The sequence below is a fragment of the Mus caroli genome, unplaced genomic scaffold (genome assembly GCF_978045245.1).
Source record: "Mus caroli unplaced genomic scaffold, Mus_caroli_1 scaffold_7, whole genome shotgun sequence".
Taxonomy (NCBI): domain Eukaryota; kingdom Metazoa; phylum Chordata; class Mammalia; order Rodentia; family Muridae; genus Mus; species Mus caroli.
The window spans coordinates 60672753-61249468 of NW_028227262.1; the positions used below are offsets into that span (position 1 = coordinate 60672753).

A 576716-nucleotide genomic window follows, 5' to 3' on the forward strand; every position below is an offset into this window, starting at 1 on the left:
ACTTACCAGGTCTCCCACACTAAGGTCAAACACCTCCAAATAGCATCATTCTGCAACTCACCCGTTCAACATGCAAACTTCTGGGGGGAAATCAACATCCAAACTATAGTAGTTATAGTTTATATATTGATATATAAATATATTTAGTGAGGCTAGATTGAACACTTAAAAGATTAGGTGGTAAATTCTATGTTAAACATATTTTACCACAAAGAATTTTTTTTATTTTTATTTTTTGGTGTTTTGAGACAGGGTTTCTCTGTATAGCCCTGGCTGTCCTGGAACTCACTCTGTAGACCAGGCTGGCCTCGAACTCAGAAATCCGACTGCCTCTGCCTCCCGAGTGCTGGGATTAAAGGCGTGCGCCACCTCACCCAGCCAAAGATTTTTTTTTTTCTTTTTTTTTTTAAGGAAAAATGTGACTGTGCACCAGAGTAATCCAACCTGAGAAAGACTCATTTCTGTGACCCCCAAAGCTTTGGGGGAGGGAGTGATGGGGTATCATTGTACAGTGTCTCATGTGCCCCAAGCTAGCCTTGAACTCCCAGTGAAGCCGACAGCCCCTTAAATTCCTGATTCTCCTGCCTTTACTTCTTGGGTGCTGGAATTACAAGTATGTCCAACCACTTCTAGCTTGATCTTGACTTTAAGAGAAAGGAATCACACACAAAAGAATCAGAACGGTTTCTAGAAACTGAAACAACCAGGTGACAGATTCTCTCCTAGAAATACACCTCCACTGACAGCTTCATTTTAACCCATCGAGATCCTCAACCTTCCTAATGTTGTGACCCTTTAATATAGACTCTCATGTTGTGGTGATATTTCCAAGGGTCTTAGGTGACCCCTGTGAAAGGGTCATTTGACCCCTCCTCCCAAGAGCTTGTAACCCTCACACAAATGTGTGTTAACTACACTAAAGCCATCCTGGTTCGTTTTAAGCTACCTGACTTAATACTGAGTCTTTAATCACAAAATAGATGACGCTCTATGACATTCTGAGGGGTACTCCCCATTACTGAAAGCACCCTGAGAACAGAATTAATCTTTTCGCAGGATTAGGGGACACTTTCCACTTACAGGAAATCCCCCCTCCCACATCAGGAGCTGAGTGCTGAAATTCAGTTGCCAGCTGTAATAAATAAAATAAAAATATAGAAAGCCTATGTTCTGTATTGAAACCAAAACCTGTTTTTTGGTTTCAAAACAATGAGTTGCTTCTAAATGTGGACTGGTCATGCGATCTCTGGAACATATTATACGAAAAAAGAAAAGAAATACCACTTGTATGTCTGGATTTTATATTTAACTGGATTCCTGTGTTTTATTCAGCAACCCTACCGTAGGCCGTACTCAATAAGATCACACAGAAGCCTCGGATGAGCTTTGCAACGTTTAAAGATGAAATGAAAGACCTGTCCCTTAAAAGATCCGATTTCCAAATTCTCTTTTCAAAGGTGTCTTTTTGGGCTCCTGACTGACAGAACACCGTTGTCCCTAAGCGCGCGGTGTGGCGCGGGAAGACCCCCGCGCAGGCGCAGAGCACTTGCCGGTGAGGGACCTCTGGGGTCAGTGTGGAACAGGCGCGGGAAGACCCCGCGCAGGCGCACACTGCGGCGCGTGTCCCGGCCGCTTCCCGCGCGGAGGCCGAGCACCTGTTACCTCTGGGTGGCCGCCAGCGCCCTCCTCGTCCTCGCTGGGACGCCGCCTGTCCCTTGCACCCGCCTCGCTCCGTCTATTTATAGAGTTTGTCCGCCCCGGCCCATTTCGGGTAGTGTGGTCAGTCAGGCCTGCCCGCCGCGCCCTCGCGACTCCGCGTGTGCCTAGTCACGGCGCCATGGCGGCGGAGCGAGCCGGGCCGGGCAGCAGCGAGTAAGTAGGGGCCTAGAGAGGGGGCGCTCCCTCGGTCGGCCGGCCGGTGTGGGGTCAGCGGCCGCTCCGGTCTCCCTGCGGCATAATCCATTTGCTAGACCTCCAGGATAATTCCCTTCCCTAAATGACCCGCTGATTATTTTGCGACCCCGCTAGACTATAAATGCCATCGAGGTAAGGGCTCTCCTGCCTTCTCGGAGCCCATAATGAAGCAGGGTTCGGTTCGTTTAAATTCAATCAGCGCTGAATGTATCCCTGGGCGGCTCTCTTAACTTTAAAGCCAGGAATATAATTGCCTTGCATTTTCCCCACATGATTCTTAAGAGGAACTAATGAGCTATAATGCATATTAAAGCACTCGGAAAAAGTATAAGGAACTGGGTGAATGCAAAACATTGCAAGCACACCAAAGGAAAGAGAAGAGAACGCTTATTTGTCTTTATCATCTCTGTGACTCATTATTGCAAGCCTTATGTATGTCTGAGGGTGACTTGTTCATATTAAACAAATCAGATAAACGACATCAGCAGGGAAAGTTGAGTGTAATTAGGGTGGTATGCATATTCAGCCATTTCCTACCGATGGCAAAAGTAGGACTGGGGAAAGCTGGTGATGGCAGAAACAACATACAGTAAGAGTGTTAGGTTGTAAACCAGCGGTCACAAACTTAAATGGCTGTAAAATCACCCTCAAGAAGAGAAATAGGGAAGGCACCATAAATAATGGCTGACACTTAGGGCTTAGCACGGGTGGGCAGATGTGCCAACTGAGAAGCTGCAGCTGGCTTTTAGGTCACTTGGAAATAAGCCATTGTTGCCATTTTTTTTTTATATAAATGCGGGAATGTTTCAAGTTTGCTTCAGCTGGCTGTTCCCCAGGAATGAGGCCTCTATCTCAGAGAGCAAATAATGACTGTGAATTAACTTTGAGGGTGGAGGTCAAAAGTAGATGTCATAATGCCACAAATAAAGGGAAGAAAGTCTCCTGGAAGGATTTATAGTTGGACAAGAGGATAATAACTTAAAGCATGGTTTAAGCAAAATCAGAATCTCCAAAGCTAACATATACATGTAAAGACACAAAGAGAGAAGGGCAGACATAGTGGCACATGCCTTTAATCCTAGCACACAGGAGACAGAGGCAGGCAAGATTGCTGTGAATCAGAGGCCAGCTAGGGCTACACCTAGAAAAACCCTGCCTCAGAAATATTTATTCAGATATAGGAGGGTAAGGATATTAGGAATGATGTAGTACTAAACAAAGCATTAGTTTGATCAAACAACCATACCAAGCAACCTTTTTTTTAACTTACTCACTTTACATTCCCCTCCCTGTAATCCCTCCCACAATCTTTCCCCCCTCCCTCCTCCTCTTATTCTCTGAGCAGGTGGAGGCCCTCCTGGGTATCACACACACACACACACACACACACACACACACACACACACACACATCAAGTTTGTGAGGCTAGGCGCATCCTCTCCCACTGGGACCAGACAAGGCAACCCAGCTAGAAGAATGTATCTGAGATACAGCAACCGCTTTTGGGATAGCTTGGGGATAGACTCTCCCTCCCCCAATGCTCCTGCTCTTGTCAGATCTCTGAGGCTAAGCAGGATGGGGCCTGGACTGGAGACCAAGCAACTGTTCCATGCCAGGTATCAACACAGACACGGAATAGAGAAGTGAATAAAACATGAAGTCCTTTACTTCAGGAAATGTTATCTGCGCTGAATTCTGAAGAACTGGATGGGAGAAGGAGGGTATTCCTGACACAGAGAATTACGTGTATGCATTAGAATTGTTAGCCCTTTGACACTATAAAAAACAATGAGGAGCCGGGCATGGTGGCACACGCCTTTAATCCCAGCACTTGGGAGGCAGAGGCAGGCGGATTTCTGAGTTCGAGACCAGCCTGGTCTACAGAGTGAGTTCCAGGACAGCCAGGGCTACACAGAGAAACCCTGTCTGGAAAAAACCAAACCAAAACAAAACAAAAAGGCTTTCTTAATAAAAGATTTTGCTTTGGAACTGGGAACATTAGAACTGGGACATTATTTTCTGATGTCATAATTGTTACTATTTCTTAGTTTGTTAACAAAAGTCTGTTGAAGGCATTTTGGAGAAAACTAGATTTTTGGAGCCCTGTCCTTGTTACTTTTCTGCTCTTTAGCTGTTTTTGTTTGATTGGATGGTTGGTTGGTTGCTGGGTTTGTTTGTTTATTTGTTTGTTTTTTCTTTTTGAGACAGGGTTTCTCTGTACAACTGCCCTGGCAGTCCTGGAGCTCACTTTGTAGACCAGGATGGTCTCGAACTCAGAGAGAGTACTAGGATTAAAGACCTGTGCCACTATGTCCAGCTTTTCAGGTTTTTTTTTATAAATAAAAATCCAAAGCTTTGATGTTGATCATTTTTACCATAATTGTAACCTATTTACTGTACCAAATATTTTTTAAAGATTTGTTTGTTTGTTTACTATACTTATACATAAGTACACTATAGCTGTCTTCAAACACACCAGAAGAGGGCATCAGATCTCATTACAGATGGTTGTGAGCCACCATGTGGTTACTGGGATTTGAACTCAGGACCTCTGGAAGAGCAGTCAGTGCTCTTAACAGCTGAGCCATCTCTCCAGTCCTGTACCAAATATCTTTATGGGAGAAATAAGCACATAAGAATTCTGAGTCTAGTAACTTTCGCCATCACACAGGTCAATGCCGAAGAAAGGAACAAAGAGGTGGGGGTATCGCCACAAGATCTCAAAGCTGTTGTCATGCAGACCAGAGAGGAGGTTTCTGTATTTCCCAGTCACTCATAAGTAGAGCTGCCTACACTTTGATATGTAAATTTACAGTATATGAAAATTCATAATTTATATATTATTTTTCTGCATATGATATCAGGTAATTTACAGATATCATTTGCAACACAGCTAAGGTTTTTGAAAACCATAAGTAATTGATAGTAATACAATCTTTTATTCTAAATACATTTTATGGGGTTTTCAAAATATACAAAGGGCATAAAGAATAATGAAGTGTGGATTGAGTCCTCACAGTACAGCAGGGAAATTAAACATTTATATAGTTGAAACGCCTTGTCATTCTTCTGTTTCCCTGTCTTCTACATCTCATGAAAGCAGCAACTCTCCTGAATTCAGTGCTTATAAGTACCCTTCATTTCTTTATGTTCTATTACAGTTGTATGGGTTCTTAAAGATACATCATTTAAACCTTTTTATTTTGGTGTTTCCAATTTTACAGAAAAAATACAAGAATTATGTTTAAAACTCCTGTAATACACTATCAAATTCATCATATATTTATGTCATCATAATATATGACTTATACTTTATTAGAACAGTATACTCCATTGTATATTTTAAACACATTATGAATGCAGCATGTATTCTAGTTATTTTGTAACTATTTTGATACATGTAGATCACATTTATTCATTTTTCCATTATACAATATTCTTTTGAGTGAATATGTTATAGTCTGTTAATGGATATTAAGTTGGTTTTTACTATTTCAAACAGCGCTGCCGTGGATTTTAATTATTTTAAATTCTGCTAAAGATGGAGAATTTTCTTAGAAAGGTTGGTCATATATCAATCATTATTCAGAAAAATCAGCAACTGTAAAGATAATGGAAAGATGATAAAATCAAACATCATGAAAGCAAAACATTTGTGATTTGAAAAAATTGACATTTTTGCCCTACATTAAATTTATAGGAGTACACATCTCTAAACTAAATCGAATGGACCTGGGTGTAGCTGCACTTTGGATTCGCAGAGTAATTAGGCTTTATTCTTGTGACTTATATTTATCTTTGCTACTCATCTTTCTCCATTATTATGGGTACTATTATTATGAGTGCATCAGTTCAGCCTGCCATAAATTGGAACAGAGAATAACTCCCCATTGATATCATTGAGAACATTTATATAATTTTGTTTTGCTGATGAAAGGAGAATGCACTCTCTGCCCTCATTATGAGAAAAAGTTGCTGTCAGCTCTCTCCATTTATGAGCTGTGTCTGTATCCACTAGTGACTTGTATATGCACCAAAATTATTTTCATTTGAAAAGTGTTTGTGAAGGTATGTCTCGCCTTCACTTTACCAAGTAGATTTTATAAAGCGAATTACATATTGTACATATATAAATAACCTTATTCAGTTCTTCCACCTGTTCTTATTCTTATATAATTCTCAGAAGAAATCCCAAGTGAAGAAACTAGAACTTAAAGAGTCTATAGGACATGTTCATATTACTTCATTACAGTAGACCAGGAGTCAGATTCTGGCCTCAGGAACAAGCCCAAGGCCACACCCTTACCCATGGAGAGTGTACTGAGTACTCTGTACTGTGTACTGAGTACTCTGTACTGTGTACTGAGTTTGCTCAGTCACTGTAATGGTAAAATCAACCTATTGTCATTTTGAGAGCTAAAGATTAATGAAATCAAGAGTAGGAAAAGTTAAATCATTTTAAGATGACAGTTAGTAAACAGCTAGCCTCTCCTCCATTGGCCACACCAATACCTTCTGTGCTCTTTAAATGTAAAGAAAAAGAATATTTTTTTTTGGAGTGTGGTAGCTGATTTAACACCCAGGCTTCCCCGCTCCCATAATTTCAACCACCAAATTAATTTGACCTGTAAAGCCATAGCAATTAGAATAGCTTCCAAGAGTTTATAAACAGCAATTAGAAGGAATAGGTCCTTGTGTGTCCATTTAAAACATTCATAGTAAGTGATTCATCAAAATGTTTGAAACTGTTGTTTCTGTTTTAAAGTAAATTGAGTTTTTGCTTTTGTTGTTGTTATTTGCAAGCCAATGTTGGAGAAAAAAGAACCACATCTGAACACACCATTTGTTCGAGAGACTAAATACAGATATAAATGATGTAGGCATATAGATATGAACAAGCAGTTGATTTTTTTTCAAAACAGAGCCAACCCTTTCTCAGAACTCTTCAGCTGAGTTTAGGAAAAGAGATGGAGATTAATCACCCAGACAGGATAGTGTCCTACTCACAGTCTAGAGAGTGGATTTATTTATAGCTTTGGAGCAATCGGCAACATGCCACTGTTTTTGCACAGTCTATGAGCTACGAACGGGTTTTTAAATAGCTTTTAAAAGTCAAAAGAAGAATAATATTTCATGACACATGAAAATCGGGCATGTTAAATTTGTGAAATTCAAATTTCAGCATCCAAAATTCGTCTTACTGGAGCCCAGTCCTGTTCATTTGTTTATGTTTTCTTTCCCTGTGGCTGCCTTTGTGCCGTAAGAGCAAAGTTGAATGGTTGTGACAGAGCCCAGATGGCCTGCTTGGCATATCTACCATGTAGCCTTACTTTTCCAGCCCTTGCACTAGAAGGAAGAAGGATACAGACTTTGGGGTCAGATAGAACTGGGTCCACAATTCAGTCTCTTTCCATGGCAATGCCTTTGCCATTTTTATGAGAAGCCAATAGACAAGATCTCACCATGTAGTCCTGGCTACTCTGAAACTCAACGTAGATGAAGCTGTACTGAGCTTTTAGAAATCCTCCTGCCTCTGTCTCTGCAGTGCTTGGATTAAAGGTGTCTGTTACTGTGCCAAGCTCGACTGGTGCTTTCTATGAAGGAGGAGCAAGGATCCAAGATTCCGATGATGCTACTTGACAGTATGGTATCTGAGAATATAAAACTTCAACCCAATGCTGTACGTAATCCCACAGCTACCTTAACCAACTTTTCTCAACATGTCTTCAGATGTCATTTATACAAGTAAGGGTACTAGATTACAAATAATAGCATTCCCAATTCAAATTAGCTTTAACTGTCTCAAAACTATAAACCCATTTTCAAACCCACTGCTCTGGACACTCTGACTCCTTCCCTGAATTTGTTTTGTCCTGATGCTGTCTCAGGGGCATGGCTGCAACAGTGTCTAACATGGACATTCCAGCCATGAAGCCAAGACCTGAATGTCATTGCTATAGTCACCCTTGGGTGTCGTACCTGCCCTTGAACCAGTAACACTAATAAGGGATATAGGGTCGGCTTTCCCCAGGCACACCAAGGTTAAGATAAGTTAGATACTAAAGGAAGCCCAGCATCATCCAACATAAAATCTGTAAGGTATCACCTGGAGAGATGACTCAGCAGCTAAGAGGACTGGCTACTCTTCCAAAGGATCCAGGTTTTATTTCTAACATCTACACGTGGCTTACAACTGTATGCAACTCCAGTTCCAGGGGATTAGACAACTTTTGCCTGAATTCTGTAGGTACCGCAGACGCAGACACAGTGCACAATTATACATGCAGACAAAAATATCTATATACATAAAATAAAAACGATAAATTTAAAAAATTTAAATACCACTTGTGTCATGTTTATGAGCAAACATAGATCCATTAGTTATTTAACTTGAACTTCTTGAAAGTAGTGATGCCTGATTGTTTGTTTTTTAATTACAATAGACAAATGTAGTACCAAACAGCCCATCAGGTAGAATTTGGCTCCATTCTGTATATGTGAGATCTGAGGATTATAATCATAAGCTTTGGGTCCCAAGCATCTGAGCTCTAACATTATCAAGATCCACGTCTAGGAACTGGCCAGCCTGCCTGTGCTGTAGGAGATCAAGGGCATCCCTTCTGGAAGGTGCACTTGGCCTTCTGACATCATGAATGCTGGTATCCTTCAAGGGATTCTTACATGTCAATACAAGTAAAATACTAGACCTTTCCAAAAACATTACTTCCTTAAAAGAATTCTTATGTTCTGGGCTAAGGGTGTCAATCCATGGTAAACAGCACCTGTGATACCCTGGGCACAATTCTCAGATCTGAACCAAAACAAACAAACAAACAAACAAAAACCAGAGGGTTTTTGTTTGTTTGTTTGTTTGTTTGTTTGTTTTTTACTCCAAGTAATAGCTGATGTGATTATGTGTCAAGACACCTTTATAATGTGATTTTGGCTAGTCATAGTGGGCATAAGAGAGTTCAGACTCACAGCAATCTCATAATTGCCCATAACTGGATACTCACAGATAAATAAAATAAATTTAAAAAATCAGAAGTTTGCTTTTAACCAGAAAGCCATCTCCAAGAAAGCTTTAAGTGTTATGGAAGCAAAACTGAAGAGGCAGTGCCACAGTGTCCAGCTGGTAGGGCTTTGTGGCCATTTCACTCCTTAGCTCTGATGGCTGTTATGGCATATGCTCAGCCCAAGCGCTTATTGGGTCTTTATTTGTCACTGTGCAATTAGACATCCCTGCCATGTGTATATCACTACCTCTTGAAGTGAAATTTACTTCAATCCTCAAAAAAAAAAAAAAAAAAAAAGATATGTCATGAAATGTCTAATTCTTTGCAGGGCTATAGAAATTTGGGGAGTCGCTACCATTTCTCACTAAAAAATGCATCCTGTTCTTATAACTGCCGCCTTTCTTATGCACTCACTCTGCCACAGTCACCATCTCACTGCCTGTGGCTCTGTAGCCAAGTGAGAACTAGAAAAGGATGTAGACACTAGGACCCTCTCCTCACAGGAGCTCCTGGCTCTGGGAATGTCTTTCTTTAAATCAAAGCAGCTAATTAACTTCCTTGAAACCTCGTGTTTGCATCGCCTGGGGAAGGCGAAGGTGACACCACCAGCTTAGAGACTTTTTAATTAGACTAGGGCTTTTAAAGGCAAGAAGCAATTCAGACGGTGCCTCTGAGAAATGGGAAACAAAGAAAAGCTGGGCAAGGAAGAAGCACACATTTAGGTTTAAGTTTTAAATATCATGAATTCTCAGATCAGCAGATATTGGCTTGTACTTTAAAGCTCAGAAGAAATGAAATTTTCATTACCTACCAATCTGAATAATCTTTCCCATGTCAAAGTTTAATCAGCATGGACTTTGTTTCAGTCATCTCACTTCCAGGGTCTATGTAACCCTAAGCATAGTCATATGGATTAGTCATTATACATATAGTTACATGCTGTAGAGGACTTGAGTATAACCTGCATGCAACACTGCATCTCTTTAGAAATGATATTAACTGATACCTCTGAATCCTCAACCTACAGGGTGGCCCTTCTGAGAACTAGAAATGGAATTGCAAAATGTGTTTATCTTTTTACTTCTTTCTTCCTTCACTCTGAGACTCTCCAGTCCTAAGGGGCAGGGTGGTGGGAACCACTGACGATTAGAAACTATTGCAGCAGCAGTTAATAATTGATGATTTACATATCAAAGTCTTCTTTGATACAAAGTACTTGTCCTAAATTGCTCTGTTCTGAATGTATAATATTTATTTGTAAATACTTCTTAGCACTCATGCTTTATGTTAAGTACGGGGAATTTTTTTTTTTCTTAGACAAAACCTGCTTCTTTTCTTACCCACAGGAATGCTTCGTGGCATCTCCATTGATTTGAGTAATCAGAAATGCAAATAGCTCCTCAGGAATCAAGCTAAGCTCAAAGAAACCTTACTTACCAATTTCAAGGAGTATACCATGGAGTGCAAGACTAAGGGGAAACACCAGCATAGCTTGAACTTACTAGATAAAATTAAGAATATGAAAGAGTTAGAAGAAATGATTGATGTAGTGCTCATAGCAGAAGAGGAGAAATTCCCTTGCCACAGACTGGTGCTCGCTGCCTTTAGTCCTTATTTCAAGGCTATGTTCACCTGTGGGCTACTCGAGTGCACTCAGAGAGAGGTCATACTCTATGACATCACAGCAGAAAGTGTGTCAGTGATACTAAACTACATGTACAGTGCTGTCCTGGAGATCAATAACGCCAACGTACAGACTGTAGCCATGGCTGCCTATTTTATGCAGATAGAAGAAGTCTTTAGTGTGTGCCAAAACTATATGATGGACCACATGGATGCCTCCAACTGCATAGGAATTTATTACTTTGCAAAACAAATCGGAGCAGAAGATTTATCGGATCAGTCGAAGAAGTATTTATACCAGCACTTTGCCGAGGTAAGCCTTCATGGAGAAATACTCGACATAGAAGCTCACCAGCTTCTGGCACTTATTAAGTCTGATGATCTGAATATATCCAGAGAAGAGAGCATTCTGGACTTGGTTCTGAGATGGGTAAATCATAACCAAGCTTTGCGCACAGAGCATCTCGTTGAGCTTTTGAAGCAAGTCAGACTGGAACTCATAAACGCTTCCTTTCTAAGACAGGCCCTCAGAAGGAACACGATGCTCCTTTGTGATGGCAGTTGCATTGATATAATCCAGAATGCGTTCAAAGCCATCAAGACACCCCAGCAGCACCCCTCCAACCTTCGCTATGGCATGGAGACCACCAGCCTTCTGCTTTGCATTGGGAACAATTCTTCTGGAATCAGATCACGGCACAGGAGCTATGGGGATGCCAGTTTTTGTTATGACCCTGTGTCACACAAGACCTATTTTATCTCATCACCCAAGTATGGGGAGGGTTTGGGAACCGTGTGCACTGGGGTAGTCATGGAAAACAATACTGTAATTGTGGCTGGAGAAGCAACTGCCACTAGGCTCTCTAGGCAAAAGAGCAAGAATATTGAAATCTATAGGTGTGTATCTCATAGCAGGTTTGGTATTTTTTGTTTTGTTTTGTTAAGATAGGGTCTCATTATGCAGCCATGGCTGTCCAAATACTCTCTGTGTAGACTGGGGTGGTCTGAACTCACAGAAACCCACCTGCCTCTGCCTACTCAGCAGTCTATATTTGTTTTAAATCTTGTTTTGACATTAGCAGTTGAAGAAGTACTGTGAGGGATCACATCTTAAGTAATATATAGTAAAAATTTAATTGAAGTCATAGAAGTAATATATAGGACATCATATTATATATGCACAATATCAATATAGCATATAATATTTATAAGTCATTGATATTTTAAAATTATTTTCTCTTAATTGTTTTGTGTTGTTATTGTTTTTGTTTGGCTGCATTTAGGCGGTGCTAGGGATCAGACTCATGGCCTTAGCCATACTGAGCAAGTGCTCTATCACTGAGTCCCACCCCCAGAAGTTTCATTCTGTGTCCTCAATTTGTGAATCTTCCCTAAACCTTCAGCATTACAGAACTTTTGAAGAATGCCTCAATTATAGTAAAAGGAACAAGAACACTTGCTCAGACATAGTTTATTGTCTGTATTGTAACTGTGAAAACACATTTACTTTATGATCTAATTGTAAATATTTCTGAGTGCTTACTGTTTAAAGCTAACTACATGAGTATGAAATATACACATAGAATACCTTCTGCAGGATCCTTCCCTTGTCAGATCCCTCTTGTCTGGGTTTATTCGGATTTTTCAGTCAGAATACAATTCTTTGTGACAGGAAAAAAAATGGGGCAAAGAAGGGACTTAGAAATCTACTGTTGCTTCATCATTTATTAGCCCTACACATCTGTTCTGAGCCTTTTCTGTCTCTTTTGCACAGTCATGGCTTAAGGAATATGTGTCATCTCCTATGGTTGGGATGGGTTGCAGAGTCCTGGGTAAATGGCCTGAACCCACAAGCATGTCACAGGCTAAAGGAGCATCCTTCCTCAGAATTACCAGTAGACTGCAAAGTGGATATGAAGACCTTTCAGGAGGGGCAACTCTGATTTTCCTGACAGGATTCTTGTAGTTCTGTTTCCTGCTGTGGCACAGGATTTGTGATGGTGCCCTTTCTATCTTGGGGCCTTAATTAAAGAGCCTTGGGCTCCTCAGATATCTCTTTTCCTCCTTATACAGGCTACTCATCTCTCACCAGACTGTTGTTAATAAGTATCAATGCTGTCACGTGTTTTATTCTGTTCTGAGCCTTATAAACATCTTTCATCTTCATTCTAAAGCCCTCTTCCCTTTCTTGCAGCAATGTCTACCTGCACACTCCCTCATTTCCTTTTTAAACTATCTTAGATTCAGCCAGGGTCCTGTCACCAATAGCTCCTTCACATTGGTCAGAATTATGGCTGAAGTTACTTGTTTCTTCCACCTTTAATGTTGATGTGAAATTGTCAGAAAGGCAAGTATAGTCAGATTATCCAAAGCATTGCTTTGGGTTTAAGTGAGACATACCTCCTCATAGTTGTCTACTACATTGAACTCTGGAAATCCCTGAGAGAGTCCTGTCTCCCTAAGATCCTTGTCTCACAAGACTTTTAATCTCCTAGCTTCACTGCAAGTCACTTTGGTGGCAATTTTGTGATAAATGAGGGAAATTAATTGTCCTGTGTTGGATCCTTGCAATATTATTTTATAATAATAATACTTTATTATTTTAATATTATTCCTTATCACTTTGATCTTTGTACAGATGCTCTTCAGAGTGCCTAGGTTGCATGGTTCATAGATGTCCATGCAAGTGTATTCTTCTTGACTTAAAGTAGAAAATGGACAAACAGCTTTGTAGGCCATTCCTTTCCATTTTCTTTCTTCACCTTCCCACTTTGGCATATGAAATAAGTGAGCGTGTACGAATTTCATACTGTCATGTATTCTTAAACTATGCCTCAGAAAGCCCAAACCCATATTTGGTTCTATTTATATATTCTCTCACTGAGTTCTTCTTAAGAGACACCAGCATATAGACATATGATCATCCTCATCTTTAAAAATCCATACAACTGAAAATTAGTGAAAATACTCTCTGCAATTCCAGGAACTCTGGCTTCCTTTCTAGAATTGCATAGAAGGCAGCCGCTGGAAGGTTTGATAAATCTTCCTTCAGCAGTGACAAGCCACACATGTCTCTATGAAAGGAACATGCCTTTCAACTTCCCTGTCAAGCCTGAAGCAGAATGTTCTCTGGAGAATGTGAGAGTTGGCCCAGAACAAGTGGGAGAAACTCTGATTAGATGACTAACTGTCGAATGTTCCTTAAAAACTGCACTTTGTACAAAGCACACATAAGTGCTGCAGGCTTGGTCTTGTCTCCAAGCAGAGCACCTGTTTTGTTTTCTCTGTTTGTTTTTGTTTGGGGTGGGGGTTGTTTTGTTTTTATTTTCCCTGTTTCTGGATTCTGTTTTTATGTTTCACATAAACTTTTCTATATTTTTCTGAAACATTTAATTTCAGATATTTTATCCCACTATCCTGGTAATTGTTTTTGTCTCTCTCCTACCAAATGTCTCAAATTACAATTGGAAAAATACACTTATAAACCAAGCATGATGGCACATATCTATAACCAACCATCTGAAAGGTTGTAGCAGGAGGATGGAAAGTCCTAGGGCAGCTTGGGCTACATAGTGAGACTTTATTTATTAAAAAAAAAAAAAGTATCATGAAGAAAGTCAAAAGATAGCCATAAACTAGTACACTCAGGGGCTTTATAATATACCTAGTAATCAGTTACTGTGTTGGGTTCCAGAAGGCACTGGCATGACACCTATCTAAGGATCCACATCTGAGACCTCTTCTAAACAGATATAACTATTCAAGAAGGAAATTACCCAAATAATCATATCTAGTAGATGAAAATAGACATTAGATGCCCAATAGACATCTGTAGGTGGGTTTTTACACAATGCTCTTGACCCATTTTTAAACCAAAATTATAACTTAAATAACAACCAGGCGAGGTGATGCACACCTTTAACCCCAATGTATAAGAGGCCAAGGCCAGCCTGGTCTCCAGCCAAGGCCATTATGGTCAATAGCCAGGGCTACACAGAGAGGCCTTATTTGTTGTTGTTGTTGTTGTTTGTTTGTTTGTTTTGTTTAATCTACCTATGTAGAATTTACAGTTAGAAATTCTAAATTGATATACTTTAAATTCTCTGCCTTAAAACCATGATTTCTTCCATATTGTACTTAAGTAAATTATCCAACTATTCAGGATATTTTGTATTTTTGGATTTTTTTGTTTTGTTTTGTTTTTTGTTTTTGTTTTTGTTGTTGTTGTTTTGGTTTTTTTTGTTTTGTTTTGTTTTTTGGTTTTTGAGACAAGGTTTCTCTGTGTAGCCCTGGCTGTCCTGGAACTCACTCTGTAGACCAGGCTGGCCTCGAACTCAGAAATCCGCCTGCCTTTGCCTCCCAAGTGCTGGGATTAAAGGTGTGTGTCACCACCGCCTGGCGATATTTTGTATTTTTATGTCTTTATTCTTTTATGTTAAAGTTAAAAAACTGATTTTCTGAAAGATTTTTCTATTCCTGATTTCCTTTCCCAGAATTAGGAAATGTTAAAGACTAGTCTGAGTAAGGTGTACTTTTTCTACATGTCTGTTTTCCAAGGAGATGAAGAATATGTTTCAGCACATTATGTTTTGCTCATTGATCCTTAGAGGAAAAAGATAGCACATATATATTACCATCTTTTCCAGTTAGAAGAGCTGTGTCACATTGTTTTCTGTTGGAAAAAAAAATGTGTTTCTTGGGTAAGTTGTTGCCATGGTAACTCTAATCCTGGATCTCTCTCTCTCTCTCTCTCTCTCTCCATTCTCTCTCTCTCTCTCTCTCTCTCTCTCTCTCTCTCTCTCTCTCTCTCTCTCTCTCTCCTTGCAGGTATCATGATAGAGGAAACCAGTTTTGGGAAAAGTTATGCACAGCTGAATTTCGAGAGCTCTATGCTCTGGGCAGCATCCATAATGACCTCTATGTCATAGGAGGACAGATGAAAATTAAAAACCAGTACCTCATAACAAACTGTGTTGACAAGTACTCAGTAGATCAAGACAACTGGAAACGAGTATCTCCCCTTCCACTGCAGCTGGCTTGTCATGCTGTGGTAACAGTGAACAATAAACTGTATGTCATCGGAGGCTGGACCCCTCAGGTTAAGAAATTCCTTGCATATCTACCTGGTGTGGCTGGCTTTGCTGAAAAATGTAGCAGTCGTTGAGGAGTAAAGATTATGGCTGAAATTTTGACAAAATGCTTTTAACCCCATACACTATAAACTTAATTCTTGAATGTGTCAAAGAAGTTTTAGAAAATTGATCTTTTTTTAAAAAAAGTGTTATTTATAGAATGGGTGCATTTAGTACTCATGCTATTCTATGGACTTCATAATTCTTCTCCTACTGGCTAATTGGTAAAGATCCTCATGTCAAGGAGTAGTTACAGCAGCATCTAAGTAAATGGAGCAGCTGGATCCTCATTCCAGTCCTTCTGTCTGACCACTGTGTGACCAGTGGCCACAGGTCCTTCCCTCTGACCACTGTGTGACCAGTGGCTGCCAGTCCTTCCCTCTGACCACTGTGTGACCAGTGGCCACAGGTCCTTCCCTCTGACCACTGTGTGACCAGTGGCCAGTCTAGGCCATTTTGACATTTATGATTCTTGCTGAAGGGGCTGAGGAAATGTTTCAGTTGGGAAGCTGCTGTTGTACAAGCATGAGGACCTGAGTTTGATTCCTGGCACCTATGTAAAAGCCTGTAATCCCAGCACTGAGGAGCCAGAGACAGAAGCATCCCTGGCACATGCTGGCTAGCCAGTTCTGTCAAATTGGCAAGGTCCAGATTTGGCAATCCATCTTGCCTTAAAAACATAAGACAGACCCTTCTGAGGAACGCTTGGGCTTAACATCTGGTTTGCATGTGCACATGTACATGGACACCCACAATGAACATGAGTAAGTACACACACAACACACACACACACACGCTTACCATAAATGGGAAAACAAAATATTGATTCCGTAGTGGCACAATCACTTCCAAGAAAGTGTGTGACTAACCGTTAACTGTTCTTGCTGAGCATAAGCAATATCAAGAGAATACTGTTGACAGTGAAGCCCAGCAAAGTGATGGCAAGTCAAAGCAGAGGTCAGCAGTGGGGCTACAGTGTCCTTGTGTCCTTTTGGGGTCCTCTTGGATCTTTGGCATTTACAGTGGTGTCCTTTATTCTTGCCTTCCTATTTATCCCGGTACAGATAACTCTCGCTTGCTCTTTGGATGTCTCTGTAATATAAATTTATTTTTGCCTGTAGTTTCTCTTATTCTATAAAATTTGCCTCATTATGAAACTTATGCTTTTGCATTCCCCTCATAAGCTTGAAAATCTTGAACTTATATATGCTTTATACATTTCTACCTGTGCTGTAGATCAAACATAGTACAGGTTTCATCACAGCAAGTCCTTGCCATTACCCTTAGGTAGGTACATTTTCCAAAACTGTCCACCTTCACAGTGAATTTACATGCCTCAAAACAACTTGGCAGGTTTGCCTTACTAGAGTGGGGATTAAATACCTGCATTAGAAGGAAAGTTAAAGCAGTAAAGAAGGTGGTTGTTACTTTGTAGTCTCTGGATGCAGGTTGTGTAAAGAGTCAGTCTCACTGGGCCTCAGGCACAGCACATGAAAGCAGGCTATTGCCCAGTGTCCAGTGCCCAGTGTCCTCACTCCTGTTGTCCTTAAAGGTGTTGATAAAGTGAAGTGCACGCAAGTTTCCTAAGGGTGGCAATGGCGTCTTTGTTGTAACTTGAACCTAAACAAGAGACACATCAATCCTTAGCTTGAAGTTGTTTTAAAGTTCCAGATATATATTAAAAATAACATTATATTATCTAAAAGTTTATGGGTGAAAGCCATAAACTCTGTATCTCTGTAAGAATAAAATTATTCAGTTTTTACTAATTAATCATTAAATAAATATATAAAGTTGGTAAATATGTAAATACAACCTCAAGTAATTTATGTTAATCCTATTATCTTAAAAATTGAAATCAGGATATTTACATATAGTTCATAATTAGGGTCTAAAATCCTCTAATTACTAAAATAGCAAAAGTATTTTGAAACTTTATAGGTTAGAAACTTTCATAGGGTAAAAATATAAAGAAAATGTATTATGGATTATTAAAATTAATTCTTCATAAATACTGTTAAAATTCACACCGTGAAGTTTGCTAAGGATAGGATTTACTTTATACACTGCTCAAGAGAACACGCTTTGCTTTTTATAAAGATTTTACAATTGCTTCATTTTTGCTGTCTCAATGTGAAAATCACTGATTGCTATAAATCAGCATGTTAGCCCCCCTGCACATATGAATCCCTCTGATATTGACAGAGTACTTACAACCCCAAGTCTCAGGGCTCGGCAAGTTTGTGAGTCTGAAGGAGACCGTTAACCTCCATTCATCACCTCTGCCTCTACTTTGATTAATTATATCCGCATGCTCACAAAGGCCTCTAAGTGGTCTGCTGCTACATTTGCTGTCATATTTCATACAGATGGATCTTCCTGATGAAGAGCCTGATCGATTAAGCAACAAACTGTTGCAGTATGACCCCAGCCAAGATCAATGGAGAGAGCGGGCACCCATGCGGTACTCTAAGTACCGATTCAGTGCAGCCGTCGTCAACAGTGAGATCTATGTTCTGGGTAAGAAACAGCAGATTGCTCAGAATATAGCCACTTTTATTACTCCAACAGTGTGTTCCTGCAAAAGCAGAAGGATCCTTTCCTCTTGTATCTTAGTTTAAATATATATGCAGAAGTGGTGAAAAGGCATTTCTTGTCTTCTGGAGCAAACGTCAAATAAGATTAATTCTTAGAGGGCAAAACTATTTTTATGGCATCTTCAAGGGCCTTGAAATGCAGAAGCAGCAGTGAGCCAGCCTATAGAGCACAGGCTCATGAAGTAGAGAAGGCTTTGTCCATTTTCAGTTGGTGAGATGTGGGTTTGCAGCCTACCGTGGTTGTGTTGTTGAAGAGAACGCCATGGCAGGGTAGACTGCCCCAGATTTTGCAGTTTTCATTTTGCCCAACCTTCAAATTTCTAAAGACATACTACCAAGTAATGTTTCCATGGATTCATTTCCCCTTCTACTCTTGAATACGTGTAGTCTGTACTAACAGACTACTAGCAGGGGCTTGTGAAAGACTACAGTTCCCTAGAAATTTCTATGGATGGTAAGAATGCCAGAAATCTCCTGTAGGTCCCCTTCCCTTCATCTTCCTACTTCATCTCATCTTAGTCCTCAGAGCGTGAATCTTCTTTCTCACCTCTCCTTCTATCACCGTATCATACACCCCACCCTCCTCCCCAGAGTAGGGAACACTGCAGTATGAGGCTGATTGGATGGCTACCGAGTTTGGGTCCTCTCCATCCTTCTGTGTGCTGAGTGGCTGGCTGGAAAATCAGGAGGTGAAAGGAGGCAAAGAAATGACAGCTCTTGAGTAAAAGCAAACCAGGCCTCTAACGGAGACGATTTAAAAAAAGAAAACACAGGAAATGCAGGCTGTTATCTTGGGCTGTTTTCACAGCATGGGACAAAGCAATTCATATACCCAAATATTAAAATTGTTTTATTTAAGAATAATTATGAAACATAATTTATGATTATCTCAGTTAAGAGGCTCACAATTATAATTAAATTTTTCCTCTAGATAAATATAACTTTATGTTATAACCAGAATGAGAGCTCTTCCTTACAAGGAACCTCACCTAGGCTGGATGCGTAATGAAATAATAATTCTTTTGGATGACTGTGGGAAAGGGCACCTAGAAGCAATCTCAGAAGGCCTCTCCATGGCATGCAGAGTGTCCACTGGGTGAGCAACTGGTAAATGTAAAGAGCATTCATGTCAGCGGAGGAAGGGCATAAGCTATGCTTCAGGAAGGAGGCGGGGTTAAGGAGCAGGAATGAGCAGGTAGGGAGAGTGGCGGCTGCAGTTTGGGGTAAGACAAGGGTGACCAGAAGAGAGGATAAGAGATGTGGAGTGAATGATGTGCATAGAGATGAGCCGGCAGTGCAGGCGCACTGTTCCCTGGCTCTCCTCATCACTGTGACTAAACACCTGACAGAAGCAATGGAAAGGAGGGAAAGTTTACTGTGACTAGTGGTTTACTGAGGCTCGTGGTTTCAGAGGGATTTCAGTCCACTATAGAAGGTACCTGATGGTGGTATGTGGCAGAAGTTCACATGGCATGGACCAGTAAGCAAAAAAATGACAGAAACCCGTGGTGGTTATGACTTCTAAGTCTCACTCCAAGTAACCTACTTTAGCCAGTGTCTTAGTCAGGGTTTCTATTCCTGCACAAACATCATGACCAAGGAGCAAGTTGGGGAGGGAAGGATTTATTCAGCTTACATTTCCACATTGCTGTTCATCACCAAAGGAAGTCAGGACTGGAACTCAAGCAGGTCAGAAAGCAGGAGCTGATGCAGAGGCCATGGAGGGATGTTCTTTACTGGCTTGTTTCCCCTGGCTTGCTCAGCTTGCTTTCTTATAGAACCAAGACTACCAGCCCAGGGATGGTACCACCCACAATGGGCCCTTCCCCCTTGATCACTAATTGGGAAAATGCCTTACAGCTGGATCTCATGGAGGCATTGCCTCAAGGGAGGATCCTTTTCTGTGGTAACTCCAGCTTGTGTCAAATTGACACACAAAACCAGCCAGTACAGCCAGGCAGACCCTGGGTCCACCACCTTCAAAATAGCACCACAGGCTGGAGACCAACTGTGAGCCTTTGGAGACATGTCAGTTCAAACCCTATCAACTGGAAACCACATTATGGAGGCCATGAAGACTTAACATAGTGAGCACTGAGAAACCACACGGAAGCAAGTTGATTAAAGGATGTTTAGGAAGACTGGTGCAATGAGGCTAGAAAGAACAGAGCAAAGGCCAGGAGAAGCCAGAAGTGGGGAGTATCTTAGTAGCTTAGCTCTCACTTCTACATACCCAGGACCAGAAACTGGATCCATAACCGTCCCAATAAGTCTTGCCACCTATAAACTTTACCCCCAAAGAGTCACCCTGCCCAACATTTGTGCTTAATTTAAGCTCATATATAAGCTCTGTAGTGATGTGAAACTCAAGCTGTTTCATTTCTGTGGTCTTAGCTGTAATTGGAATTGGGGAAAATATTATACAGAACCCTAACATTGTTGGTCTGAAGGACTTACAGAAATAAAACCTCACCGTTGGTTATTGACTGTCTGTATCAGGGTAGCTACATACACCCACTGTGCTTGGAGATCCCTGCTAATTACTATGAACCTTATAAGGCCTCTCATCACTCTCTCCTGGATTTAATACACCTCCTGTATAGACTACAGAGTATCTCTCAAAAAGCAGTCAGTGGTACCTCCTTACCAGAGAGGCAGCAGTATGTTAATGTGAGGAAAGCTTTAGCCTCATAGTGGACGGAACTAAAATCTTGGCTTCTCACTGACTCTGGTCTAATAAATACTTTATCATTGTGAATTAAGATGTATTCAGGATACCTGCATTGCGAGTGTTCAGATGCTGTAACAGCCTTTCATGAGCCTCTTGATGTTACAGACAGATATGAGGATCTGCACTATCCCCTACATCTCATGTGTTGAAGGCCAAGGCATCGCCATGTAGACTGTTATGAAATCATAGACATATCAGAAGATGAGTCCTAGTGGGAAGAGATTACATCATTAGACTGCGGTGTTGCAGGGCTTAACTGGAAAGTATATTCCAGGCAAATTTTAGGTGATAATAACTTAGCAGTATTGATCATAGACAAAATCTACTTTTAGTCAACAACAAAAATATCCAGTTTCCAGCTGAGGTAAATGGAGCAAGCACAGTAACCCTATCTTCCCATTAAAAAGCACTGCAAAACATGGCTGAAATGTATGCAAAAGACACTTGAGAGGCAAGTGCACTGGGAAGGAGCACTGGGGCTGCTGAAGCACTCAGTTTCCCTCCTGTGTCCCCTAACCTGGGCTCACCACAGCTGAACCCAGAAGACCATATTGTGCAGACAGAACTCTGAGAGAAGCCATCAGAGGGCACTGCACATGCTGGGACTCTAAGCAGACCCTAGACCAACAGTGCACAGAAAGCAGATGGAATCTTCCGTCCTGCGCCTGACCAGTTCAAATGTTGATGAGGGGGCAAAGAAGAAGGGGAAGGGAGAGAAGACAGGTGAGAGGGAGGGAGGGGGAGAGAGCAGAGGACAGAGGACCATTGTTATCACTAGGGTTTAAATAAGCCCTGGAACATTATGATCAGAATACCCAGGACACAGTTCTTATTCAGCAGTAAAAAAAAAAAAAAAAAACCTGGAAAATCTTGAACCACTTGGAAAAAGCAACAATAATGACAGAAAAGGCATAAACGCATGAATCATCTTTCAAAGGCCTTAAAACAGTTCCTCTAAAATGCTAAAATATACATATGCATATTATATATGTATTTATAGATAGTGAACATTCTTGAAATAAATACTAAAATAGAAAAACCTCTGCAAAGAAGTAGAAGATGTAAAGAAAAACAAAATAGAAATTTTTAAACAGAAAATATTGTTGCTCAAATCATGAAGCTCAAGGGATGGATGGATGCAAAAGCTGAGGGCAGGTGACAGGGGCAAGAATCAAGAAATGCAAACATGTATTGTAGGAGCTGTGGAGTCTGGGTGGCACAGAAAGGTGTTAAAACCAGGGGAGCTGCAGACCCATTCATTATAAAGGGCCTCTGAGTTATGTCTCTGGGACCCCAAATACCAACAGTGTGGCCCCCTCAAAATTATTTAATATGAAACTTATTTTTCTTTATTTGTGCATTGTTGTTTTTCCTGCATGCATGTCTGTGTCAGAATGTCAGAAGCCCTGGAACTGGAGATGCAGACAGTTATGAGCTGCCATGTGGGTGCTTGGAATTGAACCCAGGTCCTCTGAAAGAGCAGCCAGTGCTCTTCACTGCTGAGCCATCTCTCCAGCCCTCAAAATTACTTAATAATGTCTTAAGAGCTTCAAATATGTTTAAAGTTATAAACTCACAGCCTCAAGAAGCTGAACAACCCTAAGTGGAATAAATCCATAAAGCCCACACCCATGTTACGTTGCCAACTAGCCATAGAAAACCAAAGTGGGAGAAGAGCAAGCAGGCAAAAATGCTTGAATTGTGTACCAGGGGAACACAGTCTGGATGAATAGAGATGTGTGCTCAGAAACCACAGGAGCAAGGAGGCAGGCAAGCACAGCTAAGATGCTAACAGAGATGAACCATCAACCTAGAATTCAGCATCCCCCAAAAGCCTCCATCACGAGTGGGCATAAATAAATGTACTCAAAGACAAAGGGAAGCCAAGACACTGGATAAGAATGTGTCTGTTAAGGGGAGTGGTTCAGACAGAAGGGAAGGGTGCCAAGTGCAAACCCAGGCAAGAGGATGGAATGAGCATAGCTTAGCAGAATGGCAAATGTCTGGACAAGTGCAATGTCCTGCTTTGGAGTTCTCAAAAACATATTTTTGGACTAAAAGTAAAAACTGTCATATTTTACAGTTTTCGGTGTAGATAGATAAGAAGAATGAGACACGTTTGTCTAGTGTACGAGGATGCATGGGGGACCTGTGAAGCCCTGGTTTAAGGTAGACTATGAAACATTAAGCATATGTTCTGGTGAGTGCTGTGTCTCCCACCTGTAATCCTCAAACTTGGAAAACTGGGGCAGGAGGATTGCTACAAATTCTGTTGAAGCCAGCATGGGCTACAGTATAAGACAGTCTCAAACGATAAGACCCCAAAATACATATTTTGTAAACCTCAAAGAAAAGAAAGCTATGAAGGGAATAATGTAAAAATGTCAGTAAATACATGCAGTGACTAGAAAGATGCTGAGTAGCTTTCGCCAGTCTCTCTATTTCCCTACCTCTCCAGCTCTGGTAGCCATAACATCATGCGGCGGGTTTTCTGATTCAACATATGAAAAGCCCTGGAGAATGTGTCTGTTTCTTGTTTCATTTAGTGTAAGATCTGCCAGCCTTACCCATGTTGGTACAGATGCCAGGATCTCCTTTTCATTTTTCTCTGTGTATGTGTGCATATGGTGTGTATCTGTGCATATGGTGTGTGTGTGTGTGTGTGTGTGTGTGTGAGAGAGAGAGAGAGAGAGAGAGAGAGAGAGAGAGAGAGAGAGAGAGAGATGGGTGTGGGGTGGAGGAAAGAGAACATGCCTTGTGCATGGAAGTCAGAGGACAGCCCTGGGTGTTGGTCCTCACCCTGCCCCTTGTTGTGAGGCTGTGTCTGTGGTTTTGTGCTGCCTTCACTGGGCTACCTAGTCTGCAGGCTTCTGGAGATCTGCCTGCCTCTACCCTCACCCCAAACTTCCCAGAAGGTCTGCTACTTTACCCATTTTGTATGTCTATTCTGGGGATTTGACTGTAGGTCCTTGGATTTGTACAGCATGCATTCTGCCCTCTGAGTCATCTCCCCAGCACAGAGTTCTCCTTCCTAAACTTAAATATTCCTTCATTTCTAGCCTGTCATCCATTAGCAGACACTTAGGCTGTCTCTATATCTTAGCTATTGTTCGAAGTGCTGCAATGCAAGAGCACACATATCTTTTTGAAGTGCTTTTCTTCCCCCACAGAAGAGGAATTTCCCAGAAGAGGGATTCAGCGTACTTTTTTTTTTCAATTTCTAGAAATCTCAATACTGTCTTCCATAGGCTGTACCAACTGTCATTCCTACAATCCACATTCAAAGTCGCAGCTCCTCCACATCCTTGCCAACACTTGCCTTTTAGCCTTTGGACAGCAATGTCCCTAATGGGTGTGAAGTGACCTCACTGTGGTTTTGACATAGTGAGTGCCTTTCCTCATGTTGGATACCATATGTCTTCTTTGGTGGGGGAAAGGTTTATTTGAGTCCTTTACTAATTTTGATCAGGTGGTTTGGATTTTTATTATTGGGTTATAGAAGTCCCTTATATTTTGAATATTAGCCCTTATTTTATTTTGTTGGTTGCTTCTTTTGTCATACAGAAGCTTTCTGTTTTGAGGCAGTCTGTTTTGGTCTTCTGTTAGTACCTCAGGTTTGGGCATTGTCTTTAAATAATTATTTTCAAGACCAATGTAAAGCAGCCTTTCCTGTGTTCTCTTCTGTGACTTTCATTGTTTCAGGTCTGATGTTTTAGTCTTTAATCCACTTAAGTTGATTTTTGTGTATGATGCAAGAAGGGGCTCTCGTTTCTTACATGTAAATATACAGTTTTCCAAGCAGCATTTGTTGAAGAATTTCTCCTATCCCAGCACCTTGTCAAAAAACATTTGACCATATGCTCAGGCTTATTTCTGGGCTCTCTGTTCTGTTCTGTTGGGCTATGTGTGTATTTTTGTACCAGAACCACTTTGTTTTGGTCATTATAGCTTTGTAATGCAATCTAAAATCAGGAAGCTGTGTGCCAGGTTCCTTATTTATCAAGATAATTTGGCAATTCAAGACCTTTTATAGTTCCATATGAATTTTTAGATTGCCTTTTCTACTTATGTGAACAGTGTTGGGATTTTGATGAGGATTGCATTGAATTCTTATGTCACTCCAAGTGATGCACACATATCAATTCTCTCAACGCACGAAAAAGGAATATTTCCCATTTATTTATGTCTTCCTTCATGTCTTTCATCTGCATTTTGTAGATTTCATGGTTACAGTTACTATTTTATCCTTTTTGATGCTACTGCATATTGGATTTCATTTTTTCAGATAAGATGTCCTTAGCACAAAGAAACACAATTGATTTTTCTGCATGAATTTTATTTCCTAAAACTTTACTCAGCTTATTAATTCTAAAATTTTTTATAGACTCAGAAGTTTTTTTACACATAGAATGGTGTCATTTCTTAGTGAATAACTTATGCCATTTCTCATCTGTTTTCTCTCTCTAAAAAACATTTATTTTTAAGTGTGTGTGTGCATGCGTGCCTGTAGGTTTGTGTGCATGGGTGCAGTTGCCCTCAAAGACCAAAAGTGTGCATCAGGACATTAGATCTCCTGGAGCTCGAGTTCCATATGATTGTGATCTGCTGGATGTGGGTGCTAGGGACCCCAGTTGGGTACCCTGGAAGAGCTGTGCAGGTTCCTAGCCAATGGGCATCTCTCCACTGACTGTTTCTCTTACTAGTGTTTCCCGTGTCCTGCTGCATAGAAATAGGAAGAACTGCAGCCACACCTCAGGCCAGTTCTCCTGGGAGAAGCTACTCCTCGCTGAGTACAGCACTGGCCTCAGGATTTTCACACAGCTTTCCCTTTGTTAAGGACATTTCTTTCTGTAGATTTTGTTAACAGTTTTGTTTTTAAATCATGTTGAACTTTGTTAAAGGATTTGTGTGCAATATTGAAGTGATTTTGAACCAGTATTGAATGGTCTTAACTTTCCATTCTTTAAATATCAATCTTGTGCAGGAATAATTAGCTTATCAAATAATAATTTAAAAAAATAAAAATAATTAGCTTATTGTACAAAGCAAGCTATCGATGTTCTGTGAACAAAGGGTGTATTTGGGGTTAACATTGGTTACCAAACAGGCAATGGGTTGCTGTCACCTACAACTGTGGCTTATGTTTCTTACTGACATGGCAATGTCTCAGGCCAGGCCTGGAGGAGACTCAGTAGTGTGAGTCAACAAACTGCCCTTCAGTTAAGTAGACTGCCTGCCTCTCTCTGAGGCCCCAGAGGCATGTTTACCAAAGGAAACTGTTGCTGATTGTGTAATCTTATCAAAAACTAGTTCTGGGGCCGACTTATCATGTCTAAGGACAATTGCCTTTTCCTAGGAGTGCAGGACTTTTATATAGCCCCGTTTAGATGTTTTCATCAGTCAAACAGCAGAGGAGACCAACAGGAGCTGTCCAGATCCCATCACAGTTGCTCATTCTCCTTAAAGATGGGGGTTTGCTTGTGGGTCTGCGTGTTGATCAGCATGAACTCATCCTGCCTTTGTCTAAAAAGCATTTGTGGAAACATTTGCTAGGTCAGCTGGCTGTCTAGATTTAAGACTTGATAAACACATCAAACCATGCAATGCTGTAGTTACCTTGTGTGTGTGTGTGTGCACGTGCACACGTGTAGGTATAGATATAGATGACTGCAGTCTGGTGGAGTGATCTAGGTCTTTCCAGGTCTATTGATGAAGTCAAGTCCCAGGAATGCCTTCATGCCTCCCCAGTGGCAGTTTGCCTCTCATCTTGCTTGGAGAGAAGTTGATCTGAGAGTTATCTGTGGTGCTAATGCAGCTTCAGATGAAGTGTCCACAGTGGCATGGTCCTTCATAGCAACAGAAAACTCGAGGCTATGCTTTGGTCCATAAATTCCTGAGCAAAGAAATTAACTTGTTGGCCTGTGTCCTGAGAGGCCTAGGGTGAAGTTTGAGGACCACCAAAGTCGAGCATGCCTGTGGCAGGGACTATTATCCGTGGGAATCTATTGTCAGTATTCATTTGTCTCAGGGAGGGCTTATCACTTTAAATTCTCTCAGAAAACGAAGTCCCTAAAAGTATTATAGGGAATTAGTCCTGGTGGACACCAGAGCTGAGTCCCAGAGAGGGAAACAGAGAAGCATGTGATCTCTGTGAGCAGCAGCACCTCTGGCCTTCTCTTTGGGTCTCATAGTGGTCACCATTCTATTCCAGGATGATTTTATCTCTCCCGTCCCTCAGTGCAAGCACGTTTTCTCTTTGTTGTGTTTTATCACCATTGCCAACATTGGTGTAAAATGTGTCTATACTACATTCCAAACTAGCCACCCAAGCAATGTGTTAGGAGAACCAGATCACTAAATTAGAACTGTCATCATCATTTAGTAACTACTAAAGAAAAAATACCATTAGGGATATCTTTTTAAAATTTATTTTGAAATCATTTTTTACAGTCCAGACTTTATCCCCCTCCTGATCCACCCTCTGACTGTTACACATCTTATACCTCCTCTCTGCCCCATCTCCAAGAAGATGTACCCCCACCCCCACCAGACCTCCACACTCCCTGGGGCCTGAAGTTTCTTGAGGGTTAGGTGCATCTTCTCTGACTGAGTCCAGACCTGGCAGACCTCTGTTGAATATGTGTTGGGGGCCTCATATCAGCTGGTGCATGCTGCCTGTTTGGTGGCCCAGTGTCTGAAAGAGCTCAGGGGTCCAGGGTAATTGAGACTGCTGGTCTTTCTATAGGGTTGCCCTCTTCCTCAGCTTCTTCCAGTTTTTCCCTAATTCAACCACAGGCATCAGCAGCTTCTGTCCATTGGGTGTAAATATCTACATCTGACTCTTTCAGTTGTTTGTTGGGTTTTTCAGAGAGCATTCATGACAGGCTCCTTTGTGTGAGCACACCAAAGCATCAGCAATAGTGTCAGGTCTTGGGGCCTCCCCTTGAGATGGATCCCAATTTGGGCCTGTTGCTGGACCTCCTTTTCCTCAGGCTCTTCTCCATTTTTGTCCCTGCACTCTTTTAGACCTCCAATGGCCTGACATTTTCTCTCATCCTCAACGCTTCTCTTCATTTTTTTCTTTCTTTCTTTCTTTCTTTCTTTCTTTCTTTCTTTCTTTCTTTCTTTCTTTTCTTTTCTTTCTTTTCTTTTTTTTTTTTTTTTAGAGCTGAGGACTGGATGCAGGGCCTTTCCAGCACTTTGCAACCGAGCTAAACCCAGGTGCCAAGGCTTCATTTCTTAAAGGCTCTACCACCTCCCAACAGTCCCTTGTGCTGATTACAGCATTTAAGACCTGAGTCTTTAGTAGACACTCCAGATCCAAATTGTATCACTCCCTAGTGGGCATGCATCCGATTCTTGGGCCTTTCTGAGCTTTTGAAAATGCTTCTAGAGCAGCAAGTTTCCAACCCGATGATGTGTTTTTTTCTGAGACTCTTACTTCAGGTTTGAACCATTTACAAATAGAAAGTCAAGCCTTACACTACTTTCTTTTTTATCTACCCCCCAGATAACAAGTTTGTTGAGGTTTTCTTTTTTATAATCTACTTTCCCTTTTAATTTTTATTTTATGTATATGTGTGCTTTTCATGCATGCTTTTCCTGCATCTTCTCTGAACCACATGCATGCATTGCCAGAAGAGGGCATCAGATACCCTAAAACTGGAGTTACAGTGAGCCAGCCAGGGTGCTGGGAATAGAACCTGGGTCCTCTGGAAGAGCAGCTAATGTGCTTAAGCATCTCTCCACCCCCGATAAAACCTACTTTTACAATATCATTTTACTTCATCTTTACTGCATTTGCAATAATGCTTTCAAAGTCATTTTTTTCCTATTACTCTCACAGAACAATTCAAATAATAATATGGAAGAGATCTATTTCATGGATACATCAGACTCTTACATAGAGAGACTGGCTTGAGAGCCTGATTCAGGCCCAGAGTCTGAGAAATGAAAGATTCTACAATTTCCAAATACTTGATGCCAACCTGTTTGAGTGCCTAAATCCCATAACATTTTTACCAAGAAAAAAATTATTTATTACCATAATTTTATCTGTTTAGTGAAATTTTTCCATGCAGAATAATATTTATTGAGGGGCTAGTAACTGCTAGTCTCTTTACAATTATGTATTGTTTCAGTTCTCAAAATATATTACAAAAGTAAGTTCTTAGGGATGGAGAGATAGCGCAGTGGTTAAGAGTGCATACTGCTCTTATAGAGGACCCAACTTGGATTGCCAACACCCCATCAAGAGGCTCAGTACTACATGTCACTCCTGTCCCAGGGGACCTGATGTCTCTGACTTTTGTTGACACTGCACTCATGTATACACACCCTTACACACATACACGTAATTTTGTAAGTTCTTCTCTACTATTATATTTATTATACAAATAGTAGGATTAAGTCTAGACTTCAAGTCCAAATTGGTTCAATTTCAAAGTTAATTTTTTAAAAATATGTCACTACTAGGGGCTGGCTGGGTCATCTCAGTGGATAAAGTGCTTACTGATAAGCTTGAAGAGTTTAATCCACAGAATTCAGGTAAAAGCTGGACAGGCATGATGGTTCTCAGTAATCCCAGCACCTTGGAGAAGAGACAAGGGGTTCCGCTGGGCAAGCTGGATAACTAGACTAGCAGGAATTGGTATGCTCTGTGTTCAGTGAGGGACCCTGCCTCAGTAAACTGGTGGAAAGCAGACACCTGATATCAACTTCAGGTCTTTACATGCAAGCACATACATGTGAAAACATACATGCATGCACACCACACACACATAAACATAGATGTACACATACACATATATATGGAGGGGGAGATATCAGCAAAGGCTATCCTCTTCTAAGTATGAGCAATGTCCATTGCTGTTGTGTCATGTGACTCTTCTTTGCCCCCTGAACTAAAAGACCTGGCTGGTTCTTTTCCTTCTCATTGCTAAGCAGGTGCCTTTGGTTTTCTCTTTAGTGCTGGGAATGGAACCTAAGGCCTTGCTTCATGCCAGGCAGATGTTCTGTCACAAGCCACACCCGAGACCTCAGTCCTTGCTGCCATCATCCTTCATAGCTGTCACATTGCACAGGCAAACTTCTCCATACATTCTACACAACATAGATAAGCTCACACTGCAGACAGCCATGTATCTCTACAAACCATACATGAAGCTAGGCCATGAGATCACACACCTTTGGCAGAGTTTCAGGTCTCTGTCTCTATGTCAGCACACAGACACGTACTTACCTTTTCATGGTTTGTATCTGTGTGCTAGACAGTGACCTGTTAGTCTGACTTCCTAGCCGATGAGTGACACTATTTCACCACTAGGGATATATTGGCATGGTTGCCATGGTTCGTAAACATCACAGCTGGGCAGGACAACTGATTGCTTTTCTCCCTTGGCAGCTGGCATAGCACCTTCAGATACCCTGAGAGCTGGTCCTCAGGGAGGAGGCTCCAAGGTCTTCCCTATCCTTCTTAGCCTCCTTTTCCTTCATTTCCTCCCTCACAGCACCTGAGTTCTACTTACTCTCCCTCGAGTACTCTTCCTCCACTTCCCATGCTGTTGGGACCTTTTCCACTTGCCTGGTTTATATGAGTACTCCACATTATCTGCTCACACCTAAAGATGAAGACCCAGAATCCAAAATTAAGAGATTAAGCTGCATGTGTCTTTCTGGATCCAGGTTAGACCCAGAAAAAAAAAACCCTGCTAAACAAGACTTTAAAAAAAAAAAAACATATTATTAAGTAATTTGGCTTTGACACTTGAGAGTGCATTGTGCCAAGTGCTGAATAATAAGTGTGTGGTAATTGGTGGTTATAATAGTGAATATCACTTGTAGTAGGAAGTCGAGTGTACTCTAGAGCCCTGCTAATGATCAGTCTGGACACCTCTACAACCACCTGAGAGGGCATCCCTGTGCTGGAGCATTTGTCAACTGAACATCTTCTGTCTACTTCAGCTCCTCCACTGTGACTTTGTACTGACGTCATGCTACACATTCACACAACCCACTGCTCTGTGTGGCTCACACACATGCTTTTCCATGGGAAGCACTAGAAATGACATGCAGAATACGCTCTTGCTGCAGGCCCTGAAGGCAAAAGCTTTCAACAGCAAGGTGCTAACCCTTATCCCAGCCCTGGAAACTTGGATTCAGTTGTAAAAAGAAAAAAATGAATTTGCCCTTCAGTTAAAATTCGCTCCAATTTTTTAAATGGAGGACATGTTTGCTTTTGAAAAGCATGTTTTACAGACACTGAGTTTCAATGGAAAGAGCTTCTGGGATGATGTTGAACTAGTCAAGGGGCAGGTGTATTGGTTTCACATAGATATATTTCCTGACCATCTATAGATTGCCTTCTTGGGAAATCTTTTTCCAACCTTTTACTCTGAAGTAATGGCTATATAGCTTTAATGTTGAGGTGTGTTTCTTGTATGCAGCAGACATATGGATCTTGTTTTAGCATCCATCCTGTTAAGCTTAGTCTTTTTATTGGGGACTTTAGTCCATTGATATTGAGAGATCTCCATCATCAATGATTGCTAATTCCCTTTGTCATTGTTGGTGGTGGTGTTGTTGTTGTTGTTGTTGGTGGTGGTGGTGGTGGTGGTGGTGTGTGTGTGTGTGTGTTGTCCTTCTTTGGGTTTGCTTGTATGAGATTATTTATTGCCTATGTTTTTGTGGGTGTAGTTAACATCCTTGTCTTGGAGTCTTCCTTCTAGTACCTCCTATAGGGCTGGATTTGTGGATAGATATTGTTTAAATTTAACTTTTTCACAGAATATCTTGTTTTCTCCACCTATGGTGATTTAAAGTTTGCTGGATGTAGTAATCTGGACTGGCATCTGTGGTCTCTTAAAGGCAGCTCCACATCTGTCTAAGCCTTTCTGGCTTTTAGAGTTTCCATTTAGAAGTTGGGTGTAATTCTAGTAGCTCTGCCTTTATATGTCACTTGGCCTTTTTCTCTTACAGCTTTTAATATTCTTTCTCTGTTCTGTGAATTTAGTATTTTGATCATTATGTGGCAGGGGACTTTTATTTCTGGTTCAATCTATTTGGTGTTCTATAAGCTTCTTGTACCTTTATAAGCATGTCCTTCTTTAGGGTAGGAAACTTTTCTTCTATGATTTTGTTAAAAATATTTTCTAGACCTTCGAGCTGGGGATATTCCTATTATTATTCTTAGGTTTGGTCTTTTCATAATGTACCTGATTTTCTGGGTGTTTTGTGTCCAGAATATTTAGATTTAGTATTTTGTTTGACCAATGTATCTATTTCTTCTATTGTGTCTTTAACACCTGAAATTCTCTCTTCCATGTCTTATATTATGTGGGTGATGCTTTCTTCTGTAGTTTCTGTTTCTTTACCTAGATTTTCCATTTCCAGAATTCCCTCAGTTTGTGTTTTATTTATTGCTTCTATTTCCATTTTCAAGGTCTTCAACAGTTTTGTTCATTTCCTTCAACTGTCTGTCTGTTTTCCCCCCTTGGCTTTTTTTTAATAGTCTTCAAGGAATTTATTGATTTCCTCAAATCGTTTGATTGTCTTTTCCTTGATTTCTTTAAGGGATTCACTTATTTCCTCTTAAAGGACCTTTATAATCTTCATAAAGCTGTTTTAAGGTTGTTTTCTTATGCTTCAGCTGTGCTAGATCATTCATGGCTTGCTGAAGTGGAATGCTGGGCTCTAGTGGTAACATACTGCCCTGGCTGTTTTTGATTATGTTCTTATGCTGACATTTAGGCATCTGGATTTGGAGTGATTATAGGTCGAGGTGCCAATTTCTGGGTTTGTCTTTGTTGAATGGATGTTTTCTTTCTTGGTTTCTGTTTCCTCTCTGGTCTTCTGACTGGAGTGGCCTGGGGTTTGGCATTCTGGTCTGGCCTCTCTAGATTACCCTCTTAACATAAAGATAGAGATATGGCCAGCTTCACAACTGCACTGTTTGTGTGGCTACTTGTGTATTTTATCAGCTGTACTATGCTATGATTGGTGTGTCCTGTTTTCCTAGAAAGCATAAACTAATCTAAATAGTCTGTACAGGTATACTGACCAACCATGCAGGTGCTGAAACTGCCTGGTGTTCAAGTTGACTTTCTTCTTAAGGGCTTCCTCATGCCTGTGTTTTGGGAAATGTTGTGGTAGTGATGGTGCTGTGTGCTAGAGGGAACCACTTGGACTTCCTGGAAAAAGGGTGCTGCCTACAACTGTGTATATCCCTGCCAGGATAGTTGGCCAACACAAATGACATGTTTGTTTGTCTATGGACTTTTTAAATTTTTCTTGGGTTTTACATATTTTTAGTCTTACTGGTCTTTTGATTTTTTTTTTGTTCTGGTGTTTACTTTTGTGTTTCTGCAGTTTGTTTTTGAGACGGGGGGAGGGGGAGCATAAAGTTGAGTGGGTAGGGAGGTGTGGAGGATCTGAGAGACGTTGAAGGAGAAAAAACCATGATCAAAATTTTAATAGAAATATTCTCAAAGAAAAAAAAGAAGAAAACTTAGTCATGAGCTCTTATTAAGATGCCCTAGGGTTTTCTCTGTGCAGAAGCACATGGTGGGGAAGATAAAAAAAAAAGTAGGCACTTTTTAAAATCACACACTAGTGATTATGCTTTTGAATAATATATGCTTGCTCCAGAAATGAAGGCGCATATTCATATGTATGTTTTGGATTTCCATCAAGTAGATACTATGAAAAGTCAAATTGAGTTCAGAATCCACTTCAACTTCACGGAATGTATAAAGTGAGTAGAGCTCGCCTACAGAGGCCTTCACTGCACACAGGGCAGCCCTGCCCACCATGCATCCCATATGTCACTGCATCCTGAAACCCCAGAAAGCTCTCCCAAGGGACATGTCCCTGGGAGCCTGTTCCTCTGCCTCTCATGTGGCTTGTGTGACTACACTCCTCCTGTCACTTACATAGGGAAAGAGCTTCTCGTTTACCCCCGTGTCTCTTACCTAAGTGCTGGCTTTATATGGCTAATAGTTAGCCATATAAACATTTGTTTGCCAAATTAATTTTCCCATCTCTGCATCCTGTCCTATTCTTTCTTCATGTAAAGCTCTGCTTTATAAAAGCCACAGTAAAGGTCTCGTGGCAGTTTTTTAAATAGAGGCTTTTGATTTCCTTGTAGAGGGAGATTGCCAATGTCAACTCTTCCCGAACTGCTAATGCCGCAAACCATTGTTGCCTTGCTGAAAATATAACAGCATCATCTGAGCCTGGCCCAGCTTGAATGCCATTAAAGAGAAACGAAGGGAAGAGTTACATAAAAGGTCCACGCTATTACTGTAAATGCATCCAAAAGATTGCTTTAGTGGCGAATTATTTTATGAGAGTACCAAGCTTCACGGTAACAAGACTTTGTCTTTTCTTTTGACAATTTATTTTTTAAATGCAAATGTAATGTGAATTACCTAGGCAGTGCTTTAAAATGGCATGTATCTGGCTTCTACGCTTGGCAGATACCTGTCAGAAGGTCTGAACGGAGCTGAGAGCCTGATAGCAGGGAGTTTCCATTTCTGGAGTGAAGGAGCATAGGATTGAACTTTGGGAACACAGACACTGTGAGACTGTCCCTACAAGTGCCATATGCTCAGAGTATTTACTAAGTCTGCGCAGCATTAGCCAGCCCTGGGCTGGTAGAGAAGAGACCAGGATGAGTGCAGTATGTCTACTCATAGCTAGCTCTGAGCATTCCATTATTTGGTCTAAGTGTCCTGACAAGTGATCCAGCGCTGGCCTGGTTCTACTCTGATTTACATGAGTTTTCATTGCTTAAAATGGCATGCCTTACACACAGGCTGGATGGGGTAACACATGCTTTATTGTTGTCAGAGGGTCAAATAGGTTATCCTCGGTGCCAATTGCTCTGAGAACAAAGCCCTGCATGAAGTGCTTCAGTGACCAAGAAGCTCTCAGCTGGGGTGAATGGTTCACCATTGCATGTACGTAGTTACAAAGTGTTTTCAGCTAAGCGTAAAAAACATGTTAACCCTTTTCCATCTGGCATCCTTAGCAGTGTGAAGAAGACCAGACCGTGCATGTGGCCACTTGACTGCAACTTAGCTGCAGCAGATTCTATCACTAATGCCCTAAAGGTTCACAAAGAGCCTGCATCTATATTTCTTTGTGATCACTTATCAGTGTGTAACCCCGACACTCTGTTTAATGTGTGCAACCTCCCAGAAGACTCTGGGTATCTTAGGGACAAAACACAGAAACCAGATGCCAGTTGTTGCATGGTATCTGATACAAATATGAAGTGGGCACAGGAAATTTTAGATTGTTCAAAGCTAATTAGAAGTTTAAAATGGTTTCGAGGGCTGGACGTGGTTAAGAACACTAGAGTTTCGTTCCTATCACCCACTTCAGTCAGCTCACAGACTGCTTTTAACTCTGGCTCCAGGGGATCTGATGTCCTCTTCTGACATACACAAACATAAAAACACACATAAACATAAATAAAAGATAAAGATAAATCTTTTATAAATGCTTCTGATTCAGGATGTTAGGAAGCTTCTCCAGGGAGCGGTGCCCATGACACTGCTGAGAATAGGCCAGAGTGGTTCCAGGAGAGTGCCAGCTCATCTCTGATGCCTCCCTGTACTTGCAGGAAAGCATCCTCGGGTTGTGCTATTTCACAGTACTTTTAGGGGGAAGAGGTAACAAAATGTTAAAAAAAAAAAAAAAACAACTGTCAACAGGGAAAAATCTGTTGAAAACAAAACAAAGACCCTAAAGTTGTCTAATGTGCCAATTATGTCATGCACACGGAAGGCCAGCCATACTGCTACACGTGAACCCTGTGCCCCAGAACTTGAGAGGCAGGAGCAGGCAGATCACTGTGAGTTCAAAGCCAGCCTGGTGCACATAAAGAGACCAGGGCTACAAAGTCAGACCCTGCCTCAAAAGAAAACAATAACAACAGCAACAAAAATACACTCTGTCATTTTGAATAAAGCACGTTGTCTTTCTTCAGTTAGTTTAACCTAATTCATGTTTTCTTACTCCAGTCTTCCATCATCTGACATTTCCTATATAAAGAAGCAAGTAACACAGGAACTGCTCTATAGAGATCATTTTACTTAGACACAAAGTAAATAGACCAAGATTCTTAGAACCTTTCTTTCTTTCTTTCTTTTTTTTAATAAAAATATTCAGGCTGGAGGTCTTCAAGGTTAAGAACACTTTTTTCTTGCAGAAGACCAGATTTTGGTCCCCTGTACACAACCCTCTGTAAGTCCAGTTCCAGTGGAGCTGATGCCCTCTTCTGATTTCTGTACATGTGGGGTACAGACATCCATATACATAAAACAAAATAAATATATTAAAAATAATAAATTCAAAATACATGAGGTAGGATTCTTGTTTTAGTATTAAATGTGTGTGTGTGAGTGTGTGTGTGCACGCAAATTTGTGTGCATACATATGTGTGTCACTGCACACATGTGGAAGACAACTTTCAGGAGTTGGTTCTCGCTTTTCACTTTGAGTTAAGGTCTCCCTTCTTGTTTCTTTTCTGCACTTCACACTCCAGGCAGCATGGCTTGTGAGATTCCAGGCATTCTTCTGCCTTTGCCTCCCACTCCCCTGTAGGAGTCCTGGAATTATAGATATGTGCCACCAGATCCAGCTAAGACTCAAACTGAGGTCATCTTGTGTGCAAACTTGAGTCAGCTGATGTTCAAATCTAATGCTTTTACTGCTGAGCCATCTCTCCAACTCCAGTCTTTTTTCTTCAAAATTTTATCTAGCAAATTCTTTCCAGCCCTATTTAAAAGAAAAACACCATACTTGGCACCTCAGGAAATACACCATGCCTTGTAGAACTTCTGTCTTGTGCTGCCTTTGCTTTTGAGGTGGGATATATTCGATTGATGGGCCTTTGTAGAGGCATAAGTAGGAGTTTGGTCTGTATCCTGTTAGGTAGTCCTACCCAAATCAGGAGAGGTTAATCCTCCTGGTAAGCAGGCAAGCCTGGGGAGAAGACTCAGCTACAGTCTGTGGGTCACGGTCTGCTTCTAAAGCTGCCCTTCATTGAGCATGGAGTTCTTTGGACTCAGAACTTGCCTCATTTTAGGTAGTCATCAGCAAGCAGGTGACCTAGGAATAGGGTGAGAAGACGACCATTCATGTGTCCACCTCAGTCTTATTGAAGGAAGTACTGAAGGTTCTGTTCTCAGGAAGCCTGCAGGCCAACCTAATGGGGAAGAGAAGGAAGGGGAGAGGGAAAAGAGAGAGGGGGGAAAGGAGAGAGAGAGAGAGAGAGAGAGAGAGAGAGAGAGAGAGAGAGAGAGAGAGAGAGAGAGAGAGAGAGAGAAACATGAAACCTTGATTTCTATTCAAAGAAAAAAAGTCTTATTCTGTATTGAGACAGGAATGACTTTTTGAGAGAGTATAGGCAAACTAGGCCTTAAAGGTTCAGGAGTATGTCAAGCTGGGGAGGTGGTGTCAAAGAACACAGCCTGTGAAAGGGTCAGAGGGAAAGATCTTGGCTATATGGGGAACTGTTGAGCTGGAGAGAAAAGAAAGCCAGGGATGTTAGGAGGGCAGGACCTGGATTATCTAGAGCTTTGTGCCCCTTCAAAGAAAGGAATCAATATGGAAATAGGTAGTCTACAGAACTGGTGACTTAGGAAGATACAGAGGACACTGTTATCATTCATTTGGGGCAGTTCTGGTCTTTACTGTTCATCTTCTAAACTTTCTCAGAGTCACTGTCCCTGCCTCAAATGAGCTGTTCTCATTTAGGGACTCAACTCAGACCTTTGGAGGCCCTGCAGTACACACTGGCACAATGTGGAAAGAGACACAGAAAGATGAGCTCAGGGTCTGAAAATCCCTGGTGTGGATAGAAACACTGCTGCCCAGTGCTAACTGGACACAGACAGCCTAAGCTTGCTACAGTCTGACCAGATGAGACTTTCAACTGCCACTTAAGTGGCACCAGCAGCTCCGTCCCAGAGCTTTCTGAGTTCTTTCTTTCTTTTTTCTCCTTTTTCTTGATTGCATCATTCTAGAACTATCTGGATGTCCCTGTAGTTTTACTTGGAAGGGACAGAACAGTACAGATTTGTGGGTTTTTCTCTCCAAAATCAAGCTCTAACACATGTAACTTGGGCTTTCTTTCTGCCTTTTTTCCCATGGGATTTGGGGGTTTGGGGGAGTGGGTCATGGTATTCTGTTTGGGTAGTAAATAAAATGCATTCTCAGTCTGGTGAGAAATATGTGGGACCATCAGCCTAAGCTCTATGAACCCAAGGCAGGCTTGCTGTTGGCTAGCAATGCCTAACATATATTATCCAGGATTTGATAAGAGACAGATAAGAACTTTTTAACTGAAAATACCCAAAGGCCCTTGCGTTGGGCTCTGGAAACTGACAAGCTGATGATTTTAAGGCTTTAAACTTGAAACCTAGAAGTCTAAGTATCTATGGGGGGAATGGGAGAGCTGACAACCTGCATGAGAGTGAAGCAAATTGCAGCAAGCATCCCATTCGTAGGCAGAGGCTCAGGTCGTGAGTCAGAAGGGAGCCTGGGGACTCAGAGTGATGGGTTACTTTTTCTCCAAGAAGCTGAGGATTTCTAGAACCATCTTCCCCACAGCTCTTACAGCTCAAATGCTATGGCCAGGTAAGTGCTCTGTGGGATCAGAGAGAGCTGCCTGAAGCCTCATGCCTGATTGTTTTTGGATTTTTGAGACAGTCTTACTCTGTAGCCCTGGCTGGATTGCTACTCACTGTATAATCTGGACTGGCCGTGTACTTACTATATAGCCCAGGCTAGGCTCAAATTCACGACCATCCTTCTGCCATAGCTTCCCAAGTGCTGGGATTACAGGCATGCACTACCACAACTTGTCGATGACTTTTGACCTGATTCTCTCTACCCAGATTCAAAAGAAATGTCTATGAGCATTTGACCCTAAACCAGCAACAATTCAATAATTCAGTTACACATGATAATTCAATATAGGGCAAATGTCAACAATTTCAAAAAACACTTGTGTATGTAAAACCCCACATACATGGAAGCGTTAGATCAGTGGCTTTCAAACATGAAAGAAAATAGCCATCATCAGCGTCTCAGGTGCACGTGTGTCATGATGCCATCCACAAGAGGAACTAAGTAAAAGAAAGTTCCCTCGGTGATACCCACGAGTGCTCAGAGGTCCTGGCTTTCTCCCTTTCTTTGTTATTATCTAAGTCATGTGCTTCTTGCCACATTTTATAAGATTGGTGCTATCATTCTTAGCTTACAGGTGAGAATGATTGAGGCTTAGAAGAATTAAATCAATCAACCTCATTTGGCTATCAAGAAGTGACACAAGAATGTGAACCGGGATCTGTTTCTGAAAGTCCACGTGCTTTCACCAAGGCACATGGGTGTCTCACCACCACCACCCACAGTCATTCCCCACCCCCAAGTCTGGTTTAGCAAGGCAAGCAACTTTGGGATTTTGCCAGAACTGTTAGTGAAATCCCACTCCTGCTTTGGATCAAGCCCAGATCAGAGTAGAATAAGTCTGCCACCTTGAGGCAGGCCTGAAGGGGAAGGGTGTGCACGAGATTCATGGGCAACTGGGTGGCAAGTCCCTGTGCCTTCAGCCAGCTGTCTGCCGGGCTCTTTGTGGGAGGACAAGCTGCCTCCCACTCATCTCCAGAAATGAAAGAATCTATCATAGCCCAACATCAGAAGAGGCCATCTTCATCTCTGTAGGAATAAAATGAAGAAAGAATAGGGAGATGTAATTGTCTTTCCCCCTCCCACCCCTGAATAATCTAGGCATATATTTTGCATGTGGGGTGCATTTGGGTATGACCTATAAAGGTAATTTCTCTCCACTTGCTTGGTTTTGAGTAAGGGGGAGTCATGCTCAGAGATTCTGGTAACGCATAAATGAAAGCCACCGCACTGACTTAGTGACATTCTGCAGCTATGCCGATCCCACCCTAGGCGTCCCCTCATCAAAAGGCTGTACTTGTAGAGCCAGCACTGACTTATTAATAAAGATCAGGCCTTTATTTGATTATTTATCTAATCAAGATTCATCTTCAGTCTAAGCTCATTAAGCCTGCTGCTAATGGAGTGTGCTTGAGGTGAAATTAACACTCGGTGACAACGAGACTGAGTCCAGGCTTCAGGGATCAGGACGGAAACAGAGCACAGAGTGAGCTGGGGTGGCCCAGGGGTCGGGCAGAGCATGTGAAGTGTCTGTTCACCAATGAGAACGGGCACATTTCACAAGGTTAGTTTCGACTGTAGTAATTAAATACCCTCAGTAGCAGCACAAAGGTGACAAGAACTCTCATTATCTCAGACAGTCAAGACTTATAAGCACTCTGCTTGTGTCACACTGGGGCAACCTCTCTGAGGGGATTTAAGGTGGAACTCTGACTTAGAATCAAGGTGCTGGCACTTTACCTGCCTCAGCCTGACTCCTACTGACTTCAGTCTAGACTTTTTGCTTCACTCCCTGGTCTAACTAGTTGCAACATACACCAGCCCTAAAGCATCTTACCTCTCAGAGAAGGGACTCACCATCTTCTTACCTTGCAGGGCTCTGCTGCCACACACAAACCCTCTTCTACGTGACTTCTTGGCTAGTTCCATTTTCCCTAAGGTGAAGAAGTATCCCACTACCACAGAGTCACATTGAGAGTGGTCCTGGCCATGAACACAAGAACTGTGCTAAGGCCAATGTGACCCTTCCTCCAAAACACAGCAGTGTAGATTCGGCTTCAAAGGAGCCTAAATTACTTCTCAAGGCAGATAGGAGAGAAGGCAGTCATGCACGTCCTGCGTTGATATCTCAGTCTCTGGGTTCATGCTGAAAGAATTGGTCAAGTAATGTCATTAAAGAGGTGGGGGACCCCTCCAGTCTTTTTTTCACCTTCAAAACCTGGCTTAAGACCCACTCATAGTAAAGCATGCGCCTCCCATTGCACCCCTAAATTCATTGAGTAGTGTATGACAGGCTCAACCAAAGCCATGTGACCTTTGCCCTTCATGAGTTTACAGGACTAAGAGCTGGACAGACAGGGAAGAGTGTCAGGGAGAGCATGGGGAAGGGACATTTCATACTCATTCATTCACTCCAGACACATGATGTGGGAGGATCTGTGGGAGGAGCTGAAGGCAGGATCAGAGAAGAGGATGACGGAGTAGGTGATAATGAAGGTCTGCCTGATGAATTCAGTGAAGGACAGAGTCCTAAGTAGCAGTGAAAAAGAGAGGCAAGGAGAGAGACCATGTGAAAAACTTCTCAGCAAGTGGAATCTATAATGAAGGCCATAAGTATGTCTTAGTTTTCTCTATGTGATAAACATAGCTATAGCCAAGGCCAACACTGTACAGTCCTTCCTTGGCATACAAAGATTAGCAGTGGGTCTGAATGGAATGGGGTAACAATGATAACTATTGCAAATACAAGAGTATCCCTTCTTCCAGGGAATCTGCCTCAGTTTCAGGAGCTGCCCTCTGGTCAGGAACCATGACCCTCACATTTAAAACCTTTTGTCTTGGGGCTTGGGAGGTGCTTTAATTAAATTTCTATTTTCATGATACAACACTACCGAAGCACTGTACTGATAGAAGGAAGGGTTTGTTTTGGCTTACCATTCTAGAGAGATCAGAGTCCATGACCATGGAGGGAAAGCTTGGCAGCAGGCTGGCATGGCAACTGGAGTAGCGAGCAAAAAGCTCACACCCTGAACTACAAACAGGAAGCAAAGAGCAAAGTGGGAATGGTACAGGCCTTTGAACCCTCAAAGCCTGCCCCCTGTAATAGCCCAATCCTCAATGACAGGCTTCCTCTAGCAAAGCCACACCTCCCAAGCCTCTTGCAACTGCACCACCAACTGGGGACCAAGCATTCAAAACCTCAAAACTCCTCGGGTGCATCTTATTCAAATCACCACGGCAGGAGAGAATAAAGACAAATTGCATCCAGACTGGTGTTTCTGACCACAGTGGATTGGAAAATCTTACACAATTGGACTTCAAAGTCCTAACTCTGTACATATTCTATCTGCTCCTTATTTCCATTTGAAGTATCCCTTGAGATGCCTGCCTGCCTGCCTGCCTGCCTGCCTTTCTATTTATTTACATATATGGCCCCTTTCACTCTGTTAACTTCTTGTTTGGAGACAGTGTTTCATGATGTAGCCCTGGCTGACCTGGCACTTGCTGTGTCAACTAGGCTAACCTTGAACTCACAGAGATCTTGCCTGCCTCTACCTCCCCAGTGCTGGGATTAAAGGCATGTGCCACCATGTTCTGCCTTCACTTCATTAATTTCTCAAGAGCAGGAGCCTTGTCAATCTTTTCAAACTCCTTGTCACTTGCCATTATCTTGCCATCAACGAGGAGTTAGTGAGCATCTGCTGAATAAAGCATGGTGTCCAGTAAGGAAGGGGCCCGCACATCTCACTTCCCAGTCTTTCTGGTCTCCCTCTAATCCCAAACCTGAAATTTACCAAAGAGCCCTTCTTTTCACATGGAAAAGTATGCATGCAAGTGAAGAAGCCAGCTTGCCATGATGAGTCATGGAAGAGAGAGTCCTTGACAGCTGCATGAGTGAACTCATGGCTCACAATGAGGCAGGTGTCTGAGTCATTCAACCAATATCCTTACTGGGAAGGGAATGTTCATTGTGTGAACCAACTTTTCAGGGTCTACGAGTAATAAATCTTGCCTAAGCAGTAACAGGAAATGCGGCATTACAGTGACATTAAACTTGTCTTTGAAATAGGCGGCAAAGACAAGTCAAGGCCAGCAAGCCAGTACTGCCCACAGCCCTAGAAGAGGAGGAGGGTGTCCACTGTGAGACTTCTGCTCCCAAACACCCCATTTTTGTGCTTCACTCTCTTAGGTGGAATTGGCTGTGTGGGCCGGGACAAGGGACAAGTTCGGAAATGCCTTGATGTGGTGGAGATCTACAACCCTGATGGGGACTTCTGGAGGGAAGGCCCGCCTATGCCGAGTCCCCTCCTCTCGCTGCGAACCAATTCCACCAGTGCTGGCGCCGTGGACGGGAAGCTCTATGTCTGCGGCGGATTTCATGGAGCAGGTACTGACCTAGATGTAAATCTGTCACGGCCCTCTTGGCAGTGACTTTTACCTCCATTACCTGATAGCATGGTCAGTTTCCAGAGCAGTGAGGCACTAGCAAGAGTCTGGCTTTCAGAGCCCAGTGGCCTGGAGCAGTTCCCTACATTCTCTGGGGCTTCACCTCTATGAGATGACGAGGATTCTGTGGGATGAAGTTTATAACGCATCTAGCCCATGGCAGCCACTCAGCCCATAGTGGTATGGAGAGAAAAAAAATAGAAGAAGAGGGCAAATTGCTTTAGTAGGACTAAAAGAAGCATTTCTGAACAGGAGGGACGTGGGAGCAGAGGAATGACAGGAAGTGTTGGGTGTTATGCTTTCAGCTAGCAGATGACCCTGTCACTGTCCGCTAGCATCCAGGGAAGTAAATTGCTTGAAAGCATTTCTAAGATGACGCCTAGTGTGTATACTTATTACCGAATGCATACATCCAATACCATCATTGCGTTCTGCAGCATGGAGCAGGGAGGCTTTTAAGCATGCATGGATCTAGAGGCCAATGTCTCATTGGCTACATCAGTAAATAAAGCAGAAGGATACCTTCATAGTAGACTGACTAGCTGATTCTGACCTCACCAACTAAGTGTTAGGCCAATATATACCCGTGAGACACATGCCCCAGAGCACTTACAATTTTGCATTTTGAAAGAAGTCAGATTTGCCTTCATTTTGTAAGCATTCAGTTTTAGGTAACTAATTTAAAGAATGAGGCTTTCTTTCTTTCTTTCTTTCTTTCTTTCTTTCTTTCTTTTTTGTTTGTTTGTTTGTTTTTGTTTTCAAGACAGGGTTTTTCTGCATAGCCCTGGCTGTCCTAGAATGCATTCTGTAGACCAGGCTGGCCTTGAACTCAAAAATCTGCCTGTCTCTGCCTCCCAAGTGCTAAGATTAAAGGCGTGTGCCACCACCACCCAGCTTTCTTTGTGAATTAGAAGAGACTTAGTGGATTAGGGAGTTGGCTTTGTTGGTAAACTACTTGCCTTGCAAGTATGGGGGCCTGAGTTCAATCCTTCAGAACGCAGGTAAAAAGCCAGAGATGGATGCGGTCGTTATTAGAGCTGGGTAGTGCGTGCTCAGGCTGTGCTGCCTTCTTGTTTCCCTTCTGTGTGCTGCAAGGTTCCCGTGATCAAAGGCCTCGCTTGTTCTCCATTTGTCCTTCAAAGAACTTTCCAAAAGGTCTTTAAATGTCTTATTGCATTTTATTTAAAGTGTGCAGTATGTGTGGGTTCAATGGCTTGAGTGTGGAAGTCCAAGGGCAACTTTGGGGAGCTGGTTGTCTATGTGGGTCCTGGGGACTGGCACTTGAGGGAAACATACAAAGCAAAGCTATCCAGAAGAGCATGGACTGCGTCAGTAGAAGTCGCAGCCAGAGAGATGCAAGCAAATGCTGTGCTGAAGGAGCGGGGTGGATGGATGCTGGAGAGAGTTCCTGCGAATTAAGATTTAGGCCAGAAATTGAGTCTACACTGGAAATGTGAGCAAAGATGGTTGAGGAAACTTCCAAGAAAGCAGAGTAAAGAAATAATTGTAAAATCAGAGGAAGAGAAATGAAGTCCAGGAGGCCCAGTCTTGGCGTAGCAGGACCCCTGACAAAAAGAACAGAGAAAGTGGACAGGATGTGTCATCCACAGCGTGAATGAATAAGAATCCCAGAACTGAAGTCCCTAGTCTAAAGGAAGCTACCAAATGCCCTGGGAAGCAGATAAAATAGATCAAATCAAAGCACATCACTGTGACAGTAGAGACAAACAGAAGATCCTAAAACATCCCGAGGAAAGGAGAGTTTTATCCAAAGTTCCAAGAGTCAGCGTTCCAAACTGTGATGGTGGAAGCTAAGGGAAGTGAAGCGAATGGATTCAGAAGCTCTGCAGAAAACTATTTTCAACCTGTGCAGTTTGACCCTGCGGGGCTTGGTCAAGACTGAGGGCATTCTCCTGACATGCAGTGTGTCAGGGTGTCTCTTCTGTGTCCTTTCTTAAAAATCAAGATACGTTTCAGCAAAACTGAATGTGTAAACCAAGAAATAGTAGATCCCAGAAAAAGGATTAAACTCCTTTTAAGCTCCTGAGAGGATGAGGTAGACCCCAGAAAATCAGCTGCTGTGCACCGAGCTGAGGAGTAGCAGTACCGAATGGAGCTGGCCGTGGGCAAGAGGGCGGGATCCAACATGGATGCTAGGAGCTAAATTCTGCTCTCTCTGCAAGAGCAGCAAGTGTTCCTAACTGCTGAGCAGTCTCCCCAGCCCCTAACTCACAATGTTTTTAAATGTTTTAGACATCGAGAGCGGGGCGGTGGAAGCTATAAAGCACAACATAAAAAACACCACGCGTTCCTCCTTCCGTATCCAGTGTCGCTTATTAATCCCGAAAATCACAGGAAAAAGACCAGTTCCACAATGTGGAGCCAAATTTGAAGCAACTTTAATTAAATACTGGCCAGGATGATGGACTCTGACCACCTCTAGATTCCCAGGAAATGGTCATGAGTCATGTTTCATGCAGAGGCTGAAAAAGGCAAAACCTCATGGCCACCGAATTTCCTATCAGGTCCAATCAGAGACAAGCATACATGTTGACATATTTCCTGCCTACATCCCTCCCATCCACAACCAAGCAAGCTCTTTGGGTGTAAACAAACTTGTTTAGGGGAGCAAAATCATGTGGCTTCCACTTCTGTATTTGCCAGGTATTATTGGCAAAGCCTCTCAAGCTCCTGTCAGCAAAATCTTGCTGGCATCCACAATAGTGTCTGGATTTGGTGGTTGTTTATGGGATGGATCCCCAGGTGGGGCAGTCTCTGGATGGTTCTTCCTTCAGTCTCTGCTCTGAACTTTGTCTCTGGAGCAGGGGTAGGGGGAAGGAGATAGGGGATTTTCCTTTTTTTTTTTTTTAACTAGGTATTTTCCTCATTTACATTTCCAATGCTATCCCAAAAGTCCCCCATACCCTCCCCCCCACTCCCCTACCCACCCACTCCCACTTTTTGGCCCTGGCGTTCCCCTGTACTGGGGCATATAAAGTTTGCAAGTCCAAGGGGCCTCTCTTTCCAGTGATGGCCGACCAGGCCATCTTTTGATACATATGCAGCTAGAGTCAAAAGCTCCGGGGTACTGGTTAGTTCATAATGTTGTTCCACCTATAGGGTTGCAGATCCCTTTAGCTCCTTGGGTACTTTCTCTAGCTCCTCCATTGGGGGCCCTGTGATCCATCCAATAGCTGACTGTGAGCATCCACTTATGTGTTTGCTAGGCCCCGGCGTAGTCTCACTAGAGACTGCTATATCAGGGTCCTATCAGCACAATCTTGCTAGTGTATGCAATAGTGTCAGCGACAAACACTGTTTTTTAAATCTATCTTTCATAAACTTTGTTTTCAACACAGGAATTATAAATTAAAAAAATTCATCCTAATCTAATCTATCTTGGATACCTGTTATTTCTTCCTTGAATGGGCCACACATTGCATGGTTACTTTCAATAACGATGACGTTAAAGTCACATGCCACACCTCTTCTCCTACCCTAGCAAAGATGGCTGCCAGCCACTTGGCTGCCTAAAGATGGCAGCAGGCCATGCATTGCTTATGTCCCTAACTGGAATCACGCTAAAGAGTTCCTTTAAGATTGCCTATACGTAGATTTTTAAACCATCAACTCCTTGTTACAAGTTTTGAGTTAACTTTTTTGTTACAAATATTATGGATTTTTAACCATACCCAATAAACTTACAAATCTTGAGATACAGAAAGTTCATATAATTGTCTCAGGTAATTAAATGAAACCAGTAATCCCTTTAGCCATTCTAATTTGCTCTTTTCTCCCTGCCATAGCTCTTGACCCTAAACATAGAGACTTTAAAAGCATGTCTGGGTCTGAGAAAGGGAGAGCCACAACCCGCTTTCAGAACCAGCTTTTCAATAAGGCAGAACAGCATAAAAAAAAACTTTGATATTATCTATATCCAAAAAATTATTTTTGATTTCTTGTTGAACTAACTCAGTGACCAGAAAGCTTAGAGATATATTCTGAGCCCAAGCCATCAAAGCAGACATGGTGGTGCCTGTGGCTGGCAGCTGGTGGCAGCCGAAGCAGTAAAATATAACGAAGAGGCATAGAACGCAGTAAGTTCGTTTATTCAGTTGAGCCTGATGTTATTCTGCCTCAGCTCAATGTTTGCAACAAAACTTACAGACACATCAGAAAACACAGCCCCATCCACACACCTAAAACAGACAGATAAAACTTCCCCTTTCTCCTTTAGTGTTGTAATTCTAAGGGTTTGCTGCTCTGGTAGCTTCCATCATAAGTGTCTCAGTTGGGTAGATGCATCAGGGCCAGCTGCAGACTTCCACACTGGCCAGGGTTTTTCTGCAAAGCTGCTCACTGAGTCCCAAGTCTGGCCCTGGGCACTGCAGTATGTGGCAGTATTCACCACATACTGCCATCATACCCCAGACCCCAAAGGCTCCGCCATGACTGGAGTGACCTCTCCAAAGCAGCTCAAAGCTACCCAGCTTATTGATCTTGTCATTTGTCCATTCAGTTGCCCCACGTCAGAACACATAAAGACAAAAGCCAAATACAAACATAAGACAAGACAAAGAACCAAAATAACAACAGAAAACCTAAGACAATGACATTAACAGTTGGTATTCTACAGAAATTTCACCAGTCTGACCAAGAGAATTTAACAAATAGAAAGCAGCTTCAACTGTCCCTTGAGCAACCCCTGGACTGCCTGATGTCCCACACTGGGCCTCTCCTAACTCTAGGTCTGGCCCTTAGTGTCATTAGCTGTGTTGGGTGGCCTAGGCATTGGAACCCTGCTGACAGGCACCCAGGTGCCAGGCCTCTGGATCGAGTGATTCACCCCACCCCACCCTGTGTCAGCAGGGTATCCTCAGGGTTCAAAGATAAATCAGAAAGAAAAAACAAACAAACAAAACAAAACTGGCCGAATTCCCAAAAAAGTCAGTTGTGGGGTGTCTCCTTTGGCCCTGAGCAGGGGTCAGTAGACCGCATCAGATCCTCCCCAGTCCCAGCTCCGGATGCCCCAGAACCAGAATCCAGAAAGGAGGCAGAAAAATGTCACAAAGTTAAAATGGTTTCTGTGACTTAGCAAAAGGAGGCCTCCATAAAACATTCTTACTATTTCCTTCCAAGCAGAGCTGTTCACCTCAGGAGTTTGCAGAGTGGAAAGCACTTCTCTGGAGCCTTGGGTCAGCTGGGTTAGCTATCCCAAGGTGGTGCACCATTGGGGTGGCTTACCAGCCTCTTAAAGATCCAAGCTTCAGCAGAATTTGGGTGGAATACTTTTTTTTTTTTAATCTCACTGAGGCCTCTAAATGTTAGTCCTGAAGGTCACAAGAGAAAGACCAGTTCCAGAATTTTGAACCAAATTTGAAGGAAGCTTTAATTAAATAACGGCCAAGATGATTGTCTCTGACCAGATCTATCTCTAGGTTCCCAGGATGTGGTCATGAGTCACATTTTACAGAGGCTTAAAACGGCGAAACCTCATAGTCACCAAATTTCCCATAAGGTCCAATCAGGAAGAAGCGTACATCTTGACATATTTCCTGCCTACATCCCTCCCACCCACCCACATCCAATTAAGCACAAACAAACTTTAGGGGAGCAAAACCATGTGACTTGATATTTCCCAAGAACCACAGCACCCAACATTCTAGGAATTGGTTGGCTCTTACAGGCTCAGCCAGAAGAGCTCAGAGATAAGAACTAGATATTGAGCTATATTTATATATAACCAATACTGTGCCTTTATTATCCTGTAAAAATGAGAAAATAGAAAATAGGTAGGTATGCTAAGGATGAGAAACGAAGCTAAGTCCCACGATGCCTTGTCTTTGTTTCTGTGACTAACACAAATTACCCAAAGCTAGATGCCTATAAGAAAGGCTTTTTTTAGCTCACAGTTTTGGAGGCTAGAAGTCCATGCTCAAGTGACCCCAAACATTGGTAACAGAGACCTCCTTGACTGGGTCACTGCATGGTGGATGGTGTCCTGGTGGCAGTGTATGCAGAAGGAAGAGTCACATGGCAACACAAAAACCCAAAGTAACTCAGGAGTTATTCTCACTCTTATGTCTGTTTTGTGAAACAAGGTCTCACTATGTATCGTGAATTGGCCTGGAAGTCACTGCATGGGGCAGGCTGGCCTTGAATTTTCGGGGACCCTGCCTCTGCTTCCTAGGAGCTGCAGTTATGGGGATGAACTACTAGGCTGCAGTCAAGTACTCGGGGGCCCATGAGAGCTGCATCATCCCCTTCTGAGGAGAGCAATCCCAGGGTGTGTTCTCCTCCTACAAAGCCCCGCTTCTTAAAAAGCTCTCCACCTCCAGCATCGCTGCTCTGGAGACCAAGTCTCTTGCACATGAGTCTTCGGAGAACAAACCCGAGCAGTATCTAAAGCACAGCCGCCTTCATCTGAGAAATCAAGAATGAAGTGTTAGAAAAGTGTTATTTATAGGGCTGGAATCGGTGCCTGGAGAAGCAGCCGAGTAGAAAGAAGAGCAGTGGGTAGGGACAGCTTCTTCAAGGAATTACAGGGGTGAAGTCATCTGACTCTTCGTATCGTGTGAATATGAAATTAGGAAAGCTGGAACAAAGTTCACAATATGCAAATCAAGTGTGAATGAAGAGAATGGCAGGGAGCACTCTAAGGAGTCCGCCTGAGGCCAGTCTCTGTGAGTCTCGTGGGGTCCTCATTTCTTCTGCACCGAAACGCTGGCTGCCATTGTTCTGGATGGATCTTATAAGCATTTTTGTATAGCAGGTGACCTTATCCGAGTCCGTAACAAAGGGCAGACATACTGACCCTTTCATGGAAATCTTCTGACTCCTAAGCCCAGGATTTCTCTCTCGTACTCACAGGTGTTAGTTGGCACGCTTCCGATCCTGAGAGATTAGGAGCTCAGATAGCTGGAATTCAAGATGCTGACGCCACAGCAACAGCAGCAGCAAAGGATACTGTCCTTCATCTGCAGCTCAGGGGTCCCCTGTCTCCATCAGCATCCATAAATCTGCAGTAAACAGACTACGACAAACCCAGAGTTTCACAGTCCTTAACAGACTCCTGAATCTCTCCAGCAGGCTCTCCTCCCCACCTAACATAGGCTGAGGAAGCCAGCATGTTTCAAGGCCAGAGCTTATAACACCAGTCTTTCACACATTCTTACAAAACATAAATGAGGAGACAATTCTCAACTTATTCTGTGAAGTCAGTGTTATCCCATTTAAAAAAAAAAAATCAAAGCTCAGAGGCTAGGGAGATGGTGCAATCAGTAAAGTGCTTGTTGCATGAACCTGTGTAAAAGGCCAGGGACATTCCTGCACACCGTATGAACCTATGTAAGAGACGGATACACTCCTGCACACCCAGCATAAGGAAGGATCCGGGACTCACTGCCCAGCCAGTCTGGCTGAATCGGTATGTTCAGAGAGCAGTGCTGTCTCAGAGAGTAAGGTGGGTTGTAGCTAAAGGGCTGGCACCAGGGTTAAAGACATGTACTGCTCTTGTAAAAGACCGAAGCATGGTTCCCAGCATACACATCAAGCTGCTCACAGTTGCCTGTAGCCCCAGCTCCAGAAGAGCTGACACCCTCTTCTGGCTTCCACAAGCACCTGCATTCACATGCACATACCCATACACAGACATACACACAAACACATCATTAAGATGGCTCAGAGGTTGATAGCACTGACTGCTCTCCCAGAGGTCCTGAGTTCAGTTTCCAGCAACCACAAGGTGGCTTACAACCATCTGTAATGGAATCCAGTGTCCTCTTCTGGTGTGTCTGAAGACAGCGACAGTGTACTCATATGCACAAAATAAATATATAAATAAAAAATAAATAAAAAATAAATAAATAAATAAATAAATAAATAAATAAATAAATAAATAAATGGAGCTGAAGAAAGAGCACTGGCTGCTTCTCCAGAGAACTGAGATTTCTTCCCAGCACCCACAAGGCAGTTCACAACTACCTGCAACTCCAGTGTCAGGGGATCTGACACCCTTTTATGGCTTCCTTGGACACTATACACACACACACACACACACACACACACACACACACACACCACAGAAAAGTAGGCAGGCAAAACACCCATAAAAATAAAGATTTTTAAATTTAAGAGAAAAGTAAAACTTAAAAAAAAAATAAGTAAGGTGCAGAGCCATTGAGGGCTTGAGGAAGACTGATGCCAACTCAGGCTTCCATACATACACTCATGTATATACATTTACCCTTACAGACGGCACACGTAGACACCCCAAAAAAAGACAAAAAAAGTCCAAATGTAGCAAAGTGAAACCAGAAGCATTCAAAAAGAGTTACACATCGGAGTCGGGTGGGGGAAAAAAAAAGAAAAAGAAAAAAAAGGGTTACATGTTATGACCAAGCTAGATTCTCCCAGACAGGCAACAGTGACTAATTGTCTAAAAACTCATTTATATAACACACCTCTTAAATAAAATAAAGGACAAAAACAGGATAATTATCTTAACAGATGACAAATAAAGGAGAAAATCCAGCCCCCACTCACAGGGCAGACTCAGCGTGGCGGCTTGATATGCGTGGCCAGGGCGTGGCCTGGTTGGAGTAGGAAGTGTGTCACTGTGGGGTGGCCTTGGAGACCCTCCTCCTCACTACCTGGGAGACAGTCTTCTCCTGGTAGCCTTCGGAACAAGACATAGAACTCTCAGCTCCTTCTCCTGCACCATGACTGCCTAGATGCTGCCATGCTTCCTGCCTTGATGATAATGGCCTGAACCTCTGACCCTGTAAATTTGCCCATAGTAAATGTTGTCCTTTATAAGAGTTGCCTTGTTCCTGGGGTCTCTTCACAACAAAGGAAACCCTAACTAAGACACTCAGCAAAGTAACTGAACCACTAACACACATCTATGGAAAATCTGCAGCTAACAATACTCGCTGGTGAAAAACTGAAAACCTTGGCCCTTAGACTCGGGAACAAGACAAAAGTGTGCATTCTTGCCATTTCTGTGCAGCACTGTGATGGAGATTCTGCTGCAGGTAATTAGAAAAGAGAAGGAAAACACACGCAGCCAGATTATACAGGAATAATTAATTACCTAGGATATGATCCTATACTTAGAAAATTCTGAAAAGTTTTTTTTTTAACTTATTGGTACTAAGAAACAAGATCAGCAAGGTTGGAAAAGTAATGTACAGAAAATCACATTTCTATGCCCTTGTAGCGAACAATCCAAATTTAAATTAAGAAAACATTCCACTTATAGTGCCATTAAAATAAATAAAATACTTAGCAAAACAACTTAGCAAAAAGCACAGAACTCGTACATTGAAAAGTGCAAAGTGCTCTCCCTGAGGACCCAGACTTGGTTCCCAGCATCATTGTGTCTATAGCTCCAGAACCATAGAATCCAATGCTCTTTTCAGCCTTGGATTACTGTATACATGGTACATAAACGTACACAGAGAAAACACTGTACATAAAATAAAAATTAATAAAATATCCAAAAATATTAAATAAGAAGCCAAATTAGTAGTCAGTTTAGTAAGATGATTTAAAGTTTAAATGGAGCTGGGCCGACACATGAATAACTCCATGGGTGTATTGTGGGCTTTTGTTTTGTTTTGGCTTTTTTTTTGTCTTACTGGTTTTTTGTTTGTTGACTTTCATTTTTGTATTTTTGTGGGGTTTTTTTTTCCTAAAGAAAGATAAAGAGAGAAGATAAAACTTTGGTGGGTAGGGAGATGGAGAGAGAATCTGAAAAGAACGGGGGAGGGAAAAGCATGCCCAAAATATATTATATGAAAAAATTTTAAGAGAAAATGTGTATGGAAATGCAAGAGACCTTTATAATAAGAGCCAAACACTCACTTCAAAGCTATGACCGTCCAGACTGTGGGGTGCCAGCAAATCACAGGAATGGCTCAGTGGGAGATCCCTGAGCGGTCAGAAGTGACCTCTTTCTATTATAGTCACTTGGTTCTCTACAAAGCTGCGCAGATAGCTTAATTGGGGAAGGATCTTTCACCATCAAATTGTACAGGAATGGTTGGGTAGCCACAGGCAAAAGAGTGAGCGTATCTCACACCGTGTACAAAGATGGGCTCAAAGGATTAAAACCCTGTAAATATAAAACTACAAAGTCTTAGAAGGAAATGTGGACATCGCTGTGGCTTTGGATCACACAATGAGCAGGCAAGTCACTCTGAGAGCATTGTTTAAGAAGACATCTGTCAGCTGAGGGAAAAACTGCAGATCCTATACTCGACAAATAAAAGGTCAAGTCTAGACAGCAGACAGAAAACTTCTAAGTCAATAGCAAAAAGATAGCGCGCTAACTTTTAAAAATTCTTTTTTTTGAGACTATAATATAATTGCATCATTTTCCCTGCCCCTTCCTCCCACCAACCCTCTCACATACCTTTCCTAAATGCATAAACACACCCTGGCCACTGTTACTTGTGTGGATGTTTTCAGGGCTGACCAACTGGTGTGCTCTCCCTGGGGAAGACTATTTCTCCCGCTCCCAGCATTCCTCAGTTGCCTGTAGCTCTTTGTGTAGGGAGGGACTCACCCACTTTTTAATAGACAAAGAACCCGGATAGACATTTCTCCAGTAGGGGCTGGGAATTTATCTCAGTGGTAGAGCACTTGCCTAGCAAGGGCAAGGCCCTGGGTTCAGTCCTCAGCTCAGGGCGGGGGTGGGGAAGACAGCAAAATGACATTTCTCCTATGAATATAAACCAGTGGTCAAGTGCTGGACATTATCAAATCACAATGAGGTCACACTTTGTCCCCACTAGAGTGACTGTCACAAAAAGCAATCACACATGTTGACAAGGAAAACCTGGGGAAGTCAGAATCCTTGTACAGTGCTGTGAGGGCTTACATGTGAAGCTGCTGTGTAACACAGCCTGTACTTCCTCAAAGGGTTAAACCTCCGGTGGCCCCTGGAACACACATAAGGGACTCGAGCTCCATCTATACACACAAGTCCATAAAGGAGTGTCCACACAGCGGTGTTGTAACAGCCCAGAGATGGAAACAACCCATGTGAATGGATAAACTGGTGAATAGATAAAAAGTTCTGTACTCAAACAGCAGAAGAGCACTCGGCAATAGAGTGGGGTGTTGATGTGTACCCTAACATAAGTGAATCATGAAAGCAGTACTCTGAGAGTGAAGGTGGTCTCCAGGGATCATCCAATCCATGACTCCACCCATAGGAAATGTCCAGGAAAGACAGAAATGGGTTTGCAGGGGAATCAGGGGTCAAAGGAAGGGAGAGGGGGAAGTGACCATCACTGTCTCCCTATAGGTACTTCAGTTCAATTCTTCCTTAGTGTCAGACCCCGAAGCAGACCACCAAAGCAGGACAATGGTAGTTGTTACTTCTTCCTTTAAAAGCAGGATTAGTGCATGTAATTCATATGACGTTTACTCCCTATATGTGAAAAAAGTGGGGATTTTTTGCATATTCACAAAATTTGTGTGGCACCCTGCCAGGTACTTTCACAACATCATGAACCCCCAAATAAGTCATGCACTTTGCATGGGAAGAGGCAGAAATAGCATCCCAGAAATGAAGACTTTAGTGGTAGAGGACACCTAGTGGCCAACACCCACTCCAGCCATCCGAATTCCCAAGAGATGAGAACGCTGTCACCTTAGGAATTACTGTTGATTCCTTTGCCCTTGTTTGGTACCCAAGAACCCTGCTTTTCAAAGGAGCTCATGGGCTTGAACCGAGGTCATCTTTGTAAAATCCTTGAGTTCTTAAAAGACATGGAATTCATTTTGGCAAGGTTTTCTGGTACAGGACCTGTCATCCCTACTATAGCTCAGGCACTAATGTGCAACCTGCAGCTACTCCCTCCCTCAGCACTACAAGGGAATGCTGCAGGCATGTTAGGAAGCAGGACCTGCCACCTTTCCAGGTCACCTTTCCCATCCCTGGATGCCTAGATCCCACCCAGAGCCTGAGCCTGAGATGCTCTGCTTTCAGCTCGCCAGGGTATCCGTACCCTCAGCTTCAGCTTCCCAGGATCCCACCAACGCTCCCACCTCGTTCTCATTCCTTCCACATCCTTCCTTCCTTCACTGGGGACTAGAAAGGTTTCCTGATTCCCTTATCTGCCCAGCAGAACTCTTTTTACATCCGTCTGTCCCCTCCAGCACAGCCTAGCCTAGGCTTAGTGGTGGCACTATGACAGAGGACAGACCCAAATCAACAGGCAGAAAATGCACTGGTAAGTACCTCATGAGTTCCCTGACTCTCAGGTGCAGTGTAAGACTGATGCTGGTGTTGACTGAGCCTACAGCAGCATTGGGCACTGTGCACAAGTTCATTCATTTATTCCCACAACAGCCTACAAGGCAGATACTGGTATCACTCTTACTCATGCAGAAACTGATCACGGGAGGTCACACCAAGGGTAAATATTGAATTTGGGATTCAGAGTCACATACAGAGTCTGGCCCCAAAGTCTGCTTTCTAAATAGTAGGTTAGCCTGTCAAATTAAAGTATAGAATTTGATATGGAGGCTGAACATCGATATATCGTTTTAAAGATCTTTAAAGATTAAATTTTTGTATTTGCTTGCTGTGTGACTGTGTGTGTTATGCAGAGATCGGAGGACAGCTTTCAGGAATCAGTTCTCTCCTTAACCATGCAGGCCCTATGGATGAAACTCAAGTTCCCAGGCTTGGTGGCAAGTACCTTTACCACTGAGCAATCTCACCACTTCTAAAAAGACTTTAAATTATTGTAATATGCTGTTGGGGTTGAGAATTAAAACCCTTGATGATGCCTGTTGGGTTTCATTCATTTAAAATATTTTTACTAAATGCAATTAAGTGATAAGCTCTTATTAGCTGCAGCCCTGAAGGACTTAACTTAAAGCCAAGTAAGGAAGCTGCTAACTGCTTAGAACGGAGCATGCTCCTTAGAAGTGGATATGCAGAGGAACTTCAAGTGGAACTCAGGATTCTTACTATTGTCAAAGCCTGTGAGCGATGAAGGACTTTCATGGGGTCACACCCAACATATAACCAAACTTCTGAACATGAAGGGCAAAGAAAAACCGTAGAAGAAGCAAGGGAAATAAAACAGATAATGTGTGAGAGGACAGATATCAAAATGGCCGGATTTCTCAAGCCAAGGATGGGACAAGATTCCCAAAGGACTAAAGAAAAGTAAATATCTGAAAACTGTAGGCAGCAAAGATGCTGCTTAGGAACCATGGCAAAGCCAAGCCACTCCCCATGGGAAGGAAACAGAACTTGTAACAGTAAAGAAAGTTCCTAAAGAAGAAAAACAACGGATGCCACAGAGAAACACGGAGGGCCAGACACCTGCCTGGCATGGCAGCCCTGATTCCAGCCCCAAAATTATAGGGGAACATGGCTGAGAATCCAGGAACTTCGGGGGTCACAAAGAGACACAAACAGTAAATATCTGGGCATGTGTAGTGGGCGGTTTTTCTCCCTTTCAATAATTTGAAATAAAACAGTTTAAAATATCCCCATCTCCCTCTCTATGAGAAGGGAAGGGACTTGCATAGTAAAAAGATTCTTATACTCCACTTAAAATGGCAATTTGTTCTGCAGAATGGCCAACTGTGTACAGCACAGCATATATAATGAACCTTACAGTAGCTACTAAAATATGACCAAGCACTATGCAAAGACATGGAATTTAAAACTTCAAGATAACTTGAAAATGGAAATTTAAAATATTCACACAGTTTAAAAACAAAGATAAATAAAAGGATAAAAAGGAATTTTTAATGAATTAGACCTAAACTCAAGTCCATTAATATTACAACAAAAATAATAATAATCTAAACCAGGGATTTGAAAACTGCAGCCTAATCCTGGTAGATCTAGTTCACTGTGTTTTATAAATAAAATTCACTAGAAAATGCATCTATTTACTTACATATGTTTCTGGCTATTCTCTTGTCTGTGACCTAACTAAATTAACTAAAAGACAAAGATTGTTAAGACTAAATAAACTGCATCTAACTATATGGTGTTTAAAAGTCAGATTGATGCTGGCTGTGATGGGGCACACCTGTAACCTCAACACCCTGAGGCTGAGACAGAGGATTGTGTGTCTAAGCTAGCCTGGGCTACAGGTGAGATCCTGCCCCAAAGCAAGAAAAGAAACTGAATCTAAACGTAACTGCATAGGTGCTTAAAAGTCAAAGGACGAGCCAGGTATAGTAGCACATGACTTTCATCCCAGCACTCAGGAAGCAGAGGCTGGTGGATCTCTGTAAGTTCCAGGATGCCAGAGCTACACAGAGAAACCATTTCTCTAAAAAAAAACAAACAAACAAGCAAGCAGACAAACAAACAAACAAAAACAGGACTGGGGATCAGTGCTGCACTTGGGAGATGGAGATGGAGATGGTAAAGTCTGGATTCACCATCATCCTCAAGCTACACAGAGAGCTTGAAATCCTGGGCTTCATGAGGCTCTGTCCCAAACACACAGTGAAGAGCAGGGGGCACTGCTGAAGAGATGGCTTTGTGGCCAAAAGTCTAACAAAACATGTTGAAGATCTGTATCTGGCAAGAGCTAAACAAATGAGCTTCCAGCTTTATGAGTTGGAAGACTTATTATGGTAAAGTTGTTGATTCCTCCCAAATTGACCTAAAGATTTAACTCACTTCTAATCAAAATCTTGTTCAGACTGCTTGTGCATGTAGACAAGTTTATTCTCCGATTTCTATGGGAAACAACAGAAGCTAGAAGAGTGAAAACTATTTTCAAACCAAAACAATAAGGCAAGGGTGTTCATCTTATAAATTGAAGACTCTGTATAAAGCCCACCTTAACCCAGTGGGATCTGGTGACAAGCAGACACAGAAATGGGTTTGAAAAAAAACAAAAACAATTAAACATCTATAAATAGACCCAAAGAAATGTGGCAAATTATTTCAATTTACTTTGTTTTGCTTTGAAACAGGATATGACTGTGTAGACATGGCTATGTAGACTAACCTTGAACTTACAGAGATCCTTCTGACTCTGCCATTCATGTCCTGGGATTAAAGGCATGTACCACAATTCCTGGCCAACAAATTGATTTTTAACCAGAATGTAATTGAGTGAAGTAAGGATGGTGTAGGCTTAGGTTTTGTTTCAATACCTACTTTCATAAGTGTTCTTAAATGCTTCAACCTCCCTTCTAGCCCATCAGCCAAAGGTAGGGTTAACAGGACAAGGGGGTGAGATGTGGACCTGTTTAGAAGTAGTCCTTTGGGGTGATATCAGTCTTTGTCGCCAGGATATCGGCAGTCCAGTCCAAAACATCAAACACAAATCAGTAGCAGCAGTCCAGTCCAGTTGGCAAAGACCAAACAGCAATCAGTAGTGGTGGCTCAATTCAGAAGAAACCTGGAGGCTCCAACGAACTGAATCAGCACAAGTCCGTGGAAGTGGCAAGAAGTAACCAGAATACCATGAGTTCTTTGGCAAGTTTCTCTCTATGAAGCCACAAGAGAAGATCAGTGAGGACCAGTGAAACATTGCAAGGTGAACCAATGCAAAAGCCACTCAATGTCTGTTGGGTTCTACTTAGACTCTTCCCAAACATCACCTCTCAAGGGTCTGCCTCAGCAAAACATCCTCTCAGGAGACGGCTTTCGGGAAAACATCCCATGAGGCAACTGAGTCTCCAAAGAAGCCAGAAATGGTCACTGCAGGATGGTGTTCAGAGTTGATATTGGACAGCTCCGTGGAACTTGCCCCCAAGCCTAACAACTCCAGTTGGATAGGTGAGAGAAAACCAACTCCCACCCAAGAAATAAGGAAACAAAACGCCCAGATAATATGTAAGAGGGCACAAGACTTGCAGACTCTTCACCAAAGTAGACACAAAATCTGAAATAAATGTTCAACTCTCTTCTTAGGAAAATGTGAATTAAAGAAGTCACTATGAGATACTACACTACAAACTATCTGAAAAGCTAAATATTTTAAGACATTATTTGATAATTAGGTCTTACTTCATGAGAGTGTTAAAAGCAGACTCCCATGCATTCCTGGTGAGAATGCCAAGCAAAACAGCCACTCTGGGAAAAGACAATTTGTATGTCTCTCTTTCTGTGTGTGTGTGTGTGTGTGTCTGTGATGTGGGAGACAGTCAGTGACTTCCCAAGAGAGGAGATGAATTATAACACACAAACTTGTACATGAGCATCTTTCAAGTTATAATTTCTAAAACTGAGCGACTCAAAGGCCTTTAAGGAGATGAGCAGAAAAAATAAAAGCAGTGGTAGACTCTATGGAGGGAATAGCACTCAACAGTGCAGCGAGCACACCAACTGAACTGGAGCTAGACAGCTGTGAGCTGCCACATGCGTGCTAGGAACTGAACCCAGAACCTCTGGAAGAGTACTGCTGAGCCATCTCTCCAGACCCTGTTTTGCTACTTTAATGCTTCTGCATGACTTTATAGAAACATTCCTAGCTGGACTTTGTGGTACATGCCCTTTTATCACAGCACTGGGAGGCAGAGGCAGGTGGATCAGTATGAGTGCAAGGCCAGTCTGGTCTACATAGCAAGTTCCAGGCCAGCCAGGACTACAAATACTCTTAGAAATAAACTTATAAAAGGTAGGAATTGGTTTATAGTCCATCAATGGAATGCTAATTGTCCCTGGGATCAAAAATAATTGTAAAGGTGCATTCTTTCAATTTGATGAAATTCTTAACTAATTAAATGTGTGGTCCAGGCAAGAATGCTGCCACACACGCCTGTTCATGTGATCCCATCTTGTGTGCCCTGTGGGATCATGAAGACCCTCTCCTTCCCACTCTGCCTGCAGAGTGCTTGCTGCTCTTTTATCCTTGTGGACAGACTGTCACCTGCTGGTCACAGCACTCTTCTTCCCTCTCCTTCTTCCTGAGTCAGGATTTGGTTAATCCTTTGCTTTCATTGACAGGCAGTTCACTTACCAGAAGAGCAGGTCATATCCCTGACTGGGAATAAGCCAAAGTAGGCTGGACACTTCTCTGTTGATTTGCACATCCAGTAGGCCAGAGCATCACAGGCAGTGAGGTGGCTCCTTCCCCTCTGCAGAGCCGTTCACTAGCAGGGAAGAATGCAGATCACGCCTCACAGTGAGGTGGGAATTGAAATAAATCTATGTTACAGTTTTTGTGTGATCTGCTCCCCTCAGGATCGTATGTGTGAAGACTTGGTGGGAGGGTCTCTGGCAGAGGAGACCTCCAGTTTATGGCCCATCCTGCTTTTAGTCTGTTTCCTGGTCTGCCTACACGTGACAGAGCAAGCCACTGCTCACTCCCACCACCATGAAGCCACCAGCATGATAGACTGTGTTCCCTCAAACCCTGAGCTCAGGAAAAAAATCCTTCCTCCTTAAGATGCTTCTTGTCAGATGTTTGGTCACATTGATGACAACAATGACACAGAACAGAAACTGAATAAAGTGGAAATCAGCACAACAGAGGCAAGGCTCATCTTACAGAAGCCAGTGGGAAATGTCCTCAATACCATTTCTGTAGAGCTGGCTTGGCTCGGTAGTGGGTACCACTCTTCCAGAGTTCAGGTCCTAGTGCCCAAGTGAGGCAGCTCACAGTTGCTTATCACTCCAGGGGACCTGACATCCTCTTCTGGTTTCTGTGGGCACTACACACACACATACACACACACACACACTCACTCAGAGAGAGAGACTCACAGAGAGAGAGACTCAGAGAGAGAGAGACAGACAGACAGACAGACAGTCAGAGACAGATAGACGGATTCAAGAGAGGCAGAGAGAATTTAAAATAAAAAAATAAATCTAAAAAAATTTAAATAGTAATACTATTCCTATAATAAAACCCAGCAAGTCAGCGTTTCAGTGATAATCAGTGGAAAACAGTGTACAGTGTCCCCAAACACTCTTCCCACTTTTCCAATCACATTAAAGAATAAAACCTAGATGAAAATGGCCCCTGGTGTTTCCACTGAAGTACCTTTCACAGCACAGAGCACGCCCTAAAAAGCATGGGGTGTATCCCAAGGCAGTCTGCCGCATACACGGGCTTCCACTGCCTTATTTACCTCAAACCTCATGCCCATATCTCATTTACTCTCTGGTATAGCAGAGCCCATTTTCCTATGAGACAGTATTCTTGAACCACTGGCTGCTGGAGACATGCCACTCAGGCTCGCCTGACTCTTTCAGGGAATATGATACTGCCGCATGTGGTGCATCTATTTTTGGGGAGTACCTGGATTGAAAAGAGCTGACATGGGGTTCTGCCTCCTGTGCCTTTTCCTTGCTAGTGTGATGATATTTCATCCTAAGTAGGTCATCTCAAGTGCCAGCCCCTTTCCTGGTTCTCCAAGCCCTGAGCTTAGAAGAATACCAAGAGTGACACCAAGAGGATGAATAAAGCTACCACACCAACCTGTTGGGGATGGTGACAACCTGGGGTCACACAGAGGGTGTGTGATAGTGCACCTCCTCTCTGAGGGAGAGCCTATCTGCTATCACCTTCTGTTTATGAATAATACAGTGATTTTATCCCATGTCTGGAATAACAGGCTCCTGGGAACAATGGCAACACACATATATTTAAAATAAATACAGCATGAGGAAGATGGGGAAATGAATCCAGAAAAGGCAACAATGAGAGGTCTGCCTACTTTCATATGAATGTAGACTCAGGGACCTTCTTCCCAGAAAGACAAAAGAAACCAGATCTTGAGTGTGGCTGTGCTAAAAAGCACATCCCTGACACTCCCAGAGAGCAGGAACAGTTATATCAGCTTGCAGAATGAACCCACAGGATGACTCCAGCTGTACAGGGCTGCTGTCTGTTGGCCACGCCTCTCCTATTCTTGCTGAGGCAGTGCAAGGCTCCCTCCTGCTGCACCCATACTCCACACCCCCACGGTAGGGTCAGGCATCCTTCCTGCCACTCGGAAGGTGACACAACAGTAGAAGTTACAGACTGTACACCTGTCCACAATGCTAACATTTTTTAAAGCTAGTTAAATAATAGCTCAGGGGCTGATGGAGCTGTCCTTGTCACCAAGACTGACAACCCGAATACAATACTTGGAACCCATACAATGGGGCAGGGGTAGTGGGGGAGGAGAGCCAACTACTCACACACATACACACAATAGATAAAATTTATTTTTTTTAATTTATGATCAAAGGATAGACAAATACCAATGTGTTCATCTTTAAAACTCAGTGGTGAGCCTATCAGCTTTTTAAATTTTTTTATTTTATTTTCAAGTATGTGTGTACACGAGCGTGTCTGTGTGTGTTCATGTATGAATACAATGACCATACAGTCTAGAAGAGGGCACCACATCCTCTATAGCTGAAATAGCAAGCAGCTGTGAGTCCTCCAACTTGCTGCTAGGAACTGAACCTGGGTCCTCTACAAGAGCAGTAAACATACCCTCACTCTTAACTGCTGAGCCACCTCCAGCCCTCAGCTGCAAACTCTTAAACATTCCAAACGAGTCTTGAGTTAAAACAGTATCCAACTTTGAAATGGCGGAGTATGGAGTTTAGAACCATCCCAGAAATCCTGTAAATGGAGGTAGAGCACGCAGAAAAGACGCTTGAAGGCATATTTGAAAAGACAGGGACAGCACTGGATTCAGCACCCGGGTCAGAGGACAGGGACGAATGATTCAGCACCTCGGTCAGAGGACAGGGAAGGAGCTATGAAGAGCACCAGAGAAACTCTCAGAAACAGTTTTCAACTTGGCGCAAAGGACTCTGTCACACTTTTGAAAGTTCTTGATTTGAGGTCAGAAGTCCAACGTGACTTCCTGCTTTCCATGAGGCTAGTATATTCACTGGGATTTCAAAAGATAATAAAGCCTCCCCTGCTCCCAAGATTGGGAAGTTATTCTAATTAGCTTCTAATTAGGGTCGCTGCTACGCTGTAAACCCTTCCCAATTTGATCTAGAATTATAGCATATAAATTTCATCAAGGTCATACTAATTCTTCTTTTCTGTACTGGGGATTGAACCAAGGGCCTGTTGCATGCCAGGCCATTGCTCTACCACTGAGCTATATCACCAACCCTCTTTTTCTTCCCCAACTTTTTATTTGGAGACAGGGTCCCGCTAAATTGGCTGGGCTGGCCTTGAATAATTGTCTTGACATAGGCTAAGGTAGAGAAAACCAATTATTACATAATGACTTGTTGATTTATTTAGTGTTTACTTAAAGCTTGCACTGCCTATTTGCCAAGCGTAGCTTCACTTGTTAACAGAATGACCTGGAGGGATAGCTGAAGCAATGGGTCGTTGCCCTTAACAACCCTCTGTCAGCCATGCACCCTCCTGTAAACTCTTGCTTGCATGTCTGTTCTACCTGTGGTTTTAGAATATAAAATTAGAATGCAAACTGGACCCAGTATTGACGACCTTCCACTGTCCAGGTTCATGGGTGACATCTCTCATCAAACCTCACTGGGGTCAGAATGCTAATTCCAGAAAGACTCTCCCAACAGTCTGTACTCCAATAATCACATCAACTAGCTTGTTGTTTTTATTTGTGCCCTAACTATAGTTTTATTTTCCTTCTCTTTTTGCTCTATCTGAAGTACTTTTAAAGAAATGTAAGAGTCGGGCCATTTCCCTCACCTATACTTCAGCAGACATCTTTTACTGGGTGGCTGGGTTAACTCTGCCCCCACCCTGCCTTGTCCCCATGCTGCTGTATTACCTAATGATCCTACTGCCTTGTCACACCAGATCCCAGGTGGCATCAGGAAGCCTCTCTGACAGTTCTTTCCCATCTCCATCCCGCTGTTTGCCCTTCAGCGGTGAAGTCTGAATTCGGTTGTGTTCTGGGCAGGTACATGCCCTCTGTAATCTCTGCTCTATTGAGATTTTCTCTCACCCCAAGCCATGGTTTGTTAATGCACACACTCTAGAATTTTGGGGTGGATGCATACTTTTACTTGTTTGGCACAGGGTTCTGTGTTTCTATGATTAAACTCACTGATCATATTATCTAGCTCACTCAAAGCAGTATTCCACTAGGCAAGTTAATTAGCTTGTCTGTGCCCATTGCCTTCCCCATGAATGATGAAACCAGTGAATATTTCTTAAATGGTTGTTCAAAGGACCAGGTCATTATCTCAACAGCTAATTACCAACTAGTGCCCATTAACATTGTCTTTTTATTGACATCGGGCAAACTTGCACAATTGAAAGTGTTTGTCCTTATATTAACAATCATATCTTATTGTTTTGTTTTTTAATTTTTTTAATACAAGGTCTTGCTCTGCCTGGGCTAGTACTGAATGTATGGGCTGCCATGATCCTCCTACCTCACCCTCTGTACCATTGTGCCTTGGATAGCTTTATGTCAGTTTGACACAAGCTTGAGTTATCTGAAAAGAAGAAATCTTAATTGGGAAAATGCCTCCATGAGATCTGGCATTTCCTTAATAAGTGACTGATGTGGGAGGGCCCAGCCCATTGTGGGTGGTACCATCCCTGAGCTGGTGGTTCCGAGTTCTATAAGAAAGCAGGCTGAGCAAGGCACAGGGAGCAAGCCAGTAAGCAGCCTCCCTCCATGGCCTCTGCATCAGCTCCTGCCTCCAGGTTTGTGCCCTGTTTGAGTTCCTGTCCTGACTTTCTTCAATGATGAACAGTAATATGGAAATGTAAGCCAAGCAAACCCTCCCCCGCCCCCCCCAACCTGCTTTTGGGTCCTGGTGTTTCATCGTAAGACTAAGACACAATGAATCCAGCTTTTTATTATTCTTTCAGCAGGACAACTTTTAAGTTAATTGTTTGAACCAAAAATCCCTCCAGTTTGAAAAATAAGAATCCTTTAGATGTTTTCGTGGTAGTAAGCAAAAAGCATCAGATACACCGCAGAGAGATAAATGGGCGCTCACTAGAGTGCAGAAATTCTCTACCCCCCGTGCCTGACAAAACAAACCCCAAGTCTCAAGAAACCCACAGCTCCTGAACCTTTCAGCAACATTAAAGTGGGGAGCACTGTGACCCAGAGAAGATCTGGCCACACTGACAGTGAAGACATCAGTCAGCAAGGGAGATGGCTTGTGGAATTCACATAGGTGCACACGCACACACTCACACACACACACACACACACACACTTTATAAGAAGATGAATTCAAGAAGCAAAGCATGGAAAGGTGATGTCAACCCCACCAAAAGGAGAAACAATCTAAAGTACAAACGCCAGGGCGCCTGTATGTGAAGGCAGCCAACCCAAGCAGACTTTTCTCAGGTGTGTGTCCCTGAGGCCTGTACCTCCGTGTCCTTTCTATTACTTGAATCTGCAGTGTGCCCCAAAAGCTGTATGCTAAAGGCTTCGTCTTCAGTTTGGTGATGTTGGAAGATGGTTAGACCTCTAGGATGTATAAAGCCTACGGGTAGGTCTTTCAGTCTTGGTACCAGATCCTCAGGCCCCCTTGGAGGGGACTGTAAGACCCTGCCTTCCCAGATGCCATGAAGTAAACAGCTTCCTCCACCATAGGCTCCCACTATTGCTGTGCTCTGCTGTTCACCATAGGACCCAAAACAATGGGGGTTGGGGGAGGATAATTCATGCGTGAAATCCCAAAGACCATGAGCAAAGTAAACCTTTATTCTTTATAAATTATTTGCCATGGGTGTTTCCTCACAGTGCTAGAGACTGGCTAACAGTCCTAATGACTGTGCTGTGCGCCTTTTTGGCATGGAAGCAATGGGAATGATAAAGAAATTGTGGATCAGGAATACAGGCAAGGCTGTAGTGGGGCACCATCTTGAGGCTGAAAGGAGTCAGCACCAGCCTGGAGGGGAGCAGGCTGCTCCTCAAACAGAAGGAGATGCAGGCCTTTATGGGTTCTGGGATTGACTAGTGAGAAACTATCATCTGGCCAGGAGGACATCAGTGCTGAAGAGCACAGGGTAGATGAGAAACCAAAGGAGTCTGGGTACCTGAGCTGCTGAAGCCATGAACCCAACTCCAACAGGCAGTCAGCGGCCTCCAGATCTCTGAAAGTTACACCACCTGCATCATACGTGTTCTATACAGCACACCTCGTAGGAAACTGAGACACAGCCCCCATCTGTGTGACCCCCAAAGTAGTGATTTTTAATCAACAAAGGACAAGTGAGTGTTTGGGCTTATTTAGATTTCTCTCAGCAACCATCTTATTTCTCTGATGGCATCCTTGGGGAAGGGGTGGGTTGCAGACTCCTGTGGCTGCCCAGCTCCTCATATGTTCAAGGCCTTATATGATGTAACTATTTGCACAGTTTGCACACATCTGTGAGCCTTACACCAGGACTGCTCTTCCACTCTCTACAGCCCTCTTCACCCTCGAGTTCACCTGGCCCTAGGGATAGGTACACAACTCATAAAGACATTTATTTAAAACACTTCATTGGCATACATAGAATTTTATTGTCTGTTATTAAAGGTTAAAGTGTGAATTTGCTCAAGAGATGGATGTGCCTGTTTGGTTTTGCATGAAGAACGCAATCTTACTTGCCCCAGTGAGTATCTGAGAGTGGACAGGTTACTTTTCCGACAGCTGTACTTGAATGCCTGGCAAAGGCAACTAAGGAAGGAAGGGTTTGCTTTGGCTCCAGTTCAGGGAGCAGGGAAAGTGGGGAAGGTGGGGCAGCAGCAGTGTGAGGCACTGTCTGCAGTCAGCAAGCAGAGAGATGGCTGCTGGCGTTCAACTCACTCTTCCTTTCCATGGGATGGTGCTGCCCACATTTAGAGCAGACCCTCCTGCCTCAGCCAGCCCTGTGTAGGAACTCCCTCACTCACAAGCCCGGTGGCTTTTCTCCTGGGTGACTCTAGATCCTTTCAGGCTGACGATATTAACCACCATATAGCCCATCTTCAACATTTTGTGGTTAATATTCAAATTTTATTTTCGTCAATGCCAAGAATGCTGTTTCTCATAAATACATGGACCACAAGGACAGAAGTATGTTTAAGGCCATTTCTGAAACCATTGGAAATTCTGCCCTAATCCCAAATCAAAGTTCATTTAATGATTTTTTTAAATGAAATTCAAATTAGCAAATCAAGCATCCATTTTAAAAAATCAAATAGTGCAACAAACACAACCCAGACATACATGAGCTTGAGCCTTATATTCTGAGGAAAGCGGTGAAAGTCTTTTATTCCAACTTAAACAGTTCTCTAGTACAGCCAATGTAGGCATATCCCTGGCTAGCTCACGAATGGATGAGCCTCAGACTATGGTTATTTATTTGGCTTTGACACTACTAGGGGTCACCCCTGATCTTTCCTAACTGCTGGTCTGGCTGCCTCCCCAGCAGTGTACCCCAAATACTTGCTGTTTCTCCTGGCCTTTTACCTCTCTCCTCGTGGTCTCTCCTCTCTTCCTCTCCTTCTCCACCTCAACCTGGTAACTCAAAACCCACCTACCTCTAATCCCTCCAGGAATTGACGGTTGCCAATTTTATTTAACCAATAGTTTTAAGTTAAGGAACAAGGTTTGCACAACAAAGGCTCATAAATGTGAGAAGCCACTTGTAGGTGTGGACCTTCACATACAGAAAGATCGTAGCATTACAGTACATAGCAATAGACCAAACCTCAACACAATTATGTTTCTATAAGAGCAGAGACTTTAGCCTGGAGAGTTGGTTAAGAGTACTTCTGTTCTTGTTGAAAGCCTGGGTTTGAGTTCCACAGAGCGGCTCACAATCATCTGTAACTTCAGTTCCAGGGGACCCAATGCCTCTTTCTGACCTCCACAGGCACCAGGCACATACGTGGTGCACAACGCACATAAAAATAATAAAATAAATAGATCTTTAAGAGTTAGAAAAAGAGCAGAAGTTCTGTGTGTTTTTGGGTGTGGTGATGCATGCCTTTAATGTCAGCATTCAGGAGGCAAGGGCGGGTGCATCCATGAGAGTCCGAGACCAGCCTGGTCTGCATAGTGGGTTCCAGGATAGGTAGGGCTCAGGGATAGATAGATAGATAGGTAGATAGATAGATAGATAGATAGATAGATAGATAGATAGATACCCTGTCTCAAGAAAGAAGACAAGAAAGAAAGCAAAGCAGGAAGGAAAGAAGGAGAAAAGAGAAAGGAAGGAAAGGAAAAGATAAAAGACAAGTTTTAAACAAACAAACCAAAAACCTATGTAACTTTAATTTTTTCAAATCCTATATTTAATGATGGTTCTTAAGCACTTTAACCTCCCTTGTAGCCCACCACCCACCAGAGGGAGTGGGAAAAATAAGGATACTGGAGAAGTGTACTTGTTTAGAAAGGTTCTTTGGAGCAACTCCCATCTGTGTTGTCTGGACATGAGCAGTTCAGTTCACAGTTTAGCAGGCAGTGGCAGCTCAGTCCACTTGCAAAGACCTCATGGATACAGCAGCCCAGTTCAGTGGAGTCAGGTTAGCAGCAGCAGTGAGTGACATGACTTAGCAAAGACAACCAGGCTTCAGCCTCAGCAGGAGGGACCAGGAGGAACAGCAGAAGAAGTTCTCAGCTGTGCCTCTCTCAGGGAAGAGAAGATCAGTGAAGATGTGAGACCCACAAGCATTGCACAGCTAGTTGTACCAGGAAGCCAAGCTCTCTCTCCATCACTCTGCTGAGTCCTGTTTATGCCCTCCAAACATCACGTGTCCTCCACGTGCCTTGCCTCAGCTCATGCATCCAATCAGTTCGAGTACTTGGAAGCGGCAACAAACTTCAGCACACCACCAGAAGTTTTTTGGTGAGTTTCTCTCTATGGAGTCCTGACACATGGAGCTCAACTACACAATGTAAGGTGGACCAATACATGCGTGTTGTTAGCAAAGAATCCTTCATCACATATCCTTTCACGTGCTTGCTTTAGCAGAACATCCTCTCTCCTGTGTCTGCTTCAGGGAAATGTTTCTTCCCGAGTCTGCCTTAGTGTTTCACCTGTGTCCACTTCAGGGAAACACTCCTTCACATGTTTGCCCCAGCAAAACACCATCCAACACAAATGACTCTCCAAAGAAGCCTTAAAGTTTCCACTTCAAACCTACAGTTCCTAACACACCGTACACAGGCTTGAATCTGGACTGAGGTGTTTCAGGCACTGAAAACTAAAACCAGTGTGATGAATGCAGATGAACTGACAGTGTTTTGTGTGTTTAGAACCAGGACTGTCATGAGGTCACAGTGCCACACACGTGAACACTGCCAGAATGCCTTGGCTACAACACATGTTTGATTTTGGACTAATTTCTAGTCTGTGGGCATTTATAAAACTTTTGTTGCTGCCAACATTTTCACAATTGGCACATGTGGAGTCATGACCTACAGTCTAAGAACTACTTCCACACTTCATGTATGAGCACACTGTAAACACTACTCGTGCTCACACAGAGCAGGGCCTTCTTTGCATAGTTTACATCCAGGGTTGATTGAGTTCACAGATGCAGAACCAGTGTATGTGCACGTGGAGGGCTGATGTGTTCATGGTCTTTGGCATGTACCAGGCACTGCTCTTGGAGATCACCTATGATAACATGCAGTCATTCACATGACCCCTGAGTCCATCCTCTGAGGCCAACATTACAGAGAATGAAAAAGAGGCACAGAGCCAGCTATTGGATGGATCACAGGGCTCCCAATGGAGAAGCTAGAGAAAGTACCCAAGGAGCTAAAGGGATCTGCAACCCTATAGTTGGAACAACATGATGAACTAACCAGTACCCCGGAGCTCTTGTCTCTAGCTGCATATGTATCAAAAGATGGCCTAGTCGGCCATCACTGGAAAGAGAGGCCCATTGGACTTGCAAACTTTATATGCCCCAATACAGGGGAATGCCAGGGCCAAAAGAATGGGAATGGGTGGGTAGGGAAGTGGGGGGGGGGTATGGGGGACTTTTGGAATAGCATTGGAAATGTAATTGAGGAAAATACGTAATAAAAAATAAAAATTAAAAAAAAAGAGGCACAGAGCAAGGATGCTTTGTCCCGAGTCACCCACTCTCCAAAGGGAGGAATCACCAAATATGTCTGTTTACTCTAGTTCTGCATTATTTAGGCTCTTTCAGTGTAAGCCACACATACTTCCTCAAGCGTCTTTGTGCACTGGGTTGGAAGAATGCCTAGGCACAGGGATCCAGGTATGAAAAGCACAACCCACCAGGCCTCAGAACAGACTAGAACAGTTCCTGCTCTCCATGTTCCAAGCACACCAGAGGCCTAGCCCATCTTTCCAGAGTTCACATCTTGTGCCCCTCACTCCTTGCACCTCACACTTCTCCTTCTGCTGACTTCTGCCTGGTGGTCTTAGGTCTTCTGTTGTCAACTAAGTCCTGTCTGCATCTGTGGGGATCTCTAGTGGTAGCCTTGAGTGAGAAGGGGTGATATGCCTGCCTGTCTGGACTCCACACCCTGGGGAACTGAGGCTCCACAGAGCTTGTCCTACATGCATTCCTACGGATGGTTTCTGTGCTTCATTCTCTCTGTATTGTACATAATCCGTTTTGAACCTTCGGGCCTTGATGTACACCAGGGGTCAGCGACTTTTTAAAAGGGCCAATTTGGATAGTCAGAATTCTCAGTCACACATGACTTTACTCACCCCCTCCAGGTTAAAATCTCAGAAAGAATGAATGTGGTAGATGCGCCCCACTTCCTGTACTATTCCTTAGTGCTCAGGCTGCAAATCAGTTCTCTGTACCCTTGAATGCATACTCAACCATGCTGCGTGGAGGAACACATGACCACCAGGATGTCCTTCTAAGAAAAGGCAGCCTGCCCCAGAAACCAGCTGTGGCTTGACAGATGTGCACTGAACCCCATTGTCCAACAACAAAAAAAAGGGGGTTATAGCAGATGTACAGACTAGTAAGTGGAAGAACAAGAGACTGGACAAATGCTTGGAAATTGAATAGCTCAATTTTTTAGAAAAGTATTCGTGTAGCTCAACACCTAGCATGTGGGGCCCTGGGCTCTAAGAATCCCCACACCAGTGGCAGAATATTAAATGAGTAAATGACTAAATAAAGCAGGCAAGCCTGCATTTTGAATTTTTGCTTTTATCGCCACCTGCTGGCCAGAACCAATATTAGGCTAAAGTTCTGTCAAAAAAGATTTCCTTTTTATACTGAAAGAACTTTTTTTTCTAAGAAAGCCTGTGGTTCCTTTAATTAAAAATAATAATATTATTATAAAATTAACATTTTAGTCATAAGATAATTGTGTAAAAATTTGTTTATAGTTCATATATTTTACATGAAAACATTTTAGAAAAGCAAAGTTAGTATTTTTATAAAAAGACTAAAAGACGGGTATTTTAAAATATCCTTACATAATTAAAGACTGTGGAAAAATCAACATGAGAATATTAGGAGAATGAAGAGATGTATCAGCAGTTAAGAGCACTCACAGCTCTTGCAGAGGACCTGAGTTCAGTTCCAAGCACCCTGCAGACAGCTCACACCCACCTGTAACTTCATCTTTGGGGATCTAATGGTCTTATCTATGCGCACACATGTGTCTCACTCACACACACACATATAGATAAATAAAAGTAAACTGTTAAAAAATCAACCAAACAAAAAGCCTCGACAGTAAAGATAGACGCCTGATTTTGGAGGGAAGCCTGCCCGTTCCACTTCCACTGCATGACCCTGAGAGCTATGCCCCATCTCTGCCTCTGGGGCATTGTTACATCCCTGCACAGAGCCCTGCCAAGTGTGGCTGCAGCTCTCTTCTTCTACCTGCCTCTGGAAGTCACTGCAACTCTCCACTGCAGGACTGTGGGCCCCTGCCGTCATCCTTAAGGAACACTGTGGCATCTGTGACAGGTCTAACCCTACCCACATCCTGGCTAAGTGTCAGTATCTGTCAACTGCATGCCCAGGGAAGGCGATGGCTGTATCAAGGTCACACTACTCAGACTGTGCTTCCGCCTGTGCACACAGAAATCAAGACAACTCCATGGCATCAGAACATCCTTCCACCCTGACAACAGCCGCGTATTCTGTCAAGACTTGATACAATAAATAATTTTAAAGGTGTATCGATTTTCATTTTATGTGTATTATGAGTGTCTGCTTGTATGTACATGGACCACATATGTGTCTGATGTCCCCAGAAGCCAAAGGAGGGTGTCAGATCCTCTGGAACTAGAATTACAGAGGGTTGAGCTCTCGAGTGTGGGTATTGGAAACTGAAATTGGGTCCTCTGCGAGAGCTGTTCATAACTGCTGAGCCATCTCTCCAGCCATACTCTCAGGACACATGTTTCTCACAGTCCTAAACTACCACCATATTCATTGGTTTGTTGATTAACCATCGGCTCTCAAAGAGGATGCGGTTGGAGAGAGTGACGGCAGCCTCTGATCTTAACACTGCCATGTTTTTTGTTTTGTTTTGTTTTGTTTTGTCTTCTTACTTTGCTGTCTTTCAGATCGCCATGAGGTTATCTCCAAAGAGATTCTGGAGCTGGACCCTTGGGAGAACCAGTGGAACGTTGTGGCCATCAATGTGCTCATGCACGACAGTTATGACGTCTGTCTGGTAGCAAGGATGAACCCCCGAGACCTCATCCCACCACCCTCCGATCTGATCGAGGAAGATGGTGACCACAGAGGGCAAAGATGAGGAACTCGAAGCTGGAGGAGCTACAGCTAAAAGAGCCATGGCCTGGCAGCGATGCTTGGGCTGCTCAGAATGCAAAGCAAGGCATAGGCATAGTGTGTGGCGCTGACATTCTTATCGCATGCATAGCGGCCCCTGTGCAAAGCGGCACTGAGCGGTGGCGGGGCGGGGTCGGGGGGAGGGGTGGTTCAGGGTCTTCCCTCAGGGGCATCTCAGCATGGTAAAATAGATGTGGCAGAGCAGGGCAGACAGTGAGGATTCATGGAGGGTAGGACAGAGTGCAGAGGAGGGCAGCACCCTGCTCTGCTGGGACTCAAGAGTACTGCCAAGCAGGCAGGCCCATGGGTGCTTTTTTTTTTTTTTTTGATGATGAGGTTGGGAGAAAGGACAGTCAAAGGTTGTCAAGTAGGAAAGTTGGTGTGTGTCTGTGTGTGTGTCTAGTCCAGCCTGCCACACCACTTGCACATAGGATTTGCTGCTGAGAGAAAGGTAACAACTAGGTGTCCAATGCCTGAAAGAGGAAAGAGCATAGGCCTGGGCCTGGGTAAAGGAGCCATTGCTCTCAGAGCTTTGCCCCGGCTCAGTCTGTCTGTTAGAACTAGCCTGAAGGACATATAGCAGCAGAGCTCACTGCGGCCCTGCCCGTGACCAAATACTCATGCCTAGAACCCTGTCGCCATGGGCCACAGTGAGCAGAGCATTCCTGGACACAGAGGGGCGTAGTGAGTGTGAGTGCGTAGACTGAGCTTGCTCTCAGCTGTACAGGACCTTCCTTGGATGGAGCTGAATGCAGCATGTCTAAACATGGGAACCCACAGTAGGCTCTGAATGAGGAGGGAAGAGGCATATTGGCTACCTGATGCCTCCTTCAGATCCCTGCCCTGGCTGGGAGAGGGAGGGGGAGCTTATCCCAGCCCAAGCATGGTACAGTGAGCTCTCCCCAGATAGATTAGGGGTATCTGCAATTTCATGTCGAAATCTATCCATTTTGCTTCCACTCATATTTCTGGATGCACAGCTGATCTGTTGCGTGACTGTTCTCTAACATCACAAAAGCTCCCGTGTAAGTACTGTGGACACTCTGGGATCTTCCCAGAGGCCAGCAGACCCTGCACAGACACAGCTCTTTATCAATGCGCACTCTCCAAGTTCCAACCTCTCCTTCACAGGAGAGGAGGACTCAACCAAACCGGAGCCACTGACACCAAGGTGTTCTGCCCCTTGTCCCTGCATAGGTGTACCCCCAGAACGCTACACTCTTAGAGGCACGGGCCATGTCTGTCTCTCTAAGGTTACCCCCTGAGTCCTATCATAGTATCTGACACATGGATGGAGTTTCGGGTGACCAGAATAAGTAACATTTCTAAGCCAGGATCTTGTCTGGGACTTTGAGTTTCAAGTATCCTCCTTGTGCCCACCAGCGCAGAGTGGTCATCTGAGGGTTTCTTTTCTCAGAGCAAATCAGAGCTGCTCCAGACAGGTTAGGCAGAAGCTCTGTAGGGAGGGTCTCTGCTCCCCTGAGTCCCCTCCAGAATCTCTTCCTGTTCATCCACCTGGGCATCTTAGAAGCTACTTGTCACCTGGTTCACGGGCTGCAGTGTATCTTCTGTACCTTCCTCATATGCAGAATGGGAAGGGAAACCCCACACTCTTTACAGAGTTGGTGTGTGGATTGAGTGTGAAAACACTGAATGAAATACTGTGTTAAACACAAATTCCATGAAGAGGTCTTAACTGCCGGCTGGGTTACTGTCACCATGACCAGCCTTTCCTGGGACAAAGTGCAGAACAGAACCCTGGACCTTAGGGAATCTCAAATCTCAGGGAGAGATGTGGTTTAAGGTGGTTCTAATTTCCCCTGTGCTTGGCTCCTTCGGGGGTGAATCTCTTGGGTCTGTAGGCCCTTGAGACCATAAGCAGATGCTTTGGTGGCATCACCAGGTAATGAGAGCCTTCCTGGGCTAGGACACCATTGCTGTCTGTGCTAAGGAGTATCAGAAGGGAACTTCCCAGGGAATGCTGAGGGAGGACAAAGGAGAGTGTCTAGTCTCCCTGGAGCTGACACGCCCTAGAACTGTCTCAGCACCAGAGGGGAGGCAGGAACTGGGAGTAGTCCCAGGCTTATTCCTGACAGGTACATCCAAGGTCTCAGATGCCTGACGTGAAGTCCCTTCTGCATCCAGAACCCAGAGTCCAGGCTCACTGGCTCTGGGGCTCACTTTCAGTGCTGGGGCTTCTCGTCTGCCTTTTCCTATTTGCGATTCAAACCGACCCACGCTGCCCTCCCGAGAACCATTGTTAGAGATTCCATTTGGACAGACCTTCCTGCCACCCGTCACTGGCATTGAAGGTGTTCTGACACTCGGGAAGGCCTCTTAGAAATGTCTACTATTGGGGCTTCTTATCTTTGTGACTCAGGATTGCTGGACGCCTAGCGAGAAAACACAATGGCGAAGTAATTTGGATGCTGGGCTGATAAAGGACTGCAGCTGTCAGCCATCCTGACTCAGTTTGTGCTCAGCAAGAGGCGGCATTGTTCTCAGGCTGACTTTATAATGAGGAGATGCTCTGAGTGCAGACTTATAAAATACATTTTTGCTAATGAACAATTGCCTGCATTTTGGTTTTCATATTGTGAGCGAGTGTAAGTAACGGTTGAATGAGAATCCCGGTGCCTGGTAAATGTGGTGTTCCCAGAACAGGAAATGTCATGTCAGTGAACATCCAGGACAGAGGCAGGCAGGCAGGCTGGGAGAATGGGCAAAGGGCAGCAGGTGGCCCGCTTCCAGGCCAGTGCAAGATCTGGCTCTTCTCTTCATGACTCCTCATTTTACACAAAGCAGATTTGCAAACACAGTGCCTCCTCACCACACACACACACACACATACACACATACACCTTTGAGACAGTCTTGCTCTATCCCAATTTGGCTTCAATTTTGCAATCCTCCTGCCTCTGCCTCCTGATTACAGGCATGCACCACCTCTCCCAGCTATAAAGTTTTGTTCGTGAGGAGCAAAAGCCGAATGCAACTCAGTGGCCAAGACCCCACATTTCCTGTGTTGCTATACAACCTCAGCAGAACAAGTTATAATGAGTTCAGACCCCTAAGATATCACAGACTTATCCTTGCACAGTTCTGGAATTTAAGAGCCTCTGTGAATCTGAGCGAGCTAACATCTGTGTGGCATGGCTGTGACCCTTCTGGAGCCTCTTGCCTGTCCCTGCCTCCAGAATGTGCTGACCATCTTGTTCTGAGGCCCCTTCCTCTGGCTCCATCTCCAGAATCATGGCCAGGCTCACATCTTCTGTTTCTTTCTTCAGCTTTTTCAGGACTCTATGATTAAATTGGCCCACCTGAATGATGCAGAGAACTTCTTGTTTAAAGATCAACTGATTAGCAACCTACTGGCCAGTGGCAACCTCAGTTCCTCTTTACCATGTAACAAAATATATATAAGTTCTGGCACAGATATGATGTGTTAAGGGAACAATTTCTCCACCTATCATACCCCAAATCCTTTATGTTGCCCATACAACAATCCACACAAATATGTAAATATCTGATTCCTCTGCCTTCTCTTTCTCTGGCCAATGACAGGAGTGTTAATACAGATGCCTGGATATTACCAGCATGTGTCCTAGGGCCTTGCTTGCCGGTGAAGACACTATAGGAAGTCTTAAGACACCTCACTCCCCAGAAGGGCTTTAAGAGCAGGGATGCTGGGAGCTGGCTGGGGCTACCTCACATCCACTAGGAGCCACCCATAGTTAAATATATACTTGTATACATATATATTTGTATACATGTATACTTGTATACATTTGTACTTGGATACATATATACTTGTATAGCAGAAGGGGAAAAGTAGGCAAAGAGAGCCAGGTCGAGATGCAGAGTACATGAATTAAATTATCCCAAAAGCCAGCCCAGCCTCTGGGCCTTTCCAGGTTTGTGAATCAACGTCTCACATCCAATTTGTGAACCATCACAAGGCTCCTTAACAGTGACACAGGGAGAAGAGGGTCATAAGCAGGAAGTAAAAATCCGAAGGGTAGGAGGGTCATAGGTCATCATCCTAGCTGGGTATTTGACTCTGGTGCTGTAATTGGGCACTGGAGAGTTAATTCATACCTACTGTACCTGGGGATGGGGCTGAACAAATGCAGCTGTCTAGTATGGGCATTTGCTGGGAAAGAACCCATATGCCTCATTCTTCATGAGTCTCTTATATGGGACCTGCAATAAGGCCCTAAGAGGCAGAGAAACTCCTATTGAAAATGGCCAGTTAGAAAACAGAGGAGGGACTTCAGCCAGAGAAGCAGGTAGGCTCACTGCTGATCTTCACCTCTCCCTTCTCCCCTCCAAATCCGATCCCCCCAGTCGCACCTCCAGCTCTGCGGCAGATCACCTTCAGCCTTTGCTGGCATTTGGTCTTGTCTTCCCATCTCTCCTTCCCCTCCCCCCACTTTGGATGGATCACACAAATCTTCTCCTTCCATTCCTGCCCCCACACATCACTTTATCCCAGCCCCCAATTCCAACAGGCATTTCTTTGGGAAGCCACCAGCCAAGACTTTGAGAGAAGCAAGTAAGCCAGCAAAAGGGTGAGCTTCAGGTATTCTCTCTCCCTTCTCTTCTCCAAATCCAGCCCACCCCAGACTCACCCCTAGCTCTGTAGCAGACAACTTTTTGTGGCCCCCTCTCATTCTCAACCCTGTTCCCAGAGGGCTAAATAGATCCTCATGGGATATGCTGCGTTCCTCCCTCCTGGAGACAGATGCCTTCAGCCCCCACCTCCTGGCCCATCCCTGTTCCTGTCGGTTCCCAAAACCTAGAAACACATTTTTCCCTGACCCACCCACCTCCCAGTGGCCATACCTGTTAAACTCCCATAAGAATTCCCTACCAGGCAACACACAGCCACCACATTTTCCTAAGAACCAGAAAGGGCATCAGAAACGAAGGAACAAAACACCCAACAAAGATGACCAAATATCAGCACCTAGAACTACAGTCATCCCAAACCCAAATGTCTAATAGACAGCAGCATAAAAGCACAGTCGATAGGCAGCATCCCACTACAATGAGCAAGTATGTGATAGAGAGATAGAAGAGAAAGAAAAGCAGAGCCATTTAAAGATGCAGTGGTGAGGAAGAGCCTGATGTGAGTACCCTGGGCTGCCACCTGAGGCTATTGGATGGCACTCATGGCCATGTCTGAATCCATGACCCTGCAGCAGCAGGGGTCTGCATCGATGTCCATGGCCCATGTTTCCACCAAAGGCCATGAGGACATCTGTGGGTTCAGTTGCTGTCTGAGGCCACATTGATGTCCAAAGGCTGAGCTGAGCTGGCCCCACCTCTTGTTTGGGCAGTGAGGGAGAGCTGGCCTTGGTGGCCTGGATGCAGAGTGCTGGCCCTGATGGTGTGTGTGTTGGGAGGAGGGGGACAACCCTGTCCTTCACTGGCTACAGCACAAGGAAGAGCTGACCTCTCTCCCTTTGACAGCCATGCCGTGTGGTCAAGAGAGAGATGGCACTGTCCATCATTTGGGCAGCAGGGGAGCTGGCAAGCTGACCAACTCAGCTCCTGCCTAGGCTCACTCAGATCCAGGGCTTTAAGTTGGCCCACCCCCCACATCAAACTCATCCATGATCTGTGGGAGAGTGTGAAACGGCTGGTCCTGCAGATCCAAAGCTGTAAGATCTCCATTACACTAGGCAAGAACAGGGTATCCTAGAGGAGTCCCTGTGAGGATCCAGTATTGAGGGAGTAGCAAATGCCAGAGACCTTGAGCCAGACCAAAGACTCATTGCAATGAACATTTACAAATAAAGCTGTGTGGGCAAAAGACTACACTGTGTGACACACTGTGACACATGGCAGCTTCCATAGTGAGATTTTGTTTTGTTATGTTTTTAATTTTAATTTTAATTTTAATTTTTGTTTTCTTTTAGGGGAGGAGGTTATAAGGGTGGAAGGCAGATATGCAGAGACTGGGAGATGAGTGGGATTGGTGTTCATGTTGTGAAATTGTGGGTCTCCCTGCTCTCATGTATCATTGACCAATACAATCCATGAGGGCAGTGGGAGCAGAGACGTTGAACAGGACGCATGGGAGCCCGATAAACACCAGCACCTCACTCAGTAGGCAGATCAACTTTGCTTATAAAGTTTTGGGGGACTGAGGGTAGTGACATTCAGAATGGACAGTGGTCATTGGCTGGGAGCTTGGGGTACCCGGAGTGCCTCATTAGCATGGGGAACCATGTCAGGAATCTCAGGTGCTGGCTAAACAAGTTTTATCAGGAGAAAGAAGATGGTCCTATAAACTAATTGAGGTAGAGGCATAAGCGTGGGCTTAGAATTCCCCAGACAAGGTCAGAGAAGGAGTAAAGCCGATAACAAAGGAAGTCTCACATAATGTGACAAGCCCGGAGACTATGCAGTCATGGTGGACTTTGATCTTAATTAACAGAGTTTTCCCACAGAAATTCACAAAGAATCAATGCAAAGCTTTAAAAAAAAAGATTTATTTATTTTATGTGAGTACATTCTCATTATCTTCAGACACACCAGAAGAAGGCATCAGATCCCATTACAGATGATTGTGAAACACCGTATGGTTGCTGGGAATTGAACTCAGGACCTCTGGAAGACCAGTCAGGCCGGGCGTGGTGGCGCACGCCTTTAATCCCAGCACTCGGGAGGCAGAGGCAGGCGGATTTCTGAGTTCGAGGCCAGCCTGGTCTACAAAGTGAGTGCCAGGACAGCCAGGGCTACACAGAGAAACCCTGTCTCGAAAAAACCAAAAAAAAAAAAAAAAAAAAAAAAAAAAGACCAGTCAGTGCTCTGACCATCTCTCCAACCTAATGGCAAGTTTGTTTAAAAGCACACAATCGATGACAACCAGGATATTATGTCTTCACTAGAGCCCAGAAACACTACCACAGTAGACTCTGAACATTGCAGCACGGCTGAAGCGTAAGACAAAGACCTTAAAATAGCCTTCATGAATATGATAGAGGATACGAATAAATCCCTTAAAGAAATCTATACAAACAAACAGTGAAAGGAAATAAAGAAAACAGTTCAAGAACTGAACGTAAAAATAGAATCAATGAAGAAAAAACAAACTAAGGGAAATCTGGAAATGAAACTCAAGCAGGAACATCAGAGGCAAGCCTCGCCTACAGAACACAAGAGGTCGAAGAGAGAATCTCAGGTACTGAAAGCAGGATAAAAGAAATGGATACCTCAGTAAAAGAAAATGTTAAATCTAAAATACTCCTGGCACAAAACATCCAGGAAATCTGGAACACTATGGACAGACCAAATCTAAGAATAATAGGAATATAGGAAGACACCCATGGCAAAAGCACAGAAAATATCTTCAGCAAAATCATAGAAGAAATTTTCCCTAAAGAAGGAGATGCTTATCAAGGTACAGAATGCCAGAAAGGAAATTTCCTTTAGCACATAATAATCAAAATACTAAACAAACAGACACAACAAAGAAAAAATATAAAAGCGAGGGCTGGAGAGATAGCTCAGTGGTTAAAAAAAATATATATATAAGCTGCAAGAGAAAAAGACCAAACAATGTATAAAGACAGACCTATTAGAATTACACCCAACTTCTCAGTGGAGACGAAAAGCCAGGAAGGTCTGGACAGATGTTCTAAGACTCTAAGAGACCACAGATGTCAGCACAGAATACTATACTCAACAAAACTTTCAGTCACAATAGATTGAGAAAATAAGAGAGTCCATGATAAAATCCATTTTAATTAATAATCTACAAACCTGAAAGTACTGGAAGAAAAACTCCACCTAAAGAAGTAAACCATACCCAAGAAAACACAAGACCAGACCAGAAATTCAAAAGAGGGGAAGCATATACCACCACCACTGCCGCCGCCACCACCACCACCACCACCACCACCACCACTGCCACCACCGCCGCCACCACCACCACCACCACCACCACCACTGCCACCACCACCACCACAACTACAACAACAACATAACAGGAATCAACAAACACCGTTCACTCATATCTCTCAAGACCAATGATCTCAAATTCCCAATAAAAAGACACAAACTAACAAAATGGATATGAAAACAGGATCCATCCATCTGCTGCATCCAAGAAACACCCCTTAACATCAAGGATGGACAACATCTCAGGATAAAAGGATAAAAAAAAAAATTCCAAGAAAATGGACTTAAGAAGCAAGCTGGTATAGCCATTTTAATATTGGGTAAAATAGACTAGTCAGAAGAGATAGGGAAGAACACTACATATTAACCAAAGAAAAAACTCCACCAAGAGGGCATTGTAATTCTTTTTTCTGGTTTTGGTTTTGGTTTGTAGTAGAAAATATTTAAAGTGCTAGCCTGAGGCTTCTTTCTTGCCTTAGACCATTTATGTTCCTGGATGAAAAACACACATGGTCTTTACATGTTTAATAAGCCTTAGGCAGCACAATAGTTGAGCACCTGCCTACTCTCCATGCTGCTAGACTCTACCTTCCTATCAATAACCCAAGTTTTCATCTGGGCTACTCTTACCTCCAATTGACCAGCCCACATGTCCATGTTTTTATGGCTCAGCTAACCCATGGCAGCTCTCCTTTCTCCTCTCCTGTATGTTCTTCTATTCCATGGCAGCTTCTCCTCCTCCTCCCCTCCTGGTGGTTCTCTCTCTCTCTCTCTCAATCTCTCTCTCTCCAAGCCTTCCAAACCTAAGCCACATCCATGTCTCTTCTGCCCAGCTATTGACTGTCAGTATCTTTAGTCACCAATCAGAATTAACTTGGGGGCAGTTTCCCAGGGACTATGTGCAAACTCCAGGTCTTGGGGTCCCACACTTAGCATTACAATAGATAATAAAAGACAAAACTTCCACACTGGTTTTTCCAGACAGGATTTCTCTGTGTAGCCCTAGCTGTCCCAGAACTCACTCTGTAGACCAAGTTGGCCTTGTACTCAGAGATCCACCTACCTCTGCCTTTTGACTGCTAGGATTAAAAAGTGTTCGACACCATCACCACCGCCGCCAGCTGGCAACATCTATGCACCAATCACCAGGGTATCCAAGTTCATAAAAGAAACACTACTACATCTTAAATCACATATTGACCCTTTACAGTGATAACGGGAAATTTCAATACCCCACTTTTGTCAATAGACAGGTCATCTAGACAAAAGCTAAATAGAGAAATGCTGGAGCTAAAACTTTATAAACTAAATGGACCTAACAGGCATCTATAGACCATTTCACCAAACACAAAAGAATATACTTTCTACTCTGCACCTCATGGAATGTTCTCCAAAATTGACCACATACTCAGACACAAAGCATCAACAGATACAAGAAAACTGAAATAACATACTACACTCTACCTGGCTACCACAGATTAAAGCTGGATATTGACAACAACAAAAACAACAGAAAACTTACAAAAGCATGGAAACTCAACATCTCACCACTAAATGAAAAATGAGTCAAGACATAAATTAAAATTAAAGTTTCTAGAATTGAATGAAAATGGAAACACATTTGAAATGGGACACAATGAAGGCCATTCTAAGAGGCAAATTGTAGCACTAAATGCCTACCAAAAAGGCGGGGGTGGGGGGAATCTCATTATAGAACCAAAAGAAGGAATCACACCCAAAGGAGTAAATGTCAAGAAATGATTAAACTCAGGGCTGGAATCAATAAAATGGAAACAACAACCAAAAATACAAAGAATCAATGAAATAAACTGCTGGTTCTTTGAGAAAAATTACTAAGACTGTCAAACCCTTATCCAAATTAATTTAAAGGCAAAGAGAGAATATCCAAATTAACAAAATTAGGGATGCAGGGGGGACATCAACATACACCAAGGAAATTGAGAATCATAGGACATACTTTTAAAACCTATACGTCAACAAATGGGAAAATCTAAAAGAAGTAGATAATTTCTTTAATACATATCACTTACCAAACTTAACTCTAAATCAGATAAGCAATTTAGGCAGACCTATAACACCCAGTGAAATGGAAGAAGAAGAAAAAAGTCAAAGTCCAGATTGTTTTAGCATACAATTCTTCAAGATTTTCAAATAAGAGAATGTAAATATTCCTCAAATTATCCCACAAAACAGAAACAGAAGGAACATTTCCCCTTAAAAAAAATAAGGTCACAGTTACCCTGATAATAAACTGCATAAGGACCCAACAAAGAAAGAGAATTACAGAATAATTTCCTTTACGGATATAAATGTAAAGAAAATTTCAATAAAATACTTGTAAACCAAATCCAAAAATACATCAAAAATATCATCCACTATGATCAAGTAGGCTTCATCCCAGAGATACAGGAATGGTTTAACATATGTAAGTTGATAAATGCAATCCACCATATAAACAAACTGAAAGACAAAAACCATGATATTGGCACAAAAAACAGATGCATCAATCAGTAGATGGACAGCTGCATGTAGAAGGGGGGTGAATAGGTTCCTCAGAGCTCTGGTCAGGCTGGGAATGCCAGGAGTGTTGCAGCTTTTAGAAGAGAAGAAAGGAGGTTTTGGCTGCCAGTGCAGGGCAGGTTGCTGAGAACCCAGGTCTCTTGTCAGCAACAAGTGTCATAACAGCAATAGTGCCAGCCATAGGAGTGCAGTCGAAGCATAAGCCTGGTTAGCCAGGCAGGTCCAGTGATGAAAGGTTCGGGAAGAGAGAACTCTTTCCCAAGTGTTTCAGCTCAGTAAAAACAGCCACTCTCGGAAGATCCTCAGTGAAATAACTTGTGTGCTTTATTCCATGTGGACAGAGACTTTATAAACATTAGGAGTGGGGTGAGATTTAGGGTTAGTTGTTTCCTTTTGGCTCCGTTTGAGGTGTTAGTGGTGATTTCTTTGCATGGGGGAAGACTCCAGGTGTTTCCTTACTTGACTGACTGCGCATGCTCCTCTCAGTGGGGTGCCATGGTTACTTGTTCCAGAGCAGGTCCATGGATAAATGGGGAGGGAGCAGCTCAACTCCTGCTGATCTCAAGTCTGAGATTCCTGGTCTGAAGTCACTCAACCTTACCAGGTCTTCTGTCTGATGGCACGGCCCACTTGCCCTATAATGGATCAAAGACACCAACATAAAGCAAGATGCACTGAATTTGATAGAAGAGAAACTGGGGAATATCCTTGAACTCATTGGCACAGGAAAAAACTTTCTCAACAGAACACCGTTAGCACAAGCACTAAGGTCAACAATTAATATATGGGACCTCGTGAAACTGAAAAACTTTCACATGGCAAAGGACAACATCAGAACTCCAAATAGACTCAACCAGAAAAGAAATTCCTCCTGTTACATAATAATCAAACCACCAAATACACTAAACAAAAAAAGAATATTAAGAGGGAAAATGGTTAAGTAACATATAAAGGCAGACCTATCAGAATTACACCTGACTTCTCACCAGAGACTATGAAAGCCAGAAGACCCTAAACAGATGTCACACAGACCGTAAGAGAATACAAAGTCAGCCCAGGCTACTATACCCAGCAAAACTCTCAATTACCATAGATGGAGAAACCAAGATATTCCACGACAATACCAAATTTACATAATATCTTTCCACAAACCCATTCCTACAAAGGATAATAGACGGAAAACTCCAGCATGAGGAGGGAAACTACACTCTAGAAAGAGGAAGAAATAATCTTTCAACAAACCCAAAAGAAGATAGTCACACAAACATAATTCCACCTCTAACAACAAAAATAACAGGAAACAACAATCACTATTCCTTAATTTCTTAACATCAATGGACTCAATTCCCCAATAAAAAGATCTAGACTGGATACTTAAGACCCAGCATTTTACTCCATACAGGAAACACACTTCAGTGTCAAAGACAGACACTACCTCAGAGTAAAGGGCTAGAAAACAATTTTCCAAGCAAATGGTCCCAAGAAACTACCTGGAGAAACAAGCTGAAACATTCTAATATCAAATAAAATCAACTTTCAGCCAAAAGTTATCAAAAAAAGATAAGGAAGGACACTTCATACTCATCAAAGGAAAAATCTACCAAGAAGAACTCTCAATTCTAAACATCTATGCTCCAAATGCAAGGGCACCTACATTCATTAAAGAAACTTTAATAAAGTTCAAAGCACACATTGCACTGCACACAATAATAGTGGGAGACTTCAACACCCCACTTTTATCAATAGACAGATCATAGAAACAGAAACTAAACAGAGACACAGTGAAAGTAACAAAAGTGATGGACCAAATGGATTTAACAGATATCTATAGAACATTTCATCCTAAAACAAAAGCATATTCCTTCTTCTCAGCATTTCATGGTACCTACTCCAGAACTGACCATCTAATCGGTCACAAAACAGGCCTCAACAGATACAAGAAGATTGAAATAATCCCATGTATCCTATCAGGTCACCACAGACTAAGGCTGGTCTTCAATAACAACAATAACAACAGAAAGCCCACATACACATGGAAGCTGAATAGTGCCCTGATCAATGATAACTTGGTCAAGGAAGAAATAAAGAAAGAAATTAAAGACTTTTTAGGATTTAATGAAAATGAAGGCACAACATACACAAACTTATGGGACACAATGAAAGCAGTGCTAAGAGGAAAACTCAAAGCTCTGAGTGCCCCTAAAAAGAAACTGGAGAGAGTTTACACTAGCAGCTTGACAGCACACCTGAAAGCTCTAGAACAAAAAGAAGCAAATACACCCAGGAGGAGTAGACAGCAGGAAATAATCAAACTCAGGGCTGAATCAACCAAGTAGAAACAAAAAAAGAACTATACCAAGAATCAACAAACCAGAAGCTGGTTCTTTGAGGAAGTCTCTCTCTCTCTCTCTCTCTCTCTCTCTCTCTCTCTCTCTCTCTCTCTCTCTCTCTCTCTCTCTCTCTCTCTCTCTCTCTCTCTCTCTTCCTTTCCTCCTTCATTTTTTTCTTTGTTTTTTTTTTATCAAATATAGTGTAACAGGAGTCAAACTGAAAAAGGAAAGTGCAATTGAGAAACTCTCCATCGGATTGTCTGGTAGGCAAAGGATCATTGAGTGTTTTCTTGACTGATGATTTACATTGCAAGTGCCATCCCTGAACATCTGGAATAAGAAATCAGTCTGCACAAGATCGTAATTCTATTCCTTCGTGACCTCTTCTCTCTGCCTGCCTCCAAGTTCATGTTTGATTTCCTGTCCTGACTACCATTCATAATGTACTGTAAGATATAAGATGAAACAAACTCTTTCCTCTCAAAAAATAAAAGTGGAATACAGATCTAAACAGAAGATTCTCAAAAGAGGAAACTCGAATGCTTGAGAAACAAAGAAATGTTCAGTGTCCTTAGCCATAAGGGAAACACAAATCAAAACCACATTGAGATTCCATCTTACACCTTTCAGAATGGCTAAGATCAATAAAACAAATGACAGCTCCTGCTGGTGAGGATATAGAGTAAATAGAACAGTCCTCCATTCTTAGTGAGGCTGCAAACTTGTACAGCCACTGTGGAAATCAGTGTGGTGAGTCCTCAGAAAAATGGGACTCAATCTACCTCGAGACCCAGATGTACCACTCTTGGATATATACCCAAAGGATGCTTCATCCCACCACAGAAATACTTGTTCATTGTTCATTGCAGCTCTGGTCATAATAGCCAGAAATTTGGAAAAAACCTAGTTGTGCCTCAACAAATGGATGAATAAAGAAAATGTGAATATTGGAATATTACTCAGTCAATAAAAATGAAATCATGAAAATATCAAGTGAATGGATGGAACTAGAAAAAAATCATCCTGGGTGAGGTAACCCAGACCCATAAAAACAAATATAATATGTATTTGCTTATATGTGGATATTAACCATTAAATCATGATAACCAAGCTACAATCCATGAGTGGCCTTTTGCCTCTCACCCCCACTGCCCTGCAGCAGGGCAGTGGGGATTGGGACAGAACACAGTGCGGGAGAGAGACTATCATCTGTGGAAGACAAGGAAGCTAGAATTTGCCAGCACAGAAATGGAGACGCCCACGGGCAGAGCTCCTTGATTCTGTACATGGCCTATCTGAATTTCTTTTCAAAAGCTGATCTCTCATTCTGGTGAGATTACACCAAACTGGCCAAGAGCTGTTGGAAAACCATGTGTGGACCCCAGCTGTCACAAAAAGCAGGAAGCTGCGAGGCAGGACAGCCCAGAGGATCACTTGAGAGACTGGGAAGCCGCAGAGGATCAGAGCCTTTGGAGTCTAACGAAAAAGGCCTAGAAGGAAAGGCCCCTCTGCCTCACTGTGTACAGGTTCAAATCCAGGGCAGTCAATTCTAGTCAGAGCTGAGTCCTGCTACCCATAAAGAAACTGACATCTAGCACTCATCACTGTGACCAGACAGACACTTGACACCCAAATAATATGACACTGTGACTCTGCTTTTGATCAGTAAGTGTCCTCCAAGAACCATGTGTTAAAGACTTTCAGAAGCCCACATGCTACTGAGAGATGGTGGACACATAAAGTCCCAGTGATTAGGAGATGGACTTAGTGGAAGTTGGATGACTGGGACAAAGCTCTCTAAGAGGATGTTAGGGTCCTGCCTTCTTTTCTCACTCCCCCACTGCCATTCAGAAACTGCGACAATATCCCATGATGTTCCACACTGCCATGGGTGGAGACAACAGAGCTACTTAAACATGAACTGAAAACTCTGAAATCAGGAGCCGAAATAAACCTCCTTTTTTAAGCTGATTACCCAGGTCTGCTGACTGGTTTTGTGTCAACTTGGCAAGAGCTAAAATCATCAGAGAGGAAGGAGCATCAGTTGGGTAAATGCCTCCATGAGATCCAGCTGTAAGGTATTTTTTCAGTTAGTGATCAGTGGGGGAGGACCCAGGCCATCGTGGGTGGTGCCATCCCTGGGCTGGTAGTCCTGGGTTCTGTAAGAAAGCAGGCTGAGCAAGCCTTGGGAAGCAACCCAGTAAGCAGCACGCCTCCGGGGCTCCTGCATCAGATTCTGCTTCCAGGTTTCTGCCCTGTTTGAATTCCTGTCCTAACCTCCTTCAATGATGAGCAACAACATGGAAGTGTAAGCCAAGTAAACTGTTTCTTCCCCAACTTGCTTTTGGGTCCTGGTGAATTATCTCAGCAATAGAAACTCTAAGACACCAGGGAATGATTTCAAAGTGAAAAGCCAATTAAAAGCTTCCTGGGAGATTCAAGATGGTTGTAGCCACCAGAGGAGCCTAAGAGACCCATGGAGGCTTCGGGTGGAGATACAGCAGCAGAGGATGAGCCTACAGAGCACACGGTATCTCTGCAACAACTTTAAAAGGCAGAACTTATGGGAAGATGCTTTTTTAAAAAGTGGTTTAATGGAATTGGAAAAAAAATATGGTGGAACGGAGAGACGAGTGCTGTAGAGAAGAGGAACCAGAGACAGACACAGCAGCAGTGAGTAAGGAGTGTGTAGTTGCCTGGTAGGGCTGGTCCTAGGGCCACTGGCCCCAATTCTCCCCCTTTTGATGCTGCCCGATAGACCAGTGATGCTGCTTAGCCCACAGGCTCACAGCAGGAGCCACTGCTGCTATTTCTGCCAAAGGCAGGGGAGTTCAGGCCAATGGCAGTGCCCAAGGGCTACAAGCATGGGTAGTTGTGCCAGTGATGCAGGTGAGGCAGCTGAGGGTAGGGTGGTGTACAGCATCCTGGAGCTCTTGCAGGCCCTGTCTGCTCCTGGACACACTGCCCACCCTAGAGGGTGTTCAAGGTAGCTTTCTGGATTGAGCCTCCTTAAGACTTCTGTGGTCTGGGGTGCCAACATGACCATGTTGATGCCTGTGGCTGTGCTGTCACTGGGTGCTATGGGCAAGGAAGCCTTTGCAATGTTATCAATGACAGCAGACTCATAACTGAGAATGAGAACATGAAGACTGCTGTGACAACCTCCCTCCTACTCCCAGTCTCATCCCCCAACCCTGGAAAAAAAAGAAAAAAAATTAACAGTCTAGACAGGAAACTATTGAAGAGAGTCCTTAAAAACTGTCATAGGGATGCTGACCGCTCTTCAAGGACTTAGTTTTCATTAAGGGGCTGGCCCCTGGGAGTCGACCATACTCTAACGGGTATATGGGCAACACAAATTGGATTGGGTGGTTTGTTTATTTGTTTTGTGGTGCAAGGGTGGGAGTGTAGACCAGGGAGGAATGAGGAGCAAGTGTAATCAGGGTGCATTGTCTGAAATTCTTAAATAATTAATAACAATATTATGTTGGAGATTATAAAAAAGAAAGTGAAGCATCCTCCTCTAGCTCACGCTGTAAATGCTTGGTCTCTAGTGGGAGGAGCTATTTGAGAAAGCTGTGCAAACCTTTGGAGGTGGAGTCCAGCAGGGGGAGGTAGGGGCAGATTTGGGGTATATTATTCCAGGCCCCTTCTTGTGCCCTGTGCTTCTTGATTAGTCACAAAGTAAACAGCTCCCATCCAAGGCCTCAGTGCTCTGCCCTTGGGCACAGGGGTGGAACAGATAAAGCTCTGAATATCATCCTGGCAAAGGCAGCGGGAGGGGAGAGAAAAGGGAAAGGCAACAAGCCATGGCTCTTAGATCACGAGCCAAAACAAAGGCTCATTTGGTTTAAGTTGTTGTCTCATGTGTTTTGTCACTGTGACAAAGGCAACTAATTCACAAACAGTGCTGGAAGCTGCATAGAGCAACAGAACTCTGTATAACGGGGCAAATGGAATGCAGAAGTGATGGTGTGCACAGTCACAGGTGATGGTGTGCACAGGCACAGGTGATGGTGTGTATGGGCACAGGTGATGGTGTACTCAGGCACAGGTACACAGGCACAGGTGAAGGTATGCACAAGCACAGGTGATGGTATGCACAGGCACAGGTGATGATGTGCACAGGCTCAGGTGATGGTGTACACAGGCACAGGGGATGGTGTGTACAGGCACAGGTGATGGTGTGCATGGACAGAGGTGATGATGTGCTCAGGCACAGGTGATGGTGTGCTCAGGCACAGATGATGCTGTGCTCAGACACAGGTGATGGTGTGCACAGGCATAGGTGATGATGTGCAAAGGCTCAGGTGATGGTGTTCACAGGCACAGGGGATGATGTGCACAGGCACAGGTGATGGTGTGTATGGGCACAGGTGATGGTGTGCACAGGCAAGGTGATAGTATGCAAAGACACAGGCACAGGGGATAGTGTGTACCGGCACAGGTGATGGTATACAGGGACACAGGTAATGGTGTGCACAGGCACAGGTGATGGTATGCACAGGCACAGGAACAGGTGATGGTGTGCTCAGGCACAGGTGATGGTGTGCACAGGCACAGGAACAGGTGATGGTGTGCTCAGGCACAGGTGATGGTGTGTGCAGGCACAGGTAATGCTGTGTACATGCACAGGTGATATTGTGCATGGGCAGAGGTGATAATATGCAAAGGTACAGGTGATGATGTGCACAGGCATAGGTGATGGTGTGCTCAGGGACAGGTGATGGTATGCACAGGCACAGGTGATGGTGTGCACAGGCCCAGGTGATGATGTTCACAGGCTCAGGTGATGGTATGCACAGGCACAGGCACAGGGGATAGTGTGTACAGGCACATGTAATGGTGTGTGGGGAACAGGTGATGGTGTGCTTAGGCACAGGTGATGATGTGAACAAGCACATGTGATGGTGTGCTCAGGCACAGGTAATGGTGTGCAGGGGTACACGAAATGGTGTGCTCAGGCACAGGTGATGGTGTGAACAAGCACAGGTGATGGTGTGCACATGCAGAGGTGATGCTGTGCACAGGCACAGGTGATAATATGCATGGGTACAGGTGATGATGTGCACAGGCATAGGTGATGGTGTGCTCAGGCACAGGTGATGGTGTGCACAGGCACAGGTGATGGTGTACACAGGCACAGGTGATGATGTCCACAGGCTCAGGTGATGGTGTGCACAGGCACAGGCACAGGCACAGAAGATGGTGTGTACAGGCACAGGTGATGATGTGCACAGGCTCAGGTGATGGTGTGTACAGGCACAGTTACAGGGGATGGTATGTACAGGCACAGGTGATGGTGTGCTCAGGCACAGGTGATGGTGTGCACAGGCACAGGGGATGGTGTGTACAGGCAGAGGTGATGGTGTGCATGGACACGGGGGATGGTGTGCACAAGCAAGGTGATGGTGTGCCAAGACACATGTGGAGTCACAGGAGATAGTGTGTACAGGCAAAGATAATGGTGTACAGGGGCACAGGTGATGGTGTGCACAGGCACAGGTGATGGTGTGCACAAGCAGAAGTGATGGTGTGCACAGGCTCAGGTGATGGTGTGCACAGGCACAGGGGATGGTGTGTACAGACACAAGTGTTGGTGTACATGGACACAGGTGATGGTGCGTACAGGCACGGTGATGGTATGCACAGGCACAGGTGATGGTGTGCTCAGGCACAGTTGATGGTGTGCACAAGCACAGGTGATGGTATGCACAGGCACAGGTGATGTTGTGCCCAGGCACAGGTGATGGTGTGCAAAGACACAGGCACAGTCACAGGTGATGGTGTGCTCAGGCACAGGTTATGGTATGCACAAGCAGAGGTGATTGTGTAACAGGCTCAGGTGATGGTGTGCACAGGCACAGGGGATGGTGTACACAGGCACAGGTGATGGTGTGCATGGACATAGGTGATGGAGTGCACAGGCACGGTGATGGTATGCACAGGCACAGGCACAGGGGATAGTGTGTACAGGCACAGGTAATGGTGTGCCGGGGCACAGGTGATGGTGTGAACAAGGACAGGTGATGGTGTGCACAGGCACAGGTGATGGTATGCACAGGCACAGGTGATGGTGTGTGCAGGCACAGGTAATGCTGTGCACATGCACAACTGATACTGTGCATGGGCAGAGGTAATAATATGCATGGGTACAGGTGATGATGTGCACAGGCATAGGTGATGGTGTGCTCAGGCACAGGGGATGGTATGCACAGGTCCAGGTGATGATGTTCACAGGCTCAGGTAATGGTATGCACAGGCACAGGCACAGGGGATAATGTGTACAGGCACAGGTAATGGTGTGCGTGGAACAGGTGATGGTGTGCTTAGGCACAGGTGATGGTGTGAACAAGCACATGTGATGGTGTGTTCAAGCACAGGTAATGGTGTGCAGGGGCACAGATGATGGTGTGCTCAGGCACAGGTGATTGTGTGCTCAGGCACAGGTGATGGTGTGCATGGACCCAGGTGATGGTATGCAAAGGTACAGTTGATGGTATGCACAGGCACAGGGGATGGTGTGCACAGGCACAGGTGATGATGTGTACAGGCGCAGGTGATGGTGTGCACAGGCACAGGTGATATTGTGCACAGGCACAGGTGATGGTGTACACAAGCACAGGTGATGGTGTGCATGGACACAGGTGATGGTATGCACAGGCACAGGTAATGGTATGCACAGGCACAGGTGATGGTGTGCTCAAGCACAGGTGATGGTGTGCATGGACACAGGTGATTGTGTGCTCAGGCACTGGTGATGGTGTGTTTAGGCACAGATGATACTATGCCCAGGCACAGGTGATGGTGTGCACAGGCACAGGTGACGATGTGCACAACCAGAGGTGATGGTGTGCACAGGTACAGGTGATGATGTGCACAGGCGCAAGTGATGGTGTGCACAGGCACAGGTGATGATGTGCACAGCACAGGTGATGGTGTGCACAGGCACAGGTGATGGTGCACACAAGCACAGGTGATGGTGTGCATGGACACAGATGATGGTATGCACAGGCACAGGTGATGCTATGCACAGGCACAAGCACAGGTGATGGTGTGCTCAAGCATGGGTGATGGTGTGTTTGGACACAGGTGATGGTATGCTCAGGCACTGGTGATGGTGTGTTCATGAACAGATGATGCTATGCTCAGGCACAGGTGATGGTGTGCGCAGGCACAGGTGACGATGTGCACAACCAGAGGTGATGGTGTGCACAGGCACAGGAACAGGTTATGGTGTGCTCTGGTACAGGTGATGGTGTGCAAAAGTAGATTTGATGGTGTGCACAGACTCAGATGATGGTGTGCACAGGCACAGGCACAGGCACAGGGGATGGTGTGTACAGACAAATGATGGTGTACATGGACACAGGTGATGCTATGCACAGGCACAGGCACAGGGGATAGTGTGTACAGGCACAGGTGATGGTGTGCTCAGGCACAGGTGATGGTGTGAACAAGGACAGTTGATGGTGTGCACAGGCACAGGTGATGGTATGCACAGGCACAGGTGATGGTGTGTGCAGGCACAAGTGATACTGTGCATGGGCCTAGGTGTTAATATGCATGGGTACAGGTGATGATGTGCACAGGCATATGTGTGTATAGGCACAGGTAATGGTGTGCAGGGGCACAGGTGATGGTGTGCTCAGGCACAGGTGATGGTGTGCACGGGTACAGGCACAAGGGATGGTATGTACAAGCACAGGCGATGGTATGCATGAACACAAGTGATGGTATGCAAAGGTACAGTTGATGGTATGCACAGGCACAGGTGATAGTGTGCATGGGCACTGGTGATGGTGTACACAGGCACAGGTGATGATGTGCACAGGTGCAGGTGATGGTGTGCACAGGCACAGGTGATAGTGTGCACAGGCACAGGTGATGGTGTACACAAGCACAGGTGATGGTGTGCTCAGGCATAGGTGATGGTGTGCATGGACACAGGTGATGGTGTGCTCAGGCACAGGTGATGTTGTGTTCAGGCACAGATGATGCTATGCTTAGGCAAAGGTGATGGTGTACAGAGGCACAGGTGATGGTCTGCACAGGCACAGGAACAGGTGATGATGTGCTCAGGCACAGGTGATGGTGTTCAAAAGCAGATGTGATGGTGTGCACAGGCTCAGGTAATGGTGGGCACAGGCACAGGGGATGGTGTGTACAGGCACAAGTGATTGTGTACATGGACATAGGTGATGGTGTACACAGGCACGGTGATGGTATACACAGACACAGGGGATAGTGTGTACGGGCACAAGTAATGGTGTGCAGGGGCACAGGTGATGGTGTGCACAGGCTCAGGTGATGGTGTGCACATGCACAGGGGATGGTGTGTACAGGCACAAGTGATTGTGTATATGGACACAAGTGATGGTGTACACAGGCATGGTGATGGTATGCACAGGCACAGACCATAGTGTGTACAGGCACAGGTAATGGTGTGCAGGGGCACAGGTGATGATGTGCTCAGGCACAGGTGATGGTATGCATTGGCACATGAGATGATGTGCACAGGCACAGGTGATGGTGTGCACAGACACAGGTGATGGTATGACAGGCACAGGAACAGGGGATGGTGTGCTCAGGCACAGGTGATGGTATGCACAGGCACAGATGATGGTGTGCACAGGCCCAGGTGATAATGTTCACAGGCTCAGGTGATGGTATGCACAGGCACAGGAAAAGGGGATAGTGTGTGTAGGCACAGGTAATGGTGTGCGGGGAACAGGTGATGGTGTGCTTAGGCACAGGTGATGGTGTGAGCAAGCACATGTGATGGTGCGTTCAGCCATAAGTAATGATGTGCAGGGACACAGGAGATGGTGTGCTCAGGCACAGGTGATGGTGTGAACAAACACAGGTGATGATGTGCACAGGCACGGGTGATGGTGTGTGCAGGCACAGGGAATGCTGTGCACATGCAGGGGTGATGCTGTGCACGGGCACAGGTGATAATATGAATGGGTACAGGTGATGGTATGCACAGGCATAGGTGATGTTGTGCTCAGGCACAGGTGATGGTGTGCTCAGGCACAGGTAATGGTGTGAACAAACACATGTGATGGTGTGCACAGCACAGGTGATGGTGTGCTCAGGCACAGGTGATGGTGGGCACGGGTACAGGCACAAGGGATGATATGTAAGGGCACAGGTTATGGTGTGCACGGACACAGGTGATGGTATGCAAAGGTACAGTTGATGGTATGCACAGGCACAGGTGATGGTGTGCACAGGCACAGGTGATGATGTGCACAGGCTCAGGTGATGGTGTGCACAGGCACAGGGGATGGTGTGTACAGGCACAAGTGATGGTGTACATGGACACAGGTGATGGTGTGCATAGGCACGGTGATGGTATACACAGGTACAGGCACAGGGGATAGAGTGTACAGGCACAGGTAATGGTGGAAGGGGGCACAGGTGATGGTGTGCTCAGGCACATGTGATGGTGTGAACAAGGACAGGTGAGTATACACAGGCACAGGTGATGGTATGCACAGGCACAGGTGATGGTGTGTGCAGGCACAGGTAATGCTGTGCACATGCACGTGTGATACTGTGCATGAGCAGAGGTGATAATATGCATGGATACCGGTTATGATATACACAGGCATAGGTGATGTTGTGCTCAGGCACAGGTGATGGTATGCACAGGCACAGGGGATGGTGTGTACAGGCACAAGTGATTGTGTACATGGACACAGGTGATGGTGTACACAGGCATGGTGATGGTATGCACAGACACAGGGGATAGTGTGTACGGGCACAAGTAATGGTGTGCAGGGGCACAGGTGATGGTGTGCTCAGGCTCAGGTGATGGTGTCCACATGCACAGGGGATGGTGTGTACAGGCACAAGTGATTGTGTACATGGACACAGGTGATGGTGTACACAGGCATGGTGATGGTATGCACAAGCACAGACCATAGTGTGTACAGGCACAGGTAATGGTGTGCAGGGGAACAGGTGATGATGTGCTCAGGCACAGGTGATGGTATGCATAGGCACATGAGATGATGTGCACAGGCTCAGGTGATGGTGTGCACAGACACAGGTGATGGTATGACAGGCACAGGAACAGGGGATGGTGTGCTCAGGCACAGGTGATGGTATGCACAGGCACAGATGATGGTGTGCACAGGCCCAGGTGATGATGTTCACAGGCTCAGGTGATGGTATGCACAGGCACAGGAAAAGGGGATAGTGTGTACAGGCACAGGTAATGGTGTGCGGGGAACAGGTGATGGTGTGCTTAGGCACAGGTGATGGTGTGAACAAGCACATGTGATGGTGTGCTCAGGCACAGGTAATGGTGTGCGGGGAACAGGTGATGGTGTGCTTAGGCACAGGTGATGGTGTGAGCAAGCCCAGGTGATGGTGCGTTCAGCCATAGGTAATGGTGTACAGGGGAACAGGAGACAGTGTGCTCAGGCACAGGTGATGATGTGAACAAACACAGGTGATGATGTGCACAGGCATGGGTGATGGTGTGTGCAGGCACAGGGAATGCTGTGCACATGCAGAGGTGATGCTGTGCACGGGCACAGGTGATAATATGAATGGGTACAGGTGATGGTATGCACAGGCATAGGTGATGTTGTGCTCAGGCACAGGTGATGGTGTGCTCAGGCACAGGTGATGGTGGGCACGGGTACAGGCACAAGGGATGATATGTAAGGGCACAGGTTATGGTGTGCATGGACACAGGTGATGGTATGCAAAGGTACAGTTGATGGTATGCACAGGCACAGCGGATGGTGTGCACAGGCACAGGTGATGATGTGCACAGGCGCAGGTGATGGTGTGCACAGGCACAGGTGATCATGTGCACAGGCACAGGGGATGGTGTGTACAGGCACAAGTGATGGTGTACATGGACACAGGTGATGGTGTGCACAGGCACGGTGATGGTATACACAAGCACAGGCACAGGCACAGGGGATAGAGTGTACAGGCACAGGTAATGGTGTGCAGGGGCACAGGTGATGGTGTGCTCAGGCACAGGTGATGGTGTGCACAGGCACAAGTGATGGTGTGCACAGGCTCAGGTGATGGTATGCACAGTCATATGCACAGGGGATAGTGTGTACAGGCACAGGTAATGGTGTGCAGGGGCACAGGTGATGGTGTGCTCAGGCACAGGTAATGGTGAGAACAAGCACATGTGATGGTGTGCACAGGCACATGTGATGGTGTGCTCAGTCACAGGTGATGGTGTTCACGGGTACAGGCACAAGGGATAGTATGTAAGGGCACAGGTTATGGTGTGCATGGACACAGGTGATGGTATGCAAAGGAACAGTTGATGGTATGCACAGGCACAGCGGATGGTGTGCACAGGCACAGGTGATGATGTGCACAGGCGCAGGTGATGGTGTGCACAGGCACAGGTGATCATGTGCACAGGCACAGGTGATGGTGTGTACAGGCACAGGTGATAGTGGGCACAGGCACAGGTGATGGTGTGTTCAGGCACCGTTGATGCTATGCTCAGGCACAGGTGATGGTGTGCACAGGCACAGGTGACAATGTGCACAACCAGAGTTGGTGGTGTGTACAGACACAGGTGATGGTATGCACAGGCACAGGAACAGGTGATGGTGTGTGCAGGCATAGGGAATGCTGTGCACATACACAGTTGATGCTGTGCATGGGCACAGGTGATTATATGCATGGGTACAGGTGATGGTGTGCACAGGTGATCATGTGCACAGGCACAGGTGATGGTGTGCACAGGCACAGGTGATAGTGGGCACAGGCACAGGTGACGATGTGCACAACCAGAGTTGGTGGTGTGTACAGACACAGGTGATGGTATGCACAGGCACAGGAACAGGTGATGGTGTGTGCAGGCACAGATAATGCTCTGCACATGCACAAGTGATACTGTGCATGGGGAGAGGTGATAATATGCATGGGTACAGGTGATGATATGCACAGGCATAGGTAATGGTGTGCACAGGCACAGGCACAGGGGATAGTGTGTACAGGCACAGGTAATGGTGTGAGGGGGCATAGGTGATTGGTGCTCAGGCTTAGGTGATGGTGTGAACAAGGACAGGTGATGGTGTGCACAGGCACAGGTGATGGTATGCACAGGCACAGGTGATGGTGTGTGCAGGCACAGGTAATGCTGTGCACATGCACAAGTGATAATTGCATTTGCAGAGGTGATAATATGCATTGGTACAGGTGATGATGTGCACAGGCATAGGTGATGGTGTGCACAGGCCCAGGTGATGATGTTCACAGGCTCAGGTGATGGTATGCACAGGCACAGGCAAATGGGATAGTATGTGCAGGCACAGGTAGTGGTGTGCAGGGAACAGGTGATGGTGTGCTTAGGCAAAGCTGATGGTAAAAACAAGCACATGTGATGGTGTTTTCAGGCACAGGTAATGGTGTCCAGGGGCACAGGTGATGTTGTGCTCAGGCACAGGTGATGGTATTATGAACAAGCACAGGTGATGGTGTGCACAGGCACAAGTGGTGGTGTGTGCAGGCATAGGGAATGCTGTGAACATACACAGTTGATGCTGTGCATGGGCACAGGTGATTATATGCATGGGTACAGGTGATGGTGTGCACAGGCTCAGGTGATGATGTGCACAGGCTCAGGTGATGGTATGTACAGGCATAGGCACAGGGGATAGTGTGTACAGGCACAGGTAATGGTGTGCATAGACACAGGTGATGATATGCAAGGGTACAGTTGATGGTATGCACAGGCACAGGGGATGGTGTGCACAGGCACAGGTGATGGTATGCACAGGCACAGGCACAGGCGATAGTGTGTACAGACACAGGTATTGGTGTGTGGGAAACAGGTGATAGTGTGGTCAGGCACAATGATGGTGTGAACAAGCACATGTTATGGTGTGCACAGGCAGAGGTGATAGTGTGCACGGGTACAGGCACGGAGGATGGTATGTACAGGCACAGGGGATGGTGTGCACAGGCACGGTGATGGTATGCAAAGGTACAGTTGATAATATGCAAGGCACAGAGGATGGTGTGTACAGGCACAGGTGATAGTGTGCATGGGCACAGGTGATAGTGTACACAGGCACTGTTGATGGTATGCACAGGCACTGTTGATGGTATGCACAGGCACAGGTGATGGTGTGCACAGGCACAGGTGATGGTGTGCAAAGACACAGGCACAGTCACAGATGATGGTGTGCTCAGTCACAGGTGATGGTATGCACAGGCACAGGTGATGGTATGCACAGGCACAGGTGATGGTATGCACAGGCACATGAGATGATGTGCCCAGGCTCAGGTGATGGTGTGCTCAGGCACAGGTGATGGTATGCACAAGCAGAGGTGATGGTGTGCACAGGCTCAGGTGATAGTGTGCACAGGCACAGGGGATGGTCTGTACAGGCACAAGTGATGGTATACTTGGACACAGGTGATGGTGTGCACAGGCACGGTCATGGTGTGCACAGGCACAGGGGATAGTGTGTACAGGCACAGGTAATGGTGTGCAGGGGCACAGGTGATGGTGTGAACAAGGACAGGTGATGATGTGCACAGGCATAGGTGATGGTGTGCTCAGGCACAGGTGATAGTATGCACAGGCACAGGCATAGGGGATAGTGTGTACAGGCACAGGTAATGGTGTGTGGGGAGCAGGTGATGGTGTGCTTAGGCAAAGCTGATGGTGTGAACAAGCACATGTGATGGTGTGTTCACGCACAGGTAATGGTGTGCAGGGGCACAAGTGATGGTGTGCTCAGGCACAGGTAATGGTGAGAACAAGCACATGTGATGGTGTGCAGGGGCACAGGTGATGGTGTGCAGGGGCACAGGTGATGGTGTGCACGGGTACAGACACAAGGGATGGTATGTACAGGCACAGGTGATGGTGTGCATGGACACAGGTGATGGTATGCAAAGGTACAGTTGATGGTATGCACAGGCACAGGGGATGGTGTGCACAGGCACAGGGGATAGTGTGCATGGGGGCAGGTGATGGTGTGCACAGGCACAGGTGATTATATGCACAGGCGCAGGTTATGGTGTGCACAGGCACAGGTGATAGTGTACACAGGCACAGGTGATGGTGTACACAAGCACAGGTGATGGTGTGCTCAGATACAGGTGATGGTGTGCTCAGACATAGGTGATGGTGTGCTCAGGCACAGGTGATGGTATGCACAGGCACAGGTGATGGTGTGCACACGCTCAGGTGATGATGTGCACAGGCTCAGGTGGTGGTATGCACAGGCATAGGCACAGGGGATAGTGTGCACAGGCACAGGTGATGTTGTGCACAGGCACAGGTGATAATGTGCACAGGCACAGGTGATAGTATGCACAGGCACAGGTGATGGTGTATACAAGCACAGGTGATGGTGTGCTCAGGCATAGGTGATGGTGTGCAGAGGCGCAGGTGATGGTGTGCACAGGCACATGTGATGCTGTGCTCAGACAGACACAGGTGATGCTATGTTCAGGCACAGATTATGGTGTGCTCAGTATCATGGAGAGTGGTGTGCATGGACATAGGTAATAGTGTGCACAGGCACAGGTGATGGTATGTACAGGAACAGTCACAGGGGATAGTGTGTACCGGCTCAGGTGATGGTGTGTAGGGACACAGGTGATGGTGTGCACAGGCACAGGTGGTGATGTGCTCAGGCACAGTTGATGGTGTGCACAGGCACAGGTGATCATATGCACAGGCACAGGGGATAGTGTGTAAAGACACAGGTGATGGTGTTCATGGACACAGGTGATGGTGTGCACAGACACAGGTGATGGTGTGCAGGGACACAGGGCATTGTGTGTACAGGCACAGGTGATGGTGTGCACAGGCACAGGTGATGGTATGCACAAGCACAAGTGATGCTATGCACAGGCACAAATGATGATGTGCACAGGCTCAGGTGATGCTATGCACAGGCACAGGCACAGGTGATGGTGTGCTCAAGCACAGGTCATGGTGTCCATGGACACAGGTGATGTTATGCTCAGGCACAGGTGATGCTGTGCTCAGGCACAGGTGATGGTGTGCACAGGCACAGGCACAGGGGATGGTGTGCACAGGCACAGTGATGGTGTGCACAGACAAGTTGATGGTATGCAAAGACACAGGCAGAGACACAGGGAATAGTGTGTAGAGGCAAATGTAATGGTGTGCAGGGGCACAGGTGATGGTGTGCACATCCAGAGGTGATGGTGTGCACAGATACAGGTGATGGTATGCACAGGCACAGGGGAAGGTATATACAGGCACAAGTGATGGTGTACATGGACACAGGTGATGTTGTGCACAGGCACAGTGATGGTATACACAGGCACAGGGGATAGTGTGTACAGGCACAGGTAATGATGTGCAGGGACACAGGTGATGGTGTGCTCAGGCACAGTTGATGGTATGAAAAAGCACAGGTGATGGTGTGTACAGGCACAGGTGATGATGTACACAGGCTCAGGTTATGGTGTGCACAGGCACAGGTTATGGTGTGGACAGGCACAGGTGATGGTGTGCTCTCGCACAGGTGATGGTTTGCAGAGGCACGTGTGATGATGTGCCCAGGCTCAGGTGATGGTGTCCATGAACACAAGGGATGTTGTGCACAGACACAGGTGATGGTGTGCACAGGGACAGGGAATGGTGTGTAGAAGCACAGGTGACTGTGTGCATGGACACAGGTGATGGTGTGCACTGGCACAGGTGATGGTATGCACAGGCATAGGCACAGGGGATAGTGTGCACAGGCACAGGTGATGGTGTGCTCAGGTACAGTTGATGGTGTATACAACACAGGTGATGGTGTGCACAGGCACAGGTGATGATATGCACAGGCTCAGATGATGGTGTGCACAAGCACAGGCATAGGTGATGGTGTGTACAGGCACAGGTAATGGTGTGCTGTGGCACAGGTAATGGTGTGCACAGGTACAGTTGATGGTGTGCACAGGCACAGGTGATGGTGTGCATGGACACAGGTATGGTGTGCACAGGCACAGGTGATGATGTGCACAGGCTCACTTGATGGTGTGCTCAGGCACAGGTGATTGTGTGCACAAGCACAGGTGATCGTGTGCACAGGTGATGATGTCCACAGGCTCAGGTGATGGTGTGCACAGGCACATGTGATCGTGTGTTTTTACACAGGTTAATGGTGTGCACAGGCACAGGTGATGATATGCATAAGCACAGGCACAGGTGATGATATGCATAAGCACAGGCACAGGTGATGGTGTGCTCAGGTACTGGTGATCGTGTGCACAGGTACAGGTGATGGTGTTCATGGACACAGGTGATGATGTGCACAGGAACAGGTGATGGTATGCACAGGCACAGGTGATGGTGTGCTCAGGCACTTTGATGGTGTGCACAGACAGAGGTGATGGTATGCACAAGCACAGGCACAGGTGATGGTGTGCTCAGGCACAGGTGATGGTGTGCACAGGCACAGGTGATGGTGTTCATGGACACAGGTGATGATGTGCACAGGCACAGGTGATGGTGTACTCAGGCACTTTGGTGGTGTGCATAGAGACAGATGATGGTATGCACAAGCACAGGCACAGGTTATGGTGTACTCGGGCACAGGTGTTGGTGTGCACAAGCACAGGTGATAGTGTGCAAAGGCACAGGGGATGTTGTGCACAGGCTCAGGTTAGTGTGCATAGGCACAGGTGATGGTGTGCACAGGCACAGGGTATGGTGTGTACAGGCACAGGTAATGGTGTGCTCAGGTACAGGTGATGTTGTACACCACACAGGTGATGATGTGCACAGTCTCAGGTGATGGTGTGCTCAGGCAAGGTGATGGTGTGCAATGGCACAGGTGATGGTGTGCAATGGCACAGGTGATGGTGTGCAATGGCACAGGTTAGTGTATACAACACAGGTGATGGTATACACAGGCACAGGTGATGATGTGCACAGGCACAGGTGATGATGTGCTCACGCTCAGGTGATGGTGTGCACAAGCACAGGCACAGGTGATGGTGTGCACAGGCTCAGGTGATGGGTGTACAGGTACAGGTGATGGTGTGCACAGGCACAGGTAATGGTGTGCATAGGCACAGGTGATGGTGTGCATGGACACAGGTGATGGTGTTAACAGGCACAGGTGATCGTGTGTATTTACACAGGTGATGATGTGCACAGGCACAGGTGATGGTATGCACAAGAACAGGCACAGGTGATGGTGTGCTCAGGCACAGGTGATGGTGTGCAAAGCACAGGTGATGATGTGCACAGGCTCAGATTATGGTGTGTACAAGCATAGTTGATGGTGTTCATAGACACAGGTGATGGTGTGCACAGGCACAGGTGATGGTGTGCACCGGCACAGTCACAGGTGATGGTGTGCTCAAGCACAGGTGATGGTGTGCTCAGGAACAGGTGATGGTCTGTACAAGCACAGGTGATGGTGTGCACAGGCACAGACACAGGGTATTGTATGTACAGGCACAGGTAATGGTATGCATGGACACAGGTGATGGTGTGCACAGGCACAGGTGATGGTGCGCACAGGCACAGGGGATGGTGTGTACAGGCACAGGTAATGGTATGCATGGACACAGGTGATGGTGTGCACAGACACAGGTTATTTTGTGCACAGGCACAGGTGATTATGTGCACAGGCTCAGGTGATGGTGTGCACAGGCACAGGTCATGATGTGCACAGACTCAGGTGATGGTGTGCACAGGCACAGGGGATGGTGTGTACAGGCACAGGGGATCATGTGCATGGACACTGGTGATGGTGTGCACAGGCACAAGTAATGTTATGCACTGGCACAGGCACAGCTGATTGTGTGCACAGGCACAAGTTATGATGTGCACAGGCTCAGGTGATGGTGTGCACATGCACAGGCACAGGGGATGGTGTGTACAGACACAGGTGATGGTGTGCATGGATATAGGTGATAGTATGCATGGACACAGACGATGGTGTGCACAGGCACAGCCACATGGAATAGTCTGTACAGGCTCAGGTGATGGTGTGCATGGGCACAGGAGGTGGTGTGTACAGGCACAGGTGATGGTGTGCACAGGCACAAGTTTTGCTGTGCTCAGGATCAGGTGATGGTGTGCACAGGCACAGGTGATGGTGTGCTCAGGATCAGGTGATGTTGTGCACAGGCATAGGTGATGATGTACACAGTCTCAAGTGATGGTGTGCACAGGCACAGGCACAAGGATGGTATGTACAGGCACAGGGGATGGTGTGTACAGGCACAGGTGATGGTGTGCTCAGGCACAGGCACAGGGATGGTGTGTACAGACACAGGGGATGGTGTGTACCTGCACAGGTGATAGTGTGAATGGACACAGTTGATGGTATGCAAAGGCTCAGGTGATTGTGTGCACAGGCACAATGGATGGTATGCTCAGGCACAGGTGATGGTGTGCATGGGCACAGGTGATGCTGTGCACAGGCACAGTCAAAGCTGCTATAAATATGCTCAGCATGAAGAGAAAACATGAGAGCCATAAAAAGAACCCATTGGACTTTCTCTGGAGGTGAAATTAAACATCAATGAAAACATCATGGAATAGAATTGAAGACCCTTAAATGAACCCACACACCTATGGTCACTTGATCTTTGACAAGGGAGCAAAAACCATCCAGTGGAAAAAAGACAGCATTTTCAACAAATGGTGCTGCACAACTGGCAGTTAGCATGTAGAAGAATGCGAATTGATCCATTCCTATCTCCTTGTACTAAGGTCAAATCTAAGTGGATTAAGGAACTCCAAATAAAACCAGAGACACTGAAACTTATAGAGAAGAAAGTAGGGAAAAGCCTCGAAGATATGGGTACAGGGGAAAGATTCCTGAATAGAACAGCAATGGCTTGTGCTGTAAGATCGAGAATCGACAAATGGGACCTCATAAAATTGCAAAGCTTCTGCAAGGCAAAAGACACCGTCAATAAGACAAAAAGGCCACCAACAGATTGGGAAAGGATCTTTACCTATCCTAAATCAGATAGGGGACTAATATCCAATATATATAAAGAACTCAAGAAGGTGGACTCCAGAAAATCAAATAACCCCATTAAAAAATGGGGCTCAGAGCTAAACAAGGAATTCTCACCTGAGGAATACCGAATGGCTGAGAAGTACCTGAAAAAATGTTCAACATCCTTAATCATCAGGGAAATGCAAATCAAAACAACCCTGAGATTCCACCTCACACCAGTCAGAATGGCTAAGTTCAAAAATTCAGGTGACAGCAGATACTGGCAAGGATGTGGAGAAAGAGGAACACTCCTCCATTGTTGGTGGGATTGCAAACTTGTACAACCACTCTGGAAATCAGTCTGGCGGTTTCTCAGAAAACTGGACATAGTACTACTGTAGGATCCAGCAATACCTCTCCTGGGCATATATCCAGAAGGTGTTCCAACCAGTAAGAAGGACACATGCTCCACTGTGTTCATAGCAGCCTTATTTATAATAGCCAGAAGCTGGAAAGGACCCAGATGCCCCTCAACAAAGGAATGGATACAGAAAATGTGGAACATTTACACAATGGAGTACTACTCAGCTATTAAAAAGAATGAATTTATGAAATTCCTAGGCAAATGGATGGACCTGGAGGGCATCATCCTGAGTGAGGTAACCCAATCACAAAAGAACTCACACAATATGTACTCACTGATAAGTGGATATTAGTCCAGAAACTTAGAATACCCAAGATATAAGCTACAACTTGTAAAACACAAGGAACTCAAGAAGAACAAAGACCAAAGTGTGGACACTTTGCCCCTTCTTAGAATTGGGAACAAAACACCCATGGAAGAAGTTACAGAGACAAAGTTTGGAGCTGAGACAAAAGGATGGACCATCTAGAAACTGCCATATCCAGGGATCCATCCCATATTCAGCTTCCAAACGCTGACACCATTGCATACACTAGCAAGATTTTGCTGAAAGGACCCAGATATAGCTGTCTCTTGTGAGACTATGCCGGGGCCTGGCAAACACAGAAGTGGATGCTCACAGTCAGCTACAGGATGGATCACAGGGCCCCCAATGGAGGAGCTAGAGAAAGTAACCAAGGAGCTAAAGGGATCTGCAACCCTATAGGTGGAACAACAAGATGAACTAACCAGTACCCCCTGCCCCCCCCCCCCCGGAGCTCGTGCTTCTAGCTACATATGTATCAGAAGATGGCCTAGTCAGCCATCAGTGGAAAGAGAGGCCCATTGGCCGTGCAAACTTTTTGTTTTTCTGTTGGCTCTTTTAAGTAATTTATCTTGGGGCTCTTTCATGTTACTGAACCTGTTTTCTTGTGTGTTATATAGTGTTGAGAGACATAGCAATGATAAGAGTTGCACAATGTAATAATACTTTGAAATAAAAAAGAAAATCAAAAGCAAAAAAAAAAAATCATGGGACAAGAGTAACAGCACATCACAATCACAGCGATAGAGAAGAGATCGTGAAGTTGATAACACTGCCGCAGAAATAGACCCAAAACTCTGAGAGAAAGTTCAGGAGTGGAAGAGAACAGAGCTGAATACAGTCGCTTGACTGAGACAGCACATCGTGTGCAATCACAGTACCAGAGGGAGATGAGAGACTGTCAATCTTCTGAACTTAGTGAACTCTTTAAATGCCTAGCTCACCTGGAAGAGAGAAAGATGATTGGTTCAATCTGACACATCCCCAAGTAAACTGTGACCCTTCTACTGAGTGCAACTCCCTTCCAATCGCCTGCAACTGGGCCTAGGTGCAGTTTCACATCCCTGCCTCTTCCAGGCACAAATATCTGTGCTAATGCAACGTTTGGAGTCTCAGACCCCATTCCATCTGCTTGCAGAACCCACGTGGTGCCATGTGAGCCACAGAAAGCCATGGTGAGAGAGGAATTGGAGATAAAACAGTGTCTTAAAGACTAGAGTATGGCCCTGAAAACCCAGACCCATAAGTAAAAGACACCCAAACCAGCCAAAGCCAGAATATTGTCTTCCAGCAGGCCCACAGTGCAAGCGTATTGTGGCAAGTAGGTGTTCCTTGGAGGGAAGTGGTCAGATCCAAACCCTGGAGCCAGAGAGAAGAAGAAATCATTCTAGAGTGGGAAAGGTAATGATACCTAGGAAAACAGTTTTCTTGTTTTAAAGTTTAAGAGAGAAATTGGCTGTTAAAAATAAAACTGGTGGCACTATGTTGTGGGATCTGTGACAGCCATGGGTGGGAGGTGTATGAGCACAGTCAAGGATAAAGAGTTTTGATGCCTGGGGCTTTTGTGTACATAAGTGAACAAGTACGGAACCATTTGACATTGGATTCTGCCACTTTAAGGCATGAGCTGTAAAGCCTTAGGCACTCAAAGTAAAGATGATACAAAGAAGGCTGGAGACTTGGCTCAGGAGTTAAGAGCACTTGTCGCAGCCAGGCAGTGGTGACACATGCACCACTTTTGCAGAAGACCCGGATTCTGTAAGTGTTATTCCGTCACCCCTTTTGTTCCCAAGTAACAACAGAGTGTTTCTATCTATGTCCACTCGAGTGCATTTTAGATCCCAAATAAATGCTACAGAGACCTAGGCTCCCGACACTATGCTGGGCAGATAGACATCTACTCTAATGTGTTATGACTGCCTACTTCTCAGCCACGTGGTCCTTTACCTGCCATCTGAGTCTTGCCCTGGCTGGCTGTGTGGTAACCTGGGCTTCGTGTGGTAGAGTGCTTATCAAGCTCATACAGAGCCCTACGTTCAATCCCAGCACCACATAAACTGAGCGTGGAACACTTGGGAGGAGCAGAAGTTTAAGGTCATCCTCAGCTACACAGCCAGTTTGTGGCCATCCTGAGATATGTGAGATCCTGCCTCAAGAAGAAAACAAGAGCAGGCACCCAGAAAGCAGAGGCAGGAGAATCTCTGTGAGTTGGAGGCCAGTCCACTCTACATAGTGAGTCCCAGGACAGCCAGAGCTATGCATAGTGAGACCTTGTCTCAAAGAAAGAGAAAGGGGGCAGGGATTGGAGAAGCAAGAGGAGGAAGAAGAAAAGAAAGAAGAGAGCAGACCCTGTGTCCAACAACCAACAGTATCAGCAACAGGAGACATGGACTAACAAGCACTGTGTCTGTGGTGGCTTGGATAGGTTCGTCCAGCATAGACTTGTGTGTCTGAAGGCTTGGCTCATACAGAGTAACACTATTAGGAGGTGTGGCCCTGATGGAGTAGGCATAGCCTTGATGGCTGAAGCATGTCACTATGGGAGCAGACTTTGAGGTCTCCTATGCTCAATCCACACTAGTGTGGCACACAGTCCTCTTCTGTTGCCTGCAGATCAAGGTGTAGACCTCTCAGCTCCTTCTCCATCACCATATCTGCCTGCATACTGCCATGCTTCCCAACATGGTAATGGACTAAACCTCTGAAACTGTAAGCCATCCCCAATGAAATGTTTGCCTTTATAAGAGTTGCCTCAGTCGTGGTGTGTCTTCACAGCAATGAAACCCTAACTAAGACAATGTCCTAACAACTTTGTCCAGATGCAACCTGTCTTAGTCAGGGTTTCTATTCCTGCACAAACATCATGACCAAGAAGCAAGTTGGGGAGGAAAGGGTTTATTCGGCTTACACTTCCATGCTGCTGTTCATCACCAAAGGAAGTCAGGACTGGAACTCAAACAGGTCAGGGAGCAGGAGCTGATACAGAGGCCATGGAGGGATGTTCTTTACTGGCTTGCCTCTCCTGGCTTGCTCAGCCTGCTCTCTTATAGAACCCAAGACTACCAGCCCAGGGATGGCACCACCCACAAGGGGCCTTTCCCCCTTGATCACTAATTGAGAAAATGCCTTACAGTTGGGTCTCATGGAGGCATTTCCTCAACTGAAGCTCCTTTCTCTGTGATAACTCCAGCTGTGTCAAGTTGACACAAAAATAGCCAGTACAATTGACCCCTTGTCAACTTGACACACAAACACATCACTAGTAAGCCTCAACCCTTACATTCTTACTCATCCCCAAGATCTAAATAACTTTAAAAGTCCCACAGTCTTTACATATTCTTAAAATTTCAATCTCTTTAAAATATACATCTCTTTTAAAATCCAAATTCTTTTTACAATTAAAAGTCTCTTAACTGTGGGTTCCACTAAAACAGTTTCTTCCTTCAAGGGGGAAAATATCAGGGCACAGTCAAAATCAAAGCAAAACTCAATCTCCAACCGTCCAACGTCTGGGATCCAACTCACTATCTTCTGGGCTCCTCCAAGGGCTTGGGTCACTTCTCCAGCCATGCCCTTTGTAGCACACACGTCGTCCTCTAGGCTCCAGATGCCTATACTCCACTGCTGCTGCTGCTCTTGGTGGTCATCTCATGGTACTGGCATCTCCAAAACACTGCATGACCCCTTCAGTCCTGGGCCTTCAATTGCAACTGAGGCTGCACCTTCACCAATGGCCTTCCATGGCCTCTCACAGTGCCGAGCCTCAGCTCCTCTGCATGACCCCTTCATGCCTTCAAAACCAGTACCACCTGGGTGACCCTTACACATTACCAAGTCCCGCTGCAGAAGGAGTACAACCTTGCCTATCTCTGGAACACAGCCTCTTTGTGCTTTCAGAAAACACTTCCCAGAAGATGTCACCTCAACGATGCTGGTCTCTTCTTAATCACCGCTAATTTCTTAGCTCCAGCTAACCAGCATCAATAGTCCCAGTAATGCAAAGTTTTTGCTTTAGTAGTTCTGGTATCTTGTTAATCACAGCTGATTCTTCAGCCCCAGCTAACCAGAACTACAAAATCTTCACAATCAAAACAGCAATGGCCCTGAAAAGTCTTTAATTTTCCCTCTGAAATTTCACAAACCAGACTTCCATCTTCTGCACTGTTCTCAACATTATCTTCCAAGCTCCTACACAACATCTGACAGAGCTCTTAACAACGAATGGATCTTCAAGCCCAAAGTTCCAAAGTCCTTCCACAGTCCTCCCCAAAACATGGTCAGGTTGTCACAGGAATACCCCACTCTGCTGGTACCAATTTGTCTTAGTCAGGGTTTCTATTCCTGCACAAACATCATGACCAAGAAGCAAGTTGGGGAGGAAAGGGTTTATTCGGCTTACACTTCCATGCTGCTGTTCATCACCAAAGGAAGTCAGGACTGGAACTCAAACAGGTCAGGGAGCAGGAGCTGATACAGAGGCCATGGAGGGATGTTCTTTACTGGCTTGCCTCTCCTGGCTTGCTCAGCCTGCTCTCTTATAGAACCCAAGACTACCAGCCCAGGGATGGCACCACCCACAAGGGGCCTTTCCCCCTTGATCACTAATTGAGAAAATGCCTTACAGTTGGGTCTCATGGAGGCATTTCCTCAACTGAAGCTCCTTTCTCTGTGATAACTCCAGCTGTGTCAAGTTGACACAAAAATAGCCAGTACACAACCCATGCCTCCATCTCATTCAGCTCATGTGGGTCACTTGAGGGCTCCCTTCCCACCCCATGAAAAACCTTGTTCTCTGTCCCTCCCTGGTTCTCTTCAGCTTCTGAGCTGGGTGTGTTTATCATTGGTCTCCTTTTGGCCTGTCACAACCATAGCCAAGGTTGTGAACAATGCAAGATTTTTATTTCCACAAACTTCAGCAAATCAAGTCAGCTACTTTGAGGAAATACATGGGATGCTATCAATTTATGGTCTGTCTTCACTTAGGTGAAAAATTTGGGTCAGGGACAATTATCCATGTCTATCGTTGATGCCGTGATTCATGGCAGGGCATAGGACAGTAGTAAAATGCGTGGTTTGTCTTTCTTGGGGTGGAATTTCACTCTGTGAATAAGGCAGACAACCACAGGGGCATCTTAATATTAATGTGCTGTATCTGGGGCAGAGTTTCCCCAGAATGGAGCCTCTGAAACTCACAGTAGCATGGTGAAGGGATGAGGTACAGAAAGGAGCTAACGCTGCAGTCCCACAGACTCAATCCTGCTCCACCCTTCCCTTGTGAATAAAGCCTTATTGTAACACACCCAAAGCCACTCGTTTATTGTTGTCAATGGCTACTTTTGTGCTAACAGAGCAAGAACAGAGAGTGGTCATCATCACAGATGTCACTTCCTGAAAAAGCTAAAACACACTGTCTTGTCCTAGTAAAAGCTCTTTAAGAAGGCCACTGGTAGCTAGCTAGCCTTGGAAAGGAATCTTAGCCGTGTTCTTCCACTTGTGGGTACATACTATATCTACTTAAGAAAACGCTATTGATTCATAATTTGCATATTTTAATGTCTTGTATCAAAAAATTATCCTCCTCCACGTCCCTTGCTTCCCTTAGGACACCCCTTTGAATTAAAAACTCCAAAAATTAAAAAATGTAAAACCTCACAAGGCCAGAGAAAGAGACAGTGACAGATGAATGACATTTAGAAGAATGTCAGCTCTTGGGAAACAGACTGTTGTGGTTTGTATATTCTCGGCCCACGGAGTGGCACTATTAGAAACCCTGTTGGAGTAGGTGTGGCCTTGTTAGAGTAAGTGTGTCACTGTGGGTGTGGGCTTTAATGCCCTAGTCCTAGCTGCCTGGAAGTGAGTATTCTGCTAGTATTCAGATGAAGATGTAGAACTCTCAGCTCCAGCTATACCATGCCTGCCCGGATGCTGCCATGTTCCTCCCTTGATGATAATGGACTGAATCTCTGAATCTGTAAGTCAGCCCCAATTAAATGCTGTCCTTATAAGAGTTGCCTTGGGGGGGCTGGTGAGACGGCTCAGTGGGTAAGAGTACCCGACTGCTCTTCTGAAGGTCCAGAGTTCAAATCCCAGCAACCACATGGTGGCTCACAACCATCCATAATGAGACCTGATGCCCTCTTCTGGTGTGTCTGAAGACAGCTACAGTGTACTTACTTATAATAATAAATAAATCTAAAAAAAAAAAAAAAGAGTTGCCTTGGTAATGGTGTCTGTTTATAGCAGTAAAATCCTAAGACACTGATGGACATGAAGTAAGTCTTCCTTTTTTTTTTTTTTTTTTTTTTTTTTTGGTTTTCCAAGACAGGGTTTCTCTGTGTAGTCCTGGCTGTCCTGGAACTCACCTTGTAGACCAGGTTGGCCTCGAACTCAGAAATCTGCCTGCCTCTGCCTCCCAAATGCTGGGATTACAGGCGTGCGCCACCATGCCCGGCTGTCCGTCTTCCTATTTGTCAATTGCTTGCAAAGTGGGGTGTACCAGGACCTCTGAAGCAGGGTGTGGGGAAGGCCAGAAGCAGAACACTGGGTCTGTAAGACCTTGGAGGATGGCAATACCTCCATGCTGCACCAAATCTGGGCTGGAAGTCAAACTCACTATAGCAGTTAAACAAAGATGCCTCCCACACCTCTCACAATTGAGTGACTGACCCTCCCTAGCAAGGAAAAGGAGGGAGCCATCTGGGTGGGGACAGCAGATTTAAAATAAATTAAAACACAGCTAGGATACCAAACTGAATTTGAAATTTAAACAAGGAACAGATAATGTGTTTGGTATGAGGCCATCTCAAATGTTACACTTATTCTAAGACACTATTATTCTCTGCTTTTCCAAAGGGCAAATGCAACAGGGTATTCCACATACCGTCTGCAGGTAGCCTTGTATCTGGAGAAAAAAAAAACAAAACAGGGCAGTCTGATGGGGCATTCAGGACCCTTGGGCGACACTATGAAGAGTCTAAGGGTAGAAAGAGATCGCGGGTCTTTTTCCAACTCAGCTCCCAGATGGCTGTCAACCTGCACTCCACCTACCCAGGCTCCACTGAAGATTGCACAAAGAGCCAGTGGTCAGAATGGATCCAGATCTCTCAGCTGCAGAAAATCTCTATAGTGGATGACAATCTCGACTGCTATGGGATAGTCACTCCAACTCACATCCTCCACAGCCACTGGACCCACACCCCACTGAGAAGGTTTCCCTCCCAAGCACCACCCTTAGACACTGCTGAGGAAAGTGACTCACAAAAGCAATGGGGCTCCCAAGAAATGGAGCGTGCAATGTCCCATGAAAGTGAAGAGGCATCCTTAATGATGAAAACCCAGGCCAAGAGGTGGCCCGCAGACCTAAAGAGCCAGTCCAGATAGGAGCTGGAGAAGCAAGAGAAAATCTAGAAGACACAGGGACAAGACCCCTTAGACTTTTCACTACATTGGGAGGGATGGTAGAGACTGTCAAGAACAAAGAGGTAACCTAGTCAACAGTGCTTACAAAGCCAACAGGTGAAAACATGAGTTAATACTCAAAGAGGAAAGATCCAGAGTCACTAGTAGCCTTGCCACTGTAAGAAAATACCCAAGGTCAAGAGCTTATAAAAAGAAGGGGTTTAGGCTAGGCAGTGGTGGCACATGCTTTTAGTTCCAGCACTTGGGAGGCAGAGGCAGGTGGATTTCTGAGTTCGAGGCCAGCCTGGTCTACAGAGTAAGTTCCAGGACAGCCAGGGATACACAGAGAAACCCTGTCTCAAAAAAAGAAGATGAAGAAGACGAAGAGAAGAAGTTGTTTAGTTTGGCTCATGATCCATACTACAGGTTCTTTAGGCTAGTCGGCAGAACAAAATCCACTTATCTCATACCAGGAGACGAGAAACAAAGAAGGCACAAGCATCCCACAACTTCCTTCAAGGGCTTCCCCCCTAAAGACCTACTAGGCTCCACCTCTTAAAGGTGTCACTGCCTCCCAGTACTGTCAACCTGGTGAGCAAGACTCCTATTGAGAACAGCTACAGTAGCTCTGACAGAACAGCATGACAGGCAAGCGCAGGGTGACACTGTGCAGTGTCATGAGCCATTGGAGGCTGAGTGGACTTCAGCAGACCTAACTGCCCACTATCAGCTCAAAGAGCCAGGGAGGAAAGCAGGTTGTAAATCTATCTGTAGAGGAAATTTGCCCAGGCACAGGCTCGGTAGGCAGAGATGCAAGGACTTTAGTTTTAATTTATTGGATCAGGAAGCGATGAGGCTGCTGATGGAAAAGGAAGGCCTGGAGTTCCCACTGCTGTCTTGAGAGTGGATGGAGATGTTCATATGGGGTTTGTTGCTGTTTGAGACAGGCTGTCACTGGTTAGCACTGGCTGACCTGGACTTCACTATGTAGACCAGACTGGCCTTAAACTGAGATCCTCCTGTCCCTGCCTCCTGGGTGCTGGGACTAAAAGCATGCACCACCACATCTGGCTTTGAGCTTTTGTTTTTAATTATTTGCCTATGCATGTGCCCACACAGGCTAAAAGGATGTCATATCTCCTAGAGCTGGAATTAGAGGCAGTTGTGAGCTGCCTGATGTTGGTGCTGGGAACCTAACCAAGGTCCTCTATAAGAGCAGTAAATGCTCTGAACCACGGAACCATCTCTCCAGCCCACCAGTAGGTAATTTTAACAAAGTAATCGTGCTCCATGAGTTGGCTCAGGTTACATCAGCCAAAGAAGCAGATGGCATAAGGAAACTGGTCCCAACTTAGTGGTGTGAGGGAGGCTAGGTGTAGGTGGTAACATCTGTGCTGAGCTTCAGGAGCTGAGCGGGACACGCGTGTTCCAAGACAAGGCTGGGAGGTGATGAAGCAAAGTGGAGAGGAGACCCAGCGGCAGGATGAGGGAGCAACCAGGAGGGCAAAGCTGGGGGCAAGCTTGGGGGCAGCAGTGTGGAGATCTACAAATCTGAACACTGGGGCATGGCTTCCAGAAGACTGGCTTCTCCCATGGTCTCTCTAACTTCCTCTAATACGATACTATAGACTCGAGCTGAATGCATGGCCTTTTGGAATAATGACTACACATCCAGACTCAGTAATTCCTAGACAAAACTCAAGAGAAATAAAATCATGGCTTCCCAAAGATATGCATGAAAATATCCACAGCAGTGTTCTGAAAAATGGCCCGATTTGGACATGTGTCACCAACCTCAGATTGACTGTAGATTACAGAGCAAGGAAAGGGAGGAGATGCATAAAGTTCACACAAGGCTGACTGAAAGGATTCCATGAGGAATGCTTCCATTTGTCAGAGTTCCACAAGTTCTGTAGTGTCTGACAGACATCACAGTAGTTCCCCAGGGGCCAGTCATCTTCCTTGGAGGCCACAGGGGCGGGCCCTGAAGGACCCTCTGCACATACATGAGCTAATGCATAGAGGCACATCCACACTATGCACTTTACCAGTGGCAACACCTGCACCCAGTTACCCTCTCTGTTCCCTCTCAATCCAGTGTCTGCATAAGCTGCGAGCCATTTCAGGACTCAAGAAGTCCAGGGACCCATAAAGTCTCACTAACATGACCACCGAAACAGGAGTTGAACGGTAGACATGCCAAAGTGTATGGGAGAGAGACCAAGAGGCCTCAAGGAACTACAGGCAACCAAGGAAAGCCAACAGAAGAAAAAAATATAGTCTTCCCCAGGGAGTAGTCCCGAAAGTGGTTATCCAATGCCAAGTAGCCACCCCTGAAGCATACATACAAGTGATATTTGTACTGAGCAGGTTTTATTTCAGAATATATATGTATATACAATATTCATGTAACAATTAATGAAAAATTAGGTCATAAATTTGAAACAGAAAAAGGAGGTATATAAAAGAGGGTTTGGAGGAAGGGAGAAATGATATATTGTAATCTCAAAAATAAACAAAAAGCATTAAAGAAGTCCAGGTCTGGGGATACACACAACTCTGGGGTAGAGTGTTTGACTAGTGTGCTCCAAGCCTGGGCTCTCACCCTAGTGTCACAGTTCTCTCCACTTCTCCAGTAAAGAAATGGAAACTGAAAGGCTCACTATCATTTCCTACTTTCATCACTACACACTTTCACATCATCTGTGGGAATTCCACATTTTTCACTTAGAATTAACCTCATTTCTCGAGCAGTAGACCTGTTTTTCTATACCATATTCCATTTGTTTCAAGCTATGCTGTTTACATGCATTAGAAAGAAAAGACTTCGGGTGTGCACACGTGGGAGTCCGAGGGGATCAGGGCTTCGGGTGTGCACACGTGGAGGTCCGAGGACAGCCCGGTGATGTGGAGTCAGGGCTTCAGGTGTGCACTCGTGGAGGTCCGAGGACAGCTCTTTGGAGCTGGTTTTCTTTCTCCTTCTCCCCTTGTGTGGGTTCCAGGATTGAATTCAGACATCAGGCTGTATGGGGACACTTCAGGCCTGCCTGGGGACAGCTCACTGGCCCTGGCCTGTCTTTTCCTTCCCATAGTAACATATTGCGATCTCTTTCTCGTTTACAGGTTTTATTTGGAGACAGTATCTTATAGCCCAGGCTGTCCTTCAACCACTGACCCTCTTCCCTCAGCCTGGGACTACAGGCCTAAGTCACCAGGTCAGACTTTAGGGAGTCTTTATTCATGAAATATTTGATGTATGAAATTTATGTTCTTAGATTTTCTCCTCATTGATGATTAAAACGTCACTCGACCCACAACTTTAATACAAGCTTTAATAGTATGTTGAAGAGACATACCAACGTGTAGCAATGTAATCTTTGTGGTAGGTGTTATGTTTGGGAGCACTGAGCCTGGGGCCTCACACATCAGACAAGGAGTTTGCTGACGTGTGAGTTGGTCTCAGCTCTATTCTCACTTGTCTTCTTTTTAAATCTTATGTGCATTGGTGTTCTGCCTCTGTGTATAACTGTGTGAGGTGTCAGATCACCTGGAACTGAAGTTACCGATGGGGGTTGGGGGGATGGAGGTGTGGGGCCTGGAGACATGGCTCAGCAGGTAAGAGCACTGACTGCTCTTCCAAAGGTCCAACCACATGGTGGCTCACAACCATCCATAATGAGATCTGATGCCCATACTCATTATATATATATTAAGTAAATAAACCTTAAAAAAAAAAAAGGAAGAAATTACAGACGGCTGTGAGCTGTGCTGAGTGTGTGTATGCTGGGACTTGAACCTGGGTCATCCTAACTGCTGAGCCACCTCTCTGGCCACCTACTTTCACTTTTCAACAAAACTTTTGTACTCAACTTTTTATAGCCTATGCCAACATAAGATGCTCCAATTTTTATTCCAGAACTTCATTTTGTAAAATACAGATTTTTGTGAGTATCAAACCAAGTGGAGGTCTGGAATCCATTACTATTTTAACTTCTTCATTGTCCTGAAGACTAACACGATCCATGTTTATTGAATTTTAAAATACCATTGTCAGTGGGACAGAGAGATGGCTCAGCGGTTAAGATCGCTTGCTGTTCTTCCAGAGGACCTGAGTTCAGTTCTCAATACCCTTGACAGGTGGCTCCCTCTTCTACCTTCAAAGGGCACCTGTTATCATACTTACGTGAGCACAGAAACAATAAAATAAATCTCAAAGAAACAATTAATCAAAACTTCATTTAGATTTTATTGTCTCTTCTAGGCATCTGTTTCTAGTATTTAATAATTAAATCTTTAAAATGTGTACATGCAAAAACACTGCACCTGTTTCAAAAACCTCACATTGTGGCCTGCTGTGGTGGCACATGCACAGCTAGTCCCAGCACTCAGAACAGAGTCAGGTGGGATCTCTGTGAATCTGAAGCCAGCCTAGTCTACATAGTGGTATCGAGGGCTACCTAGAGACCTAGCTTAAAGAATCAAAAACAAAAACCTCACATTGTGCTAAGTATATTGACTTAGTGCTTTTCCCTAAACCCATCAATATTTGTGTACGCACATGCAACTTAATGCCAAATTAAATATAAATGTCCTATCGATGACATGGGGCTGGCTGTCTAGAATGTTTGTAAGGACGTGGCCACAGCAAACCTCTGCGTTGAAGTCAGGACTTGGCTGCATGAAACTCAGCACTCAGGGTGCACAGCAAGAAGTTGATTTCAGACAGCACACAGCACTGAGATCAGAGATCCCTCTAAAGAGTAAGTTTCATGTTGCCCCACCTTGCCCAGTCCCCTTCGCACACCCTTTCCTCCAGCCCAGATGTATTCTTTTCCCTGAAGATCTGGGGCAGCAAGGCTTGGCTCGGTTTCTTCATCTCTCCTAACTCTCCAGTTCCAAAGGCCTTCGTGGAATGCGCTGCGCCAAGGCCCACCCCGAGCCGCCAGACCGGGCCTCCGCCGAACGTCCTCAAATGCATGAGCTCAGACATCCTCGGAGGCAGCCTACAACACCCAGGACGGAAGCCATGCAGGGTAGGATTCAACACACTGCTGCTCTGTCGAGCGTGACGAGCAGCAGCCCAGGCCTACTGGGTCGCGACATGCTATCACTGGTACTGAGGGCCACCGATACCGAAGGCCGAATCGCCTGCTTCGTAGGGCCAACACCACCACGAAGCGTCCACTAGTAACAAGGGCTGATTTGGTCCTCACTTCCGGGAGAGTCTGCGCAGCTGCACACGCCCAGTTCCGGCGTGGCCCGACAGTCGTCTTCCCGACAGCCTCTCTGCTCCTGCTCCATGCCGGGAGTTGTGGTCTTGGCGCAGGCGGCGCGGCGGGCGCGCGTGGCAGGAAGCGGAAGCGGCCGGTGGCCCATCCCCGGCCCCGCCTCGCCGCGCCGCTCGCCGCCGGGCTATCACTGACGTGTCTCTCGGCCGAGGAAGCGCGCTCCGGAGCTAGTAGCGTCTCCTCACTCGAAGTGGAGCGCAGTCGAGGCCGGGCGTGTAGTCGGATCAGCCGCCGCCATGGCGAGTGAGTTTCCTGGGGGCCACCCCGGCGCAGCCAGGATGCGTCGCCTTTCCCCGCTTGGGCGCTCGCCCGCCGTGCTTCCCGATCCTGGCGGAACGCGGCCTGCCCGGGGGACTCGTTCCCGCGCCCCTAGACCGAGCCCTCTGGGTCCCCGCACGCCTACGCCCGGCTCTCATCGTGCCGGGCTCCCTCAGGTGCCCTCAAGTTACTCCGTACCTAACTCTTTCTCTTTCTGTTTCTTCCATCAAAGTCAAATTTCTGGAAGTCATCAAGCCATTCTGTGTCATCTTGCCGGAAATTCAGAAGCCAGAGAGAAAGGTAAGTCCCCAGATGGTGGTCAAAGAAGCCTTGCAAAATTGGGTGCTGGGAGTTTACAGTACAATTAAAAATGGCCTCAGCACACCGAGTGGAAACTGCCCCTCTGGAGTGTAGCTGTGTGTGCAGGGATACTCACGGGAGCCGTTGAAAGGTGACCCGGTTGTGTGGGAATTCTCCCAACACCATGTCTCGTTAGGAGCATCTTTAGTGGATAGTGGTTAACAAAGCCTCAGGCTTGCCTAGTCCGAAAGTGGGTCTGAGCAGTGATTAAGACCTCAGTTAGGATCCCAGATTGAGTTACCCTCCGTTCTTCACCTCCAGCAGGAGCAGATGATGGGGTGTTTGTTTCGTGCGGGAGGTGACTTCGGTATCTAGTTTCCAAAGGAAAAAGCGAGTCGTGTAATCGATATGAACGTGTTTGTGGTTTTTATTTGAATGTATGCTGCCCCAGCATCGAGTTTACATGCACTAGTGAAGTCTGCTGCCATTGACAGCAGGTGCGCTAAAACAAGGAAGGAGAGAACTGTGAATCTTAATCAGAATTTCCGTGGCAGGCAGCTTCGGCCCAAGAATAAATGTTCCTATGTGAGAGTGCCCGATGAAGGAAAGTCCAGGCCTGTGGGCTCAGAAAACAGTAAATCCACTTTGTGTTCCTAGGTTTTTTTTTGTGTTTTGAATTTTGTTTTTGTTTTTTTTTTTCAGACTCATATATTCACATCTGGCATTTGTAGCTGGCATTCACATGGATACTTTGTGCTTCTAATTTATTCTTTACTTTCCATAGTTCTATGTAAATGCCTTATAGTACCCTTGCTGCCTTTGCCAGGATGATGTTCAGAGCTTTATCTGTTCCACCTCAGTGCAGAGATTCTGGCTCGAGGGCCAAGAAACCCAAGTCCCACACTTTACATTCTTTCTTCATAGTCCTGTGACCTTGGCCTGGCAGAACAAGGGAGATGGGAAATATATAATATATAAGGTGTAACTGGCCCAGGTGGGGAGTACGTCTGATGGGAGATTTGAAAAAGGACTAGAAGTTGCCTTGAGGGCATGGGAAGAATTCCTGGCTTGCATTAGTGCCTGTGGATGGTAGGTAGGTTGTAAATGTAAAGGTTCCAGTGAGTGAGGTGGGCAGATAAGAAATGGCCTTGGGGGAGGGGGGGCATGGAGTGTGACTTGGGAGCCGGGCAGGAGAGGGGGCAAATCATGGTACTGAATGAGTGTGAGTTTGCAGCTGCTTCAGAGGCAGATGATTTAGGACTTAGATGAAAAGCTTTGGATGTTTTGCTTTTAAATTGACCAGGAGAGGAGGCTTGCTCATTTAAAGTAGTCTTGAAAAATGTGTTTCCTTTTTTTTTTTTTTCTAACAGTTTTGTTACATGGGCTGGGAAAGTGGCTAGCGGCGGGCATGAGGCCCTGGGTCTGGTGTCCATCATCAGCACAGTAGATAGTACGTGTACACATTCACTCCACTGCTTGTCTCTGATTCCTGTGGAATGGTGTTGCTTCCCCCTCGTTAGGTGCTGGGTTCTTGGTGTGATAAGATGGCATGTTGGAAAGGCTGTGTTCTTGAGAGAAAGAGGAGGAATGTGAGCTCCCCAGCTGCCTCTGCAGGGTCTGAACTTCAAATTCACACCACCCATGGGGTCCAATTCTGTGTCTTTCCAGGAGTGACTAGACCCAGAGGACTTCAGGTTCTGACCTGACAGTTTGCACAAGTCAGTGCTTATTGGAGCCCGCCCGCCTGCTTCCCCGTCTGTCCGTCCTTCCTTCCTTCCTTCCTTCCTTGGTTTCTTTCTTTCTTTTTTTTTTTTTTTTTGGCTTTACATTCACTTAACCTCGTAGGTCTTTAGCTGTCTGTCAGACCTGTCTAAGCCTGTGTGGTGTTGGGTCAAGCACTCCTGAGGCGACCTCACTACCTAGTGACAGAGCTCTCTTGCACAGGAGGAGCCCAGAGGTTTCTGATCAGGCTAGAGAGTAAAGTGATTTGTGTTGACTGTTTAACTTGCTCGGTTTGTTACCTTTCTGATTGTTGTGACAGCTTTCCTGACAAAAGAAATGGAAGGCAGGAAGGCTTGTGTTTGGGCCCACTGTTTGCCACACCGGGAACTTGAGGCACATTGGTCAGACTGCACTCCCTGTCAGGAGCAGGGACACTGGTCTCAGATCACTCTCCTTTTCATTCAGTTCTGGATTCCAGCCCATGGTTTGCTGCCTCCCACATTTAAGCTGGGTCTTCCCACTTTAATTAACTCAGTCCAGAAACTCCACCATAGTCAGACCTGAGCTGTTTACTTCCCTGGTGAGTCTGAATCCTATGAAGTTGACAGTCAAGGTTCACCATCAGACCTACACCTGGGAAGGGATGACGGGAAGCCACCTTGAGTCTCAGCTGTTAGTGTGAATGGTTAAGAGCATAGCTTTGGCTCAGATTCACTTGTGCTGCAGGATTTGAGACAGATTAAACTTTCTTGGTTACTTTGCTTATTGTCACATGAAGATAATCTGTGAAGTGAGAGGATTCTCTGAAGTGAAGACTCACATAGGTCTGTGTATCATGTCTTGAACAGAGAAGACACATGATGTGTGCTACTTAATGTTACGGTGCTGTGTTTGGTACACTTTTGAGCAGCCTCTGAGAAATGGGGAATGCGATCTTGTTTGGCTTCATTTGTGTTTGTTTGCCTGTGTGATACCATTGCTTTCATTCCTTGCCTTCCAGATTCAGTTTAAGGAGAAAGTTCTGTGGACAGCCATCACCCTCTTCATCTTCTTAGTATGCTGTCAGGTAAGCTCTGCTCAGGCGACGTTAGGGGTGAGTGGGCTGAGGACACACGCGTGATGTGGCTCTCCCTCCGCCTGTTTCTAGATCCCCCTGTTTGGCATCATGTCTTCAGACTCAGCTGACCCGTTCTACTGGATGCGAGTGATTCTGGCCTCTAACAGAGGTAGGCCTCTGCGTATGCCGCCCTGCCCTGTGCTGTGGGGATGAAGAGCCTGGTTACTTCCCTGACAGGATTTGGCTTTATATGGAGCTCAGAAAGTTTGTGAAGATGTGTAGCTAGAGGCTGTTGGTGTGGGAGTGTAACCCAGCGTTCTCTGATGAATGAATGCACCCTGTGGGTCTGAATGTAGTACAGAACCTGTAACAACAAGATAAGGCAGCATTGTGGGAAATGGTTTAAAACGTGCGAGAATTGGAATACCTAAAGTGATAACATTCTTTAGAAGGTGTAATTTGTTTCTCAGCTGAATCTCATTTCATATCTGTAGGTTACAGTGTCTGCCCACCCCACTCCAACCCCCAATTTATTATTTTATTGTGAGCCCTAGACCATTTACCTGCCTATGGGCACAGAGAGGATTTTGAGTATATATGTCGATACTGCATTTGATTAACTCAATTTAAAAATACAGTGCACATTAAGTTGGAAATCAGAACTGTGACTGGATTTAGCATAATGGAAGGTGGGAGTTTATTCACAGCCAGGCATGGTTGTACTGGCCCCTTTCCAGACTCTGGGAATGCCTCCAGTGTTATCCTTTCTTACTAACTGATGGGGAGACCTGCCTCTCTTATCTCCATGAGGCTAGAGTAAATCTGTTCCTGAATTGAAATGCGCCAGTCTGAATAACATGTGACTGCCTGGACAGAATGAGATGCTGCCTGGCAGGGTGAATGGATTGCGTTAAGCTGTGCTCTAGTTATTGATATTTGGGGGTTGTTCTGTAAGTAAACTGCTGCTAGCAAACTGAATGCTGTTGTGGTTGTACATTAGTGCCCTAGTGTTGATCAGGGTTTAACAGTGTTTGTTCTTCCAAGCTCATTTTGGCTGTGTCTTGCCTCCCTTCCTCAAGGTACCTTAATGGAGCTGGGCATCTCTCCTATTGTCACCTCCGGTCTTATCATGCAGCTCTTAGCTGGTGCCAAGATAATTGAAGTTGGGGACACCCCGAAAGACCGAGCTCTCTTCAATGGAGCCCAGAAGTGTAAGAAATACTGTAGAACTGCTGTCCGCAGTTGCCCGTGTGAATTTGCTATAAAGCTTCTGGGGTTAAAGCAGCTGTGCACTGTGCTCTGACCTCCTTGGCTGCCCCTCTGCATGCACTCCAGGACTGGGACTAGGAAGAAGCAAGATGGAGTGGAAGGAACAGGGCTGGGAGCTCACCTTGTACTGTGCACAGTTGGCACTCACACATCAGAGCGTCACTGAACCAAGCTCCTGTCTGTGTGAAGCGGGTTCAGGGAAGAGAGGCACTGCTGTGTGTCCTGTGTGTCCTGTGCTCCTTATCAGCTTTGAAGTGAAGAAAGTGAGGTGGTCATTCTGAAGGTTCAGTTTTTCATCTACGGAGATAGTGATGTTTGCTATACAGCAAGTGATAGGTGTAACTGGTAACCATGCTTAGCTACCAGCATTGGTGTCCTTCCTCTGAACTGGAATAGGTTATTCAGGAATAAGTTTTCAAACCTTTTCTACCTGAAGAATTCATGAGTATTAGGCTGGGTGTGTAACTCAGTGGGAGAGCATTTGTAGCATGCCCAAATCCCTGGGTTTGATTGCTGATACTAAAAAAAAATTTTAAATAAGGCAGGGATACTAAACGATAGTGTTAATTTTTTACATTTTTTTATTCATGTGCATGTGGCATAGTGTGTGTGTGTGTGTGGTAAGTCAGAACAACTGTAGGTGTGATTCTACCCTTCAGTCGTGTGGGTTCCAGCTACCATCCTCAAATTATCTAACTTGGCAGCAAGTGTCCTTACCTGCTGACCCATTTTGCTAGCCCTGTTTGTTTCATTGGTTAGTTTTTATTTTATTTATTTATTTTTATTTATTTTTTTTTTTTTTGGTTTTTTGAGACAGGGTTTTTCTGTGTAACCCTGGCTGTCCTGGCACTCACTTTGTAGACCAGGGTGGCCTTGAACTCAGAAATCCGCCTGCCTCTGCCTCCCGAGTGCTGGGATTAAAGGCGTGCGCCACCACGCCCGGCTATTTATTTTTTTATTGTGTTGGTGTGCATGTATGTGCCATGGGTCTGTGTAGAGAAAGGTCAGAGGATATTGTAGAGTCTGTTCTCTTTTTTTTTTTTTTTGTCGTGGAATCTAAGGATGAAACTCAGGTCATCAGGACTGCATGGCAAGTATTTTTAAAGTGTGGACATCTTGGCGTCCCTGAACAGTTTTTTCAAATTTCAAATAGGAACTGTATTTAGGGGGACACTTGAAAATTTATACTGAAATTTAAGTCCTATTTAGAACCAACTAATGCTGAGAAACCAATGCTCTGTGTCAATTCAAATGTGCCTAGAAACGAAATATAGTGAGATCTGAGATATCTGAAATATAGTGAGATCTGTGCAGAGGAGCTCGGTCAGAGGAAATGGGACCAATAGCCAGGCCAGTGGCACTGTGGGTTCCCTTTCAAGACACCTGAAATATAAACTTAGATCCAAAAGGATTGGTTTTATCCCAAAGTCTTGTATGCTCTGGACTGGATCTGAATGGTGAGCTTTCAAGGTAGTCCACCTACGGCTCAGCGTAGAGGTCTTCATATCCCAGGAACTTGCTGTGCACCTGGGCTTCAGGGACACCAGCACTGCATTGCGTCTCTGATTTTGTTTGGCATTCCATGCTTTTCCTAAGACCACATTTGCCACATGTCAACTCGTACATTACCAAGAGACTGGAGAGCAGATGTGCTTTTGTTGAGGGCGTCTGTGTTATCTCAGGCTTTGACAGTGTGACTGTTGGGATTCCTCCAGCTCCTAGGCGGCAGTGTCAGCACTATGTTTTTTCTTCTCAGTGTTGGGCATTCGGGTGTTCATTAGCCACTTCCTCTTCTTTGTACTGTCCTGCTTTGAGAACACAGCTCTCTTGATCTCTAGTGTTTGGAATGATCATTACTATCGGTCAGTCCATTGTGTATGTGATGACGGGCATGTACGGGGACCCTTCGGAGATGGGTGCTGGAATCTGCCTGCTGATCACCATTCAGGTAACTGTTGTGCTGTGCCCCCCAAACCCCACCCCCAAATACCAAATCTCAGCTGTGCCTTAAAAGAAGCTGGAGGTTGTAGGTTTGCCCTTGTTAATAGCAGATGAAGGCTGAGGGCACACCCCACTCAGCTTTCTGTTTTTATACTCAAGAACTCTATTATTGAAGAAGAGAGCCACATCCACTGGGAGCAGTAACATGATCTATTTGGGTTTCTTTACTTTTTTTCTTTTTTCCACAGCTCTTTGTTGCTGGCTTAATTGTCCTACTTTTGGATGAACTTCTGCAAAAAGGGTACGGCTTGGGCTCTGGCATTTCTCTCTTCATTGCAACTAACATCTGTGAGACCATTGTGTGGAAGGCATTCAGCCCCACCACTGTCAACACTGGCCGAGGTAAGGACCCCCAGAGCTCAGGCCAGAGTTTGGCAAAGGCTTTCTGTGCATCCACGGCTTTTTAAGTACAGGTTGGCTTATGCTCGTGGCATTTTACAGCCCAGATTTTCATATGCCTCATCATGGTTGGTGTGCCAGATCTGAGTGGGGTCTGGGTTCTCAGCACAGTAAGAACTGTATTACAGGAGGAAGTGCCTTCTGTTTTAGCCTCTGTCTTGTGTGGACTTCAAGGCACAGCCACTTTGTTGACATTGAGCTTGTCCGCATCCTCTCCTTTATATATTTTGGCAGTTTACTCTAGATCATTTTTTAAAAAAACAAAAGGAAGCAAACAAGAAAAAACCTGGAACTACTACACCAAAGCATTTGATCATGCTTGCCCTTGGGCTCAGATCTATTATCTGCATGTGATGTGGGCACATTCCTCTACTGCTGATCTGGGTCACCATGTAGTGAGGGGTCATGACATATCTCTGTAGTTTCAGCTCCCCAGAGCCTGAGGCAGGAGGCTTTTGAATTTGAAGCCATGCTCTCTGAAAACTAAGAACTGAGAATGTAACTCAGTGGTAGAGGTTTGTGCAAGGTTGACACCTGACACCACAGAATACCATGTGATCCCATGATGCCTCTCAGATATTAGCATGCGGTGGCATAGCCATTAAGGGTGCCCTGAGATGGGAATGTTTGTAATCAAAATGTGTAAATACAACGGACGCTGTAAAATAAGACTAGGGAAAGAGGCTTTTCTTGCTAAATGTGTTATTAGAAGAGACTTGTGAAAAGTATTTGTGCATGTTTTTATAAAATTGATGCTGAGGCAGTTTCTGCCTTCAGAGGCCATACAGCCCCATATATCTAGTGAACAAAAGCTGTCCTCTAGTGAGATGAATGGCATTGAGAGAGACTGGGCCAGTGGAAGGCACAGCTTCTCAGACTTAGGTGGAGAGGCAGCAGGTGACTGCAGTTGGAGTGTACTGTTTAGAAAGATGACATGTTCTGGAGTGCCAGTACTGGGAATGATAGCAAAGAAGGGAGCAGGGTAGGATGGTCCGTCAAGGCTCAGGAGCCAGCAGAGAATGGTCGCATTCTGGGGCTGACGGAGTATGGAAGGACTTATGCACTCATACTGCAGAGTACACTGCTGGGCAAGTGCCATGGCTGCCTTGAGCAGACAGGATGTGAAACACAGATTGACTGTTAGGGGAGGTGTAGGAGATGGGGCCAAGGTGGAAACTGAGAAATCCCTGGACGTGTCTCATGGCCAGGCCTGGTAGGAATGGAGTCTGCAAGGGTGATTTGATTTACTTGCTGCTGAGACAGGATGAACCACAGCAGGAGGATAGCATTGATGAGGTACAAGGACCAGAAGTGTATAGAGGACACAGGAAACCTGTAGCCAGAATGGCTGCTACAGCTTGGCTGGCTTACCACTGCTGCCTCCCTGGGCAGTGCTAAAGTCCAGGACTGGGAAAGTGTGGACAGTGTGCTTGGGTGTGCCACGGGGATGGTGCTAAGTATGTGGAGATGGCCTTGTTCCCAGAGATTTGACAGATAATTGTAAAAATTAGAAGAGCCAGGACCTAATTGCTCCATTGTTGACACTGCTGTGGGTTCTAAGACATTGCTGTCATATGGCATCTTGAGGTCTTGGGTCACTGTGACAGCAATAAGAAAGAAAGGACCACACAAAGGTGTTAGAGAGTTGATCCAGGTATCATCTCAGTTGAGCAGTCTTTTTTTTTTTTTTTTTTTTTTTTTTTTTGGTTTTTCGAGACAGGGTTTCTCTGATAGCCCTGGCTGTCCTGGAACTCACTTTGTAGACCAGGCTGGCCTCAAACTCAGAAATCCACCTGCCTCTGCCTCCCGAGTGCTGGGATTAAAGGCATGCGCCACCACGCCCGGCGAGCAGTCTTGAAAGACATAAAGGAAGCAACCAGCAGCTCTGCACCCTGAGCTGAGGTTGTCTCCATGAAGTTGGAACAGGGCGGCAGAAGCAGAGTGTTTGATGGGAGCTTAGAAAGGCTGCAAGGGAGAAAGCAGGAGCCGTTCCTTCTTCCCTGGTCTACCTGGGCACACCTGCTTGTTAGATATAAGGCTTGTCCTGGCTGCCACTCCCTTATCCCTGAATAGAAGATAGGCCACAACTGAAAGGTAGGAAGGCTTGCTCTAACCTCCCCTTACCCTGCAGATATTTGGGACACTCTTCTGCTCCCTTCAGCTTTCAGGAGCCTGTCTGTTTGCCAGGCCTACTAGTAGGCACGACCTGTGGGAGGATGGAAACCATGATCTCAGCCATACACACACACAGTGGCAGCCACAGGTTTCCTTGTAGCATTGGTATTTGGTGTTTGAAGCTGAGAACTCAAGCATTCCCCACTCTTTCCCACTGGGGGCAGGCAGCCCTCTTCAGGGACTGGGATGAATGTTCATATTGCCCAGAACAAGACTTGGCCTTTTCCAGGCAGATTGTGTCACAAATGTGTTTAAATTGGTAATTGTTCTTCCACGCATCTGGTGGCCTAAAAAAATGAGCTCAGCCAGCTCATCTCAGAACAGAAGAGCCCACTGCTGTAATTACTTCTCTGAACTCATTTTCCTCTCAGTTTTGATCACTAAGAAGCTGAGGGGCAAAATGAGCACTCTTCATCCTCCACTTCTATAAATGTTGCTCTTATTTCCTCAGATGAAGTGATGAAACGAGAGCCGTACCCAAGCCTTGCACTAGCCCAAAATGTTTCCCTCTCTGTTCTAATTCTCCCTAGGCCTAGACCTGGAAGCTTCTAGCCTCTATACAATCTTAACTTCCAAGCTGACTGACTCAATCTGGCTTTTCTCAGCTTCTGACTGAATTGCTCTGTCTGGCCTCATACTGACTTTAACAATCTGTTCTAACCCTCTGGCTCCTTATTCTCTGGCTCATTCTGTCTTCACTTGTGTCTAGCTTGTTCTCTCTGTAACCTGTCTCTGTAGACCTGTCCCAGTAAAGCTGCCATACACACCCACCACCCATTACTACCACCTTTTCTCTCTGGCTATTCTTAAGTAGCCTTTCTTCCTCTGCTGTTCTTACGAGAGTTGGGCATATCTTATCTTGTTCTCATTCTGTCAGATCTTTCTCTGATTTGTCACTTTGTCTGCACCTCGGTTACGCATCCTTTCAACATGGCTGCTTCCTTCTACAAGCTAACCTTGTCTTTATAGTTAAGGATTAAAGGTGTGAACTAAGGGTGTGTCTGTATTCTGGCTGGATCATATCTTTGGATGTGATCCCTTGCAGGAACAGCCATGTTGCTAGATTACAATTTCTCTACCCACCACATGTTTTACTCTGCCCATAGGAATGGAATTCGAAGGCGCCATCATAGCGCTGTTCCACCTGCTGGCCACCCGCACAGACAAGGTCCGAGCCCTTCGAGAGGCATTCTACCGCCAGAACCTCCCCAACCTCATGAACCTGATTGCCACCATCTTCGTCTTTGCCGTTGTCATCTATTTCCAGGTGTGTCCAAAGGCAGCTGAGAGCAGGTCTGCCCTGAGCAGCAGCCAGGCTCAGCATCGGCGTTGTCCTGCTTCACAGCTCTCAGGTTGTTTCTGAGTAAGACACCTAAACGGAGAGCTGTCTGAATTGTACTCACCCTCAGGCTTAGTAGGGTTTTTGTATTGGAAAGTGGATGAGAGGGTTGGTTGGTTGGTTGGTTTGAGGCAGGGTCTGTCTAGCCTTGGCTGGCCTGAAACTCAGTATGTAGATTAGGCTATCCTAAACTCATATAGATCTACCTTCCTTGGCCTTTCAGGTGTTGAGATTAAAGGTTTATGCCTCTATGCCCAGCATGTTTTGTAGTATTTTGATATTAACTGAAAGAAATTACAGCAGTTGTTCAGGTGTGGTGGCTCGTTTCATTTAGTAGATGGGACATAAGACCAGGAGTTCAGGGATGGCGTAGTGTGTGTAGCGAGATTCTGTTTGAAAACAAACAAGGCCGGTGAGATGACTCAGTATGTACAGGTGATCATTGAACCTGCCTAGTGACAGGTTCAATTCCCAATATCACATGGAGAGAACTAACTTTCTATGCTGTCCTTTGATCCCTACTTACACTGTCACATGCATGCACACACACACACACACACAAAGTAAAATTTTTAAAAAGGGATAGCACCTGTTTGTGACGAGCAATACTTTTCTGAGGCCAAGTCTTTCAGTAGTGACTCCTGCTGAGTCTCAGCTAGCTGCCTGCATGCTTAGTAACGAGTCTGTCTAACGAGCAAGGCGATGACTGCTCGGTAAGAAGAATCAGTAAGAAGGGTGAGTCTTCTGTCCTGTTGCCGTGTCCTGGGCACTGGGTTTATAACGGTAAAGGAGGAGGCAACTCAGGTGCCCAGCGTTCAGCTGCGTGGGAGGTGTGGGTAGGAAGCTTGGGGGTTTTTGTTGATGATCACATCACACGTGAGCACTGCCTGACTGAGTACTACCAATAGGAGGATCTGGAGGTGCCCATGCAGGCCTTTCTATATAGGAAAGGCCTTTCTATATATGTGCCCTCAGACGCCATCATGGCTGGGAGTCCAGTGGCAGAACTGACCCAGGACCAGCTCTCCTATGGCCAGCCTGACTGTCCCTGACCACACGGGACATCAGGCAGAACAGGACAGTGAAAGGTCGTGTTGTTGTGTTTGTGTCGCAGGGCTTCCGAGTGGACCTTCCAATCAAGTCAGCGCGTTACCGAGGCCAGTACAACACCTATCCCATCAAGCTCTTCTACACCTCCAACATCCCCATCATCTTGCAGTCTGCTCTGGTGTCCAACCTGTATGTCATCTCCCAGATGCTGTCAGCACGCTTCAGTGGCAACCTGCTGGTTAGCCTGCTGGGCACCTGGTCGGTAAGTGTCACTGGGTAAGATAGGATTGTTTGTACTGATGCAGTAGCTGTGGCTTGTGCTCAGGACCACACATGTCACCCAGAGGTCTTTCTGAATTGCCTCTTAAAAACAGTTCGGTGAGATTGCTGTGGGTGTGCGAATGACACCACGAGCATCTGCTGGGAGTACTTTGGCTCTGTGCTGTGCCGTGTTGAAGCAGCCTCCAGAAGACTTCTATATCTTACTCCTAGGATACATCATCTGGGGGCCCAGCCCGAGCTTACCCAGTTGGTGGCCTGTGTTACTATCTGTCTCCTCCGGAATCATTCGGCTCAGTGCTGGAGGACCCTGTCCATGCGGTCGTGTACATTGTGTTCATGCTGGGCTCCTGTGCATTCTTCTCCAAAACATGGATCGAAGTTTCAGGTTCTTCTGCCAAAGATGTAAGTCTAAGTCCACATTCCTGCTGTAGAGATGGGCAGCTGCTGGCATCCAGAGAGCTCCACTTGTTACCAGCTTATATGTAGTAGTTTGTGACATAAGCCGTCCATTCTACAGTTGGACCACCCATTTGGGGCAGTGTGGAAGCCCTGAGGACAACTAATGGGCAGTAACAGAGTTGGCTCTGACAGCCTGAGGCCAGACTAGAAAGATAGACTAGTGTGTGACTGAGTGCATTGCTGTACGTTAAAGTTCCTCCATGGAGACTGTCTGAGCTGTGGACGGAAAAAATACCTGCCCGGGAGATGATAGCACACACCTTTAATCCTAGCACTTAGGAGGCAGAGTCGGGCAGATCTCTGTGAGGTGGACACCAGCCTGGTCAGCCAGGGCAGCCAAGGCTACACAGAGAGAGTCTCAAAAAAAATGAAATAAATTAAATAAAATAAATGTAAAATTGTTTAGTTCCACTATGAAGCCCCCCCCCCCCCCCCCAGCCTCTGGCTCATGTGCTTCTGCCTGGGTCATGTAGGTTGCAAAGCAGCTGAAGGAGCAGCAGATGGTGATGAGGGGCCACAGGGAGACCTCCATGGTGCATGAGCTCAACCGGTAAGTGTGGGCAAGTCCAAATACTAGAAATGCCAGCAGAGCCCCATAAAACCCCTGACCAAAGAAGACAGCGCGCAGTCAGGGTGTTGAAATGCTGTAGGATGGAGATGATTGAGCAGTGCTGGTTTGGGCTGGGTGGGTTCTGGCACAGATGAAGCCAAGGTACTGGCAAGAGCTGGCCTGGAACAAGTGGTTAGTGTGCAGAAATAAGACCAAACCAGAGGCCAGAGACTGCCAGGCTCAGCCACGTGAGATGGGGTAATGTAGCAGTCGTCTCTGTCTCTGTAGTCACCTTGCAGAGAGGAAGGAGATGAGAGCTTTGGGAGCAGCAGGCAACCCTGCACACACCTCCCTGTCAGTGCGCTGAAGCTGTGGCTTGGTGGGTGGGAAGTGCCTGAGGCCTTCTGTCCAGTGCGTCGTCGTGGCTGGTTCTTCTGTGGTCACTCAGGGCAGCCAGGTGCTCTGTAGAATGAGCATGTGGTGATGGGAAGTTTGCTGCCCTCGCTGAGGAGGCCACCACAAGGAATACCAGAAATGTCCGTCTCTGAGCTAGGGGCAGCAGGGCTTTCACTTGAGTCCATAACTCTTAAGGCCCCTGACTCGGACTGCCCAGCAGAAGTGCACAGCAGCCTCAGGCAGAGGCCCTTGCCGTTCACAGTGCACCGGTCTGGGTATGACTGCAGATGGTTTCAGCTTTCCAGTAGCACGAGAGCCAAGATGGTGTCTCAACGCTCTTGTCTTGAGGCTGTTTAAGATCTAGAGTGGCATCATCCATGCTTGGCTTTGTGCTCGTTACATTCCCCCGTCCTGTGTGGCTGGCTTAATGGGCTCACAGAGCTGTCTGTCTGTCTGCAGGTACATCCCCACAGCCGCAGCCTTTGGTGGGCTGTGCATTGGGGCCCTCTCCGTCCTGGCTGACTTCCTGGGTGCTATCGGGTCTGGAACTGGGATCCTGCTTGCGGTCACCATCATCTATCAGTACTTTGAGATCTTCGTCAAGGAACAGAGCGAGGTGGGCAGCATGGGAGCCCTTCTCTTCTGAGCCTTGCATGCCCATGGACCAGGGTGAGGGCACAGGCTCCAGAACTGCCCGGGAAGGGTGCTCTTACTGCTGGAGCATGCTACTGTGGCATAGGGACTTTAATTTCTTTTTTTAATTTTTTTTTAATTTCATGTCTTTTCATTCCACTGTGTAAAGTGCTAGGAAATTTCCAATTTGAAATTTTGCTTTTTCTGGCATTGGCAAAAAAAAACAGTAGAAATGAATTGTTAGCTGATGGCCAGGGGGTGTGATAACAAATTGTCCTCAAGTATCCCATGTAATTTTTATTTAAACCCTTGCACTTCTCAGTGCCTGGCAGCTGCAAGGGTCCCAGCTGCCCCAAGGCAGTCTGTGGCCCTGGTTGAAGGAAGCACAAACTAGATGTCTGCATCTCATCTGGGCGTGCAGACAGGTGAGAATCGGCAGGGTCCACGCATCTGCTGTTGCCAGCAAAGGGGGTCACTGGCTTTACCTGGAGCCTGGCCAGCTAGATAGCTGGGCATATGTAAAGGGTCCTCGTGCTTGTTCTTTGCCAGTTCCCACTAGAAAAGGCGCTACTGTGGTGGCCACCTCTGTCTTCCTACTGAGAACTTCCTGTTCCAGGTTTTAGAATTTTCTTATTGTCATTAGGACCAAATGTAGACTGGCTCAGGACCTGTAAGGAAATCACACTGGGGTTCAGAAATCTCCTAGGGAAGTTGTTCAAAATCCTGTTTGTAGTTAAGGTGTCTGGGGTAACAGATAACATGGGCCTGAGGGAGCCCTCAGGTCTATAGGAAAGGCCCCTCTTAAGACAGAAACGGTTTAACAGCAAGGGTACAAAAACAAAGGCTGTAGTTTGAGGCCAGAGCAATTAGCGCTTGTCAGCTTACCTTACAACACAGAGGGTCCAGCTGTTCACACAACGGGGCAGGAGTTCTGGTGGGTGTGCAGCCATGTGGTCACAGCCTGCCAGCAGCAAGACACCTGGGTCCACTACACCTCAGTGGAAGTAGCAGAATGCCTCCCTGATCCAGGGCTCTTAGGGACTCTTGCTGCTATGCTTGCCAGCAAATGGCAATCAAGGGACAATTAGCCACTTGCCCCGACACAGGTCAGCATCAGGGCCAGATCCCTTGCACACAGCCCAGGGCGCACACCATATCACACGTGGCCTTGTCTAGACCCAGTCCTGAGCAGAGGAGCCTGGTGCCCTCCCAGTCCACAGGGTCTTCCCACTGCCCCTCCTCTGCCACTGCCACAGAGCAGCTTCCCACCTACCCTAGGGACTCCATAGCTTCTGGCAAGCAGGTGCAGAGTCCCCAGCTCTGGGCTGTGCTGGGGAGTGTCAGGCCTGGAGTCCACAGCCTCACCTGCTGCTGTAGCTGTCAGCTGGACCTGGTGGCTTGTGGTTGATGGTCACTATTAGTGGGTGAGTGGGGATGACCTGGCTTCCAAGAGGACTGTCACTGTGGACACCAAAATGGCTTAACTGAGATACAGTGAAAACATGACAAATAAACCAACTTTTTACAAGCTGCCTTGTCATCTTTGTAAACGGAGAGCAGAAAGCTTGTTCTGAGTGTTGGAGGTGAACCAGGGCTGTCAGCACCTGTGACAACTCCTGGGACCTACTATGTCAATCACTGCCTGCCGGCCTCTTCCTGGGAAAGGGTGGCATGGGACCAGACAGTGGAGTCCCTGTATACCAGCAGGGAGCGGTATGCACCTGGGTCCTGAAGGGCACTGGAGGTTGCTGCCCAAGCCAGGTAGGTGACCCGGTTGTTAGGAGCTGATAGCTTTAACTGTTCAGGCTCAGAGCACAGCTGTTAACCAGAGAATCTGAGGCTGCTCTGGGGCCAGAGCCTGGTGGGGACAGGTGACCTGGGTGGTACACCTAGGATGCCTGCCAGCAGCTTCCTGTTTACACACCTCAGCAAGGGACTGGCGACAGAGCAGTTCTTGGGCAAGGGCAAGACTAGGACAGTGAGCCCAGCAGGCCCCTACACATGCTGTTCTGTACTGCTTTGGAACGTTCCTCTGCTGTGTTGAACCTGACTGTAGAATCCTGGCCTGAGCAGTGGCACTGCCGTAAGCTGCTCAGGCACAGCTGGGTAGCCCCATCTTCCCTGCACTCCACTTGCCTGCCCGCCACCTCAGACCAGCTGCAGGGTTGCAGGAGCCTAGCTGGAGGTGGTAGGGCAACAGGTTACCATTTGAGGGAGGGACTGAGCCTCTTGATGCCTGGGTACTTGAAACCATGTCTGCCAGAGCCAGCCCGTCTGAAGGAATCAACAGAGCCCCCCTGAGAGCCAGCAGCAGCAGTTTGGTCCGAGGCTCCCTTTCTCTTGCTTGGTTGCTGGTGTCCTCCAGGCACCTCTGCTGGCACCCGGTTGGAATGACATGGAGCTGGAGAGGATCTAGGCCTGTGAGCTTGACAGGTGGGAATGCCAGTGAAGAAGTAGTTAGATGAGATCCACCTCTTCATACCTGTGAAGTTTTCTTCGTTAGGTTGAGATAGGAAAACCCGCCCTAAATCTGGGCTTCATTATCTCACTGGCTGGGTCCAGGACTGATAAAAGAAAGCTAGAAGATCAGGGGTGGCCATGTGACTGGATGCAGCTTGACCAATGGCTTCCAACTCTGCTGCCTTGACTTCCTGCCACCATGGACTGAGCCAGAATAAACTCTTAAACTGCAATGAGACAAAGAGCTGATAAGCCAGGTTCCCATGCTCCCTGTAACCCTATTCCTATGTGCTGCTCTCCTTCCCACTGCCTCCCTGCATCCCAGCCTGCCCTAGCTGGATCGGACGACAGCTTCAGGAAAGTCTAGGGAAGACCAAGGAGCTTAATCTCTTCCATGGTGACGCAAAAACCCAGCCTGGACTTAGGAGTGCCAGTCCCTGATCTGGACTGCTACAGGCGTGCCTTAGCTGGCAGTACCCGCACCCTCCTTGCTGAAACCTGAGATCAGTTCATCTGGTATTGCATTGTACCAGCAAATAGCTTTGTGGGAATGGAAGCAGAATCCACCCTGGGAGTTTATACCCCCAATAAATTTCCAGTGTCTACCAAGCCCATCACCTGTATTCCCCTCCTGTCCATCCTTCAAAGCCCACCTCAGGGAGATTTAAAAACACCCACAACCCATCAGAGGGGTCACAGTTTAAGGCCAGCCAGGGCTACTGTCACTATAGTGGGGAGTGTGGGTGTGGACTACATCAGAAAAATCCCTAAGATACACTGGAGGGAAATACCAAAAGCAATTGTGTCCATTACTGTTCATGTTCAGAGTGGGCAAGGAGGAGCCTGGTGTGGTGATGTACACTGTTAATCCCACTGCTCCAGATGGAGAGGCAGGCTGATCTTAGTTCCAGGTCAGCCCAGACTACACTACACAGTGAGAACCTGTACTCCCCTCCCCCTCACATGTGCATACACACACACACAAACACAGATTGAGACAAAGCATGACAGACACAGGATGGGGGGCAGTGGGCAAGGACATGACAATGCATTTGGAAAGCTCTAGCAATCCCTTTGGAACTAAATGTTCATGTCCTCTCCTAGTCCTACATGCATGGGAAATGGGAGAGCCCAAGCAAACATGAGCAGTCATGAATAAATAGATGGTGGATAGCCATACACTGTTCTGAACGAAGTGGGCTAGAAGCAGCTGTTGTCCGAGACTGCCTCCAAGACAACTGCCTCCATCTTCAGTTGGGCTGGACCCACTTGCCCAGGATCTTCACGGGTGGGATTGTTGACTGGTGACCTTCCTTATTTCAAGGGGAGGCCAGACAAGGTCATAGGCCCTGGGTACTCAGCCAACCGACCCAATAAGTTGAATGTCATCCTGCCCTAATTCTACCGACTTGGCATCGGAGCCTCCAAGAGGGGCTAGAAAACAGGTGGGAAGGTATTAGGGAAGAGGCTCCATCTATACAGCCATGAGGAGTCACCATCCCTGCTGGGTACACATTTCCATTGTGGCTGCTTTAAGGTCACCCATACTCCTGCCTGTAACTCTCTACCCTTTGCTCTGTAAGACCAAGGAAGTCCCTGGTCTTTAGTATACTTTAGTTTGTTGCTAGGGCCCAAGGAAGAAGTGAGTAGACATTATTTCTTCATCTCAAGGGGTTAGGAAGATTCTCTTTGTCAGCATTCACAGTGGCCTACTTGTGGCTTAGGGATTTTACTCTGTGACTATAAGCTTTAAAAGAGAATACAAGCAAACCAGAACTCTAAGCAAGGATATGCAGGCATTCCTACATCACTCAGGATGAGGGAACAGGGTCAGCCATTATGAAACGCAGAGGCTGGACCTGAGACTGACAGCACCTTCCTCCCCATCTCTAATCTCCCCTTCCTCCTTCTCTGCCATCTCTAGCTAGGAAATACACTGAGTGTAAAGTGGCTTGCACAGAGGGACCACGAAGTGGAACGCACTATCATGCATACTCCTTTGATTCAGTCCAAATTCTGCACCTTGTTCCGAATTAACACAAAACTATCCACTCAAAACTTTATCCTACCAGGGGTACACTATAATCCCAGCACTAGGAAGAGGCAGGCAGAGGAACCTGTGTTCGAGGCCACCTGGTCTATATAGAGAGTTCAGGTCTACTTGATGATGATGATGATGAAGCCAAGCTCAACAACAACAATAATAATAGTAATAATAATAAAGCCAAACTCCATGTGCCTACCCCAATTGTTTTCCCACAAGCATCCTCCACCCCCAGACTGCATGTCTAGCCACACGGGGGCGCTGCGAGCCACGCCACTCGGGGGTCCGCGGGTATTTGCAAGGGTCTGGGCGGCACTTCCCGCCCGCGTCCCCATTAATCACGCGTGCTGACGGCGCCGACCCGCGCGCGGGCGGCGTGACGGCGCCGGTGACGGCGGGTGACGGAGCGGGCAATCGGCGGGCGCGCATCGGCCCATCTTATCGCGCCAGCCCAGCCTTCGCCCGTCGCACGCCGCCCATTGATCGCGCGGGCCGGGGCCGGGGGTCAGCGCGGACGCTCGGCCTGACAGCCACATCCATCGCGCTGACGGCCGCACGCGCGCTCGGCCCGGCCATTAATCACAGCATGGTGCCGAGTGACGGGGAGGGCGACAGGGCCAGCGGGCGATTGCCAGCCCTGCCAGTCCGCGCCTTCCATTGCCCGGCCCTGCCGCAGGTCACCCGCATCCCCAGGTCACTTGCATCCTGGGATGGGAGGACGGTGTGTACCTCTCAGGGTCCCATGGGAGAGCTGGCTTGTCTGGCTGATACTAGGTAATAGCATTACTCCTTTCTAGGGGATACCAGGACCTGTTTCTGCATGGAGCACAAACAGAACTGCATTCAAACGCGGAGGGCTGGACCTCTGCTTGCACCTGTTTCACAAACGCTGACCTCTAGTAACAAGAACCAGAAACTGGTCATTCTGATCTGAACCCTAGTCACATAGTGCCTGTGGCCTCAGAGTGCCTCACATCCCAGCTTGGCTGCTGCTCCTCAAAGATAGGGCCTTTCAGACGTGTGGCCAGCGGCCCAATCAGGGCTGGCCCAGGGTCAGGGAGATGGATGGCTACAAGGTGTAAGTCCTGCCCTCTGCCTGCAATTCCATGTCTTAGCTACCATACTTAGGCATGTTGACCTACCACCTTTTGGTGTGAGAAAGCAAGCTGCTCCTTCTTAAACCCCGAGTATTCTCTGAATCAGTCTAGGGTTGGGCCAGGATAAGGGCTAGGGTTGAAGGGGTAAGGTATCTGCAAAGCAGAGGCCAGGATGTGCCTTGGCTTTGGGAGAAGGTACTGCACCTGGAATGAGCAGTCACCAAAGAGCTCAAGGAAAGGCTCCCAGGAGCCCGGCCCAGAGCTGGGATAGTGGCCACCTCCTGTGACCAGCCCCCATCCTGCCTGACTTTAATATTACAACAATTTTTCAAGCTGGAGCTGAACTAGTGGGAAAAATGGGGCTGCTGTAATTGTTGTTAGATTGTGTGTCAGCCTGATAAGATGTAACAAATACTTCCTCCCCACCAGGGTCTGCTCCCCGCCTGGCAATGGATGGAGAAACTTCTCATAGTCTACAAGGGATGGGCCATAAAAACTTCGCCTGTAAGATTAATGTAATAATCACAGGCCTTGCTGGGGAAAGGGAGGAAAATTAAAATAACCAAACCTGGCTACCTAGCCAGACCATCTCCCTCCCATCAGAGCACTGCTGTCCCCTCCCCTAGCACTGTCACACCCCAGAAGAGGGAGGAACGGCAGGAGTCGGGGGCTGTGGTTAGAAAACACAAGGCCACAGTCCTAGTGCTCACTAAAAGCTCTGGAGAGCAGGTGCAAGGGACTGCAGGGATGGCAGGGACTGTCCTCAACCCAGCCGTACCTCCACCACTCTGCCCTGCTCAGGTGCTGTGAAGGTTGAGGCTTGACCAGTCAGCCCTCTCAGTTTACCCAACAGCCTCACCTGCTCAAGCTCAGATTCACAACTATTGCTAGGCAGGGAAATTTCAGTTTCCAGCCAAGGCTCTAGGGAGTCTGATCTCAAATCTGGCTTCTGTCTCCTGCTAGCTGGGCGGGTGCGTTTGGCCTAAAATGCCATGTCTTCATTTGTCTAGTAGGCTTAATTCAATACCCACAGCAATCTCCTAAGATCTTTTGCTATGAGGACAAAATGGTGTCACCAAGAATGGTGGTGCTTACAATCCCAGCAACTCAGAAGGCAGAGGCAGGAGGATTGCTAAAACTCTTAAGCCAGCCTGGTTTACACAGTAAGACTGCCTCAAGACATGGTATCCAGTGTACACACCAACCACCCATGAATCCACACTGATGGTTTACTAAACAGGTCAGCAGTGAGACAATCCCTCATGCAGACTTCCCAACCACAGGTAAAGGGGCAGCCCTGGAGGAGACACAGCTTTTAAACCTTAGTTAAACCTTAGGTGTGGTTAGCACAGACTTTACTCAAAAGAGCCCATCACAGAACATGGAGTGTGAACAAAGTCACAGAGAGAGCAGCCTTGGCCAGGGGCCGAGAGTCTCAGTGGTGTCTACTCAAAGTACCAGTCAAGATGGGCTGCAGGACACACACACACACACACACACCAAGGCCAATCACAAGAAAAATACTTAGCAAAACCGACCAAGGGCATGGGTCAGAATGCCCAACAGTCTGGAACTGCCCAGGTCATCAGAATGTCTGGGCATCTCACAGCCAGGAGCCTGACAGGAGGAAGAGTTGTAACATCTGCTTCTGCTCTGACGCTCACTGATGAACTGGCTGCCGCCTGAAGGATACTGGGTTACGGCAACTCCCTGCTCCGACCGAGTGCACAGTAATTATAAATCTAAACCGGCTCTGCAATTCTTGTGTATGTGTGTAATGTATAAATCACCATGTTTTGTGCTGGGGATAGAACCAAGAACCTTACGTAGTAATTCCAGCTCCAGGGGCTCTGACACTGTCTTCTGACCTCACAGGCACCTGCACACACTCACACAGACACACACCGCACAGACACAAGTAAAATATAAAAACCTAGAGAGAAGTATCATCAAAATAACCTATTCAGTTTTATTAGAAAACAAGCTAGGTGGGGGAAGGGATCCTTCCAAACAACCATGGAGGTTTGATAATTTACAAAGAAACTGTAACACTGCAAAGCATGCTTGAGGCGAGCCCCTGTGCACGGTGTGGGGTCCGTCTCTGGGTGCGCCTCCATCCCAACATTACTTCATGTACTTGTCCTGCTGGTCAGCCAAAATCTTGGCAGAGGACTTGGCGTCATAGAAGAGCTCACTGATCTCTTCCACGTGCTCCTTCTCAATGCTGTCCTTGCCGTTGATCTTTGCCAGCAGGTTGGCTGGGGTCAGCAGCTGCACCGAATACCTACAGCAGACATGACAGTAGTGAACACGGGGCCACTGAAGGGAGCCAGCCCCAAGTCAGCAGGTACATGGACACCACTGGCATGGCTGAGCCATCTGCTCCAGTGAGCCCAGGGCAAGGGTGGCAGAGGGCTTCCTGCCATCACAGTGGAGAGCGGCCACCCGAGCGAGGGCAGGTGACACAGTGCTCCTCTCACATCTGCACTTCGGCGGACACACTAACACTCAGAGCACGCACGCCCTGGCAGTGTGCACAGTGCCAGCTCAGATGGAGACTTTTAACATACAGGGAAACAACACAGGCAACCAAAAGCTTATGCGGGTCCAAGGCATGAAAATCCAATCACTGAGAGTTCACACAGCTGACCATTCCCCCTTTACTTCAGGAACAAGAGCCTGAAGTAAAGGGATACAGGGAGGGCCAGGGTCTGAAGAACTATTTTCTCCACTTACTCACTGCCTCTGAGCCCAGGAAGAACAGCTGAGAGAACACTGCACATGCACTGATCCCCTGGGCTGCAGCCTCCAGATCTCTGGAGTACACACCCAGTGTGAGGGTGAGGGGGGCAGGCCCTCCCTGCTCTGCTGGAACTGGGAGGACAGTGGTGTGAGTTCCCACATGGGGCCTGCTGACGGAATCCTAAAGTTCATCTCTAGATCCTCAGCGCTCGGGAGAAAGCCCCTGCTACAGCAGAAGGGTTCCAGCCGGGCGCCACTTGGCTCACCTCAGAGTGGTCTTGGTGCCAATCTCCCCGAGGTGGTTCAGTGCCTCCTCGCTGATGTTGATGCCTTCCGTCTGGGCTCGGATCTTAATGATCTTTGGAGAAAAAAAAAAAAAAAAAAACATGGTTACATATCGAACACGGCTGAGATACCCAGGGTCTGACCTACTGATGGTCCCCAGCACTGGGGAAAACCTGTCCATCTGAATGATGTCACCACAGCCAGGGCTAGGATCATCTGGCTCCAGGGTACCCCCACAGCCAGGGCTAGGATCATCAGGCTCCAGGGTACCCCCACACCCAGACCAGCTTTTTGCCCTCTCTTCCACTGTTACAGAGAACTGGAGTCACTCCCAGCCTTGCCGGGGAACCTCAAGGTTCCAACCTCCCCTGGCAGCTCTGGCACCATCGCCTATGAGCACTCAAGCAAGAGAAGAAATTTTTGTTTGCTTGATAAATACAATGGTTAAATAAATCAAAAAAGTTACTTTTAAAGATTTACCAGCCCTCCTAATATCGCTGAGATATCTAATCTATGGAGAGCCTAATGCTTGTTGCAGTGAGTATCCTGTGAGGCTGGAGGGGCAGCCAGCAGGCGGTGAGACGTGCAGCGGTGGCACGGGGTCCCACGGGCGCAGCGGCACTGAGTGATAAGGGCCAGCGGGATAATGATGTTGTGTGTTGCGGGGCTGAGATAACTCGAGGACTTCGAGCCTCATATAATACAAGAATTTTTCACTCTGGCAGCTTCGTAAACAAGATATCAAGAAGCCGTCGTTTAAATTAAAGCTGTAAAAACAGCCAGAGTAAAGGCATGGGGGCTGGAAACACTGAGTCCTAGCACCAGGCTACAGAGAGAGAGGAGAGTGGAAGCCTGAGGTGCTGAGTCTTACAACTCAGGACTCTGCCAGGGGTCAGGAGTCATCCTGTCACTATAAGCAGCCTGGAGCTAAGGCCAGCAGGCCAGCATGCACTCCTGAGAGGTGGCCAGGCCACAGGCCAGCACTGCTGGTGCTGCTTCTATCCAGACAGGCTGCAAGCGCAGAATTGGGGGAAACCTCTTGACTGGTTCAAGTATGTCCACAAACATATCTGCTGTCTTCCTCAAGGATCAGGACAGGAGTGTCTATATGGGCTCAGCCGTCAATCATGTAAACAGCAGAGGGGCCTGAGGCAGTCACCAGATAGGTTCGAGGGCTGTGGAAGAAAGCCAGAAAGGATGCCCCGTGCTCCGTCATGAGACAGCTACATGGCTCAAGGATCTGTGACCAACCGCTGTACAAGGAAGACCTCAAAGCAACAGTTGAAAATGGCTGTTTTAAGAGTCTTTGGGAACTACAAGAGGGACTGGGGTGTATGCAGACCAGTGGCAGAACATGTTCTCAGCATGCATAGGGTTCTAGTTATATCTCCAGTGCTGCCAGCTCCAGAGAGATACAACACTGAAGGCCAGAGCTCGGCAGAGCAGCCGCTGCTCAGCAGAGCATCACCTCTCTGCTGTGCTGGAGCTGTGGCCTGGCTTCCTTCCATAATGCCAAGCTTCTCTGTCTCAATGTCTCTACAATAGGCCAGAGCAATCATCAGAGCGCTACCTCAGCTGCTTGGAAACAGGCAGCTCATTAATGAGATCTTTAATCATTTAATAAGCCACAGGGATGTTTATGAGGTGTTGGCACTGGTGGCACCCTACATACACGTTTTCAGTTGAGCTCGTCTGTGTAAAACCTGCCCCAGTTCCAGCAAAAGGCTGAGGGGATCCCTGAAGCCACCAAGGCCAAACCAAGACCCAGACAGGAAGCCACTGAGAACAGCCTGGGGAGTGGCCCAAGTGGGCCTGTCAGTCACAGCACAGGTATGAGGGGAAGACAGCACTCTAGAGGAGCTTCGCCTGGGGATCCAAGGTGAGCTACTCCAGACAGAACCCTAGCTTAGTTTTGAGCTGCAAACCCTGGTTATCACAAAGCTCTTGAGGATGGAGCCCTGTTACTGTCTAGCTCGCAAAATTCATGTGATAATTCCGCAAAGCAGGGAGTCTCCTGTCACCGTCTTAATGGAATCTGAGTGTCAATGGCCAAAGCCCGAGGTAGGTCTCTCCTTTACCAGAGAGGGTATTCTAGACTGCTTCCGTTGTGGTGCAACAATGACCAAGGTGACTTGGGAAGGACAGGTTTATTACATCTCACAGGCCACAGACCACCATGCAGGGAAGCCAGGGAAGGAACTCAGCTGGACCTGGAGGCAGGAACTGCAGCAGACACATGGAGGGGTGCTGCTCACCCAGGCTGACGTCTAGCTCGTTTCTTAAACAGTTCAGGGCGACCTAGGGATAGCATTGCCCACAATGGGCTGGGCCAGCCTACATCATTTGTAATCAAGAAAACGTGCCACAGGCCAATCTGAGGGAGACAATTCCCCAACTGAAGCTCTCTCTTCCTAAGGTGTGTCAAGTTGACAACCAAAATCAGCTCCCACAGGTGCCCAGTTACTTGAGCCACTAGGCCAGCAAAGGGAAGCCACAGAACAGTGGGTGTCACTTCTTGGCAGGACTAAAGCTTTGAGCTCAACAGCAAGCACTTCCTGATCTGCATGGTGGCTTTGCTCCTGCTCCTGCTCAGCGGCCACCTAGCACTGGCCTGGTAGGCAATGGGCCATTTCAAGACATGGGGCCCAGGGGGAGGAAGCTGGCCCAGTGAGTCCCTCTAAGGAGATAATGGGACCCCCGAGTCTTTCCTATCTTTCTTCACCCCAAGCCCATCAAGAGTAAGCCACCTACTCTGTTTTGTCTCCTTCGTGATACACTATAGAGCTCAAAGTTCAAAGAACAAGGTTAAATGACAAGCCAAAGCCACAGAAACCATGTTCACAATAACCCTCTCCTTACTTAAGTTATTCCCTCAGGTACTGACTGTCACAGGAATGGAGAAGACGTTAGACAGGCCATGGAGCTGACTTCCTAAATAAGGTTCACAAGTGGCACTATGACCTTTAACAGCTGGTCTGGGAGAAGACAGATCTGCTGGTGTGTCACCATGAATCCCTGAGTGCTATTAATGAGAAATACTGCACAGGCCATAGGAGAGCCACAGCCACCGCAATGCTCCAGCCACTGTCCCAGCCACTCGCTGGCATTATATATATATAACACTGAGACATCTGTGTGCTACGCTTAGTGTGCTCATCTGTCTGGGTTCCTGTTTGTTCTGTTAAAAGTCTAGCCTAGCTTCCACCTCACTGTGTGGCTGAGGAGGACCCTCCACCTCAATTTCTCAAGTGCTGGCCAAGTACAGGAAAGCTTCACCAAGTTGAGTTTATGTGGCACTGGGAACCAAAACCGGAGCTTAGTGCATGCTGGGAAAAAATCAGTCTAGCAACAAGGTACAGGCCCAGAATGCTTGTGTTTGCTTGTTTGTTTCCTTTTGAGACAGGATCTCACTATGCCTAAAACCTGTGATCCTCCTGCCTCAGCCTCCTGAGTGCTGGAACTGCAGGTGTGCATTACCATACCAAGTAACTACATCATACTTCCTTGCTCCTTTCTTCAGGCTGAGGGCATCCGGTGACCACTAAGCCCATGTTTTCTTTTCTCCCTTTTCTCAAGCTCACCAGGAATAGCTGGGCAAGACCATGGGCTCTAATCTAACCATCTAAGAATGTCCACTCAGAAGAACCCATCTGTCAGAGCCTCAAGGACACTGGGATTTGCTCAGAAGAGTGAGCAGAGCAAGGCCTAGGCTAGCCAAGTGGTCAGAAGCAGGTAGAAAGAGGGGGGGAGTGCGAGATCCCGGTGCTTACCTGCTTCATCTCCTGTGGTGTATACAGCATGGTCCTGATGATCATCACCCTGTCCAGCAGGTCCAACGGGATGCCGTGTGGAGAAGTGATGTCCTCAGTGCCCCTGCAAGGGCCAAAATCACTCCCATCACCCAAGGGATGCTTACATCTTGGAAAACAGACACATGAGTGGAGGCACTCACAGTACAAGTAGCTAGCATCCCTGAGTACCAGGGCCAGATGGCCCTGAACAACAGCTTTATTATCCCGGTTTGGGAAGGGAACACACCAAAACCAAATCCAAAATCAAACAGACCCAGCTATTTGCCAAACCTTCAAAGAGTATTTTATAATTATACCGCTAATGTATACATTTTTCTGTTTTGTCTGTTGCTTTAGTCTTAATAACCAGACCTAATTTCTACTTGACAGCATACATTCATGAATTGTCTCCTCTGAAATTATCCCCAGGCTTGACCATCCCAGAGATCTATCGCGTGGATGACTGTGCCAACCTGCACAGCTACGTGAGAGGCCTGGTCTCAGCACCACAGACAGCATCGAACATTTTAATTCCTAAATATTTGCTGCTTTATAATTTAGAAAAAGAAAAGGGAACACCTTGATTGAGTTGCATTTCCTTGCTTACTAATGAGGCACAAATGTTTCCCCTCACATCCATGCTTTTCTTCCTGAGAATTGTCCAATTACATCCTTTGTTTTTCTTTTCAACCTTTAGCCAAGCCCTAGTCAACAGCCAGGAAAGGAAGCCTGCCAACCTGCCAGCCTGTGCCAGCCGCCTGACGGGACACATGCTGGGCAGACGCTGGTGCCCTACAGCCAGCCCAGCCACGGCACGGGACGCTGAGCAACTGTGGGGTTCTACATCAAGCCATCCTGACCCAGGCGGCCATCAGTCTCCCTAACAGCCATCACAACTGCAAGAAATAACACAACTGATTAGAATAACAGAGAGCGAGGCATGCCATTTCAATTTAGTTGTTAATATCAAAATATTTGGTTTCAGGGCTGGCAACATGGTCCAGCAGGCAAAGGTGCTTAAAGCCCAATAGTCTGAGTTCAATTCAGAGACCCCCACATGTGTGCAGTGCCGTGAGCGTGTGCACACTGACAAAAAAGGAAGAAGAAAAAAAGATTCAAGCAAGCAAAAAATAAAAATCAACTTTGAAATTCTTTCCATACAGGTGAGTATCAGTGTATATTTATTATAAAATTAAGTGAAAGTAAATTGTATGGCAGGATAAACTTGAAACACGGTAGTAAACAACCAGACACAGAGGCCAATGGGTATCAGACTGCATGCGAGGAAAACAAAGTGGCCACGCACAGAAGGAAGTCAGAGGGGATGCAGCCTGAGCAGGGAGGATGGGACGGGATGCTAATCAGGGCCACAGCAGTCTTGGTTTTGAGGTGAGGAAAAGGTTCTGGAAACAGGCGCTGGAGGACAGCTCTGTGTCGAGGGCTCTGTGTAAGCTCTGTGTGGCTGCTCTTGAAGAGGCCCTGTGATTTGGTTTTCCTAGCACCCACGTGGTGGCTCACAGCTGACCATAACTCCAGCTTCAGGGGGTCTAATGCCTTCTTCTGATCTCCACAGGCTCATGCATGCATGTGGTGTACAGACATGCACACATGTATCTTTATACACATAAGGTAAAAAAAAAAAAAGAATATATCCTTTAAAAAGTTTTGGAAAGCCGGGCAGTGGTGGCGCACGCCTTTAATCCCAGCACTTGGGAGGCAGAGGCAGGCGGATTTCTGAGTTTGAGGCCAGCCTGGTCTACAGAGTGAGTTCCAGGACAGCCAGGGCTATACAGAGAAACCCTGTCTCGAAAAAAAAAAAAAAAAAAAAAGTTTTGGAAATATAGATAGCACTGATGGTTTTGTCACATGTCAATGAGTTTTACAGTTGGAGACGGTTCAAACGGTAAATGTTAGGACTGGGCCTGCTCAGCAGAGTGCTTGCCTAACAAGCATGGCACTCAAGGTCTGATCCTCGGCACAGCACGAGACCGGGCATGAAGAACAAGCCTGTGTGACTACCGCGCCTCAGGACGAGCAGGAGTTCAAGGTTACCATTAAGCTATACAAGAATAATAGGAGAGAACTGTAACATGACAAGTTTTATCAGGATTCAAATCACAGTACTTAGAATAGCTACCATCTTCTTGTAAAAAAAAAAGTTTAAAAATGATGTTTAAATTTTTGTTACTGAATACCCTTTCAACTCTTCTTAAAGTTTATTGTGGGTAGGGGGGAAGGCCAGAGTTCTAAGGACATCTTAATATCTGAAATCTGCCATGTTGAAGTAGCCTAGAACCAAAAATAGTCAAATTTCCACAGTCTTTGATTTAAACATGATTTAAAAAAAAAAAAAAAAAAAAAAAAAAAAAAAACACCGCAAGAAATTCACGGAAATGTATGCAAGAAATGAAGTCCCCAGCCCCAAAAGAACAGAACTTACATGAGATGGGGTAACGAGCTTTCTTATAGATGAGTTCCTAAAGCTAAAACATAAACCAACAGCCCACTCAGAAGTCACTAAGGGCTGCCAAGCAGGACTTAGTCATCCAGGCTGAGTCTCAAGCATAAAGATGCTTCTGGAAAACACGGTCATGGGAAACAGTTTACAGAATCCCATCCAAGATGAGCGCAGCGCAGAGACCCTGCTCAGTGACAGCTCCCCCGACCCCAACCCCTGACCTAGGAATGGAGGGGCCACACCTTATCACAGATTTGTTAAGGAATGGATTTTGGTTGATAATGGGCTTCCAGGCAGTCTGGGGTGTGAGCCCACAGGGCAATGCTCCTTGAGCTTAAGTATGGCGCCTCTGCAGAGATAAGGCAAGGCCTCTGGAAACATAGCTTGTGCTTGAGCAAGTGACACACCTCCTCTTTAACACTCTTCCATTGGAAACTCTAGGCTCTTGTACTGGGCCACTGTTGACTCCTAGACCCCTCATGTTCTGTCAGAGGCTATCGTATGCACTGTGAGATGCTGTGTAACACCCACAGCATTGAGTCACGAAAAATAAAACTGTCTACAGATATCATCAAATGTTCCCAGTAACAATGCACCTGATGGAGGATCAGTGCCTACTGCTACTCTCTGTAATCCCTAATGACAGAGACATAGGTGACACACAGGTGACACAAGGCTTTCCTGACAACTAAGAGTGTGGTAAACAGCTGGGCAATTTAATGGGCAGTTCCCTGACACGGGCCTGACCCTGGCCCAGTAGACACAATGAGACATTTTTAAAGGGCAGCCGTATGCTTGGGTGCAATGCAACTTGGTAAGAAAAATGGTCATTCTGGGCTGAGGGGAGGCTCCCTAAGTAAAAGATCCTACTGCTCTTCCAGCGGACCCAAGTTAGGTTTCCAGCGCCACTATCAGGGACTCACAACCTCCTGTAACTGTCCCAGGGGATCCAACACCCTCTGACCTCCATGGCACTTGTACACACATATGTGGTGCATACAAATGCATGCAAGGACGGTCATCTCAACAAATGGCTCTATGACAGCTGGATGTAGAATCGGCCATGCACAAAATTAACCCCAATTGACTTACAAATCCAGAGCCGAATTATAAATTCTTGGGAGAAAATAAAGGCATGTGCCTGTGGTCTCAGGTTAGACAGTGCTTCTTATGTAAGAACAAAGCACAAAGCAGGCAGACTGCACTTCAAAGTAGCCTGGAATTTGTTACTGGGGGCAGGGGCCGAAGACCAAGGACTTATACATGCAAGGTAAGTGCTCTACTGAGCTGAACTCCTACCCTAAAGATTAAGAGTTTTGAATAAAATTTTTAAACTGTGTCAAAAGACTGCCAAAAAAATTGATTAAGACTGCCCAAAGAATGGTAGAAAATACTCAAATACATTCATGTAATGTTCAAACATTACTGATGTACATAATAGTTTACTCTCAAGAGTAAAGGCAAACAACCACAACAGAAACTGGGCTCATCTGTAATCCCACAAGTTGGGAAATAGGAAGATTAGACGTCTAAGGTCAACCTAGGGAGCCTAGTGTCCCCTGAGGCCAGCTCCACACCATGCCATGCAACACTTTATACCTATTCACTGCCCAGCTGGGTTGAGGGCATCATGTGGGCTTTCCAGCAAGCTAAGCAGCAGCACTTGCAGCCTGCAGTCTACCACCGGGAGACAGCCTCATCTGTCCTTGGGTGGCAGGGTGTCCTGACACCACTCCATAGGGGCTCATACAGAGACTCTAGAAACATGACAAGGAGCAAGCCCTCAACATGTCAGATATGATGCTGATGGTGCAAGAGGTCGGCAGCTCCTCCAGGGAGAAGGCTATGACGACTTGTTACAGATTGTCACACTGTGTAGATATTCCTAAAGTTCTGTCTTTTAGCATCCTAACCACACTAGTGTACTCTGAAACTCAGTCTTCACCCAAACCTAAGCCAAGTGCCTACGTGGTGAGAGTCCAGGCCCTGCTTGCCCAAGTCAATGGGAGCAGCAGTGCGGTGGGTCTCCTGCGGATGATGTCAGCACGACGGAGCTGGTACTCAGCACCAACCTACTCTGTAGAGTTCATGCAGCTGGCTAGAGCTTGGTTCTCACAAGCAGGCTGGGATCAAGGGCTCCTTCCTCTTGAGATAGCCCTGGCAACGGGGTCCAAGAGCTGCCAGCCTCTGTTGGCACCCGCTGGTTTCGGTTAGCTCTGTTGGCAGAGCTCCCAGCAGGGGGCACCATGTGTCCATACTGAGAGCCCAGATGAAGCTATGCAAGCAAGCAAGTGTCCAGCAGAGCCACAGGTGCCAGGCTTCCGGAGCCAGGCCCACATGGAGTCTACAGATGCTGACCAGGGGCCCTGAGCCTCCCCAGCAGCCAGCCTGGACCTGGCACAGCAGCTTCCCCAAGACTACAGGACACACCTGTGATATGCTCCTATCCAGATGGCATCACGGGGTGCCAGAACACACAATGCCACCATCTACAATTGAACCACAAACATATCGTAACTACAGTGCATAGGGGGACATAACTGAGGGTGGCTACTGTTGTAATGCACTACGCTCACAGCAAATACCAGACTACTTACTCCCCAGGGCCACCAGCACCCGGTGTGGACAATCTCAGTGTGTAGACTAAGTTTCTCCAGCAAGGGCCAGTGGCATTCTATATGGCCCACCATCATGGACAGGCAAGCCAGCAGTTTGGGAGGCTTCGGCTGTCCTGAATACTCTCGGGCCATAGGACCATAGTGTCTCCAGTGACCACTGTCAAGATCACAAAGCCCCAGGGCACTGTCTCTTGGAACTGCTGTGGGCTTGAAAAGAAGCCCTTCACATCCCAGCACTGCAGAGACCAGCCCTGACTGTCCACAGGACCACAGAAAACCTCTAGGGCACTAAAACCGCACATGAGAACCTGACATGGGCCTCAGACAAAAGCTGGTACATTCTCTGCAGCTCAGGCTCAGAGTACTTAGGAAAAAGTGAGTCTGGAAAACCCCTCCACCCCAGCTTTGGGGCTGTATTAACACAGGAGAGACTGTACCAAGACCCACTCTCCAGGGCTCTACTGAACCTCTCAAGAAAGGTCTGGCGTGGGAAGAGTTACACCATTCAGTTCCCTCACCTGCAGTGAAGCTAGCAATAGCTATCCCTCTGCAGGAGACAGGAAGTTAGCTAGCTCATGACATCCCACTAAAGACCAGCTCCTATGCGACCATTACTTCGCACACTCCATAGCCCAAAAGACCCCTGGGAAGACCTTCCTCATCAGAACAACACCAAGACATACCCTTGCTTCTTCCCCATCTGCCTCATGGCATGCAGGCATGCGAACCAAGGAGAACACTCGTTCAGAAGGAAGGTGGGAAGCCTTGGAGCAGGCGTGGGGCCCTACCTGATGACACAGTTGCCTCGGTTGGATGCAAAGATGACAATGGGGGCGATGGAGGACTCCAGGGCTCGGTGCAGGTAGGTAAAGCACTCAATATCCAGCATGTGGACCTCATCGACAAAGAGCACTCCAGGGACCAGCTCGGCCACGCCCTGGTCAATGTATTTGTTCACCACTTTGTTGATCTCCCCTCGCAGTTTATCTAGATGTGGGATGGCAGGGTCAGCACCAGCAGCAAATAGCTCCCGCTCTGAGCTCAGACTTCCACCCAAACCCACCCTACGCCTGTTTCCCCAACTGTGAGGCCCCAGCAGGCCCTGGCCCCATTCCAGCTTCAGTTACATCATCTGAAACAGGAACAAACACACCTAAAGGCCACAGAACTGGCAGCTTTCCCTAAAGTTGTTTGGCTAGCCCCAAGTGGGTTGTGCACAGGAAGGCCATGACCTCCTCACACGCCCCACCCTGCCTTACTGTTCATCCTCCCAACCTGATGTCCAGCTCCCACTAGAACTCAAGTCTAGCAGATTTGGGAGCCTGGGACGACAGGAGTTTTCATATGCAAATATTCCTGTGTTGTGCTCTGTGAATGACCCTGTCTTATGGCCCTGTGTGATGTTGCTTAGGTTAATTGGCCTCAATCACATGCAGTCTCAGTCCTCTCCAGATAGGAAGATGGTTTCAGGCCTTACAAGATGTTATTCATAGTCAAATAGGCCACCATGAGTCACAGCCCAGTCTTGACCAGCAGCAGTAGGGTCTGGTCATAAACAGAACTGCAAGACCTGCTGGAGTTGCTACCTCTTCTACCAAATCTATCAGGAAGAATTGCCTGAGAACAAAGAGCAAATTCAGGGCAAAAGACTACAGCGGTTGCTGCTGCGTGCAGCACACACACCTGTGACCCCAGCACTAGGAAGGCTGAGGAGGAGATGCAGCATCTCTTAGTCAAGGTGATCCTAGACTAAACAGTGAAACCCTGTCTCATCAGCCACACAAAGCCAGGCAAAAATCCAGACACTGCTGCTCTTGGGATCTGGAAGAACCATCTCAGCGGCTCCTCCGGCTGCGACCTCCAAGGTCACAGAGACTTAGTGCTTCACACGCATTTGAAGGTCACCAGCCTACAGGTTGCTAGGAAATGATAACACAGAGGTGGGAAGAGTATAAAGGCCACACCAGAGCAGAGCAGAGGGAAGAAGGTGGTTCTGCCATGGCAGCAGAGTTTGCTCCACTTCTCAACATCCCTAGGACCCCAAAGGGACCAGAAACTCTAGGTGCCCAGGACCAGAGCGCACACTACTGTCTAAACAGAGTACAGATGACAAGGTTTAAGCTATGATCTCAGAGGAGGGAAGACACCATCACCACGCTTATTTTACTTAGAGGAGCACACACAGCCACCGGGTATGGCACCCAGGGTCCTATCTACTGTAGGCTCTGGGGGCAGGCAGATCACCAGCTCTTACCTGTGATCTCTGTCTTTTTTGGCTTCATCAACTGGCCCATCATAGACAGAATATCTTGCCCACCCTGGAAAAGAGAAGGCTCCGTCAGCCAGAGAAGACTGAATGACCATGCTGTCTAAGGAGGCTACCAAACCTAATTCCCCTGCTTCCTATTGGTCTCCAATGTCAACTCACTTGGAGATGCCAACACAAGCCCCCTGGAAAGTTTATATTTTCATGTATGTGTTTTCATGTACGTACATTTTTTTAAGAGACAGGGTTTCTCTGTGTAGCCCTGGCTGTCCAGGAACTTGCACTGTAGACCAGGCAGCCTTGAACTCAAAGCTCCACCTGCCTCTGCCTCCTGACTGCTGGGATTAAGGCATGTGTGTGGCATCATGCCCAGCTTCCTTGATAAGCTTCTAAACACAGAGGAACTTCACAGGCTCCAGACCTCTAGGAATCAAACAAACTCTTTCCATTGGGAGTAGAGTGAACAGGGTGACCTCTTCTCCTACCATATCTTTTAAAATTCGTTACTCCTGGATTATGCACAAAGGACCAAAGCTATGACTCAAAGCTCTGGCTGTCTGTGCCATCTTCCTGCGAGGCCTCTCCTGCTAGGAAGCTGCTCTGTTGACGCTCTGTCCCCACACAACTGCTGACGCTCTGTCCCCACACTCTGCCTAAAGCAGAGGCTTCTGAGGTCAGTTTGGAGACAGACATCTACCTCCTGAAGGCACTTGCTGGTCTAGGACTGATGTCAACAATCTCTTAACAAAGCCTCGAGGGACCCATTCTCCACTGCTGCTGCAGAGATGGCCTAGGGAGGATGAAGATAAATGTAGCCTGAAAGGCCACCAGTAAGGAACATGTATACTTTGGTTCTTTGAATCATGTCCCTCAGAATTGTGGCTATGGGATGACATTCTTTCCTACAGTTATCAGTCAAGGTCTAAGTATTTACTGTCCCTCCAGAGTTGCAGGCTTGGGCCCAGCTCAAAACTAAAGGTGGCAAGGCTCTGCTAAGTGGAGGGAGGTCACAGTTGTGCCAGGCTTTCAGAAACCCTGTGAGGGTTCACACAGCACTCATGCCCCCTGTCAGCAATACCTAGAGCATCCAGGCACAAGTCACTGCTGGAGAGAAGCCAGGGAGGAAGCTGGCTAGCTCAGGGCGGGAGGCTTGGCTTCGAGAAGAAATAGCCCAGGAAATCATCTGTGACTGGTGCACTAGAATGGGAACAAAGGAGTCCTGCGTAGCTCATGCCCATGTTAATTGCTGAACATCACAGAGAGAAAAGGAGCGCCTGCCTCCAAAGTGGCAGCAAGACCTTGCCGATTCATCCCCAGAGCTTCCAGGCAGAAACAAAAGGCTGCCTGAGAGCGCCTCCCACAGCAGCACAGCAGTACCTGAGGCCGTGCATTAGCCACATCCAGGTCATGCAAGGTCACATCCTGTATGATTTCCTTCTTCTTGTGCACATCTCCCTTTGGCAAAGGGACGTACTCTTCAGCTTCAAGGTCAAACTCTGTGGCATAGGTGTCACACCTGCCTTGCCGCTGTAGACAGAGAGACGTGAATGCTGTGTGGGTTTTCACTGCCCAGCCCTCAAATGGCAGAGCTCAGTGAGATAGAGGGTCGGGTCCCAACTGCAGCCTAACAACAACGGCCTCCCTGACAATCCCCCAATGTGCCCAACCCGTGTGCCCACTACCCTCTGCCAAGAGAAGGAAGCTATCGGTGGGTCACAGACACCCGATACTTTCTCCAGAGTCCCCCAACACCCGTAACTGTACGCACTTCCCGATAAAGGGCAAATCCAACAGATTAACTGGAGACAGAGGGAGCTGCTCAGACTCTTTTGTAGGTGGGTGATTTACTGCTTGATATCAAGTATTATGCTCATCCATTAAACAGTGAGCAACACTGTACAGGACACTGGGAATCAGATACGAAAAGAATGCCAGCTAATGCCGCATTCCTTCCCACATGCATATATCTTGGGAAGAAAATACCAGAGAGATAAAGGAAGATTAAATACACTGCACATTTCAATTTGAAAATGACTAAAGTTGTTTTGGTCTCTCACCCTGTTCTCCCCCTCTAAACAGGTCTTAGTATTTCTAACAGACTGTCTCTTTTCACGATGAGAAGGTTAAAGAATGAAGATAAGGAAAAGAAACTTTATAATTCGCAGAGGGACAACTCTGTCCTTCCCATGGCATGGCCCCCGGCAGTGCCCACCTCCTCCAGCACCTGGGTCTTCGTGACTCACAAATCAGACATAGTGCTTTGTCCCAGGGAGGGCATTACCTTCACAGCTCCACTATTTGCTTCAATGTAAATCACATCTCCAGCCTCTACTCGTTCTTTCTGCAAACTTTCAAAAATACTGGGGTCCAGCTGAAAAGAAAACAAGGGTGACTCAGAGAACTGCAAGGCATGTTTGACTTCCTTTTAGCATGCTACAAAGTGCCTCTCTATGGTATATCCAGAGGACTAACAAGTGCATAGAGCATCCTCCAGTGGGGAGCATGTCGATAGGATAAGGGTGAATAGTCCAGGAGAGGAGGGCAAGTGAGCCCACAAGCCAGCCACAGGGTACCAGGATATCTCTCAACTTCCTTAGCTTCAGAGGCCAGAAAGGAGCGGAAACAGGGTCCCTAAGGGTAGCTCTGGCTGCCCTTATATGGATGACGCTGACCACAGAACCAACAGCCCTATTGTCCCTTTCTGTTCTACCTCCCTATGCTCCTCACCTGCCCTCTAGAAGTCCAGGCCCTTTCTATCATAGAACTTGCCAGTGCCAGCTTACCAGGCTGGATTTCTGACAGGCTCATGATTCTAGAGCCTTGTTTCCTCATCTCCTAAACAGCACTGAGACGCACATCACAAATATATAAAATTAAATATGAGACACAAGCTAGGACCCTCCTGGGTTCTGAGTAGAAGGCCAGTGCTCAGGGCCTGCCTGTGGGCACAGGCAGACTGGCAAGCACAGGCCTGCTGCTTCCCTGGGCTCCCCAAACCCTTGCCCTTGGCTACTGGCATTCTAGAACAGTATCTTTTAGATACATCTCTCAAGGCTAAACTTCAAACAGAGCTGTTACATATGTGGTTGTAGTGGAGGAAACTGGAGCTGAATTCTAAATAAAATTAAAGAATTAAAACCCAGCACCAGGTAGAAGCCAAACAGGAAAGCACACCCTATGGCCCCATTTCTGTCAACTAGTAGACCTATAGAGACAGTATATAGCTTAATGCCTACCGGGGCTAAGGGTGGGGCTGGGAGACACCATCAGTGGCTTGAGGTTTCTTCTGGAGGTAATAGAAATATTCTAAATTTAGACTTTGATGATGGCTGTGTGACTGTATATTAAAATCCCTTCAGATGCATACTTAAAAGCAATGTTTTTAAATAAGCCAATATTTTAAATTTGACCTCAATGGAGCCTTGGAACACTTACCACCTCAGCTGCAAAGCCAGGAATCTACCTTGCTGCTGGGTGGAGAGGGGCTGCCAGCCAGGTACTGCTGTAGCAGGACAATGAGTGCCAAGTGTGCAAGGCAGGCCTGGGAGATGACTAAGTGCTTGCTCCTTGAACAAACTGAGACATGCCCTTCACACTAGACCACCCACCATGTTTCTGGTTCTTCTAGACAATATCTACATTTGCTCCAAGTATCTACAAGTAGACACATTTGCAACTTTATAACTTTCCCCTTATTTTCCTAAATAAACTTGTCAGGGTGGCTTTATGGATAGGTCAAATTAAGTTGCAGGTCTTTTTTTTTTTTTTTTTTTTTTGGTTTTTCGAGACAGGGTTTCTCTGTGTAGCCCTGGCTGTCCTGGAACTCACTCTGTAGACCAGGCTGGCCTCGAACTCAGAAATCCGCCTGCCTCTGCCTCCCGAGTGCTGGGATTAAAGGCGTGAGCCAGCAGGTCTTTTAATATAAGATATACTTAAGAATATATTGTGTGCATGTGTGCGTGCGTGCGTGTGTGCGTGCGTGAGTCTCCTCTCAAAGTGTTTTTATTTTTATGCTGGCTAAGTTCCCAAATGAATTGGCTGAAGCTGATTATGGAGAAGGTCACGCCCCCTCCGCTAGGACACCTCCTGAGTACAGAATGGAGCCTGAGCACTTGGCTCAACAGAGAGCTCTGCCGAGGTAAGCTCCTGGGATGGGATGAAGAGCCCCGTTAGGAAAAAGAGAAATGGCTCTTTGAAGAAGTGACATTTTTATGTTCTCCATAAAACAGTGACCAAGAAACAACCTCACAGAATCACAGAACCAAAAACATCAGAGTGGAGTAAAGACAGAAATCACCCAGCTGACCTAGCAGCTTCCATGAAGAGCCGAGTCCCGAGAGCCCAGATGACTTGTTGGGTTGTACAGCAAGCTGCAAGGCAGACGGCATAATAGCCGAGAGCAGAGCCGGCCTGCCATTGCCCTGGGTGGGCTAATGCAGGCTTCTCTGGCCTCTGGGAGCAGCTGCCCACTTACCTCTAAGAGAGGGAGCTTTGGTGTGTGCACACACATGAACTCACCGTACGGGAAGCATCTGCTGAAGCTGTCAGCATAGGCCCAACACACTCTCAAGGAGGGTGTGATGACTTTTACCAGTCACCATGTTAATAACTAACGCAGAGCTACGACAGATATAAGTTTTACCCCCAGGACTCTGTGGGATAATCAATTAGTATTCCCAAACAAACAAACAGCTGCTCAGAGACCATGCCACTTTATGTACAATTCCCTTTGACTTTGAAGTTTATGCTCTGATCCCAAGCATCCTGGCCTGTGTCCTAAGGGATGATAGAAAGATTCAAGTCAGACACAAAGTCCTACTCCGTATACTGCAACCTTTGAGCGTCAACCATGGAAGCCTATGAGGAGCTGCAGTAAGAGTCTGTGGCCCAGCTAGCCGGGCGTGGTGGCGCACGCCTTTAATCCCAGCACTCAGGAGGCAGAAGCAGGCGGATTTCTGAGTTCAAGGCCAGCTTGGTCTACAAGAGTGAGTTCCAGGACAACCAGGGCTATACAGAGAACCCCTGTCTCGAGAAAAAAAAAAAGTCTGTGGCCCAGGAGCAGTCTGCTGTACAAATCTGGCAGATTCCTCTAGGCGCTGCTCTCTGTGTGCATCAGACCTTGGTTATGGAGAATCATATGGAATATGGGATGGCAGAGGCAGGCTCCTCACTTACCCACCAGCTCATTCTAATGTACACGTGTGGTTTTCTAGAAGGAAGAGAACAGCTAAAGATGCTGAATCTTCAAGGGCTGGGTCCTGCACCCTGTCCTGTTCTGTGACTTAACACCCTACGATGACCTGTGCAGCTCTACAGCCACAGTGCACAGAACCCAGGACACCTTTCTCAGAGCCACACAGCACACAGCGCTGGGCAGTTAAGGTAAGAGCTCCACACACTCACCTTCAGCTGTTTGGTTCCTTTGGCAGTCTTGAGCCCTATGATCACATGGCTGATAGTTTTGCCGTACCCACCCATGGGGTTCTCTGTCTCACAGGGAGTGAGCTCTGTCACCTCCCCTTCATAAACCTCCTTAGTCTCCTTTATCCGCAACCCTGAAAGAGATGGCAAATGGGCCATGAGAGAAGAACCATTTCTCGGACACCACCTTTTTCCTCACACACCTACAACCCAAAACTCTTAGTCATAAACATCTATGGCAAACCAACCTTAATAATATAAGCAGGAGGATATCACTGTGGACAGAAAACAGTAGAGCCACAAATGCAGACTGGAGAGCAGAAGATCTGACTGCTCAACCTTAAGGATTTAATTATCTGTGTGCACGTTTGTGGTGGGAAGATATGCATGTGAATGCAGGTACCTGCACAGGACAGAAAAGGGCATTGGGTGCCCTGGAATTGGGTTTACAGGTCACCCTGAATGAATACAAGGGTCACCCTGCATGAATACAGGGAACTAAACTCAGGTCTTCTGCAACCTACTGAGCCACTCCCATGGTCCCTGATTTCAACCTAAAAAAAAAATTTTAAGAACACTTATTTTGTTTGGGCACGCACGTGTGTGGATACAGGAGTGTATGTGTGCAGGTCAGAGGACAAGTTGTCTGTCATTTCTCCCTTTGTACCAAGTGGATTCTGGAAGTTGATTGAAGATAATTAGGCGTGTACCTTTAACCACTGAACTATCCTAACCACCCTTGAGTGTTGGATCTCTGGAACTCAAATGGTGAAAGGAAAGTGCTCGTAAATGCTAAGCCATCTCTCCAGGCCTGATCTTAAACTCTTAATCTGCCTGCCTCCACTTCCCCACTCCTGGGATTATACATATATGCTGTCACATCCAGCCCTGAATTTAACTTGAAATAATGTTAACAGAATGCCGTACCGGGAAGATTCAGCTGCCTGCTGGAACCTCACTGGGAAGGAATGAGGAGGAGGCACACGTGATGCACACATGCAATCACGCACACACGCACGCACACACCAGAAGCCTTATCTACAATTTGCTCCAAATAATCTTGAAGGAGACTGATGAAGCCTTTATGCCAATCCAACTTGGAGCTGAAGCTGATGACGACATACTTGATGACTTCTGTAAATTTTCCCTGGTTAAGTTCCAAAGAAAAACAAACACTACTCCCAACCTCCAGCCAGAAGGCTAACAGGAGAAAGGCATGTGATACCAAGAATTCAGTTCTGAAAAGCTACCTTAAGGTCTCTGTTCGGCCGGGGGGAATGTAAATAGCATGGGATGATCTGCTGCAGCCTGTCATCTAAGGTACATGGCCAGAAGCATGGGGCTCCCAGCAGTGAGAAGGCTACCGTTACACGTAACAGTAGAGATGAATCTTGAACAGAGAACACACTGGGAAAGGCACCATCAGGGCAGATGAAAATAAATGTGAGGGCTGGTGAGATGGCTCAGTGGGTAAGAGCACCCGACTGCTCTTCCGAAGGTCCAGAGTTCAAATCCCAGCAACCACATGGTGGCTCACAACCATCCGTAACGAGATCTGGCGCCCTCTTCTGGAGTGTCTGAAGACAGTTACAGTGTACTTACATATAATAAATAAATAAATCTTAAAAAAAAAAAAAAAAGAAAAGAAATGTGAAGCCCAAAGCAAGCGTGACTTCTCTACAGTGTGAGAAATCAAGACCATCCTCACATGGAAAGGGACAATGACTGAGAACGTGGATGTTCTGTGTGTTTAGAAAGTAAAGTCTAAGTAAGCAACGCTGTGGGACCTGGTGAGGGAGGCACAGCCACCGCTGAGGAGACTGCTCTGCTCTTCTGCTGGCTCTGTGGTCATGGTTCTCACCTCCATACCCATTTAAGGGACACTGCCGTCCTTCAGCCCATCTGTACCCACACCATCCGCTCTGCAGAAGGCTCTAAAGTTAGGCTCAGCAGAGCCCAGTGTAGACAGTAAACAATGCCCATTCTTCTTACAGGAGTGGGCATGATGGCTGTTCCTGATCAAAGGATGCCAATTCCTGGCACTCAGCTACCTGTCTGATATGGAAATCTCACAAGGCCACACTGGCAGGGTGTGAACGCTCTCTATCACCTCCCCATCTCAAATGTGGCCATTACCTTATCATGGGCTCAGTGCCAGCTTTCTCCCAGAAACCTAATCAGGACAGACACTCCAACAATCCAGTCCACCATCCACCTGATAGCCTGCAAATGGAGGCACTGGAACAGCCCCAAGCAAGGCCACACTGCTGCTTTATTTACCCAATTCTCAGCTCCTGAGTCCTGGGAACAGAGTGCAGTGGAGGACTGTGACAACCCAGCAACTGTCCCTTTGAGTGAGCTTACAACAAATCTTACACATCCCCTGAGAGCAGCTCCCTTGACTGCAACCCAAAATTCTTGCAGGAGGGGCAGAGGCTGCCCATCGCTCACTGGTGCCTCTATTTGTTAGCCGCTGCTCTGTGCTGACAAGCAGGCAGGGGTGTGGGCGACAGACAATGAGACCTGCTGTTTGCTAGGAGAAAGGCCAAGCGGTGCTATCTCTGGCAGAAATGACACAAATGACGGGTTTCATCTGCTGGCTCAGGTTTCTGAACCCCTGACAGGGACCTTCATCACATCAAGGAAATAGCACAGACTCCGGCTTTTCATTTCTGGTCAGTATACAGTTTCCCCCCACCCCCTCTGCCATCCTCACCAGAATTCAAAGGCACAGGGCAGGGGATGAGCAGGCCTCCTTTCTGAAGACAGTTGAGGCCCTGCCCTTTCATGATGTTCAAGGATGAAGAAACTTCTCTTTACCTTGTTCCCATCCACAGATAGGCAACTCCTGCCCCTCCCCCTCAGAAACTCCAAACCATGGCCAGGCGCTAAGGTAATTAATTCATCTGTATTTTTCATGGTTCATCCAAATGCATGCTCCTACCTGAGGCTCATCTTTTTTTTTTCAAACTTTGTCAATGTCAGCAAAACTTTTTAAAATAAATTTTTAAAATTTGAAACTATCTATATATTTAAAGCAAATGTAATAACTTGCTATTTAACTAATTAGCGAGTTAAAGGGAACTACAGGGAGCTGGGTGTGGGAAAGGCCTTCGATCAGCACCAAGAAAGGGGAAGCAGGAAGATTGAGGTCAAGGACTGGGAGGCTACAAAGTGAGGCCCTGTCTCAAATGCCAATAGAATAGGAGGGAGGGAAGAAGGGAGGGAGGGACACCAGCAGCAGCACATCACAGAAAAAGGAAAAGGAAAGTCACCGGCCCAGTTTTAGTAACTGAAGTGTGCTGGGTAGGATGTCTGAGGCCACAGCTGCTTGCCAGGCTGCGGCAAGGAAGGACCCCTTAAGCTCAGCAATTGTGGCAAAACGGCAACATAGTGAGACCCCCATCTTAAAAATTAAAGGGAGTGAGGAAGGGACATGGGGGAAGGGCACAAAGAAGGGACAGAAAACACAAACAAAAACAACAAAAACTACTTCTCAGCAAGATCTGCAGCCCTGGAGAGCCCAGGAGCCACATCTGCTGCTGTTCAGACCCTCATGAAGTCCAAGGAACACACTACCCCAACAACACGGGCTGAGGCTGACAAATGAGCACACCGAGGCGAAGCAAGTCAGCACAGCGCATAGCACACAGCTCGGCTTCACCTGGACAAAGGGCAAAGCTCAGATGCAAGAGGTAAACCAACCAAGTCATGCCCACCAACAAACCATTCAGTCTTAGCTGTCATTCACCTAGCAGGAAGCAGATGGGAGAGCCATGGGTACTGGAACACGTGTGGGCCAAGGAGCACCCGTGAGCTCCACTTCACAGCTCATTCAGGTTCTCACTGTTCTAACCCTTATTTTACTTATGGCCTCTGTGTCTCTGTATGTACTTACACAGTGGAGGTGTCCTGAACCACAAGAGGGCCTTGGATGCCCCAGAACTGGAATGATAGGTGGATGTGGGTAAGTGTGGGGAACCAAATTCAGGTCCTCTACAAGAACAGAGATGTTCCTAACCACTGAGCTGCCTCTCCAACTGTTTTGTAGCTTTTAAAACTATAAACCAGAGCTGGGCAGTGGTGGTGCGCACGCTTTTAATCCCAGCACTTGGGAGGCAGAGGCAGGCGGATTTCTGAGTTCCAGGACAGCCTGAGCCAGGGATATACAGAGAAACCCTGTCTCAAAAAACAATCAAAAAAAAAAGGAAGCAGAAATAAAACTGTAAACCAATGTCTCTGACTTAAAGTGGGAGTCACCCAGGTGCTAGGTGTGGTGGCCTAGTACCCCTCAGAAGACCTAGAAATGAACTTTCTCATAGTGCGAATAGGAACACGGCAGGATGAGGCAGCATCACACAGCTTTCCTTAAAGCTTTAATCTTCCTCAAAGCCATCTGCTTCTCTCATGAACCAGGAAACCGAGGGAGCAGCACTACCTGCCAGGTCTGGGGCTGCAAAGACTCAGACCCCTCTGTCTCCCCAGCAACTGTAAACACCCCCTCCTCCCCTCCTCATAGTTCCCCTCATCTCAAACACAAGCACAGCAGAACTCAAAGGCATCACCTGCCCCCATCTCTGTACCCACAACCAACCCTTCTATGAACCCTAAGAACCAACTGCACCATAGACTTCTCCTGAATCTAGTCACCCACCCCTCCCCTCCAGCACCACCTCCTGCTCAGACCCCAGTGGGCCTCCCTCTGCCCTGCTCCAGGAAGGGAACTGCAGAGCTGGACTAAAGCCCATGGGCATCTTACACTTAACTGTCTTGGTTTAACTCAGGGTAAAGCCTTGACCCTGGCCTATGGCCTGACTATCTCCTTTACTACCGACCTCTAGTCGTCCAGTACATTTCCTTAATACTTCTTTTACACACACACACCATAAAATCTTAAAAAAAGAAAAAGAAAAGATTACATTTTGGGGGGAGGGGGGAGTTCTGTGCTAGCAGCAACCTGAATCCTACGAAGATAAAGATATGTAAAGATAAAAAGAGAAAACCAGCTCCATCAAGTTGTTCTAACCTCCATTCGCATGCCACAGCATGTATGCCTATACATACATCATGTGCCACCCCCAACCCCAGTAATAATATTAAATACAATTATATTTTAAAGAAAAAAGTACTTCTAGCCACACACCTTTAATCCCAGGACTCAAGAGTTCAAGCTCAGCCTGGTCTACAAAGTAAGTTGCAGGACAGCCAGGAGCTACACAGAGAAACCCTGTTTTGTGGGGGAGGTAGGGAGATGGCTCTGTGGGACAGAGAAACTACTGAGTCTGGACTCCAGCACCCATATAAAAAGCTGGGCTTGGTGGCACAAGCACCTCTAATCGAAGCACTGAGAGGGTGGGGCAAAGTAAAAAGATCCCTGAAGTCTGACGGCCAGCAGCCTAGTTATGGGCTCAGCGAACCTATCTGAAGAAAACAGAGCAGAGGACAAAGCAGGACACAGCATCCTCTGGCCTCTGTACACACACACTTATATATTCCTCACACAGAGTTTGGCAACCTGCTCTCAGCAGATGTGCTGAGGGACCTAGATGTTTTATAGGCACCTGAGCATGCTCTGACCAACCCGTTTTTGAACAGCAAACCTGAAAATCAACCTAAATGTCCACCTTACCTGCGTTTCCATCAGCTCTGCTACTTACTAGTCGAGACACTAGCCAAGCTAATTAGCTTTCTAAGACTGTTTCTCCAAATGCCAATGCAGACAGAGAAGCTTGGCTAGAAGAATGAACAGCCTGGCACTGTAATGGCAGTGCAGGCCCTAAGTGGCTGACATCACAAGTCTCAAAGCTTAGCAAGACCCTAGTGTCCTTGCTTTGACAGGCCACAACTCCTTTGACTACCACTAAGGACCAGATACTATGGCAGTTCAGCACATCATGAGTGGCTTGAGTCAAAACCTATTCAATGGGGTGTGGTAGTGGTACACGCCTTTAATCTCAGGAAGCAATGGCAGATGGATCTGAGTTCAGGCCAGTCTGCTCCACAGAGTTCCAAAACAGTAAGGGCTACACACACACACAGACACACACACACACATACACACACACACACACACACACACAAACTATTGAATGGACAGCCACTCTCAAAAGCTAGACACAGGCACTAAAAAAGCCTGATGCACATTTGTACATGCATTTAAAAAGATTTCTTTGGCCAGTGTGGTAGTACATTCCAGCCCTTAGGAGGTGGAGGCGGAGGCAGAGGCAAGTGACTCTCTGTGAGTTTAGGGCTAGCCTGGTCTAAATAGCAAGTTCCAGGCTAGCCAAAACTGGCTCAAAAATCACTGTATAGCCACAGGTTTCCCTGAGGAGGTTGGTGTTAGATCAAACCTGGAGCTCTGCCTATGAAGCCATACCCCACCTCTAAGCTACCCTCTGATCCTGAGTTACATCTACTCTTACCACGGGAAGAAGCCAAGGGCCATAACTGGGGACCACATATGCTCTACTGCTGAAGCACTTTGGTCAGAACACTGAGGTCTTGTCATTAACTTGCAAATATACTGACAATGTTAAAAGAGAAACAGCTACAAGCTGTCACACAGCATCTTGACAACCAAGAAGCTGCAAGGCACCTGGAGAAGAAAGCCACTTCCCCACACACCACCCACTAGTGGCTGTCCTCCCCACGCTCACCACCCACCTACCACTTACCGACGGCCACCCTCCCCACCCACCACCCACCGGTGGCTGCCCTCCCACACTCACCAATGGCCCTGCGGAAGTTCTCCATCAGCACCTCTGTCTTTTTGATCTCAGTTGAGTATACCTCACTACCCACCATTGGGCAGAAAGGGACTTTACTGCCCAGCTCCTGAGCAATAGCAAGGGCCAAGGCTGTCTGCGGGCGACAAGGAGAAGACATTTGCTTTAGAGATGTGGGTCATTACGAGAGCATCTGGCAGAAACAGTACTGTCCTATTCTCTACCTTCACAGGCACATTCCGTGTCTGAGGGTCTCTGTGCACTCTTTGTATAGCACACCCAGCCTGGGTCACCATCACACTTAGAACTATTCCCCAGTAAAGGCCTGACTGCAAGTGCTTCACAGGAACCTCACATCTAAGCCATTCCACTGCCTTCCCCACTCTACCAAGGAGGGAATAAGGGGGGTTAATACACAGCCCAAGAGCCACAACCTAGAAACAGGCACACTTGGACTGCAGTGGTGTCTCAGAACAGGTTCTTGGCAGAAACAGCACCGCCTTCCTGACTGTTCTCTCACAACCTCAGACAGCATCCAGCCCGTCTGCTCAGGCTACAGTGAGTCCCGGCACACTGCTTTCTATGGTCAAGCAGAACTACCACAGACAGCAACCTATAGGCCAGCAGAAATCAGCACTCAAGGAAGGCATCACTTCATGTCCACTTTATGTTAAGTGGCCCATAAAAGAACGAAACCTTAGGCAGACTTCTGTGACACATTAGCAAGCTCTGTGAGACACAAATGGTGCTGGTAACACAGCTACTGTGGGCAGAGGCTAAGCAAGGCCTTGCCCAGGCGAGAGCTGTGGAAGATACGCAGGATAAAAGGCAAATGCTGAGCGAGAGCAGCTGAGGGTACTCACAGACACCACAGCCTCTGACGCTGGTGGCCTGACCCGAGAGAACACGGAAGCAGCACCGTAAGTGACCTGCCAGTGGTGCTCTTCCTCCTTTCAGTCCCTTGGCGACGTTTCAGGACAGCAGACTCTGGCAGCAAGTGAACATACAGTGACGTGCATAAAGTAGCCCTTGAGACAGAGCTGGACAGTAGTGCTAACTCTGCTGCCGTTCAGAGGAACCTCAGCACGGGAGACCTGTCAGTCACATGAAAGACTAAAGTACTAGGCTAGATCTCACGGAGCAAACAAGCTGCCTACAGACTGGTTCTAGGTGCTTCTCATCTGCCGGCGGCAGCAGGTGCCTCCCTACCACAGCCTCCTCAGCCCTCTCAGCCCTAGAGCATCTGGGAACACATCTTGCACTGCCTCTGCCCACACCTCAGTCTGTGAGCCCAGAGCAGACAACATAACACTGATGCTCTAGGAGCAAGGAGATGCCTGGACCACGACAGGGTAGATAGAGCAGACTGCATTCTGACAGGAGACATGGGTGAGGACTAGGGCCAGCTTGTCCACCTCCTACCCTAATTCTGCCTGTTTCCCAGTCACTCTGTCAGAAGTAGTTCCACAGACCTCAATTCTCCATCCTTGGCCTCATGTACTTCACCAGCCCCTTTCCTTCCAGCCTAATTCACAAGCGGCCATCGCTATGCTTGGTGTGATTAGACAGGGAACACTCAAGGTGAGTGCGTCACATTCCAGTTTGCTCTTGATGAAGGGTCCTAGAAGGAAAGCCCCACCCTGAGCTCCTGCCTACCACTCTAACTACCCCACAGACCCCCAGCAGGCCATCAGCTTCACGTTCTACTTAGTATCGCTCTCCTTTGTATCCGCCTGCTCTGGTTTGACATTTTGTTTTGTTGGTGTTTGTTTTGATGGTTTCTTTTTGGTTTTGACAGGTAGGTATGGTAACAAATTACCATCTAGCCAGCCCCGCACACATTTCCTAGCCCAGACTAGCCTGGTACTCCTGCCTCAACTGCCTGAGTGCTGAGATTGCAGGCGTGCACCTTTGTGCCCAGGTCCTGGTTTGTATTTTATAGATTAAGAAACTGAAACACAGGTTACTTAAGGCCAGACAGCCTGGGTGCAAGCACTGCCCAGAGCCCTATTTTCCACTGTGTGAGCACACCACGTGACTGCCACGAAGCTGCTCCGGAAAGAAGGCTGAGCAGGTTTCCTTCAATCTCATCTGAAGGGCGATGTTCTAGGGTCCAAGCACCCGTCCCACTGTCAACAGCGTGAGGTCTTCAGGAATGGAGCTGCACTGGCACAGTAAATGTGCCCAGTCTCTGCAGGAAGGGAAGCAGCCTCATCTTCAGGCACACTAGCAATCTCTCCTCAGACGACACATGCCTCCATGCTTATCAAATCAGAAATGCTCACAAAGTGAGGCCAAGGACTGAGTGCTTCATACTTCCTTGGAGAAAACTGTCCCAGAATCACAAAGAATAAAGGGATAGAGGAATAAAAGATTTATACGAGAGCCACATGGCACCAACTCCACAAAAACCCCAGGGGTCCACAAAGCACCTAGACATACAAGAACCACCGACAACTTCCGCCATGAAAGTCTGCAGAGTGTAGCCACTGACAACACACAACGCTAAAACAGACACTCCTGAATAGAAACAGGGCCACAGAGGCAAAAAAAGATGAGCCACCAGGGAATCTACCTGAGGTACAAGACATGAACCCATTGGTTCTGTGCCAGTTCCAAGTGAGTTTAAGTCCCCTGGTGTGTGTGTGTGTGCATGTGCGTGCACACACACACATACAAACTGTGCTAGACCCCATAGTCCAGAAACCTACAGAGCAGGGCCACTCACTAACCTCTCAGGAAGCCCACAGTCTGAAGAAACTAAGAACTCTCTTAGATTTGCCATACCCAACTCCACAAGCAAATAAAAAGGCAGAGGGCCGCCGGGCGTGGTGGCGCATGCCTTTAATCCCAGCACTTGGGAGGCAGAGGCAGGTGGATTTCTGAGTTCGAGGCCAGCCTGGTCTACAAAGTGAGTTCCAGGACAGCCAGGGCTACACAGAGAAACCCTGTCTCGAAAAAAACAAAAACAAAAAACAAACAAAAAAAAAAAGGCAGAGGGCCTTTTTTCTAAATAAGGTACATAGTGTCTCCCACTCCAAGACCAATTTTGAAGGGGAAAAAACAAAACAAAGAATGACAAGTTTTGGGAGTAGAGGCAAGAGTCAGAGAGGTACCACAGGACAGCCATGAAGACTTCAACAAAGCCAACTGCTCTGGATGTTTCAAAAATATCAGTGGTGCTGGGAGGTGGTGGCACACACTTTTGATCCCAGCACGCAGGAGGCAAAGACAGATGAATATCTGAGTTGTGGGCCAGCCTGTCTACAGAGTGAGTTCTAGGTCAGCCAGGGCTACACGGAGAAACTGGGGGACATTGGAGGGAGTAGTGTTGGGCTGGAGAAAGCAAAATGGTGGAGGACAGCAACTCTTCTAAATGAAAGGAAGGTAAAGACACAGAGATGTTGCTTTTGTTGTTGTTTTGACTTTCTCTTTCCAGGGTCCCTAGACATATACACAGCGGGTAGTCTGAAGTTTATAATAAAAGGAAAAAGCTGAAAGAACTTGAAGAACCCACTTTTCTACATATCATACATATGGCATGTCTACAAGTCACTGTGTGTGTGTGTGTGTGTGTGTGTGTGTGTGTACCTGTGTGTAGAGGCCAGATAGAGGCCAGAGGCTGACCCTGGGCATCATCCTCAGTCACTCTCTACCTTTTGTTTTAATGTGTACACGTGTGTCTGTGAGTACACTACATGTATTCACATGTCCACAGAGGCCAAAGAGGGCATCCAACCCTGGAGTTGGGGTTTCCGACCCGTGTAAGGTGCCCACTGTGAGTGCTGAAACCAAACTCAGCTCTGCAAGGTCAGCAGGTGCCCTAAACTGATGAGTCATCTCCACTTCAACGTCAGAGACAGGATCTCAGATGCAAATTCTGATCCTAGCAGACTGGCTGCTCCTCTTGTCCTGGCCTCCTGAGCACCTGGGTCAGAGGTAAGTGCTACCAATAGACCCTCAAGCACAGTTTCCTACTGTGCCATCTCCAGGCTGGCTGGTTGTCGTTTTTTCAAAAGAAAACAAAACAAACATCAATTTTGTTATTTTCAAAGGCATACTCCTACTGAGTAGTAAGGTGCATGCCTGTAATCCCACCTACTTGAGAAGCTTAGACAAGAAAACACAAAAACCTAAGGCCAGCCTGGGCTACAGAAGGAGTTTCTTACCACCGTGGAGCAAGTCAGTGAGACCCTTTCTCCGATGGATAGCTCAGTGTCCTGGGGTCAACCCCCAGCACTGCAAAACACATCAGTTAAGCTTGAACACGAACCCCCCATGCAGCGGACAGGACTCCCCACACCTTCCTTGAAAGGTATGCTCCTGAGACATCCGCTTCCTAGCTTCCCTTCCTGCTTCTAATCCTTTCACTTAATTATTTTTAGTTTATAAAAACTGAAAGAAATGCTAACATAAACTTCTCGTTAGTAGGAGGAGTCAGGCCAGAGTAAGATGAAGATGCTGTGGTAAAGAGCAGGGAGCCCCATTTTCAAATGGTTCAGAAATAAAGAAATAGCAAATGTCAAAAAAAAAAAAAATAGAATCATCTCCCCTGTTATAAGGCACAGATGAGCCGACCACACTAGTCTGTCAGTCCTACTCCTCCCACTTCTCAACTTTAGTCCAACTGACAGTGTGGGAAAGGATGGCTCCTTATTTATTCCAGTTAAAGGCCCTGGAGGCCTTCAGCATCACGTCTAGCCATTAGCACCCAGGATGCCAAATGTAGGCTGAAATTCCACATTCCAACTTCTACTTCAACAAAGAAAATGGGTAAAGGGAAGAGCTGAGGATGTTCCAGAACAGATCAGAGACAGCATACTGATGTTTAAGAAAGCACAATTCACATCAAGACAGGGAGGAAAAAAAAAAAATATATATATATATATATACACCTTGTTAAGTGCATAATGAATTGCTAAAGGAAACACTCACACCAAACTTCTAAACAAATAACCAAGGAAGAAACACGGACAGAGTACTGTACCCAGCACAAGTGTTCTCAACAAAGGGACAAGGCTAGGCCTGGCAGTTCATGCCTATAATCCCAGCTCTGAGGATGAGGCAGGAGGATTTCCAACTGACAACAGTGGAGACATGCATTTTATCTTCACGTCTGAGGCAAACTTGGGCTACCTTGTCTCAAACCACCACCAAACAAGGAGAACAGGACCTTTGCCACAGACAAGCCTATAAAAGACTTCCAGCCAATGCACTTTAGGAAAACAACTGGGCAGAGAGGAAAGGCAGGGAGCAAGACATAAGCTATGACAAGCAGATGGGAATTAGTTATTCTCTCACCACTGACTTAAAAACTGTGGGGGGTGAGGTGTGGAAAGAAGGCAAGAGCCTATTTTTAGCACACACAAGCCCAGGTGCCCGGTCTCTGTGGGCCCTGTGAGGAACAACTGAGGCTCAGACTAGGTACTCTGGTGACTCTGATGAGTGTCCCACCGAGTCAGGCATGGTGACTGACACTTACAATCCTGGCACTTGAGGTAACAGCAGGATGAGCAGCAGTTCAACGGCAGCCTCACTACAGAACGAGTTTGAGGCCAGGCTGGGATATAAGAGAGAGACCCTGTCTCAAAAAAAAAAAAAAAAAAAAGTGGGGTGGGGTGGGGTAGGGTGGGGTGAGCAAGATGCCTCAGTAGGTAAAGGCACTTGCCACACAAGCATGGAGTCTGATTTCCAGACACCACAACGGAAGTTGAAAAGCAACTCCTAAAAGATGTCCTCTGACCTCTACACATGCACTGTGGTGCATATGTGCAAGTGTGTGCACAAGCATGCACAAACAAACACACACATACAAAGTGGGTGTCCACTCGAAATCTCCAACACGGTGTCTCCTGCCTAGAAAGCCCTTTCCTTCCCTGCAAGACCAATCTTCCTACATCTCTTAAAGGGCCCTCCAAGGACTTTACCTCTGCTCTGGAGGTAGGCCAGGGTGATTTTAATTTTAGACCATAGATTTTATATGCTAAATTGTATTAAAACTGCACATTGGTTTTTAAACCATTCATTTAACTAGTCTAGCTAGACAGAGACTAGTTAAGACATGAATTCAATGGAGCTTAAACATCAATATCATTCTCTTGGGTAGCTTAAAAAAGAGAAAGAGAAAATGAACGAACACCTTGCCAGTTCCAGGAGGCCCCGCCAACAAGACAGCTCTTCCAGCCATTTTCTTGCTTTTGATTAATTCTACAATGACGCCACATGCCTGCACAAAACAGAAAGAAACAGTCAGTCTTAAATGCTTCATGGTGGAACCAGCTCAGGGCTTGATCCACACAGCTCGCACGCTCTTTTGACACGAGACAGCTGTGATACCAGTGCTATGCTGTGGAGTGGAGCGGTAGAGGTGAGGCAGCAAAGCCACGTGCTCCAGCTCACACCGCATAGTTGCTGCCACAAAGAGAGAAGGGTAATGAGACAATGAGACGCTGAGTGGCTACCGAAGGCTGGGGGGCGGGGGAGGGGGGGGTGAGGTGGAGAGGGACTTTCTCATACATTGTATGTAACATTTGAAGCCCTGGGCAGAACTCTACATTTCAGCCGGGCAGTAGTGACACATGCCTTTAATCCCAGCACTTGGGAGGCAGCAGCAGGCGGATTTCTGAGTTCCAGGCCAGCCTGGTCTACAGAGTGAGTTCTAGGACAGCCAGGGTTATACTGAGAATCCTTGTCTTGAAAAAAAAAAGAAAAAGAAATCTACATTTCAGGCAAAAATTGCAAACTCAAAATAACCAAAGCATAAGTTTGGTATGTCTAAGCGACAACATGCTGCAGCAGCCAAAGTATAGTGAACAGAATGGAAAGGGGAGGTTGAGGCAGGCAGGGGCCAGCACAGACCTAGTACTTAACAAAGGCCGCAGGGCTGTGCATTCCAGGCCAGTTTGACTACAGCAGCATTATCTAAACAAAAAGGGTATTATGCTATGAATCCACCCAATAAAAGAACTGGCAAGGGCTGGTGAGATGGCTCAGTGGGTGAGAAGCACTCACACTGTAAACCTGAGGACCTGAGTTCAATCCCTGGATCCCATGGTGGAAGGAAAGAACCTCTGACCTCTACCAGAGCACCAAGGCAGTCACATGACTGCGCTGCATTTGCGCACATTTGGTCAAACAGGAAAAGAAACAAAGAAATATCAGCTAAGGAAGCCAGGTGTAATGGCCCACACCTTTAATCTTAGCACTCAGGAGGCAGAGGCAGGCGGATCCGTGTGAACTCAAGGCCAGTCTGGTCTACAGAGTCCCAGGACAGCCAGAGCTACATAGTGAGACTGTCGTGAAAACAAACAAAAATAAATACCGGATAACATTCAAAGAATAGGAAGGGTAAGATATGGAGTACCAGAGGCTGCTGGTGTGGGTGCAGAGGCAGGTCTAGAGCAGACTCTGAAGTCACATACACTCCAGTCTATATCCTGGCTGTTTTCACTTGAGGTGAGTGGCCTCAGACTACAACCCCTATGAGTCACTGTACTCATCTGAATCCAAGTGTTCACATCACTGTAAAATGTTAACCGTGGAATTTAGACAAACTGGGATTTACTGTGAAAATATGTCAATGCTTTTGTATGTCCAGATAGCATCAGACCAAAGTGAGGTTTATTGGACAGAAATGAAATAAGAAACAATAAACTCAAAGCTGCCTGGCCAATAGAAAGCATTAAACTGCTATTACCTGCTTGCAAGAAAAGATGCAAGCGTGCTAGGGTCAAACATTTCCCTTTTTGGATAGATGATGCTCTTTGCTGCTGGCACTTTCTGTGTGCAAGAGGCTGAGAAAGCAGTCTTCACCACATGTAAAAAGCAAGTTTTTGTAGACACTGAGCCTCTGCAGAGTTCAGAGTGGAGGAGGCTGAGGAAATGGGAAGAATACTGATTTGATGGCGGTTAGGGGGAGAGAGATACCAGCCTCATTACTGCTAAACTGGCAGGTGGTTAAGCGGCCTAACCCACCTTTAACTTCTTCATGTGCAAAAGAGAACCGATCGAAAGACCTGGCATGACTTTAGGAAGACTGAACTGGAAAAGCTGGAGTGCTTGGATGGGGAATAGATCAGACAGTCCTCACCGCTCCACTTAACAGATCATTTCCCAGGCCCAAAGAACACATATCAACTCTGAAAAGTTAGTCAATTCTATACTTAACCGCACAGCCTTCCACTGCGTTTCCGGTGAGGCCTAATTTGCGTGCCGTGACCCGCAAAGGATGCAGCCTTTGCTCGCTAGTGTGATCCTTACTTCTTAGATCTTGGTGGGTCTTGGTCCCGCCGCCCACACCTCGCGCACAAGCCCTACGCCCACCTCTCTCGCGTTCTCCTGGCCCACGAGCCCCGAAGCCGCCTGCTTGGCCAGGCCGCTCTCGTCCAGCCCCAGACCCTTCACGTGGCTGTGGGAGGCGATGCGCTGCGTCTTCGTGGTGCTCTTCACCTCCTCAATCTTCATTTTGCCGAGTATCTAGGAACACAACCAGCGTGGAGAGGTAGGAACTACCGCAAGCCAGGCGCCTGGGTTACCACGCGGCCGTTACTAGGCCGCTCTCCGGGACCCGCCCCTATCAATATGTCATTGGTGGAAGCGAGAAGGCTTCGCTTTCTATTGGCTAAAAGCTACGCTGGTCAAGGCTGCTGAGTTTCGCCCACTAACTTCCGTCTGTGTCACAGGGTAAGTTCCCCCAGGGCAAACATTTCCTGCCCTGGCCACATTTGACTGAGAACTGCTTAAGTACTTAAGCACTATTAATGTGAATGACAGGTTTTTAACTATAAACGCCTCTTTTAATGCCTATTTTTTTTCTTTAGAATAACATATTTGTGCCAGGGTGAGTTAACTTCTTCACTGACAGATGTTAAATCTTCCCCAGGTGCTTGGGTGTCCTGAGAGAATCATCAGCAAAGCAGCTGCCCAAACTTCTCCCAAGCTCACCGAATTATTTAGACAAGAATGCCCCGAGGAAGCTGCTTAGCCAACCACTGTTCCCATTTTTTTCCAGAATACACTAGATCCTGAAGGCACCATTCCAGCCAAAACTTTTCAAACACTTCATGCCATAATTCTGGTCACCATATGCCCAATAAGGACCTTAAAGAACTTTAAAGAAAAAAAAAGAAGGAAGGAAGGAAAAGAGAAGATGTGTTTGTGTAGCCTTGCCTGGCCTAGAACTCCAGGGCCGCCACCTGTCTCTGCCTCCTGAGTTGCTGGCATTAAAGGTGCTACCACCATACTCTGACCAGATATTTTCACCAATCTGGAGTGGGTGCAGGTCTCCATGTAGGTGAACAAAAGCTGCCTGTGAATGGTGAAACTATGGTCCTTCATTTGAATAAGCAACTACTCTGATATTGGTGCAAATATGGTAGTTTGTTTTCACAATCCACCTTGCCATAGTCCAAATTTAATGCTTCATTTTCAAGAAGGGTTGTGCTAAGGACGGCAAACACTCTTGCTTACTCTCTCAACATTCTGGCTCTCTAAGCAGGTGTCCCTCACTTTTTTTTTTTCTTGAGACAGTGTTTCTCTGTATAGCCCTGGGTGTCCTGGAACTCACTCTGTAGACCAGACTGGCCTCAAACTCAGAAATCCACCTGCCTCTGCCTCCTGTGTCCCTCACTTTCCTCACTTTTAAGTCAACCAGGAGACACCTTCCTGTGCTGTGCAATGTGTAGCTGTGGTGCAACTTTAGGCCCATTGTTTGATTTCTCGGTCTTTCCACCTGTATTAATAGTATTGTGGGCTGAGCTGGTAATATGAAGAAGACAAGCCTAGAGACTGTAGCAGTGAAGACTGTGATGAAAGGCAGCTAGAGAGTTCTAGAGTGACTGGAAACAGAAATGGCACGTGACTGGCAGCAGAGAAGCCAGAGGCAGGGAGTGCTAGACAAGTTCCAGGGAGTGACAAGTCCTTTTAAATTTGTTAAATTTATTTTTATTTTTATTTTTGGTTTTTCAAGGCAGGATTTCTCTGTGTAGCCCTGGCTGTCCTGGAACTCACTCTGTAGACCAGGCTGGCCTCGAACTCAGAAGTCCTCCTACCTCTGCCTTCCAAGTGCTGGGATTAAAGGTGTGTGCCACCACTGCCTGGCAAGTCTTTTTATTTTATTATTTTATTTATCTGTGTGGGTGTTTTTCCTGCAAGTGTAAATATACCAGTGCCTAAGGACATCAGAAGAGGATGTCAGATCCTCTAGAACTGAAGTTACTCATGGTTGTGAGCCACCATATGGGTGTTGGGATTTGAATTTGAGTTCTCTGTAAGAACACCAGTGCTTCTAACTGTAGAATCATCTCTCCAGTACAGGGAGCTTTAAGTTCTTTTTTAAGATCTATCTATCTATCTATCTATCTATCTATCTATCTATCTATCTAATGTATATGAGTACGTTGTAGCTTTACTGATGTTTGTGATAGTTGTGAGCCATCATGTGGTTGCTGGGAATTTGAATTCAGGACCTCTGCTCACACCAGTCAGCCCTGCTCCCTCTGTATATCTAAGTACACTGTAGCTGTCTTAGGACTAACCAGAAGGTGTCAGATCTCATTACGGATGGTTGTGAGCCACCATGTGGTTGCTGGGATTTGAACTCAGGACCTTCAGAAAAGCAGTCAGTGCTCTAAACCGCTGAGCCATCTCTCCAGCCTGGAGCTTTAAGGGTTTTTTGGTTTTTTTTTGTTTTTTTTTTTTGTTTTGTTTTGTTTTGTTTGAGACAGGGTTTCTCCGTGTAGCCCTGGCTGTCCTGGCACTCACTTTGTAGACCAGGCTGGCCTCGAACTCAGAAATCCGCCTGCCTCTGCCTCCCAAGTGCTGGGATTAAAGGCATGCGCCACCACGCCCAGCTTGGAGCTTTAAGTTTTAAGGGTCAACATTTATAACACCAGACACTGTAAGAGTTGAGGGTCCCAACACTTGACCTACTTAGAAACTGTAAAGCTAGCAGGCATCACTTCCTGCTAGAAGCTGTGTATAACAACAGTTGCTATGTACAGGGGCCACAGGTAATTTAAACCAAGAGTGATGAGCTGCCAACCTGAGTGCCCAGAGCTGGAAGCCTCTGGCTTCTACAGCCTGGAGCAACGGGCCCCTGGCTCTCAGAACTGAAGGTGTAAGCCTCTTGCTCTGCCAGTCTGGCCCACGGACTGTCGCTCTCAAGAGTTTGAGACTACCAGCACTGAAGAACTTTGCACCTATATAAGCAGAGTAGAAGGACTCGGCCATCTTACTGGTTGTGGTGGGGTCACCTCCTAACACCATAGAACAAAAATCTACAGGCTAAAGAAATCCAAGGACTGGCCCAAGCAAGAATACACAACAAATCATCAGAACTGGAACTTCAGGCTTGAAATCCTGTGTCATATTCATCTGATCCCACACCTCAGGGGAGACAATAAACCAGAAAATATGATCTGTTGGGTTCCATAGTGATATACTGGTTACCTGCACAACTGTACCTTCATCCATTCAATAAGCAGTTGTTAGCAACAGTGTGACCAGACACTATAGTGCACTTAGAAACAGGTAGGAAATAGCTTTGATGAGTGTGGTGGTTTGAATAGGAATGCCCCCCCCCATAGACTCTTACATTTGAATGCTTGATCTATAGGGAGTGGCACTACTAGGAGGTGTAGCCTTGTTGGAGTTGGTATGGCTTTGCTGGAGGAAGAACACCACTGTGGGGTGGGCTTTTGAAGTCTCAGAAGCTTGTCGGTGCTTTGCCTCCTGCCTGCCCATCAAGATGTAGCGCTCTCAGCTACCTTACCAGCACCATCTTGGCCTGCATACCACCATGTTGTCTGCCATGATAATAATAAACTAACTGTAAGCCAGCCTATGGTGGTTTGAATATGCTTGGACCAGAGAGGGGCACTATTAGGAAATGTGGCCTTGTTGGAGGAAGTGTGTAACTGTGGGTGTGAGCTTTGAGACCCTCTTCCTAGCTGCCTGGAAGCCAGTCTTCTATTTGCCTTTGGAACAAGATATAGAACTCTCAGCTTCTCCCATGCTATGCCTGCCTGGATTCTGCATGCTTCCTGCCTTAATAATAATGGACTGAATCTGTAAGCTAGCTACAATTAAAAGTCCTCCTTTATAAGAGTTGCCTTGGAGCTGGGCATGGTGGTGCACGCCTTTAATCCCAGCACTTGGGAGGCAGAGGCAGGCAGATTTCTGAGTTCGAGGCCAGCCTGATCTACAGAGTGAGTTCCAGTACAGCCAGGGGTACACAGAGAAACCCTGTCTCAAACAAACAAACAAACAAACAAACAAAAGCATTGCCTTGGTCGTGGTGTATCTTCACAGCAATGGAAACCCTAAGTAAAACACAGCCCCAATTAAACATTTTCCTTCATAAGAGTTGCTGTGGTCATGGTGTGTCTTCCCAGCAGTAAAACCCTAACTAAGACAATGAGCCTACAAGGAGTTGGAGAACATTCAACAAATGTGTAAGAACAAATCCCCTGGTGGTATGCAAGCCCAGAGTGGGCACCTGGAGCAGCCTCAGAGCCTGGGAAGAAAGGCATCAGGGAGGAGATGGTGCCTGTGTGCAAACCTGACTGATGGCTATGACTCTTTCAGAAGCAAACAATACAGCACCATCTTACAGCAAGTAAAGTGAGGTGGAGGAAGGTAGGCCTTGCCCAGAGTGTGGACAGGGAGACCCAGAGATGGCTCAACCGCTAAGAGATCTGGCTACTCTTGCAGAGAACTTAAGTTCAGATCCCAGCACCCACGTCAAGCAGCTTGTAGTTGCCTATAGCTCCAGCTCCAAGGATCCAATACTGTCCTGGCTAGTTTATTGGCAACTTGACACAAGTTAAGAGCTACTTGGGGCCGGGCATGGTGGCGCATGCCTTTAATCTCAGCATTCCGGAGGCAGAGACAGGCAGATTTCTGAGTTCGAGACCAGCCTGGTCTACAAAGTGAGTTCCAGGACAGCCAGAGCTATACAGAGAAACCCTGTCTCGAAAAAAACCAAATAATAATAATAATAATAATAATAATAATAATAATAATAAAAAGAGCTACTTGAGAAGAGAAAAGCCTCTGTAAGATTTATCTGTAGGCAAGTCTGTAGTGTATTTTCTTAGTGATTGGTATGGGAGAGCCCAGCCTACTGTGTTTGGGGGGGACAGGGTGCTGCCTCCTTGGCAGGTGGTCCTGGGATGTGTATGAAAGCAGGCCAGACAAGCCATGGAGAGCAAGACAGCAAGCAGCTTCCTCTATGGTCTGCGTCAGTTCCTGCCTCTAAGTTTCTGTACTACTTGAGTTTCTGCCCTGACTTCCTTCAGTGGTGGACCGTGATGTGCAATCTATAAACTGAAATAAATCCTTTCCTCTCCTAGTTGCTTTTATCATGGTGAGTTTTGTTTGTTTGTTCATTATGCTTCGGTGTAAAGGTGTCAGATCCCCTGGAACTAGAGTTACAGATGGTTGTAAGCTGCCATGTGGGTGCTGGGAATTGAACCCAGGTCCTTTGGAAGAGCAGCCAGTGCTTTTAACTGCTGAGCCATCTCTCTATCACAGCAATAGAAACCCTATCTAGGCCAATGTACTGGCTAGTTTTGTGTCAACTTGACACAGCTGGAGTTACCACAGAGAAAGGAGCTTCAATTGAGGAAATGCCTCCATGAGATACAACTGTAAGGCATTTTCTCAATTAGTGATCAAGGGGGAAAGGCCCCTTGTGGGTGGGACCATCTCTGGGCTGGTAGTCTTGGTTCTATAAGAGAGCAGGCTGAGCAAGCCAGGGGAAGCAAGCCAGTAAAGAACATCCCTCCATGGCCTCTGCATCAGCTCCTGCTTCCTGACCTGTTTGAGTTTCTGTCCTGACTTCCTTGGTGATAAACAGCAGTATGGAAGTGTAAGCCGAATAAACCCTTTCCTCCCCAACTTGCTTCTTGGTCATGATGTTTGTGCAGGAATAGAAACCCTGACTAAGACAGCCAAATACCCTCTACTGACCTCTGCACTTTTCAGGTACTGGGAGCAAATGTGATACACATACATACATGCAGGCAAACCACTCATACACATAAAATTAAATAAATATAAGAGGAAAATTAGTTGTGTGTGTATTTGTATTTGCCTGCTTATCCAAATGCCCACTACATGTGTGCATGTGCCATTGGAGGCCAGAGAGGGCTTTGGAACCCCTGGACTTGTAGTTAATAGGTATTTGTGATCCACTTGGTGTGGCCAGTGGGCACCAAACCTAGGTTCTCTGCACGAACAGCAAGTGCTCTTAGCCACAGAGCCATCTCTCTAGCCTAGATCTTAGTACATTTTCAAATAGTGAAGTCAAACATAAAATGTCCCTAATCACAATGGAATGAAACTTGAAACATAAAACTGGATAAAGTATAGGATTTACAAAGATGTAGAAATTTTGAAGCAATTTTTTTCTTTGCATTTTGACATGGAGGGAGGGGACTCCAGCTGGCCTTGACTTCTCTGTGCATCAGGGACTCTCCTTAAGCTCCTAGTCCTCCAGACTTGCTTCCCAAGTGCTGGGATCACAGGTATGTTCCACCACACCCAGCAACAACCTAGCCCTGGACCATTAACATGGCAAAGAGCAAATTTCAAGGGAGTGAGAAAGCAATCTAAGCACAGGGGTGTGCACCTAAGATCCCAGCACCTGGGAAATGGAAACAGGGAGACCCCAAACTCAAGGCAAGACTGTACTGCATAGAAGAGGAAGAGGAGAAGAATTCTGGCTTCTATTACAATACAAATGAACCTTGAAACATGCAAAGGAAAACAAGCTAAGGGCTGGGGGTTTGGCTCAGTGGTAGAGCACTTGCCTAGTATGCATGAGGCCATGAGTTTAATCCTCAGTACTACAAAACACACACACACACACACACACACACACACACACGGAGTGAATCACTGTTAAAATGTATAGACAATGGACTTTTTTTTTTTTTAAAGATTTTATTACCTCTCCTGGACATATATCCAGAAGATGTCCCAACCGGTAAAAAGGACACATGCTCCACTATGTTCATAGCAGCCCTATTTATAATAGCCAGAAGCTGGAAAGAACCCAGATGTCCCTCAACAGAGGAATGGATACAGAAATTATGGTACATTTACACAATGGAGTACTACTCAGCTATTAAAAAGAATGAATTTATGAAATTCCTAGCCAAATGGATGGACCTGGAGGGCATCATCTTGAGTGAAGTAACACAATCACAAAGGAACTCACACAATATGTATTCACTGATAAGTGGATATTAGCCCAAAACTTAGGATACCCAAGATATAAGATACAATCTGCTAAACGCATGAAACTCAAGAAGAATGAAGATCAAAGTGTGGACACTGTGCCCCTTCTTAGAATTGGGAACAAAACACCCAGGGAAGGAGTTACAGAGACAAAGTTCGTAGCTGTGATGAAAGGATGGACCATTTAGAGACTGCCGTATCCAGGGATCCATCCCATAAGCAGCTTCTAAACGCTGACACCATTGCATACACTAGCAAGATTTTGCTGAAAGGACCCAAATATAGCTGTCTCTTGTGAGACGATGCCGGGGCCTAGCAAACACAGGAGTGGATGTTCACAGTCAGCTATTGGATGTATCACAGGGCTCCCAATGGAGAAGCTAGAGAAAGTACCCAAGGAGCTAAAGGGATCTGCAACCCTATTGTTGGAACAACATGATGTACTAACCAGAACCCCGGAGCTCTTGTCTCTAGCTGCATATGTATCGAAAGATGACCTAGTCGGCCATCAATGGAAAGAGAGGCCCATTGGACTTGCAAACTTTATATGCCCCAATATAGGGGAATGCCAGGGCCAAAAGAATGGGAATGGGTGGGTAGGGAAGTGGGGGGCGCTATGGGGGACTTTTGGGATAGCATTGGAAATGTAATTGAGGAAAATATGTAATAAAAATATTAAAAATTAAAAAAAAGATTTTATTATATATGTAAGTACACTGTAGTTGTCTTCAGACACTCCAGAAGAGGGAGTCAGATCTCATTACGGATGGTTGTGAGCCATCATGTGGTTGCTGGGAATTGAACTCAGGACTTTCAGAAGAGCAGTCAGTGCTCTTACATACTGAGCCATCTCTCCAGCCCCGGACCTTTTTTTGTTAGACTTTAGTTTTAGTTTTAATTTTAGTTGCATGTGTGTGCCATGTGAATGCAGGTGTTTGTGGAGGCCAGAAGAGGGTGTCGGACCCACCATGAGAGCTGGATGATGTAGTAGACTCAGGTCCACCAGAAAAGCAAGAAGCACTCTTACTAGCTGAACTGTCTCTCCCACCTGACAATGCATTCTTTTTGTTTTGTTTTGGTTTGGTTTTGGTTTTTTTTGTTTGTTTGTTTTTGTTTTGGGGTTTTTTTTATTATTATTATTTTTTTTTGGTTTTTCGAGACAGGGTTTCTCTGTGTAGCCTTGGCTGTCCTGGCACTCACTTTGTAGACCAGGCTGGCCTCGAACTCAGAAATCCGCCTGCCTCTGCCTCCCAAGTGCTGGGATTAAAGGCGTGCGCCACCACGCCCGGCTGACAATGCCTTCTTAAATATGGTCAGAACACAGTCAACAAAGGAGAGGATAAGGAAGTCAGACTTTGTCAAATTAAAGGCATCGAAGAACAATATGAGATCACTGAAGAGACAATGGGGGTTGGGAGGGTGGTGGAAGGTGGCTCGGCAGTTAAGATCAACTGCTGCTCTTGCAGAGGATCCAGGTTCAATTCCCAGTATCTATTTAGCACTTCACAATTGTTCCAGGGGAAACCCACACTCTTCTGGCTTCCTCAAGCACTGGACGCCCTTGTGGTGCACAGACACACATGTAGGCAAAGCACTCTTACACATAAAATAACAATTTTTAAAACATGTAAAGGACTTGGTATTTCTCCAAAAAGACATAAACAGCAGGAAGAGAGGCTCCACACATTCTGCCTGGCTCAGTGAAACTCAGACCCCCACTGAGACACTCCCCTCATTTATACTCAGAGGGCTGTACTTAACAAAAGGAAAATAACCATTGTTGGCAAGGACGTGGAGAGACTTAAACCCTCATTTATTTAACATGGGTAAGAGTGTATATATGCCAGTGCTGTGAAAATCAATTTTTCAAAAAGTTAAACATGGGCTAACCAAAAATCTTAGCAAGTCCACTCTACTTTTGATATCTTTTTATCTTTTTAGTTTTCAAACGTTTTCATTGCATTGGTTTGTGTGTGTGTGTGTGTGTTTGTGTGTGTGTGTGGTCTCTCCTACCATGTAGGCTGCAGGGTTTAAATCTAGGTTGTCAGACATGGTGGCTGGTACCTTTACCCACCTCACCATCTTGCCAGCCCAATGTGTGTGTGTGTGTTTTGTTTTGGTTCATGTTGTTTTCTTTGATCCAGAGTCTCACATTATGCAGCCCTGGCTGTCCTGGAACACACAGAGATCTGCCAGCCTCTGCCTCTACAGTTCTGGGATTAAAGATGTGGGCTCTTACACTCAGTTTATCATTGTTTCTTTGATGAGACTTCTTGTACTCCAGCATATCGTTACCTAGGATGGTAGGAACACGATAATGGGTTGTATCAGAGTCCAGGCTGGCCCATGGAAGCAGGGCTAACGACTTCCCAGGGACCCTGAGGAATGGAAGCAAGGAGGCTCCTAGGCCAGCCAAGGCCTAGATGCTGACTGCTGCAGACTCACTTAGCTCTGGAGACACAGTCTATTCTGCAGGAGGAAGTGACGGGAGCTGATGGCATGGTCCAAAGTGGTGTGGGACCAGCTTTTGACATGATATCTGATCTGTGACTCACAGTGGCACTGGCAGATTATGTCCAGAACTTGGAATATCAGCTAGCTAAACTGGAGGCTTGGGGGACAACCTCTTCCGGGGTTAGTATGGGACAAACCGAGGCAAGCACACAGTTAATAAAATCAAGGCAGTAGAGGCCCTTAGAGAAAAGGCACATTTCCATCTTGTTCCTGAAAGAATCTTTAAACACCCAAACTCAAATCAAAGAGCACAGTATAATAACTTCCTGTGGGCAAGTTTATAATTAATCCTGGATTAATTGGCCTTAATGAAGTTGAATTAATTACCAGCTGTTTGTAAAGAACTTTGAACTACCTGAGTACAAAAATGGCATTTAAAAAGGCAGAAAGAAGCCGGCATCACATTAACATGAAGAATGAATCCGAGTAATCGCAGCTCTGCAGGCTGGATCCCGCCAGGGATGGTCTCAGGACTGTACTCAGCCTGGGCCACCATCCCGGGTCCAAGGAGGGGGCTGCAGAGAGGAGGCTGCCTTCCCAGTGGGAGGGTCACAGCGCATCCACCCCAGCCACAGCTTCAGTCCAGGTGACCATGCCAGGCCCAGATGTGTTTTCAGGGGATCCTGGGCTGTGTCCCCTAAGTGAGTGGGAGACACATAATGGATGATGGATGCAGCAAAAGAATAAACCCCAAAGTGTGTTAAGTGGCTGGGTATATATATAGCTCACTGGTAGAGCAATAAGGCCCCAGGTTTAATCCTCAACACCTCAAAAAAAATCATGCTAATGCAGTAGACTAGAGAAAAGGAGAGAAGAGAGAAGGGACAGGCAGGTCTGTTTGAAGTGTGTTGTCCAGGGCACTGCTCACTGAGGGATTGGCAGTTGAACTTGAAGGAAGTGAGGAGGACCATGGGAGATTCTGGGAGGACAATCCAGGATGTTCTCCCAGGCTCTATAGGTCTAGGGAATAGTCCTGCTCATAGAAAAGGGTAGGGGGTAAGGCTGTGGGGAACAGGAGCAGATTCAGGGGGCCTAGAACAGTAACTATAGCAAATTAAGACCCTCACCAGGTGCCAATACACACCTATCGGAAGAGCTACAATTAAAACAAAGCTGAGACCTTCAAGTGTTTGGCTGAAGTCCTGCAGCATTGCTGGGGGATGGGGGTGGGGGAAGGGGGAGCAGAACAGCTGCTTGGGAGACAGTCCAGCAGGTTGTTAAAAGTGAAATAGCCAGCACTCGGGAGGCAGAGGCAGGCGGATTTCTGAGTTCGAGGCCAGCTTGGTCTACAAAGTGAGTTCCAGGACAGCCAGAGCTACACAGAGAAACCCTGTCTCGAAAAACCACAAAAAAAAAAAAAAAAAAAAAAAAAAAAAAGTGAAATAGACTCATCTTGTGTCTTAGGGTCATCTTTGCTGTGATGAAACACCAGGACCAAAAGCAACTTGTGGAGGAAAGGGTTTATCAGATTTGTCTACATCCTTATCATGGAAGGAGGTCAGGACAGGAACCTGGAAGCAGAGGCTGATACAGGGTGCATCGAGGGGTGCTGCCTCTCAGCTTGCTACTCTTGGATTGTTCAACTTTTCTTATGGAATCCAGGACCACCACCCACAATAAACTGGTCCCTCCCACGCCAATCACCAATTAAGAGTGTTGGTGTGAAGAGACATGGAAACACTGGAAAGATGGTTTTCTCACAAATCATGTGGGGATATGGAGGACGCTGGTGGAGTGAGGTGGAGGGTGTCCCAGTTATTTTTTTTATTTTTTATTTTTTCGAGACAGGGTTTCTCTGTATAGCCCTGGCTGTCCTGGAACTCACTTTGTAGACCAGGCTGGCCTTGAACTCAGAAATCCGCCTGCCTCTGCCTCCCAAGTGCTGGGATTAAAGGCATGCGCCACCATGCCCGGCTGGGTGTCCCAGTTTTGTTTGTTCTGAGACAAGTCACATCTTTGTAACCCTGGCTGTTCTAGTAATCACTATGTAAACCAGACTGACCTCAGACATGTGATCTTCCTGCCTCTGTTATTACAAACATGTAACAACAATGCCTGACAGGAATTGGAATTTTAGGTGTTGGATAGTCAGGAGGCAAGGGTTCAGGGAGCTCACCAGGCTTATCTTGAACTTGCTTTGTAGCTGAAGCTGGCCTTGAAAGCCTTAACTTCTTGTCTCTATCTGCCAAGTACTTGACTTATAGGAATGTGCCAAGATGCATGGCTAAGAGTCTCATTCTTGACACATCTATTTGGCTGGGATGACAACTAGGCTGCAGAGACATTTGGGTGCCACCATGCTTGGTTTAGGTGGTGCTGGGGATAGAACCCAGGGTCCCATGAATGCTAGGCAAACACTCTACCAAATGACCCAAGTCCTTGGCTGTAGAGGTTTGGTCTGATGCTATGTATTGTAATGCTAACCTAATGTCTAACACCCTAATGTCTAGGCTGACTAGTGACTTCTGTTTACAAGCTTTTGTTGTGCAAACCTTGTTCTTTGATTTAAAACTATTGGTTAAATAAAATTGGCTACAGCCAATTACTGGAGGGATTAGAGGTAGGTTAGGAGTGATCTGGTGGGTGGAGAAGAGGGGGAGAAGGAGGAAGGAGAAGGAGGAGAGAGGGGAAACTGCCACAGGGTGGGGGTGGGGGGTAATGTATGTGGACAATGAATACATGACCAAGAGAAACAGCAAGTGTCTAGGGTAGCCAGGCCAGCAGTTAGAAGAATAGATTAGGAGTTACCACCCAGTAATTATCAAAGCCAAGGCTGGGGGAGGGGAGGCTACGAACGGACTGTTTGAAGGTTCAGATTACCTTCCATTCTTCCCAATATCTAGTATGAAAAGTTCAAAAGCACGGTAAGTTGAAGAAGCTGACATCGCCTTTGTGCTTTCCCCGCGGCTGCCACAAGGCCCTTGACAAAAGCGACTTAAGGAAGGAAGAGTTCACTGTGGTTTATGGTGTGAGGATCCAGTCCATCCTGGCAGGGAGAGGTGAATGCTCTGTCACTCACTTTCCATGGTCTATTCAGTCCAAGGACTCTGCCCTTGGAACAGTACAGTTAAACCATCTCCAAACACGTGCAGGTATGTCTCTTAGGTGACTCTAAACCCCACCCACCCAGCAGGCAGGACTGAGCAAGCTTCACATGGATCCCACCAATCCCATTCAGGGAGCCCCTGTCTAGGCAAGCACTTTCCCATGAGCTCAGCCCCAATCTGCGTTGCTTACTTGTGTTTTGCTTTGTTTTGAGATGGAGTTTGACTACCTTGTCCAGGTTGGCTTTGAACTTCTGGATTCAAAGCCATCCTCTTCCTTAGCCTCCAAAGCCCTGGGGCCACCCAGTGTGACCTGGACTTCTCTGGTACATTTTAAAGTAAAGTGTCAGAAGCAGCATCCTTCCTCTTGAGTACCCTAGCATCCACACCACCCCTGAATTCAACATTGGTTTTTTAGGGGCTTTTTTGAGGAGGGTGTATAGAATTTCCATAAAATGCACAGACCCAAAGTGTATACTGACTGCGTGTTGGTTGTACATACACTGGTAAAATGTAAAGCTTTATCAATGCTCAGAATATTCCAATTACCTCAGAAAAGCCCTCAAGACTCCTAGTTAACTTCCAGTCTACCATCAGAGGCACCCTTAACGCTGTGTATGTTTTTTCCCACCAAAGATGGTTTTGCCTCTGAGACAATAAGTTGGAAATCTCTCCCTCTCCCCATTCCATCCTTAAATCTGTCTGCCAGCCCTTTCCACTCTCCTCTGTCTCAGGTTGTCACAGATTGTCACAACCATACCTCCGAGTACTATTCCAGTTTAGGGGAGGTGCCACCACCAACAGGAGCCCCCTCACACCCTTGGCTCATTCCCCCTCCATGTCTGTACCCAACCCTTATAAATACCAGGTTCTGCCCCTCTCCCTTGTTCCTGTCCTGCTGCAAGCACAAACTCATTACCCTGAGGCCCAGAGTTGTCCCAAAGATGGGTCATTTCTTCAAAAGTCAACCCAGGAGGGGCTGGAGAGATGGCGCAGTGACTAAGAGCCCTTGTTGCTCTTGTGGAGGACCTGGGTTTGGTTCCCACACCCGCGTGGTGGCTCGCAACCATCCATAACTTCTGCTCCAGGGAAACTGATACCTTGTGACTTCTGTGGACACCAAGAATGCACATGCTGCAGATATACATGCAGGTAAATTAGTCACAGATATATAATAAAGTGTATCTAAAAACATCTTAACAATCAAAAACACGAAGTTCATTATTGAGTCTGAGGTCAATATTACATTAAAGCTTTAAAACCAGCCGGGCGTGGTGGCGCACGCCTTTAATCCCAGCACTCGGGAGGCAGTGGCAGGCGGATTTCTGAGTTCGAGGCCAGCCTGGTCTACAAAGTGAGTGCCAGGACAGCCAGGGCTACACAGAGAAACCCTGTCTCGAAAAACCAAAAAAAAAAAAAAAAAAAAAAAAAAAAAAAAAAAAAAAGCTTTAAAACCTTAAGCTTGTTGTGCTCTCCGTGTGTAATAGGGGAGCACTCTGCCACTGATGGCATACAGTCCTAGTCTTGGTTTTTTGAGATAAGGTGGATAGGATAGGTAACTCAAGTTGACCTCAGACTGCCAACCTGCTTCTGCTTCTTGGGTGCTGGAGTTCCAGGCATGTGCTGCCACCTCTTGGGCGCTGGGACTGTCGCCTCTTTTGTGCTGGGGTTCTAGGCATGTGCTGTCACCTCTTGGGTGCTGGGGCTGTCACCTCTTGGGTGCTAGGGTTCTAGGCATGTGCTGTCACCTCTTGGGTGCTGGAGTTCCAGGCATGTGCTGTCATCTCTTGGATGCAGAGGCTGTCACCTCTTGGGTGCTGGGGCTGTCACCTCTTGGGTGCAGGGGATGTCACCTCTTGGGTGTTGGGAACCCTCTTGGGTTCTGGGGCTGTCACCTCTTGGGTGTGTGGTTGTCACCTCTTGGGTGCTGGGACTCTGAGGCTGCCACCTCTTCAGTGCTAGGGTTCCAGGCATGTGCTGTCACCTCTTGGGTGCTGGGGCCCCAGGCATGTGCTGTCACCTCTTGGGTGCTGGGGCTGTGAGGCTGTCACCTCTTGGGTGCTGGGGTTCCAGGCATGTGCTGTCACCTCTTGGGTGCTGGGCCCCAGGCATGTGCTCTCAGGCCCAGCTCCTTTCACTTCAAGTTTAATATACCTCACCTGAAATGCCTGGAACCGGCAGGCAGCATTAGAGATGTCAGGTTTTCCCCTCATGTTTTAGAATGTGTGCACACAGGTAATGTGATCACTCAGAGGTGGGACTGAAGTCTGAACACGGAGTGCATTGTTTCCCAAGCCCTTTGTGTGTGGAGCCTCAGGCTCATTTTCCATGCTAGCTTCATGTTCTCATGTTTTGACTCTTGCCTGTCACATGAAGTCAGGTGTGGAATTTTCTACTTGTGGTAACATGTCAGAGCTCAGAAAGCTTCAGATTTTGTTGTAATTTGGACTTTTAGGTTAAAGATGCTTGGTTTTTACTGCTTGCCAGGATTTTATGTCGGTCAGAGGTGAGCAGTGAAGTTTACTGAAGTCAGGTCCCATTCAGAACATTTTGTTACTGGAATGTCCTCTAAAACTCTTGTGATCTGTCTGCTAGGTTCCCTCCCAACGATGCCCGCTGCTTTATCAGTGGGTTTTAAACAAACAAACAAACAAACAAACAACAGACAGACAGACAAACAGAGGATAGTGTCTTCTTGTTTCCTGTTTGGGAGATGGGAAAATTGAGACACAAATTTTGGGAGCACTAATTCATATGAGGACCCTACTCTTGTGACCCATTTGGTTTTAAGGACCCATCTCCAAATGCTATCACATGCATGTGGGGTGGGTATCAAAGCCTCAGCACAGGAACCTTTGGAGAATGCAATTCAGTCCACAGCAGGGACTCAGAGTGTAGAGTCTTGATCTGTGGAGCCTTTGGGGCTACTTCCTGCCAGCATGCATTCCTGGCTCATCCCAGAGGCAAACTGCCCAGTAGGAGTCAGTGAGCTTTAAGCTTGGAAACTGCCGCCATCTTCAGGAGACCATCTGTGCCAAAGTTCCAGAGTTCATCATGGTCAGGCCTGTGGACCGATGATGACATTCCCTCCTAGGAGGAGGACCTTAGCTGGGTCACTGGATCCTCACCTGAGTGTCTAGCCCCTCCTCCTAGCCATGCGTATTCAATCCAGCCCTAATTGCACGTGGCCTCAGTACTTCAGGGAGGAGAGAATACATAGGTTAGTGTAGATTAGGAGGAAGAAAGAGGGAAAGCCATAGTTTATGCTATGAGAAAACTTTCCAGTGCAGCCGCTCTGTGGTCGTCAACACTCCTTACCTCTCACCCATGTTTATAAGTAAGCCGGATAAACTCAATCCTAAGAATTGTTGTCGTACTGCCTTTTTGGTTTGTCTTTGGAACCTTAGGAAGAGTGGGTAGATGTCATTCGCTACTCCCCTCAGGAGGGAATTTTATCAACAAAGGCTAAAATATTTGTCAGCACTCTGAAGTCAGGCTTTGTGTTAGGCTGCATCATTGTGATGAAACACCTATACAGACAAAGAAAGAAAGAGACTTTAGTTTGACTTCATGATTTTAGAGATTTCAGTGCATGGTCACTTGGGCTTGATCCCCCTAGCCTGTGGCAGCACAGCAGTATATTATCATCCTGGTGACAGCAGAAAGGAGCAATCTGATTGAACTACTCGCTTCATGGTGGACAGGAAGCGACTACTGCCTTCTGCTAAGCTTCATCTCATAAAACAGCCCACCAGCTGGGGCCCAAGCATTTAGCACACAAGCCCGGGCAAAACAATTCACTTGCAAACCACAACCCCTCCTGTCCTAGAAAGAGAAAGGCTGGGAATGCTGGGCCAGCATCCTCTCTGGGTCAGCGGCTAAAGCCAAGCTCCACCCCCTTCACGCTCTCCAGTGCCATTCCTTCCCTGTGAGGTTCCAGGTCTCTTCTTTTCCTAGGCTTTTACCCTTTGCCAGAGCAACCACTTAGGCTTGTGACCTCTTTCATGGTTCTAGACACCTTTCAATGCCTGAAGGGGGTTACAGAGGCTGGTTGGTATAACACTCACGGCACATTTCAAGTTCATATACAACAGTTAAGTTGCAGCTCGTCATGGTAGCCTAGACTTCAGAGTGAGGTTTTTGTCCTGTCCCCACCCCCACCTCCCCTCCCCTGAATCAACAGGGGCCTCTTCCTCTTTTCACAGTACTTCCTGGTTTCTGATGGGCAATTCTCAGTCTGCACTGGACTTCTAGTGACAGTCCTTGAGGGGATCTTCCCTGAGCCTCACTAGGCTCCCCGCCTTCCCATCTCTGTCCTTTCCAGATAGTCTGGCTTGGCCACTGGTCTTGGGTTTTACTTACTCCTGTTTTCACAGCAAATAATGTCAATTACCACATCCCAGTGAAGTGTATACAGTCTGCCCTTAATAAAGGCTGACAGAAATGAATGGATGGATGGATGAGTGTGTATGGAGGAATAGAGGAAGGGATGCGTGGATGGACTGGGTGAGTGGAATGATGGAAGGAGGGAGGGAAGGAAGAATGGATGGATGGATGGATGGATGGATGGTGAAATGGATGGATTGGATGCATGAATGGATGAATGAATGGATGGATGGATGGATGGATGGATGAATGGATGGAAGGAGAAATCCCTAATCTCAGACTGGCGAGACTTTGTGGCGTGGGGAGCCGGATGACAGCAAACCCAGGTAGCAGGTCGGCTCTTGTCCCGCTCTGTGTGCGCTCCGCCATAGGGCTGTGGGCGCCCGAGGGCGGAAGCTTCCGTGCCGGAACCGGCGCGCTCAGCGCGGGTTGCGGGGGGGTGCGGCTTAGCAGGCGGACCGCGGGGCCGGCGCTCAGGCGACGGCGTGAGAGGCAGCGGCGGGATGGCCGGCCGGCGGGTAAATGTGAATGTGGGCGTGCTGGGTCACATCGACAGCGGCAAAACAGCGCTAGCGCGCGCGCTGAGCACCACGGCCTCCACTGCTGCCTTCGACAAGCAGCCGCAGAGCCGCGAGCGCGGCATAACGCTCGACCTGGGCTTCTCCTGTTTTGTCGTGCCGCTGCCGGGGGCAGAACCCGGGACTAGCGACACGCTGCTGCAGGTCACACTGGTCGACTGCCCCGGGCACGCCTCCCTCATCCGGACCATCATTGGCGGTGAGCGCGGGCCGGGGCGGGAGCCGGGCTCCGGGTCCGAGCTCGCGGGATGGATGGCGGCCTGACAGCCTAGGCCTGGCCACCAGCCCGGAAGGCTTGTGGTCTCGAACTCACAGCCCGCAAACGCGGACACAGTTCCCACCTTCACTGCCGTGCACCGAGATGCTTTCCTAGAAAAATGATCCAAAGAAACAAACCCTGCAAAAAGGGTGTATGCAAGTTTCAAAAAAAAAAAAAAAATGTCACCACGTATCTGTCCTTTGGTCTCCTGGTTCTCTGTCCCAAACACTGCTCTCAGTTTCCTGTGTATATGGATGGTTTCAGGAAACATACACAGAAACGCAGACAAGGTGCAGAAATGAAAGATCCTGTTTTTTTTTTTCCTTCTGTTGTACTACTTGTGGTCGGTTGGGGTAGTGGGTAGAGCCTAGTGCCTTGATAAGAGGCAAGTGCTCTAGGCTCTCTCAGGATCTCTTCCTCCAGTCCCCTTTATACACAAACCATCACTGTCTGGAGACTATATCTACACATAAAGTTCCTTTGTACTTTTATACCAACATTTTCTTGACTGACCCTTGTGACTTTCCCAGAGTTGGCTGCTATTCATACTGCAGTGAATAATAACTCTAGCCCAGAAGGTTTTGGGATGTGCACTAGTGTAACAGGATAAGTTATGTGTGAACTGGCTAAGGCAAAGGGCCTGCGTGTTTTCAGTCATGATGGGCACTGCTAAAATCTGCTCCTAAATCTGTACCACTTAATTAGTCTTTAATTACAGGCCACTTAGGAATAGGCCATTATAAATAAAAGGTCTTGAAACCGCCCTTCCTTGCTCAGCGTAACCCCTCCCATTCGTCTACAGGAAACTGTTCTTATGTCTTTTTAAATTCCTTTTGCAAACCCATTTAACTACACTTAAGTCTAGGAACAGAACCCCATAACCTGTTTGTAAGCACCCAGCACAAAAGGAGGTGTGGCTGAGTCTACCTGCTGTAGCTCCAGTGACCCGTTTCCTGCTTTTCTGCTGGCCCTGGGTTTCTTTCCAGCAGTGCGCTGTAAGCCTGGAAGCATGCATATGGGGCAGGTGGGTCATTCCAGCTGTGTGGCCTCCCTTTCTCTGTGCTGCAGGCAGTCTAAGACTGTTTCCTTGTTTCACTGAAGTGGAAACCGAGGCTTACCTGCCAGAGTCACTCTCTTGCACAGTCTCTATCGAGTCCAGGATTCACTCATTAAAGACTATCAAGGGCCACACAGTAAACAAACTAAACTGAAAACTCTCAGTAAATTCTGACTGGTTGTGTTCAAATATATTTTAGGAAATGTACTCTAAGCTAGTGTAAATTGGAGATGGAACATACAGGGTAGAAACTAGAAAGTGGGGTTAGCATGTCCCTCAGTGGTGGAGTACCTGCTTAGTGTGCGGGATGCACTAGGTTCCAACCCCCAGGATTGCAAAGAAAAAGAAAGACGGAAAGAAGGAAAGAAGGAAAGAAAGAAAGATGAAGTTTTTTTCTGGAAAATACAGAGTCTGACTTGTAATAACTTATAATTTTCATCTTTATGATGGTGTGTAAGTGTTACAAGTTCAGTGGAGTTTTGACCTTTCCTGGTTCGTCACATGGTTGGTTCTCTTGACACTGAGCAGTGCAGTAATCTGCAGCTCCTAGTCGGCCCTGAGGTCCAGAGTGCAAATCTCTGTGTACCCAACTCTGGTTGCTGAGCTGGCAGGCCCAGAGCTTCTGTGTATTCAGCGCATTTCTTAGCTTACTATATTTTGAACATATAATAACGGTATTGGGTGTAGCTCAACTGTAAGAGGAGAATCTAAAATCTAGGCCAGGGCAGAAGGACAGACATTCTTTTAGAGATGTACAGAATTGGGTTCGCAGCTTTTTTCCTTACTAGCTCTGTGCCCTTTGAACCTTGCTCTCGATCTTATGTCACTAGTGAATAATGGTGACTGTGCAGTAACTTTCTGGCATGGCTCTTCTCAAACATTTCACTTCTTGGACAAACTTTGCTGGAAGCGTGTTTATTGTGTAGCCACTAAGGAAGGCAGCTAGTCAGCTGGATTGTCAAGGCCTGCCTGCCTCCCAAGCTGGGACCTTTCCATGTGCCCCAGTTTCCTGAATTCCTGCCCACTGCTTCTAATATGTACATTTCACAGAACCTTTATGAGGCAAAAGCTTTAGCCAGGTGTATATGATCAAATGGCTTCAGCCCAAGCAATGGTGTTTTGATTGAGACTCTACACCTGTACTAGGGGATCTGTGCTCTCATATCCTGTTGTTGCTCTTCTTGCTTCATAGCTTGAGAAAACTTTCCTTCCTGGTCTTACAATGTGGCCAGACCTCACTGGAGTGATAAGACCATCCTTCCTTAAGGCGATCGGCTCCCTACCTTCTTTCTTAAGGAAAAGGGAAGATGGAGCTTTTCCTTTTGAAGGAAAGCATGCAGCTGCTTGAGTGCCTGCTCTGGCCCAGGCCTGTGGCCAGGACCTTGTGACTGGGCAGTGTCCTGTGGAGAAGCATCACTCTGGTTTTCAGATGAGGAAACAAGCCTGGCCGGTTAAGTGCACAGGGCTGCTGCTAGAAGTCACCTCTCACTTGTGCACAGGGTCTATTTAATACCGTGCCTTGCCTTCCTGAACTGGCTACAGGCCAAGTCTTGCCAGTGCCTTTGGAATCCTGCCATTCACCCACTGCTGCCTGAACAGTGGGTGGGGTCATTTTCAGGGGCTCATTAGATCATGTTAGCCCTTGCTTCTAGATTCTCAGTATGTTTTTGTTTGATTTGGTTTTTGAGGCACGGTCTCTACCTCTAACTGTTCTGGGTCTCACCAAATAGACCAGGCAAGCCTAGAACTCGTAGAGATCCTCCTGTCTGCCTCCCAGGTGCTGGGATTAAAGGCATGCACTATTGCTCTTGACTCCCCTGTACATTCTTGTATTTGGATAAATCCAGCCTCTTTGTTCCAGGCTCAGTACCCAGGCTTTCCTTCCCTGGAGCCTCCTCAGCAACTACTTTCCCATGTCTCTGACCTTCAGTCATGCTGTCGACTTTTCCACTCTTTAAATATGTCAACAGTTACTTTGCCCCTGCTGTTGCTTCTTGGTCTGTCAGACTCCTTGCTGCTGGTCACAGTTCAGATGTCCCTTCATTAGTGAGGTCTCCCTGACTGATTCTTTCTGGTGTGTCTGTCCCCAGCCCTCACCCTCGAACTTTCCCATTTCTTCATGCTCCTTGGGTGTTGTGTCAGTTGTCCCTTGCTAGGACTGGGGCTGTATGAGAGCAGAGTAGGATCTGACTCGCCAGTGTTCTTTGGTGCCTGTGCTGACAGCAGGCATCTGGCAGGTTCTTAGTAGGTTCTAAGGAAGGAAGAGCTATGTTCTTCTAATGGCCTAGCTGGCTGCTCTTTCCTCATCCAGGAGATGACAAGAGAACACTGGCAAAGGCACACTGTCATAGTCCGAGGGGTCTCAAGCTGGAGTACCTCATGTAAGCTGGGCATGGATGCACCTGTCTAGCCATTCCTCAGTGGGCTGGAGGCAGAGGATTGCCTGAGTCCGGGAATTTGCACCCAGCCTGGGTATCATAGTGAGGCTCTGTTAAAAAAAAAAAAAAAAAAAAAAGCACTCCTCAACCTTTGTTGAGGCACAGGATGTGGGCATATTTAAAAAAAGAGCTTCCCTAGAGCAAGGAACCACCTGGTGAGGCTGCTTTGTCAGGTCTGAGTTAACTGCTAGTAGCATGAGGCCCAGCAGGATGTCTTCATGGGATGTCACAGGTATGTTCAGGACAGTGAAGGTCTAAACAGAGTTTGGACCTAGAGAGTGGTGGTAGGGATTTCTCTTAAGGGCCTGGTGTACTTTGGAAGGCTGTTGTTTTGTAGATGTATGTGGCCAGCTGAGCTGTGGGTAGGAAGCTGCAGGTAGGGACTCCATGAGCAGAGATGTGGTCTTCCTCTTATCCTGGGATCCTTTGATGACTGTGTCATCTGTTCTCAACCTCTTGGGGAGGTCAAGTGACCCTTTCACAGGGGTTGCCTAAGACCAGCAGAAAACAGTTTTATTACAATTCATAACAGCAAAATTGTAATTATGAAGAAGCAAAGAAAATAATTTTATAATTGGGGGAGGGGTCACCACACCATGAGAACTGTATTAAAGGGTTTCTTGATAGTTTCTTAAGTTAAAGCCAGCTGTCTGATTCTATTCTCCAAGGTGAACTCTCCAGAAACAAGAATCCCTCCTTCACGAAAACTGGGCTTCTGGGCTGGAGAGATGACTCAGTGATCAAGGGTATTCACTGGCTTCTCTTCTAGAAGACCCCAGTTCAATGCCAAGCAATCACATGGTAGCTACAACCATAGGTCGTAATTTCCAATTCTAGGAGATCTGGCCCCTTCCCGCAGACATACAAATAGGCAAAACACCAATCAGTGCTCTAAAAACAAATAAATTATTAAAAAAAGAAAAACAAAAAGCTAGATTTCATTGCCCCTGAGGCTCAGCTGCAGTGGCTGGCGGTGCTCGGGATCAGAGGTGGTGACACCTGTGTCAGTTATTGAGTGCTGTCCTTCTGGTTGGTACATTAGTTTGTTTTGTTATTGGTTTTTTCTTCTAACCCTCACAGCTGCCCTAGAGAGGAAAGGTGAAATTCATATTTTATAGATGGAAAGCTCCTGTACCTCAGAGAGAGCAGGGACACAGTTACTGCTAGCCAAGTTTGAACTGAGTGCACTTGCCTCCACAGCCTTTGTCTGGCTTTCTCAGTGGTAATGAAAAGTGTGCTGTCCACTGCACCCTCTTGGGTAGTGCTTCAGGGTGATATTTTTCTCAAATCCATTTTCCAGTATAAATCTTTCAGGGTTAGAACTTCAAAAAGATTAAACAATGTATGTTTTAAAGACTTGGGCTGGGTACGAGATGTAAGACTCATCTTTAATCTAAGTCTAGTAGGAGAGAAAAAATGCTGGTCTCTTGGCTTAGCAATTTATAGTCTTCTGGTGGCTGCAAGGATTAACAGTGTTTTGTCTCTGAGTCTTTTGTTCTGGTTGTTTATGATGGGTCTCCAAGCCCTCCCATCTCATACACACTGTGTGAGGCAGGTCCTGCATGGCCAGGGCTTTCTCTGGACCACTCCCGCATAGGAATGCACAGAAGTTTGTATGTCTGACCCAGTCACTGCACTTGGAGCCTAGGGGGCGTTGTCTCTTACCTTTGAGACATTTTTCTTTGTAAAGCTTAGCTATGTACGTATGTAAAGAAAAGCTTTACTTTTCTGACTTTCTGTGCTCTCGGTGCCCCAGGAGTACAAGTTTTTGGCCCTTTGATCTGCTTTTCCAGGCTCATCCCTTTAAGTCCCTCTGTATTCTGTCTGACAACCTTCCTTTCTGACTTCCTTCCTTTGGAATGGAACAGGGTTTGTGTGTGCAAAAGAATACATGCCATCAACCAAATTTCTCAGGTCACTCTATGTAGTACACAGTGGCCTTGAGACATGCACACCTAGGGCCAGAATGTTGCTTGGCATAAGCAGAGGGGAGTTGGACAGGGGCCTTGGCAGCCAGGGACATGGGGGGTTGTTATTCTAGTGGAAAAAAATGAAAAGACTTGTTGTTTTCCTTGCCTTTGACCTTTCTGTGAGCATCTATCTGTGTAGGAACATATGTATGGCACTTACATGCTTGCATAACATTGATGCTTATTAGGTGCTAGAAGGGGAAGTGCTTCCCTCAACACAGGCTTTGTCATCAGCTGGGCCTTGGCTCCTTGTACTCTGTTATTTTCAGCAGTAACACACACACACACACACACACACACACACACACACACACATGGTTGCATTCTTGCACACACGCATATGGGAGATTCTGCTGTCTGGAACAGCCTCTGTGATGTCTTCTACTACCAGGTGATGCTGAGCCAACATGAGTTGCTTGCTTTCCCTTGCTTCAAAGGCTGGTCAGTAGGAAGTCTGCCTCACTGCAGAGAGCTGCTGTAGAAATACAAGTGCTTCTGTTGTGCCTGGCGCTTATCATTTTCTGACCCCACTTGATCTCCTTCCAAGCTGCAGTGCCTTTAGCTGTCTCCAGGAGACTCAAGTTGATCTCCTCTACATCATTTTCCCTTGGAGCCGGACAGCGGGTGACTTTGCTTTGGTTGGGGTGACAGTGTGGGAGCGGCACAACATCAGACACAGTCTTGAGTTTAAATTAATGCAGAATATTTGAGCAGGAACCAACAGGAAAGAAAAATGGAAGCAGGTAGTCATATTTCATTCCGTTGGGGTACATTTTTCTTCTCATGGGGCTTGCCCTTGAGAATAAAACATATCAAATGTTAAATCAAAGAATATTTTTGTAGTCATGCTAGGAATAGAAAATAATGCAAAGACTTTGCCTTCTTGAGGCAAATATTTTGCTGGAAGGTTATAATCAAAGTCAGAAGGAAATTGTAGCCACAGCTTTGGTAAAGCTGTGATCACTTAAAATTAATTGCTTTTAAGCTTTTTGCTGAACGTCTCCTGTCTGCATCTGAGTGAGTGTCTCTGGGTTTTCCTTCGGAACCACTTCATTCAGGCTAGGGTAAGATTTGGGCATGCGTTTCGGAAGATAACCTATCAATGAAGCCCCAGGACCTAGTCCTTCTTGGTCATTCTTTTGTTCAGTGGAACCTCAGCCAGGCTGGGACTGAGCCTTTCCCAGTAAGGGCTTTGGTAGCATGTAGGAGGTGATGCTGTCTCTAGCTCTGGCCTTCAGCTACCTTATACTCCCAGTTCCAGGGATTTTGAAGGCAGCCTCACGGTAGGGCTGGGAACCAGTCTGAACCGAGCAACACATTGTCCTCTGCTGTTGGAAGGACCATACAGTACTGTATGGCTGGAAACACCATGGGGTAGGGATGATGCCCGAGTCTTCTGTAGCTCTACCTGGCCTGCCTTACAGAAAGTACATGATGGTTTTTAAAAGCAGTTTAGTTCAGATAACGTGCAGTTCAGCATGCTTAGTGTTTTCCCATGTGTTTATGGAGTTGCATGGCTGTCCTCTACAAAGAGGCGTTGTGCTTGCTCACAGTCAGCTCTGCAGACCTGGGCAGCTGCCAGCCTCCTTCACAGCTCTGTAGATTTTAGACTCTGACAGAAATGGAATTATTTTGTGCCTGGCTTGGGTTTGGGACATGCTTTGTAGTTATTGTTTTGAGAAAGGGTCTTACTGGGTAGCCCACGCTGGCCTTGAACTTGTAGTGCTCCTGCTTCTGCCTCCCAGGGGCTGGCATTATGGCATTCCCAGTTTCAAGCATGCTTTTTAAAGTTAACCCATAGTGTGGCATGTAACTATACTTCATCTCTTCAAAAATAAAATCTGTTTCTAATTGTGATAAAAAGATACAATACTTACTACCTTACTAAACCATCTAAGTTGCTTCTTTCTGTGCCATACCTAACCTGTGGGGACCCCTCTCCTAGGGATTTGTAGTAATAGAGGTTCAGATGGTGATGTCTTGGTGGGCTTTGGTCTTGTTGCTTTTAAAAAAAAATTTTTTAAAGATTTATTTATTGTTATATGTAAGTACACTGTAGCTGTCTTCAGACACACCAGAAGAGGGCATCAGATTTCATTATGGATGGTTGTGAGCCACCATGTGGTTGCTGGGATTTGAACTCAGGACCTTCGGAAGAGAAGTCAGTGCTCTTAACCGCTGAGCCATCTCACCAGCCCCTTAAATTTTTTTTAAAGGTTTATTTATGTAATATATGTGAATACACTGTTGCTGTATTCAGACACACCAGAAGAGGACATCGGATCTTATTACAGATGGTCGTGATTGCTGGGAATTGTACTCAGGACCTCTGGAAGAGCAATCAGTGCTCTTAACCACTGAGCTATCTCTCCAGTCCTTTTTGTTTATTTTTAAGACAGATTCTCACTACATAGCTCTGACTGACCTGGAACTTACTATGTAGACCAGACTAGCCTTGAACTCACAGAGATCTGCCTTTCTCTGCCTCCCAAGTGCTAGGATTAAAGATGTATACCACTATGCCCAGTTGTCTTAGTGTTTTTAGCCATTCACTTTGGTTCTATGTGCATAGCTGTGCAGTGTTGTTTTGGATATGAAGCCAGATACAAACCTTGTGTATGTCTTCAAGGGTTTTGTGGTCAGGGGAGGCAGGAGGAGTGGAATGGGCACTTAAGATACAAGATACAGTTAAGTTGTAAGAGTCTTGATCAGGAGAACCTGTATCATGTGATGTGATGTGTGAGTGTGTTGTGGCACAAGCAGGAAGGAGCCCCCTCCCAACCTCCCATGGGGACACAGAGCCAAGCCTAAACAGATGACCTGGAGATTTGCAGGCAGAATAGCCACAGGGAATAGCCTCAGCAAAGTGCTGGGGTGTGATAGCAGGTGGATCTGGTGAGGAAGTGTGATGAGGTGCTAGGCCAGTCCAGGAAGGCTTCTGGGAGGAGGGGATATCTTGTTGTAACTCTGTAGGGTGATTGAGAGCTTACTGACAAGATAGTTCAGCTAGAGAACCCAGCTTGCAGACAATCAAGGCAGGACTAGAACATGGAGTCATGAAAGAGGGAGAGAGTAACAGGTCCAGTAGCTAGAGGTTGGCTGGGATAGAGTTTGGGAGCTGGGTGTACCTTGTGGGAGAGAGTGTGTTTTAACCAAGGGTCCTTGTAGTGGTTTCTACAGGCTCCCTTTGAGTTTGAAAAAGAGTTCAGGTCAAGTGGCTTTAAGGCCAAGTGTCCTGAATGTGCTCTTCCAACAGTAAGCAAGCATACAGGCAGGAGGAATACAGAGTTCTGGAGTGCTGGTATGGAATGCCAAGTAAGGCCACAGAGCTTCTGCCTCTCAGAAGAGGGTGATTATATGTTTGGAGGACACATACTACCTTTTAGACACCATTCAAGACCCCAGACACTTACTGTATTCTCAAAGCCTGTGTCAGGGAGCCTCTGATGGACCTAAGCAGCTTGCTGTAGGTCTCAGCTGGTGAGAGCTGCCTCAAGCTTCCCCTAGCCTAGTTTCTGGCTGTGCTTTGTCCAGGATTGCAGTCACGTCATTGTCTATGTCCATCCATGTCCATATAAGGAGAAAGCCATAGCTCCTGAAGAGCAGTTTCTAGACATGGCCCATGAGATGGCTGGTCCCAAGCACAGGTTCTCTCAGCATCCTTCCCTGCACTGTTCACCATTCTCTCTCTCTCTTTCTTCCTTCCTTCCTTTCTTTTCTTTTTTTCTTTTTTTGGTTTTTCAAGACAGGGTTTCTCTGTATAGCTCTGGCCGTCCTGGAGCTCACTTTGTAGACCAGGCTGGCCTCAAACTCAGTAATCCGTCTGCCTCTGCCTCCCGAATGCTGGGATTAAGGCTTGCGCCACCATTCACTGTTCACCATTCTTTCCTGGACTGGTTGAGCTTTGCTTCTTGTTAGTTGGGTCTTTCATTTCTTGTGCGGTGCAGTTAGGCTCCTGCTGCTTTGAAGTGGCCTCACTGGGTAGGAGGGAGGACTTAGCTAATGTGATGCTCCTCTTGGCAGCAGAAAAAACAACTTTGCTGTTGAGATACGTTGACTTTCCTTCTTTTGCTGTCACCATATTGTGATGATGCTCTCTTTTCTTGAGGCCTTCAGGAAGACTAAAATGATTTCCTTTGTCTCTAACCTACTTCCTGAGGATATTTATTTGGCAGCACACACAGGTGCTACCTAAAGATAAACTTGACTTTTTTCTTTTAAAATCAGTGCGGGGAAATGCACTAATGTTGCTCTGCTTAGTCGCAGAACCTGCCTGGCCTAGCCTTTGCTGTAGGTTTAAAGCCCAGGAGAGGTCAATGGCTGCTGCCCTTGGCCATCTGACCTTGATATTAGAGCTAAAACTGCTCGTCCGCATTGCATTGTGACACTTGAAGACAGTCACTCTACTGTGGTCATTTTCAGGTGAGTCCTATTCCTTACCCTTTTGACACAGGCACCAGAGGCCTAGTATATGTGTACTTTAATATTTCCTATTTTGGAGTGATGGCTTAGGGCAGGCTCGGGGATGGTCTGCAGAGCTTAGCTCTAGAGGAGAAAGACTGGCCTAAGAAAGAAGGCTCTGTTTCTTTAACACTTCTGCCTGACATCTAGAGACTAGAAAAGCAGAGGCTGGCAGGGATTGGTGTCCAGCGGTGCTCCCTGTTGCCGATGCCCCTTTACTGCAGAGCTTGACAACCTGTTGTGAAGGACAGCCACATTTCCAACAGAACTTCCTGTTGAATATTGTTGAAAGCTTAACAGTGTCGAAGAAAGGAGACATTTCAGCTAGAGACAAGTCAGACAAGGCAGGACTAGAGCATGGAGTTCACAAAAGAGGAAGTGAGTAACAGACTCAGTAAAGTTCTGATTGTGTAGCCCAGTAGTGTGGCTGTGAGCCTTGGAGCGTTTGTGTTAAGGTAGTGCTGCTGAGGCGTGGGGATACAAATTTTGCCTCAGTGCAGCCCTGGATGAACTGAGAAATGGCTGGTTCTACATTCCTACAGCGGACTAGGGTTGGTGTTCTCTATGTGTGGTTTGGTGCTGGGGGCTGTTATCTTCCTGGGAAAGAGCTTGGGGCTCTCTGCCTTCCTTGGTATTCCAGACTTGCTCATTAGTTGGTCTGCACACCTGCCAAGCCCCCTTCACCCTGTTTGCCTTCCTAGTGGTGCTTCAAAGAATGGGCTGTGAAATGACTCTCAGTCTTCCTTCTCCTTTTCCTCACAGGACTCACTTGCTGACCTTGTACCTCTAGAAGTTCCATCAGTACAACTGCTGCTTAGGATAGGCTTCACCTAGCTCTAGACGGGATGAACTCAATTTCCCTTTACCTGGCTTTGAGTCTGCAGCCAGGAACTCTTCCTAGGTACCTTCCATAGGTCCTTGCTTAAATTTTCAGTTACTGTCCGAAAGCCCAAGCCCCACATCATGACATAATGTGGTCCTTTCTGATAGATTTGCGTTTTCTCCCACTGGGACTTCATGACACCCTTTGGAAACTTCTGTGCAGACAGAATACGCTCTCTCAGGCTCTGCCTTCTGATAACAAGTGCTTTTTTGTTTTGGTTTTTTTTTTTTTTTTTTTTTTTTTTTTTTTTTTTTGGTTTTTCGAGACAGGGTTTCTCTGTGTAGCCCTGGCTGTCCTGGAACTCACTTTGTAGACCAGGCTGGCCTTGAACTCGGAAATCCGCCTGCCTCTGCCTCCCGAGTGCTGGGATTAAAGGCGTGCGCCACCACGCCTGGCTTTTGTTTTGTTTTTTGAGACAGGGTTTCTCTATGTAGCCCTGGCTGTCCTGGAACTCACTCTGTAGACCAGGCTGACCTCGAACTCAGAAATCCTCCTGCCTCTGCCTCCCAAGTGCTGGGATTAAAGGCGTGTGCCACCAAGCCCGGCTAACAAGCGCTTTTTGGGGAACCTCCTTGTCTCCCTCCCAGGCTGGACTAGGTAACTTCATTTATGATTTCCTGCACCCTGTGAATACTCTTAGGGATTTAATTTTTCCATCTCACTCATTTTGTATTTAGTGGGTAAACCTGAGGGCTGGGTCTATTATCTTTTAACTTGGTCTCTAAGGAGATAGGCTAGGACTTGGCCCAGTTTGAATAACTAATGCATACGTGTAGACACTCAGGAGCTATTGAATGAATGAATGAATGAATGAATGATGGATGGATGGATGGATGGATGGATGGATGGATGAAGAAGAGGTCATTTCCTACTGCTTGCACCAAGCAGTCCTACTCTTGTGATGCTTTAAGGGACTGCCCAAAGTTCAACAGTGGAGGAAGCCTGCCTCGAGGTTAGACAAGTTAATCTTTCAATGGAAATTCAATCCTCACTTTTCATTTTCAGGCCACTTTGCGTAGCAAAGTAGTTTAACTCATAGCAGATTTCTGCCATGCTGATGGTTAATTTCACAGCCCACAGAGGGTCAGCACACTAATGCCGAGAACACGGCGACCTCAGTGTGGCTCGCCGCACACAGCGAGGGCCCAGCACCCCTGTCATTTTTTTTTTTTAAGAGAACCAGTATTCAAACATCCTTCAGCAGGCTGATTTTGAGTTAACAGGGGTGACTCTTTCAAGAACAGTTTTAAAAGCTATAGTGTAGATCCCTCCCAGGCTGTGTATTTTCCTTTCTCTATGCAGTTCAAAAGGGCTGCGTCATCTCAGGGTTTTGCCAGCAATCTTCAGCTTGACCCTAGTTGTTTAAATCTGCAGGAGGAAATTTGAACAAACTTGTACTTTGGTAATTCTTATGCCTTTGTGAACCTTTAACCTTAAGGTTTCTTTCAGAGCCACTGGCTGCATTGTCACCCTCTGTCCCTGCTGAGGCTTTCAAAGGGCATTGTCTAGTATGTCTGTTTTCACTTTGCTTCTGGCCTTCTTTTGAGGAAGGGTATTAATTCAGACCTGATTCTGAGGCAGGAGGGGAACTTTTAAACTTGCCCCAGAGCTCATGGATGGGGAAATGAGCATAATGCAAGCCCATGGCTGATGCTGGTGAAGGAGAGAGAGGCCTCCAGCTGTCTGGTGGGCAACCTCAGCTCTGTCACGTCCTGTCTGACACCATGGCCAAAAAACTGATTTGCTCTGATAAGCAAGCCTGCTGAATGTAAGATCCCAGAGTGCTAAGTTCTTAGGAACCTGGGAAGTCAGCAGTGAATATGAGATTCAACTGATCACTGTGAAAGACCACATACTAATGAATTTCCCGGGGTCAGCAAGACTCCTCAAGTCTGGGGAAGAGCTCTGGTGCTGCTCTGCCCTGTCAATGTTCAAGACTTGCTGATGCTTGTTCCATCCTGCCTCTCTCTCCTCTACCAGTTAGCCAGTTCACCCTCCACTACTTGTTTGTTTTCTCTTGATGTGACTGTGATGGTACTAGCACAAAGTCCTTGTGGGCTTTGCTGCTGGTTTCATGAATGTATGGTGATTGAGACCAGACCTTACTTGTCATTGTCATTTGAAGCAGGCTTGCATGCTGCAAAAACTCCTTGCCTGACTTCTTGGCTTTATTTCTTTCCTGGGGCTTCTTAATATCCTAAAGGTAGGGCTAGGTGACCTTATTCTGTAAGTTTGATGACACAGAAGGAGTTTCATCATCATGTTATCAAGTTCATTTAGCAGTCCCTAAGAGATCTGCATGCAAGGAAGGCAGAAGTTACCCTAGCCTCCCAGACAGGTGGGAGGCAGGTATTAGGAAGTAACAAAACCATAAAGATTGTGTGTTATGGTCAGTACTAAGGACAGTACAGGACTGTTGGCTTTGGGGTATCTCCCTTACACCTTCCTGAGGCAGTAGGATTGAAAGTAAATTCTGGAAAAGTTTGGGGCCTGTGACTGGTGAGTTGGGGATGGATACTACATGCCAGAGGAGCAGCGCCTGCAGTGGCTCTGAGGAGGGCAGCTTGGGCTGGTCTGTAATGGGGAGAGGGGGTGGCAGGCAGTCATGGCTATCTTTGGACAGATATGCACACTTGGACTCTGTTAGCCCTGGTTTTACTGGAGTACAAGCAATGGTATATTGTGATCCATGGACACAGAGAGACATTCACACTAGCCCTCTACAGGTGGTTGGCCATACCAGGTTTTCTTTTTTCTTTTTTTTGGCTTTTCGAGATAGGGTTTCTCTGTGTAGTCGTGGCTGTCCTGGAACTCACTCTGTAGCCCAGCTGGCCTCGAACTCAGAAATCTGCCTGCCTCTGCCTCCCGAGTGCTGGGATTAAAGGCGTGCACCACCACGCCCGGCCCATACCAGGTTTTCTTTACTGGCTTTTATGTGTCCTTAGTCCTGCCTGTTTCTGTTACCAGGCCTCAGATTCATGTGGGTGTTTCCTACCCTTTTCTTAAATTCTTAATGTTTTTATTGTAGTATTGGAGAATCGAATCTCAGGCCTCCTGTGTACTAGGTGAACGCTCTGTACTACTTTCCTGTAGTAGAGCAATGGGCTGAGGTGGAAATAGGGTTGGCAGGCAATTCTGGCATGGCAGTAGTTAGCCAGTTTCACTGTTCTGTAGTGTGACCAGTGGCACACTGGCATCTCAGGCTCCAGTCACAGGGTGGGAAGATAGCAGTCCTGAGTGGACAGTAGAGATGTCAAGTAAGGCATCCATCCAGTCACGGAGCTGGCCATACTTTGCTAGTCAGTCTCCTTGAGCATACTGCCCTTGATGTTCCCCACCACCCCTCCTGCAGGATGTCCTGGGTGACAGATAACACACAGGGTCAGGGAGGGACAGATTTTGCCTTTTCAGGAGAACTGAGGTTACTATGGTTTGGTCTCCCAGCTGTGCCCGTGAGCTGGGAGAGTGGGTGCTGCCGTTCTGATGATTGGTGGTTTGGAACAGAGCTGCAAACTGACTTCAGAGAAGCCCGTTCCCCTGAGCTTGCTGCTCAGCAGGAGTTACTACTGGCTTTAAATTCCTGCAGGTGTCTTCTGCCCTTTGCTTAAGTTCTTTGTGTTATATTTTGTTGCCGTATTGGGAATTGAACCTAGGAACTGACAAACACCCCGCCGCTGAGCCACATCCCTAGTTCCCTTTCCTTAAAACAGGGGAATAGCAACTGACTTCAGAGCTTTCTTGAGATTCCAGCTTGGTCTCCAGGAAGTGATTGTGTCTGCTTTGGGGGAGTCACTAGAGCAACTGTAACCTGAGGGATTCTTGTTCTCCTCTGGAACCTGATGGGTTTCCTTCCCTAAATGGAAGTGCTACTTACTTATTATTGCAAGCTCATCAATCATTTCTCGAAGTTTTTTAAAGTGCATAATAAAAGTTGCCATGATGACCAGCAGCTTTTTGAAGAATGAGTGTTTTCTAGGAACCATGAGAATCTATTGCATTAGGTCTGATTTCTCCAGTTGGAGCTTCCTTCTTCTTATCACAAAATCTGCCTCAGAAGGCAATCTGGGGATGTGCAGCAAACACTCTGGTAACAGATGTGTGTCGTCCTTTTCCTGACAAGTCCCTAGGCTGGGAGACCCAGCTCTACTCAGTACTCAGTCCACTAGGTGTGGGTAGACACACCCTGTGCTGATTAGAGCTGTTGGTGCACAAGAGGGCAGTGTTTGCTCGCAGTCTCAGACGGGCGATCATGTGCTGGTTCACAGGTCAGCAGAGTTAGAATGACCTCAGATGTAGTCAAGACAAAATAAACTGTAAGTCAAGGTTGTGATGAGTTCTCATATATGCCTTTAAATACACAACCCCTTCAAAACTTTGCTGCTTGTTAGCCTTCTTTTTCCTAAAAAGAAAAATATTGTTTCTTTCAATGTTTATTTTTAATTTTTTTTAAATCAATGAAAATATGGTTGCAAGTCTTGTACAACACTAGTAGAGGTTACACAGTGTCACAGAAGCAAAACAACGGCTTCCTAATTAAAAACCAGATGGGCAGATTTTTGTTAGGAGCAAGAGGTCAAATGTATTTTCTCCCCTTTTCACATCAATGTAAAGATTATCTGCCTTAACTTTAGAAGCGTTTGAAGGTGTGTACGTCAGCAGTCCACCCTATTTCTTTTATTCTGCCTTTCCCCCCGTAAGGTGGCTTCCTTGCATCCTGGTGTTCCCCGTGATTGATTGACTATGCCTTTTTTTTTAAAATAAGGACTGTCCCGTTTTCAGTTCTTCCATGGTACTCTTCTGCTGAAACTTTCGGACCAGCAGGACACATGCTGGAATGCAGTTCTTGCCCCCACCAGATCTCAGCTGCTACAGAACTGGGAGCCCCTTCCTGTCCTCAGTCACCTCCTGATCTCAGGTGTTTTTAGGATATTGGTGTCACTCACTGATGAAATGCTACAGATGGCAGCTTGAGGAAACAAAAGGAGGAAAGGCATAGGATGGCCATAGCTTGTCTTGGCATCCCCATGGGAACCACCTGGGCTTTTGAGCTGCCCGTGCACCCCAGGTGGAGGCAGTTGTCTTGCATAGGACGGACTGTATCAGGAGCATGCTCTTAAAGCTCATGCACAGAGCCGAGGCTTGACCAGCATGAGTGTCAGGAGTAGTGGGTGCCATAAGACAGAAGGATAGAGACAAGGATAGCATTTTTGACTGGAGACAAGCCAGGTCTTCCCATATTGCTCATTTACTTGATGCCTTGATCATCTCACAACAAAGCATAGTGAGACCCAGATGCAAAGGGCTGTCCACCACTTCAGTCCCCTGATAGCAATCAAGGAGATAGGCAGTTCCAGGCTGAGCCCTGTATAGAATCAGACGTCTTTTTCTAGTCTTATGTAATCCAAAGGGAGTGTGTCTGTAAGAGTGGTGCCACATAAGTAGTTGGGGAGGGATATGACATCCCCTGTGGTCTTTAATTGATCTATGACTTCTAGTTTAAATGTGAATGTGACAGCACTGAGTGCAGTGTTAGTGGGTGGCCACTCACAGGTTTTCCTGTGACCCACATGACTTCTAGTTGGGTCTGAGTCTGAAAGAAAGGTTTTGCTGCATCAGGTTTGTAAAAGAGGCTCACCAAACATTTTTTTCTAGGAACAGAATTTTTGAAAAATGCTAGAGCCTTTTGTTTACAAAAGAAGCTCATTTGTAAGGGGTGAGAAGTTGTTTTTGTGTGGCTCTGGGTGGCTTTGTCCTTTCACTTCCGTAGTAGGGCTAGCAATTAGGAATGAGACCCATGTTCTAGGTGGTCACTTTCAGCTAGGCTGTGTGTTTGTTCAGTCTCTGTCTGCTCAGAATGGAGCAAAATGAGTGAGACCCCTGCAACAAGCAATATGTGGGTGCACCAGAGACACATGCTGACAGAGGTAGAGTGTATCTGTGAGAGAATGGTCTGGGTGCTGTTCTGTCTGGGATGTAGATAGAGTCATTGTTCTGATGACTCTTATACTAGAGTTCCCTCTGTAAGCATTGCTTGTGGTTCCCTCTTGTGTTTTGATCAACAAATAGATTGTGAAATTTTGAAACAGTTTTCTGTTTGGGTCTTGAGGTCAGTCGACTTTCTTGTGTTTGTCCCACTCCATAAGCTTTGCATGTTGTGCCTTAAGCATTGCAACCTGTTAGGAGGGTAGGGAAGACAGGTCTACTTCTAGATCTTCATAAGGAGCTAAGAGGTGTATAGACAGTGAATTATATCAAATTATGCACATGAAGCCCAAAGACCTTAAGTGGGAATGTTGGGCAAGCCATCCTGTGATCACATAAATGAGCCTTCCCTAATCTTGCTTTCTTTACCAGATGAGGGGACATACCCTGGGTGTATGTGAGAGTTGCAGTAGCAACTGGGATACCAGTAAATGGATGCCGACCTCTCGGGCCCTGTCCCTGGGGGTTGGAGGCCTGCAGGGTTTAGCATCAGGATATAGCTGCCTTTTAGGGTCCTTGGGACAGTCAGACATTCTTTCCCTCAGCACTGCTGGCATCAGGAAAGAACATTTAATTTATGCAAGAATGATGTTTCAGAGAAGGAAATAAAATTCTTATTTTTTTAAGGTGAGGAAGAGGAAGGGGGAATACTTCCCGGCTTTCCCTGGTGATGGAACAGGATAGAGAACACATCTGCTTTTTCCCATCTGAGGTTGGCATCCACTCTTTTTCTCCTCCTCTCCTTTTCCTCTCTCTCTAGTCTCCTGCATCTCTCCTGCTTACCCTTTCCTCCCTCTTTTCCTGCTGCTTTTGTCTAAGCTAGTCCCAGGGAACTCAGTGTCATAGTCTGGAGATTCCCTGATGCTGGGGTGTTTTGTGTGGTCTTGTATCTCCTTTCCAGCATATATCGTGGCTTTCAAGGGCCATGCCAGGTGCTCGCCCTGTTCTGCCTTGGCTTGTACAAAGTGCTGCGTGTTGCTTTTGGAGTGTGGTTTTGCAGTTCCTTGTGGAGTAGCCAGGACAGTGCATGGTTACAGGGTGATGTCAGGGTTGGTGAGCTTTGGGGGAGGCTGGATGTGGATGGGCTTTACCTCTGGGTAAAGTAGGCCTGGGCTTCTGGGCCAGGTGGAGGCTCTCTGGAAGAATTGATCAAATTCAAAGTTGCTTGCCATTTAATGAGTCCCAGGTATATGAGCTCTGCCAGCCCAGCATATGCAGGCTCTGGAAAGCCCGAAGGAAAAGACATGGTCCCGTTTGGAGAAACGCCTTCTGCAGAGGGAAGCTTGCCAGGTCTTTCAGGAGGGAGGGAAACTGTATCAGTTGGGAGCTCCTGGTGGGACACACAGTTTAGCCTTGGCACTGACCCAGGTCTGTGCCCTTCCTTGCTCTGCTCTTACTGTGCTTACTTAACAGAGCTAAGCTCTCAACCTCAAGTTTTCTTCAAAATGGGAGAATAATTACGTGTGTGTGTGTGTGTGTGTGTGTGTGTAGAATCCCACAAGTGAAGCTGTACATAGAGCTTATCTAAATCAGTAAATTTATGATAGGTATAATTTGGTTTTAAAATCCTATCAGAGTATACATATAAAAATAAATCTTGTCAGAAACTCTTCTTGTCCTTTGGTGGGAGGCGTGCTAGATAAGCAGTGTTTGATGCCATGTATAATATACACAGGCTTGTCTCTGCTTGAGACTAAATTAACATTACTTCAATTCACCAGTGTGGTTGGAGTTTAGAGGAAGGCCGTGGTAGCGAAGGTGATGTAACAGAAGGACGAAGAGACACATGGACTGTTGGTGTGTGAAAAGCAGTGCTTGGTCTCTGGAGAGGCCAATCTGCAGGGATCCATGACCTGTGTTGTTTGGAAGCCTATAGGCTCTGGTCATGGAAATGTGTGATGCAAGGAACAGAGTCTTTCTTAAAAAACGTACATCTGACACCAAGGAAGAGATTCCACAGAACAGCACAGAGAAACATAAAGGCAGCTGGTGGAGTTGACAGGCTTGAGGCCAAGAGCCAGGGAAATGGAATTTGAGTCCTGATTTCAGTGTTTGTTGTATGGTCTGAAGTCGACTACTAACTTCTTTGGGCTTCAACTTCCGTCTTCAAAATCAAGAAAGAACCATTTTGAGGATGAGAAGACATATATCTAGTATACAGTATTCGGGGAGTAAACATAATTGCAGCCCCTGCTGCTCTTTTCATTACTATGATAAGGCTTTCCAGCCTCCTGGGACTGCCCATCGCCAGCTATAAGCATGGAAGTGTTTCTCCAAAACCCTGTAAGTTTTTTCCTGTAGTATAAATGAGTGCACTGAACCATGGGTCATTCTTATAGACAGACTTATAAATGAATTTATATGAACAAATTTTGGAAATCTATTTTTCTCTTGATTTGCTATTTTAAAACCAGGTTTTTAGAAGCCCTTAATAGCTTAATATAGAAGAGCCTAAAGTAGGCCAGTGTTTGTAAGTCTGGTGAGGGTGAGGGTTTCATAAAGCTTTGGGATATTTTTCTAAAAGGCTGCTTCAATTAGGGAATGTCCCCTCCTCCAGGTTGCTGTTGATTTGGGGGGCGTACTCATGTCCAGATGCACCAAATATAAAAGATGAATTTTAAAGCTTTTAACTATCACAAAGCATCAAATCTTTATGGGGGTTTTAAAGGTCTTGATGACTTTCAGTTGCCCACATTTGCATGTCTGTGAAGGTTTTTGACAATGAGATGGTAAGGAATGTTTTAGGGATGGCAGGAGCTCCTATCAGTTCATCAGCTTCTGGAGAACCTCCCACGCGCTTCACTCTTGCAATCTGCCACTTGCTTAAACAGGGCAGAAAGTCAGTGGGTTTAAAGTGTCTTTACAATTAGAAAGGCATATTTTTTTGTCAATTTGTCTTACAAGACAGGTATATATATACATTTAGGTTTCAGGGAGAGCTAAGGTATGAAAGGGCAGCACAGACTGCGAGCTAGTGTGTACACAATCATACAGGAGAAACTGAGCAAAATGCAGTGCAGCCACTGAAGCTGCTCCAACGCAGTCCTGGAGTCCAGACTCGTGGGCAGGTCTTCCCCACGAAGGTTTTATCATTTTGGAGGCATGGCTTTTTAAATCATCTCAAAGCATTTGTCTTTTTGGAGGAGATTTAAAATATACAAGTCATTTTATTTCCCCACAATGAATGACACTTTCCTGAAAAGACTCCCATCGCACAAAGTGAAACTGGAAGTTGTTGGGATGAGTAGCCTGGACCCTGGTGCTGAGAACTGCAGTTTCGCCTCCCTAGCAATCCACACCAGCCTGGAATTCCTAGACGACAGCCAAATTTCCTGCTATGTGTTTAGCTCCAAACTTGGTATATGGTGAAGTTTCTAAATGAAATTTCTTTGTGGAAACAAAGAATGGGTAGAAGTTGAAATCTAAGGACAAAATGGCATGTGTAGATCATTGGTTCAGAAATTCATGTCGAATCTCTATAGTTCTAACAGAATTCAGATGGACTTTTTTCCTTGGGCTGTCAAAACCTTGCTGTTGTATGGCAGACCCACGACTCCTCTCTGCTTGTAACAGCATTATCATTCACCAGTCCCTCTTGGTACTGTACGTGTTATTGTATCCTGGTAGTTCTGTCGTACACGCTTTGGATATTTGGTTGTGTGATTATTGTGGTGTGCAGCTGAGCAGGGAAGCTAGGATTTTACATATATTTCTAGGCATTTTTGCTGGAACACAGGCAAGTAAGATGCTTGTTTTTACATGCTAGATAGGGTGGGAGTCACAGCTTTAATTTTTAAGTGTCCTTTTGAAATAAAAGTCTAATACTGTTTTAGTTTCTGGAATGATGCAGATTGTACTGAAGCTGTGTCTCCTCCCAAGGTGGACAAAATATGTTCTGTGTGCAGAAATGTGAGCTGCTGCCTGCATCAGGAGGAAGGGAGAGAGGAAACTGTTTGTAAAACTACTTAAAATAAATTTGAGGGGTCAAACATGGAGCACGGTCACTAAAGGGAAAGGAAAAAATGCCTTGGGTCAGTTGCACTGGAATAGCACAGGCATTCACACTGGCTACAGGGCTGTGTGCTTCTTGCTAATAAGATACAATTGGAGTAGATAATATTTGAATATCTATGGCTAGATCTCACTGTCTCTGTATCAGGGAAATTAACCTAAAGGGCCATGTTTTAAAAGTTTGGGTTCAGGGGAACAGATGTCATGTGGAAGAGAGATGGCAGGCTGTTTCCCTCCTTGTGGGAGCTTGCTTAGTCCCAGCCTAGTGTCAGATATAACAAGCTATGGCTCAGGCAGAAGGCAGGCTTGCGTTAGCATTTTATTTAAAAGCGATCGGTACTTTTAAATTAAACATGCAAAGTTATCTTGGTGAGGCATTGAGGCTGCTGGGTTATCGAATTTGCTCTGAGTTTAGCCAGTTCAGCAGGGGTGGGCGTAGGATCTAAGGCAATTAATATGTAAGCACACTTGAGTCAGCAAGGTGGTAGGTTACTGTCTTATCAGGGCCAAGAGGATCTTTCTAAACATTTATACCTTTTTTTTTTTTTGCAGTTAGATAAAAAACTTATTGTTTGAGATTCATATTTGAAGTTAGGTGCCAGATTTTAGCCAACAAAGCAGGTGGGAGGGGAAACACCTTCTATCTGATGCTTGTGTAATACTGAGCATGGAGAAGACCTGATACTCAGGTTATTTATGTTTTTTCCCTCTTTACTCACATTGTTTGGGTGGACATTTTATTGTTGTTGAAAAGTACTCACTGAGCTAGCTGATCAGAATTGTTGTGGTGAGACCAAGCCTTAAAAAGACAAACTGAGGCAGCAAAGAGATGGCTTAGCAGGTAAAGGTGCCTGCCACGGAGCCTGGGTGAGAGCCCTAGGATGCACATGGTGTCTGGAGACACCTGACTCCCTCATTGTGCTCTAACCTCCAGATGTGTGCTATGGATGGCTTGTGTGCAAACACACATATACATACACAGTAAATAAGTATGTGCAATATATGTATAAAGTGGCAAGTTTAAAAGGACTTGAATACTGGGCTGAGCCTGTGTGCCCTATAAGGTTCCCCTTATCCCCTCCACACACAGACAGCCAGAGCTCACCCACCTGCTTTACCCACATGATAATACTTGAGGCATGCCATGCGTTTTTTTCGTTGTACACGGTGACTGTGATGCAGTGTGGGGAGAAGCCCCCTTCATCCCGTATCTTGCTTTTAGATAGGATAAATAAAATCTTATGTATTTAGAACATCGTGGAGACGCTTCTTCTGCTGCCTTTAGTAGAGTGCAAAACCCCAGATCCAGAACTACTGCAGCCTGCGAAATGTTGCTTGACTCTAGCAAACAACACTGGCCTCTAAAAATCAGATGTGACTTAAAAAGGAACAAGTCAGAGTATAGCTCTTTGTTCTGCGTGTTTGGGGGTAACCACAACAGAGGGCCAGGTTTTACCAGTGAAGCACACAAGAGGAAATACGTGGACACCCTTCTCTCTTGGAGGCTTATCCTGGATCATTGGCTTAAATTCAGGAATTTGGAGGTTTGGGGTGACAGTATCCTTTGGTAAGAAGCATAGAGCTCTCGTTGCTTCAGGGCTGCTTCAGGACATGGCACTGGGATGCATGGCCGAATGACCTTGTCTTTTGGAAGGTGACACAGGGACTTAGCCTGGGCGTGAGTGGGTGTGTGGCTGGCTTCCTCGAAAAGGGTCTCCAGGGTTTCCTGTGGAGCTGTGCGTTGTCCATCCAGTGCCACAGCCCTTGTACTTCAGATGAAGGATAAAATACTTGGGAGAATAGCTTTCATTGTTCCCATTCCCAAACCCCTTTCTGTATGTGGAGAGCTTTCTGAGTTTGTCTGTTTGTTTTCTGTCCTCCCATCTCGACCCACAGCCTGTGCCGACATTCTTTGGAGCAGATCACATGCTCCTGGCAAGCAGTGGGCATTCTGAACTCTTTTTGTGTTTCCAGCCATGGTCCTCCATTCTCCAGGGAGACTTCGAGCCTCCATTTCAACTTAGGAGAGAACCAAACCAAAACAAGAAGCCTTGACATAAACTGGAAGTAAAACTTGGCAGCAACCAGCACAAGGGGTTTGGAAGTGTCTCCTTTGAAGGGTCTTTCTTATTGGAGAACCACTCACTGCTGCTTCACAGCTGGGGTGGGAGCAGGAAAGAGGCCTCAGGACTCTTAGTCAAATTCAGAGATGCATAAGGAATAAGGAAGAGAATGCAGGCAGGCAGCACAGGGGACTCAACACCTAAGGACTTTCTTTCCTGGGCAATGGTGCCCAAATTGTACTGTGGATAGCAGCAGGCCACTGAAGCCATTGCTCACTGTCTGTTAATGTCACCACAGACTCTAGGAGGATAAATATGTTTCTCTCTTGATCAAAAGAAGAAAAAAGTAGTAGAAAAAGTAGTAATAGAAAAGAGACCCGTCCAAAGTGGGTTTGTTTGTAACTGTTAGGTTGTTAGGTAATATGTGGAGATGTTTGGCAATTCAGGTATACTGACAGTGGATATAAAGAGAAAGTTCTGCCCTGCTGTCTTGGAGCCCTAGGCTCCTAATTTTCCCTTGCCAGGTATGCACATTAAGTGCATGGTTCTGGTAAGTTTGAAGTGGTGCACTTCAGTGGGCATCTCTGTAATGACACTGTTCTCACTGTAGATGACCTGTGAAGTATCATTTGCTGCGCATAATAGAGCCTCTTTCTCCTTGTGCACTGCTTGAGCAAACTCCATGGTTCTCTTCTGCAGGCAGATCCTCTGTGCGGACACCATTGACCTTTTTCTCAGAGAAGCCAAAGGGCTCCTACCATATACTACTTCTAGCAGAGACCCTGGCAACTTCTACAACTTCTAGACAGCTGCTGAGGGAGGCTGGTCACTGATACATATATATGTGTGTGTGTGTATGTGTGTGAGTGTGTGTGTGTGTGAGTGTGTGTGTGTGTGAGTGTGTGTGTGAGTGTGTGTGTGTATGTGTGTATGTGTGTGAGTGTGTGTGTGTATGTGTGTATGTGTGTGAGTGTGTGTGTGTGTATGTATGTGTGTGTGTATATGTGTATGTGTATATATATATATATATATATATATATATATATATGTATGTATGTACGTATGTATATGTATAGCCATCTTGGGCACATGATGCAAGCTTCCTGAGTTTTTTTTTTTTTTTTTTTTTCGAGACAGGGTTTCTCTGTATAGCCCTGGCTGTCCTGGCACTCACTTTGTAGACCAGGCTGGCCTCGAACTCAGAAATCCGCCTGCCTCTGCCTCCCGAGTGCTGGGATTAAAGACGTGCGCCACCACGCCCGGCTCGCTTCCTGAGTTTTAGGGTGAGCTGAGTAAACAAGGTGCTCAGGGTCTGCCTGTGGGGACAGGAAGAAGCAGGGTGACCATACCTGCCAGTTTTCACTGCTGACCTGTTCTTCTCATCTGGCCCTTAGAGCCTCTGATCAGTCAAAGTTCCTACCTTCTAACTGGTATGTCACTTGAAATATGAAAAATGGGACTACTTCCCTTTCTCCCACCCCAGCTCAGAGTCCCACCTGTGAGCTCCAGGTTATCAGCTCCAGAGGAAACTGCTTCTGTCTGTTGAGAGCTGGCAGTGCATGCCAGTGGGACTCTCTACCCAATAGGTCTGAATACCTACCCAGAAAGACTAGTGAGTAAAGTGCTTGTGTCGAATAGAAACCTGACGTGTGACTGGGCTGGGCTCCATTATAGGGCAAAGCTTTGCCTAGTGTGAGCAAAGCTGGCTTCCATTCCCAGTACCATAACGGGGAATGACAGGAGAAAATGAAACCTTACTGAGAGGAAGGTCCCTCATCTCTTCTGCTCTGGGCAGCAGTGTTGTCTGTTTCACTCTAGCCCTCACATGGCACCTGACAAACCCTCAGTGTGATGTTTTTGGCTTTATTATTATTACTACTACTATTTTTTTTTTTTTAATTTGGCTCATCCATAGACTACTAGGGAGAGATTTGAGTTTTTCACATGTTCATAAGACAGCCTGGAGTAAAGTCACTTTCTAATCCTTTGTGAGAAGTAGTCATGTGGAACATTAGGGGAAGTGGGATTGGTGGAGGTGCCTTCTGGGGTTAAGATGCTTCTGCATTGCTGGAGGGCACACAGCCTGCTGTGGGAGCAGTGGTCTTACCCAGCTGCCTGGAGCTCTCAACACTTCCTTTTTTTCTTAAGAGGTATGCTTTTGCAGGGCGTGGTGGTACACGCTTTTAATCCCAGCACTCGGGAGGCAGAGGCAGGCTGATTTCTGAGTTCGAGGCCAGCCTGGTCTACAAAGTGAGTTCCAGGACAGCCAGGGCTACACAGAGAAACCCTGTCTCAAAAACACCAAAAAAAAAAAAAAAAAAAAAGTATGCTTTTTGTTGTTTTAAGATTTATTTTATTTTATGTGTATAAGTGTTTAGTCCTCATGTATGTATGTACACCACGTGTGTGCCTTGTGTCTGTAGAGGCCAGAAGAGGGCATTGGATTCCTTGAACTGGAGTTAAGGGTGGGTATCAGTCATCATGTGGGTGCAGGGAAAGAAACCTGGATCCTTTACAAGAGAAGCCAGTGCTGTTAATCTTTGAGCCATCTCTCCAGCCCCTCTGGGCCTCTCTTAGTGTTCCCAGAAAGGAGCCAAGTACCAGTTGGGAGACATCACAGCAGAGCACTAGTGTTCACACCTTCTGCTTCTAGTGTGTCCTTCAAAGTTAAGAAATGTGCTATAATATGCACACATGTGTTTGGCACACATTTGTATATACATTGTATATGGGCATGTGTGTGTGTGTATATATATATATGTATATATGTGTGTGTGTGTATGTATGTATGTATATATTATGTTTGTTTGTTTTGTGGAACACTTGTAAGCTCAGAGAACAATTTTGAGAGGTTAGTTCTCTTCTACCACCCTTACCTGAATTCTGGGGCTAGAACTCAGGTCTGTAGGTTTGTAAGCAAGTGCTTTTGCCCACTGAGCTGTCTTGCTGTCTTCTTTTTAGTCATTTTTATATACTCATTGGTATTACATGTATTCCTAGTAGCATGTGGCCATCACTGCCACCCATTGCTCTGACTTTTTTCTACTTTCCCAAGCTGCACTTAGCACTAACTTTCTGTTTCCCCACTCTTTGCCTTTGGCACCCACCATTCTACTTTGTATGGACCTGACTACACAGGAGCCTCACATGAATGAAATCAGCACTATATTTCTTTTGTAAGGACTTATTTTACTTAGCATAATATCTTCAAATATATCCATATTGTAGCATGTATCAGAACTTTTCCTTATTAAGGAAATTTATAATAAATATTTAAGGGTATTTATCTATAACCAGCTCTGTAGTTTGTTTTTTGTCTTTTTTTTTTTCACAATTTTTTTTATTATGTATTTTCCTCAATTACATTTCCAATATTATCCCAAAAGTCCCCCATACTCCCCCCCCCCACTTCCCTACCCACCCATTCCCATTCTTTTGGCCCTGGCATTCCCCTGTATTGGAGCATATAAAGTTTGCAAGTCCAATGGGCCTCTCTTTCCAGTGATGGCTGACTAGGCCATCTTTCGATACATATGCAGATAGAGACAAGAGCTCCGGGGTACTGGTTAGTTCATCATGTTGTTCCCCCTATAGGGTTGCAGATCCCTTTAACTCCTTGGGTACTTTCTCTAGCTTCTCCATTGGGAGCCCTGTGATCCATCCAATAGCTGACTGAGCATCCACTTCTGTGTTTGCTAGGACCCGGCATAGTCTCACAAGAGAGAGCTATATCTGGGTCCTTTCAGCAAAATCTTGCTAGTGTATGCAATGGTTTTTTGTCTTAATACATAGGTTTTCTATGTTATTACTTGATCTTTGGAATGTTACTTCTTCTGATCCTGTTTAAAATGAAGGACAATATTATTTATAATAGTCAAGTAAAAATAATCCAACTATATATCAACTAATGAATATAGTTCTTAAAATGTGGTAAATCAGTGAAAAGGAATGTTACTCAGCTTTAAAAAAGAATAGAGCTATAAACAGTGAAATACAATTTTTTTGTGTTTGAGAATGTTTTAAGTTATGCTGGATGGAGCAGGTGGGTTTTATGGTAACTGCTTATGAGGAACAACAAACCATTTTCCACGGTTGCTGTACCATTTAACGTTCCTCTCAGCAGTATACATCACCAGTTACCTTCATCTTGTCTATCTGTTATGCTGTACCCATCCCATCTCTATTTTATCATGGTTTTGATTTGCATTTTCCCTGATGGTTGAGGACAGAGAACATTTTTTGTGTGGCCATTAATACTATCTTATTTGCGTATCCAAGCTCTTTGCCTGTTTTTTTAAATTGAATTTTCCTTTTTTATTGTGAAATTGTAAGAGTCTCTAAAATATCCCAGATAGTTCTTTATGAGATGTGGGAATATTGTCTTTTTTTTTTCTTTTTTGGTGTTTTTCGAGACAGGGTTTCTCTGTGTAGCCCTGGCTGTCCTGGAACTCACTCTGTAGACCAGGCTGGCCTCTAACTAAGAAATTCACCTGCCTCTGCCTCCCAAGTGCTGGGATTAAAGACGTGCGCCACCACGCCCAGCACATTTCATTTTTTTATTAGATATTTTCTTCATTTACATTTCACATGTTATCCCGAAAGTCCCCTATACCCTCCCCCGCCCTGCTCCCCAACCCACCCACTCCTGCTTCCTGGCCCTGGCATTCCCCTGTACTGGGGCATATGATCTATGAGTTGTCTTTTTACACTGAAAACCAAAAACAAAACAAATGGATACTTTTAAAAAACAAACATTACTCATCATACATCTTACGGGGTAACCTGTGCTAATGGTATCCACATGATTGGCATGTCCATTGCCTTAAACATCTCCCTGTCATTTGCACTGGAAACATTCGAGGACCCCTCTGCTGTTGTTTTAAAGTGTTCTGAAGTTGCCAGCCACAGTTGCTGTAGGAAGTTGAAACCTGCATTTTGAATATTTTAGCCACTGCCTCTCCACCCCAGCCCTCTCTCTAGCTTCTCAGACCCCATTCTCTCTCCTCCTCCTCAGATGACTGTTGGAACTGCTGTTGGCCTCAACTTTCTGTGTTGGACACACTTCCCTTAGCAGAATATCTTGTAGACACAATAGGCCACCATAAGTACAGGATCTCATTTTTAATGGTTGGACAATATTTCTTTTTCTTTTAAAAATAATTAATTAAAAAAATTAAATTATGTGTATATGTGTGGAGTGGGTATACTCACATGAGGGCAGGTACCCACAGAAGCCAGAAGAGGGTATTGGAGTCCCTGGCACTAGGTTACAGTTAGTTGTGAGCCACTTAATGTGGGTGCCAGGTAACCTGGAAAAGCAGCAAGTGCTATTAGCTGTTAAGCTATTTTTCAGCCATCATATTCTTGATTCTGAAGCAGAAGTTTTAAAGTTTTGCACAAGTCCAATTCATTGTTGTTTCTTTTGCTTTTACTGTCATATTTTAGAAACTATTGCATGGTTCAAGGTCACAAAATTTTACTAGAAGTTTTATGAAAATTTATTTGGAGTTTTATAGTTTTAACACTCCCCGCCCCCCCTCCCGCCCCCCACCCCAAAGTCTCATTATGTAGCCTGTGTAGACCAGGCTGGCTAGCCTTAGCTTCACAGAAGTCTACCTGTCTCCTAAGTGCTGGGATTAAGATGTGAACCCCTATGTCTAGCTTAGTTTGAGCTCTTCCATGTAAGTCTTTGTTCCATTTGTGTGCTGTGAGACAGAGGCCCCTGTTGTATTTCACATGAATTCTTGTTCTAGGCCATTTGTTGATAACTTTGCTGAAGACCTCTTCTCCCTCAATATGAGTCTTTCTCTTTATTTCCTAGTTTTTGTTTTCTTTTGAGACAGGGTTTCTCTGTATAGCCCTGGCTGTCCTGGGGCTCACTCTGTAGACCAGGCTGGCCTCAGACTAAGAGAACAGCTTGCCTCGGCCTCCTAAGTGCTAGGATTAAAGGTGTGTGTACCAGCATTCTCTGACTTGGGAATTTAGGAAGGAAGAGGAAACAAGGAAATTTGGTGTTCTGGAAATTTGCATGGTCGTAGCAGTATGAAAGAGAAGGCAACTATGCATTCAAGTTTGTGCTGGTGGCTGAAGGCCCTGGGACCCTTTCTTAAGCCCTTCTTGTTGATGTAGTTTGTGAGAAGGAAAACCAAACCCTTCATCAGTGGATGGGCCTATGAGGTGAGCATAGATGCCACCTGTTATTTATCATAAATGTGGGGTGCTGAGCCACCTCACCCTCCAGAACTTACGTCCTTGGAGTTAGTGGGTACGAGACAGCATGGGAAGCAGATGTGCTTAGAGGAAAAGTGTGTGGAGGGCATGAAGTGTGAAACCACTGGGTGCAGTAGGAGCTGGGAAGGCCTAGTGGGGAGGAACCATTCATATGGGGTCCTGACAGGTAAATTGGAATCTCCTTGGAGACAGATGACATGCATGAATTCAGTGGGTTCAGAGGGTGCAGCAAAGGTATGGGATTGGCACACAGCTGGTGAAGCTAGGACCAGGGCATGTAGGGCATTTCCTGGAGGAGTGGTTGTCTTTGAAGGTTTGTGGCAGGGAAGGGAAGATCTGTGGTTTTCTGAGTGGGGTGAAAGGGAGAGAATGGGCGTGCTGGTTTAGTTTTCAAGGAGTCACCTGGGAAGAGAACTGCAGTTGAGGAATTGTCTAGAGCAGGTTAGCATTGCCTGAGAGGCCTGTCTGAGGGCTATTATCTTGATTGTTGATGTGGGAAGATCCAACCTACTCTGGGCAGCACCATTCCCTGGGCAGAAGGTCCTGGATGTGTAAGTGAGGTAAGGTAACTGAATCTGAATAACAATCTAGCAAGCAGGCACACTTCATTTGTCTCTCTCTGCTCCTCACTATGGATATGGTGTGTGTGACTGGCTGCTTCAACTTCTGCCTTGATTGCCCCTCAGCAACAGATTGTAACCTGGGGTTGTGTCAAGTAAGCCCTTCTCTCCTCTAAGTTGATTTTGATCAGGCTATGTGATCATAGCAACAGAATTGAAGTTAGAATCCCAGGAAACTGCTTTAGAGGCTAGCACTTGTGCCTTGTGGGATGGGATGAGGGGCGGGAAGGAGGAAGTACAAGTTAGGAAACAGGCTGGTGGTGTTGGGTGAGGGTGCTTAAAGCAGAAGGGTATGAGGTATGGGTGTAGGGAGAGGGCTGAGAGCTCTGTTGCTGCCTCCAGGAGGCCTGGTGGGTGCACAGGCGGGTGGCAGGCAGGGCGGCCTCAGGGCCTCTTCCTTGGGGAAGATGAAAGGGACTCCATTTGACTTCGTTTTATGCCAATCAGGTGCAGCTTTTAGATTCCTGGCAAACTGCCACATTGCCCCCAGGCGAAAGTTGGCGGCCATGGTACTGTTGACCCTTTGTAGTAGATGGGAAAGTCTCTGCCTCTCGGATGGCCTGGAATCAGGAATTTGGAATGCATAGCTAATGCGCCCCACTCCAGACCTTTGGTGTTAGTGTTCCACAGGATCACATCTAATTGACTATTTCCAAACTCTTGTGCATTTTGACTGTACAAGCAAGGTATGTTGCCAGCAGCCCCCCTTGCTGGGGCTTCCTCATTTGTAGTGCTCTGGCCCCATCCTTTCCAAGAGCTCCCAGTTCTTCTGACACGAGGGGCTCTGTGCTTAAGGGTACATAGTGCTTCTCTAGCCACTCACCTGATGTCCCTCTGGGATCTCTCCTGGAGTTCTGTAATGTTCCACTGTGTGTGAGGAGGTGGCTCTGCCTTTTCTACCTTTCCTACACAGTGGATCTGTGTGACCTGCACAGGCGATGAAGCTGGCAGGCCCAAGCAGGGCCCCGACCTGGCGGTGTGGGGGCATGTCAAGGTGGGGGCATGGAGTCACCGCTCAGATGGAGTGGCCTTGGATCCTCTCTCCTGAGTTCTTTCTCAGTCTCTTGAGCATGGTCTCTATGAACCTAACTTTGTTTCTTTGGCATGGGGTAAGACCTAGTGGTCCACAGTGCTCAATGTTTCTTTCTGACCTGTACATTAGTCTTTCTAATTGCAGCCATAGAATGTTTCTCTCTGGTGCAACTTTTTAAAAATGTGTGCGGTATTATTGCAGTAAAATGTAAAGGATGAGCATTGTCGTCAGCACCACTTTTTTTTTTAATAGTTTTTTTTTTTTTTTTTGGTTTTTCGAGACAGGGTTTCTCTGTATAGCCCTGGCTGTCCTGGAACTCACTCTGTAGACCAGGCTGGCCTTGAACTCAGAAATCCGCCTGCCTCTGCCTCCCGAGTGCTGGGATTAAAGGCGTGCACCACCACGCCCGGCTAATAGTATTTTTTTTAAGATTTATTTATTTATTATATGTAAGTACACTGTAGCTGTCTTCAGACACTCCAGAAGAGGACATCAGTTTTTTGATACGGATGGTTGTGAGCCACCATGTGGTTGCTGGGATTTGAACTCGGGACCTTCGGAAGAGCAGTCGGTGCTCTTAACCGCTGAGCCATCTCACCAGCCCCGTCAGCACCACTTTTAAGCATTGAGAAGTGTTTGTGTTCAGCAGTGTTAAATGTTCGTGTTGTTATGCAGTCCTCACAGTTCTGTTTCCAAACCCTTCCAGCCACACCACCTTGAACCCTCTTGCATGACACAGCTCCCATTAATTCTAGTCCCTGGCTGCTATTGTTGCGCTTTCTACCTGGGAGCCTGACTATTTCTAGGGACTGTGAATAAACAGAGTATTGAGCTGTTTGTTCTTCTGTGACTGACTGACTTATTTCACTTAGTGTGATGTACTCAGAAGCCCTGTGTTGTAACACATGTTAGCATCCCCTCCTTCTTTAGGCTTGTATATCCAGCAATGGTGATTCTCTGTGCATCTATTGGTTTGGTTGATAGTGAAGAAAATACGTTGCTGGGAACTATGGGTCTACAAGGATCAGGTCCTTCCAGCCCCTTTGGGTATTTACCTAAGAGTAGAATTGCTGTATACAATTCAAGTTGTCCTTTAAGGAGAAAGGGCGAGTTTTAATAATTAAGGCAGAGCTAGCTTTCTTTTTTTCTTTTACTGGTGTGTATATATGTATGATGTGGGGTTGGAGTACACAAGCTCTGGCATGCCAGTGGAGGTCAGAGGACAACTTTATAGAGTTGGTTCTGTCCTTCTACCTTTACATTGGTTCTGGAGATAGAACTTGGTCACAAAGCCTGAGCAGCAATCACCTCTACCCATTAAGCCATCTCACTAGCTCCAAGCATATTTCTTTAAACTAAAATACTGGGTGTAGTGGTATGGGTAGCTTTCTGACACAGAGGAAACAGCAAAAGCCAGCAGAGGCTGGCTCTGGAATGACAGCCTCTGGTTAGTCTGACTGAAGACTGCTGTTCTGGGCATAGTGCTCCATGTGATTTGGGCCATTACTTCACTCTGAAAGGTAGTCTACCATGTCACTCCTGGGCTAATGTCTATGTGTGAGCCTGTCAGTCCTTCTATAGGTACTCCTGCATCTGAGCTCCTACAGTGCCCGGGGAATTCTGGGCCACCTCCCCAATATCAGTGGCTGTCTCTTCAGCCCCACTCCTACCCTTTCTCCAATGATGCCCCCTGCCCTGACATTGGAGCACAGCCCCATGTGGTATGCTCAGGGTTCCCTCTGGCCTTTCCAGGTGCTGTGTTCTTTGACCATTATACCTGGGATAGATATTCTGTTCCTTCCTGGCTACCTCCCTAGTCTAACAACTTATTTTTTGGATTGATTGTTGTATTCTTTCCCCAACATTTACTAAGTGATGTTGCAAGAAGAGTGTGGAGTCTTTGGGAGAGTGCACATAAGATGCAAGAGATCTGCTTCCCTAAGAATGTTAGTCTCCTTGGGAAAATGTAAATGAGGCTCTGCAGATTTGCAGATGGTAATGACAGGCACATTGGTCCCTGGCATGCTCTTCTCTAAGAAGCCACCCAACCCAGCCTTTGCTTTCTTTGGGACTGTTCAACATCATAGAAAAGAACACAGGTCTTAGATTTTAGGTTCAAATTTGGTACTTCCTCTACTGACCTTAGGACAAATGTCAGTATCGGGGGCTGAAGGGGCTGACTTAGGGAGGTCATGTAGACTGTCAGCCATTGAGTCCTGCCTCCCTGAATCTGAAACTGTTAGCCCCAAGCTGCTCCTCTGTCATACTCACACACATGGGAGCACTCCTATCAGAGCTTGGGGGAATTAGCAGACACCCTTTTCTAGTTGTAATACTCTTGCCTGGTGCACCCTTGGGAAGATAGAGCTATGTAGGTCAGCTTCCAAGAGGCTGTGGGTTGAGACCTGTAGCTCCCTGTGTGAAGCTCCTGCCTGGGCCTCTCATGCAGCTTTGGTTAGTAAGTGCTCAGGTTGAGTGAGCCAGTACTGACCAAATGCCTTGCCAAAGGAGGCCTGTGATATAGCTTGGAATCTGCAGGATTCTCCCATGCATTTGCTCATTTGCATAGATGTGGTTTTTCGGTCTTTGGGTGATTGTTTACCTGGTTACTTATGTGGAAATATTTTAAAAATATTGTCAAAATATATTAACTTCTTTGCTTAGTACCAGCCACCATATTGACATCACTTACAAGTGCCATCTTACAGGAGCCTCACTATGGTCCTATAAGGGCGGTTAGGGTATCATAGGCTCATCGATGTGCAGGCCAGGTTTAGATGTGGCTCATTCACTTCCTTGGTCTTCCCTGCTCCAAGCAAAGTTCCTCCACAGGATGCCAGCACAGGCACATGGCGTTTCATTTCCTTTGTACACCTTAAAGGAGAGTGATCCACACCACGCGGAATCTGTTTGAGCCAGGGGACTAGCAGGAAGAAGGAAAGATTCACTGCAACCACATGGGAAGTAGGGCCACCACAGAGCTGCCCCAGCCTGTGTTCCTGGGGAGGAGGCTGTGCTGTGCTCCTCCTGCTGTGCTCCTCCTGCTGTCCTCCTCCCGCTGTGCTCCTCATCCCCTCTGCTGCTCCTTAGGAATCGTTCCAGGTCACAAAATGCAGGGCCTTGCAAGGTTTGTGTCGTAGTGACAAGGCCAGAGCCTCTGAGCTTCAACTGGGCTTCCTGGTCCTCCTAGTAGGAAGTGGCAGAGCTCCATCCTGGTTGAGGACCTTGTGTACTGTGACAGTCATCATTCCTTTTCCTGGCAGAAACCAGCAGTGTCTGGGGAGGAGAGTGGCTATTTCAGTGTCAGGTTGTTAGAAATCCTTCCACGTGGCCAAACCATTCAGGGGATTTAGGGGGACTCTCTACCCACACCTGCAATCTGTGGTGTGATTTTTGTCCCACATGTTCTAGAAAACCACTGAAATGGGCTGGGCTTCTTTTTAGCATTTGTCAACTGAGGCCTCAGAGGCAGATAGTATGTGTGTGTGCTTACAGGGCTGCTTGTGACAGACTCTGAAACATGAAGCACCACACTAGCACAAGGCCAAGTGAGAAAGGCTCTAGTGTCTTGTAGTAACATTCAAAGTACAGGCACCAGGGAGCCACCAGTAGACAGGTCTCAGCAGGCCACACCCAGTGCTGGCGCTGCAGGTGGCTGCCATCTACTTTCCTTTTTACCAAGTTTTTTCTCCAGAGTTATTCCATTTTTAGTGATGTTTCCCCCAGTGTCTGCAGTGGACATTGTTTGCTTGCCTCCTTCTCCCCTGAGGCACAGGTCTGCCCACAGCTCTGAGGAGACCTCTGGGTTGATGCAGCCAGGCACGAGGCTGTAGCCAGTCTGTGCTCCTTGCCATACTTCTTCCCCAGTGTGTGGTTCTACATAGTGGCAATTATGTAATAAACACAAAACCATCTTTGTGCTTTCTGGCACCTTGAGATTCTTTTAAAGATTTATTTATTTTATGTATATGAATGTTTTGCCTTCATGTATGTATGTAGGTGCATCATGTATGTGTATGTATGTTAGACCCTGTGATTAGAGTTACAGCTGATTGTGAGCCACTATGTGGGTGCTAGGAATCAAACCTGGTTTCTCTGCAAGAGCAGCAAGTGCTCTTAACTGCTGCGCTATCTCTCCAGATTCTTTTTTTTTTTTTTTTTTTTTTTTTTGGTTTTTCGAGGCAGGGTTTCTCTGTGTAGTCGTGGCTGTCCTGGAACTCACTCTGTAGCCCAGGCTGGCCTCGAACTCAGAAATTCGCCTGCCTCTGCCTCCCGAGTGCTGGGATTAAAGGCGTGCGCCACCACGCCCGGCTCTCTCCAGATTCTTTTTTTTTTTTTTAAAGATTTATTTATTTATTATATGTAAGTACACTGTAGCTGTCTTCAGACACTCCAGAAGAGGGCGCCAGATCTCGTTACGGATGGTTGTGAGCCACCATGTGGTTGCTGGGATTTGAACTCTGGACCTTCGGAAGAGCAGTCGGGTGCTCTTACCCACTGAGCCATCTCACCAGCCCCTCTCTCCAGATTCTTAATCTAGACTCATTTCCATGCATAGGGAGCAGGCTTTTGGAGTTGAGGAAATATGAAAGAAACCTATCTTCTTCTATTAGTTTAGATGTTAAAGCAATGAAATTTTTTTCTGCTACCCCTACCACAGCTCACCTTCCACTGCTACACAGTGCTGGAACCAAGTTCCTGGTGTGGATGATTAACAGGGCAAATATTTAAAAGAGTCATTAAGTGTATCTGTGATAATTGTTTTGTCTCCTAATGGAAACTGGAGTCTCTGTGCTAGGACTTAGTACTGTACCTGGTAACATCAGAGAGAAACATTCTAGAGTCTGCTTGGAGCTGATTTTCTCCCCCAGACACCTGTCAGACCCAGACAGACCCTAGCTGTGCTGCCTCCTGTCTCTGGGGTATGAAAATGTCTCTTGTTTCTTACTTCCTACGAAATGCCCCACCATCATTAGTCAGTTTTCAATGGCTAAGCCTCCTAGCATCCTGAAAGTTATGTTGAACCTGGGCATGGAGTCAGGATGGTAAAGCCAATGTCAAGGATAGTGGATAGAGGACCCTTGAGAGAACTCAACCTTCTTCCAGCAAAGTGCACACCACTATTTCACGAGGTATCTGGGTCCCAAGCAAGAAGCATTGTTCAAAGCAGCAGTGGGTTGCCCTTGTTGACTTTCTGTGGGGCCCTGTCCTTATGGGTAGATTTGTATTGCAGCTAGAAGCACAACTGCTGTTGTGTGAGTCAGTATCTAAAGAGGAAAGGAAGGAAGAAAAAAGGTGATTTATAACACTTCTAACGCAGCTCATCTCAAATAACTAAAAAGACAAAGTACCCTGCTGGGAATGGTAGTGTCTGCCTTCATCTCAGCACTTGGGAGGCAGAGACAGGCAGATCTCTGTGAGTTCAAGACCTGCCTGGTCTACAGAGCAAATTTCAGGACAGCCAAGGTTATATAGTAGCACTGTTTCAAAAGCCAAAACCAAAAACTCCCATAGTGCCTAGCCAAGTGAAATTGTTCATTTGTTATGGTGAGCAGATGATGGATGTGAGCACAGGGTTCCTGCTGCACAGATTTCACATGCACATCGCTCTATGGGTAGAGTTTTTACTTAAGAGTGATTGGTGTGTGTATGCGTACAATGTGTGCTGTGATACAAGACCATGGTAGCTATGTGTATCTTGGAAATGTAAGGTTATTGTTTCTAATTATTTTTTGATATAGGGAGAACTATAAGAAAATAATAATGAGCTGGTTTTCATGGTTGGAATTGTATATTTGTGTAATTTTCTTGTGTTACTTTTTAACTTTAACACTGTGCCCTAAGCATTTTCCCACACCATCATTTTTTCATGCCTGTAGGCAGTCTACCATGATGAATAGACAGTTGTTTAAGGATGTGATGGTAATGGAAAGAATTGACTTAGAGAAATTTTGTTCAAAAATTATGTTTGTCATTCCCAGCCCTGGGTGGCCTCTGTGCTCGTTGGCACAAAATGACAAGTACCTTGTTGGCTTACAGAGAGCCCTGTTCAGTAGGGGCAGGTTCACAGGAAGGGGACACTGCTGTGAGTAGTGGTGGTAGGGGCAGGAACAGGTTTCCCATGAAGTCCTCATGAGGACATCCTGTACATGGGTTAGAAACTTGCAGCCCAATGTCGCCTGCCTCTCTTACTGAAGGCATGCTGTCCCTTCTGTCACGACAGTTTCCTTCCTTGCTTTCCCCGTTCTGTGTATTTTTGTAAGCTGCTTTACATCCTTTTGCAGCAAGACAGATTAAGAGTAAATAAACATAACTGTTCTCTCTAATGCTGTGCATTTAGCTTGTTCCAACTTCTTGCTGCTGTAAATAGTGTAGTGTGGAATATCTGTGCATTGAGGGCTCGCCTGAACTGGATTATTTCCTAGGACTGCATTCCTACAAGTGAAGCTCAGGGCCAAAGGGTCTGTACACCTTTACATGTTGACTCGAGGATGCTGAGTTGCTTCTCAGAAGGTCATACCAGTCTATAGTCCCCATGGTAGTATGGGAGAGAAGATGGGCACACTGAGGCCATCCTGAGTGTGCTGTCCTTTCCAAGCCTGGCTCCTGGCTCAAGTTAGCAGCATGGCTTTTCACCTGGCTGTTGTGTCCTACATCATTGTCACCAGAGTTGAGGTCTGTCCTGCCTCCCCATGTAAAGCTTGTTTCTGGGGGGAGGTGGTCCTGTCGCCAGCCAGTCCTGCCTGCGAGGACTGCCCCTCTGCTAGACAATGGGCACATTCAGACCCAACTCTGTTTTCAGTTATTAAAAAGCGGAGCCGGCTGTCTGCCTGAGACTTTAATCTTTGAGCTTTTATTCCCTCTCTTTTCTCCTCCCCCAGCCTTTTGTTTGTGCAGTTACGAACTGAGCTGTGGGATGTGTGGGTCCTGGAGTCTGAGTATGTTGGGCCTTCTCTTGGCAGTGACAGAGAGTTGGAGCCTGAGCAGTGTTATTTCAGAGTAGGCAAGGGTGGCCATGGATGGGAGGGCACACAGAGAGGAGAGGCTGGCTCCAGCAGCCTTAGGTCTTTGCAAAAGCTATGTGGTTTACATGGCTGTAGGGCAGAGGACCACCACTTCATTCTGTCCCAATGCTTAGTCAGGACACTTCTGCCCTTGAATTACTTAGTCTTTATAAAGCCTACTAACTTGTGGCCTGTTAACATTTCCTCTTGGGAAATAGTTGCTGTGGTTGAATTAAGTATGTGTATATTTGAATAAATGCAAAATCCCAAGAAAATTCTTCCATCACACCCTCAAGACTCCCAAAACACACCCAGAATGTTCCAAACCCCCAAAATCTTCCAGTTTAGATAGGGCACTCTGGTGGTCTGTAGGGTACATTGTGTCCAGGATCACTAAACAGCTGAAGATCAGTTGGCAGAGCCATAATTCAGTCCTATGGGGTACAGAGACACTGACCTCACTCTTGGAGGGACACTAGGGCACTCCTGCTCGTGGAAGTTCGTGGAAGCACTTTTGTTAGCCTGAACTCTTTCTTCTCTAAGATGTGGGCATGTTTCTGCCAGGGACTTCACTTTTCAGGCCAAGCAAGCCTTTGACATGAACATGGGACACATTTTCCTCACCTTTCCCCCCTCTGATGTATACATTAAAACAAAACAAAACAGTTCATGCACATGTGTGAGTCTGCAGATGCCAGAGAAGGGTGTTAGATCTCCTGGAACTGGAGTTACAGGCTTATTGCATACTGCCTGACTTGGGTGCAGGCAGTTGAACTCCTGTCCTCTTGAAGAGCAATAAGCACTCATAACTGAGTACAGCCATCTTTCCAGCCTCCAATGTATCATTTTTATAATTTATTATATAAATATTTATTATATATATAATAATATATATATTTTGGTTTTATCGAGACAGGGTTTCTCTGTATAGCTCTGGCTATCCTGGAACTTATTTTGTAGACCAGGCTGGCCCCGAACTCAGAAATCCGCATGCCTCTGCCTCCCGAGTGCTGGGATTAAAGGCGTGTGCCACCACGCCTGGCTGAATATATCTTGGTTTTAAGCTTTTTTTTCCAGACCACCAAGTTCCCCATACTTAAGCATTCTATAAATGGTTCAGAGAAAGTGAGTGTTGCCTTGCCTTCTATTAGTAGGTAACAGAAGCGAGAGTGGCCCCTCACTCGGTTGTCTTGTTCCCGTGTGCATGTGTGAGGTTGTATGCTTTACAGTGCTCTGGGCTTCACCGATTTTGCACTGTTTGCCTCCTCTTAGTGGTCAGCTTCTTTTAGACCTTCAGAGTTAGCTCTCCTTAGTGCCATGGCTGTAGGACATGGCCTGTGTCTGTGCACCATTTAACCCACTGTCAGCCACAGGTGTTTGGGAGGCTTTTCTAGATGAACACATCTTTCCGCATCTTTGTATTTCTTTTTTTTTTTTTTTTTTTTAAAGATTTATTTATTTATTATATGTAAGTACACTGTAGCTGACTTCAGACACTCCAGAAGAGGGCGCCAGATCTCGTTACGGATGGTTGTGAGCCACCATGTGGTTGCTGGGATTTGAACTCTGGACCTTCGGAAGAGCAGTCGGGTGCTCTTACCCACTGAGCCATCTCACCAGCCCGTATTTCTTTCTTAGAAGTAGAAATAGCTGGGCAGCTGTGTTGTAATAGAGTTGCCAAACTACTTCCCCAAAATGTATTGATTTATAAAAATTTTATTTTATAAAAATTTTTTAAAATTTTATTTTATTTTATAAAAATAATATTTTAAGTGAGTTGTCATCTGGAAAAATAAAAGCCTTGTCTCTCTTTATTTATTTGTTTATTTGACTTTTTGCGCCTTGGCAAACTATCATAGGCACTTAGGTTTGTAAACTTGGATTTGGAAAGCCCGGCCTCAAGGTTACTCAGCTTTTATCCATTTTAGACTTGCAATGTGCTGCTTGCCAGACCTCCACATCTGTGGCCTTAACCTGCAGAGGCATCCAGGAGACTTCCCACCTGACTTATAGAAGAATCCCCCCCTGTGGTCTGTTTTCAGCCAAGCTTTGGTAGTTAGGAAAAGAATATGTGTTGAAGCTGTGGGAAAGTGCTATTGTGGGTTCATGGAGGAATGAACTTGATGCAGGTTTCCTAAACAGCCACAACTGCTAGAAGACACACCTATGTTCCCTGCAGTTTCTCTTTGTCTTTATGCCACCTTGACTGTGCCAGCAGTGTGTCTTCTTTTCAGAACCTCTGTGGTCACTTGATAATTGTGTCTGTGGGGTTGGCTAGAGAAGCTGAGGACCATACAGTTCCTTTCATTCCTGGGTTGAGGCAGTTTACTGTTGCTTTCCCATTGGCTGCTAAAGATCAAAGGTGTGTGTTGTTCACAGCCTACATTGTACCCCTTTTACTTTTTTAATTTGCATTTCTTTTGGGGGGAGTTTATTAATGACTCTTGCTCCTATAACAAGAACACTGCAGAAACCCCTCTCCTTTGTTTTCTTGTTTGTTTGTTTGTTTGTTTGTTTTATATGAGTGCACTGTAGCTGTCTGTCTTCAGACACACCAGAAGAGGGCATCAGATCCCATTATAGATGGTTGTGAGCCATCATGTGTTGCTGGGAATTGAACTCAGGATCACTGGAAGAACAGTCAGTGCTCTTAACCGCTGCACCATCTCTCCGGCCCTAATTTGCATTTCTTTTACTTAACTGTCGTCTCCTCGAAGTCATAGATTGAACATGCTAGTATCATTTCCTTTCGCACAAGTTAGAATAAATAACCACTACAGTAAAATTTGTATGTCACCTAAAATATAGTGCATATAAATACACATAGGCAAAACATTAATGCATATAAAATCTCTAAAATATGGTGGATATGTCCCATACTTTGGGCAACTTCATACTCTTTCCTAATGGTCCTTTACTCTCCTTCCTGCCCAAGGATTTGGAGCCAAACTCTGAAAGCTATGGGGCATAGATAGGAGTTAAGGGGTGGTGTCTGACCTAGTGTTCTGGGTATTCTCTGCAAAGCAGAATCGGTATGCTGGGGAGAGTCTGAAGGAGCTATAGAACTGCAACATTGGTACCTCTGGGAAATCCCAAGAGAGAGGGATGACAGCCCTAGACTAGGAGCTAGCCTAGGAGCCCCGGACTTCTGCTTTTATGGCCTCTACTGGCATATGTAAGAATAACTGCCTGGCTCAGCAAAGGACCAAACTCAGTCTGGAGTGGGAAGTGCAGATGCACTGCCTGGCATGGGTAAGAAGGAGCCTGGTGGGCAGTGCTATTTTGTTTCATTTAGGATGAATAAAGCAGTCAGCTCTTGGTATCTCTGCTTGTTTGATTCTGTAGTGTTCCCCCACAACTGGTTTACTCTTAAAAATGTCATAATGGACATAAGTTGAAAGAACTCACAGTATATTTCCCCTTAGATGTAACGATTCTAGCACTTCCCTAGATCTGATGCTTCAAGTTTTAACATTAGAAGTTCTCATGGACAGAGGCAGGGCTTCACCGCATGTAGTGGGGCCAGTTTGGTTACATGATGGTCTCTATGCCAGCCTGGGGTACATAGCAAGACTCTGCCTCAAAAACCAAACAAAACCTAAAAACAATCCAAAGCACAATCAGAATCTATGTTCTTTCTCTTGCCTAATGTGGCAAGCAGAGGATCATCTTTTTTGGTATCATTATAGGGCTGAAGCTTTTACTATTTCTGCTAACTATGTTGTTTGCTGTGGGGTTTTGAGGGCTTGTTTGGAGGGTCTAACAGGGGAAGGATGCTTCTCATAGATCCTTGACCAAAGAACACTCAGTTCTCTTCTATCAGGGAAAGACATCCTCTTCTACTAAGCAAAAATCTTTGGGAGGGACACACTGAGTGGTGAGAGAGGAAAGGGATGCTCACCTAGCCAGCCAGGTCAGTCAGGTCAGCTCTCACAATCAGTGGGGGCACAGATGTGGCAACTAGGTTATCTTCCTGTCCTGCCATGGATTTTATGTATGTTCTTTATTGTATTGAACATTCACACCATGTGTAGTTGTGGAAATTGGTAGGTTTTTTTTTTTTTTTTTTTTTGCTGTTGTTGTTGTTCTTGTTTTTGTTTGTTTTAAATAAAACTGCATCTACTGCAATGACCATAGAGATTTTCTTGTTCTGCTAAATTACAAATGGAATATTTTGAATGTTAAACATAACACTTGGCTATAATTTTTCTGTTTAAGCATTACTTCAGCTTTATAGCTTGCTGCTGTTGGTGGTGGTGTTTTGTTTTGTTTGAGACAGGGTATTAGCCTTGGCTGGCCTCCAGCTCAGTATGTAGCTGAGGATGACCTAGAACTCTTGGTCCTTTTGCCTTCACATCTCAAGTGCTGGGATTACAGGGCTCTGTGCATACTAGACAGGAACTCTACAAACAGCTACATTTCCAACCACCCATGTTGTGTTTTAGTTTTATCCCAGTTCTAACAAGCTCATGCAGATTTTTATTTTCTAGTATGAGTACCATGGTACAAAAGGGTGGTTATGCCCAAAGGTAGAAATTTGAGGCAGGGAAGGTCTTTGTGCCATTCTAATGGCCTTTGTTGAGGCCATGTTACTTGGTTTGATTTGTAGCCCTCTACTAATGCTTATATAAAACCTATGCTATCCCCACTTCCCACCAGGTATGTACAGGTCTTAGAGTGGAATCATGATAGGCTGTTTGCTTACAATGGTGTTGTTTCTACTTGGACAGAAGAGGAGGGTTGGCAACTACATAGGAAAGGCACTAGTTCTAGGGTCGGGGCAGGGAAGGTTAGCCAGTAGTGTCAGTTAAGTTGGACATTCCCAGTCAGGCAAGCTTAGCTGGGTGAGGGTCTGATTGTGCTCAGGCAGGTCTTACTCAAGCCCTCCCTCTTAGTTGCACTCACAATGCACAGGGAAGGCACCTGAGCAAGTGATCGCACATAATAGTTCATATAACCCTGACATGAAGTATGGCTGAGGGAATGGAGGCCTGTGAGAAGTCACTACCTGTCAAGGATGGCCTGTGGGTTTGTACTGAAGAGAGAGAACTTAAGTCTCCCAAGTCCAATTGGAAATTCATCGAGCCATGTTTGCCTGATTGGGAAGGTCAAACTTAATTAGAGGAGATTTATTTATCTAGGCATTAGTGAGAAGAAAGGGACATGCTTGTGACACATCCCTGTCAGATGAAGCTGACTCTTGTCAGCTTAAGTTGGTAGACTTACTAATAATACAAATTCTATACTATTAGAACTAAAATGAATGCTTAAGATGTGTGAGGTAAAATTATTCAAGATGATAGCAACTCTCTTCTCACTGAGTCGTCTTCTCTTAGCTATTCATTTGTTTTCTCACTCATCTGTTTACCTAAAAATTGATAGGCCTCTCTTCTAGGCCAGACAGATTCTCTGCTGAGCTCAAGGCAAGGGACTAGCTTCTGAAAGCTTCAGTACAGGGAATGCAGACATGGGGACCTCCTTTTCAGTGCCGTCAAGCAGGCTAGTGGAAGGGAGCCATAGGGCAGTAGTTGGCTGCACTGCTGGGGCAAGGAGGGACCTAAAGAGGGGCTCTCAAACCACTAGAGTAGAGGGTCTTCCTAAAGTGCAGTTAATTCTATTGCAGTGAACTCTGCCTAAGGAGAGGCCTCGAGCCTCAGCAGATGGACTGCTGGTCTAGGCAGTACTTGTCTGCAAGGATCTTTTGCCCTGTAAACATTTTATTAGACCATTAAGTTGTCTTCAGCTTCTCCCACACCCACTAATGCCTGAGAAGACTAAGCATATGCTTCCATTTTTATGAAAACTTGCCTTTCTAGAGCTTATTCTTTGTATTTTTTTGCCCTAACTTATCTGGCCAGCATCCTTATCCTATAGATCTGGCCTGGAAGAGAGGGTGGCCCAGACCTAACTCCAGGGTCCTTGTTTTGCTAAAGGAGTCCATTGGTGCTTTATGGCTGGATGCCTTTGTAGGCTGTTCTTTTTACAGTCAGTCACTGACACTGCAGTGTAGGCAGTGGGATGTCTCAGTGTACTTACGTTTTTAGAACCTTCCTCTGTCTTCCTTTTTCAAGTTGAAATAATATCCTGTGAGGATTTTACAGTACAGTGTAATAGGGGGTTCAGGATCGCTACTAAAGATATAGGGGGTGAATGCCATGTGTAAAGAATTGCAAGCTGAGATGGTTTGGGAACACACCATGTAGGATACTTTGGTTCTTGCAGGGAGGGGACTGAGTGTCAAGCTTAGATCCTGGGCCCTAAGCAGAATCTTTGAGCTCCCTGATGGTGTCTGTAAAGAGCTGGTGTTGGATTCTTATGTTCTGTAGGAGGCAGAAGGCACTTGTCATGGTGGGCTACCTTGGAGGCGTTTGGCCAGCCCTGAAGACTTAAAGTGTAATGAAAGCTTTGGAGCAAAGGATGATGGTCTATGAAATGAAACTGGCTTAGGGCCAACCTGTCACCCAGGATTATATGAGCACATAACACATTTATTAGGAAAATGGGACTATCGTGGCCAGCATGGGCTCTTTTAGTGGCTACGGGTCTCTGCAAATGGGAAGATACTATTTGTTTTGAGAGTTAGGCTAGACATTGTAATCACGTTATCCATCCACCAAAGTTGCTCAACACATATTATTTCCCTTACTCATCCTGACTGGTGAGGTTGGTGGGCTAGTGTGCCTCTCAGATTAGGAAGACCCAGCACTACTTGTGCTGTTCACTGCTTCCCACAAGGAGGGGGAATCTAGGAACCTGAGGACAGTGGTCAGTAGGTGCTGGAGCCCTTTGCAGACAGGCTTGGCTCACTGGACTAGATTGCCAAGACCTATCTGCCCCACACCTGAAGGAGCTCTTTAAGCTCTAGTTTTTAAAACCTCACCATATTTAAACATAAAAACAATAAAAGAACACATTTTCTGAAGGGGGGGGTGTCAAGGTTCATTGCTCCATTTTAATACATTAAGTGTGGTTCTGCCCTCCCTCCTCCATCCCTCTTCTCCACCTTTATCTTTTAACCCTTTTCCATTGGATGGAAGCCAGGTGCCTGAGTGTGCTGCCTCCTCCAGCTTCCCCTGGGAGGTGGACTGTGGAGGAATGGCATCGTGTCTGTAGCATCAAGTGATGGTGCATGCTCAGTGGGGTTGGGACTACTTATTGACTTGCTAGGGTAGGATCAGCTTATCATGGCTTTCCTCACAGATGCACCTTAATCATCCCTGCTCCCAGGACTTCTCAGTGCTACTAGGGAGATTTCCATGGCCATTTAGCTGCCAGTCTCTTCTGGCTGTCTCCTTGAATGTCAGTGCCAAGCTGGGGGGGGGGGAATATTGCCTGCCTGTATGTATGCCTTCCTGTCTGTCTCTTTTGTTTTGTTTTTTTAGAGAGATAACAGGTTTCTTGTCCCCAGTCAAGACTTTTTACCTCAGGAACCTGAACTGCTATGACAAGGGGAACTACAGGTAGTTGAACTGGGGCTGCATCTCAGTGAGGGGTTACTTGCAGCACAGAGGCTCACAGAGCAGATGGCTCAGAGTTTCTCCCAGAGCTTCTGCTGAGGCCTCGGGTGTAGCTGGACCTATAACCAACCCCTCTGTTTCCCTCAGCACCTTGGGCTACTGGTGTGAATTTCACTATATGTAAGGTGATCCTGAACCCCACTCCCTTCCATCTGTTCATTATCTAGATACAGGACACCAGGAGCCCACAGTATGGGAGGAGGTGGGCTTCTGAAAATGAACTGCATTGTGAATCATCTGGGGGAGTCACCCATTCATTCCATGAAAGGCTGGTGCCAAGTCAGGGTGCTGTCTGAATCACGCCTGAGAACCCCTGGGAAGGACTTCCCTGAAGTGATTATCTCCATGTGAATCAGCCTTTCCTCTGGCACACTGTGGCCCTGGGATTGGGAAGGCAGGCAGGTAAGTGGGGTTTGGGAAGCATACTGGGTGGAAAGTGCTGTTACAGCCTCCCCTCCCAAAGTTACCTTAGAGACCTAGTTTAGGTAGGACATTGGCAGAGACATGGAGGCTGACTCAGGAACTGGGATGTGCATGTCTGGACAGACAGTTCAGGCAGAAAGACCATGCAGAAACTTGGGAGACTTGGTATGACAAGCATCAGCGAGCTGCACTGGATGATCAAGACAATGTTTCTTGATTGTAGTCATTTTAGAACCACCTGTATTATCCCTGTTCTTGACTTAGTATGTTTTTATAATCCAATTTAAAACTTTTAGGTCACTGTAAGGAAATGTCTCTCCTAGCAAGTAGAAAACCAATGTCTTTTGCATGTAGGAGCCCCATGTCTGTGTGTAGAGTTCCCTGAAAGCAAATAGTTATCAGATTCCAGCCAGCCATGGGCTGTGAGTTTGCTCCATGTTTTAGGTTTGTTGCAAAGAAAACTTAGAGCAGTTTGTAGAATTAACCAGATTATGCTCCCAGTTGGGACTTGCTCATTGTTTGATCAGAAAAGTTGAAAGAGACCAAAAAGTTAATAATTTTCTTACACTATAATGCCAGATCATTACATGACCATAAATGTCCCCTACCTGGAACATTTTGCTTTAGTCACTGATGAGCCACTGATGGTTGTGACTAGGAGCCTTCTATGCTCTAGAAAACCAGCATGTACAGGTCTGTGGAGGGTGGGGTGTCAGGACTGGAGAAGCCTGTGTCACAAGGCAGTAACCATAGTGATGGAAGGATCATCAGTGGAGGGGGTGATATCTGACAGTTCCTGGTAGTGCATAGTGGCCCCAGTGACGAAGGGAGAGGGTTCATAGAAACTAGCCTGGGGCAGTGGGGGTACATTCTGGTAATGAGATTTCTGTGTCACCCCCCCCCCCCACACACACACACCCATACCCACACCCAGGCAGCACATGTATGCCTGCAACTCAGGGTTGCTATGATAGAAAGGACAACTGAGTTCCATGTTAGATCAACCCAGGCCCACCCTTTGCCTGTAAGGACTTTAGTTCCTGTTTGGACAATGAACTTCCTGAACTATGGAGAGGGTTCTTAGTTGGTACCTAGTATAACTGTGATACAGAGCAGACACCAGAAACTAGCAGCATGGGGTTTAAGCTTCCTTCTGGTTTCCTAGTAACATTTTTTTGGAGAACATTATCATTAAAGTGAGCAGATTACTGCATGCTTTCCTTGGAGTGAAAGAAGCATTGGCTGCTGCCTGTCAGATATTTGGTGCATGTGGAATGATGGAGCGCTTGCTGCTGCTGGGGTCTCACATTCAGGCATCAGTCCAGCTGGCTTGACTGGCATTCTTTAATTTTATTATTGTCTGCTTCCTGAACAGCAAAAGCAAAAGGATCCTGCCTATCTGCTAGACCAACTTTAAAAGTATCAAGCAGCTGAGAGGAATAGTGGTGGTCTCACTATGCTGATGCGAGCCTGGGCAGTGACATGACCTTAGTTGTTTGCAAAGTAGGATAAATATTACAGTGCTATTAGTATCCAGTTTGTAGGGTGCCTGATGCAGAGATGTTATATACTGAGATCTGACTAGTCTTGTGTGTGTAGTATGCTTAAACTGTGGATATTATTGGCTGTCCTTTTTGTACTTCACAGAGATACAGGAGGCTATCAATGAGATGTTAATGGATAACACTATTACTCACTTATCCTTCATTCTTCCTTCCCTTCCTCGCTCCCTTCTTCCCTCCCTCCTCCCATTCCTCCCTCCCTTCCTTCCTTCCTTTCTTCCTGCTTGCTACAGTATCTTAAAATATTTAGGAGCCAGGCATGGTGGCACATTCCTTTTATTTCAACATTCAGGAGGCAGAGGCAAAGGCAGATAGAATCCTTGGGTTTGAGGCCCAGCCTGGTCTACATAGTGTTCCAGGACAGGCAGAGCTATGCAGAGAGACCTCGACTCAATGTATATTTATATATGAAATCACAGTCAGTTTACCTTTGTTTATGTGTTTCTAAAAATGTTGCCTTTTTTTAAAGTTACATTCTTTTTTTTTTTTTTCTTTTCTTTTTTTTTAATTTTTGAGCATATTGGCTATGGAAGATGGTTCTGCAATTCCTTGAGCCTGGGGGACTGTGAGCTCCTATGCAGAGACTGACTCTCATCATAAGTATTCCTGACATAGCCCTGTACCCTGAGTCCCCTTTGTTTATTGCTCCATCTGCTTCTCACATGCTGGGCAGAGACCACTTCCATGCATGCCATCAGCCTTATGAACCTTCTTGTTAAAGTGAGATGCCTGGAAAGACTTGGCTGTTGTACCTGCAGCCCTGTGCTGCCCTGCCTCCTCTCCCAGATAACAGTGTGCATGGAGTGAGAGTACAAATGTGATGGGAAATTTGGAGTGGGCAGAACAGTCGGTCATACTCAGAGGCGTTCTGATGGTACTGGGGAAGCTGGGTGTTTGTGGAACTGGCCTTTTGTCTCTGCTATTAGGGATGGCTTGCAGTAAGACTAATGGTAAGATTGGAGGTGTAGCTTTTGTTCTAAGATGATGGAGTTATACTTCAGACTTTTCTGTGGACTTGGATACTGAGCCCCAGCCACCACAGAGAAAACAGGAGTGACATGTGCAGTACTGTGCTCAAGTTAATGCAATGCTGGCTGGGCTACGCATCCACCAGAGCACCTGCCCTACCCTTGCTCTCCTCAGTGAAGAGGAACTCTTGACAGACTGTCACTGACCTGCAGCAAGTTGGTTGCTTGTGCCTACTGCTTGGCTTGGCCATTGGGAAGACAAAGATGCTGGAGTCCAGGCCTAAAGTGTGGCAACTACTGCATGCAAAATGGGCCATCTTGTCCAGGGATATCTCTTCCTGTCTGAGTTCTTGGTTCTTCACCTAATTTGGGGCTGGCAATGTGCTGCCTGTGGGTATAGAGATCTTTTTCTGAGTATGTGGCATGAATGTGGTGAGGTTACAGTGCTTTTGCAGCCCTCTGATCTGAAGGCTTTGGCAGGTGGCATGACTGCTGTGAGGCCCAGCTGTTTTGTCTGTGAACAGAGTGGTGACACTTCCCTCAGGTGGCGCCTGGCTCAGGACTTTCAGGATTTGGAAGATGTCATAGGCAAGAGCTCCTGGGAGGCAGCCCTTGAGTTGTAAGTACCTGTGGTGGAGGGTCAAGCCAAGCAGGAGGCTCAGCATGCGCTGAGGTCTCTTACCAAAAGCTGTATGAGGGGGTACAGTGTCAGACCTATTTTATTTATTTACTATATGTAAGTACACTGTAGCTGTCTTCAGACACACCAGAAGAGGGCATCAGATCTCATTTTGGGTGGTTGTGAGCCACCATGTGGTTGCTGGGATTTGAACTCTGGACCTTCGGAAGAGCAGTCAGGTGCTCTTACCCACTGAGCCATCTCACCAGCCCCCAGACCTATTTTAATGCATAGTAGAAAAACTAAAATAGTACACAGTCATGTAATTTTTATGAATATTTTTGTTTGGGGGTTACTAAGAGAGGCTCTTACTGTATATATAGCCTTGGCTGTCCGCTGGGATTAAAATTATAGTCATTGTGACTAGCTGCTTTCTTCAATTCTTTCAGTATAAAAAGTTTGCCGACTTAAGGATATAAACACCATCAATAATAAAGAAGGTAAGACCCACCAAAAGTACTAGAATCAGGAACGAGGCCCCCTTTTCCCTCAGAAGGGCAGGCAGCAGTATAGATTAAAGGAATCTAGAGAGATCTACCGTGAAAAAAAAAAATCAAGAACTGTTCTGAGAGACATAAGTGATAATGAGGAATTTGAATGTAAGAACAAACTAGGTAATGTCATAGTATCTTCCATGATTCTGAGGTGTTTGAAGACATGAGTGTCACTTTCTGCAAGCTACTTGAAAATGGCTTTGAGACCTCATATACGCAGAAATAAACATTGTTTTTAGATTTTATTTTTGTGTACTACATGTGCACAGTACCTGCAGAGGCCAGAAGAGGGCGTTAGATTCCGTGGAACTGAAGTTACAACTTCTTGTGAGCCACTATGTTGGTCCTTGGAACTGAAACCAGGTCCTCTGCAAAAGCAAGTACTGTTAATTGCTGAACCATGTCTCTAGCCAGCTCTACACAGACACTTTTGATGTTTTGTTGCATTTAGTAGACTGTACATCTGATGGTAGTTCCTTAAGTATATATCAGAGACAGGCACCCTCTTAGTGCAAGAACACTATATGGTGTTTTTACAGTAACAACAGTACATTTTCCAGTACATGTTCCTATCATTAAGCTCTCTCTCTTTCTCTTTCTCTTTCTCTTTCTCTTTCTCTTTCTCTTTCTCTTTCTCTTTCTCTTTCTCTTTCTCTTTCTCTTTCTCTTTCTCTTTCTCTTTCTCTTTCTTTCTCTCTCTCTCTCTCTCCCTCTCCCTCTCCCTCTCCCTCTCCCTCTCCCTCTCCCTCTCCCTCTCTCTCTCTCTCTCTCTCTCTCTCTCTCTGTGTGTGTGTGTGTGTGTGTAGCACACAGGAGTGCACATAACAGCTCAGAGTGGGTGAGAGCAAAGTATCGTCCTGTTCTTTCAGATAACTTTTGTGATTTGGCGCAGGATGACTGATGTTTGAAAGTGTCATGCTGTGGAGCTTCTCTTCAAGTCCTTGCTGAGGTTTCATTTCTGGAATATGTCTTTAATAATATATTATAATTAGATAAGAAGAAGTTTTGACCTAAGGAAAATCATTTAGTGACACATCACTAATACAATGTAACTTGGTTGAAAAATATGAGATCAAGACTCTGTCTCTCAGCTGTATAAAATGAGATGACTAAATTAAAATTTTTCTCAAATCAGCAAGGCAGAAATTCATTCAGTAGCAATATTTTCAGCCACCAGTTAAGATCCTTATTAAATAAAAAAGGATCTGGTCCAGGCCCAGAGGCCATGAGTTAGCCCTGGAATATCCATGATTTGATGTGGGATTACAGAGTTACCTGGATATCTTTATTTCCAAAGGGAAAGAGGAAACTATCTCTCTGTGTGTCACCTAACAGTCATAATTAAGATTTTTTTTTTTGACAAAGGTGGTGCATAGCAGTTGATGGTTGTGATCTGTGTATTTCCTAGTGTGCAGAAGTGAGGAAATGCCTGCACAGTTGGAAAGGAGACTGTAATAGCAAAGCCACCAAACATAGTAAGCCATGGTTGAAGGTGGATGCAAGAGAGTAGAGGAGCCGCAATGATCAGCTGAAGTAGATGAACTGTCTCATCATTACGACCATGACAGTGTTAGTTTATTACACACCACATCTAGCCCAGAAATGCACTCCTTTCACCTTGATGCCTCCTGCCATGTGGCTGGCATATGAATGCCATAGTTTTCAGTTGTATTTTGGCCTTTCCTAAGGGGTTCATAGATGTATATCTTGTTTTGAGGTTGTGGCCGTGGATGTTACTGAGATGTCAGGGGCAAGGTGTTCACTCCTTTTTGCTCTGCCTGCATTTGGGATGAGACTGAGCTCATGGAAGTGGGAGGCATGGCTATTCTGGGGGTTCAGATTCCTAGTCCCTGGGTTTGGATCCAGCTCCACTTTCTAGTGTCTATGTTACTTGATATATGATGATGGTGGTGGTGGTGGTGGTGGTGGTGGTGGTGATAATGACAGTGACGACAGTGATAACAGCTTTGGCAGGTCCCTGGGTCTTGATCAGAGTGTGAGCAGAATATACTTGGTGTAGTGTTGGGGTCAGTAGCATAGAGATACAGTCTAAGGATGGAAGTAATGGTGCTTCTGTTGCCTGGTCAAAGCATGGGTTGAGGCATCCTTTTATTCATAATCTTAGCTTATAAAGAACTAAAAGTCCACCACAAACCACATCTTAAAACTGGGATGTTTGAGGCGGTAGCATACACTTTAATTCTAGCCCTGGAGAGGAAGGTGATAGATAATTGAATCAGTCTGGACCACAAAGCACTTGTTTCTAAAATATCCCCTACTCTCAAACCTAGGAGAACTAACTTTAAGCACAGCGAAATCTGGAACCTTTAGTGATAATGGTCACTGCCCACCTCTAAGGTTACACTTTATGTTGGTACTACAGAGTTCCTGCAGTTCTATTCTCTGGCCATTTTTGACTCCTATACAGAGAAATTTCCAGGGAGGTCCCAGAGAAGTATCAGAGAAGGTGACTGGCACCTGCTTGAGGGGCCTGTGTGCCTCTGGAGTCAGGCCACCTCAATGTTAGGAGAGAATGAAGTCTTTAGAACAAGAGTGGCCATGTTCTGGCTGGAGTTACAAACCTCTCAGAAATAGGAGCTTTTTTCCCACGTCACATGGCCTAGCATACCTGCCAGTCTTCATGACAAACCAAGTCTTTTGCTGTTTCCTTTCCATGGAGATCGTTGATAAGACTGTCATGTTTAGTTGGAACCTCACAGAAGTTAGACAGAAAAAAATAAACAAGCCTGAGGTTCTGGCCAAGTTGTAGAATGGTGGAACATCAAAGCTTGGCCAGACATCAGGCTCAGCTCCTACAGGGTGCCTTCATGGTCACCAACAACCAGCAGGCTTCAGTCTAGTGTAGGTTCTCTGTGGAGAAATGAGTTGAGGGCAGTTCTGGGAATAGGATTTGTTTGGGAGATGCAGATCTGGCTTTAGCCCATGTTAGAGCTGATAGCTGTTCATACCATTGTTGTCCGCACAGTTCTACCACCTGCCTCAGCCCAGGTCTCTAACAACCAACCTACACCTGCACCAGCTCTCTGAGTCTGTCTCCTGGTGAGTGCTCACAAGACTCCAAGGCCTCGAGGGGATCTTGTTAGCCTGCTTACAGACCACAGGTCTAGATTACTCCTGTGATACCCACAGTGGGTCTTTTGTTAGAGAGAGCTGGATGTGAATTGACACCAAACCTGCAGGCGTGTTGCTGGGTCGTGCTAATTGAAGTTCACCCAGGTTGATCACCTGTAGTATGGGCCTCATCCCAAGGAGGGGAGGGTTGGAATAGAAGCAGGATCCTAGCTCTTACCCTAGTATGCAGCATAGATGGTATCTTGCCTACCTTCTCTTTCGGCAGAAAGGAGCTATAGTTTGCCAGGTGACTGCATCAGGCTTTCACACAGATTCCCTGATCATCTATACTAGCTCTCAGTCCCCTATGCCTGGACCTTCTTCTTCCAACCTGTCCTACAGACTGCCGGAAAGGTCTAGGAACCAGTGTCATATCAGCACCATGTCCTCCCTCTTTCCACCTCCCAGGTACATACTGTGTTGCCTTGGCATAGTCTTCTGTATTTTAACATGATTGTGACCTTGGGGGGAGGCGGAACAGCATCTTGGGGATAGGTTGATGTGGGTGCCAAGACTTGGTCAAGTGGCTGTCATCTGAGCACCCTTGGTGTTTCAAGCCCTATGCCTGATAGAGTGGAAATAGTGACCCACTGTGACCACTCTCTGAGACCTTTCTTCATTCTTGTTCTGCATAAAAGGCTCAAGAGCTTCCTTGGGTCGCTTTGTCCACTCTGCAGACCAGTAGAAAGAGCTAAAGCCCACATCCAGGGAACAGGCAGAGGCCAATCCAAATGCAACCTAAGGTTACTTTCTGATGTCTTAGCAGCTTTGGGGGAGAGTGCTCGGGAAGCTCTTCAAGGGGCTACCCTTTGTGATTCATGTAAGTAAAGTGCCTGGAGAATGAGAATGGGCAGCAGAGAAAGGGAAAAAAAGCAAACCGCAGAGGCTTAAGTCCTCAGACTACTCTGCTGGGTCTGGCCCTGAAGCAGACATAGATTGTAAGGACTGCTCCAAACAGCTGGTAACAGGACACCATGCTTTCAGTCTTTCTTCCTTGTTGCCAGAAAAATAATCAGCTCTGTATCTTAAGTGCTTGATGGAGTTGCCCAGACACAGCTGTAACTTAAAACATTTTTTGTTTCAGTTGTTTAAAATAAACAGATGCGCTGGAATTCAGTCCCAGTCCGGTGTCTGTACCTTTGAGTGGGTGGCCTCTGGATGCTGCTTCTTGCACCTTCATGCCATGCTGGCATGGGCTGTGTTCTTTGGGACTTCCCGTGTGTGCTTTCAGAGGCTAGGGTGTGAACTGAAGTGGCCTTTGGGCTTCATTGTCACCGATCCCCTTCCTCCTTTCATCGTGCTGGGTGCTGTGCTGTACTAGTTCATAGCATGAGCAGGAAAAGGTCCAATCACCTGGAGCAGATGCTTACAGAGCCTCTGTATGAGGGCCGCTGCCTGTTTTCAGGAAGTATATAGCTGTGGGAAGAGATACCAAGGAAGATGTAGAACAAGTTTCTCCCTGTCACCAGTGCCAGCCTACATGGTAGATGGGTTCATTTGTGGCACATGCTCTAGAGCACTGCATTGCCATCTTCCCTGTGATTCCTGGTCCAGTCAACTTCCTTTCCCTGGCACAGTGGTAGCCACCTCCCAAATAGTCTCCCTGCAATAGTCTTTTATTCAGTAACCCCACTACTCATGTGACAGACTACACATCAGCAAACTACACATTATGCCATTCCTCCACCGAACGGCCTCATTAGGAGTAACACAACCCAACCAGGCTCCACGTGGCTGAACCCTGCCTCCCTGTTGCTATTTGAACACTGCCTTCTCATGGTGGCACTCTCTTATGTGACTGCTGCCCTCTCTGAGCCGTCTGGCCTGTCGTGGCCTTAGCTTGGACTCCTCCTCCTTTCCACCTTCCATGGAGCCTCCTGCCGTATGCTTTAGAGCATCATCCCACAACACCTACCTGTTCTGTCCCATAATGCTGGTTTGCTGTCTGAATGGTTTTATATAGAAAAAACGACTAGGCATAAATATTTGTTGTTTGTGTGTAAACTTCATGAGGACAATTATATTTCCTTACAATAGTATCTGACACATAGAAGATACTTGAAAAACTTACTGTTTAATGAGTTAACATATCCTCGGAACCTAGCATTGTTCTGCTGTCTGAAGTCCTTTGTGAAAACACCCACTTTTACCTACCCTTGTGCCTGAGGAATGCAGTACTGCTGGCAAATAGCATGGGCAGCAGAAAGAATAAGTGGTGGTAAGAACAGTGGCAAGCAAGCTTGTTTTTATGATTGCAGAGGGGACAGAACCCAGGTCCTGGCATATGCTAGCTACATGCTCCAGCAGTAGCTGCACTGCAGGGCTCCTATGTACTTACTGTGGGGATGTTGCAATAAACATATCAATGTGGGGATGTTCTGATATGGCTCCTTGGGGGTATGTACCATGTTTCCTTTTCTGCAGCTAAGGCACCTAAAGGACAGAGACATAACTAACTCTTAACAGAGTTAGAAAGCTTTACAAGTACTAGACCTGGTGTTTGACCTCAGACATCCATGCTCCAGAAGGCTTTCATAAGGGATGATACCTCTGTTCCTTTCAGGGGATGTCAGGAGCTGAATGAATTGACATGGTCCATCTCTACAGGAAGATGTGGGGGAATAGCAGTTCCCAATACAGAATCTTCTGTTAGAGTATTTACTGGCTATGAGGTCAGAGTTGTTACCAAGGCTAATGTCTCAACAGCTGTAGGGAACATGAAATGCCAGGCGACAGGGCTCTGAGTGATGCAGGAGGTTTAGTGTAGCATGCATTCTTTCAGCTCACAAGCTTCTGCACCTCCTCTGAATGGCCACAGGCTCACTCTTTCTTTCCTTGCACAGCTCTTTGTGCTGTCCCTGCAGGGGCACCTCCCATTCAGACAGCAGCCTGCAGAGCGGTTTTTACTGCACGTTATTCTTTTTTGTTGTTGTTCATGTGCTTTATTTTGTTTTTCCAGACAGAGTTTCTCTGTAGATCCCAGGAGCTTGCTGATCACCTGGCCAGCCTAACCAAAAGGGCAAGCTCTAAACTGAGGAGGATTCTCTGACATCAACCTTTGCTGTCCACAAAAGGGCACCCGATGAGCAATCATTCACCAGGACACCACACACACACACACACACACACACACACACACACATGCACGCACGCATGCATGCACACACACATACACTCACAAACTAGGGTGAACACAGTAACTTAAAACCATAAAACAGCAAGGAATGTTTAATTGTGATATGGAGCAAGGCCCCAGCACTGGGGTTACAGGTGTGTACTATGGGTGTGGCTTTTTCTTAGCTACTGAACCTGAACACAAGTCCTTGTGTCATGCAGCAAGCATTTTACACACCAGGTTGTCTCTCCAGCCTTGCTGCAGGGGTTTTTAATGCTCTCCTAGGATCTGCTCTGAGGTTCTAACCACCTGCTTGATGTTACCAGCCAAAGCAATATAGTGTTACTCCACTATGCATTGAGAAACTGGAAGATGGTGACATCTTGGGACATTTGTTTTAGCCAGCTGGTGGTGGCTTTCAGTTAGGACTTGTAGTTCCTTCCAAAGGATTGAGTTTCCATCAGTGTGTGGATGAGAGTGGCATGATGGTGTGCCCCTCTTAGATGTATTGCATCTGCCTGATGTTTAACCAAACCTTTTTCAGATTCCTGTTAAGCATGGTGGGCCATGGTAGCCCCGAGAAGCCTCATGCTCCAGGTACATTGACTTGCTATATAAAGTGAAGCAGTACTAAGGAAGGTGACACATGCAGCCAGACACTAATGAGGAAAGAATACCAGATCTACAGCTGTGCCCACAATGTCACACTGGAGTCACAAGAATCACTTCAACTGAAAGAGAACTCACTGGAGACAGAACTCCTGGGGATTCCCTTAGCTGGTCACCACAGCCTAGTCACCCTAGGGGTTCTGTGTCCATAGCCTGTGGAAGTCACCTGTGTTCAGGGTGGATTTGTAGACAAGAGTTACCAGGTACAGAGGAAAGCCTCTCCATGAGATGAGACATACTGACACAGACAAGAGAAGTCAGACCCTACACTGGACCTTGAAAACACATCAGAACATTGTAAAAAAAAAGATGAGCAGATGAAAAAGATCTGAAGAGCCATTGCCATACCACTCAGCTAATTACCTCACCAGGCTCCCTGGCAGCAGGCTGGCCTTTATTCTTCTTGTTACCTTTTTGATGGTTTTTTTTGCCTCTGACCTTGACAGTCATTCGTATGCATATGTTTCTGGGATAGAGAGGCCAGTAGAAGGAAAAAATCATAATCTATGAATCTAGTACACAGCATTCTGACCAAGTTTTATCTAGTTGTTGTAATTATTCTGAATATAAAACTTTAGACCCTGATTTACAACAATTTTTGAACCAATTTCTTGCTCCATATCATAATTAAATAGTCCTTGCTGGCTTAATTCTGTTTTATGCTTTTGAGTTACTGTGTTCACTCTAGTGTATATGTTGTGTGAGTGTGTGTATGTGTGTGTGTGTGCATGCTCACACACTTATATATGTGTGTATGTGTTGCACCTTCCATCCTCATAGCAGCCTGCAGAGTGTTTTCATTTTAGATTATTCTTTTTTGTTGTTGTTTTGTTTTGTTTTTGAGATGGGGTTTCTTTGTGTATTCCTGGCTGTCCTGGAACTCACTCTATACTCACTCTGTAAACCAGATTAGTCTCATGCTCAGAGATCAATCTGTTCTGCCTCCCAAGTTCTGGGACTGAAAATATGCACCACCACATCTGGCTTATTGCAGATTATTCTTTAGAGAAAATTACTGGAACTAAGACTTTTTTTGGTGGGTGGAATGGGGATATGGTATCTGAACATGTTTGGCCTTGGCTTTTTTATTATATACTAAAGAATATGTCTGGCCTGAGTCCTGGGTTCCTGAAGTCCTTGGGTGCTGAATGTGTCTGTTCTTGTTGGACAAGGGCCCCACAGTTTGTTTTATTCCACTGAGATGTTTCAAATGGTTATGCTGGGAAGACCAATCATATGAATGCAGTTTTAGGTTTGGGCCAATGATAGATAGCATTCTGATCTTATGATCACTGAGTAGGGGAACCTGGAAAGCGACTTCAGTCTCATGGGTAGTAATCCAGTTAGCTGTATTTCAGTAATGAGACACCCCCACCTCTGCAAAATGTTCTGAAAACTGAGGCTTAGATGACTTCCAGGTTGGTGGATACTATCTGAAGTGCTGATATGCTTAGAAAGTAGTTTTCAGGCCCCATGGGGATGTGGCAGGGTAGCATACAGAAAGCTTAGACCCACACAGGCCTCCTTCCATGAGTGTCCTTCTTTGCCTAGTAATAAAACTTTATCATAATTACAATGCTGTTGATGAGTAGTTTTCTAACCTAAGGAGGTCAAAGAAGCCACCAGAGTTTCGAGTACCTGGTCAGAAGTGTGAGAGTCCCAGGGACTCTCAGACTTGTAATTGACATCTGAAGTGAAAGGGTACTTGCTGGAGACTGCGCCTTTAACTTGTGACCTTTGACGGTGGCAGCTTCAGGTGGTGAATGCCCCAATGGAATTACAGTGCACAGTTGTAATATACATATCCAGCTGTGGGTTTTTTTTTTTTTTTGTTGTTGTTGTTTTTTTGAGACAGGGTTTCTCTGTGTAGCCCTGGCTGTCCTGGAACTCACTTTGTAGACCAGGCTGGCCTCGAACTCAGAAATCCGCCTGCCTCTGCCTCCCAAGTACTGGGATTAAAGGTGTGCGCCACCACGCCCGGCCTCCAGCTGTGCTCTTAAGTTTGCACAAAGGTCTGCTTTTATCAACTGTGTAAAGTTAAGTGACCTTTAACCTCTCTGAGTATTGATGTCCTATGAAACAGAATTTCATAGCTAGTGACTTGGTGCCATCTCAAGTCATCCTGTGACACCTGGGAAAATACTACTCTTAAATTATTATTTACTTATTGAAATTTTTCATTTTTTAAAAGAGAATTTTACACGAGTGCTGTATTTATGTAATTTTTATACTTCCCTGTCTCCCTTCCAACACCTTTCAAATTCATAACCTTTTTCTTTATTATTGTTACGTATCCATACAACCTGCTGAGTGCATTCAGTGTCGCTGTATCCTGTGGGGTTGGATAACCTACTGGGGCTTTGTTCCTGGCGAGGGCTGATTCTCCCTCACCGAGCAGCTTTTGGCTCGGCATCTGGAGCTTTTCCTCCATCTTTGCTGGTCTAGTGTTGTGATTTCATGGGTTCAGCTTTGTTGTCAGACATAGAAGACATTATCTCTTAGTAGCTGTCCTAGTCCTCTGGCTCTAAGTCCTTGTGCCCCTCTTCCTTGTGGTTCCCGATCTTAGGTGTAGGATGCAGGGTGTCAGTCAGCTGGGTTAGGCGCCCTGCAGTCAGTTGTTCTTTGCCCTTTGACCACTTGTGGATTTCTGTAATGAGCTCTGCCTCCTGCAAAAAGGATTCTTGTGAAAGCTGTACTTGTCTGTGGATAGAAGGATAAGAATTGAGGATACAGTTAGGAATTAGGCTGTTTTAGGAAAGTGACAGTAGGAGATCTTCCTCTAGGGTCCTTACCAGCCATGGGTGGTTAGCTAGGTTATAGTAGTAGGCATGAATCCCCTCCTACTGAGCAGGCCTTCAATTAGGTGGCTGTTGATGATCCCCAATATCCAAATGCCACTGTTGCACTCTTGGGGCTCTCCTCCTGGGCTGTACGCTGTTGTGCCTTGTAGGTTTTACAGCTGGGCAGGACTATTGTTTTCTTATTTATTCCCTTGGCAGCTTGAATAGCACCTTCAGATACTCTTGAGAGCTAGTCTGTGGGAGAGGCTTCCGGGTAAGTTCTAGCTCTATTCTTGTAAATCCCATGTCCTAAGTATAGTTTCCTCAGCAATAGGTTCTTCATTTTTTTGGTCAGCAGCCAAGGGCAATGGCCATAACCTATATTGTTATGTTTGGAAGTCTCTTGGACTTTCATGACCAGCAAGGAGGTTTCCCTTGCTAAAATGTTTTCCTAGGACTTTCCTAGAACACCAAACATCCTGTGTTCCTCTGCCCTCTGTATAAATGTTGGTGAAAGTGTCAGGGAAGGAAGGGGTCCTCATTCACTGTTGGTGGGGTTGCAGACCAGGGATAACCACCATGGGAATCAGTATGGAGAGGTCTCTAAAAGCTAAAAGTAGATCTGCCTTATGAGCCGACTGTACCACTCCTTGGCATATGCCCACAGGATTTGCCATCCCACTCTGCAGACCCTCGCTCAGCCATGTTCACTGCAAGTCTGTTCACAGTAGCTAGGAAGAGGAGGCAACCGAAATCTCCTTCAGCAGATGCATGGGTGGTGAAGATATGGTAAATATACACAGTGGCATTCTGTTTGGCTACACAGAAAAATAAATTAATGAAATTTGCAAGTAAATGGAGGCAAATAGAAAACATGAGTGAGGTAACCCAGACCCAGAAAGTTAAACACTACCTGTTCCTTACTTGTGGGTCTGAGCTCTGACTCTTTAGATGTGGCTACATAGCCTATAGTAACCACAGAAACCAGAAAATAAAAAGGGACCTTGGCAAGGGGGTGGGGTGGAGCACTGGAGAGAGGGGTATGGTAGGACACAGGTGCTGTGAAAGCAGAAATGGGAAAAGAGGGCCATAGCCTGGGAGGAAAGACAGGCTGCATGGTACCCTGCTCAGGGAGAGTTTCTGGGCTCAAGTGAGCCTCCTTCCTCAGCCTCTTGAGTATGTATCCCTCCTTCCCTCCCTCCCTAATTTTTTCCTGCAGTATCTTAAAACATTATGAGCCAGGAGTGGTGGCACACGCCTTTTATCTGAACATCCAGGAGGCAGAGGCAGACAGGTACTATGGGTATTTCTAGTTTCAGAGTGAGACATGGGACTCCTACAAGAAACTAATGCAAGAAACTGGTAGGGTGCTCAGCTCTTGGGCTCTGCTCAGCCTGAGAGTGGAGCTCGTGGCTGTGAGAATCTTGCTGCCAGGGGTGTACTGAGACATTCCTTCATCTTAGAGGAAATGAAGGTTTTAGGAAGAGGTCAGGGGCCCAGAACCTTGACAAAACCAGAGTCCATACAGTGAGTGAGTCACATAAGAAGGACATCAGAACCAGTTGGCTAGAAGGGTCTAATAAATTGTGTCCCTCACAAGAACCGGCATTTTCTATTCCTTGGGTGGGCCACATGTGCTTTGCTCTCAGGAAGATTGGGAACAGCTGTCCTGAATCGTTGCTGTTGAGTCATATCTGGTCCATAGGCCAGCGGTTGGCGCCTCTGGTCATTCAGTCCCTTTTTAGCAAGACTCTTGGGGAAGTGCATGCTCAGCATCCTGTGTGGTGCTGGCAGCCTGGCTTCCGTGGCCTCCTGCTGTGGCCTTAGCCCAGAGCAGCCTCTCCTGGGCTTTCTAGCTCCTCTAGAAACTTTGGCACTTGCTTAGCATATCTTCAACTTTATTTTTCTCTGTTACTCCTCTGAGTTGCAGCGTGTGTATGCATGTGCATGTGTCCCTACAGATTGTGCTCCTTGGGGACAGGAACAGTGTTGGACTCCTGAGTCCTGGAGCTCTATCCATGAATATCTGAACAGGTGTTCAGATGGGAGAGGACCAGACTCATTTCAGTGCCTGGTACCAGGTGGAACTTGGGTAGCTAGTTTGCAGGTATTAGGGTGGGACATCTTGGAGATGAACAGTGGGGAGGAGAGCCTCGATGGAGATGTTTCCCTGACACTCTAGCCTGGCCTGCCTACCACTTCTTCCAGGGCCTCTGTGTCCTGGCAGGCCTCTCATTGATTTCATCCCTAAGTTTCTAACTGTTGGGCCCACAGGACATTGTGGACTCTGCAGCCTTTCACAGTGAGATGTGTTCCTGCTGCCCCTTCTGAAATGAGGCCTGCGGTGCCTCTTCAGTCCCCAGTCTCCATCCAAAAAAATGTCTAATTGTATCTTGAACTCATTTACATTGCTTGCTTCAATGGCCTCACTTGGCAGCTGAGGCCGTATGCTAATTCCATCCTTTTCATGAAGGAATTCTGCTGATTTTACTTGCTTTTTATGGTTGATCCTGTCCTTTCTTCTTCCCCGCCCCCCCCCTTTTTTTTTTTTGTCTGTGCTCTCCAGGCAGTTTTTCAAGCTGCTCTTTCACTGGCCCTGTCAGCCTGTTACCTCTGGATGTGTTTCTCTATGGTAGAGCTCAGTCCTCAGTCCTGGCCTTTCTGCACTTCCAGCTTAAGGCTAGTGAAGACTGCCTTGCTGTGGCTTCTCTACAAAAAAGGAGGGTTTCCTGTGGCCTGTGGCACACATCTTCCAGGACATGTGTGTGTCCGAAGCCGTTAGGAGGGTGCCACAGCAGCAAGAGCCTTGGGAAGGAGGGCCTGGCTTCTACACCAGGTGGGGCCTATAGTGAGGCCTAGAGCAGTTTCTGCTGCCCTGAGTTGAGCCTTTATCTGCTCATGGATAGATGAGGACCCATTCTCTTCATTCAGTTTGTTGAGTGTTTTCCAAGTAGAGAAGCCCTGGAATGGGATCTTCACTGGGCTGATCCTTACTTGACCTTGCACTTCAGGGGCACAGCTGTTCTCCTTTTGGTTTCTATACTCATACACCTTGTTTTGTTTGCAGTGCACCGGATTGAAGCCAGGCCTTATATATGTTATGGCACAACCACTGAGGAGTAAAGAAGGGTTTGACCATTGCGATGAGAGGAGGGGGTGCTCTTTGTGTGGTCTCAGGCTATATAACAGTCTGTCAGGTGATATACAGCTAAATATGGAGACCACATTAGCAGGGCTGTGAAAAGTTGTGATGTTCTTGTGTTGAAATCCTCCCACCACACCTCTCTTAGAAGTTGTCCCTGCGTTGAGTAACATGTGACTAACTTCGAAGTGCTAGACCACTCTGGCCTTGCAATACTTTTCATTCACTTCATGTGTAAGTGTTGAATACCTACTGTGTGCTGGTGGCACAAGGGGAAAGAGCCCGAGTCCCAGAAGCTGCAGAGGAGTGAGCAGTACAGCAGAACTGCCCAGGGGCATGATGGAGCTGAGGGAGGCTGATGTGAGAGGCACAGGTCAAGGTGCATGTTGGTATTTCAGGAGTGAGCCTGGGGCCTAACACCTCCTAATTAGCTCTGGAGGCACCAGAACTGGGGAGGGAAAGTAGTCAACTCTGGTAGCCCATTTGGAGATCAAGGTGATACTCAAGTTTGTGGCCACTTTGAAATCAGAGCCCACTACCATGTTACCTTTAGTTGACCCTTCTTGGCAGCTTCCATCCTTGCCCTCTTCAAGCACTGAAGGGCTCCCAGGAGCAAGGGGGTTCTTGTGAGCCTGTATGCTGGTACCCAAGCTCCTTCTGACACAGTAGGTAAAGGCCGAAGAAATGTGTTTGTTCTATTTCTTCCAATATGCCTTTCTAGAGAACATTCTCTTCAGAGAGCTCACACTGGGAGCTGCTGGCCAGACTTGGCCCATAGGCATGTTTGGTTTGGGCCATATAGTTTAAACATTTTTTGAATTGGTTGTCAGAGTTTAAAATTTGGCAAATTTTATGTAATAGTCCAGAATTTTGGCTTCTCTTGAAAAGTGGGAAGATCTGGCAGCTCCAGTCCTGCATTCCTGCCTGTCTATGGTGGGCGGGAGCTGGAGAGACTGTCCCCTCCAGCAGGGCTCAGGAGTTTCCACTCCCTGTGGTCTTGCTCTTTGCTTCATCACCTATATGATGTTCCCACAGCCCCAGAGGTGTTGATGTTTTGGATGACTGTACCTTATGCACTCCATTCCAGAAATGTAGGGCATTAATCTGTGAGAATGGTCTCCTGTCCCAGGAAGTGGTTCTGGGCTTCAGACCCCAGGTGAGGGCTGTAAATTCATCTGGGAGCTTTACAGTGCCCAGCAGGTGGGAGAAGCTAAGGCACAGACATGGAAAGGTTCTTTGACAGTGTCACTTAGTGCAGTTGGGGAACTGAAGTCCAGTGTGTCCCTGCGAAGCCTGTTCCACCATCCACTCTTACCTAACACAATGTCCCACAGGGCTGAGGTGTGCCTGGAACTGTAAAGGTGGAAAGGCTCCCTGTGGGATGGATCACAGTTCTGTGTTGAGAGGAAGAGGCCCCATTGAATAGACCTCAGGCAGAGCTAAGTTAAGCCTAGTGCCCCACATTCAAGCTGTGGTTCGCGCTGCTTCCTGCCTCCCTCTTCCACACTGACTGAGTACTTTCTGTATGCTAAGCAAGTCCTGACTTTTCTAAGCCCACATTGCTGAGGCATGTCTGACACCATGTCCTGCCAAATTAAGGCCTCCATAGCTAGTAGCTGGTTAGGAACGATGGGCTCTAATTGCTTATTTTCACAATGGAATTAACATGGGCAGAACCTCACAGTTACCAACATTTTGAGAAAAATAATGACTTAGAAAATGAATCAGGTGTAATGGTATATATCTCAAGTCCCAACAACTCAGGAGGCTGAGGCAAGAGGATTGCTGGAAGCCAAGAATTCCCAACAAGTCTGGGTAACATAGTGAGATCTTGTCTCGAAAACAAACAGAATGGTACTTCCCAGGTGTCTTGGTAGCTCTTACCCTCTCCTGTTTTGAGGGATAAGGTGCTCTCCTAAACCACATGCTGTTGCTGGGTGTATGACACACTGATTTGCAGTGGCTTGAGCTGTGCTGGTTAGATGGATGCTGGCCAGAGAGCAAGGTGTCTTGTGAAGGATCACCAATTGGGGACCATTGCAGGATTTAGACAGGAGTCTAAACTTTGTACTGTGGGGCATTTCCCCAGGTCCTGTTCATGACCCCAGGTAGAATGGCCTGTGGTGATGGATCAAAAAGTTCAGAAATTCCCCATCCCTGTAATGTGCACTGGGCCCGGGTTGGCCAGTAAGCCTGTCTATTCATTAGTGTCAGGAAGGTGCCCAGGCTTCATGTTGGTACTGTCTGGTCCTCTGTGCCCACTTTATCCCAGAGCCATAGCACAAGGTCTATGTTTGGACCTCAGACATCACCATGTGAAGTTTGCTCCAGCTGCTGGCTCCAGCACCGTTCATAGTTGCATTTCCACATCCCCTTTCACTGATTGTCCAGAAGTTCTGCATCCATATTTGGAGATTCATCTGTGTTCCCCTTCCTCCCCCAGCCCCTCAAGGTGTCTGCCAAAAGTCTGTATAACTCATATCATCTCCCAAGCTGTTATAGTATATGAAGGCAGAGGATAACTTAGTTATTTTTGAATACAGATTCTTAGCAGAAGTAAGATGTGTGGTGGGGGAGTTTTTATACTCACTGCATGAAATAGACAATATTTCCTGAAACAGGAGATATGAACCTCAAAGAATTTAAAATAAAACATTCATTTTATTATTTTTTTAAAAGAAGGAAAACTGGGGGGGGGGGAAGTAGAATAGTCAGTCTTTTTATCCTAAGTACAGATGAAATTGATTAAACCTTAAAGACTGGCCTCCGCACACCCGGTTTATTAATTGAAGAATTTCCTCTTACCCAGAATGGGAAGTTCACATTAACATTGAGCTTGCCCTGAGTGCTGGTGACACTTGAGAACTGAACATTTTCCACAATCCTATTTTCTCTTCGGTGCTAGAGGAAATCCTAAAATGGCTAAAATGGGGGAGGGGCAGGGGGAGCAGAACCCATACTTTTAAGGAAGCCTTCTTTCATTTCCTTGTAAAGCATGAAATCAAATTATAGCTCGTGGTCCAGAATTATTTTATTTCTACATTTCAAATTCCATTTTCTGCTCCTTCTCGCTGCTCTTGAACAGGGGCTGCACTGTTGTACAAAGTCAGCTGAAGAGATTACCCCAGATAGACTGTGACACAGTAGCTTAAGGAAGCAAGCAGCCAGGCTCCCCTGCTGGGTCAGGAGCCAGGCCCCATGAACCCTCCTGCATCCGGAAGGTCCATGGCGTCACCGCTCCTGTCCAGGGAGCCTCTGGTCTGTGTGCAGACCCTGGCTGTACCCCTAACTCTTCAGAAAGAGCAGCACGTGCAGTTTTCAGAGCCTCCCAAGTGCTAATGGTAGGAGGTGGCACAGGTGAGGCTGGTACTGATGTTCAGCTGGCTTCTGGGGGCTAAAGAAATGTCTGTTGTAGACTGCAGACAAGCTGTGTCTGCATTTATCTATCAGGGTTTATTGACTCATGAAAGAAGAAATGGGAGGCATAATGGATCCTCACCTAAGATTCCAGCTGTTCCTCCCAGCTGTTATATGCAGCTCTCTTCCTAGTGTGTTGAGGCATTCGAGTCACTTGCTAGTCAGAGGCTGGAAGAGGTTAACTGAAGGTGCTCCACCTATGTCTTATAGGGAAGCAGTCATCAACACTGGGTGGGTGACAACTTCTTAGTGCAGCTACTTTGGGGTCACCAGCACTTCATCCAGTAATCTCTCATTCATGCTTTCTAAGTAAAGTCAATAAACTCATTGGTTTCCCAGGGGACTTTGGAATCATACTTTGAGTTGTTATTGAGTCTGGGTAGACGTGGATTATGTCTCTGCCTGGAACTCTCCCTGCCTTTCAGCTCTTGGTCAGTACCTCATCTGTAAATCTGCAGTTTCCTCATCTGTAAATAGGGTGAGTCGGTGCCAGGCACTGTTAATTCTGTTTTGGGTCCTTTTACTGTGGTCTGTATTACATTGTTAATCCAATAGGTAAAACATGGGTTTTGTTTGTTTGTTTTTGTTTTGTTTTTCAAGATAGGGTTTCTCTGTGTAGCCCTGGCTGTCCTGGAACTCACTCTGTAGACCAGGCTGGCCTTGAACTCAGAAATCCGCCTGTCTGCCTCCCAAGTGCTGGGATTAAAGGCATGCACCATCACTGCCCGGTAAAACATGGGATTTGAGTATGGTTTTACTGATTTTTTTTCCCCTGGTAGTTCTAGAATATCTTCTTTTATGTGTGGGCTGTCTGTGTTTATTTTCTTTCCTCCTCAATCTCACTTCACCTCCTTCCTCCTCGAACCTATGAGCTTCCTCTCTTCTGTCTTTGCTCAAATGGGTACTGGACAAGTCCCTTCCATTGACCTGCTGTGTATTCAAGCCACCTGTCCCAGCATAGTTCTGAGCTTGCCCGTCCTGTGTTCTTGCCCAGCTAGAAATCCATTTGCTGAGTTAGGTGTTTGCTTTCTACTTTGCATCGCTGGATCGTGATGGGATGGAATCCTGTTGTTTTGGCCATGCAGGTGTGCCAAGCTCTTACCATAGACTAGAACTGTGGGAGTGCTCAGTCAGCAGTGTGCTGCTAGCTGTTGACCTCTCTGGCACAGTCCATTAAGTTGTTGGTGTTCTTATGATTAGTTTAAACTTCAATCCATTTGAAGCATTAAGGTTAGTATCTAGTGTGATTGTTAGAACTTTCTTCAGCCTTTAGATTTGTCTTTAATTTTTTCATGCAGAAATGTTTGAGTTTATGTTGATGAGTTTATCGACTTCCTGTTTTCACCTCTGAGCTATGTACCCTATTGGGGTATGTTTTACCTTAAAGTTATATTGCTTCCCTATGCCTTGTCTTCCAGTACTTTTGTGTCTTTATGTTTGAAACATTTGTGTGTGTGTGTGTGTGTGTGTGTGTTTTGAGACAGAGTCTTTCTATGTATCCCTGGCTGGCCTCAAACTCATAGCAATCTATCTGCCTCTGACTCCCACGTGCTGTTACTGAAAGTATGTGCCACCATCCCTGGCTGAAATATTTTATTAAATCACATTTATTTATTCTGTGTTTCTGTGTATATGCTTGTGTATATCATGACAGGTAGGCATGTGCTCAGAGAACAGCTTGCAGAAGTTTGTTCTTTTCTTCCCGCTGTGTGGGTTCTGGGAAGTGTCTTAGTGGCAAGTGCCTTTATCCATTGAACCATCTTGCCTGCTCTTATGTTTGAAACTTTGATTAATCTGGAATCATGGTGTAAAGTATAAACTGGAGATCACATTTTATTTTTACCAAGATGCTGTCTGTTGCCCCTAGGTCATAGTCGAGAGGCTGTCCTGATTTATAGATAAAGAGCTTGGCGAACAGCGACTACTCACTTGTGGCATCTCAGCCTATAAAACTGGGCATCGTGTGCATGCCCTCAGCTCTGGACCTTTCAGCCAATCTCCAGCCTGTATTCTCTTTTGGCATTTTTTGCTCTTGGTTGGAGTCCAACTCCTGCTTTTCTTGTCCATCCTGTTGAAATTTTCCCTTGATCTCTTACACGGCCTCCCTTTGTTGTTCCCTCTGTACCTCCGCTGCAGACATGGCTGGCATTGTTCTTCTGCGTATGTCCTTAGGTGGTGATGAATGCAATGGTCTCAGGTGGCACGTGTGTCCCGGGAACATTGGCAGATTGTCTTCACTTGAGTCTGCTCTCCTTCCTTTGCCACCTGCAGGGGCCTTGCTTACCTGCTCTTTGGGATGTCTCCAGGTTCCCAGAGGTCTCAGGAATGTGGGATTCTGGCCAACAGGTAGCTGGCGATAGGAAAAGGGAAAAAAAAAAAACTTGAAGTCAGACAACAGTTGGCTCTAGTGTCTCTTTGGCTGTTGATGACTGTGCAGGTTGGTCATCAGGTTTGTCCCTAGGAAGTAGAAGAGCCTCTACCACATGGAGCTGAGGTGAGGATTAGGGCTAACTGGGAAGTCACAAGTTCAAACTTGATAGAAGCCAACACTTGTGTAAATCCAGGGCAGGGGGTCATTGGAATGGTCTGCATAGGGTGTAGCTCAGAATGCATCTTTGTTCTCAGGGATCTTCTCCTTAGCTGTGTTAGATATAAGTCCAATCTTACCACATGTGCTAATTTGTAAAGGTTTTATGTGGACTTGTTGAATGGTTGGTGTTGGCCACGCATCCATACCTTATAACACGGTGCAGGCTAAATGAGTTCTGTTCCAAGCCCAGGCTCAGCTCTATCTGGTTCATCCTAATAGTGGCTGCTGTTTTGGGACTTTTGGCTGACTGGGCAGCCCACAGATCCCACTGGACCTCGGTTGGCTCTACTTCTACCCTGATATTCTGGGTATGGACATCTGGACCTTGTCCTTCTGAACCACTTGGTTCACTTACTTGGTCTTCAACCTCAAGAACAGGAGGCCTTACTGCTGCTTTTGTCTCAAGTTCTGAGTGATGGGGAGATGTCACTATCACCTACTCAGCCTTTTCCACAGAGTTCTCCATCCAGGATTTGGCTCAGATGTTTGGAAGACCCCCACCTCTGTAGGTCAGTTGACACAATAAGGATTCCCATCCAAGTGCCAGATACAGTGCTTCATGGGATATTCTAATGGAGCAATGTCAGTGGACTGAGCTTTATTCCCTTAAAATCTTTGCTTCTTGACCTTGACAAGATTGTCAACCTTTCTGAGCCTTATTTTTCATCTGAGGTCAACCTGTTTATCTCAGGATGGGCAGCAGCTAAACCTAAAGGAACTCCACAGCACATGTAACAATAGCAGCTGTGAAAATAGAAACAGTGATGGGTGCAGACATCCTGGAGGGCTGTTATGGCCAGGTTCCATCCTAACCTAGGTGCTGTCATCATTTCCCTCCTCCAGAGCAGAGAGCTGTGGTGCTGGTTCCCAGAGCCCAAGTCAGGCAGCCCAGAACTATGTATAACTCCAGCTTCAGAGGATCAGATGCCTGTGGCTCTGCAAGACACACACACACACACACACACACACACACACAGACACACACACATACACACACAGGGTGGGGGAGAGATAAAAAAAATCATTTAAAAAATAGGATAAGTTATCACTGCAGCTTCACATAGATGACACCAGTATATTTACAGTATGACTGGGTACCTAAAAAGTCAACAGCTGAAAACAAATTTTTTATTATTTTAAATTTAATATTATTTCCTCTTCTTAGAATGCTGATCCTTTTGATTTTTTAAAAAATACAATTTTACAGATTCTAAAATGTTTAGTTTTTTATGTAATTTTCTTCAGCCAAAACAATTTTTTCTGAACAGTTTTTTTCCTTCAATCCCTGAAAGAAAATTACATCTCACAGATAATTCAGACTTTGTTAAATGCTGACCTTTGTAAGTTTTTCATTATTTTTATTTTTGAAATGATTAAGATATGTAATCTACAGAATTGAAGATTGTAATTTTTTAAAGTAGGGAGAAACTTTAACCCTGTCATAATTGCTCTGCAAACCTTTCAAGGGTTCTGTGGTCGGGGTGGCTGATGAAAAGCCCTGATAGATGCCTAAGTATAGAGGGTCCCTTGTAAGACTTGGGTTTTTGTCTTATTTCCCACCCACTCACTCACTCTGTCCCTCTAGTTTCAGGGTGATTTTTTTACCCTGGGTTCGTGGGAATTGGGAAGGACACTGTCTGATTCATTCCATGAACATACTAGGGAGTTTGAAAAGGCAAGACAGGCAGGCTAGTTGTATCACTTCCTGTTGGCTGATCAAATGTCTGATGAAGAAATGGGAGGAACTAGGAGCTGCTGCTGGATACTGGGTATTTGCCTGGAGCTGACCCCAGTTTCCAGCAGTGCCCTTGTTCTCAGTGCGACAGTCAAGTGGCCCTGACCTCTGCTTTCCTTAGAAGTTCCCGGTGCTGGCCATGCTGCAGAGAATCTCCTGGAACAGAGCTGTGTGCTTGCTGCAACAAAGGCCACTTGTGGATGCCAGATAAGACTGCAGATGAAGCCTTGCTGGCTCCTGGTGCTTGGGTACTGGCTACACCAAACACCTGGGTGTGGTGGTCAGTTTCTTTTTTCCATCCTCAAGATGAATGAGGGAGGGACTGCTGTGTGGAGCTCATGAGCTAGCTAGAGCTCATGAGCTAGCCTCTCCAGCAACCAGGCAAGTGAGGCTCTGTGGATAGTTTTATGTACTGATAGAAAATTGGATTTTGAGAAAAAGAGCAGAGGAAGCGGGAAAGCTAACATTGCTTAGTTCACCCCAACAAGGGCTTCATAGCAGGGTCTTGTGCTTTACACAAAGACTGAAAGACCAAGCTTCAGGTGAGAACTCAGCCTGGGGTGAGACTGAGTGACCAGGACCATGGGCAGTAAGGCACAGATGAACATCAAAATAGGGTGCCTTGGTTCAAATGGAGCCTGAGTGGGAACTAAGGACAGGGACTTGTTGGGCTTCTCAGGTTCCCACGGGGACAGGCAGGCTGTACAGCACAGCAGATGAGAGTTCAGGTACAGGCATTCAAATCTCTGCTCTGATGCATTTACTGTATAACACAGACACTCATTCTGTGCCTATACAGTTCTGTTTTCTCATCTGTGAAGTCCTTGTGGGACTGACGTTCTGAGAACCTGGACAGTTGGAATTAGCCTGGCATCAGTGCTCTGCTCTGAGTCTGTGCAGACAGGTGCCCAGGCCATGACCCACATCCTCTTTATGGTTTGCCCACACACTTTAGTTCCTCTAGTGGCTGAAGAGCCAACCACATGATCTTGGAACCAAGCCCAAGGCTTACTATATGTGGGAACCCTTGTAGGTGGCTAGATGCATCTTATTGGTGAGATGGACACAGGCTTATCTCATGGGAGACAAGGAACACATACAACTAGGGGCAAGGTTTGTGTAGCCCGTGGTGGCAGGCCATGGTAAAACTACCACTGGTTAAAGAGAAGGAAGAACACGTTGATGAGTTTGTGTGTTAGGGGCAATGGGATCTTTAACAGGAAAGCCACTCTGCCAGGTCTGTGCTTCATTCTTTAACTTAAGTTCTTAGAACATTGCTAGATCTTAATGAGTCCTTACACTCCTATTTGAAATGGAAAGGAGTAGAGTGTGTGTGTGTGTTTCATTCCTGCCACTCTTTCTCACTCTTTTTTTTTTTTTTTACATCCCTTTGGATATTTCATGTGTGAAAGCAAATGCTCATTCATCTGCAGGCACACACGGGCACAGTTAGAACACATCTTATTCTGCCCTGTGCTCTTCTCCCCCTGCAGACTATTTTATAGTAGTACAAAGATCTTTTATTCTTGTCAGTGCTTGTGCACTATTCTATTGCATGGTATACCTACCTATTTTAAGCTTGTTCCCTACATTCACATGGCCTCCAACTTCAGTAACAATAGATGTGTTGCAAGTGTGTCCTATGTGTTTATGAACTTGGCTGGATCAAAGATTATATGCATTTTCTTTTCTTTTCAATATATATATATATATATATATATATATATATATATATATTAGTGTTTTGCCTGCATGTCTGTACACTATGAATAAAATACCCTTGAAGTCCAGAAGGGGATATCAGATCCCATGGAACTTGAGTTATAAGACAGTTGTGAGCCACCATTTGGTTGCTGGGACTCAAACCTTGGTCTGCAGCAAGACAGATAGTATTATTAACTACTGGGTGATCTCTCCAGCTCCAATTACATATATTTTGGTACTTGTCTCCAGGATGTTTTCATATCAGTCTAAAGGTCTCCAGCACTGTGAATCAGTTATGTATGTTTAGTAAGTTCTTTTGGATGTTCTAAAGTTCTTAAGGATGGATTGTGGAAAGCAAGTCTGAGGCAGTGTCCCTAGATAACAACTGACTAGAAATGGGATGGAGATGGTTACCAGAGGCAAGTTGGTATCCATTGCATAGTGGGGCCTTTTGCTTCCATTCTGTGAAAAGGGTTGTGGTAATACGTTCTGTTCATAGAAATGGGAGAGGCAGTGTCTCTCACACAGCAGTAGAGGGATCTGGAACACTGCCTACCCACCAGCGAATTAATCAAGGACATGTCTCATTTGATGCTGCTGTGCACACCTGTACTTCCAGCTGTATTGTATTCTTACCTGACCATGCAAGATAGAAGAAGAGGCTGGCAAAAGAGGACATCTTGTCCATGTCAGGCCTGCCTACAGTCAAACACACTGCTGTTCCTTGGGGCCAGGGCTTTAGCTAGTACTAAGTAGGAGTCCTCTGAGAGCAGCAGGCCAATTACTTTAGCTGTTCTCTTTAGTGCCAGGCAGCCATGTGACCTTGAGCATGTACTGCTGTGTTTTGCACCTGAAACAATATAATGAAGATTAAGCATTGCTGGTGTGGTAACCAGGGACAGAAGACCTTTTCTTTTCCTGGCGCCCTTCTGCCCCAGCAGTAGGTGAGGCTGATCATCAGACTCACTTTCAGAGCAAGCTTCTTCAGACTTGCTAGAGATCATAGTGTGGTCCTGAAAAGTCCCTATGAGGAGGTCTTGTAAACTGAGGATATAATTACCATTCATTTCAGAGAGGGATGTGTCTCTTTTCTTGCTTTCTCTAACTTACACCTTTTCTCTTTCTTCTAAATTATTGAAAATGCCTCCAACTTCCCTTATAGCGTGCATGGTCACTCTGCTTCAAAACATAGTAGCTGGCACTCTCCTATCACTGACACCTCTGTCATATGAGCACCTCCTATTGTCCAGCTCAGACATGCTGTAAGTATATACACAGCCAGCTGTGCATATAGCAGTTCTGGGTGATCCAACCTTCTAGAAAGAACAGAAGTCCCATAAACGGGGTGTAGGACCAAAGGTAATGACGGTGAGCATCAGGCTGTGAAGCAATTGTAGGCAACCCAATACTGTGGGGAAAAGCACTCCTAATGGCCCTCTTATCCCTCTATACATTGATGGGGACCCTGTACTTTTAAGCCTTGCTGTCTTTCTTAGTAAGGGCAGGTAGCTAGGTATTGGAGTCTTTCCTGCTCAACATCTCCTCTTGTTGAGTGAAATGAAAATGAGAGCAGTGGTCCAACAGGGAGGTGGAGAGCTCTGGAGCCAAGCATTCCTTATCCAAACTCAACCCTGCTGTGTACAGCCATGGGGTCCTGAGAAGGCCTTCAGCTTCCTTGCCACTCCTGATGCTCATTTGGTTGGATGAGGTGATGCCAGGTATAACTTGGACTGGCCAGGAAGTATCAGCCATCCCTCCCCATCTACCCACGATTGCAGTGTTTTTCTGGCATTAGGATGGTGACTTCCTATGAGACGCACTAGCCCAGCTCTTCTCCTAACCTTACCTTTTATTACCCCAGGTGCCCAGATCATTGATTTGATGATGCTCGTGATTGATGTGACCAAGGGAATGCAGACACAGTCCGCAGAGTGCCTTGTGATTGGCCAGATCGCCTGCCAGAAGCTGGTTGTGGTGCTGAACAAAATAGACCTGTTAGCAGAAGGGAAGAGACAGGCAGCGATTGACAAAATGACCAAGAAAATGCAGAAGACTCTTGAGAACACCAAGTAGGTTTGCTAATGAGAGTTCATGTGTAAGGTGGCTTCTCGTTTAACACTCTGGGTAGGCAGGTCAGCCTCCCTTCCTGGTAAGTGGAGAATGCCTGTTCACACAGCTGCTGCTGCACTAAGCAAGACTAGCATGCTTTTAAGATCCCAGAAAGCACTGGAGCATAAGGAAATGGGGTGCCCTCACTTGTGGGAGAAGCACAGGTGGAGGCTTGTCTCCTCTGGTGAGCAGTCTTAAACCTGTCATTTCTGAGTTCTGGGAAATGTTCCTATGTATGTACTAAGAGCCAGTTACAAGGCTACACCTTAGACCTCAGATGTGTGCCCAGCTTTCAAGCTCTTGGAACCAAGGGCATGGGTCCCATGCTGTGTTGCTCCAAGAGAACTCAGGCCTCAGTGCTGGAGCCTGGGGATTGTGTTCTCCAACTACCTGCTTTGTGATGCATCCATTGTCAACTCAGGACAAAAATTGAAGAGTCTTGTCAGCTCTGCTGGCAGCCAATCAGGGGTGGGGGGTGGGGGAGATATCATGTGATCATGTTCGGGCCATCACTGGCTACAGGGGGAAAGCTAGCCTGGTTGGTAGAATCAGGCCCACGAGAAAAAGAGGAGGTGGGCCAATGGGTTGTGGGGTTTTCCCAGGGAGTAAAAGGCTGTGCGTGGTTGAGGTCGAGTAAGAGGGAGGAGATCAGAATGTAAAAAGGTATAGGAAACCTCAGCTGCCTCTTTGCAGCTGGGGCAGCAAGGTACCAGAGCTACGGGCAGCATTAGGGAGTAAGAGTTAGAGGCCACAGGGCTCAAGGGGCCACAGAATTCTGATGTGCCCAAGAAAATGACTTAGTCACTTTGCTGAGCACACAGAGCTGGCGTGCCTTGTTGTTTGATGGCTCTCTCTCTCTCTCTTTCTCTCTTTCTCTCTCTCTCTCTCTCTCTCTCTCTCTCTCTCTCTCTCTCTCTCTCTCTCTCTCTCTCTCGACATTCCTTTCAGTCAGTTCTGAAGATTCGTCACTGGGAGACAGGGCTTCCTCCTCTGTGCTATGCTGCCTGAGACAATATCTTCTTCCTGTGCCTCTCCTTCTCCAGCCTGTGGAGGGCAAGCTAGTAGAGAATGTTTTTGTTTCCCTGTCATAAAGATTGATATGCCTTCCCATTTATGATTTTTTTTCCTATCCAACACCTGCAGCTCTTTCTCAGAATGCTCAAGTTGGTTAAATTAAAGCTTCAGCCCTGTGAATGGGCCATATATGTCATAAAAGATTTCCTTGCTCTGCCTTTTGTTAGCAAAATTCATCAATCTGATAAAATCGACACATTTAGATAAGTGTTGCATAAGAATTCAGACTTCGTTATTCCTAACGGAAGTGGATATGAGACTGTAAAAAGGAAGATAAAAATTATATCTTCTTTTTAGAGAGTTATTGATCTCCCTACCATTTGATTTACTTGTCAGAAACGGGCGAGCACATTTTTGGAGACTTGCATAAACCCCAACAGCGCCAGCTCACTTGCTTCATGGACAGGGACTTGAGGAGTCCAAGGGCACTTCTAAAACACTTGCAGCTCTGACCAATCACAGGGAGGGGAGAGTGCTCCTTGTTTTTAAGTCATCTTTCCTATTTTAATGTATTGGCTGGAGGCCAAATTATGAACTTTACCATACTGAAAGAGGAAATTGTCCTCAGAGAGGTATCTGAGCCCTTTCTCTCCTCCCATACCCAGAGGCCTGGCAGCAGAGGCCAGGGCTGTTGCTTGTGGACGGAGTCCTGAGGCCCTGTGCCCAGACTGAGTATTAAGAGCTCTGCTGCATCATTTTCAGTGTCGATTCCTTCCGTTTGCTGTCCTTGTTAACTAAATTCGAGGAACAAAAATGTGGAATGGTGGACCCCAACATAGTCAAAACCTGAAAAATGTTTAAGACAAAACTTATTTTTCTCTACTTGAAGTTTCAATTTTAATAGAAGATATTGAAAATAGAGAAAAGTAGTAAAAAGGCAAGAGTACCTAATGATTTAAAAAAAAAATAGCAGCTGCTGACATTCGAGCTTGTGATCTCCTATCTTTTTAGATGTATAGCACTTCTCTCATACTCATTGATCCCAGCACTTTGGAGGCCGAGGCAGGGGATTTAGAGTTTGAGTTCAGCTGGGATTACAGGTATGTGATACCTGTACTCTTCCAAGTTCTTTTGTTTTGTTGTTGGTTTTTTTTTTCTAAATTGTGGTAGAATACACTTGACTACTATTTTACCATCTATAGGTGAATAATCCGATGAGTCGATGCATTCAGCATGTGTACATCCACCCAGACCTTTCTATAATCCTTGTCAACTTCTCCCGGGTGGTAACTCTTCTGTCCCCTGCACAGTCTCTTCTGTTCTCTGTCTTCATGATTTGCCTGACCCGTAGTCATGTATGGATTTCATAGAGCATTTGAGTTTTGTCTGTGTTACAGCTTTATTAGAATACTGTTGCCAAGGCTTAGCCTGCTTTGTTATATTTGTGCCATGTGTTTATCTCCGTCTCCCCCCTTTTCCCCGCCATTGATGGGCTGTGGGCTACTCTCAGCTGTTGGAATGATGAACTGCTTATGAACTCTGATTTCAGTCCTTCTGGAGCTATGTACCCTAGTACTAGGAGTTGGGGCAGGCTTGTTCGGGAGTCCATATCTATCCTTTCTGAGGCATTTCTGAGATGCCCCCATAGTAGCTATACCATTCACACTCCCAGCAGCCATATGTGAGGCTCTGGGGTGTCCATAGTCTCTCAACACTTGCTGTTTTCCTTGAGGTAGGGTCTCACTGTACTCTAAGCCTACCTGTAACCTACAGAAAAGCTCTTGCCCCAGCCTCTCACTCAAGCGCTGAGATTATAGGTGCAGACCACCACATCTGGCAGTTTGCATTTTCCCCTAGCCATCTTTGCTGTGTAAGGGACCGACCACCTTACTGCAGTTAGAGTTTGATTTCTATTGTGTCTGGTGCCGAGATTGTTATTGGTCACCACTATATTTTGTAGAGAAATAACTGATTATATCCTTTGTCAAGCTTTAAAATGACTTGTTTTTTCATTGTTGAATTTTAGGTCTGCACATTAATCTCTTACCTGAGATATGATTTGAAAGTATTTTCTCCCATCTTGTAGGCTTTTTAAACTTTCTTTAATATACACAAGTTCTGAATCCTGGTGAAGTCTCATTTCCCTTTTGTTGCTGTTGTCTGTGATTTTGGAGTTATAGCTGTGAGACTGTTGTCAGACCCTGCTATGAATGTGTTCCCTGGTATCTTCTTCTAGCTGTAGTGTTAGCTCTTATGTCTGGGTTGTTGGTCCATTTGAGTATCTTTTGCAGTGGTGTGAAGTAAGAGTTGAGCTGCCTTCTTTTGCATGTGGCTTTCTGCTCTTGTATTACTACTTTTCTTCTGTGATTGTGATAAAATGCCAGGACAAAGGCACCTTATGGAAGGAAGAGTTTATTTTGGCTTACTGTTCCAGAAGGATAAGAGGAATCCATCTTGGCAGGGAGGCATGGCAGCAGAGGCGGGAAGTTGAGAGCTCATGTCCTCAAATGCAGGAGCTGGAAGCAGAAAGTGTGAACAGAAGGGGCACAAGGCATTGATTCTCAAAGCCAAGCCCAGTGATGTGCTTCCTTCAGCATGGTTGTACTATCTAAGCCTTGCCAGACTGTGCCATCAACCAGGGACCAACAAAGCAAAATATCTAAGCCTATGGGGGAAATTCTCATTCAATCCACTGCAACTCTAGTCCATTCATGTAGATTCCTTGTATGGGAGTTCCTCACCTCTTTAACAGCTAGCTTTGAGGTGTGTTTCAGAGTCAGGAAACAGAATCCTCATAGCTCTGACCCTTTTTGAAACTGTTCTGGCTGGCTGGAACTTGTACACTTCTGTATGAATTTAAGGATCTGCTTTTCCCTGCCTCTGAATAGGCTGCTAAAGTTTTGATAGGGATCTGAAGGTAACTATGGCACATTTGATTCCTGTGACAGTTTGTATATTCTTGGGCCAGGGAGTGACACCATTTGGAGGTGTGGCCTTGTTGGAATAGGTATGACCTGGTTGGAGTAGGTGTGTATGTGTGTCACTGTGGGTGTGGGCTTAAGACCCTCACCCTAGTTGCCTGGAAGTCAGTCTTCCACTAGCAGCCTTTGGATAAAGATGTAGAACTCTCAGCTCTGCCTGTACCATGCCTGCCTGGATACTGCCATGCTCCCACCTTGATGATAATGGACTGAACCTCTGAACCTGTAAGCCAGCCCCAATTAAATGTTGTTTTTTATAAGACTTGCCTTGATCATGGTGTCTGTTCACAGCAGTAAGACCCTGACTAAGACAATTCCTAAACAGTATTCTCTCCCAATCCACAAACACTGAATGTCTCCCCATCTGTCTAGATCAGTGGTTCTCAATCTGTGGGTTGTGACCCCTTAGGAGGGGCCGAATGACCCTTTCATAGGGGTCATATAAGGTGTCTGCTGATCAGCTATATTTACATTATGATTCATAACAGTAGCAAAATTATAGTCTGAAATAGCAACAAAATAATTTTATGGTGAGGAATCAGCACGAAATGAGGAACTCCATTGAAGAGCCACAGCACTAGGATGCTTGGGAACTACTGGTCTAGAGCTTTGATTTCTTTCCTCAGTGTTTCATAGCTTTTATTGTTCAGGTCCCTCTCGTAGCTGGATTTATCACTGTTTAATTTTGCAGAGGTTTTTGCAAATGTAGACACTTTTAGTTTCACTTGGGTTGTTATCTCTAAAATATGAAAACAACTCATTTTTATGTGTCAGTGTTATATGAATTCAATTCCTTTAAAATAACAATTGTAATCATGCCTCTTTTTTGTTCTTTTTCTTTTTCTTTTTCTTTTTCTTTTTCTTTTTCTTTTTCTTTTTCTTCAGTTTTTTTGAGACAGGGTTTCTCTGTCTAGCCCTGGCTGTCCTGGAACTCACTTAGTAGACCAGGCTGGCCTTGAACTCAGAAATCCGCCTGCCTCTGCCTCCCAAGTGCTGGGATTAAAGGCGTGTGCCACCACTGCCCAGCATGTTTGTTAGTTGGTTGGTTGGTTGGTTTTTCAAGACAGGATTTCTCTGTGTAACCCCAGCTGTCCTGGAACTCACTCTGTAGATAGAGCAGGCCAACCTGGGACTCACAGAGCTCTGCCTGCCTCTCCCTCCTGCATACCAGGATTAAAGGTGTGTGCCACCACACCTGGCTCTCATGACATATTTTTAATGTTGGTTTCTGTGTTTATTACTGTTTTACCTAGCGGGTTCTTACGTAACTAGCATTCTGTTCTCACCCTGTAGACGGGGCTCAGTCTTTCTTTTTATACCCAGGTGAACCTGAACTGAGCACCTCTGTACATCATTGACTTTATCTCTGCAGTTATTCCCTTGTGGTAGACTCTCATCTGTGAGAGCATGGACGCAAAAGCCACAGACGCTTAAGCCCATTGTGAACATTTGAACATTTTCCATATTACACGGGTCTCTGCAGCCCCGTTTGTCTATGTGTATAAGATGGATCTGAGACTTAGGATGAAGGAAGTGTTTCACTCTGGTTTTAGTCTGCAGGTGACTACTGAGGGAATTAACAGTAAGCAGTTGGACATCTGTGATTTTCACATGTGTGCCTTGTCTCTTCACCTCTTGGCATTTTAACCTTTCCTTTTGCTTTTCAGGAGTGTTGATGTCAGTGAAGACCTTGCTAACCCTTTGCCCATCACACTTGCCGCAAACGAGGCTGCAGCACTTGTTCTAACCATTTCAGTTGCTTTTGTTTCAGCATCTCAAGTTTCTAATTTTCGTGTAGTCAAACTCTTTGATTGTTTTTCTTTGTGATTTCTTTATCTTTGAAAGCATTTAAAATTACTCTTGCATAAACATTTATCAATGTTAACAGAAATCAGAATAGAAGATAAAAATGTACTCACAATCTCCCCAGTGCAGCAAATTAAAATGCTTCCTCGGAGGATCCCTGTCAGTCTCTTCCACATGGACATAATTGGAGGTGGTTGTTATCACCACATTGACACTGTTCAGTGTTCTGGGCTTTTCTGTTTATTTTTCCACTAAGTGTTATCATCTGACAGCACCCTTGATGCATCTTTTTTCCAGATTCCTGGTTCTTTCTTCTCTTAAAATACTTTTCTCTTTCTTTTACAGCCAGCTTAGAGCCCTGCTTTTCCCAGGCTCCCCTGATCTTGACAACCTCCCTGGAACTGGCCTTACTCTCCGTCTCTAGGGATTCATTTATGACTCTGTGTACTCTGCAGGCCTGCATCACACTGGTGCTGTGGCCAAATGCCACATGCTCTTGGGAAATACTTCCTCCCTGAGGTACTGTTTCTTTGTGAATCGGGAGCTGGTGAGTTTAGCCTCATAGCGTTTCGAGGAGAAACTCTTGGCAGCCTGCGTGTAGCAAGTTCTAAGAGGGAAAACTGTAATGAGGAGGCTTGGCACTATGCCAGGGATTCCCACACACAGATCATTAAGTTAGCTGGATCATACAGTTACCCCAGAGGTCAGTTTTGCAACTTGCTTGACTGCTGAGAAAACAAGACTTGATAAATGATGGCCATTTTGGAAGTCTACTATTCCAAACTTAAAATTTTCGCTCTGTTTGCTTAGATTTCTTTTACATGACTTATAAATTCATATATATATATATATATATATATATATATATATAAAATATGTGTATATGTGTTGTTGTTATCTAGGACCGCATGCTGGTGGAAGTCAGCCTGGGCGCACAGTTGGTGTGTCTGGGCCACTGAGTACTATGATATAGCTGTGTGGATAGACTGGAGGAGATGGCAGTGAGTGCTTGAATGCTCCTGGTGTCAGCCATGATTTCATTACAGGGCTGAGGGCTGCTATCAGGTTAGAGCCCTTCTTTTGGAACCTCACAGCAGCCTAGGGATTCCTGGACAGCTTTCCTCTGTGCCAAGATCCAGGGTGGCTCATGTGCTGCAGGCCTAGAAAGTAGTACAACTGTCTCAGTGTGGTGAAAATGGTCAGGCACCCAGCAGTGGATTGCCCAGAAGGATTTGGATAAAAACCACTGAATTTCCAGATATTTTATGGTAAATCCTTGGAGCCCTCTGCATGATATATACATGTACACACACACATACACACACACATACACACACACACACAGAACGAGACAGAGAGAGACAGACCAAGACTGAGAGAGAGAGACAGAGAGAGAGACAGACAGACAGAGACAGACAGAGACTGAGAGAGAGACTGAGAGAGAGAGAGAGAGAGAGAGAGAGAGAGAGAGAGAGAGAGAGTGAGCACTCAGCCCTAGACCTGAGGCTGGAAGCAGAATCAGAGTAGGTATGCTGCTGGGTTCTAGTTCCAGAGCTTTGTCACCTATAACAGAACTTCCTTACCCTGTTCCCTGTGTAGAAGGTGCTGGACTCTGGCTCCTGAAGGGCTGATGGTACCCTAGGCCTCTGGCAGCCCTGGCCGGTTCCTAGTTTTTTATTGTAGGGACCCAAGCCCTGCTCCTAGGCATTGGGATTCTTTGCTGAGCATGTGTCTAGTTCTGTGTATAGAGCAGGGCTGGGGTATTTACTTTTATTTTGCTTTTTGATTTTATGTATTAGCTAGAGAGAGGCCTGCAGGTGCAAGAGCCCAAGAAGTCAGGGACTCTCTTGAGGACATGAAGGACATATGTAGGAATAGGCTTTGGTGATGTGTCAAGAAGCAGGGATCAGAAGAAAGCATCTATTTCTATTAGTGTCACATAGAGGTAGAAACTCTGGCAAGGGCTCTAGCCCCTTGCTTGTCCATGGCTCCAGGAATCCTTGGGTTCAGTTGTGTGCCATTTGTACAGCCTGGCACAAGTGAGATTTCATCAGAACCTCACTTAAGAAAACTTATTATAAGAAAACCAGGGTGAAAGGAGGGGAAGAATAAAGCCGCGGGTGGGGGTGGGGCAGAATCAGGTGTGGGAGGAGACAGGGGAGAAGTACAGAGGATTGGGAAATTGAATGGTGGTGTATAGCAGTGGGGCATGGGGAACTGCCGGGGTGGGGGTGGGGGAGGGTAAGCCACTAGAAAGTCCCAGATGCCAGGGAAGCAAGAGGTTCCTAGGTTCCAACAGGGATGACATTAGCTGAAACACCCAACACAGGAAAGACAGAACCTATAGAGACCATACCCAGGGGATAGGTACAGCCACCATTTGAGGGATGGGGCCACCCACCCATCTCAAAAATTTTAACTCAGAATTGTTCCTGTCTAAAGAAAATACAGGGACTAAGAGTGGAGCAGAGACTGAAGGAAAATGTATCCAGAGACTGTCCCACCTATGGATCCATCCCATCTTCAGACACCAAACCCAGACACTATTGCTGATGCCAAGAAGTGCTTGCTAACAGGAGCCTTGTATAGTGGTTCCCTAAGAGGGTCTGCCAGAGCCTGACCAATACAGATGCAGATGTTCGCAGACAGCCATTGGACTGAGCATGGGGACCCCAAGGGAAGAGTTAAGGGAAGAACTGAAGGAACTGAAGGGGATTGCAGCCCCATAGGAAGAACAACAATATCAACTAACTGGACCCCACCCCCACCCCCAGAGCTCCCAGGGACTAAACCACTAACCAAAGATTACACATGTGGGGACCCCATGGCTCCAGCTGCAGCTGTAGCAGAAGAATGCCTTATCTAGCATCAATGGGAGGGGAGGCCCTTGGTCCTTTGGAGACTTGATGCCCCAGCGTAGGGGGATGCTAAGGTGGTGAGATGGGAGTAGGTGTGTGGGTGGAGGAGCACTCTCATAGAGGCAGGGCAGATGGGAGATGGCATAGGGGGCTTACAGAGGGAAACCAGGAAAGGAGAACAACATTTGAAATGTAAACAAATAAAATAACCATTAAAAAAAAAAGAAAAAGAAAACTAGGCATAAGCTATGTGAATAGCAGACACTGGGTTCTTTGGAAATCGCTGGGTAGGAGGGTACTTTAGTGAGAGGACTTTTCCTTACAGAGAAGCAAAATCTAGGCTGTAAGAAGGCCTGCAGGGGTCTTGAGAAGAGTTCAGCAGATGAAGGTTTGGTGAGGGACAGACTTGGTCAAAGGGACTTGAAAAGGCTCGACATGGGCAGTGGGGTCTAGTGGTACTGAGTTCTTCCCAGGGCTCTTCCCTTCAGTGACCTCTTCCTGGGCACCTACCAGGATAGTGGGGGTAATGGCAATGGCCAAGGGTGTTGTGGAAAGAAAAGACACGTGACTTGGAGTGTGTGACTCACACTGTAGTGCAGACAGGTTGATGTGGCGCAGCTGCCACGGTGTTGGAGAACATTAAACTGGGTTGTCTCTACACCTTTCTTACCTGTTTCAAGGAAACACCTCAGCTCAGTCTTGCCATGTCTTTATAGCATCCCTAAGTTTAGCCAGGCTCTGTGCCTTCAGTGGGAAACAGTATCTAACTAGACACTATTAGCTTTGTTTTGTTTTTCTTGTGTTTATTTTTGTAGCTTCAATAGTAGACTTTTTTTTGTCCTCAGAGACTGGGCTTTCATTAGTTAATTTTAAAAAGTCTGTTAGAGCAGAAAACAATTTTTAAAATGACACATTCATACCTTAAGCATAATATTTTCACTGAAAACACTTGCATTCATGTTCACTTAATAGAATTAGTGTCTAAGTGACAGAAGACTAAGCTCATTCATACACCCCAGCGCCTCTTCCTCTTCTGTGGTGCTTTGCTGGCATCTGTCCCGCCTGTCTCGGGTGTCTTTGCTGTGTGAGCACATCTGTATTTGGAATTTGGGGCATCTCCTCTTTATGGTTTGATTTTGAAATATGTATGCTTCCTGCTTTGTGTGTAATTTCAGTTTTCCCCAAATGGTCACTCCTATTGTCTTGGATTCCTTGGATGAAGTGATGTGTAGGTAGGGTATGGAGGAGATGACAGGTCTTTGTGGTGTACCAAGACCACAAAGGTTCTTTAGGTACCAAGAACTATTCTGGTAGGGGCTTTCCATTCCCTCTGTCATGACCCCACAAGGTGGATGTCACTTCTCCAGACCACTTTGATGGAAGGAAATTTTTTTTTTTTTTTTTTTTGGTTTTTCGAGACAGGGTTTCTCTGTGTAGCCCTGGCTGTCCTGGCACTCACTTTGTAGACCAGGCTGGCCTCGAACTCAGAAATCCGCCTGCCTCTGCCTGATGGAAGGAAATCTTAAAGCTGGACTGGCTTCAGTAGCTTGTTCTAGGTCACACAGCTAGTGAATGATGGAAAGTGTTTCAAAGCCAGCTCTGTTTTAGAGTGGTCAACCTAAGTTGTATGGCCAGATTAAGAAGAGTAACTAAGCCTGAGCTAGTATGTGCAGTTCTCAAACTGATATAATTATTGTATGATAATTGTTGGGAGCCTGATTAATGTTTTTATTTTGGAAGGGCTAATGTAATTTTCTGATTGTATCATGAGAAAAGTCTCATTTTGTGTTATCAAATTTCAACATATAAATAATTTTAAAGACACAGACTATATGTTGTTAAATATAACAAGTAAAAGTCTTCTAGGAATCATTAATAAAGTTTTGAGTTATAATTTTAAAAGCCAGTTACATGATAGGTGTAATTGTAACATCCAATATTCTGGCCATTTTCTATCATTTTAAATTACAACAGAAACACCTACATATCAGTGTTCATGGAACAATATTTACAGTTACCTGAGTTATGGGATCAGCCTAGGTATCTGTCAACAGAGGAGTAGATAAAATAGGTGTGGCCTCTATATGCCCAATGGAGTTCTGTGCAGACATAATGAAACTGTGTCATTTGCAGGGGAATGAATGCAACCAGAAATCATCACAATTTAATCAGAGTCAAACATACATGGCATGCATTTTCCTCCCATTTGTCTATCCTAGATATCATATAGACACATAAAGCCACATATGGATATGTGAGACATGGAAGTAGAAATGAAAAGAATAGCAATAACAAAAAGGGGAGTGGCTGGTAAGTATGTCCACTTTCATGGCACACATGAAGAAAATGTCTGTGCATCCTATTGCTGTGTACCTTAGATAGCCTTACCTTTCAACTTGATACAACCTGGAGTCATCTGAGAGGAGAAGCCGCTAAGTTGAGGGACTGTCTAGATTTGGTTGCTTGGTGAGCATGTCTGTGAGTAATTGTCTTGATTCATTTGTGTTTTAAATTATGTAGGATTGTGCTCATGAATAGAAGACGTTAGACTCCCCTGGAGTTGAAGCTTTGAGTTGCCTGATATAGGTGTTAGGGATTGAGCTCTGGTCCTCTGTAAGGGCAATGTTTTTACTCTTTATGGCTGGGCCATTCCCTCAGCCTTCATGCTGATTATTGTAGGAAGGTCCAACCCACTGTGGGTGACACTATCCCTAGGCAGATGGTTCTTAAGTGTATCAGAAAGCTAACTAGGCATGCGCTTAGGAGCTAAAGTGAGCCAGCAAGTAGCATTTCTTCATAGTGTCTGCTTCTACTTACTGCGTTGAGTTTCTGCCCTGAAGGACTATGGTCTGGAAGTGAAAGGCAGATATAACTTTTATCCTTTTAAGTTGCTTTTTGTTAGATTATTTTAACATAGCAACAGAAAGGAAACTGGAACACTATGTAAAATAAATACATACTGTTACAATTTTATTAGAAAACAAGAACAAGTTATAGACATTAATTGCTGAATCCTTAATGACTGTCAGACACAGAGGCAAAACAATGATTGTTCTAGAACCTTTCATTCATTTCTTAGATAATATAGAACTCACATGACGTGCTCAGTACCTGATGAGATGTTTTCATTGCAGTACTTCATTCAGGGCTTGAAGTAATTGTATCAGAGATTCTACTATCATTTTAATGAGGAAACTGAGGCACAACGGTAAACGGACACTCAGAGTGTCATGGGGAGGAAATTGAGGAGCCAGGAAGTACTTAGAGCTCAGTGCTCTGGTCTTAGAAGCCTCACTGCAGAGCCTTGTCCTGACGCTGATTGTCCTTACAAGGACACTAATTCCTCTGCTACTTGCCGCCACTTGTTCTTCAAAACCAGACTAGACAGTGGAACCCAGTGACACTCTGGTAGCCTTTGCCACATACAGAACCGTGAGTCCTTTGTCTGTTCCTTCTCCTTCCTCAGGGAGATTTGTGAGCTCTCAGCTGCTGGTGCTGCGGTCATGGATTCTATTGTCTGAAACCATAAGCCTAATTAAACATTTTCCTTTATAAGCTGGCATGATCATGGTATTCTCTCCCAGTGCTGAAAGTAACTAAGGCACACGTGGACATGTATTCATTTCCTCTTTCCATTCCCGTGGGCATGTGTAGTAGAATTCCTCAGCTACATGGCACTTCTGTATTCTTTTTAATTTTCTGAATCATATTTGTTGATTAGGTATATGATCTGTGTTGACAGGCTTCCTATACTTTAAATATGACATCCTCCTGGTCTCCATGGCTGGGACCAGCTCCATGCACTACTGCTCTCACATATGAGATGGTTTCTTCCCAAGCTGGGGAAATGCCCTCATCAACGGCCGAGGCTGTTTTCTGCCTAGTTGTAGATTTTGAGTTAACAGTTGGAGTTTGTTCAGCTTCTTAAATGTGCAGGTTAATATTTTCATCAAATTTGGGAAGGGACAGACCATGATTTTGTCATCCATGATGCTTCCATTCATTCTTTTTGCTTCATAAATCACCATTGTACTTAAGCTGCTTTGCCTGAGACACAGTTTTGCCACTGCAACTGGGTTCTCTCCTTCCTTTTCCCTAGATGGATCGATCTCGATTGTCAGCTCTCTATTCTGCATGCTCAGATCCACTCCTGACCTTCACTCCTGACTGAAGTTTTCATTTCAGTTCTTGCATTTCCAAACTATGGATTTTTTTTTTTAATTTCTAACTGTTGTGTTAACTTACCTAGGGTGATAAAAACAAGCATCTACTTACCCCAGATAGGGAACTAAGGACAGACCAACGTCCACCTTAGCACGTTGCTGAGTTTATTAGGGCTACATAACTCCAAGAGCATGGGCAATGTTAAGGAGGCTGTACCACTAAACTCTCACACCCAGTGAGTGTCCTGCTGCTGACAGCTGGGAGCCTGGGGCTCTCTGGGACTTGTAGGCAGCCCCATAGCTTTGGCTCTCTCTCCTTAGCAAGCATAAGGCTTACTTAACCTAAGGAAGGAAAAGCCCTGTGAATCTGATTTCAGAGACTTCCTGACACTTGCCATTGTTTCCTTCCTAACTCCTAAGGAATCTGTCTACTTTAGAACTTCCTGAGTCTTAATGAGCTTCACAGAATAAGTGTTTCAATTTGGAGGAAATTGTCATAGTATATCTGTGTGTGTGTGTGTGTGTGTGTGTGTGTGTGTGTGTGTGTGTAGCCTAGGCTGGCCTCAAACCTATAGAGATCTACACCAACTGTTACACTCTCTCTTGTGGTGGAGGATTGTCAAGTTGTTTAGACTTGGTACATTTATTTGAACACACTGGGGGGGGGGGGAGGAACCTGCTATCAAGTCTGGGAGAGCTTCCTGGGGACAGTTTCTATTAATTCTTTCTTATATGCGGACTCTTCTCTTGCTTCTTTGCAGTTGTGATGGGTAATGTTGGTTGTCAGCTTGATGGATGGGTTGATTGATAAGTGCTTAGAAGGTTAACATAACACATTTCTGGGTATGACTGTGATGGTGTTTTCAGAGAGGATGAACTAAGGGGTAAGACCCCTCTGAATATTGGCAGCCATACCGTAGGTGAGGGGCCAAATGGAATAAAAGAAAAAAGCATGGGCATTCTCTCCCCCTCCCTTCCCCTGCCCTCCCCTGCCCTCCTCTGCCCTCCCCTCCTCTCTCTGTGGTGCTCCTGGCTATCACGAGGTGAGTGGTTCTGCTCCACCATGCCCCTCCCCTTTGTAATAGACTCTCAAACACCAAACCAGAATAAGCCTTTTCTCTATTAAGTTGTTTGGCCAGGTATAATATCATAACAACACACACGCGCATGCACACACACACACACACACCCACACACCCACACACACATGCAGAGACACACAAAAATCAAACAAACTCTGAACTATGCCTGTATAATAAATTTGTTTTGGTTTGGTTTTTTGAAACAGGGTTTCTCTGTGCAGCACTGAGTGTCCCGGAAATCACCCTGTACCAAGTCAGCTTGTCCTGGAACTCAAAGAGATCTGCCTGCCTCTGCCTCCTGAGTGTTGGGATTAAAGGCTTGTACCATGGTCTCTGTGCCTGGCTGTATAATAAAATTTTGGTGAATCCTAGGCATTTATAATGACATAATGAAGTAGTATTAGAAGTTACATAAACCCTCACTATATTTTGTTAATAGTTTGATGACTTTTCTGGGCAGATTGTGGAAAGTCGTTATTCTTTGTCATGGAGACCCTGAGGTCTCCACTCAGTGATCACTAAGGACAGGACACTTTTCCCTAGATGCCTGGATGTAGGATGCTCCTTGATGAGGGTTTCTGTATACATGTGGAGCCAAGCTGTCAGAGTTCCAGCAGCAGTTAACTGTGCCTTAGCTTTTACTCTCTGTTTGCATAGAACCTTGAAGTCAGAGGTGAGGGCCCATGCTCTTCTAGGTCTCTCCTGAGCATGCAAGTCCTGTGCCTGTGGTGACCCCAGTTCTCAGGATATGTGAGAGCTTTTCTAAGCCAGCTCTGACCATCTGACTCCTGACCTTTTCCTGCTAAGCTTTTTAATCTTCTTCTTGTTTGCTTAAACAGTTACCTTTCACCTCATCATGCCGTTGACTACTTCCCTTTATTTTCAACAGAGACCCTCAGGGAAAAGGCTTTTGCAGTGAGAAAATGATTTGCTCATTGCCCTATCCTGGGTTTCCGTCTACCATCATTATAAGAACTTAGTGGGAAGACAGCAAGGGAAGTTAGGAGAAACTTCATTTCCCATGCAGGAGTAACACCTTAAACAGGAAAGGAAAAAAAATTCGAATAAGAAGCAGAAACTCAGGGTCCCTAAGCATCTGCAGGATGCCAAACAAAATGCTGTCACTATCATAACTCCATTTACTCAGCAGGCTTTGGGGTGCAGCCCAGAGAAATTGGTAGTGGTACTGCACCTGAACTCTCTGAGGGGTTCAGATGTCAATTGAGAGATGTTCCTTAAGAGCAGGTCTGCAGAAAGCAGATCAACAACAGGAGGGCTATGTCTCCTGTCTCTGTGGAAGGCCGGAGTCACAGGTTTCTGGAGCAGCAGGTTCTTTTTTTTTTTTTTTTTCTTTTTTTAATTTTTAATATTTTTATTACATATTTTCCTCAGTTACATATCCCAAAAGTCCCCCATAGCGCCCATCACTTCCCTACCCACCCATTCCCATTCTTTTGGCCCTGGCATTCCCCTATATTGGGGCATATAAAGTTTGCAAGTCCAATGGGCCTCTCTTTCCAATGATGGCCGACTAGGCCATCTTTCGATACATATGCAGCTAGAGACAAGAGCTCCGGGGTTCTGGTTAGTACATCATGTTGTTCCGACAATAGGGTTGCAGATCCCTTTAGCTCCTTGGGTACTTTCTCTAGCTTCTCCATTGGGAGCCCTGTGATACATCCAATAGCTAACTGTGAACATCCACTCCTGTGTTTGCTAGGCCCCGGCATCGTCTCACAAGAGACAGCTATATTTGGGTCCTTTCAGCAAAATCTTGCTAGTGTATGCAATGGTGTCAGCGTTTAGAAGCTGCTTATGGGAAGGATCCCTGGATACAGCAGTCTCTAAATGGTCCATCCTTTCATCACAGCTACGAACTTTGTCTCTGTAACTCCTTCCCTGGGTGTTTTGTTCCCAATTCTAAGAAGGGGCACAGTGTCCACACTTTGGTCTTCATTCTTCTTGAGTTTCATGCGTTTAGTAAATTGTATCTTATATCTTGGGTATCCTAAGTTTTGGGCTAATATCCACTTATCAGTGAATACATATTGTGTGAGTTCTTTTGTGATTGTGTTACTTCACTCAAGATGATGCCCTCCAGGTCCATCCATTTGGCTAGGAATTTCATAAATTCATTCTTTTTAATAGCTGAGTAGTACTCCATTGTGTAAATGTACCATAATTTCTGTATCCATTCCTCTGTTGAGGGACATCTGGGTTCTTTCCAGCTTCTGGCTATTATAAATAGGGCTGCTATGAACATAGTGGAGCATGTGTCCTTTTTACCGGTTGGGACATCTTCTGGATATATGCCCAGGAGAGGTATTGCTGGATCCTCCGGTAGTACTATGTCCAATTTTCTGAGGAACCGCCAGACTGATTTCCAGAGTGGTTGTATAAGCTTGCAATCCCACCAACAATGAAGGAGTGTTCCTCTTTCTCCAAATCCTCGCCAGCATCTGCTGTCACCTGAATTTTTGATCTTAGCCATTCTGACTGGTGTGAGGTGGAATCTCAGGGTTGTTTTGATTTGCATTTCCCTGATGATTAAGGATGTTGAACATTTTTTTCAGGTGCTTCTCTGCCATTCGGTATTCCTCAGGTGAGAATTCTTTGTTCAGTTCTGAGCCCCATTTTTTAATGGGGTTATTTGACTTTCTGGAGTCCACCTTCTTGAGTTCTTTATATATATTGGATATTAGTCCCTTATCTGATTTAGGATAGGTGAAGATCCTTTCCCAATCTGTTGGTGGTTTTTTTGTCTTATTGATGGTGTCTTTAGCCTTGCAGAAGCTTTGCAGTTTCATGAGGTCCCACTTGTCAATTCTCGATCTTACAGCACAACCATTACTGTTCTATTCAAGAATTTTTCCCCTGTGCCCATATCTTCAAGGCTTTTCCCCACTTTCTCCTCTATAAGTTTCAGTGTCTCTGGTTTTATGTGAAGTTCCTTGATCCACTTAGACTTGACCTTAGTACAAGGAGATAGGAATGGATCGATTCGCATTCTTCTACATGTTAACAACCAGTTGTGCCAGCACCATTTGTTGAAAATGTTGTCTTTCTTCCACTGGATGTTTTTAGCTCCCTTGTCGAAGATCAAGTGACCGTAGGTGTGTGGGTTCATTTCTGGGTCTTCAATTCTATTCCATTGGTCTATTTGTCTGTCACTATACCAGTACCATGCAGTTTTTATCACAATTGCTCTGTAGTAAAGCTTTAGGTCCGGCATGGTGATTCCACCAGAGGTTCTTTTATCCTTGAGAAGAGTTTTTGCTATCCTAGGTTTTTTGTTATTCCAGATGAATTTGCAGATTGCACTTTCTAATTCGTTGAAGAATTGATTTGGAATTTTGATGGGGATTGCATTGAATCTGTAGATTGCTTTTGGCAAGATAGCCATTTTTACAATGTTGATCCTGCCAATCCATGAGCATGGGAGATCTTTCCATCTTTTTTTTTTTTTTTAATATTTTTATTACATATTTTCCTCAATTACATTTCCAGTACTATCCCAAAAGTCCCCCATAGCGCCCCCCACTTCCCTACCCACCCATTCCCATTCTTTTGGCCCTGGCATTCCCCTATATTGGGGCATATAAAGTTTGCAAGTCCAATGGGCCTCTCTTTCCATTGATGGCCGACTAGGCCATCTTTCGATACATATGCAGCTAGAGACAAGAGCTCCAGGGTTCTGGTTAGTACATCATGTTGTTCCAACAATAGGGTTGCAGATCCCTTTAGCTCCTTGGGTACTTTCTCTAGCTTCTCCATTGGGAGCCCTGTGATACATCCAATAGCTGACTGTGAACATCCACTCCTGTGTTTGCTAGGCCCCGGCCTCGTCTCACAAGAGACAGCTATATTTGGGTCCTTTCAGCAAGATCTTACTAGTGTATGCAATGGTGTCAGCGTTTAGAAGCTGATTATGGGACGGATCCCTGGGTACAGCAGTCTCTAAATGGTCCATCCTTTCATCACAGCTACGAACTTTGTCTCTGTAACTCCTTCCCTGGGTGTTTTGTTCCCAATTCTAAGAAGGTGCACAATGTCCACACTTTGGTCTTCATTCTTCTTGAGTTTCATGCGTTTATCAAATTGTATCTTATATCTTGGGTATCCTAAGTTTTGGGCTAATATCCACTTATCAATGAATACATATTGTGTGAGTTCTTTTGTGATTGTGTTACTTCACTCAAGATGATGCCCTCCAGGTCCATCCATTTGGCTAGGAATTTCATAAATTCATTCTTTTTAATAGCTGAGTAGTACTCCATTGTGTAAATGTACCATAATTTCTGTATCCATTCCTCTGTTGAGGGACATCTGGGTTCTTTCCAGCTTCTGGCTATTATAAATAGGGCTGCTATGAACATAGTGGAGCATGTGTCCTTTTTACCGGTTGGGACATCTTCTGGATATATGCCCAGGAGAGGTATTGCTGGATCCTCCGGTAGTACTATGTCCAATTTTCTGAGGAACCGCCAGACTGATTTCCAGAGTGGTTGTACAAGCTTGCAATCCCACCAACAATGGAGGAGTGTTCCACTTTCTCCACATCCTCGCCAGCATCTGCTGTCACCTGAATTTTTGATCTTAGCCATTCTGACTGGTGTGAGGTGGAATCTCAGGGTTGTTTTGATTTGCATTTCCCTGATGATTAAGGATGTTGAACATTTTTTCAGGTGCTTCTCTGCCATTCGGTATTCCTCAGGTGAGAATTCTTTGTTCAGTTCTGAGCCCCATTTTTTAATGGGGTTATTTGACTTTCTGGAGTCCACCTTCTTGAGTTCTTTATATATATTGGATATTAGTCCCTTATCTGATTTAGGATAGGTGAAGATCCTTTCCCAATCTGTTGGTGGTTTTTTTGTCTTATTGATGGTGTCTTTAGCCTTGCAGAAGCTTTGTAGTTTCATGAGGTCCCACTTGTCAATTCTCGATCTTACAGCACAAGCCATTACTGTTCGATTCAGGAATTTTTCCCCTGTGCCCATATCTTCAAGGCTTTTCCCCACTTTCTCCTCTATAAGTTTCAGTGTCTCTGGTTTTATGTGAAGTTCCTTGATCCACTTAGACTTGACCTTAGTACAAGGAGATAGGAATGGATCGATTCGCATTCTTCTACATGTTAACAACCAGTTGTGCCAGCACCATTTGTTGAAAATGCTGTCTTTCTTCCACTGGATGTTTTTAGCTCCCTTGTCGAAGATCAAGTGACCATAGGTGTGCGGATTCATTTCTGGGTCTTCAATTCTATTCCATTGGTCTATTTGTCTGTCACTATACCAGTACCATGCAGTTTTTATCACAATTGCTCTGTAGTAGAGCTTTAGGTCCGGCATGGTGATTCCACCAGAGGTTCTTTTATCCTTGAGGAGAGTTTTTGCTATCCTAGGTTTTTTGTTATTCCAGATGAATTTGCAGATTGCACTTTCTAATTCGTTGAAGAATTGATTTGGAATTTTGATGGGGATTGCATTGAATCTGTAGATTGCTTTTGGCAAGATAGCCATTTTTACAATGTTGATCCTGCCAATCCATGAGCATGGGAGATCTTTCCATCTTCTGAGATCTTCTATAATTTCTTTCTTCAGAGACTTGAAGTTTTTATTATACAGATCTTTCACTTCCTTAGTTAGAGTCACGCCAAGATATTTTATATTATTTGTGACTATTGAGAAGGGTGTTGTTTCCCTAATTTCTTTCTCAGCCTGTTTATTCTTTGTGTAGAGAAAGGCCATTGATTTGTTTGAGTTAATTTTATATCCAGCTACTTCACCGAAGCTGTATATCAGGCTTAGGAGTTCTCTGGTGGAATTTTTAGGGTCACTTATATATACTATCATATCATCTGCAAAAAGTGATATTTTGACTTCATCTTTTCCAATTTGTATCCCTTTGATCTCCTTTTGTTGTCGAATTGCTCTGGCTAGGACTTCAAGTACAATGTTGAATAGGAATGGAGAAAGTGGACAGCCTTGTCTAGTCCCTGATTTTAGAGGGATTGCTTCAAGCTTCTCACCATTTACTTTGATGTTGGCTACTGGTTTGCTGTAGATTGCTTTTATCATGTTTAGGTATGGGCCTTGAATTCCTGATCTTTCCAAGACTTTTATCATGAATGGGTGTTGGATCTTGTCAAATGCTTTTTCCGCATCTAACGAGATGACCATGTGGTTTTTGTCTTTGAGTTTGTTTATATACTGGATTACGTTGATGGATTTCCGTATATTGAACCATCCCTGCATCCCTGGGATGAAACCTACTTGGTCAGGATGGATGATTGTTTTGATGTGTTCTTGGATTCGGTTAGCAAGAACTTTATTGAGGATTTTTACATCAATATTCATAAGGGATATTGGTCTGAAGTTTTCTATCTTTGTTGGGTCTTTTTGTGGTTTAGGTATCAGAGTAATTGTGGCTTCATAGAATGAGTTGGGTAGAGTACCTTCTGTTTCTATTTTGTGGAATAGTTTGTGAAGAACTGGGATTAGATCTTCTTTGAACGTCTGATAGAACTCTGCACTAAACCCATCTGGTCCTGGGCTTTTTTTAGTTGGGAGACTATTAATGACTGCTTCTATTTCTTTGGGGGATATAGGGCTGTTTAGATCATTAACCTGATCTTGATTCAACCTTGGTACCTGGTATCTGTCTAGGAACTTCTCCATTTCATCCAGGTTCTCCAGTTTTGTTGAGTATAGCCTTTGGTAGAAGGATCTGATGGTGTTTTGGATGTCTTCAGGATCTGTTGTTATGTCTCCTTTTTCATTTCTGATTTTGTTAATTAGGATGCTTTCCCTGTGCCCTCTAGTGAGTCTGGCTAAGGGTTTATCTATCTTGTTGATTTTCTCAAAGAACCAGCTCCTTGATTGGTTGATTCTTTGAATAGTTCTTCTTGTTTCCACTTGGTTGATTTCGCCCCTGAGTTTGATTATTTCCTGCCGTCTACTCCTCTTGGGTGAATTTGCTTCCTTTTGTTCTAGTGCTTTTAGGTATGTTGTCAAGCTGCTAATGTGTGCTCTCTCTAGTTTCCTTTTGGAGGCACTCAGAGCTATGAGTTTTCCTCTTAGAAATGCTTTCATTGCTTCCCATAAGTTTGGGTATGTTCTGGCTTCATTTTCATTGAACTCTAAAAAGTCCTTAATTTCTTTCTTTATTCCTTCCTTGACCAAGGTATCATTGAGAAGAGTGTTGTTCAGTTTCCACGTGAAGGTTGGCTTTCTATTATTTATTTTGTTATTGAAGATCAGCCTTAGTCCATGGTGATCTGATAGGATGCATGGGACAATTTCAATATTTTTGTATCTGTTGAGGCCTGTTTTGTGACCTATTATGTGGTCAATTTTGGAGAAGGTGCTGAAAAGAAGGTATATCCTTTTGTTTTAGGATAGAATGTTCTGTAGATATCTGCCAGATCCATTTGATTCATAATTTCTGTTAGTTTCACTGTGTCCCTGTTTAGTTTCTGTTTCCATGATCTGTCCATTGGTGAAAGTGGTGTGTTGAAGTCTCCCACTATTATTGTATGAGGTGCAATGTGTGCTTTGAGATTTACTAAAGTTTCTTTAATGAATGTGGCTGCCTTTGTATTTGGAGCATAGATATTCAGGATTGATAGTTCCTTTTGGAGGATTTTACCTTTGATGAGTATGAAGTGTCCCTCCCTGTCTTTTTTAATGACTTTGGGTTGGAAGTCAATCTTATCAGATATTAGAATGGCTACTCCAGCTTGTTTCTTCATACCATTTGCTTGGAAAATTGTTTTCCAGCCTTTCATTCTGAGGTAGTGTCTATCTTTTTCTCTGAGATGAGTTTCCTGTAAGCAGCAAAATGTTGGGTCTTGTTTGTGTAGCCAGTTTGTTAGTCTATGTCTTTTTAATCGGGGAGTTGAGTCCATTGATATTAAGAGATATTAAGGAAAAGTAATTGTTGTTTCCTGTTATTTTTGTTGTTAAAGTTGGCATTCTGTTCTTGTGGCTGTCTTCTTTTAGGTTTGTTGAGGGATTACCTTCTTGTTGTTTCTAGAGCGTGGTTCCTGTCCTTGTATTGGTTTTTTTCTGTTATTATCCTTTGAAGGGCTGGATTCGTGGAGAGATAATGTGTGAATTTGGTTTTGTCGTGGAATACTTTGGTTTCTCCATCTATGTTAATTGAGAGTTGGCTGGGTATAGTAGCCTGGGCTGGAGTTTGTGTTCTTTTAGTGTCTGTATAACATCCGTCCAGGATCTTCTGGCTTTCATAGTCTCTGGTGAAAAGTCTGGTGTAATTCTGATAGGCTTGCCTTTATATGTTACTTGGCCTTTTTCTCTTACTGCTTTTAGTAGTCTATCTTTATTTAGTGCATTTGTTGTTCTGATTATTATGTGTTGGGAGGTATTTCTTTTCTGGTCCAGTCTATTTGGAGTTCTGTAGGCTTCTTGTATGTTCATGGGCATCTCTTTCTTTAGATTTGGGAAGTTTTCTTCTATAATTTTGTTGAAGATGTTTGCTGGTCCTTTGAGTTGAAAATCTTCATTCTCATCCACTCCTATTATCCGTAGGTTTGGTCTTCTCATTGTGTCCTGTATTTCTTGGATGTTTTGAGTTAGGATCTTTTTGCATTTTACATTTTCCTTGATTGTTGTGCCAATGTTCTCTATGGAATCTTCTGCACCTGAGATTCTCTCTTCCATCTCTTGTATTCTGTTGCTGATGCTGGTATCTATGGTTCCAGATTTCTTTCCTAGGGTTTCTATCTCCAGTGTTGCCTCATTTTGGGTTTTCTTTATTGTGTCTACTTCCCTTTTTAGGTCTAGTATGGTTTTGTTCAATTCCATCATCTGTTTGGATGTGTTTTCCTGTTTTTCTGTAAGGACTTCTACCCGTTTGATTATGTTATCCTGTTTTTCTTTAAGGATTTGTAACTCTTTAGCAGTGTTCTCCTGCAATTCTTTAAGGGATTTTTGTGCTTCCTCTTTACTGTCTTCTACCTGTTTACCAGTGTTCCTTTGTATTTCTTTAAGTGTGTTATTAAAGTCCTTCTTGAAGTCCTCTACCATCATCATGAGATATGCTTTTAGATCCGTGTCTAGCTTTTCCGGTGTGTTGGGGTGCCCTGGACTGGGCGAGGTGGGAGTGCTGGGTTCTGATGATGGTGAGTGGTCTTGGTTTCTGTTAGTAAGATTATTACGTTTACCTTTCGCCATCTGGTAATCTCTGGGGTTAGTTGTTGTTGTTGTCACTGTTTAAAGATTGGAGCAGAAGCTGTGTTCCACTCACCAGCAGTCTCAAAATCCTGTGGCGGGGGTCGTGGGTAGCTGGCGGGTGTCAGCAGACCCTGCACTCTAGCTATCCCCGTGCTGGTCTGGCCGGAAGAGGCCTGTGGTCCTACTCAGGCCGGTTTTCTGCTTCCCTAACTAATGCAGTCTCAGGTCCCGCGCGCAATTGGATTGGAGCAGAAGCTGTGTTCCACTCACCAGAAGTCTTAAGATCCTGTGGCGGGTGTTGTGGGTAGCTGGCGAGTGTCAGCCGACCCTGCGCCCTAGCTACCCTGGCGCTTTTCTGACCGGAGAGGCTTGTGGCCCTACTGAGGCCGGATTTTTGCCTCCCCAACCAAAGCAGTCTCAGGTCCCGCGTGATTGGACTGGAGCAGAAGCTGTGTTCCACTCACCAGCAGTCTCAAAATCCTGTGGCGGGGGTCCTGGGTAGCTGGCGGGTGTCAGCCGATCCTGCGCTCTAGCTACCCCAGTGCTGGTCTGGCCGGAAGAGGAGCAGCAGGTTCTTAGAGGCTGGAGACAGCTACAAGAACAAATGTCTACAGCTGGAGCATGGAGGCTTGCAGGCTGAGTCAGGAATGAGTCTCCTTGCCTGAGACAGAAGCCCTCATGTAGTGAGTTTCAACAGTGTCTGTCTCTGGCAAGCCTTCAAGGCCATCTTCCTTCTCCAAAGAGCACAGCATCTGGGAGTTGGCCTACTGACCAGAGCTAGTATGAATGAAGCCATCATTCTCTTCCTCCTCTAATAATCTGACAAGTTTCGCTCTCTAGAACTTATTGGCTCAGATATATATGTATATATAAAATGCCAGCTGGGGCCTGATTGATTGAGTTGAATATGTGTACATGCAAAGATGGTGAAAACTGGGATCAGTCAGGAGGGAGCTGTCAGACCTGGGAGGGTAAGAGAAAGCCTCTCAAACTTTGAGCATGTTTTCAATTAGGTCGCTTTCTCTATCTCTTCTTCTTTCTCCATGTTGTAAGGAGAGTGAGAATAGAGGGTGGGGAACCCTCCTTTGGCCTTCCACATTTGTACCCGATGCCTTGAGCTTGCTTTCAGCTGCATGCAGAGCCTTCTTTTAGACTGCCATGAAGCTCCAAGCTCAAGCCATCCATTCTACCACTGCTATCTGTCAGATATACCCCACTATGTTAGGGATCTATTCTTGCATGGATTCCACTTAGTTCTGAACCTTTGTTGCCATGAAATCTCTGGGAAGTGGGTACTTGGTTGTCAGAAAGGTGGCAGCCCATGACATTGATGCTGAGGTCAGGGTCCCTTCAATCTATTGTTGGGATATCAAACAGCCCATCTCTACCTCCTTGCCTTCAGAGGTTTCTGCTCTTTCTACTCCTACTGAAAAGTCTCCAAATAGGCCAGATACACATAGCCTTTCTGATGGGGTCCTCTAGGGAACTACCATATAGGAGAATTGTATTTCTTGGGGTCAAGTGCTTTGAGAGAACTCAAACCCATTCTGCCCCTTCTAGGGTTCAGCAGACACTAGCTTGGTTGTGGTTGTCAAGGCTACTACAGAGTTGGTGGGTAGATGGAACAAAGCAGGTTTGAAATATCTATTTCTAACTTGCTCTCAGATTCCCAGCCATTTTCACTTTTTTTGTTCACATTTTCTTTGGTTAACTCTAGAGTTCTGAAAAATTTGGGCCATTTCTTTTCATGCTCTTATTGCTTCCATGAAGAGGCTTTTACATGTGTTTGTTTACCATGGCCATTGATCTTTCTAGGTGTGTTCAGTCTGAGGTTCATAGCTGATGGATTCTCCTAAAGCTGACAAGTCCATTTTTTGCTAGTATGCTGTTGCAGTGAATGCTCATAAATGAGGAACTTCCAAGGCATGAGTGTAAATTGTGGATTTTATACTACTGTGCCACCAAAAGTGATAAAGAGGAGACCAGGAGGGCATCCGTGAGGAAGGGAAGAAAGCCAAGTTCCACACTTAGAAGGTCTATGTTTAAAGTTGGTTCTGAAGGTTACAACTAGTGTCTTTAATCTGCCTCTCCAGTCTTCATTTCCTCATCTACAACACGACAGAGCCATGGTGATGAGTTGGCTTAAGATATCATTGTTCTTGATATTGCTGTTATATAATCTATATAAAATTCTTTTTTTTCCCCCGAGACAGGGTTTCTCTGTGTAACCATGGCTGTCCTGGAACTCACTTTGTAGACCAGGCTGGCCTCGAACTCAGAAATCCACCTGCCTCTGCCTCCCGAGTGCTGGGATTAAAGGCGTGAGCCACTACACCCAGCTAAAATTCTTCATGATATGATGATGAATAAGATAGGAGGGTATGAGATAGCACCCACACAGTAGCATAAGAAATATTTTATGTAAGATATTGAAAACATGGAAATGGGATATGTGGCAATTTGAATGAGAATGGATCTTTTGTTTAAATACTTGTTCCCCAGTGGGTGGACCTGTTTTGGAAGGATTAGAAAGTGTGGCCTTGCTGGAGAAGGTGTGTCACTGGGGACAGGCTTTGAGCTTTCAAAAGACTCATACCCTTCCCAGTCTCTTTCTCTCTCTGCCTCTTACTTGTAGATCGAGATGTGAGTTCTCAGATGTTTCAGCTCCCATGCCCGTGCTCTGTGATCATGGACTCTAACCCTCTGACACTGTAAGCCCCTAGTTAAACTCTTCCTTCCATAAAATGCCATGGTGTCTATTACAATAGAATGTAATTAAGCCAGGGGAAATTCATTGGTACAAAGCATGAAAAAGCTATGTTCAGAAGAAAAGACAGCATGGGGGCTGAGAGGGATATGAACTGCTTTTACCTCCTTCCCTGACAGTGTTACTGTTAGTTTTGTTTTAATGAAGATGGTTTAAGTAAGGGATTCTCCTCAGCAAGAAGGGATTTCTAGATGCAGCTTTAGGAACTTTGGGATCACCAGTAGTCCTAAATTTCAGAGAACCAGATTGTATGGATCTTTTAAAGAGCTTGTAGTCTACAACCTGCCTAGATCCCTGCTGCTTCCTGAGGGGGCTCAGGAGGAGTTGAATTTCTAGGTGAACCTTTTAGATTCTGATGTCCTTTCTTTGTAGGACTTCTGTTTCACCTGGCAGTTCAGAGCAGTGGTGCTACCTTCCCATGTTCACCTGAAGGCTGAAGAAGAGGCACGTGGCATGCTCAGTGATGTGCCAGCAGCTCTGCAAGTCTGTGCTGGGTTGTGCTCACAGCCTCTGTGACTGTCATGATGATTGTTCTATTTCAGATTCCGGGGTGCACCGATTATTCCCGTGGCAGCCAAACCTGGGGGACCAGAAGCCCCTGAAACTGAAGCTCCACAGGGCATCTCAGAACTCATTGAGGTACTGTCAGCTTGAACCTAGGCTGCTCTCTGCCCCAACCCTGCTCAAGTAGTTCTCCATGTTCCCCTCTGCCTAAGAGGGAGGGAGAGGCAATCCTAGAAAGAGGTCTCCAAGGGCCTCTCTCTCACTCTGATGTCAGACTCTTCACCTCCCTTAGAAACTGCAAAACAAAGGTCCACAGAAGCCTTGGACATTGGACTCTGCAAAGTTCTTCCCACCCACTGTGTTTCCTATTCTGCCCCTCCTCTTTCACACTTCTTTCAGACAAAGCAGTGCCTTTCTCTGTTACCTGTCCCTCAAGCCTCCCATTGCCCTCACCCCTTCCTCTCACTCTCATCGAAGACTCAGTCTTGTACAGCATATCTGATCACAAGCTCCATTCCTGTCCTTCAGATTGTGCAGTCTGCCTCTACCTAAAGCTGGAGCAGCACAGCCTCCACTGGAGGAGTAGACCTTTTTTTTTGTTTTGTTTTGTTTTTTTGTTTGTAGAACTATGGGCTCAGGCTGTTCTTCCAGGCTCAGCAGTGGCAATGGGCAGAAACAGGGAACTGAGTCATCCAGGTAATCCAGTGCTGTTCCCCTCTCACTGAGCGGAGAGCACTGAGAACACAGCAGAAGCACAGACAGAGCACAGTGACGATGCTCACCAGCTTGCCAGTGAATGGAGCTTCCATCAGGCATCACCCTAGTGCTCCTGCTGAATACTGGTTTCACCACTGTCCTTGTTCTTCCCCTTGCCTGGCAGGTGGCAGCAACATCCCAGAGTAGCCAGCAGACAGGGATGTGTTCAAGGTAGTATAGATAGTGATGCAAAGGGAGAAGGCAGTGAGGAGGAAGTACAGTTACTTCACTGGGTGCAGGAGCTAGAATGTGTGCTCGCTTTGGCCTGCCTACTGTTCTCTGACTGGACTCAAGAGATTCATGGGTGTGGCTACATACATCCTTAGAGGCTAAGGCCGAGAGATGGGACGGTTGAGGTCAGCCCGCTTAGTGAGACCCTAAGTCAAACAACAGAAGAATTACTTGTCTTAGGTAACTCATTTCATGCAGTGAACAAAGTTGCAGTGCAGGGAAGGCAGCACCACAGAGATACTGTGAGGCTAAGTGTGTTACTTGGAGTGCTGTGTTTACCACAACAGTGACATGATTTGGCTCACCAGGTCCCATACTTGAGTTCTTTACATACTGGATCTGTAACACTTTCAAAGTTGGAAGGCTGAGGAAGAGTGAGATTCAGAGAAGTGTAATGACCTGCCCCAGTCCCTTTGTGGCAGTATGTGGGCACATCCCTCCTAAGACACTTCATCTATGGTCTTGATTGCATGAATTGTCCTTGCCTGGGGATACAGGCTCCCAGATGTCACACAAGCCTCATCAGCCATGTATTTCCTCCCCCCCCCCCCGCCCCCATCAAACACTCATGATGAGCAAGTATGGAATGCCAACTTCTCTTGGAGAAGTTACCTCCTCTTGAGAGTCCTCTTCTGCAGGGCTGAGTCTCCCCATCTATCACCTACCTCACCCCCTCTGTATGAAATGAATTGGTATGGGCAGTTCTGTTACTGCTGTGCCTTTCTGTTGGGGTAGGATCTCATTAAGTAGCTCAAGCTGCCTGGAACTTTTTTGTCATCCAGCCTGAACCTTCGAGGGTGTGTAACACAATGCCTGGGCTTTCTACTGTATGTCAGGGAACAGAAGAAAGGACACAGATCATTTATTACCTGCATATCTCAGTGGTAACTCAGACCCAGACCAAGGTTCACATGTGACTCCCATGTACCAACCATGCTGTGTTTCACACTTGACAGATGTTTTCTTGTTATTTTGTCAGTTCTAGAGAACACAAATCTGGGACAATTTAAGCAAAATCTAGAAAAATGTGACTATGAAACATGTCTACAAAGTGTAACATCTCAGATCAAGTCTGTTTTGAATCTCTCCATTATTTTCCTAAAGGAATTGTTAGCACAAGACAGTACTTTGAGAACACTTACTGCTGACCTGAATACCTAGACATTATTACTACTCTCTCTTGAAATCAGAAAGCAGAAAGCTCAACGAGCGGTGCAGCCTCTGTGCTCTTTAAAAAAAAATATATCAATTAGTTCTGACAGTGTCTCAAGCACATAAATAGTCTGAGGAACACTAGCCAGTTGTACTAGTGCATGTGGAAAGTCAGCCATGAAGGAAAGGCCAGACCCCAGGAGCCTCTGGCCCAGGGAACTTAGGTCTCCATTTGTTAGGGCCTTCCTGGCAGAGGGCACAAAAGCTTCCTGTGTGCAGCCCTTTGCCTTGGACCTCAGGCATCAGCTGCTGCCCCTGGAAGCCAGCTTTCCACCCTCTCACCAGGAGTTTCCCCTCGTCCATTTGTCCTTTCCATTTGTCCTTCTCTCACATGCCTTTCCCTCAAGCATGGTGCCAGCTACTGGCGATCTCTTAAGTGCATGACCTTGTGGAGTGGGTGGGGATAGACAGGCAGATGTTAACAGTAGAGAGTGGACTGTAGTGATAGGTGGGGAGACTCAGCCATACAGAAGAGAGCTCTGTAGAGGTCTGCCTGCTATGGGTGCCTGGCACTAGAGTGTGGCATGGCAGGCAAGGCCTGGATGACATCTGGAAACCAGATGAAGACTCTTGGAGCTTGCAGCTCGGGGAAGAACTGTACATGAGGACCGTAGAGCAGATGTCCTACAGCAGCTGCCTCAGCTGCAGCATGGAGGCCTCAGCAGGTCCCTCTTCTCACTGAGTTAAATTGTAGCAATGGTACTCTGACCTGTGCCAGCTTGCAAGGTGGCCCTGGAGGATGCCAGTGGTGTAGCCCCTGCACCCATAGGTGTTTATAGCAGCATTTCTTTTCCAGCTCCTGAAGTCCCAGATTTCCATCCCAACGAGAGACCCCTCTGGACCATTCCTTATGTCTGTGGACCACTGCTTCTCCATCAAGGGTCAAGGCACCGTGATGACTGGGACTATCCTCTCAGGCACTATCAGCCTTGGGGACAGTGTGGAGATCCCTGCCCTCAAGGTCAGTCCTGCCTTGACTTTCCTTTGTCTCCCCCCTTCCCCCATAACAGTAGGAGAGAGGCCAGGCCCTTGGTCTTCAGGGCAGCAGAGTCTAATGAACCTTTCTCAAGTGTTCTCTTCTACCTAAGGGATGAAGTAGCCTGCCCCTCTGTGACACCATCTGTTATTCAACCCTCTGGCTTCCTGGATTCTAGAACTACTGTTTTCCCTAGTCTCATAGTAGTGACTATATAGTGTGAGCTAGTGGTGGCCCACATAAGAGATTCCTAAAATAAACCAAGTCTCAGGGGTAGGGTGAGCTTGAGAGCACATGGCCAAGAACCTAGGGTGCTGGGTGAAATTCCAAGCTTTCTGAATGTTGGCAAAAATATGTGTGGAACTATCTCTATGCATCGTACCCTAGCCTCAAATTTGTAGCCTTAAATTTATGATTCTCTTGCCTTGGCCTCTCCAGCACTGAGATTCATATGAGGGGTATATGTGTATGTATGCACACAAGTCACCAAATCTGGCTTTAGATCTCTGGGTACCTTTTTCTTAACTAAGAGAATCTTAAATCAGACATAGATTTGGGGTATAGTTGTTCACTTTGTTAGAAATACAGATCACTCTGCATTCTCGGTGACTGCAGAAGGTACCCTGCAAGCCTTTTGAGAGTGGAGGCTTAAGGTCCGTCTCCTCCTCCATATACTGTGGCCTGGATGGTCTTGATAGTGACTTATTCAGAAGGTTACTTAATTGGGCCTAGTGGCACCCACCTGTAATCTAGCTACTAAAGAAGCCAAGACCAAAGAACTTAATATGATCCTATCTCTGAAAGAAAAAGTGGGGAGGGAACCTGACTATAGCTCATCGGTCCTAGCTTGCCTAGCATAAGACCTTGCAGATAATCTGCCCATGTCCAAGCACAGTGGTTCAGCCATGCAGGCACATGAAGTGAGCATGTTACTGCACAAGCAGGCCAAAAATGCAGCCCTTGTCCTGAGCCTGAAAGTGCCATCCTATTCCTGTGCCTTGTGCCTGCTCTTGTTTAGAACAGTGTGTTGTACACAGGTAACGTGCATGTTCTAGGGTCAGGGATGTATAATGCTGTATCCTACGTGAAGGGTTGGTGGCACAGGTAAGAATTCCCTAAGCAGGGAGATGCAGCTGGGGGTGGGGGTTGGGGCGGCCTTAGTTCTTACAAATCCAAAGACTCCTGGACAGTGCAGTCAGAATGGGGCAGCAAGGCTGTATCCTTTCCTGAGGAGAATTGTGGATAAAAATCTCCGCTATTCCCCCAGTATAGATCTTCCTCTGAAAAACACATAAGCCAAAGCCATTTTAAGCCAGGGGTTAAAAGCACACAGATTGAGCAAAATAAAGCATAAAATTATGAAAATAAACTAAAGTATATTTAACAAAAACAAGACTAGAGTTGTGACTTTGTGCAAACCCTTAGTTGGAACAGAAAGTAAATTGATGCTGAGTTTCTGAACAGTTCCTATGATCAGCAAGGCAGACCTATGGGACCAGCTTGACCATGTTCAACCCTGGGAAGACATGTTGACAGCTTGAGAGAGGAGCTAGAGCTAGGAAAGAGGTGTGACAGGAGGGAGGGCTCTCTGGTGAGCTTTGATCTGGGGCTCCATGTGCATTCAAGGGAGTAGAGAAGGCTCTGGTAACAGGGTCAGGAGCTGAAGTGCTGAGACCAAGGGCTTGGAGTGAAGGTGAGACCAATGTCTTCCTCTTGGGTAGGCAGACAGACATGTGAGTGAGGACATGCTCTGAGACCCCGGCCACCCTTTTTACCCATCCACATCCTAACCTGCAGCCTCTGGCATGTGGCAGGTGTTTGGCACCTGCATATCTAACTCTTGTCTTGGTGTGGTACACCTGCACCCCCTGATGATGTGTCAGTGATCTTACTGGTCAGGAAAAACAGAACTTATAAGCAATGTATTTGAATATTCAGCTAAGATTGCCAAGCATGGTGTGGAGGATGAAGCCTTCTCTCTTCTGCTTCAAGTAAGGTGAGGAACAAATCAGGGAGAACTGTTAGGGTGTGGTGATTCCACAGCTTCCTGGATTTTGTGACTGCCAAGGCTGCTGAAATTGGGAGATGACTGTCGAGAAAGCACGACTGCAGTGGGGGGGCATCCTTTTGCTGGAAAAATTAGGGTGTCAAGTGGACCCAGTCAGGTATCTCAGAAAAAGCTGGGATGAGATAGACTTGTTGAAAAAGTATGTGTGAGGCTCCTCTTATTTAATGATACAGATCCCTGTGGTGCACATGACATACCCCTACAATTCAGAGACTGTTGTACTAGCAAAACCCCCAGACAGGAAGAGGGAGAGGGAAAGAAAGAGAGAAACAGAGAAAGAAAAGAGAGAGACACACACACAGAGACACATACAGAGAGAAACAGAGGGAGAGACAGAGAAACAGACACTGACAGACTATGACAACTCCAAGCACAGGGGTGGACTTGGGCTGGGGCTGCTAGTGTCCTGTTCCCAGGCAAGGCCTGTCACATGCCCAGAATCTTTGTGGACATGCTGGCATTCTCTGCAGAGGGCTCGTAGGCTGTAAGTGCACAGAAGCTCAACTCAGAGCCCAAATCTCAGTTTCTTGACCTATCGCCCCTGCACAAGCTGTGATTGGCCAGTGCCTGTCAACTCTGTCAAGCGTGAAGGCATCATAAACTGTGGCCTTCTTCCAATGCACAGTGCCATCCTTGTCAGATCCCACTAATAGCTGCAGACACGTTTGACCGCATGAACTCCCTTGGAGGAAGGACATGGCCATTCCAAATAAACAGTGCATTCCCCTGGCCATACCTTGGCCTGTTTCTGCTGCCATGTCCATTCCCAGCTGGGGTTGATTAGCTAAGTGAGGAAATGCTGGGGAACAAGGAGTAAATGACAGAGGTGGGGGTGGAAATCTCAGTTAGATCCCAGAGAGGTTTAAACAGCAAACATCCCGAAAGTCATAGCTTTCTGCCTATCTTGGTCTACAGGTTGGGGGATCCCTCTGGTGAGATTTTATCTGGAGATGTAGGTGAGTCATATTCCTGGTAGTGATTGATTACTGGGTTGTAATTCCAGAGACTGTGAAAGCCACAGATGTAGGAAAGAACATGCTAGGCCTTCGGAAAACCCATAGCTAGCATTTTCCAGCTCTTTGGGCCCGGGTAAGTTGCACAGAGCTGCTGGACAGGGGATGTAGAAGATTGGAGAAGTGCTTGGCCAGGCTTCTGCACCAGAAGTGGCAGTGTCTGAGTGGACGTCTTTGTTCTTTGTTGTCTTTTGGTGTCATATGTGGAGCTCTTGTAGGTTCAGGAAGGTAAATGTGGTATGGCCTGGCTGTAAAGATACCAGTCTCTAAGGACTACTAATAGACTTACTGGAAAGAGATGTGCTTTGCAGACAGCTGTGGCCAGCCAAGACCAGACACTGCTTGGATAATGGTGAGGTCTATTAATGGCATATTTAGATACCTGTTTAATTCATGAAACATGTAGAGAGTTGGAATTTTATAGCACATTCCTTCAGGTTGTCATGTTCAGACCTACTCAGCCCCAGAGAAGAACAGGAAGACCTTCAACACCACAGTGCATGGTTGCTTCTGCCTTTGCCTTGGCTCTTAGAAAGTGGTAACAAGGAGGTAGAGATTATAACATCTGGGAAGAATCGTTTTCCTCACTTGTACAGACCTCTACTTTCTTTTACTACTAGTAGTACTATTTTAAATTAAAAAAAAAAATTGAGACAGGGTCTCTGTGTAGCCCTATGGTCTGGAACTCATCATACTATTTTGAACTCAGAGATCTGCCCACCTCTGCCTCCCAAGCACTGACATTAAAGGCTTGTGACATCAAGCCCGACTCCATCCCCATTTCTTAGCTTAGCCTTGATGTACTCTGCTAACTGTCCCTGAGGTTCTTGGCACTCTCAAGACTCTGCAAGTCTTTTTTCCTTTAGAGAGCTACTCCCCTGTCCTGGGCCTGTGAGTGTTCAGCCTGGTACTCACCATGTTATGGCAGCATTTGTCTCTGAGCTTTTGTGTGTATAATGCTGACCTCCTAGTTGTCCATCTGTACTCAGGACTAGACCCAGGATGGGCTCTACAAAATATGTTGTTAATAGGCGTAAAAACCTTAGAGCAAATAATTGAATTGACTTTTTGTCAGCATTTGGTTGGAATTGGACAGTGAGTATCCTTGGAGGCTATATGTAGCTTCTCCTGGGGCTGTGTCTCCTCCTTGAGGCAGTGTCCTGATGCTTCATCAGTAAGCCAAGGTAGAGATGTGCCCTGGGTCACCATGTGGTCTTGTTTGGGAGGAGCAACTGTCATCAAGTGTGTAGGGCTAAACAGCTGCCTTCCTCGGGCCCTGGTCTAGGAAGCAGCTTTCTTTCTCTGACTTTCATCTAGATGTTATATCCTGGCTTCATTGCTAACTGCTTTCTGCTTTGGAAGAGGCATGCTGGAAGGCAAGCCTCCCTATGAATTTGATATTTTCATGAGTTGGCTTTGTGGAGTCTGTTCTTCAGGTCTGCATGTGCCTGGGGGTGCCAGATGCATGGGCTTGGAGATCATTACTGGCTATGGTAGAACAGCAGGGCAGGAGGGAGGCAGAGGTAGACATTGGAACAGTCATGGGAGAACTGTGTGGCTGCCCTTTGAGCAGATCAGCCCTTGCATAGTGACCACACAGCCCTGGCTATGCTCAGGCTTATCAGACCCACTGAGGCCACTACCGTCACTCCATCTAGTATTTTTTTTAAAGATTTATTTATTATTATATGTAAGTACACTGTATCTATCATCTGTCTTCATATACACCAGAAGAGGGCATCTGATCTCATTATGGATGGTTGTGAGCCACCATGGTTTTGAGGATTTGAACTCAGGACCTTTGGAAGAGCAGTCAATGCTCTTAACCGCTGAGCCATCTTTCCAGCCCCTCCATCTAGTGTTGACAGAAAGACCTTACACAGTCAACTGCCTGTGTCCAGGTGTCCGACCTGCTATGTAACCCATGGTTCTCAGTGTTCTGCATGGCACAGCAGACTGTAAGCTTCTGAGACAGCCACTTCAGCCTCAAAGTCATATTCACAGCCTCTCAAGATCACCTGCTGCTCTCAATGTCTGCCTCAAGTAAAGTAGGAACTGGGTCAGTCCTGTCATGAAATCTGGGAGACCTTCTGCAGATCTAGCTCAGTTCTGAGGTATAAAGCCTACTCTCTGTGTCATATACATCTATCTTCCTACTTTCCCCCTTCAAACCTGAGATGGCATACTCCTGTGCTTAATCCCTAATGCTACTCTATCCCAGAGACTCAATCTGATGGGTCAAGGTTTCCCTGTCAGTGAGAGACAAAGCTAAAATGAGAATTCTGAGGCTTGGAAAACCAGCATATCTCCTTCCTCAGACACTGGAGAGAGAAAGGAAGTAATGCCTGGACATGGAACGTGATAAATGCCATCAACTGCCAGCCCTGGAGAGGCACAAGAAAGAGAACAGAGGCAGGAAGAGGGGCCTAGAAGTAGAAGACTTGTAGGCTTCTGGGAAGCACCTACCTCAGGTCTGGGCTTTGTGAGAGCCACATCTTCAGTCTTCCAAGTAAGGATGTCTACGCAGCTGGAAGCATGCCAAGAGACAGGAGCAGAACCTTGTCTTCAGCTGTCAGGAGTGTAAGCTCAAGATGCATACATGAGCACCTGAGAGCTGCAAGGTTTCTGGGGAGTTCTCTGGGAGAGCTGGGATCTGTCAACAGAAAGTAGAAGAGTAGAGGTTGGGCAGGAAACACAGGTAGCAGTCACCTACTTTGCAGATCAGGCTTTGGACACATGGCCTGTATTTGAAGCTTTGCTCTCTACTCTGTGGGATAGTTACATTACATCCCAAGGCCACTGTTCCTTCCTTGGTTAGTCCATGATGACTTGACAAGATCTACACAGTATGCCTGTGGGTAGGGCTGGCTGTCTCTGTCTCTGCCATCAGCTTGCCATCAACTTCACATAAAATCCTGAATCCTGAAGACCTTTCTCCACCCCATAATCCTTTTTACTTGGTCCTTAGAGAGTTCTAGCTCAAGTGCTGGTCTGAGCTTTACACACAAACAACCCAGTACACACTGGTTCACGAGACTTGCCCCATGGCTTGCTTTCTGTCTTAAGAATGTGAATCATGTTTTTCGTGAAGCTGTAATATCCTGTAGATAGACTAAGGATGGACAGTGACAGGCAAGCGCAGGAGATTAATCTCAGGAGGCAGGTAGCGGGGAGGAAGGTTCTCTGCTGTCATCTGAAGTCACATTCAGCATTTTGCACAAGTTTTGTTCCTGTGGACATCCTGAAGGCTTTCTAACCCCTCTATCCCAATAACATATTACACCATATCAGCCTGAGTGTCAGCTGCAACTTGACACTGGTCCCAACATGTACCTCCACGGTGCCCTCATCCTTCCAGTGCTATAGTGGGTAGTCTCCCTGTCTTCTGGGCACAGTTCTATGGTCTGACAGTCTACTCTCAGGAATAGTGCTGAGACCCACAGTACTCCCAGGGAGGCTCTGATGGGCCTGGTCCTACAACTGGGGGTCTACCGTGTTCTCTTGAGGGTTGAGTACATATGGTTCTATTCAGGGAGAGCCGAGTCTAGGTCACAGTGTCAGTATGGGAGATGTACAACCTGGGTATCTTGGAAGGGGGGAAGCCGAGAGGAGCAGTGCTGTCCTCTGCCTAGCTTGCCCATTCACTAGCCCTCCAAAATATCTTTGGACTTCTAGGTCTGAGACCACAGATAAAATCAAACTGCTGAAGAGTCTTGTCTGACCCTAAGCCTTGCCCCAATGCAGACTGAGCCCCACCCACTGGAGTCTAAGCCTTACCTGATGGCTGCCTGCCAGTGAGAGCCCTGCCTAGGTAGACTGGTAGACATGTACAGGTCCATCCATCCCCTGCTCACCTACAGTCTGAGTTCATACTTTCCACCACTCTTTCTGCTGCAAGGCGGTGTGTACGAGGGGTCAGAGCTTATAGAGTCATGCTGCCCAGCTTGTACTTCCTACACTGGCAGGTCACCTGTCTGCTGTATAGCTGGGAGAAGATGTCACCGTCCTCAGATAAGAGTGTGAGGATCGCATAGCTGTTCTAGTTTACTTTTCTCTTGCTGAGAAAACACTGATCAAAAGCAACTTGGGGGACAAAGGGTTTATTTGTCTTACAAGTTATGGTCTATCATCAGAGGAAGACATGGCAGGAGCTTGAAGCAGATACCTTGAGAAACACTGCTTACTGGCTTGCTTCCCCTGGCTTGTGTAGCTGACTTTTTAAATACAATATAGGTCCACCTGTACAGAGGTGACACTACCTACAGTGGGATAGGCTCTCCCACATCAATCAGCAATCAAGAAAATGTCCCTCAAACATGCCCTCAGACCAATCTGATAGAGATTGCCATTCTCTCTTCTCAAGCATAGGTTTGTATCAACTTGACAAAACCCATGATAATGGCTTAGCAGGTTCCATACTCGACACCTCAATGCCTAGGTGAGGCCACAGCTCTTGTGGTCAGCACTACAGGATTCACCAGTTTCTGCCCTCCCCTGCTGGTGATAGGGCTTAACCCAGTGGATGCCTATTTAGCAGATAAGGTGGCAGGAGAGTCTGATCACTTCAAGTGGATATCTCTTATGGGAGCTGCCTGTTAGTAGAGTACCAGCCCGGGGAGCCTCACAGACTTGCAAGTGGCCATTGCTTCTGTATGTCCTACCACAAGGCAAGGTCCCCTGTCCTGTACAGGCTTTGAGTTGGACTAAGTCAGTTTTTGTTTCTAGTTCAGGAAAGTGATTTGGTCAGAAATAACATTTATGGAGGGCTGTGCTGTATCCCTGGGCATCATGCCCTGCTAGAGCCCAGAGTCTAGGTCCCGAGTCTGCATCCCATTGTTGGAGCACAGGTGAGTCATTCCTCTGCAGTCTAGGCTACCTTCCTGATGAGGACAGCATCCAGATGGGCCTGAAGGCACTTGTCCTTTTTACTATTGCTTCCCTCCCATGTTGGAGAAGGCGGCCAGGAAAGCTCTGACTCGGGCTAGGTCATGATGGATTCTGAAGTGTAGTGGATAAGGGCTAACCACAAACTTTTCACCATAGCTTTGGGGCTGCTGTGCCCTCCTTCAGCCATGGCATATGGCATTTGTCACCAAGTAAAATGTGAGCTGACAGTAACCTGAGATCTGGCAGCACTACAATTTGGCACATGAAATGGGTTCTCTATTGGGAAGTGAGTGGCAGCCAGGGTTTGGGGACCAAGTAGAAGTAGCCTTTGGTGCAGCAATGCTGAGCTGGTCAACATCTATCTAGTGCTGGACTGTGCCCAGTACAGGCATGGGTGCTGTGTGGCACCTAGCAGCATCTGTTCTGTGCAATATCTGGCCTTCTTTCTGTATTGAAAACATGCTTTGGCTTCAGTGGGAAATGTGGTAGGGCGTGGTCCAAGTAATTACTCTGGTTGCCTCTGTGAAGCAAGTGCTGCCCTCCCCAGATTGTCACTGCCATCTTATGGTAAAGGTAGACCACTGAATATAATCAACTCTGGGGAGCCTGCAGTGGATGAAGTGTCCCTTATCCTCTCATTTGGAAGTACCTAGTCTTGATCCTCAGATATGTGCACTGTTGCTGAACTAGGGGGAAAGGCACAGTGCTCTGCCTAGCATCAGGAATGCTTGAGTCCGCAGGTGAGAGGTGCCTAAAGTAGTTGGTGGACATGTGAGGCTCCCTTAGCAGCAGGCTGGGAGCTAGACTGCTTGGTAGATTATGACTGTAAAGAGCAGAGACAGGAAGGGACTATCTGGAAGGACAGTGGAGGAGGCTTCAGGGACCTAAGCTCTAGAGCACTGTTCTGGGGGCTTCATATGGTCTCTGGGCCTTTGAGTACTTTTGCTTTTCCTAGGCTCCCTTTGTCACAGATGGCCTGTGACCACAGCATGAGCTTGTTCCAGCTCCCTAGTACCCACCTGCCTCTCAGGAAGGCCTACTACACTATGTAGAATAAATCCCACAAACAGGAATGTCAGTCTTGTTCTTTCCTGGTATTGAATTTGAGGCCCAGTAGGCCCTAAGCCAACACTTTTTACATGTAAAACAGCAGGAGTCTGTGCTTGTAAAAATTCAAGGTCACGTCACAGTTGTCTGAATTCCAGTCAGCTGGAATCAAGGAATGGATGTCTTGAATAGAGAGAGCATCTAAGGCAGAGGTTTTCGACCCCCAGGGGTGTGCGTGTGCGTGTGTGTGCGCGCGCGTGCGCTAAGACCATTGGAAAACACAGATACTTACATTACTACTCATAGCAATAGAAAATTACAGTTATGAAGTAGCAATGGAATGATTTTATGTTTGGGGGCCACCACAGTATGAGGAACTGTATTAAAGGGATGCACCATTAGGAAGGTTGAAAACCACTGATCTAAGGAGATTCTTATCAACTGATTTAGGAGATCTGACTTGGTCTGACCTGGTACCAGTGCCTGCCTTGTGCCTGTGCAGCCAAATGGCTTAAGTCTGCAGAGAGGAAGAGTCTGGAACTGAGTTTGCTTTGCAGGGCTGTAGTAGACAATAGAAGGAGAGAATTCACCCATTCCCATGGTGTTCATTCAGCACATTGTGAGCACCTGCTGTGTGCAGGAGCCAGGCCAAGTCTCAGCTGTTGTCAGAGGTTACTTCTTCAGTGCAGGACACTCAGTGCTTTATTGAAGTGATAATGGGCAAGAGAGCTAGCTGCCTTTGAGAATAGGCTAGAAGTCTTCCACAATTCATGGGACCCAACTACTCAGTGATCCCTGGGAAAAGACTGGGGCCCAGCCACTACTTCCATGACCCAGGAAGTACTATGCCAGCACCTCCTTACTTCACCTTGAGTAACCAGCCTGCTGGCTAGGGACAGGGCGCTGGAGAAAGCTACTGACCCTCTCCAGTGCAGCTCACCAACTACACCTATAGCCCAGGCTCAGCCCTACCCTGCCTGGTTTCACTCTGGGCCTCAGCTGGGACCTTTGTTTTGTTTTTCTCCTGAAAGGAAAGTTGAGTATTTCCTGAGTATCTGTAAAGCCAATGCACCACTTAAACTGAATACTTACATTCTTTCTTTAAAAATAAAATAAAACAACAGTAAAAGCACTGTAAACATGGCTGTAATTGTTCACAGGCTTTAACTTGTAATTATTACAGGGAGCAGGCAAGTGAGACACCTTATTAAAATAGAGACACTTGCCTGCTTTTGTTTGAAATTTTGGTAAAATACTCCATTATAACATATTCTTTTAACAACTAAATCCTATCCATTCGGAGTTTGGGTATTTTTGTTTTTGTTTTTGTCTTGTTTTTGTCTTGAGAATATTTAAATGAGCTGACTCTGGGCAAGGGCCACTCAGGAGTCTGGGTCTGTCTTGTGGGTCACTGAACTGTTAGCACACAGCTATGATATAGCCTCTTCCTGGGTTGGCTGTTCAGGGTAGCTTTTGTGAAGAGCTCAAATATGGAGATAGTGCTGAGGACCAACCTGGCCTGTGCTGCTGCTGATCTTGCCATCTACTGCTTCACCCCCTGGGACATATACACAGATGCCTACAAGGTGAAGCAGGCATCTCAAGTCTGAGGGAGCAAAGACTTCTGAGGGGAGGCTGAGCTGCTGAGGCCAGGTTTACAGGCTTCCAGGCTAATGCCAGGGTCTCGTGGTGAGAGGAGCTCAAGGTATTGTGGACCATGGCAGAGCAGTACAGTGATCCTTAAAAGTATTGAGGAGGTAGTCTTACCAGGACTTGGTGAAGGTTAGAACTTAGAAATGGTGTGGGAAAGACATGTGATGGATGGCCCCAGACCTCTAGTCTGAGTTACTGCTGAGTAACAGTACACTTGCTAAGAATGAGATCCCTGAAGGTCTGGAAATAAGCAGGGCTTGTAGCCAGGGCTGTGGCTTAGGTTTCAACAAAGTAGAGATGTGAGGGGACACACACACACACACACATGCTTGATAGGATGCAAGCTAACAGACAAGTTTGCAGCTCAACGTTTGGGATAGTTTTCTATCTGTCAGTACATCCAAGCCTTGCACTTAGGCTTCTAGCATGAGATGATTGGGAAAGTTTTTTTAAAACATAGCCATAGAGGACCCGCTAGGGCTGCTTCTGATATCTCAGCCTCTTGCCTCAGGAGCTATCCCTATTCTGAAAGATGAGGGGGTGCCTCTAGGGACCCCTGAGAGAGGCAACCCTTGCCTGCTAGGGCCAGGTAACGGAGAGGGCAGCCCCCTACTTCCCAGCCTCCTGCCTCCTCCTCTACTGCTGCTGCTGTGAAACAAACTGGGGTGCCTGGGCGGAAGGTCAGGAGTTTAAAAGCTTGTTTGATTCAAGACTGGGGTAAGAGACAGGAGGGGAGTGCACTGGTTTTATATGTGGATCCTGGTATTTTCTTTTGAGCTGGGGCGGAGAGTGGAGGGGCAGGGAGGGAAGGCAGGTTGCCAGAGGGAACATTGCCAAGCAGAGCACTGCTAATGCAAACCATACGGCTGGCGGGCAGGCAACATGGCCCATCTCCTGGCCTGCTTAATGCAGTCCTTGCAGGCAGGCAGGCAGGCAGCCTGGGCAGCAAGGCTGCTTAACCCTTCAGGTGCTGAGCCAAAAGCAGGCCCTTTTACTTCAGCATGTGGCCATTTCTGTCCTAAGCCATAAGAAGTAGAAGATTTAGCAGTGACATTGGCTTCTACCCACTGGGTGTCAGCAGCACTACTCCTCCCACTTGTGATGACCCAAAATCCCTTCAACATTCTGGGAGTCTGCTTGTCTGGGGTTGGGAAAACCATTGTGAACAGCCATAGGTCTACAGCAGGTAATTTCAGCCAACAACCCTCCTGGGAAAGGATGGCCATCCATTACTGGGCTGTTCTTAGAGTGTTGTTAAGGATGAATAGTGGACAGGCAGCTGCACTTACAGAAGGGAAGCCAGATTTGCCCAGGGCTGCATATACAGTGTTCACCATTGTCTGCCCACACTCCCCTGCTCCTCCCAGTCCCCCACTCCTCCACCTGCTAGTTCCCAGCACAGCAAGTGTAGCCCATATCAGTCTCTGGTCATAAGTGTGGAGGCAAAGCCTGTACAGATCAGGTAGCAATGACGTGAGAGTAATGGTCAACTTGTGTGCAAAGCCCACTGCTGGCGTCAAGTGATAGATGGAGACAGAGACTTGTTTGAATAGCTGGAGTAGATGCAAAGCCAGGTGCAGAAGCAGGTTTCAGAACGCCATGGAACTTGGCTCCATTTACACATGCACTCAAGTTTGTACAAATGCGTCAGAAAAGGTCTGGAAGGAGACAGCACAGTGCGAGCAGTGGCTATCTTGGGGGAGTGACAGGCAGTGGAATTTAGGGAGCTCAAAGAGCTTTCATGTCTTAGTCTGTGTAATTGGTGTTTAACTCTTTACAACGAGCCAAGATTCATCTGTTTCTCGTGGGGCTTTTATGAAAGAAAAAAACATAAAGAGTCAGAGAAAGAAGAACTTTTGTTTCATTCTCCTATGTCTCCATTACCTCCATTGTCTCCATTACCTCCCTTTTGTGCCCTCACCCAGCCCAGGCCCTGTAAAGCCATTCTCTGCTGGGGAAGCTTCTGGTGGGGCCTCCCTGTTCTGGTGGGCCTGTGGCCACCCAGTGCTTTTGTGTGCTATCTACAGGCGAGTCTGACCCACTTGGAGCTTAGCACAGCTGAGGCTTACTGCAAGGTAGCCCAGTATCTGGGCCCCCCTGTGCTGGACCTGCTCTCCAAGTAGCAGCCTTGCTCTGGTCATGAGCATCACTCCTCACTTCCTCTCCAGCTGTTTTCCCTTTCAGCTCCCAGCCTTTGGTTCTGTGTCTGTGTGCCCTTCTCAAGAAACACACATGGTCTGTTGTTTAGTGCACCAGATCTGTGGTCTGTGACCTGTGCATATATAGATGGTTCTGTCCTTTTCTCAGGGGTTCCTGTCTTCTCTGTGTAGATGCAGCACTTTAGTACTCTTGGCTTCTGCTATGACATTGATACACTCTTGTTTACCAAAGCCTACTTGCTCTTCCTCAGACACCAAAACCAGGTACTTCCTTTTCTTTAATAGGCAAGGAGAGAGAAATCATGGCTATAAGAAGTCAAATCCCATATTTTATGTGTAGATCTTGCTCCAGTGTGTATGTACCTTCCACCCAGCCTCTGTAGCTCCTGTAAGTGTTACATGGTTTGAAGCACTCTTGGTCTTTCCAGCTGCTTTGTGGATCCTAAGAGAACCCTGCCCTATAGCAATTCTTGGCAGTTCTTAGCTTTGGGCTCTGCAGGCCTTCATGGTCATCCTCAGTTTTAGCTTAGACTGTGGTATAAAGAGACCACTTTCATCCACCAATTCAAGCAGTTTATTTCCAGAAACTGTCTGTAGAGGAGGGGCAGAGGTGTCATAGCAGATGAAAATGTGGGCATACTGCAATCTGCTTCTTGGAGATTCTAACACCCCAGTTAGAAAGGGATTTGGGCCTGGCCCAAGTTCCTGGAGAACTTTGCTGTGGAACCCTATGTTGAAGAACAGTGATTGAGGTGGTTCAGGTGCCTTCCTGAAGGACTTAGCAGTGAGAACCCATCCTTCTGGTCAATGCTATGGAACCTTGTTCTGGATTCTCAGGATCCTGATTTGTTAAAGCTATGTTCCAAGGACGGGCAATCAGGTATCTTGTGGCCTACCCTGGGCTTTGTGCTCCAGGGTGGGTCATGGGGCTAGGGCTGGTAGCTTGAACCTTCTGCTCCTCTGGTCTTTATAGCTCAGGGGTGTGTAATAAGTTGCTGAATTCCACTGAATTGTGGCTCCCAGCCAGACCTCTTTCTATCAGGAGACACCAGGCCATTGAACATGCCCTGAGAACTCAAGACCTTACTGGAAGTATCTAACAGAGGGGAATTTTGGAAGAGCCTCTGCCGGCCCTTGCTGTGAGCAGAGCTCTAGCCTTCAGGCTCCCAACTCAATACCTGACCTTGTGGCCCACATGAAGTGTTAGGAAGCAGGTGGCCAGCTTGTGAAGGCCAGGAGTAGGTTGTTCAAGCCTCCTTCCCTTTCCATGGCCAAGGTCCATAGGGAGCCCTGTGAAGCTTTTGATGTGCCGCCGGTGCTTGGCTCCACCATGCTTGTTTGCCTAAGCACTGCTCCTGCCAGTTCATTCGGACCTTCTCCTTCTTTTAAAAACATGGTTCTTGCCAAAGGTTATTTTGGATCTGTTTTTGTTTATCAGGTAGGATTGTTCCAGCACAATTGAAAGCAGACCCACATGTTGACACGCACTGGAGCTGCTTGCCAGGGCACGCGCACATACACACATGCAGGATATGTGGGAGTCAGCCAGAGCCCCTGAGTGTAAGTGACTTTAGAATGGGCTCCAGGAGACTTCTCCATAGAAGACGTGTATCTTATAGATGGCCTTTATATGCAAGTGTAGGCTGAATGTAAGCAGAAGCTAGGACAAGAACCTCTTAGGATAGGTTGATAGGGTTTAGGGGCTACCTGTCTCTGCTGTGCCTTCACTACTCTAGACCGTGGGTTCCTTCATCATGACTGGGTTCCCTCATTCTCAGGCTGCTGAGTGAACTCTGTGTTGGACCAGAGCTGACCAGATATAGGTCAGTGGCAAAAGAATGGGACTGCCAGGCCCTGCAGCTAGACCTTTCTTTGGAACACAGCTGGGTGCTTTCTGCTGCAAGACTTGTAATGGGTTTCTTCTGAACATCACTCCCCATACACACACCATGGACCTGGCTGCATACAGACTGCTCAGAGGAGCCAGTTCTGGAACACACTCACTTGTATCCTGCTGTCCCTTGAGAGCCTGTGGCATCTGGAGGCATGCACATTGCAGAGAAACTAGGCCTGCCCTCTTTTCAATTCCAGGCCAGCTTTGCAGGGAGGCAAGTGCACCAGTTCAGCTGTGGGTCTCACTGAAAAGGAAACACAGTCCAGAGCAGAGGTCTGTCGGCTCATATTGGGTTACCTGTGATAGCAACCTAAGTCAGAGAGTTCATTTACTTCTCCAACTGAAAAATCAGAGGGCTCTTTCTGAGCCCAACTGCCTAGCAGAGATGTCTCTCTCCTTTGTGTCCTGCTTTTACTGTACTTGGCTCCAGTACAGTGTAATTTGGTGCAGCTCCAGGCTAACCTGCTCAGGATGCCCTCCAGCCCTTCCTACCTGGCAGTACTCTGCCACTCCAGGGTTCACCTTCCTGCTGTCTAACACTAACTGCTGAAGTCCAGGGCTGGGACCTGAGCCTCTGGTGCACATAAGTGGTCAGCAGCTTGGCAGAGCAGGACCCTCATGCTTGGTGACATGTGTGATACTACTGTCACCCATTCCCTTCCATATCATCCATTTGGAGTCTTAGACCAACAAAGGCACACAGTGGGAAACACAGGGATACTGCAGCTTTCCCCTTAAATAGGAAGAGGCATTTTAGGATTTTCTTCAACGTTTTCAAAATAAGATGTGCTTACCACTAAGCCTTTAGCCCTACTGAAGAATATCTACAGCTGGCCCTCCCCTGCTAAAGCAGGTACCACAGGCTGGTTTTTCCCCAATAGCTCCATAGCAGCCATACCACACACAGCCTGCTGCACAGTTCTGTGACAGTGCTTTGGGGGGCCCCCCAACCCAAATATCAGGGACATCTTTCTTCTTCAGTAAACAGATCACACAGTCACAAAGCTAACTGTGAAACACAAAATGAATGAGACTCCATCTGAGCCTGGACTTTTTCTAAAATGTACTCTACTCGTTCTTTCTTTGAATGTCACATTCTTCCTAGAGCTCTGCATGTAAGTCCCTCTTGACTTGATCACTCAGCTCATTTTGATGAGCCCGGTGTTGTTATACTGATGCAGATTATGGACATTTACTAAGTGACTCCATGCCAGCTGACTTGGTGGGCTGTCCTGGGTAAAAAGGTTCTGGTCCTGTGCAGGCCACCAGGTACAGTGTGAACAGAGAGTCTCTGTGGTCACTGGGCCTAAGAAGCATAAACAAGGGGAAGCAGTGAGGGGCTGTCATAGGAAGGAAGTAGAGTCAGGGTCCCTAGCCCTGTGGCTAGCATATTGGAGACCCATTGTGGCTGTGTGGTGATGTACAGTCCAGGTGAGGGCTGCTGGTAGTTCAGTTGAAGATGAGAGTGCGAACTAGCTAAAGGCTAGGCCTTTGTGACGCTTAATGAACTCTTGATCCTACCCTGACTTCCTCTTAAATGCTGGGATTACATGCATATCCTATAATATTTACTCTCCTGCACCTTTTGTGTATGTGGCACTAAAGACTGAACCTAAAGCTCTTAATGTGCTAGACACAATGTTCTGCTACCAAGTCATCTACTGGGACACAGGACTCCTGACAATGAGAGGGTTTGGAAAGAGAAGACCTTCCTTCTTGAATATCTGTGGCATGTGATGGGTGGGTGGAGAGTGGGGAGGAGGAGGAGTTGTAAAGAAGACCAAAGGGTAAAGGAAAGCCAGTGATCGAATAACCCTTTCCTTCCTGCTCTGTAGCCTCTCCTGAGCCTTAGTCTATTTTCCTCCATTTTGCTGCCACTGTGAACAGTGACCCAGCTTCCCCAGTGTGCTCCTTCAGGTTACTGCTTGCCAGCTCTGGAGCCTGCACTCATCGGCCTCAGGGCACTTGGCACTCTCCCCTTTTTGAACAGTCTCCCAAGTCTGTAGTCCATAGAGGCTTTAAATCAACACACTTAAAGGGTTTTAATTGTACCTGGGAAAATACCTTGATAGTACCTGTAAACTCCTGAGTTTGCTCTGTGAGATACTTTTCTGTCTGAAACCTGAAAGAAATATTTCTTCCACAGGTTTGTAGTCATAAATATATGGCATTATTTTGTGTGTTTTAAAGCTACATGTTAGTGGTAATGTTTCTGCCTTATTCTGAACCTGTTCTCTCCAGTTGGCAATGTGATTTGCAGGCTTATCTGTGCTGCTCTGCAGCCTTAGTTCATGAAGTCTTCCTGCTGTCTGGGGCTCTGTATGCCGGTTAATTACCATTCATTTATTTCTTCTTCCAGATGTCGTGGTACCTGGCACCATTTCTGTTGTTACTTGGTTTCAGGCATCTCTCTTGCAGCTTTAATGGTCTTTTTGTTGTCATGGTATTGTACCTGTGGTGTGATAGGAGGTTTCTTTTCTGGCCATGGCTAGTTGGGTTTTTGAATTTCCTTTCTTTTCTTTCCCTAGAAGTGGGGACTTTCTGTTATAATTTCATTGAAATCACTTTCTATGTCCTCAGTCTGCATGTCGGCTCCCTGGGTTAGTCTTTTCATTGTGTCCCAGTGATTTTGTATGCTGTGGTTAAGACTGCTTTTTTTTCTCTTTATTGCCATCAGAGTGGTAACCCTTCAACCTTACCTTCACTTGCTGATATTTTCTCTCCCACCTTGTTCAGTCTATCAAGCTTTTTGTATTTTTGATTTCTAGTTTTGTTTTATCTCTGATTCTCTCTAACTTTCTCATCCAAGTTGTTGAATTTATTTTTTAAGGTTTGTTAGTTTTTACGTGTGCATGCCCGCATGTACATGCTTCAGCAGCACATGCATGCAAGAGCTCAAGGAGGCCAGAAAATGGTGTTGAATCCACTGGCATTGGAGTTGCAGATGTGTGCAAGCTGCCATGTGGGTGCTGGGAGCCCAGCAGGGCCTCTGCAAGAGCCAGGAAGCACTCTTAAACGCTGAGACTTTTCTCTAGCCCTTTCTTATTCAAGTTGGATTTTTTTGTCCAGGTCTTGAATTGACTTGAATTTACTTCATTTGTCTATTTGAATATTCTTTGAGGTAACTGGTTATTTTAAAAACCAAAATTTTTAGTTCTTTGTCTGGCATCTCAGGCATTTTGCTGTCTTGGTTTCTAGGGAGTTTAGTTTCTAGAGAGTTGTAGATTGTGGAGTTATTGTCTTTCATTGTTGCTTTGTCATGTGCTGTCTGAATTGTGGTACATATCTGTTGGAATGGGCATCATTTCTGGTTTCATCTGGGGATCTTCTTAGTCATCAGTCTTCTCTTGAGGGCTCAATCCTAATAACAGGGAGGAGAAAATAAACTTCAACTCACCAAGACAAACCAAATATAGAAATACAGTTAAAGTCAGTTAAGTCAGCTGGCACAGCCATAGAAAAGAGGATAGCAACAACATTGTGAACTGAAGTTAAAATCCGTCATAATAAACACGATAATAAATGAATGAATTAGAATGGGCAGTGAAAGGGAAAAAGGAAAGAAAAGGCAAGGAAAATAGAAAAACGGGAGGAACGAGGGATTAGAAAAGAGTGAGAGATGAATCTAATTACTCATTAAGGAAAAGTACCTTAATGAAATTAGAAAAGTAGAAAGAGTGATTTAAAAACTAAACACAGAAAAGATCCTTAAAATAGAAAAGTGATGACAATCAATAATATAATAAACAGAATGAAAATGATTTTTAAAATGATAATGAGTTGAAAGGCTTTTTTCTGGTCCTTTCAAATTAGAATCTGCTGGTGTCGGGTGGTAGTTGTGGCTGTTGTCTCCTGCCCTTCTTCCACAGCCCTTCCTGTATTACTTTTGAGCTTCTAGGAGCCACTGTTGGCCTAACAAGCTTTGCAGCCTGTGATCTAGGCAAGATCCACATTATCCTGAGACTCCCCAGTTAGTACAGTCATGACGATCAAATATTCAAGCCTAGGAGAGTTTCGAAGTGCACTGGAGAGTGGGAGAACCAAACAGCTCAGAGACACTGGAGAGGAGAACTAGAGAAAGCTAGTGCTCTGTCTACTGACCCAGCACTTTCAGACCTGCCCAGCAGTGAACCAACCTGCAAGGAGGGAGGCAGCTGCAGCAGTCAGATCTCTCTGCTCATTCTGGGCCCAGAGATCTCAATTCAAGCAGTCAGTAGACCACATGTTCAGGGAATGGGCTCCTGGGCTAGCATTTTACTGACCATGGGCTCAGGGCCTCATCAGGAATCTTTAGAGATGTTCCTTCCATAGAGGGAGGGCAGGACCACAGACCACAGCATGAGCCCTTCTACTGAAGCTTCTCTGAACCCAGCTCTCTACTCCCCAGCCCTCATCTTTTTGCCAAGGCTGTCTCCTAGGCAGATACCATAGCATGTGTCCACAGTCTCCCTAAGTTGCATTTGTTCCATGTCTGCAGGTCCAAGAGTAGCTGGCCCTCCTTTTAAGGTGGCACCTGGCTACAACACCCCCAAGATACGGAAAATGATGAAATGGATTTTTTCTCCGTCAGTGTCCTGCAGCACAGGAGGAGTGAGGTTCATCCTCTGGCTAGAATGCCTGTTGGCAGTTCAGGGCTGCCTTTCTTTTCTTGAAGTGTGATTTTTGGCTCCAATCTCCAACAGGTCCTGTGAAGACTGAGGTTTGTCCAGCTTCTTCTGCTACCTTGCCCCTTTCCATAAATGCCAATGTTCTTGGTTCTCTCTGGAACGTAGTCTATTCTTGGTTACCTGGGATCTTGGCCTTTCATTATTAGATGAATATGCTCCAGGCTTTTTCATCCTTCCCTTTGTGACTGTTATGAATATTTGAATCCATTGTTCAGTGTGCACCTCCATGATTCCCCCCCTCCTCATGGGCAGAGCTTGGTCCAGTAGGAAGAGGAAGCCTCACCTCCTTAAGGAAAGAGCATCTTATCCAGGCGTGGTGGTGCACGCCTTTAATCCCAGCACTTGGGAGGCAGAGGCAGGCGGATTTCTGAGTTCGAGGCCAGCCTGGTCTACAAAGTGAGTTCGAGGCCAGCCTGGTCTACAAAGTGAGTTCCAGGACAGCCAGGGCTGCACAGAGAAACTCTGTGTCGAAGAAAAAAAAAAAGGAAAAAGTATCTTGTTATGCATTATTGCATTATTTGGAACCTTTCCCACGGGAAGTGTGCTTTTCTCCCCATCTGGTAATTTAGTCAGGCATCTTGATCAGTGTGGACTGTGGATTTGGACTTTATATGTAATGTTATAATCCAATACTATATTATTTTGCTACTCAAAACGCTTAATCCTTGACCACTGGGTGCTCTCTCAGTCTGGCTCCTGTATTCCCTTGACATTTTGAGTACTTCCTGACTTTCAGGTACTCTCTGCTCATCCTATAATTTCACTCCCTAGCCTGGAATCTGCTGTTTTTCCCAGAAGCCTCTGGTTCTTTTAACTGGTAAATGATCGTATAAACCAAGGTCTGGGCATGGTGCTGTCATTGACACTGGGTCATCATTACTTCTGAGCCTTGTTAGAAATCAAAAATACACTCTGGTGTAGTAACCCTTACATACATGTATGTAATTACAGGTTAAGATATGTCCACCCACATGACCTATATTGCAACTTGGAAGAGTCACTGACTACAATCAAAGCCCCTGGGGGCTCCCTCTGGTCTTCCCTCCTCCTTGTCAATAATGTCTCCTAATAAAGGAGCCTGGTTTACTTTTACCCTTGCCTGTAGCTGGCTTAGACCTCCCCATTCTCTCTATTAAGTTGATAGAGGTAGTTTGATGATGTCACCTACAATACCATAAGCCAATGTGATGCTATCCAGACAGTCACTTAGAAAAGTAGACCCCCCAGAGTCAAGTTGGTATGTAAAAGATGACCTTAAAACATGTAGGCCAGGGAGTTGCACACAGGAAAGACCTTGGTGAAGCAACTCAGAAGTGGAGGCTTGTATACCCTCTGTCTCCAAGAAAGGCTATGCAGAGCCATGCCTACCATGGTAAGGGAAGAGGAGATGGGCACTACCTGCAGATCTGTGCACGTGCATGTGTGTGAGTGCATGCAGACACACACTGGAGGTTCTAATGGGGAAAGCAAGGCTGGCTGAGACCAGAGGAAAGAATGTTGTAAGAGGACTGCTCTTCTGGGGTTAGTCTAAGAGAATTAGTCTATGGGACTGCTTCTCAGTGCTGAAAATAAAGCTTGGGGCCTCCCAAGCACCAGGCACTCTACTAGTGATCTGTATCCCTGCTTTAAAGAAAATAAACAATACATTCTTATGATAGGAAAAAGTCCAAATGTATCGCAAAGTGTTTCCTACCCTAGCACTATTCCATATATATACCTGTGCACACTCAGGCAGGCATATCTTTGTTTCCCACTCCTGCACTTTTAATGGCACAGTATTTTGTCCCTTGTTCTCCCACAAAGAAGGGGAAGTATTTTGTCTTGGAAGGTGTTCCTGAGTAAGGACAGACCTGCCTGTATCCTGCTTAGTGTTTATTTTCAGCTTAATACAAACTAAGTCATCTGGGAAGGGGGAACCTCAGTTGAGGATTTCCTCCATCAAATTATCCCGTGGACATGTCTGTGGGATGTTTTCTTGATTGCTGATTAATGTACGAGGGCCCAGTCCACTGTGGGTGGTGCCCTTCCTGGGCAGATGGACCTGGGCTGTGTAAGGAAGATAGCTGAGCATGAGTCAAAGAGAACATGCCAGTAAGCAGCGTGACTCGGTGGTTTCTACTGCAAGCTCCTTACTTGTATTTCTGTCCTGACCATCCTCAGTGCTGAACTGTGACCTGAGAGTTAAAAATGAAATAAACTTTTTCCTCCCCAAGTTGGTTTTGGTTAGTGTTTTATCACAGCAGCAAAAATGAATATAGCCCATTTCCCTCTGCCACTGCAGTCACAATAGCACAAACACACCTTCCTTCATGTCATAACCAGTGTGCCTGTTTCCAGTTGTGGTTGGATGTCTATTTTGTGTCTTAGAGCATACATTTATGACACAGGTCGTTTTTGTTTATTTTTGTTGTTTGAGTGATTTTAGTTTTTAAACAAATTTCCCAGAAAAGAATTTCTAAGGATGTAAGTGGTTTTGGCAGATGTTACAAAGACAAAAGTCAAGCTGTGACAGCTGGTATGTTTCACTCAGAGTAGAGGTGCCAAACAGGAATTTGACTGAGTCTCTTGAATCCTTATCTTTCTCACTACTGGAAGGAAGGAAAGTGTACATTCACAGTGAACCAGTTATGCCTGAACAAGACTGAGCTCTGTCTTTCTCTGACAATGATCAACAGGTCAGGGGACTTGGGTTCACTCATCTCTGGGACCCAGCATAGGGCCAGGTGAGGGAAAGAATCAAGAGTCAGGTGTGAAGAAGCGTGCACTTGCACCCTAGGAATGGGGCCCCATATTGACTCTCTAGGACATGGTACTCAGCTGGTATGTTGGGCTAGAGAAGACCTGTAGCTTACACTTCTCAGGTGAGAGAGCTAGAAATCTATACTTGCAAGAGGCATCTGGTGTAAGCAAAATAAAACCCGTGTCTATGGATCCTGCCTTTTGACCACCTTTGGGATGTTTGTTCACCTGCCTCTCTGCAGTAAACCTGGCATCTTCTCTCTTTGGAGACTTCTATCCTGTCTGAGGGGGCTGTGGAGAATGGCCAGTTTCTGTATCATATGAACCAAGTACTCAGTTGCAGCCAGGTATCAGTATGGATATAGTTAGTATACATGGAGGGCACATTTGTATCTTTATCCTGTCTAGGGGGCTATGTCCAGTGGGGAGGACCAGCTCCCATGTCCAGCACGGGTATGGGCTCATACTGCTGGTATTTAGAGTATTGTGAATTAGCTGGTAAGTGATCTTTTATGAATAACTATATCATTCTTTTGTACATTTTTATATCATATTCTTTAATGTTGATGTGAAGAATTTCTTTTGTGTTTGGGACACATGTCCTCTGTCAGATAATAGTTACAGAGATTATTACTTCCAGTCTGTAGCTTGCCTTTTTCTTGATATCTGAGATCTTTTATTTTGATAAGCTTCAGTTTGTCTTTATTATTATTATTATTATTAATAGCATGTGCTTTTTGTGTTATAGGTTATGTGCCATCCCAAATTAATTTTTTGGTGTGAAGAAAGGCTTGAAGGATGGGTTCTTTATTGTTTTTTCATGTTTATATAATTGTTTTAAAAAGAATTGCCTTTCTCCCATTAATGCCTTGACATTTGTGTTTTAAAAAGTGAATTACTTGGGCATGCATGTTGGCTAAGTGTGTGAGGATGCTTGTTACCAAGGCTGAGGACCTAAGGTTAGTCCCCATGCTCCATGCTGTAGAAGGAGAGAACTGACTTCAGCAAGTTGTTCTCTGACCTTCACATGCATATTTACATACATAGGTAGATTCCGTGGGAAATGTAAGTAAATGTGTGAATGTCGTTCTGGACTCGTTCAGTGCTGTTGATCTGCCCATGTTAATTACAAGCTCATGCCATCTTGATCATTGTTATTTTAGAGTAATTTTTAAATGAAGTAGAGTCAGTCTTTCAGCTCTGTTTATTTCACACATTGTTTTGGCTCTTCCAGGCCCCCTGCAACCATAGGAATTTCCATGTTACCTTAGTTTTTTAAGTGTATTGGGATTGTGGCTGGCACTGGCTGAGATCCATGGAACACCAGAGGCAGCTGACCTCACGCCTGAGTACCCCAGTCCATGAACATGGTATATCTTCTATAGCTTTGGGGAGATAGTTTTCCCCAGTAAAGATCTACAGTTTTTAATATCACTTATAAAGTTTATTTCTAAGTATTATTTGATATTACTGAAAATATTTCTAGCTATTTGCTCTTTGAATATAGAAATACAACTGATTTACATATTTTTAATTTATTATTATTATAAGTAAGTACACTGTAGCTGTCTTCAGATGCACCAAAAGAGAGCTTCAGACTCCATTATGGGTGGTTGTGAGCCACCATGTGGTTGCTGGGATTTGAACTCAGGACCTTTGGAAGAGCAGTCAGTGAGTGCTCTTACCTGCTGAGCCATTTCACCTGCCCCCTGATTTACATATTTTGATCATATACTGCTTGCTGCACTCACATATTGAATATCCACTCCAAAGCTCAGATTGTATTCTGTAGCTTGCCTTTTTCTTGATATCTAAGATCTTTAATTCTGAAAATGTCAGTTGTCTTTTTTATTAACAGGCTGTGCTTTTTGTCTTTGAGGTTGTGTATTATTCCAAATCAATTGTTGTTGGCTGTGAATAAAGGTTTGGGGGCCTTTGCTGGGGTTTTGTTTGTTTATGTGTTTATTTTTTTATATGTCATATAGAATTTAGCCACCATTCTAACAGTTGCCAGAGCCAGAGCCTTTAAATAAGGTTTAGGCCTACATTTCTAACTTAAGTATGGATATATATTAGCTTTCCCCCTTGTTCTATTATTGTATTTTTATGAACCTATTTTATCTATTTATTCATATAAAAATAAGAAACATTTCTTTTTGTATTCTTTTATGTTTTCCAGACTCTGTTATGATCTCCCATTTTGCTAATGTTGATGTTTGTTGAACAATCAACTTTTGGCTGCTGATATTTTTCCTCCTTATTTTCTTCCTATGCCATTGTCTTCTCCTTGTTTTCTTTCTTCTGATTTCTTTGGGTTATTCAGCTGTGCTCATCTAAACTCTTGAAGTGAGAGCTATATCATTAATCACCAGCCTTTCTTCTTTTCTGGTAGATACATTTAGAACTGTAAATTTTCATCTAACTGGTTTAACTTCCTCTAGTAATGTGTCCTACTTTTAATCACCTGACTAAAGCTTTCAGGTTTTTGGTTATGGTTATTTCTTGGGCCTATAGGTGATTTATAAAAGTGTGGCTGAATTTTCTAATATGAGTTTGCTAATATCTAAAGTTTGTTTTGTTTTGTTTTTAAATTAACTTTCTGTTGTTGGTCAGAGAACCAACATCACTTCTGTCTTGATGAGGAATCACCTTTTGACATGTACCCCCAAACCTCTGCTGTGCCCACTGGATAGGACTGTGCAGTGGTACCAGGGATGAAGATTGCTTATGACCACTGACCATGTTGGGACAGTTGTCCAGTTGCATGCAATATGTATGAGTGGTGTTCAGCCAGTTCTGGTACAGCACACTCATAGTCACAGGATGTGTTTGTCTGGTCATCCAGGCTTCAGAGAAACAGAAGGGGCTGATGCAAGAAGCTGCAGCAGGTTCCAGGCTCTCCAAGATCCCTCCTTGCTCAGCATTGACAGGCATGTCATGTCCCCTCAGTGCTGCCTCTGGTGACGGCCCACCACAAGAGCAGGGGTGGCCCCTGGCTGCTGCCCGAGGTCTGGGCAGGAAAGGAAACAAGTTCAAGTATGTCACCTGTTTATAGTTTTCATGATTTTTCATTTGGCATTTCGATCTGTCTGGTTTTGGTCAAGGAAATGCACCCGTATCTCATAACAGGAAGCCCCTTTTGTGATCTTTACTTCAAGGCATTTTTCTCTCTCTACTTCCCTTTACCTTTTTTTTTTTTTCTTGGCAAAAATACAGACCTAATATGATGTGCATCTTATTAAAGTTCAGCATAATTTATTGCCATTGGTTTGTTTACAAAATAAACATTCCAAGCTGCATGACATGGCCTTCCAACCATCACTGCTCCTTTTTTTTGTGTGGGTTTTTTTTTTTTTTCCATCTTCCTTGGGGCTAAGTTTGGGCTGGGAAGATGGACAAGAACTCAGGCCTGAGAGAAATCACATGGTTCTATGCCTGCTTCCTGTGGGAGTCACTTGTTAACTACCTAGTTCCAGGCAGCTAGCTGACCTAGCAGCTAGTATTAGTGGTGTGGTCAGGCACCCCACCATGTGAAGCTGGAGCACATCCCAGACCTATCTTTGCCTTCTAGGTGAGGGCCTCAGTTGGGAAGTGAGAGCCAGGGAATTCTTGACCCTGCTCCAGCCAGCCATCCTCTGCCATGGGAAGTGTATGGTGGGAAGAGGAAGACAAAAAGAGTTTCCTCACGATTCCTCAGCCCCATCAGAGCCTTCCACTTAATGGAGTCTATGCCATTGCCATGGTCCAAGTATTACTCCATCAGTCCAGAGGAGCTAGAAGGAGGGTAGGAGAGATAATATTTACTAGCCTGGCTGTTTCTGTGGAGAAAGAGATTAGGAAGCAAGATTTCATCCTCTGCTTGAAGACTAGTTGTCCTCACTAGATGGACCAACTTTGGAAGTGCCCAAAAGCTAAGAAACACAGTCCATGTAGGATCTCAGAATACACTCATCAGGATCAGATAGCCTGCCTCTGATGGGGGAAAGGTGAAGTGCAGGCTAGGTAAAGAAGGCAACCTGAGCTGACCTGACCCTCTGAGCCAGCATAGACCAACTTTGCCTGGCATCTTTGACCTCTCCTGTTGTTCTACCCAGAGTCTTGTGCTGCAGACTTCCTGATGAGCCTATTTTCCTCTGTAGTCTGGATTTCTCCACTCTTTCCCTAGCAGAGCAAACTGCAAGTGTTTTCTGGGTGAGGCAAGCCTTGAAACTATCCACAGGCCTTCGAGGCTACACCGTGTGTGCCTTAGAGAGGCAGCCCAGGGGTTACCTCATTGATCTTTCTATCCCTCCACTCTAAACACACACACTCATTCCTGTCCATCTCCCAAGAATCTAATCTAATGCCTGACTTCAGGGTACCCACTGATTGTTGTGTTATACCACATTTGTAGTGGCTTCAGGCAATATGTACACAAGCTGTGCATGCAACACAAGCTCCTAATGTGATATAAACCAGAAAAGCTTTTTAGGACCTTGCCCAAAATTGCTGATATTTTGCAGATTTACTCTTCCAGATCTTTCCTATGCAATGTAAAAACAGATAACCACCATTTCTTACATAAGACTTCTTACAGTTCTGTGCTCAAGTATTTTTCTGTGTGTTTTACATATACCATGAATTATTTTTCCTTTTTGGATATTTAAAGTGACGTTTTTGTATTTTATTATGATTCCAATTGAATAGGGATAAAGGTAAAATTGTGTGCTTAGTTCCTTTGCTCAGCTCATGAACATAGAAATGTGACTTCCTGACAGGGCAAGGAGCTGTCCCATTGTCTTCCTGGAGCACATAATGTATGTGTAGTCTCCTTGGCTGAGTTGGAACAACAGGACAACACTGCATTTCTGTAGGATGGTTAAGAGGCTATGCAGCCTCATACCCTCTAGATTTGATGTCTATGTAGAGCTGGCTTCCTCTCACCTGTACCTGAGCAGTTCTTAGTCAGCATACTTAGCCCATTCCTGCAGAGCCCCATAGTACCTAGGGTTGTGGGTGATTTTTGGGCCTGAACTATACTGAAAGAGACAGCTTTGGGGGTGTCAAAACCTTTTCTATTGGAAATGAGAAGCCTGGGTCTGCTTTGGAAGCATCCTGGAAAGCCAGTCAGGTGTCCAGGTAGGCTCTGATTCCTGGCTGAGTGAATTCACCTTCTCCCATTGTCTTAGTTAGCTAGGGTTTCTATTGCTGTGAAGAGACACCACGACCAGAGCAACTCTTATAAAGGAAAGCATTTAATTGGGGTTTGCTTACAGTTCAGAGATTCAGTCCATTCTCATCATAACGGGAAGCATGGTAGCATTTAGCAGACATGGTACAGGAGAGGTCACCAATAGTTCTATATCTGGATTGGCAGGCAGCAGGAAGAGAGAGTAAGCCACTGGGAAAGAGTGGGGGAAATCTAGACTACAGAGGAAAATGGGCCCATCGGGAAGTCTGCAGTGCTGGACTCTGGGTAAAGCAACAGGAAAGTTCAAAGATACCAGGCTCATGTTTGACTAGTTGGTCCCCATTTGGTGGAACTGTTTGGGAAGGATTACGAAGTGTGGCCTTACTGAAGGTGGTGTGACACTGGGACAGGCTTGAAGTTTCAAGACTTCTGCCATTCCCAGTGTGCTCTTTATCTCCTGCTCATGGGTCAGGATGTAAACTCTTAGCTATTCCCACCATAATGCCTTTGTTCTGCCATTATGGAGTCTAACCCTCTGATACTGTCAGCTCAATTAAATATTTCCTTTTGTAAGTTGCCATGGTCATGGTATTTTGTCACAGCAATAGAACAGTAACTAAGACACCCAGCGCTCACTTGCTCGCTCACTCTTGCTCGCGCTCTCTCTCTCATTTTTTTTTTTTTTTTTAGGTTCCTCACTTTAATTTATCTGCCTCGAAATAGCTTTATGTCTATTTCCACTCTGGACTCCTTCCTGACCTGAAGGAGAGAATTTGTGGGAAAATGGGCCGGTGATGCGCTGGTACCAGAGGGACTTAACTATGTGTGATCATTGAGTGAGGATGGGCAGTGAGGATGGAGGGGTCTTTGAAAGAGGGTCATGTGGCAGCTGTGGGGCCCAGAAGAAGGCCCCATTTGGAAGGTGGCTGCAGAAATGTATGGTCGGCTGCCCCTGGCCTGAGTGGCTGCACTTTATGAATGATGACGTTTTTCTCACTACAGTAGAAAAACTACCAGATTTTTATCAGGGCAAGTCATTGAGAGCGTTAGTTAAGACATTTGTCAAAATTCATTTAGTTGTCAAAATTAAATCATTTTCCTCTACATCTTGGAGGATAGGTAATAATGATAACAAATTTCATGGCATGACATTTAATCGGCCTGATCAAGAGACAGAGAGGAGCTGGGCAGAGAGCAGAGGGCAGTAGTGTTAAGGGCCTTGTGCCCTTGATGGATGGGGTGAGGTCAGTGTCTTAGTCAGTGTTACTATTGCTGTGATGAAATACCACGCTCACACTCACATTACAGTTCAAAGGATAGCAGGAACCTGGAAGCAGGAGAGGTGGAGAGGCCATGGAGGCCTTACTGCCTTGCTCCCCCCCCCCCACCCGCCTTCTTATATAACATAGAACCGCCTTCCCAGGGTGTTCCCACCCACAGTGGGCTGGACATCAATCACTAAGAAGATGCCCTATGGGCTTACCTACAGCCCAATCTTATGGAGACATTTTTCTCAACTGAGGCTCCTCTTTCTCAGTGACTCTAGCTTGTGGCAGCAGGACATGAAAGTCTGTGTTGATAATGGAGGCCAAATTCCTGAGATTCTGATAATAGGCAAGGATGACTGGATAGGCCAACAGATGCATTGTTCTGGTCTCAAGTAAATTAAAAAATAAATACCCTGGGTTGGAGAGATAGCTTAAGTAAAGTGCTTGCCGTATAAGCATGAGGACCTGAGTTCTAGCCCCATAGCCCACATAAAAAGGCCAGGCACAGCAGCACATACTTGTAACCCCAGCACCGGGATGCTGACAGGTAAATCCTTACTCCTGCTGCCCAGTCAGGCTAGTCTACTCTGTGAGGCTCATGCCAATGAATCATCCTGACTCAAAAAAACAAGGTGGATAGCTCCTAAGGGATGACACACAGCATCTTCTGGTACACACACACACACACACACACACACACACACACACACTGCCTAGAGAAATCATAAAAGTAAAAGATAATCTTGCTTAACTTACAAGCAAACATTTATTAGTTTTATATAGAAAATAATGGAGAAATTATTGAAAATCTCATTTTGTCAGATAATTGTGGCTTTCTTTTTATAGAGATGAATTATGGTTATGGTTAGAATTCAAACAGCAGAAAAATTAAGTCGAGGCGGTCTTTCTTCCTGCACCCCAGACCCATTATTGCAGGCAGATATAGCAGTTGGGGTTTTTGTTTGGTTGGTTGTTTGGTTTGGTTTTGGTTTTGGTTTTTATCAGTTTTTTCAGAAGCAGTTTTATATCAGGACTCATTTAAGAGCATATGTGTGTGTGTGTGTATGTGTGTGTGTATGTGTATGTGTGTGTGTGTGTGTGTGTGTGTGTATGTGTATGTGTGTGTATGTGTGTGTGTATATGTGTGTGTGTGTGTGTGGTTTAGGTGCACGTGTACCCTATTATTTTTTGTTTTGCTTTTTTTTTTACTTGAAAATAAAATGGTACAATTTTTAATTGTAGGGTTTTTTTTAATTGTAGGTTTAATTTTAGGTTATTAGAGATATTTGAAAATTTCCAGAATTTATCCTAAAAAAATAGATACTGGCAGATTTGCATTTTTCTTTAATTAAAAAATAGGAATTTTATACATTCCTGCTCTTCTTTCTGTGTAAAACTTAAGACAATTAATTTATTATCTTGATATTAATAGAATTTTTAAAACTAAAGCTAACTTAAAATAATGATAAATCTGTATGTACTATTTACTAAGCACAAGTACACACAAAATAATCAATTTATTCAAGTCCTGAACACATGTGTGGGGATTAAGGCTTAGCAAAACAGGCCGCAGAGTTGGTACTGATTTCCAGGATAGCCAAGGTAAACTAAATTTTACTTTAGATGCAATAATATATTTAATAAGTAGTAGTTTACTACTGCTGTTTGACTACCCTTGTCTTTCCTACCACACCATCTGTGTGCTTTTTTATTATTTGACAATTCTGTATATTTATATGATGAATATCAGTCCTTGTTATTGGAGTTCTAGTGAAAGAAATATTTCAGTGTTTCCTTTTTTGAAATGGAATCTTTATGTTCATTCATTCGTTCATTTGTTTGTTTGTAATACATTCCAACTGCAGTTTGCCCTCCCTCCACTCTTCCCACTCTATTGAGAGAGCTCCCCTCTTCCCCAGATCTACTCCTCCTCCATTTCCCTTCTGAAAAGAGCAGGTCTCCCAGGGATATCCACTGAACACAAGCAGTAACAAGATACAATACGATTGGGCATAAACCCTCACGTCAAAGCTGCGCAAGGCAACTTAGTAGAAGGAAAAGGACCCCATGAGCAAACAAAAGAGTCACAGACACCCCCTCTCCCACTGTTAAGGAGTCCCATGAACACACAAGGCTAACAACCATAGCATATATTCAGAGGACTTAGTGCAGACCCATGCAGGCTTCAGGATTGCTGCTCCAGTCTCTGTGAGCCCCTAAAGCCCAATGTAGTTGATGTCCGTAGACTTTGTTCTTCTGGTCTCATTGACCTCTCTGGTTCCTACAACTCTTCCTCCCCCTCTTTCCCCCAGCTCCAAGGGGAGGGACCCAGTGGAGATCTCCAGTGTGGGCCCACTCTCTACCTAATATTTTGATGTTGGTCTCTGCATCTGCTTCCATTAGCTGCTAGCAGAAGTCTCTCTGATGATGATGGGGCTAAGCATAGATCTGGACTTCTGGCAGCTGACATAGTGCCTCTGTGTGTTTTCTTTTAAAAACAGTACTGGAGACAGGCATGGCAGTTCACACCTATAATTCCAGTACTTGGGAGCCTGGGGCAGGAGGATTTCTGTGATACCAGGGACAACTTTGGCCACAATATGAAGTCCTGACTCAAAAACAAAACTAACAACAGTGAAAATGATAAGAAATGAGAGAGAGAGAACTCTGGTTAAGAGCTTGTCCTGCTCTCTAGTCGACCTGAGTTTGGTTCCCAGCACCTGCATGGTACCTTGCAACCACCAACACCTAACTCCCAACTCTTGGGGATTTTATACCCCTTCTGGACTCTGCAGGCATCTGCATTCACATGTGCACATATCCCCACACAGGCATGCACACACATAAGCAGTGCTGACTTTCATGATGTTTGTCAGTGTGTATATTTACGTCTGACTTTGTTCACATCCCATAAGATTTCAGTTGTTTGACTGCTCTGTTTTATGTAGCCCTTTGATAGACTGCTGCCTTAAAACATTTCAGTTGATGATGTACACACAGCCTGCTTCTTATGCTCAGTTGGATTGTATGAAGGTGGCATGTGTGACTGCTTAGTGATAAGGCTGCCCATAGCTTTACATCCATAGTTCTTAAAAAATAGTGTCTAATTTCCTCCCGGAAGAGTGGCATTAATTACACCTACAGTGCTCTGTGGAGATTGTTCCTTTCCCCAGACGTCAGCCAGGTTGGTAAGCTTTACTTGCCGCGCCCGGTGAAATGAGGTCACCTTCCTTTGCTGCCTTTGAATTTCTGCAACTTATGAACAGTATTATCTTCAAACACTGTTTACTGGACAGTTGTGTCACTGTCTATAAACTACCTCTTTATAAACTTGTTCTCGGCTATTTTTGTCTCTTTAATTTTCATAAACTCTGTAAAATGAAGAAATTAGCCTATGCCAAATGTGTTATAAGTATTATTGTTCTTTCTGTGTTTTTTACAGTGTGTGTGTGTGTACATATGTCACAGTGTACAAGGGGGGTCTAAGGACACTTTGCAGTACTCAGTTCTCTTTCCACCATGTGGGTCCCAGGGACTAGCTCAGATCATCAGGCTTGGCAGCAAGTACTTTACCCACCAAAGAATTTTGCCAGCTTCTTTTGGTAGTCATTTGACTTGGCTTATTCTTTTCCACTTGCAAGTTTATATGTCTTGTGTTTTTTTCTCTCCAACTCAAAATGACCTCTGAGATTAATATCTCACCCCACACTTTCATCTAACTGCCCCCCACCCCAGTTTCTCCATTCCTCTGCATATAGTCTTTGCCTTTATTCTCATGAGAAAGTTGTATTCTAACCTTACTCCTGTCAGGTGCAGGCACCATGTGTTGCATTCCCCTCTTAACCGTCCCTTTGGTGTCACACTTAGGAAACATTCAGACCATCTTTGTGCTCTCTTAGAGCTCACTGTTCTGCTCACACCCCCATTGCCAGCACTCTGTCTTTTATGATTATTCTAGTTTGGAAGGGGTGGGGCCTCTCTTCCCTTGTTTTTTTTCCTGGTGTCTCTGTTGCTATTTCACATTTATGTTTCAGCTAACCTTCACACCATTTTAGTGTAATTATAATTGATTTGAATATAGAACAGTTTGAAGATCAACTCTTTAGTCTCCCTAAGGATAAATACCCATTTTAACATCTGGTCCCTTTAATATGAGGGAAAGTATTTTGTGTCTTCCCATCAACTTCACATATTCTTCTGTTTCTCTACATTCCTTGAGTTTGTACTAGACATAAAATCTTTTATTTTTATTTTTTGCTTTTGCGTAGAAAACTGTTGGCTTAGTGTTAATTCTATAAACTCCCAACACAGCCCTCTTTGCTGTTTGTATTGTTTTGGGTTTTTTTTTTTTTTTTCTGATCCTCCAGAACCTTTGGTATGTGATTGCATCGTTTTTCAAGCAGTGATATTGATATTTCTATTGTTCCTTATAAATACTTAGGGTCCACTTCCTTTCTCTTACTGCAGTGCTGACTGGTTACAGAAAAAGATGTTAGTTTCTGGACTCATTTAACTTTTTCCTTGAAATAAGGAAATTTTCTACTTATTTTTTAAGTCAACAAGCACTGTAGAAATTTGCCAGGAATCTTTATAATACTATTTAGCATGATTTTTAATCTTTTGTCCTACTAATGTGCTGGGTTCTCTAGTAGTGCATAACAGAATAGATGCTGCTTAGTTATGTGTCATTCTTTTTAATATTTGGATTGTACTTTTGAATACTTTTAAGATATTTATGTTAGCATTCATAATTGACATACATGGTTGACACTTCTGTCAAGTCATGGTGTCATATGAACAGAAGGCTTCAGAGGAAGAGCTTGCCCGCTTTCCTCTGTTTTGTCTGCTCCTTGGAAGAGGAAGGGAGTTTGTCTCTGGACACATCTGAACTCAGTACTGGAGGGAAGGGTGGTGCTCTGCTCTTTTTTATTTCGGTCTCTCCTATCAGTTTGGTAACATGTTTTCCTGAAAAATGGGCTAGTGTCTATTTTGTTTTATTTTGGTCTTTTTGAGACAGGATTTCTCTATTATCAAGTTGGAACTCCCTATGTAGACTAGACTGATCTACCTCTGCCTCCTGAGTGCTGGACTAGAGGTGTGTGCCCACCACTGCCCTGCTTCTGTTGTCTGTTTTTAAATGTGTTTGTATTATGTAGCCCTGGATGCCCTGGAATTCACTATGTAGCCAAGATGGCCTCAAAAATCACAAAGATATGCCCGCCTCTACTTCACAAGTGCTTGGATTATATGTAACAACGCCTGGCATTTATTTGCCGCTTTTCCTTTTAAATTTTGTTTGTGCAGTGTTGGCATTAACAACTCCCTTTTGCACACAATGCCAATCCTACCATTATTTGTGTTCTGACTGAATATGCCACTATGCCTCCACTTCACTCTGCCTCCCTGGGCTTCATGCCCTTTCCTTACCCTGGGAGGGTCTCACAGCCTCTCCTCAGAGATCCATCAGTACCACCTTAGGTGCTCTCCACTGCAAACTGCTACTTCCCAGATGCCCCTGGGGTCCTTTACCTGTGCAGCTGGTTAAGGAGGAGTTTCTATCTCAGGCTCTTTCTCTCGGGTCTTTAAGGAGTTCTTTGTCTATACAGTTTTTAAAGTCCCCCCACACTTTTCCCAAGTGTTCCTGTCTGTAAGATGGGTAGTTTTAAAGCCTTGGAGTCGCCAGGACTTGCGCTCCCTATTTCATGTTTTCTCACCTGCTTTGGATAACACCGGCCTTTTAGTTAATTCTTACTCTCTGACAGGCAATGAAACTAAGGCTCAGGATGGCGACTCTCCCAAGGTAACACAGTTGAAGCAGTGATTTGCTAAGCTATGATTCACACTTACCTCAGGGGTCCCTAATTCCCAAGTCTTTATTTGTTGTTTCTGTTAGCAGCAACCATAGCACTGTGGGTGGATTCCAGGTCACCCTGTATTTCTGGCTTTTGAGGTGAACTATGGCACATAATGTAACCTGGTAACTAGACTTATTTTGTGCTTAATTGGAAGCAGACTGCAGTGGGCTCAAAGGTCAAGCAAACAGCCTTCTGCCCAGTATCTTGCAACCCTCCCAGGCTCCTCAAGTGGGGGTGGCTCTGCTGCCTGGAATGTAGCCTGGCCACATGCAGGCGTCTCCTGTGCTGCCCTCCAAGCTTTACCTCAGCTCTGGAGCACTCCGGACAGTGTATCTAGCCTCAGTTCTGTGTCACGTTCAGAGACAGTAGATGGAGCCAGAGACTTGGAGAAAAATGAAATCCAGTCCAGAGTCCCTTACTCTTGGGGCCAAGACAGTGTGCTGCAGGTAAAGAAAAGGCGTGGCTCCCTGGGGCTGAAGAGTGGCCAAGGCTTTTTCTTGGCTTCTTCTCTGTGGTCATCTATTCAGGTTTATATGAGAAGGAAGGACTCAGTGCTTAGTCAAAGGAAGTTCATAGAAAGTCAAGCCTGGTTCCCACAGGCTATATGGCTGCTTTATTGGCCTTGTCCTGGGTTTCCATTCGTAACAGACAGAGAGTCTTCTTTCTGTTACGTCACCCCCACAGCAGTGGCTAGAAACCCGCCCTGAGACATGGCTGAGTTTCATGTGCAGTTAGGACAGGCAGGAAGTATGCTGTATCTGCGCCACAGAGGATCTAATAGGAAGGGTCAGGCTGAGAAGAGTCCCCACTCTGTAAGCACAGCCATGGCAGCTTGGCTGAAAACCTGGCCTTGCACATCGCCCTGGGTCTCCTCTAACGAACAGAGCTGCACTGACAGCAGCTGGCCTTGCCCTGTTGAAGGGATAATGAAAGTGATTACACCATGCTTCTCTCCTACCTACCCCTGGACTGGTTAGTGGGTGTACTGGCTATTTTTGTGTCAACTTGACACAGCTGGAGTTATCACAGAGAAAGGAGCTTCAGTTGAGGAAATGCCTCCATGAGATCCAACTGTAAGGCATTTTCTCAATTAGTGATCAAGGGGGAAAGGTCCCTTGTGGGTGGGACCATCCCTGGGCTGGTAGTCTTGGGTTCTATAAGGGAGTAGGCTGAGCAAGCCAGTAAAGAACATCCCTCCATGGCTTCTGCATCAGCTCCTGCTTTCTGACCTGTTTGAGTTCCAGTCCTGACTTCCTTTGGTGATGAACAGCAGCATGGAAGTGTAAGCCTCCCCAACTTGCTTCTTGGTCATGATGTTTGTGCAGGAATAGAAACCCTGACTAAGACAGTGGGGCAGACACTGTGTGACTCCCACTGTAGGAGTGCATGACACACCATGGCATTCAAACTCACTGGCTCTGTGGCAGATTAAACTGTTGTCTGGGGTTAGATGGAGCAAGTAGCTTAATTCCTTAACTGTTTGTGGCACACTCTGTCTGCATAGGATCTGTAGGTAGCTAGGAAAGTCAGAGAGGCCTAGCTTTTGTTTTGTTCTTTTGAGATCCCTTAGCCTGTCAGTGGTTATGGATGATGCTGACAGATGGCCAGCTGGGAGCTTGTGCCCAGGAGCTCATGAACAGTCTGCCTTTACCTGGGAACCAGACTATGCAACATTTGGGCTTTTTCTTTCTATCACTTTCTCACAAGTACTCACCAATGACTGAACCAGGTCTGGTCATGGGAGATTGTATAACAGCTTTTCACTTATTGTTGGGATTGTCTTAGTCCAAGGTTTGCAGAGAACCAGAATTCCAGGTGGTAGCCATACAAGTAGAGAGAGGTAAGGTTGACAGAGTGGCCTAGTATCACCTGGTGGGGCTTAGCAGCTAATCAGAGAACAGGGCAAGAAGAAAGGGATGGAGATCCTGGCTGGAGTTGGGAACTACAAGTAAAGAGGCATGGAAAGCCCAGCAGCAGCAGCATTAAAGGGCAAGGGTCAACATACAGGATGAGGAAAGGAAGGAGGGCCCTTAGTGATCATCTGTCTGGGTCCATGCAGATAACCTCCATACCCACTGTGTAGCAAAAGGAGAAACTGAGGTTCATAGAGGATATGTGCACAGGGTTATATAACCAGTGAGTGGCTATAAATTGTAGGAATAGATTTATAAAAAGCTGCCAGTAGCTATTGGTTCCAGCCAGAAGTTATTGTGACTCTCCAGCTGTAAGGTTCGAATGGATGCTCAGGTTTTAAGAGACCTAAAGTAGAGTTAGAAAAAACACATGTGGCCAGTTGCAAGGAGATAAGACCCATCAGGACCAACAGAGAGCTTTGCTTCCAGCCAGAGAAGTATCTGCTCCCTCTCAGGCTCTTCCCAGGACAGCCTGGCAGCTGCCCTGGGCCTCATCCTGTCTGACTTCTCTACCTGGCCTAGCCTGACTTGCGGAGATGCCACCTCCACATTCTGGGGTTCTACTAACGTGCCATCCTTTTCAGGTTTTTACACCATCCATCCATTTAAAATCAACACACTTGAGAAAGGAAGTAGAAAACAACAGAGGATTGGTTGTTTTCTAGTCACACACACCCTGTGCACTTTAATGAAGTCATAACAGAACAAAAGGAGGGGCCTGTCTGCTCTGCAGTTCTCAGGAAGAAAAGCAGGTGTCACCATTATCTCCATGCCTCTGGCCACCATGCTTGAGAGCCTAGGAAGCAGAGCCATGCGTAACCCATAACCCTGGACTTGGTGTGCTGAGCCTGTGAGCAGGATGACAAAATTAGAGGTCACCTCGGTGTCTCCAATCTGAGCTGGGGAAGACACTGCTTCTCCTACTTTCCTCCATCCTGCCATAAGCAGGGGCTGTGTCTGTTAAGCTGAGAAGTATCTGATCCTGGCCAAGGAAGACTTCAGCTCCCCAGCCCCTGGGATAGTGAGTGACAGGGCTGCCACTTGCAGCCTTGGCCCTGGACTCTTTCACACTTGGCAGTTGATTTCTGAGTGTTCCTGTGCATGCAGGGCAGAGCACCCCAGCCTCCTGACATCTGCTCTTTTGCAGTCCACTTTTTGTTCTGTTCCTTTTCACTCAAAAAAGGTTAGATTTGACTCACTGAACTGCCAGTTCACAGGGTGGAAGCCTGCAGTGGGGCTCAGGCTCTGGCCTACCTAGCAGACTCTGCCACCTCCTGACCTCTGTCATCTCCAGGACTCTGCTATTTCCCAGGCTCTGCAGTCTCCTGGGCTTATCACCTTGACTATTCCGTCTCCCAGTCTCCACACCTCCAAGACTGTAATCTCCTGTGAAAGTCCCTCTGGATAAAACTATTTGGTTTTAGAAAGGCATTTCAGGAAGGCTGCTACATAGAGGTAGGAACCAACTTTGAAACTAAGTCAACCAAAGGTGATTTGCGTCTCAGGAAAAAGCCTATAAATTTTTTTAAATAAATAAAATTCAGACTCAGAGTCAAGCCATCAGGAGAGGGTGGCAGTATGCTTCAGGAAGGGCTAACTGCAGAGGACCTTTAATTGTATGACCCCTTGGTTCTCAGAAAGTTTCCTTATTTTTGCAGAAATATGATCTTTCTGCAGTTTCCAAAAGAGCTTCTTTGGGAACACAGTGATGTTCCTTTCAGAGCATTCACCTGTCCCCCTCTCTTTCACAGACCCCCTGCTGGATCTGCTGGTTTTCTGCAGGGAAGAGCTTGACAGGTAGTTAGTGAAAGCATGGACATGCTATAGGGTTAGAAGCTGGGCATGTCAGGAAAGGGGGAGCGTTTCGTTTCACTTCCTTCTCCATACATGAACTGTAGCCCTATGTGGTCCTTGGACCTTGAGGGCACAGCCTGAAAACCTGGCCATTTGCAGCTTGGGAAGGCCCAGGCCCTAGAACTAGTTTCTAGGTTCCACTCAGCCTCTAACAGTGCCCTGCCTTTTGTGACCTTGGGTTGGGACTCTTGTACTATCAGGACCTCACAGAGATGGTGCAGAGGCTTAGCATTCATTGACATGCTGAGAACAGCCACCAGCAGTACTCTGACTTGCAATGCTTTTGTTCCATCTGTCCCTGACCATTTGAAGTACCGTTATAAATATTTCCAGTTCTCACGTACTCCTCCTTCTGAGGACAAGTGGGCCCTGCTTTGTGCTGTGGCCCAGTGAGTGACTTGTTCAGTGAAGTCTCCTTCTTTTATAATGGTATGGAGTTGGCACAGTATACTCCAAAACTCAGACTGCCTGGCCCCCTGCCCTGTACCCACAGGTGGGTTTTCCAGTACTATAGCCATCTAGATGTTCATGACAAGACTGAGTCAGAATTTGGAGAAATGGAGAGCCCACTGCCTGTCATGCCGAGAGCTGAGCTGCTCCGTCTTCTGTTCTGAGCCTGCCCTGCCCTGCCCTGTAGTTGTACTGATGGTATTTCTTTCTCAGAGGAGCACGTTAGAGTGCTTCATCACATATTAGCATTAGGTTTACGTCCTTCCATCTGTGTCCAGCCACCCATAGCTGGTCCATATATGTCTCTTCTAGAGTTACAGCCACTTCTACCCACATAGGACAGAGTAGTGGGGTCTTCTGTCGTTATGTCACCAGCCTGTGCTGGGATAAGGGGAGCCTTTGTTTAATATGAGCACCTAGCAGCACTCAGATACCAGCACTCAGCAGAGGGTCCACCTTTACTCTCCAAGGAAGGACAGAGTCATCCTTGGTTGTTGAAAAGTAGAATGTTCCAGCTAATGAGAAGCAGTTGAGAGATGGGTGGCCACCATCCTTGCAGCAGGCCTCGTGTCCTGACCTGCTTGTTGAGGCGCAGATGACAAGCAGGTTGTAACAGGTGTGGCTTCATCTGGCCAGATGACAGGCAGAGAAACAGTGGACTAGGCTGGGCAGGGCCTCTGTTTCCTCTACTCTTCTCTGTCTTGTAGAAGAATATCAGAAGAGAGTTTTCATGTTGTAAGCTACCAATTGTAGAAAACCCTGACCCTCTCTGCCTAGTTCTTCTGCAGGAAGATGGCTTGGTTTGGGGAAGTGCTGGCTTTGGTCTTATACAGACTGTGATTAGAATCCGGGGGTTACCAGCTCATTAGCTGCACTGTTGGGTTGAATCAAGAAACCCTGGAGGTCTCTGTCCTCTCTTATTTCCAAGTTCCAGCATGGAAGAGGGGACCTACTTTGGAATGCACACTGGCAGTTTGGAATGTAGGTAATACTTTTTCTATTCTTGGCAGTTCATGAGCGGCTACATCCTGCTCATCCCACCAAACCAAAAGAAGCCTTCCCCTGCAAGGGAAATTGCTGCATGTGTCACTATTTCTTGGGACAACATGGCTACCTGAGGTCAGAGGTCTGTGACTACCTATTGAAGCCAATTTTGGATATGGAGAAGATACAGGGTTCACTGTCTTGGCAGTGGATTCCTACTGTGCTTCTTGTGGGCTGTGCTCCCAAGTTTTTCTGAAAAGCCCTGGGCAGTTCCTTTCCATGCCACACTGAATCCCCAGGGGGCTAGTAGGTGTTTGCCACCATACTATAAGCACATATGCCTCTCATCTAAGCTGGCTTGTTATTGGGCTAGCTCTAGTAGATCTGTTCCACTCTCCCAAGAAAATATTGCTACCCACGATGCATATGTGAAGGTCTGTATGTAGGTGCCCTGAAGACAGAGAAGGGCATTAGATCTCCTAGAGCTGTAGTTTCAGGTTGTTCTGAGCCACTGGACAGCAGTCCTGGGAACTGAGCTTAGGTCCTCTAGTAGAATAGGAAGTGCTCTTAACCACTGAGGGATCTCTCCAACCCCTCACTTTTGTTTTAAAAAAGTGATGTCCTGAGATGGAAAATACCACAAAGTTTACAGTGACAGAACCCTGAACACTTCCGCCCTGGGTTCTGTGTCCCAGGGAGCTGCTGCTATTGCTCTTCTAATAACACACTCCAGTGTCTGCCTCCTCATATCACTTCAGGCTCTGCAGAGTGCAACCCTGCTTTTAGCTCTCCAGGTCTAGATTTGACCTACACACAGATACCTCACTCCTAAACACTGCCTAGGAGGGAAAAATGTGCTTCCAGAAGCTCTCAAATACCTGCCCCCCTGCTCATGTTAGAAGCACAGAACACCTGGCCAAGCAGAGTTCTTTCTTGTTTCCCTCTGATGTGAGCTCTCAAGCTCAGCACTGCTGTATATGGACCTGATAATCCTGCCCTAAGAATCATGCTGGACTCTATGGAACAGTTAGATGCCTCTCTGGCTGTACCCAATATTGTGTCCATGACACTCCCCACATTCCTTATTGCCATGGTGACAGGCAGCAGTTTGTTCATGCTGGGCATTGCCACCTTCTACTAGAGGGGTCTCCAAGATGGGGAGCCACTGCAGCACTGATAGAATTTGGAGAGTTGTACAGAGGTAGACACAGATGCTCGACGTGGGAAGACAGTAGTGGAGGTCAGATAGAGACATTAGCATGCATACTGCCTGCTCTTCAGTACCACCACCCCTCTCCTTTCTTCCCCTTCCTTCCTCCCTCCCTCTCTCTCTCTCTCTCTCTCTCCCTCTCCCTCTCCCTCTCCCTCTCCCTCTCCCTCTCCCTCTCCCTCTCCCTCTCCCTCTCCCTCTCCCTCCCTCCCTCCCTCCCTCCCTCTCTCCCTTCCTGCCTCTCCCTCACACACATATACACACACATGTTCACTTATTCCCTCACACAGGATCGGGATCTCATACTTCTATCAAAGAGGGTGTAGTATGATGTGCAGTTGTTATAAAGCTAGATTTCTCAATGGCAATACCATTGAGAAATAGTGTGATATGCAGAAAGAGACTTCTGAGGGTAAATGCTGACCACACTAGTATCTGCTTCCTGTGCTGTGAGGAATAACACAATAGTGATCATACATGTACGTGGGGCAGAAGCCATGTACATTATCTAAGCATTGGGTATCTCTGTTCTTTCTGAGGCAGCATCTTAGTTTGTAGCCTGGACTGGTCTCAGCTACCACACCCATCACACATCATTCTCTGAAGGAAGTGTCTGTCAAGCCCTCCCCAGGTGCTGGGCTTCTCAAGTTCATGTCCACAGTAAAATTTGGCTATACTGGTAGGCAGTGTAGGCCTTTATCTTCTTTAGATTTGGGGAACAGAGGCTCAGAAGATGGGGCCTTTGCTCAGGACCACACAATGTACTCAAAGGGAGAAGAGCCATGCTCAGACTGCCTGGTTCTTGTACATCCGGCAGACAGGGCTGGGTCTGAGGGAGGAAGGGGGAGATAGAAAAGAAGGGAGGCTGTTGTTGGTACTCTGTGTTGTAGCCAATTAATCACTGTCAGGGTCTCTTTGCCTGAGGCCTTTGCACAGTGTCAGTGTGTGGATAAGCTCCATGTCTTGAAATCTGCACATTCACCACAGCCCTTGGCAGGATGACCCCAACCAGCCTACCTCTTCGGCTCAGCCCTCCCCTGCCACGGCCAAGAACCTCAAGTTGTGGGTCAGCTTGGACCCCCTCTTTCTGTTTTTTTCTTAGCTGATAGTCTTTTTCTGATTATAAAAGCAATGCACACCTACTTACTGGACAAAATATGGGGAGGTGTAAGGAAGAATATTACCCAGACGTTCAGCATGCACCATTGTGTTAATGTCTTGTTTGCATAGCAGGGCTCACTGGGCTCAATTTTTACTTAATATCCTATTTCCTTTCTCTCTCCTACCCCCGCCCCCCCCGGCTTTTTCTGAGTCAGGGTTTCACTGTAAAGCCCCAGCTGTCCTAGAACTAGCTTTGTAGGCCAGACTGGCCTCAGACTCTATTTTCCTGCCTCTGCCTCCTGAGTGCTGGCTGGGATTAAAGGCATGCACTACCACTGCCTGGCTTAATATCTTAATTCAGACACATTTCAATACCATTGTTTTGAGTTCCCATGTTCTTGACAGCTCTTGGCCAGTTGCTACTTTATTGGTCATATGATATTATGTTTATATGTTTTCTTTATTAAGATTCTCAAAATAATTTTAATTGTACAACTGACACTTGAGATACATTTTTATTGTGACTCTCTGTGCACTGCCAGGAAGGATGGTGTCTTTGATCACATCCTACTTCTTGTCTAGCACAAGGACATGCACACATATATTTCATATAGCAAGTATGTTGTCAAACCTTATGTACCTGTGCCCACACACTCTGGCTTCTCTGGCCCTGCAGGGCTTGACTTCTCAGAAGGAGCCAAATCTGCCACAGCCTCCCTTATGATTCACGTGAAGATTGCTTGGCATTTATGCTGCACAGCTTCTTTCCATGTATAGTGTAGTCTGGGGTGACTCTAGCTTTCTAAAGAACTGTCACGTGTGCTCACTGTCTGGAGACCCATAGCCACTGGGGGGGGGGGTGAGAGGGGGGTAAGGAGCCTGCCTGGAGCCTAGTGGAGCTCGGGTGCAGAAGACCCAGGGTAAGAGCCAACAGGCGGGGCTGCTGCTTGGTCCGCCAGCATCCTTTCACTGGGGCACAGGCCTCCCTCAGCGCTGTGTGGTGCCATCATTTTCCCCTCCCATGACATACGACAGCAGGGAGTTGAGTGGTTTGTTTCATCTCTTCTTAAGAAAAAGTTAAATTTATAATCCCAGTCTCGACCTTCCTTGTAACTCATGTGCTCATCCTGTTAGCTGGTTTAATATATGGCACCACTATTTCATTAAACAACATACAGGAATAATTAGTTCAGCAACGATGCCTCAGAACAAAAGCCCTTGATTTAGTTTAACTTTATAAGTTGTTCTCTTTTGATGTGCAAGAACACATCTGGGGTCTTAAAGAAAGCAGAAAGAAAAATAGGAGCCGTTTTGTTAGGCTGGGTTAGGGTTTCTGAGCTCAACCAGTAACCCTTTGGTACCAGACCTCCCAAGCCAGCATGAGACCTGAGGGGAGGGCATGAAGTGTGGAGGCAACAGGCGGGACTATCTGCTGTAGACCTTGGAGCACAGAGTCCCCTTCTAACTCTGTCCCCCACATTTTCCTCCACCCTGCAGCAGTCCTCAGAGTCCCTTGGAGTTTGCTGCTGTGCATACTGAGGCAGGCCAGGAAGGGAATGGACCCCACTTGCAGGACACTCTCTGTAGCCCACTGGGTACTCTGGATTTGTCTTTTAAATATTTCTCACTCAGATGGCATCTCATGCCTGTCAGTTAGGGTTGAGGATAGCCTAATTCTTGTTGAACCTGTAGATTCATCCTTTGGAAGAGCAGCCAGTGCTCTTAACCACTTTGGGGATGGTGTTGCAAAGCTCCTAACAGAGCTGGGTGGAGTAAACACCATTCTCTGGCCGCCATAAGCATAGACAGCTTGGAGGCACATGATCCCTGAACACTGGCTACCTGCAGGTAGGGAGACCAGACTCTGCATTAGCCTCCAACACTTAACCGCTATGTAGCTGTGAGCCTCGTGCTGGGCATGCATGAAGTCTGTCTTACCCTCCCATGAAGGACTTCTAGGAGTCAGGTGCTTAGCAGGGGCCTCACCAGAGCTAAGAACATAGGTTATTCAGTGGCAAGCACTGTCCCTTCCAAAGGTTAGTGAGGGCATACTTCCCAGACTCGATCCAGATCCCTTTTAGTTTTGACAGCCGAAGTGATTCTTCCATCTGTGGTTTCTAGTCTCTACCCCTCTACGGTAGGCTGAGGGGCATTTAGGTCTGCTGGTGGCTGGCTGCTTTCATCCACCCTTTCAGGACAGTCTCTTATGCTATGTTCTGTTTCCTCTTCCCCAACCTTATGCCCAGGACAGGAGAAGCAAGCTGTTACTCAGCTCCTTCTACTTGCAGAATCCAGATAGAAGTACCAAGACCTAGAGAGATGGCTGCTCTTCCAAAGGATGAGTCCACAGGTTCAATTCCCTGCATCCACATGGCAGCTAATGACTGTCTATTACTTCAGTTCCAAGGGGTTTGGCACCCTCACTCAGACTCACATGCATGCAAAAACTACCAAAGCACATAAAATAAATTTTAAAAAAGGAGTGCCAAGCCCCAGTATGAATTTGACCCAAGTGTCTAGGTAGGAAGCTCAGACCAGTCAGTTCCCTTTTTCTGTGTTGTCTGTCACCAGTGATGAACCTCACCTTTGACATCACTTTATATCCTAGCACTTTCCAAATAATGCGTGTAGCACCGGCAGCAAATGCAGCTGACCAGGAGAATGTGTCCTGGGCAAACAGCCTGTGGACATCACGCTAACAGAGGGAGAGAAGCTATGCTTATCCTGCTGTGTGTGAGAAAGCAAGCTCTAAAGAGATTAAATGGAACACCCTATGTTCAGGCCTGGACACAGTCTACACCAGATCTGTGGGAGCTTCATGTCTCTGCTCCTTTTGCTGCTTGGCATCTGTCCTCAGTCATCAGAAAGGGACGCCTAAAACTTGTTCATACATTTTCACCTGGGTCACGTGTCCATGTTGACTCTCATTTGTGTACTGTTTCTGAAACCCTGGCTCATCTGACCATCTTGCCTCTTTCTATGGCTGCCACCCCTCAAGGCTATATGCACCAGGCTAGCAGTTAGGAACCAACTTGGCCTGCCCAGCTGCCTTGCTGGGGACAGCAGCCTGCAGAGGCCCCTTGTAATCTCTCTATCCACAGCCCTCATTTTAATTTGCAAAATTGAGCCCAGATCGAGAGCAGCAAAGCCAGGGGCGGTAAATATTCATGCCTCAGTGAGCGAGGGTGGCTCCATTACTGGTCTGAGGTTGGGAGAATTACCTGGGGATTATGTATATTCATGGGCCGATTTTTATTTGCGATAGAACATGACTCACGTTGGCCCGTGTGCTGCGCAGTCTACCCCAAACAGACTGCACAGAGCTTATGCCCTTAAGCTTCTGAAAGTCATCTGTGGATTGGCCTCTCCTCGGCTCCTAGGAGACAGTTTGGAATAACAATCATAGCAGAGCCAGCCAGGGGCTCCCTTTGAATCTGTCTTCTCTGGACCTAGGTCATCAGTGCCAGGTCATAGGTGAGACAGACAATGATGACCATAGTGTAGGAGAAATGTGGATGTCATACCATGTAGGTACCTCTAACTACAGAGTCAATTCTTACCCATCTTTGCTTCATCTGCAAGGGCTCCGAGCTTGAGTGATGCCTAGTGAGACAGTGCAGATCTGCCCACAGCTAGGCACTGCATGTCCAGCTGTCATATACAGGGCCTTGGGTGAGGGCAAGTACTCTGCAAAGGTCAGGGAACTACAGATGGGGGAGTCTTTATTGAAAATCTATATGTTACCTATATATTTTTCATTTTTAAATTTGTTTTCTTGTATGTGTATGAGTGCTTTATCTACATGCATGTATGTGTACCGCATGTGTGCCTAATGCATGAGGAGACCAGAAGATGGCCTCAGATTGATGGAGTTACAAACAATTATGAGATACCATATAGGTATTAGGAACCAAACCTGGGTCCTCTTCAAGAACAGAAGTGTCCTCAACCACTGTGCCATCTTTCCCAGTGTGTGTGTGTGTGTGTGTGTGTGTATTCAAATCCCACACTATTTCACATCAATCATCTCAGTCTTATAGGTGTCTAATGGGATTGGTACCTTTTCCATTTAAGGAAACGGAGAGAGAAACTCCTTTGTTCAATGTCACGTAGTTACTGTAACCTAGTGTCAAATCCCACAAGCCAGACTCCAAGGCCTGCTGTCAATTATATGTGCCTCTACATCAAACCATTACTGCACAGAGAACATACCCAGCCACCTTGTGGATGTGCAGACAGAGAGGTGACCTAGAGCAGCACTCATCCTCAGGGCCCTTATAGAACATGAAAGTGAAGCGGGAGCCAGTCTACCCTCTTTAGGGGCCAGTGGCTGGAGTCAGCCCAGTGGATCTTTGCCTCCATTCCACCATTGCTGATCTGGTTGACGTTGGGTTATTCACCCTACCTCCCTGGGTTCATTTGATCACTGTACACTATGGGGCATAGTGAAGCTGCCAGGTAGAATTTTTATAAAGTTTTACGAGCTTGCCCAGAGCTGTACCTAGTGCAGTTGTAGGGCAAGAATGGGGGTAGCAGTGGCCACTGTGACAGAAACAAGTGCCAGGCAGGTGGGGGTGGGGTGCTGGATAAAGGGCCCTGTTTGTTATGGGTGGACACTGGCTGAGCTCCTTTCAGCATGACACCCCTGTGGGTCCTTGTGTGCTAGGATTACTTGTGTTCTCTAAGTACGAGTGGACCAGATCATCTGGAGCAGCCTGGAGTGGTGAGAGGAGAACCAGGTGATGGTGGCTAACTCCTCAGTGCCTTCACAAGTCTCTGTCTACTGCTCTTATCCTAGAGTGATCCTGGGCAGCAATTCTCTCTCCCATGCTGGCCTCACAGACCTCCAGCTCTAGGGTTTCCTACATTGCCTGCTTCCTGATCTCCACTGCAAAAGCCTTCCCAGAAACCTTTGCTTACTCAGTCCTTGCTTGGGCATCACCCACTGGTTGCTGACTAGCTGTCCTACTGATCTCTGCTGGTACCCTGCAGTGTGCCATGCCATACCAGAGATATACTTCTCATGGAGCTCTGTGCTAAAAGTAATGAGGAGGCATGGAGGCCTGAGTGGACCTAAATGTTAAGGGAGAAAAGCAAAGAGCCACTGGCAGAGAGAGAGGGGTCAGGGAGAGAGACGGGGGGGGGGGGGGAGGGGGGAGAAAAGCAGGGGTCCCTGACCCTTATGACCTGCTGAGGACACACAATGGTCTACAGGGGCTGAGGTTTTCCTCTTGAGCCTGGAAACCTGACAAAGTTTCATGTCTGCCTCCCTCCCACCCCATGACCTAACAGAGCCTACCTCAGCCAGCAACCACACTGGTTAGCAGGACCAGATATGTCCTGCCCAGGAGTAAGTAAGGTGGCGAGCACCAGAAAGCATGCAGAGCCATGGCTGCTTGAGCCTTGCTGGGCCTGCCTCTGCAGAGCCAGGTGATCTTCTTGAGTTTAAAGCTAAGACATTGAGTTGTGTTTGTTTTGCAATAGATTTGCTATATAGCCCCTGATGGTCTTGAATTTAAGATCTCTCTGCCATCGCCTCCTGGGTGCTTAGGGAATGCAGGCACAGGCCTGCACTCCCAGCTTTAAATATATTCCTTAAACGTTTTTCATTCTGATACTGCACTTGGAAAGTACATGAGAACAGACAGATAGAAGGAAAGTGTCCTCAGTACCTGGTGCCTTGGTGATGTGTGTCTCAGTCCACAGCTGGTCTTTCCACTCCAGTTAGACAGCTCTGGCCTTCACTTTATCATTAGAAAAAAATCTTGAACCAGGAAGAAACTGATGGAGAGAAGAATCAGTGTTTCCTATGGTTAGACAAGCTGGGCCATCCCTCTTAATTCCTGTAGTCTACAGGTGCTGCAATTTTTTCTTTTAGGCCTGAAAACCTTACCTCTACCTTCAACTGCTAACCCTAGCATGTACTGCCCAAGGAGCACCCCACACACACTACCAGCCCCAGCCTCCAACAGTGAGCAGATCCCAACCTGCAGGGGAAAGTCTGAGAGCCATCTCATGCATGGAGAAGCCTGAGTCTCAGGTCACACTCACTGCCCAGTGTCAGAAAGCAGGTTGGCAAAAGTTCAGGCTTGAAAGGAAGTACAGATTAGGCACTCCAACATCCCAGGACTGAGGGCTGGCCCTCCAACCACTTGTAACATGACTCACCATGCCACTATTTTATTTTCTCTATCATATGGCTAAAGTTATAATAAATAGAAATGAGAGAAGGAACATGTGAGGAAGCCTGGTTTAGGGCCATCACTGTTTAACCTACCTTGAAGAGGTAGGCATATAGTTCAGTGGTACAGTACTTGACTAACCTGCAGCAGGCCCTAGGTTCAGTTCCCAGGATCACATCCAGACATCCTCAGAACTAAAGGAGTTCAGACTCATGTTGATGACAAATAGGCTGCCGCAGGGTTGTAAGACTGGCTGCCCTTGTTCGTACCTGGGATCCATTGTTCCATTGGTCAACACTTGGCCAGTAAAGCGGTATTTCCATTATCTGGACATTGGTGGACAGATTACACTTTCTTTTACCCACTTCAAAGAAAACATAGGGCTGAGTATGAAACTGTCCTACACCTACAAGTCACCTTTTATAGCAGTCGGGGTGTGACTGCTCTCAGGAGGCCCAATAGTGTCAGCCAATGAGACAAATAAAGACATTGTCTTGTTGCTCCTTCTGTTTCTCTGTCTTTATCACCCTGCTTTCACTTCAGCTCCTGTCATTGACCTAGATCCACCAAGGAGTGGGCCTGGTTTCTCCTGCCTGGGCTTGTTGTGTATGGCCAAGATGGATGCTAGCAGTGGGATGTGCTGGGAGACACTACTCCCTCCAGCTGTGTTGTGTCATGGTATCTGCTCCATCAGTCGAGCCTAGTGGATTACTAAGCACAACTGCCAGGGAAGAGATGAGGCCAGTGCTGCCCAGTGCTCCCATCTGCACAGGGAGACCACTAATGGTATGCCACACCTTGTGCCACAGACACTGAGGTCAAGGCAGGAGGCATGAGCACCAGTGTTGTAAGCAGTGCAGCCTCTCAGCTACAGTGAGGCTGTGGGATGATGGTGTAGAGGACAGAAGGAGGGCTTGACCCTGCCAGGACACAGGCCTGGGACATGTCGTGACCATGCATGGTGTGAGTGTCTCATGCCTGGTTGTGCCGCTTGCAGCCTGTATGGCAGGGGAACTGGAGTCTGGGAGACTCATGGGAGTGTGCTTAATGCTAGACTTTGATGAAGAACAGGATAGTCCAAGAACTGGGGGACCCCTCCTGTCCACCTAAGATTAAAACCCACATGTTGTTCCTCACCAAGGCCCAGGGATCCAGATGTGGCCACCCTTGCTGTTCCATTATGCAGTGGGCCTCTGGCCACCAAGAGGACAGCTGGTCTCCTCAGCTTGCCTTGTATGGATTCCATACTCCAAACCCAGCAGTCACTTAAAAACAATTAAAGCACAGTTGCATGGAAGACATAAGAATCTAATGTTGATGTAATTCAGTTTAAAGTTTTATGGGATGACAAATACTAGGAGTGGCTTGGAGGAGGAAGAAGGCTTCCTGGAAGGCCCCTTGTCACTTTTACAGTTCCCCTTTGTTATAGCCACAGGGGGAGGCTAATGGGAAGAGTGAATTTGTGAAGTTGACATGGAGGGACATGAACAGTGCCATCCCAGAGGCCAGGGATCAGTGCCCTGCAAAGTAAATGTATTCATTTTAGGAGCTGGTGTCCAGCATGGAGCAGCATGTCCCAGGAGGCAGCAATACAAAGGCATAGTAGAAGTTACAGCTCTTGAAAGGGTCTCCTGAGGTGGATGTTGGAGTCATTTGTATAGGGAGTGAGGAGGGTAGAGAGAGCTGAGCAGAGGAGGAGAATTGTTGTGGGCCCAGCTAATAATAGCCAGTGCTCAAAGACCTGGCGCCCAGTGAAACTGAAACCAACCTGAGTGAGCAAAGTAGAGATGGAGCTTGGCCTGGCCGACAGGCTGAAGACCAACTGCTGCTTCCTCTGGTCTTACAGGAGGTAATGTACCCCTTCCTCTAAGCATGGGACTCCCTGGCTCCCTCCCAGTGGACAACTAGTCTTTTATTTAAGATCTGATGGAATTTTTGCATGAAGTAGATCCCTCTAGTTAACATAATCTCTAGTTTTGTGGAGGGCCCTGGAAGAGCGAACCCAAGCCAGGTGAAAGAGTAGCCTCGACTCTCAAGAGCTTCTAGAAAAGTCCCTGGCCTCGTACCCAGAGGCTATGTGAAGCAGGGAGGGCATATCATGCACAGACCTCCTCACCTGTCCTTCCCTTCCGTAAAGACTGAATTTGGCTCAGGAGTGCATATTCACAGAACACTGTTCTCAGGTGGGTTGGTTTGTTTTTAAGCAGTTTTTATGTGTGGTACTTGGGAGTAGGACAAATGAGAAGCCTTCTGGACAGGCCTGTCCCTAGTGATGGGGTGACACATTAAGACGGCAGCAAACACTGAGTTTATCTATCAGCCTAGTAAGAGCAGCAGACCTGCAGCCCCAGGTCAGTATGTAGGAGAGAGACTCCCTTGTATTGTTGATAGGAATATAGCTGACCACTGCCAAGAGCAGTCTATGAGACCTGATAAAATCAGAAGCATACCCACTGTGCTAGAGAAACTGTGTCTGTGTGCAAGCTGAGGCTTGTTCATGGCAGAAGCTGTAACCCTCATGAACATCTATGGTGGGAATAAGTGATTTGGTGGAGAGTTGCTCAGTGCATACAGAGCTTGTAGACCTGAGTTCTAATTCCCATATACACACTGCTTATGGCAGTGCATGTCTGTAGCTCTAGCTCCAGCTCCAGCTTCCTGAGGCTGGCAACCATTTAGTGTAGCTGAATCGGTCAGCTTCAGGTTCAGTGAGAAACTGTCTGACATAAAGTGAAAAGCATTGAGGAAGACATATGATATTGACCTCTGACTTCTACAAGTGTATACCATGAACACCAAGAGAGCATATATAGATACATGCCATATGTGTGTGTGCCCGATATGAATAGATGTCAGAAATATAATGTCAAAGAAAGAGGGTCAGTAGTAGAGTTAAACTCTGATGTCATGCCATCATATACTAACAAGTGTGTCTACTACTCAGAAACACATACATGGATGTAAATATATAAAACAGGACACAGTGAACTCATGAGGGTAGTTGCTACAGGACACTCAGGAGGGGGAATAGGATTGGGATTTTAGTCAAGTCCTGGCCGAGGAATGCAGGTGATGATAACACTTGATTCTCTATGGTTTTGATTGGCTTTAATTTCTCTAAAACTAACTGGTTAGAATAAATGCCCCAAACTGACCTGCATTTTGCTTCTCAGCAAGGAGCCATTAGGGAGGCCCTGGTATCCCCCGGAGGCTCATATGTGCTGTCCTCACACAGAGCCCTGAGTTTGCCTTTGTGTGTGTGTGTGTGTGTGTGTGTGTGTGTGTGTGTGTGAGTGAGTGAGTGTGATGCGATTAAATGCATTAGGGGGAGGAAAATGTCTTATCTGTGCACAGCCTTGCTCAAAGAAGGAGAAATAAGAGCAGCCAAATTGAAACCTTATTAAACAAAATGGGTTAGGTCTGATGGAGCCCAACCTAGACTGATCTTTAAAAGCTTATTTCATTTTTTTTCCCCTCTCGTCTGAGCCTCTTTGAATTGAAGTAACTGAGCCTGCTGTTGTAAGCTCATTAGCGTCAGACCTGTGTGTCTCTTTTCTGCCCCGATTTACATTTTATTAAGTCACAGCAAAGTTGTGCTTGACCTCGGCCAAGGCACAGGCTCATTAACAGTGAGATTGGGTACAGTCAGTCCAGTCTCCTCATAGCTGGTACCACCTCTCCAGAATCTACTGCATGTTGCAAAGTATGTTCAGCTCTGGCTGTCAGCTTCACAAGCACCTGTGGACTATGCAGAAATCTGGAGGGCTGCTCCTCAAAAGAGCATGCTAAGTTGGACTCACCTGGCAAGGGCTACCAGGGTTTAAAGCCCTCTGTATGGTGTTGCATCTTATCCTAGTCATAGTTCTGGTACTAGTTTCTAACCTTGGCAGGCCTCAGGTTCCTGACCTATGTAGTGAGACCACCATTAGCAAGCTAGAAGACTCTTCCATGAGAGTTGCATGAAATACATCTGCAATTCCTTTATCTGCACACCAGCTGATGGTAAGTTATCTGAACTGTCTCCCTGAAAAATAGTGCAGCAGAGGACTGGGGGTATATTAGTCAGGGTTCTCTAGAGGGACAGAACTGATAGAATGAAATATATGTATAAACAATAGTAGCTTACGTGCTCTGGTCCAGCTGGCCCAATAATAGCTGTCTACCAATGGATGGTTCAAAAATCTAGTAGTTGCTCAGTTCAAAATCTGGATGTCGCAGCTGGTCTTCGGTATTTATACTGGAATCCTGAAGAAGTCGGCTCTAATGCGAGTGAGAGAATGAGCTTGCAGCAAGAGCAAGGGCAATCAGGCAAAGAGCAAAAGCTTCCTTCTTCCATGTCCTTATATAGGCAGCCTCCAGAAAGTGTGGCCCAGATTAAACGTAGATCTTCCTACCTTAAAAAAAAAAATCAGGATTAAAGGTAGGTCTTCCTACTTCAAATAATTAAGAAAAATCCCTTGCAGGTGTACCCAGCCACTTGGATTGTAGTTAATTCCAGATGTAGTCAAGTTGACAACCAAGAGTAGCTATCACAGGGGATATAGCTCAGTTGGTAGAGGACCAACCTAGACTAATATTCAGCACAACATGAACCAGATGTGGTGGCGCACACACACACCAGATAATCCTGGCACCTGGGAGGTAGAGGCAGGATTACCAGAAGTTCAAGATCATTGTCCTCTACATGGTGAGTACAAAGCTAGACTGAGTTGCACAAGACTATCTAAAAACATGAAAAAAAAAAAAAAAAGTAGTGAGAGACTCAACTGAGTTGTTCCAGGCGGTGGCATCATGCACAACCTTCAGAAAACTAAGTTGCATGAGGGGTTGCTACCCTTTGCCAGGGCAGACAGCAAGGTGGCTCAAAGTGAGATTTTAGGGGTAGGTAGGCCTGGCTGTGTCTGCTAGCACTACTGAAGCTTTCACAGCAAGTCTTTCCCATATCCTTCCTCACCCACAAGTATACCTTTGCAAGAACTTGAGTGTGATATTTAGGGATAACCTGTCTAGAACTTTGTCCACTTAGAGTCTGTAGCCTATAGGTCAGCACCCCAGCAGCTTGGTAGGGAGGGTGATCTATGCCCAGCTCCAGTGGCCTGGGCTTCTGTTTCTGCTCAGCTGCTCAAAAGATGAGACTGAGTGTCAGGCCTGCCTTGCAGCCCTGGCATTTATTGTCCCAAGTCTCAGTCTGTTTGTGACCTTGGAGACATCACAAACCTCTGTTTCTTCATCCATAAAATTGAATGTAAAAATATTGACCTGCCTCGTAGGGTTTTTATGTAGAATAACTGACCCAAATGATGGCAAAGCCTCTTTGTTAATCAGAAAAGACCAAAGTGCTTAGCAAGCACAAACTTGAGTTTTAGAACATGGTTTGCCTGCTTGCTATATTCCTCCTCCCTCTGCATCCTCCCTGAGTTTGCACCTTATTTTCTCAGCAGGACTGAGATCAGGGCACAGCAGTATCCCAGCCCTGTTAGCCTGTGGGCAGTTCTGACTGCTCACCAGAGAAGCAGGGCAGGACCAACCACAGAAGGGGCCATGGTAAGGCTATGCTGTACCCATCTAAAAAGTGAGGCTATTGTTCTTGGTGAGAGAGGTATAACTATGTGAAGATGGGGAGAAGGAAGGAGCTTACACATTTCATCTAAGATCTGGAAATGAGAGCAACCATTTTCAGACAATGAAGCCTAAGAAGCTTTTTGGGTTTGTTGAGGCCAGGCCATTAGGGGTGGGATGGGACTCTGTCATCTAATACTGGCCTCTCTTCTCCAGGATTCTACTGCAAGGCCATTGGCTATGTGACACTGAGACCTTTCCTGATGACACTGAGACCTTTCCTGAGCTCAGAGCCTCTGTTCCCAACCAACACAAGACAGATCTTCCACTGGAGACCTGGAATGTGTCCTTGATCCCCATGTCTTCCTCATCCTAACATAGATTCTGAAGCTAGGCGTGATGGCACATACCTATAATATTGGGAGATAGAAGCTAGAGAGTCAGGAGTTCAGAATATGAGGCCTTGTCTCAAAAATACACTAAGGACAACAAAAATAGAACGACCTCTGAGGATCTTCTGTGGCCAGTTTCCCTCTGTCCTGCTTCATTTCTCTTCCATCTGTTTTCTACTCTGTAGCCAAAGTATTCCTTTAAAGATGCACATAGGTCAGGCATGGGGGACACATCCATAATCCTTGCACTCAAGAGGCTAAGGCAGGAAAACCTCGAGTTCAGGGCCACCCTGGGCTATATAACAAAATTCTGATTCAGAAAACAAACTCAAAGGCATCTTCCCAGGCTCATCACTGGTTTGTCCCTCTGACATGGTAAAGGTAGCTTCCCTTCGTCTACAGCCTTATACCCCAAACAAACCCCCAGCAGCCTGTACACTTTTAGCTTCTCAAAGTACCAGGCTCTCCTTGCAGGAACCTTAGGTTTGCTCTGCCCCAACTGCTGGGTCTCCTGTGCATGGTACTTCTTCCTCCTGGTCCCAACTCAGTGCTACCTCCTCAGGAATGCTGGCTACTCTCCTAAAGCCTACTTTCTTTTCTCTCACTGTACTTCCCCACAGTTGTGCAATTAACATTCATTAGTTGTAGATTGAGCTATTGTTCCCATCTCCAGGTAGCAGATCCCATAGACCCAATGCTGCTGGTTTCTTGGGCCTGGAATTTCATGTGAGCAATACATGGCAGACATGCTAAGTGATAGACATGTGCTGGCTCCACCCACCTGCATCTGTGAGGAATGCTCAGGGGTCCTTGAGTGAGTGGCTAGAGTCTCACAAAACTAGAAAAGGAACAAATGTAAGGAGAGCCCGATTCTGTACTGTTAGTGTCTAGGTCAGCCCTCTATTCTTAGCCTCCCTGGGTGGAATGCAAGCTCACGTACGACTGGTGATACTGTGTGCATGTGCCCTGGAGAGCCAGAGTAGCAGCATGCCGCCTGTTCCCATCTTTATCTGCTTCACAATTTCCTGTGTCGGCCCTTGGAATCTTGATCTTCAGTTATTTGCCTCTCTGCTCTTCTGCCCTCGCAAAGCATTCTTTATTATTTCAGTCCTGAGAACATGAGCCCGTTGAAAGGAGAGCATGCTGTGAGAGAAGTCCGCCTGGCGCTGGGTGGGAACAACAAGCCCCCCAGCCATCTCTGTGAAGAAGCTTTAGTCAAGCCTAGATAGGTCTGGAATCTCAGCAGGGTGTGATGTGGCTACAAGGGGCAGTCCATCTCTTCAGGTGGGCTGGATGCATGCTGACCTGTGGGGTGTAAGGGTGCTGGCACTGAGGGTGCAGCAAGACCTCGAGTAGATCACACCTATAGCCCACATCTGAATTAGAAATGGAGACACCCAGATCTGACTGGCAAACACTAAGAAATCTGACAAGGCCAGACTATAAAGATGTACTGCAGCTAGGATCATACCCTGATGGTAGAAGTATATTTCTGTGCTTAGCAGAACTGAACCCTCACTTCTGAAATCTTCGAGTTTTGCTCCGGGATCTGAGTCCTAGAGAGGCCACCTTGCATATAGGTGCCTGGTGAGATCCTTGTGAGACAAGACACTCATCTCAGCACTTCCAGCAACAACAGCAAGCACTTTAGACATAATTAGCTCAGGCAGTCCAAGCCAGTGATCTGCAGGTTCTTACCCCTCAGGTACCTGAGGCATATGTAGGCATTCTCAGTAACCTCTATACAGGGCACTCCCTCAAAAAGCACAGCCACTCACATAAGGCAGTGTAGTCAGCAACTACTACTGCACGGGTTGTACACCTATATACAGTCATACATGTGTGGAAAAAGAGAGGAAACACTGAGCACCAAATTCTAGATAGCGGGTCCTGCACCACCGCATGCAGCATGCTTGCAGGGACTATACAGTAAGATCCAGGACTGGTGACATTGGAGTTCTGGAGGGACAGTCATTGATAGGCTTGCAGGTGGGTACTCACTGCCTTGAGAGTTAAGCCACCTTGCAGAAGTGGTGACTGCCCTGTAAAGCAGGAACGAGATCAGAGTATGCACCTTTGCTTGGCATGCATGTAGGAAAGACCTTCCCATAGTGCCCTGGGTGCTCAGGTCAAGATATCAAGACTTTGTCAGGAGGAAGAAACCTAAGCAGGAAGCAAATCCTGGCAAACCACAGGGAGATTCAGAATCACTGTGTGGGAGACTTACTTCAGAGGCCTCTAGATATAGCTTATGGCTTAAAGGGAGTTGAGCATGTGGGATGTGGAGGCTGTACAACTGGGCTGTATGGAGAGTTTCACTGAAGGCGTGGGGAGGGGCACCTTCTCCAGAGTACTTACCAGGTGGCCAAGGTCTGAGCACTGTGGCAGCCTACCCATGTAAAGGGGCCCTTAGTTGACAAAAGGTCCTTCTTAGTGCTGAAGCTGAAAAGAAGGGGAAGAAAGTCATAAGCCAGGAGCCCAGGTGAGGCTGTGACATACTTTCCTCCTGGGATCTGCAGGGTAGAGCACTGCCCCTGGAAGTGGAGATGTTCTGTGAGTTTACAACCTCAGCACCCTGCCCCCATCCCCCACTGCCTCCTGGGCCACCTCAGAGAAGGCTTGCATTTGCCTTTGATTGATGTGAGCGGCAGCTTTTGACACTGCTTCTCACTTTCTCTGCCCTCTGACCCTGTGGGTGGGGAGTCAATGATCTTTAAACAAACACTTGAGTTTGATACTCTGGTGAAAGGCTCTGGGCCAGAGTGCCACCAGTGCAGCAGTTACCCTCTATCCAGGAGGAAAAGTGTGGACGCCCATCTCCAGCCTTGATGACAGGGTTGCTGGTAGCTGAATCACAAAAATCTAGGCTCATTCTATTCCTTTTGCTGGGTTTTCTGAAATGGGTTTCATGTACTCTGCTTTGTTCAGCAGAAAGTGTCTGATGGCACCTCATGAATGTGGCTTAGGAGGTATGCCCACCATCTTGGGCTCTGCTGTGTCTGCTCCTGATTTGCAGGCTGTGAAGGCAGAAGTCAGCTCTGTATGGACTCAGTGTTACCTTTCAGAAACTGAGATAAGATCACATTGCCCCTTCCGGTGACTCCAGGCAGGCCCCTGTATATACATGGCGCCTAGGCCTTGACCTTTGGCCTCCAGGAGCCCTCCTGCCTCTTTATTGACTGCTTAGCCTCACAGACAGCGCCATCTCTGGGCCTGGTCCTTACTGATATCTCTGCCTAAAGCTATTTTGCTCTGGATCTTTATAGGCCTCAGCTCAGGGGCTGATTCTGTAGTGCTCCTCTGCCTGCCTGTGCAAACAAAAAACAGAGTTTGCCCAACTGTAGGCCTTGTCATGTGTCTCATGTTTCATGCACCTACATTGTAGAATTGTGTTTTGGTAAATATCAACACATTTTTATACACTAGTTTATGTTATATAAAATAACATTGATATAGCTGTGTGACCTGTGTAGATCATTTTTCTTGTTTCTAAATATTGAGCTCTTTGAACAGAGCTAGCTCTAGTCCATCTCCTGAAATAGAGGCTGACACATAGTAGGCACAGAGACCATGTAGAATAACTGGAGGAAGACCCTTCTTAGAGAGCCCTCAGCCTTGGCAGGCAGACACAAGCTAGACAGTGGGAGTTTCATGTGTGAGGAGAGGTAGAGACCAGCCCCTCAGGAATCAAGAACAAGTCCTGCCCCTAGTCACAGACTCTATAGCCTTGCATCGGACCTAAGCCTTCAATGTAAGTGGCACACTGATAGGCTGAGGAGCGGGATGTCAAGGCTACACAGAGGGCTAGAATGTGCTGGAATGACTGATGAAAAGGAAGAAGCTGAAGGGTGTATAATCTGGGTGAGTCAGCTTCTCGAGACAGAGGGGACTGAGGTGACCACTGTTCTTGTGCTGGCATAGGGATAAGATTTGAAAAGTGGTCTATCTAGTGTTGCATCCTAGGCCTTGGCTCTTTGGGATGCTTCTTTCTTTGCCCACAGAGGTCTGACTGAACCCTGGCCTCCATTCTCCTGTTTGCCTGGACCTCTACTAGGGCTGGGGGTAGGCGGATGCTAGGGCTACAGAGGAAGAATGACCTAAGCCCCAGCTGCAAGACTTAAGGGTTCACATGTTCTCCCTCTTGCTCCTGCTCAGGTGGTGAAGAAAGTGAAGTCAATGCAGATGTTCCATACACCCGTCACCTCTGCCATGCAGGGGGACCGACTGGGCATCTGTGTTACCCAGTTTGACCCCAAGCTGTTGGAGCGTGGGCTGGTATGTGCACCCGAGTCTCTGCACACTGTTCACGCAGCCCTCATCTCTGTGGAGAAGATCCCTTACTTCCGAGGACCCCTGCAGACCAAGGCCAAGTTCCATATCACCGTTGGCCATGAGACAGTCATGGGTCGCACGCTGTTCTTCAGCCCTGCTCCTGACAACTTTGACTTGGAGCCCATGCTAGATTCCTTCGACCTTTCCCGAGAGTACCTCTTCCAAGAGCAGTACCTGTGCAAGGATTCCATGCCCACAGCCACAGAAGGTGATGGCGAGGCAGACCCCAAAGCCGGCCGTGCCCCAGGGGGCCACTGCCCCCGGCAGCAGTGGGCCCTGGTAGAGTTTGAGAAGCCAGTCACCTGCCCCCGACTCTGCTTGGTGATTGGCTCCAGACTAGATGCCGACATTCACACCAACACATGCCGGCTGGCCTTCCACGGTGTCTTGCTGCAAGGGCTGGAGGACAAGAACTACATAGAGAGCTTCCTGCCAGCACTGAGGGTTTACAAGCTGAAGCACAAGCATGGCCTTGTGGAGCGGGTAAGCACAGCCCTTGGGTTTTTTTCCTCTCCTTGCTCAGTACTAGGCCCACAGTCTGGGCTGGGACCAGAGTCAAATGTCCTCAGGTTTCAGAGTAGATAGTTAAGGCCAGGGTACAAAGCAGCCTGAGTCTTTCCCATCATGCCTTCATAGAGTTGGACTATAGCCAGATTCTCCAAGTTAGCAGACTAGCTTCTCCCAAGGCCTCCTGCCTTTGCTAGGCCCAGTGTTTCATGCCACTGGATCCTGCCAGGCCCAGACAAGGTTCTCATAACCAGTGGGGGATACCTGGGACAGTCCAGGTCCACTTCACCTACAGGGTAGGAAAGGGCTTGTGGGTTCAGAGATACAAAGAATAAGGAAAGAAAAACCAGAAAAGTCACTGGCCATCTGGGCACATTGGAGTCACTTTGACTGGACAAAGTTCTGAGATCCTGTCCTATCACTGGAATCTGCAAAATGTGGTATCTTTCCTGAACTGTTGGCACATCTTTTTGTTGAATGGCAGTCCAGACCTAGAATGAAGGGTTCCTCAATGTCCAGGCCTCACTGTCTCTTCTGCCTGGCCCTCTGACTTTACCATGGAGCTTAGTAGCTGTGTGTGGTCCCAAGATATAGCTGGGCTCCCACCAGATCAGTACAAAGACAGCTCCTCCTCCCCATCTTGGTGCAGCTGCTATTACAAGGCCTGACCCAGTGAAGTACAAACCTGGGACACACAGGCATACACTCCTAGGACTATCTTTTTCTAATTCACGGGTATTCGCTAAAGCTCTCTGCCTTCCCCACCTCTCCTCCTTCATCTAGACCCACAGCTCAGGACCTTGGCCTGGGTGAGTTCCATCTACCTCAGCACAGCAGAGATGCTTCTGCAGATGGGGTGATACAGTGGGCGTTACCATTCACCCAACTTGATTTATTAGCAGCATTATAGGGTGTAATTATTCTGTAGTAAAGTATCTATCGGAGAATAATGTCTTCTTGGTATGGCTCCAGGTCTAATTGTTCTCTCTCAGGCCTGTCACTTCCTTAGAGAACTGGGAGGCACTAGTGAGGAGCAAGAAAACACACTGTGAAGTGACCCAGGCCTCCCAAGAACAACAGAAAAGGTCTGGCAGCATCTATGTCCTACCACTAGTCTGAGGCAGTCCGGGACCACCAGCCTTTTCACACTTAGTCCAGAGAGTCATCAGACCATAGACCTGCAGTCACAGGGTTAGTCCCCACATTGGCAGCCCTGGGAGCCACAGACTTCTCCAGCCACCAGGAATGGCTATTTGGTCTTAATAAACACATCCATTTGAATGTAGACAATCTTGACCTCACAGCATGAAGTGAATCTAGAACATAGCAGAGTTCCCAAGTGAACAGAAAGGTTGTTCTGAAGGGTAGCTATGTTAGGCAAGTTCTCTAAGGAAATTGAATACAGAATAATAAGGAAGGACGGAGGGAGGGAGAGAGGGAGGGAGGGAGGGACAGAGACAGAGACAGAGAGAACACAAACAATGTATTGGATTGGCTTACAAGATTCAAGTCTGGAGAGTCCAACAGTGGTCATATTCATGCTGGAGAGCTACAAAACTTTGTAGCTGCTAGAAGCCTCAGTATTCAGGGGACCAATGATGTAGCCCCAACTCAAGGATGAAGGCCTGAAAGGTCTCTGTAAATAGGGAGTCCATGTTGAACAGCTGAAGAAACTGGAGTCGCCTGTCTACAGCAGAAGGGCATTGATAGACTCTCTGGCTCAAAAGAGTAGAGCTTGTACCCACAGGTGGTCTTTGCAAGGCAGAAAAGTATCCTGAACCCCCATCCTTGGCTGTGCTGGCTGACTCCAAACATTCCTAAGTGTGCCTCTGCCAAAGAAGTTTCTGGGTGGTCAGGTGATCTTACAGAGGTTAAATCTGATACCCCTAGGCAGATCTTTCCCCATGCCCTACTATACTGGATAGACTCAGTGCACTGGCCCTGTCTTAGGAACACTCGGTCAGCTCAGGCCCTTGAGGTGTTCTGAGTTGCTAGTAAAGCCAAGTCCTACTTTCATAGACATGTATGAGTGGATACTTCCCATCTGAGCATGGACTAAGCACCTTGGCCTTCTGTTTCTGCTACCTATAAAGGCATCCTCTTTGATAGTCAGCTTTGCTGAGTTTCTGTGTGTAATCTAGCCCTAGATATACAGAAGGTAGCCCAAGATCATCCTCACAGTAGAGGCTGAGAATGAAATAGTAGATCATCAAAATAGTGCTAAGCATTGTTCTGCAGGCAGTGCTTGGGACCCAGGAGATGCTAACTCTGGGAGCACATAGTCTCTTCTGTGCTCTCCTTGCTCTGTTGTGCAGGTCAGGTGCCTGAACATATGGGTGTTCCCGAGAGTGAGTGGTACCTGAGCCCAGCCTGAGCTCTTACTCCAATTCTAGTCATCTTAAATAAGCCTATTTTCTCCAGATCCTTTTTTTTTCCCAACTGGTACAATCAAATACATTTTAATTAACTTACCTTTGGTAAATGGCTTTCCTTGCTTAGTTAACAAATGAGCCACCCAGAAACTTTGGATCCAGCTCCATTCCCATTTTTAATTATTTTGTGTCTACAATGATGAAATACGCTATTTTAAATGTTCTTGTTTTTCTAATCATTGTTATTCTGCGAGTTAGCAATATTGTAATGTCAGGGTATGTTGAGCTAACACATAAATAATAACACACAAGGCTTTGCCAGTGGGGGCTCCATAAGATGATGTCCCATACCCTGCTGAACCTCCATGGCATGCCATTTAAAGCCCATTTTTGTCTTGTTTTTACATGAGAAGTCCACACTGCTAACCAAAATCGCTAGCACTTCAGAGGCAGGAGGATCTCTGTGAGTTCAAGACTAGCCTGGACTACATAGCAAGTTCCAGGCCAGCCAGGACTACATAGAAAATTTACAAAGTTTCAGTGAAGTGTGATTTTCCACTTAAGTATAAACTGCACATGAGTTCCTTCCAAAGAGGACAGGATGAAAAGTGAAAGGCTGAGAAAACTTGCAAACCTGTCTCAAAAGCAAAAATAAATAAATAAATAAATCTTCAGGGGAGTGTAGGGTGCGGTGGGCTATTGGCCATCAATGTTCCTGCAATTCCAAGTCCCTGAATGTCTTGGTCAGTCTCTGTCTTAAATGCTTTCTTGCCAGTAACACCCAGAAACAGTTGTGAACTGCACCTAAATATGGTTGTGCTCAAATAAAACATCCCATTAGTGAACACTAAAATTTGACTTTTACTTAGATCTCATGTATCACGCGATATTCTTTTTAAAAATGTTTTTCAGCTCATTAGACAGACAGCTATTCTTAACTCAGAAGCCATCTAAGAACAGGTCTAGGCAGAGTCTGACCCTCTGGCCAGTTTGCTGTTCCTGGTCATAGCTAAAGCTGACTTGTTCTGCTTGCTCCACAGCCCAGGAATTAAGCTATGGGATAGGGCCTTACAGAGGTAAAGGCCTCTGGAGCATCATTCAGGAGGAGGAGAAGGGGAGGTCTGAAGGGCTGGAAGCTCCCTGGAGATGCTCCACAGGCTGACCCATCTGGGCGATGACTAAAACATGGGTACAGGGGCATCGTGTAAAGGTGCACTGTTCAAATGGATAATATAAACCATGAGTTAGATTTTGATCAGAAAGAAAGAATGAGTGGAATGGAAGAGTTGGAAGAAGTGCTTATTCACAGAAGGAAAACTGGAGTGAACTTGATAAATCAACACAAATAAGAAAAACAAGAATAATGCTAAAAATGATGACAGAGATTGAGGGGACAAAATTAAGAAGTACTTACCATACTAAATAAATTCCAGCTACAAAGACAGACTAGGAGATTGGGTTAAAACACAAACTCCACTGATTCGCTGTGTCTAAGAAGCAAAAGTAAAGAATAAAAGATGTCAGGAGACTGAGCAGGAAGACCACAGGAGTGGACAGTCACCTTTAACAGATGTGGGGCAGTGGCAGAGATGTAACAAAGAGGTGGTAAGCAGCAACAGGCACAGTTACAGCCTGAACCAAGCACGTTAGAAGTAAAGCTCAAAAGGAATCTAGGGTGACAAGGCTATTGGTTTTCAGATGAAGTGCGCAACTTAGCTACATAGTAGTGTGGATTATAAAGGTCTGACAGAAACTATGAGTTACCAAACTATGAGTTACCAGTCAAAGCTGGGCAGAACCACTGGGCCCTGTCCTCAACAAGCTACTAATGCATCAGACTTACACAAGCTGATTTAAGCTAGGGGCCAGAAAAGTGGGTCTGCCTGTGGTCCAACAGGGGCGAAAGCCCATGGAGGGGGTGGGAAACTGCGAGGCGGGAAAGGAGGAACACAATTCCACCTGAGACGGAGAAAGCACAGAAGAGTGAGGGCCTTTGAGGGTTTCAGGTCCAGGAGCTGCTCTGTGACACAGAGGCCAACCAGTGCCTAACTCTGAGCTAGTGTAGAAGCTCTCAGCTGCTCTGCCACATCCTGTCATTCAAGGCCTCCTGACCTAGTCCATCTGGGTCACAAGAATCCATGGAGCCACATCTCTCCCCCATAGCAGCTTTGCTTCCCTTGCCATCCAACAAGAGGTGAGGCAGGTGTCCAGCAGCAACTGCACTCAGGACACCCTCTCTGTGTCTTCCAGCACCCACCTCCTCCCACCTACTGTGGTCCTCAACACCTGGCAGCTCACACAGCCCCACATAAATAATGATACATGGGAGAAAGGTCCTGCCAGCTCTTACTACATAATCTCTTTAGATCTAGAACCTTTATAGAACCAGGCAATGCTGTACACAGCACTAAAGTGGGCCCCAGGGTGTGGCAAGGAGATAAACAAACATGGAAAGTGCTGGTGCTTTGCCAGTCACAAGGCGGCCCTTGTTAAGCCCTGTGCATCATGACCATAGTTCACATGAGCATTGTTCATGGCACACATCCCTGGGTCCAAGCTGAGTAATGACAAGAAACTGTCCCCACTACAGAGGGGAGAAGGTCAAACCAGGCATATTGGCTACTGCAGGTCTGGCCCCATGGCGCCAACCAAAAAGGCCTCAGGCTGAACTTCAGGAGCCTGAGGCATGGACCCAACCAAGTGTAAACATACAGACGCCACCAGGAGCACTGGCCAGCTTTGAAGTCTGACCAGCACTGCCTCAGGCTCCTGGCTCTACTTAGCTCTACTGCTGATGGTGTGTTAAGCCTGCTCAGGGCCCCAGGGAACCTACCACCTGCTTCTTTCTGAGCAGGGACAGCCCAGGTTGGGGGGTGCTATGCAGGTCAACTGTAACACCCTAACCCCTAGAGGGAGTTGCTTCCTGGCCATTCTGTCTGTCTTGCTGTTCTTGCCCATAGGCTCCCAGCCACAGATTGGAGGCTGTGGACCCCTTGAATAGAATTGTCCCAGGAGGCAGAGATTAAGAAGGTCCACTTTGACAGGTTGCTTTCTCATGTTCTAACCTGACCATAGCCCAGCATCTCTCCTGGTTTCTTCCAGGGTCAGAGTCTGATAGCTGGAGCCAGGCTTCACTGCTTTGGAGACTGCATTCATGTCCAGAGGAAGATGCAGGGTCTGTGGGTGGACACAGTAGAAAGCTAGCTTTGGAAGCTAGGACTAAGTTAAGGCACAGTCTAGCATAGCTGTGACATGTCACTCCTCAAACCCAACTCCCCTGTAAGAGTGCTCTACATGTAAGAAGGACCAAGCGGCTAGCATATGGCCAGTGCTCCATAAGATACGCACCCCCTTTTCTCTGTGGAGGGCAGCTGGCAGGGAGCTGTCACTTAGGACCTCTTTAGCCCCAGCAGTTGCCTTATTTACCCAGGGGGGACTCGGGTGATGGCTACACATATAGATCAGGTAAGGGATGTTCAGAGAGGAAGGAGGCCTCGCCTGAAGGAGGCCTGAGAGTCTGTGGTAGGTAGAGGTGTAGGGCAGCTGTCCCAGGTCAGTGACTGGCACCAGGCCTCAGGCTTGCGCCTCTGGAGTATGTTTGATGAGATGAGACCATTGCAGGTTAACTTACTTTCCCTAGGTTTACACAGAGCTTACAGAGAATTTGCGTGTTTCTCACAGTCTTCGATGCCAGGAACATTGTCTTATCCCTTGAAAAGCAGAAACCTGTGTCTTGTGTTACAGAAGCAGAGCCTGAGGTACAGCAGAGTGAATCAGCTTGCCCAGGTGCTACAGTGGTAAAGCAAGAATCAGCCCCATCCCACGGGTTAGCCCGGGGCCTCTGCCTTCTACCAGGCCGGGCATTTAGGGAGGAGGTACCAGGAGATGGTGTTTTCTGGTGATGTGCAAAGAGCACAGCATTATGGTTGTCATCCTCTGTGACTTTGGGTGAGCTGGAAGAGGTGTCACCTCAATAGCAGGGGGTTCCTTCCTTCCTCCTGTGATTAGAGGTCCCTATCTTCTCCCAGGATACTGTCCAGGAGGGAAGTAGAGACTAGGGTACCCTGTGACATGTGGGTCTTGCCCTCCTCCCTATTGATAAGTCTTAATTACTGCATCTGGGGTTTCTGGGTATGCTAGAAGATCACCTGCTCCACATGTCCCTCCATCCCCCACTTCAGCTTGACATTCACCAATACAGAGTCTGCTCTAATGGTCATTCTCCTATCAAGTCTTGGTGTTCTGGCCAGTATCAGTGTGCTAATCCTAACAATGAAAATACTGAAGTTTGGAGAAGTCCCCTGGCCCAGGCCATGATGCTATAAGAGACAGAGCCAGAACTCAAGCAACTAAAACCATTTCCATTCTGGGAACACAGAGCCCTCCCTCCTCACTAAAGTGGGGAGCCTAGCTCAGCTCTCTTCATAGTGACTTCCCTTTCTGCACAGTGAACTAGTCGAAGCTTCAGAACTTGGGCAATTCCCAAGCCTCATCCTGGGAACCAAGCCCTGGAAGAGAGACACGTGTAATGACATAATTATGTGCACCAGCAGCCAAGTCCCTGCTCAAAACCTGGGGACAATGGGGACTCTCCTGGCATGGCAACAAGAGTTGGACTTGGATGCACAGCTGTAACTGCTGAGGGAGCTTGGTCCTTCCAGCAACCACAGGCGGATAGATGAAGCAAATTACTCATGCAAGCAGTGAAAGTTCCCCACTTGAGCTATTGTGACCACTGGCCTGTGTTCACCATTGTCCCCAGGAACAGGGCCACCAGCAAACCCCACAGGCATTGACATCGGTGATTGATTCAGAATACAAGCCCTCCAACTGCTCTGGCAGGGCTCTCCTTGTAGTGTGCTGGTGTCTGCTCTCTGTAGTCTCCTCTCAGTGCAAGAGTCCGTGAGTTGTATTCCTGGGCTTCTTTGACATGTCTTATATCTGGGTCAAGTGCCACACCATGGTTAGCTAGACAGGGCAGCCTGCTAGGTACCAGGTCCTACCATATTACCAGCTCTACCTTCTCTCCCTGCCTCCTCCCTCTAGACCACTTTTGGGAAGTAGAGTCCCTGACTATAGGGACTATCTCCTCTCTGACAGGGTTTTCCCTGAGCTGGGGCAAGCAGGGTTGAGGCTGCTCAGCACCCCTGGGCTGGGCCTCCAGAACCACTGAGTCAGCCAGTTAGCATTAGCCCAGGGGAACCCAGACACCAGAGAAAGCCATGGTGGGCTCACTCACAGAAGTATCATTTCCCTTGCCCTTAGGTCTTAATGAGGACTAGCCAGAACAATTCCATTTGGCCTCTTCACAGCAAGAAGGGCACCCACCTGACAGGCTATGGTAAAATGGGCTTGATGGCCTCCTCTATTCCCCAGCACTGTCCCCAGGAGTAGCCACACTCATAATACCACCCTAGGTCACCCTCAATCTCCTAGGTAGATCTGACACAGTGCAATAGCCATTCACTCTGTTATAAGTGGTAGTAGGAGCTGTAAGCAGACAGCCACCACTATTGAGGGAATGCACAGGGACCTGGAGGCTATAGTCCATCCCCACCCTCCCAGGGCCTAACCTACACTTGGAAATGAAGACAGCGCAGGTTCATGGAGGACATAGTGAATATACTTGGTGCTAGTATATCTTCTGGCCAAGGCATACAACAAGAAAGTAGAAGTGACAGAGATACTTCCTTTAGATTTTAAGACCTTTTAGCTGCCATTCTTGCCATAGCAGAACAAAGGACAGCCAGCAAGATGGAGCCCTGTAACCTCTCCTTAGAAGGTCACAAAAAGCCCACTAACTCCGTACCTTAACCTGGATATTTAAACAATATTGTGGTGCTGAGCACTCACCTTTAATTCCAGCACTCAAGAGGGTCTCTGAGTTTGAGGCCAGCCTATTATTCTATATAGTGAGCTCCGGGACAGCCAGGGGTACATGAAAAACCCTGTCTAAAAAACAAAACACCCTAAGGGGATAGAAATTCCAAAGGAAGTCGAAGACCAACAGTATCAACTAACATGGACCCTTGGGGCTCTAAGAGACTGAACCACCAACCAAAGAACCTTCATGGGCTGAACTTAGGCCTCCCCGCACATATGTAGCAGATGTGCGGCTTGATCTTCATGTTGGTCCCAAACAACTGGAGCATCCTAAAAGCTGTTGTCTGCATGTGGGATGATATATTCTTCTAGCTGGGCTGCCTTGTCTAGCCTGAGTGGGAGGGGATGTGCCTAGCCTAACAGAGACTTGAAATGCCAGGGTGTCCCCCCTGCTCAGAGGAGAAGGGGAAGGGAGATGAGGAAATATTGTGGAGGTGGGCAATGAGTGGGATGTAAAATGAATAAGTAAAAAATAAAAATAATGAAAAAATATGGTAATGTCGGTCTGTAAACAGGACTTCATACATGCCAGCAGCCCTACAGTACTGACTGCCCACCACTGGTCAGCCAGGAGAGAACATAACAAATATGGAGCCCTAGGCCTTCACTCTCCTCCTTGTTTAGGTATCACTAAAACTAATTTCAGGGACTCCTCTGGCAAGAAAGTGATGAAGCTCTTTGACATTCTCCTGATGTTAACAGAATTACCCTGCTCTTTGCCAAGAACCTGGTTTAGGAAAAGAGGGAAGCCCCAATGTCTTTGTGGCATTGAGGGGAGAGTATCAACAGGAGATAAAGCCACGAGCCATGTGAGTGTTCAGTTGGAGTGGCCAATGGCCACTCTGTCAGATTATGCCTGGGGTGACAGGGAGGTTTAGGAGTGCCCAGACATTGGGTTAGAATAGACATTTTCAGATTAACAGGCATGAGCGCGTGCATGTGTGTGTGTGTGTGTGTGTGTGTGTGTGTGTGTGTGTGTGTTGATTTTTAATCTGTAGATCCAAGGAAATCTGGGTGGGGGCTGGTAGTGCGGTCCACCTGGATCTTAAGGTGGGGTAGCAAAAACTACATGCTACAACATTTTCTAGCCAAAAGATGGGAACAGAGGGTAGGAAGGAGTCTTCTGAAGGTGTATGCTACTGTATAGCAGGCCTGCCAGCCAGCTCTATGTCAGGAAGCCAGGCCTGTAAGCTCACTGGACAGCTAGCTCTGGCCACCAAGCTGCAGGGTTGGGTAGGCAGCATCTAAATTGGAATTTGCCCTACTATCTTCTAAAGAGGAAACAAAACAAAACCACATTGCCCAGTGCTAGCATTTGGCCCTTTCGTAGACAAGTCCTGTCTTCCCTAGACTTATGACACGAATGATAAAGTTTGTCTCCAAGAAGCAAAGAGCTACTTAGCTTCCCACCCTTTCTTTCCCCCTCAGTTCTATGCATGGGTGACTGTTCTTCCCCCATTCCCTCTAAACATGTACTTACCAAGCTCTGTGAGGTGTGGCATATAAAAAAGAACCCCTTTCCCTGAGGGACATTTAATCCTCTAGAGGATTAAGTGGACAAACTATATTGGATTTTAAGACAGAGTAGCCAAGCTCAGAATAGAGGTTCCACTTCAACCCTGGAAGTAGGGAAGGCTACCTGAAACAAGATTCAGCGTGAAACCAGGGTGAGTAGGGAGGACTCCCCCAGTGGACAGAGGATGCAGGTGAGAGGCATGGCAGAGGGGCCTGGAGGCTGTAGAGTGACAGATTTCAAAGCTTCCTCTAATGGTGGTGAAGGCCTCACAGGTCTGTGTTTAATTGCAGTGTGGTGTGTGTGTGTGTGTGTGTGTGTGTGTGTGTGTGTGTGATTGTGTAGCAGGTATGTGATATTGAGGGTGGTAAACATGAAAGACCCCAGGTGAGTGGCATAGGCTGTGAGCAGTGCTGTGGAGGGCTGGGAAATGGCCCTGCTCTGATTTAAGTATTGAACAAGGGGATAAGGATGACATAAGGTCCAGTTATAACCTGAGAACACACAGACAAAGGGAAGGCCACAGGATCACAGAGGCCTGAGATCCCATCCAGGCCTGTTCTGGCTAGTCATGCATCCCCACAGATGCCAGCTAGGTGTGTGCCTTGATGTCGCACTAGAGGTGCTTGGGAATAATGCAGGTCTTTGTGGGAAGAGTAAGTAGGATGAATTTGGTTTTGGTTTGGCACTGGTAATGAGCTTTTTTTTTTTTTTTTAAAGACAGAGTCTTACTAGTAGTATATAGCCTGGGCTGACCATGAATTTTCTAAGTATCCCAGATTCTCTTGAACACATTGATTAGCCTCCTGCCTTGACATTCTGAAGACCTGGAATCATAGGCATGTGCCACCAAGTCCTACTGGTAATGTTAAGAACTCAGAGCTTACTTTGGTCTGAGGACCTCCTTTCTCATTCTTGGACATAGTGATGCTGGAGGGAATCTGAGTCTCAGGTGCATCTGTCCCCAGTGAGCCTCGGTACCATGGCAGGACTCTAGCCACTACTTCAGTATAGAAGGAGCTACATTAGGCTTTACAAAGGGCCTGGCAGGCCTGGGCTGGATCACTGTGTACTGCTCCTCAAATCTGACTCCCCTTAGGTAGGATGAAGTCCTTGAAGGTGAGGAGGGAGCAGAGGAGATATGATAGACAGCCCATGGCAACAAAGACTGATCATGACTTGAACACTTTCAGTCATGAGATCATGGTTGGACTGCTCAAGCTGGACCCATTAGGCCAGTTAAGCTAAATATGCAGGCCATGGCAGGCTGGGCTAGAGAGGTGAACAGTAAATGGATCCTGCACTGTTGATCAGGGAGCCCTGCTCTGCACAGTGATCCTAACATGGTTGTGGGAATGGGCCTCTATGAAGCAACAGACTCTACTGTATACCATTTGTAATTGGGGTATATAAATCAGTGGAACTTCAGGGTGCCAGTGAGGACAAGGCTGGTGATGCTGTCTCAGAGACCCAAGTAGACATACCCACTCTCCAAGAGCAGGGACTGCCCTGGGAGAATGTGCTTGAGCCATCTCAGAGGGGAAGGTGGAGTTGCTGTATTGGAAAGAGGCTTATGGGTTACAGAGGGCTGCACAAGTGGAGATTGTAATTCTTATCATTGTTTGTATCCAACTCATCAATCACCAGGAGAGAAGGTTTGTGTTGCCTTTTATCTACTGCTATGAATCAAGGAGAATAAGATATGTTTTCCAGAAGGGTTTTAGGGTAAATGAAACAGTTTCTACTTTTCAAAACAATCCATCCAGGCATCTTTATTAGCAGTGAGATTTTCTGCACCTTAGCAGGAGATAGCTCAATGGCCCAGGGTATGCACCTCAGAAGGGGACAACCATTAAAAGTGTCTGGAAGGAAATGTCCTCTATGTGTGGCTATCAAGAAAGAATATGTTTGCCTTTTAAGAGTGAAAGGCCAATAATTCTCTATTTTAACTTTCTAACTTTAATTTTGAACAGGTAATTTCATTTCAAAGACCAGAACATAGGAAAGATATACAGTGAAAAATTCTCTAGGTTCTCCATGCCCTTCCCCTGAGGCAGCAGCTTCTCCTAATTCCATGTACCATACTGCACACAGTTCTGCTGATGCCTATCCAATGCCCCATGTCCTTCATACCTATCCTTCTCTGGGGTCACAGGGTGGCCAACAGGAGCCATGCACAGTTTTTTCTATGCTCAGGCTGGGACTTTGGGTTGTTCTGCCTTTGCTTCTAGGCACTACTAATGAGGAGCACCTTGACAGGCATATCTAAAGGGCAGTTTTCTAGAAGCAGCGTGCATGGATGAAAGGTCTATGAGTGCATTTTCCATAGCAGTTGGCAAAATGACGAGTACTTTTTATAATAGGGTCTGACTTAGTGACCAAGTGCAGCATCTGCAGAGTGGGCTGGTGAGGGCAAAAACCAGTCAGGTAGAGGATGGGATGTCACTCCCAGCTGTGATGAAGCTCTTGTTGACAAGACCCTGACAGGCTAGCTACATCTGTAGCTAGCCAGGCTGGGTTCCAGGAACATGCATGGGAGAAAAGAGTTTGTGGTAGAATCCATTCAGGTTGCCCCCAGCCAACAACTTCACTCACATGTGCCCCACATGTACCCACAAAGAGGTAAAGGGACAGCCACAGTCCCAGCAGGGATGTGACCTTGAAGAAATACACCTGGCAAGTCAGCAGGGGCCAGGGACCATAAGGAAACCTAGCTGGAGACTGACTGACATTGGGCATCATAGAGGGCAGATTGCTGGCTAAGAAAGAGTAGTTGGTACAACACAGTGAGCAGAGAGGAGCTTCAACCAAGGCATGTGGGTAAGACAGGATGGTAAGGCAGGGCTGCTCCTTAGAGTCTCCCCTATGGAAAAGGCCGAGACAGGTGAGAGAATAGCTGATATAGGGAATATGACCCAAGGCCACCTCTGCTCCACGGGCTCTCTGACCCTGGCACACTTGTATGTTGGCTTTAGTATGGGGCCCATGAGGTTGCCATGAATGTTGACCCTTCTTAGTGCCCGTGTTAACAGAGTATGGTGAATGTGTGATCTTTCAGGCCTTCTTCCTACTCTGTATACATCATTATGTATGAGGTGGGCACATCAGTTCTCAGCATGCACTACTAATGCCTCCTCTCCTGTGTGGGGACAGGTAATGGATGACTACAGCGTGATTGGACGTTCCCTGTTCAAAAAGGAGACCAACATCCAACTCTTTGTGGGGCTTAAGGTGCAGCTGTCCACAGGGGAACAGGGTATCATCGACAGTGCCTTCGGCCAAAGTGGCAAGTTCAAGATCCACATCCCTGGTGAGTGCAGCTGCATCCCTGCAGAGTGTGGGAGAGATGGAGGGCCTGACAGCATTGCTAACTTTGACTTCTGGCTAAGAAGCAAGCATGGGTCCTGATCGGGGACTAGACGGGAACAAGGTCAGGGTTGAATTTTATACCACTGTTTAATATTTGGAACACACCCTAAGCTTCCTTATGAAGTAAGTATTGATCTTACAGAGGAGAAAGGGAAAGGAAAGCCTGCCAGGGCTGGCATAGCACTATGATGCCCAGTAAATTCAAGCTAATTGCAGAGACTATCAGGCTCAGGGCCATGTGCATGGCTGGGTCAGGGTGTGCACCTGCTTCTGAAAGTTTAGCCTGTGTTTTTTTCATGTAGTCATCCCTTAGGTCATGTGTGTGTCTGTACCAACTGCATTTTTTTGAAGCTGACTGTATATCAGGCCAATGCTTGGTACTAGAGGTGTGCAGATTGTCATGGGAGATGACAGATAGTGAGCTGTGGATATTTATTATATGCCCCCAGGCATTGCAAGACAAGTGCACAGACCTGAGCTGGTATATACAAGATGTATGAAGATGTATGAGATGTATCAGATGTATGAAGTCTTGAGGTGGAAATTAGCTGGAGGGATGGCCATCCGAGGTAGGGATGCGCTGGTGTGGGAGTGATGACAGTGTGAGGTAGGCATATGCTGAGTATTTGAGGGCTGCAAGTCCCAGGGTACTGAGTGCCAGAGGTTGGATGGAGGCAGGATCATGCACGGGTGTGTGAGGGCTGCATGTTTGATTTGACATGCTGAGTATGAAAGAGCTGGGGGTCATTGGTGGGAGTATTCTTGGGGGATGGACAGATAATGCACTTGGGGTAATGGGCAGGTTGCAGGTAGGACTTGTGCATAGCTTCTTATGCCACAGGAAGGACTGAAGGGTCTGTCTGTAGTAGTGCATGATGATCCCCAATCTTTGGTAATTTTCAATTGAGCAAAGTTGAAATATTTATAGGGAACCATATATGATATCACACAGACTCATATAGTCCTCTCGGGGTCCAGAACCCTGTGTTGGAAAAAAAGGTTGGGTGTGAAGGGAGGCTTAGATGAGGTGAGCAAGGTCATCATCACCTTGGTTTGTAATTTTTGGCTAAGTCATCATCCCTGACTCAGTCCCAGGAATAAAGCTCCTTTGCTACTCCTCCGGTAAGGCTAGGGAACGCACAAAGCCACAGATAATATTGCCCTCTCACAAAGGAAGGCAGTAGTCACCAGAGACCCTCTCCATCATCTCTGTTGCAAGGAAGCAGCAGGTATGCCTGCAGCAGAGGCAAGGACCACTCATTGTCCTGTATAGTCAGCTGCATACCAGCTGGGCACACAGCTCAACTGGAACACAGTGTCTGCACTCAAAGAATTCACAGCCAGTTCTGCATCTTCTTTGCAGTGCTTTTGAGTCTCCACTGTGACATCCCTGTGCCAGGCCCTAGGACTAACAATGTGAACACAGTTGAGATGACTCCATGTCAGTGGAGCTTACAGTGTCATCTGTACCACAGGAGTTCCACAATATCACTCTTGAACTGTTCACAACTCTGGAAGTCTGGAGGCTGGAAACCCAAGATCAGAGAGTGAGCAAGGCTAGCTCTCTTTGGTTTACAAATGTCCTTTCTCTCTGTGTCCTCTGGTAGCCAACTCTATGTGTATCTATCTTAATCTCTGTCTCTCTGTCTCTCTGTCTCTCTCTGTCTCTCTCTGTCTCTCTCTCTCTGTCTGTCTCTCTCTGTCTGTCTGTGTGTGTGTGTGTGTGTGTGTGTGTGTGTGTGTGTGTGTGTGTGTGTAGGGGCACTTGGTCAGGTATGAAGATAGACCATGCATAGGCATTCTCAATGTTTGCATGTCATTAGCCATGCTAAGGCTGGGCGGGAAGATGTATGGTGTTGTGTCATCTCACAGCAAAGCCCCTCACTGAGTGTAGGGTTTGGAAGATTTCCCCAAAAGGTGTTATGGCTCCCAAGATTGTGCCCAGAACACACACGAGCCAGTGTGCATCCTGTCATGCACGGTGCCCATGAGTGGTAGCAAGAAGAATGGTTGAGTAGATAGAGTCGGAGCCTGAAACCAGTTACTATGGGCAGGAGCCAAGTTCATGCTTACCGGTGGGTCCCGGGTCATTAGTGAGCCACGGGAGTGTGTGTAGAGGATGCCTGTGGAAGTCAGAGCCAAAGCCTGGGCCAGCAGTATGAGGCAGAGCTTGACCTGAAATGCCCGCCCCCCTTGTGCTCATAGAGCTAAGCAAAGAGGGAGGATCTGCTCTCTCAAACCTTTCTGTACACACCCCTGTGTTCCAGCTGTGGCCTGTGTCTTAGTGACACCTGAACCCAGTGTGCTGGTTTTAGCTCCTCCCAGGAGCAATCTGGTATAGAAGACTATAGAACTAGCTTCTTAGGGAAGCACTGGGGGAAGGGGTGATGGGAGAGAGAGCATTTGACCCTCCTCTTTTGACCCTCCGCCTCCAGAGGAGTGGGAAGAAAAGTTCCCCAGACAACAGAAGGAAGAAAATCATCCAGGATGGAAGGAACAGAGAGTGCTAAGTTGTCACAGACTGGACAGAGTGTAACACAATTTGAGATTCTTAAATAATAACAGTGTAATGGGCATTGAACATTGTGCTGTGTGGGACATTGTTCTAAGTGCTTTATGTGGTGCAGCCGTTTACTTTGGTGTGTCCAAAATGCTAGTCTGGGAACAGTGTTTAAGCAACTGTACTTCTCCCCCCAACAAGGTCTTACAGGACTGTTGCTCCCTGGTGCTCGCCCTCTGTACCAGCAGAGGCTTGTCCTTGAATGGTGAGAAGAAGTAAGGACTTTACTCCTGGAGGCCTTGAACTTGTACCTGTCCTAACTTTGGGTCCTTCTGCTGTGGGCTTGGACTGTGTACTGAGGGTGCTTTCCAATATCCCCAGCCTCTTCTCCCTGCACAGTGCTGAGCCGTGGCCTTCCACCTGATATCTCAGGGTACATTCAAAAATAGGTTTCCCTGTGCAGAGCTCTGTACTCAGCATGTTAGTACAGACACTAGACTTACTGAGAGCCTCTGTGGTTCCATTATTGACCTGGAGGGTGGTAGTAGCACACACCTTTAACCCAGCACTCAGAAGGCAGAGGCAGGTGAATCTCTGTGAGCTAGAGGACAGCCTGGTGAGAGTTCCAGGATAGCCAGGGCTACACAGATAAGCCTGTCTCAAACAAACAAAAAATAGCTATTGACCAGGAGGGGTGTTACTAGCCCAGAGGCAACCTCTGCCAGGTCACATGCCAGGAGTGCAGAAGAGGTCTGGAAGGGACGGAAGAACATATGCCATGTCAATCATTGCTGGCACTGGGCACCAGCTTCTGCCCAAGAGGTGTTGCAGAGATCAGTTTTCCATCGTGTGCAGCCTTTGTGGGAAGCTCTCAGGGAGGCGGTCACTCACTGCAGATCTGACAATAAAACAATGTTCCCATCATGGAGGCTAGACAGGTGCTGTGCCCTCCCTGCTGAAGCAGAGTTATCACCATGATGTCTATAGGACAGTGACAAATAGTCAATATATGGCATGTTGGCAATAGCTGATGCACCTATAAATGTCATCTTCATCATTTCTGGGGTTCCTTCCTGGTGAGGTACCTGAGAAAGCCAAAAGGTGAATGGTCACAGCAGCAGCAGTCCCCAGGCTGAGTGAGCCTTTACCCACAACTCTCAGAGTCTGTGAGTGTGACAAAGTAAACAGTCCGGGTCAAATGCCTTACCAAGTTACATGGCTGAAAAGGGACTTCATTGGGCCCAGTGTGTCTGCCTGCAGAGCCCATTTTGGTGCTGAGAACTGGGCTGCAATGGGAGATGACACTTAGTCTGGGAACCAAGTGGCTGGGGTGTGTAAGGACGTAGTGCCTGCCATGTAGGCTCCAGATTCACCACATTCTTGCCATCATCCTCCAGCTGAATTTAGATTGACCCCTGGTCTACTACAGGTGTCCCTAGAGAGCACCTGTGACCTAAAGAAGATCCACTCTGAACTGAACTTGGTTACCACTGCCCAACAATGAGTTAGTCAGGTCCTCGGGCTTCAGTGGGTCCAGACCAAGGGGCCATGATGTTCTTGTGAGGTTTAGAGGACAGAAGAACGCTATATGACTGTGGCAGAGAGCTCTTCCATCCTTGGCACGGCTGCCTGCAGCACAGGCCGCTGCTCCAACCCCAGATTCTCCACCGAGGATCCACCCACTCAGTCCCCCATCTGTCTGCGTAAGATGTGTAAGGAACCAGGACCCAGGTGTCCTGGTCTTGAATCTGACTTCACTGGACTTACAGATTATGTTAGCCTGAAAAGCAGGGCAGTTGTTCATAGTCTCCTCATCTCAGGTTTTTAGGCTTGGTTGAATGGTGGGTGGGTTTGGGTTTGGTTTTATTAAGACTTCCTCTCTCATCTGTAACTCCGTAGGCCAGCAAGCCCCCAGCTCTTTCACCAGTGCTGGGACTGCAAGCACAGAAAGCCACCATAGTAGATTTTTTACATTGTCCTGGAGGTTGATCTCAGGTCCTCATGTATGCAGTGAGCACTTCACCAGCTTGCTATCTCCTCAGCCTTCCTCCTGGCACTTCTCACATACAAGTTTGAGGAGGAGAGGACACTGAAGTGTCCGAAGACTGTAGTATCTCAATGTGAGTGCCACCTCATCAGAATACACAGGTGGGATTGGAAGGCCAGCCCCTCCACCTGTTGAAATTTCAATGACTGGTTCCCTTGGGAAATGTGATATGCCACATTGCCAACAACCCTGATACCTTTGTCTGACCCAGCAGAGTTTGCAAGAGGTCATCCTGAATCTGGCATCTGTGAAACAGGGAAGTTCCTGTGAGAGCTCAGGATAGATTGACTGTGTGGCACCCAGGGGCCTTACCAGTGAGCTCATTGGCCTCTGCCTGGCCTCTTCCCATCTCAGCAGGGGGAGTGACTTCTCTCACAGGGGCTAGGGCTTGTCCTGTGTCTGTCTCCAAGTGGGAAAATAGGAAAGAAAACAATTTCTCTACCTGCAACCTAAAAGCAATAGCTCAGTGTGTGTCTGCTGTGAGCCAGCTCGGGCAGGAGGAGCTCTCTGTTCCCACTATCCTCGCTTAGCTTGCTTTCTCTATCATCTTACTTCAGAAGAGGTTGCTCTACATGCTCGCAGCTCTAGCTCACACCCCACACGAACACCTACACTCCTCTCCACACAGTGTTGGGTGCTATGAATTTTCATGGCAGCCCTCCCTGGTGGAGTGCAGCAGTAGACAGCCACCTGAGCTGAGGCTGGACCTGGAGACCCAGGGCTCCATACATGCTCAGTGTTTCCAGCACCTGAGAGATAACAGCAGTGGTGGAGCACCTTTCTAAGCTTTCTGTAATATGAACTGTTTGCTTAGAATTGGCTCTTAGAAGTTAAATTGTTCTAATTTTCACTAGGAAAGCACATGTTTAGAAGTTTCCTGCCAGCTTCTACATTGAGTCACCTCACCTCCTGCTCCTTCCAGCCACGTAGATGGAGTGGATTTCAGCTTTCCTATCCTACGCAGTCATCCTCTGTAGTCAGGGCGCGAGCGTGTGTGTGTGTGTGTGTGTGTGTGTGTGTGTGTGTGTGTGTGTGTAATACAGAGGCTGTAGTTTCCAACCTGAACCAAGCCAACTGCACAGTTCCCACTTCTAGACTTAACCTTGGGCTGACCTTTCCTTATTCTAACCATATACCATATAGCATAAGCACATTACCTTAGTAACCCACACATGCTTGGGGTACTGCTGCCCATATGGCCCTTAGTCCTCCATAGCACCTGCACCTGTGATCCTAAAGCCTTGTGCTCTGCCCTGAACCCAGAGCCAGGTCCTGTGATGGCAGTTCTGCCACTCCACGAATCCTTGAGCTTTCGGAAGTTGTTGCTCAGGGCAGTGACAGAAGGGCTTCTCAAAGGTATAATCCTGTCTTAGGCAGCCTAGGAGCCACCAGGCACCCTGCTGGGCTTTCCTACCTGCCCTGGCCAGATCTTATTTCTAGCGGCTGTTCTCCCCCAAGGGTGCCTGGCAGAGGAGGCCAGTGTCACAGTATGATGGGTGCTAATGGTAGATGAACCTGGTAACTAACTGCCTGTGGAGACCTAAAAGCTTCTGCTGAGAACATAAGACTGACTGAGATGCCAATTCATCCAAAGTGCTGGCTTTCTCCAAACATCCTTACAAGGGGCCCCCAGCCAACTTGGGGAGACAGCTGGGTCTCACCCATGATACCCAAAATGAAACAACGCTCCAGAGCAGCAGTTCATTCCACTGGGTTCTGCCCCACAGCTAGCTGCCAACTCCTACAGGGAGGCAGGAAAATAGCTCACTGGGAAAAGAGAGCTGAACAAGGGTGAGGGGTGAAAGTTGAGGTTTCAGAAAATCCTATAAAAATGAAAACAAACCATCCATCTTTCTCCCGGCGTCTTACCCCGACGGTGCCCTTTCTGGATCTTGCCCTGAAGTCTATAGAGACAACAACTCTGAAATCTGACCCAGCCCCCATAAGCTGCTGCCACCCCAGCCTAAGGCTGCCCTAGACAGAGTCAACCTGGTACCCTGAACAGGGATCACTTTGGGGTGTCTTCTCCCCCTAAATGAATAGTCTCCCCCAGCTTTGGCCATTGAGGCATTTCAAAGCAATTGTAAAAATTATATGAACCCCATCGAAGAACTGTTACAACAATGTTTATTCCCAGCATTTGAAACAAGGACAATGATATTATAAATAATTGTAGATGATGAAGATAGGCAAGAAAAAATAACATAATTAAAAGAATTTTACAAGACGGCCCGTTCACAAAGATGGATGGAGTAACACAATACGATGAAAATATCTGCAATTAACATAAACCGGCGCAGTGGACAGAAACCAGCTGCTGGTCAACCTTCCCACAATGTCCCGTCATCCACATGGGCAGTGCTGGGGCTTCTCACAGTGGTCATCATGGCTCTGGGGCTCCAGGAAGAGGCAGTCTGAGGGTTCTTTACTGGCAGCAGTTGGAGGCCTGGAATCCAGGACCTCTTTAATAGAATTTTCACAAACCAAGGAAAACCCAGGATTCAGAAAGTCACAGGACTTGCCACAGAACTTCCCTCAGGAACCCCTCCCTAGCCCAGGATGACATTAACTCCTCCAAGTTCCCCATCGTAGCACACACCAAGCCCTCCCATAACTAAACTTCCTACAGCTTCTCCCAGGGACTGTGTCCCCTCCCTACACTGCCCCACCTCAGGATTGGCACATGCTAGGTGCTTCGTTACTCTGGGTTGGTCAACAGATTGATAGCCTCAGGCCATTTGTGTGGTGTAGGGAGCAGAGTGAGGTGGCTGTGCTTATGCAGTTAGAAAGTAAGCAGAGTACAGTCTGGCTGGACACAAGTGCTTTGGATGCCTGGTGTCTGCTACTGGACCCACATCCTTACCTCCTGTCTGGGCAGGGACAGCCCAGAAGCAGCAGGTCACTTTATGCCTCCTGTATGTCTGTCTCCTCTTCATCATGATTTGATTTTTCTAAAATAATAATAATAACAACAACAACAACTTGTTTTCATTGAAAAACGTATGCCAGACAGTACAGAGCTAGATAGTCCTGTTGCCAACAAATTAGGGAGATGGGACTTTGTTTGGATCTCTCCACAGCCTCACCTAGATGGTCCCTGCCTGTAGTCCTAGCATTTAGGGGGCAGAGCCAAGGGTTTGATGCCAGCCAGAGCTATATGGAGAAACCCTGGTTTGGAGGGGGTTACTTTGGTTTTTATGCATATTTTTGTATTGTTTTGCTTTGCTTTGTTTTATTTTTTTTAAGGAAGTATAGATAAAGCTGAAGTTGAGCCCTCCTTGGAGGTGAATGTCACTCTCTTTAACTGGCCTTGTGCTCCAGTGGATCATCTCTCCCTGTTTGATGACTCTGTTAGTCCACAAGCTAAGTATCCCTTATCCAAATACCTAAGACCAAATGTCCTAAATTTTTCAGATTTTAGAGTATTTAGAGAAATCACTAGCTAAGCATCCCTAATGCAGAATCAAAAATGCCCTAAAATCTGAGACTTTTTGAGCAACACATAGGCACTCAAAGAATTTGAGCTTGGAAGCTCCTGGGTTTTGCCTATGTCGTTTTTTAATTTTATGGACATGGCTATAGGTTGTTTCTGTTCCGAGGCTCCCTGTCCTATAGCAGCTTACCCTGTCTAACCACAGTATCTCATGATTTGAATAACATTTAACCACCTGTCACCTGTCTGAGGTTTCCAGGGCATCCCACTTCTCCACTCCACAGAGATACATGAGCAGCTCTGGGTAGATGCTAACAGCAGAGCTGTTCCAGTATCACAGGTGACAGAGGCCTGCCTGCACGCAGTTTGCATACCTGCCATCCCCAGCAGTGTGCTCTCTCATTGGCCATTTCTTGCCAGTTCCAGATGCAGAAGGTGGTTTTCAGAGCTGCTGTGCTCTCCTGGTTTCTCAGATGTATCACGTTGGACTTCTCTGAGTAGAGTGGCCTTGGGTTTTCCGGTGGACTTGTGCCCTGGGGGTGTCAAGAAGCCTTTGTTTTTAGTTAGAAATCAGGCTCTTGTGTGTGCCACCTGATTTCCTGCTAGCTTTGACTTACTGTCAGTAACTGAGAATCAAAAAACCTTGGCTTCGTGGGAGTTAACCAAGCAAAAGTGCTTTGGCTGCAGTTCATGTGAAGGGGGAAGTGATGTTCTAGAGGTGAAGGATCGGGTGGCAGGAATTCTTCTAAAGCAGGCGGCCCTGGTTCAAGAAACAAGCCCAGCCTGGAGCTGGGTGGGGTTCCTCAGACAAGTAGCTGTGCAAAGGCCCCAGACAAGACCCAAGGTAGTAGGATAATACGAGGCAGAGGCTGTGGGGAGGAAGGAGAGGGATGCAGTGGGGGAGCACAGTGTGGAGAACCAGTGAGTGGTGTGGAGAACTGAGGGGGAGGTAGCGGGCCTGGAAGCCAGGAGAGGGCTCAACACATGTACTTATGTGAAGCCACTTTCTTGGTGGCTTCAAGCAAAGCTCTAGGTCTCTTTAAAACTGGAGTCAATTCAGCTACCTCCTATTGCTCTGAACAATAACGTCTGTAGTCTCTACCTGCCCAAAGCCCTCCAAGACTCCAAAAAAGTCATCTATGGCTGCCTTCAGACTCTTGGGCCTACTGGCGAATGGGCTGAGGCAGCCTCCCTACCTAAAGCTGGGCACAGAGGCAGGTGGAGGAGGAGAACAGAGCAGAGGGCTCCAGGCACTGGACTTCTTCAGTCATGTCTTCGTGCATCCCACCTGTGTGTGCCGTCCTCTGACAAGAGGGAGGTGAGGGAGAGGCCAGCTTCCTGACGGGGCAGTTGTGAGACATTCATAAAACTTTTATTGGACTTGCCACCCTTCCAGATAAATATTTTTCAATTTTATGAGCTCGTTTTAGGGCCTAGGCTTAATCCTGGCTTTGTAGCTGCCTTAAAAAAAAATTAAATATTGTTTTGGCAAAAGGAGCCCCTCCCCCATGCCGCCAAAGGCTGCTCATAAATCCCTGTGCTCAACTCTTGCCCCTGCCCTCTTCACCCGGCTCTCTTCCCTCCCACACCTTGTCCTAGAACAAGATGGGATCCAGTGTATGGCCACAAAAGAAAGTCCATAGCAGAGTCCCTGAGGTTCCCAGTGGGGTTCACACAGGTACAGCTGCCCCCCTGTGTCCCAGGCCTTCAGTAAAGCCCCTTGCATCCTGTCCTCTTTCTGCTGTCTTGAGGACTGTCCTCTCAGGCCAGCACCCATGGTTGCTCCTAACTTAGAGCTCTGCCTCTTCCCTGATGACCCTGGTGCTGTCAGAAACTTTCTGTCCTATGTCCTTATTGGGCGTGAGTCTGTCTGTCACTCTTGGAAATGCAACACTCTCTTCCCCATGCATGGCCTCAGATCTGGGTGCCTAGCAGCACCCAGCAGGCAAGGGTGGCAAGTGCTGAGTGGGAGGTGTGTGGTGGCTCTGGTGGAAGAATGAGTTGACATAGTTCAGACTTTGTTTTTATGTGATACTGCCCTAAACACTGTCATGTTAATTCACAGCCTCATCACAACCCTGTACAATAAGTATTTTAACTCTCCCATTTCTCAGATAAAGAGATTGAGGTAGGGGCAACCAACATCCCATATGAAGCTGCACAGTGATTGGATACTGGGCCAGAGACTGGATCTTGGTGGTAAACAAAGAGCCTGTGCTCTGGCAGCTATGCAGATGCCTAACTCTGAGGGACAATGGCCCACTGAAGAACTTGGCTCTGGTTCAGAGGTGGTTGGGACATTCACACTTAAAGAGAATGGAGTAGTGAAGAGAGATGGTGAACAAAGTGGGGCAGAGAGGCACTTAGACTCCACCACAGTGCTTGTGGTATTGCCAAGTCCTTCAGGCCTCACAGCAGTCTTGTGTCACAAGCAGGGCTCATCCTCGCCTGTCCCCTGGCCCCAGCATACACAAGGCATGAATGCAGCTGAGGATGAGGAGGGTTCATGAGCATGGCACCAGCTTTCTCATTCATCTGCTGCTTCCTGACTGTCTGCTGGGCCAGGTGCCCTGAAGATTTCCTCACTGACATCTTCCTCTGCCCACCAAAGAGCAGGCATTGCCCCATATCACAAAGGGTAGCTATGGGTCAGTGGCACAAGGGCTGGCCAAGGCAACTGCTTGGCTGGGGAGAATAGCACCCTGCCCAGCTACTGTGCTCCCTCCTGACCCACAGCAAGAAAAGGTACCAGGCCTGGGCCTGCTGTTCCTATCCCCGCCTCATCCTGCCCCTGCTCTAAGGCCCCAGATAGTCACCCAGAGTATAACTGGCAGTCAGGATGCCTATAGACTCCAGAGGTACCATTGCTCAACTGACTCAAGGGAGGTTGTCCCTGTCACAATACCTGTAGCTCTGTAGATAACTGAGATGGCCACCAGGCAAGCAAGGAGTACAGGAAAGTTGCTTTTCTGGGGCCACCATAGAAAGCAGAGACCAGGTGTTGCCATAGGAATGTAGGCTCACATTTATAAAGTGCACATACCCAGGGGCCAAGGTTGGCCTGTGACAGCCAAATATGCCTGTATCTATAGAGTACAGGGCACCCAGACTCATGGGACAGCTCCACATGCACAGGCATAACCAGTCGGGTCCCACTGGTTTCTTGTACACAGTCACCTTGAGAACTTCCGAGCCTCATTCCCACTTCCCAGGCGGCTTGGGCAATACAGACCTCCCAGAGCCAGCCATGGCTCTTGAGGTCACAGACTTCTGTTGCTTACCCACATGGGCAGAGGAGGCTGAGCCTATGGCATTGCAGGCAGAATAGTACCAGATAGGCCTGAGTGGGCTGGTGCTGTGGAGGAGCGGACAAACATCCCTAATAGGCTGCTGGTGCTGCTTGCAGCATCCCAGTCCTCTCATGGCACTCAGACACACAGCATCACAGTGGCCCATTTATGTCACTGGATGTGCTGTTTTTGACAAAAGGCCAGGTTTCCAAGAACAGTAACACACAATGCTCTGGGAAGTGAATTGATCTGAAGAAAGCTTTCTCGAAGAATAGAGAGAACTGCAAGGGACATTGCAAAACAGTGCTGCTACAAAGTGGATGTGTGAGCTAGGAGTATGGTGGGTGATGAGGGACCATAGCTTGTCTCAAGTTAAAGAAAGATGCAACAAGCCAGCCACACCTGACATCCATCCTTGCAAACATAATTCAGAGTTTCGAGAAGCAGGCTTCCCTGGTCAGAATTGACATGTTCCCTCCTGACCCTTGGACACCAGAGCCCACTTCTTCCTTCAATATGTGGGCAACTATGTTGGAACCCTGGCATCAGGCACAGTGCATGCAGGGATAGGTAGCACCACAGCCAGCTTGTTTACACAAGCTGCTTACCACTGCCCATACAGACTGCCTTGTAGTGTGTCAACAGAGCAATAAGGTATAGGCCTTCAAAGGAGCTCTCCGGGCCCCCTGCTTTCCCACCAATGCTAGAGCTGCCTAGGGCAGCCGTGGAAGTCTTAAGGAGTAGTGCAGGCCGTAGTACTTACAGCCCTCTCAGCTCCCCTTCTCCCACTGTGGGCAGTGTACTTTAGGGATATCTCCTGTTCTGGCTCTTCTCATCGGTCTGGTTTTCCTTGTAAAAGAAAATCAGAACTCAGAGTGAGTAAAAACTGCACTGTAGGTTAAAAGCTGGGTACAGCTCTCCCCACTGAGGGCCCTGACAGCCTTTGCTGAGATAAGTTCTGGTTTCTCCTCAGTTTACTATGCTGTTAATGGCAGAGTCTGGGAGACAGGGCCACAGATAGTATATGTCATTTGGGCATAGCACTGGCCACGAGTCCCTGATAGACTAGCCACTGCTTGCCATGGAACCCTTTTCTTCAGTTTACAGATGGGACTGGAGAAGGAGCATGCCTAAGGACACCCACCCTGAGCACCAGGGAGCAGCCCTAGCTGTCTCTAACACCCCGCAGTTAGACAGCCTGACATCATGGTGTGTGTGTGTGTGTGTGTGTGTGTGTGTGTGTGTGTAAAGATGGTCCAGATACAGGGGTTTTGGGTTTCGTTGGACACAGTTATTTTATGGATGTACCCTGACTTAATGGGGATATTGCATTAATCATGCTGTCTTCATGATGTGGTCAGGAGTGGGCCTGTGTTCCACTTCCTGCAAGAGCAGGAAGCAGACTTCTAGTGCAGGGCTGGGGCTGACACAGCCAAGCCAAGTTGTTCTTCAGAACCCACAGAGAGGTAGCCAGTACTCTGTACTAGTGGAGCCAAGGGACACCAGCATAGGACATACACGGTCCCTGCCAGAGACCTGAGCCATGAGGACACAAACATATATTTATTGAGAGCAGGCTGTGCAGCTGCTGGGCAATATCCTCAGATTATAGCATCTAGTAGGCTGCAATGACTTCTGATAGGGCTGTCACAGAAGAGAGAGATTTGTGTTGTTTCTGTGTGCCATGCCTCTGCCCCACATCCTTCAGTACCCCAGTCCTCATGCCCAGCTCATGGAAGGTGGTGCAAGCAACTGGTAAGTCGCTGTTGTGCTCTTCAGTAAGCACTAGTAAGGATCTGGTTTCCTGGGTTTGGACCTCGAGGCCAAGAAATCTGAGGTGAAAGGTCACAGGCTCCAAACGCCCCTTTCTTTGTGTATACCCTAGTGTGTGGTAGCATATGACCTCCTAATAACCCATACTGTCCTGACAATCCAAGGTTATAGTGAAGGTAGTGCTCTTTGAATTTAGAGAATCATTGAGTAAAGGGGCCACATTGCACACAGCAGACCTAGAGGAGTCACTCTGAGCCAGAAGGCGTTGTACAGCATATGGGAGGCAGAGGCGGTGACAGGAGCACTTTATCTGAGAAGCCTGTGTCTATGGCTCCACTTCTAACCACTGTGACCTGAGAACTGGAGGGACAAGCCTGACCACTAAAACAAGGGCTTCAGCAGAGGTGGCACATTTTATCAGTAGAGGAAGCCATGTCCCATGACAGGAGCCACCCTCTCACCCCACTCCCTTACTGTGGGAGGCAGGCAAGTGCCCAGGCCACAATGTTCTCCTGTCTAACCTTACCCTAGTACACCAATTACCATCCATGGGTCCCCACAAGATATCAGAGGAAAATTGAGGTAAGGGGGACCCCTGGCGCTCTCTCTCTCTCTCTCTCTCTCTCTGTACACTGCATGATAGGGAATGAAGTTGGACAGGAAGTGATAGATCCACCTCCTTCAGAGCACACTGGTTCCTGTCCTGATTCCTCTGGCCCCTCACTAGCCCTAACTACGTGGCACCTGCAGGGAAGGCTTCTGAGTAGAAAGGAGAGGCATTGCTTGCTAGTGGAGGCAGAGCTGCCTTTGTTCTCCGGGACCTTGCCAGCACAGCACGCTGTCCCTCAGGATTTGTAACTGATCCCAGAGATGATCTTACGTCCCTTCAAAGATAGCCTTCTCATAGCACTGGCCAGGCTTCGAAGGTCCAGGCTGGAATCCAGATCTTGACAATGGCTGTTGTTTTGGTGCTGGAACCCTTGCATTTAAGATGCCACAGAGCACACATCAGGTCCCCAGTGAGGATCCCAACCATCTGTGGCCCTTAAGCTCCCAAGAGCTTCTAGAAAGGCCCATTGTGAGAGGTATTCTACATCAGAGGCCTGCCTGAGGGCCTCCATATATGTGAGTAATTCCACTAGCTGTGATGAACCACAACTTGGAGCCATAGGGACAAACCTCAGCTGGGTCAGAGCACAGTGTGGTATTTTGGAAAATGTCACATGTCAGTAGACAAGAGCCACTTTATACCATCAGCCACTATGCTGCATGGTTCTATAAGAGGTCGAGATAGCTGCTGTGAAGGCAGGAGGTTGGAACAAATGAGCCATTTGGGGCGAAGAACCAAGGCATGGTCACTGAGGGGTACTGCCCTCCAGACCTGCTTTGGGAACAAGGACCCATGTGCTCTCAGTACGAGGAGACCTAGCTGAAGTAGAAACTGAAGGGTTCTTTGGAGAGTCAGTTATGTTGGAAGGTGTGTTGCCAGGGCAAACACATGAAAGAGTGTTTTCCCGGAATGAACAGAGGTGAAAGACCAAGGCAGACTCATGAGGGAACATTTCACTGAAGCAGACACAGGCAGGAGGATGTTCTGTTAAAGCAAACATGTGAAAGGACACGTGATGGAGGATTCTTTGCTAATAGTACACCATGTATCGGTCCAATTTACACTGCATAGTTGAGCTGCATTTGTCAGGACTCTGTGGACTCTGGCTGATTGGATGCATGAGCTGAGACAAAACCTGTGCTGAGGCGAGGCACGTAGAGGACACATGATGTTTGGAGGGCGTAAATAGGACTCCATGGAGTGATAGAGACAGAGCTTGGCTTGCTGGTACAGTGCTTGGCTATACAATGCTTATGGCTCTCACAGCTTTGCAATCTTCGATTCCCTAAGAAAGGCACAGCTGAGAACTTTTCCTGGTGTTCCTCTGGGTCCCTCCTGCTGACTGGAGCCGAGGCTGAGGCCTGACTCTCTCTGCTAAGTCATATCACCACTGTTGCTAACCCGACTCTACAGAACTGGACTGCTAACGTATCCATGAAGTGTTTGTGAGTGGATCGAGCTGCCATTACCAATCTATGAACTGAACTGCTGGTTTCCAGACAACACAGACAGGAGTTACTCTAAAGAACCTTTCTAAACAGGTCCCCTTCCCCCATATACTTTCTTTTCCACTACCTCTGGAGGGTGGTAGGCTACAAGGGAGGTTAAAGCGTTTTAAGAACCATCATTAAAAATAAGGTTTGAAAAAATTAAAGTTGTACCTAGCCTTGGCAGTTATGGCAGGAAAGCAGGCTGGAGTGTCAGTGTCCCAATGAGACATACCACTTCAAGTCACAGCCAGGTCTGAGATACTCCCTAGAGGCTACACAGGTACAGCCAATCATCTTACACAAAGCATTGACTGTGTGCTTAGACACCCTGGGTGGCAGGCAAATGGCGATGAGGGATAAGCTGTCAGCCCGAAGCTTCAGGAGCATAGATGTGGACCATGCTGCCATGCCACCCCTGCCCTTCATCTGCCAGCCACAGAGGACAGTATATCGGTCACCTGGGCTTGTTTTTCCCTCTGCTCTGGCAGCAGAGCTGATACAGTAATCAGGATGCCACATATGGGCCCTGGAAAATGACTGCTCCTGAGCCTTTGTTCAGTCTCATTATTCTCTATGGCTTTTTCCCCCAAGTCATAAAAATGACGTTTTTAATATGTGAATTTAAAAAAAAAAAAGAAAAAGAAAAAGCAATATGAAGGTAATATGAAGATGACTTTTATTGTCAATAGCTCTACCTTTTAAACCAGTTATCGTAGTTTCTGCTCTAGGTATTTTAATTGAGGATTAACTTATGTTAAAGAGTGTACATGTGGAGGGTGAGAGCATTAAAATTCTACCTTCCTGAGTGGTGGGGGAAAATACTTCTTGGGAAGCCATCAGGACCCTGCCCTCAATCCCTCCGGCCTTAGGGCTGCCTTTCCTTAATCTTTCCCACTTACCAGGAAAATATAGGTCCTCAGAACCTGTAGATTGGAGCAGACCACACCATAGCCAGCACTGCCCCTAAGCACAAGGAAGGGAAGGTGGAAGAGGTGTACAAAGTGTTGAAGGCATTGATCTAAATGAGGAAGTCCACCCTGTGGCCCTGGGCAACTCACTGAGTGTCTCTGGCCCTCAGTTTCCTGGCATATGAATGGTCTAGAAGTGGCTGCAGTTAAGGTATGACTGTCTGGAACATAGTCACCATGCAATAAGCATTTTCTCTGACTGGCCCAGAGATCTGTTGACAGTGGGGCACTAACTAAGCTTTCTGTGGCCAATAAGATGGTCTTCCTTCAAGATCTCTCTAGGTAGCACTTAGCTAATTTCAAAACAACTTTCCCCACATGGGGACACCCAGCAGCCCTCAGATGCAGCCAAACAGCATTTCCCCATGGTGACCCAGAGTGCAGAAGCCTAATTCCCAAAAGTCTCTGTAGAGATATCCTGAAGCCTAGGCCTCCCTGGTGACAGTAAAGCAGTAAAGGATCTGGCCTGCCTTGAGCACCAGGCTGCAGTGGGCACTTCATAAGCACAGCCCTGGACCATAGCTGTGAGCCCTTACCTGCCTGGGTAGTGGCTCACCTGTGGGATACCCATGTGGCACTGGCTAGGTAAGAGGACATGTGAGGTGATGCTGGAATGGCAGTATCAGAAGTGACATGAGATTGGCATCCCTTGGACCCATTAAATAGGAGGTATTCAGCCACCAGCACACTTCTTACAACCCTGCCCTGCAGAGATCACGCATCTCTCTCCCTTTTTCATTCTCACTACCTACCCAGCCCACTTAGCTTTGTCATGGTTCTATCCCCACTCCCAACACACCTCAGCTCTGTCCCCATGCTACCCCACTGCCCTCTCACCCCATCCATCCAGCACCATCGCCCACTGCCTAAAAGGTGTGTGTGGGCATCCCCACCTGGCAACTCTGATTGAACCTGAGGGGAGGGGACAGATAGATCCGGGACTCCCTCCTTATCCTCACCCCAAAGGGCTCCAAGTCTGTGTGGATATGGCCAGCAGAATTGGAAGAGCTCCTGTTTTCCAGGACTCTCCCTCCCTCGTCTGCTGCTGCACTCAAAAGCTATGCTCCTCACCCCCAGCCTCTGTGGGTTTAGAGGCTGTCTGGCACAGAACCATACTCAGGAACCCTTCTGGTGGTTCCAGGCAAGCTGAAAGGACTAATATGGCCTTGCTGAAGTCTCTGAGGAAGGTTCAGGGCCTTGATCCCAGGAGGAAGACTACCAGGGTACAACACTCCTCTTATTAAAGTCTAGGCAGAAGGCACTAAGGCAGTTGCCATAATCAATCCAGTGAGGGAGCCCAGCAGAGACTGGAACTGAGGCAGCTGAAGCATGAGAAAGGTCTGTAGGAGGCAGGCAATGGGGTACCTAGGCACTATAGACCATCTGAGCACATGTGGGGATCTAGAGATTTCTTCAGGAGAGGCTGAACTGGGAGAGACGGTCAAGATTTGTTCTAAAAGGATTTTGGACAGCACAGAGGTGAGTAAGCAGAGAGAGGCTTGCAACAGTGACTGGGAAGTTCACATAGACTAAACCATGGCCCAATCAACAGGACCTGCACTGAAGAGGCCCTGGAACCTTTAAGGAGCATATGTTAGCCCTCACTGTGCACAGGGGCTTGCGGTAGGATTGCCAGAAAGTCCAGGGTTCCATGTTGCACATGAAGTGCCCCCTTGTCAGTGAGGGCCTGGACCGTCTTAGTGCCAGCACATGCTTCAAGGAGCTGCAGTTACCTCATGGGGTGGCAACCTCTCAGGATCAAGTAGTAGGAAGCTGGCCTCAGGTGGTTGACAGCTCAATGGCTGACAGAAAATGTCTCCCCTAGGCTGCCCTCCATAGGCAAAGCCTCCATCTGAGTCTCAAGATCAAGTCATTTCCTGTCTGGATTAGAGTGATTTTGGTTTTCCTTTTTAGAAAGCTTACACATACTATGCCATTTTTCCTCCCCACACACCCCAATCTCCAAAGTACCTCAATCTCCAAAGCTGGGCTGCATTGCGTCTTCAGTTAACTGGGTGCGGGAATATCTCTGCAAAGGGTCCTTTTTTGTTTTTGAAGAATTCATTGTTGTTGCTAAGAAGCTTAATATAAATTAAAGAAGGAATTAGGCAACATTAAGACATCAAAATGGGCATGCAGGGCCCGTTGCCTCTGTTTCCTCCCAATCAAAGAGGTATGCGAGCCATCAAGTGTGTTCCAGAGCCTCAGAAGGGACTTGGTTCTGTGGTTACACAGGCCTGCCTGCCACCCCCTCCCCTAATTCCTTTTGTTACTGGGGACAGCAGAATATAGTTCTGTTTCTTTCTTTAAAAAAAATTAATCACCTTATCTCTTTAAAGCAAATTGCATCTTTGTTTACATACATGACCGTTGCAGAGAAGGAAAGAGGGAAAGCAGGGAGCTGGTACCACAGCTGGCGGGGATAGGCTTGTGAGTCTGTGAGCACAGGGTCTCACCTAAACACACAGCAGGTAGACGCAGTCACTCCCACACAAGTTCAGAGGGAGCCCAGGAGGAAGTGGATTTCTCTCCCCAGATCTGTCCTTCTGGCCTGTCCCCAGCCAGGTGAGGAGCTGATGACAATCAGCTGTGGCAGATGGGAGTACCACATTCAGACCCAGCTTCATCACACAGCTCAATGGAGAACATACACCTTGGCTCACCTCATCTGGACCCCTGCAAATCCTGTATAACAGAAGCCTCCTGTGTATCAGATGTTACTGTCAGACCAGCCCAAGCCTTATAGCCAGCACCCTGACTCCACCCAAGTTAGCTTCTACCTTTGCCAGCAGCAGCAGCAGCAGGCCCCTGTGCAGAAGCAGGTCACTTCTGCTCAGAGTTCTGTTGAGCACTGCCCCATGTCTAGTCCAGCTACAAGCCTGTTGAACTTGGATCCTGTGGCTATCCAGCTGCCAGCCCAGCAGTCCTTACCAGGATGCTGCCCCAGGAAAACCCCTAAGCCCATTCCCCCTCTGCCCTGCTTCTACAGCCCCCTGATAGCTGATGTGGCTTCAGTAAGCCCCTGAAGGGGCTTCTGACCCTAAGATGCTTACAAGGGATCCATTCCCACTGGGGGGGTGCCAGCTACCCACCAGTGTGAAGGCCCCTCTTCTAGTCTGGCCCCTGACATGAAAGCGACGCCAGCAATTGGAGGCAATTTGCTGGCCTTTGATGGCCACTGCCGGGCGGCACCACGCTAGGCTTGAAAAACTTCACTTCCCACATTCTTCCCTGATTGCCCAGCAGAGCCAAGACCCAGCAGCCTGCAGCCCATTGTGCCTTTGTGTGGGGCTGGCGCACAGTGAGAAAGGCCAGCCAGGCCCTGGGAGAGGTCCCCATGGGAAGCCATGAGCAGTGGTGTCACACTGGGTCACTGCCACCCTCACTATGCCTGGGCTCAAAAGAGAGTAGAGCAGGCTCCAGGACTGCTGTAGGACATGGTGGCTTGGGAGAGTGGGCCTCCTGAACAGAGGACATTATGGCCTACCTCAACCCAACACCCACCCTCCCAGGGAGAGGACCAGTCCAGCGTGATGTCTGAGCCAGACTGCTCTCTGGACATCTCGAGGGCAGGCATGGTTTTCCCAGGCCTCACCGCTGCCCTGTTCATCTGGGTGGGATGCATCCAGGTGTGTGTGGCATGGAGGGGTTATCGTGTAAATGTGTGTAATAGAGATGAGTGCAGGTGAGTATGAGTGTGGTATGGATAAAGATACAAATACAGCTCGGAGCTGGTAGGGTTCTTCTGAAAGTTCTGCCTGCTGCATTTTTTTTTTTAAATTAAATTTAGAATACATCTTTTGTATAGAGGACAAAGGTCAACTTTGGGTGTCTTCCAGTTACTGACCCTATATACATACATACATATATACATATATATATATTGAGACACTCTCTCACTGAACCTGGAGTTCACAAAACTCAGCTAGATTGTCTGGCCAGAAAGCCCCAGGAATCTCCTTTCTTAACCTCCTAGATGCTAAGATTCTAGGTGCACACCACTTTCCCTGGCTTCTGGGGATCTGAACTCAGATCCTCAGGCTTGCAAGTTTATTACCGAGCAGCAGTTTACTACAGCAAGGGGATTTGTCTCATCTTCTCTTGGTTTCAGGCCCCCTCTAACTGATGTGTGGTTCTCTGGTGCTCAAACACAGATGGGGATCAGACAACCTTGGTCACCAGGTCTGCCCCCTCCCCCACTGCAGGATGTTGGGCAAGCCTGAAGCTCTTTGGTATCTCAGTTCCTCCAGCCCTGATCAGTGAGGTCTGCTCAGCTCCTCATGGAGACACCTTTGCACATAGGCCTACGTGGCACATGCTTGTCTGTCTGCATCCCTGGGAGCAGACTTCTTGGTTGACATTGACTTGCAGGAGCTATCTCACAAGTTGTTCCTAAATGCATGCTCTCTGGATTCTTGGACTGGGAACTTGCCTCCAGCCCTGTAGGACCCCATCAGCACTGATAGGTGGGAGCCAGAGTCCTCAGTGCAGATCACATGACAACAGACAGAAACCTCCCTTGGTGGGAGTGGTCACAGAAAGACAACATATACTAACCATGGAGATAATAATCCACCAGAGAGATGAAATTACAGGAAAGAAGTAATGCAGAGGATGGCCAGAGAGGCTAGCTATGGTGGCCAGGTAGCGAGCAGGCCTGAGAGGTAACACATGGCCAGGGACTGGAAGGTAATAAAATAGATGCTCTTAGAACTCTAGGGATTACATCATCTGAGCTGAGAGGCTGACAAAGCCAGATACAGGACAGGGAAGCTGATGTTTGGTGGGAATCACTGTGTTTGCCTATGCACATAGGAAAAGCCAGTAGAATAGAATGGCATGGTGGGAAACTGTCCTGCCTGAGGGCCCCTGGACTAAAGATGCTGGTACCCTAAGCTGCCTCCTGACCCCCATGACCCAGTCAGCACCTTTCTCCTATAGAACTATAGGGTACACTTCATGGACTTGGCCATATCACAGGTTCCCTCTGTCTATGCAACCTGCCAGGAATCTCTGTGGTGGTCCCTGTCATCTGGCCACGAGTCCAGCAGTCTTTTTCAGAGATCCCTGCATTAGGTATATCAAAGCTGTTACCACCACCCTCCCAGTGACACAAGATCATTTCCTTAAGATCACGCTATCTGGGGCTATCTGCTTCCAGGCCTGTTGACTGTCAGTCCTTCTGAATCTAGAGTCTCCAGGGGACCTGGCTTGGACTACATGCCTGCTCCCAGTTGTCCACTGGTCCTACAGTGCCAAGTATCTTTAAAGGGAAAGCCCCAGGGAACTGAGAGACATTTTCAGCCTGAGCTGGGCCAGGCTCCTATGGTAGGTACAGCTCCAGCTCCTCAGCCTATGCCACCTGGCCAAAGGAAAAAGGACCACTAAAGAAACAGTGTGATATCTGCTACATGCCCCAGGAGCTTGGCACAGGTTTTTTTGGTAGACCCTTAGTGTTGTTCTCAGATCCCTGTGACGCCACGGTGACCAAGCTGCTGAATGGCCATAGCATTGCTAATGCCAGACTTATTCTTGCATCCCTGCCTACTCTGAGCTGATGTGTGTAACCAGAACCATCACAGATGAGATGGACTGTCGATTGGGCCACACCTGTCTCCCTAGCATGGCATAGACGCTCTGGAGCCCTGCACCTCTTCAGCGATCAGACCTCCTGGCACCAGAGAGAGACAGGCTCTTACCATTTGTCAGGGTCTGGTGCCAGCAGGAGGAAGGCCCAGCTCTGATTCAGGGACTCAGATACCTGCAGGCCTGGCACCAGCCCAGGACCTTCTTATTCCAGGGCCTAGGCACCATCTGAGAGGAGGCAAAGCCACAATTGTGGGACTGCAGATCAGGCCACTGCAGAAAGACACCTTTTCCTGTGTGCACTCAGGCAGACAACCTCACTCCAGGGCCCTGTTAGCAGCTTCAAGTCCTTGGCTTTCCCCAGGCCTCCAGGTTTTGAAATGGCTCACGGTCTCACTTTTGCATGTCAGAGTAAGCCCAGACTCTTCATACAGTGAGACAAGCCATTCCTAACCTGAATGCAGTTATCTAGGAATGTACTATTTTTTTAAATCCAGAGATTAGGGGCCAGTGCAAGGTGCTTGGAGAGGTAGTAGATCTCTTCAAGATCATTGTCAGAGGCAGAGCAGTGGTAGCATATGCCTGTAATCACAGCACTCAAGAGGCAAAGCAAGAATGTCTCTGAGTTTGAGTCCAGCCTGGTGTACATAGTGAGTTCCAGAACAGTCAGAGCTACATAGAGATATCCTGACTCAAAAAAACAAAAACAAAAACATTGTCAGAGACCCACATGCTGGTGGATTTTGCCCTTCAGAATTATGGAATGTCAATAGATTCCCCCAAGTGCTAGTAGGTACTAGCAGACATGGCCTGAGCCTCTTCCTAGCATCTATCTCATCTGCACACTTAAGGCAGTCAGTTGAATATCTCAATACGAGACTAAATGAGCATGTAGGATGCTGGACTCGGTAACTACTGCAGAATCCACAGCTGCCGGACACTGTCAGGATTAGCATAACTAAAAAATGGCTAAACTTTGATGCACAGCCTTTCACTGAGGGACCATAGGACGTCTTCCACTGTGGAAGTAGGAAGAGTAAAGGCAGTTGTAGGTGAAGAAAGATGGTGTCGAGCTCTTGAGAATGGCTAGGAGCCCAGCCTTATTCTGGGTTGGTGGTGAGGATGAGGAGCTGGCTATAGACAGTGTCTCCCAGAGCCTGGGTAAGATCCTGTAAGAGCTCTGACCCAGGAGAGCTGGTTAAAGCTCCCAGCTGCTCCCCTGATCACTGCTGGTCTGCTGAGGCTCCCTCCTCTGAACCCACCCAGAGGCAGGAAGAAGACATTAGTCTGCCACAGACTCAGACTCCCAATATAGGGGTAAGAGAGTATCTCCATGGTGTCCAGGAACTTTTAGTGACATATCTGGCAGGTAGAACAGTGTTTCTAGAGAGCATTTGGACCTTAGGGACCCGATGAGCAGCCAGAAGATCAGAGAGTTATGCCCCAGAAGTGACTGGCTGGTAGTGAATTGGCAGAGGTAGTGATACTGAGTTGGGGGAGGGCGGAGCTAGGAGACAGGACAGCTGTGCCTACAATGAGTCAGTGACACTTTTATCCCTTGCAGGTGGCCTCAGCCCTGAGTCCAAGAAGATCCTGACACCTACACTCAAGAAGCGGAGCCGAGCCGGCCGTGGAGAGACCACCAAGCCAGAGGAGGGCACTGATCGGCCAGAGCCCATCCAGCCTGTGACACTCAGCCTGTCTTTCAAGCGCTATGTCTTTGACACCCAGAAGCGCATGGTACAGACTCCCTGAATGAACCATCCTGCCCAGCTGCAAGCCAGACCACAGTGCCAGATGTCCCCAGACATGCCTCAACCTCCCCAGTCTGAGGCAGTCAGCCCCATCCCACTGCCATTGCACTGTTATTGAGCCCATTGAGAAAACCTGGGGAAAATGAGGAACAGTGCCAGGAGGGCCTGCCACTCCACCCCTGCACCCACTCAGGATAGCAACGAGGCCCACTAGAAAATGGCCTTAGCAGAGCCAGCAACCTGGGTCTTCCCCAGATAGAGTGTGCAGCCACTCAGCCTTGCCCCAACTAGCTGGCACCCTCCAACTGAAAATAAACATCCCATATGTGACCTAGTATGCCCATAGTCTGCCTGTCTCCCAGGGGAATCCCAGGCATCACACACAGGGAATTGTTTGCATTGGGTTTAGGACTCAAGAGCTGCTAGGTTCAACCAAGTGGCTCCTGGGATGTTGTCAGTGGACCTTGAAGAATGGAGGTTTTCTGAACAGCTGAGTTTCCTGGGGTCCTCTGGCCAGGGGTTAGTACCCTGGGGTTCCATCCTTGCACTAGAGGTCAATAGGCCCTGGCCTCCAGTTTTGGAACCATGGACTCCCAAGGGTGCTAGACAAGGGGTGGAGTACCTGGACCCTCTCCGTGCTCATCTTCAGCCCCAGCACCCTCAAGCTTAGCCAGGGGGTCTGAGATAGGGGCAAGAGGATAGAACTGACCAACGAAGGAAATCAGAGCTTTTCCAGACACCTGTAAGGGGAGCAGATGTCCCAATGTTTCTCAGTTTGGCCTCCAGACAGACGTGAAGGCCTCCCTTTATCCCAGTAATCGGTGCATTATGCTTTAATTTTCAAAAATGGCATTAAAAATATTAACAGGGGCAGGCTGTGATCAAATGACTTGGGTCTGTTAAGCCCCAGAGCTGAGAGCAGAGAAAAAGGAGCCAGACCACAGAACACAGCGTCCCTGTAAGTCATGGCCTCTAATCAGATACATCATCAGCCCACCAAGCCCCTCATGCCTCCAAGAGGCCAGGATGGCAGGAGCTGCCCTTCACTGTCCTTGGCCAGGCCCCAGGCGGCCATAGTCAGGACAACCTATAGCTGAAGGCACGCAGGGGCGGGGTCTTAACTACCTTTAGGGACCAGCTTCCTCCAGTTGTAGAACTCCCCTGGCCTGGGTGTGACCCAGAGGACATCAAATGTAGTGAGTGTAGCCACTATAGGCACTTCAGGAGCTCCTTTCCCAAAGGATCTGAGTCCCAGCTCCAAGGAACCCACTGGTGCCACCTGCATGGGCACCTCAGGGTAGCTGCCTTCTGCTTGATCCTGGGCCTCCTGTGCCCTCATTTAGCCCCACCAAGCCCTAAAGACTACCATGCTTGAAGGACAAGGCCACTGGCTGAGCTACCCCATGCCCTGCCCCACCCTATTTACCTGTAAGGAAGCCTGGGGGAGCAGCCAGTTAGAGCCAGTGAGGCCCAGGCTTGGGCACAGACCTAAGGGCAGATAGCCAACCTGGCTGAGGTCCCATAGTCCCCTCCATCACTCCTGGGACCCAAAGAGGCCTTCTAGGATTGTGACCTCTAAGTGTTGGTGAGTGGGTGAGGAGGTCTGAATCCTCATAGGGAAAGAAGCCCTTCTGCTCAGCACAGAGCCTGGACCGAGATCCTCCCCGGACAGGGGCCCAGAAGTTTACTCCTCTCAGAGTCCCTTCGAGTTAGGGTGTATTAGCCCTGTCTTCTCTGATTGGGCATATGGCCTTGGGCAAGTCCCCAGCTTATATCTCAGGATCCCTGTTATATAAGAGAAGCCCTGCTCTCTTGGGTAGATCTGAGGACATGGAGCTGCTGTTAGATTCTGCAACCTGAGAGAAAGCCAACAGATATGTACAGAGAGGTATTGCAGCCAGCCCCAGCCCTAGCCTAGCTTCAGTTGAGCCATTTTCTCCAGGACCTGTACGTGTCTCCATGTCCGTACCCCAGCATCTCTCGTGAAGACTACTTTCCTAAGAGGAGACACAGGAGAATCCAGGGCTGAGCACTGGGAGGGGCTGCTCAGCATGTAACCCCTGAAAGCTTACAGGACTCTGAGAATGGGGATAAGGCAGGCCTGCCCAGTGTGGCCTCAGGCATGATATCGATGGAAACCCGAATACACATTAGTGAGTTAAAGATGGGATAAAGGGGCAGCCCAGCCAAGGCAGCAGTGGGAGGGAAGCAGTGTGCACTGCTGATCAGGACTGGCTATAGGCGGACCCTCAGCTCCAGGACCCTCCACCCCTCACACAGTCCCCAGCCCCAGTATTTTAGGGGACACACGACTCCAAAGGGCCAGGTTCATTGTGGCAATAGCCCACAGGAACTTGCTTGGGATCTGTGCCAAGGGTTAGGGCCCTAGACAATCCCCAACTCCTTGCCATAGTGCCTGGGGTCTGTCTTTGGAAAAGAAGCACCCTCTAGCCTACTACTGGCTGGCCTGCCTACACAATATGAAGTCACACAGCCAGTGTCACAACACAGGCTGGGTGGGGGCAGCATGATTGGCAGGCCCTGGAGCATGGGGCTAATGCACCAGCACAGAGATAAGGCTTATCTGGAACCGTCCCTGGAATCGAGACTCTGATGGAAACAGGCTCGGGGTTAATATATTTTTGATAGATAACGGCTGGTAAATGGGAAGCCCTGGGGGCCTGGGGCAGAAGGGGCAGTCTCTGTCCTCCCAGCCAGGCACATGTGCACCTGGGTTCATGCGTGGACAGAGCCTTTGGACAGGGCCAGTGTCTGGACACCATGTGCTCAGAGTTTGTCTGTCTACTGCATGTGTGACATCTGCACAGAAGCAGAATAAAGGAGAGTGGGGTCTGGGGGATGCAGGGATGCAGGGTGGTGACCCACAGTGCACAGAGCACAAAGGTGAATGAGCATCTTCTCTAAGACCTGGCAAGACTAGCAATAGGGGGTCTACCAGAAGTACCAAGCCCAGGGCCCTGAGCTGGGTAGAACTCCCTCCAGCTCGAGGGTGCTCCCAGCCCAGGCTTCCTGACCTGGACAACCTCCATATTGCCGCTTTCCTGAACACCACTCATGGACTCCCAGTTCTAGCTGGTCCCTTTCTTGAGGGTCATCTGTGACCCTTCTGCCAAGAGACCACAGAGATTCCATGAACAAGATCTTGAAGCGAGAACAGGAGTTTGCCGGGGGAGGAGGGGCATGCTGTTGAGGGACCAGAAGTGCAGCTCTAAAAAGAAGAGCCAATAGATCGCTAGAGGAAAGTGAGTTAAGGGCTCCCCAAATCCCATCCCTCCAGGAGCCCCCACCAGAGCAATCACCACACCACTGAGAGCAGAGTTAGCCATGAATTTGCTCACCTCAGCCAGCAACAGACTTGCCTCCTGGGAGTAGGTGGGTGGTGGTACTGGGGCGAAGCTGACAGGGAGACTCAAGTTGAGGCCTGAGGAAGCCTGAAGAACAGCAGCAGGGGTGGATTCCAAGGGACCCTTTTTGTACCAGTCAGAGACCTGGGCAAAGGGTCCCTGTGGGGTGGCTGGCTCCAGGATAGGGTCATTTCTTGCTGTGGGAGGGGAAGCGGTTCAGAATGACAGTGGGAAGCGGGTGTGTGGAAGGTTTGAGAATTCACCACGGGTAGTGGAACTTGGATATAGGGACAGAATTGTGTGGGGCACCAAAGATGCATCTTTGGACACTGATTGGGGTCTCTTTGTTATGACCCAGCATGAGGACACAAACCTACCTGTCCTGTACTCACTAGACGTTGGGAAAGCAGACTGGACCTTTCCACCATGGCCTGTACCCTTTCTTCCACCTCAGCCTGCATGCTCAGGTCCCACTGGTAAACCTGTAGGTCAGAGGTCCCTCAGCGCAGGCTTAGGTGTTGCTCAATACACTCTGAGCCCCTGACGTTATCGTGGGCCTAGAGGAGAGAGCAGCAGCAAAACAGTGACTTCCTGCGGCCACAGCTGGGGCCCCTGATAAAGACTACTGGAGCCTGGTGACCCTTCTAGGGATGCCCTGTGGGCACACATCCCGCATGACCACTTCTGGGCCCAGGCTTTGTTTAGCCCTGAGGTACACAGCTGCAAGGGATAATGGTAGGGTGGGGATTTCTTTCTCTATGTGGTTCTAAGTTCCCATCAGTCCCCCCTCTCCCCGGAGCCATAGGGTTCCCTAAGTCTCATGGAGGCAGGCATGGAGGTAGCCAGAAACCTTTTTCCACAGCAGGGCTCCAGAAGGCTCTTTGGGCCCCAGGAGGAGACTTATGTGTTGCTCACTCTCCAGCTTCAGGCCTCTGCCCTTTACATCTGCCTCTTTCTGTCTCTCTTGTTCCGCATAGGCTGGGCTCTGCACTTGTCATACCCTGAGCCCACAATTCCAGCTCTTGCTTCAGGACAGTGGATGACCAGGTGGGAGGAAGAAGTGTCAGCCTCTCCAGCCAGGCCCACTGGGTCTTCTGGCTCTCGTCCCAACTCCTCCCCTCTGCATTTTGCATCCTGTAGGCAAGACCCTTACAGAACCAGAGGGACCCCAGCTAGGGGTCTAGAAAAGCAGGAGGGGACAAGCTTCCCAGAGACCCAGGAAAAGGCTCTGGAAACCAGTTTCTCGAAGGTCTCATGAGTTGAGCTTAGAGCAGGTTACAGAGACCAGATTTCTAATCCTACCCCACCCTTAAGTCCATTACCCACACAAAACTATCTGTTCCCCATCACCGCTGACCCCCATCATAAACTTCCAGCACTAATTTCATCACTGTCATGGCCATCAGTAAATTCACATCATTGTCACCAACACCACTGTCACCAGCAACAGCATCTCCACCACTACCCATGATGGACCAGACCTGTGAAGAAACCCTATCTTTGGGACAGTGCACTCTGCCACCCCACCCAACCCCCAGTATGGCCAAGAAGACACTCAGGCCTCAGGAGCCAGTAAAGAACACAGCTGTATATGGGGACTCATCCCACTTGTTCCTTCCAGTGGGGACATAAGCTGTCCCTGCATCTTGGTCTGTCCTACACAGTTGTAGAGATCCATTCTCAGCATGGCACCCATCAGGGTGGCTGCCAGTGACAGCTGAGGCCCTTTGCTTGCATCCTGTATCTACATGTTTTATTACCCAGGTTATGAGCACCTGAAATCCCAACACTTGATGGTGAAGGCAGAGAGATGAGAAATTTAAGGTCGTCACCCTCCCTGTGGACTACCAGGAAATGCAGAGATGAGTGGAGCTGGGCTTGGGACAGAAGCAGGGGTAGAAGTGGTGTGAGCAGACTCTGGAGCTGGGTAGTGGGGGTCCAGGGACAGCCTCAGCAGAGGAGAGTGCCCTGGTGACTAGGCTGCTTCAGATTTGGGGCTGGGAAGAGGCCTGAGCTAGACACACAGAGGGGAGAGCCTCAGGCAGCTCCTCGCAGGTGCAGGCTGGCGCCACTGGAGGCAGGTGGTGTGGGTGGGTGCTGGGCAAAACTGTGCAAAGGCAGAGAAAGATGGAGCAATGCCTCTCTAATCAGATGTGAGTGAAGATGACTGGGCGATAGCCAGTAATCGTTGCATCTCCCAGTTCTTGGTACTTTCCCAGAGGGAAAGAATCGTCAGTATGCTGTCTGGCCCTGCCTATCACTATCCCCAGCATCCCTGAGGGGATATGGCCTTCTCCAGGCCTGTCGTCAGCCACGTCAGAGACCACCTGCAGATGTGAGCTAGGTATCCTCTCTGGGATGCAAGTGGTTTGCTAACCTCCGTGAGATGGGGAGAGGCTTCATCCTAGACTCTGCAGAGCTCCAAAGACAACACAGATCAGAGGCCATAGCATGAGCCTGTGGCGTGGACAGGCAGTGGGACACCGATAAGAGAGACAGTTGTCAGAGTCATGGGGACCACTGATAAAGCAGACAAGCATCTCCCGGTGGCCGGAAGGTGCTGGGAAAGCCAGTAGGGGCACCCACATGGGTAGCCGTGCTGAGGCTGCTGGTTATTAAGGGCAGGGCCCACCCAGCCTCAGCAGGCAGCTGCTGCATAAGCCCAGCCTGGAAAGGAAACCTTGCTGGGGTTGTTACCAACCTCCAAGTGGGTCCCCAGGGCACCCCAGCACTCCAGATCCTCCCTACAGCCCCAGTGCTCTCAGCAGGGACAGTCCTCCTCCATGGCCATCTGCTCCTCCAGTTAAGGACAAGTAGCCAGCACAGGGAGGACTGAGGAAGTTGGAGCTGCTAGGGCAATAGGGCCCTGTATCACATGTGACAAGCCTGCTGTGGGTGTGGCACATACTCTCACTCACAAACTCATGATAGCCTGTAAGATGTCCTTCCCTCCATCCCCTCCTTGCTGAGTCCCCAAAAGGCCAGGTGACAGAGCTGACCTCCACTGTCTAGTGAGGGTCAAGGGCACCCCTCAGGCAGGCACCCTTGAGTATGCAGGCATTAGGCCCTTTGGGAGCCACCTGCCAGCCATAAGGTCTGAGGTATTAAGGCTGATGGCATAGCTGGGTTGTCTCAGGCTCTGTTCTAGGTAGAGCTTGGTGGTCACCATTCCAGTTTCACACACAGCTGAGGCTCAGAAATAGAGGAGGAGAGCCTCATGGGGTCATCTGAGAGTGTGAGGCCTGGGGACTCTGCACCCAGTCTGAATGAGTCCAGAGTCCACACCCTTCCCATAGAGTGCTGTCTTCATGCTTTGTCACCTTGCCTATGTATGCACGGGGAGCATCCTGCTTCACACTGGACAGCTGTCCCTCTCACTGGGACCATCCTGCCTTTCACTGAGGAGGGACAGTCCCACTGTCCCTGCCCTGCCTTATATACTAGAACCTGTCCTGCATTATACTGGGGGAGGGGTGGGGTGTTGGTCCCTCTCACAGCCCCAGCCATGCTCCTACCTTGTTTACTCCACACTCACAGTGAGGGAGGGCCCAGCGTGTCACTGTCCTGAGGGAATATGGGACAGGATCTGGGGCTGGGGCTGCAGAGCTGCTGAATCTTCCTGTGAGGCCGAATCAACCACTTGCTCAGCACAAAGCGTCCATCTGGGAGGAGGGACACCTACCCAGAAAGACGAAGACGTGGGGAACACTCCCTGGTCTGTGGATGCAACGCCATGGTCCTCACTCTCCGAGAGCCTGTTGGAGCCATCTCTCTCTCCTGTGAGGCAGTATGTGCAGTGGTCAGTGCAGGGCGTGTGGACCTGTGACCAGCCAGAGGATCTTACCTCGGCCAACACTCTGCCCTGGGTCCTCAGCCATCCTACCCAACGCTTGCTCTCTGTGCCTCCCTGAGTTGGAGTGCCAACCTGGTCCCATCCTGCTCCCTGCTTAGCCTCTTGAGACCAATCCTCAAGTCAGTTCCCATCCTACCCCAGACCCTGCAACCCTGCCACAGAGCCACCACCCTACAGCTGGGCATACAGAACCAGCTTAGCAGCTCCTGTTGGCTCTTTTGCGCCCTTAAATCAACCTCCTCTCTCTCTCTCTCTCTCTCTCTCTCTCTCTCTCTCTCTCTCTCTCTCTCCTACATGTACATGTATATATAAAATTTTATTTATGTGTATGAGTGTTTGGTCTGCATGTATATCTGTGTACCACATGCATAACTGGTGTCCACAGAAGAGGGAATCAGATCTCCTGTGGGTGCTGGGAATCTAACCTGGGTCCTCTACAAGCTCAGCCAGTGCTCTTAACCGCTGAGCCATCTCTCCATCTCCCCTTAAATATTTTGTGTTGCCAGCCCCCCACACACACACACACACACTTGGGAACGTTTAGTGTTACACACTAATCTCTATCCCCAGCCACAAATAAGTAACAAAGCATGAACCTGAGCTCTTGCTGCCTCCCATCAGACAGCTGATAATAGCAGCTGCGTCAGTCTCCCAGCCCAGAAGCGCACCTCACCCAGAAGCACATCCTACTAGGCCTAGACTTCCAAGGCCCAAGATGATCTGACCGAGTGGCTGTGTGCTGAGTGGCTGTGTCCTGAGTGGCTGTGTCCTGAGTGGCTGTGTTCTGAGTGGCTGTGTGCTGAGTGGCTGTGTTCTGAATGGCTGTGTGCTGAGTGGCTATGTCCTGAGTGGCTATGTGCTGAGTGGCTGTGACCTGAGTGGCTGTGTGCTGAGTGGCTATGTCCTGAGTGGCTGTGTCCTGAGTGGCTGTGTGCTGAGTGGCTGTCTCCTGAGTGGCTGTGTCCTGAGTGGCTGTGTCCTGTGTGGCTGGCTGTGTGCTGAGTGGCTGTGACCTGAGTGGCTGTATGTTGAGTGGCTGTGTGCTGAGTGACTATGTGCCAAGTGGCTGTGTCCTGAGTGGCTGGCTACCAGCCTGGCCACTTACATGTGCCCCTCACCCGCCCTGGGCTTCATTTCCCTGCTGTGTTCAGACTGCCCTCTGCTCTCCTCACTCATTCAGTGTCCCTGTAGGATGAGCACTGGGATGCGGCTTTCTGTCCCTCTCTCTGCTACCTGTCCTAGTGCTGGGCAGAATCCACAGCAGGCTTGGCCAGGTGCCACACACAGTAGTGCCTGGGATGTGAAGACCAACTGAACTGGCTGCTGATGAATCTTGGGGGTCCCTTCTAGGCATACATCCCTGCAAACACATCTGCTTCCATTCGGGATGCTACCATTTGGTCAGCCTTCACACACAGGGCAAGGTGCAACCTTGAATATTCAAACTACCAGCCACATCTTCAGCTCCTCCTCCCTGTTGGTGATCTCTATAGCCACCTGCCCCCCCAGCCCAGCTCCCAGAAGACATGTGGTACCATCCTACCCTCCATGGATACCATGCTCCCCAGGCCCTCCTGGACCTGGGGAGCTCCATTGCTTCTCTGCTGTTCAAAAGCTAAATTCGGTTCTCTTAGCCTGACAGTGAAGGTTGCAAGGATATGGTTGGAGCCCACTAACCTGCCAAGACCACCACTCTTCCACTGCCATCCTTAATCCTCACCAGGCTCTCCCTCCCCTTCCTGCTGTGCCACAGAGAGCACCTCAGCTGCCCCAGCTGCCCAGTGTCCCTACACAGGCTCCCTCTCCCGGCTTCTGATGCCACACCACTTCTTCCTGCCTGCTCTGGATCCAGGGGAAGAGCAGCTAACTCTGGCTCAACAGAGATGTGACCAGGACTGAGGCCAGGTGCCCAGCACAGCTAAATTTATTCTCTCCTCATCACCACCTCGCCTAGCCCCTCCCCAGCAGCCATAAAACTGAACCAGCTGCTCCCAATTCTACCCAGCACCCCAATACCTTAACCCTGCCCAACATCCTAAAGGCCCAACACTCTAACTCTACCCAAGCCCCTAACTCTACCTAATACCCCAATTCTACCCAATGTTCCACCTCTACCTGGCACCCAACTCTATCCAACATTTCACCCAACACCCAAAATTTGCCCAGAACCCCAGCTCTACCCAGCACCTCAACTCTTCAGCACCCCAAACTCTGCCTAGCATGTGTACTCCCTCCTCAGTGGGAGGCTAAGACCCTCACAAAATGCCTGGGATGGACCCTATAGAAACTATAGGACAAGGACCTACTAAGGACACCCAGGAGCAAGCAGGGAGGGGCTAGAGCTGGGGGAAGCTGTTGAGAGCTTTGCCTGTCACCAGAAGAGCAGGCACTGATAAAAGAAAGACAAGTGGGCAGGTGAGGGTTGAGAGGAGGATGGAAGGTACCTCTACTCCCAAGAGTGCATGGTTGTCCCCTCTCAGAGACCCCAAATGGGTCTCACAGTGCTAGAGACCCTGCCCCCTCGACAGCTCTCTCTTGCAGCCATCATTCCTGACTTTGTCCTGTAGGCTCCTGACCTCCACCAGACTCACTGGTCTTTTCCTGGAGGAAAAGACCCTCCGCGGCCTCCTCCCCTGCAGCCCCAGTCTCTGTCTTCAAACCCTTGATCTAACTGGTTTTTTTTAAAGGTTGATAATGTCATGTGTTGGTTAGGAAGCAGAGAAACCTGAAGAAAGGCATGTAAGAAATGATCCACTCCAAGGCAGCCAGGACTGCCACTCAAAATGTCTAGAAATGGCAAGGGGAGGGGGTGCTCAGATTGCATTGGAAGTGTTACCCAGGTAACCTTCTAGGGGACAGAGATGTCTGTGCATCCCAGAGGTGTGTGTCATCATAGGGATCCATGCTCACAGCTACGTAGTTCCCCTTTCTTAATGGACATGTTCCATTCAATCCAGAGTGTGGGAACCGGGATGTGTACAGTGAGGCCCTGGCTCCTTCCTATGGCTGCCTTTGGCCCTTCATCCTCCCCCTGGGTTCATGCTGCAGCTCTGGACCAGGGACCTTCATTCCTGTGCTCAGATCTGGCTGGGGAGAAAGCAACCTAATCCAATGGAGAAAAGGACAGACAGACAGACAGACAGACAGACAGACAGACAGACAGGAGAGAGAGAGGGAGAGGGAGAGAGGGAGAGAGGGAGAAAGAGGGAGAGAGGGGGAGAGAGGGAGAGAGAGAGAGAGAGAGAGAGAGAGAGAGAGAGAGAGAGAGAGAGAGAGAGAGAGAGAGAGAGGAAACCGAGAGACAAAAAAGAACTGATAGGTCAGGACCCACAAGGCAGGGAGACCAGGCCACTCTGATTGCCCGGGCTGACTGCAATTAAAGCCTGTAATTGATTCCCTCGATGGGGGCCATTTCAATGCAGGGAATTAAGGTTTTCTTCTAAGATAGAAATAAAGATTAATTTGCAATTTCCTTCCTCACTGCCCTTGTGAGAACAGCCCCTGCCTAAAGGAGCTCAGTCTTGCAGGAGGGCAGCAGACCTGGCCTCACGGACAGGGCCTCAGAGCAGCCTGGAGGGCTCCAGATCTGTGTGTACCACCAGGCTCAGATGGAGAGGCCCACCTGTGCCATGTCTTCAGACCAAAGCCTCTTAGGGTTTGAGCTTTGGCTTTTGACTAGCCAGTGGCCTTGGGGGAGCAGTCTAGGCTTAGGGAAGAATCAGAATCAGCAGGGGCCCCACAGTAGAGTCAACTCCTCTGCAAGAAATGGCCAACAGGAGTGAGTGGAGAGCTGCAGGCTTTCCTGTCATGGGGCCCTTCCAACAGAGCCAACTGGGCCCAGGAAAGGCTGCCAAGAAGCACACATAAGCACTACAAAGAGGCCCTCATGCAGCCGGGACCTTCACAGCCCCCTGTGGTAGCCCTCTCCTGAAGAATTTAGGCTCCCGGTGTGCTTCCCAGAAGTCTCAGCCCAGCACCTTGAGATCAGCACAGCCCTCCATCCCTCAGAGTTCTCTGTTCCATTTGGGGCCTTGCAGCGTGTCTGGACCCCACCCTGTCTCCTTATGCTGCTCAAGATCCATCTTGCTCAAGAATGGGTCCAAGGGGTCCCCACCTGTACACACTCTGAGGTTACTACCCAGGGGCTTGGCTCTCCTGACCATTTTGGGGTGACTTGTGGGTGACTCAGTGACTAGGTGGTAGAAACAGATTATAAGGTCTCACATCTCTCTGCATCCTGGCCCGTCTCCCCATTGGCCTGTCTCTCTCTGCAGGTACAGAGGTCTGGTGCCCTCCTGAAATCTTCCCTGGCCCTCCTATGTCCCCATGTGACCCACTAGGAAACCCATCCAAGTGTTCCCTCCTGCCCTGCCTTCAGCTCTTCCTCAGAGGGTACTAAAGCCATCATAGAAATGAGAAAATGTCAGCACAACATGAAGACAGGCCCAGACCAGACTGTGACAGCTCTGTTGGGTCCTAACCCTACCTCTGCGACTGAAGAGCCATCTGGGCCCCATGTCCCTGGGCTACACTGAGCCTTTTCCTTCCAGGCCAGTGCTTCTGCTAACCCTGACTCCCTCAGAACTCTGGGCTACAGAGAGGGCAGGAGCCAGGTCCCAGCCTCAGGATAACTATACAGGAGGCTGTAGGGGAAATGGTGCCTCAGTTTCTCTGAAGAGCACATACTCAGAAGGGTTCTAGCCTGAGGTGGGCTGGATGCTGCAGGCCTCTGTGTTCAGGCAGAAAGTCAGTTAGTGGTCCCTAGCAACAGAGGGTTACTAGGGGTTTAATGTGGAACAGCATAGCCAGCCACATTTTACACCAGAGGTGAGCCTTGAAGCCTGACCACCATGGATGGAGGTCAGCCTGGCCCCCACATTCTTTAATTTTTTTTTTTTTTTTTTTTTTTTTACTGATAATTATACTGGAGTTTCCTGAGCTTTTGCCTGGGCTGGGTTCAGTTTGTCCCCTAAGTAGCCCCTGTGTGAGCATTGGCCACCCCCAGGGAGAGTAGGCTGGGTCATCCCCACATGGAGACCCAGCATACAAAACTGCCTGTGTGTTCAGCCTCAACAGACCTTCTGATGGCAGTGCTAATGGGGAATCTGTGCTGCCCTCAGCAGCCAGAAGCCCCTAGTACCTTTGAGACTCTGGTTGGCTACATCCACTACGGCTGTCCTACAGATGCAGTAAGGCCTGCCTGGAGCAAGTGTCTCACCCTTTCTGGGCCCTAGCAACTGGAATTACTAATGGACCCTGTCCCAGTGGGTAGAGATATAAGTGAATGGGACCTACCACAGACACTCAAAAACTGTTCCACACCTAGTGCTGTGAAGCTGAAGATGTTTTACAAAGAGTTCTTGCCCCCCAAATGGAAGCAGCCTGCTTTATTGACTGGTGTCTATTAGCTGATGGATGGCTGACCGAATGTGGCCTGCCCAGTTGGCAGAAAGCCCCAGGAGCACAGGTGAACCATGAAAGTACCGCAGCCTGGAATATCATGCAGTGTGTGTGTGAGCTGTCCAGAACAAGTGGGGAGATCAGAAGAAGGTGATGCTTGCTGGAGGTAGTGGAGGGGGGTGCTGGGAGGGGACTGGGGTTCTTTTCAGGGTGACAAGAATGTATTAGAATTTACTGAGGTAGTGTGGACTCAACTATGTGAACACATTAGGGTCCAGAGATTGGACACTCTGAATATTTTCATTGGTGTGTGTGTGTGTGTCCATACCCAACAGTGTGCCATGGTATAGGTATATGGAGGTTAGAAGACAACTTACAGGTTATTTATTCTGTCCTTACAATGTAGGTCCCAGAGATCAAACTCAGGCTGTCCGACTTGGTAGCAAGCAACCCTACCCACTGAGCCATCTTGCTGGCCCTGAAAAGTATTATGGGAATAGTGTCTCAATAAAGCTTTGAAAAAAAAACAAAAACAGAGCTGGAGTGTAGCTCACTGACCAGCAAGGTTCTGGGCTCCTTCCCAGCACTGGAGAAAATGAAATAAGAACCAGGCTTAGTGCATACCTGTGAGCCCTGTGCTGAGGAGGCTGAGAGAGGAGCAGCCCTGTGAGTTTGAAGGCAGCCTGGGCTACAGAATGAGGAGGCCTTGTTCCAAAGAAAAAAAATTAACATAGAACCTAACAATCTTAGTCTTAGGTATACGCCCAAGAGAACTGAAAATATATCCACATACAAACTCACATGTGGATATCATGGCAATATTTTTCACAGCCAGCTCCAGAGGCCAGCCCCCATATATCCATCAACAGGCAGATGGATTTATGAAATATAATCTATCCATATAATGGAATATAACTTAACCATAAAGGTATGATGTAGAGAAATGACGTGTGAAGTGCCTGCGGTGAAACCATGAGTACCTAAGTTCTGATTCCACGCACCCAGGTAAACAGATGGGCAAGGCAGCATGTACCTGTACCACCAGTACTGGGGAGGCCAGAGACAGAAACAGAAGGAGCCTTGGGACTTGCTAGCCATCCAGTCTAGTGAAGTAAGGGAGCCCCAGTTTCAGTGAGACTCTCTCTCTCTCTCTCTCTCTCTCTCTCTATATATATATATATATATATATATATATATATATATATATATCCAGAGCTGCTGGCTGAGCTGGGGTGAGTTTGTGGTACCCAGGCTTGGGGCTCAGGCTAGCAATGGCTGCAGGCAGGCCGAAGCAGTCTAAGCCTGTGCTGGGTGGCTACACCACAGTGCTGTACCCCACCCACACCCCACCCACACCCCACCCCGTACCACTTAGTTCTGGGCTCACACAGTCCTGGCACCTGAGGCTTTGCGACACCCTGCTCCCAGAGATGAGGCCTTGGGCATCTACAATGAAATGCTGGGCTTGCAGTAAGGTTGTTTTGTTATTTAAATCTGTATCATTCTTACTGAGAAAAATGGCACAGCTGTACAAAAACACAGAGCCCCACACCTGCCCTGACCTGCTGCAGAGGCCCCCCACACCTGCCCTGGCCTGCTGCAGAGCCTCCCACCCCCCAACACACACACACCTGCACTGAGCTGCAGTTCTCCCAGATACATAGATACACATAGCTGGCCACAGAGGAACCCCTGGGCCTCCCTGACATTGGTGTCACCTCTGTGCCCACCACTCCACCCCTCCTATGGCGAGCCCCACCTCACCCCCATCTTCTTGGGGATAACTATGGATTTTGTTTGTCAGTCTTGGGCAGGGCAGAAGAAGCCACTGGATCCTGGCCCCAAGCTGTCTAATCCTCACAGCAACCCCAGACACGACAGAAACACTCAGAGACTCAACAAGGACAGAAGAAGGAGAGAGCCAGGGTTCGGATCCCATAAGGCTCAGAGAAGTGCACCAGATTTGTGTGCTCGCTCCTCCCTTCTTCCCTCCTCGAGGACCCTTTCCTGTCCCTGTCCTGGTCACTGGCCCTCTTTGAGCACCTGTTAGCACAAGTCACTTTCTGTTGGGTAAGAGCTAGCGAGCTGAAGCACGGGAACTGTCTGAGCACATTGGTGACCGAGTCACAGCTCGCTGCTGGATTCGGTGGAGCACGGACAGCTGGCAGCCGGGTGGTGAGCGCCTGCACTGCCCTGCCCCTGGGCTCCGACAGAGGGCAGGCACGGCCCAGCCTCCGGATTGTTAAGCAGGACAGGGAGGAGAGCTGAGCACAGGGCTGCGGGCCCAAGGATATCTCTGAGACTCTGGGTAAAGACCCAGGGACATGAGCCAGAATGTGGGAGAACAGGAAGGACTCAAAATACCAAGCTTCTCGCAGCAGCCCAGGACCTGCCGGGTCCCCATGGAATCACTGGTGCTAGAGCCCCATATAGCTGGTGATAGAGGCCAGTAGAAAAAGAAGGTGCACAAATGCAGGAGAGTGTGTGTGTGTGTGTGTGTGTGTGTGTGTGTGTGTGTGTGTGTGCGCGCGCGCGCGCGCGCGCATATGTATATGTCCTGTGCTAAAATCCACTTTCTGTTTGTTTAAAATGTAGCTATTTACATTTTAAAATTCCACTCTGATTCATTCCTGGGCCTGAGTGACCCATCTCTGAGGCCATTTTCATCCCATGGAATGGTCCCACCACGGCCAGCTGTTCGGAAGCAGAGGTATAACCTGCCCACAGCACACAGGAGCACACAGCATCAGCCCAGGCCAGGTGAGCAGCACAAGGACACAGGTGACAAGGTGGGAAGCTGTCTGTCAGGAGTGCACAAGGGAAGGCTGCAACAGAGGAGGAAACCTGCATTCACATGCAGCCACCCCATGGTCCCATACCTGCGCACCCTCCCCCACTAACACCCGAGCTCATGTCTCTGCACATGGTCCTGTATGCACACCTATACACAGCCCTGCATATGCCCATATATGTACCCCTGAGCTCATGCCTGCCATGCCCCGGCCTGCACCCCTGCAAATGTGCTAGCCTGCAAGGTGCAAGTCTGTGGCCACTGTTCCCAAAGAGGATTTGGGGAGTTTGTTTTACGCTGGCCAGCTGACTGGCCCAATCACCACCTGAGAGTTTCCTGAGCCCCCAAAGCTTGAAAATTGGGGATTTGCTGAGGTTCCACCTACCAGGAGCAAGAACTGAGTTTTGTACCCTGTGGAACCCTGTCCCTCAATGTGTGCTGCCTGCCACCAGCTCCCCTGTGGGGCCTGCCTCACCCTCGGCGCCCAGCGTTTGCATAGGGCTCCCCAGGCCCACGATCGCCTTACATGAGGCCGATGATAATCTCTGTTGAAATAATATTTAACACATGCTGCACTTTTAATTAACTATCTGAATAATCTCAAATTAATACCAGAGCTTTAAAATAAGTTTTCATTTTCACATTTGGTAACATAATAGCAGCCTGGCTGGCCCATTTCCCCCTCCTTTGATTTAATTAAAAGCCCTTTTGTGTGTCTCTTGTCACTTCAGAAAGGGACAAAGGCCCCCACCTCCCCCCACCTTACATGGGCAGCCTGGCTCCTGGCTCCGGGGTCCAGGTCTGAGGCTCTGGACAGTCTGACTGAAAGAGACACTTAGGTGAAATCCTTCCAGGCCCAGGCCAGCCCTGGAGTGCCACCGAGTGGGCCAGCATGCCAGCGCATCACACATGCTCACATAGGGTCCCAGGCATGAGCATGGACCAGGCACATTCTGCAACACAGCAGCCCTGGAGGCTACTGGCAGCCATTGCCCTGTATCCACAGTATGCACAGCCAGGCACACAGAGTGGAGAGAGCTCCCCTGGCAGCATCCTTTCAGAGACGTCACAATACATGCACGCACACATGTGAACGTGTGCTGGAACCCTCCTGGCTTGGTGGAACTGTCAGAGTCCAGGTCTGGAGCATCACTGGGCATCTGTGAGATGCATGTGGTAGCACCACTGGACATCGGTGAGATGTATGTGGGCACGTTTTGGAGGGTCTCTAGCCTGTTTTTCTGTTTGGGTCTCTTCCTCTCTCTCTCTCTCTCTCTCTCTCTCTCTCTCTCTCTCTCTCTCTCTCTCTCTCTCGTGCTTTCTGTTGCTCTTTCCATCCATTTGTCTGTCTCTGTCTACCTGGCCCCCATTTCCCAGGCTCCCTTGAACTGGGTTTGCTCCAAGCTGGTTCAGTTGTAACTGTCTGGAGACAGGGCTATCTCGCCCCTTCTCCTACTCCAGAGGCCTGCTGCTTCTAGGAGCCTTTGCTTGTTCCACTCTGGGAGACCATCTCCTCCTCCAGAGATGGCTAAGGGATGGCCTCCTCAGCCAGCAGGTCAGAAACTTATCTAGCAAGTCCAAGGGAGAGGGTACAAGACAGACCCCTCTCAGCCTGTAGTCTCAGAGGGGAAAGCAGAGACTGTTTTAGATCTGAAGTAGATCACAGATACTCAGGACAAAGAGGGCACAGCCAGGTGTAGGTGGAAAGACCTCAGAGATCCTAGGAGCTCCTGTCTCCCCTAGCAAGTCTTCAGATTAGCTTGGCCAGATGTGGGAATTGTCACCTCCTCTCAGTTCCTATGTTTAGGTCATTTATTCAGTTAACAAATACGCAGGGACAAACATGTTCCTACAAATGTGTTAAGCCTGTGACCTACACGGGAAACTGAGAGTGTTTTCTCCCGCGCATCTGTTCAATGGGTACCAATGTCGGATTCCATGAGGAGGGTGGCCAGCAGGAGACACGCAGCAGGGGATTTAGATGGCATCTGTCAGGGGGTCAAAAAAGCTCCCAGGGCTGTGAAAACTGAAGAGAGGCAAGTCCTGGGAGCTATCACCCTGGGGTGCACCGAGCCCGCCTTCCCTCACTACAGCTCTTTTCTGATTCAGAATGGCCAGCAGCAGTCATTCACAACCAGCATCCCTGCCCAAGGGTTGCTGGAGAGGTAGCCAGCCAGCTCCTGCTTGCCGCCCTGGCTGGGGAGCACCAGCTGGTGACACCCCAAGTGTCACACACACACAACCACACTGTCTCCATCTCACACAACATTCAGCTGTGCACAAGCAGTGACAGAGCTACTGCCAGGCTCCACTCTCCTTGAGCAGATGCTTACAGCCATGTGACACTCACACAGTCACAGAGACACATGTAGTCATCAGCCACAGGCATTTACACAGGTAAACACATGGCCACATGTAGTCACTCAGAACCACATGTGATCAGCCACAGGCACTTACACAGTCGTGCATGGTAATTCAACCATGAAGGTTCACACAGGTAGACACAAAGCTACATATGCTCACTCAAAGCTACAGGTAATTCCACACACACTTGCATACTGTTATCAGGCACGGGCATTCACATGGGTATACATGTGTGGCCATACATGGTGTCACAAACATGATCACAGACACCCACACTCATGTGACCATATAAAGTCACACAGGTGCCTAAGTCACACATACAGGTGGACACACAGCACACAGTCCTGACCTAGACAAGCAGGTGGCTGTCCTCCCACAGCCAAGGGACCTTCGTGAATTCCCGCTGTTGTACTTCTGTCTGGTCAGGTAGTCCACATGTAGAGTCAGAGTCTGTCCTCCACACCTGGAGGCCAGGAATGAGCCCTGAGATTCTACAAGTCCTAAGGGATGGTGATCCCACCAGAGGGATATGGAGATTAAAACTCAATCACACAGTAAGAAATCCACAACAGGGTGGTGGTGGTAGCAGTGGTGCACGCCTTTAATCCCAGCACTTGGGAAGCAGAGGCAGGCAGATGTCTGTGAGTTCGAGGGCTGCATGGCCTACAGAGTGAGTTTCAGGACAGACGGCTACACAAAGAAACCCTGTCTCAAAAAGCTAAAAAGAAGAAGAGAAGGAGATGGAGGAGGAAGAAGAGGAGGAGGAGGAGGAGGACGAGGAGGAGGAGGAGGGAGAAGAGAGAAATTCTTAACAGTGAATAACGTGTGTAGTCCTTACACATACTGTGTGCCCCCACCCCACCCCTGGCAGAAGGTCATCTAATTCCCTGGTGCATGGCCCCTGATGGCCCCTGATGGCCAGCCTCCTTGCATGTATTGGGGGACCCCTCTCATGGTCATCCGCCTGGACCACAGGCTTAACATGTTTACTGAGCATGTTTGGACCCTCAGCGTTACTTGATTGAATAAATGAACTAAGCATAGGTAACTAGAGGAGGGGGCCATTTTCACTCTGATCACTCCAGGCTGATCTGAAGACTCCCCAGGACTGCTCTGGGAAGCTAGGGCTTGCCAAAGGCTCACAGGTGGTTGGGCCCAGGCTACATCTGGACCCACCAAGGGCCTTTAATTGATTTGGCTAACCCTAAGAACTTGCCCCCCAGGTCTGTGCTAAGGAGGTGCAGACACTGGAGGGGAAGGAGACCCATTGAGGGTCTCATGGTTGTCAGGTGGGGGTGGGGAGCTGGAGCGTGGACTCTTATTCCCTGATTCCATCACTCCACCTGGTAAGACACAGGTGCCGCCCCAGACAGATGCTGGGCATAAGCACCTGGCTTCCACCCTTCTGGAACAGGCTCTCCCAAGACTCAGTGTCCCGGCAGAGGGCTCGCCACGCCGTAGGTTCTGAATCATCTGAATTCATCACAGGTGTGGGTGAGGGGCTTCTTCTGAGGAGTCTGCGTTTGATCGGAGCCCTGAGCAGCAAGAAGAGGCTGTAGAGCCAAGGAGCCTACTGACACAAAAGACCCCAGGCTGGGAGAGCTGAGCAAACGCTGGGGTGGGGGTGGGGAACCTGCAGGGCTGGTCAGGGGAGCTGCCTGTGGGAGTTGACAGTGGAGCAGACCCAGCCTGTGGCCCATGGAGGTTAAAGATAAGTGTGGCCAGATGGTCCAATTTTGCAAGGAAACTTGGAAGCCTGAATTTGTACAATTCTTCCTAGATCCTTTTTGTCTTTTAGATTTTTTTCCTTTTTAATTATGTGTAGGGTGTGTGTGTGTGTGTGTGTGTGTGTGTGTGTATGTGCGTGGTCCCGTGTACACCTGCATGTGTGTAGGCTACATGCACATGAGTGCAGTTTCCTCAGAGTCCACAGGCTCCAGATTCCCCCAGAGCTGGAGTTACAGAGTCGTGAGCCACCTGACCTGGTTGCTGAGAACCTAACCTGGGTCCTCTGCAAGACAGCGTGTGTTCTCTCATAACAGCTGACTCCAGACCAACCTCCTAGTTTTTAAGTAGTCATAGTTTTGTTTGTTTGTAGTTTTGTTTTGTTTGTTTGTTTGTTTGTTTGTTGAGACAGGGCCTCACATAGTCCAAGGCCGTCCTCAAGCTCCAGGCCTTCAATGTTTGATCCCCCTGCCTCCACCTGGAGTGCTGAGATTACAGGAGGGATAGGCCTGTGCACAAATCCTATGCCCCACACTGCACAACTGGGCCACGAGGGGTTAGTTTCTTGTTCTCCCTTCACCTCGGTTTGGTCGAATGGAGAAGGTGATGCTAATGTTACAAGGCTGGGCAGACAGACTTGATTACATGCACTCACGCCTCCACTGAGTCAGAATTAAGACACCTTCCATATACCAGGGACCATGCCCTGGGGAGTCACAGCCAATGACAGACCTCAGCACTGCTGAATCCGAGAGAGAACTAAGTGACAGGATTTACTCAGTGCTGTGGAAAACCCCCTAGAAGCCAGTGCTACCAGGGAGAGCAACTAGGAAGGTGGGGACCTGACATAAGATGATGGCCTCACCAGAGGTGACATTTAGACAAGCCCAGAAGGCACTGAGGGAGCGTGCAGCCACACTCAGCAGCCCAGGCACCACAGTGATGCCAGTTTGAGAAGGCACACAGCTGGGTCTTCTGCTTAAGGAGTAACAATGGGACAGGGTAGCTGTGTGGAGAGCGTGGAGAGTGGGGTGAGGAGAGTGCGTGTGGGCTGGGGTGGAGGTCCTGTGGGCGCTGCCCCCATCCCCCTCCTCAAATGGGATCAGAGGAGAAGCCTGCCTGGTGTTGGCTCTAGACCAGTGGTTCTCAACCCTCCAAAAGTGCTATCCCTTAATACAGTTCCTCATGTTGTGCTGATCCCCACCACCACCACCATAGAATTATCTTCGTTGCTACTCCCTAACTGTAATTTTGCTACTGTTATGAATTGTAATGTAAACATCTGTGTTTTCTGATGGCCTTAAGTGACCTCCTGTGAAAGAGTTGTTGGATGACCCCCCATAGGGGTCACGACCCACAGTTTGAGAACCATGGCTTTAGGAACTCTGCTTGCTGCTGGAGAGGAGGTGGCAGTTAGCCAGGAGGGAGACTGTTGCTGGAGAGAGGTGCTGCTGCTGGCAGATATGGACGCCGTCTGGGCTCCGGAGTCTGAGTTAGCTTAGAGGACAGGCAGCAGTCAAGGACCAGAGTCTGGCCTGGATGCACAGGGATGCTGGTCCTAGGATGGAGCCCATGGCAAGCTCAGACCTGGGGAAATGCATGCTGGGAGAGAGACTGGAGACGGTTCAGGACATGGCCTCAGGCCCATCCTACTACCAACCCCCACCCCAAGGTGGGTGAGCCACTAAGAAGCAAGAATAGATAGATGAGCAGAATTTTCCAGCAGGGTGGTAACCCTAAGAAACCAGAAAGTGTCCTTAGCCTCTGCTGAGCATTTTGAGTGCTAAGCATGGGGAGGGTCTCCAGGCCAAGTTCCCAGTGGCCTGAAGGCTCTGGGACACCGGGGACTGTGCTTGAGCTTCTCACTGTGCTGGGCCTCCTCTCCCCTCCCCCTCACCACCTGCAGGTCAGTCAGATCCAGGCCTTTGTCCCACCACCCAGCCCCGTGCCCCGCATGGTGCCCCCGGAGCAAACACAGCTGAGTGCCGGGCTCGCGTGCCGCTCCCGCCCCTCAAATCTCCGGGGCTGCGGGGCGGAGGCTTAGCAGGCAGCTGCCTGGCTGGCTAGGCTGGGCTCACCGAGGCCCCTCGTGCCTCTCCACTGTGTGCCTTTGTCATGCAGATGACCCGCTGGCTGCTGCCTAGGGGCTGCTCACTTGGGCGACCTCCACTCACAGCTGACCTAGGAGTGGGGGCTTCAGGCTGCAGGGGAGAGTGGGGTTGAGGGGTTCCATGCCTGTTGCCAGTGACCTGTCAGATCACTGGGCATCTATCTCTGCACCGTGCCTCCAAGAACACAGGTCCAAAGCTTTCCGGTGTAGGCTGCAGATACACGGGCGAACAGCCCCGGTCCCCGATCCACAGGTACAGCTCAGACCTCAGACTTCTCATGGTAGACAACAGGAATCTAATCCCACCCCAGTTTAACCGGTGTCTTCCCAGTGTGCTTTGAGGGCAGGGCAGAATACAGGGAATCTAGACATGGAGAGGACAGTCTCCTGTTCTCTCTACAGCCTGACCACTGCTGGGTACCCGGGATGAGAGTGTCAGAGGAAGACCAAGGCTCCTCATCCTGCCCCAGCTGTGGGGTTCTCACTGGGGCTGTGCTGTCCCCAGCCCCAACCCCCGCACTCCTCTCAGCCACACACACACACACACACACACACACAAGCAGAGAGTCTCTAAAACAGGCGATCTAGTGGAGACTTGCTGGCAGCCCTGTATAGGCATCAGGTCTGAGCTATCCTGTGGGAAGGGTGGTCCTGCCATGTCACCTGTTGGTGTTTTTCCTCTCTTGGGCATTCTGCCCTGTTTGCAAGGAGCAGTGACCACCCAGACTGCTTTCCGCACCACAGATAATGGATGGCAGAGCTTCAGGCCAGCAGTACAGAACAGACACAGACCCAGCATGCTAAATTAACCCTGTGATGTTGTTATCTACCACAGGGAAAACCTTGGTGACTCAAGAAGGGACAGGTGGGGAGCACCAGGTTGCTCAGAATTCCACAGTAGTTTCGACTGATAACTAACCTTTAAAAGGAACACACCAAGCCGGTGTGGTGGTACGTGCCTTTAATCCCAGCCTTCAGGAGGCAGAGGCGGTCAGATCTCTATGAGTTTGAGGCTGACCTTATCTACAAAGGGAGTCCAGGATAGCCAGGGCTGTTACACAGAGAAACCCTATCTCAAAGAAAGAAAAAAACAAAATGAAACAAAACAAAACAGAAGAAAAACATTCCAGGGCATAGTGAGGAATATTTGCTGCTCTTTCAGAGGACCCAAACTCAAATCTCAACACCTCACCTTGTACCTCACAACTGCCTGTAACTCTGGCCTCTGCAGGTACCTGCATGCTCATGAATATACCCCAACCCCCTACACAGGCACATAATACAATAGATCTTTTAAAAACAACTAAATATATAGGAAGAGTGGGCAAAGAGACTACATAGCCAAATACTTTTCCCACAGAGGTATAGGAAGATGTCCAGATGGGAGTCTTATCCCAGCTCAGCCAAGTCCCTATTGTGAGCCCCTGGGCGACTGATCTCAACCCTTCTGGACTTAGTTTTCTCATATATGTTTAAGGAGGGATAATAAACGAATCGTAGCAGGGCCAACTAGGGACAATATGAGACCTCCCAGGTGGGAGGCACACCCTCATGAGTATACTAGCCTTGGGAGCCTACTGGTGACACCTGGATCCCTAAGAGACCTCCCCCCCAGGCCCTTTGCTCTTGCTGGCCCTGGCTGTGGCTGGCTGAAACAGGCTGTCCCTCTGACTCAGAGTGAGCAGTGGGTAGCATAGGGCATTGCTCCTCTGTCTGTTGGGCTGTGTGTCAAGCTCACCTAGAGTCAACCCTGCTCTACACAGGAGAGGGGTCAAGCAAGGCTCCCCAACTCCACCTGGGGCTGCAGCTCTAGGCTGTAGGGTAGAGGTGGGGGCTGTCTCTCACCCCAGGAGGGGCCTCACCTCAGCCAGATCTGGTTTCTGGTAGGACCGGTTTGTCCAGGTAGCCTTCGATGGACAGGGAAGATAAGGCCTAGGCAGATTGACCAGGCTGACTAGAGATGTTGGGCAAAGACCGGGGCTAGTCCCTGTCTGAAGCAGAGTCAACCCATACCTTATTCAAACTGCCATCATCAGCTTTGGGGGCTCCCCTTCCAAGCCCCTCTTCCTGCCTTCAAGGAGAAGTATGGCAGACGGTGACCCTGGGGAGAGCCTTACAGGCTCAAGAGTGTCTGCACTGGGTGTTACCTGAGGAGTTCCAAGACTCCAGAGCACAGTTAGACAGAGGCTGTGAAGGGTGAGGTTGCTGAAGAGTCTACATTCCAACAGGCACCACCTTGGCTGCCTCTCTGCAGCCTGGATGTTGACACAGTACTGAGCCACTCGGCTGGTTGTGTATCCCCAGACTCTTGGGCCTGTAGCCTCTCCTTCCTCAGTAGGTTATGCTCTCCCTAGTTGCTTCTGCCAGGCTGGGGAGATCAGGTCTGTCCCATGAGTGCTCTAGCCCAACCTCCTAATGGGTTCTGTGGCCTGCAGATATCCAGGTAGGCAACTACTAGCTGCCACTTGAGGGGTCCAACCGAGCTCTGCTTACCCCACCACCTCACCTGCTCACAGGGGCCCTGGCCCCTCCCATCTGCCCCCTTATCCTCTGGAGAGCTGTATCTTTGGTCCTTGACCTTGGATCTGCCCCTGATAAGGGTATAGTCTCAAGGTGGAAGAACAGGAGGAAGGACTGCATCACTGATGTCTTCCTGGACCACGTGACAGCTGCCTCTGGTCACTGCTATTTCAGGGAAAGCAGCAGAACTTGAGGGAGGGACTCACTGGCTGAAAATGTCTTTGGGAAGTAACCCCAGAGAAGAGCAGGCAGGAGAAGGTGACACAAACCACACAGGGACCAGAGGAGAACACAACAGGCAGAGGCTTCGCCCATGGGTAGCTGATTTCCTTGAACTCCTAGTGTGCATTGTGGCAAACAGTTCTTGAAGGTGGTCTTTGAAATATGCCCATGGAGAGTTGAAGAAGAAGGCAGCTAGACTACCTACCATCGGCTGCAGTGCAGAGCTGGTCACATGGTCCCTGTGCCCCATGACTGGTGGTGGCAGTAGATGGAGGGAGCTTGGTGGTGGGCAGGGATTCATTCAATGCAGCCCTTGATAGGAATGACTGTATAACAATGGATATGTGGTTATAATGAGGCCAGGGCACAGGAGAGGGATTAGGATGGCAGCCACCAGTTCTCTGAGGACAGAACATGTGTGCCATGCGGGCCAGGAAGGCATGGGTTAGACGAGTGGAGAGGTCTATGGTAAGAGAGAGAGAGAGAGAGAGAGAGAGAGAGAGAGACCTCCTCCCAACATCTTAATGAGGCTGCAGTGATCTACACTTCTCTCTGAGCTTCGCCATGCCACCCAAAGGCGACAAGAAGAAGAAAAATGCCGGAAAAGTCAGCCAAAAAAGACAAAGACCCAATAAATAAATCTGGTGGCAAGGCCAAAAAGAATTGGCCCAAAGGCAAAGAGCAGGACAAGTTGAACAATCTCGTCCTGTTTGACAAAGCGACATACGACAAACTCTGTAAGGAAGTTCCCAACTGTAAGCTCCCTCTGTGGTCTCTGAGAGACTCTGAAGACTCGTGCTTCCTAGGCCAGGGCAGCCCTTCAGGATAATTCCTTCCTTAGTAAAGGATTTATCAAGCTGGTTTCAAAGCACAGAACCCAAGTCATTCACACCAGAAACGCAAAGGGTGGAGACGCCCCAGCTGCTGGGGAAGATGCATGAGCAGGTTCAATCAGCTGTGCATTTGGGAAAATAAAACTTTATTGAATCAGAGAGAGAAAGAGAGAGAAAGAGGCCCATGTGAATCTCAGGAATCTGGGCTGTGGCTGCCCTGGTGGCTCTCCTGGCCTGGAGCAGGTGACACTTCGAAAGAGGGCTGTGGAGTGTGTGTGAATGAAGTGGCGGGGGTTGGTATCGCCCTGGATTTGGTGACTTGCAAATGAGAGCTACTCCACGCGGTTTGGGATTTCCTAACTTCGGAAGGGATGTCCAGCCCAGGCCAGTACAGTCTCAAGTGTCACAGCAACCAAAACCAGCCGTCCTCACCCAACTCCACTGTAGGTTGTTGCTGAGCCTGGCTGTCCAGATCCCAGCCTTGGCCTTGACTGGTTTCTCACATGACAAGTAGTAGCATGAGCCCAGCCCCCATTTTAAACTCTGGCCCTCCCCCACAGCCCCCACTCTGCCTCAGTCTTCGAAGAGCTACTCTGTGTGATCAGCCAATCGGATGGCCAGAGCGTCATGGGACCAAGCCCCCACTGCCCCACCTCTCACAGGCAAGGTGCCACGTGTCGCTGTCACTAAGTAGGAAGCCTAAGGGATCCATGGGCTCCTGAAGTTGTCTTCCTTCCTCATGATGACAGTCATCTGGTCCTGTCACGCTGGTAGGTCACATGCTGCCTGAGCATCTAGGCTGCCCCACTATGGACCTCTCAAGACTCATTCAAGTCCGGATCTGAGTCCCTTTGCCACACATGACAAACACCCTTGGTACTCATTGGCCCGCTGGCCACCTGCAGCCCACTGTAGGCCCCTGATGCGCAGGAGTTGTTCTTTACCTTGGGCTGTGGATGTACATTACCACTTCCTCCCATGACTGCCCGTGATGTCAGTGTCCAGGTTTCTCCAGCATGATGACAGCCAGCCAGAGCTTCCTGCAAAAGACACCCCATCAAAACTGGCTGATCCCACTGTATCAATTAGTAGGCAGCCCCGAAGGCCAGGGCCTCTGCCTTCTGACAAGTAGAATAGGGACGGCTTCTCCTCCCACAGGGCTTTCCCAGGATGCCCCACACCACGGGGCCTCACAGTGCTCACCTAGGACATGACACATGCTACAAGGACACATGTTACAGCTGCTCCCTAGCCAACTGGCATGCTGTCACATGAAGCTCTATGGCCCATACCTTTGAGGTGGTCAGTGAAGATCAGCTCCTGTCTCTAACCAGGTTCACCCCCACCCTCCTCCAGACATACAGAGGGCAGACAGCGCAAAGCACAAACAGGAAGCGATTTTTTTTTTTGTCAATTTGTGATTAACAGTGGGATAAAACAACTTTAAATAGATTGCCACACAGGGTTTAAGGGAAACAAGTTGGAATTCTCATCAGAGAGCCAACACTGGTCTGGCAAGGGTTTTACTGCTCCAGGAAGGGTTAACTTACAAGTTCAGGTGTGGATAGCAAAAGCCCTCTAAGGTTAGCACAGGGGCTCCTAAGGTGTGGGTCTCCACATCTGAGGCAGGAGTGCAGATCTAAAGATGAGCCACCATAGATTAAATATAGGTTTCTCAACAAATATGAGACAGCGGAAATGAACAAACACCCCCACCCACTCCTGTGTCCTTATCCCCTGAGTGGCCTTGGCCCACAGGAAGAAGACCTATTTCATGTACAGGGTGTGGTGAGCGAAGTTGCCACCATGAAGCAAGGGCTAAAGAGAAACTAATCTTGCTGAGGTCACAGCCAAAATTCCAGATCACGACATAGGAAAGACAGATGTCACTTCTGTGTGCTCCCCTGACTATGGAACTGGGCACTGTCATCAATGACTACCAAGGTCATTGGTGAAAAGCTGACAGATACATTGATGGGTGAGCCAGAGTGGGAGATCTTGAAGCCAGCACTCAGCCTTAAACTTACTGAAAGATGTGACCAAATACCAGGCAACCCTGCAAAATGCTGTAGAAGGCACACACCACCCACTATATGGACTTTGTGCCAGGTCCTAGCACACCTCTGTTGGAGCCAATTCCCACAGAGGGTGTTGACATCACAGAACATGTAGACATGGTTTCCACGACATGGGCAGTCTATGACCAGCAAAGACCGGGGCTGAGGCATGGCACTAATGACTGCTGAGTGACAGCTAAGCCCTGTGGGCACTGGGCAGCCTGCAGTCAAGCATCCCACACCAATGAGTACCCAGTTCACCAGAGGAGAACTGTCCATAGACAGTGAGAGCAGTACCCTAACTGTGGTGGGAGCAGCTACCTGGGGCAAGCCACAGGCACAAAGGCCCTGCAGTAGGTAGCCATAAACCAGCCTTTCCCAGCCAGCAATGATATTGGCCGACAAGTCTAATTAATAATTAACTTTTTAATTAAATATCAATTTAAAGCAACACACATGCTGTCTCTTGCAGTTAATATCTTGCCCTTCCTTCCCTAGAGAGTCTGTTGAGGTCAGGGGGTGTGTCAGGATCCTGCGGTGGAGGGGTTGAAGAGAGAGCTGGAGAGTATTGTGGCAAAGAGGTGTCCATTGCATCCCTCATCCGTGGCCACAGGGATCTGGACTCAGCAACACATCCCCAGTCACACAGGGCAGAGCTTCTTCTCTTTAACTCCAAGCCTATTCTAGGCTCATGCTGGGTCAGGGAAGCTGGAGTCAGGATGAATCTGTCTGTGCCCTTGGTGAGTAGACTGGGCCAAGTCAGACGGCGACACCTCAGAACACAGAGCCAGGGTAGATGGTCCCCAAAGGAGAAGACACGGGGATGGGGCTCTGGCTGGCCTGGGTGGGGAAGGGCAAGTCCTAAATCTTGAGTGGAAGCCAAGAGAAGGAGGAGGCCATTGCAGCCTTGGTGTCTAGAGAATATGGCTGCACCCTAGCCACCAACCCAGATCCTACAAACTACTCCAGGGGTTTCCTGACCGGCTGCTTGGGTGACCGCAGGCGTAACCACGGCGCCTGGGGGCTTGAGAGGCTGGCGGTGCCAGGTTCCTGCTTTGGGGTGTGACAGCTTAGTGTGGTCGGCGGGCAGGTGGCCCCGGCCAGTGCTGCCCAGAGCCTATGCTACAGACTTTATGGAGCGGAACCTGTCCCAGGGACAAGCCAAGGGGAACCAGGGCCTGAGACACGGGAGGCAGCTCAGTCAGGGGGAGCTGCTCAGAGGGGCCTGAGGCCACTCTGAGCTTGGGTGGTCTAGCCCGAGATATGTGGAGTTTGTGGTGGAATCTATGACCTATGGGAGGGACCCAGGGACAGCCACATCCACCTGGCTGTCTGCCCCTATGGCAGACACTTTCCTGGGGTGGCTGTTCTTCACTGTCCGGGTTCACTGCTATGACCAAGACCTTGACACAAGGGTCTTGAGAGTGCCCATCAGAGTGTTCTCAGAGCCAGGGAGAGAGAGCAGGGAGAGGTGTAGGAACAGAGACCAGAGGGGAAGAGACAAGCTGGTGATCTCCAGCAGTAAGACAAAGACCTCCATCAGGGGCTGCGTAGGCTGCTGGCGTCAGCCTTTTCTGTGACATTCTCTAGTTTGAGTGCTGTTGTCAGGTCCACACCACAAAGGACCACCCTCCAGCCCTGCTTCCAGCCTCCACCTTCTGGTCTCTCCTGTGCTCTGCATCCCAGACAGGACCCACCCTTAGATCCACTCAGGGGGCCTGCATCTGCCCACGTCCTGCCCCAGGCCAGGCACTCAGTGTCCCTTTCTGTGCCACCTGAAAAATGGACCCCCTGAGCATGGAGCCACTGGGTCAAGTGGTCACTCCAGTAGCTCTTCTGTGTAGTCCTGTGAGGAGGGAAGGGGACATGTCCCCCCACCAAGATATCCCTGCCCTGGTCTTTCACAGGACAAAGGAACTCTCAATAAGGGACTGAATGAAGGACTCAGGTGGGCAGATGGCTTTGGGTGATCTGAGAGGACCCTTGTTGTCATTTCCAGGGCTTTGTGAGAAGGAGGCACAGAGTCACAGAGACCCAAGGATGCTGGATGCCAGCTCTGAAGCTGAGAGAGGTCAGGAGAGATCCTTAGGTCTCAGGAGAGCCAGGCTGACAACACACCGTGGGCAGACAGGATATGGTTGTGTTACATAAAAGCTCATCGTTCTTTGTCACAGAAGCAAGGGAAGGTAAGCAGTCAGCCTTGGCAATACAGGCTCTGCAACTGGGATTGTGGCCACCTCTAGATCAGGCTTATCTTGTAGTTGCCCTTATCCCAGCCCCTCACAAGGCTGGCTGAGGCAGGAGAATCACTTGAGCCCAGGAGCTCCAGACCAGTCCAGGCAAAACACTATCTCAAGAGATTTTTTTTTAAACCAAATAAATAAATAAATAAATAAATAAATAAATAAATAAATAAATAGTTTTATAAAAGAAAAGTTATAGATGTACATGAGTTTTCCATCAGTAGGTAGCCGTCCTCTGCACAGCCCCTGGTGCAGGGTGGGGGGCACACACTGTAGCTGTTCTTTTTTATGCTCTTTCGTATGCTTTGATGTTGCCAGGACTATGAGCTGGGACATTCCAGTCTCGCCATGGCTTCAACTCAGGAACCACCAAACATGGGAGGGGCTGTGACACCGCCCTGCCACTAATGGGGACCAGTTCCAACTCTGCTTAGCCTGGGGAGGGGTCAGTGTTCCCTGGTCACTGAAACTCATGGTCCTTTGTGGCCCACAATTGGAAAGGAGAGGGAAGGCGAGGCCAGTCCTCCTGGTAACGAGAACAAAGGCCGTGGTTCCACCCAGCCGCCAGCTCCAGGTCCAGACAGGATGTGGGACGGTGGGTGCCAGGGGCCAGGGAGGGGACAGATTGATGTCTAATGAGACAGCATTAGTTTAGGAGGATGGAGAGGCTCTAGAGCTGTCTGGTGGGATGAGTGGTGGGACCCTTGATAGGTTTCAAACCACTGACCTGCGCCTTGAGAAATTGGTTGAAGTGGTAGATTTTTATGGGGCATGTACTTTTCCATGGTTAAGATAATGGAGCAGAGAAAGAGTGGCCCTGTGAGCTGGAGCCTGCCACAGAGAGCAGAGAGGATGCCCCAGGACCACTGGGATGGAACTGCCCCCACTCAAGTGCCCATGAGGAAAGGGTGTCAGATATTAAGATAGATGCTCTGGGCCTTTGCTTCAAGAGCAGACCTGAAGCAAGACTTAGGTCTCCTTCTAGCACCTTCACTGGCAGTGCCCTCAGAGGTGACAGTTATGGCTGCATGCATGCTGGGACTCTCTGCTTAGGTCTTTTCTGGGAGAGGTCTGATAGTCCCATCCTCCAAGGTGGGGGTGAGAGGTCCCTGCGTAGAGCTGTTTGGCACTCCATCATCTTGTCTCTCAACTGGCAAGATACAGTCTCTCTCAGTTATGCAAATGTTCATGGTGCACTAGAATCTTCTGGAGGGAATCAGCTAGACTCCTGGCCGGGGGCATGTCAGCCTGTCACCGTGGACAGCTGACTGGAGGTATCTGGCACTGCCTCTCACCCTTCCCCAGTGGACAGAGAGGAGTCCCCACCCCAGCAGGAATACCTCTAGGCCTGTGGCAGTGGCTTCAGTCAGGCTGGGAGGCAGGATATGGGAAGTAAGCATGCTGGTCCCCAGGTGGCAACCATTGGCCCTGTTTGAATCCTGCTAGGCTTTCCATTTTACAGGGCCTTTCCTGTCCCTGGACCTCCCCTCCATCTCCCTCTCCACCCTGGCTCTCTCTGATCGCAGACTCTCTGCAGTCCCAGAGCCCACACCCCCTTAGCCCACTCCCTTATCTGGGTCCCCCGCACAATCCAGGGAGCCCATCCCCATGACAACAGGGCAGATGGCCCTGTGATAGCGGCTCTCCCTCCCACCAAGGCTCAATCCGTCTTTGAAATTAAATCAGCTGTGATAACATCAAGGGCCAGAGGGAAGGGAGGCTGCCTGTGCCCCACCCACCCCTCCTGCTCAGGCGAGGGGACCAGGGGGCAGATCGACTCACAGTGGGGTCAGGTGACCTTAGCCAGGTCTCTTGCCCCAGGAGCCTCAGTCTCTCCATCTATAAAACAGGCTGATTATCCATATTTATTGCTTAGGCCAGTGGAAAGCTTGGGAGCACTGGACAGGCCTGATGCCTGTCAGCCCGGATGGACCTTAGCCCTCTGAAAGCCTACCTGGCCAGATCTCTGCATCAGGGTTAGGCCTCTTTGGATAATCAGGGCCTCTGCAGGGCACAGCAGCTTAGGAGTGGAGAGCACAGACAGCCACTTTCCAGCCTGAAAGGGACTTTAGGCTGAGAAAGCCAGATGGGTGAGCTGGGGTGGAGAGGGGCAAACAGGATAGACTATACAGAAGCTGAAGTGGGAAGAGGTATGGCACTGAGAGGACTGGGCAGGGCAGCAAGAGACCTGCCAAGGAAAGAGACTGGGATGCTGGGCACAGCCTGTGCAAATGTTCTGGGGCAGGACTCTGCAGGGTGCTGGTGAGGGCAGTGAAGAGGCCTGTGAGGCTGGAACAGAACAGAAGGGAAGCCAGAGGTTGTGAGGCAAGTGACACAAGGCCTCACAAGGCCACCGACAGGATGGTGGCTTTTACCAGTCTGAGTACTTCACAACACCCTTGATTTTTCACTTTTAGGTTTCTACAAATTCATCTGGCTATGGGGCAAGGTTAAACAAACAGGGTCAGAGGAAAGGGTGGGGCATCCAGGAGCAGTGCAGGCAGCAGGGTATAGGTGTGCATTGTGCCCAAACACTCATGTACCCGAGGGCATGGTGGGCATGGTCTGTGGTTGGCTAGTCTCCATGTGAGGCCCTTTCAGAGAGGTAAGACAGGGAAGGGGCACGGGCAACCAGTCCTGGGTCTAGAAGACATTTGTCCTGGGCAAAATGTTCTACACAGAGAGGCTTGTTGAAACCACCCAGGAGAGGACAGACAGACAGACAGACAGTGGATGTTTCAGGAGGAATTTAGTGAGCTGGAAAGAGGCTAGCAGGGCTTGCTTCCCGCACAGGAGCACCTTGAGATGGGATTCCCACAGACAAACCAGAATGGATGCTGCCCATGGCTCCCAGGAAGTGTGGCCCAGCAGAGAGGACAGTGTGATGCCACGCAATGCTCTGGGGAGAGAGAACCAGTTTAAGATTCTGGCTTTCTTCTCTAGAAGCATCCCTCTAGCCTGTGGTATCACAGCAGGTGCCCCAGCCTTCAGGGCCTCAGATCTTCCTTCTGCAAAACGGGCAAAGATGTTAATGTTGAGACCGAAGGTCTAGGACCTGAGGCAGCCCTGAGGGAGGGTTGGGAATGTTCTATCTCGTCTGTGCTGGAGACAGAGAACACACAGCCTGAGACCAAGAAGGGAAAGCCCATTGGTCCCTGACACCAGGGTACTTGGGAATCTAGGATCTCTGAGTTTGACAAGCACCCCGATTTCCTTTGGGCACCCAACTGGAGTGTGTGGCTGTTCAAGGCTGCTAGGCTGTAATTGAATTTGCCCAGCAGCTGGCTGCCCTAAGCAGGCCCACTTGAGGCTGCTGTAGCTGGCCAGTGATCGGAGACATTAGCAGGTCAACAGGGGCAGAGGTCAGGTGGTTAGTGCCATGGGGACTTTGATAAAGTTGTCCCCAAGCTGGGCTAGAAGCTTGGGCTCTGCCTTCTGTATTCTCCAGCTCCCTTGCCCTAACCAGTAACGTGGTTAGCTGCCTGCAGCTGCCGGCTGGCTGAGAACCACTGAGGCGTATTCTGGGAAGCTGTAGCCAGGAGCTCAGGGTCAACAGCTTCTGCGATCACACTTGCAGCACTCCACTCAGCTGGCCCTGATGATCTTGGGATACCTGGCTTCTAGAGATAGAAGGTTCTGTCAGTGGCCTGCACCCCTACCCAAATGGTTCTCTTCCTAGTATTGTGTGGAGAAATAGGGAGAAGTCCTTCCCTGGGCCTCTCAGTTAACCAGGCTCCCTTAGGGCCCCCTGACCTGTTGCTTCTCCACCATGAGCACTGGAACATCCCTTGGACCTGCTGTCCCCGGGGACTCTGAACTTTCCTTCCTTCTTCCCCACAACATGGGTTGGACCCCTTCCAATGCTGGAGTTTACATACGAGCAATCTCTGCTCAGATCATCCTCTGCTCGGCCCATAGGACCTGTCCCCTACCTGGGAGCCACACTCAGTTACCAGCCAGTGTGAAGCCTGAAGCCTGGGGTCCTTGGTGGTTGTTGCAACACCCAGGAAGACAAGCACTGTCCAAACACACCTGCCCTCCTTCACTGCAGCAGTGGTCATCATGGGCACTGTTTAATGGCAAGTCCCTCCGCACTAACACCTGGGATGGAACTCTGGCTCAATTGTTTGCCAGTTGTGCAATCCTTCCCTTTGCCTCAGTTTCTCTTGCATAATGTGGAGTCAAGGACCCTGGTAGGGGGAAACGGGGGGGCATTCCAAGAAGTTCCTAATTCACTTCACTTGTCTCTTCTGGTCCTTCCAGCGGGGTAGCCTGCTCTTGCCCCAGGCCCTTTTCACATGCTGTTCCCATCACCCAGCATGTTTTTCTTGAGCTGTCAGCCCCTCATAAGATCTTTCCAGGCAACTTTGCCCAGGATCCCCATGACCATCTCTCAGCTATGACACTGCTGTCCCCACCTTGTCCAATGGTTCCCAGAATCAACCATGAGCACAGTCATGGTGTGGACAAGGAACTGCGCCTGCTGCCCAAGCAAGGGACCTGAAGTATTGGCAGCAAGCAGCGTGGTGGGAGAGTCACAGGGGGCAGGAGGGGGATACTGAGGCCTGGGATGCAGTTGTTGTTAGGCTACAGAGTTTCATGGTGGAGATGAGGTCAGAGGACTTCGTGATCAGAGGAGGAGGAGCCAGGAGGTTGAAAGCAGGGCAGGAAAGACAGACACGAGAGCCTGGGCCTGAGATGGCTGCTACTTGGTAAGTGAGTGAGGAAAAATGGGAACTGAGCGGGTGAGCCTGTGAGGACAGTGGTCATCCTGGAGAAGGGATGTGGGAAGAGCAGATAAGGTAGGACATGAGGGTAACAGGATGGTGCAGGTGACCAGAATTAATAACCTCCCAAAGACCTGGCCCTGGGCTTCCTGTGGGAAATGGCTGGTGCTGGACATGGAGGCCACAAGTTCCTGAGTGTGTCTGTGGAGTTGTGGCAGCCACACAGTGGGCCTGCAGTGACACACCCCACCCCTAAGGATGGGAGAGGACTCTACACAAACTCACTTGGCACATTTATTAACCAGTTAGGTTGCGACTACTATGTCCCCTTGTGGCCCCCTAGGGTGGCCCAGGGATGGGTTAGGTGACTGTCACTTGTTGTCCACCCTCATGAGCTTCTCCTTGCCATTGACAGTTACTGACCGGAGCTGTCCATCTTCTTCCACCTCCACCCGCTCTTGGCCGTTCTCAATGATTCGCTTGGTGGTCACCTTACGGCCGTTCACCATCTCAGTCGATGACATCACTGACTTGAACCCTGAGCTGCCAGAACCGGAGCCACCAAACGAAGCAGATGAAAAGGTGGAGCGGCTGCCCCCACCACGGCCCAGAGTATTGAAAGATGACAAGGCTTCCATGAAGGCTGGGAACTCACCAAAGCCCGAAGAGAAGACTCCGTGTAAACCATGGGACCGGCCTCGGCCACTGAACGGAGTGTCCCAGAATTCAAAGGAAAAAGGGTCCAGTCCTCCAAAGAACTCGCGGAAGATATCCTCAGGATTTCGGAAGGGATAGCCAGCACCAAAGGGACTGCTGTGGGGGACATTGGCACCGCCACCCGCTCTCCATCCGTCACAGCCTGCCCGGTCGTACACAGAACGCTTCTTAGAGTCTGACAAGACTTCGTAGGCTTCGGAAACCTGCTTAAACTTCTTCTCAGCTTCTTCTTTGTTGTCGGGGTTCTTGTCAGGGTGCCAACGCAAAGCCAGCTTTCGATAGGCCTTCTTGATGTCCTCAGGGGAGGCACTTGATTGTACACCCAGCACTTCATAATAGTTGGCCATGGTAAGGGCAGTGGGGGACTGGATGAGATGGAGGACTGAGGAGGGCTGAGGCGAGTGGCTGGGGTCCTCCCTTGGGTGGGGGACTTGCTGGAATCTGCTGGCTCTGGGTGGTGGAGTTTAGCTTTCCATCCTCCCCATTCTCAGGGACAGGTGGAGTCTCCACTGAGAGGGGCTTGGGGGTAGGGACAGTGCCGCTCTGGGCCAGGCCAAAGCGGCCCCTTCCAAGCTGGGGCCAGGGCCCTTTGTGACATAAGCACGGGGTATCCAGTTCCCCCACCCCCTCAGCCGAGCACCACACATCACAGAGCTGTGGTGAGGCTGATCACTGTGGTGAGCCTGCAGTGTGAGTTTGGCTACACGAAAGCTGTTTGTTCGACTCCCTGGGAGCCAAAGAGGAGAGGCGGGTGCTAATGGACAAGAAGTTCTGTGGTATCACTGGCCTGGCTGTCAAGCATCCCTGAAAAGTCTCCAGGCCCTCCAGATTTGTGGTCCTCAGCTCGTGCTGTGCTGTGGGGTCCTGTTTGGACCAGCGCTGACCTCTCCCTGCTCCCTTTCCTTCTTCCATCTCTCAGTGCTCCTGGCTCCCAGCTGCAGACAGCTTGCAAGGGCCATAATAGTTCTCTTGAGTCCCACAGGCCAGGAAGGATGACAGATTCTGGGGACACTTCAGGTAACAGTCGCCAACACCCACGTTCATTTCACCAAGGGCCGGACAGGCTCCACGCATCATACCAGTGCTCGCTCGCTCGCTCGCTCGCTCGCTCGCTAAACCACTGTATTGTGGTTAGGGATGGAGATGATGGGAGGGGCAGGAGGTAGCAATCAATGGGACAGAGGCCACGGGGATGATGCTGATGAGGGTGGTGCTCTATGAAGGTGGCAAGTGTGTGGCTCAGCTAAGATGGTGACACACACCCAGCATGTGCCCTCCTCATCTGCCCACCCTGCAGGGGCTGCTGGAGCTCAGCCTCCCAGGCCTCATTAGTGGAACCTTTGAAGGGAGGGGCCAGAGGCACCAGGCTCCAGAGTCACTGCAGGCTTCTTTTGTTGGTGGTGTGCTGTAGACAGCCCTCACCTGGCTCTTTGTGAAGGTTGGTGTCTGCTGGGTGGGAAAGACCCTCTTTTATGATTCTGTGAGTCTCAAGGCAACTGCTGGAGAGGCCTGAGACAGAGAGAGGAAAGGAGGGAGCAAGTTCACACCAGCTTTAGGTGGCCACAGTGGGTGACGTGGAAGTAATGTTGGAGGTGGCATGATGGAGGAGGAGAAGGTGGTGGGGATAGAGATGATGGTGGTGATGGCCCCTCCTATGTAGGTGAGGTTCCTTGCCCTCTTCAGGCAGATGGAGTCTATCTGCCCAAGGGAGACAATGTGGAGACCTTTCACTGCTCAGGTACAGCAATTGCCCAGGACAGAGAACACCACAATGACTTGGAGGCCTCAGCACATCCAGAGCAAATCCTAGCCTCCTGGGTTTGACAATGGAGGCCTCCTAGGTGGGCCATAAAGGAAGATACACGGAACTTAGAACTGGACAGCCACTTGGTGGCAGCATGCCGAGGTGACTTCCCCTTCTACAAAGAGGTCCCAATTAGCATCCTGGGGTCCCAAAGTCTGAACAGTATTTGGGGTCCAAGTGGGAGAAGCATAGCATCTGAGGGGCAGAGCATGGTGGACAGGCGTGCCCTGATTCTGAGGTCACTTCCATTCTGTAAATCTCCATCCTCCTTCACTAGTGGGAGTCCTCTTCTTCCTCCTCCTCTCTGGGGATTCAACATCTGATGTCTCAAGTCCATAGTCTCAGAAAGGAATCTGGGAAGAGAAAGGACCTCAGATAACTGGGTGATGTCAGCAGAGCCCAGCTCAGTACAGAAGTAGGCCCAGAGAGGGCAGGGCACACCCAAGGTCACACAGCAGCCCCAGAAAGCTCTCCCCAGGCAAGCTGATAGAGGCTGATTAGGCAGCCAGAGGCCCCTCTGTCTCTCTAATTAATGGAGTGGCTTTTTAAAAGGATTCTAATCACCCCGATGCTATCTGCTTATCGCCAGAATTCCTAATTAGATGGTCCTGGCAGGAACTTGCCTAATTCCCTCCAGGCTCTGTAGTCCTGCCCAGGGGGGCAGCCCACCCACCCTCCACCCCACCAGATGGGCAGCTGAGGGGCCTCCTCTCCTCTCAGGGCCCGAGGTTAGCCAACTGCATTTCCTTCAGGGTGGATGGGTGACAGGGATGGATGGATGGATGGGCTGCTGGGATGGCAGTGACAGGTGAGTGATGGGCTTGGATTGCAGCTATGATAGATAGATGAAAGCGAGAGCTGATAGACTGAGAGATAAGGTTATACAGTGATTAAGGGTGCAGACTGCCAAGTCAGATGACCTGAGTTCAAATCCCAGCTCTGCCACTTCACAGCTGTATGTTCTGGGGAAAGTTGCCCAACTTTGCTGTGATTCAGTTTCTTCATTTCACCTGAAAAGTGGGGAGGATATCTCCTCTCCCAGGGGTATTGGTCAGTGACTGAGGAGGACTGTTGCTGGCATCCCCATTCTAGGTAGCCATGTCACCCTGCACAGTGACTCAGCCCCAGTGTTCAGCAGTGCCCAGGCTGAGCGTTTGTTCCAAGCCCTAGGCTGATCAGCCATTAAACTCAGTTCTGCACTGTTGTTCTGTGCAGAGGTAATGCTCTCTTCACTGTGGACACAGAGACTACACACAGGACCTGGGGACAGCTCATTTCTCAGTTGAAGTGAAGACTGGAAGTGTGAGTGTTCCCAGCAGAGAGGCAAGGACAGGCACCTGAGGAGACCATGGGCACAGAGGCTGAGAGCAGGGGCCATGGGCACAGAGGCTGAGAGGAGGGGGGAGGGCCAGGTCTAAGCTTGCAGAGCCTGGGAGGCCTTCAGAAGACTGGGAGTGTGTGTGTGTGTGTGTGTGTGGGAGGGGGAGTCAGTCAGCTGTAGATTCTAGGAGAGTCTCTTTGCAATGATCACACTGAGTGTGAGACCCAGGTAGCAGATATGTAAAGGCTGGACATGTCCAAGTGCGGATGGAATTAGGCACATGGTGTCCCCATTCTCTGGTGGCTAATATGAAACAAAACCATTAGGTGGGAAATTTTTGAATTGATAGATTCAAGTGTATGAAGACCCTTGTCTTGGTAAACCTCTAGGCTCTTACCCCATAGGGTGTAGGGACACCAACACTTCTTCTTTTTAAAGATTTATTTATTTATTATATGTAAGTACACTGTAGCTGTCTTCAGACACTCCAAAAGAGGGTGTCAGATCTCATTACGGATGGTTGTGAGCCACCATGTGGTTGCTGGGATTTGAACTCAGGAACTTCGGAAGAGCAGTCAGGTGCTCTTACATACTGAGCCATCTCACCAGCCCAACACCAACACTTCTTGATGCTCTGTGTATAGCAGTAAATAGAACAGATTGCATAAGTCCTTTTTAAAATTGGATTAATTGATTTTATTTATGTGTTTGGGGATTTTGCCTGCATGTATGTCTGTGCACTACATGTGTGTAGTATGTAAAGAGGCCAGAAGAGGGCATCAGATTCCCTAGAATTGGAGTTAGAGATGGTTGTGAGCCACCATGTGGGGTGCTGGAAATCAAACCTGGGTCCGTTGCAAGAGCAGCCAGTGTTCTTCACCACTGTGCCATCTCTCCAGCCCACTCACTTAAGCATGTTAAGGAAAAGGAGCAACCATACCACATTAACTTGATACCATGACCTACTATATCTTATATTGCAGAAAAATGAATGAATCAGAACTTTATATGTTAATGTGAGTAAATACCTCAAATGTGATGGTAAGAAAGGGGTTTCTTAGTATCTGATGCTGCAATCACACACCCCACTTACCTGATGTTTTGCTTAGAAAATATTAAATGGGACATTCCAAAAATAAACAAATCATAGACTTTATACTGTGTACCATTCTGGGTTGCTTGATATCATCACTCCCTACTCCCATTCTGTCCAGAGCATAAAGTATCCTTCATCCTGTGATCCAGTGTGTGTGTGTGCTGCCCACCCATCAGCCACTTACATCCTTCATCCAGTGATCCAGTGTGTGTGTGTGCTGCCCACCCATCAGCCACTTACATCCTTCATCCAATGATCCAGTGTGTGTGTGCTGCCCTCCCATCAGCCACTTACATCCTTCATCCAGTGATCCAGTGATCCTGTGATCCAGTGTGTGTGTGTGCTTCCCACCCATCAGCCACTTACATCCTTCATCCAGTGATCCAGTGATCCAGTGTGTGTGTGCTGCCCACCCATCAGCCACTTACATCCTTCATCCAGTGATCCAGTGATCCAGTGTGTGTGCTGCCCACCACTAAGGAAGTGCTGGCAGTCACTTAGCTGGCACCAGGACCTTGATTGTATTCAGATATATGCATTCCATTTAATTAATGGCTGGAGAGAGGCTGGTGATGATTTTATTGTGGGATTGTTCTGTTTTGTCATTAATGTTGTTAGTCTTTTACTGAGCCTCACCTATAAACTGAACTTTATAACAGGAAAAACATACTGCCTGCAGGACTGGATAGTACTCACAGTTTCTAGGACCTATCAGAGTCTTGGGACAAATATGCTGCAGGTGAGCAGAGATCTACCACATTTGTCAAATCTGAAAACATGCAGAAAAATGCAAGTCCACCTTACTGAGGAAACCTGGCACAGGAATGAGGAAGCCTTGTCTCCCCTCCCCACCCCCACCCCGACTTTCCCTCCCCACCCCTTCCCTGCCCTGTCCTCTCATGCAGAAGGGTGTGAGGGGAAGGGAGTCAGGGTAGCTAGGGTGGGGGCAGACGTTTTATACAGCCTCCATTCTCCTGCTCCCACTGCTATGTGCCAGAGGGTGGGTGGAAACTGTGCCAAGAGGGTAGATGTCCTTGATGGTGTCACTGCTGGTTACATAAGACCGCAGTGACACAGGTATGTCTCTGAAGGAAGCTACAGAATCTCCACAGCTGTAAAGAGTGAGCAGGGTCGAGCTTCAGGGACCTGGCAAGGATTTCACAATTCCTCCCCAGCAGAGCTCTGGTTTCCAGGGAGTGCCAGGCAGGGACTGCCTTCAGGTCTAGCCTGGTAAGGACAGCAGGGAACCTGGCTGGGGACCTGGCTGCTGGCAACAGAAACCATGAGGTGTAATATACCATGAAACATACCAAGACCGCAATGGTTACGTCACCTACTATGTTTAAGATGTCTGAAATATTTCTTAGATTAAAGGGTTAAGAAAGAATCTGTGGTGATCTTACTTATGAGAGTGGAGCAGAATAGGCCTAGAAGATGAAGTACAAGGTCTTCTGAGTACGGAGGAGGGATGGGATGGGGGCTGTACCAGCATCCTTTTAGAGTTAGAACCTGTTTCACAGCCTGCAGCTACTGCTTAGCCCAGAGTAGCTCCACCCACCCACAAAGAGGGGAGGTAGGGAGGGAGAGGGAAAAGCAGCGGGAGTTTTTCTTCCCAGGGCCCCCTGGGGAGTCCCAGTGTACGGATGGGCGTGGCCGTGGGCCTGGACAGATGGGCTAGGTCAGCAGCTGGCAGGGCCCTCCACCCTCTCCAGGGGAACAACCCTACCACAGCTATCCTGTTCTGTCCAAGAATTGACCTACCCCCTTTTCCCATCAGCCTCAGTTTCTCCAGCTTTGTGATCCCAATCTAAGCTGGAGTGGTGGTGGTGCGGGCAGGAATGGGAAGATGCAGATGTGCTTGCTGAATGCCCCGGCCCATCCTACTGTATCCCAAAGGGAGAGGATCTGGAAGGAAGATGCCTGAGCGGGACCACCGGAAGGATGTGTCCACAGTGTACACACTACCCACCTGTCAGTCTCCTTGCTGGACGGCCTCTCGGGGGACCCGATACCTGCCTCATGCCAGTCACCCTTACAACAGGCCTGGAAGGTTCTGTGTAGTTTTACTGATGTGCATTCCAATAGGCTAAGCCACTTGTTCAAGGGTACACAGCAAGGAAGAGGAGAGTCTTGTCTGTATTCATCTCCAACCCCTCACCCCAACTCCCCCAGACCTGTGCAATTCTGAGTGACATTGCAGGGTACCAGGGCGGCCCTCAGAGCCTCCAAGGAGGAAGTCTGTTAAGTTACCTCCATATGGAGGAGCTACAAGGGTTATAGAGAGGCTCTTCTGGAAATGCTAAAGGAAAGGACAGCCAGGAACTATTGCGAGCAATTCTCTATTATTTAAATGACAGAGTGGTTAAGTACTGGGAACACATCAAAGTATTAGCATGTCTGTGAAGTAAAATGGCCCTTCCAGAGGAGCAGCCGCCACTTCTCAGTGAATCACGGTTCTGTTTGGCTAGGTATCTTCCTGGACAGTTTTCTACTACTTTTATTATGTGTGCATATATGTGATGCCGAGGGTGTTGTGTGACGAAACTTTTCCTGGGGAGACCCAACACACACACACACACACACACACACACACATCTCCTCATCCCAGATAGGGAGCCCATGATGGACTGAAGTAAAGATACACCAAAGTCCAACTTGGTGAGCCAGAGTTATACTGGGGCTACTTAAAGGATAGTGAGGGGTCACTTACAGGAGCACAAATGACTCAGAGACAGCTGAATCACCAAAGCCCACCCCAGCAAGGGTGACAGCTCACAAAGCCGAGAACCAGGAGTTCACTGCGTAGCCTACAGGCACTGGACAGGGTGGAGGGCGTCCTTTCCAGGAAGAGGTGTAAACCTTCCAGGCAGCTCGACAGGTTTCTGCTTCTTCCTGGCAGCTATTCTGGTCTCCTACTTTTCCTTATAACTTGGTTTTGCTCCTCTGAGAGGGATTCTCAGCTTTTCTTGCTTACTTTGGCAGAAAGGGGGGCCTTAGTGAATCTGGTCAGTTTCAGGGACTTCCTGAGATATATTTTGAGTTGTTTACCTTCCTGCTTAAGAAACTTCCCTACAAGACAGAATATTTCAATGTTAGCAGAAACTGTTGTACAGCAGAAGGCTGGACTCTGGACTTCCCACATGATAGATAGGCACTCCACTAGAGAACTATATCCCTAGTCCAACACAATCATTTTTTTACTTTTTAATTTAAATGACATTTGGGCTCTCACATGAAGATACAGACGTTGAACATATAGTATATGCCCTGGGTTTGTTGGCTTCTTTGAGACAGGTTATCAAAATCTCAGGCTGGCTTCAAACTTGCTTTGTAGCAGTTTGTAGCAGTTGGCCTGGAACTTCTGCCTTTGTTCTTCCAAGATGGGATTGTGTTACCACAACAGGTTTGTTGAAATAAAAAACAAAACAAAACATCATAATTAGGCCTACTGGGCCATATCTGTGATCCCAACCACTCAGAAGGCTGAGGCAGGGGATTCAAAAAGTTCTAGGATAGCCTGAACAATACAGTGAGATTTTGTTTTTAAAAAAAAGGAATGGCTGAGATAAAGAGTAGAGCATCGTCCCTCCAATATGCCAGGGTTCGGGCTTAAACTCCAGACTTGAACAGGACAGTCGCCACAGCCTGCTGTATACAGAACAACGGGCCCTGTTTCGTGCTTTCTAGCACTTTGACATATGCTGGCAAGACCAGGGACCATTTGGATCCTGGTCACTTCCAGGGATGCAGTCATGCAGTCATGTTTCTGCCTGATCCGTTATAGTGACCCCTGGGGAGCCAGTACTATGGTCGGGTGGGAGTGGCTCACAGACACCTCACTGAGCTTCCACACTTGTCAGATTGCTTTCTGGCTGCACTTGCCCATCTGTGGGGTGACTCCTCATGTTCTCCTTTGGAAGGTGGGCGGCTTGTTGCATTCTTCATCCTAGTTGTTGTTGATGTTTCTCCGTATCAGTCTCACTGTGTAGCCCTAGCTGGTCTGGAACTCACTATGTAGACCATGCTGACCTTGAACTGACAGAGAGCTGCCTGCCTCTGCCTCCTGAGTGTTGGGATTAAATGGCCCTATCATTCTATACTTTTTATTCTGGGTCTTTACATAGTTTGCAAACTTGTCTCCAGTTCTGCAAACATAATGTTAAACATTAATAATTAATTGTGAACATAAATCTTTCTATCGTTGAAGTTATTTGACTCCATTATGGAACACTTGGGAAATAGAAGGAAAATTCCCATCCCATTGAAGGTTACCTTTTGTTAACTAACGTTCAGGAAAGATTCTTCCCGTGGGTGTCATGGTGACTGCAGCTCAGTCAGTGTTGTGATTCTCATTTACAATGCCTCAAAACTATCCCTACCAGCCAGGCCCAGAACTTCCCACACCAGTATGGTGTGCACGCCGAGTTCTTGGTAGAGACACGAGGAGCAGGAATTCCAAGGCCATCCTGGACTTCATGAGACCCTATCTAAAATACGTATAAATCTTTACAACATTCCCATCTTCCCCACCAAAGCTTGCCCCGAGCCAGCACTACCCTCTTCCCAGATGCTGGTACCCACCACGTTGTGCTGTCTCTGTGAACCCTTGGCTCTGGAGACCCTCAGGCCTATGGGCTCACCCCATTGCACTGTGGCTGGCTGGCATTTCCTGGCATAGTGTCTGTTCAGTAGCATGTATTATCAGTGCCTTCCTTCTGAAAGTTGAGTGGCCACCTTCTTTGGATAGCTCAGTTTATCGCCCCTCCTTTCAGTGGACCCCTAGGTAGCTGCTACCTTTTAGCTACAATGAAGTGCTTCTGTGGATGTGGCATGGAGACACCTGCCTGCGTCCCTGCTTTCTTCGGGCCGTCGACTCTTGCTGACCCCCTACTTTTTAAAAACACTTGTTTTATACATGTGTTTGCCTGTGCACATGTTCACACAGGTCTGAATCTCTACAGTGCCTGAGGAGGCTGATAGAAAGCATCAGACAGCTGTGAGCCACCATGCTGTAGCTCACTACAGGCCTCTCTGCAGGAGTAGCAACTGCTCTTAACTTCTGAGCCACCGTGGCTCCAACACGCCCAGCCTTTTTCTTATAAGTAGTAGTGGCAGTGGTAGCAATTACTGTTACTGTTGTTATTATTACTCCTATTTTTATTCCTGTTGCAGTCAGTATTGTTTTGGTTTTTTTCCCCTTCTCTCTTTCGAGTGTGCATGCTCTCAGGTTTATCAGACTGTCCTGAAAGTGAGAGGTATTTAGACAGGCGTGAGTGCCGGAGCCTTGGAATGACTCTATGCACTGTTTTTCACTGCCCCATCCCATTTTTTATTATCCTGCTTTCTCTCTCTGATGTAGAAGAAACCCTTTATGTTTGTTTCCAGTGCTGACAGTTTATCTGGGGGAGGGGGAACCAAACTGGGTGATCCAGCTGGGTGGGTTGTAATCCTTGGTCTCAAGATTCTATCTTTAGGGTTAGGGTGTGGCCTGCCTGGCACACAGGAGGCCTTGAGCTCCATCTCCAGCACTGCAAAACATAAGAAAAAGATCCAATCTTAAAAATCAACAACAAAGTAAGTATACAATATGTATGGTATCGTCAAGACTCAATGTCCCCAAGATCCAGATAGGCTCAGGACCTAGGAACCTGCTGGAGATGGGGTCTGAGCGTGGCTATCCTTCATTAAGAGAGACTGGGAGGAAGCAGGCTAGACTCTGAGAATTTTTATCGGACTCTCCTCATCCCAAAGCTTTTTGCACAGATTTGGGGTACCGGTACCACTGTACATCTACTACCTTGTAAATCATAGTATATGTTTAGGCTCATTTGGGTCCCTGCAGATCTGCCTGTCCTCACAGCAAAAGCAGAGGTTCAGCGGCCATGACAGAGGATTCTAGACAACTTTCCACCCACATGTAATACACAACCCTTTCCCATACACTCACATGTAAGATACAACCCCTCCCCATATACTCACATGTAATACACAACCCCTCCCCATACACTCACATGTAATATACAACTCCTCCCCATACACTCACATACAATACACAACCCCTCCCCATACACTCACATGTACATACACAACTCCTCCCCATACACTCACATACAATACACAACCCCTCCCCATACACTCACACGTACATACACAAGCTACACATTCCATTTTACCTTAAACCTCAGACTGATTCTGTTGACTTGTCTGTTTTTCCAGATTAAGTTTGGAATTGTTTGGGGTTTATTATTATTTTTATTATTGTTGTTGTTGTTACTATTATTGTTGTTGTCTTTTTTTGTTTGTTTGTTTTCTTTTTTTGTTTTTTCGAGACAAGGTTTCTCTGTGTAGCCCTGGCTGTCCTGGAACTCACTCTGTAGACCAGATCCGAAATCTGCCTGCCTCTGCCTCCCAAGTGCTGGGATTAAAGGCTTGCGACACCACAGCCTGGCTGTTGTTGTCTTTTTAAAAAAATCAAATTGTTTTGCCTCATAAACTCATTGAGGATCCACCCACCTTGGGAAAGGCTCCACTCTGTCTGTCTTCTTCCCTGCCTCAGGTGAACTGGTCCTATCCTGAGGTAGATGGCTGGCATTCCTCCCAAATTCTCCCTGGGGCTGTGTTCCCTGCTGAGAGGCCCTAGGATTGATCAGTGAGACCCCTCCCCTCGCCTCCTGCAGGGACTGTTCACCAGGAGACAGGACTGGCTGAGAAGGACAGAGCTGGTCCCTAAAGGTCACACAAGAAGTTTGGGTTTCTACTATGGAAAATGGGAGTAAGAAGCCAGACTTGGAAGTATCCCAGAAGAGGAAGGGAGGGAGGGCCTGCCCTGGCCAGCCCCACCTGAGTGCACACAGATGGAACAAAGAGCTGCTCCACCCTGGCCGCTGTGGTGTGGATCCTGCAGGAATTGGAAAGACAGTGGTCACCCTGCTTAGGGCAGCCACTAGTGGTTCCTGGTCTGCCTGGGTGCTTTGTCCACAGAACCCTAATTCTTTACCAGATAAAGACTGAGTGGTGGGACGAGTAATGGTCTAAACATTGTATGGAGGAGGGAATACATTCTGAGACCAGGAGCCCCCTGAGCCTAGACTTCCAAGTAGCTTGCTTGAGCCATGAGCCTATAGGTCCTTCGCTCTCATGCCACCAGCCTCTGTCACGCTGACCGCTGACCGGAGGATGACTCCTCCTCACAGGTAGCCCCTAAGCTCCACAGGTAAGGATGCATGAAGAATGGACCTATTCAACACAGAGAGGGGAGCAGCTCTCTCAAGAATGCTTTGGTGTTCTTGAGTGTACACAGAGGGAAGCCGCTTACCTGCTGGCTTCCTCCTGGCCTGCCTCCCAGCACTTGAGACTGTACCTGGAACGAATGCTCTAAACTTTTGGGCTAACAGGAGAGAGGAAATAAGCCAGGTCATTGTGGCCTCTTGTAAACTCTGAGTTCTGGGTTTGGCTCCTGGCCATTGGGTCCTCTGGAAAGCTCCAGGTCTTAGATGTGGGAGTGCCACATTCCAGATTTGAGGTTCTAGGCTTCGTAGGTTGGGGGGATCTCAATTCTGACGCTGGGCGACGGGCCTTACTTCAGGGTTCTTGCTAAGTTCTAGGTTCTGAGCTCCAGAAGAGCTCTAGATGTAGAACCCAGCTCTGGACTCTGTGGTTCTGGATGCAAGGCCCCCGTGCTGTGAGCTGTTCATTTCGGATGTGAGTGTCCAGGCTCTAGACACTGTCTTTGAGCTATAGGTCCCTAGTTTTTGAGTCCAGAGCTGTGGTTCTTGATTCTTGGGTTCAAACTACAGGTTCCACAGCAATGGTTCCCTGCCTTCTTAACGCTATAGCCCTTTAATTCAGCTCCTCATGTTATGGGTGACCCCTCAAGCATGAAAATATTTTGTTGCTACTTTATAAGGAAAATTTTGCTACTATTAGAAAACATAGTCTGACATGTAGGATATCTGGCATGTGACCCCTATGGAAGGGTTGTTCGATTCCAAAAGGGGTTGTGACCCACAGGTTGAGAGCCAGTTTTCTAGATGGTTCCTTCAGAACTTGGACCTGGCCTGACAAGTTTGCTCCAAGCCAAGGACATTACCTCCTCTGAAGGGTATAGGGGTTCCTGTTTGTTTTCCCAGATGAGTCTTCCAATGCCTATAATTGTATTTGACAAAAGGGGGTTGTCAACAGCACACACATGCATGCACACACACGCATGCACACACACGCATGCATAACCCATTCCTAAATACATCTGCTATCACACCTGGGGACAAGGCAGAAAGCTGCTCCTGGGCTTCACTGTGCCTGTAGCTAGCAGGAGGCCAGAAGGCCAGTGTGGTTGGTGGTCCTGTGGGGGAAGCACAGCAGCCCGACTAAGCTTCAGGTTGCCGCCTGTCTGGTTCAGGTGCCTGATCTGCAGGGAAAGAAGAGGACAGGGTAATGGTGGCACGCCAGGACAGTATCCTGAGACCAAAGGATACCCTGGAGATACCACCTCACTACACCCTGATGGACAAGGTGCTGGTTCTTCCTAGGAGACTTGCTTTTTGCTCTGTGAGCTAGCACAGCAGCCTGACTCAGGAGAAAACCTCCAGGTGTAGATGGATGTCGAGGAGCAAGAATGTTGACAGCAATAGTAGTCAATGGGGACCCCAGTCAAGAGACCTAAGTGGCTAGAGATGATGAGCAGAGAGAAGCCACTGACCAGGGACACATGCTCAGTGACTTGAATCAAAGAGATTCTTTTATCCAAGAAGGTGTAGACAATACAGTTATGACCAGGAGTCAGCTCAGAGGTCTCAGGCAAGACTATGGTTGACTGGACATATTGTGAGCCACTGGTCAGGGACGTGGGTGACTCAGGACAGGGGTTACTAGGATCATGAGGTCTTCGGTGCTTGAGGGCTGAGGGTAGAAGAGAGACTGCTGATCAGAAACCTATGGGATATGTTGGGATCAACAGCACTAGTGACACTAAAGTGCAGTAACCAGATATACCAATTACTGGTTATTAACCACGGACTAGTTAGGGAGGCAAGTGGTCAGGAGTGTGGGGTTTAAGAGACTTGGGAGAATTGGGGGTGCTGGGGTCAGACTTTGACACTTGTAACAAGATCATGGTGACTAGAGATGAGCCCTCAGGGGCATTGGTACCAGGGCATCAGAGAAGATGTGGTTGTGAGAAGGTGTGGTTACTAGGCACAAGGGTAGTAAGATGATCAGAGGCAAGTGACCAAGGGTCAGTCATTGTTATAGAGACACTGAGTGACCAGTCATAATGGCCACATGCCAACTTCTCAGGAGGGAAGGTGCTTACGTGTTTGAAGCCAGCCTGAGCAATATAGAAACCCCACGATTCACACACACACACACACACACACACACACACACACACACACACACACACGTGTGCATGCACATTATGAATGACACCATTGGTAGTCTGCATCTGTCCACACATTGGCCATGAGAAACCTCCTTGATGAGAGACAGACTCTAGGCATATGACTACTGACAATTGCTAACATCACTGCCAGGGATGACTGGTGGCCCTGTTGTGTGCAGGCTAGCGACCAGATACATATACTTACCAGTGATCAGTTAGCAGTCACTCTTTAAGGGCATGACAGCAGATGCCTTCATTAGGAATATTGGTAGCAGTGGATTTCCTGGATCATTGGTCCAAGGCAGCAATCAGGACCGGGTGAACGCGTATGCCAATGAACAGATTTGGTAACCTGGTACCCTAGAAACCAGAGATGACCACACTGGAGGGACCTGAATGGGGCCAGTTCAGCTATTGGTTCTATAAAAAGCCCAATCAGGTACCTTGCTTAGGTTCTCAGAAGAGCACAGGCTGAAGAAAAGTCCTGCCCATCCCCATGGGCCCCAGGGGAGGATGTTTTAGCCAAATGGGCCTTTCTCTGAAAGACAGAGACAGCAGACACAAAGCCACCTGACAGCTTAAACCCCAGCAGGGGTGTAGGGGTCCCAGGGACCCACTCAACAGGCGACAGCATTCACAAAAAGTATTTTATTTATTTTTAACAGTATTCACTTTAAAGGAATAAGAGGGTAGCATACAATTTTTACAGACAATATTTAAATGTTGTACACAGTTAACAATAACTTAGGTCACTAATTCAAAATAAAACAAGCCCAAAACATAAAAACAGAAAATACTGCCGATTCTTCTCTTATGCGGGTACTAGCACAAAATAAGTTACTTCCGGTTAGGGTGCTCTGCAGCAACTGGACACCGATATTGCACTTGATTGACTCAGCACAATCGTCTCCCTGGGCTCACTCGGGGGGGCCCCCTTGCTGGCTGCTGCACCACTGCCACCACCACACACAGAATCAAAGCTTGGGACACTTTTTATGTACAACTGTACCTTGAAGGATTCAGCCAGCCACAGCAGAACAGAAGCCTGGGATCACAGGGCCACTGCCTGCCTGCCCCGTCTCCCAGGAACCAAGAGCATAAGATTCCCCCTTGTCCCAAGCCCCCTGCCAGGGCTGTGGGACCCGAGAACCATTCAAAGGACTGTGAAGCTCAGGCCTGGTTTGTAGGTTTCATTTATTTTTTTTTTCATAGCGGGGCTTCTGTGGCAACGTACAATTGACTGGACCCAAAAACGAGTTTCAAAATAAAACCACTCATCAGCGGGTTAAGCTTATGCAGTTTGGTTTTCGCTTTGAGTATTTTCTTATTTATCTTAGAGGGGGAGGGGGCCGAGGGGTTAGCAGAAAAGAAGGTTGTATTTACAGGGGTCCAACTGGCCTAGAGCACAGGCAGCAGCTCCGACCCATTTGGGTCACACCAGCTTTGGCCTCTGGAAGCCAGGGGAATGATCTGGGAGACGTTTCCCCTTTCCAGAGAATGTTTCCTTCCTGTGACCCAGCCCTGGCCTGGGAATCTGCGCAGGACCGCCTGCAATTGTCTCTGCCCTCTAGGGCTGCGTCAGGGCAGGGGCTACCCTGCAGGCAGGCTGGGGTGAAGGAGGCTCAGGCTGAGGACCTCTAAGTCTGCCCCCAAGAGCCCTGACTGGTGGCAGGAGGTCCCAAAGAAGGACCCCGAGAACACAAATAGCACACGCCTCCATGTCTTCACGTTCTTGTAAGAAATAAGAGCAAAATAAATTATTTTTCTTTTTGCCTACTCCTTTCTCCTTCAAAAATATAAAACAAGAAGAAAAAAGAAAAAAGAAAGGTTTCATTTTTCTATCCCCAGTCTCCTCTTCTTGCTATAAATCTGTAAACCTGTCCATTTTGCTCTCCAAACAAACACTTTCCGTGAAAACACTTTTCTGGGCAGCACCCCGGGCACACGCGAGCTGCAGCCCAGTTAGAAATATTCACAGTAATGGCGGCACAAGGCTGGGAGTCCTCCAAGGAGAGGTGGCTTCGGCCAGGCTAGGCTGGCAGGAGGAAGTGGGTCTCTTGGTATGGGCGGGAGCCAAGAGTATGTTCCACCCATCCTGGGAGTGCCCAGCCTCGCTCTGGTTCTGCCAACCACCCTTGATGTCCATGTCTGTCCAGTGGGAGGCTTGCCTAGCCCATGGCAGTCACCATGCTGGACGGGTGGGGGTGGCCAAAAGAGAGACTGGAGGAAGGGTGGATAGGCGTGGGCGTGGGTAGGATGTGTCCAGAGTGACTAAAAGGTGGGAGGTGTCCCACAGGTGCCATGTGTCCAGCCAGGGCAGCCGCACTGAAGGGCGGTGACTTCTCTTGCATGCACTTGGATAGCTCCTCGAAACATTCAGCCCCTTTCTTGCTCTTCTTGGATTTGCTGGACATCTTCCTATTCCGGGTCTGGATCCCTTCCTTCTTCATGGTCAGTGGCCTGTTAACCTGGGGACAGCCACAGAGCCCTTAGGAGAAGTTGCCTCCCACACAAATCCCTCCAAACTCTCTCCACAGGTCGAGGCAGGCTGAGTTAATTGTATCCCCAGGGTGACAGGAACTGTACAGACCCAATGTGACTCACCAAAGCCCCCTTAAGCCCTCACTGTCATCTTTTCAAGGAAGAGTGTATGGTCTAACAGTCCACATGATTGTTCCCAGACCACTAAGTGCCTGCACAGCCTGCATCCTCCAACACCTCTAACCCTTCCCTGTCTCCATCTTCTCCTATCACAGGTACCGGGTCCCTGCCCGCCCTGCCCCCATCGGTCCCACCTCCGAAACAGAGGTATCGTCCTTACAGGACGCCCTTCTGGCACTCTGGGCTGACCAAGCAGGCTGCCGGCTGCGGCTACCCAAGCCAAGCCAAGCTGGAGATTGTGGCTGGGGCCGCTGGCTGGCCAGACAGCACAAAGAGCTGAGGTCCCCGGGGAGGGGTGGGGTGCACTCACATTGTGCAGCTTGTAGTAGAGGCCACAGGCGTTGCACACAGGGTCCCCGTTGGCGTTCCGGCGCCATAAGGTGGTGGTTGTCGTCTGACAATTTGCACAACAGGTGCCCGCTCTCCTGGCAGCAGACTAGGAGGGGAGGGGTAGCGTCAGCGGTTGTCTCCCACGCCCCACCTTGACCTCCTCCTGGGCCCTTAGCACCACCCCCCAGCCCCACCGCCGAGCCAGGAGCGATAGGTCCTACCGGGGAATCAAAGCATCTCAATCGGAGGAATTTTAGAATTTGAGATGGAAACTTGTTGGGGATCACAGAACTTTAGAATAAGAGCTCTTAGAACCTAAAGGATTGTCAACTCAGAAGGGAAAAGCAGCCGCATCCCCTAACCGCCCAGCCATCTAATTTCACAGGTAAGGAAACAGGTCCCACGGAGACTTTAGTCCTGCGACCATCCTGAGTTGCTGTCTCCAGTTGCATGCCTCCTCCCCCACTGTTCCCCTGGAAATCCAGAATCCTGGTGAGTCACGGCTGGGAGGCCAAGGCAACAAGACCCTGCACTGCCCAGGAGAACCCAGAAAGCCCTGAGGAAGTTGGAGCCCGGGATTAAAGTGTGGACTTGCTTTGTCCTATATAGGATCTAGGAGTCGCCAGGAGAGATTTAAATTGAATTTAACTACAGTTTAAAAACTAAACACTCAGTGCCTTTTACTGCACTAACAGCATTCCTAGCAATCAATAGTCATACTAGCCAGAGGCTTCAAAAAGACTATGGAGCAAAGGCGCTTCCATTCCTGCCGGCCTAGAGCCCTAAACCCTGAGAGCGCTCACCTGCTGCTTTTACCAAGCCCCTGGTCCCAGCCCCCCAGGAAATGCCAGTCAGAGGTGAGGCGTGGAAGAGGGGAGGTCTAGTCTCTAGAAGGACTGAAATGTGGGGAGGGAGAAAAAGGGAGGGGGGCTTTTCCTAGAATACAGATCACCCTCTGCCATCCCTTCTGCCTCAGGTAAACAGAGCGCTACTCCTGTGTGTTCCTCCCCTCACACCCCACCTCCACCCAGCAACTCCTAGCACTGAACTCCCTCAGCAGCCAGTGTGGGGAGGGGGCCGAGTCCAGCCGAGTCCAGAGAGGCCCCGGGCTTGAGCCTGCTCATGGAGGGGACCAGAGCTGGCCTGCCCGCGGGGGCAGGGAGGGTGAGTAAGCAGGCTGAAGCTGGAATTCTGACTCAGGGGCCGGCAGCATATCCTCCTTCCACCCCCACCAGCCCGCACCGCCCTCACACTGCTAGGGGGGTGGAGAGAAAAAAAAAAAAAAGAAAAAGGGCCCCAAAGCGGGTGAACGATTTAAACTCATAAATCACTTCGCCCTGAAAAAATATATTTATTATTCTTAGCATTTTACACATTATTTGCAGAGTGGAGGGTATTAGAAATTTCAAAACAGCCCAGCGAGAGGCAGGACTGAGTCGAGGTGGCTCTGAAAACTTGCCGGTCCGGAAACAGATACACGAAGTTTCCTTATCTACCGGCTGCAGATGTCCGGATAGGAAACTCCGGCAGGAGATCCGAAGGGACATTTTTTTAAAAAATCACTCAAATGAAAATACACAGTATAGGTGACTCCATGGAAAAATAATAAAGGGCAGGTTTTTTTGGTGGCCGCTGTGTGTTATTTAAATAAGCGGAGGAGACCGGGAGCTGGGAGGCGAGGGAAGGCGGCCAGAGCAGCCACAGGGAAAAGTACTTCATGGCCCTATTTTTAAAAAAGAGCGAATAAGAGACCAGAGCCTGAGGGTGGGCTGCTAGACCATGAGCTCTGGGAATCCTTCAGCAGTGGGGGGGGCAGGGGAGGGGGTGCCCGGTAGCTGCGGGGGGGAGGGGGGTGCCAGGAGGCTGCAGGACAGGAAATTTGGCAGGAAAGAATCCGCCAGAACGAAGACCGACCTGACTGACCCCCCAAATGATTTGACTGATAAGAGGATTTCAGGTGGTGAAGTGTCTGCATTTGAAGGTTTGCTGTTGGATTGTTTTCGTTTTTTTTTTTTTTTCCTCTGTTTTGTTTTTCATCTTCACTTAACTAACCGGCTCTGCCCAGGTTGCCACTGGCCACCGTGGCCCTGCCCTGCCCCATGATGTGCCCTTTCTTACCAGCCTCCGCTTAGGCTTGATGAGCGGCCGGTTCTGTCCATTCATCTTGTGGTAGAGCCCACAGGCATTGCACAGGTAGTGGCCCGTGCCATCTCGTCGCCAGAGAGGGGTGGCTGTGGCACCACAGTTGACACACTCCCGGCCTTCTGTAAGGGATCAAGGAAAGACACAAGGCCTGCTTAGCCTCTACACAGAGCCAGAGGATCAAGGTTGTATTAAGGGAGACCCACCCCTGGCAGAAAGAGGGACTCAAGGAGTCCCCTTAAAAGAAGTCAGGGTCCTTTAAGGATAAATCCTCATTTCTGATGTTGCTAAGGAAAAGCAAAGAGAAACAGCAAACGCAGGCTGCCAGGGGTTCTCAGAGCCAGCAGCAAGTTACCCGGAAAAGGAACTGAAGGCCGGTTTTACAGAGCACAGGCTACTGTCCCTCACTCGGCTCAGGCCACAGTTGTCCAGGATTGGGGTCTGGGGGAGCCTCTCTTCTGCTCTATTGCCTCTCACTTTGCCCAACTGAGCCAGCATCTCTAAGTCTGTTTCTCATCTCTCCCATCAGCCCCTCACTGTCTTTATGCTCCTGGCTAAGGTCAGGAAACTTTTCCTCTTCCTCCAGTTGGGCTCCCTTTCAGCCAAACTCCTAGAATTCAACGATCAAAGTTGTTTCTAAAATGAAATAAATAAGTTCTTTCACTTTAGGCTAGGTGGCCTTATTTTCTGTTGTTGTTTTTGGCCATCTGGAGCTTAAATAGAATACAAAACAAACATGGAAGAGAGGGCTACAAACAGGCCAAGACTTTGCAAAAAAGGGCAAAGTCGCTGGTCTTAGTAGAGCAGGAGGAGACAAGAGTCAAGTTGGGGCTGGAGTTCAGCGGAGCGAGGGCTTAGTAGCTCAGTACCCTGGAAATTCTTCCTGATTTAGTTGGAAGTCACCTATGAGAAGTTGGTTCTTCAACTCAGAAATAAACGTTGGAGGAATCCTTCCTCCCTCCCTTGCTAAAAGCTATGGGAAGGAGCCTCGGAGCCACAGGTTTTTGCCTGAGGGCCATATGGCTGGACAAACCCAGCTGGATCCAGCTGCAGCTGGCAAAGGGGTGCAGGCACCCGCACAGGTTCTCACTCCTACCCCCAGGGAGAGGGATCAGGGTCACTAGGATGCAAGCAGGCCTTGGGAATTTTGCTTTGGGGAAATCTCCAAGGAGATCTGGAGCCACTGCAATCCTAAAACTGGACTAGCAGAGTTGGAGAACCAGATTCCTCTAGGGCCTAGATCTCTGCAGTGCCCACGGCATGCACACACGCTCACAGATACACGTACACATAAGTACACACTGACTCCTTCCCTCACCTACAGCCTCCATTCTCCCCCACGCCCAGTCACGAGGCTGCTCGGTCTCAGCTGGGGAGGGAGACAGGGAACCTCATTCTGTGTTTTAGCTGATACTTGCCAACCTTGGAGAGGAGGGCATGAGGAGGGGTGCGGGGAAGAGCTGAACATGGGGGTTCCTAGGAGTACTCAACGGCAGGATGAAAGTGTTGGGGGTTTCTTCCTCCCCACAGGGAACTTCAAACGCCTCTGGACTATCAGAGATGACCACCACCCATTCTTAAATCAGGCTCCCTAGCATGGCCCCTCTATCAGACCATGGATCCCTTTTACAGAGGCACACCACACCCACAGGCCCTGAAGTCCCACACCTGCCTTTACCTGAGCAGGAGCGAGCCTTGCTTCGCTGCTTAGGGGTGAAGCTGGAGGCGGGGCCACCCAGGAAGCCTCCCGGATGGAAGAGACCGCTGCCGTAGTCATGAGCTGCGGCAGGCACATAGGAGGGATAAGTGGGTATCGGGTGGTGTGTTGCAGGCTGGGTGCCCATGGTAGCTAGGCCTGGGCGCAGGGGACTGCCGCCTTCCATCTTCATGCTCTCGGACAGTGACACTTGGTACTTGACGCCATCCTTGTCCTCACCCCGGGCTACACTACCCCCTGCAGAAGAAGAGGCCGGGGAAGCAGCTCCTGTTGTGCTGGGGTCTGGAGACACTTCTTTGGGTGGCGTGGGTGGGAAGCCGAAGAGATGGGAGCCCGAGTGGGCTGCAGTGGGGGTGAGGGAGGCCACGGAGCTCCCACTGCCTCCCCCACTCCCGCCCGCAGCCCCCGGGTAAACAGACAGAGGCCCTCCGGGTGCTCCAGCAGCTGAGGGGTGCAGCGGGGTCTTGGAGAACGGGCTGACGGTCCAGGGACTGTGGTGATGGGCAGCGGCGGCAGAGAGAGCTGCTTTGCCCCCGTCCAGCCACGGCAAGCCTGGGCTGTGCAACAAGTGTGGTCGGCACATCTGGCCTCCGGTGAGACGGGCTGCGCAGAGGGAGAAGGGGTGAGGGTGACCAGGGGCTTCAGAGCCATGACCCAGGCACACAGGATCACAACTCGGAGAACTACCATCAGCAGCCCCACCCTTTAAAACATCAGAAACGTAACACCTCGGCCTGTAATCATCAGCAATGTCAGTGAAAGGCCGAAGGACAAGTGACACAGCAACCCCACCGGACAGGGCCCAGAAGGATTCCCCCACCCCCAGCCCCCGCCAAGACACTTGGAAATGGACCGAAACCCTACAGGTCCCAGACCCTCCCCAAGAAGTCCCTGCCTCCATCTTCTTAGGCCCGATTTCGCAGCTGCTCAGATTCCTGTGGATCCCACATCCGGGAAGCAGCAACAGGCCGTCCCCCCCCTCCAAGGCCTGGCCCGGGCGCCAGGCTTCCAGAAACCTCGAGGGCCAAAGCTCACCATGCGCTGGGCTGTAGGAAACGCGCGCGCGCGCGTGGGCCGGGTTGGCGTAGTAAGGGTTGCCCTGCGAGTCGAGATGGTTGAAGAAGACATCCACCTCGTCGGGAGGCAGCAGCTGTGCTGGTTCCATGTAGTTGTGCGCCAGGCCCGGATGGTGCGAGTCGGGGTGCTGCGCATTCAATACGGCGGGGTGCGCCATCCAGCGAGGCTGCTCAGGCGCCACCTCCATGGTCCACTACTGTGGCTTGGGAACCAGGCGAAGGTGGGGCGGCCCTGGATAACAGAGGGAATGTGAAGGACGCTGCCGCCTTCTGACACCCCTATTCCCAAAGTCGGTGTCTTGGGAGCAAAGACATTTCATCGGAGCTTCACTGAGGACCAGTCCCGGGTGGGAGGAAAGTGCAAGGTTTAAAACGAAAGGAAGGTGAAGGAAGGGGTTCAGTCTCATACACTTGCAGGGAAACTCGCGTTCCCACAGATGCAACCCCACATACACGAGGTCACACACAGGGATAGGTCCTGACATCGGTGACCCCCCAAAAACGCACGCGGAACTGAAATCAGGTTCTCACACCGTGCCCCTGTCCTCTGAGCACACAAACACATAAACTCTGACTAAAAGTTAGAGACAGTTGCCTAGACATCCACTCTGGGGCACACGCTATCCCACGCCCCCGTAACACTTTGACAATATATACACAAACTAACCCCCGACACCCCGGGCCACCCCAAAAAACGCACCCGCAGTTCCTGGGGCTGAGAGCCGCTTCCCAATGCACTCTCTAGCAGTCAGCCAACCTCTCCCCAAAGCATAAGAACGTAATCGCCCACAGGAGATCCTGGTCTGAACTCCGCAGAGATCCCTCCAACCTAGGAATGTCCACAAGCCCCCTGAACCTCAAACTTACACTCGCAGCGGCGCGGGAAGGGGAGGGCTCAGCAGTAGAGAGTAAGAGACACCAGGAGAGCCCGGGTACGGCGGGCCCAACGACAGCGCGTCCCAAGGCCGGCGGATTCACGGGATAGGGGTGGGGGACAGCGCGCGTCTCGGCCTCAGGCCCGCCCGGCTCCGGCCCCTCTGCATCCTCCGGCCGCCCTGGCGCCAGCTGCCGACTCCTGCACAGACATGAAGCGGGGGCCGCGCACGCCTATGAAGCCGGCGCCAGCCAATCAGCGCCGCGCGCCGCCCAGCCTCCGCCCCCCCATTGGCTGCTCCCGCCGCTTCGGCCGCTGGACTTCGGGAATGACCCGCAAGCTGGCCTCCTAGGCTGTCTGGCCCCCTACCAGCGCCCTCTCTGCGGCCTCTGATGCCAACGCCCCCCAGGGGACCCTCGCCGTGGGCAGACCCTGCACCCCTTCGGCAGACGCTCAGGTCCTCCAACCTCTGCCTTCCCAGCAACTAGGCACGAATGGGGTCCCTGACTTCCCAGGAGCCGAGACGTGCACCTTCTGGGTATCTCTCTGCTGGGACCACAGCTTTCTACTCTCGGGCGGAGCCCCACCTCCACTGCTACGGACGACGGCCAGCCCAAGTCCAACTGACTCCCCAAAATCTCTGTCCTTCTATCAGGGATAGCTGTGCAAGAGGCTGGTAGGATCCGCTGGACAGCACGAGTCTAGGGATTGTGGACTTCTCTAGGGCACCCGAACTTTGAGCACTAGGACACTTGAAGCTGTGCTAGACGGATGGTCGCGGTCAAGCCAGTGGCCCAGGGAGGGGGAAGGGCTCCGGGCGCGGCCTTAGTAGACCACCAGGCTGAACTGCCTGGGGCGAGGCCGTGGAGCGGGGGACTGGCGCCAGAGTCGGCTGGAGGGAGACTCCCGGGGTATTAGCCATATATATTTTTTCTTTCTAAGGGTCCCCGAGATGGTCTTTAGGTAGAGGTTTTGAGCACTTTTTCCCCAAAGTCACCTGGAGTTTTTCTCCACAACACCTCCATTCTGGAGAGACAGTGAGTTGAGTGGCGAGTATACAAACCTAGCTCCCTCCCTGGCTATAGACGGGAGACCTAAAGTCCAAGAGTCCAGAAAGAAGCTTGTGAGTCTAAGACTTTTAGGGGAATCTAGACAGGTGCGATGGATTGGCCGAGCTTGGAGCCCTCCACATAGCTCCTCTATCTTTGCAGGCACCGAGACCCCTAAAGAATAATTCCAGAGGGGTCCCAGGTTGGTCCCGAGCTGGGGAAAGGCTGGGGTCCCCGCCGCCCCCAAGGATGGGGGAGGGGCGGCAGGATTGACAGTCCGTAATTGGGTAACTGGAGGCGGCTTCTCCGGCCCGGCGGCCCCGCCACCGCGACGCCGGGCCCCTGACGTCACCCGATTCGCCAGGAAATGAACTTTTTAATAATCCAAGGAGGGTGGAAAGCCCTCGGTCCCCTCGGCTCGGGGGGCGCCCAGCCAGGAGGGCTCAGCTTCTCGGGCGCGCCCCCGTCACCCCCTCCCAGGTCCTCTGCGGACAGCGCTGAGGGGGGCGCGCGCACGGCAGGGCCTCCTCCGGCCTCTGCGGCTGGCGTCCATCTGTCTGTCCGAGGCCCTGGAACAGGTAAAGGCCTGGGGCCCGGGGTGCAGAACTCCACTAGACCGGAAACCCGCGCCTCTTGCTCCCTGGCGGGGGGTGGGGGGGGTCCTGCTGTCCGCTGTATTCCCCGCGCCTCTGTGCTCCAGAGCCAGCAGGGGCCCAGGAGGCTCGGGAGTCCGCGCCCAGCCGAGGCGGGAGGTCTAGCAAGAGGGATCCAGGGGCTAGAGGGGTGCGAGTCCGCAGTGCCTCGGGGTCGGCTGGGCAGGTGGGTGGTCTCAGTGCCAGCCAGATTCGCGCTCCCACTGTGCGGTTCATTTAGAACCCGCTTTCGGGAAGGCTTTCTCGGCTTCTCCTAGTCTTTAGCCCATGATTCTCCATTAACGAACAAGACGAAATCGCCATGGAGTTTCCAGATTGTTCGATGTCTCTGGAACCTAGCAGGAGAGTCTAAAGGCCTCTCATCGCCGGCGATAACCCCATTTTCGACAACGGTACCCTATGCGGCCGAATTCCATGGCCCTGCAGAGTTCTAGGAGGAGAACGCGGTGCGCAGAGGAAACTGCCCTGGCCGAGTCGGCGCGGCGGCTGTCAATGAGGGGGGTCTCCGAGCACACCCCCTCCCCGCCCCGGAGCAGGTAATTTCCCTCTGTTCTCCCAAAGTCGCAATTAAAATTATCTCCCTGTTTGAACGAGATGGGGATTGTCTTTTCCATGCCACATTGCGGACGGGGCAGCCTGTCATAGAGGTGAAAATGGCCAAGCTTGGTGGGTTCCCACTCGAAACGAGAGCCCGGGGTTTCTCTCACGGTGCTGGTGCAGAGCGGAGTACAGAGGGGGATTTAATTACTCCGTTCGGCAGCTCGGAAAATCGCCGTGCAACAAGGGCTTAACCGGGTGGTTAAGCGACGCTTGAGCCTGGGCCTCAGGAGACCCGCAACAGCCTAGCCTGCCCACAGACTGGGCAAGGGAAAGGAGGAGGGTGGTCCTGCCAGGTCCTTTGAGGACCCAAAGTTGCCTTCTGGAAACTGCAAGCAACCAGCCAGCTGGGCCGAGCCCCTGCTGAGGTTGGAGTCCCTGCGTCTGATGCGGGTCTGCTGGGTTTTCCAGCAGGAACTAACCCGTCTGAAAGGGAAAATTGCAGGCTAGATAGCAGAGCACTGAGTTGGCGAATAAAGGGGAGCCTGGGCTGATGCTGATGAACGAGTGTGAATCAGATAGATCCACACAGCCAAGAAGCCACTACTAGGCCAAAAATGAACCACTACTAAAAAGTCCAAACAAACACCAGGGAGGTCCGAGTCAGTTCCAGGATGGATTAGATTCGATTTCCCCCAACTCCACCGCCCCCACCCCCAACGAAAGCAGATTTTATTTCAACTTACAGACGCCCACTCTGAGGTTCCTAAGATACCTTCAGGTGGACACTTGCCTTTTAAATGTTTTGTTGTTGTTGTTCATTTTGGAGCATACTCAGAGCTCTTCTCTGAACTAAACTGTCCTTTTCCTTCCACGGAGACCAGAGGGAGCTTGGCTCCCAAACGGAATTTTCTAACCACCATTTGTGACTGTCTCTGTGTGTGTGACAGAGAGAACTGGAAGCCTTTACAGAGAGGGGACAGTGCAAGGGGCGCTCCTGTGTGGGAGCTGGGTTCTGGGGATCCAGGCCCTGTTCTGGGTGTGGCCCGGCTCCTGCAAACCATTCTGGAATGGGGTGGAATCATTGGGAGCCCCCAGTTCACACTGTCCCCCCCCCACTTGCCCTTTGTTTAAACTTCGCTCCTCCAAGCCATCCTCTAGGATCACAAGGTTACCCTCTTCTTGCACGCTAATTCTCTCCTTTTTCCTAAGGGCAGCTAAGTGGTCGGCTAGCTTAGGGCTGCCTTCCAAAAAGAAGTAGTTCACAACCCGGAGGCCTCCAGCCCAACATCCGTGGTCACAAGGTTTGAGGGACACTGGGAAGAAAGTGGAGGAGCTTTGTCCATTACTGGTCAGGGTCTCCTCTAGGTGAAGGACTCAGATATGTCCCTGGAAGCACCCATCAATTCAGAGGGCCTCAAAACGGTGCTCCTTGCTCTTTGGAATTCGCTTCCAGCTCCTCAAAATCAGAAGGCTTGCTTAGCATCTGCCATTTTATTCTGAGTCTTTTGGAAATACACGGACTGGGACCCAATGTCCTAGGTGCCTGGCCCGCTGGTGCCAGGTGCCTTGGGCTCTGCAATTTCTGGTTAACTTCTAGCCTCCATACCCCATCAGCAGACAGTGGGGGGGGGGGCTGTCCCTCCTCACCAACAGCTATGCTTTACTCAGAGGCCTGGGGGTCAGCGACTTGACAACTGCTAAATGCATTTCGTTAGATGCAATTTGCTTGCAATTTGTCAACCCGGCTGGGGAACGCTCTCCAGACGCCTGGCAGACACTTTGGCTCTACCTGGTTCCTGGATCCTGCCTGTTTATCAACGAATCTCGATTTGGACCACAGTGTAGACCCAGAACTCACCCCCAAATGTTCCCGACCTTGAGAGGCAAGTTTTTTGTTTTTTTTTTTCCCAAAAACAAACGAATTTCTTTCCCTGTTTTCTGGTAAAGGAGAAGATGCCACTCGGAAGGTCCTTCTGAATACAAGACCTTTCCCCTCATCGCTGGGATAAGCTCAAATTCGAGCCCGGCCGCCACCGAATGGTTCAATGCCCAGCGTCCAGACAGGCCCAGAGTGCCGTCTACGCCTATGCACGGCGGATCCCCTAGCCTGCGTCGGCCTCGTTCTTATTGAAATCCCACTGAAAAGATTCTGACTCCGACTTGGGCATGGAAAGACTTCCATACCCTGCGCTCTCCCCCACCTGCACCCTCGCCACACAGGATAAAGGGCCGCGGGGCTCTTCGAGCGGGGGGCACAAGCAGGAGCGAGCCGGGTTAAGCCGCGCAAAGCCGGTGCACGGGACTAGCCGGCAGGTGCAGCCAGAGCCTGGGCAGCCCGGCTTGGGCGCATCCGCTGCCGCTACCCGGGGGTGGGGAACCGCGGAGACAAAGGCCCCGGCTCTGGGGTGGGAGGGGGGCGCGTCGCAAAGCTCTGGAAAGCCGGGTCTCCAGGTCTAGAGCTCCGGAAAAACGGAAGGCAGGAGCCCCCAGGCGGGCCTTTGGGTTTCCGGATGACCTGGGTTTGAGCCACTAGAAGGATCGTGCGATCCGGTTGTTGGGAGGCCCAGCCTGGGACCGGGAGGCTCGGGACGGCGCGGGCCGAGTGCAGGAACTTACCGACTGCGGCGCGGTGGGCGGCGCCCTCGGGCGGCCACGGCCAGGGCTCAGCAGGGAGGCAGCGGTGTGAGCGGCGTGGCTGGTCGGCCCGCGGGAGTCAGCGCGGCCGCGGCGGTCACCAGTGGGGCCCCCGCGGCGCAGAACGCCAGCTCGTCGCACAGGCTTTTGTCCCCCGAGACAGGCTATGGTTGAGGTGATCTTAGGCCAGGGAGACCTGAGCAGTGAGCTACCGCCCCGCTGGCCTGGCCACCTCTCTTGGTTCTGGCTGTCTCTCGGTTCCCGGCCGCAGAGCGGCAGCTTTTTATTTCGACATCACTTCGAGGGGGGGGGGGACGCCGCAGGGGGGCAGGAGGGTGCCCGGGCTCTGCGCCCTGTCTGCCTGGTCCAGCCGCCGGGCTGGCCAGGCTTGGGCCACTAGTCAGTCGAGGCGCGCACACCCTGCAGGCCACTCCCGCCTTCTCAGGGCCACGCAAGCACTTCTGCTCTCAGGGATGTAATCTCAGAAAGCCTACGATGTCTCTCTTTTGAGACTCTCCCTCACAAGCAAGTACACAGACACCTGCCCCTCCTTTCAGACACACCGTTATTCACGCGCTGTGTAGATGTCCCCAGACAGGGGCTTTCTGGCACACAAACACTGGTGCACATATAGATATAATGCACACACACAACACACACACACACACACCTCCCATACTTCCTGCACATTTGGCTATGTGTAGATGCTTTCCCACATTCTTCCCCACGGATGCCAGTTCCCAACTCAGAAGCATTTTAGGAATGGAGTTTCTGGTGTGTCCTTGGCCCATTCTTGGTGAACCTTTTGCATCAGAGAGAGCCACAAGAAGAGCAAAAGTATGTCCTTAGAAGGGAGGAAGCCTTGTGGCAGTCTACACTTTAAGGAGGCACCTGAGCTAGATAGCAATGAGAATTCGTTCCTTGTGTTATCCTAAACCCCTCTGAGAAATTCAAAGAACTCTACAGACTTACTCTTCTCCGAAAGACCTGGCATCCTGGCATGCCCCATCCAGGGAGTAGGTCAGTCCCTGCAACCACATCCTTGTAGCACCAGATGTTTTGGATCTTTCTGAATCTTTTGCTTTGTGTATGTACCGTCTACACACAGTTCAGTTTATGTGCCCAGTGGCCTATGTATTCACCATGGGGAGCTCACGGGAGTGTTTGCAAAACTTAAGTGTGTCCCTACGCATTTGTATTGGGTCACAGCATGACTGCTACTAGTGTGTGGCCCCACAAATGCACACAAGAGAGTATCTGTGGCCCTGGGTGAATGTCTCTGCATCTGCATCTATCTCTCTGAGATAGACCATCAGCTTCAGGAATCATGTGATAGGCAGTCAGTATCTATAAGTATGTCTTAATCAGTGTGATACCTTTGTACATTTGTGTATGTATCTAGGCATGCATTTGTTTCCATCTTTAATAGTCTCTCTCTCTTCTCTCTCTCTCTCTCTCTCTCTCTCTCTCTCTCTCTCTCTCTCTCTGTGTGTGTGTGTGTGTGTGTGTACACAAGTGAGATGTTTGCAATGTGTCTGGATACTTACTGACAATTGTATTAATTCATTGGGGCAGTGGGGGGTCTGTGTATCTGAGGCTATACAGTTGTGCGTGTTTATTTTAAAGCAAGGTCTTATTATGTCACCATGGCTGGCCTGGAACTCATAATGATATGCTTGCCTCTGCCTCCTGAGTGCTGGGATTAAAGGCGTGTTCTGCCACTCGGGGCTAGCTTGTCTTAATGGCAGGTGTTGATGTCTAACTTGGAGCTGAAGGTAGATGGGGGCAAACATATGTCTGTGGAGCTGTTGCTTTGGGTGACACTGATGTTGGGGGAGGGAGCTTGATGGCTGTGGCCATGCTTGAGGGGTGGGCACCTCTGACCATCCTTCCATCCTGGATCTGTGTTTCTGTAGCCAGGGTTACTCTATGTCTGGAAGGGGAGGGGTGTGGAGACAGTATGTGTTCCCTGCAGGCTCCCTAGCCACCCGCACCTTCCCTAACCATCAGGGCAGGCAGCCAGGGGAGCCCCGGGGTGCCATTTACTCTGGCACTTTCTGTCTGTCTGTGGGAGGGGGAGATGAGCTGATAAGCCTTATCTGCTATTACCAGGGCCATGCTGAATAACCGTTCTAATGAGGTGGCCTCTCTGGGACCACCAGCTCCCAGGCCCCCTTCCTATTGGGTAGGGATATGGTCAGCCAGACCTGGAGCACAGAGCCAATCCACTAGAGACCTGGTAGAGCCTGTGTCCCCAGAGACCCTTATTTATTTATGTATGTATTTATTTACTTTTTAGGTCTGCCTTGTTTCATAGAGGAAGGTCCTAGGAACTGCAGTCGAGAATCAGTCCTCTCTTTTCCCTGGACTGGGCTGACTAGAGAGACAGGAGCCACTCAATCTGATCTTCTGAAGGCAGGCAGTATGAGGCCCAGAACTTGGGATGGAGTGAATTGGAGTCACAGTGACAGAAAGCTCTAGAGAAAAGGGGAGAAACAAGAAGCAGAGGGTCCTGGGAACAGATTTTTTATTATTATTGTTGTTGTTGTTGTTTTTAGTGTAGTCACGCAAAGGGGCAGAAGTGCTGGCAGGATGGGCCTAGGGACTGGGATACTTAGGCTGAAATAAACAACTAGCAAGTGTCAGAATGAATCAGAGAGGTGGGCATAAAGGCGAAGAAAGTATCAGCCAGTGAGAGGCACGGACATAGAGACAGACTCGAGATGCCGGACTGGAGAGGGACTAAAGACAACAGATGAGTAAAGCAAGGAGCAAGGAGAGAAGGGCCCAGAGAGGCGTGGGCGGAGGGAAAGAAAGCAGGTCTGAGGGAAATGGAAGGACCAAAGATGTAGAGGCGGAGCCGGCCTGCCTGAAGGGAAGCTAGGTCCTTGGAGACCCGGCAAGGCATGAGCTAAGGCTGGGACCCCGGACAGGGCACGGATCGCCGGGCGGTGGAGACGGGCAGGGGGGTCTGAGTGGGCCTGAGCCGCTGTCCCGGGTAATTTTTCATCTCGGCCGGCTAATCTTTGTTCCCGGCGAAGATAATGAATAGCCAATCGTTATCTGCCCGGCTCCCGGAGGCTGCCCGAGAATGGGGTTGTACAGGGCTGGGAATTGTTTCCAAAGTGCCGCGGAATAAATGGTGTTTCTTATCTCTGCCTTCCAGATTATCGCAGCCCTTTCAGAGCGCACACAACAAATGCGCCCGCCATCGAATGCAGCATTTACCACCACAGATCCGCGCGCCGATGGGCAGGCTGATAAAGTCCGCGGGGGGCTCGCCGGGGCGAGTGTGCGCCCCGGCTCTGCCTGGTGTGTTTGGAGGAACACGTGGGTATGGCAGCGCGTGGACCCTGAGCACGCAAGGATGTGAGTGTGCGAGTAAGTGTACCTCGAGAAAGTTCACGTGTGCGAGACCCTGCGCACATGCATGGTGAGTGTTGTGGCGAGTGCCAGAGCAGAGGCCGCCAAGAGGCAGGCGGGTAGGGATGTTGCACGTGGCCTCGTGGGAAGCATGCGGCTAATGCGTGCAGTGTGCTAGCCGAGTGTACGAGACAATTTACTTTGAGGGCCTACAAGTACCTAGCCTTGGAGGATGTTGTTTGGGGGTGCGGAACAGAGGGGTTCGAAGCCACTCCAATAATGTGTAGCACTTTGCAGGCCGCACTCCACAAGGTATCTTCCTAAAGCTGCTGGATGGGAGCGGTAGCTGACGTTTGTGCCGGGGACTCAGGCCTTTGGAACCCGCACGGGTCTGTGGGACAGTGTGGACCCAGAACGACTAGGTGTGCAGAGAAACGCGCGAAGGTAAGGGCCCTTTTTTTCGGGCCTTGATTGAGCCTGTGTTGTGCAGACTCTGGGTTGGACATTGACTGTGAGGATGAGACGGCTGTACGCTCGGTCGGGGAAAGCTGGAGAGCGACACCGGGCAAGTGACTTTGGAGTTTGAGACAGCCCAGGGGTCCTGGTGCTGGCTCTGGGGTCCCTCGGCCAAGGCCTTGCAGCTGGGGCAACACAGCCCAGCCCGCCGCCCGAGGTCCCGGCCGTGAGTGACACGCGCCGCCACAAAGGCTGTATTTTTCCAGGCCCGCGCCCCGCCCGCGGGCGATGGTCCCCATGGCGACGCAGATAGCGCGCGGCCATTTTCCTATCTCCCCGGAGTCTATTATACAGCGGGATTAGCTCATCTCCAGGCAGGTCAAACCCAAAGTCACACAACCTGCGGCGTGAGCCCCGCCTCCGACCGCTCCTCCCCTGCAGCCGGAGCGGGCGACCCCCGCGTCTGGCTGAGCCGGTGCGCGGGTTCAGAGCGCCACCTGGCGGCTTCGCGTTCCCAGGACCGCTGCGTGAGAGGCAGCAGGTGCCCTCCGACGCGTTGGCTTTGTGTGGTTGCTTGGGCGACTCCAAGGGAAAGGCTGGCACACAGTAGGTGCCCCACAAGCATTTGCTGGAAGGATGGACGGGCAGGAAATTCGACAGGGGCTGACTGCCAAAGGCCACCGCGTGTTGGCAACAAAAACCCATTCCTATGGCTGAAGAAAAGCCAGTCTCCTTTGCAACCATGGTAGGGGCCTTGCTGACCCCCAGGCCAGGTTTCCTTCCTCCTTCCTCCAGGGACAGCGGCTCTAAGGCCTTGCGGTTCTTTGATGTCTCTGGACAAGAACCCCCTTTCCCTCCTGTCTGCTGGTCCCTCCACCCGAAGAAGTCTGCCTATGGTCAAATAGCATCCATTAGACGGTAGTTATTCTCTTCTCCCCTCCTCTACTCTCCTCCTCTGTCTGATGGTCAATTTTATCATTTCTAGTGAATTCTCTAATAACATTTGCTTGTTCAGGGGTCTGTGATGTTTTGAACAACGGCAGGGCTGTGGAATTATGACAACTAGTTGGGATTATCACAACATCGGGAAGGAGTGGCTGAGGACTTAAAGGGTCTGTAAGCCCCATGGGCCGGGTTACAAAGCTTTCCTTGCTTCACTGAACATAGGATAGTCACTGGCTGTGAGGTCTAAGAGTTACCCAGCAGCCACACCCCAGGACCTGCCTACCTGATCTGAATGGGAGGGAGCTACATGGCCCCTCCCTTCTCTGCACCTGCGAAGGTGAATTCACCCCATCTTGCTCTCCTAGAGCAGGTCCTGGGTAGCAGTGGGACCTGTGGCTGGGGTGGTACTTGAACCACAGGAAACCTCATGATTTAGGTTAATTAGACAGAGCAGTCCCGGCCTTGGTGGTCCATTGCTGACTGTGGAGCTGGGACGGCACACTGCCAAAAGGAGTTTAGCAGGCTCCATTCTGGGGCTTGGGGCTTGGGAGTTAAGTAGCTCTGGCCAGGAGTGCTGGGAGTTACCTTCAAGTTCTAGCAGTTTCCTCAGCACTGTCCTGGAAAAGGAGCTGAGTGGGGGCTCCCCCATCCACAGACCTTCCCCTCCCACATGGTCATCCACAGACCAACCCTCCTAGCTTGGCAGCTTTATACAAGTTGCTTTCCCACTCAGGGCCTCTGGTTCTGCCTCTGCACTTCTCCCTCCAGGATCCAGGATCATGGACGGTGGGGCTTGTGTGTGAGCTTGCCTTTAAACAGCATTTTGTGAGCCTGACTTGACAAGTTGGCAGCCAAAGTCTCCAGCTGGTACCACACCCAATGTCTGCCAGCACTAGGTGCGGAGGATCTCATGTAAAGAATTTCGTTTCTTGCATCTCGTGAAACACTTCAAGACTAGCCACTTTGTGCCTGAGTTCTTCATGGTGAGGGAATGCTAGAGTGCTGTGGATGCCTCTGTGAGAACCTGGAGCCAACACATACCCCAGTCCTTAGATCAGGGACACTGAGTACCAGTGGCTGGGTTAGTTTTGCCTTCCCCTCCAGCACTGGGGACTTCTGGTTTGTTTCTCTCTGTAGGACCAGTAAACCTCTTAGTAATTAGTCAATGACTTAATGCAATCAACATGTAAAGGGGACACATGGAGCCTTACTGCAAAGGTCCCCAGTGGTGCATATTGAACTGTGCCCAATGCAGTGAGTTGTGCTCAATGCAGTGAGCTGTGCCCAATACAGCGAACTGTACCCAATGCAGTCAGGTCTGACTCATCACAAAGATCAGTGCATCATCAGATTATGGTAACAATCATTGAGGGCATGTTTTCTAATATCCAGGCCTCCCTCTGAATAGGAGCCGTGAAATAAAAGGGACGTGGACATCACCACTGTGTGCAGCAGCCAGAGAGTGGGCAGTCAATCAGTAGACCCAGCAACAGCCACGAGGGGGTCTAAGGAGAGGTTCTTTACAAGAACTTAGGACCACACTATATAAAGAGGGCTGACCAGGTCAGCAAGATGGCTCAGTGGATACAGGCTTGCCGCTGAGCCTGACCTGAGTTCAATCCCTAGAACCCACATAGTGGAAGGAGAGAACCCACTTCAGCAAGTTGTCTTCTGACCCTTACCCTGCTTCTTCTATAAATAAATGCAAAATAATATCAACAAATCAATAGAAAACACAGTAGATTAATTCACAAAGGATATAGAGAGAAGATTCATTGAAAAGTAATAAGATGTCTCCTAAATAAATCAAAACATGCAATGTTTAATCTTTTTTCATTAATTCAGCTCCTTCCATATCAATTAAATTCTATCTATCTATCTTTCTTTCTTTCTTTCTTTCTTTCTCTCTGTTTGTGTTGTGTGATTATTGTTTTGTGAGACTTGCTGAGCATGAAACTCGGGATCCTGTGATGATTTCCAAGCCAAGCCAGCCTAAGAACTAGGACTATTTTCCAAAATACAAATTACTGCCGCCCCCCCCCCCAAGTTAGGTTTCATGGGTAGTAGTGGTGCATATCTTTAATCCCAGCACTTGGGAGAGGCAGAGGCAGAGGCAGAGGCAGAGGCAGAGGCAGAGGCAGAGGCAGAGGCAGAGGCAGAGGCAGAGGCAGAGGCAGAGGCAGAGGCAGAGGCAGAGGCAGAGGCAGAGGCAGAGGCAGAGGCAGAGGCAGAGGCAGAGGCAGAGGCAGAGGCAGAGGCAGAGGCAGAATCTCTGAGTTCTGGGGCAGCCTTGTTTACAGAGTGAGTTCCAGGAAAACTAAAGTTAAATAAAGAATGAGGAGAAGGAGGACGAGGAGGAGGAGGCCTCCTCCTCCTCCTCTCTAGGCTTACTGGCCTTGGTTGTGAGGAGTCCATTTGCATTTTGGAAAATGCTCAGTCATGTTAGAAACAGAATGGACTTGAGCCCAGCATGGGGACATAGAGGGACCTGGAGGATGGTGAGGTGAGTCCAGGGTTCCACTTTGCAGTCTCTCTATCCTGACCTTTCCCATCTGCATAGCTGCTCCTACTGCTATCTTCTCCTGCTCAGATTACCGTAGCAACGTTCTCTCAGGACATGGAAACCAGGCTCCTATGGGAACCTCCTCTCCTTCCCAGCTAGAAGCAGCCCCAAAAGCTGGTTCTCTGTTACCCATCTGCTCAGCTGTCCTCCTGGCTCCTCCTACAGCTCCGCCCTCTCCCCAGGTGTTAGGCCTTACCTCCCCAGGCCACTTCTAGCTTAGCTGGGAGGGGAGGGTGTAGCAGGGATCTGGAGGGTCCTGGGAATTGCAAAATTCCAGGTGGGCCGCTTCACAGAGCAGTGGCTGGGATTCCCCAAGGCACAGGCAACTTGCAGCTGGTGACCAGAACAGAGAAAGACCTAAGATGAAGACAGACAAACATCCAAGGCCCAGTGTAGGACCAGAGGCCAGCTGTGGAGACTGGGATGTTATGGGCACACAGGTGCTCCTTCTCGGACCCCATATCCACTCAGTACAGAGCACCTGTCTCCAGAGCCTGGCCAATCAGAGCTTCCTGGAGTAAGATGCATTGGCTTAGAGTAGGTATGTCATTTAGACCTAGGAGAGACACTTCTGGACACTCATCTATTCCCCAGCCCAGGATTCATCCTCCTGGTCAGACAAAACCTAGAGTTGCTGGTGCCATCTTTGTGCCACACAAAAGCCTGCTGAGAGCAGAAAACACTGGGGCACAGAGCTGAGAGAGACAGAGAGAATCCTACTGTGCTATCTATTTTGTTTGTTTTGTTTTGTTTTGTTTTGAGATAGGGTTTCTCTGTATAGCCCTGGTTATCCTGGAACTCACTCTGAAGACCAGGCTGGTCTCAAACTGACAGAGATCCGCCTGCCTCTGCCTCCTGAGCGCTGGGACTAAAGGCGTGCACCACCATATCCAGTTCCTACTGTTCTAATTAAACGCCAGGGCTTGAGCTAGTTGCTGCCTGGACTCTGCAGTTCCCTAGAACACCTCCATGCTTTACCCTTTTATTGGTTCAAAGCAGGCTTTTACATTGTTTACAACTGAACGTGCCCTGATCTCACAGCCAAATGTGGAAGCCCAATGCCAGACAAGTATCAGGTACCAGCGATGCCAGCCAGAGGCCATTTGCAGGACACAGACAGCACCGGGTCTCACTGAGCAACCCCTGTGTGCCTATTCTTCATCCATCATGATGTGTCCCCTCATTTACATTCCATATCTCATGTGGACTGTATAAAGAGAGGGTCACTTGCAAGACAGAAACCACATTAAAAACCAAGAAAGGGGTGGGTAAGATGGCCGTGTGGCTAGAGGTACCGCCAGCAAGTCTGCTGACGTGATCAAGTCTGAGTTTGACCCCCAGGACCTGGCTGGTGGAAGGAGGGACACTGCTCTCAATTGTCCCCTACCCTCCACAGGCATGCTATATGCAGGTATGAACCACACACGCACACACATACTGCACAGGCACATGTTCGTGCATGCACGCACATCCAGACAATGTGATTGTGTATGGTGAGGCATAGACAATGGTGGGCAGGTGAGGGCTGGGAATGATCAGTGTATGTATCACGTGTGTGTGAAGTTGTCTAAAAACAAATTTAATAAAGTAAAACATATAGATGAAGTATTTTCATTTAAAAAGCTTCCTTGTGCTTTTTAATAATTTCTCATTTTATAGAATTTCTCTCAGCCTCTATTCATGTGCATAAATATACTTTAATTTACTAAAAGGCTTTCCTGTCAATAGACATTAAAATTTTTAATTTTAATTATTAAATTAATAATTTATTAAATTATTAATAAATTAATAAAAAATGTTTCAGTAACCATGAGCCACATTTCCAAGGCTTAAAATTTTAAAAAGAAAGATGAACAATCTGTTAAAAATTTAAGTTGGGCATGGTGGTACGGGCTTGTAATCCCAGCACTTGAGGGGTTAAAGATCTCTATGAGTTCAAGTTCAGCATGGTCTACATAGGGGGTTCCAAGACAGCAGCCAAAATTACATGGTGAGACCCTGTCTCAAGAAAGAAAAAAAAAGCCAGGTGGTGGTGGCACACACCTTTAATCCCAGCACTTGGGAGGCAAACGCAGGCAGATTTCTGAGTTCGAGGCCTGTCTGGTCTACAGAGTGAGTTCCAGGACAGCCAGTGCTATACAGAGAAACCCTGTCTCGAAAAACAAAACAAAACAAAACAAAACCAAAACAAACAAAACAAAACAAAAAAACAAAAAAGATAAAGAAAAAGGAAAAAGAAGAAAAAAAGAAAAACAAGCAAAGAAAAAGAATTTGGGTTCAGAGCCATTGTAGTGCAGGGGATGGAACTCCAGGGCAGTACAGTTCTGAGTCACAGAGCGCTACCACCCTCCTGGGGTGGAGAACTCTGGAGGAAGCACAGCCTGTGACCAGAGCCAGGAACCTGGCTGTATCAGTCAGCCTTCAGTCACTGTAACAAACGCCAGAGACAGGTGTATTTAAAAGGAAGTCAGAAGGGTTCGGGGCTGGTCAGTTCACTCTGCTGCTCTGTGGTAAAGTTGAGAAGGCAAAGACCTCACCTAAAGACCCAATGCTAAAAAGACAAAGGGAAGATACTGGCCCACAATTCCCTTCGAGGACACAAACGTATCTCCAATGACCAATCTCTTCCCTAGGCCTCACCTAGGACCAAGCAGATGACCTCGGCTTATGTGGGTACAGTGAGCTCACGGAACAGCGAACTTTCTCTGACTGGCACAGAGGTCAGAGAGGAAGTTAGAAGGGAAAAGCCAACTTGTAGCTATTTCCAACAAATGCAAGCACTCCTTTTTGGAGGGAAACTTAAGACCTAGGCAACTTATAAGACTCTGGAAGCTCAGAAAGTTACAGGACTCACAAGGACCCTCTCCAGATTTATAAAGCAGTTAGCGATTACTGGGAAGAGACTGTCGACACAGCCTGCAGTCTATGACGGGAGCTCCTGTGTGCAGTTTTAATGACTCTGTCATTCATGTTGGGGGTGGCTTGGGGTGGGTGGGTGGAGGCTTTTTTGTGGGCTGGGCTTTTCTGTGATTCAGCGGCCTCTGAGTCACCATTGATCCTATAGAGTACTCCAATGAACTTGGTGGTTCACTAAGATAGGCACATGGTTTTATAAAATGTCAGGGTTTAAACAAAGAGCTTTGTGCAAGGTAGGCAAACACCTATCAATTGAGCTACACCTATGCAACTCATTGATGACTGAACCATCTCTGTGGCCCAGGCATAGATGCAGGCTATACTACAAAGATGTAAAGGACCTTTAGCGTCAACACACAGAGGCAATAGAGATCTTGAAGACTGTAGGTCATGGTGCACACACCTTTAACCCAGAACTTAGGAGGCAGAGGCAGAGGCAGAGGCAGAGGCAGAGGCAGAGGCAGAGGCAGAGGCAGAGGCAGAGGCAGAGGCAGAGGCAGAGGCAGAGGCAGAGGCAGAGGCAGAGGCAGAGGCAGAGGCAGAGGCAGAGGCAGAGGCAGAGGCAGAGGGAGGATTGTTATGAATTCCATAGCCAGGACTATACAATGATACCTTATCTTTAAAAAAAAAAAAACCCTCTTTCTCTAAAAATATCTAGAGATCTCATTATATATATATATATGTATATATATATATATATATATATATATACACACACACACACATATATATGTATATATAGATACATACGTATGTATATACATGTAACACACACATCACACACACATACACACACACAAACACACACACACACATCTAATCTCTATCTCTATCAATCTATCTATCTATGTAGTTTTGAGGCTGGAGAGGTGACTCAGCAGTTAAAAGTACTGGCTGCTCTTCAAAGGTTCTAGGATCTAGGTTCAATTTCCATCATCCAGATGGCCTCTCACAACCCTAACTCCAGGCCTAGTGGCTCCAATGCCCTCTTCTGGCCTCAGTTGGCACTGCATGCATGTGATGCACAGACATACATGATACATGCTACCTGTACACGTAAATTTAAATTTTAATTCTTTTGAAGTATAATAAATAATTTTAGGCACAGAAGAAATTAAATACTTTGAAAAATAACTGTATGGGATTGGGGAAGTGGCTCAATGGATAAAACATTTCCTGTTTCCTGACATTTGTCAAAGAACCCAAGCTAAAACAAACAAACAAACAAACATATCAACAAAACTGTACAGACTCTGGGGGCTGGAGAGGAGGCTCAGAGGTTAAGAGCACTGACTGTTGCTCCAGAGACCGGGGTTTGATCCCAGCACCCACAGGCAGTATGTGATTCCAGTTCCAAGGGGTTGATCTGACACCCTCTTCTGGACTCTGTGGGCACCAGGCACATGATACACAGACACACATGCATGCAAAAACACGCATACACATAAGAAAACAAAAATTGGGCAGGCATGACAGTTTCCTGCAACCCCAGCACTTGGGAGACAGAAACAGGATCCCCTGGGTAAGCTGGTTTACAAGGTAATCAGAAGTGTTACACTACAGGTTGAGTGGAAGACCTTGCCTCAGTCAGTGAAGTGGAGATTGGATGAGAAAGACACTGTGCTGGCCAGTTTTGTGACAACTTGACAATCTAGGTCTTGAAGAAGAAGGTGCCTCAACTGAGAAAATGGCTCCATAAGATCAGACTGTAGGCAAGCCTGCAGGGTATTTTATCAATTAGTGTTTGCATGGCAGGCGTATCACTGTGGGCTGGTGGTCCTGGGTTATTTTAAAAAGCAGGCTGAGCAAGCCACAGAAACAAGCCAGTAAGCAGCACTCTTTCATGGCCTCTGCATCAGCTCCTGCCTCCAGGTTCCTGCCCTGTTTGAGTTCCTGTCCTGACTTCCTTCCATACTGAACACTGCTGTGGAAGTGTAAGCTGAATAAACCCTTTCCTTCCCAAGTTGCTTTGGTCATGGTGTTTCATCACAATAGAAACCCTAACTAAGACAGCCACCCAAAGTCAACATTAGGTCCCCATGAGCGTGTGCGTTCATGTATATGTACACACTCAATACACGCTCAGACATGGATGCACACAACAAAATCAAAGCCCGTATACCCAACAGCTGGTTTGAGCATAAAAACATGGCTGGTACTGAAGTAAAGGGTTTTTATGATAAACTGAGATAAGCTGGTCAACTTTGTGAAGTTTGACATGGTGACACACACCTTTAACCCAGCACTTGGGAGGTAGAGACTGATGGGTCTCTAAATTTTAGACCAGTCTGGACTGCATAGCAAGCTCTGGGCCAGCCAGAGCTACATAGTGAAAGCCTGTTTCCAAAGAGAGAGGAGGAGAGGGGGAGGGAGGGAGAGAGATAGACAGACAAATAGACAGACAGACGAGGCTTGTGGTGGGAAAGCCTTTCTAAGCATTGCCAACTGCCCAGAAAGCAGAAGCTGTGAGGGAAAAGATTGACTCACTGAACTATGCAACACATTCCAACTTCCGCAAGCAAACAAATTCAAGTAACAAACAACAGATTGAGACAGGACACTTGGGATATATATAACGAAGCAACAGTTGTTATCTATAATATGCAAAATGTTCCTAAAAATCAATAAGACAAACAACCCAAGAAGAAAGTAGGTCACTCTCCAAAAAGGAAAACACGCTTATCTTCAGTGGCATTAACAAAAGCTGAAAACAACACTAGTCCTCTTTTAGCTGACTGTTGATGTTGTTGTTGTTTTTTAAGTATCACCCAGTCAAGAATAATAACATCCAGCCAACAGCAATCTGGGGATTCTCCTACATGCCCTCTGGGTGGGAATAGAAGGTGACACAATGTAGCCAGGCTGGCCTAGACTTTTTGTAACTGGAGCTGGTCTTGAACTTCTGATCCCCTGCTTCTCCCTCCAGAGTGCTGAGGTGACCGCCTGCACCGCCGTGGCTGGCTCATGTGCTTCGGGTAGAACCCAGAAGGGAGCAGTAGGAGCGGCTATGTACACCAAACTGACACTCTACTGAGTGAGCTGTATCCCCAGCCCATGCAGCTTTAAGAAAGTGCACATCTATATCCGCATATAAAGATATGCACGCTGGGGTGGTGGCGCACGCCTTTAATCCCAGCACTTGGGAAGCAGAGGCAGGCAGATTTCTGAGTTCAAGGCCAGCCTGGTCTACAAAGTGAGTTCCAGGACAGCCAGGGCTACACAGAGAAACCCTGTCTCGAAAAACAAAAACAAACAAACAAAAAAAAGATATGCACATATACATATCTATGCATAGCCGTACACATACACACATATGCATACATGTATAAGTTAATTTTGCCGTTTGACGGTTTCACACATGCATATAATATATTCTAAGGTTCCTCTGGTTCCTCAGTTTTGACTTTGTTTTCTGAGCAGGGCTATTTTTGTGGCCACTGGGTTGACAGAGTCCATTGGAGGCTGGGGTGTCGTAGATGGGTACACAGCTGAAGACCATGGTTTCCCCGCTCCCTGAAACGATCAGGAGCAAACAAGCCCAGCAGCGAGGGATAGGCCGGAGTCCCCACAACTGTGCCCATGGATTGTTTATCCCTTCTTTGCAGATCAAATGAATTCTTTTTAAAATTAATTTATTTTTGAGGATCAAATCCAGGCCCCAGGCAATTTTATTTTATTTTATTTTATTTTATTTTATTTTATTTTATTTTATTTTATTTTATTTTATGGGGTTTTGCCTGCATATGTGTCTGTGTGAGGATGTTAGACTCCCTGGAACTGGCATTGCAGAAAGCCGTGAGCCACTAAGGGGTTCTGGGAATTGAACCTGGGTCCTCAGGAAAAGCGGCCAGCACGATTAACTACTGAACCCCCAGTTCTCCAGCCCCCACAGGCAGCTTTTTTGGTAGACATGTATGTGACAGTGGGATTGGCTTCTAGCTCCTTTCCAAGTCACTCTGGACAGGGAGGGTGGCGGTGGGAGACTAAGACTGTATCGAGCGGAGGATGTGTGGGGAGGCTCTACTTTCCTCCTAACTGTTCAGCAAATACTCTTTTAAAAATAAAAGCACTCTTTTAAAAAGTCTTTAAAGCTGGTTGTGGTGGCTCATGCCTTCAATTGCAGCCCTCAAGAGGCAAAGCAGGTGGATCTCTGTGAGTTCAAGGCCAGCCTGGTCTACACAGTAAATTCCAGGCCAGCCAGGGCTACATACTGAGACTCTGTCTCAAAAGTGAAAGAAAAAAGTAATATATAATTATATAATATGTAATAGGCTAAATCTCTCACTGCCAACCTCCCCCTTCCAGAGTGACTTAGAAAGGAGCTAGAAGCCATTGTTACATACCTGTCTATCATTCATCAAAAAAGCTGCCTATGGGGATTGAGAGTTGTCTCAGCACTGGCTGCCCTTCCAGAGAATCCAGATTCAATTTCCAACACTCACATGGCAGCTCACAACTAGTACTATATGCTGTATATGTAATATACATATAGAGAGTAATTTTAATATAAAGATGAAATCTGTTTCTACCTCCTCCCTTTATACATATATATATATTATTTTTTCTTTTGGTCTTTTTGAGACAGGGTTTCTCTGTATAGCCCTGGCTGTCCTGGAACTCACTTTGTAGACCAGGCTGGCCTCGAACTCAGAAATCCGCCTGCCTCTGCTTCCCAAGTGCTGGGATTAAAGGCGTGTGGCAGCAGGCCTGGAAAGGGGTGTGTGTGTGTGTGTGTGTGTGTGTGTGTGTGTGTGTGTAGATATGTGCACATGGGTGTGAATGCCCTAGGAGGCCAGAAGAAGGCACCAGATCCCATGAAGCTGGAGTTACAGGTAACTGTGAGCCACCTGAAGTAGGTTCTGGGAATTGAACCTGGGTCCCACAGCAGGGCAGCACTCACCCTCTGCTGAGCCATCTCTCCAGCCCTTTGTATCTTATTTTTAAATTCTCTACCTAAACCAATGATGTCAAGTTTTTGTTTTGTTTTCTACCTCAATTTTGAGAATTTAAGTTCTTATATTTAGATATATTATCTTTAATTAATTATCGAGTTTAAGGATTGGCATTCTTTTGTTAATTAATAAGTATATGTATGCATGTGCCATGGCATGTGTGGACATCAGAGGACAACGTGTGGGAGGTGGTTCTCTCCACCATGTGGTCCTGTGGATCAGACTCAGGTAGGCCACAGACACAGCTGCAAATTCCCAGACCTGCTGAGCCACCCCACTCAGCCACATTTCTTTTTTCTTTTTAACCCAATGATGTTTAGTGGTTGGATCATCCGTATTAAAAGGCAGTATTTCCCCTATTAAGTTACTTTGGCAAATTCGAAAAAAAAAAAAAGATTCGACTGATCAAAGCATGCACCTGTTTTTGTCTCTGTGCTTTGTCTGTCGGGACCCCAGCGCCTTCCTGGTTATTATAGCCTCACAGAGGAGCCTGACATTGACTGTACAATTTTTTCCTGATCCTGTTCTTGCTCTTCTACAAAAGTGTTTAGCATTTCCAGAGCCTTTCTGTCCCCTATAGTTCATTTCCCTTTTCTCTAAAGTTTACATTTAAAAAAAATTTTTTTAAAGAATTTCACACACAAGTACTCTATTTACATTATTTCCACCCCACCCCCAGCACCTCCCATGTACCCGACTCCCTCTCATGCCATGGACTGTCTCTAACTATTATCCTTTAAACACTTTTTATGTTTTTGGGTGTTTTGCTTGCATGTATATATGTGCACCATGTGCATGCCTGGTGCCCACAGAGACCAAAAGAATGCATTGTGTCACCTGAAACTTAAGTGACAGACTGTTATGAGCCACTCTGTGGGTGCTGGGAATTGAACCTGGGTTCTCTGGATGAACAGCAAGTTCTATAAACCACTGAGTCATTTCTCCAGCTCTTATTTAATTAATGTTGATACAGACACACATATGTATATGTGAACACAATTGAGTCCATTAGTGTTGCTCAAATGCATATGTGCTTAAGGACTGAATAACCTATCAGGAGTTATTATAAAATGCTTTTTAGTAAATCCTTACATTTTTATTAACATTACATTGAATATATAGATCAGCTTGAAAATCATCACCTTAATATTTAGCTTTCCAATTTATAATACATTTCTACCACTCAGTTACTTATCACCTAATTCCCCTCAATAAAATTTGATCATTTTGAAGGCATAGATCTTACTCATCTCTTAATAAAATTATCCTACGTAAAGGAATAATGAATTCCTTTTTTATGAGCTGGAGAAAGATGACTTAGCAGTTAAAGGCAATGACTGCTCTTGTAGAGGACCTGGATTTGATTCTCAGCACCCACACAGTGTCTCACAACCATCTGTAATTCGTGTTCCAAGGGATCTGATGCCCTCTTCTGGTTTCCTATACATACTCACAGACAAAACACCCATACACATAAAATAAAAATAAATAGATCATTAAAGATTAAAAATAAAGTTCCTTTTTCCATTTCTTGCTAGTTTGCAGAAATATAATAGATTTAAGTTTTGATTTTTATTCCAAAAACTCAGTATGATCATTTCTTCTAGAAGTTTTTATTTTTCTCAGTTTCTTGGTGCTTTGAGTACATACCCGCACTGAGTATAGATGAAGATGGCTTTCAGGGCTAGAGAGATAGCTCAGCTCCTAAAGGCCAACGCTCCCAATCCAACTTCAAGATAGTAGTTTTATATGTTTCTTTCCCTTTTGGGGTGTGTGTTTGTGTGTGTACTTATACCACTGCACAAATATGGAAGTTAGAGGACAATTTGCAAGAGGCAGCCCAATCGTTCCCATGTGGGTTCTAGAAATGGAACTCAGGGCATTGGGCTCAATGGCCTCTACCTGATGAACCATCTCACCAGCCCATGTGTTTAGTTTCAACTTTTATGACGTTTGTTTCCTTTTCTTGCCTTGTTATGTTGCTGGCTCCTTGTACAACTGCTGACCCTTATCACAGCCCTGAGTCTTTCACAATGGCTCCCTTTTTAAATTTATATTTATGTGTTTAAGTGTTTTGCCTTGTTGTATGACAGTCCTTTCCTGGGGAGATGCAACACACACATCTACTCAGCCCAGTAGGGAGCCCGTGATAGAGCAAGGACGGATACCTCCAAAGTCTGGCTTGGTGAGCCAATGAGTGTCACTGGGATTGCTTACAGGAGTATGGGTGAGAGGTGACTTACAGGAACAGAAATGACTCAGAGGCAGCTGCCTCACCAGAGCCCACCCCAGCATGAGTGACAGCTCATAAAAGCTGAGAGCCTGGAGCACACTGCGCAGCCTGCAGGCAGTTCCACAGGTTGGAAAGTATCCCTTCCAGGTGGCTCAGCTGGCCTGAGCCTTTTCTAGGCAGCTTGGCTGGTATTTCCTGCTGCTCACTTCGGCTGGTCTCTGTTCCCTCTAGGCAGCTGTGCTTATCTGAGAGTGACTCTTCATTCTTCCTGCGGATTAGAACGTTTTAATTTTAGAGGGAACTGCTATATAACATGCCTACATATATAGAGATATACCACAGGAGTCCCTAATGCCAAGTTATGAAGAGGATGCTGGGTCACCTGGAACTGTAGTTCCAAAGTATTTTGAGCTTCCATGTTGGTTCTTGGAACCAAACACAGGCCCTTGCAAGAGTACCTGCAATCTTAACTACTGTACCATTTCTCCAGCCTCCTGGTCTCATAAATCTTCCCCCTTACTCTTTTGCCATAGTAAGTTATGTTGATTGATTATGAATATTAAATTAACGTTGCTTTCCTGAGGTAAGCTTTGGCTGGTGATCATGTATTTTACCCTTTTGATACATTGTCGAATTCAAATTGTTAAACTTTGAGACATCTGCATCTACATTCATGATGTCAGTTTTGGCATCAAGATAATACCTGTCCCTTAAATTTAGTTGAAAAGCATTCCTTCTTCTTATGGCATATGAAATAACCTCTGCAGGACAGCTACATCATTGTTGTTGTTGTTTAAATGTTTTCTCTGTGGAAAAAAAAAGTTTGAGATTCTACAACAAACAACATGATTATTTTAAATGAACAACCAGTCCTAACAGGTACTTCATAAAAAAAACAGTGTTTGAATGGCCAATAGAAACACAACAAATTCATAAACACTATTATTCTCCAAGGAAACACAAGAGAACTTATGCACACACCTACAAGTTTGGAGTTAAGTGTTGACAGAATCTAGTGAGGAGGAGGATGTGGCACCAGCCAGAATTCTCACATAACACTGGTAGGAATGCAAAATGACAGCTTAGGAACATAGTAGGATGGCATCTTATTCAGTTAGCCATGTTTTACCATGCTACTCAGCAGTCCCATCCTTACAAGTGTACCCACAAGTGTAAATGTATCTTTTATTTGCCAGATGTAATTGTCCTCTTGGAGGCTAACTGCCGAATAAACTCATCCTTTCTAGCCCTTTCTGAACTCTAGCTTGTTGCTTCAACTCAGCTGTTCTGGCCCAAACTCCTTTTCAAGCTGAGTGATTCAAACTGGCTTCTCTCAGCTTCTCACTGAATTGCTCTGCTTATCCTCAAACTAACTCTGGAAATGTGTCCTAATCTTCTGGCTCATTCTCATTCTCTGGTTCATTTTGTCTTCACCTATGTCTATCTTGTTCTCTTTGCAACCTGTCTCTGTAAAACTGTCCCATTAAAAACTGCCTTTGAACTGAACTCAAACTCAACTGCGTTGCCTGAAGTCAACAGAATTGTACTCACTGAACTGCTTTCCACTCCTGACTCACTCTGCACTGCTCTTAAGCAGCCTCTCTTTCCTGTCTGTTCTTGTGAGAGTTGGGCATATCCTATCTCTGACTCATTCTGGAAAATCTTTCTCTGATTCATCACTTTGTCTGCCCCTCAATTATCCATCACTTTCAAACATAGCTACTTCCTTCTACAAACTAACTTTACCTCCATTGTTTGGGTGTATACTAATGGCTTGTCTATATTCCAGCCAGAGGGATTAAAGATGCATCATTCCAGCTGAATCACACAGACCTAGAAGGTCTTTGGATTCGCTCCCTTTCCAGAGTAGTCATGTTGCTGGATTAAAATTCCTCTACACACAAGGAACATAATTGCACATCCACGACAGCATTATTTACAGTAGCCCCCATGGTGTTGTGACTGAGAAATGTGCCCCATGAGCTTAGGTATCTGAACACTTGGTCTCCAGTTGGTGAGGTTGTTTGTGAAGGTTACAGAGCCTTTGGGAAGTGGAGCCTTGTTGGAGGAAGTCCATTATTAAATGTAGTTGTTGAAGGTTGATTGACTTGCTTCACTTCCTGTTCTCTTTGTGGGCTTCCTGTGTGTGGATGAAATGTGATCTCTGTTTCCATTGAGACTGGCTTCAGGTCTGCCCCCTCTCCCCACCTTCCCCTCCTTGATGGACTGTATCCATTCTGGAACAATAAGATAAAATATACTCATTTTCTCTTCTAAATTGCTTTTACTCATGTTTTATCATAGAAACAGGAAAAAAAACTAATATAGCCCCTAATTGAAAATACTCATTATGTCTGCCAGTGTGTGTGTGTGTGTTTCCATACACACACACACATACACGATTACACAAATCACAAATTGTGGTATATCCATACTATGGAATATTACTCCACAGTGAAAAGGAATGAAACATTAATTCACACAATAACATGGATGATTTTTTTTAAAACATTATGCTAAGGTAAAGAAGTCACACCAAAGATCATTTGCCATATGACCATGTTTATATGAAGTTCTAGAAGTAGCAAGAGCATCATGGCAAAAAGCAGAACAATGGTCACTGGTGCAAAAGTCACCAGCTACAGAGTGGAAAGGCAGTGGACAGTTTCCTTGAGGCAGGCCTAGCATAGGACATAGGCCTGCCAGTCACCATGCCATTGCCCACAAAGCTCTCCTTTTACTCAGTGTGGCTATGGGTTCTTTGAACATCTCAGTTTCTTTCTCTGTAAAATGGGACTAGTAACTTCATGTAGTGGGTGCTGTGGGGCAGCACTAAGATGTCCTCAAAGTCCAGAGTGCTTGCTCTGTCCAGCTTCCTGCATTGCAGCTACTAAGTTCCTCTGCTGCAGAAGGTGCTTCCCTTGAGGATGCTGGAAATGCTGGGAGGGGATCCTGTAGAGGGACAGTTAGGAGCTGGTACCAGCCCCATCAGGGGTGGGAGAAGGCACACAGCTTAAAGGACTCTTCTGGGCTCACCTCAGTTTGGGAAGTTTTGGTTTACAGCTTTTGATGGCACAGGACATCACAGTGCAGATGCTTTGAGGACCAAAGCCTGTCATCTCACAGCAGTCAAGAAGTAGAGAAACAGGAACAGTTTGGAGACCTAATATCTCTTTCAGGAGTCAGCCCCTCAGTCACCTAACTTCCTCCCACAGGCCCTGCATCCTGGTGGTTCCACAACTTCTCCTGAGCACTGAGGCTACAGACCAGGCTTTCAGTACATGGGCCTTTGAGAAACATTTCATAACCAAATTATAACACCCCTTGCCTGGTGATATCTCTTCTTAGGCAGCTCAAGGCAAATTACCACCATATATAGATTCATATCCCCCTCAGGTGACATTGATTCTCCATGCAGGGAAGGCTACAAAAGACCTGAAGCCTCACCCTGTGAGGGAAACCCTGCCAATCTCAGTTCTGCCCCACCGACCTTCATCCTTTATTCCCAACAGGCTCCCCCAAACCCTCAGATCTCCTGCTCCATCTTTGCCTCTTAGCAGCAAACCGGAGAGAGTCATAGGTCTGGTGAGCCCTAGTGCTGGCAAGGGGTGGAGTTTCACAAGGGATCTCAAGGGAGATTAGCAGTCTCTCTTCATGCTTCTTAGGACAAAAGAGGCAAGTGGTTGTAGATGTTGTAGATGTTCGTGAACCTAAGAACAGTGGGCTGTTTGTTACCTCCTGGCACTGAACTTGGGTGTTAGTGAGCTGGTCTGTGGGCCAGCTGGAAGACTTGGCCTTGCCAAAAGTTGGGTGTGGACTGGCCCAGCACTGCTCTGTTCAGGACCCTCAGAAGGATTGGAACTGTACTCCATCTTAATGTCCCTGATCCTCCTCTTGAAGGGTGAGTCCTGTCTCCATCCTGACTGACCCCTATGTGACAAGTGTCACTTAATTTTCAATTTCAAGGATCCAGATCCTGTGACCCATGAAATTATACTTGTTCTGACTGGGAATGTGGAGAGTTTTAGTCAGAAGTTTCCAGATTCTGGCTGAAGGGCTCTATCAGGTCATGTGGTCAATCCTTCATAAAGTCAGGACTCTTCTACCAGGTGGCCTCAGTTCTTGCATTCCTCCCTAATCTAGGGGTTCATTCTTTCAAGAATACCCTCCTGAGCTCCAACTGTTTGAAAGACATTCCTCACTCTAAGCTGGGCTCTGATTCCCTAAAACTATCCCTAGATATTCTGCTGACTTCTGAGACCACCAACTCCATTTTCCACTTTGTTTCAAGATGTCCCTGTAGAGCCTTTGGAACCAGGTCCTGGTAGGGACAAAAGTGCTGAATTTTAAAACCAGTGGTGGGAGAAGTTGAGACCCACTCAGATGACATCAGTAGACCCTCAGGGCACAAAAAGTTCACCAGATGTGCCTGAAATTGGGGGTGGGGGGGGCAGGAGAGCAGCATGCAAAACAAGAATCATGAGTTCCCGCTCAAATTTTATACCCAACTAAACTATCCACCAAGCCAAGTAATAAAGATATTTTTTAATTTGCAGGTTCTCAAAAATATTTGCCTTCCATACTCCCCCTTTCCTAAAATTTCTGGAGATACATTTGACCATTATGAGAAAGAAAGCCAAAAGAGGAGGGATTGGCATACCTGGGTATGGTGATGAGTTTCATGTCAGCTTGACACAAGCTAGAGTCACTGGAAAGGAGGAAACTTCAATCGAGAAAATACCTTCATAAGATCTAGCTGCAGGGTATTTTCTTATTAACAATTTGATGTGAAAGAGTCCAGCACATTGTGGGTGGTGCCATCCCTGGACTGATGGTCTAGGGTTCTATAAGAAAGCAGGCTGATCAAGCCATGGAAAGCAAGCCAGTAAGCAGCACCCCTTCATGGCCTCTGCATCAGCTCCTGCTTCCAGGTTCCCATCCTATTTGAGTTCCTGTCCTGACTTCTTTAAGTGATGGACTATAGTGTAGAAGTGTAGGCTAAATAACCTTTTCTCCCCAAATTGTTTTTGGTCATGATATCTCATCATAGCAATAGAAACCCTAACTAAGACACTGGAGGTACAGGTGTGCACCAAAGAGGGAAAGGAAGCCACCAGACTGACCCACTCGAGGTTGCAGCTGAGAAGATATAGTTAGCCTCTGAGCATCCAATGGGTGTCCTGACACCCTTCTAGACTCCAAACTGAATGGTACCACCAAAGATAGCAGGCCCAAGACATCAACTTCAGAGGTAAGTCCATTGGAAGCAAGGAAAATTAGCTGTTTATTCTAAACAGTTTATGGATGTCATGGTGACCTAACAAAAGCAGTGCTCTCATTGGTGGGAGCTTTGGCTAATGGGGGCAGGCACAGTCCTGGCAAAGTTCTCCTGAATCACAGTGGAAAGCTGATGAAACTCAAGCTGTGGCCTGATAAAGCCTCAGAGGTACAGAGGCCAATAATGTTTGAGCTTGTGTTCAAACTTTTATTTTATTTTATTTTATTTATTTATTTTTTTGGTTTTTTTCGAGACAGGGTTTCTCTGTGTAGCCCTGGCTGTCCTGGAACTCACTCTGTAGACCAGGCTGGCCTTGAACTCATAAATCCACCTGCCTCTGCCTCCCAAGTGCTGGGATTAAAGGCATGCGTCACCACTCCTGGCCAAACTTTTATTTTTAGGAGGTCAGTTTGTTAAGTTCTTCTCTTACAAGCTTGAGTGTCTGAGTTTGGGCCCCAGAATCCACACTTTTTTAAAAAATTTATTTATTTATTTATTTTATATATGAGTACTCTGTAGCTGTCTTCAGACACACCAGAAGAGGCCATCTGATCCCATTACAGATGGTTGTGAGCCACCATGTGGTTTCTGGGAATTGAACTCAGGACCTTTGGAAGGGCAATCAGTGCTCTTAACTGCTGAGCCATCTCTTCAGCCCCCAGAACCCGAATTTTAAAAAGCCAGGGATGGCACTTGTAATCCCTGGGACCAGATACACAGTTGGCTTTTGTTGTTCACAACTGGACTCTATCTAGAGCAGTGGTTCTGAACCTTCCTACTGCTGTGACCTTTCATACAGTTCCCTCATGTTGTAGTGACCCCAACCATAACATTATTTTTGTTGCTACTTTATAACTATAACTTTCCTGCTTTTGTGAATCTTAATGTAAATGTTTTCAGAGATAGAAGCTTGACAAAGGGGTGGAGACCCACAGGCTGAGAATAGAGAGGGATAATTGGCTAGAGCAGGAGGAGCAGGGTGACACCCCTAAGCCACTGCATAAGACCACCCAGGACTGTCTGTGTGGCATGGGACAGTAACACCCAGTAGCTGGTCAGCAAGCTGTACTCAAGGGCACATTTTAAGTCCTACAGTTTGGAGATCCTTGCTGCCATGCGGGGGTCCAAGCTGCAGGCAGCCCCAGGGCCTCAGTTTCTTCCCACCTGGGTGCAGGGGCCTTGGCTCATCCACAGCCACCAACCAGACAAGCTGAGGACCGCTGGGTATCCACTCCTCCCCCAGGTCAGGGTTTATCAGGTATCTACTGTCCGTGAGCTATCAAACCTTCTGGACTCCGCTAGCTTATCTGCAGATAAGCTACTGTCTCTAGCAGTCTCTATACACGATCTTTGTGTGAATCAAATCAGATAATGGATTATTTGAAAGCAGACTGTGTGTCGATTTACGGGACTAGAAAGTGTGTTTGTGAGAATGAATGAATGCGAAATATATCTCTGTAATCCCAGAACCTGAGACAGGGCCAAACACCAGACAAATACTCTGTAAACAGAGGGAAATGTGAGCTGTGACCAATCAGGGCACTGCAATTCATTCAAGCCACAGGGATTGGCTGATGGATCAAATAGGGGCAGCCATGAACTGGTCCAAGTGAGTACAGGGTTTTGGGCAGCTACAAAGAGATTAAGGTCCTACTCTGCACTCCAGACATATATGTGTGGTGGAGCTGAATATTGCCAGAATGACTGAGCTCATTCATCACACAAGTTGGGAAGCTTCCCAAGAGTGGGCCCCAAGGAGGAACCAGACCCCAAGCACAGAAAACAAATAGGGTTTGGTGGTAGCTCTGAATCTTCAGTTATATGCAGTCCTTTTTCATTTTTTCCTGGAGAAGGTTTGTGACTTGTGACTCCTGGTTGAGTAGATACTAGAGCATCCGTGGTCTAGTTTGTGCATGCTCTCTCTCTCTCTCTCTCTCTCTCTCTCTCTCTCTCTCTCTCTCTCTCTCTCTCTGTGTGTGTGTGTGTGTGTGTGTGTGTCTTTCTCTCTGTCTCTCTCTGTGTGTCTTTCCTTCTGTTTATCTCCCTCCCTCTCTCTTTCTCTGTTTCTCTCTCTCTCTGTCTCTCTCTCTGACAAGATCTCACTACACAGCCCTGGCTGGCCTGGAACTCACAGAGATCTGCCTGCCTCTTCCTTCAAGGCTAGTTTGCTTTCTATGGCTGTAATAAAAACCCATGACCAAAAGCAACTTGGGAAGGAAATAATTTGTTTGGTTCACACTTCCACATCACAGTCCATCATTGGTGGAAGTCAGGGCAGGAACTCAAGCTGGAGCAGAGGCAGGAACCGTGGAGGAATGCTGCTTACAGCTCACTCCTAATGGCTTGCTCCGCTTGCTTTCTCACGCCGCCACCCAGACATGGCCCCGCCCACACTGGAATGGACCCTCCCACATCAATCATTAGTCAAGAAAATACCCCTACTGATTTGCCCACAGTCCAATCTGCTGGTGGCAATTTCTCAGTTGAGATCTCCCATCCCCAGATGAATCTAGCTTATGTCAAGTTGACAAAACTAATTAATCACCACAGTGATCCAAACCTATACATGGCATTGCTCCTGCTGTGTGGAAGGTGTGGGGTGTGGGAGGCAGCCTTGGTTTTGCATGGAGGTAACATCACAGTTTCCCTTTACTCTGGGAATTTAAAGGTAACCAGGAGGTTTCCCTGCTCATGGCATGCTGTAGAGATTTTCCAAAATAGATCAACACAGAGGTGTGTAGACTCACCCCAAGCTCTGCCACGTAATGTGCCCTCTAGTCTTCGGAGAATCATCTCACTGGAGAGGCCCTGCTTGGCACTGACCTGTCTAAGCAGTTCTCCTTCAAGCCAGAGGGCACCATATTAGCTCAAAGTAGCCCACAGGACATCCAGCAAGAGCAGCCAGGACAAGGAGGGTCGGAACAAACCAGCATGGGGAGGCAGACACTGCCAGTTGGAACTGAACATCCATGTCCTGGGTCTGGCTGCTCTGTGCTCAGAATATCCCTGCTAGGTTGGCTCCCAGAGGACAAACAAAACCCTGAAATCAGCATCTCCCTGGAGAGCGAAGGGGCAGGACAGGTAGGGAGGGCTGTGCTGCAGTGTGGGCTTTGGAGAAGGAGCACCAGGCTCAGGGCACCTTTGTGTAGCCCAAAGCTTGAGTGAGAGGTGTGTCTTTAACCCTAGTCCTGACCAGTCACTAGAACCATACCGCCCCCAAGCAGATGTCTGACCCTTGGGGAGCATCCCTTTTTCTTCAGTGTTGTTTTAAGAGTGGGTTCAGCACACATCTCTTCCAGTGGTGAGGAGCCACATCAAGAAGCTGTGGGTGTGTCCAAGGTACCTCTGAAAACCCAAACCAGGAAGGAGATGTGAAGTGGAAACTTAAGGGTTCTTTGGAAAGTTGGTTGGATGGTGTTTTGCTAAGGCAGACTCGTGAAGGAACATTTAGCTGAAGCAGACACAGATGAAAGGATGTTCTGCTAAAGAGAGCACGTGAAAGGACACATGATGAAGGCTTCTTCGCTAATGACACACATGTATTGGTCCGCCTTACACTATGTAGTTGAGCTGTGTTTGTTGGGACTCCTTAGGGAGAAACACACCAAATAACTTCTGGTGGCGTACTGCAGTTTCTTGTCACTTCTGTCGACTTGGGCTGATTGGCAGAGTGATGTCAGCTGAGACAGACTCACGTGCTGAGGCAAGACCCAAGGAGGACATGTCATGTTTGGAGGATATACATAGGTGTAATGGACAGTGACAGAGGCTGAGCTGGGCTTGCTTATAGAGCTTCCTGTGCAATGCTTGTGGGCCTCACATCTTCACTGATTTTCATTTCTCTGAGAGAGGCCCAGCCAAGAACTTCTTCTGGCCTACCTCTTGGTCCCTTCTGCTGACTCAAGTCGAGGCTGAGGCCTAGCTGTCTAGGTAGTGCCACTGCTGATGATAAGTGTTTGCTATCCCGACTCTACCGAACAGGACTGCTGGTGTATCTGTGTAGTGCATCGAGCTGCCACTGCCAACCTATGAACTGAACTTCCAGACAGCACAGACAGGAGTTGCTCCAAAGAACCTTTCTAAATAGGTCCACTTCCCACATATCCTTTCTTTCCCACTACCTCTGGTAGGTGGTGGGCTAAAAGGAAGGTTAAGACCTTTAAGAACTATCATTAAAAACAAAGTTTGAAAAAATTAAAGTTACAGAGAGTGTTTCTCACTCCTTGCCTGCTCCCACTTTCCTTGTGACCCTTGGCCATGCTCTGAGAGGAACTTAGAGCACTGGAAGAGCATCCTCCTATAGTCCATGGGACCCTAACAACTGGGACAATGGCCCCAAGCATGTGGAAAGAGCCAAACCTGCTAGCTGGGTCACCTGCTCACGATGTCCATGTTGAGGGGTATACAGGATGTGGTGAGGTCCTCTAATCCCCAGCGATCCCTCACATTCTTATCCCAATGATCATAACATCTACCATGTCCCCAGGGTCCCCAGAACTCTACGTGTCCTTGAACATGGCTGAGGTTCACCCCAGGCATCTGGGTGTTTCCCTATCATGTGACCTGGTGGGAGTTAGTCCATGGGGTGAGGTGGACCCTTCCAATGGGACTTGGAAGTTATATCTCCACTTGACCTCCAAGAAAAGCTTGTGACACGTGATGGTGAGTTCTCAGAAGTCCAAACTCCTGTGATTGGCACGTGGATGTCCCATCTCCCCTCTGTCACTGGAGAACAGTGGGACCCTCATCTCCAACCGGATCTAAGTACAGCCTGCAAAAGGAGGGGCAGCCTGGGCTCCCAGGTGTGGGGAGGTGTAGTCAGTACCTCTCACTCTCAGACTTCCTCCGGCCTCTGCGGGAAGCCTGGCTGTGCCAACCAGCACGTGTGGCACAGTGGCCTGGGTTGCAAAATATATCCGGCATGGCAGTTGGTGAAGTTATGCAATCGCCCCCAACTTACGGAAACCACCTTGTGGTGCTCCTGCGGAGCAGAGGTGGATGGCCGGGCCACTCGGCTGGCTGCAAGCCTAAAGTGGTAGTCAGCTTCTTATAGGTCCCAGACCATCCATCAGAGCTCACCTGATGGATGTGGGACCAACCACTGACAGGGCTGGAGAACATGGTCCGAGGAGCTGTGGTGACCAGCTGGAGAGAGGGTCGTGCCAGGGGTCAGTTGTCCCCCTTCTTGGGTGAGACAACAAGCTTCAGAAGGAGGCTCAGGTAGTAAACAGACTTAGGAGAGAGTCCCTGAGAGCCCTGTCCCAGCTCCATATCGGACTTTCTCCTGATCAGAGCTCCCATAGCAGGATAAAATGAAGATGGGACAAGTTCATGGTGAGAGAGAGAAGCCTGATCCAATCTGCTGACATCCTGGGATTCGTCAAGGCAACGTCAGGACGTGTCCTGGACAGCCATGCCTACCACAGCTAAATGGTCAGTCATTCCTGAGAAGGCTGTTTGGCCTAGCCAGTGGGATTCTGGAACTAAGCGAGGGTCACCCCAGCCTCTCCATATCTTCCCACAAGGAAAGAGTGGCCCTAATTGGAATAAAGCCCAAGTTATCTAGAATGGGATGCCAGCTCTGCCTCGCCCTCATGCCCTGGGTTGTCATAGCATTTTCTGCTCTCAGTTCTCTGAGGTTGAGGCAGATCAAGGACGTGAGAGGAAAAGCTGACTTTGTTCCAGTCTCAACACCCAGCTACACGTCTGTCTCAGGGTCCCAGCCCCAAGACTGGGAGAAGTGCCCTGGTAGAAATCCAGCCCTCTTGGTCTCCTCACCGATACTGAGGGGTGATTCTGGGTGAATTCACACTGGACACTGTATAAGACAACTGCACCTTGCTCTTCTGCTCTACAGTGTATCTGAGGCCAACTTGGTAACACACACAGAGCTGCTCTGTCTGCCTCAGCTCCTGGGTTGTTTAGTGAGTGGATGTGTCAGGGCTTGTTGCACCCCCTCCCCCAGGACTGGACACAAGGTGACTGCCATCGTCTCAGTCTGACAGACAATGGAGTCTTCACCACCTTTCAGCACTTACAAAGTTGCCTTGGAGAACCCCAACCCTGGAGTCCCTCTGTCAAATAGGATTTCTTAGTTTAATGGCTATGGGAAGATACAAATTCATTAAGAAATAAATGCATTTTTCATAGTTTATTTTGTAATAAGCTTCTTTCTTGTGCATATGCTTTAACATTTTACTCATATGGCAGCATACATCAGATTTCATCTCTCTTTACATCTGAGTAATATTCTCTTGTATGGATGAGATAATTAGATGTATTTTGACCTTTGTTTTACTGCCATTAAATCTTGTTAAGTATGAAGTTATCTTATTTATTTTTGTTATTTTTAGTTACATGTAAGCATGTGTGTCTGTGGGGTGGCTGTACGTCCATGTGAGTCCAGGCACTCAACCATGAAAGCCAGAGGCATTGGGTCCCCGGCACTGGAGGTGCAGGGTCTTGTGAGCCACCTGGCATGGGTACCGGGAATCAAACTCAGGCCCTTGGGGCCTCTGTGGGAGCAGCACATGCTTCAGTCCCCTTCCATCCCCAGACTGTGTTACTTCAGACCGACCATCTGTTAGGGCCATGGGCCATGAGGAGCAGACTACAGATGGCTGTGGAACGCAGCAGCGTAACTGGGCCCCACTTCAAGTTGTCCTGACCAGCTTGTTAAAGTGTGGGGACATTAGCCCATTCTTGTATTTCATTTATTGGTGCGTGTGTGTGTATGTGTGTGTGTGTGTGTGTGTGTGTGTGTGTGTGTGAACACAGGTGTGTATACCACAGTGCATGTGCAAAGGTCAGAGGCCTTCTGGGTGGCTAGTGTCTCCTACTGTGGGTTCTGAACAGAATGCAGTTGTGGGGCTTATGTGGCAAATGCTTTTACCAGCTCAGCTATCTCACCAGCCCAAGGTGTGGGAAGTTTGCTTTTATTCTTGGCCTTTTGCCTCTGTATCGCCCACGTATAGTCTCCTGACATTTGGGCTACAATGGACCTTACACGAGCAGTGGTCCCATACAATGACGGTAATGGCCTTGCTGCTTCGACTTTTTCTGAGGACGTAGAACAAACGTCTGTTTCCCCCAGTGACATACCAAAAAAATAAAATAAAATAATCTACACAAGTCCAACTCAGTGAACCAATGACTTTATTGCGATTAGTCACAGGAGCATGAGTGAGAGGTAGAAGCCACACAGAATCATGGGTGAGGGGTAGAAGCCACACAGAATCATGGGTGAGGGGTCACTCACAGGAGCACAGGGGAGGTGTCACTCACAGGACAAAGGTGAGGGGCCACTCACAGGAGCATGGGAGAGGGGTCACTCACAGGAGCACAGGAAAAGGATAACTCACCGGAGCAAGGTGAAAGGTCACTCACCGGAGCAAGGTGAGGGGCCACTCACAGGAGCATGGGAAGGGTCACTCACAGGAGTACAGGGTGAGGGGTCACTCACAGGAGCACAGGGTGAGGGGTTCCCTGCAGGAACACAGATGACTCAAACATAGCCAGATCACTGCAAAGTCACACTCCTATCATGGGTGACACCCTCATGGAGGCTGTATTATGGAATCACAGCTTTGGTTAACTTCCTTTTCCTATATATTTGAGCACCCACCCCCTAAAACTGCATTCAGCAGGAAACTGGAGGTAATGGTAGGTGGAAACCTGGAGACCATCTAGCCCTGTGTGTACCACGAACATCAGCAGTTCCGTTACCATTCCCACAGACCTGCTACTAGGCCAAGAGTTCTCTAAGTCACCATGGAAACCTCTGCTTCATAATCGCTGCTGTCCTGCCTGAAGGTGAAGGCCATGCAGAAAACAGCCACGCGCTTCTGTCATGCATGGACAGCTGTGGGGTTCACACCTGATAATTGTGATTTAAAAGCTACGATACTGCTTCACACAGTTGCGGTATTAGACTTCCATCTTTTTTTCTTCTTTACTGTTTTCCTTTGTACAAATTGTAACATTTGAATACAGTATAAGCCCAGCAGTACATAATGTATTATACACACTATTTTATTACAATTGCTTAAGATCAAACAAAGAGGAATGTTCATATGTACTTACCGTATTTGAATTTTAATTACATTAAGCATAATGCTACTTCTACTTAAATGGCTTCATTACTTAACGAGTTCTCTGGCTTTTGTTTTGTGAGTCTTGCTCACTGTCTGCAGTCTCCTGGGTCTAGCCTCAAGCACTTCCTTCATTTTTTTCTCCTAAGATGCGTCTGCTACCCAAAGATCATCTCAGGGTTGTGTGGAAATGTCTTTAGCTTGACTCTCATCTCACTTAAGGTACAGGGTTGCCTGTAGCCTCTGTCTGTTCCCCTCATCCTGTCCTCCCCACCCTGCCCCCGTGGCAGGATGGAGCTAGGGAAGTTGTCAGTAGTAACTGTAGCAAATACTTGTCTTCACTTCTGTTGTACAAATGCCGATGTGCCTCCACTCCTCAGAGTCCTCTCCATTCTCTTTATACGCTATGTCAAATCACCCATCAAGCTATCTTCACAGTCACTAATTCTTTCTTCAACCACTTTAAAACCTACCTAGAATTTGTGACTTTACGTTTTCACCTTGCTTGTGTTTTTCTCTTTAATGTATTAATGTGTATCTTGTTTGGGTTCCCGCAGAGGTCAGAAGAGGGTGTTAGATCCCCTGGAGCTGAAGTCACGGGCAGTTGTGAGCCATCCGATGTGTGTGGGTGCTGGGGACCAAACTCTGGTCCTCCATAGAGCAGCAAATGCTTTCCCTCACTGGAGCATCTCTCCAGCCTGTGACACACCCTGTCGTCTGTGTCTTTCAGTTTCACAATATCCTCTTGTTTGTTTCAAGGGCTGGGATTTAAACCAGAGCCTCATGCAAAGCACTGGCTCTATTACTGACAGTTGGTCCAGCTCTCTGTTCTTGAAAAAAATATTTCCTCTGTGCTCATTGGCATTCCCTATTAATGTGACATTGTCTCATGCATTCCTGACATCTTTAATTGTATTTTCTTGAGAGAGAGAGAGAGAGAGAGAGAGAGAGAGAGAGAGAGAGAGAGAGAGAGAGAGTGTTATAGGTCAGCATCTTATCTGTTAAATTCTGAGCACAGGCCTAAAGAGCTTCACTTTGTTGCCTCCATTTTCCATTTCCTTATGCTTCTTGTTGTGGCAGCTCTGAGGGACAGCCTTCTTGCCCTTCAGCTCAGAACCAGCACTTGTTTGCTCTGGAGTTTGGGGGTGCGGGGGGGGGCAGGACTTCATACTGGCAATGTCACCTTGCCACCCCCATGGCCGCCTTGGTCATGCCCAAGGTTCCTTTGGAGGGACCTGGCAAGTCTCTTCCTCATTATTTCCTAACCACACGGAGGGCACTGGGATGACGGAGGGCACTGGGGTGACAACACTGCTGGCTTCAGCAGTGATCTGGGTGCGAACTGCTCCACATTCTGACCCAGTCAAACGCAGGATCCTATGGAGTCATGGTCTGTGGTTTTGTGTGTGTGTGTGTGTTTAAGTTACCTTTGCCCTCATCCCGACTGTCCCCTGTCCCCTTACCTTCAGCTTCCAGGAAGCAAGAGAAGCTTCAGGGTGAGAAGCTTGAGCCATGTCTTTGTTCCCTGGGGCCCCGGGTCAGGGGGTCAGCGGGTCAGCGGATGCTCTATGACTTGGTGAGTCAGCAGAAGGCATCTCCTGTCACCAAGTGGGTTCTTGTCTTGCCCTCTCCAAGAATAGACTAGGCAGAGAGCAAAAAGTTCAAAGGAAGGTACTTTGTTGCTAACTCAGGATTTAACAACTGAAAAAGGTGAAACTGATTGCCAGACCGGCTTGGGAGTCTTGAAGCATAGAGTCCAGTCCTCCGCCAGAGCCGGGAACCAGCAACCTGGCCCTGAAGAATCGAAGCCTCAGACAACCCAAATTTAGAGAAACAAGCTGGCTTTGATTAACTGAATGTGAGCACACAAATAAGGAGAGACTTCGGAACACTCAGAAAAGAACAGTCAGTGTTACCTGTGCCCTCAGTTGCTATGGTAACTTTGAAGGCTTGCTGCTTTCCCACCTTGGGACTCTCTGGTCATCAATTTCCTTCAGCGCAGGTTTTTCAGCTGCTGCTGTTTTGATTGACATCTGTCAGTCAGTAAGTCATTCTTGGCCTTCTGGGCTTGAGTTCCCCGGTCATATAGTGAGGGGTAAGTTATATATTGGTGATCAGGCACAGCTCCATGACCTGTCCACCTCTGCACTTCTCAAATATACAACTTTTGCTTGTTTGTTTCTTGACACTGTGCCTCTGTGTAGTCCTGGCTGCCATGGAGCTCACTCTGAAGACCTTAAGCTCAGAGAGCCCCCTGCCTCTGTCTGCTGAGGTGTCCCCCTGCCTCTGTCTACTGAGGTGTGGCCTGTCTTTTAAACACAGTATAATTTAAGGATTTTCTGTTCCTTGCAGAAAATCTCATTTTCATTAATACGCCATCCCAAAACCTCCTTGTGGAGAGTGGTGTGCAGTGCACCAGACGGACTCCATCAAGCTCCATGGCCATTTTGTTTCAAGATCAAAATAAGTTTGTTTCTGCTTTCTATAAAACTTAAGTTTCTACATCTTAGAATGTAACCATAACTTGAGCCTTCCTGGAATTTGACTTGCTCGGTGCCTGACTGATTCTTGACCTTCTCCCACCCTCATAAGATAAGTCCCTCTACCAAATAATTTTGAGATGTTCTGTCAAGTTCCTATGCAACCAAAATTCCCTGGAAATCCCCCAGCCCTAGAAGAATCCTTAGTTGCCTGGGAGTGGTTGCACATGCCGTTGACCCTGGAACTTGGGAGGCAGAGGCAGGCAGATGTCTGCATTTGAGGCCAGTCTGGCTTACAGAGTGAGTTCCAGGACAGCCATGGCTACACAGAGAAACCTTGTCTTGAAAAACAAAACAGGGACTGGACTGGGTAAGAGCACTGACTGCTCTTCCAAAGGTCCTGAGTTCAAATCCCAGCAACCACATGGCTCATAACTATCTGTAATAAGATCTGACGCCCTCTTCTGGTACTTCTGAAGACAGCAGACAGCTACAGTGTACTTAGATATAATAATAAATCTTTGGGCCAGAGCGAGTTGGGCAGACCAGAGTGAGCAGAGGTCCTGAATTCAAATTCCCAGCAACCACATGATGGCTCATAACCATCAGTATAGTTACAGTTACATAAAATAAATCCTTAAAAAAGGAAAGAAAAACAAAACAAAACAAAGAACCAAACCAAACAAAAACCCCAACCTTAGTCTTACATTTTTTGAGCTATATAAACCCCACTTTCTCCTGTGCTCCATGCTGTTCTTTCAAACCCCACTTTAGGGAGGCAGCCCTTTCTGACAGAAAGCAAAACTTGTTTAACTTGACTAAAAAATGTGTTTGGAAAAAAAATGTGTTTGGTGGGATTAACATGTAGGCTGGGGTTACCTGGAGTCAGCTGACTACTTGCCAGCAATGAGTTCGATGCCGAGCTTCTCTGTGGGGATGAAAGGCATCGTTTCTCACCTGAGTGGCTATGGGCTCAGGAGGCAGAGGGACATGCTTGCTGCATCTCATCATCACAGGCCCTGCCCTCTTTTCTGGCTTCTTGTTCTTAGAGAAGACAAGCCCTTTCTTGCCAAAGTGACATTGTGAAATGTCAGGGATACTCTTTCAAGCAGTACCCATTTATAATGTTCGAGGGCTTTACAGCTGCAGGGTACCCTGGGAACCCCTGCACTCAGGAAGCTGGAAGGATGATGGATGGATGGATGGTTCAAGGAGGATGATAGGTTCAAGGCCAGCTGAGGTTGCAAAATAAAAATGAAAATGGACTTTACAGCATGACTCCAGACACCTGCCCTGCTCCCGTTGCTTCCGTGCCTATCCACTTCGCTTGCACAGTACTTCAGATGTGTTGCTTCTTGTGAAATTCCCACGGGGCCCTTGCTACTTAGGGTGTTATTTCCCCACTTTTCAAGGGGATGGCAAAGACTAGATAAAGCCATGAAGCAACCACGTTTCCCCACTTATTGTACATGCAGTCCCGCCCAGCCTCCCAGGCACGTGTTGTTCTCTCACAGAAATCAAACCCAGGACACAATTTTATCTTTCCTGCCACCGACTCCACCCACACTGCATCTCGCCCCACCTCCTTCCTGAATCTTCATCCTGGTCCGCTCAGAGGTCACTCCACGTATATGGCAAGCAGGTTTCTGGGTCTTGGTGATTACTCATGCCACAGGTTGGACCAGTCATGAGCACTTGGACTTCTGCTGGGACATTAGTAAAGGAGGAAGCTCTGTCCCCATCGTGGCTGGAAAATGACAGCTTGCAGGAGCCATGCTGACGCTTTCTAAAGCCTTGATAGGTAAAGCAGACAGCAATGGAGGGAGAAGCCTTGTCTGGCATTGTGTGCCTCCCAGTTCTATCAGAACTGCCTCCATTGTGGTTAGCATTTGAGTGGCAGATCTCTTGCTTGCTTTAAAAAAAACACCCCTAACAAAAGCTGTAAACAACGCATTGCTCTTGCAGAGGACCCCAGTTCAATTCCAGGCACCCACATAGTGGCTCAAAACCAGCTGTAACTCCAGCCTCAGAAGATCTGATACCTTTTTCTGACCTCTGAGGGCACCAGACATGCACATGGTACATATACATACATGCAAGTAAAACACTCATAAACATAAAAATATTAAAATAAACATAAAAATATTTTTAAAAAAATATTTTATTTATTTATTGAATATATATGATGAATATGCTGTAGTTGTCTTTAGACAGACACACAAGAAGAGGACATCAGATCCCGTTACAGATGGTTGTGAGTCACTGTGTGGTTGCTGGGAATTGAACTCAGGACCTCTGGAAGAGCAGTCAATGCTCTTAGCTGCTGAGCCATCTCTCTAGCCCAAAAAGAGAAATGTTTTTTAAAATATAAACTTGGTAACTTAAATTCTTAAACTATTTTTTCAAGTCATTAGTTTCACAGAATTATACAATCATTGCCTCTACGTGGCTGTGGAACACTTACAAAAATTTTTTTTAAAATGTGTGTGTGTGTGTGTGTGTGTGTGTGTGTGTGTATCCATGTATGTGGGTACCATGGAGGCCAGAAGGGACCACTAGATACCTTGGGACTAGAGTCACAGGCAATTGTAGGGGGCCCACAAAGTCGATGAACCAAACTGGGGTCCTGTGCAAAGGCAGTAAGCATCGAGGCAGCTCTCCAGACCAGAGAATATTCTGATCCCACACGGGAACTCTTGTCATTAGCCGTCACCTCTTCCTGCCCTTCCCCGAGCCCTGGGAAGCACCCATTCACTATCTCTATAGACTTGCCCTTTCTGAACACTTCACACACACACACACACACACACACACACACACACACACACATCATCTAACCTGTGGCCACAGTGTGGAGCCTCGTTCACCAAGGACTCACAGAACTTCGTAAACCTGCTCTGTCTAGACTTGCACAATGGTAGCTCCTTGGGCTGTTTGCACCCTTCGGAAATGCTACTGCAAAGTTCATGTAAGCTTTTTCGTAGACATGGTTTTAACTCTCTTGGGTCCATAAATGGAGTAGATGATGGCCAAATAGCAGTTTTATGTTTAATTTTTCTTAAGATTTATTTTATTTTTTTTCCTTTCCTTTTAAAAAATCATTTACTTATTTATTTGGGGGTTCTCAACACTGGGGTTCCAGTGTAGCTCTGGCTGTCCTGGAGCTCACTCTGTAGACTAGGCTGGTCTTGAACTCAGAGATCCACTTGCCTCTGCTTTCCAAGTGCTGGGATTGAAGGTGTGCAATACCACCACCCAGCTTTAAGATCTATTTTCAATTATGTGTGCATGTATGTGCTACATACATAAGTGTAAACGCTCACAGAGGTCAGATGTGTAGGATCTTCTAGAGCTGCAGTTACAGGTGGTTGTAAGCCATACAATATGGATACTAGGAAATGAACTTCAGTCTTCCAAAAGAACAGTCTTAGTTAGGGTTTTACTGCTGTGAACAGATACCATGACCAAGGCAACTCTTATAAGGACAACATTTAACTGGGGCTGGCTTACAGTGTCAGAGGTTCAGTCCATTATCATCAACCAAGGCAGGAGCATGGCAGCATCCAGGCAGGCATGGTGTAGGAGGAGCTGAGAGTTCTACATCTTCCTCTGAAGGCTGCTAGCAGAATACAGGATTCCAGGAAGCTAGGATAAGGGTCTTAAAGCCCACACCCACAGTGACACACCTACTCCAACAGGGCCACACCTTCTAATAGTGCCACTCCCTGGGGCAAGCATATACAAACCATCACAAGCAGAAGGCCATACACGCTCTTAACCACTGAGCCATCCTTCCCACCCTTGTGTTTTTTACTAAGTCAAAGGCATCTTTCTCCGAATGGCTGTCGTTTGACACTCCCGGCAGCATTACGTGCAAGCCACAGCTCTCAGTCCCTCACCAACTTTCCTTAGTGCCCACTTTTTTTCATTAGGGCCACAATTATAGGCTCATCAGGACCAAAAACAACGTGGGGAGGTACAGGCTTATTTCACTCCCACTTACACATCACAGTCCATCATCAAGGGAAGTCAGAGCAGGGACTGAGGAGGCAGAGACCAGAGTCTGTTTTCTTATATAACCAAGGACCACCTGCCCAGGGGTGTTACCACGTGTAGTGATCTGGACCTTCCCACATCAATCATTAATCAAGAAAATGCACTGCAGTCCTACCTCAGGCAATCTGATGGCGGCATTTTCTCTGCTGAAGTTCCTCCTCACAGACAACTTGAGCGAGCACTAAATGGGTGTGTTGTTTTGTTGTGCTTTTTGAGACAAGGTCTCTGGTCACCTCAGCTAGCTTTGACCTCATTCTGTAGCCAAAGATGACCTTGAAGTCTTGATCCCTCTGTTCTGCCGTCCACGTGCTGAGGCTCAGTGTATGCTCACATGTCTGGTTAATGTGGTGTTGAGGATTAAAATGGGCAGGCACTCTCCCTCCCGGGCCACGTTGCTAGCCCATCAACTTATTATCTCAGTTACTTTTCTACTGCTTCGAAGAGACAACACGACTAAGGCAACTTATAAAATAAAGCTTTATTTGGGGGTCTGCAGCTTCAGAGGGTGAGTCCATAGCCATCATGGTGGGAAGCATGGTGGCAGGCAGGCAGGCATGGAGCTGGAGCAGTAGCTAAGAGCTGACATGCTGATCTGTAAATTGGAAGCAAAGAGAGCAGGTGGAAGAGAGGGAGAGGGAGAGACAGAGAGAGACAGAGACAGAGACAGAGACAGAGACAGAGTCAGAGACTGGGCCTTGCTTGGCCTTTTGAAACTTCAAGCCCATCCCTAGTGACACACCTCCTCCAACAAGGCCACACCTCCTGATCTTTCCTAACAATCCACCAACTGGGAGCCAAACACTCAAATATATAAGCCTGTAGGGGCCTTTCTCCACCACAGTTACATCGATTTTAAAATTTACTGTTTGAGTTTCTGACTTGAATTTTACAAGATCACTAAATAAAATTTTGCTTGGGATTAAGACAGAATTTCCAACAATTTCTAAAATGTCCTCAAGCCATGTCCTCTGAGGTCTTGCATTTGCCGACTGCAGCTGACAGTCCCTAGGGTCTGGATCAATCGCAGCCCCTAGCACTAAGACACTCTGTGCCCCATCCAGACCTGTGTGCACAGGCTGCCCAGCCCCAAGCTCACAATCACCTCATGTGGCCACGGCCCTGTGGAGAGACAGGACCACTCTGGACTCCAGGATGAGGATGCCAGGGAGAACCCAGCTGCCTCTACTCAGCACCCAAAACAGTGTCCACCACTCCCTGTGTCATGGAGTACCTGTCACAATCCGTACCCTGCTCTCCAGGAAATCTTCCCTAGATCAATCCCTCAACACTTCCACTGCAAAGTGTGGCTTCCCCAAAGGTTCACAGCTGGAAGCTTGGTCCCCAGTGGCCATGCTGAGTATAGAGGGACACCAAGAAGAAGAGACCAGGGCAACGAACACAAGTCATGAGCAAGGCCTCCACAAGCTAAGAATGAGCTATGGTGCTGGAGAGATGGCTCAGTGGTTAAGAGCACTTGCTACTCTTGCAGAGGACCTGGGTTCATTTTCAGCACCCACATAGTGCTCACAATCATCCATGACTCTAGTTCTGGGGGGATCTGACACCCTATTCTGTCCTCCACAGGCACCAGGCACACACGTGGTGTGCATGCTCTCAAAACACATGCATAAAACAACAACAAACCCAACCAAACCTGAGTTGTTACAAAACCATGGATTCTGTCCCAGAGGGTCCTCTAGGACTGTGAATTAAATAAATATCTTTTCTTCATAAAGACTGCCACTTCAGATATTTTGGTACAGCAACAGAAAATGCAACTTCCTCCCAACTTCTTCTCTTCCACCTTTTGGTTTGTTTGCTTCTGTTTTTGTTTTGTTTTTGTTTTTGTTTGACACAGGGTTTCTCTGTGTAGCCCTGGCTGTCCTGAAACTTGTTCTGTACACCAGGCTGGCCTCAGAGCTCAAAGATCCGTCTGCCTCTGCCTCCCAAGTGCTGCGATTAAAGGCATGCACCATTATGCCCAGCTCTTTCCCCCAGCTTCTTATTTCTTAATTATTTAGTTATTTTTATGTATGTTGGTGTTTTTGCCTGCATGTATGTTTGTGTGAGAGAATAGATCCCAGGTCCATTGGAAGAGCAGCCAGTGCTCTTAACCACTGAGCCATCTCTCCAGCCCCCATCCTTTCTGATTCGTATAGGGAGGGAAGAATGCAGTTGTTTGAAAACCCTCCCCGCCCTCCCACCCAGACGTCCCTGCAATCAGCCATGCAAATGTACAGGAAAGTGGCTGTCCCAATTCTACCCGGCTTGTTCCACAGAGAAAAGACTTCCCAAGGAGAATTCCTTGGGCCGGGATGAGGGTGGGGGAGTAACATCAATATGCACAGGCTGCATCCTGTGGTCCTGCCTGGCCAGAGTCACTGAGGTAGGTTCAGGGCTGCGTGCATGCCCAGTGTAAGCTGTCAGCTGTGCTGGCGGGTTTTTTCTTTCTTTCTTTCTTTCTTTCTTTCTTTCTTTCTTTCTTTCTTTCTTTCTTTCTTTCTTTCTTTCTTTCTTTCTTTCTGGAACTAATGAGAAAAGGAAAATCTTCCAACTCCACTGAAATTGTTGATCATGTTCCAGAGAAAGAAGCCAACAAAGGGGCTCTGGAGCCAGCCATTCCTGAAGCTGGTGGATTTCAATGGCAAAACAGGTTCTTGTCGGTTTTTTGTTGTTGTTTTTCTCCAGGCACAACCTGTCATAAGCAACCAGATGACACGGCTGGATGCAACAAGCAGAATTGCTCTCTGTTCAGAGTCAATCCTCAGGACTTCCCAAGTGTTCGATGTCTTGGTATCTGCTCCACTCTCCGTCAAGGACATCCAGCTTCCTCACAGAGGCCAGCACAGGCTCCAGGTAGCGGCTGAGCAGAAAAAGCCTAGAAGGCTCCATAGTTTGCGGAGCCCATAACTTACCAAGAAAATAAACCCATGAGCAGGTACCTGTGATCCTCAAAGACAATGAAGGACTTTGTAGGGTGGGACTCTTCGGGCTGAGGCGGTGTGGATCTCCTTCCCACCAAGCTGTTTTCCCAAACTCTCAGTATGGAAAGTGAAAGGAAGGGCGCTGACTGGGCAGGCAGGGGTGAGCCGCCATGGAAACATCGGCCCTGTTATGGGGGGCTGGGTGGGCTGGGTTTCCAGGAAGGGCTTGGGCAGGAAGCCAAGCAGGAAGGGGCCGGGAGTTCCTGGAAGGACAGCCCAGGCCTGGGGAGCCCCCACACCAGCATCTGGCCTACCCTTCCCCGACCTGGGGAACCCTCTGCATTTCCTGGCACATGCCAGACACAGGGCGGGTGGGTGCTGAGACCCGTTGCCTGTAGGCCTCCAGGGCATAGCTACGGATAGGCTTGTGAGGAAAGACTGTCACCAGGAGTCTTCTGTGGCCAACAGTGGTGAAGGATTACTCTTCCCGGCCCAGACAGGAAGATCGCCATGTATTTAATGCCAGCTTGAAATATATATAGTGAGTTCCAGGGCAGCCTGGGCCACAAAGTAAGACCCTGTCTCAAAAACAAAGCCTAGTATTCTCAATAGCATATAACTTGCCAGGCCCTCTGTGTGGCCCAAGAGAAGACGCTCTATGGGGTGGCTAGGCTCTGCTCTCTATAGAAGATAACCTTCTACAGCAACTGAACTTCAGGGAATGGGGAGATGAAAAAGAGACAGAATAGAGGAATGTCAAAGGTATGGCTGGCTGGAAAGATGCTGGGCAGAAAATGTTATGAACAGCTGGGGACAGACCACCCCCCACAGACTCCTGTGTCACGTGGCAAATACCAGGCAATGCCTCCATGTGTTTGTTTGCATTTAAAAGAAAAAAAAAAAACCACCTAACTATGGGGCAGGAGAGATAGTTCATCAGTTAAGAGCACTTGATACTATTCCAGAGGGCTCGAGTTTGATTCCCAGTACCCACATGGTGGCTCACAACTACCTGTAACTCCAGTCCTAGTGGACTGATGCCCTCTTCTGGCTTCTCTGGGCACTGCATGCATATGGTGCACACAGGTATATGCAGGCAGAACACCCACTACACACAAAAATAAAGAGAAAGTACAACAAACAAGAGTAATGGGAAACTAGTTTGTCTCTCACCGTTTGCCTTGGACTCAGAATTAGTTGATTTTTCCAGCCTTCCACTCTGCCTTCTGTGTGGTTCAAGTGACCCACCAAGGCAACAGGAAGGAGAGAGGGGAGGCAGAAGGGGTACAGGCTCCTCACACAGCCACATCCACTGCAGGGATGCTGGAAATAGCCTCAACAGAGTAGCCAGAATCTGTTGTCTGATCTCTTCCTGTGAATGGTGCAGATGAGGGCAGCCAGCACAGACCTGAACTTCGAAGTCCTGAGCAAATAGAGGAGCCCAGCTCCTCACCCTGGCTGCCGTCCCCAGCTTTGATGATGATTAAGAGGTAAGAACAGGGTTGTTGTGAGGCTCCTTTCCAAGTGTGGCATCACGAGGTGCTATGGGACCTTGTGAAAGTGGGACTATGGAATCCCCTAGGCCCCTAGAGACTTGGAGTCTCACTCACATGACCTCAGGAATATCTCCTAAGAGAGTTCAGGAGGATGTGCAGCCTCACCAAGCCCACCTTCCAGAGGAATGAATCGACCCTTGACACAGAGCCTCGACACAGAGCCTGTACTGTCTTTCCTCTCTTGTTGCTAGTTCTTAAGATTTTTGTTACAACAAAAGCTGGCTTGCTGATAGCCTCTGGGTCTAGTCCCCTGGCCATATCCCTCCTAGGCTAGCCCCAGACACAGTGATCCTTCAGAGAGCCTGTCACCTGCCTGCTCGTCACAGTGAGCACTGAGTGGTTCACGGGTTTCCTCCTTACCTTTGCCTGTCCACACTGTCATCACCCATGCCCTGGACCCTCCAGGCTTCAGGTAAGGGTTCAACAGATGCCTCTAAGTCCTGTGCTCAGGCCCCAACATTGACCACTTGGGCACAAATGCCATCCCAGCTTGCCTTATGGCGTCAGATGTCAGAGACTTGACAAATACTGTCCTCACAAAGATTTGACTCTGGTAGTAAAGGCCCCACAACAAATAGGGCCTTTTGCCATTTTTGGAAAGTCTTTCCTAGGATGGACTCAGTAGGGGGACAGATGTAAACTACCAGGACAGGCTGGTTTGATGATCCCAGTTATACCCCTGGGTCCATGCCACCTAAAGCAAGCCTTGGGAAGTGCTCTACTCCCACAGTTTGAAGCTGGGCTTCTGTCATCTACCACCGGAGTGCACCAGAGACAAGGCATATGTTAGTGAGCCCAAGGGTGACAGGTGCCGAGGGAGAATGGATGACCTGGATAAGTGCTGGGCACAGTCACCTACTTCTGCTTACAGTGGGCCAGCTCACTGACATCTCCAAAGAGCTATCCCTAGAAGGAAACAACAATACTTCAGTCACAGACTGAGAGAGCATGCTTCGGAGGGCTCGCCTCAGTGATGGGCAGCAGGTGGAAGCCAGGTCCCTCCCAACTGCTCCAGAGGAAAGCAGCAAGGCAGACTCGCTCTGATCCAGCTGAGGTTGAGCAACATCTGTTCTGAGCGTCTCATCATAATCCACAGTGACAGGCCTGGAGCCACTACATCCCCCCTCCCCTGACCCCTAATGCACACACCAGACATGCATTTGCTGTGCTTTGTCTACCTCCGTCCTGAGTTCCAGGAGGAGCGTGGCATACAGCAAGAGAGAGAGAGAACTCAGTGGCCTTTTAGGCTGACCTCCAGACAAAGCTGCTCCCTGGTGGCATCCATCTGTTGGCAGGGCTGGGCGGGGAAGATAGGAAGAATGGCATGAAAAGGGCTGGTGGTCAGGGAAGACTTCTTAGAGGAGCTTGAGGGAATTGGAGTCAGAACTTGACCCGTCTCTGGCAACCATGGCTGCAGGTTTCCTGTATAGCTGACAAGCAGAATCCTGGGCCAGATCAGGGGAAAGAAGTCATAGCCCAGAAGGAACAGAAGCTATGGGAGCCACCAGCTAACCAATGCCCACGTTCCAGCAGAGTGTCCGTTGTCCATGGTCACTAACAAGGCCTTTGCCATGTACATGGCCAATGATGAGTGATGCAAACTCAGGTGCTCTCCATTCTACTCCCGGGAAGCAGGACCAGCACACTTGCCATCAGGCGCCACAGAACACAGAGGACAAGGTGGAGAGCAGAATTAAGCAAGCATGGGGTCCCACTGTTGAGGGAAGAGAAGGCAGGAGTCAAGGAAAAATTTCAGAGCTCCCCAAACACACACACACACACACACACACACCTTGTATCAGGTTTCAGCTCAAGGGCTCTTTCTGACCCATGCAACAGAGACTGGCCTGGCTGTATAAACTAATGGGCAGATGAGAACACTGGACACATTAGGCCCAGGTCAAGAGACACCTAAATGCCGTCCCTCCCCTCAGCTCAGCTCCCTCTCTGGCTCACTTCTATGGTGGCTTCACTTTTCTCCTGGAGACAAGATGGCTGCAGCAGCCCAACCCTTACATTGACTCAGTTAGGATCAGGCACATCCTTGGCTAACTGAGCTACATCTGTCCCTAAGCTTGTGAGTGTAGGCAGGACTAAGCAGGGCCTTGACATCTACAATGACCTTGAGAGCCAAACAAGGTCCATTACAGTCACATCTTATGCTTAGGGTGGGCTAAGGGCAATTAAGCTCCCAGGGGGAGTCAGGGGAGTCGGGGGAAGTCAGGGCGAGTCAGAGAGTCAGGATAAGTCAGAAGAGAGAAGGAAATGAATGGTGGATCACCAAGCACTTGCAACTGAGGCCTCAGAACTAAAGTGTTCCAGTATTGCTAACAACCCCTCAAGATTTCCTGAGCCCATGCCTTCCAGCCTACAGAACACCCCACAGGCTGTGTATGTCTCCTTGTGACAGCCCCTGATGGTGCTTATCCACAGCTAGTAGGGACACTACCACAGACTCCTAGACCAGCAGGCAGAAGTGCTCCGGGAAGAGACAGTGGCTGTAAATAAATACCCTTGAGGCAAGCCAGGTGAAGTGATTGACAGCTATGACCCAGAGCTCGAAAGACTAAGACAGAAAGATTAGTGCACATGTTTAGAACCAGCCTGGACTGAGACCCTGTTTCAAAGGAACAGCAAAAAATAAATGAACAACAACAACAACAAGCTCTGAGGCAGGTGTGTGCTGTGCAAAGGCCCTGGGGCAGGTGCATATGATAGGTTGAGGGACTTGGAGAAGCTACTGGCTGGCTGGTATTTAGCCTTTCTCTAAACTACACGGGACCCTGGAAGGATGGATCCGAAGGGGGAATTCTGACTACAAAGGATTCTGTGGGTGAAGAGAAAGACTAGAGAGGATCTGGGGGGATCTGTGACCTGGTGGCAGCTGTGTACAGGAGGAAGATAAGGGTAGTTATGAGGGGGATGGGTGTTGAAGGTCACTATAGCCCTACAGTAGCTGTACAGCCCAGAAGACAGGCCCCTTGTTCCCACAGCCTGCCCTTGTGCTGATGGAATCTTGGAGTCTCATGCCAAGCCAGTGGAGGATGGGCCACTCCCTGGCAATGGTCCCTCCTGTGCACCCAGCTGTTGCCTGACTCCTCGGAGCCACGGAGGAGGAGGAGGACTAGCAGATGTGATGTTCAGGAAGGAAGCTCTCGCTGTTAAGAGTCCTAAGTCGGGCATCAGGAAGTTGCCCTTGTGCCCTCGCTGGCTGCTTGGTGGTCCAGGCAAAGCCAGAGGAGGACAGGAAGGGAAGAGGAGAGGCAAGCGTGGAAGCAGCTGTGGAATTAGGGGTGGCTGAGTCAGGGGTCCATACAGCCTTCAGCTCCACAGAGAGCCCGTCAGTGGGGCTGTGGCTGGCAGGATGCCCGGTACCACAATGCACTGCGGGCCGGAATTCCTGCAGAACGCTTTGTTCTGAGGCTGCCCTCAAGTTCTGGGGACCTGCACAGGGTGGGTGGTGGCCAGAGCGAGGCCTCAGGAAGTCCCTGGAGGGTCCAAGCTGGGCACTGCCCCATAGTGCTGCCCTCCCCCTCCCCTGGGCACCTCCACCCATGGCGCCACTGCTTCTCACAGGCCCGCCACCCTGGAGCCATAGGAGACGCTGAGCCCAATCCAGCCGGAGAGGCTTGGACTTCAGCTCCTTGTAGACCCCCAGTTTCCTGTGACCATGCCCACACTACAAGAGAAACCACAGCCTATGCTCTCTAGCCTCTACCAGATTCTCTCTTTCAGCATACCTGCCCCAGTGCCAGCTGTTGGACACCACCCTGACTCAGGTCATGATGGGTCCCTCAGGAGAACTCTGACAAGCTGCCCACTCTCCAACTGCCTGGATGACATCCCAAGAGTGACCTACACTCTCTGGACTTCAGTTTCTTCTGCTTTTCAGCAAGCCTCTGCCCCTTCCCCACTAGGTGCAGTGAAGGAAAGGCGTCCGTGAGAACTGACTCCACTGCGGTTTCCAGAGAAGTCTGGAGGAAAATGCATGACTTTAACTAGCAAGTTTCGCCTTGATTTGCCAGCAATCGTTAAGAGAAGTGCCTTGTCTATTCCGAAATGACATTACTCTGAACTTCACCTGTGGGAAGGGCAGGCCAGTGGTCAGGTCCATTCTTTACCAAAGACATCCAAGACTGGGGAGAGAGAGAAATCCCTTGGGCTACAGTGCTGTAGAATGCCTGGCATTCGGCCTGCAGGCCTGGCCCAGGACCACTTCCATAACACTGCAGCCCATGTGGACGCTGTGGTCACATGGCTAAGGCCTAAGATGACCTCTCCAGTAAGACCTGAAGAGGGAGTGACTTTTCTGGGGGCCTGTGTGTGTGTGTGTGTGTGTGTGTCTGTATATGTAGTTCTTTAGGTTGAACATGTGTATGGAGTATGGGTGTGTGTACAAGTGAATAAGCTGGGAACATATGTCTGTGTATACACGTGTGTGATATTAAAAGTGTATGATATTCTCTGTGTGAACTGCAGCGTTGTATGTATGTGCAAAGGTGCATGTGTGATACGTATGTGATGTTGTGCCATGTGTAATATTATATGGTGTGTTTGTACCGTGTGTGTGTGTGTGTGTGTGTGTGTGATGCATAGTGTGTATGGTACGTGTGGTGTTGTATGTGTGCTTGGGGCATGTGGGTGAGTATATATGTGAAGGTGTGTGGTGTAGTTTATGTTTGTGTGAACACATGTGTGGCTTGTGTGTGTGTGTGTGTGTGTGGCAGTGAGTGTGCCTGTGTTCCGGGGGCCTCTGAGCAGAGCTGATGAGCTCACAGAGCCTGGGGTGCAATTAATCACAGCTTAGCCATTGCCCCAGCCACTCACACCAGCAGCATGCCTGCCACCTCCAGATGGTTCTGGAGCCTCAGGAGCCCTCAGGAAGCAGGTGTTTCTGGAATACTTCCTGCAGCTGGGCTGCAGTGAGCAGGCAAGGTTGCCTTGCTCTTGATTACTGCCCCTGGAGCCCAGCTGATGCTGCACCTAGCTGCCTGGAAACCCACGGCCACACGGTCACAAAGCCGGTCTCAATATGGACAGGCCCAAAGCTCCGCAGTCCTCACCCCACCAGCCAGCACAAGTGTGTCTCCAGGCAGCGCCACTGGTGAAGGAGAGCAATGTGCTGTGAGCTCTCGAAACTCTGCCATCTAATTTTCAGAACTGTTGCCAATTTGTCTTTGAGGGGGTAGGGATTCATAGACCCCCTGCTGTAGCTGCTAGGAGCTGCCTCTCTGTGTCTTACACCCCTCCCCTGCACTTTACACCCCATCTCTGCACCTTACGCCCCCTGCATCTCATACTTAGTAACCATAGGCACTACAACACAACTCAGTGCCATGCCTTAAGCAACTGCTTCAAATCTCTTGGACAGATTAAAAAAAAAAAAAAAGCCTTTTTGAATCATGAATCTCTGTGAATCTCTCTGGATCCACTTTTCCCCAGGCCTGGTGGGAAGTCCCCTGTGATTGGTGCAAACACAGTTCTTGCTGTGAGAGGTTGTGCTGGGATTGGTGCAAATTTTCCTTCGTTTGTATGAGGGCCGTCCCTCCGATCAAAGCTCTTTGCCATGCCCATTCTGGGCACTTAGTGTCCAGTAAGCTTTGTGTCAGCTGGTAGCACAGCAGACATACCCACAAATGCTAACAGAAGCATCCAGAGGGAAGCTTTGGTTTCTGGCACCCCAAAATGCTCTGCATCACCCAGATATCCCACCAGCCCACAGTGGAGATCCCGTCCAGGGTACCCAGCTAGGTCATCAGCCTGTTGTCTGACCACCCTGCTCTCCCCATATGGACCTTTGGGCCAGGCTAGCCACTCAGCCCCACAGCAGGCTGTACTCACCTGACATGATTTCCCAAGCCTTGCTATACACTGCAGCCCCAAGAGACTTTTAAACAAATAATTCCTATGGAACTTCTGTTTGCAGCAGGAAACTACAGGCATCCTTCTGACCTTTCCACAGCATGGCTCCAGCCAGGAGAGGGGCTGAGCGCTTGGTTTGCTCACTGCTGCCCCTGTGGGGGCGCTTTCTGTCTCCCTAGTTTACAGATGAGGAGACTGGCAAAGAGAGTGCAAAGGGCTTCCCCAATCCACCCACTAAGAAGGGGCCTATATTATATTTCCTAGAAATGGTTAAAGCAGTATTTCTCAACCTGTGGGTCACCCCCCTTTGGGGTCGAATGTTCTTTTTACAGGGGATGCATAAGACCATGGGAAAACACGTATTTACATATGTGTTTACATAGATTCATAACTAGCAAAATTACAGCAAAAAAAAAAATTGTAGTTGGCAGAGGGGTTCACCACAACATGTGGAACTGTATTAAAGGGTCGTAGCATTAGGAAGGTTGAGAGTCATTGGATTACAGTGTCTTCAGTCTCCTTTTAAACAGCTTGCAGCAAAGTTTTAAGGGTTTGGTGGAAGGGACCTCAAGGAGGGGCTACAGCTCCCACTTCTGATGGGAAGGTGGCACTGAGTGACTTCCTTCAAAACAGCAACTGTTTTTGCTTTTTATTAGATCTTTATAAATAATCTAGTTAACTAGTGATTCAGTTTTATATCTAAACTGCAATTAATCTTTTTTCTTTGGTGATGTTTATTTATTTGCCTTTAAAAGAAAAGTTCAACTTTTAAGTGTTTTATTGAGTCAGAGCTTAGCCATCGTGGCATATGTATTTACCTTGAAACATTGCAAACAAATACACTAGGAGTGCACCCTTCTAATCTTCACTAGCTGGTGTGGACTTGATGTGTAAGTTAATAAGCACGTTTGTACATACATTGCTTGTGTGGAAAAAAAATCTGAATTCTAGCTTTGAAGGAGCTGCTGGATTTGTGTTGTGAACAAATGCTTAACACAGAGCAAAGATGAAAAGACAACCAAAGGTAAGTCCATGCCCCCTCACCTCCTCAATGCAACAAAAACCTTGACAGGGAAACCCAGCTCCCCATCTTCCTCCTGTCCTTCTCACTTACTGTCACCTTGTAACATTTGGAGAGCATTAAGATTATGGGTATGACTAGAGAAAGAATTTCAGATAATCATTAGCCCACATACCCTTATTCTTAATAATGGGATGGTGTCTTTGTTAGGTTTATATTGCTGCAAAGAAGCACTGTGATGGTTTATATATGTCTGACCCAGGAAGTAGCACTATTTAGAGGTGTGGCCTTGTTGGAGTAGGCATGTTACTGTGTGTGTGTGGGGGGGGGCTTTAAGACCCTTATCCTAGCTGCCTGGAAGTTAGTATTCTACTAGCAGCTTTCAGATGAAGATGTAGAACTCTCACTCTTCCTGCACCATGCCTACCTGGATCCTGCCATGTTCCTGCCTTGATGATAATGGACTGAACCTCTGAACCTGTAAGCCAGCTCCCAATTAAATGTCGTCCTTTATAAGTCTTGCCTTAGTTATGATGTCTGTTCACAGCAGTAAAACCCAAGACAGAAGTCATGACCAAGGCAACTCTTATAAAGGACAGCATTTAACTGGGGCTGGCTCACAGTTTCAGAGGTTCAGTCCATTATTATCAAGGCAGAAACATGTGAGCAGTATCCAGGGGTGGTTAGGAGAAAGGTCTCTTTGCCCACCCCCACAGTGACACACTTCCTCCAACAAGGTCACACCTCCTAATAGTGCTACTCCATGGGCCAAGCACATTCAAACCACCACAGATGGAGTTGTAAAATGCTTATATAATACAACATTATTTCAAAAGCAAAAACAAACAAAAAACAGAAGAGCTCAGCATGGAAGGGACAGTAACTATACAAGGTTATGGAGGAAGAGAGGTGGCCTTGGCCAGGTGGTGAGATAGATACAGCCATGACATCCTGCCAACTGTCCTCCCACCAGGTTCTTTATAACAGAATTCAAATGTGCACACACATGCACATGCACACATATATATGGACATGTACACATACATTCATACATATATATACATGCACACACACACATACACACATTGGTTGAGTGGGTTGGGTGGGTTGGTTGGTTGGTTGGTTGGTTGGGTTGGTTGGTCGGTTGGTTGGTTGATTGGTTGGTTGGGCTTGTTGGGCTGGTTGGTTGGTTGATTGGTTGGTTGGTTAGTTGGGTTGATTGGTTGGTTGGTTGGGCTGGTTGGTTGATTGGTTGGTTGGGCTGGTTGGTTGGGTTGGTTGGTTGGTTGGTTGGTTGGGTTGGGTTGGGTTGGTTGGTTGGGTTGTTGGTTGGTTCTCCAGTTCAGCTTCAAGCTCTGGTTGGGGATTTGGCTCCTAGATACTCATTGGAGAGGAAGATTGTTTCTGAGGCCTGCCAGAGACAGATCCACAGCAGAGGAACACACTCCGGCTCCAGAAAATGCTTCTCCTTCCCCTTGCCTCTGGGACTGTCTGCTTCAACTGCATCAGGAAGACTTGTTTTGGCCTTTAGGACTGCCAAAGGTCAAAGCCCAGCAACCTGGCTTCTCAAACTGCTAGCCTGCTTTACACAGACTTGTTCTGCAAGGCACTGCTCTCTGAGAGCTTAGGCTCTAACAGTTGAAACCTCTCTTGGTTAGCATCTTGTTGCACTAAGACTCTAGAAAGTTCTACTTTCCTGATTGAATTAACTGCCACATGGCAAATGGAAGTCCTTGTTGTGGGCTGGAGAGATGGCTCAGCAGTTAAAAGTACTTATGCTCTTGGAAGACTCAGGTTTTGTTCCCAGCACTAACATGGTAACTTATAACCACATGTAACTCCAGTTCCAGGAGATAAGATGCCCTCTTCTGGCCTCTTCAAGTTCCTGCATTCACACAGTACACATAAATGCAAACAGGCACATGCACACACTCAAACAACATAAGCAAAATAACACGTAAAATAACATAAATAAAATAACACATAAATAAAATAAAATCTCTAAAACCAATCTTCCTCTTCTTTATCTCCCCTTTGCTGTCTGTCCACTCCATTCGTGGAAGGGAGGCAAGATAAAAATCTGATTGCAACTCAATTGTCTCAGAAGTATAGTTAACCAGGTTGGGAATGGTTGGGAGGCAACTTGGCATGACAGTAGCTTAACCTAGCATGGGCAAATCCATGGGTTCCATCCCTGGCCCCCAAAAACTGGGGAAAGAGGATAAATATGATTTAGCGGGTAGAGGCGTTTGTTGGCTAGCCTGAAGATTTGAGTTTAATCTCCAAGACCCACACAATGAAAGAAGAGAAGGTCTCCTGCAATGTGTTCTTTATACAGATGCTGTGGCATGTGCATGCACACACACACACACAGATGTGTGTGTAAATTTTAAAAACAACCTCTCTTCCAGACTGTAACATGTGAAAGGAGATGAGAATTTGAAGTCTGTAAATAAGGGCTAATGCAGAATTTTCTACACACATACACACACACACACACACACACACACACACACACACACACTGAAGGCAGTGGCTACCACTAACCCCCTGAGCCCATAGACCTCACATCCCTGTGAGAGGGGCCATAATAAATGGGAAACCTGGGCCCCCAAACATGTTGTCACTCTAACAGCCTCAGCACTGGTTTGCCAGCCAGGCCACTCCCTCAAACCATGACATGAAGTGATTCTGGGGACATACTGTGGGAGCACTGCCCAGCACTGCCTCTAGTCTTACCAAAGGGCACGATTCCATTCATGGGCAACTGGAGCTTCTGGCTCTGGGAGAGACTTGGTCATTGGTCCCTCAGCTTCTCACCCTCAGGCTCCTTCATGAGCTCTCTTTGTGATTGGATCCTCCTAACCCACTTCCCATCAGTCTAATCAGCATTTTTAGCTGTCGACACAACAAGCAGATCAACTTTGTGTGGGAGTTGCTCTCCAGGAACCTCGAGTGACTTCATGTTAAGAATCAGAAGGGAGAAGTCAGAGGTCACTTGCTTGCTGGAAGTCACAGCCTTAGAGCAGAACTGCCATCCTTGACTTATGAATGCCTTTCTCTCTCTCTCTCTCTCTCTCTCTCTCTCTCTCTCTCTCTCTCTCTCTCTCTCTCTCTCTCTCTCCCTCCCTCTCTCTCTCTCTCCCTCCCTCCCTCCCTCCTTCCCTCCCTCCCCACCTCTCTCTATTGACCTTTCAGTCACATCGCCTTGTGCCAATCAGAAGCTCTAGGATCCCAGGCTGTGTGGGTGCCACAGGTGGCCACTGACTTCCCAGAGGCTGTTTCGATGGCGCCTGCAGAGGCTTCAGCAAACAGTATTGGCAAGAGCAAAGGGTACATTTCAAGTGCCTGAGCCCACAAGTGTGTTAGGATTGCAGCCAGACGGTACTGGGCATCCTGGTGCTGCTGCCAATTGCAAAGGAGACACATTGGACGTGGGCGCGTGGCCAGCCAGCCAGTCTGCATGCCTACAGCTTGGTTCTCTCTTGAGCAAGCCCCTGGCAGTCAAATAGAGTAGTTCTAAACCCTGGTTCTGCTGCTGACTGGCTTGAGGAGCTCTGGGGCAAGTTTCCCCTTCCTCTGTGCTTCAGAGACAGTGGGACTCTATCCCAGGGGCTGTGGGATGATGTGAATTATTACCTCTAAAATGTTAGCCATTATTAGCAGAAAGGGGACACTGGGGAACATTCAAAGGCAGATAGGAACAATCTGGTTAGGACTGGGACCATCCTGTGTCAAGGGCCTGTCCCACAGTGTTCAATGTCACTGTGACCTTGCACTAGGAAGGTGCCAACCTATTTTGAAGTTGAGGATTCTACCCTCAGACATTGTGGTCAGTCAGCTAGGGGTGACAGAGACAGTCTCTCCCCAGACTTGCCACTCCCCAGCACACACAGTTGATAGCACTGTGACCTTGTGAAAACCAGAAAATGAAAATCTCCTGCCTTCACTGAAATGCCTGGGCTGTGACCAAGCCAGAATTCAAACACAGAGCCTGCTGGCTCCAAAGTCTCTTTCTTGGATCTCTGGGTGTGGTGACACATGCATTTAATCCCAGCACTCAAGAGGCAGAGGCAAGCAGAGCTCTGTGAGTTCCAGGCCAACCAGGGCAGACCCTGTCTTAAATAAATAAATAAAACAAAGCCCTTTTCTCACAAGTTTGATTTACTTTCTGACTAGTTTGCTGTCCAGTCTGCATTGCAGAATGAAGCAGCCTGGGTTCAGCTGAGCTGCAAGGGTGTCCCTGTCCCCATCTCTCATCTCACCTGGCTCCACCCTTCCTGGACCAGGACTCACTGCTAGGCCCTGCATGCTAAGCAGATGTAGTGCCAGAAAATCCTTTACATACAGAGAAGGCTGCCACCTGCAACCCCGGTGCCATGTTCTGCTGTCAGTATCATACAGATTTTTGCCATTACATGGTATAATGACAGAAACACCGTGTTAACGGTGCTGCATCTTGGGGGAGGGTTGGGGATGTTTCATTCTATTGACTTTTTGTTTGGGGCTAGGTATACTGCACTAACCACACAGTGTTTCAGGATTTTAAAAATGCCTCAGGTCTGTGAGATGGCTCAGCAGGTAAAGGCGCCTGCCACCAAGTCTAACAACAGGGGTTTGATTCGAAGGATTCTGGGGTAAGCAGTGTGGTATGAGTATAAACCACCCTAGATCATACCCCCTACACACACACACACACACACACAAATAATTAAATAAGGCAGGGGTTAGAGACAGGGTGTCTCTGTGTAGCTCTAGCTATCCTGGAACTCTCTAGACCACCTGGACCCTTGAGACTTGAACTCAGAGATCCACTTGCCTCTGCCTCTGCCTCTGCCTCTGCCTCTGCCTCTGCCTCTGCCTCTGCCTCTGCCTCTGCCTCTGCCTCTGCCTCTGCCTCTGCCTCTGCCTCTGCCTCTGCCTCTGCCTCTGCCTCTGCCTCTGCCTCTGCCTCTGCCTCTGCCTCTGCCTCTGCCTCTGCCTCTGCCTCTGCCTCTGCCTCTGCCTCTGCCTGTCTCCCAAATTCTAGGATTAAAAGCTTGCACCACCACCACCCCAGCTACGTAAGTTTTTTTATTACTATTATTTTTAAAATCCATCATCTCATTAAGAGCCTAAAACTATCTCCTTTCACCCCCACCCCATCCCAACAAAGACAGGAAATTCTCAATTTACCAACTAATTGTGTCGCTAAGATTCCTTTGTGCTGTTTGGATGGTGGAAATGGTTCCTACATAAACAAGGCTATAAATGGATCTGGTGCCCCAGAACCCCTAGAGCCTGGCCTACTTTCAGTCTGGGTACCCCACCCAGGAGGACAAGAAAGAGCCAACTCGGGGCCTTGTACAACCCAGAGTGGCAGATGTCAGAATTATCCATCTTTGGTGCTGGCTGCTTGAGAAAGTAGCAGGCAGGACCGAACAGCTTTCTATGCTGCAGCAGTGACATCTGAGGTCTGGTCTCGAAGCTGTTCTGTTCACTGTGAGAACCATACAGCAGCAGCCCAGGAGTCTCACCAAAAGGCCACATCACATGGGATGCTGGTGCTGATGGGAGCCAGGCCACAGCCAGCAGCCCCATCCTCACCAGCAAAGTGCAGCACCTGGAGGGTTCCTGCATGAAATGTGAAACGCTTTCCCTCCTGGAGAGTGCCAGGCTTCAAGGAAACCATGTGGGTCAAGAACTTGGCCCCGCCTCTAGTATACAGTAAGTGTTCAGTTAAAGCCCCACAGGGTCCATGATAAAGCAAAAGGGAGCAAGGAGAGGAGGTTTCACTGTGCCCTGAAGAGCAACTAACTAGGGAAGATGGGCTTCCCTGGCACCAGAGGTTACCCAGTGTCTCACTGAGAGTGGAGAGAGATGGAGTCTCCCAGGGACTTGACCTGGGATGGAAGAGGCATGCACAGGCCCAAGTCTCCTGAGAGCATGAGTCCAGGTGCTGCTGAGATCCTAAGAATATTCATGAGACTTCAAATTAAACAAGGCTGAAGTCACCCCTGGGAATAGACAAGGTCCTTGTAGGTTCTTGCTTCATTTTTCTCGTGTTGAAAGATGGCCCTGTGTACAATCTTAGTTGCCTCAGCTAGAAAAGAGAGCCATGGCAGCTCCTGCCAGGATACTGGGACTAGAGAACATGTTATCCAGGCTGCTGAATTCAAGCTTCAAGTGTGAGGCCTGAACTTTAGATTAACAAGCCCCCCTCAGCCCTCTCTGAGTACTCACACTGCTAAGGCACTGACCTGGGCTAAAGGCTTCCAGCCGGCACTTGTGACCTCACTGCCATCTGCTACCTACTGCTATGTGTCTGTCAGCTGTGTGCCTGTCAGCTGTGTCCTGCAGCCTCTTCAGGCTATGGTTTTGCATCCGTGAGCTGTACACAAAACTGCCTACCTTGTATATGAGCTATTTTGCAGCTGGGCAATGTGTACATAAATACCTGACTTGTGGGAGATGCTCAAGAATGGTACCGTGATTAGCTAGGATGTGAGAGCCAGGACTGATAGATGCCTTGAAACCCTGAAGAGCCAGGATCTGAGGATAGCCAGCCCCTTGCATGGAGCTCTATTCAAAATGCACAGGTATTGCCTAGATGGGGCCACATCTTTAAGCAGGGATTTGCCAGTTTTGCTATTTAAGAAAAAAAAAAAAGAAATATGGAACAGAAACTGTTGAGGGGAAATCACTTCCTACCAGAATTCAGAACGGCACCATAGGAAGGCCCCTGCTGTTTTTCCTTCTACCACCCCCATTCCCAGCCCTAGAGCCGGCCCCATCTGATTGACATCTTGGGAAAAGTTAGCCACAGACTTGCAGCCTGTCTTTGGAAGAGAAGCATGCTGTCCTGGCCTCGAAACTGTGCTGTGTGATCCTGAGAAAACTGTACACCCTCTCTGACACCAAGGTCCTCATCTGTAACTCGGGAAGGGGCTGGCAGTCATCTGCTCACCCTGAAGGTATGTGTGAAGTGCCTGCTAGCTCAGGGCACGTCCTCTGTTTATAGTCCATGGATAGAGTCACGTTTCCACTGCCAATGCCTAACTACAAAATAAAGCAAGCGCCAACCCTAGAGAGTGTGCAAATGCTCTTGCTTGGCTCTGAGCAGTTCTGATGGTGCTTGGCAGCAGAACCCTTTGTTCAGGCAAAATCTTACACAGGAGCAGATTGGAACCCACATCAATGGGAACTGCAAGGAGAGAGGGGACCCCGAAGCTTAGGGAACCCGAGGATATGAAGGATCACCTGGAAAAGTGCGCTGAGGAAGAGAGCAAGGTCAGCAATGTGTAAAGGTGATGGAGACCCTTGCCTATCAGAGACCTGGAAGGAGAAAAACCTCCCCGCCCACGCCCTCTCTCCTTCAAATGGGCGTGGAGTGGAAGGTGGGAGGAGCCAGGCCGCTGGGTCGCCTGGCTAGAAGCCCCTGACTGTCCTAGCCAGGGTTGTACTGGGTCTGGGGTCCTGGGAAGCAGAGAAGTGGGTCTGGGCAGCTGGCGCTGGAAGCCAGCTTACTGCAGCCGATTATCTGATGGAGCGCTTCCTTCATCGGCGCTAATATCCATGTTGCGAAACAATGCGAGGGTTTCCTATCAGTTTCAAATAGGACATGAAAAGCTTGGGCGCTGAGAGTAGAGGATGCGAGAATTGGGCAATGGGAAACGCCTGAGTCACTGCAGCCGCTTTGATTCCATGGCCCAGTCCTGGAAAAGGGAAAGAGAGAGAGAGTGGGTCATTAGTGACCTGGGGAGGGGCAGGAAGCACTGGCCCTTCACACAGAATCTCCCTGGAGGGCAGAGGGACAGGACCAGAGAAAGAAAAGGAGCCCATGGCCTCCACCGCCCATGCACCGGGTGGCTAGCACGTCTGAGCTGACATGGCAGTGTCTAGTGAAATAATGCTTTGGGGACCAAAGCTGGGAACCTTGCTGAGTTCATATGCATGCACTGGCTGCCCCAGGCTGCAGGGCCACCTGGGCCAGAGGCTGCCTACCCACTTGCCTTGCCCTGGTTTTGAGCAATTCCTTTGGCCTTCCCTGCTCCTTGGAAAAGAAGGAGAGCCACGGAGAGATGCCTGGAGGCTTCTTGTTTCCTTCTGTCTAGATGGGAGCTCTTGGTTCTCCGAGAATGCTCTAGAATGGGTACAACTGGCAGCAGGGGCTGGCTGAGCTGGAGACCCTGTCTTCTATCCTAGGCACTGCAAAAGAGAAGAGAGTCTGCTATTCTTTAAAAGACCAGACTTGAGGATGCCCCGAAGTGTTTGCTTACGGATTCCATGCCTGGTATGTACACTCAAGAACATCCAGTCATCATCAGAGGCAAACCACAGGGGGAAAGCAAAACTGCTCAGTGGGTAAAGGCCTCACCTCCAAGCCTGATGATCTGAGGTTGATCCGTAGGGCCCACGTAGAAGAAGAAAAACTGACTACTGCAAGTTGTCCTCTAACCTCCACAGAGTGCTGCGGCATGCTCACTCATACACTACACACATGCACATACATACACACACATACATGCACAATACATATATACAACATACACATGCATGCACATGCATACTCATATACATACCTACATACACATGCACACACCCATACACACATATATGCACACACATATTCATATACACACATACATACACACCAAACCACAGGACTGAGGATGTAGCTCGTTATTTGAGTGCTTGGCTAGTGTGCATGAGGTTCTGATTCTGATTCCCAGGTATAAACTGAGCGTGGTAGTACTTGTATGCAATCCCAAAACTCAGGACAAGAAGGCAGGAGAACCAGGAGTTTAAGGTCATCCCTGGCTACATAGCAAATGAGACCAGCCTGGGCTACAAGAGAACCTGCCACGGTTTTATCATCCTCAGAGCTAGGTACAACTTAAGCCTTTCTCCCTCTCTCTTGAGTTGATTAAGTTATTGATTTTCTTTACATCCTGATCACAGCTTCCCTTCCCCTTCCTCTCCCCCTCATCCACCCTCCCTCCCTTTCTTCTCAGAAAAGGGGAGGCCTCTCGTGGGTATCAACCAGCCTTGGCATATCAAGTTGAAGTTAAGACTAGACACATCGCCGGGCATGGTGGTGCACACCCTTAATCCCAGCACTTGGGAGGCAGAGGCAGGCGGATCTCTGAGTTCGAGGCCAGCCTGGTCTAGAGTGAGTTCCAGGACAGCTGGGCTACACAGAGAAACCCTGTCTCGAAAAACCAAAAAAAAAAAAAAAAAAAAGGAGTGCTCGTGCCTAGGGCCAGGCTCTTAGCTGCTATCCCGCCACTGCAGCCACATCATCACTTTAAACAACTAGACACATCTTCTATCAAAGCTAAAGAAGGCAGCCCAGTGAGGGGAAGGGAATCCAAAGGCAGGCAATGTAGTCAGGAACTACTCCCGCTTTATGAGTCCCACACGAAGACCCAGCTGCACAACTGGCATACATGCGCAGAAGGCCTAGCTCCATCCCGTGCATGTTCTCTGGTTGGGAACTCAGTCTCTGCGAGCCGCTGTGGGCCCAGGTTAGTTGATTCTCTGGGTTTTCTTGCATAACTGTCATCAGAGAGGCTTCACCCAGCAACTGATAGAAATGGATTCAGAGACCCACCGCAATCCTTAAGTGTAGTTTGGGGAATCCTGTGGAAGAGGGGGCAGAAGGATTGAAGGAGCCAGAAGGATCAAGGACACCACAAGCCTTTCTCGTACGTCACCTCAGAGCCACCTTCCCAGCACATCTCTGCCTGGGGAAAGCAATCCATTGGGTCCAAAACTTGTTTTCAGGATTACTGTCCTTCGGGTCAGCAACTATTGTTATGTTTCCAAGCTTTCTCTTCTGGCTGTTGCCGTTAGACATGGCCATTCTGAGCCTTCACTGGTCAGCCTGCATACGGTCCCTGGCTCCTCTCTGCATACAACTCTCCTGGGGTGTCATAGCTTCTACTACACAAGGACCAAGGGCCTGAGCTGAGCTGGGTTCTACTCTATGTGGGGCTGCTATTCCTCTGAAAACCTGTACTGGCAAGCACACCTAAGGGCTTCCAGAACACTGTGGAACAAAACCGAACAGAGGAAGCATGCTTAGGCCACATTCCCAAACTCTGCTTCCCCGGGAAGTACATGGCTGAGGAGAAATGCTGTTCCCTACGGCTTGATCCCCAGAAAAGGGGGCCCTCCTTGGCCTTCAGCCTGGAACAATGCAGAGAGCTTCATAGAGGGCAGGTGTGTGTGTGGGGGGGGGGGGTGCCTTCCTGAAGCTTCCCAGGACAGGGCCCCGGCCAGCAGGCTGGACTTATTGTCTATTGTCCCAGGCTGGGACAGGAAGCACTTTCTGTTCCCAATTGCTTGTGTAGATTAATTTACAGTGAAGGAACTCAGAACTTTGGCTGCACCTGTTTTTCCAGAGGCCAGCTTCTGACTCAGGGGGGTTCTTGGGAGGAGCCCCCTGTTTCAGGGACCAGTACCCCCAGGGCCTTCAGCTGGAGCCACTGCCTGTCTCATGAGTGCTGGGCATGGGCTCTGGGAGCCCCCGCCTGCTTGCTTCAGTCATCTCAGCTGCTCTCTGAGGCAGCCTAACCAGGGGAAAGGTTAGCCACATGGTAGAGAAGTGAAAACCATCAACAAAGCTCCTGCCCTGCGAAGATGGCATCTCCTCTTTCATCAGAGATCCCTTTTCTGGCCCCGGCTTAGGCAGATAACAGACACGATCCTTTTATTTTCATATGATTGGTTCTGGGAATCCATTCTACGGATGAAGAAACAGGGCAAGAGTGGCCCCTTCACAACTGGACTCTCAGCCCTTGGAAGGCTAAGTGAGTCTGAGGTCAACCTGGGTTACATAGTGAAGTCTAGTCCAGCCCAGGCTACAGAGGCCCAGTCTCAAGAAGCTAAAAGCAGGAAAGGAAAGGGGTGGGGAGGAAGGAAGAATGGAAAGAAAGAAGGAAGGAAGGGAGTGAGGAAGGGAGGAAGGGAGGAAGGGAGGAAGGGAGGAAGCAGGGACTGTGGCTGAGAATGACCATAATGATTTATGTTGCCAGTGGACATATGCTCTGGGTCCCTGAGTTCTTAAGCCTAAAAGTCTCCATAGAATAGATGCAACTTAGTGTCGCTGGCCTGTGTGCTTCACGAAAGATGCTCTGGAGCAGAGAGACCAGTGCCATTGAACTGCCTTCGCCATCTTCTCTGCTCTGCCCTCTGTAGGCCTAATGGCAGCCTGGGGTGGCCTTGAGCTGAGGTAAGCCCCACACAGTCACATTTTCACGTGGAATTTGCATACCTTTCTTTTTTAAGATTTATTTATTTTATGTGTATGAGTACAGTGTCAATGTCTTCAGACACTCCAGAAGAGGGCATCAGATCCCATTACAGATGGTTTTGAGCCACCATGTGGTTGCTGGGAATTGAACTCAGGACCTCTGGAAGAGCAGTTGGTGCTCTTAACCTTTGAGCCATCTCCCTAGCTCATTGCATGTTGTTCTATTAATAACTCTGGTAATATACTTCCATACACTGGGCAGGTGGAAGAAATCTATCTGCAGGAGTCACAGTGCCTGTGGGCCCAGCCTTCCCCTCTGCTCTGTGACACCACCCCGGTGCAGACAGTAGACACCTGCTGGACACAGCTTCCCTGTGCAGCTGGTGTGTGCTTCCCCGTGGGAAGAAGAGACAGGCTCTAAGGGACAATGTCACTTATCTCCAGGTTGCCCTGCCTCCCCATACCCAGTGTTTTTCACCACTGACCAAGAGGCAGCACTGAAGGATGCTGGTGTCTGGTGGGGTGAAGGGTGCTGACCCTCTTTTGGGGCTCTCCTTAGCTTTCAGAGGGTGACCTCCCTGCACAACTGAGGATGGCTGCCTTCTGTGGTACATCCAACTCAGCTCCTTGACTTGGGTGACTCAGGGTGGCTCTGCTCTCCGTGACTTGTCCAGCCCCTCTGCCTACCAGTCCACTGTATGGAAGGCCACGGCTGCCTCTGCAGGGCTGCTTCCTCTAATATCACATGGCCCCGGATCCAGGTCCGCCTGCCGTCCCCCTGAGTGACAGAGCTGCCCTTTGTGAAGTGGGAGATTAGAGGCGGGCTGGAGGCTGCACGGCTTCGCCTCGATGACAGGGGCCGTCAGCCCTGCACACCGCAGAGCCCAGATCGAGGAGAGTCTTGACAGGCCTGGAGGGGTTCCAAGAGGGGGATGGTGGGAGGGGGACAAGCGCCTAGCACACAAAGGCCGAGCCTGTCTTCACACCTGCAGGGACGAACAGAGTCCAGGCTGGGGGAGATGGGGCTTGTGGGGGATGAATAATTCGCTCTGAAAGAAGCATGTCACCGGCAGATAGCTCAGCCAGACACTTCAAATAAAGGCAAGCAGCCACAGTGACAGGGGACATTCTTTGCCACCGATGTGCTGCTGGGACCTAAGTGCTGTGATGTCTTGAAAGAAAGGCATCTTGAACTCTTCGTAGTTATTTTTATTAAAAAAAAAAATAAGAAGGAGGAGGAGGATGAGAGAAGGAGGAGGGCTAGAAGAAGGAGGAGGGAAGTGGGGAGATGGGGAGAGGGAGGAGGGAGGGAAAATACCACCTCGGAAGCAGAGATGAGCCTCAGACCTATGGAGCACCAGAAAATGCATCTGGCACCTTCATGTCACTGTTATCAGAATGTGGACATACCTGCTGCTTGGTCAGCTCCTGCCACCCCAGGCCCTGCCGATTGCCTGCCCAGGAGTGTGCCTCACCCTGCCACCCCACAAGCACTGCCCAGACTTCCTGAACCAACTCAGATGCTCTCTGCCCGCCCCAGACGCACCTCTGGTTCTCACTCTCTCCTCCTCAATCCTCTATCCACCCAGCCAAAGCCTGCAATCCCAGCACTCTGAGACCCGAAGCCCAAAGCAGAAGGATCCCAAGTTCAAGGTCAGCGTGGGCTAGCAAAACAGAGAGAGAGAGAGAGAGAGAGAGAGAGAGAGAGAGAGGCTTAAGCTGATTTATTCCTATGTTCTCATGGATGAAAGTCCAACTATTAAGTGTGAAAATATTAGAGAATGATGTGTGTGTTTATGTGTGTGTCTGTATATGTGTCTCATGTGTGTGACTCTGTGTGTGTATGTGTGTGTGTGTGCACATGTCTCTGTGTATGTGTGTATATGTGTATGTCTCTCTCTCTCTCTCTCTCTCTCTCTGTGTGTGTGTGTGTGTGTGTGTGTGTGTGTGTGTGTGATCTTAGTCTATTTTCCACTACAATAATCCACTGTCTGGATTAAGACTAGCTGACTTAGTGGGAAAAGAAATTTGTTGCCAAACTTGATGACATAAATTTAATCTTTGGAACCAAGCAAGGAAGAAGAGGCAGATCCCCCAAACTGCCCTCTGACCTCTGCACATGCACTCAAACGTGCAAACACATGCACACACATGCACAATAAGCAAATAAATATAATTTTAAAAGTTTAAGGACAAAAAGGGGAGCCAGAAAGATGGCTCAGTGGTTAAGAACACCTGCTGCTTTTGCAGAGGAGCCAGGTTCAAATCCTAGCCACCTACACAGTGGCTCCCAACTGTCTATAACTCCAGTTCCAGGGGACCCAATGCTCTCTTTGACCTCCTTAAACACCAGAAATGTGGTGTACAGACTTACATGCAGGTAAAACACTCATATACATAAAAAATCAAGTAATAGAAAAAGTAAGAAGAAAGCCAGGTAAAAAGATTTCTTTACCTTACAGTATTGGGGGTGACACCCAACAGCACACCACTCCCTCCCTACAGCCCACCGTCAGGGATGGCTTCATTTCAAGGTGACCAGAGGGAAAAGAGCCACCCTCTGAAATAGGAAGCCAGAGCTGGAGGAGCCCGTCTTGGTCCTTACAGCAGTCTACTCTCAGGTTACTCCACCAGTCCTGATGTTGCAGGGACCTAGTCACCTTTCCCTGGGCTCTACCTCTTAAGGGTCACCTCAGTGACCAGGGTGGGACCGATCCCTGAAACCCTAAAGGCAAACCACCTGGGTGGACTGTGGTGACAACAGGAATCCACAATGGTTGTGAGGGCCCCTGTGACAACTGAACAGGCTGCTGCCCCTGGCATCCAGGTATACTTCCTGCAGTTGCTGTGGCAAGGAATTGAAGTATACAAAGTCCCTGGCTGATGGAACCCACCAAGAACCCCCTGTCTAACAGCCCTCAGGTCAACCACAACTCTGGATGGAGACTGGGTCTTTCATCTCAACAGCCTGGGAGGAGCAATAAGTGAGCTCAACTCTGAAACAAACTCAACAAACTACGGGAATTTTTCCACCTCCCAGCTTCCCTTGCAGCATAGGGGAAGAGGGGAAGAAATAAATCACATGACCTCACTGAAAACACCCTCAATATTTGGCAGGCTTTCTCCACCCCCAAACCCCCACCCCATGCCCTGTTTGACAGCTCTCACCTGACTGGTCCTATTTCTCACCTTATTTGAATACATGCACACACACACACAGTCAATCAGCGCCCACCCTGCTCTATATAATAAATCTGGAGCTTTGAGTTTCTGAATTCAGAAGAAGAGAAAGAGAAACTTGGACTCTGGCTCCTGGCTGAGGAGGTTGGTCTTGAACCCTCAGTGGAAGGGAGGCTGACCCTTGGGAGACTTGTCCGGTCCAAAGCAAATGAGGGAACTCAGGCTCCCACTGCTCCAGCTTCTAAGGCTCAAGAGCGACTGCAGGGAGGGGGAACTTGTTCCCTCCTCAGCCTCCCAGGCTTCAAAGTGTGGGGACAGATGGGACTCTGTTCCTGCAGCTGTCTCCACCTTCATGACCCAACAGACAGGAGATGTGCTGCTCCTTCTTGTCTGTGATCTGCATCCTGACTTCCAGGTGCACCCACTCCAAAGCCTCCTGGGAGGACGGAGCTAAGATGCCAGCATCCTCTTGGTTGGCATCCTGTTGTTGCTGAGGGGTCCAGATCTTTTACTTTCCTGCTTGAATTTTTGCTTTCCCGTTTAAGATGTCACCCCTGTGGGGCAAATGAGCTCCCCTTGTTTTTCCTTTTGTTATCTGCCCCTCCCCTGCTTGTAGGGAAGAAGACAAGCTCTCAAGATGAGAAAATCATAGTCTTGTCAAGCATGCACATTGGAGACCAAGCTTGTGACACACCAACCTTGGAGGGCACAGGAGAGCCTGGGTGCTCCTCCCCGAACCATTATTTGTGGCTGCTCTGTAGAGATGGAACTAAGGGAACAAGAGGTGCCTTCACCTTTCATTTTGACTTTTTCCTGTGGAGTTTATGCTGCATTTGAAATTTTAAAAACATACTTCAGAACTGGAGAGTTGGCTCAACAGTTAAGAGTGTCTATTGCTGCCAGGCAGTGGTGGCACACGCCTTTAATCCCAGCACTTGGGAGGCAGAGGCAGGCGAATTTCTGAGTTCAAGGCCAGCCTGGTCTACAGAGTGAGTTCCAGGACAGCCAGGGCTACACAGAGAAACCCTGTCTTGAAAAAACAAAACAAACAAAAAAAAAGAGTGTCTATTGCTCTTACAGAGGACCCCAATTCAACTCTCAATACCCATGTTTGGTAACTTACAACCTCCTCTAACTCCAGTTCCGAGAAATCCACAGGCACAGGCAATTAAGCATAACATACACAAACACATAATTTTTTAAATGAAAACAATGCACCCACTTATACTTCTAATCCACATGACTCTGCTAGGCCTTTAGGATGTAAAGTCATGAAGATAGGGCCTCTATAACGGTGTTAGTGGCTTTAGGAGAGTCAGAAATCTGAGCTTACACACTGCTGACTCTCATGTTACATCATAGTACAAGGTCCTCAAAGAATTCCAGAGCTTCTAAGACTGAGGCAAATAAGCCTCTTCTCTTTATAACTTACCCAGTGCTCAGCTGCAGCATTCAGGTATAGCTAAGGAAATTCACTTATAACGAAAGTAAGACACACCACCCTAGCTGCAAGGGAGTCTGGGATTGAAGCAAGGTAGTCACAGCCACTGGCTTACAGGAAGAGCTCACTTTCCCTCTAACCCAGGGAACTCCACTGATATTTTTCCTCTTTAATATTGTTTTAAAGACTTGAAGACTTGTTTCTTCAAGTCTGCTAAGACTTTTTCTCTTCTCTTAAAACAAAGGAACTATCTCTAAATGGAAATGTTCCAACTCAACCTGTCCCTTGTTTGTGGAGCCTCCTTCTGTGGACAGGTTTCTCTCCAATTATTCAACAATCTTTTTTCCTGTCTTCTTTTCTCTTCTAATTTTATTTCTTTTTGTTTTTTGGGGTTTTTTGTTTGTTTTGTGCTAGAGATACTCAAGTCCCAAAAATTCATGAATGCCAGGCGAGTGTTGTGCCTCTAATCCACACTCCCAGGCTCAGCACCATGCAAGTTTGAGCTGTTTGTCCTTAGGTTTTCACTGGTGAGTTGGTTGGTTACTGATTAGCTTTCCCACAATACATCAGAATTCTGAATTTTATCTTGACTTTGTGAAGGGAATGCCCAACAAGAATGAAACCAGGTTGGACGGTGATGGTGCATGCCTTTAATCCCAGCACTCAAAAAACAGAGACAGGCAGATCTCTGAGTTCAAGGCTACAGGGCAAGTTCCACCACAGCCAGGGCTACACAGAGAAACGCTGTCCCAAACAAACAAACAAACAAACAAACAAACAAACAAACAGAATGAAACCCCAAAAGAGCCAAGTCCAGCTGGCACAGGAAGCCCGAGTCAGCCATGCCTATAACTGTGCCTGACTTCCCACTCCACCCCGGCCCTCCAGGGCTGGGAGTTAGAGCTTAGGTTTCCCGAAGGTCATGCAATCACTGTACCATTGAACTGTATCCCCAGCCCACTGCTTCACCTTTTTACATGAAAGAACCAATAATTTCTTTAAATGGGTAGGGGCAGGTGAGTTGGTTCCATGTTTAACAGTACTTCTTGTTGTTAAGGACATGAGTTCGATTCCCAACACCCACTTGGAGGTTCACCACTTCCTCCGTCGGGCACCAGACATGCATGTGGCATAGAGATGTACATGCAAGCAAAATACTTAGATACATCACATAAAAATAAATTAATCAAAAGTAAAATAAATGCACTTGGGATGAGAGAGAGAGAGAAGATCAACAGGAATCATCTTTGAGCGTCATACTTTGGAGAGTCACTTGAGTTGGATGGTGTTTTGCTGGGACAAAGACAGGACGGGGTGTTTTTTCTGAAGTGGACTCAGGTGAGAGACTAAGGCAGACGCCTTAGATTTCGCTGGAGCGCTGTGCCCTAGTATGGTGATTTCCTCTTCTGGGGTGCGAGCAGCAGGTCTCATATGAAGCTATAAAAGCAGATGTGCCCCACGCTGGATTTACTCTTGGGATTCTCTATGATCCCAGGTCACCTCACTGAGCCTTTATCTTGCAGGCTGTCTACTCTGTCCCTAGGGACCCTCCGCTGTCTGCCCAGTGCGCAGCCCCGCCCATCACGGAGATGTCCATTTCATCCAGCACCTTGGGATCTTTTGTTTTCTCATTTTCTCTCAAACCAGAACTCTTACCTGCCCAGCACACTTCCAGGACTTAGTCACTGTCCTCATTACGACCGCCAGACACCTGACAACGGCAGTTTAAAGCAGGCAGAGTTCCTTTGGGCTCAGAGTCTGAGGGTGTGGTGGTAAGAAGGAGCCACAGCTGTGTGGGGAGCATGAGGCTGTAGTTCACATCTGGGTAGATCAGGTAGGGGAGAAGGGAGAAGTAGTAGGGGGAGGGCTGGAGACTCAGTCTATGACTCTAGCCACCCACATTCAGCGTGGATCTTCCCTCACTCGCAGACACACCCAGAGGTGAGTCTTCTTGGTGATTTTAAATTTAGTTCAGTTGACACAAACCTTAGTCCATCACACAAACCTTAGAGCTCAGGCACACGCCCGTCTGCCCTGAGTGGTTCCCACACTGTTCTTCTCTTAAGCACTGGAGCCATCAGAAGTTTAGGGGGTGGTTATACAAGGCATAGCTTCTGAAACTAGAAACCAAGCTGAATCAATTACAGAAGCCCATGGACAGGAAAGACAGATGTGTTCCTGCACCAAGGCAGATGGAGTCCATGTGGATCAAATCTCAAAATTATTTTGGCGGTGTCATGGCATAACCATGGCATGTCAGGTGACAGGTGACACCCCACGGCATGCTGGTGTCCACACCTAAGAGGCTTCCTTACTTCCTCGCAGGAAGCCTTAAGATGCTCCAAGATAAGAGCCACAGGTGACTGCTCATGCCTGTATCCCCAGCACTTACATGGCTGAGGCAGGAGGATTGCTACAAGTTTGATTGTCAACTTTGGGCTATAAAATGAGACCCATTTTCAAAATAAATTGTACGGAGCAACTTAGAAACTAAACGTTCCCCCCGCCCCCGGCAGCCTCAGGTGTGACAATGTGGGGTGCTGAGGCTTCAGTTCCCAAAGCATTGAGACTGAGAGCCATTATCCATGAGAGACGAGGGTGCTCCCTGGCCTATGACCACAACACAGTCAAGAGCAACAGCAGGCTTAAGGCTGGCAGTGAAGTCTCAGGGAATTCTGGGGAGAGACTAGATGGCTTCCAAACCATCCTTACCCCCTATATCCCATGAACACCTCTGCTAGAATCTCCTCCAGCCCCTACCTCAGCCCGGCTCCCACCATCACTGCCCTCTGAGCCACCTGCTCTATCTGGATGTTCTGGCTTCAGCCTACCCTGGTTCATCCAGCCTTCACATAGTGTCAACATTTTAAAAGCATGGGCCAGTTCCTGCTTAAGATTCCCAAGGGAGTTGCAGCCCAGAGACTGAAATGGTACTACAGTCTCTTCTAAACAGGCCATCTCCCATAACCAAGATGGCCTCCGATGTCTGAAAGCACCAACGCTGAGGTCGCCGTGGTCTTCATCCCTCACATCACAGGTGACTCCAGTCGCCAGCCAAAGCTCTGATGTCACAATTATGACTGGAGAAGTGTCTCCCAGGAGGAATCGGATGTCTCAGCATCAGCGTCCAGCTCCTCCTTTGTCCCCATTTTGTCCCCGCCCCACCTCTTTCTCCATACTTATCACTAGGCACAACTGCAGTGGAATCCTAAGGGTTCTTTGAAGAGTAGAGTCACTTGTGTTGGATCGTGTTTTTCTGAGGCAAAGACATGAAGGAGTGTTTTCCTGAAGTAGACAAGGGTGAAAGACTAAGGCAGACTCGTGAAGGAATATTTCGCTGAAGCAGACATAGGAGAAAGGATGTTCTGCTAAAGCAAGCATGTGAAAGGACAAGTGATGAAGGATTCTTTGCTAAACATACACACATGCCACTTTTGCAGACTCAGGCTGACTAGCAGAGTGATGTCAGCTGAGACAGATGCACATACTGAGGACATGTGAAGGACACATGATGTTTGGAGGATATAAACAGGACTCGACGAACAGAGACTGAGGCTGAGCTGGGCTTGCTCATACAGCTAGCTGTACAATGCTCATGGGTCTCACATCTTCGCTGATCTTCGCTTCCCTGAGAGAGGCGCAGCAGAGAACTTCTCCTGGCCTTCCTCCTGCTCCCTCCTGCTGACTCAAGCCAAGCTGAGACCTGGCTGTCTCTGCTAGGTAGGGCCACCACTGCTGATTTGTGTTTGCTACCCATTCTCTACCAAGCTGAACTGCTGGTGTATCCGTGAAGTGTTTGCAAGTGGATGAAGCTGCCACTGCTGTGAACCGAACTGCCGATTTCCAGACAACACAGACAGGAGTTGCTCCAAAGAACCTAACTAAACAGGTTCACTTCCCTCGTATCCTTTCTTTCCCACTACCTCGGGTGGATGGTGGGCTACAAGGGAGGTTAAAGCATTTAAGAACCATAATTCAAAATAAGGCTTGAAATAATTAAAGTTACACACTATCCACAAGAAACCCGAGTTCCCTAGTGCAGCAGACCCTGGCTGTGCTGTGGTCAGTAGGAGTCGTGAAAAGCAGACCTAACCATGTCCATCTCAGAGGGGGGAACATTTTGGAACCTCTCCAATTGTTCCAGGTTACAAGCATAGTGGCAGAGCAGGGCAGGGCGCACTTGGGGCATCAGAAGCCGGTGCCTACTTTTTCCTCGGTTTCCATAACAAGAAACTGTAAGGCTGTCTCCCATCTATGTGATGGCTGCCCTGGCTTTTCCATGTCACTTCTCTTCTGGCAAACAAAGATGGCTGTTGCTACATTCTCTGCAGTGCCTCACGTGCTTAGGACAGTTCAGAGTAGGTGTGGACGAATGAATGTGGAAAGAATTTACCTTCGGGCTCTCAGGATGGCTGTGTAGCTTCAAGGGGCTGCTGGGCAGCCTTGTGCATGGGGAGCAGGGCATGCTGGGAAGCAGGTGGAGCATAAGGTGGGGGTGGGGAAGCCATGGCTTCCCTCTAGCACTGTGAGGTCCCAGGGAGGGAGAATTAGGGGATAGGTCTGAGATGACTCATGAGAGATATAGCTTTACTTTCAGAAGGACTTGGGTTTGGATTCTCTCTTGCCCTTGAGTTCCTATCAAAGTCACTGCACATACTTCTGGCGGCAGTGTGATGCTAGGAGCGGAAGCCAAGGTCTCACCCGTGCTTCGTGAGCTAACCTATGAGGCTATTACACTTTCTAGGCAGCACCACTGATCTGGATGCAGTTTGTCTTGGTCGCCACTGTTTAGCCTGTTAGAAGGCTCTCTGTCTCTTAGAGGGAAGGGCTGGGACTGATCTCCGAGCCTTCTAAGTCCCTTTGCCAAACAGGGGTTCCTTGTCCCCAAAAGGGGCTGTGGTTCTGCTTACTGGCCCTGCAGACTCTCAGAGCCAGCGAACAGAAGGAAGTGGAGTCAGGCAAAAGTCTCTTCATAGAACCACACCCCAGACTACTGATCAGGGGCCTGAGGCTGGCCTGGACAGGGAACGCCAGGTCTGCAGCAGGGTCTTTTTCCTGAGCGGTGGCTGCCCCCATGAGGGCGAAGGTAGAAGCTGTGTGCAGAAAAGCTGATGGGAGAGGCGGTGCCATCAACTAAGAAAGGGGCGGTTTCTGGGCGGCAAGGAAGCCTGGAGTTCTAAGACCCATCAGGATGTGTGGCCCAGGATTCCCGGGGAGATGAAGTGGGTGTAGCCAGGCTGCCTGTTTGAGGGTGGTCTATGGGGAATGTGCGAGGAGGCAGGGTCAGGACCCTCCAAAGAAACTCGGTGTAGGGAACGACCACCCAGGAATGGCAGAAATCAGGAAGACACTTGCAGACAGCAGGCTGCCAAGAAACATAAACCCTGCAGGCTGTTGTCCCCAGGAAAGAGTAACCCTGCTCAGAACTTTTGACCTGATCCCTGGAACAGGGACCTGAGCCCGGGCCCTAGGGTAGAAAGCAGCACTACTTGATGCTGCCACTAGGGGTCCTTCTTGAGCTGCCCCCGCTCCCAGCTGCACATCCTGCACAGCGTGGAACTGTGCTTCTCCCAGCCTGAGCCTGGAAAAACTAGTGGCCAATGTTGGGTCGCCCATCCTGCACAGCGTGCTTCTCCCAGCCTGAGCCTGGAAAGGCTAGCGGCCAATGTTGGGTCGCCTGCGATCACCTCGCCACACTCTGGGAAACCAAGAGCTTTAAAAATCCACAGTCCAGTCCCCTGGCCCATCTAAGTAACAGGGTTGCCACTGAAACATCTGAACATGCCCTGACCTGACATGACCATAAGACTGACAGCGCTTGATTCCCCTTTTCAAAAGCCACCACAGAGGTAAACAGACAACTGCGTAGGGGTACAGCGGTTTCTCTGATGTGACATCAATTTCACAAACATCACGCAATTGTCTAAGCAGAACTGTGGCTCTCTCTGCACTGTCCCCAGACCAAGAGAAGCTGTAAGATTGCAAATCAAAGACCTTTATCATGGGGCTGGGGTATATGTAACAAGAGCTCAGAAGCTTAAGGCCCTGGCATCGTGGCAAGGCCCCTAACTCCCCCCCAAAAAAGATATTCAAAGTGACAATGAACTGGACACCCCCAACTTAGTGGTACAGCATGCCACAGTGAACCTCTCCTGATCAAAGGGCCGATGGACGTTATTCACTTTCCACTGTACAACATGGAGAGCAAAATCGAGGACCACTGCTCGTTCAGGAGAAAAGCCCAAATTCATAACTCAAAGCATTTTTTTTTTACTGGATGCATGTCATTTTAACATCCTAAGACAAACTATTGAAAGTTGGGGACAGCCTGAAATGACATCCTAGTCAGCAGTGGGCACATTAGCCTGTTTGGCAACAGCCATGTCAACTCCCGTGGCTGTTGGAAAACTTTTAGCTATTCAACACTGAAGAGCCAGTTAAATGTGGTTGTGGGAAGGCAGGAGCAGGGGCCACGAGTCCAGCTGCTATCTTCTCTGTGGTGGAAATCCTGCACTGATAACAGAATGGCTTAGAGCTAAGCATAATGTACACACAGACAGACAGACACATATAAATACTTGTGTGTGTGTGTGTGTGTGTGTGTGTGTGTGTGTGTGTAAGTAGATAGGTAAGTAGGTAGGTGGGTAGATAGATACAGATAAAACTAGGGCATCCTAAATCATATCTTCTGTGACATCATCCTATAGTTTCCAAAAATACCACTATTGGGGACATGGGCAAAGCCCATGTGCACTGGCCTCACAACTGTGCATGGACCTAAGGTGGTCGCAGCCAAGGTTTCAGCTGCTGAAGTGTAGGTATGGCTTCAGCCAATCAGAAACATGGCCCAGAGAAAGGCTGGGTGAGAGTGGGATGCCACATTTGTGCTCACAGGAACCAGGCTGAGAAACAGGACCTCACATGGGAAAGGGTCCAAGAGAGAGACACCTGCTGAGGGGTCTGTTCCTATTACGGTGGGAATATTAGAGTCTCACAGCTCTGAGGCAGTCTGGCCCCAGTCCCAGCCAGGCCTTTGGGCACGCAGCTTCAGCACAGAGCCCTGGTCCCTTGGACTGTCCAAGGGGCCTGGCTTGGCTCTTGTGGCCTTGGGGGTTAACTGCAGGCAGGCTGCATGATGGCTGTGCCTGGTGTGTGGTGGATGTTCAGGAAATGTAGCTTCCTTCCCCTTGGCTCAGAGAGGAGAATCACATTGAAGGAGTGAGTTCTGCAGTCTCAGGGGGCCATCCCCCATCCTTTCCCAGAGCCTTTTCCTTTATGGGGAACAAATTCAGAAAGATGGCTGGTACTTGGAAGGATCCACAGTGGTGCCCCACATAGGAGATGCCTCACAGGACAGCTGAGCTCTCAATAGCAATTTTATTATTATTATTATTATTATTATTATTATTATTATTACATTTATTTTGTACATATCTGTGGTGGCACATGTGTAGAGATCAGGACCACTTACGGAAATCGGTTCTCTGATCCCACCACATAGGTCCCAGGAGTTGAACTCAAGCCCTCAGACTTAGTGGCAAGCACTTTTGCTCACTGAGGCATCTTATCAGTCCCATAGTGAATTTACTTCTAAATAAGCCTCCCAAGGCTGGGTGCAGTTCAGCATTTGTGGGTTTGGGATTCTATCTCCAGTGCCACAATGTGGCTGAGGAGGAGAAAGAAGGCGCATTCTGCAGCCCACTGGGCACAGGGCCCAAGAGGTGACCCGGGAACACGGCACACTGACTGACTGACGCCTGCCAACTCTACCATGTCTGTGCCTCCGGCTCCTCTTCCACAGCCCAGGGCAAACAAGTCCAGGTGTAAGGATGACGAACGGATCCTGCATTGTACACAGCACCATCACTTGCTGTTATCATTACTGACCCAGGTCACCAAGGGTCACCACCTCTCCCCTGCTTTGTCATCCGTGGATGGGGAGTAGTGTCTCAGTGGATCGAAGACGGAACAGTTAAGGCGACGCTCAGATACTGAGGCACGGCTTCAAGTCCTGAGCTCGTGGCCATTAGTCCTCACAGCGCTGCACAGAACTCACTAGTCTGATCCTCTTTGCAAATGGGGACAATGAGGGACAGAAAGACTGAACCACCAACATGCTCCCATGGGGCTGGAGCTGAGGAGCAGCTGCCTCTTGGTATGGACTTGTGCCCAATGGTTCTCCATAGTCTCCACCACTCTCTGTAGCCACCCAGTTCTTTCTGCACTAGGGACAGTTCTTAGCACTCATGCCTCTCCCAAAAACTGCAAACAAAACAAAACAAAACAAACAAACCAAAGGCCACGGGCTTTACAGTACAGACATGAGGAATATCCATGGGCAATGTGGCCCGCCAATCTCCATCCCATGTGTATTACCTATCTGAAGATGGTAATGGATGCATAGTGCTCATATATCTAGAAGTGCCCTGCAACCACAGCCTAGGGAGCCTCTGGATACATGAGCAGCGTGCATCTATTACCTCCTGTTGTTCCTACCTGCACAGCAGTGGCCCTAGAAGGGTAGACACTTGTAGTCTCAAAGCTAGGGTTTCCAGCCTCAGTCCCTTGAGGGCCTGTCTAGGTTGTATATGTGCATGGGGGGGGGTCATCCTTCCATGTTCTCCCCATACATCCTTCCACATGCATACGTCCCTCCTGAGAAAGTCCCGGGGTCAAAGTGGGCTCTACAAGCCCCCCGAGTTTCCTGAAGCAGAGCAGATAATGTAACGAAGATGACCAGATGCTTGTGGGTGATAGTGACGATGAGAGCACCGGGCAGCTGGACTTCCCATAAGCTGCCCAAAGTGCTCTAAGATCCACTGATCCACGACACCCCCACGTCCCTCCCCCACAGGTGGGAATTCCCTTTCTAAGGAGGCGGGGCTCTCAATCTGTAGCTTCGAAGAACCCATGAAAAATTATCTTGGTTTTAGTTCACCCTTCCTCTGCTTACCGATTTCTGAGAATCTAGCCTTAGAAAGTCATAAAGAGAAGAAGAAAGGAGTCAGGGAGAGGGAGAGGGAGAGAAAGGAGCAGGAAGAAGAGGTGGAGTGGGGAGAGGAGAGAGAAATTTACACTCAGCTATACTGGGTGGGAATGTTCCCGAGTGACCATGGGGGCTCTGGCTGTGGGAAAAGGTCTGATTTATTTGCTTAAGTCTGTTACTTCCAAAACCTTCTGAAACTGGGCCTTATGACCCACCCATCCTAGGCTCAGGCAGGGGCATTACTGTACATTTGAGACCAACCTTGACTATAGAGTAAGACCTTGTTTGAAAACTAACAAAGCCAATCTTTCTGGCTGAGTGTGGTGTAATCCCAGCCCTGAGGAGGCCAAGGCTGGAGGATTGCTCCAAAACTGAGGCTAATGTGTTCCAGGCCTACACGGGCTGCAGGGTGAGACTGTATCTCCACAACAAAACCCCTCCACCTTTTAATTTCCTTCTCTCTGTCTCTGTCTCTCTCTCTCTCTGTCTCTCTTTCTCTCTCTTCTATTATTTGATGTGTGAGTGTACTGCCTACACTTGCTTATGCACCACCTGTGTGCCTGGTGCCCATTGAGACCAGAAGGGGGAGCCAGAAAACTCCCTGCAACTGGAGTTACAGACTGTGACTGCTATGTGGGTGCTGAGAATTAAATCCCAGTCCTCTGGAAGAGCAGTCAGTGCCCTTAACGGCTGAGCCATCCTCCAGCCTCCAAACTGTGGTTTTAAAACCTCAGGACCCCGAGTCACTCACCCATGTAGATGATTGGCTCTTTATTCTCTTGGGTTTATTTTCCTTATTTTAAACATGAGTGTAATAAGCATAGGCTGTAATCTCTTAGCAGTGGAAAGACTGAGGCAGGAGAATTGTTACAAGTTCAAGGCCAACATGGGCTACAAAGTGAATTCTAGGGCAGATTATGCTAGTATGAGACTCTGTTTCTAGACAAACCATGAACGGGCAGAGGTCCCTGGTGGTGCATCCTCACAAGGTTGGGAAAATGAAGTGTAACAAAAGCCCAAAGCTCACCTAAGTCCTTCTGCAGCCTGCCCAGTCACCACCTGCCACCTTCTACCTCTTGCCAGACTCTTTGGCCCCTTCCTTCCAGAACTCCTCACCCCTTAGCATCCTCAGCTCATTCCCAATTTTATTTCTTCCCCAGATCATTGTCATGAAACTTTGATAAGGAGTTAAATAGTAGAACAAAATTTTAAATTAATTTCACTTTTGTGTTGACATAGTTCAAAGTCAGCAGCAGACTTTGTGTCTCTCACACCTCCACAGACACCAGTGTGAGTCTTGAAGCGAGAGTGCTGAGCTGAAGATGTCACCTGTGTGGTTCAGTGTTTGCCTAACAACACAATGCCTGCCTGCATTTGATAACCAGCAATTCAAAATCAACATGGTGACATCAGCCCCTGCATCATCAAGTGACGCCGTCTGAACTCTAGAGGTGGAAGCAGGAAGATCAGGAGTTCAAGGTCACCCTCAAGTACAGAACAAGATCAAGACCAGCCTAGGTTACATGAAACCTTGACTCAAAAAAAAAAAAAAATAAGTTAGGGGCTGAAGGGATGGCTCAGCAGTTAAGAATACCAGCTGCTCTTGCAGAGGACCTGGGTTCAGTTCCCAGCACCCACATAGTGTCTCACAACCAACTGAAACTCTAGTTCCCGGAGATATGATGGTCACTTCTGGCATCTGTGCACACCAGGTGTTGTACATACATAGAAACAGAAGAATGCACATACAATAAAAATAAACAGTTTTTAAAACTTCACTTTTAGGGCTGGCGAGATGGCTCAGTGGTTAAGAGCGCCGATTGCTCTTCCGAAGGTCCCGAGTTCAAATCCCAGCAACCACACGGTGGCTCACAACCATCCGTAACAAAATCTAATGCCCTCTTCTGGAGTATCTGAGGACAGCTACAGTGTACTTACATATAATAAATAAATAAATCTTTAAAAAAAAAACCAAAAACTTCACTTTTAGCTGGGCATGGTGGCGCACGCCTTTCATTCCAGCACTCGGGAGGCAGAGGCAGGCAGATTTCTGAGTTCAAGGCCAGCCTGGTCTACAAAGTGAGTTCCAGAACAGTCAGGACCATACAGAGAAACCCTGTCTTGAAAAACCAAACCAAACCAAAAACAAAAAACCAAAAAAAAAAACTTCACTTTTATGATCATGAAATGCAGACATATGATCATAGATATTATTGGATCAAATGCCAGAAAGGGATTTTAGACCAGAGATCAGAAACAGGTAGTGAGCAGAGATCAATGCATATATATATATATATATATATATATATATATATATATATATATACACACACATATATATATCACACTTGGGCCCCTGGGAGCAAAGAACCAGATGCATAGCTTGCAAACATTCCCCAAGAGCATGTGCTACAAGTGTGATGTGCCTGATGTGCCTGGTACATCCGTACACAGAGACAGACACAGAGAAAGACTGAAAAAGAAGAGCAAACAGGTGTTTATGCAGCCTCAGCTAACAGTTTTGTACTTTTGAATTTATTCCTCAATAAAAATAAAATTAAGGAGCCAAGTGGTGGTGACACACGCCTTTAATCCCAGCACACGGGAGGCAGAGGCAGGTGGATCTCTGAGATCAAGGCTAGCCTGGTCTAGAGTGTGAGTTCCAGGACAGCCAGGGCTATACAGAGAAACCCTGTCTCAAAAACAAAACAAAATAAGACAAAACAAAACAAAAAAGCAAAACAACAACAACAATAGTAATAATAATAATAATGATAGAGATGCAAACAGATATGACCACCATGTACCTTACCAGGAAAAAGAGGAGCAACCTTTGCAGCAGTATGGATCATACAAGTCCCTGATGGTGTTTGGGAGTGTTACCATGCAAAGGTAATATCTCACTAGCAGTAGTAAGGCTATTAGGATCGTCCCCATGAAAGAGGCAAGGGAATAACTGGGTTAGCCCAGGAAGTGCCACAGGTCTGCAGCACCGCACAGCCTCCCTTAATTAAGGACAGTAATCCTGGCTTCCTGTGCCCACGCTGATTTCAGAGCTCTGGCACGACAGGGTCTAGCCATATGCTGCCTCTCCTGAGCCCCACCCTGAGCCTGATCCCTGCTAGGTTGGTGGGAGGGGGCTAGTGAACCATGTATCATCTGCCAGTAGAGGCCTGGGTGCTGCCAGGGGTGGGGAACTGCCACCCCCAGGCAGTGGACAGGGCCTCTCGCATCCGTTACTTGCCCCCAGGCCACGTTCTGCCCACCGCACAGCAGTGATAGATAGTTTGTGAAACACCCCGAGCTTGCGGTTGACCAGAATTCTGAAATAATTCCATTGAGACCGGAATTCATGCAATGCTCTGTATCCTGATGTGGTAAAGAAGGTGGCCCACGGGGTGGCGGGGGGAGGCAGGGGCTGTGAAGGCCCAGGGATGGTGAGACAGCCATCAGGCCCTGCAGCAGGGGTTCTGCTGGCCCCCCTCACCCACGGGCTCCGGAAGGCCCATCTGACAGGAGCAGGGCCCTGATAAGCGCCACCTGACCATGAGGCCCCAGGCAGAGAGATTAATGCTCAAATTGTCAACAGCCTCCCACGACATACCCCATGGGGGAGCAGGGGCCAAGAGGAGACAACCGGGAAAGGACAGAAGAGATGTCAGCGAGAAATGGACAAGAGGAAGGCTCAGTCTCCCTGCCTCCTGTGCTCAGCTTGCTATGTCAACCCACACTGGCCTGGGTTGGCCTACCAGGGCAAGATGCCAAGACTTGAGGCACAGCAAGCATCATGGCGCTCACTCATGTTCCAAGCTGGCCCCAGGCCTGAGCAGGCCCTGGCTATGTTATGCAGGAGGATGGCTGGTAATCTGCCAACATCCAGGAAGCCTGGGGGCTTCTCTAGGCAGGCAGGTCAACTCTGGAGCCTCCTCTCCTGGGCCAGGACTCCAGCCCTATCAGCCCCTGGCTGCTGTCCTGGATGGAACGTGGGTTTCCCCTACATGGGTCCCTGCCTCATTCTTCAGCAGACTGGTATCATATCTGGGTTTGGCAGTCGCTGGGCCATTACATTCAGGACTCGCTGCAGTCCTCAGGTTCCGGCTGACTAAGGTTCCTAAGCTGTGGGGAAACCAGAAACTCAAGAGATGGGTTTTCTACGAAGCAAAATGTATTCTCTGAATGCCTTCCCTGTGCTCTGTGGTTATCTAACGCCCCCATCCCTGTCTTCTTAAGGGAAAACCCGCCCTCCCCCCCCTTTTTTTTCTGAAGAAAGGGTGATCTGAGAAATCAGTGTCATAAAGCCAGACCCTGGGTCCCTCACCCGCTCCACGGTGACTGGGTTTTAAATTTCCATCTCTATGTGCATTTGGGTTTTCACTGTGTGTTGTATTTCCAGCTTTGCCTTAGAAGCTCTGCTCCACTCTGGCAACCCAGGCCACTGCCCGTCTCAGCCCTGAACCAGGAGCAGAGCAGCGGCCACACTTAAAGAGTGCAGCGCCATCCGTCTTGACTGTCCTGCAGCACCTGAGTGTGTTAACATGTCCTCTGGCCTCCATGGTGGGCAGATGGTCCCCTCTGTTCTTCTCTGTCCCATCCGAGATCAGTAGGGACTCCAAATGTCAGGCCAGGTGCTGTCCCAAAGGGCACAAACAGGCATCGGTGCCCGTGAGGAGGTCAGAGACACGGTCTGTCTCCATTTCCATGCCTGTCAGTTTTCTCAGTTAAGTTGCCAAGGACAGACGTCACAACCTTAGGACCTTGGGAGCCAGGCTGGAACCAAAGGGGAATTCTGGGAAAAGGAACAGAATGGGAGAAAATATACAGGAAGCCTTGGTGCTCCAGGTTAGTGTCCATCAGAACTGACTCCAGACCCAGACAGTAATGTGCGAAGAATACCTTCAGACATTAAATGTTGAACCCGAGCTCATGGATTTTATTTCTTTGAAACAGAGTTCCATTCTGGAGTCCAGAATGGCCTTGATCTCCTTCCCAGGACAACAGGCCTACGCCACTCTAGAGATGCAGCTTTGAATTCAAGTTGATTTTTTTATTTCTTCTGTTTTGTTTTAATTTGGCCTGATGTTTTGAGGCAGAGTCCTATGTAACCCAGGCTAGTCTCAAACTCAACAAGTAGTCAAAGATGCTCTTGAACTCTTCTTAATCCTCCTGCCTCCACTTCCCCAGTTCTGGAATTATACATATATGTTGTCACATTCCGCCCTGAATTTAACTTGTAATAATGTTAACAGAATGTCATACAGGGAAGATTCAGCTGCTAGGAGGAACCTCATTGGGAAAGAAGGAGAGGCACACACACACACTCATTCACACACACACACACATGTTCACACACATACATACACATACTCACACATTCACACTCTCTTACACACACATATATTCACACACATACACACCCACTCACACATACACACTCATACATGTGCATATACATACTCTCTCACTCTGTCTCTCTCTATGTCTCTGTCTCTCTCACACATACATACTCACATACACACACACATACTCTCTCACACACGTTCATACACACATTCTCTCACTCTCTGTCTCTCTCAGTCTCTCTCATTGTGTCTGTCTCTCTCTGTATGTCACACACACCTCCCCTCCATAGCCATCCTGTGCAACCTCTTCAATGCATGCTGTGTGAATCTGGGCCTGGCCCAGGCCTCGGGAGCTGATGTGGAGCAGAGCACAGAGACATAAGTTAAAACGAAACCCTCCAGGGAATCCACTAAGAAAACTCTAGGTGGGTAGGAGAGTGGGAGGAAGGTGGGGCTTCCGCTCTCTTTTCTGTGCCTTCTGGTCAGTTTGAAGACTTGCTATGAGCAAGCATTGTTTTTACAATTGAAAACACATGTGCACCTCCTGGAGCCTACGGGGGAGTGTTGCAATGGGCCCAAAGGACAGAGGAGGAGGGAGGTGATAGCAGATGAAGTATAAGCTTGGGTGTGGAGACAGAAAGCTTCAGGCTGGGTAGGCCTTCTCCATACACTCATGTGTTACTGGGCCCCAACCAGCCACCAGAGTCTTCCAGTGGGGCAGGGTGAGGGCCGAGGCCCGGGTCCTGTCTTGCTCCGTTGACCCTCTGTGCTTGGATGCCTGTTCCCTGGCGCAGTCAGTTCACCTCCCGCAGGCTCGCCCTCTGGAGCTCCTGACATGCCATTCATGAGCTGACCACAGCCACCTAGGACCCCACGACTCCACATGGAGTCAGGCTAGCCTAGGAAAGAGGAAAGGGCAGCTTTGTCCCAGTAGCCAGGCTTGGGAGGACAAGCCTCTCACGTGACATCCATATTCCTGCTGAGTAAATCTCTCCAAGGATCAAAAAGCCACCGTAGTCTGCTGGCCCATCAACCCCAGTCTCGACTTATCGGCTGCTGCCTCTGATGCCCAAGGCCAGCAGAGTAGGAGCCTCAGCCTGAGAACACTTGGGCCCCCATGGCCCAACCCCCAGTGATTACCCAGAATCCCCAGGGGGGGTGCTGACCCAGTCAGCTGGGTCCCCTGCTTTCTTGATCACACAGATCCTGTTTGTGACCTACCACTGTTTTCTGTCTTGGGGGTTCGGAGAGCATATTTTGTTTTGTTTTTTGAATTTTGGCTTTCTGTTGTTGTTGCTGTGCAGAGCCCTCATAGGTGCCTGACAGCAAGGGCTGAGGGCTTCAGCTCTTCATTCTCATTCTCAGTGTTCCCTGGTGTCCTCAATAACAACTTCTACTCTGATGATTGCAGGGGGTGTAGCTGGCAGGAACTAATGGGGGCTGGGGTGTGCTTCAGTACCCTAGTGTACCCAAGCTCTGGGTCCCATCCCTGCACCAGGAAGAAATCAGAAAGGAACCAGTGGTGTAAGGGCCCAAACCTAGAATGTGAACCTGTCAACAAGGTGACAGTCTGGGGCCTCACTCATCCCTGATCCTCACTGGAGCCCTCTGCGCTGGATCTCAGGATGAGCCTACGTCAGATCAGAGCGTGAGGCCAGCAAGGCTACCCACAGCCAACGTGGACAAAACAGGGACGAAGGGTGAGAGACCCCAGTATCCAGGCTCCTTCCATCTTTGCATGCAGACACCCACCCTCTGTCCACCCTGAGGCCCAAGCAGGGGTGGATTTGCAGGGTTTGGAGTGCCCTCTAGTGGCTACAAGGCTCCAATTCAACCCCTACCCGAACACCATATAGCAAGGTGAAACCCAGCTCTTCTCTGACCCTGTGCCCTGGGGCCAGAGACACCAATTCACTTTACAAAAAGAAAATCAAGGGACAGGCCGCATGCACAAAACAAGCGGACCAGCCAGAGATGCTGCCCCGCAGTGCTGTGGTACATTCCAGGGGCTACCGCCTTTATTGAGTGTCTGCTACCTGCTCTGTGACCTCAAAACAAGAGATTATTCTCTTCTACAGACAAAACTCAAAGTCGCTCTACATCCCTGACCTAGAAAATGTCCAGAGCAGTCCCCACGTGTCACTGTGCAGAGAGGCATAGAGGACCCCAGCCCCCTGCTGGGGGCTGGAGGACACCAGTGCTCTGTGAGCTGCCAGGCTGCATCTTCTTATCATTAGCACTGTAGTGTGTTCCTGTCACCCAGCTCGGACTCCCACCACCAAAGGAGTCACCCCACCAGCAGACTCATTTCAGGCTCACACCACTCTAAGGAATAAACATTATTGCATTTTAAAGATGGAAACAAAGTTCCTAGTGGTTGGATGACTTTGCCAAGGCTACAGGTCCTGGAAGGCAGCTGCAGCATCCCGCCTAACCCAACCGTACCTTTCCATTTGCTTCATAGTGAGGATTTATTTTCTGAACCTTTGTAAATAGCCCCGGTACCCGCCTTTAAGAAAGCTTAGCAGCCAGACATGCTGGCGAGTGCCCTTAATCCACAGGAGTTGGGTTAGGGAAGATGGCGAAGGTTTGAGACCATATCTGTTTGAGGCCAGCCTACTGTATAAGAGTTCCAGGCCAAGCTGGGAAGTGGTGGCATCTACCTTTAGGGAGACAGAGGCAAGAGTTTGAGGCCAACCAAGTCTACAGAGCAAGTTCCAGGACAGCCAGGGATTCACTGAGAAATCTTGTCTCGAAAAACAAACAGCGCCGGGCGTGGTGGCGCACGCCTTTAATCCCAGCACTCGGGAGGCAGAGGCAGGCGGATTTCTGAGTTCGAGGCCAGCCTGGTCTACAAAGTGAGTTCCAGGACAGCCAGGGCTATACAGAGAAACCCTGTCTCGAAAAAAAACCAAAAAAAAAAAAACAAACAAACAGCAAATAAAGAGTTCCAGGCCAGCCAGGGCTGCAAAATGTGATCCTGTCTAGCACTGATTGATTGATTGATTGATTGATTGATTGATTGATTGATATGGAGAGAAAACAGTGAAAACCAGACATGGCGATATACACCTGTAATCTCAAAACTTGGGAGGTGGAGGCAGGAGGATCGGAAGTTCAAGGTCATCTTCAACGACATCTTGAATATGAGGCTCGCCTGTGCTACGTGAGACTGTCTGAGAGAGAGGGGTGAGGGAGGAAAACTGTAAAACTCAAACGCAGCAAAAATCCAAGAAAGTGACCCATGACGGTGAGAGACCAGTCAGTGGAGAGCACACAGTCTAGACACAGTTCCGTGTCCTTAAAGAGATTTATGTCACCCACGAATAATCACTGCCCTGCGCCCCAGGAACAGCCCTGCATGATCTCTAGCTCCCGTTCATTTTCTTCAATCCAGGAGTCAGGGAGGATGCAAAAGAGGGAAGGGGTCCCTCCCTGGGGAGTTGGGGGGTGGTACGTGAGCAGGAAGATGGAGGGATGTGTGTCCCTCCACTGGGGACTGGGAGGTGGACAAGAGGGAAGCCAGAGAGAAGGTGTTCTTACCTGGTCACACACGTCACGGGTGAATGATGAACTGTCTGCATTTGCTGATGTAATGCATCCACTGAGACCGGTGCTGGGCTCTGAGTATTCCAACGTTACAAAGGCTACATTTTTTTTTCTTTTTACAAAATAAAAATTTTATTGTCTTGATAAATATTTCTAAGAAATAGACTGTGTGATGTTTTAAACCTTTATAAACCTTTTGGATATTCTTTCAAAGGACAATTGTTAACATTTTAAGCACTTTTGACTAAAATTCCTCACATAAAGGAACATAAGAGTTGAAAACTGTAAATGCTAACAGACCCACTGCTTCGAAGGTTTGCTTGCTCCTTTATACAAGTATTTGACACACACAATACCAAACAGGACATCACTTCCCTTTTCTTTCAGAAAAATCATGAGTTTTCACTGGTTAAAACCAATTTAAAATTATTTATTTATACATGATAGGAAATGAATGTAAATACAAAAATCTATAAATGTCAATAAACTCGCATATTGAAAACCTACTCAGGAACTAAATACAGCTGTTTATAAGACTCTGAGACAAGATCCCCACAGCCAAGCACCCTCTCCCTGATGGGGGTAGCAAGAGTCCTCCCAGAACATGAGGGGCTGGCACAGGAATCTTGAACTTCCATCTTGTAGAATCCTGGGAAATCAGTGCCACTGTAATAAGCCACCCAGTCAACTGTTGTAAAGACAAGAAAAACCTCGAAGACGCCCTGGGAAGACACTTATCACCGGCAGGCACTCACACTGTGGGTGGGTGGATTCTGAGCACTGCGGTGGATGTTGGAATATACAGCAAGGGGAGGGAAGAGTGCACGGGAACAGGGAAAACAAAGGACCCGGCCAAGGCTCCACTCACTTACACCCCAGGTCTTCCATGCAGGACCCAGCTGAGCCATTGGGGCTGAGGTCCTCATGTCGCCTCACAAGCTCACAGTGTGGCTTCAGCTCAGTACTGAGGTGATGGAAAGTTTGAGGCAGAGTGGGGTAGGAAACGAGTGTTATACGAAGACTCGGTTCCAGGTTCTTATGAAGAGAGACCACCACCACCCCTGCATGCCCTGTGTTATTTTTATTACCATTGCATTTGTTGTTTATAGGCCATGGTCCACGCAAAGCGATCAGCTTGGGGGAGTCCATTCTTTGCTTCCATGTGTGAGCCCCAGGGATCCAACTCGGGTTTGGCAATGGATGCCTTTACCAAAGAGCCACCTCAGTGACCCTGCACTTCCCTTACCTGTTTCTCTGCCACACTATGACTTTGCCGGGGCCACCAACCAGAAAGTTGGTTACATACTGCTTTGGATGGGTTATCCAGACACCAGAGTTGGGAGCCAAGTAAACCTCATTGCTCTAGAAAGCTGCCTCCCTTGGGGAAACTGTTAGAAGACAAGGGACTGAGGCCAGGTCCCTGTGGATTGTGACCTCTATGTGCACAAGTGGACAGTGTCCTCTGAGTCACAGGTGGCCACACTGGAGCAGGCATCTGCCATTCCCAAACCCTTAGCAGTTCTAAAATCCCACCATGAATACACACAAATCCTCACCACTGTGTCTAAGTGCAATGTCTACTTCGATGATGTCACCTGCCTGTCACCCTCACAATACCAGTACTGGTTGGACTTCTGTCTGATGGGGAAATGAGGGAAGAAACTACTTGCTTCACAGTCGCGCTCTTCTTACCGCCCAGGCTGCCTTCCTCCCCCTAGTCCATCCACAAGGAAAAAGGAACACAGGCGCATGGGCGCCTACTCACATACACTTGCCCGGACACATAGATCACAGACCACTTCTCTGGAGCCAGCCCTTCCCCTCTCCTCGGCCAGGCTCTACTGCATCCTGCCCCTCTATAGTGTTCTCCGCCAGCCTCTCCAGACAAATATTGGAGCCCACAGAGCCCTCCTGAACTGCCCCTCTGCTTCTGGATCAACTGCAAGTGAAAAGTCTGGGCTCCTGGGAAGGCTGTGGGAGCTAATGCAGGAACACTGTGCCTTTCCTAGCTGCAGTTCCTCATTTGTATGCACCTAGCCTGACCCGCCTTCTCCATCCAGGCCTAAGTGCTGGGGCAAGGTCCTATCCAGCAAGCCCTGCTGCTTGCCATGTAGGGAGTTATAGCTTCAACCTGACAAAAATGTGCCCACACCTAGCCCTTGTGTGCTCCATGTGTGTTCTGACTTGGTTCAGGAGTTTCTATGGCAATCAAAGGCTCTGAGGACAGGGATGCCGGCTCTCCATACTCACTTCCCAGGGACAAGAACAACCTCCAGAGCTAAACAAGTGCCCAACAAAGGCCCATCTATTGGTGGATGTGCATGTTTACCTATGTAGATATACGCCGCACATGACAATGTGCCTTGATGAAGGTAGTATCTTGCGTACACCCAAACTTTGGAATGGCTGTGAGCCTGACATTGGCTTTATGCCTCACATACCCACAGAAGACAAAGAGGTACCTAGGCGCCAGTGTCAAAAGCTCTCACACATCTGTCTGAACATTGTGAGATGTTCCAGGTAGGGCCCAAAGCACAGAACTGCACCCCACCATTCCTGACAAGGCAGCAAGGAAACCCACCGTACCCCTCAGTCTCACCTGCCTCACCAACCCTGGGAAGACACAGGCCCTGGGACAGAGAACAAGCCGCTGCAGCTGTCCTCTGCTCAGACTGCCCCAGACTCTCTGTCACCACCCATTGCAACCAACACACTTGGGCATTGGTGCTCCAAAGCCCTCAGATATCTGTCACAGTACAGTAAGGATTGAATCACTGCAAGTGGACATAGATACTGTGAAAGACATGACCGGGTACATTGTGAATGGGTCTGGTCTGAAGATGGGCAACCATCCTTGGCAGAGGAAAGGAGGCAGGTAGGCAGGGAGGGCGAAAGAGAGAGAGAGAGGCCTGCTCCAGGCTGTGCACGTGCTGGCTACAGAGTTTGTGGCCCAGGTCTGGGGGACTGGCATCTTGGCTGATACCTCCACCTGCTGTCAGAACCAGATGCACGCAGACTGATAAAGCACTTAATGGTGTCACTCAGTAGAGTTTCTGGGCTGCTGCCTCTGCTGATTTGGAGGACAGACCCCCTGCTCTTCAGGGGTCTGTGCTGGGGCTCAACAACACTTTCAGGCCTTCTGTCATTTGGTCCCTGTCCCCTGATGAAAATGCAAGACTGAAAGGACAGCAAACACAATTCTCCGATGGGCAGATGGCCCCAAGGGAACCTTCAGCAGAGGCTAGCAGAGCTGGCTGCAGGAGTTGGGCTCTGAAGAGGAAGCTGGTACTAAGAGGAAGAGGACATGCTGGGTCAGTCACTTCCAGGGCAGGAGGTTCTGCAGTCACCAGAGGCTGGGATGGATATGTGGGAGAAAGGGCAGGAAGCAGTACAGTAGGCGGTAGGGACAAACTCTGCTCATCACACCACCCTGTCATTTCCGACATAGTAGTCTCTGTCACAACCTGAAATGATTCACCCTGTAGTATCTGGTTCCTCTCCAAGTCACGGGAGGCTGTGTCCTACTTGGTGCCTGAGACAGTGCCTGATACAAAGCAAAGATTTTTTTCTTTCTTTTCTTTTCTTTTTTTTTTTTTTGAGTAAAACTAACATTCTGCCTCTGTTTCAACTACTAAAGAGTGGAGAGCAGGAGAACGCAGCCACAGTCCACTTCAGAGACTAATGCCAAAGCTGTAGTGGGGATGGGGGTGGGATGCTGGTTTAGCCTAGGATGCTGGTTGGCAGTGTCCTTTCAAAATCCCACCCACCCTGCTCTTTTGACTCTTTTCATTGGCTCCTTCTCTCCTGGCTCTAAGATTTCTCCCTCCCTATCACTCCTCCCCACCCCCATCAGCATTTCAACAGGCTCCAGTTCTTGCCCTAGTCAGGTGTGCACGCTCCCAAATTCATGTTAGCCTAATCCCTAATGGAGTGAGTGTGTGTGCGCGCGCGCGCGTGTGATGATGATAATGATTAGCTCATGGAAGAACAGCCTTCATCAATGAGATGAGTGACCTGAGAAGGTCTCTGAGGTTCCTCTTTCCTTCTCTAGCATGAGGGATTTGGTGAAAAGCCCACACAAGAACCAAGAGGACTCTCACCGCACCCAAATGCCCACACCTCCCTTCAGGATTCTCTAGACGAAGGACGGTAAAGCCCTGTTGATAAGCCACCCAGGCAGCTTTTCCTGATAGCGGCTAAAGCCAACCAAGTCTCTGATTTTTAAGGGAATCCTGGATTCTTCATTAAGAGTGGAAGCCAAAAGAAGAGGAACCTTGGCTTCTCCCTGGCTTCATCACCACATGAAAATGGAACCTCAGAATTCTCTCCAAGTTGTGCACTGTCTTTCCCCATTTGAGTACTAACCTTTTAAGGCTCCCTAGGTTAGGTCTAGACCAGCCATAGGTCACGTGTAAACTGAGGCAAGAGGCTAGGAGGACACAGTCAAGGGTTTGGATGGGGGTGGGGATTGTAGGGGAAGGGGGTGTGTGTTGTGGGGAGAAAGGGACTCCTAATCCTTAGACCAGGTGGGGCTAGAGGCTAACTGTCTTGATGCTCTCACCTCCCCAGCCTGGTGATAGGCAGGTGAACTGAACAGCCTCTGCCCAGCCTCAGGAGTCCATCTTCAACATGGCGGCAGCTTGGTCTCAGTGCAGGTCTGCAGAAGGCTCTGGTGCACCGGGCGCTTCCTGTCCCAGCCTGCGGCCCCCAACCGCTGGCAGCGCGGTTTCCGGCAGGGCTGCGGCCGGGGCCTGCACTATCAGCTCGGCACCAGACACCCGGTCAGGATACTTGTGGTGAAACTGTGAGGGCTACTGGGCCTTTGGGGTTTTCTCCATGTCAGCCTCCAAGACAAATGGAGGCAGCTCAGAACCCGCAGACTTTCCCTGGCCTGTACTGTGCTCTGAGCCAAGACAGGGCTGCCCAGGGCTGGGCCCACCTGCCATGTGGCCTTGGGACACATGGGCTGAGGCAGTGGGCTGGTTTCAGAGCCATCTGCCATGTCTGGATCCAAAGTGAGGCTGCGCATCACTCAAGGGTTCAAAACCTGGTGAGATGTGAGACCAGGTCTCCTCCGCTCCTCAGGGGCTTCCAAGAGAGACATCAAGGCTTTTCTTGCTACTGGGGGAACTAAAGTGCAAGCTAGCATGGGGCTGTAATGGCCTGAGGTTCTGGGTACCAGAGCAGCAAAACTGGAGTCAAGAAGACAGTAGAAAACATGATGCATTGATCCAGCCCAGGGATGCCAGAGCGCCACCGCTAGGCCACCAGCAAAACCATGTCCTTCGCCTTCGACTTCCTGAAGCAGGACTTCGTGAATCTCAGGCGCGGTAATATGGAAACCGGGACATATAGGGGATCCCCCTTCTTTGGGGAAGGCGGGACAGAACCAGGCCTTTAAACCAGGAGGGGCGCACGCATGCGCGGCGGTGTTCGAAGCCAGCCACCAACTGCGCTTGCGCATCTCAGTATTGGTGCCTGCCTCTCCTTAGCTTTTGAGGTGGCGCCAGTGTGCTAACACGGCCCGTTCCCTCTTTAGGCCACCAGGGGACGACTGGAGCACGCGCAAAAAGAGATTTGGCCTGGATGTTTCTTTCTGAATGCTCCAGCAAGCAGACAAAAAAAAAAAAAAAAGAGGCCTGGGCTTCTATGGGGCCGGGCGCTGAGCTGGGCACCCGCACCACAGGCAGTTCACGAAGCGAGCATCACCTTGAGAACATTAGCTCGTGCCTCAGCCCTTCGTAAGACCCGCTCTAGAGCACGTAGCTGTGTATGGGCAGTCCCTTAACCCACTGTCAACCAAGCTCCATCTTAAAGAAAGTCTTATGTAAGGCCAGAGAGGCAAGACTTGATTTCACTACCTGTAAGTCTCCTGATCTTCCACCTTAAACTCGCCACACACCCTTCCCCTCCCTTTTTGTTTTCCCTGAGACTGGATCTCATTACGTAGCCAAGACTTACCTTGAAGGCCTTATGCACCATCATCCCCCACCTCCCAGGCGCTGAGGGTAGCAGCCCTGCGACAGTCACCACACCCAGTCCTCCAAGTTTCACAGCAGATCTCTGTACCCAACTCAACAGCAGATGACTGGCCTGGCCCACTCCTAAATCCCAGGTATTGCTGGTCTCCTGCTTTGACCCCTGTGCAGTTTGCAGTGTTCCATGATAGCTCTTGCCTGTCTTTTAGCACATTTCTCTGGCCTTCCCACCACTAGTCCTGGTCTCTTCTCTCCCTGCTAAGTTATTTGCCTACTCTAGTGGCAGCTAATTCTCATGAGGCCTAACACAGCCTTGGGAATCTATTGCTGTTGAGAGTCTCTGTCTTGATTTTGTTTCAATGACTTCTGCTCAGTACCATATGATGGACATATTTCTTCTAACGAGGGTACATTTTTGTATATTCATCCTTGTTTATTCATTCTTGAATAAAGTGAGCTCAGCGTTGGCTTGCAGATATTAAAAAGTATTTATTTCCATTCAATAAATGCTTTCTTAAAGAGAGAGTCAGAGTCTCTCCACATTGCTCTGATCTCCAATTTCTTTGCTCAGTGATCCTCCTGCCTCAGCCTTCAGACCATATCCTGCTACGAATGCCCTAGGTGTCTTCTAATTCTACATTCTTCATGGGCACACCTACCCACCACAATCTCTATCCCATCTCCCTAACCAACTTTGTGCTGGACAAACCACGTGACATCCCTAACCACGTATCTCCTTGTCAGGTTCTGGGCTGTCTGTGGACATCCTATTTGGAGCTCTCAGGCGCCTCATGATTGATATCAGAAACAAGTCCACCCATTTCTCAAAACTGGCCCATAGTTCTGTTCTCAGTGGATGGTCCAACACATCAGACAGCGCCACCAACCTAAGATGTACATAAGCCAGACAGGCAGCCCGTAGCCATCTATTAGTGTTAGCCAGAAGGTGAGCTTCTATCTGTCTGCTGGCTCAGGTCACGTTACAACAGTCAGCTATGATGTGCAGGAGGTGCACGAGAGCCTGACTCAGTCGGGTGACAGCTTCCTGACCTCTGTATGTTACTTGAAGGAGCAAATAGGCAGATGCTTCCTAGCACGTTCTCAGCCACCCAACGCCAACCCCCACATCTGTGTATCATCTTTGACCTGGATTACAATACGCTCCTGGCTTTCTCATACGAAACTCTGGCTGTGTTTTCAACCAAAACAGCCCTGGCCCAGTGCTCAGTCTGCCCTGATATAAAGTAAGCCAGAGCCTTACAGACCTATGAAGCTATCCTGTTGTGGACTTGCACCTCTGCAGTCCTGTCATACCCTGTAAAACCCACTATAGTACAGGCCCTCTGTGGGTCCTCAAGCACCAGGGCCCTTCACACACACTGCCCACTGCCTGGAACACTGGCCTGCACCGTTCTTAAGGCTCAGCTCTCCCTCCCCTCCCCTCAAACACACACCCACCCAGACTTAGCCCAGTGTTCTCCAGTCCATGGCTTCCTCACAGAGTGTGGCCAGTTGGAGATTATGAACCATGACTGCTCGCCCATCACAGTTTCTAATGCTCAGCACGTGTGGCACAGATTTAAGGACTAGGAAGGCTCACTCTACCCCTGTTGTGTGGCCTCCGGACCTTACTGGGCCTCTCGAGACTTGTATCAGTGTTCTGACACTTGCCTTGCACACACAACAAGAAAACCCATCTTGATAAAAGTATTATCCCCAAACTTCAGAATTACATGAGAGATTTTTCAGCACAGCAAAAGCAAATGTTCACAGTCCCTCCTTTATTTTCATTTGGTCATACACACTTTTAAAAAACCATGCATACGCTCACAAAAGACCCAAACATTAGAAATCAGAAGACCATAAAACAGGACTTGAAGACAGAAAAAATCCCCAGCTATCAAAACAGAATACCACCAATCAACTACTGAAATGCCTTTGCTCAAAACACAACCAAGTTTGTCTTTTAAACAGAATTTTTTGTCTAGGTTTTTGTTTTTTTAAAAAAAAGGGAACCATTCAGAAATAAGGGACAAGCTTCCCCCATGCCACGGACGGGCCACTGCCACGGACGGGCCTCGGTGGTGTCTTGAGGCCTTGGGCTAACCACAACCTCCTCTTTCTACCTATCCAATGCCATCTGGAAGTCTAGGCACCTGGGCCTGCTCTGGAGCCAGGAGCTACAGAGCATCCAGGATGTGGTCGATCTTGGTGACCAGCTCCTGGCGTTTTCCTGAGCTGAGCTTCTCGTTCTCCAGGTACGTATCCTTCTTGAGCTTGCCAGCCACCAGCCTCTCTGCTTCTACCGCCGACTTCAGGACCAGCTCCTTGACCTGGGCGTCCAGCTTCTGCATCTCGCTCACCTGGCAGAGACAAGAACAGGACAGGGTTTGGGAGCCGTCCCCTCGCCCCACTCAATAGCCCCACTGCCCCCCAGGCCTACATATCCAGAGTGACACAAGAAGATTCAAAAACTCAGCAAAAGTAGTGCCTATGGCAGAGGGCTGGCAAGTAGGAAAACAGCCCAGGTCCAAACAGTGGCCTCATCATTTACATGGCACGTTCTTTTCAAATGACGAGTAAGATAAAGCCACGGAACCCCAGCATCGTGCCTAGGCACAGTGGGCTCCCTAAGTGTTCCTTCTCTCTACTGGGGCCAGACATCTGTTAGGACAGACCACTTCTGCTGCCCCAAGTGCCAGGCTCCTGAAAGTAGTAAAGGAGAAAGTGTTCTTTCCGCCCTCAAGGAGCTGACACGTAAACCCTCTAGGCACATGAATAATTGTTCCATGGTGGGTGCTATAAAGGAACTAAAGGGCACGGATGAGACGCAAGGTGGGGGTGGAGGAGCTAACAGGGAGCCTAACAACTCTGGGGAGCATTTTCTGTTACTGATAACTAGCTCGCATAGCACATGATGGTCAGGACTCTATACACTGACAAGATCCACAGGTACTGTCAAAGACTACTGGCCTCCCATTATCCATAAGAAAAGGGAAGCAGAGAAATTAGGTAATCTGCTCACATTGAGAGTCTAGATCAAAGCCTGGGATTTATGTCTGGATGCATTTGGTTTATTTATTTACTTACTTTGAAAGACAAGGTCTTACCCTTTGGCCAGAATATTTTGTGCCCTGGGTGGATGTCATCTGAAAATATACACTCCCACACATATACACACGTCTAGCCTGCTGGGGTTACAGGCATGGCCACCCAGAGCTGAAGACTGGTATCTGGGAGAAACACTGCCCTGCCAGCCCCAAGGACACAGAGCTGCAGAACTTCTCCAAGCCAGCCTACAGATACCAAAAGCTTTCTGTCCCACCACGAGCATGAGCCTGTGGTTCTGCACATATGGGACGGGAGAGCCACTGGAGCCTTGCCTAGCCCAAGGAGTCGGGTGGATGCTGCTTTCAGCCAGAAATAGTTCCTGGAGTGCAGCGTGTACTTTTCCACAGAAAAGTGACTCACAGCACTAACACTCACCCTGTCACACAGGTCCGAGCCCTCCGTCTTCAGCCTAGACTGCAGCACAGCAATCTCGCTGGTCACAGCCTTGTGCTCTGTCTCTAGGCTCTTCTTACCACTGTTGAGGGTAGAGATATCCCGGGACTGCTTGTATCTATTGACAGTCTCATCAAAGTGACGGTAGAGGCCCAGCCTCTTGTTGACCAGGGTTAAGACCTGCTCTGTGATACAGGCCACTTTCATCCTGGCTTCTGCAGCTGGATCCTGGAAGGTAGAGAGATGACGTGTCTGTCAACAGGCTCACTCTGACCTACCTGCCAGAGGATGCCTACTGCCACCAGCCAACAGAAGTCACCTCAGAGCACCAGGAGTCAACCCCTTCTGACACTTAGTGAGGACTATGCTCAACAACAAAGACTGGACGAGGCTTCACTTTCCAGTTCCCTGGGCACATGGACATGACAGGACAAGAATGGTAGACTGAGGCATGAAACTGGCAGGAGAGCTCAGCTCTAGCCATGGAAGACTTCAGGGAGGCCATCTTGCATCACTCCTTCTAAGGTTTTCAAGGACTTCAGGAAACATCGTGGACTCCTCCTGCCATTAACATCCCTTAGAGGCCCCACCCAGTACAGGCTGGCTTAGGTCTGGTGGACACAAGTCACTTCTACATACTAAATCCTTAGAAAGGTACGTGAATAGGATGCTTCTGGTGCCCAGAACAGGGCTTCAGGTTCCCCTGTCCAACAGTACTATTGCTAAGAGTGAGAAAGAATGGAGGTGAAGAAAAGGAAAGAGTCGACCTGAAGACAACTTCTGTGCCCGCAGCCCCAGGGACGGTGGCCTTCAGTCAGCAAGCAGAACTCCAAGGGAAGAAAGAAGGTGGTGGATGCCCCATGTCAGTGGGATCTGAACTCTGATGTCATCCTTTTACAAGGAGCTCCACAAGGGAAGGGACAGAAGCTACTGCTGACACGGCCAAGGGGGCACCCCACCTCCATGTTCAGAAGAGTAACAAGGAGCAAAACAGCAGTGCCACCGCCACCAGCCACTCAACCACGTTCTGACCTCACCTAGTGTCCAGGTTGCTTCTACAACCAACACAAGGCAGGAAGCAGAGACTTAACATGGTGTGCTGGTGATCGCATTCCCAGAGGTACAAGGTCCTGGGTACCTTATGGTGGAGATGTGTGCGACACATCACAGGGGCACTAGGACGCCTGACACAGAGGAAGAGAGCAGAGTACCTTGGTGATGGAAAAGTCCAGACGGACGTAGATGATGACAGTGAAGAACAGGATGTAGAAGGCGGCCACGACCAGCAGCGGCTCCTGCAGCATGAGAACCTTGTTGAACGTGTAGTGCACCTGCGTGTGAGCCAGGACAGAGAAAGGTGTCAGAGAAGAGCAGCTCACGTCCTGCCAACAACCCCAACCAAACAGCAGTGCCACTCACCACAATGTCCTGAATGTGCTGCTCGACGAGATTCTTCTTGTAAGCCACGATCACTGGGCGGCCGAACGTGTCTAGGTAGGTATAATGCAGCTCGTCTGGGGCGCGGCTGATATCGTAGGGACTGTCCACCTGGATGTTCCTGGGACAACACAAACACAGTCACAGCCTCAACAAACCACACCAACACATGATGGTATGGGCTGCACAATTCTAAGACGAAGGGGCAGCAAGAGGCTAAATTCACACACTTCACCCTGCCTACTGCCAGCATCTGGCAGCCCTTTCCTCCTGCTGCTGATTCAGCCCAAGACTGGACTGACATCTCCCTCCAGTGCTCACAAGGACAGTGTACAGCTTCCCAGTACAGTCCACCAGATTCTCCCAGAACCCGAAGAATGCCTTGAGAGTTATTCGGAATGCTCTTTCCTTAGACAAATCAGTCTCTTTCAGGGCTAGGGCACATATATTACTTTCTGGCCAGGCTTAAAGTCCCCATAAGAGTAACATCGCAGTAATTTAGCTTGAAGAAACAACTCCTCCCATGAACAAAGTGCGCGTCATCTGCTAATCAGAGTAGTTAAATGAACCTACAGAGGCCAGAAACCAGATAAAGTGACACAAAAGTATTAGCAGCTCGCACTAAGGACGGGAGCCCTGTAAGTGTCTGCCTGCTCCTACCAAATGGATTCCTGCAGATGCCCCTAGCTCCTTCCTAAAGTCAGTAGCTCTCCTCTGAGCACACACATCAGAAGTACTGGGGCTTGAACCAGAACCTCATGAAAAGTCTAATAGGCACTCTACCACTTAACTACATACACAGCTCCAGTCTCTGCCTTCCTTCCTAAACCTAGCTCTATAAGTTAAACTCTATCAGACATCTCTTACCCAAACGGATCGGAAGGGATTCCTCTTGTTTGTTACAAAAGACTCTGAGATAGGAAAGTATGGAGCCACAGCTGAACCACTCGCTCGCTGGTAACACACCACAAAGTATACCTTTTATTTATTTATATTTTTAAAAGACAAGCACTTGCTAGGTGTAGCCCAGATTGGCCTGGAACTCTGTAGCCCAGGCTGGATTCCAGCTTGAGATCCTCCGGGCTCATCTCCACATCCTTCCCTGGCGTTAGACGCCAGCCATGACTCCGTGTGACAGAGGCAACTCTGACTTCTGCTGCACACATATGAAGACTATGGCTTTGGAAGTTCCCAAGTACATCTGTGCCCTCTAACTTTTCTCTTCCAGCATCAGTCAAAAGGTTCCACAGAAAGAGTTCTCAGTCAACGCTACTTAATGAGCACCTACACTGTACCCCTAGAACGCAGGTCCCCGTGAGGCACCAGGATGATCCTGTCAAAGAGATGGCATATGGGGGAAAGGAACACTGACTTACTTGGCTCCCTCGGGCAAGATGATCTTCACTGTCAGCGAATCTATCACTTGCTCATCAAACACGTGGTCTACAAACCGCATCTTCAGTGCATACTGGTCACCTGAAATCATCAACAATGCAATGGTGTGAGCAAAAAACAAGATGGCAGATAGGAAATTATAAGGCATGAACTTTCTCCTCTTACACAAAGGGAGAGATGTTATCAAGAGTTCGTGGGCAAGAGCCAGTAGGGTGAGAGTTAGTGGTGGCAGCATGGGCTTTTTGGCTTTTTTCCAATCTCCGCAGAAGGCAGAAAAACTAAACAGCAATGTCAAAATCCGAGGACCATTAAAACACAGCACCGTGCATTCTCTTCAGTTCAGTTCAGCTGTGCTTATTTATTTGCTAAAGATCACCATCACAGCTGGGTTTGGAGACGTCACAGGAGGAGGAGGGTGATGGGACCCTCACCTGAGCATCCACACCTCTCAAACATTTGTATAATAGTATGCCCTAATGTAGAGAGCAGTCTCAGGGCCTCCCAGGGAGGGACTAGAAGAGTTTTCTGAGGAAACTTAGGGGGAAGGGGTTCTATATTTATAGCTATGGGAAGCCATCACCCATGCTGACTTCCCAGTGTAGCTCCCTTAGGATCACCCACACACCTGCCAGTAGCCCTCACCTAGATTCTCTAAGTCCAATAAACACTGGCTCCTCAGGTGGAACCTAACATTGCTTTGTCCTCTCCATCCCAGGGAAAGTTGTCACAACACATCATCAGCGACAAGACCCGCAGGTGAGCAGTGTCTGTGATGGAGAGCAGGGGAGGTGCATGGCCAGTGACGGGACCAAGGAGAGAACTACAACAGGTAGGTTTCTCTACAACGCTGAGCAGGTCAGCAGATGAATCCCAATGCTATGTCCCTGGCTCAGCAGGAGAGAGATAGCCTTCAGAGACCCCCTACATCCTAGCTGTCCCTGAAAAGTTCACAAGGCTACGAGAGCAACCCTTCAGAAAAAGAATAAAAACTATAAAATGCAAACTAGCCAAGTGAGCAGTTTCTTCCACACCATCCCCAAACAGTACTGGGAACTGAACCCAAGACCTCGCACGTTAGGGAAGCACTCTGCCCCTAAGAGGTAGCCTCAGAGGCCAAGGAAGCTCAGAAGGCAAGCTTGGATGCTACACTAGTGTAACAAAGGACTGAACCATGCAAAGGATGGCCTAACAAGCCTACTTCAATCATACCAGAGACCAGCATTAAAAAGGTAAAGATGCAGGTTGTAGAGAGAGCTCAGCAGGTTAAGGGCACTGCCACCAAACCTGACAGCCTGAGTTCAATCTCACCATATGAAAAGAAATAATGACTTCCACAGCTCATCTGTGACCTTCGAATAAGTGCTTTAGCAAAGATATATGCGTGCGTGCACACAAAATAAACATGTAAATAATACAGTATCTATTTATCTATTTATGATTTTTTGAGACAGGGTTTCACTACATAACAGCCCTTGCTATCCTGGAACTCTCTGTAGACCAGGTTGGCCTCAAACGCACAGAAATCTGCCTGCCTCTGTCTCCTGAGGTGTTGGGATTAAAAGTGTATGCCACCATGTCCAGCAAATAATGTTACTTAGAAAGAGGGAGAGGGAGAGGGAGAGGGAGAGGGAGAGGGAGAGGGAGAGGGAGAGGGAGAGGGAGAGGGAGAGGGAGAGGGAGAGGGAGAGGGAGAGGGAGAGGGAGAGGGAGAGGGAGAGGGAGAGGGAGAGGGAGAGGGAGAGACACAGAGAGAGACAGAGACAGAAAAAACACAGAAGGCAAACATGCCTGTAATTCCAGCACTAAGAGTAAGAAGCTGAGGCAGGAGGATCTCAAGTTCTAGGTCCATTTAAGCTACACAATAAGAAAGACAATAAGAAAAATTAAAAATTATGAGAGAAAATGAATGACTGGCTACAGAACTCTGTTACCCTACAATCCTGTCATACCTCTGTGCTCTTCAGAATCAAGATTTTCTCTGTGGAATTAGACATGAAATATATAAGAAAATGCACTGTAGATGCTTACTGTTTTACAGAGATAAAATGTACACTAAGTTCCACAGCAGAAAGGGATGGCCAATGACAAGCTCAGAGCACTGAACAACAGTGTACTCACATACATAAAATAAATAAATCTTTAAAAAAAAAAGAAGAGAGAGAGGGGGGAGAGAGAGGAAGAGGAAGAGGGAGAGAGGGAGGGAGGGAGGGAGGGAGGGAGAGCGAGAGAGAGAGAGAGAGAGAGAGAGAGAGAGAGAGAGAGAGAGAGAGAGAAACTGGAGCTGGAATGACTCAGTGGTACCCTTGCCCAGGGCTTGATCCCAGCACAGAGAGAGGAAGAGAAGTCAGGGAGAGACACAGAATACAGGCAGTAACAGGTCATGAATCCCACACTAACCCGCACTTTCCCTACCACAGCTGCAGCCCATGAACCAAGGGAAACAAATCCTTCAATTCTAGTCAGTAAATGAAAGGGAACAGTAGAATTCGAGAATCACAAAGGGAAGACAGCACACAAGCTGCTTCCTAAGGAATGGGCACTGAGACCTCAATCAGGCCAAACCTTGCTCAGATGAGGGGCAGCTGTCAATTTTCAGGACAGGACAGAGGGTGCTCACTGTACTGACTGAGCAACCACAACTCCAGACAGCAGACTGCAGTGCAAAGGAAATGGGGAAGAAATCTATAAACTGAGGGGCTAAGAAATGTATTTTTAAAAGGGCAAAACTTAAATAGTATCTAAAACCATATAAGCAGTAATTTAAACACACACACACAACAAGCTTTTCCTCTCAGTACTCAGGAGATAGTGGCAGGTAGATCTCTGTGAGTTCGAGTACAGCTTGTTCTACACAGCCAGCTCAAGGACAGCCAAAGTTACAAAGAACCTGACCTAGAAAAATAAACAAAACAAAAAGGAAAATATGACAGGATGTTTATAATCATGGGCTCTGTTTTTAGAGATGACGTCTCACTAGCACTGGCTGGCCCAGAAGCACTATGTAGACCAGGCTGGCCTTTAACAGATCAGCCTGCTTCCACCTTCCTCTGCCTCCCAAGTACTAGAATTAAAGGTAGGTATGTGACACCATGCCTGGCATTAAAACTTTTCTTTATTCCCCTTACTTCTGGGCTTTAAAAATAATACTACTACTAATAATCTCTAATTAAGAGCTGGGTATGCCTTAGTGACATTTACTTGGATATGTGGGGCCTCTAGATTCAGTTTCCAACAATACACAAAAAAAAATAAATGTGGTCGAAGAGCAGTGAGCTGGGCCAGTTAGATGGCTCAGCAGGTAAGGGTGCTGCTACCAGTGCTGGCAAGCTGAGTTCTACACTTAAAACCCAAATAGGAGAAAACCAACTCTGCTAAACTGTCCTCTGACATCCTCAAATGTGCTACGGCATGTACACACCCGCAAATAAACAAATGTAAAATAACTGAGAGGAAAAAAGTTCAAAAACTACCTTAAAAGTGTAAACAGCTCTGCTCAGCAGTGACAGTAAATCTGAACTGAGAGCTCGTGCAGGCATTGCATTCACAACTGCAATTTCCTCCAGCTCACAAAAGCACTGGTATCTCACCCTTCTCAGAATAACAAGAGAATACTCTCCTTACATACAAGCACTGGCAAAATTAAAGAAAAAGTTAGCCCTTTGCAATCCTATTCTTACTATCTAAAACACTCACCCAGATTATAGAGGTATTCATAGCTTGGGAGGTTGTAACCAACGATGTAGTGTGTCTTCCACCCTCCAAAGAGAGGAAATCGAGGCCGGATTTCCATTTCCACAGAGTCATCCAAAATAAGGAGGTGGCTGGTGGAAACATTACCAATCTCATCCCGGTAATAGACATCCTGGGCGGCAGCAGGAAGGATGGTCTGCAAGAGAGGGGAAATGCCTTCCAGAAACTCCAGGAACCTCCGCAGAAATACAGCCTGCACCAGCCCTCTGACCGTAAACACTCCCCAAGGTTCCAGAAGGTCAGATAGCACATCTACTTCTTAATCAAGGATGAGAAGCAGATAAATCTTCTCAGCAGCAAACGAGATATTTGCAAAAGGAAATCTATGAAACTCCTAGTGGTTGAGTTACAAAGGTCTTCATCTAATAAGCTTACATATCCAAGCATACTGACAAACGCGTGTTCACGGTGAACATTTCAGAAATATGTACATATACAAAACTATTTATAAGATTTCACTTAAGACGAAGACACACTCAGTCTGTTAATCTTTGTAATGGTGTAGATGATTCTGAGAGGTCATACCCGTGCTTCTCAGTTGTGCCTTTCCATATGAAAGGTTCTTTCATTCTCTTAGCCCTCATATTTAATATCTGTATTACACACAACAGGAAGTTAATAAGTGTAAGTTTCAAAGTCTTTTGATAAACCTCAACTCTACTTCAATTGAAAATAAAAGAGCCTGCACCATGGTAGTGTACCCTGCAGCTGAGAGGTAGCACCAAGGAGCTCAAGGCCCCCTTCTGATACATACTAAGTTAGTGGTTGGCCTGGTTACACACCACCGATCCTAAAAAGCAAACAGCAGGGATGGGAAGATGGCTGGGCAGTTACAAGCACTTGCTGCTCAATCATGAGGACCAGAATTCAGACCCCAGCACCCATTTCAGGCAGTCCCCAAATGCCTGTAACTCCAGCTTCAAGGGATCCAACAGTTGTCGGCCTCTGCAGGTAGGTCACATACACTCACACAAGGCTCTTGCACACACAGAATAAATCCTTAAAACAACAAGGAAATGTTCAGGTGATGATTTTAGAATTTAGACCGTGAATATGATTTTTTCTTTATTGAAATTTTCTAAAAAACAAAAAAAACCAGTCTAGGTCAGGGGGTTCTTAACCTGTGGGTCATAACCCATTTGGGGTGGGGGGTGGGGGTGTCAAACAACCCTTTCACAGGGATTATCTAAGATCATTAGAAAACACAGATTTTACAATTTTTAATAGTAGTAAAATTGATTTTATGGTTTGGGGGGTCACCACTACACAAGGAACTGTATTACAAGGTCACACACAGTATTAGGAAAGTTGAGAACCACTGTTGTGGGGCCAGCCACATGTCTGTAATCATAACACTTAGAAACCAAGGCAGGAGTGTCCTAAGTTCAAGGCCAGTCTAAGTTACACAGGGAGTTCCACACTAACCCTGCTATGGAGGGGAAAAGGAGAGCACTACTTACATAAACACAGGAACTTTTTTCCTTAAAGACCCTTCTAAGCAGTGATATTCAACATCGTTAGTTAATCCCCCCAAACTAAAAAGCGAAAGAAAGGACACACAGATAGTCACAGTTCCCACAGTGAACAAGGTGGCCACTCATACCTTAAAAGAACGAATGGAGGAGATCCCACTGTCAGGCTGCCTCTGGTAATCGTAGCGGGAGAAAGGCCCCTTCAGCACTGCGCCTGTGTGCTTCAAGTCCACGTTCTCTTCCACAGCAATATTGCCCCAGTGAGACACCTCAATGACCCGGGTCATACTGGTGATGGTCAGGAAAGGGCTATTGTTCTCGTAATGCACTTTGAAAGTGTCCTAGATGGGAAGGAAACAAGCAGTCCATAGCTTTAGCAACAGAGAAGCCCACACTAGCTTAAAAGAAACTAACGAGCACAAGCCTGGTCACCAAGCATCAGCACATGGCGTGTCTTTTCTGGACTTATTTCTTTGTATGTGTGCACCTGCAGCATGTGTGCCATGTGTGTGGGCCCTCAAAGGCCAGAAGAAAGTCCTGGACCTCCTAGATCTGTATTACAGGTTGTGAGCCATCAGCTATGGGTCCTGGGAAGTGGGCTCAGGGCCTCTCGAAGAGGAGTGGAACATCCTCTTAACCACTTTCTTTTCTTGTTTGCACTCAAACTTGTCACCTTCCTGACACTGACTGCTGAATGCTAGCATTATAGGCCTGCACCAGCCACTCCCATTTTGTTGTCATTTTTGCCTACAATCCCAATACACAACAGGCCTGAGGCACAAGGATCACCATGAGTTGAGGGCCAGCCTTGGAAACAAAGAGACCTGTCTCACAAAGATAAATAAGTAAGTGGCTGGTGTGGTGACACACGCTCTTTCTTTTTCTGTGCATTATATTTTCCTGGCATATATGGCTGTGTGAGGTTGCCAGGTCCTCTAGGTCTAGAGTTACGGACAGTTGTGACCTGGGTGCTGGGCACTGAACCCAGACCCTCTGGAAGAGCAGCCACTGCTCTTAACTACTGAGCCATCTCTCCATCCCAGGTGGGACACACACACTTTTAATCCCAGCACTTGGAGGCAGAGACAGGCGGATCTCTGAATTTGAGGCCAGCCTATTCTACAGAAAGAATTCCAGGACACCCAGAAAAACTCTGTCTAAAAAAAACCCTAAAAACCAAAATAAAAAAAAAAAAAAAATGGGAGCCGGGTGTGGTGGCGCACGCCTTTAATCCCAGCACTTGGGAGGCAGAGGCAGGAGGATTTCTGAGTTCGAGGCCAGCCTGGTCTACAAAGTGAGTTCCAGGACAGCCAGGGCTATACAGAGAAACCCTGTCTCAAAAAACAAACAAACAAAAAAACAAAAAAAAATGGATGGAGGTTCAGCAGTCTCCATAGCCTTTGCTCTAGATGATAAACATAAGAAATCCTGCCTCCAAGTGTCTATAATTTAAGAATATTGTCTCCCGATAACATACAACAGAATCCACGTCTATATTTTCAGTAATTCCTCAGGTTCTCTGCCCATTCTCCCATCGGTTAGTTTTGTCTTGATTCATCTCTAGTAGGACTAGCAAGACGGCTCAGCAAGTCAGGGCACTTGCTGCTGCATTTAATCTTTCCTGGTGGAAGAGAACTGACTCTCAGGAGTTGTCCTCTGGTCTCCAGGCATGTGCTTTGGCTCTCACACCAACATACATCATACATAAACACACACACACACACACACACATTAAATAAAAGTTTAAAAATCGCTCTGGAGCCGGGCGTGGTGGCGCACGCCTTTAATCCCAGCACTTGGGAGGCAGAGGCAGGAGGATTTCTGAGTTCGAGGCCAGCCTGGTCTACAAAGTGAGTGCCAGGACAGCCAGGGCTACACAGAGAAACCCTGTCTCGAAAAACCAAAATAAATAAATAAATAAATAAATAAAAATAAAAATCGCTCTGGGGTTGGGAATATATATAGGTCAACGGCCTGGCATTCAATGGGGAGTGGGTTGCTGTTTCTCTGGTCTCTCTGAGTAACCCAATGCCCTTTTATGAATGTGCCCATAACTACAGAAAAACAATATTATAAAATTAAAAGTTAAGAAAAATATCTTTCTTTCTGAACCCCATGAAATGGGTAAACAGGCATTTCATTGCTTATAAACTTTCTTATTCTCTCACTCTATAGCCGCATCTTTTGAGATTCAATTCAGAACCCTCTTTAACACCATGCAGTACCAGTACTGAGCAGGGTAGCTTCATACTGCTGGAATCAGGTGCAGCTCACTGAAAGCGCCCATCCTTAGTATGCCTAAGACCCTGCGGTCAACCCCAAATGCACAAACAAGTGAGCAAACTCACACTCAAATGCACATGCCCACACATGCTCACGTATGAATTTACTTATATTTTTAAAATGCTCGTGGCTTTTTTCTATTTTGGAACAGGAAACACATAGCCTGGCTGACCTCAAACAACCCTGGTGTCTCTGCCCCGAGTGTTGGTTTTTACAAGCAATTGTCATCATTCCCAGCTTAGAATGTTTGTGTCTGGGCTAGGAATGGGAACTCAGAGCTGTAATTCCTCCTGTCTAGGACAGAGAAAGGACTGGCATATTTTAAGGCATAGTAACAAGGGGGCAGGGCTTGTTCATGCTTTGAACAAGCAGAGTGAGTTCCAGGATAGCCAGGGCTACACAGAGAAACCCTGTCACGAAAAAGCCAAAAAAAAAAAAAAAAAAAAAAAAAGGGAGAGTAGAAGAGCAAGGGGAAAGCAGCTAAGGAAGAGAGGTCAGCTGTAAGGAGAAACTGGGAGAAGGGAGAGGGCTCAACAGGTAAGGCGCTTGTTGTCACACTGACAACAGCCTGAGTTCAGTCACCAAAACCACATGGTGGAAGGAGAGAAGCTACACTAGCGAGTTCTCCTCTACCTCCACACAGAGGGAACAAAGTAACCATCATCAAAAATAAAGAAAGGGAGGGAGGGAGGGCTGGCACCTGGACTCCATGAAAGCAGGTGACAGGCAAATGGTTCTTCATGAGTCCCCTTCTCTACTTGGACATTTTTGAGATTTTCCACAATAATCTTTTACTTTATGTGTATACATGTAAACCTGCATGTACGTCTATGAGCCACAAGCATGTGGTCCCCAAGGAGGCCAAAAGATAGCATCTGATCCCACAAGATTGGAGTTAGTTGTGAACTGCCACGTGGGCCTGGGAAGCCAGCCCAAGTCCTCTCCAAGAGCAGCAGCCTAACTGCTGAGTGAGTTGTTTGTTGTTTTCTGTTTTGACACAGGGTCTGAGTGTCCCTGGCTAGCCTGGTACTCTAGGTAGACCAGGCTGGCCTCAAACTCAAGAGATTCCCCCAGTCTCTGCCTCCAGAGTGCTGGGAATGAAGGCGTAAAGCACTATACCACCTTCCCACGACAAAATTTTAATCATGAATTGCTTTCTCTTCCACAGTCCCAAACCCAAGGTTCTTACCTCAGCCTCTGGTACACAGCCACTCCAGTGTCTCTCTTGTCCATCACTAACCTACCCAGAATACCTCACTGCCTTCTCCCATGATGCTCACTTGCCAGCCTCTAAACTCAGTTCTCAAGAAGTTAACGGGAGTAAGAGTCACTTCAAGATAGGTTCAGAGGAGTGTCAGAATGCGACTTAGCATATCCCATTCAAGCATGGCGGTGAGACAGTCTCTGAAACCTACCTGACTGTAGGCAGGGATGTCTTTAAAAGGACCATAATCTAGGACGTCCTCAGATCGAGAGGGGTTCCCCAGCTTGGTATAGCTTTCCACATTTCGGGACGCCAGTTTCACTCGCATGGTCTGGGTCTTTGTTGGATAGGGAGAGTAGAAATAATGGTTGCCTTCAAACACCACGAACTGTTTCTCTGACTGAGTTATCTGAGTCGGATACGGATGAAGCACATGGGTGTAGACAGTTTCCACAACGACCGAGATCTTGGACCCAGGATCAAGAGCAACTGGGAGCTTGACCGTGAAAAATCTCCCACTGGAGGAAGAAAGAGAATTAAAATTTATAACACTGGCTAGGCATGGTGGCACACACCTTTAACCTTAGTATTCAAAAGGCAGAGGCAAGCAGATCCCCGTGAGTTCTAAGCCAGCATGGTCTATATTGCAAACTCTAGGCCAGCCAAGGCTGCATAGACCTTGTCTCAAAAAAAAAAAAAAAAAAAAAGATTAAAGATACTGAAAACAGAGATATTCAAAGTCACAGTAAATTTCATGCTCAAGATAAAAGTTACCACCTTTAAAAAAATTAACGTAAGTCTTTAAAGACAGACGTGCAGATGCTCGCCTCAGGTTTTAATAGCAAGAATGTAAGAACTACCAAAGACAGTCAAGTGACAGACCTCTAATCCCAGCACTGAAAAACGAGGGCTTTAAGAGCTGTTAGTGACAGAGGGAGAATGAGGTCAGTCAGAACTACATTAGGACTGTCTGAAGACCCTGGGAGGGGTTGAAGAGATGGCTCAGTGGTTAAGAGCATTGACTGCTTTTCCAGAGGTCCTGAGTTCAATTCCCAGCAACCACATGGTGGCTCACAACCATCTGTAACAGGATCTGATGCCCTCTTCTGGGGTGTCTGAAGACAGCAGCAGTGTACTCATAACATAAAAGAATAAATCTTAAAAAAAAAAAAGAAAGAAAGAAAGAAGGAAGGGAGGGAGGGAGGGAGGGAGGGAGGGAGGAAGAGAAACTGGGAGAGCAGAGAGAGGGCTCGGCAATGTGAGTGCTGGCTGACAGATTTGATTCCCAGCACTCAGAAAGCCGCACACAACTACAACTCCAGTCCCGATGGGATCTGATGGCCTCGTCTGACCTCCAAGGGCACTGCATGCACAATGTATGCAACCATCTACACTAGCAAAGCACCCAACCACACACAAAATCAACTAATTTTAAAAAGAAATCCTGTCTCAAGTCACGAAACTTTTCTTTAAAAAAAAAAAAAAATGCTTAGGGCAGGGAGATATACCAGTGGGTAAAGGTCCTGCTGTCAAGTCTGACTACCTGAGGCCAATCCCCAAGACTCACGCGGCAGTCGAGAACCACTTCTACAAGTTGTCCCCTGACCTCCACACATCAGCTGTAGCATGCATGCAAATGAACAAGTAGGCATAGCCTGTAAACTAATGAATGTGAATTTTCTAAGCCATGAACGTATTCCTGTTGTACCCAGTAAGTCTTTAGTAAAAGTTCGAAGGCTTTTAAAAATGTTCCCATAGGGTTTATTCTCGGTGATTAGAACATGAACGATTTCACAGAGAACCCACAGCACTTCAAGCTCTCCATCTTGTCCTGGGACAATGTTATCCCCTTCTCGGCTTCACGTATCAGCTCTGCTTCTCCTCTCACTGCTGACAGCCCAGTCAATCCTCCATGCGGTACCATCCCAACAGCAGTCCCTCCCCCAGTGCAGCCAACTGTAAGCTGGACAACTAGAGGATGTTCTGACACCTCCATCTACGCTGTCCTAAGAATCTGTTTCAGTCACCTTAGAAACACGTTGGTTAGCTTACCTTTTCCCTTTAATTTTGGTTTCTCGGACTTCTAGGTTGTTGTCTTCCTCATCTTCTCCCTTTATCTATAACAAGGGGGGGAAAAGAGTAGTGTATTCTTTTTTATGTTTGCAGTTCTAAATTTTAAGCCAACTATTAACCAACTGTTAATAATTGAATGTGAATGCCCCCAAAGGCTCATGCTTAAATTGACTTCTGGGAGGATGTGTGTCGAAGACATGGGTGGAAACTCCAGCCATTCCCAGTGTGCTCTATGCCTCCTGCTTGTGGGTCAAGATGTGCTCTAGCTACTGGCCACCTGCTACCTACCTCTGCCCCACTATCATGGACTCTGTCAGAAACTGTATGCGTCAAGTAAACCTCCCATAAGATGTTTTATCACTGCAGTAGTAAAGAAACTAACATACCAACTTTTTTTTGGTTTTTCGAGACAGGGTTTCTCTGTGTAGCCCTGGCTGTCCTGGAACTCACTTTGTAGACCAGGCTGGCCTCGAACTCAGAAATCCGCCTGCCTCTGCCTCCCGAGTGCTGGGATTAAAGGAGTGCGCCACCACGCCCGGCCTCAACTATCTTATAATATTTCCACTAAGGTAACTTTTCAAAATTTCTTTTTTATCATTGTGGGATGTGTGTGCACGTATGTTCGCCACAGCACGTGTGTGGAGGTAAGAGGACAACTGTCAGGCGTCATTCTCTTCAATCTTGATTTTGAGACAGGATCTCTCCCACTGTTTCTGCCATGATGTACCCAAGCTTACTGGCCTGCAAGCTTCCGGGTGAGTCTTTTGTCTCTGTTTCCCACCTGAAGGTACCAGTGTACTGATACTACAGATGTGGATCACTTCGCCAAGCAAACTCCAATCATCAACAGGTCTGTACTGTAAGTGCTTCTACCCCTGTGGTGCTGGGATGGATCCCAGGGCCCTATCCAGGCCAGGTGAATACCTTTATCAGTGAACCACATCCCAATCCCATCAATTTTTTTTCTCTGAAACATAAGATTTAACTTGAAACACTATCAAAGACTTAACTGGTGCACAAAATAAGTTCTGTAAAACGTCTTATAGACATTTTCCTGAACAATCAAATACACATAAAGACCTCATCTCCACATTCACTTCCTAAATGGTCCAAAAGCTTCTTTCTGATATTCAAATATCTGTAAGCAGAAAACATAAGGAAACAGCACAAGTCCTATATGTAATCAGAGTGGGCGCACTGGCAAAGGCCTTAGGGGAAAGGGCCCTGGTGGCCACTATGGCACACTCCTGTATTATCTATCCTTCACTGCCACCAGCCATGTAACCAGGTTAACTCCAAAGGCTTGCTGAGGCTTCCTGAGGGGCTCTCTGGAGTGACAGACTCTGTGCAGTCTGTGGAAAACATACATGTATTCTACTGACCCTTGGCTAGCCTAACCTAATGCCCACCAAAATGAAACAAAACAAAAAACTATTTCCTAGGACTGAAGCAATAATTCCCAACAGAGAACATAAGACTACAAAGAATAATTGTATGTGTTGTTCTCAGACCTGCACTCAAAGCCTGGTGCAGCTTAGCATGTGCTTTACCAGTGCACCACACCCCAACCCCACAGGAAATTGCTTTCTTTTGAGATAGGGCCCCAAGTAGCACAAGCTAGCCTCAAGCTCCCTTTAGGATGACCTTAAACTATTGATCCTCCTGCCAACTGCTGGAATTGTATTGGCAACTATCACTATATCCCAACTCCAAGTTAAAATATTATCTTTACTGTTTCAGTATCTTAATATTTAGCTATATAATCATCCTCAATGATATCAGACTGAAAATGTTTTAAAATGCCATTACTTTGACTAGACTCTTACTACAAGGACAGCATTCTAGCACCCTCTTGCTCATTCAGAACTCTTTGTGAATGCATCTTACTTGTCCTCATAGAAAAATATTCATGGGCTGGAGAGATGGCTCAGCAGTTAAGAGCACTGACTACTCTTCCAGAGGTCCTGAGTTCAAATCCCAGCAACCACACGGTGGCTCACAACCTATGTAATGAGATCGGGTGCCCTCTTCTGGTGTGTCAGAAGACAGCTACAGTGTATTTATGTATAGTAATAAATCTTTGCGCTGGAGCAAGCAGGAACTGAGCAAGCAGAGTTGACAGCTATAATGTACTTACATATAATAAATAAATAAATCTTAAAATAAAATTCATTACTTAGTAAAAGGTCAGAAAGCTAGGCATGGTGGCACACAGCTATCGTCCCAGTACATGGAACAGCCAAGATGATCAGCAGTCAAGGTCATTTTTAGCTATCAGCATTCTGGAGGCTGGGACAGGAGGATTCTAGGTTCCAAAACAGTCCAGGGACAACATAGCAACACCCTGTCTCAAACAGTGTAAGATGGTTCAAACTACATAATCCTACTGTCCTGCTAGCTCCTTAAAGGTTCCTGTAATCTGTCCACCTCGACTAAGTTTCCAAGGCAATGTGTGCCCTTTCTTATCCTCTTTATCACCCAGTTGCTTCTCACCTAGGTAAGGAGTATAAACTCGTCTTCCTCCAGAGTTAACACAACTGTAAGTCAGTAACATGACTGCAGAGCTGAAACACAAGTCCTAATTTCATGTCAAGGCCAGAAAGCAAGGTAGCAATAATGCAGGAACACCCAAGGGTATGGGACAAGTCAGACCTTCATTTGGGGGAGGGGGGTTAGTAAGCTCCAAAGCCAGATACTTCCACAGTCATGTAAGAATTCCTATGCCTCAAAAGGTTGCTATAGGGTGGAGAATGTTCTTAAAATATCTGCCACAGCCTTTTCTTTTCCTAATTTTTCTCTTCTTTTTAATATACATGGGTATTTTGCTTGCAAGTGGGTCTGGAGTTACCGATGGCTGTGGAATTGAACTTGGATGCTCTGAGCCATGTGAAGGGACCCAACTTGTATGCAATTCCCACCAGGACAGCAGCAGGGTGGTAAGCATCTGCTGTGATCTGATTATACCACGACTTCATTAAGTCATGACTGGTTTTCACAAAACAGGACTGAGCATCCAATGAAGTCATGAATGCCTTTCCAGAAGTATTTGAGGAAAGCCGTGCTGAGCATGAACAAGGCTTCAATGTAAAGGGGACAGGAGTCACTTCAGTGTCTTTATAAGTCCAGCTTTATAGCTCCATACAGTTAAAAAGAATGTGGTGTGCTTCGTCTCCTAGTAAATTGGGTAACCACTTAATGAATATAGTTAATGAGAACAGTAATAAAAATAACCTGTGTGGATATTTCCTCTATTCCCAAAGCCAGCGATTTCTTTCCTTGAAAGGTATAAAAGTGTGTTCAATGAATACAGAAGGCTAAATGCTGAGGTGTTCCAATGAGAGGCGGTGGGGAGGAAGAGACCTGGGCTTCACCTTTCTGTACAGCATAAGGGGCTGAGTCTTCAAACTAACTTCAATTAGTCTGAACATTAAGAAAGCGTTAAGCAGCAGCTTTCAGAGGAGTGTTACATTAACCGGGTGCGAGGAATGACAAACTTTAATACCAGAAACCTGCTGTGTTTCTGAACGCTGCTGTCTGGAGAGAACAGACTACACCAGTCAATTGCATTCAGGAAATAAATTGTCTTAACTCACTGATAGTCCTCCACCAGACGAGCAAGTCCAGGGGACAGAAATCAAGCTGGGTACCCGAAGTACCGCACCGGGCCACAGCCAAGATCCTCCTGGGGTGCGGAAGGAGGTCGCCAGGGGACCAAGGGGTCGCCTTGGGCTCCAGAGCAGCCACGTGGGCGGTGCCCCACGCTCGGAAGCTTGTGCTGACGTGTCCGAGAGGACACGCAGACAAGAGAGACGGCGGACCCCAACCTTTCCGCTGTCCCCCTCCAACACCTGCCTTTCAGACAATCAGACGCCTGGAGAATCCCTAACGCCCTCAACCTCCCCGCCCCTCCCCAGGGATCCCCGATCGCCTCAGGCATCCCGCGTGAGGTTCGCCGGCTCCTCCCTCCGCTCACCTGCACGCCTAGGTGCGCAAGCCGCGACTCCAGTTCTGGCTCCAGGGCCAGAACGAAAGAGCTGGCTCGTGATGTGGAGCCGCCGCCCGGGTGTACCAGGACCACCTCAGCCGTCACCTTGGCTAGGTGGCTGCTCAGGTCCACCGTGCGCTTCACTTCCTCGTTGACCAGCGGCGGAGCCTCCGAGGAGGCGCTGCCGGGCGTCGGGGCTAAGGCCCCGAGACATAGCAGCAGCAGCAACTGCAAGGCGACCGGCGACTCCATGACCGCGAGCTGAGCGCCACCGCCACGCGCCCCGCCCCCCCGCCACGGCGCAACCGCTGATTGGCCAACAGCACCACAAGATGGCGGGGCCGGGTCAGAAAGGACCCCGTCTCCAGGGCAACCGGGCGATCGTGGGGCGCCTGATTGAAAATCTTAAAGTGCAGGCGTACTTCTTGGGGCGCTTAATAGCCATACTCACCCCTGATTTCCTTATCTCCTGTCTGTTTCCTTCATGCCTATGCAAAATAACTCTGGCCTCTCAGCTCAAAAACAGTATACTATAGCTTAGTCTAAGGAACTAACTTTGCCTTCTCTATAGTGATACGAATGCTAAGTGGGCAAAAGTTTAAAGGAAAACGGAAAATTTCCAGAAACTCAAGTCTCTCCTCTAATATTTAGTTCAACCATTAATGTGAGTGATGGCAGAAACCTTAAGCAACTAACCAAGGTTGATGATATTAATCTCAGGTACCTGTTGACATTTATCACAGTTGTAGGAGTCCAAGGCCAAGTCACTGGCAGGACTAGCTGTCTGGTGAGGGCTGCTATTTACTACCAAGGTGGCACTTTGACATTGCATGCCTTCTAAGGAAGGCATTGCATATCGTCATATGACAGAAAGGCAGGAAAGGGTCTCTCTGCGGCAAGCCCTTTTACAAAGGCATCTTGCAGATGGATTCCTCTAGTGCCATCTCCCAAAGTCACACTGAAGAATTAATGACCAAAAACAATGAACCTCAAATGAGCAGAGAAACTGTAGTCAGTGTACTGATAACACCTGACAAGAAAGCCAGCTTAGCGACAAGAACATCCAATGGCATTTTTGGGCCTTGAAACCATTTAATATATATATAATCTCCAAGCCCCCTGCACAATGGTGGTGTACAGTCTCCACTCCCCAAATGAGAATGTTGCCCCTTTCTTTGCTCTGACTGAAGGACAACAAGGCTTTGAGAGATCTGTTTCCTCTTTCATTTCATGTTGCCTCTATTGATTCTGATCTAATGAACGCATCCCAATATTGTTGCTTGCAGGATGTAATTCAAAGGTAAGTTTTTGGAGGAGATGGAAATATTCAAACATTGATACCTGCCAATGAGAAGAGAGAATGGAGGGCAGCACATGCTCCTCCCTACAAAGCAGAAGTCAGGAAATTAGCACCTGCAGGCCAACAATCTATCTGTGTCTATAAAGTTTTATTGGAACATAGCTATGTTCATTTGCCCGTAGCTTATGATTGCTTTCACAGTACAACAGTAACAGTAGTGTAGTTGCAAACCAGACTATATGGCCCACAAGACAAAACTACTTACTGTTTGCACACGAGTACAAACATTATGTATGGAGAGACGGCTCAGTGGTTAGGAGGATTTGCTGCTCTCTCAAAGGACTTGAATTCTTCCAGTTCCCAGGCTCACAACAGACATCTCACAACTGCCTGTCAGGCAAGGATCTGATGCCCTCTAACCTCCACAAATATCCATACACAGATGTTCTTCTTTCTGTTCCTCTCTGTCTCTGTCTTTATCTGTCTCTCTGTTTATCTGTCTCTATCTCTTTCTCTGTCACATACACACACATAAATATAAATTTAAAAATAAATCTTTTTTTTAATGCTATCTGGTTGTAGTAGTGGTACATGCCTGTAATGCTTCAGAATTTAGGAGGCTAAGGACAGAATAAAGCAAATCTAGGGCCAGCATAGAATACTTTGCCTTAATGTAACAACAACAATAGAAAGTCTGACCATGCTATTAACATATTCACCAGGGCAAAGCTCTGCAGAGGATAGCAGGGGCAATATAGTAGCCATTTAAAATAACACTCCAACATCAGAGACAATTTTTCTTCAACTCTTCCAAAATTAAAAATTATAGACTTAGGTGACTGGAAAGGAGGCTTAGCAGGTAAGTCCTCTCTTGGATACTCTAGTAGAGGACCAGGGTTCAATTCCCAGGACCTGCATGGCTTCTCACAACACTAAGTCCAGTTCCAGTGGATCTAAAACTGCCTTCTGTACTCCACTCACACTTCAAGGATGTGGTGCATGGACACTTATGCAGGCAGAACACTCAGACACAAAAAATAAATCGATGTTTAAAAATAACAAAGTCATTATTGAGAGTGTTAAGAGGGTAACTAGGGAGTTAGCTCAGTCAGTAAAATTCTTGCCACTTAAGCACGAAAATCTGAGTTTGATCCCCAGAACTCATGAAAAAAAAAAAAAAGCCAAGGACAGTGATGCAGCCTTGCAATCCCAGAACTGGGGAGGCAGATACGGGAAGTTTGCTCTCCAGCCTAGCCTGCTTGGAGAACTTCAGGCCAGTGAGAGATCCTGTCTTGAAAACAATGTAGACAGCTCCTGAGGAATAACACCTAAAATTGTTCTCTGTTTTCTATCTGCACACATATATACACACATGCACAAAGGGAAGTGTGAAGAAAGATTGAGAACAGCGCTTGCCTAGCATGCTGAAGGAGTTAGGGGCGTTGCTCCGTACTAAAGCATGTGCTTCACATACATAAGACCTAGGGTTCGAGCCTCAGAGCATACTCATATAAACACCACTGTGGAAAGCAAGTCCCAGAGTGGAAGAAAAGAACAGAACACATCAAACAGAAGGCTTACACCCAAAACACTAGAAAAATACAGAATAATAAAGTAATAGACTACACAGTAGAAAAACAACCAGAAAAATCTGAATAGGCATGCCTAAAAAAATACGCAAGAAATAGCTCAGTGAGATAACATTTGTCTCATATATACAAGGCCTGAATTCCATCCCAACATGGATGTAAATAAATAAATAAATAAATAAGGCCAGTGTAGCTTATATGATAAATTTAGAAGTTGATCTGACTCCCGGATTTCATAGGTTTCAGTCCACGATTGGTTTCTAATCCTTTTGCTTTGGCTTTGTGACAACCCATTATGATACAGCAGAACTGATCATGTTTTATAGCCAGGAAAGAAGAGAGAAGAGGAGGGTCTGGGGCTCCAGAATCGCCTTTGAAGGTATCTTCTCCATGGCTTTAAGAATGCCCAGCTATCACAGTTCCACCACCTACCGACAGCACCAAGATGGAGTTTGTGTGCTGGTTAGTTTGTCAATTTGACACGAACTAAAGTTACCTGGGAAAAGGGAGCCTCCGTTGATGAATCATTCTCATCAGATTGGTCTGTTGGCATGTATGTTGGGTAGTTTCTCATTACTAGGCATGACTTCCCTCCTGTTGGTTGAGCCAGTTAAGCAGTTGTTGGTTACTGCCTAGATAGAAGTACCACGATTGCACCATGAGGAATATTGTGCCATGCTTTGGTTGGGGGATAGAGGACGGCGGGTAAATGAAGTCACAAGTGAATTTGTGCAGTCAACCTGGGCATGAACATGTTAAGGACCCCATAGCCTCAGATCCAGACAGATGGTAAAGCCTCCCTCAGGCACCCGAGTGCTAGTGTTACCATTGTGTGCAGAAAATGTCCATGATAGCCTTCTCCCCCTGGATACATATAGCCTGAAGATTGCTCCCCTACAGAGACTGTTTCTACCAAGATCAGCCTAACCTATCTCCTTGATCTAGCTGTGTACCATAAACCCTGCTTCTGCTTTCTTGATTATCTATATATAATAGCCCTGCCTCCTAATTCAGCTGTATTTAAAAGCCCCACCTCTCCGTTCAACTCTATATAATAAGTGCGCTGAACTTCCATGATGCTGTCGTTTCTTCAACAGAAATCCCCACCTGCTTTCCTGTGTGTCCATGTGTCTGTCCAACAATTTATATTTTCTTCATTCCCTCACTGCCCTAGTCAAGCCCATCCCTAGAATCACATTGGATGGGACACATGCTGGCCACTGTTATGGTTCCTAGACATCACAGCTGATAGGGGCTATTGATTGTTTCCCTCCGTTGGAAGCTTGCATAGCAAATTCTAATAGTATGAAAGCTAGTTAGTCCCCAGAGAATATTTTCATATTAATGATTGTCAATGGAGAGCCCAGCTCACTATGAGCAGGGCCACCCCTGAGAAGGTGGTCCTGGGCTATATAAGAGAGCAAGCTGAGCAAGCTATGGAGAGTGAGCCAATGAACAACATTCCTCAATGGCCTCTGCTTCAGTTCCTGCCTCCAGGTTCATGCCTTGAGCTCCTGCCGTTACTTCCCTCAGTGATGGACTGTGATGTGGACATATAAGCCAAAAAACCCTTTTCCAACAGAAAGCAAATTGCAACACTTTTATGTCTTTACTCATTTTCACTTTGTGTTGCATGTGCATCTATGTTTACAATAGGGTTTCCTCTGTATTCCAGGCTAGCCTAGAACTCACTGTACAGCCCAGACTAATCTTGAATTCATAGTAATTCTCCCACCTCCGAGCATCGGTACCTGTACCAACTTGCCTGTCTTTGGGAGTATTCTGAGTTTCCTTATCCCTATTTCTCTGTCTCTCTAAACCCCTGGTTGCAAAACAAGACAAAAGCAACCATGCTGGAAAGTAACCTGGAATCCTCTGGAGGGTAGAGAGTGAAGTGTCAGCTCCTCTGATGCGCCATCTCTGTCGATGTTTAACACACCACCTGTTCCAGGGGAAGTCCCACTGAGAAGGCTTGCCTTGGGCTTTACCCCAGAAGCATTCGGGGAATACTATGGTAGGGACTTTTAAGTACCACAGTGTCCTGAGGTGGTAACAATTGTTGGGGCAAATAATAAGCTGATGAAAACATCTTAAAAGGGAGATGAAGGAATTCGGGGGATCCAAAGCCTGCACATATGTAGAACAGGTCAGAAGCACAGGAAATACACAAAGGACTGTAAGATCTGACCTTTGGCCAGCCTTTTGGTTCTGTGCACATTGGAAGGGAAGGATGAGATACAGCTGTAAACTGAAGAATTTACGCATGCCTTGTTCAGCAAGGGCTTGGTGATGATTGAGTTTATCATCATCCGCTCTTACACAGCAAGAGACAAGATCAGCCACTCTCAGTGTAAGGTCTCCACACGAGCTGTAAACATCTGGGAGCAGGAAGCAGCCACCCACACTTCTGTACACTCTGTCAATACTTGCACACAAAACAGAGAAAAGCTTTGCCGGTTTGCAACCGTCTGAAGCATTGGTATTTGTTACCAGTGTACATCAGGTCGTCATTCACTCCCTACACATCCATTCAAGGTTTCCTCCACTCAGCGCACAATTGATCATTAAAGGTAAATAAGTTTTCACATGTGCACAGAACAAAGTTGAGAAATTTAATGATTCTCCATGTTTAAAGAAGTCTCTCTCCAATAGCCGTTGGCCATTCAGCTAGCTGTTCAAACTGTTCACAAATAAAAAATAAAACAGGGGGCTAGGTGTGGTGGTGTACATGTTTAATTTTTAGCATTTTGTGGGCAGAGGCAGGTGGATCTTTCTGGGTTCAATGCTGGGCTGGTCTACAGAGTGAATTGGAAGACAGACAGTGCTATGCAGATACCCTGTCTCAAAAAGAAGCGGGAGGAGGTGGTGATGAAAGAGGAGGAGGAAGAAGAGGAGGACGAGGAAGAGAGGGAGGATAAAAAGAAAAAACTTTTAACCTTGCAGAGAAATTAGGCAGATAGAAATATCGACAGTGGTGACTGGAGCCTGGGGAGATGGTTCAGCAGGTAAGAGCAGTGGCTGCTCTTGCAGAAGTCCCAGCACCCTCACGATGACTCACAAACATTAGCAATTCCAGTTCCAGTGGATCTGACATCCTCTTCTGACCTCTGCATCAGGCATGCATGTGATACATAGACATGCATACAGGCAAAACATCTATACACATGCTGTATATATATTTATATAGTTTTAAGTGTAATTTATTCAAGTGTGGTGGCAAATGTCTGTAATCAAAAGCACTTAAGGAGATATAGGCAGTACAGGCAAGAACAGGTGCTGAAATCCAGCCTGAGTGCACAACATCCTGTCTTGCAAACAAAAGAGGTATTGTTTCAGTATGTTGTACTAGGTCAAGTGGATAACCATATGGTTGTTTTTCTTCTTCTTTTCTTTTCTTTCTCTCTTTCTTTCTCTTTCTTTCTCTCTCTCTCTCTCTCTCTCTCTCTCTCTCTTCTTCTTCTTCTTTTTCTTCTTCTTCTTCTTCTTCTTCTTCTTCTTCTTCTTCTTCTTCTTCTTCTTTCTCCTTCTTCTCCTTCTCCTTTTCCTCCTCCTCCTCTTCCTTTTCCTCCTTCTCTTCCTCTTCCTCTTGTTTGTTTGTTTGTTTGTTGAGACAAAGTTTCTCTGTGTAGTCCTACACTGGCTGTCCTAGAACTCACTCTGTAAAACAGGCTGGTCTCAAACTCAAAGAGATCTACCTACCTCTGCCTACTGAGTACTGAGATTAAAGGCATGTGGCAACACTGCTTGGCTCTTTTATAATTCTTATTTTGCTTTTTAAATTTTTTTCTTTTGGGGGGGACATTTACATATCTGTTGGTTTGAACTTTATTATACAACTTGAGAGATAATGCCTTTGCCTCTCCACAAACTTTTAAATTGTTATTAGGCTGGAAAGATGACTCAGTGGTAAGAGCACTGGCTGCTCTTTCAGAGGGCCAGGGGTTCAATTCCCAGCATCCACATGTCAGCTCACAACTGTCTGTAACTCCAGTTTTAGGGGATCTGACAGCAGGGACCCTCACACCAATGCACATAAAATAAATAATTAAATTGTTATCACCCAAAGATTCCTGGCAACCCTTATTATGATCTCAATGTTTGTTTATTTTTGGTTAAGTTTTCTCTCTGTGTCGATCTGTCGGTCTCTCTCTGTCTCTGTCTGTCTCTATCTCTGTCTCTCTCTGTATACATTTGTTTGCATGAATGCAGGCAAGCACGTGTGTATGTGTCAGAGCACAATACCAGGCATTGGTCCTCACCTTCCTCCTGGTCTGAGTCAGGGTCTTTGTTGGTTTCTGTTGCATATGCCAGACTAGCTGGGCCTCAGGTTTCTAGGGGTTCTTCTGTCTTTACCTCCACTTCCCTGTAGGCACACTGTGATACAAAGTCTTGCCCAGCTTTTATGTGGGTTCTGGAAATTCAAACTCAGGTCCTCATGTTTATGTGGCAAGTGTTTTAACCCCTGACTCATCCTTCCAGCACTCCATAAGTCTTTTTGTTTGTGTGTTCTGGACAGCATCTCACTGTTTAGCCCTGACTGACCTAGAACCATGCATCACACCTGGCCATATAAACTGACAATGTAGTTTGTTTGTTCGTTTTTAAATATGAGGGAGAGAGCAGGCAAAGGAATCTGGAAGATTCCAGAGCAGAGAGGCAGAGAGAGAAAGTAGGAAACTAAAGATGGTCAGAAGACTGACCTGGTCATGAGAATAGTAAGAGCAGAGATCGTGTAGGGAGAAACAAAAATGGGAGACGGAGAGATAGGGAAAATGGGACAAAGAACAAAGCATAGCCGAAATAGCAGGGTTATAAGGAGAGAGTGGCTTGAAAGGAGGAAAACCTGAGAGTAGGGAAACTCTAGGGTGGGGAGGAGGTGAGAAGGGCAAGGGTGCTAGCATGGCCTCTGAAATGTCTGACAGGTACTGTATGGTGACGAGGGAGGCTGGTGGCCAGCCTGAGCTCTGCTATGCTAATAGAAACCACAGATAACTGTTTTTCTTTTCTGCCTTTCAGAATTTAGGGAAATAGAGTTTTCTTTGGACCTGGCAGACTTGTGCTTTTTGTTTGTTTGTTTTGTTTTTGTCACAACAGGGTGGCACTATGTAGCTCTAGCCATTAGCATTCGATCTAAGCTCCATCCCACAGTTACCTGGCAACAGCCAGGTATGCTCCTCCCCATAGTTACCCGGCAACAGCCAGGTATAGACCCAGTATAAAAGGGGCTGCTGGCCCACTCCTATTTCTTTTCCTCTTTCCTTCTTGCTCCCTGTTGCCCCCTTCTCTCTCTCTCTCTCTCTCTCTCTCTCTCTCTCTCTCTCAATCTCTCTCTTCCCCCCCCCCTTTCTCTGCCTCTAACTACCCTCTTAACTCCTTTCCCCATGCACTGAATAAACTCTATTCTATACAATACCATCATGCGGCTGGTCCCTCCAGGGAAAGGGATGCCTTGGCATGGGCCCCCTGAGACACCCCCTTCCCCCATACCTGACTATACCCCCATAGAACATATCTCCCCTCTCTTTATCTTTTTATAAACACATCCACTATCTGTGGAACTCACTATGTAGGCCAGACTGGCCTCAAACTCACAGATGTCTGCCTGCATCTGTCCCCTGAGAGATAGGATTAAAGGGGTGCGCCACTACACCCAGTATTGTGTGGATTTTAAAAGATAATATAATCAGAAACATTCTAAGTTTTCTTCCCTGAAACTCACAGGCACCCCCACAGAATCTTCTTTTACACTTATGGAGATAATTAGTTTGGACTTTTTCATCAACCTTGTTGTTGTTGTTAGATTTCTTCACTAAGCACCTTCATTGTCCTGGTAACTTCCTAATTTCTGGGTGCACACGGTGTTCTTATACTTCTACACCTTTCTTGGCAACTCAAATACATTGTCCAAAATGTTTCCTCTAGGACTCCAGTCTTTTCCAGTCTCAAAACACCTAACATCGATTCAGACTCTTGCTTCTGATCCTTCAGGATTTCTACATTTTTCTCCTTCTTCCTCTACTATATTAAGCTAGGAGATCTTATATCTTATTTTGGTCCCCTAGACGGAAATAAAAACATTTTGAATCATAACTGACATAGTGCCTCCCTCTTTGCAATCCCAGCACATAAGAGGCTTAAACAGAAGGATAACTATGAGTTGAAGGCCACACTGGGCTCCAGTGAGTTCCATAGTCCATAAGCAATCTGTAGAGATTCTATTTCAAAACCAAAAACCAATAACAAACACTTCTTCTGACCTTTGTGGGCCCCTAAGCACACTACATGGTGCACACATATACATGGAGATAAAACAGTCCTAAACATAAAATAAATACGTTTTATTTTTTTTTTTTAAATCTGGCACTGTAACTAAAAGATCATTAACTCTCACAATGATGAATGCAAAGGCCTCCAATTCTGTCTCGACCAGGAGTTAGCTAAGCCCGTGAGGAGGAAGTGATTCGGTTTCTTCCCCGGAAAACTTTAGCAATGTTCTCAACTCCTGGCCTCCATCTCCAACTCGTCCGGCCTCGCCCCTCCGGGCTCCGCCCCTCTAGGCTGTGCGCTGAGTAAACTCAGCCTGGTTAGAACTCCAGGCTCTCTCCTGCTTGTTGATGTCAATGGTGCTGGCCGACCCGGAAGCAGAATTCCCAAGTCAAAGACCTCGCATCGGATAAAGCAGCGCTGCCGCTAGGGGGTGTGGAAACCGCGGTGACGTCGTGCGACTTCTCTTAAACTAGCCTGCGCCTCCGGAAATGAAGGCTTGTAGCACTCGCTCTCGCCGCTTCCTTCCTGTTGTTCTTGTGTGGACAGGCATCCTTGCTTAGAAGCAATCGCTGAGATTTCACCTACAGGACCACCACTGCGGAGTTCCTGTAGTTGCGGGAGGCAACCCAGAGGAGAAGCCGGCGAAGCAGCGGGTGCCCATGGCTAAGGGAACGAAGCCTGGTCTCCTAGCCATTGTGCTTGGGTGCCAGGAGCGCGAAGGCGAAGGTGCCATTCCATGTGGTGTAATGACAGTGTTTCCTTGCTAGTGTTCTTGAGAGGTTTCCAAGACACAAAACTTGACTGCAGACAGTTTCCCGTTTCCAGTTTACAGCAACAATTCCCTTTTTTTTTTTTTTTTTTTTTTTGGTTTTCGGGACAGGGTTTTTCTGGGTAGCCCTAGCTGTCCTGGAACTCACTCTGTACACCAGGCTGGCCTTGAACTCTCGAAATCCGCCTGCCTCTGCCTCCCAAGTGCTGGGATTAAAGGTGTGCGCCACCACGCCCGGCTCAGCAACAATTCTTAACCCAGTAGAGTGAAACCCTTTCCGCGAGAATCTCTAATCCCTAACAGTGCAGAACAATGATTTGTGGAGCTGAGGCAGTTTAGAAAGCCAGGGAAAATTAAGACGCCATGGGAGAGAAAGGGGAGAATATTGTGATACAACAGAATTCTCGGCAAACATTGCCTTCACAGACTATTTTTATTAAATAGGAATATGTCAAAGAATGTAACAATAGCTGAGTTTGTGGCGCTCAGTGAGTTTGAAACTAGCCTGAGCTTTGGAGGGTGGTCTTGCCTCCATCCAAAAGGAAGAACGCAAGGTCTTAGACTGTTTGGCCTTAAAGCATGATTCTTTGACATTTTGCTTTAACTTTTTGAGAGGTTACATGTAGCATGGGCTCGTCCCAATTCTATATAGCTAATGATGCTCTTGACTTTCTAATCTACCTCTTCCTCCGAGAGCTGGGAATCAGGTGCCCTGCCACACCTAACTTTATTTGGTTTTATTTTTTGAGGCAGGGTCTCATACTAGCCAGTGCTAGGATTATAGGTATGATCACCACACCTGGATACACCTTTGAGTTTCACTTTTAAGGATCCTAAGCTGTAACTTGTAACTTTCCGAAGATCTTAAAAGATTACTAGCCTTATATACCAGTCAAAACGTAGTTTCACGTCACTTGTAACCACTATAGTAATGATGGACGTGGCATGTCAACCTGTGCTTTTGTCCTGTCAGCCTATGATCCTGTCCAACCTACCTCAGAAAACACACTGTGATCACACTTAAAAAAAAAAAAAAAAAAAAGAAGAGAGAACAAAGTTCTTCAGAACACTTTGGATAGCGCACCTTCAAAAGTCGCCCCAATCATATATATGACAATATTAAGACACTTAAATGTAGTCGTGAGTTGAGAAACCCATACCTACACTTGAATATTTAATGTGTACTGTACTCCTAAGAATCTTTCTCTTTAAATATCTAAGTTTAAATGTATGCTTAAAAGGCCTTTTTTTTTTTTTTTTTTTTCAGGACATGGTCTCACTATGTATCTTCGGTTGGCCTGGAACTCACCATGTAGACCAGGTTGGCCTCAAGCTCACATAGATCCACCTGCCTCTGCCTACTGCCACTATGCCCAATCGAACGAAACATTCTCATTATAAACTCGTACCAAATCTTCCTGGACTTCTCTCTGCAGCAGATCAAGAATCCCAGCTTTGGGGGAGGCTAGCAATGTGGATTCCTGTAATGGACAAAGTCCTCCACTCCATAAACCAGGAGTGAGGGTGCGCACGCGTGATCCCAGCACCGAGGAGGGTCAGGAGTTCAAGGTCATTATCAGCAGAGTAGCAAATTCAAGCCAACCTGGGCTACAAGAGATTCTAACTCAAAAACAAAATTTTATCTTTGGGTCTGGAGATGTAGTTCAGATGGTGGCATGATTGCCTAACATCTACAAAACCCTGAGTTTTATCCCCAGTGACACATAAGCCAGACAGAGTGGAATAAACTTGTAATCCCAGCACTTGAGACTGGAGGCAAGTAGCAAGTTTGGGATCAACCTGGAGCACACGAGACAATTTATAAAAAGAAAAAAAGCGGGGGGGGCTGGTGAGATGGCTCAGCAGGTAAGAGCACCCAACTGCTCTTCCAAAGGTCCTGAGTTCAAATCCCAGCAACCACATGGTGGCTCACAACCATCTGTAACGAGATCTGACTCTCTCTTCTGGTGTGTTTGAAGACAGCTACAGTGTACTTACATATAATAAATAAATAAATCTTTTAAAAAAAAAAAGAAAAAAAGAAAAGAAAATCCTGGCCAGGCATTGGGGCTCACAACTTTCAGCCCAGTACTCTGGAGCCAGAGGCAGGTCTATCTCTGTAAGGCCTGTCTGGTCAACATGGTAAGTTCCAGGCCAACCTAGATTGCACAGTGAGACCCTGACTCCAAAAACAAAACTAAAAGCAAAACAAACAACAAAAATCCTTGCTTACATGAGTCTCTGGAAAGAATTTAAGTCTTGGTTTTTAATAGAATTGAGGTGTATCTCCCCGCTCTTCTCTGGTGTTGACAGAGCCAACTCCAAAGTGTATGAGATGTAAGCACGGAAAAATGTATATAAAGAGGCCACTGCTTTTAGACAAAGACTTCCACTCAGGTGAGGATATATGAGCTTGTATAGCATTGACTAGCTCATCAAGAAATAACCGGCTGGCAACTGACCAACAAAAGGATAGTTGAAGGGACGGTAGGAAATATTTTCACCTACGATCAAATCTTTTGAGTTTCATAGATTATGATTTCTTTTTCTTTTCCTTTTCCTTTTCCTCTTTCTTTTCTTTTTTTCTTTTTTTTTTTTTTTTTTAGACAGGGTTTCTCTGTGTAGCCCTGGCTGTCCTGGAACTCACTTAATAGACCAGGCTGGCCTCAAACTCAGAAATCTGCCTGCCTCTGCCTCCTAAGCGCTGGGATTAAAGGTGTGCGCCACCACGCCCGGCTAGATTATGATTTCTAAGCATCTATTTTTCACACACACACACACACACACACACACACACACACACACACACACACCTAAATGCACACACCCATGAATGGAGGCGAGTGGACTGCTTGTGGGAGTTGGTTCTCCCACATGGAGATCTAACTCAAGTCCTCAGACACTTTTATCCACTGAGCCAGGTCAATAAATTGTATGGGGGTATGATATTACAACTGGCAGATGGTGCATGGCAGAAATTACCATGAACTTTCACCTGGAACTGAAGGACATTCCCGTTTGTTTGTTTGCTTTTGTTTTTGTTTTGTTTTGTTTTGTTTTGAAACAGGGTTCCTCTGTACAGAGCTGACTATCCTGGAACTCACTCTGTAGACCAGGCTGGCCTTGAACTCAGAAATCTCTCTGCCTCTGCCTCTGCCTCTGCTGGAATTAAAGGCGTGCACCACCACTGCCCGGTGACATTCCAGTTCTTTTGTTTTGTTTTTTTATTATATGTAAGTACACTGTAGCTGTCTTCAGACACTTCAGAAGAGGGAGTCAGATCTTGTTACAGATGGTTGTGAGCCACCATGTGGGTGCTGGGATTTGAACTCTGGACCTTCGGAAGAGCAGTCGGGTGCTCTTACCCACTGAGCCATCTCACCAGCCCCTTGTTTTGTTTTTTGAGACAGGGTTTCTCTGTATAGCCCTGGCTATCCTGGAACTCACTTTGTAGACCAGGCTGGCCTTGAACTCAGAAATCTGCCTGCCTCTGCCTCCGGAGTGCTGGGATTAAAGGAGTGCGCCACCACACCAGGCGACATTCCAGTTCTTAACACTGGGTCCTTTGGCCTCTGCCTGGGTCTTGTCTTTTTGTGAGTTGCTGGTTACCTTACATTTCAGGGTCACAGATCTAATAAACATCCTGTGAGGTGAGTGGACATTGCCCCCTGAGCCAGCAGTTCCCTTCACAGCAAAAGCAAACTTCCCTCAGCACCAGGCTGGCTGTAGGCACACATTCTGCCCCCTCCCCCAGGAACAGCAACTTCACTTCATGGACAGTGAAAGACTCTGGCCTTTGTTCCTCAGTAGCCCCTAGAAACAGGCACCCTGAAGGCAAGGCTGCTTTTCCTGTTCCACGCCCTTTCCTGCCTGAGCTCTTTCAGATGAGTAGCAAAATCCAATCCGTTAGGATCCCCGAGTCCAGCTTTTCTTCTGGGGCTCTAGACACAGAGCCAACACATCTGAAAAGGTATCTGTTATTAAAGATACAGTTTGTGAGGATAAAACTTTCGACGTTAGTAGGTGGTACTTGCTGCCAGGAATACAACTCCAAGCGGCGGCCCTGAGCGAGCCCTCTTGGAAGTTCCGTGTGGCTATCCGGGGAGATGGAGAGTGAGCAGGGGCATGAAACTGATCTTCTGTCATCACATCTGTGTGACTTTCTGCTGAACCCACTGCAGTGGCTTTTTCAGTTGATATGTGCTCTGGGATTAATATTACAGAAAGCTGGTAGCATTAAGTTTGAGTCAGAGCCCAGTGCAGACTTAAAATCATTTGTAAAGTTGTATTCAGGGCTTAAAAAAATAAAGTAGCACTGGGCGTGCATTTAGTCCTAGCATTCAGGAGACAGAGGCAAGCGGGTCTCTGTGAGTTCTAGGCCAGCTCGGTGAACAGAATGAGTTCCCTGTCTCCCAAAACCAATAAACAACCCAACAAATAAATAAATAAATAAATAAATAAACAGCAATCAGACTGAGAGCTCATGCTTATTTTTTTTTCAGTACTTGTAGACTGAGGCAGGAGAATTGTGAGCTTGAGGTCAGCCTGGGCTGCAGTGTAATTCATGTCAGAGAGAGAGAGAGAGAGAGAGAGAGAGAGAGAGAGAGAGAGAGAGAGAGAGAGAGAGAGTTGATCCTGTATGTCACATTTACTGTGAAAGAGGAATCAGTCCTATGTCCTAAAGGACTCAACCCTCTGACCACATTGCCCATGTGTGGAGCCCTTGACAAGTTGGGCATCCTTTTAAAGCAGGCTGTCTGTAATGTAGGGGAAGCTGGTCTTCAACTCCTAACCCTCTTACCTCCACCTACCCAAATGCTAGGGTTTCTGGCTTGCAGCAACTCAGAAAAGAGTGCTTCCTGGAACACTCTCGAGTTGGGTAATTCCACTTGAGGATCTTGGAAGTGTTAATATGACAGTATGCTGATTCCTCATCCACAGACATGTGACAGGTCATGTTGTTCAAGCCACCACAGAGCCTCAGCTGTCAGAGCTCCACCATGACCCTGAGGCAAGCTAAACCCCTCCTTCCACAAAGAAATAAAAAATGTTATCAGCCAACTTACCTTCACCAAATGCCAGCTATGTGCTGCCCAAGAGCTAAACTTCACTTTGTAGCTCAAGACAGTGCAGTTGAGCCTTTGAGTTTCTTGTGGGCTTTAGAAACATGTTAGCTCTGTAGGCATCTTAGAGGCCATGTGGGACACTGGGAAGAATTTAGCATTATTCTATGTATCCTTTAATAAGCTAGTCAACCTTTTTGGGCTTCAGCCCCATCCTAAGGTAGAAACTGCAAACTTCTTTCAAGGGTAACTGTGAAAATTATTAGGATTTATATAAAGTCAGGCAGGGGGATTCACATCTGTAATCCCAGCCCTGGGGGCATTGAGTCAGGAAGAGTTCAAGTCTGAAGCCAGCCAGCATACTGAGATGAAGCCAGCTAGGGTTACATACTGAGATGATGGCTCAAACAAAACAACAGAACACAAACCAAAACCCCTCAGGAGTCACCGCAGCACCACCTAAGTTCACAGTCCATTGAGTTCCCACGTTTCTGCAGCTCATCTTCATCCTTTTCTCTTTCTTCCTTCCTTCCTTCCTTCCTTCCTTCCTTCCTTCCTTCCTTCCTTTCATTCATTTATTCATTTATTTATAGGCAGGGTTTCTCTGTGGAGACCTGGCTGTCCTGAAACTCGCTCTATAGACCAGGCTGGCCTGGAACAACTCTGAGCTCTTGCTCTTGCTGTCCCTGCAGTATTGAGAATGCCATCACGCGACACCTCACCTGGCTCTCGTCGTCAACACTTCAATGTGAATCAGTCTTGGATACATTTTAAAATATATTTAATTATTGCAAAATACACACATAACATGAAACTTAGCATCTCGCCCTTTTTAAGTGTGAAGACCAATAAAGTACCCTCCGAGTATTTCATAAGCCGCCATCAGGACTCTCTTCATCTTGTTCATCTTGCATAACTGAACTGAAAGTCTGCCACAAAGCAGCAGTTCCTCATTTTGCTTCAACACCAAGCTCTGGCAATCAACACACTCCTCCTGTCTCTCTACTGTTCTATGTAGCTCATTTTAGTGGGACCATGCAGTATTTGTGCAAGGGGAGGAGGTGTGTCTGGCTTATCTAATTCATCCCAGGAATTTCAACATTTTAAGTATGTTTTCAGGACACAGCAGAACCCCATTACTCTTTATTGCTGAATAATCAATTGTATTTATATGGCACATTTATCCATTTACCTGTAAATGAACTTTGGGGCTACTTCCACTACTCAGCTATTAGCATTAAAGTTGCTATAAATATGGATTGCATATATATATATATACTTAATATAAGCAAATGTTTGAAAGGACCAGAGACAGTAGATTACATTTTATATTTGACCAGATAATCCTGTTACTATAAAAAGCTGCTATGTTCCTGGTGGTGGTAGCACATGCCTTTAATTCCAGTACTTGGGAGGCAAGGGAA

General features: G+C 47.3%; 7 protein-coding genes, 1 long non-coding RNA gene and 1 pseudogene across 13 annotated transcripts; 4 read left to right on the forward strand and 5 right to left on the reverse strand.

The window, feature by feature from the left end:
* Window positions 1-1480: 1480 nt before the first annotated feature.
* Kbtbd12 (kelch repeat and BTB domain containing 12) lies at window positions 1481-72931 on the forward strand. Of its 2 annotated transcripts, XM_029478866.2 has the most exons (7): window positions 1829-1872; window positions 7460-7594; window positions 10277-11450; window positions 15381-15651; window positions 18055-18205; window positions 42900-43097; window positions 72583-72931. In XM_029478866.2, exons 3-7 carry the CDS (start codon window positions 10387-10389, stop codon window positions 72774-72776), a joined length of 1878 nt encoding a protein of 625 aa, XP_029334726.2. In that variant the 5' UTR covers window positions 1829-1872; window positions 7460-7594; window positions 10277-10386; the 3' UTR covers window positions 72777-72931. The 2 variants fall into 2 exon arrangements, with proteins under 2 accessions (XP_021019775.2, XP_029334726.2); XM_021164116.3 differs by lacking the exon at window positions 7460-7594 and having other exon boundaries at window positions 1481-1872.
* Window positions 72932-117956: 45025 nt separating this feature from the next.
* On the forward strand, window positions 117957-133369 carry Sec61a1 (SEC61 translocon subunit alpha 1). The gene is made up of 12 exons (XM_021164462.2): window positions 117957-118194; window positions 118442-118509; window positions 121232-121297; window positions 121379-121457; window positions 122368-122499; window positions 124396-124505; window positions 124747-124900; window positions 128239-128399; window positions 129586-129783; window positions 130014-130205; window positions 130736-130812; window positions 131668-133369. Exons 1-12 carry the CDS (start codon window positions 118188-118190, stop codon window positions 131852-131854), a joined length of 1431 nt encoding a protein of 476 aa, XP_021020121.1. The 5' UTR covers window positions 117957-118187; the 3' UTR covers window positions 131855-133369.
* A 6017-nt stretch (window positions 133370-139386) lies between these two features.
* Window positions 139387-172304, reverse strand: Ruvbl1 (RuvB like AAA ATPase 1). Its single transcript, XM_085840357.1, has 11 exons — window positions 172071-172304; window positions 169888-169974; window positions 163752-163884; window positions 157006-157157; window positions 153884-153973; window positions 152980-153129; window positions 151591-151654; window positions 150125-150323; window positions 144240-144342; window positions 140451-140542; window positions 139387-139726 (listed from the first exon to the last, which is right to left on the reverse strand). The coding sequence occupies exons 1-11, from the start codon at window positions 172209-172211 to the stop codon at window positions 139567-139569; spliced, it is 1371 nt and encodes a 456-aa protein (XP_085696483.1). The 5' UTR covers window positions 172212-172304; the 3' UTR covers window positions 139387-139566.
* A 17070-nt stretch (window positions 172305-189374) lies between these two features.
* On the forward strand, window positions 189375-388931 carry Eefsec (eukaryotic elongation factor, selenocysteine-tRNA specific). 5 transcript variants are annotated; one of them, XM_021165245.3, is made up of 8 exons: window positions 189375-189712; window positions 263314-263521; window positions 289966-290062; window positions 292923-293087; window positions 351323-351982; window positions 364928-365084; window positions 365593-365712; window positions 388405-388931. In XM_021165245.3, exons 1-8 carry the CDS (start codon window positions 189439-189441, stop codon window positions 388593-388595), a joined length of 1872 nt encoding a protein of 623 aa, XP_021020904.2. In that variant the 5' UTR covers window positions 189375-189438; the 3' UTR covers window positions 388596-388931. The 5 variants fall into 5 exon arrangements, with proteins under 5 accessions (XP_021020904.2, XP_085696485.1, XP_021020905.2 ...); XM_021165246.2 differs by lacking the exon at window positions 365593-365712 and having other exon boundaries at window positions 189377-189712; XM_085840358.1 differs by lacking the exons at window positions 189375-189712; window positions 263314-263521 and adding an exon at window positions 289283-289367.
* Window positions 371837-373550, reverse strand: LOC110296545 (uncharacterized). Its single transcript, XR_002378188.3, has 3 exons — window positions 373498-373550; window positions 372554-372641; window positions 371837-372152 (listed from the first exon to the last, which is right to left on the reverse strand). It is a non-coding gene; the product is annotated as an uncharacterized LOC110296545 (long non-coding RNA).
* A 24577-nt stretch (window positions 388932-413508) lies between the features above and the next one.
* On the forward strand, window positions 413509-413885 carry LOC110295585 (small ribosomal subunit protein eS25 pseudogene; annotated as a pseudogene).
* Window positions 413886-423090: 9205 nt separating this feature from the next.
* On the reverse strand, window positions 423091-424109 carry Dnajb8 (DnaJ heat shock protein family (Hsp40) member B8). Its single transcript, XM_021165205.2, has one exon. The coding sequence runs from the start codon at window positions 423866-423868 to the stop codon at window positions 423176-423178; it is 693 nt and encodes a 230-aa protein (XP_021020864.1). The 5' UTR covers window positions 423869-424109; the 3' UTR covers window positions 423091-423175.
* Window positions 424110-437754: 13645 nt separating this feature from the next.
* Window positions 437755-446112, reverse strand: Gata2 (GATA binding protein 2). Its single transcript, XM_021165190.3, has 6 exons — window positions 445915-446112; window positions 445007-445279; window positions 443933-444574; window positions 442231-442376; window positions 440093-440218; window positions 437755-439589 (listed from the first exon to the last, which is right to left on the reverse strand). The coding sequence occupies exons 2-6, from the start codon at window positions 445233-445235 to the stop codon at window positions 439290-439292; spliced, it is 1443 nt and encodes a 480-aa protein (XP_021020849.1). The 5' UTR covers window positions 445236-445279; window positions 445915-446112; the 3' UTR covers window positions 437755-439289.
* Window positions 446113-540962: 94850 nt separating this feature from the next.
* On the reverse strand, window positions 540963-560599 carry Rpn1 (ribophorin I). Its single transcript, XM_021165036.3, has 10 exons — window positions 560293-560599; window positions 556299-556363; window positions 554458-554764; window positions 550891-551100; window positions 549231-549423; window positions 545519-545618; window positions 544125-544263; window positions 543917-544036; window positions 542688-542933; window positions 540963-541564 (listed from the first exon to the last, which is right to left on the reverse strand). Exons 1-10 carry the CDS (start codon window positions 560554-560556, stop codon window positions 541382-541384), a joined length of 1827 nt encoding a protein of 608 aa, XP_021020695.2. The 5' UTR covers window positions 560557-560599; the 3' UTR covers window positions 540963-541381.
* Window positions 560600-576716: the final 16117 nt, after the last annotated feature.

Bases quoted from the DNA above. Each gene is read 5' to 3' on its own strand.
- Kbtbd12 (XM_021164116.3), top strand. From the start codon at position 10,387: ATGGAGTGCAAGACTAAGGGGAAACACCAGCATAGCTTGAACTTACTA. The intron at 15,652-18,054 runs GTTAAGAAATTC...TATTTCATACAG, and splicing joins TCGGAGGCTGGACCCCTCAG to ATGGATCTTCCTGATGAAGA. The intron at 43,098-72,582 runs GTACTGACCTAG...GCTGTCTTTCAG, and splicing joins CGGCGGATTTCATGGAGCAG to ATCGCCATGAGGTTATCTCC.
- Sec61a1 (XM_021164462.2), top strand. The intron at 124,506-124,746 runs GTAACTGTTGTG...TTTTTTCCACAG, and splicing joins GCCTGCTGATCACCATTCAG to CTCTTTGTTGCTGGCTTAAT. The intron at 124,901-128,238 runs GTAAGGACCCCC...CTCTGCCCATAG, and splicing joins CACTGTCAACACTGGCCGAG to GAATGGAATTCGAAGGCGCC.
- Ruvbl1 (XM_085840357.1), bottom strand. From the start codon at position 172,211: ATGAAGATTGAGGAGGTGAAGAGCACCACGAAGACGCAGCGCATCGCC. The intron at 169,975-172,070 runs GTGGGCGTAGGG...TGTTTTGTGCAG, and splicing joins GCCAGGAGAACGCGAGAGAG to GCATGTGGCGTCATTGTAGA. The intron at 140,543-144,239 runs GTAAGCACCGGG...TTTTCTCCAAAG, and splicing joins CACCACAGGAGATGAAGCAG to ATCATTAAGATCCGAGCCCA.
- Eefsec (XM_021165245.3), top strand. From the start codon at position 189,439: ATGGCCGGCCGGCGGGTAAATGTGAATGTGGGCGTGCTGGGTCACATC. The intron at 263,522-289,965 runs GTAGGTTTGCTA...GTTCTATTTCAG, and splicing joins AAGACTCTTGAGAACACCAA to ATTCCGGGGTGCACCGATTA. The intron at 351,983-364,927 runs GTAAGCACAGCC...GTGTGGGGACAG, and splicing joins AGCATGGCCTTGTGGAGCGG to GTAATGGATGACTACAGCGT.
- Dnajb8 (XM_021165205.2), bottom strand. From the start codon at position 423,868: ATGGCCAACTATTATGAAGTGCTGGGTGTACAATCAAGTGCCTCCCCT.
- Gata2 (XM_021165190.3), bottom strand. From the start codon at position 445,235: ATGGAGGTGGCGCCTGAGCAGCCTCGCTGGATGGCGCACCCCGCCGTA. The intron at 442,377-443,932 runs GTAAAGGCAGGT...GATCCCTTACAG, and splicing joins CAAGGCTCGCTCCTGCTCAG to AAGGCCGGGAGTGTGTCAAC. The intron at 440,219-442,230 runs GTAAGAAAGGGC...CTCCCCTCCTAG, and splicing joins TCAAGCCTAAGCGGAGGCTG to TCTGCTGCCAGGAGAGCGGG.
- Rpn1 (XM_021165036.3), bottom strand. From the start codon at position 560,556: ATGGAGTCGCCGGTCGCCTTGCAGTTGCTGCTGCTGCTATGTCTCGGG. The intron at 549,424-550,890 runs GTATGAGTGGCC...CCTCTCTTGCAG, and splicing joins CCTCCATTCGTTCTTTTAAG to ACCATCCTTCCTGCTGCCGC. The intron at 542,934-543,916 runs GTACTCTGCTCT...TCTACCTTCCAG, and splicing joins TGGACTTTTCCATCACCAAG to GATCCAGCTGCAGAAGCCAG.